This window comes from Delphinus delphis, chromosome 17, assembly GCF_949987515.2.
Source record: "Delphinus delphis chromosome 17, mDelDel1.2, whole genome shotgun sequence".
NCBI classification, from domain to species: Eukaryota; Metazoa; Chordata; class Mammalia; order Artiodactyla; family Delphinidae; genus Delphinus; species Delphinus delphis.
Genome location: NC_082699.1, coordinates 61,947,425 through 62,375,477, shown reverse-complemented (window position 1 = coordinate 62,375,477; position 428,053 = coordinate 61,947,425). Strand labels below are relative to the sequence as shown.

At 38.3% G+C, this 428,053-nt stretch overlaps 3 protein-coding genes, 2 non-coding genes and 1 pseudogene across 14 annotated transcripts; 2 read left to right on the top strand and 4 right to left on the bottom strand.

Moving 5' to 3' along the window:
• Positions 1 to 12,809: 12,809 nt before the first annotated feature.
• On the bottom strand, positions 12,810 to 85,285 carry MTBP (MDM2 binding protein). Of its 2 annotated transcripts, none has more exons than XM_059995128.1 (22): positions 85,141 to 85,285; positions 83,786 to 83,866; positions 80,810 to 80,883; positions 80,563 to 80,714; positions 78,863 to 78,921; positions 76,758 to 76,902; positions 75,617 to 75,734; positions 73,627 to 73,761; positions 71,489 to 71,583; positions 70,587 to 70,659; positions 66,149 to 66,266; positions 50,663 to 50,836; positions 49,360 to 49,467; positions 40,301 to 40,456; positions 35,461 to 35,599; positions 29,798 to 29,953; positions 26,945 to 27,040; positions 20,737 to 21,003; positions 18,915 to 19,164; positions 18,073 to 18,186; positions 14,984 to 15,049; positions 12,810 to 13,681 (listed from the first exon to the last, which is right to left on the bottom strand). In XM_059995128.1, exons 1-22 carry the CDS (start codon positions 85,256 to 85,258, stop codon positions 13,643 to 13,645), a joined length of 2,733 nt encoding a protein of 910 aa, XP_059851111.1. In that variant the 5' UTR covers positions 85,259 to 85,285; the 3' UTR covers positions 12,810 to 13,642. The 2 variants fall into 2 exon arrangements, with proteins under 2 accessions (XP_059851111.1, XP_059851112.1); XM_059995129.1 differs by having other exon boundaries at positions 35,461 to 35,578.
• Positions 85,286 to 85,573: 288 nt separating this feature from the next.
• On the top strand, positions 85,574 to 121,014 carry MRPL13 (mitochondrial ribosomal protein L13). The gene is made up of 7 exons (XM_060035298.1): positions 85,574 to 85,657; positions 88,897 to 89,020; positions 94,184 to 94,277; positions 96,959 to 97,019; positions 102,634 to 102,720; positions 109,185 to 109,306; positions 120,725 to 121,014. Exons 1-7 carry the CDS (start codon positions 85,574 to 85,576, stop codon positions 120,744 to 120,746), a joined length of 594 nt encoding a protein of 197 aa, XP_059891281.1. The 3' UTR covers positions 120,747 to 121,014.
• Positions 121,015 to 134,322: 13,308 nt separating this feature from the next.
• COL14A1 (collagen type XIV alpha 1 chain) lies at positions 134,323 to 401,797 on the bottom strand. Of its 9 annotated transcripts, XM_059995115.1 has the most exons (50): positions 400,842 to 401,797; positions 400,602 to 400,769; positions 382,945 to 383,055; positions 359,784 to 359,909; positions 349,890 to 350,006; positions 342,953 to 343,096; positions 338,580 to 338,669; positions 313,372 to 313,527; positions 312,331 to 312,450; positions 310,627 to 310,791; positions 307,810 to 307,971; positions 294,133 to 294,284; positions 292,484 to 292,613; positions 290,875 to 291,020; positions 288,088 to 288,217; positions 284,663 to 284,802; positions 277,095 to 277,221; positions 275,528 to 275,667; positions 274,908 to 275,040; positions 273,520 to 273,579; positions 271,763 to 271,914; positions 264,077 to 264,206; positions 258,363 to 258,485; positions 256,024 to 256,173; positions 252,798 to 252,914; positions 245,098 to 245,244; positions 240,986 to 241,042; positions 230,452 to 230,591; positions 227,445 to 227,568; positions 227,110 to 227,253; positions 225,767 to 225,931; positions 225,142 to 225,180; positions 224,821 to 224,959; positions 214,185 to 214,327; positions 209,846 to 209,955; positions 207,533 to 207,691; positions 200,603 to 200,680; positions 197,830 to 197,916; positions 191,901 to 191,954; positions 190,187 to 190,282; positions 188,974 to 189,027; positions 188,544 to 188,597; positions 176,549 to 176,602; positions 175,765 to 175,836; positions 163,767 to 163,802; positions 162,700 to 162,766; positions 159,647 to 159,835; positions 138,656 to 138,733; positions 136,813 to 136,968; positions 134,323 to 135,182 (listed from the first exon to the last, which is right to left on the bottom strand). In XM_059995115.1, the coding sequence occupies exons 4-50, from the start codon at positions 359,869 to 359,871 to the stop codon at positions 135,103 to 135,105; spliced, it is 5,394 nt and encodes a 1,797-aa protein (XP_059851098.1). In that variant the 5' UTR covers positions 359,872 to 359,909; positions 382,945 to 383,055; positions 400,602 to 400,769; positions 400,842 to 401,797; the 3' UTR covers positions 134,323 to 135,102. The 9 variants fall into 9 exon arrangements, with proteins under 9 accessions (XP_059851098.1, XP_059851103.1, XP_059851097.1 ...); XM_059995120.1 differs by having other exon boundaries at positions 134,323 to 136,005; positions 400,602 to 401,797; XM_059995114.1 differs by having other exon boundaries at positions 400,602 to 401,797.
• Positions 269,819 to 269,925, bottom strand: LOC132413413 (U6 spliceosomal RNA). Its single transcript, XR_009516712.1, has one exon. It is a non-coding gene; the product is annotated as a U6 spliceosomal RNA (small nuclear RNA).
• On the bottom strand, positions 363,050 to 376,364 carry LOC132440347 (protein limb expression 1 homolog pseudogene; annotated as a pseudogene).
• Positions 368,075 to 368,147, top strand: TRNAA-CGC (transfer RNA alanine (anticodon CGC)). Its single transcript has one exon. It is a non-coding gene; the product is annotated as a tRNA-Ala (tRNA).
• Positions 401,798 to 428,053: the final 26,256 nt, after the last annotated feature.

Here is a 428,053-nt window from a genome sequence, read left to right as displayed (position 1 = left end):
AAGAAAGGTTGTGTTTTTGTTTTGCTCAGGGCATTTTATAAAAACAAGTCACTGGTAGCGAGTGTGTTTGTGGTACTTGAGTCAAACACATGACGGCTATTATATGTGCCTCATTCATGCTGAATCCAACTAAAAGTCAAATATTCGACTACTTCATTTTGTCTTTCAGTGTAGTAGTACCCCAGCTTCTCCATATTGAAATGCATATTATATTATCATTAATCTTTTCCAAAACTTCTTTACAATTAGGGGATATCAATTAAAACAAATTTCTGAGTGCATGTAAGTTAGATTACTCTACTAGGCACATCCTGTGTATCTCCTCAGATTCCCTCAATGCGATTGCCTGGTCTCCCAGACTTTTCACCCGCTTATTCAACTTCAGGCATCACCACAGACAGCTCTGCTTGACCTAAGTGTTTCTGCCACTTAGAGCCAATCCATTGCTTGCCTGGAAACGCTGCTTCCCCTGACCTCTCCCCTGGGCTGCTGCCAGGCAGCCAGGCTAAGGAGAGACATACTTGCATTTCTGGGTTCTCTCATCAATGCCAGACTTGGATGAAAAGCCGCTCTGTAGGGCATAGGTGTCCTGAGCAGCTGCTAAAGGTGATGACCTGAGCAACCCTGATCTGTAGGCGATTTATTGAAACCTTTGTGGAGCCAAACGGGAGATGATCACAGGAAGGAGCTGGGCAGATAACCTCCCTCTGCCTCCTTCCTGTGGACCCGCCATGCACCGTACATCCTGAGAGGCATCCCATGTGACTGCACACCTGCTAGGTGACTGGCCGTGTCTCTCTGCGCTTCATGAAGCAGCAGCCGGTGTCATCATGCATCACCTGCCTTGCTTCCCTGCCCCTGCCCGCTTCTTGTCATCACTCTCAGTGAAGGCCTTGGAATTGGGCCTCCTAAATAAAGCATCAGCACCTAATCCTTGCCACATGTTTCATTTTCTAGGGAACTTGGCCTAAAACCAGTATTTATGAATTTCACCTGATGACAGCAAAGGGGCCATTAGAAGGGGTGTTGGGTCTGCTCGGTTGAGGAGAGATGGACGTGTGTATAATACGCTTGTACTTGTATAAAAATGTCCACAAGGATACATTGTTTTAAAAAGGCCTCTTACTATCAGTTACTGCTGAGAAATGGGGCCAGGGAACATATGACTATAATACCCACTATATTGCATGAACTTCTTAAATGTGCATTTAAAAATCCTCTTTTAAAAAAGGTTTTCTGGGGCTTCCGGGAAGATGGCGGAAGAGTAAGACGCAGAGATCACCTTCCTCCCGACAGATACACCAGAAATACATCTACACGTGGAACAACTCCTACAGAACACCTACTGAACGCTGGCAGAAGACCTCAGACGTCCCCAAAGGCAAGAAACCCCCCACGTACCTGGTGCGCGAGGAGAGGGGATTAAGAACGCTGCTTAAAGGAGCTCCAGAGACGGGCGGGAGACGCCAAGGCTGCTGCTGCCGCCACCAAGAAGCCTGTGTGCGAGCACAGGTCACTATCCACACCTCCCTTCCGGGGAGCCTGTGTAGCCCGCCACTGCCAGGGTCCTGGGATCCACGGGCAACTTCCCCGGGAGAACACACGGCGCGCCTCAGACTACTGCAACATCATGCCGGCGTCTGCCGGCGTCTGCCGGCGTCTGCCGGCGTCTGCCGGCGTCTGCCGGCGTCTGCCGGCGTCTGCCGGCGTCTGCCGCCGCAGGCCCGCCCCGCACTCCATGCCCCTCCCTCCCCCGGCCTGAGTGAGCCAGAGCCCCCGCATCAGCTGCTCCTTTAACCCCGCCCTGTCTGAGCAAAGAACAGACGCCCTCCGGCGACCTACACGCAGAGGCGGGGCCAAATCCAAAGCTGAGTCCCTGCGAGCTGTGAGAACAAAGAAGAGAAAGGGAAATCCCTCCCAGCAGCCTCAGGAGCAGCGGATTAAAGCTCCACAATCAACTTGATGTACCTGCAGCTGTGGAATACCTGAAGCGACAACGAATCATCCCGAATTAAGGAGGTGGACTATGAGAGCAAGATTTTGATTTTTTCCCTTTCCTCTTTTTGTGAGTGTGTATGTGTATGCTTCTGTGTGAGATTTTTGTCTGTATAGCTTTGCTTCCACCATTTGTCCTAAGGCTCTATCCGTCCGGTTTTTTTTGCTTTTGTTTTTATTTTCTCTTAATAATTACTTTTTTATTTTAATAACTTTTATATTTTATCTTACTTTATTTTATTTTACTTTATCTTTTTTTTTTTTTTTTTGCATTAGGCGGGCCTCTCACTGTTGTGGCCTCTCCCGTTGCGGAGCACAGGCTCCGGACGCGCAGGCTCAGCGGCCATGGCTCACGGGCCCAGCCGCTCCGCGGCATGTGGGATCTTCCCAGACCGGGGCACGAACCCATGTCCCCTGCATTGGCAGACGGACTCTCAACCACTGCGCCACCAGGAAAGCCCTACTTTATCTTCTTTTTTTCCTTCCTTCCCTCCTCCTTTCCTCCCTCCCTCCCTCCTTTCTTTCTTTCTTTCTTCTACTAATTCTTTCTTTCTACTTTTTCTCCCTTTTATTCTGAGCCGAGTGGATGAAAGGCTCTTGGTGCTGCAGCCACTGCTGTGCCTAAGAGGTGAGAGAGCCAACTTCAGGACACTGGTTCATAAGAGACCTCCCAGCTGCACATAATATCAAACGGCGAAAATCTCCCAGAGATCTCCATCTCAACACCAGCACCCAGCTTCACTCAACGACCAGCAAGCTACAGTGCTGAACATCCTATGCCAAACAACTAGCGAGACAGGAACACAACCCCACCCATTAGCAGAGAGGCTGCCTAAAATCATAATAAGTCCACAGACACCCCAAAACACACCACCAGACGTGGACCTGCCCACCAGAAAGACAAGATCCAGCCTCATCCACCAGAACACAGGCACTAGTCCCCTCCACCAGGAAGCCTACACAACCCACTGAACCAACCTTAGCCACTGGGGACAGACACCAAAAACAACAGGAACTACAAACCTGCAGCCTGCGAAAAGGAGACCCCAAACACAGTAAGATAAGCAAAATGAGAAGACAGAAAAACACACAGCAGATGAAGGAGCAAGATAAAAACCCACCAGACCTAACAAATGCAGAGGAAATAGGCAGTCTACCTGAAAAAGAATTCAGAATAATGATAGTAAAGATGATCCAAAATCTTGGAAATAGAATAGACAAAATGCAAGAAACATTTAACAAGGACCTAGAAGAACTAAAGATGAAACAAACAACAAGGAACAACACAATATATGAAATTAAAAATTATCTAGAAGGGATCAACAGCAGAATAACTGAGGCTGAAGAACGGATAAGTGACCTGGAAGATAAAATAGTGGAAATAACTACTGCAGAGCAGAATAAAGAAAAGAGAATGAAAAGAACTGGGGACAATCTCAGAGACCTCTGGGACAACATTAAATGCACCAACAGTCGAATTATAGGGGTTCCAGAAGAAGAGAAAATGAAAGGACCTGAGAAAATATTTGAAGAGATTATAGTTGAAAACTTCCCTAATATGGGAAAGTAAATAGTTATTCAAGTCCAGGAAGCAAAGACAGTCCCATACAGAATAAATCCAAGGAGAAATACGCCAAGACACATATTAATCAAACTGTAAAAAATTAAATACAAAGAAAACATATTAAAAGCAGCAAGGGAAAAACAACAAATGACACACAAGGGAATCCCCATAAGGTTAAAAGCTGATCTTTCAGCAGAAACTCTGCAAGCCAGAAGGGACTGGCAGGACATATTTAAAGTGATGAAGGAGAAAAACCTGCAACCAAGATTACTCTACCCAGCAAGGATCTCATTCAGATTTGATGGAGAAATTAAAACCTTTACAGACAAGCAAAAGCTGAGAGAGTTCAGCACCACCAAACCAGCTCTACAACAACTGCTAAAGGCAAGAAACACAAGAGAAGGAAAAGACCTACAATAACGAACCCAAAACAATTAAGAAAATGGGAATAGGAACATACATATCGATAATTACCTTAAATGTAAATGGACTAAATGCTCCCACCAAAAGACACAGATTGGCTGAATGGATACAAACACAAGACCCATATATTTGCTGTCTACAAGAGACCCACGTCAGACCTAGAGACACATACAGACTGAAAGTAAGCGGATGGAAAAAGATATTTCATGCAAACGGAAACCAAAAGAAAGCTGGAGTAGCAATTCTCATATCAGACAAAATAGACTTTAAAATAAAGACTATTAGAGGAGACAAAGAAGGACACTACATAATGATCAAGGGATCAATCCAAGAAGAAGATATAACAATTGTAAATATTTATGCACCCAATATAGGAGCACCTCAATACATAAGGCAAATGCTAACAGCCATAAAAGGGGAAATCGACAGTAACACAATAATAGTAGGGGACATTAACACCCCACTTTCACCAATGGACAGATCATCCAAAATGCAAATAAATAAGGAAACACAAGCTTTAAATGATACATTAAACAAGATGGACTTAATTGATATTTATAGGACATTCCATCCAAAAACAACAGAATACACATTTTTCTCTAGTGCTCATGGAACATTCTCCAGGATAGATATCTTGGGTCACAAATCAAGCCTTGGTAAATTTAAGAAAATTGAAATTGTATCAAGTATCTTTTCCGACCACAACTATGAGACTAGATATCAATTACAGGAAAAGATCTATAAAAAATACAAACACATGGAGGCTAAACAATACACTACTTAATAACGAATTGATCACTGAAGAAATCAAAGAGGAAATCAAAAAATACCTAGAAACAAATGACAATGGAGACATGACGACCCAAAATCTACGGGAGGCAGCAAAAGCAATTCTAAGAGGGAAGTTTATAGCAATACAATCCTACCTTAAGAAACAGGAAACATCTCGAATAAACAACCTAACCTTGCACCTAAAGCAATTAGTGAAAGAAGAAAAAAAAAAAAACCAAACATAGCAGACGGAAAGAAATCATAAAAATGAGATCAGAAATAAATGAAAAAGAAATGAAGGAAATGATAGCAAAGATCAGTAAAACTAAAAGCTGGTTCTTTGAGAAGATAAACAAAATTGATAAACCATTAGCCAGACTCATCAAGAAAAAAAGGGAGAAGACTCAAATCAATAGAATTAGAAATGAAAAAGGAGAAGTAACAACTGACACTGCAGAAATACAAAAGATCATGAGAGGTTACTACAAGCAACTCTATGCCAATAAAATGGAAAACCTGGAAGAAGTGGACAAATTCTTAGAAATGCACAGCCTTCTGAGACTGAACCAGGAAGAAATAGAAAATATGAACAGACCAATCACAAGCACTGAAATTGAAACTGTGATTAAAAATCTTCCAACAAACAAAAGCCCAGGACCAGATGGCTTCACAGGCGAATTCTATCAAACATTTAGAGAAGAGCTATCACCTATCCTTCTCAAACTCTTCCAAAATATAGCAGAGGGAGGAACACTCCCAAACTCATTCTACGAGGCCACCGTCACCCTGATACCAAAACCAGACAAGGATGTCACAAAAAAAGAAAACTAGAGGCCAATATCACTGATGAACATAGCTGCAAAAATCCTCAACAAAATACTAGCAAACAGAATCCAACAGCACATTAAACGGATCATACAGCATGATCAAGTGGGGTTTATTCCAGGAATGCAAGGATTCTTCAATATACGCAAATCAATCAACGTGATATACCATATTAACAAATTGAAGCAGAAAAACCATATGATCATCTCAATAGATTCAGACAAAGTGTTCGACAAAATTCAACACCCATTTATGATAAAAACCCTGTGAAAGTAGGCACAGAGGGAACTTTCCTCAACATAATAAAGGCCATATATTACAAACCCACAGCCAACATTGTCCTCAATGGTGAAAAACTGGAAGCATTTCCACTAAGATCAAGAATAAGACAAGGTTGCCCACTCTCACCACTCTTATTCAACATAGTTTTGGAAGTTTTAGCCACAGCAATCAGAGAAGAAAAGGAAATAAAAGGAATCCAAATTGGAAAAGAAAAAGTAAAGCTGTCACTGTTTGTAGATGACATGATACTATACATAGAGAATCCTAAAGATGCTACCAGAAAACTACTAGAGCTAATCAATGAATTTGGTAAAGTAGCAAGATACAAAATTAATGCACAGAAATCTCTGGCATTCCTATACACTAATGATGAAAAATCTGAGTTGAAATCAAGAAAACACTCCCATTTACCATTACAACAAAAAGAATAAAATATCTAGGAATAAACCTACCTAAGGAGACAAAAGACCTGTATGCAGAAAATTATAATACACTGATGAAAGAAATTAAAGATGATACAAATAGATGGAGAGATATACCATGTTCTTGGATTGGAAGAATCAACATTGTGAAAATGACTATACTACGCAAAGCAATCTACAGATTCAATGCAATCCCTATCAAACTACCACTGGCATTTTTCACAGAACTAGAACAAAAAAATTTCACAATTTGTATGGAAACACAAAAGACCCCGAATAGCAAAAGCAATCTTGAGAATGAAAAACAGAGCTGTAGGAATCAGGTTCCCTGACTTCAGACTATACTACAAAGTTACAGTAATCAAGACAGTATGGTACTGGCACAAAAACAGAAATATAGATCAATGGAAGAGGATAGAAAGCCCAGAGATAAACCCACGCAAATATGGTCACCTTATCTTTGATAAAGGAGGCAGGAATGTACAGTGGAGAAAGGACAGCCTCTTCAACAAGTGGTGCTGGGAAAACTGGACAGGTACATATAAAAGTACGAGATTAGATCATTCCCTAACACCATACACAAAAATAAGCTCAAAATGGACTAAAGACCTAAATGTAAGGCCAGAAACTATCAAACTCTTAGAGGAAAACATAGGCAGGACACTCTATGACATAAATCACAGCAAGATCCTTTTTGACCCACCTCCTAGATAAATGGAAATAAAAACAAAAATAAACAAATGGGACCTAATGAAACTTCAAAGCTTTTGCACAGCAAAGGAAACCATAAACAAGACCAAAAGACAACCCTCAGCATGGGAGAAAATATTTGCCAATGAAGCAACTGACAAAGGATGAATCTCCAAAATTTATAAGCAGCTCATGCAGCTTAATAACAAAAAAACAAACAACCCAATCCAAAAATGGGCAGAAGACCTAAATAGACATTTCTCCAAAGAAGATATACAGACTGCCAACAAACACATGAAAGAATGCTCAACATCACTAATCATTAGAGAAATGCAAATCAAAACTACAATGAGATATCATCTCACACCAGTCAGAATGGCCATCATCAAAAAATCTAGAAACAATAAATGCTGGAGAGGGTGGGGAGAAAAGGGAACCCTCTTGCACTGTTGGTGGGAATGTAAATAGATACAGCCACTATGGAGAACAGTATGGAGGTTCCTTAAAAAACTACAAATAGAACTATCATATGACCCAGCAATCCCACTACTGGGCACATACCCTGAGAAAACCATAATTCAAAAAGAGTCATGTACCACAATGTTCATTGCAGCTCTATCTACAATAGCCCGGAGCTGGAAACAACCTAAATGTCCATCGGATGAATGGATAAAGAAGATGTGGCACATATATACAATGGAATATTACTCAGCCATAAAAAGAAAGGAAATTGAGCTATTTGTAATGAGGTGGATAGACCTAGAGTCTGTCATACAGAGTGAAGTAAGTCAGAAAGAGAAAGACAAATACCGTATGCTAACACATATATATGGAATTTAAGAAAAAAAAATGTCATGAAGAACCTAGGGTAAGACGGGAATAAAGACACAGACCTACTAGAGAATGGAGTTGAGGATATCGGGAGGGGGAAGAGTAAGCTGGGAGAAAGTGAGAGAGTGGCATGGACATATATACACTACCAAACATAAAATAGATAGCTAGTGGGAAGCAGCCGCATAGCACAGGGAAATCAGCTCCGTGCTTTGTGATCGCCTGGAGGGATGGGACAGGGAGGGTGGGAGGGAGGGAGACGCAGGAGGGAAGCGATATGGGAACATATGTATATATATAACTGATTCATTTTGTTGTAAAGCAGAAACTAACACACCATTGTAAAGCAATTATACTCCAATAAAGATGTTTAAAATAAATAAATAAGGTTTTCTGTTTATGGGTTAAGTAATGTTCTGATAGTAGTGAATAATAGTTTTAACTTGTTTATAAAATCTTACATAACAGAACTATTTGAATATAGGACTTGAAATTGATTATCATGTCACCCAGTCCTCTAAATTACACTAAATTGGATTTCACTAGGGGAAGCAAGTCTAATACCTCATTAAAATAACTAAACCATGTCCAAGTAAGGGATGGAAACACATTTGTCTGATAACAGAAAAGCAGTAGGAACCTGTATTTTGGCCTTTTATCCTCCATTGTTTTTTTTCCTTCGACATAAAAAAAGCAGTTTATTGCAAGGGTATAAGACTCGACACTGAGAACATTGCTCAGACATTGTCAGAGCAAAGAGTAGGGCAGAGGCAGAGGACGGTGAAAACAAGGATGACCGGTGCGCACAAGAGAAGTGGGAGCTGATGCACACGCAGCCTATCCCCCAAGGCACAGGTAGCATGCGGGCAAGGCCTCTAACCCTGAATCTAGCGTCGGGCAGAGCCCATCCTGCTCTCACACTTGGCCTGATGGCTGTGATTCTGCCTTAGCTTGGAGCAGCGCCTGGGAATGTTGAAAAAAAAACTTTGTTCTTTTCAAGAAATAAAGCCAGTTATATTTTCAGCAACTTTCAACTGTAATTCTTTGGATGAATATAGTCTATTTCTCCCCAAGAACTCAAAGGAAAGTCCAGGAAAGACCTTCACAACCCCTCATTAATTGCAGTGTCCCTGCTTTGTAATTTTCACCTGCACAAGGGGTGAAGGAAATGCTCCCTCTGCAAGTTTTCTGGGTCTCACAAGAAAGGCAAACCCAGTCCAGAAAGAAGCGACTTCTTTCTTCTTCAAGTCAGGCCTTCGAACTAAGACCTTAATCAGTGAAGTTTTTGCAACTTTCCTTCTTGCACCTGGCCTCTCAATGAATTCTTCAACATGAACAGAACATAATGTTTACACAAAACAAACCACTTCACAACCTAGTGGCTTAGAACACAGTGCCATATTATCTCACTATTCTGTGGGTTGCCTGGGTTCACTCACAGAATATGGCTGTATGTAGCTGGAGCATTCTGTTGGACTGAGGTCCAAGATGCCTCACTCACTGTCTTGCAGCCGGTCTGGCTGTCTACTGGGTCACCTCAGTTCTCTTCTGTATGGCCTCTCAACATCTAGTAGGCTAGACCAGTTCCCTTATGTGCCTACCTTACATTCAGGCAAGGTTCTACAAGAGCAAACCGGAAGCTGCAAGATGGTCAAAGCCTAGGTTCTAGCTCACACCATGTCATTTGTACCATATTCTACCAGTCAAAGCAAGTCACACTGCCAGCCCAGATGCAAGGACGAGGGAGATAGACTCCATCTCTTGATGGGAGGAGCTCAAAGCTTTGTGGCCATGTTAAACCTACTGCATTCCACTCTCTGGCCACAATTATTTTCATTTCTCTTACATACAAAATATGCTCATTTCCTCCCAATATGGGATAAAGTCCAATATTTCATGATTTTCATCAGTCCAGATAGGGATGAGACTCAGGGTGTGGCTTTTAAAAATCCAGAATATTGTGACCTAAGAAACCTAAGTTAACTGCCATCTGTACGTCCAACATACAATGGTGAGACAGGGACAGGGTAACTGCAGCAGACACTTCCTTTGTTAAGGGACTAATCACTAGTTCATAGTAATTCTGAAATCCAGCTGGGCACATGTCACCATTTATCCCTTGCCGGGGCAGGGGATGTGACCCAGGGTTCATTTCTGCTACCTGGGAGTGGTACTCTAATCCATTACTATTGGCTCTGCCCTTTGGCCTCTTGGCTTTGACTTTCTGAAAAGTCTTTCTTTTCCATAAAAAAAATAGTCCATATTTGCAACTGAACACTTTTCTCACCCTGCTTCATGCCCACTGAAATTTGGTGGCTCAGAAGTCTCTTTTCATTTTGATACAAATTCCTTAAAATGTTATGGACTTTCTGTTGCTAAGAAAATTCAATGGAGAAAGAACTGTCTTTTCAACAGATTATGCTGGTAAAACTGGATACCCGTATGTCAAAGAATGATGGTGGATCCCTTCTTCACACCATACACAAAAATTAACTCAAAGTGGATCATAGACTTAAATGTAAGAGATAAAACCGTAAAGTGGAAGGACAGAATTGAAGAAAATATTTGTAAATCATAGATAAGGGACTAGAATCCAGAAAATATAAAGAATTCTTATAACTCAACAATAAAAAGAGAAATAATCCCACCTAAAAGTCCTTAAAAAAGGATTTGGTGGACATTTGCGGAAAGAAAATATGCAAATGGCCAATAAGCATGTGAAAAGATGCTCAACAACATTATTTATCAGAGAAATGCAAATCAAAACCACTATGAGATATTACCTCATATTTCCTATCATTTGTCAAAAGAAAAATAATAACAAGTATTAGCAAGGATGTGGAGAAATTGGAACTGCTGGTGGAAATGTCAAGTGGTGCAGCTGCTTTGGAAAACAGTCTGCCTTTTCTCAAAGAATTAAACAGTTACTGTTGAATATATAGTCCAACAATTCCACTCCTAGGCATATACCCAAGATAAATGGAAATATATGTCTATGCCAAAACTTGTATATAAACCTCCATGGGAGCATTATTCATGATAGCCAAAAAGTGGAATCAGCCCACATGTCCATCAGCTGATGAACGGATAAACAAAATGTGGCAGATTCATACAGTGAAATGCTGATACATGCTACAACATGGATGAACCGTGAAAACCTCATGCTAAGTAAAAGAAACCAGACACAAAAGACCATAAATCATATTAGTCCACGTACATCAAATGTCCAGAATAGGCAAATCCAGAGAACCGAAAGCAGATTAGTGGTTGCCAGTGGTGAACAGAAAATGACTGCTAGTAGATACGGAATTTCTACTGGGGTGAGGAAAATGTTATGCAATTAGACAGTGGTGATGATTACACAACTTTGTGGATATACTAAAACCTGTTAGATTATACACCCTAAAGGGTGAATTTCATAATATGTGAATTACATCTCCAATAAAAATAAAATGTGTGGGCTCTCTATGTATCAAGTTATAGTCTAGTCTATTAGATGAAAACCACACCCACAATTCTTTTCAGGACAGGTCCTCTTTACTTTGGGTGTCAGAGTGCCACGGGGCAACACCCTGAAGATTCTTAAAAGCCCTTTTGTCTTGCTACGAGAGTTTACTTTAAATATTTCTAAGGTCTTAATAAAGAATTATATCGCTAGACCTTTGGTTTGATCTTTTTCTTGAGGCTATTACTTACTTGGAGAATATTTTGCCATTAGAGATACTAGAAGCGGGAAAACATTTTATTTTCCAATCCAGAATGTTCTAAGCCCTCTGTATCTCCTCAAAGTGCTGCTAGAAAACTGAACAGTCCCTCCTCTTGTTCATCTATCTTGTCCTGCACCTTATTGTATTCAGCCAAATAAACAAACAAATGGCTCATTGACACTTCTAGCATTCTGTCTGGAAATAACCTTAACTAGATCCATGAGTTCATTTGGTACAAATTCTCTTTTCCAGGTTATGCAGGCAACAATTTTGCCAAATGTACCATCACTAGATAACGGAACTGAGCTAGTCCAGCCCTGTGGCTCCCTCTTTCTCCAAAAAAGAGTCCTTATAAAGAGCGGGAGCTTTAGGCATTATTCCCAGCACTGGAAAATAACTCCTCAGAACATCTGATATCTAAGCTCAGCCTATATTCTCCCTCCCACATGAGGTCCCGCTCATACTTATCGTATATATAGACAGAACAACTGGTCAGCAGGGTTCCTCTCCTGGAACACAGCCCAAAGTATGTACAGCTGAACCTCAGTTCAGCCTGCCTTTTCTTCCATGACTTTTAGTCTATTCCAAAAATTGACCTGAAGTCTTTGGGCCTTTTAGATCTCTCCTTTGTACCTGCTTTCAAATTTATCTGAAATATCTTGTCACTTTTTACTTTGAAATATTTTTTATGGGAAGTTCACAAAAGGTATGAAGTAGGAGCACTGCATGGAAGTTAAGTTAAAGTAGTATCCGAGTATGGAAAGCGTGCAGGTATAGGGAAGGCTTGTAACTCCCCTTCTCCAGAAGCCCAAATAAGGGAGGCTGCAGCCCAAACCTCTGACCCTGTGGGAGTCTAGGCCCTGACGTGGATAATGTGGAGATCAGCTTTGGAATTCCAGGAAGGCATCTAGAAATTTAGAAATTAATTTCTTTGACCAATTAAATTTACTGAAAAAGCGGCCAAAATATTTTTTAAAATGTTCACCCTCACTATTTTCAGCCATCAGAAAAGGAAACGGGGACTCTGCTGGTGGGTGTACACACTGATCTCTCAGAAAGGCAATTTGGAAAAATTTACCAAAAATCACAAATTCCACTCCGAAAAACTTATACTAAGGAATAATCAGTGATGTACCAGGAATATTCATTAAAGTTTTATTTTTAGTAAGGAAAAATTGAACTCATATGTCCAACAATGAGGGACTGATTTAACAAATTGTGGTTCATTTGTATCATGCAGTTATTAAAATGATGATATATGATATAAAAATCATTTTATATCATAGATCATTAAGTTATATCACATTGTTAAGTGAAAAGCAGGCTATAAATTAATATAATATACACACACATCACACATATAAACACACGTACACAAACATACACACACATATGACACCAATTCTGAAAATATTTTAAACATAATGTTTAAAAATATTAACAGTGGTTACCTATAGACAGAAACAATGTTAGAATTTTTTTCCACTCTTTTTTGCATTTTCCACATTTTCCAGATTTTCTGCCATGGGAAAAGGTATTTTTTTCCTGGGAGTCTGTACTTAGTCATTTTCACTGTGTCTTATTTTCATAAGTTTTGCTCTTTCTTCATTTTTGATCCCAAATAAAATGAATAGCTCAACAGTGGTGGCTCTAGGGCAGGGGTAAGGGAACATGGCTAACTGTGTGAATTTTCTTGCCAATATTTTCTAAATCAGGGGCCATCCAATAAATCATGCTATTGGAACACATGAGAAAAACCACTGGCAATGTCTTACTTAAGACTTATTAATTTAAATAGGCCTAACAACAAAGACATTTACCAAGAAGTAAAGAAATATCTTTTTCTATTTATTGGAATAATTAAATAACCAAGAGTAAAATTTGTAAACATATATAAAAATATTAAAAAATTAAAATATAGTAAAACTATAAAATAAGTATACAATTATAAATACATTAACTGAGCAACCTCAAAACTATATAAATATAGGATATTTATGAAATTCTTTAGAGATGTAACATCTATTCTTTGAATAAAGTTTGAAATTTGTTTGTAATTTTCAAACTATGGAAGGAAAAAGTAAATAATAGCTCTGTCCAATTTATAATTATCCAAAGAGAATGATTTTGTGCTATTTCTTGCTTGTCTTTTCTAATACCCATTCAATCACCTAGGGAGAGAAAAAAATATGATTATGGTACATTTCTATTGGAAACACAAGTGATAGAAAAAGATATTGTTAAAATTTCAAAAGAGTATGGTAGAAAATTTAAAGCAAAAAATAACCTGTCAAAATCTTAAAATATATATTATCTTGAAAATACATTTTACTAGCAGTTACCAGTGGGGACAGGGAAAGGGGAAGGGGCAATATAGGAGTATGAGATTAAGAAGTACAAACTATTATGTATAAAATAAGCTACAAGGGTATATTGTACAACACAGGGAATAGAGCCAAGATTTTATAGTAATTAAAAATGGAGTATAACCTTTAAAAATTGTGAATCACTATATTGTACACCTGTAACTTACATAATATTATACATCAACTATACTTCTATTAAAAAAAAAAACTAAGGAAATGATTATCACACACACACAAAAATCAGTAGAGCGGTTACCTCCAGAGGTGATGCAGTGGGATATGGTGGGGAAGGGATTCTTTGGGGGTTTCCAAGGTCCCCACAATATTTTATTTCCCAGGTTGCACAGTGAGTGATCCCAAGGATATTCTCTTTTAAAATTATGTTTTTAAATTGTATGTGTTAGGGAGGGTGGGAGGGAGGGAGACACAAGAGGGAAGAGATATGGGAGGGAACACATGTATATGTATAACTGATTCACTTTGTTATAAAGCAGAAACTAACACACCATTGTAAAGCAATTATACCCCAATAAAGATGTTAAAAAAATAAATAAAAATAAATTGTATGTGTTTCTTTGCATATGTGTATACATATTATATGTTAGATCATGAATTTTTAAATGGAAAAAAAACCCCACATTTTATTTTCTTGCTCAAGAACACTTTTTGCTGAACTTCCGCTGCGGAATACAGTAGTGTTCTCACTGGACAAGATGTTCTCACTGGACAAGCAGTTTTCTCACTGGACTCTATTTTCTCACCTTTATTTGAAAAATGTACTTTCAAAGCATCACTAAGAAGAAATTAACTAAACTGAAAATAGCTAATAGAAATGGATTAATTTTTCCAGCTCTTTGGATTTTTTTTTTCTGTTTCTTTCTTAACATCAGTTTAGAAGCTCCTTTGTTAACAGAGAAATCTCTTAAATACTACTAAAGATTCTGCTTGCATAAGTCTATTATTCACTATTTTAAAGAGTGGTCATAGGGACAAAGTTGAAAAGACCACTCACTAATTCTTACTGCATATATTACAGCATCATAGGTACTAACCTGCAATAAAATAGCAATTTAATTGAATGTCGTTTCTTGGGAATAATTTATTTACCTGTACAACATTGTTGCTTGCTGTTTTCTTCATTTCTTCAAATAGACCCCTTGAAGTTTTAAGATCCTAAACATAATAAAATACAGCAGCTTAAATCTGCACATTAAATTACAGAGAACAAGTCATTATTAAAAACTTGAGATGATCCTAATTCTGTAAGTATCAACATGAAGAGGGAGATACTACAAAAAAATCAAAGTAACAGATTATAATTTAGTTCCTGTCAAAGTACTCTAACCAAAATACATCCATATATACATAAATCCATGCCACTCTAATCTCAAATACTCAATGGCACTGACCAAACCTAAGCCCCATCCTCAACTATGAGTAGCCACATTAACTTCATTACTCAGGAAATGAACATACAGTTCATATTTATTTTTCAGATAAAATAACTTTTTTTCTCTCTCTTCTTTTTGGCTATTTCATTCCACCACAAAGAGGGAATGACATAGGAAATAAAACTGAAATCTCTGACTTGTAAAAAGGTAATGACTATATCAAATTATATTATAAAAATTTTAAAACCCAATTGTATTTAAAAAAAAAAGTAATCCTCCGCTGCACTTCCAAGCTATGTTCCATTGAAGTAGTCACTTTGAATTCTTTAAGCTCTTTCTCTTATTTATACCTTCATGTTACTAAATAATAAGCTTATACTTTATTTCGTGATTTAACAGTTCTAGACAGTGATTGCTGTTATCCCAGATTCAGGTCTCTGAATCCTCCCACCTCCCTTCTCTTCCTCTCAGTAACAGCTGCACCACAAATTTTTGATTAGTAAATAGTCAATGTTTGCATTTTATACCTAAGCAAATATAGTTCAATCCTGAGCTAAGTAATGTATAACGGTTATAATTTCTCTTTCATCTGTTTTGCTTATCCTGTAGTTGAACTACGTTTGCTTAGTTTTCCACGTGTATAATCCTACCCCCACCCCACAATGCTGTGAAAGACTGATTAAATGTACAGCAAAGTTCTTCAAACACTCAGGGATCCTGGATAATCTCTCACTTCAGCTTTTCGTTTTTGCTTTTGTTTTCTTAATTGTATTTTTTTAAACTGGAGATCCTCCTCCCATAGCCTGCTCCAATTTGGTCCAATTGCTCCCTCAGCCTGGTCCCATTGGGACTTATCTTCCCCAGTCTAGGTTAGTTTTTCTTTTATTTCTTGATTCAGTCCCTTGTTCTATTGAATTTCATCTTCTCACAGATTTGTCAAAAGGGTAAAAAAATGACAGAATTTTTCAGACCTTCCATGACTGAAAGTATCTGTACTGAATTTTCATACCTGACTGACTTCTAGACCAGGTATAAAATACTAGGTAAATCACTTTCCTTCAGAATTTGAAGATACTGTTCTACCTTCTTCTGGCACACAGAAAAATCCAATGCCACTCTTATTGATTCTTTGTATGTAAACTACTTTCTCTCCTGGGAAGCTTTTAGGAAATATTCTCTCTGTCCCAGGAGATGTGACATTCCACAGTGATGTGGCTTGTAGAACTGTCATCCACTAGGCTGGACAAGCTGTGTGCCCTTTCCAGCAGAAGGAGTGCGTCCTTCAGGTCTAGAAAACTTTCTGTTATATTTTTGAGTTTTCTCTCCTCTAGTCTCTATTTTTGAAACTCCTATTATTAGCATATTGGATCTTTTGGATTAATTCCCCCATTTTCTTATCCTGTGTTTAATGTTTTTATCCTTAATTTTGTCATTAATACTAATTTCTGGTAAATTTCTTAATCTCAACTGTTCAGCCTTTCTATTGTACTGATTTTATATTTCTAATTTTAAGGAGCTTTCATGTTCTATAGTTTTTGGAAACAGCATCCCATTCCGGTTTTGTGCACCCAATTATCTTCTCTCTGAGACAATATAGTTTTTTATGAAGTTTTCTTCAGCTTTCTGCTCCTTCATAGTTCCCTTTGTTCCTTCATGTTTTGGCATCTGCTGTATTAGAAGCTTTTCTAAAAAGTATGCTAACTCTTGGCTGTCCAGTCATATTTTAAAATGAGATAGTAAAAATCTTACTGGAAGCTCTGTCTGTACAGAGCTTGTTCATTGGTATCTTTACAAGGTAGGGGAATAAGGGGCCAGTTGGACTTTTTACCGTGGCCTCCAATTCTTTTTTCTCCAGAGACTATTTCCTGCATTGTCGCAGGGGTGGGGTGGGGGGTGGTGAGGATAAAACTATGTATAATATACTTATCTGTAGTTAACATTGCGGGGGAAAAGCGTGCAGAGCAAACTGAAGGCTCCCCAGTTCACTCTGTAGATCTCTATTTAACTCCTCTTTTTTTTCACCTGGCACCTTGCCCCTGCTTTCCATGATACTTGGTGTCTCCAAGACCTGAGCAGGTCACAGACCGTGTCTGTTGAACTGGCTTGCCTCTCACAGGTGTCCCCAGGCAGACATTTAGGCTGTCACTTCTTCTACTCTGTTATACCACGCTTCCATGTATTTTTTTTGGTTCAACAATGTATGAAAACATTTCTACATTTCTCCTTTCCTCTTTTCTTAGTTTTTGTACTTTCAATACTGTGTTTCTTGAGAGATATTAGAAGGGAAGGGAATCGAATGCATGCGGTCCATCTGCAGTTTTAATCAGGAACCCATATAAAATTGTGATTCAAGTCAGAAACTCTGAAAACTGGAACTAATCTAACACCATCTAAGTTTTACAAAATTGTCATCTGAATGGCCGATCTGTCCAATGTCTTACAACAAGCAGATAATGGATCCAAAATTAGAAGCTGGGTGCTTCGATACTCCCTCCAGTAGTTTCACTATATACTAAAATTACTTGAATAAGTTGAATAAAGTAAGTGGAAGCTTATTATCAACTTAAGTCAAAGGCTTGTTAGGGAAACACTGAGGATACCAGTTAAAGTGTAGTTTTCTACATCTGAGAACTAAAATCAAATAAATCAAATATAAACTTTTTGACTCCAATTTTTCTACCTCCATTAAAAAAAAATTGGCAATAAGCTATCAGTGTAAAAAATACTCAGTCAATATTATCTTGTGTCAAATAGGAACATTAGAACTTGACCTCGATTTTGCCATCAGTAGAGAAGACACTGTACCTTTAGATAGAACTTCGAGATCTCAAAGAGACGTTGGCTGCAAGCCGTGAAACATTCGTGAGCCTCAGTAATCCTGTGTTTCTTCAGGGTTTCAGTAACTACTTCTTTCAATATCTTGAACAGAACATAGTATACAACAAATATGTCTTGGAAAAGGTACAAACATATTATTTCAGCTTTAGAGTTAAGTTCTGTGAATCACAGAACCATGTAGCTATGCTAAAGATAGATAAGCTCATTAAGACAAAGCATCTAGAAGAAAGGAGATCTGAAACAGTGACACGATCACACGTGTCGCAGGCTATCTGTCAGGAAGAAAGGACCAGAGTATCTGAAGAGAGGAATTCATATCCTGAGTTCTGAATCAAAATCTGAGTGTAAAAGGTACACACAGCAGGGATATACAGGTGTGTACTTATTTTTTATTATGGAAAATGTCAAACACTGTAAAGAGAATATTTGTAACAAATCCTCATCTCGATGTATCTACTACCAGTTTCAAGAAGGATCAATTTGTGGCTCTTTCTGTTTCACTTATACGCCCCCACTCACTTTTCCATTATCCTTCTTGCACTGAATTTTTTTTTTCCTCCATTTTTTTGGCCATACCACACAGCTTGCAGGATCTCAGTTCCTGGACCAGGGATTGAATCCGGGCAAGGCAGTGAAAGCCCAGAATCCTAACCACTAGGCCACCAGGGAACTCCCCTGAATTATTTTAAAGTAAATTAAAGATACCATTTCATTTCATTCGTAAAATTTTTAGACAAACGTTTAAAACGAATCAAATGAAGAAATTTCTTCCCGTGCAGAACTAAGAGAGTCAGGAAGTAAATCTTTACCCGTGTGTGTTTCTGTGATCTGGATTCCTTACTGGGCCTCGATGTTTTTGATTCAGGCACACTTTTTTGACCTGAACTGGCATTTGTAGTGACTTTGGGAGTTTCACTGCTAAGAACTGGAAGAGATGGACAAGTCACAGGTAATGATCTCTCTGCCCGTGGCTTTCTGGATGTCACTGCATGATGATGATGATTAGTAATGCCACTTCTCTGAGAAAGAAGAGAATCTGAACTTTCAGATTTCACAAGTCTAATGGGGGGGAAAATATAATGCAGATGAAGTGAATCAACAATGAAGTCCATTTTCTGTCTTAAATGTTACAACCATAACCATTGACATATAAACCCAAGAAAAGCAAACACAATTTCTTGCTACTACTGCCTTAAATAAGCAGTCAACATCATATTATACAGTTGCTCCCTTAGTTCTTCAAATGAGTGACTAGAACACAGAAGGCAATGAATAACATTCTAGGATTTCAGCTAGTATTAAAAGCTAATAGGAAAAACTAGCAACATTACTGTCACCCTCCCCGTTAATTTACAATTTCTCACAGAAATCAGGGATGGCACTCCAGGCAATGCTATTTATAGATCCAGTACTCATCTGCCAAGTACTTATACTTTTCTATTAAGATAATTTTGATGAAGAAACCATAATAATCATGCTTGCTGTAGCTATGCAACTACCTGAGCAAAATAAATAACAGTGTTAAAACAAACAGAAATAAAACTATAAAAGTAGCTCTTGTTTCAATCTTTCTAGAATGTTTAAATTTCCTGTTACAAGATAGGGTCTCATATTTTTCAATTCTGTTAACCTAGAGGCCACAGTGTACTTTCTTGTCTGGAACACATATCTATCAGTCACAGTCAGAAATAAAAAATATTATTACAAAATACAGTATCCTAAATGTCAATGGATTTGCTTTTTAGCTTTATCGCATGTAAATATTACCATGAACTTGTAAAGTCCTCATGAAAATAATTTAGTTATTCCCCATCAGGGAAAAAGGATTCTAATAATTTTCACTGTTTAAAAGAAGATTTGAAAGTTTCACTTTAAGATATTTGACACTTTTTGAAAGATTTACATATAATAAGAATTTAAGGTTTGTTTTAGGTGCCAAAGACCTAAATTTGACAAAGGTTCTAAAGATATATAAATTCAATAGAAATTAGAGTGTTTATCTCATAAGCTTCTAATTTCTGTTCAGGTATTTGGATATTTTATTCAGCTAGCAAATAAATTAGCTAGAAAGATCTCATTTTTCATATATTATTATGTAGGCTTTAAAGCTATATTTTATATGAAACAAGTTGTTTTAAAACGGTACCTCATGGGAATTTCCTGGTGGTCCAGTGGTTAGGACTCCTCGCTTTCACTGCCATAGCCCAGGTTCAACCAAAAATGGTACCTCATGAAACCCCTTGTTTAAGGGGCCAGTGTAGGTAGGAAACAGTGAGAAGAGAGCTAACAGAAAAACTGCATCCCTAAACATCCCCTTCAACAGAGCAGCTCAGCTGCTTAATCTATTGGATAAGATCGCCAGTGTTCCATGGCTTAAAAGCTTTACAACCCATCGTGCTGATGGGCTGTATATTATAAAGCAAGAAACAATGTGTTTTTTCCAAGTCATTTCCTTGTATAACTTATAAGCATAATCATCAACTGCTCACAATACAAACACAGTTCCTGTATGAATGAATTACATTAAAATCTGCACAGAAAGCAGCTTAAAAATCTGAAAGATTAATTCAATTACCCTCGGCCTAAAATACTTTCTGTCAAGATACTATCTTTATGTACTTAATATACCACCTTTTGGGGGGATAAAGGCAGTTCAGATCTTTTGATCTCCTTTTTCCTCGGGAGACTTCAGTCCGGAGTTCACTTTGTAAAGCTTCTCCATCAGGGACACTTCCGGGCTCTGACAAAACTGCTGGAGACGGAAGAGGGCTCAGTACGGTAGGTACTGGAAAACTTTCTCTGGTGCATGTAGTTTGAGTTTCATAACGAATAAGACGAGACTGAAGTTCTGAAAATCCCCCATCTCTTTCTAATGCTTTTCGGTCATCCAAGCAATATCTAAACAAGAGAAAGATCTTTAAAATCAAAGACTCCAAGGCAGCCATGGGCTTTTCCCTGCCAATTAGGGAAAAGCAAAACATGTGCTTAAAAAGTTCTTACTAAACTTCCTAATAATTGTTGGAAGGTTGAGTGAACGGCCAACTTCCCTCACAAGTTCAGTTTTTTCCAGCCTGCTACACAACATGGCAAAAGATTAAAAAAATTTGAAGTACAATCTGATTCCTCTTTGACTGTTTCTGGGCAACAGATTAAGTTAATCCTCTGGCTTATTTTCAAAATAATACAGTTGCTGTTTTGATACTTTTTAAATCTCTACCAACCTCTGATACTTCAGCATGGCTGATATGTAATGACGTGAAATGCTAACTTCTGTTAGAAAGAACAAGTTTATTTTCAACACAAAGATTAACAGGGTATAAAGGCATTCTAAACTGGCTCACCAAACACAGCTCAGAACATTTTGAAATTTCCCTTTGAAACTCATTTCCACCTTACTGACTGATTGACAAATTTTCCTTCAAACACTTCAGCTGTGTGTGCATTTGGTTTCTAGCTAAATCTGATTTAACAACAATGAGATGTTTGCTCAGTGATTTAACATCAATGAGATGTTTGCTCAGTGAATGCTTCTGGACTTAAAGAAATCCCATCTTAGGGACTTCCCTGGTGGTCCAGTAGTAAAGAATCCGCCTTACAATGCAGGGGATGCAGGTTCTATCCCTGGTAAGGGAACTAAGATCCCACGTGCTGCAGGGCAACTAAGCCCGCGAGCCACAACTATTGAGCTCGCACCTCAACTAGAGAGCCCGCGTGTCGCAAACTACAGAGCCCACGCACCCTAGAGCCTGCACGCAGCAACCAGGGAGAAGGCCGTGCGCCGCAACAAAGAGCCTGCGCTGCAAGGGAAGATCCCGCGTGCCTCAATGGAGATCCCGCGTGCCACAACTAAGACCTAACGCAGCCAAAAAATAAATAAAAATAATAAATAAATAAATGCTTTGATAAGGCTTAAAAAAACAAAGAAATCCCATGTTGTTAAGTACAACAAATAAGCGTATCAAGAAAATCACCAATGAGATGTGTGACCTTGGAATACCCTTCACATTCTCCCCTTCTACATCAAGGAAACAGTTTCACATATACGATGACAGGACTTTAAACATTAAAACCTTTTTCTGTTATCTGTCCTCTTTACTTGTAAAATTCTAAGAAGTTTCCTTAGAGTCAGAACTTTGGGTCTATAAGCTTTTAGTTCAACACTCAAGGAGTATATCATTACCCCAACCTGATTGCCTGACGGAGGTTTTCTCTTTCTCTTGTGATACATATTTGATTTCTAAGAGTACAGACTAGAGAGCCAGACTCCCTGGATTTAAATCCAGCTCTACCACTGTGTGAACATGGCCAAACTACTTAATTTTATCTATGCTACTGCTGCCTCTTCTGCAAGATGAGATTCGTAGCAGTTATCTCAAAGAGCTATGGTGAGGATCATGAATGGGTACACGTACGCACTCAGAAACAGTGCCTGGAACATGCAAGCAAAGCTGTCAGTAAATGTATGCTGCTGCTCTTATCATCACCATCATCATCATCAGTGGTTTCATTTTCTACCACAGCAAATCTTATGCTATGCTGATGATATGTAGCTCAGCCAGGATTCAGACCCAGGTTGGTGACTTCAGAGTCTGACTTTAACCAATTTCGTATGCTATCTCTCACGTAAAGTGTAAGGGTCATCTTACTTAGGGGTCAACCCACGGCTGAACATTAGAATCATCTGAAGAGTTTTTATGAAATACTGATGCCCAGAGTTTCTGATTTAATTGGTCTGGGGTTGGAATCAGTCTTGGACATTTTTTTAGAAAGCTACCTAGGTGATTCTAAAGTGCAGCTAGGACTGAAAAATCTCTGATATAAACCAACAGTTTAATTTAACAGGTGGGAAAAATGAGCTCCTAAGTTATACTGTTAACTGGTGGCAGAAGAGTGACTAGAACCTAGGTCTCTCAATTCTCTAACATTCTTTCTCTAGTCTGTTGTTTAATAAAACACATTTCATTAAAAATCAGCCCCAACCCTAAGGATTACTGATGAGTCCTATTTCTATCCTGGGCGATTGACAGAATCTAGAAAACCACTAAGAACCATGAATGTTAAGGAAAAGTTCTAGGAGAGAGGAAATGTAATTCCTGATTGGCTTACAGGAAATTTTTCAGAGAAAAATAATGCATAGTTTGACTCCACATGCATACTTTTTTCTACTCTAAGATTTTGATTCTAAGATGCAGATTTTTTCCTTCCAGTTTTAACATCTCTTAATCACAGCTGTTCATAATGTCATGCCTCCAACTGAATTATGTGCACTGTGCATATTGACTTCAATTGTCATTTAAAATGTCTTCAAAGTGATTTTACTATGATTTGGCATCAAAACAAAAAGTGACTTTGTAAATAAGAAAGGAACAGAAACAGAGTAGCAGGGTGCGTATGTGATAATAGTGAAGAAAAATATTCACTGTTGGATGAATGAGTAAACTTCCACATTTTCTTGCAAAACAATAACCAAATGCTTTATGTGTCCAAAGAAAGAAAAATACCTATCAGAAGATGAAGCTATCATTGTCCTGTAACTACAAAATAGGCAAGATACTGCCTAGCACACACCAAGCAATGCCGATGAAAGCCGGAAAAACTGCCAAATCTCTTGGAATACATGAAAGAAAGTTCAGAGCAACAGGAGGCTGGTGTGGCCAACTGACTCTCAGTTTGACAGTGGAATTCAATTTGTTGTTAAAGAAAATGGTGCATCTTACAATCAATGGTATCTTACACTCCAGGATAGGAGAGAGAAGTGAAAAACAAGTCAACTGTGGATAGATTTCATTTTGGCTTAAGTAAACATTGATCTGTACTTGAGCAGTTTATATATTTCTTCCAAATATTTCTTATGTTTGAGTAGAGGAAAAGCTCAAGGATTCCAGAGGCTCACGGCAATGTAAGAAGAGAGAACTTTCTTTGCAGTGTCATATTTACTTTGAAATTTCACTTGAACTTTGCTTCGAGTAGAAATTTAATCTACATGTAATGTGAATAGGCCCTCACACTATAAACCCAAATCCTGAAAAAAAGCATGTTTCTGGACTCACTGTGCTCACCTCCTGCAACTTTCTTAGTTTGATCTCAATGGCCCCAGATTAAATTTACAGCAAGGAAAATGGAGTCACAAATTTGTTTATTTGCTTATAAGGGCAGGCAACTTTCACTTTTTAAAGTCCTTAAATTCTTATTTCAACTGTTTTTTTCATACTCAGACAGACAGAAGTTCAATGTTGTTGCATGTATACATACATTGTTCCTTGTTATTACTGAGTAGTGCTGCTTTAATACCAGTTAATTTATCTATTCTCCCATTGATGTACACCTAAGGCTATTTCCAGGTTGTGGGTATTATGAATAAAACTGCTCTGTGGGTTCTTTTACCAGTCTTTTTGTGGTGTTAGGTTTTCATTTCTCTTAGGAAAATGACTATTAGAAATGCTGAGCCAGGGAGTCTGAGTATGTTCAGTTTTATAAGAACCTGCCAGATCCTTTTCTGAAGTAGATAAATCACGTTATACTTCCACCAAAAATGTTCCAGGGTTCTGATTGTTCCATACGCTTGTCAACACTCATCGGTCTTTTATTTTAACCATTCTGGTGGCTGCACAGTATTTTATTTTATGGATGCACTATAATTTATTTAACCAACCTCCTACAGTTAGACATTATTTCCAATGTTTCTTATTTTAAATAACACTGTGAAAAATACCCTTGCCTAATAACTTTCCATGTAAACGCTAATTTTATCATTAAGTGAAGTTAATCTATCTGATATTATAAACAACTGCATGGCTTTTGGTAGATTACCAAGCAGCCCCCCAGACAGGTTGTAACAATTTATATTCCAAGCTGGCTTATTCATGTCCCTTTACCTCCACCATGATTTTATGGGTGAAAAGGATTCTCACTGTTGTTTCAATTTACATTCTTAATGTAAATTTAAAAAGCTGACTGGTGAAGAAAACAACTCTTCACGTGTATTGGCCATATTTATTTCCTGTTTCAAAAACAAATGGTTTAAGATGTTGCAAACTCTTCCATAGGGGCCTTTATCTCATTTTCTTATTGATTTGTAAGCATTACGAAGAAAATTTACCTTCTCATTTATGTCAAAAAATATTTTCCTCAGTTTAATCCACACTTTTAATCTTGTTTCTGTTGATAACTGACATTACTGTTTTAAAAATTAGGACAAATCTATCACTCTTTTTTGATTTCTTCCTCTGCTAGAACAGATTTTCCCCTACATTTTATGCTAGTTCTTTACTTTCACAGTTTTCCCACTTTTAATTCTTAATACATCTGCGATTTATTTTGATATTCGGCGTGAACAAAGAATCATTTCAAACAGATTTATTTTTATTTGAATACTTAATCAACATTCTCACTACTATCTACGGAACATTTTTCTTTTGCCCTCTGATTTGAAATTCTTTTTCTATCAGATCAAATTATCATGTATTCTTGCTTTTTCCTTGGAATTTCTACTTAGGTCCAGCCCCACACTGTAATTACAATAGCTTTATAATAAAATTTTCTAGTAATATGATACAATTTATCTCATTCTTTAAACGAGAGGAGACTTCTTACCAGATAAATTATAGAATTATTTCATCAAAAGGTTCAAAATCGACAAGAACTGTATTAAATGTTTGCATTGATGTCAGGAGAATTAACACCTTTATAACACAGGATCTTCCCATAGAGAAACAAGGCATGTTTCCCCTAAGTAATCAACATTGCTTTTATGTCCCCTAATACATATTATTTGTAAATTTTCCCATTCTACATTTCTTACAAGAATACTTCTGATATTTATGATTTTATCTATTTTGAATGGGATCATTTTCATCCTGTTAAAAACTGGACATGGCTAGTTTAAAGGAAAACTTGTGTCTTTTATATGTATTTTATAACTGGCTACCTTACCAAATTCTACTACTTGTAAGTCTTTCAGGTCTCTTCTCTGCAAAATAAAAAGCAAATACAAAAAAACCTTTTGGTATCCGTTTTACTACATGTAACTCTTTTAAACTCTTTAGTTTTCCTTATTTTAACTGATTGGCTAGAACATATAGAAAAATGATTAAAAAGAAAAAATTGGTCAGAGCAGGTATCTTTTTCTTGCCCCTGACTTTAACGGAGAGTTTAATTTTGATGCTCAAAAATAACCAAAAATTTTTGCTTCTAGTATCAAATTTGACATAACTTTACACATTCTTTAAATAAAATAAATCTTATTTAAGCATAACAAGAAACCTAACCATTCCTAGAATGACCTGTTGTCACTAAGGTCTTGAAAATTTAACCTAAAATACATTATCTCTATCATTCCATTTCTTGTCCTGGTGAAAATGGTAGATGTGCACATGACCTCCGGAACTCCTAATACCTCTAAGCAAAAGAATCCTTGGAAATTTCATTCATCTGGTCAATTAGAATTCCATAAAAATGTACACATAATTAACATGTTGCAAATGAGAATGCATTTTATCTAACAGTTTCTGAGCAATTACAATGACCAGGGAATATTAATGTGACCAGTAGTATAAATACACATTTACAATGTAGGGACTAAAATAATTTTGACTAAAATATCTAGTAACTAATAATAGGATGTTTAAATGTAAAACTGATTAATCATCAAATAACTTTTTTCCAACAGAAGACAAATTATTTGTGTATGTACTGCTTAGTTTTTTGAGGTTTTTTTGACATACTTTCTCTTTGCTTCTCTGTCCCAATTTATATCATTTTATTAGTCACTCTTCACACTCACCTAAGATAAGCTACATCAACAACACACAGAAGAGTAAAGTGAAAGTAAAAAACTCACTCAATTCCATGATAATGACATACTGAGGCTTTTTCAAAAGGTAAACCCTGAAGTTTCCGAGGACTGAGTTCTGGTGTCAGGACAAAAGTCTTTTCCCTGAAACAAAAAGTTTTTCATTTGTATTTAAAGTTTATTTAGTGATGAAGAGAAAGTTCAAGAAACTGTCTAAAGAAGGAAATCTGACTTCCTTCTCTATAACTGGATCTCATATGGGACAAAGAAGGAAATGAAGTGAGGTTAAGCCTATGGGTTTTGTCACTTACATTTTCTGTGTCCCAAGTTTCGGAAGTTACCATGCTACTTCACAAAACTATTCTGAGAAATGGTTAAATCAAGAATAGAAAATGGTTTCTAGTGGAAGTTCAAGAAACAGCATTATTCCTGAAGAATATTTTTTTCTTGGTTTAGGAAAATGTTTATGAATTTAGCTAAATTCTTTTTTCTAGGGGAATAAAGTCAAACTCCAATCTTTAGTGACAAAAGAAGTATTTACTTCCTCCTATAACCACATGAGGAATGCAGATTTTTCTTTGCCTGGGAATGAAGTCATTTTGACACCTACTTTAAGAATCAGTGACCTTTTAAATATCAGAGGATAAAAAGACTAACTGCTGATTTCAGTTCTTCTTCTGAAGTAAGTTTCCAATCAGCAGGTATGTTGGAACTAATCATGTGGTGAGCTTACATAAAATATTCATGTTCTACCCCTCCACACCTAGACCTGCAGGGGTACATCAAAATCTCAGGAAGAAGCCTGCTGCAATTAGGTTAAACTCTCCTAGTTGTTCTAATAAGTGCCCTCCTTCTCTTCCTGAGTTGGGAGGTACTGTTCTAATGAACTGAATCATGTTCCTAGAGCTCAGAACAGGTTAGATGGGAATGGGAGAATTATACAAGTGGTCTTTACACAGTTAAGAGGCAGAATGAAATACCAGGGGCTTGAATTCAGAAGACTTAGAAATGGTATACATAAAAACAAGTAGATAGTAGAGTACCATGAATAAATTGGCTATCACATTTTCCCCCCTTGGCTTTAGTAATGAAAACTGCCCATATGCCACCGAAAATTAAAAATTATCTCTGAGTACTAAGATAAGCGCTTGAAATTATTACATTAAAATGTAAGACATATGCAAGTTAATGAATCCCAAAAACCAGAATTTATATTCAATGCATCCATTTAAACAGTTCTGAATAAATAACATGAATAAATTGCAATGATCCCAGTATTCTGATGACTAATTATTAAAGTGAATAATTTTATAATATAGAACTATTTAGGTACCTAGCATTTCACTTCTTTCCTTTGCCATGTTGTCTTCCATTTCTTATTTTAATCTCTCTAAGCAGCTCTATCTATTTTTGTTTAATTTTACTCACACCTTGTTCTTTCTAAAGGTAACACTGTAATACATATGTATTTTGTCAATGTTTAATATTCCTCTGGTGTATATATAGGAGTCACTCCTGTACTTTGTTTAACTTAGTATTGCATTTCGGTGGTTCCTTGCATGGGTAGACATTTAATAAAAGTCTGCAGGTCCTTGATTCATTACCATGAAAGCTCATCCTTCAACTTTAATTTTAATAGAAGATATATTTGATAATGACACAGTTCTTTACTAACATCAAGGAATTATAGCAAACTTCCCTAAATAAATCACTGGTAAACTACAGAAAGAATTAATAGCATCTCCCCTAGACATTGCAGCTAGAAAGACATTCTGGTCAAAAAGAGTACAACCTACATAATCAGTTTTGGCAAACCCATCTGACTCTGCCAGTTCACGCTTAATGATTTGGAAGGACAGTAATCCAATAACTAAACAGATGAAAATGTGTACATAGTTCTTCCCTTTCTTGACTCCCACAAAAAAGACTATCAATCTCTCAAAGCTATGAGAAAAAGAAAATTACTCTAAAATCACACTATTTTTATGTCATTAAGATCATTAAGTCATTAAGACTCCAAATTATTAAGATCCTCATGTTTTCAAAGTTGCTCCCCATCTCTCTCTCTTTAGTGAACACACACATGAAGGCAATATGCTCTAACATTAGTTTTGAGAGCTAACTATTTTCAAATAAATCCTTTCCAAAATTAACCCTTAAATTCAATATTTGCCAAAACAAGCTTTGAAAAAGTAATCAAAATGTTCTATAATTCTTAAGGTCCTTTGGAAGGTTCTCAGAATAATGGAATAGAAAAAAGAAATTGGGGTAGTGAACAAATTATTCAAATCTCACAAGGGTATGATGCCATAATTTTATCTGTAATTAAGTAAACTTCAGTAATATCCAGAATTAATTAGTAACTTAGTGGAAGTTTTCTTGGAAGTCAAATTAGTTGTAAATTATTCATGTAGACACTGAGTTCTTCCTTGGTAATGGTATAGCTTTGAAAGCATTTTTATTACACTTCCCCAATCTCTTCAGTTGAAAGGCTGTCCTTTTTGCTATTAGACATAACTGACAGTGTCACGGTAAGTAGTGGCAAAATCAAAACTAGAGAGTGATACAGAAAAGAGAATTTTTAAAAATATCTGCAAGTCAAATTACAATTTTTTCTTAAAAAGTATTGCCATCTGTATACAAAGTAGAAGCTGATTTCTAAGAGAAATATGCTGAGGTTGCTTTTATTATTCCTGTTTCCCTTACAGTCAATACTACAAAACAGTAGGACATTTGGCTAAGGTAAAATGTGAGGATTAAGGCCAATTGATAAATGCTGGGCTCAAACTTGTAGAATTTGTCAAAGTGTCACAGAGCATTAATTAACTGGAGAAATGAGATGCCATGTGTTTTTTAAATGATTGCTTAAAAATTAGTTGAAATTGTAAGTTTGTAACTTACCCTTTCTGAATCTGTAAAGGTTGAAGATCTCCAATTGGTAATCCATCTGAGGTAAAGAATTTCAGCAATTCTTTAGCATCCAATAATGTGACTGAATCCCGTGGACCCTCTTTGTGGCCCAGTAACTGTTCAGATGAACGAGGTAATGAACCAGTTCTGAGAAAAAAATGTTATGTAGATTTATTAAAAGTGGATTAGGGCTTCCCTGGTGGCGCAGTGGTTGAGAGTCCGCCTGCCGATGCAGGGGACACGGGTTCGCGCCCCGGTCCGGGAAGATCCCACATGCCGCGGGGCGGCTGGGCCCGTGAGCCATGGCCGCTGAGCCTGCGCGTCCGGAGCCTGTGCTCCGCAACGGGAGAGGCCACAACAGTGAGAGGCCCGCGTACAATCAATCAATCAATCAATCAATCAATAGACAGAGTCAGAACTAGACTGATTCTGAATTAGATACTTGTTCTATTCTATAACTCTATGAACCCAAAAAGTTCCAGAAAGTTTTAAAAACAGTAAAGAGGAAAATAGTTTCAGAGAATGCTAAAGGTTTTATCAAGCACTGAGTCACAGATCATGACATTACTCTGTCACCAAAGCAAAAATAAAATCTTTCAATACCTACACGGAACATTAATTTCCTGACTTTATATTAATTCAACTATTTCCTGATTATTTAAGCACTCAAATCAAGCATTTTTACTGATAATTTTATGATTAAAATGTTGACATTATGGCTTTAGACATATTTCTAAACATGACAGTGCCTCTTTCCTCTTCCTATTCCCTTATTTATTTATTTATTTATTTATTATTCATTCTTGGCTGCACTGGGTCTTTGTTGCTGTGCGTGGGTTTTCTCCAGTTGCAGTGAGTGGGGGCTACTCTTCGTTGTAGTGCACGGGCTTCCCATTGCAGTGGCTTCTCTTGTTGTGGAGCACGGGCTCTAGGCGCATGGGCTTCAGTAGTTGTGGCACACGGGCTCAGTAGTTGTGGCCTGCAGGCTTTAGAGCACAGGCTCAGTAGTTGTAGCGCACAGGTTTAGCTGCTCCATGGCATGTGGGATCTTCCCAGACCAGGGCTGGAACCCGTGTCCCTTGCATTGGCAAGTGGACTCCCAACGACTGTGCAACCAGGGAAGCCCTCCCTTTATTTTTAAATTGAAAATATAAATCTAATAAAAATAGTCAAACAGAAAAACACTTAAATATTTTCTCTGAACTTTATACTCCAGGAGGGCAGGAACTACATTATGAGTTTAATTTAATTTCTGTGTGGCCATTCTTTAATAGTGACTCACAAAATCTTAATGAATATTACTCTCAATCATTTTATAAGCCAGTTGCAATGGGGAAATGTATACTTTGCATTTACATAGAACCCAGGACACAAGAATATCAGAGCAATTTAAAAGCCCAGTTTGTGATGAATTATACTATCAAGATATGTCTTAGGTTAAAAACAAAACAAAAAATACTGACAACACTTTGTTTATTGTTTTCAAGCTTACAAAGTATTTTTTCATACATTATCTCATTAAATTTTCACAGCTTTGGAGTAGAACTGGGATTGTTATCCCCATCTTAAAGATGAGGCAACAAAGTCACACAACAGGTGACTGAGTTTGTCTAAAACCAAATTCTTATGACTTTTAAATTTCACTATGTAATGGTCCTGTATTCCAGCTGAACCTGCTTTAACACAAAACAAATTATGAAAATATATAACATAACTTTTGTCCCCAGCCAAGAATTTGATGGTATTTTCCCATATTTTGAAGTGTCCACAAATATTGATTGAACATTTACTCTGCAATTATCATTGTAAGGTACTGAAAAAAGAGTTCACTGATGATAATTTACAGACTCATAATCACTGCTCTCAACTGTGTAGAGGTATGACTTGAAGTAGGAGAAAGAAGGTGAGGAGAGTGAAAAGAGATAAATACACCAATGTAGAATGAGGTAGAAAAGGTACAATAAAATAAGTTTCATGAAAGAAGTAATAACACAGTTTTTTAACTGCATCATTTATAAAAGTCTTAAGAGAAAGGTGCTATTTGAGCTAGACTTAAATGACAAGCAAGCTTCTTCTAGTTCAAGATGGTGGATTAAACATACACATTAACCTTTCCACTCAAACAAATAAAAATCGAAGTACTGGGCACTAAGTCTATAATAGGATTGAAAAAAGGAAGAAGGAAAAACAGTGGACCAAAGAGTTCAATGAATTTCAGGAATAAACTAGAACAAGAGCCTCAACAAGAATTAGAGAGAAACCTACAAAAAAGGTAGAACATGTCTTCTTTTTTCCATCCCACAAAGCCACAGAGGGAGTCTAAACTTGAGCTTGGAGTGGCAACGGGCAGAAATCAGGTGACATATTTTCAGAACTCTACTAGAACTCTTGTTCTAGTACGACCCTCCCACACCACATCTTATCCCCATGCTTTTACCTCCAAGTCAAAAACCGAAACTGTGAAATCCAGAACTATGTGCCTGTCCTACTGTTGGTGGTGGAGCCTCCAGAATAAAGCCCCATTATTTTAGTTATGGGTAAAGGACCAAGGCTACCTGCCTTTTGATACCCCCAGGGGCCCTATATCTCCCCTCCCCCAGCATTAATTCAGGTGTGAGCAGGTAGGGAACAGAACTACACATATATAGAGAAAATGTATGCAACTACCAGTATAACATAGCCTAGTACTAAATTCTTAGCTATGAAGAATCAAGGGCCACCAGACACTAAAGAACTACACCTAAGAGAAAAACACCAGAGGAGCAAATAAAACAGATCGAAAGGATCATTTAAGGAACAGATAAAACAAGTTAAAAGAAAACTCCAATTAATATTCTTATAGTATCTTCTCAATTCTCATTATTAAAAGAACAGGTAGCTATGAAAAAAATAGGGTAGATAACAAAAAAGAATTATTAGGAATTTTAAAAATGGCTGCCAAAAATTTAATAGAAACGATGGAAGTGAAGGTCAAGGAAATATCCTAGAATGTAGAGCAGAAAAGATGAAGAGATGGATTATTGAGAGAAGAATCAAATTTGAATGAAAAATCAATCCAGGACATCTAAAATTATTTAAAACAGATATTACAGAGAAGAGAGAAGAAAAAAGAAAACAGAAGGAAGACCACTATTAAAGAAATAATAGAAGAACATCTCCCGGAGCCGTAAGGCATTGGTGGTTCAATGGTAGAATTCTCGCTTCTCCCAGAGCTGAAAAAAAGACAAAAGGCTTGAGACCAGAATAGTTCACACCATGATGGCCTCATGTAATTTCAGAACATTATGGAAAATAGAAAATTCTAAAAGTCCCAGACAGGGTAAACTACCTATTAAGGAACAAAAATCCATGTTGCATCTGACTTCTCATTAAGATACGAGATCCAAGAAAATGCAGTTCTAATCTAGAAATGTATTCAAAAGAAATACCAGGATAACAGTTGTGCAGGTAGAAAGGGTCAGTCCAAATCAGAGTAGCAAGTCAGAGAGGTGCAAGAAAAATGACTTCAAGAAAAAAAAAATTGCCTATTGCAAATAACATAAGGTGCCAGAGAAAGAAGAAGGATAAATGGTGAAGAGAAGTAGAGATGTTAATTTCCTCCCCTTTCACAATGGGAAGTTAAAATATACAATCTAAAATTCACGGGTGGGCTTTCCTGGTGGTGCAGTGGTTAAGAATCTGCCTGCCAATGCAGGGGACACAGGTTCAAGCCCTGGTCCCGGAAGAGCCCACATGTCATGGAGCTACTAAGCCCATGCGCCACAACTACTGAGCCTGTGCTCTGGAGCCCACGAGCCACAACTACTGAACCCGTGCGCTACAACTACTGAGCTTGTGCCCTAGAACCCACATGCCGCGACTACTGAAGCCCCTGCGCCCAGAGCGTGTGCTCTGCATCAAGAGAAGCCACGACAATGAGAAGCCTGTGCACCACAGTGAAGAGTAGCCCCCGCTCACCACAACTAGAGAAAGCTTGCACACAGCAACAAAGACCCAATACAAACAAAAATAAAAACAAATAAATAGACATTTAGAAAAAAATAAATAATCACGGGCAAGAAATGCAAGTTCTTTTACGGGTAACCTGTCCTTTTCTCAACCTTCTTTCTAGATTGTCATTTCCCTCCTGACCTATAAACGTTAGAAACCTTCAAGGAATGGTCTTAAGCCCTCTTTCCTTTTTCTACATGGTCTCACCAAGTGATCTCATGCACTAGCATGTATTTAGAAAAACCCTTTTAATGACAGCTGCAAACTGACTTCCAGATTTCTCCTCTGATCCACCTAACATGTCCACTTGCATAAGCCATAGAGCAAACTTAGCATCCTTAAAGCAGAACTCTCGATTTTTCTCCCCAAATCTGTCCTTACTCCAACTTCTCTCCAATCTTCCCCAAACCATAAGTGAGAACACCACTCACATGCTGTTCAAGCCAGAAATCTAAACTGTCTTGGTTGCCTCTCTTTCCCTGTCCTCCACATCCAGTCCATCACAGGAAGGTTTTTTCCCCAGCTAATAAGCACCAAAATATATCCCAAACTTGTTCTCCACTACTACTCTAGTTAGAAATCAAAGTTATCTCTCAGCCTACAGAAAAAGCCACCCAACTGATCTGTCTGTTCCTAGTATCCTCCTCCTACAATCTATTCGCCACGAAAGAGTAAAAGTGATTTTGCAAAATCAGATCACGTCACTCTTTGGTATAAAATCCATCAAAAGTTTACCAATGCACTTACAATATAATCCAGGGTCTGTATGAAAACCTATAAGGTCCTGTGTGACTGAATGTGCTTCACCCATTTATCCATTAGGTCTCAGCTCCAATGTAACCTCCTCAGGGAGCCATCCCTGACCATCCACCTCATCTCTCCACGCCCACAGCAAGTAAAATCACTCTCCTTCAGTCCCTCTGTTTCAGTCATTACACATAGAGTAATTTATAAGTATTACATTTACTTGTCTGGTTACTCCTCTAAGAGGAGAGCCTGACACGTAGTTGGTACTCAATAAATCTGTTGACATCTATAAACAAAATGTTGTTATAGCAAGTCACAAATGTTATAGCAAGTCATAAATGTTATCAGCAGAGGATCTAAAGATAAAAATGTGATTTGGGGGAAGTGAGTTGGAGGAGGGCAATGCAAGAGAGCCAAATCCCTTCTCTTTATTCCATTATTCTACCACTCAACAATTATGTACTGAGTGCCGACTATGTATTGAACCAAAAACAAAACAAAAATAAACTCTGCCTCTTAGAGATAGTTAATAGATACTACACAAACATAAAAATGTAAAACAGGAAGAGTTTAAAATAGCTCAAAGAAGAAGAGTACTCTTTCTTCATTTTACATGTTCCTGTATTGTTTAAATTTTTCTTACATATTCATATACCTGTGTATATCTATAGAAGATGGTCTGGAAAGACATCCACTAAAATGTTAACTGTGATTATGTACACCTAGAAAGTACAAGTAGAAGGTAGTAGAAAAAGAGCATTTCGTGGACACACTACTCTGTAGTGCTCTATCTATCTATGGATTTATAGTAAGCATATATTTCTTTTATAATAAAACCATAAACTACTAATATCTCATAAATACAAGGATTAAGATTTAAAAAGTCATTAAAAAATACTGAGCTATTTAAATATTACCTCATTTTTTGTTTAGCTTTTTCAAAAGTTTCCAAGTTTTGAAGAACATGCCTTTCTGGCCACTCCAGAGGATTGGTTTCCACTAGACTTGAAGAAATACGTTCCACTGGATTAGAATCTGAAGAGAAATATGTAAGTACTGAAAGGTGTTAACATACTGAATTTTGCTATATAAAAATGTATGTAGATACATACATACATTGTGTGTGTGTGCACATGTGCATGTGTATAAAGGCAAATTCGATTAATTGTACAGTACTTACCTCGGGCATTTATTAAGGATATCTCTGATGGCCTGAACTGTGCAAAATACCATAGAAAAGTTTTTTGGAAATGAAAAAAAAAATCAGTATTAAGCTTTATTTTACTATCTCCTCATAATAAAAGTTATGAGCTAGAATTCAGAAGATAAATTAGCACTGTAAAAACTCATATGGAATGAAAGCATAACTTTGTTATTTTTGTGAAATTAGTTTTAAATGGAAAGGAGACAACTCTGTGGAGAATATACTGGATATATTATGTGATTTCCATACTACAAAGAGGAATTATCACCAGTATCCTGAGAAATTCATATCTTTAAAAGAGATTACCGGACTTCCCTTGTGGCGCAGTGGTTAAGAATACGCCTGCCAATGCAGGGAACACAGGTTCGAGCCCTGGTCCAGGAAGATCCCACATGCTGCAGAGCAACTAAGCCTGTGAGCCACAACTACTGAGCCTGCGCTCTAGAGCCCGTGCGCCACAACTACTGAGCCTGTGCTCTTGAGCCCGCGAGCCACAACTACTGAGCCCGCGTGCCACAACTACTGAAGCCCGTGTGCCTAGAGACTGTGCTCCGCAACAAGAGAAGCCACTGCAATGAGAAGCCCACGCACCGCAACGAAGAGTAGCCCCCGCTCGCTGCAACTAGAGAAAGCCTGCGCACAGCAACGAAAATCAAAAGCGCCCAAAAATAAATAAATAAATTTATATTAAAAAAAAGTGAGAATCATTAAAAAAAAAAGAGAGATTACCTCATTCTCAAAAGTACAGTAATACCATAAATAACTTACGATGTTTGCAGGTAAAGGTTACTTTAGAAATAATTCTCACTATGTATTAGTGTAAGATGCCTTAACACACATTTTCAAGTAAATCGCTAACGTTAAATATTATTCTACCACTAATAAAATATTATATGTAAGGGTGTGCTTATCTTTCCAGCCAGTATGCTTCAATGAACTAACACTGAGATTGTTGATAACACTGCAATTCTCATCAAAAACATACAGGGACACCTTCCATTCTCATTATAAATTATGAGTACATCCCAACTGTTTTAACACTGGCAAAATAACTAACTGTACTACATTTTGGATTCAAAAACTATCTGGTGTTTTAAATTGTTTGAACTATTACACACTAATAAACTGACTGAAAATTACTGGACATTAGCTATTTGACTAACCATCAACCCTGACAAAAATACCCATTTTATAGTTTGGGGTCTTACAAAGTGATAATGATTTGGTAAGAAATTTTTGAACAAAAAAGAAAAAAATTAATCATAAATGAAAACAGAAGCCAACTGCATAGTATTTTTCCTTTACTTATTAAACTATTTAGTCAAATAGCTTAAAATATTTTTACTGCCTATACTGGACTGCCCCAACCAAAGACCATCCAAATATAGCACTTCCCATTTTTTAATAAGGGTGGTGAAATACTATTTTATAGAATAATGAGCTTTATGATGAAATAATCTACTTTATAATGTTGGCATGGCTTTTCGAAAAAAGTATAAAGAAAAAAATCATTAGTAGTTCTGAACAGTTACAGGCTGTGTTCACAAAGAATACAAGCCATTTTAAATAAAAGTTAACATTAATTATTCCTAAATATTACAATATAATTAATTATTAACTTTGACTATACAATCTACATAAATATAAGTGACACAGGCTAAATATTAAGGAATGGATAGGCAAACATTCATATGTATCATGTCTTTTGGGGAATAACTTAATTCTTACAATAAAATGAAATACAATATTTTATTTATGTGGCAAGCAGGACACGGAGCCATGCTGACAATCAAAAAGGAGCCTCTGAGAAACCAAATACGCTGCTTCATTTTATTTATTTATTTTTAAAAAATATCTATTTATTTGGCTGTACTGGGTCTTAGTTGCAGCATGCGGGATCTTTATTTGCAGCATGCAAACTCTTAGTTGTTGCATGTGGGATCTAGTTCCCTGACCTGGAATCGAACCCAGGCCCCGTGCATTGGGAGCACAGAGTCTTAGCCACTGGACCACTGGGGAAGCCCTACCACTTCATTTTAAAACAGTGTTTTAGGGGCTTCCCTGGTGGCGCAGTGGTTGAGAACCTGCCTGCCAATGCAGGAGACGCGGGTTCGTGCCCGGGTCCGGGAGGATCCCACGTGCCGCGGAGCGGCTGGGCACGTGAGCCATGGCCGCTGGGCCTGCGCGTCCGGAGTCTGTGCTCCGCAACGGGAGAAGCCACAGCAGTGAGAGGCCCGCGTACCACAAAAAAAAAAGTGCTTTACTTTACAGGAGAAACAAAGAAATGGAAGTGATACAAAAGGTAAGTAAGGACTCAAAACTGCCCTACAGGGCTTCCCTGGTGGCGCAGTGGTTGAGAGTCTGCCTGCCGATGCAGGGGACACGGGTTCGTGCCCCGGTCCGGGAAGATCCCACATGCCGCGGAGCAGCTAGGCCCGTGAGCCATGGCCGCTGAGCCTGCGCGTCCGGAGCCTGTGCTCCGCAACGGGAGAGGCCACAACAGTGAGAGGCCCGCGTACCACAAAAAACAAACAAACAAACAAAAACTGCCCTACAAAATCATAAATCACAGCAAACAAAAAGGAAAGTAATATTTCAGATAACAATATGTGGCTAATGAATACAGGCCATGATAGCCTTACATTTCAAAATATGAATGAATCACCAAAAAAAGGTTATAATTGGTAGATTGTGTTTATTAATAGGGCAAGAATTATAAACATACACTAGAAGATTCTTATTAAAGTATTTGAAATCAGAAAATTGTGATCTTATAGCATTATCCAGAAAAGTCATTTATGCAGTGTTTATGTGCCCCAACAGTCCCAGGTAAAGGACACTGTTTTTTGAGTTCAGATATCACATTTGGCATTATGAAAGTCTTTAGCAAGTTATGGCAATGAGTAAATAAAATGGTATGTCTATACTCTCATTTGTTACACATGCTAGAGTTTTCACAAAAAAAAGAAAAAAAAACGGATCAATAACCCTAACAATTCCTAATAACTCCTAGTGTGCATGGTTGCAAATAATGGGTCAGAATATGAAATATAATTGACCTTGCTGCTTCTTTTGCTGTAATTTGCATGTAGGTGTACAGTTGACCCTCTGTATCCACGAGTTCCGCATCCACAGATTCAAGCAACCATAGATAAAAAATATTTGGGCGAAAAAAAATTCCAGAAAGTTCCAAAAAGCAAAACTTGAATTTGGTGTTTGCTGGCAACTATTTACATGGCATTGACATTGTATTTATAACTATTTACATTGTATTAGGTATTATAAGTAATCTAGAGATGATTTAAAAGACAGGAGTAAGGTACAGAGCTGGGATTCAGCCTTGTTAGTATTGCTCCAGAGCCCATGCTATAACCAAGAAGCCATGCTCTCTCACTTACTGAACATATCTTGCACTTACAAGTAACCTTATACTGTCTCCAACATCTTTCAGATTACTACGCACTATTTAACTTTGGTACTGATATTAACAATAGTGATAATGAAAATACAAACAACAGGTAACAATTTTTTGGCACTGATTGTGTTCTAAGTGTTTTACATGTATCAACTCAGTTAATCCTCATAATAACCCTAGTAACTGGGTAATATTATCATCCCCATTTGAAACATGAGGAAACAGAGATATGGAGAGATTAAATAACCTGCCCAAAGACATACGGCTAACAAGTGACAAAGCTGAGATTTAAACCCTGGCAGTCTATCTCCAGAAGCCTGGGCCCTTAAATGTGGCACTAGATGCTGTATTTATATTTTGTTTTCCAAACAGATCATAAGCCTGTAGAAAGCCAAGGACCCAAATTTTTACTTCTTTGTGTGCCTTCATGGCATCAAACAGAGAAAAGGCACTCAACAAACATTATTATTAACTTGATTCTTTGGTCATTTTCTTATTAATGTACGAATAAAAATGATTCTCACAGAATAAAAACAAAAAAATTATCCTGTACTTTTAAAATGCCAGGCAATCTTCAAATGCTTCTTTGTTAGATCTTGAAAAGCTTCACTCTATTCAAATTCATCACAAGAATGGAAACCAGGAAAACAGAAAGAAATGCAAGTTAATATAGAAATTATTTCCTGCTCCCTCAGTAGAAGCTTGGTACTGTTCCTGCTATAATAAATGGCAAATGTGGAGCATCTTATTATATGTACTTTTAACTATATTAAATTTACTGAGTAGGTTCTACTTTTTTTATCTTATGAAAACATAGCTTAATGGAAATCCATCCATTCTAGTAGCTTAGTAACAGTTTTAAGGGGAATCACCTTAAAGTGTTTCTCCCTCTGCTCAGAAACAATTATACTGGACATGCTTCAAGAAAGAAATTATCAGAGAATTTCTACTGTTTAAATGATGAAAAATACAGCTTATTATATATACATACATACTTGTATATACAAGTATATATCACTATTAAAATTTATGATAGATTTTTATTTGATTGATATATTTTATTAGTTTTAATAATAAATAACCATCATAAATGCCACACACAAAAAAGAACTAATGTTTAAAGTAACAGAAAACTTACCATTTAACCTATTGGAGGTGTTGTCTGTCTTTATTAGACTTGTTTTAGGGATAATAGCATCAAAATGATCGAAAAAGCATTCCCTTGTGAGTATTAATAGACTTTTGAGTTCATCCACAGAAAGTACTTCTGGCTGCTTTGCTAACTTTCTCCTTTCTGTAAGACAACAAATCAATATGATTAACAATATAACTGTCATTTTAAAGCCTTGCGAGCTCATCTACTAGTCTTTTATGGGAAATATTTTCAAAAATAAAACAAATGAATCTCTCCAGCAAATTAACGTTCCTGGGTAGGCCTGTTTTCAATTTAGTCCCATTTGAAGGTAACGGTAGAATTTCCAGTTTTGTGAGATAAACAGAAATACAGTGACTTGTTAACACTAAAAGGTGACCAACGGTAAAGGCAAGTTTACGGAACTTTTCAGGAATACACTGCAGAGCATGAAGAACAGCCTTATGTTGGTGTTTATGTGAAAATAAAACCTGTAAGACTTTCAGTTAAATGTGGTGGTTTGGCCATTTCCATCTATTTCTTCTCCCACCCAAAACTTAAAATCACAACAGAGGAATAAAAGAGGACAACAAAAGAAGACAATAAGTAGTGACAGTTTTCAACAAATTTTGGAAGATAAGATAATGCTGGAGTGGTAACTGAGAGTTTGCAGAGCAGAGGAAGTGTTAACTTGGGTGCCTGCAGAGGTATCAGGAAGGTCCTGAGCTAAAACAAGACTAGACACACATGGACGTTCTGTATCTAGCCTCCAGCCCTCAAGCCAGATGACTCTGCTCTCATCTTTTTGGGTAGAAACAGAAAAGGAGTCTCAGACTGCAGAATGTCAGGAACATTAAAAGGTGGTACTGATGCTGGAGTTACAACTAAGAGATTAAGTAAGAGTCTACATCCTGAAAGGTCAGACTCCAACCCTGGGGCCAGAAAGCTAGCAGCTACAAATGCCCCACTGAAAAGACTAAAGGATTCTCCTTTTCAAAAACTGAATGCCCCCATAGAAAAGAGCTTGATACTGACATTACAGTGGAATTAAGGATAGGAGCTCACAACCAAAATGTTAAGTAGCTACTCCACCACTCTTGAAGCTTCCCAGATATTACATTATAGTGAGACATAAAATTTCCCACTTAGGACAGACAGAAAAAAAATCACTAGACATCTAAAGAAAGGTACTGAGGGGAGAAGGGACTCTGCATTTCCATGGTCTTATGTTTAGACGTGTAAGGACTTTGATTCAGTAATGCTCCCAGCTCCCCTTTCCCTCCCATCACTCACTGAGCTAGTCTGGAGAAGAAACTAGGCACGTTCTGATTAAACCTTTCCTCTCCAACTTTCATCTGAGCTAGCAAGTTCTTAGGATACACACTCTCTGCAATGCAGTGAGGGCCCTGCCCGGTCAGGGTTGATCTGCAGGTGTCCCGCTCTGGCTGTCATTCAGGGGCTAAATTCAATTCTGGGTATATGTAGAAGAAAACCCACCATAGATCTAAAAAGTCATATCCTTCAACTCAGTAATTTATCTCCATCAGTGTGTTTCTTAAGTTTATTTCTCAATTGGTTCCAAATTTGGGAGAGAAAACAGGTATTATTTACTAGGCCCCTCCAAGCTAAAATAAAGTCCAGGATGAAAAGGAGAGGCTAAAGCAAGCAAAAAGAAAACAGGAGCCCAGCAGAAATAAAAACATTCCAGGGAACAAAAGAAAACTTGCCATAATTAATACTCTCGTCGAAATAAGAGAAGATACTATACTCATGAAACAAATACAGGATGCTCTGATAAAGGAAGTCAATGAACAAGAAAATATTTTTTAAAATTAATCACATGAGAGCTCAAATTTTTAAAAGCTGCAAGACATCTCCCAGAAACTAGAACGAAGAGATAATAATATGGAAACAGGAAGGAAAAGCAGGCATTCTGTCCAAAAAAAGCTGACATATAACTAATTAGAGTTCTAGAAAGAAAAAAAGAAAATGGGAGAAAAAATTATTACAGAGGTAAAAATTTTCAGACTTAAGAACGTGACTCTTCTGTTGATATGGCTCATCAAGTACACAGCTCAGGGCTTCCCTGGTGGCGCAGTGGTTGAGAGTCCACCTGCCGATGCAGGGGACACAGGTTCGTGCCCCGGTCTGGGAGGATCCCACATGCCGCGGAGTGGCTGGGCCCGTGAGCCATGGCCTCTGGGCCTGCGCATCCGGAGCCTGTGCTCCGCAATGGGAGAGGCCACAGCAGTGAGAGGCCCGCGTACCGCCAAAAAAAAAGAAAAAAAAAAATACACAGCTCAATACATTGGAGGGGGGGGATAGGGGAACACGCACATTATGATTCAGAGTAAAGCTTTCAGAGACAAAGCTTCTGGAGGTAAAAGTTCTAGAAGGGGTAAAAACAAACCAAAAATAGGCCACTTCAAAGGATAAGACTAGTATGAGATTTGTCAACAGGAACACAGCAACATAAAACACAATGGCATAGGGACTTCCCTGGTGGTCCAGTGGTTAAGACTCTGCTTTTCCACTGCAGGGGACACAGGTGTGATCCTTGGTCAGGGCTCCCGCATGCCGTGCCACGTGGCCAAAGAAAAAAAAAAAAAGACAATGGGACAATGTCTTCAAAATTCTAAGGGTAAACAATTTTTAACCTGGAAGTCTATATGGATTATCAATCTAGTGAAGATACTTTCAGACATGCAAGAGCTTGAAAAATGTATACCCCATGAATGAACTTTTACTCAGGAAGCTACTGCAAGATATGCTCCAACCAAACAAGAGGGGAATTCAAAGAAAAAGGGAGGACAAGGGGTCTAGAAAACAGGAGATTCCAAAAGAAGAGAAGAGGAAACAGGAGTCTCTTAAGATGTCAGTAGGTCTAAGGAAGCATTTTGTCTAAAATACAGTAAAATATGAAACACTCCAGAAAAAAAAAAACTATGAGACATAAAAAGGAACTACTGAGTTTGAACATGCAATAAATTTACTGATAGATGTGTGGCAGAAATGTTGGAGGCTCTGGGAAAACATAACAGTATTTTGCCTGTACAGAAGAATAGGCAAATTAAAAATAAGGTGATTATCAACCTTAAAAAAAAAAAAGATTATACAAGAAAGGAGAGTTGACCATCATCATATACTACATGACTCAGCAGTAAACTTATACATAGGTACATAGGTAGGTAGGTAGATGGATAGCTAGACAGGAAGAGACAAAGGAAGGGAGGGAGGGAGAGAGAGAGAGGGAAACAAAGAAAGAAAGAAAGAGAGGGAGAGAAGGAGGGAGGGAGGGAGGGAGGGAAGGAGGAAGGGAGGGAGGGAGGAAGGAGGGAAGGAAGGAAGAGGGAGGGACAGAGGGAGGAGGAAATGTTAAAACTAACCATTAGTTTAACCCCAATTCATGATTTCACTGTAAAGGATGGAAAGGGAAAGGGAAGTTGATGTGGGAAAGCTAAGTATTCAGTTCCATAGTTAGGCATTAAGATAATGTCTAAAACTGGTAAATCAAGAAATAACAGCATACATATGTTATTCATAAAGCTGGAGGAAAGGTCAAGGAAAACCAGCCGGAAGAGCTGAGGGCAGCTGCCTGTGGACAGAGACAGAAAGATGGGGAGAAGGCAGGGCACTGCTGTTTTCCATTTTAGGTTTTTCAATTGCATTTGAAATTTTTAACTATACCCATGTACTACTTTTATAAAAATATTTCATTTTTAAAACACTTCTGAACTAATAACATTTTCTTCTATAATAAAATAGTGAACTATAAATTCGTAGAGAATTCAATTCAACAAATATTTATTGAGTATGTACTGTCTGCAAAGCACTGTGCTGTGCCCTTAGATACAGAGGAGTAAAGCATATTCCATCACACTGTGTGAGGCTGGCACATAAATAATACAAGGGAATAGCTGGACGCCTCTGTAAAATCCCACCTCACCAACCTGGATGTTGCCAGGCTCAATCCAGTTCTGATCCAAAATAAGTAACACATGATTTCTGCAGTCCAGAACATTAGTAATGGCAAAGTAAGAGTTGTAATAAATGCTGCTTTTATTACATTTTCTTAGTGAAGATGAAGCTTCAGTTGAAGCTTTTTATTTTCTTACCATCTTCTGGGAGCCATCTAAAATGAAAAGTTGTCAAAGATTTGCTTTCATCTGAAAGATGCACAGTAAGTAATGTGCTACAGAAATTAGCCCCAAATTTTTATTAATGCTAAAAATATACTTAAATAATGAACCTGACCTATGCTTATTAAAACTGTCAATTATATTACAATAACGGGCAATCTGAAGAGCAGGATATGACTTCCTATTGACCTTGATGACTGGGCAATAGAGAGAGAAAACAGATAAGGTTTAATAGGGTTATGAGCAGGATAATTTACCTAGGTGAAAAATAATCTCTACACAAGTGAGTTTGCAACACAAGTGGCAGATAAAGATTTGGGAGAAAAATACTGGACTAAAGTCTAAAAACGAATTAGCAAAAGAATGCTTTTCCTAAGAAAGCTAGTAATAACTCAGGACTTAACTAAGAAAAATAGAGTGTAAAATATCTAAAAGTATCAGCAGATGGACCACCAATCAGGGCTGCACTGGGTTCTATAGATTTAAAAAAGATGTGGGAAACTCAGAGTAGTGCCACAATCCTGGAGCAAAATGTCAATACTGCTATTTTGGTATTTGTTTTGTATCACACTGAACAGTTTTTTATTTAAAAATTGTTCAGCATTCTTAAACCTTTTCTTTAAAAATCAGTGAAACAAGATACTTAATATTTCTAAATACAAAATTTATAAATTATAAAGATCAGGTAAAACATAAATTATAAAATTTATATATCATTCTAAATGTTTATATCTAAATATCTATACATCTATATCTAGATATAGTATGGAGGTTCCTTAGAAAACTAAAAATAGAGTTATCATATGATCTAGCAATCCCACTCCTCAGCATATATCCAGAGAAAAACAATTTGAAAAGACATATGGACCCCAATGTTCATTACAGCACTATTACAATAGCCAGGACATGAAAGCAACCTGAATATCCATCAACAGAGGAATGGATAAAGAAGATGTGGTACATATACAATGGAATATTACTCAGCCATAAAAAGGAACGAAATTGGGTTATCTGTAGAGACATGGATGGACCTAGAGACTGTCATACAGAGTGAAGTAAGTCAGAAAGAGAAAAAGAAATATCGTATATTAATGCACACATGTGGAATCTGAAAAAACTGGTATAGACGATCTTATTTACAAAGCAGAAACAGTGACACAGAAGAAGAGAACAAACGTATGGATACCAAGGGGGAAGTGTGGGGGGATGAATTGGGAGATTGGGATTGACATATATACACTACTGATACTATGTATAAAACAGGTAACTAATGAGAACCTACTGTACAGCACAGGGAACTCTACTCAGTGTTCTGTCATGACCTAAATGAGAAAGAAATCCAAAAAAGAGGGTATATATGTATACATATAGCTGATTCACTTTACTGTACAGTATAAATTAACACAACATTGTAAAGCAACTATACTACAATAAAAAATATAAACAAATAAATAAAAATTAGATATAAATTTTAAGAATAGAATTAATAAAAATAAATTATTCTAAAAAATTAAACCCTAACAGAAATTTTATTTGATTTTTGTGTTATTTTAAAAAACAGAGTACCTCATTAATGTGAGTAAATTTTCATGCAGATTTTTCCAGTTGCTTGTTCTGATGCAGTATACTCAGATAAACAGTGGGGGAGATAAGAATAAGTTTACTCCATGTCTTATTGATAATTTTCAAAAAAAATTTGAACAACTTTTTGTTTTCCAGCAAAGACTACAATCTGTATTGATACTGAAATGTTAATTTTTTTCCCAAAGAAAACTGTTCCTATTATATCAGTTTTCATCATGTATAAATTAACTGTATCGATTTAAATACTTTTATATTTATATTCACTTCTTTGAAAATCACTGAAATAGACACTAAGATAGTCTTACGTTGGAAACTTCATTTTGTTGTCATTCTCCTCTGTCTTTAGAGATATTTGAAATCTAAACAGATGCATCTTTGTCCCCAGATTTTCAATTCATTATTAACTCTCTGGGTAGAGGAGAGATTGGTTAAGCAAATAATTCCATCATAAATAGATTAACTGGATCATTAATCTTAATCAAGATTTAATGCTCTAGATTACAAACTGGCTAGTACATGGATACCCCCAGAGCTGATGTCTCCAGCAGCTACTAGCTCTGAGGCTTCCTTCAACTTCAGGCCCCCTACTTGCCCTTGCCCAGTGCTGTGGCATCCTTACAGATGCTGCCTGTTTTACAGCTCAGATGCTGGTAACTTCTACATTTTCAGCATTTATTTAGCACTTTCTTCCCCCTCCCCACCCCCAGCAGAGCTTCCAATCACAACTACTAGGCAACAACCTAATTATAATTATATTTCCCTTCCCAACCAAGCAGGAGGGATGGCCTTACTGGGCTTAACTCTTCTTACCCAAAGGAGAGATACACCAACTTCAGATAGCTGCCCATTCTTCCACTCTCACAGTTTTTCTGGTTGGAAGGGTAAGGAAGAGAGGTGAAGATGAAAGAGAGGGGAGATGTTGAAGGAACTCAGTTTAAAGAGCTGACAGAGGCTTATGGCAAAGAATCAAAGCCTAAAGGGGGTTTAGCAGGGCTAGAACAAAGTCAAGAAGTGAATAACACTAAGCTAGCAGATGTTAGAAATAAAGGAGTTTTATCCACAAAAATACTAGTATTTCAGCATTTTTTTCCTTTTTCTTTTTAATTGAAGTATAATTGATTTACACTGTTGTGTTAGTTTCAGGTGTACAGCAAAGTGATTCAGATATATACATATAAATATAAATATATATATTCTTTTTCAGATTCTTTTCCATTACAGGTTATTACAAGGTACTCAATATAGCTCCCTGTGCTCTACAGCAGGGCCTTGTTGCTTACCTGTTTTATGTAGCGTAGTCTATATTTGCTAACCCACACTCCTAACTTATCCACCCCCCACCGCCCCCACCTCCCACCCCACGGTCTTCTTTGGTAACCGTAAGTTTGTTTTCTATGTCAGTGAGTCTTTCTGTTTTGGAAATAAGTTCACTTGTATCATTCTTTTAGATTCCACATGTAAGTTATATCATATGGTATTTATGTTTCCCTGTCTGACTTACTTCATTTATTGTGGTAATCTCTAGGTCCATCCATGTTGCTGCAAATGGCGTTATTTAATTATTTTTTATTGTTGAGTAATATTCCACATCCTCTTTATCTATTCATCTGCTGATGGACATTTAGGTTGCTTCCATGTCTTAGCTATTGTAAATAGTGCTGCTATGAACGTTGGGGTACATGTATCTTTTTTTTTTTCTTATTCTAGTAAAATAGCTTTACAGTGTTGTGTTAGTTTCTGCTGTACAATGAAGTGAATCAGCTATATGTATACCTATATCCCCTCCCTCTTGGACCTCCCTCTCCCCCTTCAGTTTCCACCTTTTCCAGATACATGCTCAAGAGTCAGATTGCTGGATCATATGGTAACTTTATTTTTACTTTTTTTCCCTTCGGTTAATATGTAGTACCTTTTATTGAAACTAATTTGCCTTTCCTAATTATACTTTCCTTGAGCTAATATCATTTTCATAGTTAAAAAAAAGTGGTTCAAGGAGTTTAAGACTACACAATTACCTTTGTACAATTGAAAAAGTAGATAATTCTTATATGAATAATCAAGACCAAGTATTCTAAAATTATTTTCCATTGAATAAAACAAAATACTGAATCCAAGGTATTTTTTAAATGCTTTTAAAGAAAAGAGTGGGGCTTCCCTGGTGGCTCAATGGTTGAGAGTCCGCCTGCCGATGCAGGGGACGTGGGCTCGTGCCCTGGTACAGGAAGATCCCACATGCCGCGGAGCGGCTGGGCCCGTGAGCCATGGCCGCTGGGCCTGCACGTCCGGAGCCTGTGCTCCGCAACAGGAGAGGCCACAACAGCGAGAGGCCCGCGTACCGCCAAAAAAAAAAAAAAAGTGATATTTTTCATTTTATAATGTATCTACTTAATAATCATTTTTTCTATATGTAACTAATGAGGCCTCACAATTTGAATTAGTTTCTTAGAAATTCTATATCAATTAGCTTAAAATAAGTCCAGATTAGGTACTAATGAATGATTATTTATAAAAACAATGTTAAGACTGATAACCAAGTTAACATTTAGTAATAGAGGAAAAACCTTAAATAACGACCCTTAAAAAAGTGTCAATTTCTTGAATAAAGAAAAATCCATAGTGCCAACTTCACTCAGTATGTGAAATGTGCTTAGTTATGATTAAAGTCTAAGGATCAATGCTCACGTTAACATATTAATTTCTCTAGATTTGTATTTTCTTCTATTTGCAGTCTCTATCCTCCAGTATAGCCAAAAAGATATAAAGAGAAATTTTGCAAAAATTACTACATTAACCAGAATAATAAAACTTAGGTGTCTTTTCTAGCATACAGTTAAAAATAATGAGAAACAAAATTTTCCTGGACAAATATTATTATAAATGTTAAAAGCAATGTACAATAGCAATATACTGAATCTGGTGGGAAAAAAGTTACAGACCTTTTCTACCCTACCTCACCTCTATCAAGAACAGCTCTACAGGGACTTCCCTGGTGGTACAGTGGTTAAGACTCCACACTCCCAATGCAGGGGGCCCAGGTTCGATCCCTGGCCGGGCAACTAGATTCCCGCATGCATGCTGCAACTAGGAGTCCACATGCCACAACTAAGGAGCCTGCATGCTGCAACTAAGGAGCCTGTGTGCTGCAACTAAGGAACCCACGTGCCACAACTAAGGAGCCGGCAAGCCGCAACTAAGACTCAGTGTAACAAATAAATAGTTCTACAAATGAATATCATATCTAAAAGACAAAGTGTATAAGAAAAAGTGACAAAATAACAATGCCTTAGGTCTGAACAAGTCAATATTCCTACACCAGAATCAAATGCACCAATCATTACTTACTCAGACATTCTTTCAAAGCCAAAGCCTGAACATTAGCTAACTGTTTCTCTCTCTGTATAAGCTGCTCCCCAGAGAAATTTGGAAGTGACAAAAGGTCAAGAGGAAAGCCTGAAAAACAGAAAAAAGTCAGTATTTAAGACGATTTGTAACAAAAATCAATATTCAGTCCTCAAGAAATGTGTTATAACATAATTAAAAGTCAATTACTCATCTTTCTTGACCTTGCATATTTCAAAGTAAATAATAATAATTGAGCAGCAGAAAATAAGTGTACTAAATTATTTTGCATTTTAAACTTTGACCTCCTTCTTAAATTGAGAGAATTTAGGTAGCAGAATAGAATTCCTTCCACCACCTTTTCTTCTACCTGCTTGGCTCTTGAAACTCTTACACAAAACACAGACAGAGTATGGGAGCTGGTCTCCAAAGATGGCTTCCCAGTGAATCACACTTCCTGCCACTCATTCACCGTGCAGTCCTTCCACAGTGAATCTAGGTTGGCCTCATGTAACTAATAAGGTGTAGTAAAAGTGACAATGAATGGCTAGGTCACAGGAAGCCTTATAGCTTCTTAGAACAACTGCTCTAAGAGCAGTTAGCAACCATAGAAGGAATCAGACTCCCCAGAGACCATGATGTTGTGAGGAAGCCCAAGTTGGCCAGGAGGACAGGTCACGTGAAGAGGAAGTAGGCTCGCATCTGTTCCAGCCATCCTAACCCAGGCACCACGCGTGCGGGTTAAGAGCCATCTTACACACCAAGCCCTGTTAAGTCTTCAAAATGATTGAAGCCCCAGCTGTGTGTGACTGCAGTCATATGTGGATCTTCAAAACAGAAACATCCAGCTGAGCCCAGTCAACCTACAGGACTATGAGACATTATAGTAAATCGTCATTATTAAGCTGCATTTGGGGTAGTTCGTCATACAGTGATAGGTAACCAAAGCATGGAGCTTGGAGAGAAAAATAAAAAGATGGGCAATAAAATAGAACGAGACGCTTGAGAGAAAGTAAGTGAAAATAAGAAATAAATTCTAGAAAAATAATACTTGTTTAAAGTGGAAAACACTAAAAATTTTCCTATTTGGAATTGAAGGCTGGCCTACTAAATTTTACTAAGTATAAAGTATAAGGGATTAATTCTCTGCACTCTAAACTGTCCAAATATGTTATAAAATATTTAAAATAAAAGTAAATTTACTGAAAGTGAAATGGAGTTTGGAGACAATAAGTTCATTAAAAGTTAAGTATGTACACAAAGAAATGTAAAAATGTTTTGTTTTCCACCTAAAGTTAACACTTACTCAGTTTGGTCTCTTCTGTCTTTGCTTTCATCTTTCCATGAATTAAACTGAGTGCAAATGAGCCATTGATTTGGTTGGCTGAGTGAATCAATGTGGCTTTACACTTTCTGTTGCCATTACCTTGTAACAAGAGATAATAGCTAGAACTCTCTCCTTTCACTTCAACATCTGGAACTAAACAAAAACAATTATTTTGTTAAGTATGTGAAAATTCAGCAGACAACATAGCAGAATCATACATTTGATCCATAGGATATAATGACATGTCTATGTTATTTCAAAACAAGGTGTTACCCAATACATTGGGGGCAGTAGTTGTTCATTTAACTGAGGAAGCTGTTAAAGCAGAGAATCATAACAAAAATGATACTCACAAAGCATATACGTTTTACTTTACATTAATGTAAAGTAAAATTTACATATATATTTTACTTTAAATTAAAACTATGTGTACTCATTCATTAACTTTTGATGTGGCTCATTAGCATTCCATATGTCTTTCCTATATATCCACACCCGTAACGTATCAACTACTATTTCCAGCCTCTCCTTCTTTAAAGTGGAACAAACTGACGCCTGCAAGCACACACAGCTCAACTGTGGGAGCAGAAGTGTACAGATATACTTAAGGGTAGCTTTTTGGTCCCTGCAGTGTGCATCCATAATGTATTTTACAGGAGGATTGGAGAGCATTCATTAATCTGGCTTGCCAGAAACGTGAAGGTCAGTTAAGACAGTCCAGTGCATTTTAAAAACAAATCAAGTGAGGGTTACAGTGAAGGTTGAGGAAAAACTGTGAAGCCTTTGAGACTAAAAATAGAAGTAGAATCCCTTTTGTTGAAGATGGTGAATTGGACATAAGCATTTATTTTCATTATCTCCTGAAATTCCATGAAATGAGAATAAATTTAAAAATAGCATAAAACTACAAGAACCAATGTCTGAGAGAAGAGACAATAGCAACTAAACCTTGAAAGCAGGAAAGCAGATGAACAATTGGTAACAGACCTCAGACTTTCAATTGTTAAGGAAGCTGAGAAAAACAATAGGGAAAGCTTGGAAGCAGCAAAATTTATACTATAGCCCCTGACAAGAGACTCTGGGATGGCACTGCAAACAAAATGAAGGTGAAATAGGAAAGGAGGTTGAAAGTCTACCTGAGAAGCAGTTTGGCTCCTGACCTCTTCTTATTCTATTCAGGCAAAAGATTGTCCTCTCCCCAGCCCAGAAGACTAGTGGTTATTCTCTGGAGAAGGTAAAACAAAATGCCTCTGGCCTGGGAGATTCAAGACAGAGCTTAGGGTTGGAGTTGAATATCACTGCATTAAGTGAATGCTTGTATAGTGAATATTGAGGCCCTTTACCTTTCTTCACCTACAGAACTTCCACAGTTCTGGAAGCCAGATAGCAGAATTGAGCCTTCTTTTAGAAATACGGTCAGTACTAGGGGAAGGACCAAAGAATTCCAGCCTTGGGATTGCCTAATGTCTCAGTGAGATCATCCTAAAATGAAGATCAAAGCCAACAAGCTCCAAACATGCGCTCAGATTTTCCAACCAGCTTTCTCATACCCCCTCTTAAATATGACCAGGCAGCCAAACACTATGGGACGTCAGGGAAAGTCTCTAGTATGAAAACCATATGACAAAGCAAGCAAACAGAAACAAAGTGACTTGTAGGGAAGCAAAGAATATACAGTAAAAAGAAATCATAAAACAAAAGCAAACAACAGACAAATCAGGCACTAAAATCCTCAGAGAAGAGACTATATTGCATCCATTAAATAAGAACAGGAAATTGTAAGAAAAGAACACTAAATAAGAAAGAGCTCATGGAAATTAAGAAAGCAGAAATATATATTTCAACTAAAAGGTTAGCATATAAAGTTCAGTGAATCTATCAGAAAGTAGAGTAAAAAGTCAAAGAAATGGAAAATAGGAAGAGAGACACACACAAACCATAAGGAACAACATTCTACCAGGAATATTAGAAGAGAGAACATAAAAAAATGGAGGGAAGGAAATTATCAATAAAATAATGATAAGAACATTTTTCCTGGGAATACCCTGGCAGTCCAGTGGTTAGGACTCGGCACTTTCACTGCTGGGGGCCAGGATTCAATCCCTGGTCAGGGAACTAAGATTCTGCAAGCTGTGCAGCACAGCCAAAAAAAAATAATAATAATAATTTTTTTCCCAATAAAAAAAAAGCCTCCAGGCATGCTAGAATAAAATAGACACACCAAAAATAAAAACAGACCCACCAAGGGGCATCATCATGAAAATTCAGAAGACTAAGAAGAACAAGTATATTCTACAAAATACCAGAGAAAACTTAGATTTCTTATTTAAAAAATGAAAAATGAGAATGGCACAAGACTTCTAAGTAGCCTCACTAAAAGCTGGAAAACAATGGGACAACTGGGAACAATGGGAACAATGCCTTCAAAATTCCACTGGAAAAATATCCTCCAACCTAGAATGCTATATTCAAATGAGACGGTAGAATAAAAACTTTTCTAGGCATAGAGGGTCTCAAAAATTTCCCTCCTATGCACCTTCCCTCCTATGCACCTTTTCTCAGGATGATTTTAGAGAATGTGCTCCACCAAAATGGGAAAATGAAAAAAACAGGAAGATTAAAGGATCCCAGGAACCAACAAAGAAAGCATACAAAATTTCTATGATGAAGAGAGTCTTAGATCCAAAAGCTATGGAACAAATCTGGAAAGTAAAACCAACCAGTCTAGATTAGGCAGGTCATAAAGATCCAGAAGAGATTTCTTACATATACATGATTGATAGGATGGTTAATATGCTTTAATGTACTGAAAGGAGTTTCACAACTAGGGGAAGGCTTTGTGATTGAATTTTTTAAGAAAATCATTAACTCTAGGTAAAACAAACTATTGTACAGGAAAGAAAAATAAAATATAGTACATGGCTCAACTGTGAATAGTGATTAGATCATAATAATTAAAACAATGAACATTAATCTAAAATTACTATATGACCATTCTGGGAGGACTGAGAAGAAAATGTGAAATGAGGAAGAATGTAAAGGAAATGAGAAGAATGTCAGTGTGTAGTAAGGGCAAAGTGAAAAAGGATTCATACTTCTCAGTGTGGGAACTTACTATAAAGCTACAGTAATCAAGACAGGGAGGCACTGGTATAAGGACAGACATACAGATTAATAGAATAGAACTGAGAGTCCAGAAATATGCCCTCACATTTACAGTCAAATGGTTTTCAATAAAGGTGCCAAGACAATTTGATGGAGAAAGAACAGTCTTTTCAAAAATGGTCTTGGAATAACGGGACATCCATATGCAAAAGAATGAAGTTGGACCCTTACCCCCTACCTCCCAATATGTAAAAAAAAAATAATTCAAAATGGATCATAGATGTAAATATAAGAGGTAAAACTTTAAAATTCTTGGAAGAAAACAGACAAAGGCATAAGTCTTCATGACCCTAGATTAGGCAATCATCTATTAAATATGAGACCCGAAGTACAAGCAACAACAACAACAAAAAGAAATAGAAAATTGGATTTCATGAAAATTAAGCATCTTTGTGCTTCAAAGCACGTCATCAAGAGAATGAAAAGTCAATCCACTATGGAGTTTGGGTGATAAATGTGTCAATGTAGGCTCATCAATTGTAACAAATGTACCACTCTGATGTGTGATGTTGATAAGGGGGGAGGTTATACGTGTGTGGGGACATGGGCTAGATGGAAATTCTCTGTACTTTCCACTCAGTTTTGCTGTGCACCTAAAACTGCTCTAAAAAAATAAAGTTTGTTAATTTAAAAAAAAGTATCCATATGACAAGGCTGCTGTTAGGATTAAATGTGAGACGCTGCATGGAAAGTGCTTAGATCACTGCCTAAAGTATTCTAATTGCTCAATAGTACCAATTAAAAAAAAAGTCAACCCATGAAATAAGGGAAAATTTTTGTAAATCACGTATTTTATAAGGGATTTGTATCTAGAATATATAAATAACTCCTACAACTCATAACAAAGAGACAACTCAAAAAGTGGGTAAGGAGTCTGAATAGGCATTCCTCCATAGAATATACAAATGGCCAATAAGCATGTGGAAAGAGTGGAAAGATTCTTAACATCATTGGCCAATACAGTCACGTAAATCCAGACCACAAAGAGATACCACTTCACATCCCTTGGATGACTATAATCAAAAATACAGACAATAACAGGTGTTGATGAGGATGTACAGAAACTGGAACCCCCATAAATTGCTGCTGGGAATGTAAAATGCTACTGCCACTTTAGAAAACATTTAGGCAATTCTTCAAAAAGTTTAACATATAGTTAATATACAATCCAAAAATCCCATTCCTAGGTTTATATCTAAAATAATTTTAAGCATATGTTCACACAAAAATATATACACAAGTATTTATAGCAGCATTATTTATAATAGCCCCAAACTGTCAAACACTTCAACTGATGTGTGAATAAATAAAATGTGATATATCCAAATGACTGAAATATTATTCAGCAATAGAAAGACATGAAGTACTATACTACAACATGGATGAACCTTGAAAACATTATGCTATCCTTGAAAGAAGGCAGTCATGAAAGACGACATACCGTATGACTACGCTTAGATCAAGTGTCCAGGCAATCTACACAGACAGAAATAGATAGTGCTGCCTATGGGCTGGGAAGAGAAGCAGGCGATGGGAATCAGGAGTAACTGCTAATGGGCGTGGGGCTGCTTTCTGGGGAGAAGAAAATGTCCTCAAATTGATTGTGGTGATGGTTGCACACTCATAATCCATCCTGTAATAGACTAAAAACCATGCAATTGTATTTTAAATGGTTCAATTGTATGGTGTGTGAATTATAACTCAATAAAGCTGAGGTTTTTAAATTTATAATGATTTTAGGAATGTAAAGTCTGCTCACTAAAAAAGTTCTTAGCGTTTTGAGATATATGCATAATATATATGTGTGTATTTATATACAGTATATATATAGTATGTGTGTGTACATATATATATGCTAAGAAAAAATCTACTGTAACTTTATTACAACAGTTTATTTCACAGATATGAACACACTGTGGGTTAAAGACTATCCCCCCAAAAAACCATGAAGTACAAAAAAATTTTTTGCAATTAGCTAGCAATAGAAACAGTAATCCTGTTCTTAAACATCAGTCCTAGAAAAGGAATTTAAATAAAGGTTATCAGAAAGGAACAACACTGTTACCAGTTGTATTTGAAACTAAGATTTGCCAAGAGTTATAGTGACCTTAATTCATTTACCAATTTAGCACCTTGCCAATTCAAGTTATATGCCTCTTCAATCCATGATATTCTTTCCACATTTATTTTAAATCCTGTCACCCAATGAAGGTACTATAAAGCACTTTAATCACTGAAGCCTGTAGTTACAACAATCTTATTTTCCTCAAGAGAAAAATGTTTATTTTAAAGAACTCCCCTAACCATAATGACCATGTAGTCATTTAAAAAACTTTGCTCCAGATTTGGCAGATGTTAACTGAAGACTTATCAGATAACTTTTATGTAAATACCACAGAGACTAACTGATTTACAATTAGCATAGTTATTCAATTCCCATACCTCTTCCTAAAGAAATAAGGGAAAATGATTACAACAAAACATTTCTATTTTCATCTGTTATTTTTACACTATCAACTTATAAGAGATTGATTGGCTTGCATGCCCCCTCTCCCACTAAAAAAACATCCACTTTGGATCTACTATATAGGTAAAATGGGAGAAGCAGAAATTCCAAGTGTCCTTTAGTTGTATCAAATTTTACGAATAACATATGAACTATAATGAAGAGATGTACCACTATTAGTTTCATTAGCAAACAAAATTCTAGTATAATAAAAATCAAGTCATATTTTATATCAATAAGTTTCTCAGTGGTTCTTAAAAGCCAGTAACACCCTTTCTTTTCTTGCACTGTTAGTGGGAATGTAAATTAATACAGCCACTATGGAGAACAGTATGGAGGTTCCTTAAAAAACTACAAATAGAACTACCATACGACCCAGAAAATACCACTACTGGGCATATACCCTGAGAAAACCATAATTCAAAAAGAGTCATGTACCACAATGTTCATTGCAGCACTATTTACAATAGCCAGAACATGGAAGCAACCTAAGTGTCCACCAACAGATGAAGGGATAAAGAAGATGTGGCACATATATACAACGGAATATTACTCAGCCATAAAAAGGAACGAAATTGAGTTATTTGTAGTGAGGTGGATGGACATAGAGTCTGTCATACAGAGTGAAGTAAGTCAGAAAGAGAAAAACAAATACCGTATGCTAATGCAGATATATGGAATTAAAAAAAATGGTTCTGATGAACCTAGGGGCAGGACAGGAATAAAGACACAGATGCAGAGAATGGATGTGAGGAAATGGGGAGGGAGAGGGGTAAGCTGGGACAAAGTGAGAGAGTAGCATTGACATATATACACTACCAAATGTAAAATAGATAGCTAGTGGGAAGCAGCTGCATAGCACAGGGAGATCAGCTCGGTGCTTTGTGACCACCTAGAGGGGTGAGATAGGGAGGGTGGGAGGGAGGCGCAAGAGGGAGGGGATATGGGGATATATGTATATGTACAGCTGATTCACTTTGTTATACAGCAGAAACTAACACAACATTGTAAAGCAATTATACACCAATAAAGATGTTAAAAAAAAACAGTTCAACAATATAAAAACAAAATCATATTAATGTACAGAGGAAATAATATTCCATATTATAAAATGAAAAATATCCCAGGATGATTAGGGGAACAGGATATTCTGGTTAAGTGAATAGTCTAAATTATTGATGAGTATTATATATATTTCTTAAGAAGCGACTAAATAATATACCCAATTAGTTTGATAATTATGCCAAAAATTAAACAATAAAATAAAATCTAGCCTTCAATGTAGGCATTTTAGGAAGCTATACACTTTCCAACAGTTACATCACTGTAAATTCTAGACTCAACTTTTGAAATGGTCCTTAGGTCAGCTAGGGAATCACAAGAAAAAAATGTTAATTACTTTACATTGATAAAGCAATTACAAAAAATGTATTGCCTAGCTTGATCCCCCACCTTATTCATCAGACTAAGCTTTGAACAATTTATCGTAAATTTAAAAATAAATCGTAAACTGCCAGAGACTCTCCAAGAAAATGCCCTGGGGCTCAATTTTAGAAAGAATCTAACATGGTTTAAGAAATAATAGTATTGTGGAATAGGTGTTAGAAGCCTCCTACTGAGAAGATTCCAAAAATGTAGAAGAATTTATAGATTCCACTATGACTATTTCAACCAATTAAATAACATTAGGATCATAAACTGTATACATTTCCTCTTAGTTGAAACACAGTAAAATACACAATATGAAAGCTACAGTGAATAAAGAAGTTATTCAGAAGATATTTCAAGATCTTACTCACCATCATGAACAACAATGATCCTTTATTGTTTCACAGACATAGAAAGGATTTAAGATAGGACAGAATAACAAAAAGCTATTGCAGAGTTTACAAAGTGTTTACCTTCATTACCAATAGTGTCTAACAAGTTTGCAAGATATACTAAACAAGTATATTATCCTCATTTTCTAGACAAGGAATTAAAGGTCTAAAGTAGTTATCCTTAAACCTTTTTCTGCCTCAAAGCATCTGAAGGACTTTCAGAAACAGTGGCTCTCCAGCCTAGAGTTGAAGAGAGCATGCCTAGTGCAGAGGCTCTCAATACTGGATGCACATTTGAAACACTTGGGTGCTTTTACAAACTACTGATGCCCTGATCCTCCCCAGAGATTTGCATTTAATTGTTTTCAGGTAGGGCCCAGCTTGACTTTTTCTTTTTTGATAACTGCCAAGGTTATTCTAATGTGAGCTGGTATTAAGAATTACTGAACTAGGATAGAAACAAAACTCTGCATTTAGGTCTAAGAGCCTTCAGGTGATTTTTGCCAAAAAAAAAAAGTTTTAATGAGGTATAATTTACATACACATGTCAGAGTCTAAGTTTGACTAGTTTAAGGAAATTATACAATTGTTTATCCATGATTATAATTCAGTCTGGAAAGCTTCCATTATCTTTGTAGTCAATCTCCTTTCCTGCTCATGGCCTCAGGCATCTATTGATCTGCTTTCTGGTCCTTCTGCCTTTTTTAGAAATTTCATATAAGTAAAATCATGTACTAGTCTTCTAAGCCTGACTTTATAAACTTAGTAATATTTAGGTATACTCAAAACTTTTCATGTCTTTTTACTGCTGAGAAGGATTCCATTATATGGACGAAACAAACCATGTTCATCTGTTCACCAGTTGACGGATATCTGCATAGTTTCCAATTCTTAGTTATTATGAATATTGCTTTTATAAACAGCTGCTTGCAAGCATGTGTGAACATATGCTCTCATTTCTCCTGGATAAATACCTAGAAATGGAAGAACTGAGCTGCAGAGTTAAGTGTAAGTTTAATGGCCCAACTGTTTTCCATAGTAGCTGTACCGTTTTACATCCCCACCAACGTGTGAGACTTGCAGTTTCTCTGCATCCTCATCAAAATATGATAGTCACTGTTTTTAATAATATCCATTCTAGGGCTTCCCTGGTGGCACAGCGGTTGAGAGTCTGCCTGCCAATGCAGGGTTCATGCCCCGGTCCGGGAAGATCCCACATGCTGCGGAGCGGCTGGGCCCGTGAGCCATGGCCGCTGAGCCTGCGTGTCCGGAGCCTGTGCTCCGCAACGGGAGAGGCCACAACAGTGAGAGGCCCGTGTACAGCAAAAAATAGTAATAATAATACCCATTCTAGACACTTATTATAGAATCACATTGTGGTTTTCATTTTCATTTCCCAAAAGATTAATGATGTTGGGTATCTTTCATGTGTTTTTTTAGCTCTTCATGTATCTTTAGAGAAATGTGTATTCAAGTCTCTTACCCACTTATTAATTGCAATTTCTCCTTACTACTGAGTTGTAAGAATTTTTTTTTATATACCTGTCCATTGTAAGACATATGATTGAAACTATTTTCTCTTAGTAGCCTTTAAAAGTTTTTTCTTAATAGTTCTTCAAAAAGGAATTTTTTTTAACATCTTTATTGGAGTATAATTGCTTTACAATGGTGTGTTAGTTTCTGCTTTATAACAAAGTGACTCAGTTATACATATACATATGTTCCCATCTCTCTTCCCTCTTGCGTCTCCCTCCCTCCCACCCTCCCTATCCCACCCCTCTAGGTGGTCACAAAGCACCGAGCTGATCTCCCTGTGCTATGCAGCTGCTTCCCACTAGCTACCTATTTTACATTTGGTAGTGCATGTATGTCAATACAACTCTCTCACTTCATCCCATCTTACACTTCCCCCTCCCCATGTCCTCAAGTCCATTCTCTACGTCTGTGTCTTTATTCCTGTCCTGCCCCTAGGTTCATCAAAGCCATTTTTTTTCTTTAGATTTCAAAATGGAAGTATTTTTAAATTTTGGTGAATTTATACATTTTTTTTTTCTTTTTACAGATCATCCTTTTGGTATATATGTTTTTTAATAGAGGTTTTGTAGTTTTAGTGCTTACATTTGGGTATATGACTCATTCTGAGTTAATTTTTATGTAAGATAAAAGTCTAAAAATTACATATTTTATATACATATATATGTAATTTTTGAGTTTTTACATACGGACATCCAATTATTCCAGTACTGTGTTAAAAGGACTATCCTTTTCCCATTGGCATCTTTGTCTCTATTCTGTTCCACTGATGTGTGTGTATTCTCCAATACCACACTGTCTTAATTAGTATGGCTTCATAGCAAGTTGTGAATCAGGCAGTGTAAGTTCTCAAAAGTTGTTCTTCCTTTTCAAAATTGTTTTGGCCATTCTAGATCCTTTGCAATTTCATGTAAATCTAGTATCCGTTTGTCAATTTCTATGAAAAGTCCTCCTGAATTTTGTTAGAGATTAGATTGACTCTATAGGTCAGTTTGGAGAGAAGGACCATCTTAATAATACTGAGTTTTCTAATCTATGAACACAGTATGTTTCTCCATTTACTTATATCTTCTTCAACTACTCTCAGCAATGTTTTGTAGTTTTCAGTGTACAGGTTTTGCACTTCTTGTTAGATATAGTCCTCAGTATTTTATTCATTGGTGTCTGGTCTAATTTCCTTCCTTCTACTTCACTTGGATTTAGTCTTCTAGCTTCTTGAGGTTGATGTTTAAATTACTGATTTTAGATCTTTCTTCCATTCTAAGATAAGCATTTAGAATACTCTTAGTACTGTATTAGCTGCTTTCCATAAATTTGATATGTTTCTATTTTCATTCAGTTAAAACTATGTTTTTAATTTCACCTATGTGCTATTTAGAAGTGTGTTTAAAATTTAGTTTCCAAGTATTTAAAGGAGTTCTCAGATTTCTTTCTGTTGTTTATTTCTAACTTAATTCCACTGTAACTGGAGAACATACTGTGTATTGTATCTATTCTTTTAAATTTATTGAGCCTCATTTAATAGCCTGACAGATATATGGTCTATCTTGAAGAATGTTCTATATGTGCTTGAAGAGAACCAGTATGTTCTTGAGTGGTGTGTTTAATAAAAGTTAATACAGTAAAGTTGGCCGATTGTTCTCACTACTGAATTCCTAGCACCTAGAATAATGCCCTGAACACGACGGGCACACGATAAATATAAATATTTGCTGACTGAAAGAATACTTTGACTCTGCCACTGAAATCTCTTTCAAGATCTTTATCTAAGTCCTCTACCTTTTCTCAAGATCAAAATTATTTATAAATCAGTTACACTGAGTCATTTTAACCTTAGTTTCAGCTCACTATTTTGAAACACTTCGATCACACTGACTTGAGTATGAAGAAGGCACTTGCTTCCTCAATTCAAAATGCTTCATTAGTCCTTGCTAATAATTTTTTTTGCCGAGTACCTTTAAAATGTTTCCTTTCAAAAGAATTCCAATTTTTTAAAAAATGAGGCAACAATAGAACTCAGGATTATGAAATGATCATGGATGACCGGTAGGAAGACTTGAGTGGAAATTCTGATCTCACCCTGTGACCTTAGACAAATTTGTTGATTTCTCTGTACCTTAGCTTTTTCATTTGTTATATAAAATTAGGCAATGATCAACATCCAATTTTTTGACAATTTCATAAAACATCTCTGTGAACATATGGTGAGCCAGGCTCTTTTCATTATACAACTGGCTTTTCAATATAGTTTTAAATATAGAAGCCTTTCTTCAGAAATGTAATAAGGTTTAGTTAATTGCATTTGTTCATATAGTTCTTTTACGCTTTTCCCAGTACCATAATACTTTCTGGGTATTTCACTGCAAAACACTTTTAAAAATCATTCTTTAAAATTGGGCATTGTTCTTCTATTTTAAGTCAAACCATATGAATTGCTGATATTTTAACAATTTTTGATATACAAAGAGAGGTTCAAACTAATACATATGTCCTATGTATAATACATTGATACATCCCTTTATTTCATCAAGGGATGATACATTAAACTTAAGCAACTGATAAAAACTGGAGCACAAATTTTGGTTCACATTGCAGTCCATTCAGTCTTTCTTTACTTTTCCAGACAGCGGTTATTACTAAATAGAAATACACTACATATTTCACTTATTATTTTACAAATATTTTTGAGTACCTATTAAGTGTCAGGCACTGTTCCAGGCACTGAGAATAAAGCAATGAATAAAAGTAAAAAAACTTCACTTTGTCTCTTCTCACTTCTAGTGAGAGAAACGGACACACATTTAGTATATTAGATGGTAATCAGCACTAAGGAGAAAAATTAGAGCTGGGAAGATGGAGATGATGTCAGGAAAAGAGTCCATTTGCAATTTTAGATGGGATGGCAAAAATTAGGTCCTGAATGAGAAAATGACTTTGGAGTAAAGGTTTTCTGAAACTGAGAGACCCAGCCATATGCCTATCTGGGGCAAGAACTAAACCTGTTACCTCCACTAACATGTAAGCTCCCCAAGAGCAAGTTCTTTGTTCAATTTACTGCTGGTCCAGCATGTAAAACAGTGCCTAGTATACTGTAGGTGCTCAATAAAAATATCTGTTGAAAAACTGAGTATTTCATGCATATACAAACATATAAATGCTTACTTCACACATCTGAGCTGTTATCTGTACCACAAAAGGTAGCATAATAATGTTTGCACACCTTGTTTTATTTATGTAATATCTCTTAGGGATTGTTTCAGCCCCTCCTCAGTGCCTCTTTTCTATGTTACAGGATAAATTCTAGAAGAGGATGAGCCAAGTCTGTCTTGCTCACCAGCAACCCCCAGACTGCGGTACCATACCTGATTCATAGTATCTACAAAGCATGAATAGAAACGTGACCGATTGAATGCATGAATAACAACATGATAAAAGTGTAAAACCAGGGAATAGTTTTAGGAAACAGTACAAAGTTTAGTCTGGAGGATAGGGGACAAGGAAGGCAACAGCCAAGAACAGTTGGGCATGATTCAGCAGGTTATGGGGAAACAGAGTTTTGATTTAGGAGGCTGATAGTTAATACCTTATTTTGTAGTGAGAGAGGCCATTAGTAGTGGCACTATGAATGGGATAAGACGTTTTCCTATGTAAGAGGCATCAAAACTTACACTAGCTAAAACTTGACTACTCTTTACAAAAGAAGTTCTGTCAATGGGATAAATAATTTCCCCTACAGAAAGGGTTATGGGTAAAATAGAACTTAATAATCAACTGTTCAATTTGATTGTTTCTACTTCTGAGATTAAAAAAAAAGAAGATTGTAAAGTGTCAGCTTAATCAGCCCTTAATGATATGGCTTAATCAACAACTTGGCTTCGAAGATGGTCATGTGATATATGTCTAATTATTATTCAGAAGTTACTAATACTAATCCCCAAATTTTAAGAGGTGATAATTTAAAAAAATCAAATCAAGCCTCATGATAAGGTATTTTCTTAAAGTTGCAATGAAAGTCATGAAAAAAAAAAAAACTAAGAGTAAATTCTAAATCAGTAAATTATCTTAGAAAAAGTTACAAGAGGAAAAATAAATAAAGGGTTGTCCAGGATACACTCAAGTTTAGTTAAGAGATGTTACTATTCATGTTAATAAGTTGTAAACCTATGTAATATTGAGAAATGGATATTATCCTGTGATTTCACGTAGTACAGTGAAACTGACTCTACTGCCACCCAGTAAGTCTACTTCTGATTTTGTTTTAGCATCTGCCAAAATCACCAGGTATACACTTATTCCCTGTGAGCTGAGAAGGGTTAAAGCCACAGTTCTTCACGAATTAGTGCAGTGCAATAAACTACATTAACTATGTCTCTTCCTCCAGGAAGCCTTCCTGAATTCTTAAGGCTACGTTAGGTCATACACTCTGAAAGTATCCTCCACTTTACTTTCACCCTGATGGATAAAGAGATTTATAATGATTTTTCAAAGTGCCTTCTTCACTTGACTATAAACTTTACAAAGAAAAGGACCATGCCTCTAATTCCTCAAGTGTAAGAACCCAGTTTGACTTCCCTATATTTCCCACACTTTGCACAATACTCTATATTATGCAATAAATGGTATTTTGATATTGATGTTAATGATTATAACTCTTTAGGGTCTTCCAACTACCATTTACTAAACCATTTTCTAACTTTTCCTCCACTTTACCTTAAATTCAGGTATTTCTAAAGGTCCTATCCTTGGCTCTCTTCTTTAGCCATGTTGTCTATGTGTTTTTTCCCAACCACTCCTGTTTCCACTATCACCTTTATACACCCGCGGTGGACTTTTACACTGGGGGCTTCCCAGTATTCAGACCCTTGTATAGTCACCTCCCTCTTGAATCTGGCCCATTCTTGTGAGTAGCTTTAAATAAGAATACAGCAGAAGTGACACTTGGCCAGTTTTGGGAATAAGCCTTAAAAAGTCCTTGTCACCTCAATTTTTCTTCATTTTGGAATCTTGAGTAGCCATGTAAAAAATTCCAGCTAACCTGCTCCAGAGATTACAAGAAAAAAGCACGTGGCAAGGAAAAGGCGTTGAGACTACATGGAGAGAGAAAGACAGCTGTTCCTGCATCCCATCTGAGCCCATCCTCCAAACAATCCACAAGTTCACCGCAGCCACATATCAGTGACCACTGGTAAGACTGGCAGAAGAACTGCCCAGCTGAACCTAGCTCAAACACAGAAGTATGAGCAAATAAAGTGTTTGTTCTTTTAAGCCACTTAGTTTTAGGGTGATTTGCTGTAAAACAGATAAACAAAAGAGCTGGTAAACTAAAAATCTAAATCTCCTGCCCTGACCACCCTCTAGAGATACACATCTAAACTTCAAACACTAACTTTAAATTTCCACATAGATATTATCTACATTTCAGATTCAACACTTGCTAAAATGAATTTTAGTATCTCACCTATTTCCTATAAAGTACTGTGTAAACCGCTGATTTTAAAATTGTATTCCTCAGAATTCTAAGGTTCTAGAATACTTCTAGAGATTACAATCTGGGTAGATACATTTCAATTCCAGTTCTTAGTCCCATAATATCACAGGTCACAAAAACTAAGTATAAGCTCAGAATTAAACTAAACAAATCATCGTCCAATTAAAACAGAAAACACTGAAACAAAGTACGAAGGAACACACTTTAGCTATGTGACTTTGGACAAGTAGCTAACATTTTGACCTGCAATTACTTAATGAAGTATTAGAGATTGGATCTAAATAATCTGATTTTATAATAGAAATTAATGACATCTTGAATGTAATAGATTATTAGAGAGGCAACACAGTGCAGGGGTTAAGAGCAGAGTGCCTGGGTTCAAACCCTTGGAGATGTTAGAGCTATTAATTGGCAGAATCTTGGTTCACATCCTGTTTCTGCCAGTTAATAGCTCTGTAACTTCTCCAAGTCCCAATTTCCTCACCTGTTAAATGTTTATAAGGTTATTTTAGGTTTATAACGTTATTACAAAAATTAAATGAATCAAGATTTCTAAAGTACTTAGAATACTGCATAGCATATAAAAAGCTGTTAAATAAATTCTACAGAAAATTGTAATCACAAGTTTGTTTTTTTAATATAACCATATAATAAATTAATCTATTTCCATAAATTTTATTCCTGAAATGTCTCTAAGAAACCCATGTTTAATATAATTAACTATCTAATTAACCAAAATTTCTGCCTTTAGAACACTGATATTTTATGAATGAATAACGTTGTATATACTTTCTGTTGCAGTAGGTTGATAGGAAAAACATCTTAAAATGATACGGGTCCTCTTAATCAGTAGTAATAATATATTTTCTCATAAAGAAATGTTATCTCCATTTCAAAGTTGATAAATACATTATTTATGTGGCACCATTAAAACTTAAAAATTTACTACTTACCACTGATTGTCTTAGGCTTTCTAGCTATATATTCCTTCCATTTTCTTGAACTGAGCTGGCTGGGAGGAGGAGTAAGTATGCTACTAATGGTACATGGCAATACAAAAAGAGCACCAACCTGGATAAAACAGAACATATTTTTAGTGAATGCACAATGAAATCAACTCTAAAATAGCGTCATCTGACAATTTTCCACTCATATTCCACCTACATAACACGTATTTAGTCACATTCTTTCCCAAGAATTCCACTATAAAAACTAAAAAAAGAAAAAAACAAGAACACTGCCCTACCTCCACCAAAAAAAAAAAAAGCCAGAAAACAGAGAAAGGATTCAAAGTTACAGGTATCCGTTTTACTTCCACTGAGTCATGTATCTCTGAAAACCGTATTCACAATGTTTAAGTTTAGGTTGTGGGTATAATTTCTTCGTATATCTGCAAATCAATGAGAGGTCACGAATTCTAACCTCAAAAGATTTTGTCATACCGAGTTATACTTTTATAAACTTTTGACTGGATGGATTATTGGTCTGGCTTCAAAATTAGAATCTAAAGGCAATTTCAAAACTTTTGTTGCTAGATATCAGAGATTTAATGCTAGTAGGTATAAAATTTAGAGAAACCATGAATCATATGCCAGAAAACATACAGCAGCTTCTAACTGATTGATGAGCAAACTCAACTTATTCATCTTTGTATTCCCAGTGCTGGGCACACAGAGGTTTGTTAAATATTTGTCCCCCCAAACCCACCATAATATATTTAGGTAAATTCTCAGTTTGGTTAAGCACTGAATAAAACAAACTGCAACCTTGAAAGCTGTATTTTGCCTGTTATTTTAGAAATGTAAGCTACAAAATCAGCACATCCCAATAAATACATTTTTTGTTGTTTTTTTTTTTTACTTTTGGGGAAATTTAGGCAAGGCATTTGCTATCAATCTCAAATCTAATGCAAAATCACTTTTAACTGTCCTATGTAGATAGAAGGGTTACATGAGATATGTGACACAAAGTTAATTAATACTTTTAGTTGCTATTTATTATTTTTACTTACGTATTCTTAACTAACGAATATGAAAATAAGTCTATCGGGAGTAAAACAAGGAAGGTAAAATTAAATATGCTTATTTTTCTTGATTATTATAGCCATAACCTTTTTATTTTAAGTCAAATGTATTTTACATAGTCAAGCATTAGATATTAAAAATAAAAATATTTAGGAATGGAAAATAATCATTAACTATAAAAGATATATATTTAATTTCCTAAACACTAAGTCCTAGTTCTTCCTTCTTGCTTAAGTAAGACTTCTTAGACCAAAATGCATAACAAAACTGTCTGGCCCAAAGGGTGACAAAGCTGTAATGTGAGTATGCCAGATCAGGGCTCAATTATAGCTTAACTATTATAAAACTGTTACAATTATAGTTACAGCTTAACAATGTAAAGATACTAAATGCAGTTCATTGCATAATTTATAGCCTGACATAAATGTGTCCTGACCCATCAGCAAAGGAAGTGACCACATTTCTGAGACAGCCTATTTTTGATTAAACATTTGCTACAAATATGAAAATAAACTTTTCTAAATCCCATAAGCTATAATTCCCTACAAAATAAATTTATGTCAATAGTTTACACTACAGTCACAACAAACTTGGATTCTGATAACTTGTTCTCACTCATACACTAATCATTAGATATACTTTGAGAGACTTGAGGATAATCCTTTTATGTTAACATTCTATTCCAAAATTTAACAGCCAAATAACATTTCAAACCCAAGTTTCAAAACTTTGATTCAATCTTTTCAGCAGGCAAACCCCCAAACAAGCAGGCACTATGGCAATCATGTTTTTAGCCTTATAAATTCTCCTCTTTAATAAAAATATTCCCTGTCCATGTGATTAATAGACATCATGATTCCCTAACAACCCTATTTTGCCTTTTCTAATCTAATAAAATAAGTTTTCTTCTAAAAGGCTTTTATTTTTATTCTGAGGCTAATCAAACATCTTTTTTAAGCTCAAAAGTTGACTTAGGATCACATAAAGCACTAGAATTTAAGCACTTTGACAGCTTCCCAAGGAGGGAACTTGTCCACTTTATTCTCTCCAGTTGCAACAAGCAACTGGCAGGCAGTCCAAAAAACAAAAAGAAAAGTTGAATAAATAAATGAAAACCATGTTATAAAGCACTGGGATTATTTCAAGGAATGACGTGGAATTCAATTTTTTTTTCAAAAATGTAAAAGACTAACTATGACACAGTGTAAAAGGACAGTGAACTGCTTCACATTTAGAGATTTAGCCAAATTACATAATGTATGTTTCTAAAAGTTATCCCTTTGCTGAATTAAAGTAGGAACATATATTTAAAGTTCTATTTATTTGTCCCCGACTGATAAAGTGTAGTCCAATATTTCAGTCATTGTCCGAGAAGCAACAAATTTAAAATAAAACAATTGAAAATACTATATTAATAGATATCAATAGTTTAGCTTTCTTCTAGGATTAGAGTTGCCTATCTTCAATATCTAGATGGGTTAAGAATTATTTTATAACCGAGTTAAATTATAGGTATATGTCTGATTTTGACTTGAAACATTACCTATAAAACTAATTCCTAAAAATTTCATCATAACTTCAAAATATCTAGAGGATATCTAGTGCTTTATAAATTTCAGGAAAATGTTTCACTTAAGTGTGTCTATCATTTGGGCCACATAAACTTCAAAGACAAGAATTAGATAGCAACCATCATCTGTATCATACTGTACAGTTTATAAAATATATTCCAATTTGGCTTTCATTACAACTTTTTGAAATAGGCAAAACAGGAATTATTATTTCCAGTTCACAATTTAAAAAGCTATAAACCAGTGAGTGGCAGAGCTAGGACTTAAATCAAAGTTTTCTAAAGTACACGTTCTTTTACTTGAGACTTTCTACTATATCATATTCCCTCCCTCCCTTATTTGATAATATAGGTGAGATGATTAATGATAAATGACATTCTCATTTCCTGGATAGGGTTACATAGTGAACTATTTAGCTACTTGGGTTAAAATATGAACAGAGTTGTTTGTTTGTTTTTATTCTTAGTGCTTTTTCTTCTTCTGTTTTTTTTTTTTTTAACTATACCACTTCACAAGACTTCTGTGTGCAAATTTCTGTAGAGATGTACGATCTTATTAGCCTGTTTAAAGTACACCATCCACCCTACTACCCTATCTCAGCCTGCTTATTTTCTTCATAGCTCTTATTTTCTATTTTTCCTACCAAAATGTAAGTTCCATGAGGGCAGAGTCTTCATCTGTACAATCCATCATTGGAGCCCTAATATCTAATACAATGCATAAGGTAGAACTAATGTTGAATAAACAAAAAAAGAAATTTTAAATTTCAAAATGTAGCACATTGGGTACTTCAGAGGTGAAAAAACAGGCTAACATTATCTTCAGACTGTTCCTTTAAAGGCCATTTCATCAAATAAATACTCTGATACACTGCTGCAAGTCAAAATTTTGAGGCTGCAAGTCAAAATTTTAAGTTATTATATAGCCAAGCATCTTAAGGCCAAAATCATATTTTCTTTACTACATCAATTTTCTAAGGGAACTATAACCAAGATTTGATTAATAGTGCCATGGGGAAACCATAATTATAACAATCATTTTTCTCCCTGCAGGACTATTTGATAATTGAGTACTTGTTGTTAAAATAATAAGAAAATGTTATGCAAATATTGCCAATGAACATTTTGTGCATTAAAAATTGTTTTCATAGAAACAAGGTAGTTGAGCAAATAACCAGAAAGAAAATTTTAGTTTTTCCCATTGAAAACTGTACTTGACTTTATATGATTCCACTTAAAATTCTTTATGTTGTAGTTAAAAATTTTTTTAAATATACCAATTCTACCATATCATTATATATGTTTTATATATATATATATATATAAACTAGTCAAATAGCTGAAAATCTTCTAAACATCACCAAAATTAAAAAAGAAGAACTGAAAACTTACAAATGATAATTTAGTGAAGTTTGAGACATTTTTCTCACCTCCACCTACCCATCCTACCATGAGAAAGATAATGCAAGCATATACATATCTTGCCACGGAACTGAAATCAGATGTGAAAGGGGAAGGTTAACAATAATCTAATGTGTTCTAAAAGCAATTATCATCATGAAGCTTATTTTTGAAAATCTCTTCTAAAAAAAAAAAACATCACTGCATGTCTGCAGAAGACTTTGGGGTTATTATGAAAAGTCCAAAGTATCTTAACATGAATTAGGACCAAAACCTTATGTTAAGTTAAAGAAACCAAATCATCACACAGAAACAGATTTTAAAAAATACATTCCCTTTTCTCACACATCTGTAAATGTTAAAAACAAAACAAAAACAAAAAAACACCCTCTATACCTTGCCACACAGGGAAGAAACCTGCTCCAACAGCAGCTTGGAATTCTGTTTGGTATTGTTTTCTGTCAGTCCTCTGCACTAAGGAGTTAAAGAAATGATGAAATGGTAATTGTCAAATAATTCAACTCCCTAAAATAAGTTTGATTCTCCAATTCACAAGGTACTTAAATTCACTCATCAAAATTTTTAACTGTGGGAACTCACAATTACTCCTTTCCAAGAACAATTATTTTTCTGATTCTGAAAATACATCAAGAAATAGTGATACTATAAATAGCATTACTCTAAACTATTAGAACCAGAGATTTGTACAAACTGGAGCTTCTGAATAAAAATTCAAGAACACTGTACTAGGGTTTCATTTCTGGCCAACAACAAATTCTTTTTATATAAAATATTGTTCTTAGATCTGTTCCTAAAACTTCTTAGATATATTTTCTTAAAAAAGAGTCTAAAATATGTTGAATGTTTACAGACATATGTGATAGCATTCTTATTTACTTAAGTATTTAAAAAGATACAGTGGACTGGCACTTGTATCTATCCTGCCAATGGCAAGAGAAACATCTGAACATTCCAATAGTATATAAATTATTTTGTTTTTCTTCACAGATCCCTAACATTTCTCCCACTTACCTACCCCATAAGCAATGAGTAATAATTTCAGGAAGTCTTCTGCCTATTTTAGAGGCATAAATATCGTGCCTGAAGGAGTATTCTTTTTTTTGCAAGCTGTAGAATTTCTCTTAAAGCAATGGCAATGAAAAGTATACTGATATTATAAAAAAGAAAAACAACAACAAAAGTATGGGCAAATATTTAAATGTGGTGGTACCAGGAAACAGTCTTACTTGACACAGAAAAATTGTGATCTATAATGAACATGTAAATGAAAAGGATACAACTCAAATTCGATGTCTGACATATAGCAGGAAGGTAGGTCTGATAATTTTATCATCTGCACAAATTCTAAAGCGGGGCCATAATAATGAAAAACCTAAAAAAGAAATTAAAATTATGTAAGACTTTAAATACTATAAATAAAATGAAAGTGAACAAATTAGTGATCAGGGTTTAAATCTTTAAAATGGGTCTTAAAAAGCACGTATTTACATATTATGCAAGACAAACACTTAGTTCTCTATCAAAGATAAGAATTTCTTCCATATCAATTCTACCTTTCCGAGTAGAGAGATATGGAGATTTCTTACTAACTGGAAAGAGTTTTAACAGGAGGAAAATGAGTATAGAAAGAGGCAAGCAACAGAGGACAAGAGTTCTCAACTTTTCCTGTTTATCTCTAGGAATACAGACAGATAAGCCAGGAGGCTAGGATGTTGAAGAGGGTCTGCGAAACTGAGAAAGAGAAAGAAAAGACACTCCAGGATGAACTTTGGTATGCTGAGATTAAAAAAAAAAAACAAAAAACAAAACAAAGTCCTTGGAGGAAATACTAAAGTAATTAAAGAGAGAACTAGTAAAACAAGAATACTAATTAACAAAGAAAGCTCCACTCAGAGAAATGAAATTCAGTATTTCTTTGGATAGAGTCTAAAACTAAACTAAGAGTGAGCTAGTGAAGAAGGTAATTCAAGAGTTGGGGCTAGAGTGCTTCACAAGAAGGGCAAAGAAAAGCAAACACATCTTCAAACACACAAAGTTTTAAACTTGCAGAAAGCTGAGTAATTTCATCATATATGATTATGTGTATGTATGTGTATGTACACATAAATACACAACACACCTAGTGTGTATTTATATATATGTATGTATGCATGTATTTGTTTATGCATAGAGAGGCTTACATTTATTTAAGACGTTGAACCCTAAATTTCTCTCAATAGCAGCAAAAATCAGACACATTATTCATACTTGAATGGTGTACTACCAAAGAAGAAAAGTTGAGGTCATCAATCTTATGATTATAATCTTTAGAAAAGAATTTAATATTCCTGTGAAAGATGGTCATGGTAAGTTACTTAAAGTAAGTAATTCTGAACTATTAGGAAATGTGTCAACATCAGAAATATGTCTTTTGTACCACCCTTTGATCAGAAAATATTACCCATCAATTTGACATCCTTGCAACTTCATGACCACTATGTTTTGTGCATTCTTGAAATGCATCCTTCAAAGTGAATTTCTAAAGTGCTTCTATATAAATACTTCTTCTTATATTATTTGTCCAATGTGAAAAAAAAAGCGAACCAAACCCCTCTTAATTATTATACTTTATAATTACTTGCATTTTAAGAATAAATCTATGGAGACATGGGACAAGAATCAATACCTCTTAAACTGTAAATGAAGCTAATGTCAGGTACTATATCAGATGCTCATCTCTTACTCCATTTAACCCTCATAATTTTGTATGATAAGTGTTTATTACTATCTCCATTTCATAAATGAATTAATCAATCTACCCAAGGTGACAATACCTCATAGGTGACAAAGTCAGGTTTCAAACCGAGGTCTACCTAACATCAAAGCCTGTTCTCTTTCCACTGTATCATACGCCCTTCAAACTGAGTCTTAGAAAGGTCACATGGTAAAGTTCAAATCAAAAGTGGTTTCAGGGGCTTCCCTGGTGGTGCAGTGGTTGAGAGTCCGCCTGCCAATGCAGGGGACACGGGTTCGTGACCCGGTCTGGGAAGATCCCACATGCCGCGGAGCGGCTGGGCCCGTGAGCCATGGCCGCTGAGCCTGGGCGTCCGGACCCTGTGCTCCGCAATGAGAGAGGCCACAACAGTGAGAGGCCCACGTACCGCAAAAAAAAAAAAAAAAAAAAAAGTGTTTTCAGGCCTATACTGATCTAAAGTTAGGATCGTTCCATTTTGAAACAATTTAAAACAATGATAGTTTTGCCAACATTCAATACTGATAATACAGTATAATTTAAGCACTTAATTATAATTATAGTAAAAGTTATGCAAGTGAGCACACTTAAGCACATATATTAATAATGTTAATTAAAGATTCAAACATATCTTATGAAATATTCATGAATAGATGATGGCAAAAACAATTAAACATAGATTACCTTTGGCAAAATACTCTTATCCTTTGATGGTATTATCTTTTTGTCAAGAAAGCAAGTTTTTAAATTAGATGTACTAAAATTCTTAGGTGTGACTCCCTTTAAACAAAATTCAGGAAAACTAATTTCACATCCAAACTGAAAAGAAACGAAGAGAACACAGTTACAGGCATCATGAATTAAGTTACAAAGATTAATACATCTCATTGCAATGTAAAAGTTGAGAGGAAAACCATATGTAAATTTATTTTTGATCCGCAGTTCTTCCATTTATGTACATATCATTCGTATTTCAACTTTCACATGAATTTTTCATGAAAAGCTCTCCTTGGCCTTTCACTAGCCCACAAGAGGATACTAAGCCCATTCTCCGCAACCAGAGAACAAAGCAACCCCCTTTACATATAGTTGTTCAGTACCTGCTTCCTACTGTCTTAAGTTCTGCAAAAATAGAACTTGCTTGTCTCATTCACCACTAGATCCTTAGTGCCTCACACATAGTTTGCTTTCAATATAAGCTGTTGATAAAAAGATCAATTCCTGCACAAGTAGTAATAATAGGGGTACTAACAGTAATGATAATGACAATGATAGGTAACACTTACTGAATGGTTACTTTGTGCTTTAAATAATTTAAACCTCATAAAAATCTGAGTTAGGAACTACTATTATACCTGTCTTACAGATAAAGATAACTGTGGCACCAAGAGGCTAAATATTATCTAACATTTCACATAAAACTAGCAAGAAACAGAATTAGGATTTGAATGCAGGCAATCTTAACTCTAGAATCTATGTCCTTAATCACTATAATGCCCCTAAGCTAAAAGCTATTCTCCACCAAAAAAAGTGATTTCAAGTTTTAAATGCAGCCTGGGGAGATATGGACATTTAATTTCTTATCCATAAAAGAATAAAAGAATCACAGAACCCTGCCATTATCTGTCTGTATGTAGACATGCAATTTCAAAAAATGTATACAAAAGTAATTCTCCTAGCTAATTGTATCCTGCATTCTTCTTGTAGGCTATATGACTTGTTTACACTAAAATCACTTGCAAAGAAGATTTATCTGCAGATTTAACTTCCCCAAGATAAAGAAGAGCTGGCATGCAACTCAACAAGAAGGGCCCAGCCACGTTAATTCCTGTTGTCTTATTAGAAGTTTTATTAAACTATAATTAAGAGTGAATTGAAAAGGAAAAAAAAAGTCTAGTAATTAGTACAATAAATCTTTATAGGAACAGAACGATCTACTCGTGCTCCCATACTAAACAAACATTAAGAAACTTTCTTTTAGTTTTGCCTATAGACAGAAACACATAAAATACCAGGAACACTGATTTCAACATGGACACAGCTTATAAAAACCACCAAACATATTCATTCACGGTAAGGGATCGCAAAATAGAATTGGAGCCTCATAGAAATTTAACATTAGCGGGGTTTAATCTAATATTCTCATCTTATAGTTGAGAAATCTGGGGTCTAATAAGGTTAAAAAAAAAATTGTTCAAAATCAGCTGGTTAGCAGAAAGCACTGATCACTTAAGGTGGTATCATAGGTAAGAAAACATGTTCTAAGCAGTTTTCCAGGAGTTTACATATGCAATGAACTAAAGCAGCTTGGATAAACATGAACTCAACTAATGTTAAATTCTGCTTTAAAAGAATGTTACATTCTAGAACTGCAGTGCCCAAAACAATCACAGTCACTATTTAAATTTAAATTAATTAAAGTAAAATATAGTAAAAGATTCAGCTCTGTGTTTGAAGTAGTCAAGTATAAAGTGCTAGCAACATGAAGCCAGTGGACTATTGTATAAGGATAAATTCAGAACATTTCCATTAATGAAGAAAGTTCTATTTAGATAGTGCTTTTCTAGAACATCTTTATATGGTACCTTTTCATTAGGATTCATTTAAACTATCTGTGTTGTAAATAAGGTCGAAAGGCCTGCTTTGCAAACTGTGATAACAGAAATCCACTTACCTTCCTTTCCCATATCTGAATCTTTCCCCTCCATAACTCCTTTGAATCAATAGCATTTCTGAGATCTTGTAAAGGCACAATATTAGCAGAAAGGTATTCGGCAATTTTCTGACAACTTCTATAAATAAAAGTTTATGATAATTAAATACAGGGTTTTAAATTTGACTTAGATTTAATGGTTATAGTTAGCTACAAGCCAAACAGGCAAAAATGCAAAGTTTATATTGCTGCTTTTATCAACTAATACTATAGAACATTCATTAAGTCAGTCTCTGAAGAAGTTGCTATCGTGTGTTCATTTAATCTTAACATCCCCTTGAATTATGAGTAATTACCCTTAATACTACAGATGAACAGATTTTCCAATTATTATTTATTAATTTTAACGTCAGATATACACATATGTACACACATATACACAGATTGAATGAATTCTTATCTTCAAAAGGAGAACTGCTCTCCTCAATTGTTCCCACACAGTTCTGTATGGAATTTCATAATAGCACTTATCACAGACTATCATGACTATTTGCATTCCTGTTCCTCCCTGTATTTCAATGAAAAAGATCAAATCTCACTTTCTTATTATCAGTATATATTGCTGTGCTTGGCATAAAGATAGTGCTCAATAAACAACTGCTGAGTGAAGAAAATCATGAAGTTAACAAATCTAATACTCATTTAAGGATCAAAACTGTAATACACAGTTGATCCTTACTAAAATGTCATAAAACACAACAGTATATATTTATTTCTACATTGCACATAAAACAAAAAACAAATATGACATTATAAATCTGGTGTATCCATGTATCCATGGTATTTATCACAGTGTTCACTGGACAATACAAACCTGTTTAAAAACACATAATGTGTTTGGAGAATTAATGCTCAATAATAGTTGTAAGAAAGCATCAACAACAGTTACTAAAAACTTAAAACTTCTCAGAAATACAAAGTATGAAATAAGAAAAATGTAGGTTCTTCTCAACAGATAAATCTCTAATCACAGTATGACATAAAACTATCTTGTCACATTTTAAAAAATCTTCAAAGGCTGGGTCTATTAAAAACAGGGTAGCAAGTTAATTGTAAAAGCGGACAACACAGATAGTGGTCAAATATGAACAAAGAAGCTTACGTTTCACAATGATTTCCTGCTATGGTAATTTTTGCTGAATACCATTCCTTCAAATGTTTTAATGCTCCTACAGTAGGCAAACAGTCTCTCAATTTAGGTGGATCTTTGTCAGAAGGCAACAGTATTATATCTATCATTGCTCTACCTAGAAAGAGATAAAGGCATTTTTGTAATTTTTTAAAAACATTTTTATTTTATATTGGAGCATAGTTGATTAACTATAATTTTTTAAAGATGTTAGATCTGGGGGCTTCCCTGGTGGCGCAGTGGTTGGGAGTCCGCCTGACGATGCAGGGGACGCGGGTTCGAGCCCAGGTCTGGGAAGATCCCACATGCCATGGAGCAGCTAGGCCCGTATGCCACAACTACTGAGCCTGCATTCTAGAGCCCGTGAGCCACAACTACTGAAGCCCACATGCCTAGAGCCCGTGCTCCACAACAAGAGAGGCCACCGCAGTGAGAAGTCCGCACACGGCAACCAAGAGTAGCCCCCGCTAGCCGCAACTAGAGAAAGCCCATGCACAGCAATGAAGACCCAGTGCAGCCAAAAAAATACATACATAAAATAAATAAGTTCAAAAAATAAATAAATAAAAATAAATTTTTAAAAAAAAGATGTTAGATCTGAAATGTCTCAAAACAGTACCTTGAACAACTGAATTTTACGTTTATTTAGAAGATGAAGGATTTTAACTTTAATTGCTGAAATTATTCAAAAAAATATACATCTTCAGGAGTTCAAAATTTTTAAATGTTCACATTTGATTTAAAGCCATGTTACCTTGAAATAGCTAGCATATGCCAGAAAAACAATGAACTATATCATAATTACTTGCCAATTATGTGCCAGTGGTTAATTATACATTGCTCTTGAGATCATCAATGCTATTGTTGTACTGAACAGAGGGAAAAAAACCTGTGCAATTCATTATGTTCTTCTATACTTTATTTTGTTATATAAAAGGGAATGAATTAGTATAAAACTGTAATGTTCAAATAAATTATTTCTATTTTTAAAGAACAATAAAGCACTCAGAAAACTCAATTATACTGACAACATCATTGGTTCCTGAGAAAGAAGGTTAACTTCATGAAACTTTAAATTTTATAAAATGATAAATTTTACTGAAGGACCAGAAAAATCAAAATGAAACAGAAACCAAATAAAAGTTTGATAATGAAAGTATTCCAATTTGCCAAAATAGCAACTGTACATTCCATATTTTGAACTTCATATAAAAATCTGACACGTTTGTTTATCAATGTATTCAGTTATCTTCCATATAGGATCTTTTATACTAAAATATAACATTGAATATAAGGATTAGACTGTGAGCTATAAAGTCCTTTATGATAATCACATATGCTTTACTCATCATTGTATACTCAGCTCCTAGTACAACGCCTGACATATAACAGACACAATAACTATCTGCCTAATAAATGACCTCCAATAATAAAAATATTCAGAAAAGTATTCAAAAGTATTTGTGGATGCCAAAGCGTACCAAGGTTTAGATGAATCAGCTACTTGATTCACACAAAGGAAGATTAATTTAAGACAAAATACAGTTTTAAGAATAGTATGATGCAGTATTTCATAAAATATGCTTTCTATTATAGGAAAAAAATGGATTGTGTAAAAAAATGCTGAGTCAAGGGCTTCTTTTACTGCATGACTTTCTATTTGATAATATGTATAGTGACTTCACACCATAAAAGTATGTTATCCAAATGATCTAGGTTAAAGAACTTCTTTTTCCAGGATTTGCTCATGGGAGTAGAGTTCTATAGAACATTGTGGAAAACAATGGTATATACAGTGCAAAGCTGCTTCTTCAGTAATAACTGAAGAAGGAAACAGATGAGTAATTTCTTAAGTTCTAATTTTTGTCTAAGTAAATGAAAACAATTAAGAAAATTGTGATGTCTCAACAAGGTACTTTATTAAAGTAGTAGAGTATGTTTTTTAACAACTTCATATAGAAAATTATTTTTCATTTCAAAGTTAGAAGTGAGAACACGAGCATAAAGAATGAATTTATCACTCATTCACAGAAAGTAAGATAAGGTACAAATTATTGAAAGTAGTCATAAAATATTACCAGGAGCAGGAAGTTTGTCTGATAACTGATGCAAATTTTCTGCAGATTCTTCATATAGGCTAAAATAAAACAGTAGGTTAGGAAAAAATATATATACACACATTACATATAATCATAATAGGTAATATTAATTAAATGGATCTATGTGCCATACACTATTAAATACTTAGCATTCAGCATCATCTCATTTGATCCTCATGACAATCCCATGAGGCACTACTATAATACTATTTTTATCCTCACTTTAAATAATTCACCTAAAGTCCACATAAGCTGTAGCTGTGGAAGCTAGGATTACCCTGAGTCCAAGTTCTTAGCCACACCCCCAAAACAAACAAACAGCATTAACAAAAAAGGGGAAAAAAGTCCTCCCTAAATTATATCTAGTATATTAAATATAAATCATAACTAATAGACCATTTTTCTGAACCTTAAAAGTAAGGTATTACTAAGTATTTAATAAAGAAGGCTACTGCTTTTCTCTGAATGGCACATAACAGCCCTGACAGGAAAATATGATACTCTCCTCCAATTCTTTAAAATCTATTCATTTTACCCATATGATGAATTTTTTTTTCTCAAGATAGTTTATTATATAACATAAAGGTATTTAAATCCTTATTATAAACTCACCATTGTCTAAAAAACTTAAGGCGCCTTACGGTAAAGTATAGTTTTCAAGCTCCCTCTTGTGGAAATAATTATTAGGTCACTTACTAGAAATAATCACTTTTATACTTGCCATCTTCTAATAGTGGTGAGAAAACATATGGAATGGTAAGAGCCCTAAGGCTAGAAGGCATCTTAGAAATCATCTAAAAGGATCTCAACACTTTACAGATGAGAAAATAAAGCACCAGAGAAGTTAAGTGACTGGCCCAAGATTATATAATTAGAGACCACTTCTATTAGCCTCTGTTACAATGCCCTTTCTATGGTTCTACAATGTCTCCCTTCATTAATCAGTATAAACAAATATGATTTGAAAACAGGAAAACACAATTTGAAAATCTGCAGCAATTTATAGAAGTATAATATTTGAATATTAAAATAAACAAAGGAGTTTTTTGTAATGAAGTATTACAGAAGACTGAAATGACAAGAATGAATTATGGTTCAGAGATGGTATATTTCATGAAGAAAAAAAAATTATCAAAACTCACATCACCTGGATCATCTTATATACTGTACCACAATTCAAAAAACCTAAAAGTGAATTCAATCATCTACATACACCTCAGAAACTATGGATTTTAAAGGTGCCTGAAATGCTGAAGATACATATAAATTGAAGAAATCATATATTTCAGTCTCAAACAGCAAAATGAAAATGATACTGTGGTTTGAATGCCAGTTATTAACCTTAAATAAAGTTTCTATTCAAGCTCTTGAAATATAACATCAGGCAGAAGTTTGCTTCAAGAAAGTGACATATTAATAAAAATATCAATTTTTATGATTCCTGCAATTATGCAAGCTTAAGAAGCTAAACATTTTCAGATACCAGTTTGTACATTTTAAAGAATTTTATTCAAATAAAAGGCCCAAATTGCCTGTCTTCCAAAACAAAGAGTTGAAAATTTGAATTATGTAAAATTCCCTCACGATAGCTGCTAACGTATCAAATCTTCACTCTCACAGCTAAAATACTATCTAATGTCAAATATTTTAAAGACATGATAGAAAGTACATAAGCATACTCAGCCAAGGATAATGATTCCCTGCTATTACTATCTTCGTCCTCAAAACACTCAACAGCACTCAAACATTCTTCGATATTTCTTTGAAGAACATCTTCAATTTCATCTTTTTCCACACCAAAATGTATCTCTTCCCAGTCAGAACTACAAAACTAATATAGCAAAAGATTGCATTAAATAATGGGTTCATGGAATTATTTATATTAACAAAGACATTCACTAGTGACTATTTTCTTATTTATATTACCTGATAAAATCCACATATTGCCTGCACTGCAAAGAACCACTTCCTGGAACCTGGTATACCGCCTACCAAACAGCCTTGAAAACAAAATCATACTTATTAGAAGAAAGGCATACCACAAATAAGCAGATGTTATAGCATACATACTTAGAGAGTTATGTAATTTATATATATATATATATATATATATAAAATATGGATCTTTAAAAATCTCTGCTAAAAATTCAAACAGGAGAAGCTGCCTAAAGAGCAAAATTATTCACTCGCTATGAATACTCTGCTTTAGTTCATCACAATTCAAAATCTACATCATTATATTAATCATCATGTCAAACACTAAACTCTACTATAAAGATGTTGAAAAATACACCCACTCGATTACTCTTGAGTAATACAAAACCGTGCAAGTCATTTTAAGGAAAATGGTTCCCTCCTCAAACACCATGAAGGTTTGGTTCAGCCTTGCCAAAGAGAGAGGAGTTAAAGAGTAACTTCAGCCTAGAGATAAAGAAGATGCTCTTCTTGGAGGCTGGAATATTACATGAAGATACAAAATTAAGGGTCACCCCAGGGTGTGAATCAAAAGAGCAATGAAGAATTTAGAGCTACAGAATTTGTATTCAAAGGAGGGAGAAGGAGAAATGTGATAACTGAGCCGAACTCATGGAAGCTAAGAATGATGCTAAGTGCCTATTACCGGTTACTGCCAAAATCTCAGAAGACTTTACCTCCTACTTCCTTAAGAAAATAGAAGCCGGGCTTTCCTCCTGGTGCAGTGGTTAAGAATACGCCTGTCAATGCAGGGGACACAGGTTCGAGCCCTGGTCTGGGAAGTTCCCACATGCCGCAGAGCAACTAAGCCCATGCACCACAACTACTGAGCCCGCACTCTAGAGCCCACGAGCCACAGCTACTGAGCACACGTGCCATAACCACTGAAGCCCGCGAACTCTAGGGCCCCTGTGCTGCAACCACTGAGCCCATGTGCTGCAACTACTGAAGCCTACGGGCCTAGAGCCCGCGCTCTGCAACAAGAGAAGCCACTGCAATGAGAAGCCCGTGCACGACAACAAAGAGTAGCCCCTGCTCACCGCAACTAGAGAAAGCGCATGCATAGCAACGAAGACCCAACATAGCCAAAAATAAATAAATAAATTTATTTTAAAAATTAAAAATAAAAAAATAAAGAAAACAGAAGCCATTATAACTCCCATAACATCCTGTCAGCAAACATATTGCCCTTCCTGCATTCCCATTAGGTCTTTCCTCATTCTTCCTGGTTACATGTAAGAGGCACTACCCTTCTGATCAAGGTTATCCCTCAGACTTCTGCCAGGACCCCAGGCCACTGACTTTCCTGCATCTTCAATCTCTCCTTCTCTGTCATTTCCTTCCCATTAGCATTTAAATATGCACAAGTATTTTTCAAATTATTTTTTTAATCACTTTTAAATTCACCTACCTTTTCCAGTTACTACTATATCTCTTTCTTTACTCTTCAGGAAGATAAACTTTCTAAAAGCACTATCTGCACTTGACTGTCTCTATTTCCTGTTTACCTCTTCTATTCCCCTTCTAATCCAATTTAATCTGTTCTTCTGTCTCCAACATGCCACTGAAACTACACTTACCAAAGTCACCAATGACTAATGTGTTTCTAAATTTAACAGTTTTTAGTCCTGTTGGTACTTGACCTCTCAACGTAAGACTAAGAAAGGAATCGAAAATGACACATTTGACTACTTTCTCCCGAAAACACTTGCTTTCTGTGGAACCTATCTTTCCCACTGCTCCTTCTCATTCCTTTAAAAACTGGTGTTCAGCTCCTTTAAATACTGGGATTCATTTCAAGATTTTCTGCTATTCTCACTATCCAAAACAATCCCATCCTTTCTCATGGCTTGAACTGACATCTATATGTTGATGATTCTATAATCTGTTTCTCCAGCTTCACTCTCCTTTGGAGTTCCAGACACATGTATCCAACTTTTACAAAATATTTTCACTTTGCAATCTTACAGGCAACTAATCACATGTTCTTAATTGAACATGTCATAGTCCATCAAAATCTTTCTTGCAATACTAGTACTGGCTTAAATTATACCAACTTGAAAAATTAATGAGTATTACCAGCACTTGGCAAACTGGCTAAGGTAGCATACAGATATTAGAAATAATTTCCCAAAGGTGACAGTTGAAACCCAAGAGACAGGTTCTCTGATGAAAGAGAAAGGAACAGATTGTACAGTCACGAGAACTATAAAGGTATCAAAACAAGCACACTCTCCCTGACATCTCCAGAAACTTCCTTCAGCTTTTAGACCTGTTTTGATAACTCCTTTTTTCTGAGCCTCTGAAAGACACTCTCAGATAGAGGCCAAGAAAAGGAAGAAAAAAAGAGGATAACTAACAAAGATGTAAATACATGGATCTGTATAATGCCAATAGAAACCAAAGGAGAAAAGATTTTTACAAAGTAAAGAGTATTTTATTTTCAAAAAAGTCAAATACTTTGAAAAAGTTAAAGCAGATAAGAATGGAGAAAAGATGACTGAGTTTAACAATTATGAAGTGCTTTTAAAAGAATCAGTAAGAGGTAAGGATGGAAAAATAAAAGGTAAGGAAATGGGTATAAGATTAATGATGTATTTGTACTCATGACAAAATCACAAATCCTCCTTATAATGCCACATTACTCTATCTTATATGGAGCTGAAGATGGGCAAGAAAATCTCATAAAGGGAACAAAACTCAAACTGAGACCCTAAAATAATTTTCATAACAACTTTATGACATCCAAGCATCAGGAAGAGAGGGATAGCGTCTTTTCCATTTTGTATTTCTTTCATTGCTTCCCTATCCCAGTGACTTGTACACAGTCAACAAGTGTTTCTTGGACTCCCATGTGACGAGATTAATTAAATTTATTTCCAATGCAAATGCTGTGCCAGTGAAAAGAGGGGTTTATGTTTTACTTACCAGGGAAGGTACTATCTTCTGGATTAATTGAAGCATTAATGCTTCTTTTCAGGAGGTGATAAACATTTGCTGCTCTTAAGTCTGAAAAAGAAAAAAACAAACTAAGTCAACTGGGTTCAAGAGTTACACAATGTAGATCTATTCCAGTTTCATCATCAGAGATTCTCAAGTACACTATATTGTACATAAAAGAACTACACTCTGTTCAAGTTTTGATATAATAAATCTAAAGCAAGCAGAGAAAATAGGTAAAGCTCCCGGTTTGCACATGCCTGCCAGTTAACACAAATCCAAAATTCCCCCAAAAGAATAATTTTAAACGGAGAAGGAAAATCCTGTTACAATACTCTGTACACAACCCCATACACTTCCTCCTCAAAGCGCCGCTTTATCAAAACAAGCTAAATAAAATGCAATACAGGGCTTCCCTGGTGGCACAGTGTTTGAGAGTCTGCCTGCTGATGAAGGGGACGCGGGTTCGTGCCCCGGTCCGGGAAGATCCCACATGCCGCAGAGCGGCTGGGCCCGTGAGCCATGGCCGCTGAGCCTGTGCGTCCGGAGCCTGTGCTCCGCAATGGGAGAGGCCACAACAGTGAGAGGCCCGCATACCGCAAAAAAGAAAAAAAAACTTAAAAAAAAATGCAATACAGATTCTAGACAGGAGCACCAAAAAGCTGTGCATTCTCAAACGGTCGTAATTGTCTTAAATTTATGATTTGTTTTGTTTTTTTTGCGGTACGCGGGCCTCTCACCGCTGCGGCCCACTCCCGCCGCGGAGCACAGGCTCCGGACGCGCAGGCCCAGCGGCCATGGCCTACGGGCCCAGCCGCTCCGCGGCATGCGGGACTCTCCCGCACCGGGGCACGAACCCGCGTCCCCTGCATCGGCAGGCGGACCCCCAACCACTGCGCCACCAGGGAAGCCCTATAATTTGTTTTTTAACTTAGTTTACGTGTGGAACGTCTCCTCCCGTTAGGATGTAAACTCTAGGAGAGTAAGATCCTTTTCCATCTTGTTCCTTTCTGTATTACCTGCATTTGGAACACAGGAGGCAGAACTACCTATTGAATGCATATATGTCCAAAGAACAGAAATTCCATTTCCAAGGCGTAGGGAATTTATACAGTTAAATATTTACTGTGTCGGAAACTTATGAGCGCTGGAATCTTACATCCACAATTTTGTCCCTATTTTTTCTACGGAGAAAATATTTTTATCAGCCCTTACCAGGTCGATCCCAGATAGAATCACAGCTTCCTGGGACAACTCCATACAGGTCACTCCGGCAGAACTTGATCACAATTTTTTTCTCCTCCCTGCAAGCCGTTCCCGCTCTTTCTCAGCCCAGCGCTTACCTGGCTGTTTCTCGGTACCCTCAGAGGACGAAGCCCCTGGCCCATGCTCCGCCACCGCACTCGCCACCGACGGGACTTTTTCTTCCTCCCAGATCACTAGGAGTAGGTACCGATCCATCTCTCAGGGCTGAGGCCCCGTTTCAGGTCTCTGCTTCCACATCCAAACAGGCCCGCGCTACTGACGCACTTCCGGTTCCTTCTACTTAGGTCGGCTGGAAACTGTGTGCCCTCCATTGGTTTTCCGCAGCTTTTCCAGCAAGCGAGTTACTTTCGGGGGTTATTCTCTCAATAACTAGATCATTTCCTCCCTTCATGACGAAGCTGCTACGGTGGCAAGATTGGAGGAGATGCAGGAAAAGCAGAGAAGCAGACGAGTGCTGGCTTGTCCAGGATCCGACATGTTCGGCTGCATGCGTTTCCCGCCGGGCCCTTGATGCTGCGGGACAGGTCTTGGATCCTGGAAAAAGGACTGTCCTGCTACTGGGGAAACATGTCGAGTTTTTCTAGGGCGCCCCAGGTGAGATCGGACTCTTGTAGCTCGATGGCATTCATTACGCTGACAGAAGGAGGTCGGATTTAGTGAAGCTGAGTAGGATGGGAAGCCGGGTCCTTGGGCCAGGAGATGCTTCGGTGAAGCACAAAGGGTGGTGATTCTGACCACCACTTGCTGTCGTTTTCTTGGTACTCCTACCCTCCCCTTTTCAGCCAACCCCTCTCGTGTTTCTCCCCCCCCCCCCCCCCCCCCCCGCCTCGGGAAGAAGGAGGGAAGGTCAGAGAGGTAATAAGCTGGATCATATAGGGCATTGTAGACTATTGTAAGAGTTTGATTTACTGAGCAAAATAAGGGGAGTAACATGATCTCGCTTAAGTGTTAAAAGGAGCATTCCGACTGCTGAGTCGAGAGTAGACTGTACAGAGATGGGGATTGGTGGAGAAGAGAACCAAAGAATCTGTTTGGAGGCTATTGAAATAATCCCGGCTAGACATGATGGTGGCACAAACCAGACTTAGTAACTGTGTAGTATTGAAAAGTGGTCACGTTCCGTTTTAAGGTGGAGCCAACAGGATTTCCTGCAGGACTGTATGTGCGCCGACAGCAAAAGAAAAAACAAGGATTATTCCAGGGTTTTTTGTTTCAACAACCGGAAGAACGTTCCATCAACTGAGATAGGCAAGGCTGAGATTGAAGCAGATTTCAGGAGGAAGAGCAGGAGTTGGTCTAAGCCGCCTCTTAGTCTAGTCCTGCTCCAAGTGTGATTCCTTCCTTGGACTGTTTGTTACCTGTCCCTAATGAGGTAAATACAGGAAGTAAAATTAAACATTAAAAAACTGTAGCAGGGCTTCCCTGGTGGCGCAGTGGTTGAGAGTCCGCCTATCGATGCAGGGGACACGGGTTCGTGCCCCGGTCCGGGAAGATCCCACATGCCGCGGAGCGGCTGGGCCTGTGAGCCATGGCCGCTGAGCCTGCGCGTCTGGAGCCAGTGCTCCGCAACAAAACTGTAGCAATTTGACATTGTGGCAGTATTGTAATTGTTTTATCAAAAGTTTTGTTTTGTTTTTTCTATCAGGTATTGGTCTGCAGTGGATTGGGGAAAAACTAGTCTTCTGCTGCATATGGTTTAAGAAGCACTGTAGTGTATATGCCAGGTGGGCAATTGAATGCAAGTGTAGAGTTCAGGAAAGAGGTCCAGGCTGGAGATGTAAATTAGGGAATCATAAACATACAAATGGCATTTAAAGTTATGGGTCTGGATGAAGCCTGTGTGGAAATGTGTAAAGAGAAGAGAGGAGGACCAAGAACAGTTCTGGAACATTTCAACATTTCAGAGGCAAGAGAAAGAGAGAACTAGCATGATAGGAAAACAAAACAAAACAAAGCAATAGAGGATGGTGTCCTGGAAATCAAGTGAAGAAAGAATACCCGGGAGAGGGGAATGATCAACTGTGTCAAAGACTTAGAATTGACCAGTGGATTTAGTAATGTGAAGGTCATGGTAAACTTGGCAGGCAGTAGTGTGCTGGTGATGGTGTGGGAAGATAAAAGCCAGGGTGGAGTAGGTTGAAGAGAGAATGAGGAGAGACAAATTAAAGTAAAGACAACTCTTTGCAAGAGTTTGCTACAAAGAAGAGGAAAGAAATGAGGCAGTCGCTGGTAGGGAAGGGAGGTCAGGAGTTTGTTTTTTTTATGGATAATTTTAATCATACATAAAAGTAGATATCACCCAATTTCAAAATCTCACAGCCAATATCATTTAATCTGTACCCCCATTCATTTATTTCTCTTACTTATGAATTTGAGGTAAATCTCAGACTCATATTATTTCATCAGTAAATATTTCAATATGTTCTTTACAAGGTAAGGATTTTTTTAAAAATCCCATTACCATTTATCAAAGCTAAATGGAAATTTAACAGCAATTCCTTAGTATCATCAAATATCCAGTATGTGTTCAAGTTTCCAATTTTCTCACACATATCATGTATATTATATAAATATGTAATATTTTTATGGTTTCTTCCTTTGGATTAGGATCCAAAGTAGCAATAAGTTGCTATTTTTTTTTATGTCTCTCTTAATAATAGGTTCCTTTTCCTGTCTTTTTTTCTTACAGTTTATTGAAGAAACAAGATTGTCCTGTAGACAATTGAATTGAATTTTTTTTTTTTTTTAGTTCATAAGCTGAGAGAGGGAAAGTATGGGCTAGAAGCTTATTTGCAAAGGACATGATCATCTATGTAAAAACTGGAATTTACAAAAAGTTACTAGAACTGATAAATGAGTTTAGCAAGGTTGCAGGATACAAGACCAAAATACAAAAATGTAGTGCATTTCTATGTACTAGCAACAATCAGAAATTTAAATTAAAAATACAATACCATTTACAATGGCATCAAAATATATGAAATAAACTTGACAAAAGATATAAAAGGGGAATGGGGTAGAGACTAGAAGAATGAGAACAGGAAAACAGCAGATTGGTAAGCAGTTTTATAAGCTGATTTGAAATTTGTGATAATTAAATTTAAGATAAAACCAGAGAGCCTAGTTGTACTTTTTCCAGCACTGTTTGGCTGCTTGTGTATATCCATAGAGAAAGCATCTGATCAAGATCTTTCTGGCCTGTGCTTTTCTTAGAGTTTGAAGGCAGTGATGGACACAAAGACAGCGGTTTAGTCCTGAGCCAGCCTAAGATGTCTATCTAAGGCAGTGTTTTAAAATTTAAGTTTATTCAACGTCATCCATCTATGCTTTTCCAGCTACATTCTGCTATTTAACGCTCCCTTGGAATTAAACTCCTGAATAGTCTTCAGTTCATAATTGGCCACTCATCTTTCAATGTTAATGTACCTTCCAATCTCAAAATATTTTTGAAGACCTTCATAAACAACTTCTACTTTCATAAGAGCTTTTTGTGACCCCTCCAGATTCTATTCTATGCGGTACAAAAAATATAAGTCATAATGTAAAGGGAAATAATATCTTTGGAATGTTTTTAAAAAGAGCATAACCCATATTGCTAATAGAAAAGCAAGCAGGAAAGATCACTGTGTTAATCTTTGCAGAGTAATGAGAACAGATCCCCCTTTTCCAGAGATAGAAATGAGAACAAAACAAAAAAATTATTTAGTGATAGGATCTTTTTTCATAATAATTATTGATGTTAACTGTAGATTATGTGTGATGGTATATAATAGCAAACTCAGCTGTTTCCATTTAATTAGAATTTTCTTTGTTTCCTCTTCTGTCTTTTCAAGCAATGGGCCACTTTTGCTCGAGTTTGGTATCTCTTAGATGGGAAAATGCAGCCCCCTGGCAAACTTGCTGCCCTGGCATCAGTTAAACTTCAAGGATTGCATAAGCCTGTGTACCATCAACTGAGTGAGTATCATTTTAGACCTGTTGTTGGTAATCACAGTTTTCATGTCAGGATAGAATTTTGAAGATGTTTGACTGGGCTGTTTTTTTTATTTTTTTTTTATTTTTGGTTGTGTTGGGTCTTTGTTGCTGCGCGCAGGCTTTCTCTAGCTGTGGCGAATGGGGGCTACTCTTTCTTGCGGTGCGTGGGCTTCTCATTGCGGTGGCTTCTCTTGCTGTGGAGCACAGGCCCTAGGCACGTGGGCTTCAGTAGTTGTGGCATGTGGGCTCAGTAGTTGTGGCTCACGGGTTCTAGAGCACAGGCTCAATAGTTGTGGCGCACGGGCTTAGTTGCTCCACGGCATGTGGGATCTTCCGGGACCAGGGCTCGAACCTGTGTCCCGTGCATTGGCAGGCAGATTCTAAACCACTGCGCCACCAGGGAAGCCCTGGGCTGTTTTAAGGATCTCTTTTTTACTGAGGATCCCTTATTCCATTCTTGTTAAAAACCTGTTGGGGGCGGGACCTCCCTGTAAGATCCAAGTATCAGTTCTTACTCTTCATCTTGCCTGACCTGTCAACAGCATTTTTTGTAGTTGATCATAGTTTAAACTTTATTTTGAAACATGAAGTATACAAAGATATATTTAGATAGATAGAGATGTATTCCTCTACCTATATATGAATATAGATAATATTTTAAAGAAAATTAATAATAATGGTGGTGAAATGAATACCCATACACTCAGCATTTGGGTTGTTTTCCTCTTTTTTGCCGTTACAAACAACATTGCTATCAGTATTCTTGGACCTTTTTCCCAGGGCACATGTGGAAGAGTTTCTCTGAGGTCTGTCTGTAGGACAGGAATTACTGGGTTGAAAATGGGAACCTAGTTAGTCTTTATATGGAGGTGTTTTCATTATTCCTCATCTCAGTAACATTGATGTTGTCGTTCTTTTTAGTTCTGACTACTCTAGTAAATGGGAGATGCTCTTTCTTTGTGGTTTAAATTTGCATTTTCCTGATTGCACATGGAGCTGAGAATCTTTTCATTTGTTTATTGGCCTTTTGTCATTTCCCATTTTGTAAAAGGTCTATGCGTTTCTTTTTCCCATTTTTCCACTGAGTTGTTTGTCCTTTACTTCTTTCTTTTATTATAAAAATGTTCACATTTTCAGAAAAGTTCAAAGCGTAGTACAGTGAATTTCTCTATACCAGCCACCTAGATTACCCAATTATTAATATTTTATCATATTTTTTACTCAACGATTTGAAAATAAATTACAGATATCATTATACCTCCCCCTAAATATTTCAGCATATGTCGCCCAAGAACAAAGATATTCTCCTATGTAACCCAAACACCATTATCACACCTAAATATTAACTTTTATAGCCCTTCCTGTATATATGGCCATCGTTTGTCATATTGTTTTTCTGGGAAATTGTATTCCAGTTTTCAAATAAACATGTTTACAGTGATTATGAACACATGAAACATACCCAGTATATGTTAGTAAAAACTTAAAACAACATATTTGTAAATTGAAAATTGCGTGCAGTTTGTTTTGATTTTAGTGACATCTTATGGACATGAAAAGTCCAAAGTTTTGCTGATAAAAAACAAATATTAAATATAGTGAAACAAAAATGCAATTCATTCTTTAAGAAGTAAATTTCTAATTTCATAGAAAAGCTATTCTCCATTACCAGGGAAGGATGGCCGACAGGCAGCCCCAAAAGCTCCTCTGGTGTTCTAGCAGCACGCTTATTCATCAGTACTTAAGGAATACTTTTGCAGTAATGACGTGCTTGTAAGGAAGCAGAACTTTAATTCAGTGGACAGATAAGTGCTACACTTTAAGAAGAATTAGGTGGCTACTACTGATTCCACCTGCTCCCAAATTCTGTGAAAGGAGGGCATTCTTAACTAACTCCTAACTCCAGATCATCTTGATCTTGACCCAGACCACAGTTTCCATAAAAAAATAACCTTATAAGTGGAACGTTGGTTTGCCACAGCATCTCACAAAGTCCATGGACCTGTATGTATGTTCAGATACATAATGTATACAATATTTGAACTATTTTATAGGCACTCCCTTCTCCTTCTGATTAGAGCTGCCCTCCTGAATGGGAGACTTGGGAGCTCTTTGAACATGTTTGCTTTTCACTGATACAGGAAAAGGAAGGCCACTTGGTGATTTTTGGATTGTGCCTTATTCTTCTTGAGGATTCCATTCTTTTCACTGCCTACAAATTAATCAGTTAAGGAGAACCATATGAGCATTTAAAAGAAGCAAAGGGAAACCTTTCTTAAGCATTATCTAAAGTTATTAGATCATCTTAAAATACTTCTGGTGCACATGGAATGAAATCAAACGAAAGTTTCACACAGTTCTTAAAGGTTAATGTTATGAATGTTAGCACACCAAACAATTCTAACGATTCACTAGTCTAGTATTCACTAGTATTCTGCCTTGCATTATTTATTTAAATCTTTTAAGGATTTGTTAGAAAAAAAAAGTTTAGAATGCTCTTCTTAAAGTTACACAGCTAATGTATGTTTCTCTCTTACTATTCAGTTGCGTCAGTCTATTTCAAATGTTAACTCTGCGTCGTTTAAATTTTACAGTCTTAATCGCACATTTATTCTTCATCTCACTCCTAGAATATCATTGTACAAAGCACTGAAGCTTTTGCGCCATGTTATATGTAGAATGCATGCCTCTTTTAAAAGGAATATTTACATATTATCATAAATTTGAACAACACACCTTGTTCCTCTCACAACTTCTTTACACTCAGTAGATTTTGTGGTAACTTACATGATCCTCTGTCACATTAGCCCTTCAGAATTTCAGGGATGCTAGAAAAACGTTGAAGTAGGCATTTGGACATTTGTCCTTCAAGGCTGGAAACAAACATAAAGGCCAAAGCCAACCTTTGTTGCTTACTAAATTGGAACAGCTATTTTTCAAACGTTTCTCAAACCGAATCTTGTAAGGAGACCCAATATGTAAAAGCAGTGTTGCACTGGATGAAGGAGACCTTAGATTCCCTGACATAAACCTTTGAGTTTTCCCTTTGATTGAATTAGTTTGAATTTTATTTGGCCATTTAATTTAGCACCTAATATTATAAAAAGAAATCAAATAGGGTCAGAAATCTAAGTTGATAAATTTTTGTAAATAAACTCAATTCCTTTTTCTAAAAATTGCTTATTACTAAACTTTAACTTTTAAAAAAAGTTTTTAAGTTTGAAAGATATTAATTAACGTCTACCATCTCTTGATCAGGCAGTAGAGTTCCAATTTATATGTATTTGGTGCATATTGTAAAATGTAAAATGTTTCAATTAAAATTTTAAAATGACATATATCTATTTATTTGGATTAACAGAAATTTAGATAGAAATGATTGCACTGTATCCAGGATTTTAGGCTTTAATCATAATATTGGCTTTTGTTTTAATACCTAGTGCAGTTAAAAAAGATTTAATTGCTGGTTGGTTTTAATTAGAGACAGTGGAGAAGTGCTTCTAAGAATTATTAAATACAGTAGAGATTTGGCATAAGTTATTAAGGGAGAATAATTTTTCCCAGATTAGATGTTCATACCTTAGAGCTGAAAGAACACGATTGTCAACTGATTTGTGGTATTCTTTCTAATGTCCCTTGAGATCCTTTTTGAAGTAAAAATGTGTTTTGAATGGCGCAAAATGCTTTTTGCATATTTAAAGCTTAAACAACATTTAAAAAATAAATTCAGGTTTATTAGAAAGTTAAAGATTCCATTTTTCCTCCAAATAGGTGTCACAGAAAGAGCCTGAACAGGGAGTTAAATACCTTGTTGTGAGCTTTGACAAATCACTTAATCTTAACAAGCCTTAGCTTCTTCAACTCTAAGTGTCTGGTTGAAAGCTAGTGTAATTTCGGCATTATTTGGGACTGTGTAGGCATCTTCTCACCCTCTTCATTTGTTCTTCAGGTTCATTTGCCCAACTGCCTTAGTAATCCACCATGGGTCACTTTTGGGAACTTTAGTCACTTAATTTGCCAAATAGTCAAACTTTCCTTTTCAACCAGCTAACAGCAAGCTTCCCATTCCCAGATCTTTCCTTCCCACCCCTGGATTCCCTTACACGCTAATGAAGAAAACTCACCTGCTTTATCCTCTTTCCTTTACCCTTGCCTTATATAAACTATGAACTTCTCACTGAAAATTCTGTCACTCACATTCAAGCTCTGCGTAGACTCTTATAATGTAATCTTCAGTTTTGAGATACTGTACTTATTTATACTTATTTTTTCAGTGGTGATTTTTTTCAAATAGATAACCTTCAAGAATCTTTTGAAGTTTGTTTTTCTATTACTAGAATAGGCACTTAATAAATGTTTCTGACTACTTGATTTTGTCATGTACAGTGACTTGTGAAAACTTACACGTTGACTTCTCAGGTTTTTTTTTTTTTAGATGAACAGCCAGGCCTAGGGGTACTTTTCACTGGAAAATTAATCCAAAACATATATTTTGATTTTCAGATCATCTGTTGCATCAAGTATATGTGTACTCATAGTTGCTAGTCGCGGTTTAAATTTAACTAGTTAAATGTGTTTGGAAAAAAACCTTGGGTTAGTAGTTAAGCATAAGACCCTAGTATTCTTTTCTCTGAATTTGAAAAGAATAATCAATTATGATGTTTTACATTTGTTTCCAATTTACCTGTTGGTAAAACAAACCATTTTTCATCTATATGCATATGGTTTTCATTTTCTCTTTTATTTTTAAGGGAAAATTTGTATGAGATATTTAAAAGTGGTGAAGTGTAATTAATAGTACATTTTAATGAAGTGTAATTATTGATCGGCAGAGAAAATAGGAGTAACAGTAGTTTGCCTTTAAAAGATGTGTCATTGTTACTGGCATCTTTATTGAATTCTCTTTTACCTTCCAGTGTTGAGATTTTCCAACTGTCCAGCCAACTCTTTCGATGCTTAGATGTTATGTGAAAGAGAAACATAAATCTATTCAATGATTTTGATGTTGCACTGTGACTTGCTTTATATTTTTTGATGTGTTTTTTGGACTTTGATAAGCTTTATAAAAAACCAAGCTCACTTTTTCTTAAAGTCAAGAATTTTCATATAAAATCTTTTTTTTTTCTTTGTTCTTTTTAAATCTAGGTGACTGTGGAGATCATGTTGTCATAATGAACACAAGGCACATTGCATTTTCTGGAAACAAATGGGAACAAAAAGTATACTCCTCACATACTGGGTAAGATAATGCTTTTGTCAGGGAAGATAGGCAGTTGAATATATTACTTTAAGAATATTATTGGTCTTATTTAAAAGAAAAAAGGTTTTTTCGAAATTTAAGAAAATACCGATTTTGTTCATGCCACATGTATGATTTACTCAATCAAAAAAACTGCAATACTGTACCAAATACTCATGATTACCTGAGAATATTCGTTTTTCCTGGAAGCTTTTCATATAACCTCTCTGATCTAGATTCTTCCCATTTTTTAGTCAGTCTTCTCACTTCTTTCTTTCTGTTTCCTATAATTCATCTTACTGCTGTTTCCAGAACCATCTTGAACTTCTAAAAGCACATGAGATATTGAAAGAATGGTGAGTGAAATCCCAAGTTTGGAAGATACCTAAAATCTCCACAACATGCCTTTCAAGTTATAGGTCTGCCTATCTGAATAGTAGCTATCTCCTAGCTCATGAGGCAGCCCATTCATTCTGCCTTTGATGTGGTCTAAATTTTAGAAAGATCTCAGTGCTCTTGAGTCATCATCTGTTTTCCTCTAGCTTTCAGAATGGTCTTAGTCCTTTTTTGGACAGTGTAAAATTATATCTTCCACATGACATCCTTCAGATAGTTTTGAGACAATGATCAGCAAGTACCCACTGATCTGTCTTTTCTCTAGACTAAACACCTGTAGTTCCTTCAAAGTTCTTTTTATGGCTTCCATTCAGATGTCTTATCTCCATTATACCTTGGTCACTGTTCTCTGGGTGCAATCACTGCTTATCAGTATCTTTCTTAACTAAATACACTCACCTGGCTGTGTTTTAGTGGTTTTCTGGTATAATGTGACTCCACCATCTTTCAGTTATGCAATCTTCTATTGTAGTAGAACTTTTCTTCAAGGCCATATCACTATGTGCTACATTGAGTTCACCATCAGTTAAAACTTATAGGTCTTTTTCAAACATGCTGCTGTTCAACCATGTATCCTCCTTCCTGTGTATTTTAGTTGCATTCTAATCAACTGTAGTACCTTAAGTTTACTCCATGTAAATTGTATCTCTGGCCTTCTAGGATCTTTTGAGATGTTGATTATGTCATGTAATGTGTCAGTTAACCCCTCAGTTTCAGGTCATGTACAAATTTAGTTAAGCATACCTTCTTCAGTATCATGCAAGATATGATTAAAAATGTTGGCTTTTCATTCTTGATCAAAATTATTATTTTTTATTTCCAAGTGCACCTTCATCTTAGACAGGCAGACTTTGATATTCCCATCTGTTTCTTTTCCTCTCTTGCCCAAGTAGGTCTTAAATGCTTGGGATAACTTTTTTGCTTCCATTAGCCAGCCTTTGCCCATTCCTACACTTAAACACTTTCATGAACTCTTTATTTAATGTAACAAAAATGAATTCACATCCATCTTTAGTAATTTTTACTGTTGGTAAATCTCTATATACAAACCAAGTTTTATAAAATTTCCAGGTAATTGGGAAAGAAATATGAAAATACAAGATAACAATGTGATAAAACATAAAGTATTTTTTTCCTGGAGAGAAAGAATACAGGAATAGAAGTCTAGACAGGTATTTCTTTTTTTGAGGCTGAAATTCCATGAAGCAAGTGAAAGAGCATGAGTTTGAAAATTATCCATCTTTCTCAGCAAATTTCTAAATTTGCTTTCTTAAGTTTTATTCCTAAAACGTGTTTCTCTAAATCATCTTTAAAATGTTTTCAAGTCTTGTTGAAAGAAACTTATAAAAGGAATCATATTTAGGTAACCTTACATTTTTCTTGCAGTCTATTGCCTTTACATTTTATTTTTCCCTTCCTCAAAAATCATTACCATTCAGTGTAATAAAACCTTGCATCTGTATGTTGTTTTTGTTTTAAATTTCTTAAGCACTGTCACTTGACTCTGATAAAAATCTTGAGAGGTAGATGGGGCAGATATTATCATTTTCCTTATATGAGCAAACTCATATATAAAGAGATGAAATGAGTTGCCTAATATTATACTGGTAGCCACTGGCAAAACCTAGATTCCAGACCTGGATCTGGGGTATTCAAGTTACCAAGATGCCCTCAGTACTATCCCAAATATTTTTTTTAATCTACATTTTATATATAATTTTGATCTGAACACAATGAAATATTTTATTACTTAGAACCAACACATGACTTCCTGTTAATAGGAAACAGGAGCACGACTTGTTTAGAGTATTAACTTGCCTTCAGAACCAAGTAGTCTACCACTGTTTTCTCCAAACCTGACCCCTAGCTTATTCACTTTGTCTGATTTGTCAGGGAATGTGAAACATTCTGGCACTTTGCTTTTTTTTTTTTAATTCAAATAGTGATAAACTAAGCAGTGATAAAAATGTTTGACTGAATGAGTGAATGAATGAATGATGAATAGCTTTAACTTCCAGTAGAAATATAAATAGTTAGCCAAGAAATTTTCTAAGATGTGGAACTTTTTATGAAATAATGATTGCTAATTTGACCACTTAAGAGAATAGCATTTCAAATAGCATAGGTTACTGCTGAATTTTTAAGACATTGATGAACAGCATAGTTTCGAGAAACAAGTATAATTTCATAATAAAAATAGTTTTCATATTATAAAAGAATGTTCATTTCAAGAATACTGTACCATAGCCTACTCCCAATTTTAATGTCTTTGTTTCTTTTAATAGCTACCCAGGTGGATTTAGACAAGTAACAGCTGCTCAGCTTCACCAGAAGGATCCAGTGGCAGTAAGTTTATAGTATTTTTTATTATATCACACAAGTTTTGATAGGTATTATTTCGTTATCATTCAATTCTATATGTTTTTAATTAGTATGTTTTGCATTTAATCAAAGAATTTTGATGCTTTTCTTTTTAATTTCTTAACATCTGCATGATCACCTAGAATATGATATGATTGCTGAAAATGTTTGGGGGAGACAGATGTATGTTTGTATGTGTGTATATATGTTTATTTTCCATTATATCAAATATGCTAGGTATGTTGTTCCAATCTTAAATTCTCACTGACTTTTTCGTTGTTGTTGTTCACTTGATTTACTGATTACCTGAGTTATGTTAAAATCTCAGTTGTGGATTTATTAATTTTTCTTTGTAGTTCTGTCAGTTTTTTGTTTTTTTGTTCTGTATGTTTTGAAGATTTAGTGTTAGATGAATTAACTTAAGTTTGGGATTATAATCTTCTTAAGGAATTGATCAAGGTATATACTGACTCTCTTTATCTCCAATAATGCTTTTCAACTTGAGGTCTGTTCTTTTTATATATTAATATAGCTATATCAACCAATTTTTTAATTTTGTTTGCCTCATATTTCATTTTACAGTTTAATTTACTGAGCTAGATTTTATTTTCTTTTTTATCCCCTTCTTTCTTGCCTTCTTTTGGATTGAGTTTGCTTATTAGAAGTCTAGGATTAATCAATATCTTTACTTTCCTCAAAATCAAATCAAGGCCCCTAGAAGATTATTAATACCTATTCTCCCTTTCAACCTGTATGTTTTCTCTGTTCAAGATTTTTAAAAACTCTTAAAATTCAGCATTCTTGTTATTGTCTTATACTGTTACTGATTCTTTATGGTCTTCTTTGCTTACGATCGCTTCTTGTAACTGGGATCAATGTCCTTCTCTTCGAAGAACTTCTTGTTGACATTCCTATCATAACATTCTGAATAGTGAACTCTCCTTTTCTGTCTGAAGCTATATTTTTGCCTTCATTCTTGAAAGATAGTTTTGCTTTTATATGCAATTCTAGGATTACCGATTTTTTTCTCTCAGCTTTTTGAAACTATGATTCACATAGATTTTAGTGTCCGTTATTACTGTTGATATCAGATGTCACTTTAATTGTTTCTTTATGTGTATTCTGTCTTTTCTTTCTGAATACTTTTAAGATCTTTTCGTCGACTTTGGTTTTTATATGTTTCTTTTTGGGCTTTGTCATTGTTTTGCTTGCGGATTGGTGTCTTCCGAAAATTCGTCAGCTCTTCTATGTATCTTCTAATATCGGCTCCCTTTATTCTCTGTCCTTTCCCTTTGGAAATCAGATTATACATACATATACAAATAACTTCAATTATTGTATTTTTTTCCTTTTCTTGAAGCTTTTACTGTTTGTTTCTTTTTCAAATTTGCTGGTCGGTTTTGACAGTCTTCTGTTCCCTTTGTCATACTTTGGTTCCCTCTTATATTTCTTTAAAGATATTAAATGTAATTCTTAGCATTTATGTCTGATTCTGATATTTGTGGTCTTTGTGGGTTTGCAATTTATTGTTTCTGTTCAGGATACTTGGAAAGTATATGTACCTTGGAACTTCATCTCTGGGAATTTTTGAGACCTACGTTAAAAATGAATTTCTTCAAAAAAGATTTACTTAGCTTCTGGCAGGTACATGGGGCCATATATACGTATATACCTATATATATATGTATATATATGGCATCCTAAGACCTCTTTAAGCTATACTTTCGACCCCTGGATTTTGGTCCCCATAAAAAGGGTGAATTTGGGGCCTTGTAAGGTCAGGTTCATAGTTTAGCAGTTATCTGTCAGGAAAGACTTTTGTTTTTTCATTTCCTTACTCAGCACCCTGAGTATTGCCTTTCTGTTGAGAAGCTGGGTTTATGAGGTCATCTTGATCCTACCTCCTAACCCCAAAGTCATAGTCCTGTAAAACCCAAGCCCTGCACTAAACTGATGCCCTCAAGGCCAATGCCAGCCCTAGGACTCTTTTGTCCTTTCTTTTACTTTTGGCCTCTAGTCAGTCCCATGCTTTTAAAAAGATTTAAAAAGCAATACTGTTAACTTCACTAATGTTTATTATGTTATCATTAGAGTTATATACTGGGAGAAATTTCTAATCCAAATGCTTGTCCTCAGTATTGCTAAAAGCAGATCCTCCTTTTGCCATTTCACAGTTTTATTTTTTCTTCCTTAACTCTTGATAACCTAGTCTTTAAACTGTACTCCTAGATTTGGTAGCATTTTCCCCATTGGGACCTGTTTTAGCTTTTTACTTAAATGAGCAAAGTGTTAGACTGTGAAGACACTCCTTTTTACTTCCCTAAAATGGTGAATAAAAATAAATGTCTATTGTCAGGATGCAACCATTTGTTTGGTGTTGTACTGCCTATAATTTTCGTGGCTAAGGTGGTGGTGGGGAAGGGCATGTTTATTATTATAAGGTCTGACATGGCATTTAGACGTTACATGCTTTACTGTTTATTTTTACTTTTCATAATTATAAAAACATGCTCAGAAATTGCTTCTTAAGAAATATTTAATGTTCTGCTTTATAATTCATGCGTCTTTAGATTATCACGGGTCAAAATAAAATATCCTATTTTGACTATTAATATGGATTGCATATAATAGTAAAAAGTTGTTAGGGCTACTGGTAATATATACTACAACTTTTACAACAAATTATAGTTTTAATACTTATAAATATGTTTCAATGTTTTTAAAATTAGTTTCTAGTTTATTCAGGTATGCCAACTATACACTAGGAGGCAGTATAGTCCAACTTTTGATGTTAAGAATTTGGCTTTGGATAACATTTGTAGAAATTGTTTCAAATTATTTTTTATGAACAAAGATTGAAATGCATTGCAAAATGTTTGATGACGGCTTGGAAAATATTTAGAGTTAAATCCATTTGAATTTTTACCTCATTAAAAGATCTTAATTTTTTTTTTAAGTCTTAATTTTGATTGTGTTTCTAAAAAGACTGACATGTTAACGAAGAGGTCAGTTATTTTACTTCCAATTGAAACACTCAGTGTTTTTCTGGAACAGTAGGTCTTCTTCCAGCAGACATAATTTGCTTATCAGTACTTGGTATATGTGGCTTTTAGGAGAATTTGTTTCATGAAGCATCTTTCTGATTATTAGTACGATCTTGGAATATTACTTGTAAAGTACATTGATTAACATATTTAAATAGTAGGCTTTTAAATATTTCAATATATTTTTATAATTACATAGAAGATCACTAATTCTAAACTCAAATAAATATATTGATTCAGCCCTTTCCTTATATCCTTTCTCCCTCTGTCATACATTTTAGTTTCCTTAGGAGTCTCTGTGTTCTTGTATTTTTCTTCTAATATGGTTCCTTTCTTATGTTTATTCCCTCTCCTATAGTTTATAAAGATACTTTATGTGAAACAAATGTCACATGCCTGGGCTACACATTAGATGAGGAAAGTATTTAATACTTATTAACCTTACCTTGTTCTATCTTTCTCACTTTCTGAATTCCTTAGAGTTTATGCTTAAGTCTGTACAGCTAGAATTACTTCATTGCATATGCAAGTTGTGTCACATTTATTTTTTGGGGTATGTATATTTGTATGTCTGTCATCCCCTTTTTCGCTCACCTGGCAGCTTGTAACCCTTTCATACTTTCCAGCTTTCTCTAATTTGAGTGTTATGTTTGCATTTTTTAATAGGGCATATTTTAAAAATACCAACTTGTTAATTCAAGTAAATACAACTAAATGTTTTTAAGAACATGAAAACCAAATGCCAAGTAACCCTGCTAATGCAACAGAATTGCTGTTAGGATGATATAATGACAGAAGATACAATGACTTGCTTATCCAGACAAGATGCTGAGTAGTCTTAACATTGTCACTTTCTACTAAAGACTTTTAAAACATTAAAAATTTTAAAGACTAATATCAGTGCTGCCCAAGAGAAATTTCTGCTATGATGGAAATGTTCTTTGTCTGACCACTTGAAATGTGGCTTATGTGATTCAGGAACTGAATTTCTAATTGCTTTTAATTTTAACAATGTAAGTCTGTATTTAAATAGTCTCCAGAACATAAAGTCTCAACAGCACTAACACAGAAAATAGATGGAAAATATATATGGGATGCCATTAGCTTTAGTACATAGTGAGGTAGTCTGATGTGATGAGAAAATAAAAAGATCAGGAAATCCTCTTATAGTGCAATCCTATTCCAATGTGTATTGTTTTAATGGGTTTAGTTTCATACATGCCAAATGATATCCTTGAAATATGAGTACAGATGGAAAAAATCAGTTTGACTCTCCAAATGTCTCTTAGTTTTATGAAGCTTTTGCAGTATATTTGTATACACTGTATACCAGGAGGCCCCCAGGAAATTATGGAGCACAAGGTGACACTGCGTGCCTTTCTCTTGACAAAACATACATAAAATCACATTCAGGCCAACAGTGAGGATAACCTTAACAAGGGGAAAAGTAAATCATTAAAAGGTTAGTTTGCCGTCTTGGGAGTGGGTATGACAGGGAGAAGGGACTTTGTCTTCTTGAAAAGTTACAGAGAGAAACACATTATAGATGTGTTTGCAAGTCCTGTATGTCTGTTCTGGGAGTAAACCTACCTGGATTGAATCCAGCACCACCACTTAACAGATACATGAAATTACGGGGTGCGGTTCTGTAACCTCACTAAATTTGTTTCCTCATCTGTGAAGTTGGCCTTAGTATCGTAAACAAGATAACGAATGTAGTGCAGTGACCGCTGTACACACAGTAAGTTTTCAGTGAATGCTAGCCATTACCATTGTTACAGATTGGTGACTTACAGAGTCAGTCGCGTGACTATATGGTCAGGCACAGTTTATGAATTGGAAACCTCCTGATCTCCCACCTGGAGGAAACGAGATTAAGCCTCCCTAGGATCTGCTCTAATCTGTATGTAATAGGTTATTATTTTTTTAATAAATTTTTTAAATTATTTATTTTTGCTGCCTTGGGCCTTCGTTGCGGTGCGCGGACTGCTCACTGCGGTGGCTTCTCTTGTTGCGGAGCACGGGCTCTAGGCACGCAGGCTTCAGTAGTTGCAGCACGTGGGCTTCAATAGTTGTGGCTCGCAGGTTCTAGAGAGCAGGCTCGGTAGTTGTGGCACACGGGCTTAGTTGCTCCACAACATGTGGGACCTTCCTGGGCCACGGATGGAACCCGTGTCCCCTGCACTGGCAGGCGGATTCGTAACCACTGCGCCACCAGGGAAGCCCTGTAATAGATTATTTGAGCCACAGGTTCTTGTATAAGCTTAAAGAATTTTTTCTTATTCTGTCTAAAATTGACACACAAACAAGTTATCTGTTATCTCTTCCTTTTGTCCCTTTTCTAAATAAAAATAAACAGATTTGAAAGAAAATAGTAATGTACAAAACAATAAAAGTTACTTTTCTGTTACTGCCACATATATGCTTAGGTCTCAGTTTCATTTCTTTCGTATTCACATTGAATCTTAGCCCACTCGTTTTCATCACTATCTCTTATTGTGTTTATATCCCCAGCACATTTTTCTTATTGAGTCCCCCGTGTATCTGTTTTTCAGATTGTTAAACTAGCTATTTATGGCATGCTGCCAAAAAACCTTCACCGAAGAACTCTGATGCAGAGGTTGCATCTTTTCCCAGATGAAGTAAGTCACTGATGATACTTTCTTAAATTTTTTTTAACATCTTTATTGGCGTATAATTGCTTTACAATAGTGTGTTAGTTTCTGCTTTATAAAAAAGTGAATCTGTTATACATATACATATATACCATATCTCTTCCCTCTTGCATCTCCCTCCCTCCCACCCTCCCTGTCCCACCCCTCTAGGTGGTCAAAGCACCGAGCTGATCTCCCCGTGCTGTGCGGCTGCTTCCCACTAGCTGTTTTACATTTGGTAGTGTATATATGTCTATGCCACTCTCTCACTTCGTCCCAGCTTACCCTTCCCCCTCCCTGTGTCCTCAAGTCCATTCTCTAGTAGGTCTGCGTCTTTATTCCCGTCTTGCCCCTAGGTTCTTCATGACTTTTTTTTTTTTTAGATTCTGTATATATGTGTTAGCATATGGTATTTGTTTTTCTCTTTGACTTACTTCACTCTGTATGACAGACTCTAGTTCCATCCACCTCACTACAAATAACTCAATTTCGTTTCTTTTTATGGCTGAGTAATATTCCATTGTATATATGCACCACATCTTCTTTATCCATTCATCTGTTGATGGACAGTTAGGTTGCTGCCATGTCCTGGCTATTGTAAATAGAGCTGCAGTGAACATTGTGGTACATGACTCTTTTGTACCACATGAATTATGGTTTTCTCAGGGTATATTCCCAGTAGTGGGATTGCTGGGTTGTATGGTAGTTCTATTTTTAGTTTTTTAAGGAACCTGCATACTGTTCTCCACAGTGGCTGTATCAATTTACATTCCCACCAACAATGCAAGAGGGTTCCCTTTTCTCCACACCCTCTCCAGCATTTATTGTTTGTAGATTCTTTGATGATGGCCATTCTGACCGGTGTGAGATGATATCTCAGTGCAGTTTTGATTTGCATTTCTCTAATGATTAATGATGTTGAGCATTCTTTCATGTGTGTGTTGGCAGTCTGTATATCTTCTTTGGAGAAATGTCTTTTTTGGTTTTCTGCCCATTTTTGGATTGGGTTGTTTGTTTTTTTGATATTGAGCTGCTTTCTTAAATTTTTAATTAAATGTTTTCTCATTTTAAAAATTGTTGTATTTTCAGTAATTTTATGTCAACTTCTGAAATATTTTTTGCATTTTATAGTGAATGCACTATAATAACAATTGCTTCTATCTTAAATCATAAAGTGAGCCATCATTGGACTAAAAACCAAAAGTCTGTAAGTTCTATATTTTCATTTTAATAACTGCTTTCTTTGGAAGAAGGAACTATGGTCTACTTTGTTTGGAATAAGAAATTATAATTAGAGCCCCTGTTAAATTGAGGGTACTCATAGATAATTTCATGAACTACAAAAAAGTATGAATTTAGTTTACTTTTTTTGTGACCTGTAGCTTCTATGAATCATAGATTAATAGCTCGGCTTTGGTTGCTAATTATTTCCCATGATTTAACTTGAGAATACTTATTCCTACTCAGAATTTGTTCAGCTAAAAAGTACTTGAAAATAAAAATAGACATTTTTATCCATAACTGTTGTACTGGTGTAAGTACTTGGTTTTTCTCTCTGGTATAATATAATGAAACACTATAGAGGTTCTATAATAAAATAGTTGAGTCCAGGCCATGGAATCGGACTGCCTGAGTTTGAATACATGCCCCCACCGTCTACTGACTTCATGGCCATTATTATCTCTGTTTTCTTATCTGTGAAATGGGCATAATAATAGTACCTACTTCGTAAGATTGCTGTAAGGGTTAGATGAGATAACATTCGTAGAGTACTTAGACCAGGCCCTGGAACAGTAAGTTCTAGTTGCTATCAATATTATGGGTTATAATTGTTGTCCTTATAGTTCCTACTAGAGGAATAAGGTAGAATTCATTCCAGGCTATAAAGTTATTCAACTGTTCAAGACACTTGTATGTTCTGTTGTTAGTTTAAATAATGCATGAGTAAATTATTCAAGCTTTTATCAAAGTGGCTAATTTATTACCTTTACTTTGCATGAATGAGTAGAATAATTTCCCACTATTCACTTTACCTCTGAGGTAACAAGTATGGGAGCAGTATCATTATATAAGGATAAATGACTTTGGGCATGAAATCACAAGAATTTTAAAACTCCTGTTTCTGATTATACTTTCACATGCTTTTAGGAACCATAATTTCTACAAGGAACAAAAAAATAGTAATGTTATTTTTACCAGTTATAAGGTAGATACATTTCAGCATAAATTACTTAAATAATTTCAGGCTATAAAATAAATGAGCCCATTTCTCCAAAAATGGATTGCTAGATTTTTTATTGTCATGACCATGGGGAAACAGGCACTCAGACATTGCTGGTAGCAGTACAAAATGGTGCAACCCACAAGGAATCGGGGAATTAGGTAACATTTAACAAAAATACATACATAAGGAGATTCATGCTTGATCCGGCTATCTTATTTATAGCAATTTACCCTGAAGATACACATATACAAGATTATTGTTTCCACATTATCTACAATAGTAAAGTAATAGAAATAAATAAATGCTTATTCATAGGAAATTGGCTAAATTATGCTATATCTATTCAGTTGAGTACTATGCAATTATAAAAAAGGAATGACAGATATCATTGTAATGATAAGTAATGCTTTCCAGGATGTACTGCTAAGTTTAAAAAAGCAAAGTGGAAAAGAATATAGATAGCATACTACCTTTTATATGCATTTATACATATGTATGTTTACATACACACATATATATTTATCTCTCTTCTTTTTGCGTAAAGAAACACAGGAAGAATAAATGAGAAAATGAAGTTGGTTACTTACTAGATGACGGACACAAAAAGATGAAAGGAGTAGGGAAGAGAATGAGATTTTTGGAGAATACCTTTTAGATTTTTTTTTTTTACTTTAACTTTTTTATCATGTTGAGGTTTTATATGTTCAAAAAATAAAAGGACAATACCAATAGAAGTAAGCAGAAGTAGTGCACAGATTGTGTTTTCTAAGTGCTATTCCCTATTAAAGGAATGTGGTTCTTCTTAGAAATGTTGTTTCTAGGTCCGGAACAAAGAAGAAGGTTATTTTGGAGTGCACACATGCACAAGATTATTATTTCTGCATTGTTTATAATAGTAAAACAGTAAGTAACAGAAAGTAAGACAGTGTTCAAAACCCGATGGAGAAATATCAAGAGAACAGAGGAGGCAGCTTGAAGTGGTGCCCACTGACCAAATATGGACTGTGTGAGCCTTGAATGGTCATAATGGTGGATTACCTTGAATAGAAAACAAAAATCTATGAGCCCACAATGATAGTCCCAAAATTATTTTTAACTGATTATAATTTCCCTTCTTTCTGGAGAAGGAAAAGCTCTTCTTTAGAGAAGAATGTCATCTAAAAAATGTAGAAATAATACTGAATTAGAAAAGCCACCATTATCAGCATATTCTGTATCTATTGAGTAAAGCATTATAGAACAGGGTATTCACACAGTTTCAAAACATCATGTCACCAAGTACTTACTATTTAAAAAGAGAAAAGATACTTTTACGTTAAAGCCATCTGGTGAACCACCACTCATAACCAAGATATTAAATATATCATCAATATGGGACAAACTGACATCACGTGCCTCCTGCTATGAATGAAGCACTGAAGACCCAGCATAAACTATATAGTGTCCTGTCAGAAGTGTTTAACCTAAATCTAACGATGAGGAGAGAGTCCTACACATCCCAAAAAAGGACATTCTGCAACATAATTGGCCTGACCTCTTCAAAAATGTTAATTTCATAAAAGAGATAAAACAAGGAAACTCTTCAGATTAAAGGAAGCTAGACTAAATATATTATGTATGTTAACCAACATAATAACATAATAGCTGTAGCATGTGATCCTTGACCTTGGATTGGAAAAATTCAATTTGGGAAATTTGAATATACACTGTATATTAGAGTAAAAGGTGTTTCATCAATGTTAGTTTTCCTGAACATGAATTTGTAATGTGGTTACATCGGAGACAATTCTTATATTTAGGAAATATATATGCTGAAATATTTAGGGATGAAATATTTGCAGACCACTCTCAAATGGTGCAGTCAAAAAGAATGTTTTTGGTGTATGTGTTTATGAATAGATAAAAAGAGAAAGCAATCATGTCCAATTTGAACAGTCAGTGAATTTAGGTGAAGGTTAGATGAGTGTTCACTCATTTTGGCAACTTTTCGGTAGATTTGAAATTCCTTTAGAAATTGCAAAAAAGTGGGAGTTCCCTGGTGGTCCAGTGGTTAGGCCTCCACGTTTCCACTGCCTAGGGCCTGGGTTTGATCCCTGGTCAGGGAACTAAGATCCTTTAAGCTGCGTGGCACGGTCAAAAAAAAAAAAAAGTATAAAGAGGAAAAATTTCAAAAAAGTAAATGATCACCTCACCCCTGTGTTTCTTTTTTCTACTTTTATTCTTTTCCTTATTTCCCTCTTAGGTTCACCACCTGCTCTGTGCAGAGGACATAAACGCATAAAAAGAAAGTTTTTCTGGTTTCATGTGTAATGCCTAATCAGCATCTTTAATTCCTAACTTTGCATTGATTTTGTCCATTCTTTCAGTGGATTCCTTTAATAGTGGTGAAATTTGGTAAGCTCATTTCAGTCAAAAGTCTATTCAATTCAGCAAACATTTACCAGGAACCCACTATGTCCCAAACTCTCTATGCTGAGTGAGCAGTTGGCAACTTTTAAAATTGTCTTTGCAAATACAAGCTAAGGATTTTTTTTAATGGCTTCCCAAAGAAGTGTGAAATAGTCATAAATTTTCGTGAATACCAAACTGGCAGATAGACTTCTTTAGTAAGTAAAAAAATAAGGACCCCTTAACAGTATTTCATGTGTCCAGGCTTTCTCTGCTTGTTCTGATTCTGTGTGCTTACACTTGCATATTTGAATATGCTGGGGAAGGGAATTTAAATATTTTTCAAATACTTTTCAGTGAAGAAACACTTCTCAGTAGTATTTATTGTGTTTTGTATATGTTGATAGTGACCCAGCCTATCCAAACCATAATTTTAAAGTCATTTTAAATTTTAAAAAATATTTTTTAATTTTTGCCATATTAGGTTTTAGAATGAGTTTATAGTGCAGTAGAGCTCTGTGATTCTCTAAAATTATTTTTAAATTGTATTTGATTCTTGACATCTTGAATAACTTATTTGATGCCATGTCCTTGCCCAGATATTTGATTCCCAATTATACTGTTGCTCTCTGCAGACAACTGTAATTTACTGTATAATCATCCTTCTTTTCTGAAAATGTTTAGGAACACACTAAAATGAAAAGAGGGAATTCTGTCTACGATCCCTGGGGAAATGCCCATAGGACACTTCCATATTGATACCTTACTATTTTTTTGATAGACTCTCCAAAATTAACTGATCATTCAGATCCACAATATAATTCTCTTTCCCTTATTTTTGTTCCATGAGCACAGTATAAATGTTAATTCTTCTGGTTATTCATGCTCTTCATCTTATCATTCCCTTTATTTAGTCCACTTCCTGTTCTTTTAAGATACCTCTCAAATGTATGCTTTACTCTTCAGCTTGCTTTTCGTTACCCAAGTTCAGACTTTCTCATATTTTACCTTTCCTTTTATGTTTCTGAACATTTGGATATATTTCCAGGGGAAAGTAGTTCTGGGCAAGTGCCATTAATAAAGGCACCGGGATTTGAGTGTAGACCAACGCCTGAAAGGTGGGGAGGTTGTTTACTCAGAAGCCATGGGCATTTGCGGAGGGGTGAAGTCGGAGAGGTGCGCTTCCTGGTTTAGCTAAGGAGTTAGAACTTCATCCTGAGAGATTTTTAGCTAAGGGGTGACTTCTTTAAAACTGCAAGCCTTTAGAAGCCATGATCTTTTTATTTTCCTTTATATACTCAGCACCTAGCACAATTTCTAGTTCATAGAAGGAGTTCAGTAAATGCTTGTTGGCTAAATGACGCAAAGATCCAGCAGATGTTCATTTTCGAAAGTTTTTTTTGGCAACAACATGGAGCATTAATTGAAAAAGGTTGTGGCACTGGAAGCAACAGACCTTGTGCATACACTCATCAGATGAAACATTGTGAGAATGAGCCAAAGCAGTGCCTTTTTTGCAGTTGAAAGGAGGGGGGAAATGTAACAATATTCAGAAAAAGTAGAATTTATTGACCAGATACTTGTCAAAATTGAAGACATCTAATGTATCATTAGGAATAGGTTTGTCAAGATTAAAATATAGAATGTATTACTATAATGAGATTACTTATGTCACTGATTTAATGTATTTTTCAGGGATTTTTACAAAGTTTTAATTTGAAGATTGTGTTGTTCTCATTTTATAAACATTCTTTTATTATTTTTTAATACTAAGAATTACTAATTTATTACTAGGGAATATATTTTAAGAAAATTAAGCCTAAGTTTTTATTTACTCTAGGATATACCAGAAGATATTCTTAAGAATTTAGTGGAAGAGCTTCCTCAACCACGAAAAGTGCCCAGACGTCTAGATGAGTACACACAAGAAGAAATAGAGGCTTTCCCAAGAGTTTGGTCTCCGTAAGTCTTTCTTTTCCTTCCTATTTTTGTTTTTTAACCTGAGTTTAGTTTCTCCTGTTTTCATATCCAAATGATAAGATCCTTGAGGGTAGGAAGAATGAACTTCTTTTCACTCTCTCGGATACTCTTTGCAGCTTCTACCTACAAATAAGCTCTAGATGTAGATGGTAGAACCAAAAGTCTCGGAGTCTTAAGACCTTGCTAGGTAAGTGCAAAGATGTTCATATATGCCTATAAATTATCAGATATTTTGTTTGGGATGACACAACTTGGATCGATTGTAGTCTCTTGGGATAATAAATGAATTGTTCTTACCTAAAACAAAGTGATTCTCTGTTTTTTCAGATTGCTTCACTAAGCCAAGAATATGATCTAATGAAAGTCATTAGTTCTGGATACTTAGAGTCAATCCAAATAGAAAAACAAAATAAAAAAACACTTTTGCTCTCCTCTATTACAATTTCCTCTACCTATGAGCCAGAAAGCTGCTTAGCTTTGACATACTGTCCTATCTAATTGTTTCCAGGCTGTTTTGCCTGGCCTACCAGGCTCTTTGTAACCTCATCAGCTTCAATTCTTCTCACTCCACTGTGCTGGTCTAGCATAGCAGACTGTGTAAGCTTGGCACCCTTTTTATGCAATTTAACTTTTCCATGACTTTGTTCTGCTGTTACCTCTGCCTAAAACAACACGTCCCTCACCTCCTCCTCCTCCTCCTCTGGAATAACTCTTACTCATTCTTTAGGCCTTAGTTCAGATGTCAGTCTCCTTTAAGAAGCCTCACCTAAACATCAAGAGCAGACTAAGTGCTCAACCATCTTCTGCTGTAGCACCTGCCGTGTTGCTCTGTCATTACCACATTTACCTCCTCAAAAGCAAGGGCTGCATTTTGTTCATTGTTACATCCCCAGTGCATAGAACCGTACCTCACAGGATAGGGCCTCAGAAATGTTTACAGAATTTACACAGTAGGTTTAGAGAGAGCCACGCATCCTCGTTACTTGATCTACAAAAGACAGCTAATCTTCCCACAGGATACTTAACCATTGTACTCTGAAAATCCATATCTCTTGATGGGCTGTTTGGCCAGATAGGTTTGTGAAAACCTAAGTTTTCCCAGGATTACCAGTATGTCCAGGAATCTAATCCTTGACTTTCATTGTGTGTGTATATAACTTCACTCTTTGCACACAGAGGTCTTTAGGGTATTCTGTTTAAATCTTTTTGACTTTGCTGACTTGTATAAAGTTCACCTTTAACTAAATCTGCATATAATGAGCAAAATAATATTATTAGTGATCATTTACACCTTCCAGCTGGTCCGCACTGTGCTAGGTGGTTTGCATACATTGTACCTAATTCTCTTACCAATAAGATAAAATACATTATTCCTGTTTTTAAGACTAAGCCAAAGGTTGACTGGTTTGTAGTACAGCCTGAATTTGAAACTAATTGTAGCTGATTCCAAAACCTGTGTTCTTTCCACAAAAGTAAACTGCTGCATTAATTAATTTATTTATTCAACAAATATGTATTATGTGCAAGACACTCTTATGTGCAAGACACTATAATAAGCACTAGGACACACATTTGAAAAATTACCATTAAAGCAATTATTTAATTCCATTTTACAAACTTTTATTGAGTTTATACTACGTGCTATACCTTTTGACAAATGCCAAGGAAATGCAGATGATGAAGCATTTAAATGAAACTTCCTCCAAAAGTCCTTCCTATAATCCTTGAGCTGGGTTAGGCCCCCTTTATAGGGTCTCATTGTACATGTTCCTTTCCTTTTACTGTATTTATTCTAATGTAATTAAATATATGCATGATTACCTGTTTAACGTCATTCCCTTACGAGACTCCATGAGGGACGTGTATGTTGTCTTGCTTAGCACTGAGCACAGTGACTGGCTCATTAAGTGGGCACTCAGCAAATATTTACTGAATGAATAAATGAAGAAATAGAGTATCCTTTTATCAGCTTTTATAAATGAGGTTAGAAATAATTTTTAGAACGTATGAAGGTAGTAAAATGCTCCAATTTAATACTAATTCTTCATGTCAGAATCAGTGAAATTGACCAACTTATAAAACCCTTTGTTTTATTGTTTTTGTTCCTGGTCACTGTATCATCTGAATTATCCGGCTGCTTTTCAGTTGATATCAAACAAGTGATTAACAAACTCTATGTGAAAAATTGAAAAAATTGGCTTTATGATGTCTGTTATTTTTATCAGCTAGTTATTAGGATACATTCTCATGTTAAGTATTTCTCTCTAAAATAAGGAAGTACATTTTCTATTATTCCCTTATGTTCTGGTTTTGATTGCTTGACATTGACATACTTATGGACGAGAAACTATACATTATGTGACCTGATTTGATTCTAACAACTGAATTAAGTGTGGAGTGCTTTTCTCTTTTCCCTGGCTAATTTTTAGATACCTGTTTAATAGTTTGCCTTCTTGTCAAAACCTAAGATTCTGTTTTTAATTCTTTTTATTTAAATTCTTTTTTTTCCTCCAGATCATATAGTGGTTTATTTAGATAAATCAGTAAATAAAAGGTTTTAAAGTTTGTTCCACATGCTATGATAGTTACAATTATTCCCTCCTTTGGCATCTGAGAAATGAAGCTTCTGAACTACTTTGATGATGTTTAAACTTTAGGAAAAATCATTTTAGTTTAACTTGTTCTTAGAGATTTACATGGTCATTTAGTCAAGACATATCCAATGTACCTTTTCCTACTTAAACTACATAGAACTTACATTTATCCTTAAAACTCAGTCCATATAAACATAGCACATTTTTCTAGGAAGATGTTAACATTTTTACAAGTTCCTTAAAAGAGACGTGGAATTTGCCACAAATTGAAATTAATCCCTAACTTATAGAAATCATTTATTAGCTTAAATTTACCACCCTGGAACCTTTTCTTTACTAAAAATTCACAATAATATAGACTGCACATAAAATAGACAACATTTACTTGAAACATAATACTCTTTGGAAAGTAAACTCAGGCATTCAGTTGAAAAATATTTTAATTTGGGGTTTTTTAAAAACTACTAACTGTTTGGGCTTCCCTGGTGGCACAGTGGTTGAGAGTCGCCTGCCGATGCAGGGGACATGGGTTCGTGCCCCGGTCTGGGAAGATCCCACATGCCACGGAGCGGCTAGGCCCGTGAGCCATGGCCGCTGAGCCTGCTCATCCGGAGCCTGTGCTCCGCAACGGGAGAGGCCACAACAGTGAGAGGCCTGCGTACCGCAAAAAACAACAACAACAAAAAAACTACTAAATGTTCATTGTAGAAAATAAGAATAAGATATATACGTAAGTATATAATTTCACCATACTTAACATTTTGGTGTGCTAACTTCCTGCTTCTTTGTGTTAGTTTTTATGTTGTATGTACGTTTGTGTGTTTTACAAATTTGGGAAATTATGATTTTTCTCTAAATATGGTCTCACTGCACATTTTCCCAATTTACAAGATTTTTTTCCCCACAAGCATGATCTTCAATGGCTGCAGGATATGACATCAGTTTTATTCTGTAAATCTAAGTATGTCATATCTGATTTTCTTATAGAAACTCTGTCATAATTAAACTTATATTCCTAACCAAGATGGATGTGGTACTTTTTTTTTTTTAAACTGGAAATACCAAAGGTGCTATTTAGTTAGTTATGTGACCAAACACATATTATTCATATAGAATTATATATCATGAATATTCTAAAGTGTATTCTAAATCAGTTAATCCAGGCAGTATAATAATGAAATAACCATTCACAACAAATTATATTTAATGTTATTATAGTCAGAGAGTACTCATCAAACTGTTCATTTTACTAAGGGATTACTGGTTCATTTAAAACAAATCAGAAGGTGACTGAATGCCTTCATTATATTAATGGAATTAGAAAGGGTTTTTCTATAATTATTTTTAAGGAGACTTTTAGTGAAACTTAGAGCCACTTGATGCATTATTGAGTTACTGTTTTGAAATGGATTTTCCTGCCCCTTCTTTTCATTCCAAATTTCCCTCTGGCAGGAATATACATTAGACACAGGCTTTCCTTTATGCTTTATTAAAGTTGTGATCCTTCCTCACTAGTGGCCACACAATATCTGTTACCTTATGTTAACTTATATCTGTTAATATTATGTGTTAATAAAGTTCAACTGTCAAATAGTATATACATTAGAACTACAATTAAAATATTTGATACACCATGCAGTGCAATCCCTTGAAAGTGAGATTCCTCATTACTGATAGATTTGCTTTTATGAGAAAAAAATTTTTTTTCTCCTTTTGGAGAAGGAACCTACTTAAAATATACTTTTTGTTCCACTCAAAATAGCTAAGCCAAGAATAGAACCTTCCTTTGGAATGTAGTAATTGGAAATTATTCAAGATAGATCTGATGGTGAACCTGCAGAGACTTGACTGAAGCAGATGCACCTGGATTGCACCATAAATAAATAGAAACAAAAATAGCTTGCTTTGGTTTTTGTTTCCCTAGCAATAAAACCTAACATATGTTTATGTTATAAAAATGTACATTTTTTAGTTGCAACTGTTACTAGCTTTTGGTTCAATGTAAGTTCTTTACCATTTCTGTTAGAGACAAAAAGCTTCTGAGCAACAGTAACAATTGACAAACTAAGCTTTGAACCCGGTAGCTGATTAACAAAATTATTTTAATCTCAGTTAACAGCTACCATTGTTGGGATTTCATTTAAGTTATTTTCAATCACTTAAAAAGTTGTATTCCCTCAGGGCTAACTTCGGCATACTCTAGATTTTGTTAGGCTAGTTGTTTATTTATTTTTAAAACAATGGTAGACCAGAAGGAAAGAAACTAATATTTATGAGGAAACTATAAATATTGTTTTATAACTAAAAGCCACTTTCTCATATGAGAAGTATTGCCTATACACCTCACTTCTTAAACTAGTGTGTATACTTGGTGTATTAGTAGTTTTTACATCTCATGGATATGTAAATTGTGTCAGAATATGTTATAAGGTTTTATCTTGTGTTTCTTGATGGTACAGAGTAAATGTGCATTTGCCATGGGCAAGTGGTGATTGTAGGGTGCACACTTAGAATTTGTTTCTCAAAGATAAAACAGTAGCACTTATCTCTTTTCCACAGTTCAGTTGCCTGAGATTGTAGCTTTCAGATGGTCAACTTATTTTAATTCTGTCAATAATTATTTCCATGGTCATTGCAGTTTTGCCAACACATTACAAAACCACAATAATCATGGAAATTATAATGCTGTCACTGTAATGGAAATTTTTCATTATGTAGGGTAAAAATAAAACAGTTCATTTGAAACTTTTAATTTTCATTTCTACAAAACTCTGTAGGAGAGCTTTTCTTAGGAAAAACTAGGTATGTAGAAAATTCCAACTTAGAGTTGCTTCACATTATCCACAGATTGATGAAACAAAATCAAAAAAGAAATATGTTTTTTACTCCTCACTTGTTAAATCAGTAATGCTTTATTTTAAGCATAACCCTCACCTTTGTAGAGAAACTAAGTGTGGAAAGTTTCAGCATCAGTAAACGCTTGAAAACAGACGTTTATGATGAAAACCTATGTTCCTGGTCTAACTCTCTTTACAGAGTGTGCTGTTAGAAGTGTGCCTGCAAAAGAGAGAGAATATGAGGATGACAGTGAGAAGGCTTGAGGACAACCGTGATTGGCCTTGGAATTGTCTTTGCTGAAAGTAGGATTAGATTTAGGGAGTTTAATAGGTAATCCATGCAGCTCTGTAAAAGAAAACGGGTGCCAGGAACGATAGCACTGCAGGAGGGACTTGGTGAGCATCCTGTCCAGTCTATAGCTCTGGAAGTCAGCAAGGATTTCAGCTTTCGGCTTGCCCTTCGATAGAAAAGCTACTCGTCCCCAAAATGTACAGATTTTCGGTTTTAGTTAAATGAATGCCCAGAGAAAAATAATTTTACCTATGGCTTTATAAAATGTGCTTCAGATCAGAGACTTAGTTAAAGACGGTGGAGAAGGATTTTTACCTTTTCAAAACCCATAAAGATCTGGGACCTGGACATCTTCAAGATTTTCCATAATTGTGTGCTAGTCTAGTCATGTGGCATTTTCGTACAAGATTTAACTTAATTTGCTACTCTTCACAGTCAGAAGTTATTAGCTGGACCTGGGGAGAAAGCTTACGTTCCAGCTTTTCCATCATTTCAACCAGCACAGCGTTGGCTTAAACCGTAGACCTCAGTATTTCCAGTCCTGAATTTTGCTCATATTAAGCCTTCTAAACTATACTGTTCTTTTGGATATGAACACATTAGGACTGGTTGTTAAAATAAAAAGCAATCTTTATATAAACAACCAAAACCAAATCATTTACATCTGCTAGCCAATAGAGCTTATGACTTAAAAGTGGTAATTGAATGTAACAGTAATTCCTATTAATTTTAATTGGAAAAATTTTTTGATTTTTAAAAAATTTTAACAATCTTATGAGTTTATTTTTTCATTTTTATTTTATATTGGAGTATAGTTGATTTACAATGTTGTGTTAGTTTCAGGTGTACAGCAAAGTGATTCAGTTATACATGTATCTATTCTTTTTCAGGTTCTTTTCCCATATGGGTTATTACAGAGTACAAATAGAGTTCCCTATGCTATATACAGTAGGTCCTTGTTGACTGTCTATTTTATATATAGTAATGTGTATATGTTAATCCTGACCTCCTCATTTATCCCTCCCCCCCCCCGCCACCTTTACCCTTGGTAACCATTAGTTTGTTTTCTATGTCTGTGAGTCTATTTCTGTTTTGTAAGTAAGTTCATTTGTATCATTTTTTTAGATTCCACATATAAGTGATATCATATGATATTTGTCTTTCTCTGTCTGCTTTACTTCACTTAGTATGATAATCTCCAGATCCATCCATGTTGCTGCAAATGGCATTATTTCATTCTTTTTTATGGCTGAGTAATATTCCATTGTACCTAGAAGTGAGTTTAGTTTTTAAAAAATCACTGTTGAACTTTTTCTGATCAGGTTAGTGGTACAGTGTCTGGGGAAATGAGTGTAGCAGCACCATTGCTCTATTACCTGTACAGCTAACATCTTTAGTTCAAGGAGTATGTGATGTGACCAGATTTTCTGGAATGGTTTATTCTAAATAGTTCCATTCTTACAGTGGAAGTGACTTAAAACTCAATCAGACTGACCTTTTGTATTTCTTTCTTTTTTTTTTTGATATACAATATAGTGTTGTTAACTACAGTCGTCATGCTGTACATTACATCCCCAGGACTTTTTATTTCTATTTTTTAATTTTTAAAAATTTTTTGGCCACGCCACATGTGGGATCTTAGTTCCCCAACCAGGGACTGAACCCGTGCCCCCTGCCTTGGAAGCGCGGAGTCTTAACCACTGGACCGCCAGGGAAGTCCCTGAGAATTCAATTCTGATTAATGTAATGTTGCTGTACATAGACTAGCAACTTTTTAAGAACCTAAATACAATGACATTTGCTCAGTTACTAAAGATACAGTTAATCTTTTTTTTTTTTTTAATATTTATTTATTTATTTGGTTGCTCCGGGTCTTAGTTGCGGCAGGCGGGCTCCTTAGTTGTGGCATGCAAACTCTTAGTTGCGGTACGCATGTGGGATCTAGTTCTCTGACCAGGGATCGAAGCTGGGCCTCCTGCATTAGGAGCGCAGAGTCTTATCCACTGCACCACCAGGGAAGTCCAAGTTAATCTTTCTTTCATGATAGATGCTAAAGGAATTTTAGTACCCAGGCTCTGTTGATGTTATCATAATTTACAATTAGTTATTGTTGTATCAGAAAAGCATAAAACTGCCTGTTAATAAAGTCCTCTGGTGGGTAAAGAGCCAGAAGGATACTATATATCTATTAGAATCATGTTTAGCTAACGAGGAAGTGTGTTACCTTCTATTAGGCACAGCACAGCTTTAGAAACTTCCTACTGAAAGCGTTTCTTTTGCTTCTTCAGCGTCTTCAAATAGTCGCCCCCTCGTCTTATGAACAGCTCTGTCGGAGGTCTGAGGTGAACCCTTGCTTGTCAGTGTGCGGTCCACGGACCAGCATTGCATCACATGGGAGTTTGTTAGAAATGCAGAATCATGAGACCCTCTACAGACTAACTGAATCAAAATCTGCATTTTTACAAGAGCCCAAGCAATTTGTATGCCCACTGAAGTTTGAGACCCACTCAGCTAAATAGCCCTCCCCTCCCCTTTCTTATATTATCTTGGATTGCCTTCTTTTAGTGGGAGTAAGCAATACAGATGTGTTGTATGTGTACCTGCTTTCATTTGTGTAGGTGGAGAGAGAAACAGAACCATATTTAGTGTAAAAACCTCACTCTTCCCCACAGAGGTACCTCCTGTAGCCATGTAATGTTTGATTGTCTCGCACATGAGTTGATATTTCTAGCTCTGCGAACATCCAATGTACCTAGTCTCTTGGCTATGATACTGTTCCCCCTCCGCCCGTTAGAAGCAAATTAACCATCTGCAAAAGATTCCAAAAGCGGAAAGGATGAGTCTGCAAACAAAGTGGCATTTTCAAGGCGGTCACTATAATTACAAGTATCTTACAAGCCTCCACTACGTGCAAGATACTGTGCTAATTGCTGGTAGTATAAGATCAATTATATTGGGACTGTGCCTTCAAAGGATAGGAGTTGTGTAGAATAAAATGGTGTTTGCAAACACTGGAGTCAGAAGGTCTGCACTAGATCACTACCATCCACTTCCTAGCTGTGTATCCTTAGACAAGTTACTCAGCCCCTCTGAGCATCAGTTTTGTCAACTGTAAAATGGGGTTGATAACAGTGTCTTTCTCACTATATAGTTAGGAGGGTAAAATGAGATAGTGCATGTGAGGTAGTTAGTATATTTCATGGCATCCAATAAGCACACAGCACTGTTATTTACATACATAACAACACTTATTCACTTACTTAGGGCAAGTATGTAATTTGAGAAACACCGTAATAGAAGTATGCATGAAGTTCTCTGGCAATCTCGGGGAAAAGAGCCGTGCCTAAGTTAGGAAAGGAAGAGTTGTGTAGGGTTTCCCAGAACATGTGACTTGGGGGGTGGATTTTGAAGAATTAGTCAAGTCCACCAGGCAGAGAAGAGATAGGAGATACTCCAAGTGCAGAAAATATCAAGTACCCAAGTCCAGAGGTCTGAAAGTTTCTATCTGGGCAATAGCAAGTAGTATAATGGGACCAGAACGGACAGGGTGTGGAAAGAATGACTCAGAAAGGTTAACTGGGACCATGTCCTGGAGGGCTATGTGTTGAATTCTGTGTTTGAATTTGACAAAGCCGTGGAGAGCTAGTGAAAGTTCTTCCACTCTATGGAAGTGGGATAAGAAAGAATCTATGTTAGAGACTCTCAGATGTCTTTCCCTTTGCCCCATTTCTCCTAAACTCCAAATCCTACTTACTAGCTGCCTGCCATGGCCAGATTTCATCATATTCAAAACAAAATCCTTCCCTTCAGAATCTGTTCTCCTGCCTGTATACCCTCTCCTGAACAAATAGATAGCGTTGCCATTTCCTGAGTTCTTCAAGGTGAAAATTAACAGTCATCCTTGAATTGTCATTTTCCAGTAGCTCCTTCCTCTGTCATGCGCCTGGTCTCTTCCCTCTTCCCCTCCCTGCCCTGGACAAGTTAATTTTCTGCTTCTTGAATCCTGAACCCATCCTTTCTTCTTACTCATCACTGCCCCAGCCCTAACAGAGCCATCATCTTAACCCTCCTCACTTCCTCCAAAATGTCTTGAAACAAAATTGGGCTTCATTAGCCCCCGATTGCCTTCAGGTCACTGTCGACATTTTTTACGTGACAGATTACACCCTTCGTACATGTTTCCTATTTTACTTGTAAATTCCACTAAAGGGTACTTTCATCATCTCATTGTTAATAAATTAACTTTTGGTGTGGAAACAACCAGACTGTGACTAAGCACATTTAATTTCACTGAGTGGAATTGCAGAGACTTCTTGTTAGGGCTACTTGTTAGAAATCTTAGAAGATTTCCTTCCAGTGGCATCACCGCCACCCTTTTGTAATTATATGAACCAGCTGGACAAGAGAATAAATTGTTTCTTAAAATGCACTGGTGTCTCTTGACTAGGAGCTTTGATTGTATTGAGTCACATACCCAAGATTCAAAGGGTGCACTTTGGAGCCCCTTCCAGCTATTGTATCAAACTGTCATTTCCCAGACTTTGGATTCAGTTTTTACATTTGAAAAGAGATTTCAGAAACAGTGACAAAATGCTGCAGTTTCTCTTCTTGTTGTTACAGAATGACGATATGGTGAAGCATATTTGGTTAGTTTCCCAGATCAGTGCCTGTGTTCCTCATAGTTAAATAATAATTTTAAATTGTAATATAGTTCATTTACTTAGTTACCAGACTGTTGGTCTTCCTATCTGGGCTATCTGGTCTCTTTGTCTTCTTCTTCTTTTTTTTTTTTTTTTTTTTAAGAAAAACATGATTTAAATGTAGAAAGGGATGAGATAAGTTGTTTCAGGACAAACAGAGTTCACCTGTTTCCTTTTTTAAAGGGATTCAAACTGTTGAATATTTTTACAGCTGTTTCAAAAATATCTATTTAGTTTACTAATCACTAAATTCCTTCTGAAAATTCTGTAGGAGCTCAATACCTACAATTACACTACTCTGTAAAAGATAACAGGACACTAACAGTTTTCGCATTCCATAATTTCCTATTCCTCATTTTCTCCATTGTTAAAATTTAACATTTCTCTGAAAATGTTCTTTGTTTTAATTTACTACTGGAAGGAACTTTCAGGTGTGATTAATCCTATAAATATATAAACAAAGAAAAGACTATATATGTATATAGTAAAAGACCATATATGTATATAATAAATGTGTGTGTAATTAAAATATCAAAGGGCAGGTGTTTATACGTGTGTTTTGTATGCTCCTGTAATGAAAATTAAATTTAGCATATGATAAAATAATACAAATAGGGAAACTGCTCATTCAGAATTTGCCATTATTAGGCAAATCCATACCTTTATATATAATCCTTTCTATTAAAAGGGCTTTTGGGAAATTGAATTCAAGCTTTTAAGTCACTACATACATTCATGCATAGGCACAGGGGGGCCTATATTTATACTCTGCAAAGAACTTGAGAATTGTCCCTTAACTGTCTACTTTGCGATGATTTGGCCTTAATGTTTTTCACCAAAAATTTAGATATGATATTTGTGGATATTTCTTGATGAACAGTTACTTTCATTTTAAATTGGAAAATAATCTTCTTGCATCATGCGGGAGAAAATGAAACTGATTTGTGAAAAAATAAATGTTGATTTTTGTCTTTCAGACCTGAAGATTATCGGCTATAAGAGAAGGAAAATTTCAGAAAATAACAGTGCGGTGATTGAAACTTCTTCCTGATGAGTTTCTCCTTCCTACAGGGCAGGGTGAAACAATTGCTGCCTTTTGACAAGAAACCTGTTTTGGGCGCTGAATGTTTGTGAGGAAAGGTCAGGAAGGGATATTCCTTCAACAGGAAATTGCAATAAAATACATTATTTTATAGAATTGTTTTATTATGTAATCTGATTTGAATGTTATAATGATGATAAGAATAAAACTGCTTACTTGACTAACTATTCAGTTTCTCACTTAATGAAAAAAACCAAACCCTAGGTAGCACTGCAGTTAAAATTGCCAAGTGCCCATTCATGCAGATTTCCTCACGTTCCAGCTCCCTGTTTTTGACACCTGGGAAAACAAGGCCCACCTTCACTTTTCTTTTCAGTGACTATTTTATCTAACCTCGCATCATCTGAGTTCATCCCTCCAGCTCAGTAAGGTAAGGTTTGTCCTGAGGTATTTTCAAACTGCTTCACTTTTTTCTGTGTCCCATAGAGCCTCTTGGTTTCCATGACACCAAAATAACAAAGTAATGCCTATCTGCTCCCTAGAAATCTCACTGCCCCACCTGTGATGCTGTTTGCAGACCCCCGCACCGTGTGTCCATATCTCTTCTGTTGGCTCCTATTCACCTCTGTGCTGGGCACTGAGGTTGGACCGCCGGGATCAATGTGTCCAGCAAAATCTCCTCCCTGGGAATTAAAGTGCTGAGACACTGCATTTGGGCATTTTTACGGTAGTTTTCTTCTCTTGCCCTAGCCAATCAAGGAGTGTCTCTGACCCCTTCTCCCGTTCATGCAGCAAACATGTACTAAGTACCTGCTATATGCCAGGTGTTGGGGAAACAGAAATCACACATGTCTTCCCCCAACACCTCCATGCCCCACCAAAGAGCAGAGTATCTATTGCAGGGCGGAAAGGAGCTGTAGATAGATTTGTAAATAAGTGCACCTGGGTGTCAGACGTGCTGATAAAACTATGTATGAGCTGTGATATAAGTACATTAAATATAAAGTACTGATAGTAAGCACCTGATAATATGCCAAAAACAACTGCTTTATATACATTAAAATTCATTTAATCCCTATATCACCCTATAATGTACATAATGTTACCTCCCCATTTAAAACTGGGCACGCTGAGGCAGCAATAAGTAACTTGGCCAAGGTCACAGAACTGCTAAGTGGCAAAATCAGGTTTGGATCCAGGCAGTCTGCCTCAAAAGTCCATGGACTTAGTCGCCACTAGGCGAGAAAAAGTATTTATGTATCACAAATTCTGTAATAAAGCAAGCGTGACCCGGTACAGGTCAACAGCTACCATTCAAGGAAGTGGCAGTTACAGTTTAAACTACTGGACCAAAAAGAAGCCCCATCCCTTTTGATGTGGTGATCTTGGGTGTGAGCCCCCAGCTCCCAGTGCAGCAGCTTTAGTAGGGAGGAATTCTTGTCTGGTATATCCCAAGCACCTAGAACAATGCCTGGCACATATTTCTTGATTGAGAAGGGCTCACTGAAGGAAGCCCTTGTTTCTAACACAGCTGCAGGATTTGAAAAGGTGAGATCATAGCGACATGCTTTATAATAATATTGAGCCCAGTCATCATACCGTCAGCCCTCCACATCCACGGATGCAGAACCCACGGATTCAGGGGGCCTATTGTATCACGCCATTGTATGGATGGCACTTGAGATCCTTGGATTTTGGTATCTGCAGGGAGTCCTGGGAACCATTTCCCCGTACATACTGAGGGACGACTGTATTGAATATTCAGGAAGAATATTGAGACCGATCACCATAACCCTCATTCTCACTTGCTGTGCGAGAGTCCTTTTGTAGGGGGAGGGGTTGCCTGAACTACAGACCCAAGTAGACCTAAACGGGCTATATTGTTGGACTGAACTGCCCCTCCTGCTGTTGGGAGTTAGCTCCATTTTGCATTCGGAGAGAACCAGAGCAAAGAGGCTTTTGCACCAAGTGGCCTTGAGAAGCAGAAGCTATCAGACTTCCCAATCCTGCCCATTTGCCATTGCTTGAGAGTTTAACAGCCAGATCTGTGCGTTTCCTAGGAGAACACAAACACAGTAGCCAAATAAAAATCAAAACTCGCGGGCTTCCCTGGTGGCGCAGTGGTTGAGAGTCCGCCTGCCGATGCAGGGGACACGGGCTCGTGCCCCGGTCGGAGAAGATCCCGTGAGCCATGGCCGCTGAGCCTGCGCGTCCGGAGCCTGTGCTCCGCAACGGGAGGGGCCCCAACAGCGAGAGGCCCGCGTACCGCAAAAAACAAACAAACAAACAAACAACTCGCTGTATAGGACCCAGGAACTTGAGGCGGGGAAGACAAGCTGAACCGCTAGAATTGTAGCTCCAATTAAAGTAGAATGAACAGAAGAAACAGAAGGGAACTTTAAAAAATACGAACACTTACAGAAAAAGAAGGAAACCCTAGTTATTCCAACATCACATGGGAAGGAAAAGAAAGCTTATATATATATATATATACATATATATATATATATATATATTCTGCAGCGATGTGTGCCTGTAACGTGCAAATTAGCGCAGATAAGGAATGAAGTCACTAAAACCAAAGTTATATTTGTCCACATGCAGTTTTTCACCAGGTGCTATGTGTTATGCTATTAACACCAGGTAAATGAGAAAAACACCATCCAGTTGAGCATAATGACCTGTGAAAGAATAATACACAACATCTGTCTCTCCATTTTACCTACATGCATTGCCTGCTTTGTCTCCTCAGTAAAACATAAGTGTCCTGATTCTAATAGCAAAGGAAAAGCCTTAAATATTGCAGAGTTTTGAAACATAGAAAATGTGATTTTGCAGTAGCCGGCGGGGGGGGAATGAATACAGAAACAACACTAAAAAAAAAGACAAGAGCTTAATCTTAACCTCCCAATAATCACCTGCTTCCTGGGGCACTGAAAACTGAAAAGCACTCATTTGCAGTCGGTAAGGATAACTGCAAACCTCCTGCAGCAGGAGAGCACTTTGTGTCATCTGATCTCTTTTGGGTTCCCACAAATAGCTTCCTTTTGAGAGGGGTCAATTAACAAAACAATAAAAGAACTATTGTTTCTTTAAAACAGCAACCCAATATTTTCTCTCCTGAAGGAGAGATAAAAAACATAGTCAGGCCAATGAGGAATAGGAGGAACCAAACAGGCTCAGTTGGGGAGGGTCCACCTGGGGCTTCCTGGATCCAACTCACCATACAGAGTTTGGGGTAGAGGAGGGTGGGCCCTTCTATGACGCTTTAGTCCCCTCTCAAGTTTCTGAATTGCCACTTTCCAGGTCCCCTTTCTGTCTTAAGCCCATTCAGCGGAACGAAAAGCAACAATAAGCCACAGCCATCTACCTCTGATTTCCTGTTTCATTTAAAAAAATATAACCTTCCTCCCAGCTATTCTCCATGGTTCAAAAACCACAACTCTTCACCATCAACACCTCTACCGAGCAAACTTCATGTCTTGTCACAATAGCATACTATATTTAATATAATGTTTCCTTATTAGGAACTTGTGATATTTAAAACTGTGATAGTTTTCTTGTATCACTTGCAAGACGGTATAAGGTTTGAGCTTTTCTGCCTCAACTCCATTTTTCCCATAAAACCATAATCCATCACGCAGGAATTATTTTTTAGGAATGCATATGCCGCATTATAGGACAGACAGGTGTACTCACTGTAAATCCTGGTTTAGCTCATTCTTCCATCAGGCGGACTCTTCATCCAGGGTCCTACGAGGTCACACTGGCTCAACCCCAGCAGAAGTCACCACCTAGGATATACTGTACAAAAGTCTGCTGCCGTCCCTTTATCATGTCTGGGTTGGAGTAGGGCCCACCTACTAGTGACGTCATTGCCACAGCCTGCCCTCATCTCCAGGCCTGGGGTATCCCCAGGGTTCCATTAGGACCTAGCAGGTGGGCCAAGTTAGAGCTAACTTCTAAAGCAGGTCTTTAAAGCCATCCTTTACCCAGAATGCAATCCTTTCTTTTCTCATCCTACTTCTTACTCTAAATTTACAAAGCGAATACTAAGAACTATGGGCACTGAGATTGATAAATAATGTCTCTTTGTTTAGATAAACTGGGCCACAAGCTGGCCCAGAGGCTAGGGCCGTAGTGATGAAGTAATGCTGCCATCTTTAAAAGTGACTGAAGAGCAGAATTTTGTTTTACTTGTCAGGTGTAACCCAAACGAAGGAAGTTTTTTTAAAAAAATGCATGTAAATTGCAGTTATCAGATTCTTACTAGAGTCCCTTCCTCTCCTTTCTTGCTAATTCCCTCCTTGCTAGATCCAGGCACCGTCACTATGCCTGTGCTCCATCTTTTTTCTATGCTGCATGATTTGTTTTCCTACCTTCTCCTGGAAAAGGGGTTTAGTACCACAGTCGGCCAAGAACAACATTAAATGTCCAGGTGTCTCCTGGCTGAAAATTCTCCCATAGACCGGTAGCAAGTTCTGAGTCCGCAAAGCCTAAAAGCCCCAGGAGGGATTTTGCTGCCTATCTCTACAATGCTAAGTTTGAATTGGATAGAACCCTATTTAAGAAGGTATGATCTTTCCAAGACAGACATTAAGACTCCATATCAACTTAAATACAGGTTCTTGCAGAGAAATAGCCTCTCTCCCTCCCCCCCACCCCGTCTCTCCGCAAAAACTTAAAATAAGAGAGTTGAGTAGTTTTGCAGCATCACTACTGCTCAGGGCTTCACCTTAGATGAATGTTAACCTGAGATCAGCTACCAGTAAAACGGCCAGTCACTCCACCTGAGGCCAACTTTTATTAGGCTGTGGCTGCCAGGAAGGTTTAGGATACATTTTCCACATGAAGATGGCATAAACAGGACCACTGAAGGAGACACACACATTTTTGCCAGTGCCATTTGGTCTATGAGAAGCTCTTCGATTTTCAACAAAGTCTTTATTTCAAGTCTTGACTTTGCTTTCACTGCCTTCACTTTTCAATTCCAAAGTTAATACCTATTAAAGTCTTGCAAACAGTGGCTGTCAGAAGAGCATCTGTTGCTCGTGGCACACCTGTGCTTTATCTGTTGGGGTTATGGAGCTCCAACTCGTCAACCTGTATTAAACCATTGAGAATCAACACTTTAAAAGGATGATGCCATCTGGCATCTTCTTTACCAATCGTGAAACTAAAAAGGGTTTTTATTTTACTTTTTTGAATTTTATTTACTTTTTTTACAGCAGGTTCTTATTATCTATTTTATACATATTAGGGTTTTTAATATTTAGAGGAAATTCTGAGCATAAAGCCTATCCTTCTTTTACTTTTTGGCAAATTCACAAAGTCCAAATAAAATATTTTTATAAGTTGTTAGAAAAATATTATCAGTTACTTTATTATTATGCACTGTTACCGGCACAGTGGATATGCAGAGCCAATAAATCATGGAGAAATATGCGTATGTGTGTCCTTCAGAAAATCTAATCTGGAAGTCTAAACCATGGAAGCAGTGATTACTTAGCCAGCTCTCTAGTCTATATTAACAAGGAATCAGCTGCTCTGTTGCAGTCACTCAACCAATATTTATGCTCCAGAAACTGTTCTAGGTGTTTGAGATGCATACGTGAATAAAAGTTTCCTGCTATCATGGTGTCCCACTGTGATTTATAATAAAAAAATATATATGATATATATATACTCTCTATATATTTGATATATATACTTGATATATACATATATTTAATATATATACTTGATATGTATATATATTTGATATATATATTTATACTTGATGTATATATACATATACTTGATATATATACATATATTTGATATATATACTTGATATATATATACTTGATGTATATATATACTTGATGTGTGTGTATATATATATATATATATATATATATACCTGATATATATCTATATATAGATAGATACTTGGTCTTTGTCCCTCTTTCTGGCACAGAGCTCTTAAAATCCTCGGCATTTCCTAAGTGATGAGAGCCATAAAGTTGTCGTTTATTATGTTAATGAGGTGCTTTTGGACCACATCTAAGGATGACAGGGAGGGGAGAGGAGATGGAGTTTGAAATAATCAACGACAGCCAATGATTTACTCAGTCATGCCTATGTAATGAAGCCTCCATAAAAACCCAAAGGTCAGGTTTCTGAGAGCTTCCAGGCTGGGGAACCAAAACACATCCACATGTCAATGTGCTGAGCCCCAAACTCCATGGGGACAGAGGATCCTTTGCTCAGGCCTCGCCCTCTGTACCTCTTCACCTGGCTGTTGATTCGTATCCTTTCATATTCTTTGTAATAAACCAATAATCAAGTAAGTAAACTGAAGTTTACTGAGTTCTGTGAGCCGCTCTTGCAAAGTAATCGAACCCAAGGAGGGGATCATGAAAACCTCTGATTTATGGCAGTCAGTCAGAAGCACAGGTGATAACTTGGCCCTGTGACTGTCATCTGAAATGAGGGCCTTCTTGTGGGACTGAGCCCTTTACCTGTGGCATCTGACGCTAGTCCAATTCTGATGCTAGTGTCAGAATTGAGTTAAACCTGTGGGACACCTGGACAGCTTCCATGGAGAGGGAGTGATCCATGAGGTTATATCTGGAGGAAGAGCATTCCAGGCAGTGGGAATGGCAAGATGTGATAGGACATTACCTGGCATATTCCAGGAACAGCAAGGAGTTAGCATGGCCTCCCACCAAGTTAGTTCTGGAACCCAAACACCCTCCGTCTTATAACTCCAGCCTCCTAGAAGACCTTGGAGTCCCCTGCATTCAGGTGGTAAATGGGAAAGAAACAGGTAGACAACACACACATACTTCTTAACTCCCTTGACTCGGAAGCCACAAACATATTTCATAGGTTGAGAACATGTCACGTGGCCATACTGAGGGAGTCTGGAAATGAGAAAATAATTTGTGCTCAAGAAGAAGAGAATATAATTTTAGTTGAAGCTAGCCTGTCTCTAACACAGCAACCAATATGAATTATCTGGCATTGGTGTTGGGCTGCACCCTGCAGGCCTGCAAGGCCTCTACTCACCCAGCTTCAAGACAGAAGAGCCCAGAGTCAGCGACAGAGACATCAGTGGTTTAATGGATGGGGGAGCCTACCTCTCTGAAGCAAGGTCCTGGAGCAACACCCCACCACGTGCAGCAGACCACGGGCAGGACAGGGCGCAGTCTTCACTCCCAGGGGGAACGCGGAGATTGCCAGTTACAGGGGGAATTGACCTCAGGTTGGCTCACCGGTTACCGGGGAAATTTGCAGAGGGGCACGCCCCTACCACCCCTGGATAAGAACAATCACTAGCTGGGGTCTGGTGCAAGCATATAGGAAGGTCAGTCGTGTGAGTGGGGTGTGGGTGAAGCAGGCACCGGTCGATCAGGGGACGTACAGAGAGCAAGAGAACAGTCACCTTGAGTTGCCTGACCGTACAGAGTGTCTCTTTAGTGATACCAGATTTAGGGAGATGAGAAGGCCAGTCTTTAATCAGTTAAGGGAAGAATGTATGGTCAACAACTCCAAGCTAATATAGGTCCCTAATGAGTGACAAAGCAAGTGATTGATTCCAAACACACCTGATATTGCTGCAGTCAGTGCCTGCTTTGATAGGCACAAAAATTCAAAAAAAAACAAAAAAACAAGTAAATGTTAGGGTTCAGAAATGGTGTCCAAGCCATAATCTTTCTGGTGACCACAAATGTCATTGTTCAGCTGTCTAGAAATCTGACTGCAGAAACCATCAGGCCATTCGCACACTGCCAAGCTGCTGGGTAGATGCGTGACCGGGTTCGTAGTCTTTTTAATTACTCTCCATTCTTCAAAGCCGCCTTTAGCCATGCAGGTATAGACCCAGTTCCTTCAGAAAGCACTCCACATGTGGACTGTAGATATTTCAGGAGAAGAAAAGTAAACTTTCCCAATGCTCTAGACAGACTGTTATTGCTACCTGTACAATCAGCTTTTGAATTGTATCCATTTTTCTAGCTTTTCTGTGGCCTGTGGTCCTTCAAGTTGTGGCTCGCTCCCGATTTGATAAAACATGCTCACACTTGAGAGTGGAATCAGAGATAGAACTTGTTGGCAACACTCCAAGAACAAGAGCAGGTGGCCAGTGACAGTGGAGATTTAGTTAGCAAGGCTTCTACTTGTGGTGTCCAAATCTGATAACTGGAATGTTTGTAAAAAGAACTCTATTTGTGAAGTTTGATCCTTTCAGCCTGCAAACTTGTCAGCTCAGAAGCATAATATAACCATATACATGAGAAAGGACAGGTAAAGTGCAAGCACATGAATTTTCTAATAACCAAATCCTCTTCAATACATCTATTCAATAACTGAGCACATTCAAATAACAGTGATTTCTCAGAGGGAAAGCCCAGCTGGTTAACGATTTTGTGACATGAGTTTTAGGGCATAACAGGGATACGGTTTTATCAGGAGTCACTGAATGTGGGCCAGATGACAGGACAGGGAAAAATGGAGATGAAATGTCTCCGGTAATTATACATATCTTTTCTGTCTGACTCAGTTTTGTTTTGTTACCATACAAAATTCATTTTAGAGCTGAAGAAAAGATATTTTTACTTCTTTGGATTCCATTATAAAACTTCTTTTAAGTTAGGTTAGAAAAGTTGATTTTCACTATGTTGGTCATGGTAATGTTTTTAATCAATGAGATAAAATGCAATTAAACATTCTAGAAACAAACAATGAAATATGGTTATTTATGCCAGTGTATGTTTTTTATTACTTAGCAAGATACAGAGAAAAAAGTAAATCATTACTAACATTTGTGCATTTAGATATGCTACCAAAACAAGCAAATTATCCCAGCCCTCCTACTGCCTCTTTTATTCTGCTTTTAAAAGTAGCCCTGCCTCCACTTTCCTAAACATCAGTGACTCATATTTCTTCATTCATTCACATCATTCATTAGGATGAGACTATTAAAAAGGTAATAGATTATTTTTGTAAAGTAGAATTTTGCTCTGAAATCTCCTGTGATTTTCCTGTAAAATTTCTGAGAGCACACGCTTGTTGCAAAATATTTTTCAAACAATACAGAAATGTTAAACATGAACAGTTAAGTGAAATGAACACTTTGCATAATCCCATAACCAGGAAGTAAGCCTGGTTAAGTGTCTGGAGTTTATTCATCCCAATTTTTCAATATAGATGAACAGAATAATAGATAAATATTGTACATATTGTTCTGCAACTTGCTTTTTTCATTTATCAATTAGATTTAAGCATCTCGTGTCAGCCGAATTTCTAATCAAATTATTCAGTCTGATAAATAACGTAAAACTGTTGCAAGTATATTCGTGTAGTTAATTTTTGTTAAGGATAGAGTTATTCCAGAGAGTACAGAATAACCAGGACTTCGTGACAAAAGAATTCTCTGAACTCTGAGCTTGTCTAGCACAAATGGACCATTTACATCAGTGTTTCCAATGCCACAGCAAATCAGAACCAAAAGTTATGATTTTTTTAAACCAAATATTTTGGTTCATACCTTGGAAACTTCCATTCTGCATTTGAACAGCCCTTCTTTGGGGGGACAGGCCCAAAGGGATTAAGTTCTGGTGGTTGTCACAGACTAAATTAGTCATCCAAAATCATTCTTCACTGTCTCAACCTTCTTGAGTTTGTTATCTGCCGTTAATATCGTACTTACTCTGAAAAAAGCAGAAAAACCTCAAAACCAGCATGCCATTCTAAAATCATTCTCTCTTCCTCCTCAAGTTTCTAACTCAGTGAAATTCCCACTCACTCAACCTCCCAAACTTGCAATCTTGAAGTCATTCTTACCTTCTGCCTGTCATTTCCCAACCTTATCCCATCAGTCAAGTTCTGCCCATAGTACATACTTCTTCATCAGCTCTCAAATCTCTCTCCTCTTCTTATTCCTCACTGCACCACTGTGGTCCAGGCCCTCGTCATCTGAACTACTGCACCAGGCAGCGTGGTACATACAGGGAAGGGGTCATGAGCTACGAGAACAAACCAATTAGAGTTAGAATCCCTTCTTTTCCTCTTCTCTGGATGTGTGTCATGTTACTTACCTTACATGTTTGATCGTTTGTAAAAAGGGAATACTTACCTAACTTGTGGAAATCAACTTAATATAAGGAATCCGGAATAGAGGCTAATACGTGGGAGGTCTTCATTAAATGTCTTTTTCTTTTCTTGATCTTTCCCCACACCAGTCAATCTTAAATTTACACTATATAAAAATTGTGTCTGCAAATAATATGCCCAATCAGGTCACTTACCTACTTAAAGACCCCTACTGACTTCCTATTGCTTTCAGGCAGAAATCTGAACATTTTATCATGGGATAGATCTTCCACAACCTTGTCCAAATTACCTTACCTGCTTCAACTTAGAGCAAGAAGTTAGGAAGCTCCTACACCATCATATCCACCTTTTCTTTCCCTGCACCCTAATATGTGGCTGAACCCGTGGCAGATACTAATTAAAAGTTTGATAGATGGATGGATGCATTCACAAAGAGATGGATGAATACATGAACACATGAATGAATACATGTATAGGAAGACAAGATGTAAATACCTCTTCCTCACATTCTGAAATACTTAATAGATCTGAATTCGCAAGCTTCTAAGAAGCTGATCATTCATTCCTAGGCATAATTGCTGTCTCCCAAATGTTCTGGCTTATAGCTAGAGGAAACTCTTCCCACTGTAGACTGAGCATATGATTTGACTCAGACTATAAATCAAACTGTGCTAGGGTGAGATGATTCTACAAACATTTACTGAGCAGCTGTTAAGTGCTAAGCACACTGTGGACAGTCTGAGACCGCTTAAAGTATGCACACAAGTAAAATGGGAGCTCAGAGGTTAAAGAACTCACTAGAAAAGGGGACTATGGTGTCATGGTTATGGAGGTTGTCCAGGTGGTGATGGTGGGGTTCAGAGAAGGCTTCACACAGGAGGAGGAGCCTGGCTTAGTTTCAAATGGTGAATATGAATAAAAGTAGGTCCTTTACTTCTTTGGGACAACTGAGGGAAGTTGGAAATTAAATGTTATTATGGAATAACTGTTACTTTCATAAAGTGTGATAATGAAATTGTGGATTTGAGGAAAATAACCTAGATGCATGTTGAAGCGTTTAAGGGTGACGTGTCATGATGTCCATAACTTCTATCAAAATACTTTAAATTTATGAAACAAATATGCCCAAATGGTAAAACTTATTTTTTAAAGGAGATGGTATATATTTATTTGCTAGTCTCTCTACTTTTCAATATGTTTAACATGTTTCATAATAAAAGTGAAAACAAACAAACAAAAATAAATAGGTCCTTTAAACTGGGGTGGGACAAAGATGAAGGTTTCCCAAGTGGAAGAAAAAGCATGCCAAAGATAAATAAGAGAGAGCACACATCAAGGGTTTTTGCAACTAGTTCACTGTGGCTGTAGTCTGGAGAATATTTAGCTGAGAGATACATTTCAAAATAAAATAAGAAAAACCAGGTTGGAGAGCTTGTGGAAACAAAAATGAAAAAGGGATAGTAGAAGGTAGGGAAATGTTCCAGGTGATCTCATCCATTTGCATAGCCTTTAAATACTACCTACATGCACCTGACTCCTAAATTTATATCTCTAGCCCTGGTTACTCTCCCAAACTCCGACTTATGCTCAGTTTTCTCCTAAACTAAACTTTTCAACCACTCTGCCCCAAGTCTGTAATTCTAGGAATCAAGAGTTTCTAACCAAAGTGATGAAAATTCTGAGGAGTAATGTCCTTTTATGAAATTACACTTTATTACTTTCAGAAATGATATAAAGTATAAATTAAAATGTAAGTATATTCCTGCCAAAATAGGTAAGTCAATAAAAATGTACTTCAAAATAAGCTTTTATTACAAGGCAATGTACTGTAAACATAAAAATCTTGAATTTGAATTACACCTTTTATTATGAACGTTTCACTCAATAAAAATCTCATGAACTGGGTCCAAGTGATGACAAATTCCAAACTAATGAAGTGTTCCCACAGCTTAAAAAAACAAATTTAGATCACCAAGTAAAATCAAAGCCAAGTGTATTTGCACAACTCAAGAGTGATATGGGGACTTCACTCGTGTTGCAGTGGTTAAGAATCTGCCTGCCAATGCAGGGGACACGGGTTCCATCCCTGGTCCGGGAAGATCCCACATGCCACAGAGCAATTAAGCCCATGAGCCACAACTACTGAGCCTACACTCTAGAGCCCGTGAGCCACAACTACTGAGCCCGTGTGCCACAGCAACTGAATCCCATGCGCGTAGAGCCCGTGCTCCATAACAAGAGAAGCCACCACAATGAGAAGCCTGCGCACCGCAACAAAGATAGCCCCCCGCTCGCCGCAACTAAAGAAAGTCAGTGTGCAGCAATGAAGACCCAACGCAGCCAAAAATAAATAAATTTATTTTAAAAAAAGAATGATATGAATGGACTAGAACCTCTAGTGTTTATACTTCGCCATTTATATCAAACTTTGAAGGTCTTCTGAGTGACATAAGTAGTCTTTGCATTTCCAAGGGCCAAACACTAATGTATACAGAATATCCTCTCTACTCACTTGTTGAAGACCAAGAAATCTGAGATACAAGGGAATGCTATGACTAGTGACACACCCCATTCATTTAAAGAGTTCTCTCAGGTGATTCTGGGCCATTCAATCTTGTGCAAGCTTTCCTCCTCATTAGTCCTGCTTTCTACATGTGGAAGCATGCGCCATAACTACAAGGGAACCACTGTTGGTTATCTGCTCACTGTCTTCTTTCATTTCTTGCAAAGGCAGCAAAAAATATATTTATGTTTACCTGGATCCCCAAAGGCACACATAGACCCTTTTGTTTGAATACTTTGGATGGGAAGGTCTTAAACCAATCTGTGTGGTGAGGGGACCCAAAGAATCTCAAGAGACCTTCCTGATCCAGGAAGACTCCAGCTTCTGGTGATAAATCACCCCATCCTTACTTCTGACAATTACCTGTTTTTAGGGAGATGCTATAGAGGAAAAGGAATATACGTTCAGTTTATGGTTCTCTTTCATTTCTATTTTCAACAAACAATTAATAGAACCCAAATCTTTTTCAAACACCTAGTGTTTTCCTTTATGAGCAAAAGACAAATTATAGTTTAGAAATTAGAATCTATTAGATTCAACCTCATTTCTTCTTTGTCTTCTAGAGTTTTTCTTAAAACCGAAAGATAAGTTCTTTAGGCAAACATTTACTTAGCATCAGTCTTACATTTTCACAGTCAAGTCTGTCTGGTAGGTTATATAGGAATAATAGAATTCTGTCAGTCTGTTAGGCTCAAGTCAGCTGCCTTTTTCTGTTAAGTATCCTACCACACTCAGAATGAATGAATGAATGAATGAATGTTTGAATGAGTGTCTAAAGGTAGGCAGCTGTCATTTTTCTGGTTAAACCTAAGCCAACTACAAAAGTTTAAGGTGACATATAGAAATGGAATAAAATAAAAACAATCCACATACATTGTTTAAAATTTTTATTTGCTTAAAAAAAGAATGGAAATAGGTTTGCAAAAATATATCTGCATGTACAAAGTAATCCATGTGGTTAAGGAGCGCAAGCTCTGGAACATACTGCTGGATAAATTATTCATCAAAATTGGATCTTTTTCCATCAGAATCAGTGGGAAGTCATTATTTTACATGTCAAAAGCCACTGAAAAAACTAAATCTATTTTTACAATCACCAAATTCGGAAAGGTTATATTCTAACACATATTCTTGGATACCAGTGGAGCTAGTTACCAAGTGATCTCAGAGTTGGACAGATCAATTTAGCAAGAGGTAGTTTCTCCAATCATGTCCCTCCTTTCTTTTCAGCAAGGTCATTCCTAGAGGGGATAAGGATAAACAGCATAATCTTCGAGTCCCTTTGAATTCCTGTTCTGCTGGGACCCCATTTTCCTCAAAGACAGTCATATCTGTCTTGTTGCATTTTAGGACTTGAGATCATCTACCACAGAAAAGATTCCAGAGTTCAAACTTCTTGGCCAATTTTTCTTTGAGCATGCCATTAAAACAACAAAGAGAAATCAATCCTATGGTGTCATGGATTAGGGGAATTGTTTTAAACATACTTTTTGTTAATATAACAATATTATTAACAATATCCAAGGAGGAGATGTAGGCTGGTGAAATGAGTCCCCTCCCAAAGGCAGCATACAAACCACATAACGACATTCTTCTTGAATAAGTTGCCTTAGGAGCTTTTGCGGTTGGTCCTCCAAGTTCTCCTGAGACTATCAGATCCCAGAGCCCCACAGCTCCATGGCTTCCAGCTCATCTTGGACAGGGGTGAACTCTGGCTCATCAGGATGGGGAACTAGAGAGGAAGAGTGGGGGTGGGGACGTGATAGAACCCAGGAACCATAAATGGATATCCTCCCCTTATATGGGTCCATAGAGACATAGTCTCTAAAGTACAGAGATATCCTGCTCGGGTAGAAAGTAGTAGCTACCTTTATCCACCACAGTGCTTGCACCTTTGCCAGGAGGTTTCAGATGGTTAGCGAAAGAAGGAAGGTACAGATATACCGCAGAAATTGTTAGGAAACTAGAATCACAGCCAACTGCTTAAATATTACATGTTTTATTTACAAAAGAAACCCTGAAATCTCAGCAGAATGATGAAAGAAAAATAAATTTTAAAAACCCATCTCATGTTAGAAGTCCAACACCAGGGGGCAGTAGGGAGGGGAGGTGATCAGAGGAAGAATGGATAGTAGGGTGGTCAGGGAGAAAGGTGCCCAGCAATTTGTGTGGCTACAGGAAAGAGGAGAAGACACATTTAAGTAACTATTCCTGGGCCTTCACCTAGGGAAGCTTGGGATAATTCTTGGTAGACAATCTTATACCTACGCTCAGGCTGATATGCAGCAGTCAGTTTCTATAACAACTGACACATGTGATTTGGTTAAGTTCCAGTCTTATCATTGTATGTGCTTGGAGCAGGGAGGGCAAGAAATGTGACAGTGGGCAGGTAGGGAAGCAGGTGAGGCAGGGAAACAGAGTGCCCATTGTTAGGGGCAGGGGATGGGTGGTGGTGGTCAACAGGACAGTTCTGTATCTGCAGCCAATTGCCCAGGCCAACGTAATCAGTGGAGGAGTTCCACATCAGTGCTGGTAATCATTGTAAGGGATCAGATCTTAATAAGGGACAGGGATATTTGAGAGAACGGGGAGGGAAGAGATGAACAGAGAAAAACACATCAGCAAAACTTTGACCAGTTCCTCTGGCAAATAAGGTTAAATTTCTTCTAAAGCAGAAAATTTAAATTCATTGGCTAATAAGCTCATTGCCCCAAAGCAGTCTTTGAACCTCTCTCTTGATGCTTCCAAGTGTGACTATGTTAAAAAATGTCCCATTACACAACCCTCCAGCATGCAGACCACAGATGTTTTCAGGAAGCATAATCTTTTCAGAATCTCAGTCTAGTGGTTAGGAAGAGGCAAGGACAGCATGGCCACTTTTGTTTCTTAAAATAATCCTTGGTGACCTAAAATGCATGCGGTGGGCAGGATGTCACCCAACAGTATCTCCAGGGCCCTCCTAATTACAGGGAAAGTTCTAAGTTTGAGGTTTCCCCAAAACAAGAGTAAAACTTTAGAGGACTTCGTGGCCACACCACAGAAATAACACAGAATGAGAGGCCCCAAAGAATGTTCAAACATGTCCCTCAATGATCAGATATGAGGTCAGAGGCCAAATCTGTGTGGATCGCCATTTGGAAGCAAGGAAGACTTAGATGTGGTATTATTTTAAATTTCCTCTTCAGAGGTAACCTCTATATTAATTTGTACTTTACAGAAGATGCCTCTGGATAATTTAAAAGGTTGTGAGCAATTCAAGCTCTGCTTCCTGTGCATAATAGGTCTGCTTTTATAGCCCCCTCACCATTATGATACTAAGCATAGCAAGACATTGCTCAAAGCCCACAAGGGCTGACACTTACCTCCTACGCTGTAGGCAGAACATGAAGAGGGGTCGCAGTATCCAGGCTGGCCAGAAGGACCTTGTGGTCCAGGCACCCCCAAGTGACCTGGTGGACCCCTTGGTCCAGGAGAGCCAGGGGGTCCAGGGCTTCCTGGCCGACTTTCCCCGGAAGGTCCTACGAAGTACCCACCAATGAAAACAGTTGGTCTTTTATCATCACAGGGTGAGTTTTCAGACTACCAAGAAGTAAACTAACTCTTACAAGAAGCCATATTACACATCTTAACAACTGGGGTGATCTGCCTCTCTCTACTCATTGAGTTCTATTCCTGAACTGGATTTCCTGGAAGAGGATCATACTGCAATCACATGTTCTCCTGGAGGTCAATGCTTTCAATCAGCTCGGGAAACCAGAAAGCAAAATGTAGTCTTTTTTTTAATCACCTCCTGGATATGAAAGGGAAAGGAGCATACCACTGTCAACCTTGTTTTCTTTATGGAGTTTCTGTTTCCCAATGCAGGTTCCTTATGAATTCAATGTATGGCCATGCACACACACACACACACACACACACACACACACACGTACATATGCACACACACATGAACACACTTGATCTCAACCTTATAACTTATCCTGGTTTATGGCCCCAGATAATTGGAATAAATTAGTCTAAATTTGAAAGAAATTATACTGGAGGAGAAAAATGAGAATTCTGAAATTGGACCCAATATACGAATCCAAAATTTCTTTAGGCTAGCTTGAATCAATTGAGAACTTACACTGAGTGAAAGTGAGACGGGGACTAAAATTTCTGTGAATTTAAGAAGTATGTCAGTCTGGCATTTTTCTGGTTTATGCGTTTGCTTTGTTTTGCTTTAGGCCTGGATTCCAACAGTGCTTAGAAGGCCTTTTTCAACTAGAAATGAAACTCTTCAACTAGAACCACAATGAAAATTAGGAACACGTATCACCTTATATTTGAAAAGCGTTGTGACTCTCAGATGCATTCCGTTTCATTCAATTAACATTCACTAACCACTCATTCTGTGTAAGGCATGAGCTAGATCAGTTCCTCATACAATCTCTAATAACGGGAGTATTTATACTCAAAGTGAATCCATTGCATTAGGAATCTCTCCTACAAAAGGTATTTTCCAAAATCATCATTAGGTTGGAAAGAAAAATCGGTAAGTCATTTGATTCAATATGGCTAAGACGGGGATTGTAAATATACAGTTCGATTGTAACCTTATAACTTTAATAACAGAGTATGATCATCTGGAAGCCATTCTGAAAGCACATAGTAGAATACACAAAACTCATTCAGTAAGGTGACCATGGTGGCAGAAACTACGAGTGTTCATCCAATATCCATGCGTTCCCCTAGATTTTGAGACTCCCTTACAGGTCGGCTGGGGCCATATGGCTAGTTTCAGCCAGTGAAATATGACTGGAAATGACATCTTTCATCCTGCATTCAGGAAGCTGATGTGCCTCCTTTATCTTTCTCCCAAGGCCTTTTGTTCCAAAATGGGGGGAAAGTTACCGTACCCACATCAAACTTTGGGTAAGTATCAATCCACTAAGCACTGGGGATTGATTTGTTACTACAGCATAGCCTAGCCCAGCCTAACTCACGCAACCAATAAGATCCCAGAATATGCTGTATCTTTGGGGGTTTGTGTATTGGGAGGTTCGTTACTAACAAACTAGCCTTCCAATGAAAGGAACGAGAAATATAGCCATTCCAGTTGGACACAAGGATGTAATATGGCCATTTGCCTCACCTGCAATGTCAAGTGAATATAGAGATTTAGGATTTCCACCTTACAGTTTCCTGTTAGGTAGGAAGAGTTACCTGCTGGCCCAGGGGGGCCTCTTGGACCTTGAGTTCCAATGCCTGGATTTCCTTTATCTCCCTTCACACCAGTTAAACCTATTCAAAAAAAGAAGAAAAAAGAAAGAAAGAAAGAAAAGAAAGTTCTCCTTAAAATGACATCTGGGTGGTTCTGTTTTTCTGGGTTTCGAAAGGATATCGCTGATGAAGGCAATGATGAGGGTTGATTTAGGGTTACGGTTGTCATGGGACTTTTAAATTGAATCCTGACACTGGTGACTTCTGCACAACCACATACAGAAGGCTGGCTCTGTATCTGAGTTGTCTTCTGTATTTGTAATACTGCAAGTTTATCGTCCTCCCTCCCACTGAAGTGGCTCAGCCTGCAGGGATCTGGCCTGTGTCTTTGCACGCACCAGGCCATTGGACGCATGCAGTTGGCACCCCACGAGTAACACAATAGAAATCACAAGTGGACATATCTAACATTTTCCTTTTGGTCCACCCTGTAATGTATCTGCAAAAGGCATGAATTATAATTAGGCAGCAAAGTTCTAAAGAGCGTGAGTTTCCATTAAAAACTTGGAAGCTTCAGGACGGCCTGTGTTTGATTTGGCTGATTCAGCCCCATAAAAATCTAAACCTATTCATGTTTCTTTTCCACTGAACAAACTTCTTATTCCAAATAATTTACGCTGGTGTTAACAAACTATAGATTTTTACAGGCAGAAAAACAGAGAAATACAGGCTCTGACACCTCATCGTCCAAATGGGTCCTATCACAAGACTGCTGAACAGGTGACAGCATGCTATATTGAGGCCCGATTCGTCAGACAGAGAGAAGAATCAGACTGGGGTCTGGGTTACCCTGGCTCGCATCACAGAAAGTCTCTAGTATCTGTTTTTCATGTACAATAATACTTCGAAATAATAGAATGCAGAAATACATCTCTTCATAATTACAAAGAAATTATGTGTGAACTGGCAAAGCCTAGGAGGGAACATAAATAAAGGAAAATAATTTGATAGGCAGCAGGCATGCAAGTGATCTAAAGTGTTTATAGTTACAAATAGCTTTTTTTTCCCTTCTAAGTGCAAGGCATGTTCACTGTAGGCAAATTAGAAGATACAAAAAGCAAGGACTCCAGTCCTAGAAAAGAATCACTTTTAACATCTTGGTTTGTAACTTCCAGAAAGAAAGGTATTGATGTAGTATTTGCTCTGGGAATAGCAGTGTTTTTCTACACTGCACATATACTGATGGTCCTTTCGTTTGACGTTTTGATGTCTGCTGTGTTCCTTGTTGACCACCTCTTGGGGTCAAGGTGGTATACCTGTCACCTTTAAAAAAGCCCTTCTTCCTTGTTAGCGGTCCTCAGGGCTGCTCGATCCACCTCAATGCTTCCCTAACATCCATGCCTATTGCATGTGGCCTTGGTGGTGTTTTCTGAGCTCACGGAAGACCAGTACTGCAGGAAGAGGGCAGGGCACTGAGCACCAAGCCTCTGACCTCCTGTTCTGAGACTCACTCTTCTCCTAGGAACTGACAGGAAGAGAGTTATTTCTCAAAAGTAAAACTACAATCATATCTGAGTTTAAAAATCACATAGACAAGCCAACATCTAATGCTCAATTGCTAAATCAAGTTGTTCAGACAGAAAATCACCATGAGTACGTCTACTGGGAGTTACCCAAATAGCTACTGGTTTAGCTAACTGGGTAATAACTGGAGTGAGTACTTTTATTTTTTTGTTTTATTTTTGGCTGTGTTGGGTCTTCGTTGCTGCGTGCGGGCTTTCTCTAGTTGCGGCGAGCGGAGGCTACGCTTCGTTGGGGTGCGTGGGATTCTCATTGCAGTGGCTTCTCTTGTTGTGGAGCACAGGCTCTAGGCGTGCGGGCTTCAGTAGTTGTGGCACGTGGGCTCAGTAGTTGTGGTGCCGGGGCTTAGTTGCTCCGCAGCATGTGGGATCTTCCCGAACCAGGGCTCAAACCTGTGTCCCCTGCATTGGCAGGCAGATTCTTAACCACTGTGCCACCAGAGAAGTCCTGTGAGTACTATTTTTAATAGGAGGTAGATGCTCCCTCACTTGCGAACAATTGTGCCCTAAAGTGCATCTGGAAATTTAGCAGAAATAGCCTCTTCTTCTGTGAGAGTTGGAGTTGCTTTCCCCACAGGGAACCACTGATTTTTAAAGAATTAAAACACAAGAAAATACACCGATGACTAACAGCAGGCTGCATGATTAAATGCACAGTGATTCAGAGGCCTCCCGTGACCTTACAGTACCTAAGGATCAATGGTAAGGACATGGCTTCCCCACAAGTGGAAGACGTAGGCTGAAGACAACATCCAGGACAGTATCCTTGGGAATAAGCCCCTGATAAGAGTTTCCTGACCTATCCTTTGCTTATTCACAAAGAATGCAAAAGGTGGGGAAGACTGGGGAGTAGAACGTCTGGTTGCTTTAATTCTCTAATTATGTAGAGAAAAGCAAGTGGCATTTGTTATTATCTGCAATACAAGTCAAAGTAAGAGAGGAAGGTCCTCAAAAGAATAGTCCAGCCCCTCAAGATGCCTTAAAAGAAAAAAAGAAAAAAAAGAAAGCTTTTAAGGATGTAGTTATATATTAACAGAGAATTTTAGATTTCCTTATCCTTGAAGTTATGAAATGTTCCAACTACATGTAGGCTAATATATCAATATTTGTCTATGTCTTCACTTGTGTTTCTCAGACTGAAGGAATACTCAGGTCCATGACAACCGATAAATCTTTCTTTTGGAATGAAAAAAACATGTTAAAAAACACCATTTAAGGGACTTCCCTGGTGGCCCAGTGGTTGAGAATCCGCCTGCCAATGCAGGGGACACGGGTTCGAGCCCTGGTCTGGGAAGATCCCACATGCCACAGAGCAACTAAGCCCGTGCGCCACAACTACTGAGCCTGTGCTCCAGAGCCTGTGAGCCACAACTACTGAGCCCGTGTGCCACAACTACTGAAGCCCGCGAGCCTAGAGCCCGTGCTCTACAACAAGAGAAGCCACCACAATGAGAAGCCTGCGCACCGCAACAAAGAGTAGCCCCCGCTTGCCCCAACTAGAGAAAGCCTGCACAGCAACGAAGACCCAACGCAGCCAACAATACATATATACATACATACATACATAGAGTTAAAAAAAACCCAGACAACCACTATTTAAGTACCTAAGATGAGGACTGAAATTGAAAGCTAAGCTTAGAGGCCTCAGATCTCTAAGAACAGAACTGGATATACTTTTGATAAGCCTTGTAGGCTGTGAGTAAAAGAAAGGAAATCAAATGTTCTAAAATGTCAGCCTGTGACTGTCCATGAAATGACAATAAAGTCTGGGCATAGTCATTCTTTACAGACAAAATGCAGTCATCGCCCATAATAAGGGCTCCCTCATACATCTCTTTTGTGAGGGTCCAAAGTGGGGCCATTTGGTGCTGAGATGGGGTCACCAGAGCAAAGACATGGGAACTCCTGAGTTCACAGGATATTCCCTCCTGAAATACCCTTTCCACCTTGGGTGTCTCCATACATACTCCTCATTCTTAAAGACTCAACTCAAAGCTTCTTTACAACCACAACAGGCAGAAGCACAACAAATTCAAGGATTATCTATCTCAATCATGGCTATATCCCCTACATTTCCATGGTGCCTTCCACATAGTACCTAACCCACAAATATTTACTGAATGAACAAATGAATGAATGAATGAATAAATAATTTGCTTCCGTATTACCTGTGCCTCCTTTGGCACTTATCCCATTGCACTGCTTGTTCTCATGTTCACCTCGCCCGGCACCATGAGCCTGATGACTGCAGGGACCATGCCTGATTTATTGCTCTAGTGTCAGACCCAAGCACAATCTCGCACATAGTAGGTGTCCAGTAAATACAGGAAGGCTAACTGAATGACTGAATGTCTACACCAAAACGCAGCTGACTGTTAGAAAGCAAGCATGACCTTTGAAGGATCAAAAAAAAAATTCCTTAGGCTGGAACTCTGCTTTTACTTTCACATGTCTGGCTTTTGTGAAAACTGTTTTTTTCTGACAAGCTCCTTATGTGGCAATATTAACTACTAGCGTTATTTAGAGATGAGTATCATGGACTCCAATTAAATTTAAGTTTCTGTCATTTTTTAAAAAATGAGCATAGGGACTTCCCAGGCGGCACAGTGGCTGAGAGTACACCTGCCAATGCAGGGGACACAGGTTTGAGCCCTGGTCTGGGAAGATCCCACATGCTGCGGAGCAACTAAGCCCGTGCTCCACAACTACTGAGCCTGCGCTCTAGAGCCCGCGAGCCACAACTGCTGAGCCCATGCGCTACAACTACTGAAGCCCGTGTGCCCAGAACCCATGTTCACAACAAGAGAAGCCACTGCAACGAGAAGCCCACGCACCACAACGAAGAGTAGCCCCTGGTCGCTGCAACTAGAGAAAGCCCGCACGCAGCAACGAAGACCCAACGCAGCCAAAAATAAATAAATAAAATTTTTTAAAAAATTGAGCATAGATGACATAAATGAAGATCTAACTTACTAAAAATATGATTTAGCTAAGATTAAAATATCCTTAGTTTTCTGTGGAGTTACCAAAAATATTTAGAATAGAATAAAATCTTTTCTATTATTTATTCGTTCATTCTTTTTTTCTTTTTTTAATGAGAATTTTTATGATCTACTCTCTTAGATCTTACTCTCATTAGAATTTTAAGATCTTGCTCTCTTCTTTCTTTCTTTTTTGAAACTTTTAAAATAGACTTTACTTTTTGAGGTTCACAGCAATACTGAATAGAATGTAGAGAGTTCCCGAATATCCCCACCCCCTACACTTGCATGGCCTCCGCCATTACCAACATCCCTCAGTAGAGTGGTATATTTGTCATATTCTTTCTTTTTTAAAAGTCTCATGAGAAACCACATCAGGGCTACCTGATTCTCCCTTACTACTAATCTAACACTGACCCTCCACTATTTTCTCTTACAGATCTACTAAGGCAGAGACATGTTTGTTCTAGTTCATCGTTATATTCCTAGTACCAGGCACATATTAGTCACTCAAGAAATATGATGAATGAATGAAATACAAGGTCTGATTACAGATTTTGACAAACCAAGGATGTGAACAGTTGGTGTGTCAGCTATTCCTATAAATGGCCTCACCAGGTTTTGAATGCTAGATGCTTTACATGTACAAACTCACTTAGTCTTCACAAGAACCAAGATGGCAGGCACTACTGTTAACCCTAAAAGAGGCCTGTGATTCAGAGAGGTTAAGTCGTTTGTCCTTAGCTAGTAAGTAACAGAGCCAAGATTTCAACATGGGCAGGTTGAGTCTGAGGCCTATACACTTAACCACAACACTCCCGGCCTCTCCATCCCAAGCTGGACCTAGAGGCTGAGTTTGTCTTGTTTGCTGTAGTCATGGCTTCCTGAACTGCCTGTCCAATCAATCTGCACATTTCCTCTGGTCCCACACTCAGAAATCAGCCCTGTGGTTATCATATTTCTTCAGCTTACTTCCCTTGGTTCACACACTTGCCCTCTGCTCGGAGCAATACTTGGGGTTGACTTTAATAGGATTTATCCTGCTCACACGGATGACTTGCCCAGGATCTGGCTTTTGGTTATCAGTTTCCTATTTTCCTTGGCCTGCTGGCCTCTGAGTGGGAAGATTTTACCCATTCCTATGGTCCCATGACCACACCAAGCACTCAGGCTGGAGTCTCATGCTACTCCGAGGAGCAGAGACATTCCCTCTTTATTCCAGACATTCGGAGCAACTCTCAGAATTTATGCCCAGGCAGATATGCAAGGCCTGGGTAATGTTTTCATTGTAATTCTACCAAGAAGCCACAGAAAATGTGAGACAAGGCTTCAGCTATGTTATTATATTGTCTGTTGCCTGGGAAATGGCTGGTGATAAATTCCAAGTATAGTCTGTTTTTCATTCAATGTATGCTTGAATGCCTGCTAGGTACAAGGTACTGGATCAAGTACCTAGCTACAAGGTGGCAGATTAATTGGACTCAATCCAACAAGTATTTAATGTCCTTTTCCAGCCTCTGCTATTTTTACATGCTTGGCCCATAGGATTAGTACCAGCATGTGGAGCTCCACATTTTGTGCTATGGTGGCCAAGACTGGAAAATACATATTGGTTTGTTTTTTTTTTTTTGCGGTATACGGGCCTCTCACTGTTGTGGCCTCTTCCGTTGCGGGGCACAGGCTCCGGACGCGCAGGCTCAGCGGCCATGGCTCACGGGCCCAGCCGCTCCGCAGCATGTGGGATCTTCCCGGACCGGGGCACGAACCGGTGTCCCCTGCATCGGCAGGCGGACTCTCAACCACTGCGCCACCAGGGAAGCCCCTACATATTGGTTTTAAATGTAAAAGAATCTTTGCAAACCACTGCTATGGGTCCCTCTCCCTACTGCCTTTTTCATAAAACAACTAGTCATCTAGTATGCCTCTATAATTCAGGGCTCAGCCAGGGAATGGTAAACCACTCTAGATCTTTCAGGCAGAGGGCATTTAATACAGGGATTTGGTTACATGGGTGACAGAAGGACTGAGAAACCAAACAGAAATGATGAGGCAACCCATAACATTAGCAACAGCAGGAAGCAACTATCACCCCTAGGTGTGCAGGGACAAAGAGAGGAAATGGTGTGCCTGGAGCTTTCTGGTAGGATCTAGAATGAGAGTGAGAGATGCTCCAGTGGAAGCAGGAGCCACACAGGGGCTGTAGCCACAGCTGGAGTGGCAGAGGAGGCAGGGGTGGGGCTAAGAGGAGAAATAGTCTGACTTTTCTCCTCCTCTTACCCTCTAATCCTCCGCGGTGCCTCCCATTGGCTGAACCTGCTCAGGAGCAGAGGGCAAAGAAGCCTGGAAACACAGTGATGCACAGCTAAAGGAGGGAGAGGAGCAAACCGAAAGCAAACTCCCAGTCCAGTCCTAATATCAGGTACTGAGAATTCAGAGTCAAAAGCATCCTTCCTGCCTGTCACAGGTCACCATGCAGTAAAGAGACAAACGAGTAGCTATAATGCGGTATGAGAATTGCAACAACAAAATATGAGGGCATCAAACTGAGGCATCTGTGGGGGATCTCAGAACGCTTTCCAATAGAGCTGACCATCGGAGTTAAGTCTTGAACAGCAGGCATTAGGCAAGGAAAGAAGGGATGGATGGAAATGCACATGCAAAGGCTTGCTGATGAGAGAGAACAGGGAGCGCCTGGGGAGCTAGAAATGGTTTGGAAGAGCTTTGGTGGCTGCTGGCTGGGGAGTGGTCTAGGTCACGTCAGGACAAATTTTGTGTATCAGACTGAATTTGAATATGGGCCCTTACGTGCAGAGAACTCCTTCAATACTTTCTACCTACCCTTTCCCCCCCCCCTTTTTTTTTGTTTGTAGTAAGTCATACTATTTTTCTTAAAGAGGAACTCAAACTGTTTAAGCTTCGGGACCCACAAAACATGGGTCTGCCTCTGCTGGATGCTACAAAGCAAGACAACTAGCTGAGATGGACCAGAATCCCACAGAGCACAACCCCACCAACAAACACTGTGTGGGCTTCCCTGGTGGCGCAGTGGTTGAGAGTCCGCCTGCCGATGCAGGGGACACCGGTTCGTGCCCAGGTCCGGGAAGATCCCACATGCCACGGAGCGGCTGGGCCCGTGAGCCATGGCCGCTGAGCCTGCGCGTCCAGAGTCTGTGCTCCACAACGGGAGAGGCCACAACAGTGAGAGGCCCGCGTACTGCACACACACAAAAAACAAAACAAAACCAAAAAAAACCACTGTGGTAGTCCCACTGAAAAGCTGAGGAAAATGCACTGAATCATTAAGTAGTGCTACCCAGTAGCCAAAGGAACCCACTCACCAGATCAAGAGCAAGACAACAGGATAGTTTGCACTTCAATGTTTTCTATCGCTCAGAGACATGATAGTATAGGCAGGAGGTCCTCAGGTCTTTTGACCACAGACATCTAAATTAGACACACTTACATTTGGGCAGTGGAGGGCAGGGGGAAGCACAGAGGGAGGAGGCAGTGAAGGAGGGAGAAGGGAGGACAGAGGAGAGAAGATGATGAGGTACCCAGCTCATCATCACACACTAACCCTATCTCGTTGTTTGCAGGTTGACAGTTCACAGCTGCAGAGGTGGAGCAAAAGAGAACAGGGATTAAATAGGGCACCAGGAATCCTGGTGTTTTGTCCATCTAGTTTTGCCACTGATATTATGACCTCATAGGTACATAATAAGAAGGTCAGACCAAACGCCAATCTATCACTTTCAGCTCCAAAGTTCTGATTGCTCTTCCTCAAATGCATATCATTTCCAGCACTGACTGCTGGGAAAATTATAAATGATACAAAGTTAGCAGGAAAATGAGCCAATTGCTGTAGCTTAAAAAATGAGTATTGTAGGTTCAGCACGGATATTCAGCCATTTGATGGTATTTAAATAGATATTTAAATTAGAGCTTGGTCTGGTCTTTATTCTTTACAGAACTGAAAAGTGATGTGATGCTCTCCACTCTCGGAAAAGAAGGGAGTTTTGTCAGGGCACTGGGACAAGGCCAGGGTCTATGGAGTTTAAAACAAAATGTGTTATGGCCAACAGCCCTTCATAATAAGCATGAAGAATCACTATTAAGGTAAATACATCCTATATCTAGGATGCTCATCATGTTTTTCTGAGCTAGTAAAAAGTCCAGAAAAGTCAAATTACTTTGCTATATTCACATAATAATTTAATGTCTAAGTTAAATCTAGAACCAATGAAAATGGAAAGGGTTAATGAATGTATCTTCTCTATGTATGTTTTCACCCATGTACACAAATGCATTTGGTATACTTATTTATTATAATGTACTTATTGCTTTAAAAGCCATGTCAAAAAATTCACTGAAAATGGTTTATCATAGCTAATATAAACAGCTTTAGTTTTATCCTATAAACTAGTACATGGTATACTTCCATTTCACTTGTTTATGTTCAAGGCCAGAAATTTAGAAAATGACAAAACACATTTCTACATTTAAAAGATAGGGAGTGGGGAAAAGAGAATTGGATGAAGGACGTCAAAATGTACAAACTTCCACTTATAAGATAAATAAGTACTAGGGATGGAAAGTATGACATGATAAAAATAATTAATACTGCTGTGTCTATATATGTAAATTGTCAAGAGAGTAAATCCTAAGAGAAAAATATTTTCTCAAGAAAAAATCATTTTTTTCCAATTTCTTTAATTTTGTATATCTACCAGATAATGGATATTCACTAAACTTACTGTGGTAACCATTTCATGGCGTATGTAAGCCAAATCATTATGCTATATGCCTTAAGCTTATACAGTGTATGTTAATTATATCTCAATAAAACTGGAAGAAAACATGATAAAAAATAAAGTAAAGGGAGTCTCTCTCTTTCTCTATTTCCAGATTTGTGTGTGTACACGTGCACACACACACACACACACACACACACACACACAGAGGCAACATAGGCAGAAGATCCTTTGACCTTTTTACCACAGACATCTAAATTAGACACACTTAAATCTGGGCACTGAAAAATCCAATGCTTTTTCTATGTATTTAGGAAATGCATATAAAATATATCCAGTATAACCAAAACTTCTATTTAAAAATTTCACCCTGCTTTTCCAGCTAAAATTATATGATGATGATTTGAAGAAAATGCTGACGCTGTCAACTTGGCAGTCATTGGCTATTAACAGGATGTCTTTAGATTGATGAACTAAACCACATGGGCTTCTGCTTTTATCATGGCTCTAGGGCTGAATGAGAAATGGCAGCCAAAAAGCTAGCCAAGTGGTAGTTAACACCATAAATCACTTATGAGTCATGAAATAGCTATCAGATAACAGGTATTATGAGGAATAAAAGGAAAACAGACATTAAATTTGGTTTGTGGGGAGCATGTAGTCTCATTGGTGAAACAGGATTAACAGAGGTGAAACCAATAAAGGACAATTCAAGAAAGTATATTCTACCTTGGCGCTAAACAACATGTTTTACACGGTAATGAGGTAGGGATCGGCCATCCATTCATTTGTCAAATATGTGTTCAGCTCCTTTGTGGAGGATGCAGAGATGAAAGGCACAGTCCCATTCAAGGAACTCACAGTCCAGTGGGAAGACAGACAAGTACACCAACAATTACAATATAACGGGAAACTGCTATGATGGAGGCATGTGTTTGGGGACCAGGGAGTACAAACGAGAGAGATGTTACTCAGATCTTCCACCTGTTCATCCAGTTGGAATAATGTAGTGTAGCAACAACAAACACACTGGCCAAACAAATAAACCACAGTGAGGGATGAGTGGTCTGGCAGAGTTGACTCTTGAGATGAGTTTCAAAATTTGAGTCTGATTGAGCCAGAGGAGGAAAGAGAGCTCTGGGGAGTCAGAATAACATGTGAAAATCCATGAAAGGCTATAAGAACAGGGCACAACAGGAATCAGCCCTGAGTATGGAAAGGAAAAGGCATGTATGAAGATGTGGTAAACTGAAACAGTGGTCTGAATTCTTCACTATTCTGCAATAGAATTATGCATCTGTTCTCTTGCAACAGGCTCATGCATCTCCCTAGCCCTTGGATTTTGACTTGGCCGTGTGACTTGCTTCAACCAATGGGATATCAGTGGGCAATGATGCGAACAGAGGTTTGAAATATGACTGGTGGGTGGGTTGCCCTGTTTATTTCTGCCAATGCCATAAGGAGAACATAGTCTAGGGAGCTACTGCCCCCCCAGCCAGGGCCCCAGCAGAGCAGAGCTGCCCTTGCCTCCCACAGACATGTGGTGAGAAATAATATCTATTGCTGTATGTTACTGAGATTTTTGTGGTTTGTTACGCAGCAAAAGCTGACTCATACTGAGAGCCCTGAGTAGTTCAGTTTGGCTAGAGCAAAGGGTACAGACTTGAAGTGAAGCTGACTGGGAAACATAACCTGGGACTACACAAAGATATCTTCCTGAGATGGCATTAACATTGGGCAGTATTTCTAGCATATTACCCGTTACCTAAGACAAGGACTGAAATCCAATGCAAAGAATCTGCTACAACCTACTACACAGACATTCCAATTAAGGATTTCAAAAAAAATTTAAGCTACAGAAACAACTATATCAGTTTTCATGGCAAAAAGTAAACAAAACAACAGTTACAGTTTTTTGTTATTGTAATAGTCATATTACAGTAGTACGAAGAGTGGGGACACAATTTAATGATAATTTTAATTTGTCAATGCCTTTTTAAAATAATTCTTTGTGTTTGACTGGCAAATGATTTTACCCTGATTACAATGAATTCCAGAAATAGGGACACGAAAAGTGTTAGTCTACAAAAAGCCTTTTCCAATAGGTGCTACTCTTTCAAGGTGCTTAAATCTACATCTTATATTTCCCTCTAAAAAGCTGTATCTGGCATTTGAATACTTTAAAGGAGGAGGGGGAGAAAGACACCCATTTAAATGGCAAAAACAGGCAGACACAGCATGAGCCAACCCTCCACAAGTGCACTAGAAGTCAGACTGTGTGGAAATCATTCTTACAGATGAAAGCATCACCGTGGTTACATGGCAAGGGCAGAAAACCTTGGATGAATTTAGAACAATGTGATTAAATACATACTCACAAATTCTATGCTCCTCCCTTCAAAGGTACAGCTTAGCCCCCCTCTACTTGAGCATGGGCAGGGCTTAGTGACTCCCTCCTAATAAAGAGAATATGATGAAAGCAAAGCTGTGACTTCTAGGACTAGTTACAAAAGGTACTGTGGACTCATCCCTGCTCTCTTGCAGGGATTACTGGCTCTGAGGAAAGCAGCAGCCATGCTGTGAGAACATCCAAGCATCCCTATGGAGAGACTTGTCCTTCCCATGCAAATATAAGCAGAGTAGTCAGGGAGGGCCTGAGACCCTGCTAATCATTCCTGATAGTGAGTGAGCCAGCCATCCTGGAAGCAGCTCTGCCAGCCCCATTTGAGCCTCCAGCTAACTGTAGCCCTGACTGACATCTTAACTGCAACCTCATGAGAGACCCTGAGCCAGAAGCACCCAGCTAAACTATTCCTGAATCCCAGACCCATAAAATCCACGATTATATATGTTTTGTTGTTTTAAGCTTCTAAGTTTTAGAGTAATTTGTTCATAGTAATAGATCAATACATAGGGCTTCTTTCTGCAGCCATGGTAAATGCAAAGGGTCATTCTGTAACAGGAAAAAAACCCAACAATCTACAAAATAAAAGATGGTACAAAGAGATAAAGAGATAGAGCATTCATTGTCAATGCCTTAAGGTCACTATACATTAGGAAAACACAATCCATCAAACCTTCAGAGAAAGGTCTTATTCCAAAGGACATTCAAACTGGACTTTACCGGATAATTAATGGGTGTCAAAAGAGAAAACTATTTCCCTGGAATTCATCTCTCAGGATATGAGAGGGAGGGGATAGGAAAGCAAGAGAGGAAGAAGACAAACATGTATTTCAGCAGATTTTTATCAGCAATGAAAAGACGATGTCTCATGCAGCTGAGTATCAACCATAACACAACATCACAGGGAAGACTTGTAAATATTTAAGCATCAACCAGTAACTTATTATGAGAGCTCTACTGGCCCTCTATCTTTCATCACGTTGATCTGTCCCATAAAGAGAATTTTTCCAGGAATAAACCAGGATACAAGGGACATTAAGAAGTTTCACAGATGCTTACCATTGAGGCATTCCTGGCTCACAACTACTATGCTTCACTTCTGAATTTGTGACCCAAGTTTTCTGCCAAATGTATCGTCTATGCCAACAGCTCTTTTCAGCCACAGGAATTGAACATAAGAACCCTACTTCTCTCACCCAGCTTTGAATCCATTGGGGACCTAGCTTTTTCTCTAGACTTCTCAGCCCTGTGGATTCACAGTAAACTGTGGCACGAGCATAAGGGACTCAGTGTTAGCTTTAGTGTGTCATCTGCTGCCCTGACAGCCACTTCTCTGTCTCTGAAAGGTGGTGTCACTGACTTAACGGCAACCAGAAGATGGCCGATTCCTTTTCTATCTGTGTTTGCTTAGGGGAGTTCAGTTGTGTTTCATCTTATCCTTCTCCCATCCCCCTTTTCTCATTTTCTGAAACGAAGACAATCTTTTTCAAGCTAACCACAGAACCTGACTGATAAAAATTGATCTCTAAAGATTGTCTTTCTTTACATCCAGTCATTAGAAATTTGGTCTTCGGTGGCAGGGAAAGCTCAAGGAGAGACATTTTCCAACTTCAAGAGTCACTCAGGGATTTTATCCTCAAAGAACAATAACAAATTAATCCTGAGAGCCAACAGAGGTTAGAAACTGCCCTAGCGTCAAGCTTTTAGACAAACGTGATATTTTCTCTTGATTAAAATGACATTCCAGGGCTTCCCTGGTGGCGCAGTGGTTGAGAGTCCGCCTGCCAATGCAGGGGACACGGGTTTGTGGCCTGGTCCGGGAAGATCCCACATGCCGCGGAGCGGCTGGGCCCGTGAGCCATGGCCACTGAACCTGTGCGTCTGGAGCCTCTGCTCCGCAACGGGAGAGGCCACAAAAGTGAGAGGCCGGCGTACCGCAAAAAAAAAAAAAAAAAAAAAATGACATTCCAATATTAATATTTTTTAATCCTCAATAATAATATTGGAGTGACTAGAGCTCTTACATCCAAAAGATTTGATCCCACAGAGTAGACGTAAAGTGCTCATGAAATTTACAGAAACTAATGAAGTCCAGCAAAGGGAAAGTCTTTGCAATGATAACTTCCAGTCATTTCCAGTAAACTTTTTTTCAGGTGCTGGCATAGGGAAAGACATGACCCCGTCTAGTAGGAAAAAGGACATAATGAAAAATCAAGAGATGTGTTAACCAAAAAACATGTGCCTGAAAAAGTAGGAGAAGGTAATTTACATTTATTTGCATAATGCCAGTGATGTACTTGCTATCTTAATAGATCTTCACTGTGAACACAATAGAGACAAATGCAGAGACATAAGTAATTGATAAAGCTCAACTATATCACCTTGAATTTGGAACTGTTGCATTTTAATAATTCTTAAATACAAGTACATTTTGATTTATTCTTTATGTTTCCATTGTAGTTATGCTGGAAATCTGTATATTGGAATAAAGTATTTGACCATAAATTACTCTCCTTTTACTTCTTTATATTACATAGTACGACATTCTATTTTTTTAAAATTATGTGTGAAGGCAGGTAATATTTATTATCTATAAGTTTCAGTTTAGAACAGTAACAGAAATGTTGCAAATTATTTGTTATAAATAGGAGACAATATGTTTGCTAGGGCTGAGAATCATGGCTTTATAGGTTTCAAGTCCCTTCCCACCTCAGGACCTTTGCACATGCTATTGCTGTCTTTGCCTAGAATGCCCTCTTCTGACTTTCTTTCTTACTGATATGGCAAACTCCTAAACTTTCAGGTCTCGGTTAAAACAGCACTGACTCAACAGAGTAAGTCAGAGTCCCCTCTTCCATGTTCATAGAGCAACCTACATTTTTTCATAACACATAAAAACTGAAATTAAGCTATTCATGTATTTTTTTGTTTAATATCTGTCTCTATGCAAAGTACATAAAAGGCAAGAGCTGTATCCCCTGTTTACCACTGTGCTGTTAACACCCAACACCAGGCCTGACATGTAGTAGATGCTCAGTAAGTGCTGGTTAAATGAATGAATGAAGATTCAGAAAGATTAAGCAGCCAAGATTACATAGCTAGTATGTGGCAAAGTTAGGATCCTAACCCATATGTGATTGATGCCCCAAACTGCATTCTTTCCTTCCCATCATGCTGTTTCCAGCTAAAGCAGCATCACGCATAGTAAGGTGAAAACGGTTTCTCTTCTAAAATATCAGAAGTGAAACAAGATTAAATTACTTTGTTCCAGGTTTCTCCCTATTTGCCCCCAGGCTGAGACACTATAATAGAAGTATAACTTCTATGGCCAGATCCATGACCAATTTCCCTATAGGTTACTGCCCTACTGGGCCTATGCTAAAATCCAGAAGAACTGTCAAGTGCCAAAATATATAACCGTAAAAAATGCTTTTATCAGGGACTTCCCTCATGTCCCAGTGGTTAAGAATCCACCTGCCAATGCAGGGGACACAGGTTTGAGCTCTGGTCCGGGAAGATCCCACATGCCGTGGAGCAACTAAGCCCATGAGCCACAATGACTGAGCCCACGTGCCACAACTACTGAAGTCTGCGCGCCTAGAGCCCGTGCTCCGCAACAAGAGAAGCCACTGCAATGAGAAGCCCGCGCACCGCAACGAAGAGTAGCCCCTACTCGCTGCAACTAGAGAAAGCCCACGTGCAGCAACGAAGACCCAGCGCAGCCAAAAATAATAAATTTTTTAAAAAGTGTCTTTATCATGTTCATAGGTACCCAAAACAGGTCACCTGACTTCTCAAAGCTGGTCATCTGCCAGGTCACGGATGCCCCAAGGCTATCCAAACACAGCAGAACAGAATGCATTAAGAAGCTTGCAAATAGTACAACTATAACCCACTAAAACACTGGTTAGTGTAGCAGTTCACATGCTATTAACTGTGGATATTAGGAGCCATAATGAAACAGGGTTCACCAAACCCTGCACAGTGCTGGCCTCCTCTGTGAAACGCCTGCCAAGCAATGAATTTAAAGGTGACAACAGGGCAGAGGTGAGCAAGCACAGATATTCTGGAATCATACACATCTGGATTCAAATTCTGGTCTCCTGCTGTTCAGCTGTGTGGCCTTTGTGACAATTGACCATCTGGCTGAGCCTCAGTTTCCTCACCTAAAAATGGGGCTAATACGGATCTCATAAAAGTTTTATGAACATTAAAAATATACTAAGCAACTGCTGGCTTATTAAGTAATTGCTTAATAAATGATAGCACCGTTTCTTATCAAAGGCCACAGTGCTGTCTTCCTCTAACTTCTGACAGCATGTACTTTCCATATAACTTGCTTAGCAGTTGCCATCTCCCTACTTGTACATTCAGTTAATATATCATATTCTTTCCTTATCCAAACCGTGTCTTCTATTTTATCCAAATGAGGTTGTATATATGGGACCGAGCACAATATTGCCAGATGCATCTGGCGCCTAACATAACAAGCAAAAGCCATAAATCATAGTATTATCTCACACACTGCCCAGCCAAGAGCCTTACATAAACCTTGAATTTCATAAATATTTGTTGATTTATTATAGAAAATAAACCAGCTATGAATTCCAGCTGTTATGGATATACAATCTAAACATGAAAATCTTTAGTTGGGTGGTTCCTCTGATCCAGTATATTTTGGAGAATCATGGAAACTGAAGGAGTTGCATGAAGACTGAAATCAGGGAAATTTCCCAGTTCTTTTCAGATAAATAAGTAAACTGAATTTTGTGGAATCTAGACCAACTAAGCTACTGTTGTCTGGGTTCACAGATGGTTCAAGATATCAGTGTGGATAATGAACATGTAAATAAATGGAAAAAGGAAATCATCAGATTGGTCATCTGGGAATGACATGCAGAGATCACAATTAGAAATTGAGTTGTCAAGACGATCTCGTTAGAATCACACAAGGCTAACTGGAGAGTGAGTTTAAGTCAGAATAGATAGGACTCAATTGTCCCAGTTCAGGGAACAACAGAGGAACCTCAGAGCTGATCCCACCCATTTTTCTAAATTTTGGAAGCCAGGCTACAGAGCCATTTACCTGAAGATGGTGCAGTTTAATGGGGGAAGGCAGCGAAAATGTAGCCTAGTCCATGGAGGAATCGCTTTTCTCTGCCATAAGTTAACAGTGAGGAGAGAAAGCAGGCGCGTCACATTTTGCTTCTGTGATGCAAGTGGAACCCCTTCAATTCTGGGTGCCAATAATGAGCCAAGTCTCAGCTGGAGTTTAAGCTTTGGAGGAACAATGTGGGCTGCAGGATCTCTCTGAATCATTAAAGTCTGAGGATTCTCTTTCTACTACAACCTATGGGAGAAGACAGCTAAGAGACTGTTCCACACAATCTTATGAAAAATACTTTAAGTTAAAGGAGACAAAGGGTTAATGAGAGCGAGAAAGACAATCAGATGGAGTGAAAATACAGTCTTCTGTTAGGAAATAAGGCAAGTCGTGAATGGTCGTCTACTTCGCCGAGCTGATGTGGAAGGAATGTTTGCAATTTCTATTCTCTAAAAATGCATATTCTTTGGATATTTCAGTGATAAGAATGGCGTTAATCAGGGGCTTCCCTGGTGGCGCAGTGGTTGAGAGTCCGCCTTGCCGATGCAGGGGACACGGGTTCGTGCCCCGGTCGGGGAGGATCCCACATGCCGTGGAGCGGCTGGGCCCGTGAGCCATGGCCGCTGAGCCTGCGCGTCCGGAGCCTGTGCTCCGCAACGGGAGAGGCCACAACAGTGAGAGGCCCGCGGACCGCAAAAAAAAAAAAAAAAAAAAAAAAAAGAATGGCGTTAATCAAAGATCTTGAACTAGAACAGTGTATTTCAAACTGAGGTCATAAAACCCAAAGGTGCCCCTTAGCCATTTTTTTTTAATTTTTATATTGGAATATAGTTGATATACAATGTTGTATTAGTTTCAGGTGCAAAGCAAAGTGACTTAGTTATACATATACATATATCTCTTCTTTTTCAGATTCTTTTCCCGTATAGGTTATTACAGAGTATTGAACAGAATTCCCCATGCTGCCCCTCAGCCTTTTAACAAAAGAAAACAGGAAACAATAGTAAGGGAAAGTATTATTTCTATTTGCCTCAGTTATATAAGTTTGAATGCACACACATGCACATGCATACAGCATCATGATGTAAAGTGTATTTCTTCTTGTTCATTATGTTTAAGAAGTTTGAAAAACTTTTGAAAAATTAGAATAGAGAAATCAGATGGAGTACTTCTGGTGAAAAATTAGCCGTATCAATAGAGTCATGAATTTTTTTTTAATGAAGACTCAGCAGAAAGTGAGGTTCCCCTCAATGCTATGCCAGAATCTCAACACCCATATTTCTTACAGTCTTACTTTTGTAGCTTATTATTTGTCTAAGTACACCGCCTAGTAATAGCACTTATTTTTACTCATTATAATAAAGTGTCCTTTTAAAATTGTATTCTACACTATAGTGATAATCATATTTTATACAGAAGAAAAATCAAACTGATCTCTGGTTTTTATTTCCAGTCCTGACATTGGCTGACTTCTAGCCTCTTTGGGCCTTGATATCTTTATAAGTTTCTTTTTTATATAAAATGAGAGGGTCAGGAGAAAAGATGGCTGAAGTTTCTTCAGTTTTAAAATTCTATTGTTTTGATTTCGTGGAAAGGCAGACATTTTTCTGTATCAATCTTTTCTGGGTTTTTGGACCACAAGGCTAATATCAAAATATGAATCACTTTGCTGTATACGTGAAACTAACACAGCATGGTAAATCAACTATACTTCAATAAATACTTTTTAAAAAAAATTATTGTGCTCCTTGCAACCATGAATCCCAATTGCAACAGGATTGAAATACTCTGCTGGGAATGAAAAGTGCCCTGGGCGCTGGCCTATAAACCCCTACCTTAAACCCCAAAGCGCACCCTCCCAGTTGGTGATCAACCAAAATCACCTTCCCTCATGCTCAGAGGGCATTTCTCACTTTCTTTTACTGTCATCCTACCTGTGTTTGTGAAATACAGGATTTTGCTTATCTACTATACTCTTTCGGAATATATACATACATGTATGTCAGCAAATTATATCATGGAAATTCATATTTTGAGGGCTGTCTGGACCACTGTTTGAGGATCCTTGGCTGACTCTTCTCTGATCTAAGCATTCAAGTGTTCTTGCAGAGCAGGAAAGACTCAGTCTGGCAGGAACGAGGACAGGACTTCCAAAAAGAACAAAGACAACTTGTGACTTGCCGAGTGTGACTCAGGCGCTGGCTCTGTGCTCCCTGAGTCACAGCTGATCCATCACCAACCCCATTAGAGGGTGTCCTGTTGACAGAGGTGGCCACCTTCCTGGCTGCCAGATCGCTGGTACACTGCGAGGAAATTATGTCCTTCTCTACATCTGCTGATTTAGTGCCCTGGCACAGGAAAACCCTTTAGAAAGGAAAATCAGAACTGGGTTGCAATCAAAGCAACAATTATCTGATGAGGACCTATTATTGCACAGCAATTCAGACCTGAGCCCTGCTTTCTGCCATCATGCTGTTCATTAACATGTGATGACTGCTAAAATGGGTGGGAGAGATGGTCAGAGCATCAGGTATTCAGGGGGTGGAGACATCTGTTGGTCCAGAACAATCAACAAAAACTTCATGCATGAGACAAGGGTTAAGCTGAGCCTTGAACTAAGAGTGAGATTCACATAAGGCAGGGAAAGGAAAGGACATTTCCAAAGGGGGAAGAACAAAGTGTCCAAAAGTACAAAGGCAGAAATGCACATGGCCTGTTGGCATGGATCAAGAATAAACATGAGATATTATCTTGGTAATCTGCATTTTACATCTCAAGTTTGATCAAAGAAGTATATCCTACCCATCTCATTAAAGCAATATGACTCACAAGAGCAGATAGGTACTAGTTAGCTTTTCTCCCAATCTACATTCCATAAAATTGTGTCCTAGAAAATACTTTTATTGGTTATCTCTTTTCCTGTCACTTTCTTTGTGGCTGATACGTAACCCCTTTTCCCACTCCTCTTTGACCTGATCTGCTTCTGGAGTGGGAGATCTTGGCCAATTACAGGATAGGGTGAAATTCAATCGAAAGAATCCATTATTGTATTACACAACACTGCTAAGACCTGTAAAGGGTAGAAGAAAAGGCTAAGTAGGATCTCTATTTGAAAGAAACTTTAGTAGGAAAGATTAAACATTGGCCCATGGAACTGTTAAATAAAATACTGCCTCATGTTATAGGAAGATGAGCCACAAACAGTATTTAATTTGAAGTTTAGAACTGGCATGGTCTACATAAGCACATGTAAATCATATGTTGATATGACTCATGCCTTACCTCAAGGCTGACCGTTGCCTGGTATGGGCACTGCACAAAAAAATGTACCAGACCTAGGAAGTGAGTTCTCTACTTGCCATGACACATGTGGACAAAGAATGCTGCTTGCCATACGAGCAAACAAAAGATGTTGTGTCCATCAAGCCAGCAGCCACTACGGCTGCCCCCACCAGTGCACCCTGAGGAGATTCAGGATGGAAAGGAACAGAATACTGGCTCTAGGTAGTTAAGGTTCGTATCAAAGGAATGATTTCAATGAGCCCAGACTCTTGCATCTTCCCATTCATAGGAAAGTGCTAAACTCATTAATTTGAGATGCCTGTTTTTCCTTAATTAACAGTTCTCTTTTGATGTTCCCACTACCTGGTTTTTGTTGCAAAACTCCTACAAATCCAGGTCCTCCTTCATCTCTTCGGAGCAGCTCCTCAGACCCATCTGAGAGGCTGCATCCCAGGCTTAAGTCCTCAGTGAGTCCGCCAAATAAAACATAATTCTCAACTTTTAGGTTGTGTGTGTGTTTTTTTTTCAGTTGACACATATGTTTGATGCTACATCTGTCCAGAGTGGGGTATCATGTTGTAATTCTACCTGGATGGGCATATTTTTTTTAATTCATCCATCTAGTGGGGACCTCTTTCTCTCATGAGCTCAAAAGCCTTTTAGAGGTGAATTGGGGTTTCTGATCCTCCCTTTGCATACAAGCAGACGTGGCTCTTAATAAACATTCTGTGATTACTCAATTTTCTCAATATTGGGAATTAATAAACAAGAAGCTGAAGAATAGATGGAATAGAATTAATTTAGGTCCATTATTTGGAACTTTATCATTGCATAAGCACCACCGTTACAGTCTTGTTTCGGCGCACTCAGTGAGAGGAGTGGTCCAGCTTACCTCGTTCTCCTGGGGTCCCTGGCACACCCGCATTTCCTGGGAAGCCTGGGGCACCTGGGGGTCCTTGTTCACCAGGGGTTCCAGGTGAGCCTGGTCTCCCAGGCTCTCCAGGAGGCCCTTGGATGGTCCGAATTGATGTTGACTGGCTGGGAATCTGGTTGAGGATGGCTGTGTACCTGGCCATATGACCTGAGACACAAAGGACAAAGAAGCATTCGATGAACTGTCACACTTAGAAAGGGAGAACTGAAGGTATTATCTGTCAAGGTTCCAAACAATTCTGTTAGACACCCACCAATAGGAAGAAGCACATCCCTCTGAAATAAGTTGATTTCCAACTGAAAACTTTTTGCATTTTACTTCGGATGATATTAACAGCTGGACTGTATTCAAGTCGCATCTCATGTGTTTGGAATTCCACAGCTCACGTCAGCATCTCAGTAAACATCACTGACCAGAAATCATAAATTTTATCTTCACCCCCAACATTTATCTGACCCCTAAATCCTCACCCAGCTGCCCCTTTTCCCCAGCGATTTCCACCCAAGTAATATGTCTTTCTTCCAACCCACAAAGCCTGTCCCACCCTCTTGCTCAGTAATCCCCAGACAAGTGCTCTGTTTCAACTCATTTCTTCATTGCCAAGGCTTTTTGCAGAAACCTTTACTTGGGTCCCAGCTGCAGAAACTCTGAATAGCTTTATTTTTAAAAAAAATCTGGTGCTCTCTCCCAGAATCCCTTAACTCAGCTGTGCCTGGAAGAATGTATTTTAATAATTAGAAGTATAGATTGAGAAAGTATTTGATACCATAATGCCCCATTTTTCAGCATCATCAGGAGATAACATTTTCCCAAAGAAGTGAACTTTCCAGATGACTGTCATTTATTCCTTTGTAAACATTGAACCCTAAATAAAGAATAGTAACCATTTTTAGAGGGATGATTTCTAAGATATAGTCAATGCGTTCTTAAGCATAGGACCATGACTGTAAGTAGGATTGGCCTCCTGATGACCCAGGAGCCATTAGTAGGCATGTCCATGAATGTTTGGGTGGGATCAGACATTTCCACATCTGCTTTTTCAGCTTCCTCCTTTGATAAAAGGGCCATCCTTTATTATTGATACTTCTCTAGCTGTCATCACCTCAGCCTCACACAGCTTCTCACATAAACTTTCCTAGCATAATTCAGATCTGGACTAAAAACCAGGTAACTGAGCATGTGAGGAATTCTATGCTAAATGATAATCAAGTTCTGAGGTGAAGCCTAAGGAAGGAAATAAGAAGCCCAGAGAAACGTGAAGAGGTGTGTGGGCAGATGATTGAGGTACCAGAAATAAAGCTTCTGGGTGGGTTGGGTTTTGCTCATAGACTGGCATAAAATCTCTTCTATTTTTTTCCTCTGACAAGGACATTGACAGGCAGGGCCTCCCTATTTTACTGACATGTTTCAGCTCTTGTATAACCCCTGTTGGTTTCTATTTCCTAGAAGTTATTCACAAGAATCTGAGAATTGCTGATGGGAAAAACTGCATTTTGGACTCTCAATTTTTAGGGCATGTTTCAAATAATCACATATTTATATAAGACTTTTATTCTACAGTGGAATAAGATAGCAACTATTGTGAAATCTTCCTTATATTATAGTCAGTGAGTCATGTTAGGATTTAACCCTTAGGTTTCCTTAAAATCATTACCCACCCATTTACAGTGTATACTTGAAATGAGAAACTTACAAAATAATCCAAGGTACAGGTTAGCTTTGGACATATTCTACTTAATGTTGTTTCCCTTTTATAATTAATTGTATCTTCAGAGACCCTATTTTGGCATTAAACTTAAGTAGTTTCATTTAACTGATAAATTCTTTCACAACCACTAGTTTGGGCAATATAATACAAAATGAAATAAAGTTAAAATATAGGGAGCATTACTACTACATCTGAAGAGAGTAGCTTTGTATTCAGTTTGCCCTAAGATTTACGTCTTAATGAAAACTCTTCCAAGCCCCTGTAGACCTTCACTCCATGCTTTCTGCAGGATGAGATCTGGGTTTATCTACTGCAGATGGAATTTTGGACCCAGCCAATAGCACCTTCTTGGACACTTACAGGATTCCCAAACTTCCCAGGTTAAAAAAATATAACCTCAAAGCTGTTAAGGCAGCCGCTTAGGTAATGTTGGCCTTGGAGATGGTGGATGCTACAGAACCAGGGGGCTTGGCAGCAGAGCTAGGCCAGAGCTGTCTGGGTTTGAGAGGAATATTTCATCTCCTTGTGGCCTCAGATCTTTGTGGAACTAAACAAATGACTGGCAGAGAGAAGGGCCCACTCTAGTAACCCTCTGGTTAGATTACTGAGACAAGATATAAAGTCAGTGGGCAGGGGAGAAATGCACAGATGCGTGGGTATGGAAGTGAATGAGCATGAATCAGTAACTGAAATACTGGCCTGTGGGAAAGTTCAAGTTTAAAATGAAGAAATGGGACAGGTGTGATATAAAGTGTGTTCCAGTGTAATTTTTGGCACGGAGCCCAAGTATCATGTCAAATGTTCACATGAAGCCTGTCCCCATGTGTGCATGTATGTTTGTGTGTCCACATTTTTTCTGGTATAAATCTTAAAGAATAAAGGGAAGGGCCTTGGGCTAACCAAAAGCAATGGGTAAGAAAGAGATATGGATTTAAATCTAGGGGCTTGAAGGTAGCTTCTGATGCCTTAGTTTGGCAGCTTTCAAGTGCTGAGGACTTGAGAAAAAAATCTATCTATCTGGAGAGATGAAGAAGAAATAAAAGATTTGATATGGACAGTCAAGTTAAACCTATATGGGCAAACAGAGAGTTTTTGGACAAACAACAGAGAGGAATTTGGTCTCTGCACTATCGATGCAGAACTCTAGGGTAATATGTAATGATCACTTAGATGGGTTAGTGATGGCCATCTGTAAAGCTTATGTTTCTGCAACAAGACAAAGCTTAGTCTTTACGCTTGTGTGAAAGGCAAATTCCCATTTGGACGTGTAATAAAAAAACATCTGTAACTATAACGCACTTACTTTGGATGAGCTGTTCGCACACCTGATGTGCCACTGCTCTCACCATGGCTTGAGACTGTAGGTCACCCTGGATGAGAAAAAAGCAGACTGCTGACTCTCAGCCACAAACCCAGCCAATGGCAGGACTTCCAGGATGGAAATGGGACTTGACTCATTGTTGCCAACCTGGGCTCTTTGTCTCCTAGCAACAGGTAGGATTGACCACCATGGTGCACACGGAGAAGGTGTAAGCAATCTGGCACTCATGGTACAAGGTTCCTGAGAGCCTTTATGAAATTAAAAAGTTCAAGTGCTTCTGGCCCCAGATTCTAAAAAATTTACTAGTTTTGTAATAAACCCATACGTATTTAATGCCTTATTTATCGCTCTTTAGAGTTTGAAAATACAGCAATTTCTCAACCAGTGGCTTACTTAATACTAACAGCAACTCAGAGGAAAGATGTTAAATCCATCTTACAGATGAACAGAGTTAAACATACTGCCCAAGTGTTCACAGAGGTAACTGGATGAGCCCAAGGTCACTGCTGTTTCTACTAGAGCCGACAGCACAATTATATGAGCAGTGGCACAATTTCTCAAAGGATATAGAAGCCCCTGAAATAAACTGATCTAAGTTTCGCAGCCAGTTCTTTGATTCCACGCTGCCTTTGTCTTCCTTGGTTCCCATATTGGAAATACACAAGCCTCAATCTACCGCTTGGCATTTTGAATAGAGCTTTTACTTTTCTGAAGCCTTTTCACATCCATTATATTATGTCTTCATTAAATCCACTTTGTGAGTTAGATGAGTTTGATTCTCTCCATGTTAGCCTGAAAGAAGTGGCCTAAGGTCATCTAGCTGGATAGTAGCAGATCTGCAACTAGAAGTCAGCACTCCTGATTTCTAGCCCACAGGGTGGTTTTCCCTTGAAAATGTGCTCACAGCCAAGCGAGTTGAGGAGAGGGGGAAGAGGAGTGGTATTAGAGCAATGAGTAATCATGAGAGTAAATGGTTATCCTTTATCAGGCTTATGCAACAAAAGGTGTGCAGTCAGCTGCCACTGGTCAACACTCCAGAGGATACTTACTCTTTCTCCTCTTTCTCCCTTTGCTCCAGGGACACCCTGTAAAATTTTAAATTGTCAGGTTACTTGTGACACTGCACTCGGCCAAGCATGACAGTGTATCTTTTCTTATTGTATCAACATTTTTTATTAACTCTCATAATTCTACAGCAAAAATAGATACACAGCAACAGGGTTAAACAAACAGCAACCTGTAAACTCATCAAGCAGAGACAGCTGTTTTAAACATTTTACTCCTCCAGCCTTTGAATGCACAGACACAATAAGTTTGAATACAAAATTGGGATCATGCAGCAATACTGCTTTGCAACATAGTGTCACTGAATAAGTCATTCACATCGTTTCACACAAAACACCACCCTCTGAATTGTACTTTACTGATGCTGCATAATTGATTTCCCAAATCTCTGCTGAAAAGATAAACTTTTAATTTTTGAAAGAATATCTCTCACAGAAAGGAAAAGATCTTCCGACTTAAGAGTTCAAGTAAAAGATGAAATCTGTGAAATCCCACATCCTCACTCTGCTTTCCATCCAGAATAACAGCAAACAATTCTTTCTCCCTGAGTCTCCCTGATGATACGAGCTTGTATTAACACGAACTGTCAGCTGAATCATTATTTTGTTTTGTGGCTTAGCTACTCTTTGATCCATAGGAAACTTTACCATATCTGTAAAAACTTTTACTGATAAAACAATGGCGTTTTTAGTGTTTCTGCAATGAAGTTACATGTATAATGCAAAACATGTGTTTTCAGAATAATTTCATCTTTTTGTTTCAACTCCAAGGCAGCGTAATAGATTTACTGAACAACATTTTATCCTCTCTATCAAAAGGGTAGTGAGTGCCATTTAGAGATGGAATTTGTCACATTGTCAGACTGTTCCCAGTTGTTACTATAATCTCAACAGGTCCCAAATCAAACTCATATCATCTCCAAAATCTCTATTCAGTTAGTCATCCAAATTCAAAATTCTGGGTTCACCCCACGGTGTGCAGGTAAACTGGCTTTCTGGAAAAATGAAAAGCCCTCACTTGTACTGTTTGCTGTTTTCAGAGGTGTAAATGCTTGTACTATGGCTGATTTCAAGTGACAAATGTGCTGTCACTGAAGATGGAGTTTCAAAGGGAAGAGAAGCACAAAATCTACTCTCCCAAGCACGTACAAGCCAGTCCAAGCCCATCACTGGTTATATCTTTTACCCTTCCTTCCCTTGCCTCCTTTTTTTCTTTTTGAATTTTATTTTATTTAATTTTTTATGCAGCAGGTTCTTACTAGTTATCCATTTTATACATATTAGTGTATATACGTCAATCCCAGTCTCCCAATTCATTACACCACCACCGCCCCTGCCACTTTCGCCTCTTGGTGTCCATACGTTTGTTCTCTACATCTGTGTCTCAATTTCTGCCCTGCAAACTGGTTCATCTGTACCATTTTTCTAGGTTCCACATACATGCGTTAACATACGATATTTGTTTTTATCTTTCTGACTTACTTCACTCTGTATGACAGTCTCTAGATCCATCCACAACTCTACAAATGACCCAATTTCGTTCCTTTATATGGCTGAGTAATATTCCATTCTATATATGTACCACACCTTCTTTATCCATTCGTCTCTCGATGGGCATTTAGGTTGCTTCCATGACCTGGCTATTGTAAATAGTGCTGCAATGAACATTGGGGTGTGTGTGTCTTTTTGAATTATGGTTTTCTCTGGGTATATGTCCAGTAGTGGGATTCCTGGGTCATATGGTAGTTCTATTTTTAGTTTTTTAAGGAACCTCCATGCTCTTCTCCATAGTGGCTGTATCAATTTACATTCCCACCAAGAGTGCAAGAGGGTTCCCTTTTCTCCACACCCTCTCCAGCATTTGCTGTTTGTAGATGTTCTGATGATGCCCATTCTAACTGGTGTGAGGTGATACCTCATTGTAGTTTTGATTTGCATTTCTCTAATGATTAGTGATGTTGAGCAGCTTTTCATGTGCTTCTTGGCCATCTGTATGTCTTCTTTGGAGAAATGTCTGTTTAGGTCTTCTGCCCATTTTTGGATTGGTTTGTTTGTTTTTTTTAATATTGAGCTGCACGAGCTGTTTATACATTTTGGAGATTAATCCTTTGCCCATTGATTTGTTTGCAAGTATTTTCTCCCATTTTGAGGGTTGTCTTTTCGTCTTGTTTGTACTTTCCTTTGCTTTGCAAAAGCTTTTAAGTTTCCTTAGGCCCCATTTGTTTATTTTTGTTTTTACTTCCATTACTCTGGGAGGTGGATGAAAAAGATCTTCCTGTGATTTATGTCAAAGAGTGCTCTTCCTATGTTTTCCTCTAAGAGTTTTATAATGTCAGGTCTTACATTTAGGTCTCTAATTCATTTTGAGTTTATTTTTGTGTTAGGGAGTGTTCTAATTTCATTCTTTTCCATGTAGCTGTCCAGTTTTCCCAGCACCACTTATTGAAGAGATTGTCTTTTTCCCATTGTATATCCTTGCCTCCTTTGTCATAGATTAGTTGACCATAGGTGCATGGATTTATCTCTGGGCTTTCTATCCTGTGCCATTGATCTATGTTTCTGTTTCTGTGCCAGTACCATATTGTCTTGATTACTGTAGCTTTGTAGTATAGTCTGAAGTCAGGGAGTCTGATTCCTCCAGCTCCGTTTTTTTTCCCTCAAGACTGTTGTGGCTATTTGGGGTCTTTTGTGTCTCCACACAAATTTTAAGGTTTTTTTGTTCTAGTTCTATAAAAAAAATGCCATTGGTAATTTGATAGGGATTGCATTGAATCTATAGATTGTTTTGGGTAGTATAGTCATTTTCACAATATTGATTCTTCCAATCCAAGAACATGGTATATCTCTCCATCTGTTTGTGTCATCTTTGATTTCTTTCATCAGTGTCTTATAGTTTTCTGCATACAGGTCTTTTGTCTCACTAGTTAGGTTTATTCCTAAGTATTTTAATCTTTTTGTTGCAGTGGTAAATTGGAGTGTTTCCTTAATTTCTCATTCAGATTTTTCATCATTAGTGTATAGGAATGCAAGAGATTTCTGTGCATTCATTTTGTATCCTGCAACTTTACCAAATACATGGATTAGCTCTAGCAGTTTTCTGGTGGCATATTTAGGATTCTTTATGTATAGTATCATGTAATCTGCAAACAGTGACAGTTTTACTTCTTCTTTTCCAATTCGGATTTCTTCTATTTCTTTTTCTTCTCTAATTGCCATGGGTAAGACTTCCAAAAGTATGATGAATAATGGTGGTGATAGTGGACATCCTAGGCTTGTTCCTGATCTTAGAGGAAATGCTTTCAGTTTTTCACCATTGAGAATGATGTTTGCTGTGGGTTTGTCATATATGGCCTTTATTATGTTGAGGAATGTTCCCTCTATGCCTACTTTCTGGAGGGTTTTTATCATAAATGGGTGTTAAATTTTGTCGAAAGCTTTCTCTGCATCTACTGAGATGATCATATGGCTTTTCTCCTTCAATTTGTTAATATGGTGTATCATGTTGATTGATTTGCATATATTGATGAATCTTTGCATTCCTGGGATAAACCCCACTTGATCATAATGTATGATCCTTTTCATGTGCTGTTGGATTCTGTTTGCTAATATTTTGTTGAGAATTTTTGCAGCTATGTTCATCAGTGATATTGGCCTGTAGTTTTCTTTCTTTGTGACATCTTTGTCTGGTTTTGGTATCACAGTGATGGTGACCTCATAGAATGAGTTTGGGAGTGTTCCTCCCTCTGTCATATTTTGGAAGAGTTTGAGAAGGATAGGTGTTACCTCTTCTCTAAATGTTTGATAGATTTCATCTGTGAAGCCATCAGGTCCTGGGCTTTTGTTTGTTGGAAGACTTTTAATCACAGTTTCAATTTTGGTGCTTGTGATTGGTCTGTTCATATTTTCTATTTCTTCCTGGTTCAGTCTCAGAAGGTTGTGCTTTTCTAAGAATTTGTCCATTTCTTTCAGGTCGTTAATTTTATTGGCATATAGTTGCTTATAGTAATCTCTCATGATCCTTTGTATTTCTGCAGTGTCAGTTGTTACTTCTCCTTTTTCATTTCTAATTCTATTGATTTGAGTCTTCTCCCTTTTTTTCTTGATAAGTCTGGCTAATGGTTTATCAATTTTGTTTATCTTCTCAAAGAGCCAGCTTTTAGTTTTATTGATCTTTGCTATCATTTGCTTCATTTTTTAAATTTATTTCTGACATCTTTATGATTTCTTTCTGTCTCCTAACTTTGAGGTTTTTTTGTTCTTCTTTCTCTAATTGCTTTAGGTGTAAGGTTAGGTTATTTATTTGAGATGTTTCTTGTTTCTTAAGGTAGGCTTGTATAGCTATAAACTTCCCTCTTAGAACTGCTTTTGCTGCATCCCATAGGTTTTGGGTCGTTGTGTTTTCATTGTGATTTGTTTCTAGGTATTTTTTGATTTCCTCTTTGATTTCTTCAGTGATCTCTTGGTTATTAGGTAGTGTGTTGTTTAGCTTCCATGTGTTTGTATCTCTTACAGATACAAACACATTTTCCTGTAATTGATATCTAGTCTCATAGCGTTGTGGTTGGCAAAGATCCTTGATATGATTTCAATTTTCTTAAAATTACCAAGGCTTGATTTGTCACCCACGATATGATGTATCCTGGAGAATGTTCCATAAGCCCTTGAGAAAAAAGTACATTCTGCTGTTTTTGGCAGGAATGTCCTATAAATATCAGCTAAGTCCATCTTGTTTTATGTATCATTTAACACTTCTGTTTCCTTATTTATTTTCATTTTGGATGATCTGTCCATTGGTGAAAGTGAGGTGTTTAAGTCCCCTACTATTATTGCGTTACTGTCAATTTCCCTTTTTTATGGCTGTTAGCATTTGCCGTATGCATTGAGGGGTTCCTGGGTTGGGTGCATGAATATTTACAATTGTTATATCTTCTTCTTGGATTGATCTCTTGATCATTATGTAGTGTTCTTCTTTGTCTCTTGTAATAGTCTTTATTTTATAGTCTATTTTGTCTGATATAAGAATTGCTACTGCAGCTCTCTTTTGATTTCCGTTTGCATGGAATATCTTTTTCCCTCCTTTCACTTTCAGTCTGTATGTGTCCCTAGGTCGGAAGTGGGTCTCTCGTAGACAGCATATATATGGGTCTTGTTTTTGTATCCATTCAGTGAGTCTGTGTCTTTTGGTTGGAGCATTTAATCCATTCACATTTAAGGTAATTATTGATATGTATGTTCCTATTACCATTTTCTTAATTGTTTTGGGTTTGTCTTTGTAGGTCCTTTTCTTCTCTTGTGTTTCCCACTTAGAGAAGTTCCTTTAGCATTTGTTGTAGAGCTGGTTTGGTGGTGCTGAATTCCCTTAGCTTTCATTTGTCTGTAAAGCTTTTGATTTCTCCATCGAATCTGAATGAGATCCTTGCCGGGTACAGTAATCTTGGTTGCAGGTTCTTCCCTTTCATCACTTTAAATATGTCATGCCACTCCCTTCTGGCTTGTAGAGTTTCTGCTGAGAAATTAGCTGTTAACCTTATGGGAGTTCCCTTGTATGTTATTTGTCGTTTTCCCCTTTCTGCTTTCAATAATTTTTGTCTTTAATTTTTTTTCTTTGTCTTTAATTTTTGTGTATTTGCTTACTATGTGTCTTGGCATGTTTCTCCTTGGGTTTATCCTGCCTAGGACTCTCTGCGCTTCCTGGACTTGGGTGGCTATTTCCTTTCCCACGTTAGGGAAGTTTTCATCTATAATCTCTTCAAATATTTTCTTGGGTCCTTTCTCTCTCTCTCTTCTCCTTCTGGGACCCCTATAATACGAATGTTGGTGCATTTAATGTTGTCCCAGAGGTCTCTTAGGCTGTCTTCTTTTCTTTTCATTCTTTTTTCTTTATTCTGTTCTGCAGCAATGAATTCCACCATTCTGTCTTCCAGGTCACTTATCCGTTCTTCTGCCTCAGTTATTCTGGTATTGATTTCTTCTAGTGCATTTTTCATTTCAGTTATTGTATTGTTCATCTCTGTTTGTTCTTTAATTCTTCTAGGTGTTTGTTAAAAACTTCTTGCATCTTCTCTATCTTTGCTTCCATTCTTTTTCCAAAGTCCTGGATCATCTTCACTATCATTATTCTGAATTGTTTTTCTGGAAGGTTGCCTATCTCCACTTCATTTAGTTGTTTTTCTGGGGTTTTATCTTGTTCCTTCATCTGGTACATAGCCCTCTACCTTTTCATCTTGTCTATCTTTCTGTGAATGTCCATTCCATTGCCTCTTGCATGTCTATTACACACACATACACACACGTACATGCACACTTTTTGCATTGCAATTCCTCTTATATCTATCTCTTCCACTCCACCACCAAGGTGCTACCCTACCCATCTCACACCAGTGCATTTGCAACTTCCTTCTAGCTGGCTTCTCTAACTAAAAACCCTCCCTTCCAGTTCATCCTCTACAAAACCACTAGTCTCATCCTCCTCAGATACTACCAGCATACAACTTAGAAAGCTCAGTGACTGTTGATTGATGGCAGCTCTTTCTTCCTCTATTCAGAAATCATTCAGTGATTCTTAGACATCCATGTGACACAGTCAAAGTCCTCAAATTCAATGTCTCGTTATTTAGCCCCATCTTCCCCACCTCCTGCTCATCAAAATTACAACTTCTCATTCTCACAGACCTGGTCTAGTCAGTGTATAAAAACATTTGAAATGTGAGAAAGGTATTAAGCATATAACTTATAAATTAGGTATCAACAATAGGAATATTCTAATGCAATACTTAGTTCAAGTATCACCTATCTGACACTAAATTTTCATTGTAGTATAGCTACAAGTCATTGCATGGATTTCTCTTCTCTCTGTGCAGATGGTAAGACCTCTAATACTGGGGACCATAACTTATATTACTTTATGTTTCCAAAACCACCTAGCCCATTTTTTGCATAAAAGAGTCACTCGAACATTCAACTAAGTCCAATATTAAATTTAAATATTTATTATATATCTAGGACTGCTGCCTACTTCCTTTGCAAGTATTTGACACAAAGCAAAAACAAAAATCAGCAAACAAGAATAAGTAACTCTTTCACAGTTTTTGTGTGTGTGTGTGGTACGTGGGCCTCTCACTGCTGTGGCCTCTCTCGTCGCGGAGCACAGGCTCCAGACGTACAGGCCCATTGGCCATGGCTCATGGGCCCAGCCACTCCGCGGCACGTGGGATCCTCCTGGACTGGGGCACGAACCCGCATCCCCTGCATCAGCAGGCGGACTCCCAACCACTGTGCCACCAGGGAAGCCCCACATTTTTAATATATTAAGAAACTGTTTGTAAGTACTAGTAGTTTAATACTCAAGCTGATTTTACCATGTTCCAAGCACTGTCCTCGGTGTATTAACTCATTTAACTCTTATAACAGCCCTATAAAATGAACTCATTTAATCCTTGTAAGATTCCTATGAGATAAATATATTTATTCTTTATAAGAACCCTATGAGATATTACTTCCATTTTACATATAAGGGAAGTGATGTACTGAGAAGACAAATAACTTGCCCAAGGTCATACAATAAGAAAATGGAAAAGCTGGGACCTGAACCCAATCAGCTAAGCTCCAGAATCTGCACTCTCCCCAGAACACACTACTGCTGCCATGAAAGAGAACACTGCTCAACAAATCTGCTAGCCAGAATCATCTTTTTCAGTGAAGATAATATTTTGCCTAATTAAGTAATAATTTAAAAAGCAAATATATATCTCCCAAACCTCACAGCAGTCATTCAGAATTAGATTTTTGTTTTGTTTCATTTTGTTTGTTTTTTTCGAGTGACTTATCATTTTGTTTGAGTCGTTTCTTATAATCTATTTTATCTTGAATATTTTTGTTTCTGAACCAATGTGTTCTTTGATATTTCCACTGCTAGCTATCATTTATTAAGTTGTCTTGTCTGAAATGCTTGAAACTTAGAAAAAGAAACTACAGGGACTTCCCTGGCAGTCCAGTGGTTAAGACTCCAAGCTTCCACGGCAGGGGATGCAGTTTCGATCCCTGGTTGGGGAACTATGATCCTGCATGCCATGCTGCGCAGCCAAAAAAACAAAAGAAGAAGAAGTAAAAAGAAAAAAAACTACAGTGCAAACCTGAGTGATAAGGTAAATGGACAGCATCAGCTGTGGGCACCTTCTGGTATATAGAGATGGATGTATTTAACTGGGCCTGAAATTCCTCAAACTCAGCCTCACAACGCTTGTTACTAAGTAGCTGCATGACATAGCTAGGCAGTCTCCAAGAACGATCCATTTAGTGACTATATCTGAATGGCAAGAAATTATTTTTTATTCCAACTTCTCTGACATTTTTTCTTTGATTTTTGCAAAGTAAAACAAAAACAAACTAAAAATTCCTGAGTGAGTTAAGGTTCATAACGCCACCAAAGTATGCTTTGAGGGAAAACACACATTCCCTGTACATGTAGGTGAGAAAAAATGGCACATTTTCCTTTAATTTCAGGAACCTTGAAATGTAAAGAAAAGAAAATACAGTAGCTACATTCACAGATTCACAGAATTTTAGTCCTGAAGGCAAGAAGAATGATCTCATGGTCCAAGCTCCAAATATTAGATGTCTGCTAACCAAAATCAAAACATCCCTCATTCGGCTCTAAATGTCTCCCACATCTGACCCCAATCTGTAAGAATAACCTTCTCATACTCACCTGCACATCAGCCTAACTGGAAGGCAATCATACCTTCATTCTTTCTTTTAACAAACACTTATTAAGTACCCTCTATGATACTGAGCTGGGGTCTAGGAATCAGAACATGAGTATGATAAAATTTCTGCCCTCAAGGAACTCTCCTTTCGTGGAGAGATGGACATCAATAGTTGAAATGAAGTCTCTCAGCCTGAGGACATGAGGGTGGCCTCACACTGGAAGTGCACAGTTTAAGAGAGATAATAGCCAGAAGCTCACCAGGTAGAGAAAGGAGGAGAAAGCAACCCAGACAAATGGAAGAGCATCCCCAAAAGGCAAAAAAAAAAAAGTGTGAAACAGGATGGCATATATTGGGGGAGCTTTAAATAATTTGGGGTGACAACTCCAAGGGATGTTGTCATACCTCCAAGAGAAAGGACGATGCCAGATCAAGTTGGAGGGTAAAGTAAGGGCCCATCGTCAAGGGCTAGGTATACGTGGCTGAATATTTGGGCCCTATCCCCTGGTGACAGGGATCCACTGAGGAGATTCAAGCCAGGAAATGACACAACATTCCTCCTGCAGTTCTTCTGCGAGGGGAGATACCATATTTTAGCTTACGCTTAAGCCTCAGGTAGGAATTATGACCGCAACAGCATTAATGCCCATTCTGTCCTGGGAAGTCAGCAGCTAAAAGCAGGGTTCATGAAAGCAAACATTTTCCTGGCACCGACTATAGGAAACACACTGCTATTTTCAGTGGGGCGGTGTGTCTTTCTTGGTCTCTTTCCCTCCCGCCTTCCTAGACAGACATCCATGGGAAATCAATCAAGGCCTTTACACCGTGACACTGAGCCTACTTTACTAGACACGCCAGTCTGGCAGCCAGTAGGCATATGGCTCCTCCCAGCCCAAAACACAGGGAAAAGTCTGGGCTGGACGGTTCAGAGAACAATTGGCTTTTGAGAGAATACCCAGTGCTGTCTCTGATATAAATGCCACCATCATTGGACCTTTTCTGTTGATTTATAACAATAGAAGATAATATTATTAACGAGTGTTTTATTTCCAGGAAAAAATGTATTGCTATTTTTCTATGCCCCATATTTAAAGTCTATTCTAGAGCTACAAAAGGCCAGATGGATAAGCAGGGTGGGGTCCTACTTACCTAATGTATTTCATATCTCACTCTACTCCTCCCACACCCCACTGTTCTCTCCCAAGTACTCCTAGAGCCTGTTCTTTCCTATCGCATTCCATCCCTCTGCAGTTAGGGTCAACCTAGCTTGGGTTAAGGGAAACTGCACAAATACATTTGTTTATTGTCTAACCAAGTTAAACCAGTGTTTTGGTTGGTTGTTTCACCTTAAGGTGCCTCAAAGTCTTTGCTCTCCTAAGACTTGTCATGACTTTCTGAGAAACAGATTTAGTATACACTATCTCTGAGACTTCTTTCCCAGAACCCCTTGCTCTCTGAGCCCTGCTGACATATTCTGGAACTCTTGTTTCCTGGAGCACATTTTGGGAAGTGGACTGAAGCCTGGTAGCAGAGATAATAGAAAAAGATGTATGAGGATAAAGCAATCAAATTTTCTTCTGTGACCCATTAGCGATTTGATATGAAAAGAGGAGATCTAAAAGGTTTTGCACCATGATAATGTAGCTATCTTAAATAAGTATATGGCTTTGTAAAATGACAACTAAGGAGAGCTTTGAGTGTGCAAATTAGGATGTGTTTGCTAAAATCTGGAGGCATTTTTTATGTTCATGTCTTATGTGTGTTTGTGTACCTGCATATGTGTCATGTGAATCACAGCCTAGAATAGGACCCTGAGGGCAAAATCAGTTTATTGAAATGGGTTTCAAGAATAAAGAGCGACTATCTGAGTAGCTAGAGGGAGAGAGTTTCTTTCTGAATGAGAACCAATGTTTCTGTTATGCCTTCTTCAGTGTGGTAGGCAGAAAAAGGCCCCTGAAGTGTTCATGCCCTAATCCCCAGAACCTATGAATATATTACTTTATGTGGCAAAAGGACTTTGAAGTGTGATTTAGTTAGGATCTTGAAGTAATGTAGGGAGATGATCTAGGATTATCTGGGTGGCCCAAATGTAATCACATACATCACTCAAAGCAAAGAAACTTTCTGGGCTATGTTTGGGGGAGACATGATTATGGAAAAATGGTCAGAGAGATGTGACACTGCTGACTTCAAAGTGGGCCACAAACCAAGGACGGTGGGAAGTCTTTAGAAGCTAGAGAAGGCAAGGTAACAGATTCTCCCCTAGAACTTCCAGAAAGGAAAAGCTGACACCTTGATTTTAAAACCCAGGGAGACTATATCAGGCTTCTGACCTACAGAACTGTAAGATAATAAATTTTTGTTGTTTTAAGCCCCTGAGATTGTGGTCATTGTTATAGCAGGGAGTAGAAATCTACTTCATTAACTTCTCCTACCCTCACCCTTCAGATTTCACTGTTCCACGAATCCTTAGCACATCTGCAATGTATATACATTGACACTTCTCAATTGCTTTAGTTTATGGATACAGATTTGGTACCTCGCAGATAACATCAGAAGGCTGACTAATAATTACACCCAGAAGGAACAATTTGCAAGTCGCAGAAGATGCCAAGTGTGCCTCTGGAGGCTGTACTTCAACAACCTTATTTTACAGACGAGGAAACAGGCCCAGATAAGCTCATCTGTTTCTCCCCCATCCTACCCCTACCCCCTCCACTGATCACATTTAAGCACCAACCTAAGAGATTAGAAGCACAAAAATGGGAGGTAATTAGTTCCATTCACTGGGCCTTCATTTACACCACTATTCGCGAATGTGTGAGTGTGTGTTTTAATGGCAAAGTCTGTCTTTCTCACAGAGTTTAGAAAAGAAAAATCTCTTCTCATTTTCACTAATCCTGGACTTTCTCCAGCCTTGTATTTCTCACCCAGGAGACAGGCCTAATTAACAGATAGTATTGTACCCAGTCCCTGTAAAGATGGCATTGAGTTGACTTAGCCAAATACAGAATAACAAACAATGGAAATATATATAAGCAGAAGCTTAGCTGCAGATGATTCCCTATTGGGACCGTTTGTCTTTAGCCATGATATATGCACAGTCTGATCTTAATCTTTATCCTATAGGAGATTCTCTGTTTTCCTCATGGATTCCCACAGAATCCAGTCCTGAAAAAAACATTTTGACCAAAGAAGATGCTGTAAATTTAAACACATAAATAAACCAGAGGGATAACTGGGCAACCATCCTGACTGGCTTACAGCCACATACTCACAGGTGGTCCGAGGGCGCCTTGGGGTCCCATGCTTCCTGTGATTCCTGGGACTCCAGGGGCTCCGGGAATGCCCTAATAGACAGGAATACGGAGCAAAAGTGAGGACTCACTCATTCTCATCGAAAACAGCTAGCTCTCAAGAGAGAGCAGCAAACATGCACAGTTAACCTCACCTCCCCGCCCAACACCAAGTCTTCAGGATTCACTGCTCATTCCTGTTTCCAACTAACATACCACAAAAGTAAGGAAGACAGTTTTGGAAAAGTCTCCACTCTGTCGGTTAGATGTAGTTCTTTCAAATTCATATACACACTACTATATAGAAAATAGATAATCAACAAGGACCTACTGTAGAGCACAGGGAATGCTACTCAATACTCTGTAACGGCCTATATGGGAAAATAATCTAAAGAAGAGGGGATATATGTATACGTATAACTGATTCACTTTGCTGTACACCTGAAACTAACACAACATTGTAAATTAACTATACTCCAATAAAAATTTAAAAAGAAAAAATAATTCAAGTCTTAATCTGTGTCTAATAAAAGTAAATCAATGCAGGTGATCTTATGGCAAAGTGGCTCAGAGGTAGAATAATCAAGCCACATGGATACATTATTTTTTAAGGATGTCTTAGGAAGAGCTCTGTACCAAGGGATGAGTTGTTACACTATAGCAAAGATGGCCGCCAAGGTGAAAGGTTTGGCAGAAGAAAATCTCACAAAAGAGATGAACTGCTTTAAAGCAGTACTACATCCCAGTAGTTCCTGGAAATACTTACAATTGGCCCTGGTGGTCCCGGAGGGCCAGAGGATCCATCCTTTCCAGGAAAGCCCTGGGGGAAGAAAAACATGGTGTGTCAACTATGCAGTTGCTTTACATGGCTTTCAGAAAAGGTGCACTTAATCCCACTTAATATCTGGGGGCAAGTCCTGTCATTTACTCTGGACTTCCAAGGATTCACTGCTTTTATACCCTTCATGGGAATTGTTCTTGGCAAAGACTTTTGTGTCTGTTGGCTCTATGAAATTGTCCGATGTAAGAATTTTAGGTGTAAGAGATACCACTTACAAACAGAAACAGAAACTTGTTTCCAGAAAGTGTTTTTCATTAAACTAAGCATAACAAGTGAGAAGGGAGATCAAATCTGGTCATTAATGACCAGCCAAAAAGACGAATTAGTGTCTTTCTGGACCTAAGGGAGTTTGGGGCAGGGAATCCCTATCACAGGAATCTATATTACAAATTAGGAGTATTACAATATCTGCAACTCTACAGCTCTTCAGGAGCTGCCTGGGGGAAATCTGGGGGGATTTCCTGCTGTAATGATACAGTTTTGACTGCTGAGCAGGTTTACTGAATGTGTGTACATGTTTGCTTCCCATTCCATGATGGAAGAGTTTAAGGCAGAAAGGAAACGATGTTCTTTATAAAAGTATCTTCCTCAATGATTGAATGTGTGTATGTGCATGTTATTTTTATGTGAATGTTAAAAAAAAATAGAACAGCTGGGGTGACTTACTCTCAAAAGGTTGCAGTTCTTAATTGTGGGTGCTGGTCCTTCCAATGCAGTTAAAAACATGAGAGAGGATCTTCCATCTGAATTTTATAATAGTTTATAAAATTTTGTTCAAGACATTACATTCTACTATATGGAGAAATGGACTTTTCATCTTGGGATTTGTCCCCTACTAGTATAACCCATTCTCATCTCAAGTCAACTCAAACCAACATCTCCTGGCTTCCTTGCTGCCTCTCCCAATTCCCTTTCTGAAATGTGTGCCACTTTTCCAGTGAGCTGTCTTTTCCATTTATCTGGCTCATGAAAATCCTTCTCCTTAGGGGTGCCCATCCACATTCACATTATGTCTCCTTATGTCAAGGTATCAAATAAAAGAGAGTCAAGATGAGGCTGGATGAAAGGAAATGGTGTGAGTTGGGAGAAAAGGTACGAAATGAAAGTTGGCATGAAGAGGGGGTAGGATAGGAAAAGCAATGGTCAGCAAGGCCCTTTCATCATGCTCTCAAGCTCGAATACTAGCAAGTCTTTAAACCAGCTAAGGCAGAGGATTCTAGAACCCAGCAATCTTGATGGTTTTCCTTTTCTGCCTGGGCACATTATGAGGTAACATCTCCCAGCCTCCTGTTCCAGCAATTCTGTCAGAGCCATGGGGCTGAGTTCTGGCCTGTGGAAAGGGGCCAATTCCACTTCTGGTGGAATTTCCTATGGGTAATCCTCCACTTTCTTTTCCCCTTCTTTAACAACTTTAGGGCCCACATGTTGAAGATCAAAGTGTCCCAAGACGGAAAGACCTTGAGTCCCTAAGTGACTGTATGGATTATAGACTAGCTCCACCCCACAGCCCCACTCCTCTACCTATTCTGTCGACAGCACTGGCTGTGACCAAACAACAGACTTTTCATTTCATTTCATTTATTTTTTTTAATTGCTTGAAACCACTGAGATTTTAGGGTCTTTGTTATAACAGTTATCCTATACTAATATAAAGGCTAGTGGTTTTTTTCTCTACTACTCCTATTCATTCACTTTAGTTATTCATTCAAAAATATTATTAAGTCAGAAAGCTTCAGTGATAGGCCCTGATACAGATTAAATTACACACACACACACACACACACACACACACACACATATACATACATACATACACACACACACACACATACATCCTTCTTTGGATCTGCTAGCTAAACAACAAAAATTAATACTGACATAGGCTGAAAGAAATTATTTTACATGGAGTTTAAATATAGCATATCCAGGAAGAGGGTGTAAAAAAATCAGAATTTGTAAAAGAAAAACAGAACCTTAGAACTCCTCCAGCCCAACTCCCTCATCTGGTCAGTGAGAAAACTTAGGAGGCCTTACCATTAAAAAAAATTTTTTTTAATCTACTATTATTTTCTAGATGAAGTTCACATACGAAAAAAAGGGACTCTGAGCACACAGTCAATAATTTAAGAAGACATTTTTCAAAGGACATCATTTGCTTCCTGCCTTAAAACTCTTCCAGCACTGGAGGGGAAGCAAACACACACTCGCGTGTAAGGCCACATATGACACACATGGCCCAGCAGTCAAAAGTATAGCATTGCTGCAGGAAGCCCTCCCTGACTCTTTTCCAGGCTGTGTCCAGAGAGAAAAAAAATCTCAAAAACAAGCAAGGGCAATTTTATTCAGAGGGAGGCAAGCCATGTCATACTTTCTGAAAAGAAAACTGTATTATTCCAAGGAAGACCTGCAGGAAATAATACATTGACTCCCCTCTCCCAATCATGTTTACAAAGCAATGATCTGTCAGCGCTCTCCTTCATCGTGGCTCTGGAAGGATGCTCTAGAGAACAGTTTTGAATTCACTTGATTTACAGACACCATGCGTGTATCATCTGGAAGCGAAGAGGATGAAATGTCGTTCTTATATAGGCGCTAAATTGGGCCGAGAGGCTATTGCTTCTGTGCGATCAAATCAAAAGAAGAGACTACATGTTTGTTCACTCTGTGTTCTTCCACCGAAAGCACATCCTCAGAAGCTGAGATTTCTTTTCTTTTTTTTTTGAGGGCAGAAATCATGTCTTATTCACCGTTCCTTTCCTAATTCCTCCCTAGCACATGGTTGGCACAAAATAGGTACTAATAAAAAGTTAAATTTGAATAAAATTGAGGCACCTGGAAGAAGTGTTCTGGTTATCATGTATAAAATACATTTATCATTTCTAAAATAAATAAATATGATTTGCAGGTATAATTAGTCCGGAAAAGCATAGGGTGGGCTGAGGGGTGGGGGATGCCAATCTTATCCGTCTTTGCTCTTGAACCCTCCACAAGCCTGGAGGAAAGGGATCGGAAGCTGAAATTTCATTTCAGTGACTATCTGAGAGGTGGTTTCCTAGAAGCAGACTGGGTTGTTGTTCCTTTGATTTATAGCGGGAGTGTTCTTGGGAGAAAGCTTTTAGGTATGAAGGAGGCAGGAGAGTGCAGGCAGAGAGGTTAGGTTAGAATTGGATTTAGCTATGACTGGCTTCAGTCTGACCCCATGGGGAGCTCTGGAGTGTGAGTTACACCTCAGAGTTGACTTACCACAAGGTTTTATATACCCACATCAGTTAGTCATTGACTGGAGCCAAGGTGGCAGTTCCAAGGGTAGTTCTCTGTAGAAGAGGTAACTGAGTTGTTAGCAGTCAAACCCGCAGCAGCCGGGGGATGGAGTACACCTGCCAGGTAAAGGGGCTCTGACCGGGGCACCAGTAGCATCCATTCCAGTGCATTTTACTCTAGCTCTTTCGTTCATGGAATGTCATGAACGACTGCACATTTTTACATATAACAGTTCAAGAATAAAGGCGTTCTTAAGGGTACTGTGAGTTTCCTGTTTCTCTCATTCCAAATTAAAATTTACTTGCTATACCTGGTTATAATTAAAAGGATGTTAGGCTCAATATTATTTTAGAAACATTAGCAAAGCCCTTTTTCCCCCAAATCTCTTCCTAACCCTAAAAAAGTTCACAATTTCATCACATAGTTTTATTTTATTACTTTTGAATCATGCTTTAAATGTATCTTTGAAAGATGTGTTTTACTTGTAAGCCTCACATTTGTCACATTACTGAAACATATTTGCAGAACTACTATGTGCTGGGCATTTTGCTAGGTTTGGGGTAGACCATGATGAACAAGACAGTTTCTTTTCAAGGAGGTGATGGTTTTGAGAAAAGTCAACAATTGAAAGTAAATGACAATGAGCTATGATGATGCACTAGAAGATTCCATGGGAACATGCAGGAAGGGCACCTAATCCAGGTGTGGGGTTTCACAGGAGAGGTGGAATTTTAAGTCAAGGGATCCAGGATGGTTGGGACACTGCATCACTCTCCCTGCTCAGGTACCACTGCAGCACCCACATTACAGCCCAGCCTCACATGCCAGTCAGCTCTTTATATCAAAGCAATAAACTCGATGAAAAGAAAAACCACGTAAAATGTCTGCATTTTACATGGCAAAATCATCGGCAAATTCTAGCTTTCTGATTCAGCTTCACTTTAATCAAAGCCAGCTGAATGGTTTTCAGCCCTAAACAGCTAGAAATGGGTTTGCACTTCCCCAAACATTTCTAGATCTATAAATTATCCATTTCATATCAGGAAGCCAATCTCAGTACATGTGTGTTTGCGGATTAAGCACCCTCATAAAAAACAGAAAACTTTAATTAAGCAATGAAGAATGTATATTAGGGGATAGAAGATTAAACAATAAGCATAATGTGAGAATTCACTTAAACCGATACGTTTATTTTTTAAAGTGCAGAAAATCAGCCACTTACAAACGGGTGTTTTATAACATGAGTAGCTCCAATCATTTTTCCTTTTTGAGATTCCCACCTCAAAATATTAATACGCACGAACAGCCCACATTAAAAATAATTTTTGCTATAAAAACTTGAAAGGCTTTTTATAATTTTTTTGGAAAACACCTGGCTCTGAGCAACTTATTAAGTTATGGTGGGCTATGATTTGTCAGCAAAAGGAAATCTATCCAAAATGTGTCTTCAAAAATCACTGATGTTGGAATAAATACTAAATTTAACCATGGTTGAAGTTAGCAAAGTGTAATGTTTTACAGACATTTAACTAATTTATTAATTTTCATTTTTCTTTTCCATACACAAGAGCAAACACATATGCTTTTTTCAGGTGGCAAGCACTTTTCATAGGCTCTTAAAAAGTTTGTAGTTTCAAGGTACTGTCTATGGCATCTAAAGGATGAAACAGATGTGCCCACAAAGTGTGTTGTAACTAAAGTTAGAAGCTAGAATATTTATGTTTATGTAGATAACAGAAATAGCACTCAGAGCTAGTGACTCAGTTATGATATTCACCATCCATGCCTTCTTTGAAGCCTGCAAGGGTGGACCACGGACACGAACCGTAATTGGTAGTAACACAGCCAACCGTTAAGGTCCTTTGACGGACACCACACTCTCAGGTAGAGTGGGATCTGTAAGCAGCTGGCATCTGATGAGTTTGTTGAAGCGGAACAAACTCAAGCAATGAAGACTAAAGACACACTTGAAGAAACCCCATCTGCACAATTTCAACCCTGAGAGCAACGGCAAGAGACCAGCGTGGCAGTCAGCCATAGGAAATAAGGCTTTACTTGCAACTAAGGATTAAGACCAACCACCAGATGAAGAGGCCAAGGGGTAAAAAGCCACAGACTCTGTAAACACTGGCCCAGGTTAGAGATCCAAGATCAATCCTGAGTGTGATACTATGCTGAGTCACACTGGGGATTTTCAGTTTCTCACACACACACACACACACACACACAGCACGTATGTGTGTATATATATGTTTATATATACATATATTTTATATATGTACACAATACACTACTTTTTAATGTACAAATATATATATATTACATATATAAGTTAAATGTATATATAGAAATATAAACATGTGTATAGTTTTAGTAACCTGCAATGGTGACTTCAGTGAATTACAACCACAGCAATATTCTACCCAAGAAACTACTTTGACACACAAAGGGCTTAACATAATATACTATCCAGTGATTCTAAAACCTAGCTGATTATTAGAATCATTAAGCTTTTTTTTTTTTTTTTTGCGGTATGCTGGCCTTTCACTGCTGTGGCCTCTCCCGTTGCGGAGCACAGGCTCCGGACGCGCAGGCTCAGCGGCCATGGCTCACGGGCCCAGCCGCTCCACGGCATGTGGGACCTTTCTGGACCGGGGCATGAACCCATGTCCCCTGCATCGGCAGGCGGACTCTCAACCACTGCACCACCAGGGAAGCCCTCATTAAGCAGGGAAGCCCTCATTAAGCTTTTTTAAAACTATACGTGCCTAAGTCATACCCAAGACCTTTGTATCTGAATCTCTGAGGCAGAAGCTCAGGAATCTGCATATTTAAAAAAACAAAACAAAACACAAAACAACAATTTGGTCATTTAAGTTGTGGAACTGCTGGTTTACAAATATAAAAATGTCTCCCCTGACCCCAAGGGACAGCGTTAGAACCAGAGTGCAAGACAGATAGCATTTGTACCCTATGCCCCAATAGAAGCATCTTTAAAGCCAGTAATAACATGATACTAATTTCCTAAGTAACAGTTCTCTCCTCGGATGGGCCACTATCCAAGTAAAAGTGAAAAGTAATCACAGAAACATATTCTTATGCGTGAACAATCAATTTCTACTTCCTCAAGAAAGTCACCCAAACTGGGTTCCTTCTCCACAAAAAAATGCTGGGTGAGATATCTTCAGTGACGGAGTCCTTCTTATTCATATTTTTACTGGAAGAGTTGCCCATATTAACAAAATCCCACTTTACCCTTTAACATAACTTTGTGGAAGGAAAGAGTGCAGTGTTGGCGCCTGAGAGTGGATTCTAATCCTGGCTGCAATGCTGGCTTGCTGTGTGGCATTGTTTGAGTGACTTCAACTTTCTGAGCTTCAGATTCTTTGTCTATATAATGGGGTCACAGTGCCTAGCATTCATGATTATTCTGAGGATTGGAGAACATAACATTTGTAAAGCACTGCACTTAGTCAAGAATCAATGACAGTGGCCGCTGCCCTTTTTATTAAAATAATCTGCCAAATCCCAATTGCATATACTGTCATCACTGTGGTTGACTGGGAGAATGTTTTCCTGGGATTTTATAAAAACCCGTTTAGATCCATGAAAAGGAAAATCGTGTCGTTCTCTCCACTGGCTTTGTGATGAGTTTTACATTTCCTCTTCTGGAGGAAGGAAGATACTCAAGGGGATAATTATCATGAATCTTAGTATTTAATAAAACAGTCCTTAGATGAATCTCTCATTATAGCTTGACATTTATGATAGGAATTAAATCCAGATCGTTGACTCAAGTTCAATTTTTCAAGTGTATTTTAAGTCCAACTCGCTTTGATGAAGTAGGACATTCATCACAAGTATGGCCTTTGTTTACATCAAACCCACATAAAAAGGAAGCGTGTTCCAAACGTCCTTTCAATGTGGACTCCAAGAAAATTAAACGACAAGCCACTTGCTTTTTCTTTAGACTTTTTTCATAGTTCATTAAAATCTTCTAAGGTGCCTTAATAATGCTAAGGACAGGCATTATAAAATATTGCACTGTCCTGACTCATTAGGTCTACGCTGAAAATAGTGGATACTTGTATCAGCTAAAGTTGAAATTTTATATAGAAATTCTTTATATGAAATAATTCCCACAATAGCTCTATGGAGTCGAATATTATTTTTTCCACTTCACAGATGAGGAAAGTGAGGCTTGGGCTTTTTAAGTAACTGGTTCAGTGTCACATGGCTGGGGTTCAAACTGAGGTCTGGCTAACTGGCCAAGTCTCTGATATTTACCACTGGACCATCCTGCTTCTCGTAACCACACAAGTTCAGCAGAATTCATATGTAGAACTTTTTTAACAGTATTTCACCTTTTAGAGATGAAAAAGGAAGGCTGTGGTTATGGCATGAAGACAGGAGAGGCAGGGAGCAGTAACTTGGGGGGAAGGAAGCATTCCAATTTCAGTTTACTTGGAATTTTAAAACTAACACCCTTGGTACAAAGGAGGAATTGCTACCTTCCAGATGCCATACCATATATATCTCCTGGTCATTTTTATTTCTTGTCTCTCTGACTTTTTAGAAAACCATAGTAAGAATTGGAAAATAAAAATAATTTTAAAAGTTTCTATTTGGAATGCTTGACAGAAAGCTGGTGGTCTTGGATATGAGGGAGCCTCAGAACTAGAAAAGAGGTAGTCTTTCCTTTCCTTTTCAGTTCTTTCTTTCACTGCTTATACTTATCATCCATGTCTTGCCCGTTTTTCCTGGTTTCTCTAAGGACCACCTGGGTGTCTAGGGTGGGGGATGAGAGATCCACTACATCAGAGGAACCCAAAGATCACAGGGTGGACCCTGGGGTCAGAGACACCAAGAAAAGAAGAGGAAGGAGGCGAAAAGGGAGATGGCAAGATTGACAGTGGAAAAGAAAGATGAGACAAGGATGCTGTTGGCTGCAATGACTCAGAATGAAAACTGATGCCTGAATACATTTGGCTGTTAACTCTGCACTTGCGCTGTTGCTTTATATGGTGTGGTCCTGCATTGTGCTCTACTGGCTTCCCAGCAAGAGGCTGAGACTGGTTCAGTGACGAAGTCCAACTTTTGCTGGACTTGCTTATAGCCTGAGGCCCAGGATCGCCTCTACAAGTCAAAGATTCCCCTTGGGAAAAGCCAGAATAAGCTAGAAACATTAGAAAACATGTTTCCTGTTTAAAGAGGAGACGCTTAATCTTTTTTTTTAGTCTCTGCTAAACCCTCCTTCCTTGTAGACTAAATGAATAAGTGACATTGGCACTGGCTCTGGGTAAGGGATGCTAACCTTTCCCTAAGCTAATAGTCAAGGTGATGGCTCTAGCTTTGGGCTATGAATTCTTAACAGTCTATAAGAAAAGACAATGATTAACAAGGAAGAATGACCAGTAAGGAATAGCCCCTCACTCCTACAGCACACCTCACTCACCTACTCTCTGCAGCTCTCCAAGGAGCTAGAAGCACTGATTGGACATCACCACACATATTTACCCTAGCTTCCTCCTTCCTTGCCTTGAGTGGTCTTTACTCACTCAAGATCAGAGGAAATGAGGCACAGTAATGGGAAGTCATTTCAGGGCTTCGAGTAAAGAAAAGACAAAATAACCTTGTCTTCCTGATTCCCCAGACAGTTTTCTGGAATTAGTTTCTCAGGCATTTCAGCAGTAAGTTTCATCATCCAGTGTGTTTGCTCTCAGTCTGTTCTATGCCATGGTTGTTACTGTCATTATTATTACTTATAATTTATTATGATTATTACTACTACTATTATTATTGCCTTTCTGAATGCAACTTTGCCTTTTAGGATAGCCTAAGGCAGAGCAGGAATAATCTTAAGTGTCTGTCCTTAGCTCTCTTTCAGCAACACCCTCTCCCACAGCCCAACCAGAAAGAAGGAGCTCCATGTCTGAGATCTGTTCCTACCACTATGAAAGTTGGTCCTGGACCTCCAACTGTACAATCCTGCTAAATAACTATCTAATTGTTTTAGACCCTTTACTTTCATTAAGACCCCAGATACTTGACTAAACAGATCAGAGCCTCCTAAATAACTCTGTTTTCACCCATCTTTCCTCCCAGCTTGACTGTTTCCGATGAAGACCCATTGGTTTTCCTGGCCCCAGGGAAGAGTCATGGTCTTGATTCCACTTCCTCCTTCTATTTCTTCCTGGTAGATGATGTACAAATTGCCTCCTTTAGTTATTGAAAGTCTCTCCTGTTCTGGATATTTTCCTTCTGGAGGTAGTAATGAACAACTCTCTCTAGGCTGAGCATAGAACATGGCACATAGTATGTACTCAGTTAAGATATGTGCTCAACTAATATCTTATTAAATAAGATGTTACGATATTGAAAAAAATATTGGGTTGGCCAAAAAGTTCATTCCCGAACAAAATTTTGGCCAACCCAATATATAAGTGGTCCCTTCCTCAAGCAGGGCAGCCCCTCCTCATGCTACACAATTCTAGGCGGCACCACTATATTTTATTCTGTGTTTTCGGCACCCCCTCAAGTTGTACTCTGGAATAGTATTGCCCTCAATATCTTTTCTAAAGCAGTTGTCACAGGATTTGCACAATCTTTTTTTTAACATGGCCCTATAAAGAAAGAGTATCCTCTGGAAACCAGTTTTAAAAAGCAATTCCATTCCCATCCAAGAATTTTTCAAAATAGGAATTAGAGACACTTGAAAGTTTTACCTCCAGATTGAGCGAGAGAGGGAAATAAAATCTATGTACATATATATTAACGCTTTATTACATGCTAAGACTTTTTATCCTATAGAATAAAACATGTTTGGAAGAATGGCAAAATATTTATAAAAAGTCTGCATTGGTATATTGGTTTTAAAAAAAATTCCAAACCCAAACGATCTAGACACTAATCCAATATGTTTGATTTGGGAGTTCCTTGCCAAGACTAGCCTCTACGCATGGATAAATCAAGTAAATTCACTGAACCAAATCTTTAGAATTGCTGTTTTCAGAGCTTCAGAAATCATGAAGGAATCTAGGTGTGTAACCACACAGGATTTTAGCCTAAGCCCTTTGCCAAAACATACAAATACTTTTAGACACTCCTTCCACATGTACAAGAAACCTACATAAATCTAACTTTTAGAGAATGCCTCTTTTAGATACCTTCACCTGGACATGCTTTACAAACTAATTCCATTTGATAGATAGAGACTAAACTGAGATTTTAAGCAAATGAAAGCTGTATGTGAAACCAAAAAAAAAAAAAACAACCCAACATGGAAGGAATTTAAATTCACACACCTACACTCCTATAGAAAAAATGATTTCCTTATTCTTGAGCAGTATAGCTAAAGGCAGCCTTGTTTGAGTAGAGAAGTGTGTCTTCCAGCCAATCGTTTGCTAACCTAGTGGGTTAGTTGTCCCCAGAAATACCAGGGAATGTCACCAAATGTGTTGTCCTTTACTGGATTGGATCTAAGTGGTGGACACTATATATAATTCAGTCTTGAGAGAAACTGTGCAGCTGCCCACATGTCTACATCAGTGTCCTTTTAAGGAAGACCAGCCTCTCTCCCTTGCTGAACATGTAATGACTTCCTGTTGCCTTCCTGTTAAAGCTCAAAATCCTTGGTCTGAAAAAAGATAGCTGTTGTGAGTTTGTTTTTACCACTTCAGTTTCATCTCTTGACAATCTCTCCACACCTGTGTGCACATACGTGTACACTCGTGCACGTATACACACACACACACACACACACACACACACACACACACACACACACTGCAGTCTAATCTCCAGCCATACGGAACTAGGTTCAGAAATGGAAATGCCCCACCTTCTCTTCAACTCCACTCCTTTATATGCCATATAGGCTGTCCTCTCTACTTGCAATAGCTTTCCTTTCCTCATGTATCTGGCTAATTTCTATCTCTCAGTTGAAATCCAGTCTGTATGGTGCCCCCTCTGGGAAGCTTTCCCTCACCCTCCAAGTCTGGCTTAGTTATCTATTCTTTGCGCTCCTACAGGGCTCTGTCAATACTCCCATTATAGCATATGTTTCTTATTTGGTTCTATTTCCCCCCAAAAGCTATAAACTCTTTGAGGACAAGAACCTCAACCCTGGCTCAGTGAAGACATGTTGAGTAAACAAACTCTAGTTGTTAACTCGTCCCTCAACCATCCTTATACTTTCTTTTATTGCTGTCCACTTGAACAGGAATTGATAATTGATGCATATTAAATAAATGGAGAATATTACAGAGAGTCATAATTACTAAATTCCAATTCATATGATTCTTGATTTCCTTTAGGTTTGCTCCCTGAGAATTTGAAACAACTGGAAAATCTGTTAGACCAAAGCACACTATTCAGTGCAAACTATATTCAGGTTACGGGAACATTCAGAAAGAGGTGTGGTTAATTTGGGAAGGTTTGATGAAAGTTTCTAGATTTTGAGGAAAGTTATAGACATGGAAGAATACCAGTTAAGGGAAACAGATGCAGGATTGGTAGAATGCAGATAGATGGGAGGAAAAAATAAAGAAAAAAAAAAAAAAACACCTGGTTTGCCTTCCTTGCATAGAACTTGCCAACAGCAAGAGTGACTTGGTGAGAAATCTACTGTGCTAACGAGCAACCTTGGGCAAGTCCTTACCCTTTGGCCTGGTGAGCCATCACGTCCTGGTGAACCAACACCTCCTGGGATGCCCTAGATACAGCAAGGACAGGAAAATGGCAGAGTTATCAAGTTATCGAAACCAATTACCCTCTCACCCAGCTTCCCTGAAATAAATCAAGGCCTCCAAACAAACCTGATAGCATAAAGGTGAGGCCTTCCTGACTGAGCATTCAGAACCCAGAAGTTATTCACCAGAAGGAAAAGAAGTGTCCCCCACCAGGGCTCACCCAGGGGAGCATCAGTAGGACCTAGGAGGGGGCTGAAGTAAACGAATACACGCTAATGGTCCTCAGTGTAGAAACCACTCATTGCCAAGATCACAACTGACTTCAGAAGCTACAGTCTTCTTTCTTCTTGGCAAAGCTCTAGAGCTGAGAGCAACGGAATAAAAGAATAAAAGTAATACCTGTGGGCCAGGAAGTCCAGTCGCTCCTTTCTCTCCTTTTTCGCCTGGCATTCCCTGAACAACCAAAAGGACGTGGGGTTAAGTTCACATAGGTAAATAGGTAAATTCTCAGTCTTTTCTTTTTCTCCACTGACTCTTTTAACATTTCCAACATTAAATTGCTTTCACACTAACATCCAAATACAGCGTATTTCACTTTTCACATAAGCTACACCACCTAGGTAAGCATGCCTACAGACCAGAACGTTTATATAGCAGAATAGTTTAAACACAGTGTATACAGTCTGATATGGCTAAGCTCATACTGTAAATACGTGAGGGGAGTTGAATATTTCAGTATTATTTATAGTTTAGATTTTAAAGCTTATATCTCTCTATATTTTTGTTTTGTTTTGGCCAGAAATTTATAAGAATGGAAAAGCAAACACAGTACCTGACAAGTAGCAGGACCTCAACAAATAGTTAGTAGTAGTAATAGTGGTAGTAATTATACAAACTGGCATGTTAATGCTTGCTAAGATGTGAAAATAACTCTGGAAAAGACTTCTTAGCTAGGGAGACACAATCATATGCACAGAAAGATTGCTAAAAATGTGCTTAACAGCATCATGCTTCAAATACTAATGACAGAGATTGGCTTTTATTCCTTAAATCTAGATCCGTCTAGTAAGATCACTGAAAATCAGTGAGTGGGATTGAATTTGTTTTCATTGGTACAACTTATACAAAAAAAATGTGGCTGTAGAGAGTATACTGTCTATAATCTAAAACTCAGAGCACCACACTTTGAGGCCTGTTGAGATAAAGATCATAATTAAAAGGCTTTCATGAAGCTATTTCCACAATTACTACAAATGCAAAATGAATAACTTAAATTTGTATAACATTTGTCACTTTCTAGATTTTATCATACCCCCTAAGGACTTAGTCAAACAAGAAAAAGGGCCATACATGTCAAGCCCTGCTTTCTTTTCTATAGACAAATTACCTACTCCCTAGGCACATATCTGTTTGTAAAAGACCCCCTTCGTTGAACAAAAAATTGGCTAATGAATGAAGTCTCAATTATTACTTTCAGTTCTCAGTTCTTATTTTTAGGGGTTGGAAGAGGCTGAGGATCATTATCAAGGCACAGAAGACAAAAGTTCATTCTATATAACTCATGGAGAAGTAATAACAATAAAACCCATCTGAATGTTTACACACGACTCACAGGCATTCCTTGAATGGACAGACCACTTGGTCCTTGGGGTCCAGGAGGACCCTGAGGTCCCGGAGGGCCTGTTTCACCCCGAGGGCCATCTGGTCCCTGGAAGGCAAGAAGTCATCCCAAAGGTAAGTTAAACCCTCTGGTACCCAGAAATATCTGCTACCCAGATATTTCTACTTACGGCGTTTATAATTTATTTCATTAACTAATTTTTCCTATGACATAAAACACTCATAGGATAACAAGACACCAGGCCTCAGATGATCCACCTCCCAGGCAAAGTGTCATCAGTAAAGCAAAAGAGTAAACACACAGTAGTTGCTGCAACTTCATTTATTTATTTTTGCTTACATAAATAGGAACATTGTGCCAATTATGTGAGTAACTAGACGCCCACACTCCACAACAAACCCAAAAGATATAAATGATACAAGACTACCCTCTTAGTTTGTGAAGGTTCACACCATCCAGCCGAACTATAGTCTCTCCCCCTTCACTACTGTGAACTATCTATCTCTGGGGCACTCGTCTGCGTTTACTGAAGACATTGCCTCCCTTGTAGTGTATGAGATGGAGCCAAGACATCAAGTATCTGCCTGAGAAAATGTGTCACAATCTCAAAAAATAAAACAAAACAAAAAAAAGAAGATATCTTATGGTCTGAGTTTTGAGCTGCGTAGTACCTGATTAATTATCTTCAGCCTTCTTTCACTGACTTCTCCCCTGTAAGCCTGCCCCCACCCTCCACATTCGCTCTTACCTTGCTCTACTTGTTTCCAATTTTCTAGTAAAACAACATTGCAATGTTCTCTTCTCCATGAATAAATACTATGCAAATTTAATAAGTCACCATACTGAAGCAGTAAGTCAAGCAAGATGGTTAGAGTGATGATTCGGAGCAACATGGTGAAAATGAGATAGTAAATTATAAAGGGCCTTGAATGTCATGCTAAGGAGGGTGAATTGTGTTCTCAAAGCAATCACACATGACTGCAGGTTTTAAGAGTATGATGTGATCCAGTATAACTTTAAAGAAATGAATCTGGGGGCAGATGTGAAGAACCAATCAAAAAATCAAGCCACTGGAGCCAGAAGAACAATTAGAAGATTTGCCAAAAGCCAGGTACAGGATGATGGGGCCTGAACTCAATTAGTGGCTGGGCTTCTGCCAACCCTTAGGGCACCTTTGTGCAAAGTAGAAAAATGTGTACCTTGACATGGATTGGCACCAACTTGGTCCTCTTAGTTGGTGCCTTTGTACAGTGTACAACCTGAACCACCACATTTGATGGCCTTGGGCAGTGAGAATGGAAAATAGAGCTGTGTGTTTGATTATACAGTACCTGGTGGGAGGGGAGAAGGAGGAGGCTGAAACCTAAGAAATTACCTGGAGGACTGCTGCCTAGTTGTGATTCAGTGCTCCCTCGATACATCTTTTTGCAGATAGAGGAAAAGAAGACTATATATGAGCAAGAACTGCCTAAGCAACTAAACCACTTGGAACACTGACACTCTATTTCTTACCCAGAAACCTTTCTTTTCACTTAAGTTACTAAATTTTTTTTTGATGAAAAAACACAAGCTTTTAAGAATAAGGGGAAAGGCTTCAACACAACTTTCATAAAAACATAAGGAGCTTTAAACTGCGAAGGGTGAATATTACTTAACTCCAAAATTATATTATGGCTAGTGATGTGAGAGGGAGGAAGAATGTTACCTTTGGGCCCAGGTCACCTTGTTGGCCCTTTGGTCCTCGGAGTCCTGGACCACCCTGGCAAACAGATGTTAAGTATTAGCACAAAGACAAATCTGAAAGCAATATATTTCATTCATTTTACTTAATAATATGGATTATGTAATTCTCATTTTGTATAAAGGCCAACACATTGTGTAATGGTGTATGTGCATCATGATCCTGAACGGGAAATCTACCCCCCAGATTCACCTTTTCCTGCTGATGATTACACAATTGGAGCAAACGTTCTATGCAAAATCCCTTTAAATTAAAAAAAAAAAAGCTACAGGATCTTTTAATTGAGTGTGTAAGAGTACAGCTATTGATGACGCAAATAATAAAAATATACTGTTAATCTAAAATTATGCATGTCCTATACCAAGACTTTGAGATTAAATTATTTAATTAAATTGTAAAAAGCATATAAAACAGTAACAATTTAACTTTCTTTATTTATACCATAAAAAGCTAATGACATTAGTGTTTCTGAAACTTCAGGTATTTGCATTTTCCCCTCAAAATTTTTGTCATATTAATGCACTGCCTGTACTATTATTTAATAGCATTTTCTTTATATACATACATACATATGTACATACATAATAAATATGTATATATGTATATATGTGGATATGCATTCTTTGTAAACATATGCTTTGTATATGTGTACATACATATATGCAAATATACTCTGAATATTTTTTAATTGACTCATATTTCACTTAAATCTATTTTGAAAGCAAATATTATGTACTATAGTAGATGGAAAAACATATATATACTTAAGTATATAAGTATTATATAATATTTAGTAAGTATATAAGTATTCTTATATACTTACTAAGAATATAAGATAAACCTAAAAATATGCTATAAATAATGTTGGTAAATTTAGCTAGATTTTGTTCCTAGTGAAGTCTGTGAGCAATTGGTTTGCTCTTTGTTAAAAAGGGGCATGGGTAAGTATTAGAAGGGTCATATGGGCACCAGTCTGAGAATATTGCTTTCACTTGAGCAGAAGGATGAAAAGATCATTGAAAATGGAATAGCTTTCTCACTATGTGAGTCCAGTTGATTTCCTGCTATGTCTATGACTACTGAAAATCATTTTGTGTACCATCAGCAAAACACTTGCATCACTTGGGAAAAGACTGGATCAGGTGATAGCTAAGGCTTCTTCCAGTTTAGCAATTAAATTCACTCCCCCGCTCCCATCAATATTAGTTGGTTGCTTACCTTCCAGACTTTTAAAATACAATTAAAAAATTGTGTTTTATGTATGTGTATCTATAGAAAATATTACCTATTATTAGTGTTTTTGTGGCATTCTTTGATATATATAGATTGCATATGTGATATAACACTTTACATATATTTTTGAGTTAATATGTTTTTCCATAACATGACTAACTTATTCTAAATGAGTTGCATAGTTATCTGTACAATGGATAGTTTGTTTAACCATTCTTTCGTTATTGGAAATGGAGGAGTTTTGCCCACAATTTGTTGCTGTCTAAACGATACTACAATTAACATCCTCATACATGCCCTGAGTACAAACTTTAAGATTTAAGTACAAATGTTAATATTTAACATATCATCAAGTAGAATTTTCAATGAAATTTAATGGATAGGCAGATATATTGCTAAACTGTGCTCCAAAAAAACTGTGCCAATTTATTCATCTGTTAGGAGTTTGAGGGTCTCTGCTTCTCTAAACCTTATTAGCACTTGATATTGTTAAACTGCATTTTTATGAACCTGACTCGTAAAAACAATACCTTACTCCTATTTTAATTTTTATTTCCCTTAAAACTACTGTGATTGAGCATCTTTTCATAACATTTGTCCATTTACATTTTATTTCAATACAACTAACAATTTATATACTTCACCCAGTTTTCTATTGGGTTACAAGTCTTTTTCTCTGTAATGTACAGAATTCTTCATATGTTTGGATGCTACATCTTTAACTGTTATAGATGATGCAAATGTTTTTCCCAACTGTGGCAGACACTGTTGGTTGACTATCAAAGAGTCTTCTCTGACTCCTTTCATTTTTCCAGCTATAAAGACAGAGATTTGCTTGCTCAGCCTCCTTTGAAACCAGGAATGGTCATGTTAACTGGTTTGCGCCAATTTGATCAAGAAGCCGCAAGCCTAAGAAAAGCATATTTGGAAACTGGAACAAGCTTGGGTCTTGATAAAGTTGCTGAGCGCCATATTTGCTTGGGATCATCTACCTTTAGGTCTTTTGTTGAGCAAACAATAAATGTCCAAATGCCCCAATGATTTACACCACTGTGTTAGTCAAATTTTCTGTTTCTTGCAACAAGCCCAATGCATCCCAATTAACATACCCATTCTGGCACACCTCTTTAATTTTGTTTGCTCATCTTAAATGATTGTTTTTTTTGTTTTGTTGCGGTATGCGGGCCTCTCCCTGTTGTGCGGCCATGGCTCACGAGCCCAGCCGCTCCGCGCGCATGTGGGATCCTCCAGGACCGGGGCACGAACCCGCGTGCCCTGCATCGGCAGGCGGACTCTCAACCACTGCGTCACCAGGGAAGCCCCAAATGATTGGTTTTTAACTGAAGGTTTTGTCCAAATGTGGCAATTTGGCTCACAGATATCCACACACGATGTACCATGTCTATAAATCCAGGAACCTTTTTATACTTATTTTCCACCTTACCCCTAAACCTTATCATGGAGTAGATGACAAGAATCCAACAAATGTTTGTGGATATAAACTTCTATCCTTTTAATAAGAAAGGGTTAGTCTAGGCAAAAGAAATATGGTTCTTTCACCCATGGCTTCCTATGGCTTTTCTAGAGTTTTATTGGCACGTAATACCACTGTGTAAATTCTTGAGTGAGAAAATAATCACGACTATGTTAAATCATCAGACGGGGTTTATTGCATATTGTTTGGGATACTATTTCTTCAATGGTTTATTATACTTTAAATATTTGAAAATGTCAGTAGCTTTTCTGTTTTACCTCTCTTTCTCTCCAAGTCAGAACTCAACCCTTCTCTTTCACTTCTCTGCTGCTTTTTTTCTCATTATGAAGTTTGACTCTTAGGTCATATGTAAATATTTTGTAACTTGTTCCAGCAGCACTGCAGATGAAAAAACTTGATAACCCTCCAGCTAAAAAAGCTTATTAATGCTACTTAAAATAAAATAAACATTATTCTAATTAAGAGAACTGAAACCTTAAATACCAGGAATGAAGAAGAAACAAAACACCAGAGCAGCAGGCACGTACACTGAGGCTGCCTTGGGGGAGGAAGGGGAAGATGCTTGTGGGTTTGCTGGAAAATGTGTATTTTATAGCCCACACAAGGCAAGGAAATGTGAACTGGGACCTATGAGAAGTGGAGGAAGCATAGAATATGAAACATCCTTTAAAGCTGAGGAACTTGAAAGGCTGCCCTCTGAATGAGCTAGAACAACAACACGAAGTCTCAGTAGCAGGTGGAGGATCAAGATGTTTTTTCCACTTTAGCTATGGGAGGGGTAGTAAATGCCTCCACTAAGAAATATTACCCAGGGGCTTCCCTGGTGGCGCAGTGGTTGAGAGTCCACCTGCCGATGCAGAGGACGCGGGTTCGTGCCCTAGTCGGGGAAGATCCCACATGCCGCGGAGTGGCTGCGCCCGTGAGCCGTGGCCGCTGAGCCTGCGCGTCTGGAGCCTGTGCTCCGCAACGGGAGAGGCCACAACGGTGAGAGGCCCACGTACCAAGAAAAAAAAAAAAGAACACGGCCACAGTTTTACAGTCATCATAAGTGAAAGCTCTCACACCTGGCAACATCAGACAGTGCTGGTGAGAGGCAGGGCAACTAGACCTCTCATACAGAGTGTGTGGGAGAGGATATTGGCACCACCACCTTGAAGAGTAATTTGGGGTTTTTTCGTGAAGTTGAACATGCACCTTCTTTTTTCTCCAACAAATCTAATTCTAAGTGTTATTGCAAGAGCACTTACTCAAGCTTGCAAAGAGACATACAAAGGACATTCACTGTAATGATACTGTAGTAGGAAAATACTGCACAGTAATGGGTCAATAAACTCTTGTTTATATACTGGAATTCCTTACAGAAGGTACAACGGATAAACTAAACAATGTGATTAACCTTGATAAAGTTCAAAGACATACTTTGGGATGAAAAAAAGCAAGCCACACACAGTCGAAAATAAATCTTTGTTTTCAATTCCCAGATTAAACTAAAGACAACTCCTTACATCTGATCAATGGGTTATAATACACAAAATACGTTTATACATATTTTTCTGTGTATTCCTCACAATACCAGTTCAAGAGGTGGGTGTTGTTTATACATGAGGAAATGGAGGTTCACAGTGGCTCCATGTATTACCTAGTCTTATTTAAATTTAATGCTTTTACCATTAACTCCACATTTGCTTCTTTGGGATAAAGAGTCTTTTGTTAAAAAAAAAAAGTATCAATATTCGGGTCTACGGCCAGAGCTTGAAAGAGTGTTCTATGTGCCAAAGATAAAGGAGAGACTGATGGGATATATTCCAGATACATTCAGCAGGTTCTCTTCCTTTTTGTTCAGTTCGGTAAGTGCGCTACACAAATGAAGACAAACTATGTTGGTGGGGCCGACCTGGAGCAAATGTCCATGCTGCACGCCAGCTGTCAGCGAGGGGTATCTACGCATGCGTGCTGACCGCACCGGTTGCCAACAGCAAGTCACGTGTAAGCACAGGTCCGCCTCAGAACATTCCTCCTGCAAGGTCTGGATTTCATGTGCTCCTGCATCTTCTCCCTGTTTTCTTTGTCTTTCTGCCTTGATCTATTTGCCACTTCCTAACCAAAGACCAGCTATATCATACTTATCTTAAAGAAACGCTGATAACCCCAGGTTAGCAGGTTAGACATAAGTATTTAGACTTATTACAAAAGATCTATCACAGTCAATTCAAAGACCCAGAGAGTGTAATTATATATATTTTTTAGAAATATTTTCTTGCCTATTGGGTGTAAGATAGACTCAAGGATATATTGTACAACGCAGGGAATATAGCCAATATTTTATAATAACTGTAAATGGAAAGTAACCTTTAAAATAGTATAAAAAAATTTTTAAAGACCTATTTGTAGAGATATATAGACAGTTACCAACCTATGCTAAGAATTTTTAAATGTATTCTTTGAGTGAAATATGATATAAATTAGCATGATTTTGCAAATTAACATCAACACCAACAATAAAAACCCTTCCTTTTGTAGTATTTGACCAAATGAGAAAAGGTTATGTTTACTTTTTACATGTATGTTTACATGTATGAATCTATATATATATATATAATGTTTATAAGAAAAAAATGTTTTCTTTCTCTCTCTCTTTCCCTCTCTCTCTCCTTTCTTCTCTTCCTCTCCCCTTTCCTTCCTCTCCCCTTTCCCCGCCCCCTTCTTTCCTGTATGAAGTTCCAGTCAGTAATGGAGAACTTCATGCTCACATGGGATACTTTTCCCAGTGATTTTGAAAAACCTCCCTTCACTATCAATGTTGATATAGAATGGGCAGAGGGAATGTATCCAAATCTTACAGCAACAAGCAGGGGGCCAATGTTGGAAACATTCACACTGAAAATAAGCCACAGGACTTCAAAGGGAAGATTCTGAATAGATAGCACTGTGAGACACAGTGTGCTGCAGCAGTTAAGAGCATCATCTATAGGAGTCACGGAGACCTGGATTTGAAGAGCAGCTCCTCCAAGCTGTGTTCTCTAGGCAAGTTACTTGACCTCTCTGTGCTTCCTTGTAGGATTAAGTGAGTAAGTATTTAGCACAGTGATGGGCACAGACACGCAACAAGTGATAGTTATAAATATTATTGAAGAACAATTTAAGTTCAAACTAGGCAATACTTACCGGTGGGCCTGCTGGTCCCAGAGCCCCTTTATTGATTTCAGAACAGGAGCAGGAATGTGGAAGCTCTGGGCAGGTCTCTTCATCCCTCTGAGGAGAAAAAGAAATAGCATAACTATTAACAAGATGGTCTATACAAATGGCTTTATGGACTCAAAGAAAACACTTTAAGACACTTCAAAAAAATTAGTAAGTGAGCATTAGTCTAGAAAGGCAGAGAATATTCTCTTCTGACCACAAAATCTTTTCTTGAAAGAAACAATGAATGGCTCTCTAGATCATCATTATTATCAAAGGATGTTGATAAAACGAGCTTGGGAATCCAGGTGAAGAAAGAAAGGCAGAAGTGGGTGCGGAAAAAAAAAATTCTGGTTACTATTTAATTTAAGTACTCTATGGACTAAAGGTCCTGAACACTTCCTTTGTGTTACAACATTTTTTTCCATTTCAAAGGATAAAAGAAAACTTGTTGGAATGGTCCGTCAAAACAACTGCATCTACACTAAAACAAAGAAACAAAAGAAAACAAAAACAGTGCTTAAACACATCATCCCTGTAACAATTTTAACTACTGCTCACCTTCTGTGACTGAAAGTAAGAAAACATCACAGCATCAATCTAAAGCTTTGGGATAGGAGGTCATTTCCTCTTGGAGAATTTTGCTGCCAGGTAACACTACAAGATAGATGATGAATACCAGGCTGAATGTATCTGAATGAGTTACTGGAGCGTAAACCAAGACAGAGCACTTGCTAAGGGCTATTGAATGATTTGTGAATGTCACATTTGGAGTAGCAGCTAAAAAGAAGTCTTCCCTGGGATAAGAAACTACAGAACTTTGAAGGGTTCATCTGTCCCTTTGGATAGAGAGAAAGTGAGCTTCATTTTCTAAGACCTTGGGGAAATGTAACGTTAGAGCTGAATAGAGCACAGATGATAATTAAATTATCAAGATGAAAATGACCTCAGTCTCTGAAATATTCACAGCAGAAACCCAAAAATTTTGAGCAAAGAGCCTTTATATGCTTCTCGCTAAATATTGGACGATAGTTAAAAGTTTCAGCTCATTACAGGATAAAAACCCTGCTAACATATCTGGCCTGATATCTTGGGCAGCTTGAGTGAAATACAAACTTAAGTATCCTGAAAGATCCCCCCACATTAGGCTGACAGCAGACCTCCTATGACCACAGACTCGGGAATGGTTTCGCCATGGCTGTTGACTGTGTCTCCATCCATGTATTTCTACCACGGGATTTACACATCTTCAGTGATAGAAATGAAAAAGAAAGTTTTGAGAAGGGCTGGGTCCTTCCTAGGAGATGTGGTGATCACATTTTCCATAAGATTCTGAGTGTTTCCCTTTACAGTTTCCAATCCACCTGCCCGTAAGCATAACATCACAGTGTCTCTGATGTAATTCCTCACCACAGTTTAATGGAAACTTATTTTGATGAAAAAAAAAGTTATTTCCTTCTTAAACATAGTCACCATGAATTTACTGCCTGCAACAGATGATGTGATCTCGTGTAAGGTCTTAAAAAAAGCAAATCTTTTAGACTTGATAAAGTCTTCCCCATGCCCATTCTCCCAGTTGAATTCTTAAGATACGATGCCTGTCCAACCATAACAGGGTCAACATTTCAGCTCACTGGTCCTAAAGATCCTTAATTATGAACAATCTGTCTTTATATATACAGGTACCCCCTCCCTGTGAATTACACTTGGTATTAATAATGAGGAAAAGTTATTTTTCTAGCAGCCTTGCATAGGTTATATAGATCATGACCATGATTCCCAAACTGTGTGGAAAGATGGCCTGGGGCAGTACAGCAAACTCACAGGGGCACTCTGAGTGTTTAAAAGAATTAAGAGAAACAGCAATATTCGGCACCCATTGGACTTCGTATGAATAACTAGCTCAAGGGAGTTCACAGCTTCAACACTAGATTTTTGATGTCATATATTTGCAAATCTGGTTTTTCAGCAGTAGCTATGAAGGAAAGCAAGTACCATGGGGAAAATCAATGTGGAAAAAGAAGTGAGAATGGTGATGTCTGATCAGATTCCAAGACATGAGAAATAGTGCATTCTCCACAGGCACACACATCCCATTAGTAAGTAGTTGTGGTTATTTAAAACTAAGTTTGGGCTTCCCTGGTGGTGCAGTGGTTGAGAGTCCGCCTGCCGATGCAGGGGACACGGGTTTGTGCCCCGGTCCAGGAAGATCCCACATGCTGCGGAGCGGCTGGGCCCGTGAGCCATGGCCACTGAGCCTGCGCGTCTGGAGCCTGTGCTCCACAACGGGAGGGCCCGCATACCGCAAAAAAAAAAAAAAAAAAGTTCATCATTTAAAATTTTCGATTTATGTTTATCATTTTTTCATACAGCTACTGAGTTGTTAGGATGTAAAGACTTATGAAGATGTTTGGACCTAATGACCTTATGTATGGAATTGTTAGGTATTTCTTTGGGCTCAGGGGTGCCATGAAAAACATTATTGTGACACCAAAGGCTTCAGTGAACCTGAAATTTGGGAACATCCGGACTCTGTAGAAGGCACTCTGTGGAGCTGTGTCGCTCCCCACCGCGTGTGTCCTGCTGATTTCAGACACACCTCCTTCTTAATCTCTTTCTAATTTTCATCATCATCATCACAAAGAATTATCTGTGACATGAGTTTTGTGAAACAGCATTTCATTTTCAGGGAAAATTAAATATAACTTTAGAAAACTTCGGTAAAGAACAGACCAAATAACGAAAGAAGAATTCTTACCAGGCCAGGAAGTTCACAGCATTTGTCTTTACTGGCCCATGATGTGGAACAAATAATATCAAACATCTGTAACTGGAACTTCAATTTAAAAAGAAAATTGTCATTCAATAAAAGATATATAGATACATTGTGTTTATAATTGTAATGATTTCATAGTATGTATTACATAATAGAACACCAATACATTTATAACATAATATTACAGTGAATAAATTAAAGTCTAATAATATCAATCTTTGTTCCTCAAACATACAGTGATTTAAGATTTTTGTCAGTAGTTACTCCATCCATCTAAACCCCCTTATTTAGCACAATTCCTCCTTCCGTCTCTACCTAAAAAAGCTTAGTGCCTCTGTTGAAATCCTCCCTGTCCTGTCCATCACAGTTACTCCAAGTGCCTCTGTAATCCCACAATGCTCCATACATCTTTTATAGTATATGTCCCACCATACAGTACAATTATTTATATTTTCTTCTCCTCAGACTGGGAGGTCATCAAAGAACATAGAACCACTTATTCATCTTTGTGCCCCCTATCATAACATGTGGCATGTAGAGAATTCCCTGGTGGTCCAATGGTTAGGACTCCATGCTTCCACTGCAGGGGGCATGGGTTCTATCCCTGGTCGGGGAACTAAGATTCCACATGTCATGCCGTGTGGCCAAAAAAACAAAAACAAAAACTTGTGAAAACATGTGGCATGTAGTAGGTATTCATGATGAAGACTTGTTGAATTAATTCTGACTTTCATCATTCATGCATATATTTGGTATATATATATACCATATACCATGATATATATATATATATATATATCATATATATATACCATATAGTATTTGCATATACTTTTTTTTAGTGCATAATGCAAGACAGATACCATGTAGACCTCCTTTAGGATATGAAAATGAACAAAACCAGAGTTCTGCCCTCAACGAATTTATAGGGAGTAAGAGACAGACACATAAATACTGTTTACAATGCGGTGTCATGACAGGCTCTCATATGGTGTTGTGAGAATCTGTGCTAAGCGTATTTTTATTTAAGGCATCGATCACACCATAAATATTTAGACAGTCTTGTTCTACTCATTTATGTTGACAACAAGTTAATGTATATTTTGAAACATTTAGAAACATCATTATAATATCATTAAGGGCTCACACTAGCTTCATGATGTGACCATTTCTAATACTATATTTCTTCCTATATTATTTTCAAATATCGAATATCATCATGAGTTTGGTATTAATAGATACACACTACTATATATAAAATGAACAACAAGGATCTACTGTATAGCACAGGGAACTGTATTCAGTATCTTATAATAACCTATAATGGAAAAGAATCTGAAAAAGAATAAACATTCTCTATCTAGCTATCTAGCTATCTATAACTGAATCACTTTGCTGTATGCCTGAAACTAACACAACATTGTAAATCAACCATACTTCCATTTAAAAAAACAAAAAAGAAAAATGTATCATCAATTACAGAGCTAGGAGAAGGATGAAATTCTTTGCATTTTAAATCTGTAACTTTCCTTCAGCAAGTGGTGTTTTCAGCAAAAGCTGGAAACTCTTGGTGCCGTATTTTCTCTCATCCCTGTCAAGGGTCCCCTGGCTGAAGATGAGAATACTCAAGTAGTTGGTATGACCGAAATAGGTTACTAACAATGCTTCCAGCATCACAAAAGAGCCTGCCCTATCTCACAGTAAAGAAAATGAAGTCAGGCTTTCTCTTGTTATACCCAGGAAGAATTGTGCCTTGCTGCAAACATCCTTCCCTAAGTGAGTTTTGCAAGATTCATAAAATGACACAAATTTTGAAAGCAGATGCATAAATCAAGACATCCTGTTTTCTTTTTTCAATATAAAGCTATTGTGTTATTTGAAGAAATAGTGCATGATTCACTATTCTTTTTTTTTCTGTATTAAAAAAATTTTTTTTCCCAAAGGGCATGATATTTAAGTCTGCTCAGGGAAACCATACAACAAAATTATGACCATTAAAAAATTAGGTTTTTAAAATTAAAGCATTTTTAAAGAACACGGCTGCTGATTTTCATAAACAACAATAGCAACAAAGATATTTCAAGGAGCATAGAGATTAGGAGGCTATGGAGCTAGGCTGCCTGGGTATAATCCACTCACAAGCTAAGTCACTTGAAACAAATTAATGTGTTGGAGTCTCAATTTTCCTTACCTATAAAATTAGGATAATAATAGTAGCTATTCATTAGAGTAATAATAGTAGCCATAACAATAAAATGAACTCATAAAGGGAAATATTCAGAACAGTTCCCAGAATACAGTTATAAATAATAAATATTTTTTCTTTTTTAATTATTTTTTAATAAATATTATTTTAATGTAACATGCACAAAAGCCCTTTTATAATGATCTTTAAGCTGTAGCAGTTTATAATACAGAGGCCAAAATGGTAGAATGAAAATGAAAGTGATGCAGTATTGTGAGCAGAAATATAACAGTAGTTTGTGTCCCCAATAATCAACGTTTTGGTTGAGAAAAGTCTTAGCAAATAACAATAGCAGCAAACACTTGTTGAAAAACTTACTATGTGCCAGGCATTACCCTAAGGACTTTGCTTATATCATTTAATCTTTCAATCACCACTATGAGGTGTGATAATAGTAATGTCAACCCCATTCTGTAAACTAGGACTTGGGACGAAAAAGCCAAAGTAATTTAAGCACATGTTGAAAGCTGAATTCTGGCTGGGATTTGAACAGCACACCTCATTTTCTTGTGGTTTATTCTGCAGTAAACAGATCATTAGTCTAATGTTTAAAATGTAGATACCCCAGCCTAACTTGACAATGCCATTTGTCTGGGGACATTTATTAAATGGGTCCCATTATGACAGCATTAGATAGATTCAGTCAATTCTGTAAGTCATTCATCCATTAAGAAATTTTCCATTTCTGAATAGAGCCCTCAGTGTGAACACATTTTAGTGAATGGAAAGATTTATTTAAAGCAAAGTCTTTTTATTAGTCCCAGGATATACCAGGCTTTCTTGAAGTTTTTCGAATTCACTGCCCAATCACCTATAACAGTATAATGTCTCCATACAAACCTTTGGCTAAAATTCCCCTACCCTATTGAGTCACTGAGATTCTTATGAGTTCATTTTATTTATTCAAGAGGTCAAATATCTACTAAATGCTGAATGAGGCTGATACTATCATTTGAAGAATGCTTGTGGGCTGTCTTTTCTTTTTCAAGTTAGATGAAGTCAGCAGCCTTTTTTGTGTGAGTACAACAAATTTATTCATAATTGTTTTGCATTCGTAATAGTTTAGATTCCTCAGCCTTTATTTAGAGACTTCTTTTCCAAGGCACATTTCTGGGGATTGTTCTTTAAAAATCTGGCTTTTATTCCAGAAGCAATTACACACACATTGATACAAATCATGGAGGAAACATTACAGAGATGACATGTCCAAAGATCTTATATTTGAGTGCCTCAAAGTGCAAGACAATGTGGTTCAAAATAAATCATACTTCAAGTGACTAAGAGGCAGCCCCTTTTCACTTCTGCAACTTTTTCCCTTTGTAACTGACTGAACATTATGAAAAAAAATATCTGGCCAAATAAAAAACAAGTACCCTCCCACTTTCACTTTTTATAATCTCTTTCAAGGGAATACTTAGACAATTACAAACACTTTTTCATTCCTGGACATTTTTGTTTGGGTGTAGCACAAAAGGCAAGTCATTTGGGGTCAGATGTTAGCATGAAAATAAGATTAAAATATTTCTTGGCAGTTGAGTCATTGTGATCTGTGAATGGAAATTAAAATGTACCCCTGGCTCAACTTTCCACTCAGTACCAGTTTTCATCTGTTGATTTTTTTCCTAGTATAACATTTTTAAGCTTATAATTTGAAGTCAAGCTGTACCTGAACTTATACAAATATTTAGAGAGCTTTACATTGCCCGAGAACATAGAAGAAAGAGTCCTGAGGACCTAGGCCATGTCCTGCTTTTAAATTGGTGTGTAAATTTGATTGATTCCACCTCCAAACTAAGATTTATTAAGCCTTTATCACTTGTCACCTATTGAACAGGGTGTTTTTACTTGCTCGCCATCAGCTTGCTGAATTTAAGGGAAACCATGATGGTACTATTCAATTAGGAGATGAAAAGGAACAGCTGTTGTAGTTGTTGGTAGTAATGAGAATGTTTAGGTGTAGACATGCTTGGGGGGAACATTTTGATCACGTTTATTTCAAGGCTGTAATTCAAATAATGGTGAGTTTTTGAACCTGCCCGTGAATAGACAAGGCGTATGGTCACTGTTACAGACCAGATTCCCTCCTCTGCCTTAAGTTCTATCATAATCAGTCTGAACCAAGGGAAAAGAGCTCAGAATGGAAATTGGGTAACCACATGCAACTCAGATACAAGCTCATATCTCACTTTCCTCACTTTTGAAAGGGGATTCCTCCCTAACTTATTCAAGTCTCAGTTTCTGCATCTATAAAATGGGGATAACAATAAGTATCTCTTCCTAGGGTTATTGGAGGATTAAATGAGATAATATCAGAAATGTTCACACTGCCTAGTCCATAGCAGGCAATAAATGTTAGCCACTATTATCATTTTAAGGAGTAAAAGATACAATCCAGTGAAAACACAACCATGTCCTTGCAATTTAAAAACACTTGTTTCTAGAGGATCATTGACTAGTCTACTATTGATTCCTACATAAAAGTTTAACTCTAAATAAAATTACTAAAAACTCCATAACATAACTTGTATTTGTCTTTATTTACACATCAGAGGGCCAAATAAATATCAGTTGTATAATTATATAAGTGTTAGATTTGAAAAGGTGGAAAAAAGACACTAACAAACATAATCAATGCCAGAAGCTCAAATTTTTTCTTGAATTATCTCTGATTGGCAGCATGATAATTTCATTAGGTATCAGAAAAGGTAGAAGAAACTTCTCAGGAAAAAGAAGATTGGAAAGGAGAAGCACAGTTGTTAAGTTTCTTCCCATGTGTGTTTTGACGGCTAAATTAAACCTGCCTATTAGTTTAGTCCCACTAGGGACTTTTGCTGCATGTAAAATCTTGCATTGCTGAACGCAAGTTGTTTTCATTATGAATATGAGTAATTTCAATAAAGTAGTTACTATATCCCTAAATCCATTCATCTCTCCTCCACTCAACTTTGGTTTAAAAAATCTGTAGTCTTAAAGACTGATAAAGTGAGTTCTTCCATCACTTGACAGTTTTTGAATCATTGCTGAATTTGCCAGGGAATGCTTACCTATAAACTACTCATCCCTCTTAGATGATAATTACCCCTCCTGGAATGACCCAAAACGTGTACATTACACATTCCCTTTTGCATATGTATATCAAGATTATATTAGCAATGTATGATTTCTAAATTGAGAATTGAAGACTGAAGCTTCTCTCTTGCCTTGCCCTGAAACAGTTAAGTAATAAACCAAAAAAGCAAGTGAGTTTTCAATCACATTCTTGAGATCTACTCTAATATCATCCATTTCAACATAATCAAATTCCTCAATAAGTGGGTAGACTAAAAATCTATTTAGTAATCCTTTGTAGACTTCTAGATTCTAGCAAAAGCTACAACTTTTTTCCTACTAGGCTTACAAAGAACTCTTTAATGATTGACTTCTATAAATTCCCCTTTGTCTCCTACTGGGTAGAAGTTACCACAGAGGGTGCTCTGTTTAATTGATTTTCTGTCATGGTCAAAAGTAAAGATTTATCACCAGTAGACCTGACACCTACAGTCATTTTTGCTTTCAGAAATAAATTCTTTAATATTTAATTCATCACACAACTGGAGTAAAATTACTATGTAGAGTGTCATTTGAAATACAATTAATTTGTAACTGTGATTATAAAACTGTAGTTGTAAAGTATGAATTATAATTAGGAGATGGTATGATATATATTAGTGGACTGTTGTCAATACCACACATGGAATACTATACATGCAAAACATTTTAAGAAAAGACATGATACAATTCAAATAGATGACTTCCTATTTGCTGGCTAGTTCTACAGATCTCTGAAAGCATAAGACAATAAGAGTGAATAATAATTAACCTGATTATTCTGCTACACAGAAGAGAAGTGTAGATTTGAATATTTGGAATTGCTTACAAGAATAAAATTCCCTCCAGGCTAATTGGTTCTAATTATAGAATGACTCAAATTAGAGAAGTTGCTAATTAGCTGTGAATGTGTGGTGTGAAAACAAAAGCTTGTGTACACTGCTCTTTTTTGCGGGTAGTGACTGAAGGGAATGTGATTTCTTTGTCAATTCTAAGTCTCCTCGTCTAAAACTCCATGTTGTATGATGAAAAATATATCTTAGAATGATTTGTTATTTAAATAACTATTAACAATTAAAGGGTTAATTTTACATTAGCAATAGCAAGAATCTAGTTTTAAAATGCCCAAATCTAACTCAAATGAGAGACTTATGTCAATTTACTGTGTATAATAATAACATTTTATTCGGATTTGTATCTGCTTATATAAATGAGTTTCATTTACAGTTTTGATTCTCATTAACAAACCATTTATGCCACACTATTTTATTTGAATTTTAAAATATGAATATTTTACTATTTGAATTTTAAAATCCATTTAGAAAACAAACTAGTCTAATTCTCGGAGCATTCTCCTTATAATACAGCAGAAGCATATTGCCAGAGCTTTGAACGTTCATGTTTTAATTCATCTGAAGAGGCCATTATCTACTTGTTTATCCATTCATCAATCCATCATTCATCCAGCCCTCCCTCCATCCATCCCTTTACCAAATATTTCCCCTGGAAGATAGATAATTATATTTCAAGAGGATTTTTTTCTTTAACAATAACACAGATTCACTTATTTATCCACTTACTGGGGCAGAGTTTCCATTTGGTCCTCTTGATCTAACCATTCTCCCTAGGACTTCAACACCATCTAATGTGATATTAGACGATGCATTTACTGCCTTCTCACCCACTTGCTTGCAGTCAATAACCACTTTGGCCAAAGTCTTGCTGATAACAACATGCAGCTGATAAAAGTAAAGATGTTTTAGAAGGTAAGAAGCAGGAGAAAATATCAACCAAACTTACATAATTGCATGACCCCTCACCAAAAAGTATGGAAGAGAAAAGAAGGAATTCTGTCACTATGTGTTTTGCTTAAGGAAAAAGGTTCTACTTTTACCATTTCCATGCTTGTCCCACATTCAGGTACCATCTCTATGTTGTTGTGTTTTTTTAAACACTAAGGAAATCTCACAAGCTTTTCATTTCCCCTGTAATATTTCTTGGCTACTTTGTGACTGACTCTGCCTAACCAAGAAAAGAATCATGTCTAGAGGAAGTTGGTAAATAAATGACAATAATTCCAAAGAAATGCTAATGGGACTATTTTGAACCATGAAGTAATAAATCATCTGCATCTCACGTGTTTTTAAGATACCTGTACTTCTGGTTGCACAGTCCGATTAAACCAGAAAAAAAAAAAAACCATTTTTATGCAACTTTTCTTAGGCAAAAAAGAGTCAGACTTTTGTTATGCAATTGTTCTTATACAGTTATGGTATTCAAAACCCCAGAAAGTAGCAAAGTTGTGTAGATTAGATAGATCTGCCCACATTCTACATCAGGAGACAGAGGCAAGATGAAGACTGCTTTGCAACACCGCTTCCCTCCCTCTGACAGTGCAAGAAGGGCACGGTTAAGAGGCAAAGCTTTTTGCAGTACCACTTAGTAAACCCTCTGCTCTCCGGCACTCTTGGTGTTGCATTCCTTAACAGCCCAGAGATCAGCGGGCTTATTCACTAAACACAAAGGAAACGGTAAAGTTTGGAAGGAAGCATGTCTACTCCAGTGATCACCAAAACAAAGTGTTTCAGAGATGTGAAATGTGAATGAACAGAGTTCTGTCACAAGCGCCAGGTTAAAATAAGAACAACTGAAGTCAGGTTTTACCAGCTTCCTCCGGGTAACTTATATAATGGCAGTGATGGGTGGTCTGTATGTGTGTGTGTATATATATATATGTCTCAGTGCAACCTGTCTACATATTTCAACATGATTTGGCTGCTGGTATTTATCTATATTGGTGGCCAGGTAGACCAGCAATCCTTCCTACATCATACATAATGTAGTGAACTAACAACTCTCTGCTAAATAATACAGTATCTTCTACTACATGGTTCCTCAAAGTAAGAACCTGGACCACTTCTGTGGTAAGGCACCAAAATTCGCCATCTCAAAATGTCTCTTTGGTATGTGGATTGTCTCAAGCTGAAAACAATCAAGGCCCAAAAGACTCAGGAAGAAACTTTGACCTTCCTTCTAACTGCCTAAAAGGATTCAGACAGAAGTCCAGTTCCCAGAACAGACCTATCACCAGAGACATCTGCAAAGAATACAGGCTAGGTATGGTGGGGGAAAATCTGTGTCCCATTGTCTCTGCAGGCCCAGCAAATATTTATTTACCAAACATTTGCTTTTCCATCTCCATGTGAATTACCTTCCTTCCCTTTGAAGTCCCAAACTACCACCCCCAAAATCCTCTTTTGTCTTTAGCTGAAGAAGGTGAAGCTTTCGGCTATTTTGGTGAGATACTCAGTTTTTCCTGGGTCTCTCCCATGTATACATGTTATTAAACTTTTGTTTGAGTTTTTCCCGTTAATCCGTCTCATGTCAATTTAATTCTTAGGCCAGCTAGAGGAACCTAGAAGGATAGAGGAAAATATCTTCCTTCCGACACTATCAACATCCCCTGCGGTACTGGATAAAAATGTACATTTTAGGGCTTCCCTGGTGGCGCAGTGGTTGAGAGTCCGCCTGCCGATGCAGGGGACACGGGTTCATGCCCCAGTCCGGGAAGATCCCACATGCCGCGGAGCGGCTGGGCCCGTGAGCCATGGCCGCTGAGCCTGCGTGTCCGGAGCCTGTGCTCCGCAACGGGAGAGGGCACAACGGTGAGAGGCCCGCGTACAGCAAAAAAAAAAAAAAGAGTACATTTTAGAGACCCATCCCAGAACTGCCAAATCAGAAGGTCAGGGCATTGTTCACAAGCCCCACAGGTAATTCTTACTTCAGGTGAAGTATGAGATCGAAAGCTCTATGGATTTTTTGTTTTACTATCTTCTGTTTCTTTGCCCACAGCAAATAGAATAAAGAATATACGTATACAAGGCATTACTCACCTTGTGAAAGCTTCCATAGAAAATTTTCCTAATTTCAGGTCCTTCAAAAGTAACAGTTTGAAAATCCCCACTGTAGTCATGGTTGAAATATGTTAGGGTTTTCCCACCATCTAATCAAAGAAAGGAAAAGATAAACATTTGAGAAAGTATTAAAAGGAGTAATATTTTAAAAAGTCAACTCAAAATAATGTAACCTTTGTTTTCAGGCTGTGTTTAGGGCAAAGTGACGAGTAGGTAAGGAAATGACCTATAGTCCTTGGGTTGCCCCAGGCTTTCAACTGGCCAGATTAACTAACTTAACCATGTAGTGTGATGATGAGGCAAGGACCCTGACATATATTGTTCCTCTGTAGTTCCTTGCCTATACTCCCATTCCCACTACCCTTTTGGGAGATGGTTGTCTGACGTTGGAAGTAGAGGCAGACAAAAAGGAAAAATGAAGTTAGTCAAATTGTTGCCAGAGCTGCTCCAGATCTTTGTTCAAAACCCATCAACCGTCTAACCCGCACCTTTGGCAGGAATGCCTGTGCTCAAAAGCTGCCAACCCCCCATCTTTAGCAGGAGTGAACATAAATTTTTAAGTTAAAAGGTCCAGAGGTGGGCTTCCCTGGTGGCGCAGTGGTTGAGAGTCCGCCTGCCGATGCAGGGGACACGGGTTCGTGCCCCAGTCCGGGAAGATCCCACATGCTGCGGAGCGGCTGGGCCCGTGATCCATGGCCGCTGAGCCTGCGCATCCAGAGCCTGTGCTCCGCAACGGGAGAGGCCACGACAGTGAGAGGCCCGCGTACCACCAAAAAAAAAAAAAAAAAAAAGTCCAGAGGTAAGAAAGGAAGGTACAAAAAACACAAAAAAACAGATGGAACCAGCTGGGACCAAGATGATGATGAATCTGACCTCCAACAGACCTTGAGTCCCGTTATACGGTGATTTACTACTTCAGCATGTTACCTACACCTACTTACTGGCAGCCATTAAGGACTAAAAAAGGATAAAAAGGAGGTAGCACACAGCCTCTTGGAAAAAGCCCTGCCCCTTCCCTGATAGACTAATGCATATGCTTCCCCAGCATCAGCCTCACTCCTCCTCCTCTCTTTGTCTTTACTTTTTAAAATTGAATCACCTCACATCAATCAGAATGGCTATCATCAAAAAATCTACAAACAATAAATGCTGGAGAGGGTGTGGAGAAAAGGGAACCCTCTTGCACTGTTGGCAGGAATGTAAATTGATACAGCCACTATGGAGAACAGTATGGAGGTTCCTTAAAAAACTAAAAATAGAACTACCATATGACCCAGCAATCCCACTACTGGGCATATACCCTAAGAAAACCATAATTCAAAAAGAGCCGTGTACCACAATGTTCATTGCATCACTATTTACAATAGCCAGGACACGGAAGCAACCTAAGCGGCCATCGACAGACAAATGGATAACGAAGATGTGGCACATATATACAATGGAATATTACTCAGCCATAAAAAGAAACGAAATTGAGTTATTTGTAGTGAGGTGGATGGACCTAGAGTCTGTCATACAGAATGAAGTAAGTCAGAAAGAGAAAAACAAATACCGTATCCTAACACATATATATGGAATCTAAAAAAAAAAAAAAAAAAGTGGTTCTGAAGAACCTAAGGGCAGGACAGGAATAAAGACGCAGACGACGTAAAGAATGGACTTGAGGACACGGGGAGGGGGAAGGGTACGCTGAGATGAAGTGAGAGTGACATGAAAATATATACACTACCAAATGTAAAATAGATAGCTAGTGGGAAGCAGCCGCATAACACAGGGAGATCAGCTCAGTGCTTTGTGACCACCTGGAGGGGTGGGATAGGGTGGGAGGGAGGGAGACGCAAGAGGGAGGAGATATGGTGATATATGTATATGTATAACGGATTCACTTTGTTATAAAGCAAAAACTAACACACCATTGTAAAGCAATTATACTCCAATAAAGATGTTAAAAAAAAATTTAAATCTCTCTCTTCAGGTGGGTGAGAAGTTGATCTGTGAACTTAGTTTCCACTTTTCCTTTCTTTAGCCACTGAATAAAGCTTGTGCTGTGTCAATCTCGGCTTCGGTTTTGCTATTCACTTACTTAAAACGGAAAGGAAAAAGAACCCTCCCCCTCCAAGGCAGAGAGCATGGGCCAGGCTAGGCCCTGAGCAGGGTTCATACAACTTAATTCGGTAACAAAATCTTAAGAAATAAAAACCAGATTCTTTGCCTTATTTAACCACTGAAACAACCAGTTTTCCCAGGACATGTAACTTACACTGCCCCAAAATAGTGATATTTCAGCATGTCTTTTATTATGAACAAACAAGTTAAAAAAAAAAAAAACCTTCCTATTCTTGAGTACTTCATGTTACAAGGAATATTTTATTACAAAAAGAGAGGAACATTTTTCTCACTAATTCATTCCCCGGTTACAATTAAATTTTTCATTCTGCTTTCTATAGGAGCAAGTAGTATTAATCATTTCAAGAGACTTCTTTGTTTTCGAGTCCTGGTTGGATATAGAGTTAGCAATTTACACCTTTTTAATCTACAGCTTTCCCTTAGTTTCAAAATCAATACAAAATGCTTTCACAATGTTTAGTTGTTGATTTATTTCCATGTACTGAAATGTCCTTTAACAAATACTAGTTGGAAACAGCTTAAAATACTTTTCTTATCCAAATGTTCGAGTTAATACCTAACAATAACCACCAAATTTTCATTCCCAGATTGACTGGGATCCTAAACTAAAAATATATTTAGAAAACTCAGGGACATTAACCAAAAACTTGATAATTCTCTTAAGTGATAATCATTTGTGACATCCAAGAGTAAAGGTTAAGAACTTTCCTTTATTGTTTCCTCCTCAACTTTCCAATCTCCAAACAATGGAATTTCTCATTCACAACTATTCTCTTTTCTTTCTGGACTAACTCTCTAGATGATCTCACATATGCAACTTTCAATTTTATATCTCCGCCCCAGAATTCTTCCCAGAATATGCCGCTGCCAATCTGACATTCTTTTCTAGGATATGAAAGAGGCATTGCAACATTGTGACTTAAAAGAAATATATATTTGTTATTCAGATGACCAAAATATATTTCTCATATATACTTGGTCTTTGTCTAGGGTTCCTGCCTCACAGCCCCTAAAACCGTTGGAATTTCCTGTGGTCAGAACAAAAAAATGTGCCTTTTGTTATGTTAATACAGTGGCTTTTGGAAAGCCCTTAGGTAACCTAAGGATAAGGGCTGGTTGCCTGGAGAACCAGTCATGTGACGAGAGGGTTAGAACTTTCAGTCCCCCTACCCCCTCCAACTTCTATGGAGGGGAGAGGGGGTGGAGACTGAGTTCAATTGCCAATGGCCAGTGAGTTTATCAATCATTCCTATGTAATGAAGCATCCATGAAAACCCAAAAGGATGGAGTTCAGAGAATTTCCAGGTTGGTAAACATATGGAGGTGCCGGGACAGTGGTGCAGGTGGAGAGGGCATGGAAGCTCCCGCCCTCCTTCCCCATGCCTTTCTCCTAAGTTATATCCTTTCATGATAGACTGGTAATCTAGTATGCAAAATGCTTCTCTGAGTTCTGTGAGCCACTCTAGCAAATTAATTGAACCCGAGGAGGAAGTTGTGGGAACCTCTGATTTAGACTGTGGGTCAGAAGTACAGGTAAAACTCTGGACTTTCAGTTGACATCCTGAGCTGGAGCGGGTCATTGGAACCTCCAATGTGTAGCTGGTAGCAGCCTGAGCTTGCCACTGGTGGCTGAAATGGAGGGGGAGGAGGGCAGTCGTATAGGAACAAGCCCTCAACCTGTGGAATCTGATGCTACCTCTGGTACATAGTGTCAGACTGGAGTTGAATTCTCAGATACTCTGCTGGTGTCCAAGAATCGCTTGGTGTTGTGTGGGAGCCTCTCCTCCACCCGCCACGCCCAACACACATGTTGGAATTGGGCCCAGGAACCCAAGAGAGGCATCTTACACTTATCCTATCCATATAGGAAAAATGACTTCTGATTCCACCCCTCGCACTGATCCTCTTCTGCATCAAGTTGCATGCTCTTCCTGCAGTCGGCATGTCTCACCTTGCTCACTACTGAATCCCAGAGCCTGGTGTTGGCAAATGGTAGGAACTCGATGAATATTTGTTGAAAGAATGAGTAGATAAATGAATGAATCAACTATCACATAGTTCATCATTAGTATTTACAAATAGCTTAAAATAAGTGAGTTACTCTACAATACACACAAACCAGGCAACATGACAGGCCACATACGTTACTCATACATGTGTGTGCAAATGTTTTATAAATAAATATACTTACTATCTAAAATGACTCCAACCAATGGGTCAGAATTTTTATTTAAAATCTCCCAAAGAGCAAATGGCTCCTCTGGAGTATCAGGAAGAATCCGGAATAGAAAACTGATTGTATAGTCAGAGGGCAATCCTTCTGGATGTAAATATCTGAAAATAGAAAGAAAATAGTATATTTTATTGTATCCCTCTTTAAGAAGTTATCTATATGGTTATAAAAGCAAATACACTTTCATTATACAAGATGTGAAAAAACAGAAAAGAAGAAAATAACAGATCACCATTACCCCATTCAGAAGTGATCACTCTTTTGGTGCTGTGCATTTCCCTCCAGCCTTTAAAGAACGTCTGTAAGCATTTGTCCAATTTATATAATTTTGCCCCTTTCTTTTCTTAGCACCATTTACTACATATTTCACATTCCTTAAATATTTTTAAGGGCATGATATTTAATATCCGCACAACCTTCTCTTGTTTGGCTATTCCATAATTTATCTTATTAAACATTTAAGTAGTTTCAAGTTTTAGTATTATAAATAATGTTTATCTACAGCCCTTTTATAAAACTTAAGACATTGTCACTTTCTACCACATGTTGCAGTTAGTTGCATTCCTGTCTGTGCTATGTGCCCTGATGTACCATCTAAATCCACCTTTAAGAACTGAGAATCGACTAATCCTGCTTCTGGGAGTGACGTCTGCAGACAGCTCTCTGATACCAGTTCCCTCGGGAATGGCCTCAGCAGATGAGGGGTGCCTCTCCCAAGGTCATGCCAACTTTATTATGGTGCCTCTTTTTAATGACTAGTCTTTGAAGTAATATAAGGACCAGAGCCTCTCATTCCAAAGGAGATAACTCCATTCTAAGAACTGCTGTGTGGGGGTCAACTGAGGCTTCTACTGAAACTGCTTCATAGCTTGACTTCTCTCCTTTGCCCTCTACCCTGCTTCCCTCTGTTCCCTTCCAGAAGAGCACAGCCTCATCGACTCCCCACACACTGATCTCCACCTTCGGATCTGCTTCCTGGGGAACCCAACCTGCTACACCATCTTACCTCTCTAACAGTTAACTGGATCACTTACGTACTTTAAAATTTTTTCCTCAAACAACAGATACAGGCTTTTAGATATATAGGAGACCCATAATATTTATTAATCAAATTGACAGATTGGTGAACAGGTTGGAATTTAGCATAAATGTAAAAGTGAATGTTTGATTTGCATACACTAAATAGGTATGTATTCATTCATTCAATAGTTGTTGAGTGCCTATGATGTACCAGACATGGTAATACGCATTAAGATACATCGGTGAATCAAACTGGCAAGGAACCTTTGTATGAGCACTTGAATTTGAGCAGGGTGAATTATACAGTTTATCAGAAGGTAATAAGTGCTATCAAAAACAACAACAAAAAGCAGCATAATGGGGACTGGGAATGCTAGAATGCATTATTTTGCCATTTTAGTTAAAGTCATCAGCATTGGCTTCACTTAGAAGGTTCATTGAGAAGACTGCATTTGAGCAAAGGTTCACTGAGAAGGTCACACTTGAAGAAAAACTCATAGGAGATGAAGACATCCAGCCAGTGCAAGGATACTAAAGTGGGGTGTGCCTCGTATATTTTGAGAACGGACTAAAAGAAACAAGAGGTAAAGTCAAAGGGGTAATAGCTACCCAGATAATGTAGGGCTCTTTGGCCAATCAAGAGCTTTGACTTTTATGCCAAGGGGAATGAGGAATCACTGGCAGATTTTGGAGTGACATGATCTGATTTATACATAAAAAAAAAAAAAAAACATCTGACAGCTACTTGGAGAACAGACTCCAAGAAGGCAAGGGTAGCAGCAGGAAGACCAGTTAGGAGGCTGCTGTAATGATGTAGGGAATAGATGATGGTACCTCATATCAGGGTGATGACAATAGAGGCAGTGAGAAGGAAGAGACAATTAGGATTCCTTGGTGGATTGATGTGGGGCATAAGACAAACAGAGGAGTCCAGCTTCTTTGCCTAAGAAACTCGTTAAATGTAGTTAACATTAAGATGAAAAAGGTCATAGGGGAAGCTGGTTCTGGAGGTAAGATCAGGGATGTGGTATTGAACCTATAAAGTATGAGATGCCTATGAGACATCCAAGTAGAGATATCTAGTAAGCAATTAAATATGTAGGTCTAAATTTGGGGAAGTAGATCTGGACTGGAAGTATAAAATTTAGGAGTCCTTGGCATATAGATGGGGTTCAACACTACGATACTGAAAAGATCACTGGGAAGAAGGGACAGACAGAGAAAACAAGGAGGTTCTGAGCAAGTCCTGGTCCCTCCAACATGAAGAGGTGGAGGAGAAAAGAAGAGCCAGCACTGAAAAGGTACAGCCCCTAATGTAGACAGAAACTAGAAGCAGTGTGTATCCCAGAGGCCCAAGGAGGAGAGTAAATCCAGGAGGAAGATATAACCAACTGTATAAAATGCTGGTGACAGGTCGAGTGAGATAAAGGCTGGGAACAACAAATGAATGGATTTAGCAAGGTCGGGGGTGAGGGCATTGCTGGCCGGATGAACAATTTCAGTGGAGTGGTAGAAGATTTTCCTTCGGCAATTCTCATTTTTGTCTAGGCCTCCAGGAATGATTTTCAAATATCCATTTTAATAGTCATCACTAGACAGTGTAAAAAAACCTGTCGAAAGGTAACGTCAGATGTTGGATTTATCTAAAACTACAGATAGTACTGTAATTAGCTTGAATTCAATAAACAGTATTTTGGAAGAAGTTAGAAATGCAACTTGATTACAAATTGGACAGATTAATTTAATACTCGAAAATGATCTCCTCCACCTTTTCATGCATATGTGCACACTATATCAAAACATGGGCACAGAAAAAGTTTCACATTAAAATACTGAAGGCATTTTGAGACAAAAAAATGAATATTTGGAATGTAAAGTTGCAGGTGACATCTTGAGAGATAACCCCTTAAACCAGGAACTCCTAATTTGTAATTTCAAGTACCTCTGGAGATTTCAGAACTGTTGAAATAGCGCCAGGAATCCCTAGGTGCATCATAGACTGTAGAATAACTAGATAATTAATTTTTTAACACCTTAATGGGAATATAATTGCTTTACAATGTTGCATTAATTTCTGCTGTATAACAAAGCAAGTCAGCTATATGTATACATATATCACCATAGCCTCTCTCTCTTGAGTCTCCCTCCACCCTCCCTACCCCACCCCTCTAGGTGGTCACAGAGCACCGAGCTGATCCCCCTGTGCTATGGAGCTGCTTCCCACTAGCTGTCTATTTAACATTTGGTAGTGTATATATGTCCATGCCAATCTCTCACTTCATCCAAGCTTACCCTTCCCCCTCCCCGTGTCTACAAGCCCATTCTCTACATCTGCGTCTTTATTCCTGTCCTGTGTTAGGTTCATCAGAACTTCTTTTTTTTCCTTTAGATTCCATATATATGTGTTAGCATACGGTATTTGTTTTTCTCTTTCTAACTTCACTCTGTATGACAGACTCTAGGTCCATCCACCTCATTACAAATAACTCAATGTCGTTTCTTTTTATGGCTGAGTAATATTCCATTGTACATATGTGCCACATCTTCTTTATCCATTCATCTGTTGACAAACAAATTGGTTGCTTCCATGTCCTGGCTATTGTAAATAGTGCCGCAGTGAATATTGTGGTACATGACTCTTTTTGAATTATGGTTTCTCAGGATATATGCCCAGTAGTGGGATTGCTGGGTCATACAGTACTTCTATTTTTAGTTTTAAAGGAACCTCCATACTGTTCTCCATAGTGGCTGTATCAATTTACATTCCCACGAACAGTGCAGGAGGGTTCCCTCTTCTCCACACCCTCTCCAGCATTTATTGTTTGTAGAGTTTTTGATGATGGCCATTCTGACTGGTGTCAGGTGATACCGCATTGTAGTTTTGATGTGCATTTCTCTAATGATTATTGATGTTGAGGATCCTTTCATGTGTTTGTTGGCAATCTGTATATCTTCTTTGAGAAATGTCTATTTAGGTCTTCTGCCCATTTTTGGATTGGGTTGTTTGTTTTTTTGATATTGAGCTGCATGAGCTGCTTGTAAATTTTGGAGATTAATCCTTTGTCTGATGATTCATTTGCAAATATTTTCTCCCATTCTGAGGGTTGTCTTTTGGTCTTGTTTATGGTTTCCTTTGCTGTGCAAAAGCTTTTAAGTTTCATTAGGTCCCATTTGTTTATTTTTGTTTTTATTTCCATTTCTCTAGGAGGTGGGTCAAAAAGGATCTTGCTGTGATTTACATCATAGTGTTCTGCCTATGTTTTCCTCTAAGAGTTTTACAGTGTTCGGTCTTATATTTAGGTCTTTAATCCACTGTGAGTTTATTTTTGTGTATGGTGTTAGGGAGTCTTCTAACTTCATTGTTTTACATGTAGTTGTCCAGTTTTCTGAGTACCACTTACTGAAGAGGCTGTCTTTTCTCCATTGTATATTCTTGCCTCCTTTATCAAAGATAAGGTAACCATATGTGTGTGGGTTTATCTCTGGCCTTTCTATCCTGTTCCATTGATCTGTATTTCTGTTTTTACCCAGTACCATACTGTCTTGATTACTGTAGTTTTTTAGTATACTCTGAAGTCAGGTCACCTGATTCCTCCAGCTCTGTTTTTCTTCCTCAAGATTGCTTTGGCTATTCGGGGTCTTCTGTGTTTTCATACAAACTGTGAAATTTTTTGTTCTAGTTCTGTGGAAAATGCCATTGGTAGTTTGATAGGGATTGCATTGAATCTGTAGATAGCTGTGGGTAGTATAGTTATTTTCACAATGTTGATTCTTCCAATCCAAGAACATGGTATATCTCTCCATCTGTTTGTATCATCTTTAATTTCTTTAATCCCTGTCTTATAGTTTTCTGCATACAAGTTTTTGTCTCCTTAGGTAGGTTTACTCCTAAGTATTTTATTCTTTTTGTTGCAGTGGTAAATGGGAGTGTTTCCTTAATTTCTCTTTCAGATTTTTCATCATTACTGTATAGGAATGCAAGAGATTTCTGTGCATTAATTTTGTATTCTGCTACTCTACCAAATTCATTTATTAGCTCTAGTAGTTTTCTGGTGGCATCTTTAGGATACTCTGTAGTATCATGTCATCTGCGCACAGTGACACTTTTACTTCTTCTTTTCCGATGTGGATTCCTTTTATTTCTTTTTCTTCTCTGATTGCTTTGGTTAAAACTTCCAAAACTATGCTGAATAATAGCGGTGAGAGTGGGCAACCTTGTCTTGTTCCTAATCTTAGAGGAAATGGTTTCAGTTTTTCACCATTGAGAATGATGTTGGCTGTGGGTTTGTCATATATGGCCTTTATTATATTGAGGTAGGTTCTCTCTATGCCTACTTTCTGGAGAGTTTTTATCCTAAATGGGTGTTGAATTTGGTCAAAAGCTTTTTCTGCATCCATTGAGATTATCATATGGGTTTTATCCTTCAATTTGTTAATATGATGTATCACATTGATTGATTTGCATATACTGAAGAACCCTTGCATTCCTGGGATAAACCCCACATGATCATGGTGTATGATCCTTTTAATGTGCTGTTGGATTCTGTTTGCTAATATTTTGTTGAGGATTTTTGCATCTGTGTTCATCAGTGATATTGGCCTGTAGTTTTTTTTTATGAAATCTTTGTCTGGTTTTGGTACTAGGGTGATGGTGGCCTCGTAGAATGAGTTTGGGAGTGTTCCTCCCTCTGCTATATATTTGGAAGAATTTGAGAAGGATAAGTGTTAGGTCTTCTGTAAATGTTTGATAGAATTCGCCTGTGAAGCTATCTGGTCCTGGGCTTTTGTTTGTTGGAAGACTTTTAATCACAGTTTCAATTTCAGTGCTTGTGATTGGTCTGTTCATATTTACTATTTCTTCCTAGTTCAGTCTCGGAAGGTTGTGCTTTTCTGAGAATTTGTCCATTTTTTCCAGGTTGTCCAGTTTATTGGCATATAGTTGCTTGTAGTAATCTCTCATGCTCCTTTGTATTTCTGCAATGTCAGTTGTTTCTTCTCCTTTTCCTTTTCTAATTCCGTTGATTTGAGTTTTCTGCTTTTTTTTCTTGATGAGTCTGGCTAATGGTTATCAATTTTGTTTATCTTCTCAAAGAACCAGCTTTTAGTTTTATTGATCTTTGCTATCATTTCCTTCATTTATTTTTCATTTATTTCTAATCTGATCTTTATGATTTCTTTACTTCTGCTAACTTTAGGGTTTTTCTGTTCTCCTTTCTCTAATTGCTTTACATGTAAGGTTAGGTTGTTTATTTGAGATGTTTCATGTTTCTTGTTCCTTGAGGTAGGATTGTATTGCTATAAACTTCCCTCTTAGAACTGTTTTTGCTGCATCCCATAGGTTTTGGTTCATCGTGTTTTCACTGTCCTTTGTCTAGGTATTTTTTGATTTCCTCTTTGATTTCTTCATCAATCTCTTGGTTATTTAGTAGCCTATTGATTAGCCTCCATGTGTTTGTATTTTTTACAGTTTTTTTTCCTGTTATTGATATCTAGTCTTATAGCGTTGTTGTTGGAAAAGATACTTGATACTATTTCAATTTTCTTAAAGTTACCAAGGCTTGATTTGTGAGCCAAGATATGATGTATCATGGAGAATGTTCCATGGCACTTGAGAAGAAAGTGTATTCTTTCTTGTTGTTTTGGGATGGAATGTCCTATAAATAACAGTTAAGTCCATCTTGTTTTATGTATCATTTAATGCTTTTGTTTTCTTATTTATTTTCATTTTGGATGATCTGTCCATTGGTGAAAATGAGGTGTTTAAGTCCCCTACTATTATTGCATTACTGTCAATTTCCCCTTTTATGGCTGTTAGCCTTTGCCTTAGGTATTGAGGGGTTCCTAGGTCGGGTGCATAAATATTTACAATTGTTTTATCTTCGTCTTGGATTGATCCCTTGATTATTACGTATTGTCCTTCTTTGTCTCTTGTAATAGCCTTTATTTTAAAGTCTATTTTGTCTGATATAAGAATTGCTACTCCAGCTTTCTTTTGATCTATTTGCATGGAATATCTTTTTCTGTCCCTTCACTTTCAGTCTGTATGTGTCCCTAGGTCAGAAGTGGGTCTCTTGTAGGCAGCATATATATAGGTATAGTTTTTGTATCCATTCAGCCAGTCCATGTCCTTTGGTTGAGCATTTAATCCATTTACGTTTAGGGTAATTATCAATATGTACGTTCCTATTACCATTTTCTTAATTGTTTTGGATTTGTTATTGTAGGTCTTTTCCTTCTCTTGTGTTTCCCACTTAGAGAAGTTCCTTTAGCATTTGTTGTAAAGCTGTTTTGGTGGTGGTGAATTCTCTTAGCTTTTGCTTGTCTGTAAAGGTTTTAATTTCTCCGTCAAATCTGAATGAGATCCTTGCTCGGTAGAGTAATCTTGGTTGTAGGTTTTTCCCTTTCATCACTTTAAACATATCCTGCCACTCCCTTCTGGCTTGCAGACTTTCTGCCGAAAGGTCAGCTGTTAACCTTATGGGGATTCCCTTGTGTGTTACTTGATTTTCCCTTGCTGCTTTTAATATTTTTTCTTTGTATTTAATTTTTGATAGTTTGATTAATATGTGTCTTGGCATGTTTCTCCTTGGCTTTATCCTGTATGGGACTCTCTGTGCTTCCTGGACTTGATTGACTATTTCCTTTCCCATATTAGGGAAGTTTTCAACTGTAATCTCTTCAAATATATTCTCAACCCCTTTCTTTTTCTCTTCTTCTTCTGGGACTCATATAATTTGAATGTTGGTGCGTTTAATTTTGTCCCAGAGGTCTCAGAGACTGTCCTCAATTCTTTTCATTTTTTTTTCTTTATTCTGCTCTGCGGTAGTTATTTCCACTATTTTACCTTCCAGGTCACTTATCTGTTTTTTTGCCTCAGTTATTCTGCTATAGATTCCTTCTAGAGAATTTTTAATTTCATTTTTTGTATTGTTCATCACTGTTTTTCTCTTTTAGTTCTTCTAGGCCCTTGTTAAATGTTTCATCTATTTTCTCCCTTCTATTTCCAAGATTTTGGATCATCTTTACTATTATTATTCTGAATTCTTTTTCAGGTAGACTGTCTATTTCCTCTTCAGTTATTTCATCTGGTGGGTTTCTACTTTGCTTCTTCATCTGCTGAATATTTCTTTGTCTTCTCATTATGTTTAACTTACTGTGTTTGGGATCCTTTTCGCAGGCTGCAGGTTCATAGTTCCCATTTTTTTGATGTCTGCCCCAGTGGGTGAGGTTTGTTCAGTGGCTAGTGTAGGCTTCCTGATGGAGGGGACTGGTGCCTGTGTCCTGGTGGGTGGGGCTGGATCTTGTCTTTCTGGGAGGCAGGACCTCGTCTGGTGGTGTGTTTTGGGGTAAACAAAACTCACATAGTAAAACCTTACTATGATTTTAGGCAGCCTCTCTGCTAATGTGTGGGGTTGTGTTCCTGTCTTGCTTGTTGATTGGCATGGGGCATCCAGCACTGAAGCTTGCTGGTCGTTGAGTGGAGCTGGGTCTTAGCGTTAAGACAGAGATCTCTGGGAGAGCTCGCGCCGATTGATATTACATGGGGCCAGGGGCTCTCTGATGGTCTAATGTCCTGAACTCGGCTCTCCCACCTCATAGGCTCAGGCCTGACACCAGGCCAGAGCACCAAGACCCTGTCAGCCACAAAGCTCAGAAGAAAAGGGAGAAAAAGAGAAAGAAAAAATAATAATAAATCAAAAATAATAATAATAATTTAAAAAGAAGAGGGCAACCAAACCAATAAACAAATCCACCAATGATAACAAGCGCTAAAAACTATACTAAGATAAACCTAGAAATCAGAAACAAATCAGCCGCAGACAGCAAACCCCAAGTCTACAGTTGCTCCCAATGTCTACTGCCTCAATTTTGGGATGATTTGTTGTCTATTCAGGTGTTCCAGAGATGCAGGGTACATTAAGTTGACTGTGGGGATTTAATCCACTGCTCCTGAGGCTGCTGGGAGAGATTTCCCTTTCTCTTCTTTGTTTGCATAGCTCCTGGGGTTCAGCTTTGGATTTGGACCCACCTCTGCATGTAGGTCATCTGAGGGCATCTGTTCCCACACAGACAGGAGGGGGTAAAACAGCGGCTGATTAGGGGGCTCTGGCTCACTCAGGCCAGGGTTGGGAGGGGTACAGAATGTGGGGCAAGCCTGCGGTGGCACAGGCCAGTGTAACGTTGCAAAAGCCTGAGGCGGGCTGTGTGTTATCCCGGGGAAGTTGTCCCTGGATCACGGGACCGGCAGTGGCGGGCTGCACAGGCTCCCAGGAGGAGAGCTGTGGATAGTGACCTGTGCTCGCACACAGGATTCTTGGTGGTGGCAGCAGCAGCTTTAGCATTTCATGCCCAGCTCTGTTGTCCGCGCTGATAACCCCAGCTCGTGCCCATCTCTGGAGCTCGTTTAGGCAGTGCTCTGAAACCCCTCCCCTCGCACACCCTGAAACAATGGTCTCTTGCCTCTTTGGCAGGTCCAGACTTTTTCCCAGATGCCCTCCTGGCTAGCTGTGGCGCACTAGCCCCCTTCAAGCTGTGTTCACACAGCCAACCCCAGTCCTCTCCCTGCGCTCCGACTGAAGCCCAAGCCTCAGCTCCCAGCCCCGCCCACCCCGGCGGGTGAGCAGACAAGCTTCTCAGGCTGGTAAGTGATGGTCGGCACAGATCCTCTGTGCGGGAATCTCTCCGCTTTGCCCCTTGCACCCCTGTTGCCGTGCTCTCCTCCGTGGCTCCAAAGCTTCCCCGCCACCCACCTCCCGTCTCCACCAGTGAAGGGGCTTCCTAGTGTGTGGAAATTTTTCCTCCTTCACAGCTGCCTCCCAGAGGGGCAGGTCCCATCCCTACTCTTTTGTGTCTGTTTTTTCTTTTTTCTTTTGCACTTCCCAGGTACATGGGGATTTTCTTGCTTTTTGGGAAGTCTGAGGTCTTCTGCAGCATTCAGTAGGTGTCCTGCAGGAGTTGTTCCACAGGTAAATGTATTTCTGATGTATTTGTGGGGAGGAAGGTGATCTCCTTGTCTTACTCCTCCACTATCTTGAAGGTCCCCCCAATAATGTGATTTTTACATCAACTATATGGAGTTGCTGTTGTGACTTCTCCAGGATAAAAACCATCTGAATTCATGGCACTATCTTAAAATGGTTCAGGGTGTGGATTCTGGGATCTGCAGGTGCAAATCCCAGCATGGTCTTCAACAAAATATGTGATCTCACTCAAGTCATTTAGCTTCTTTATGCTTTAGTTTTGTTATTTATAAAACCAAGATAATAAATGACTCTACTTCATAGAGTTATTGGGAGGTTTGAGTGAGTTACTAGCATTTAGAACAATGCCTGGTCTGTGGTAGTGCTATGTAAGTACTAACTATCTTTATATTTTGCTGAGATGAACAAATATGAAAGTTCAAGCAGCATTATGTGTAGGTCTAACATTTTTAAAGAAATCTAAACATCATCTGCTCTATCCATCATGGAAAATCCTGCTGGGAATTATTACAGCATATTTCTAGTTGATATCATTTCCACAGTGCGATATAATAAACAATAATTGACTTTAGTATCTTGCAATGGAAACATACTTGGTTGGCTGGGAAACCAGGGCATCTTTATGAAGTTGATAACAAGGATACACATTGAAGGTACCAGGCTCCATAGAAACCCCTTCCACCGATGAAAATTCCTTTTCAACCAAACCAAACATTTCCATCATCTTAAATCCTTAAAAAAAAAAAAAAGAAAGAAAGAAAGAAAAAGAAAAAAAACAGGGATAGAGAAAAAGAATAAACAGGCACTTTAGGATTTTAAATTTCAAAATTAGTCTATTAAGGATGAAAAAATCTGGACCCAAAATGGGAGTTATTTAATATATTTGTATTTGGAAAATTTGCGAAACTGCATACCTGCAAGATCAATGTCATCCTTATGCACCAGTGGGCAGGCTGGAAGACAAAACAAACAAGATAAAACCCTAATTCAGATATTTTCCAAACATATTCTTTCCTTGTCCTGAGAACAGGAAGCTAACAATCTTGACGGAAGTCAGTTGTGGAGGGAATCCACACCACATGTGGCTACAGCTTTCTGTGGATTTGTAAAGACTGAAACACTCTCACTTTTTGTTTTAAAACCAAAGGGTCCCAACTTCCTTCTCCTCTCCTGGGTCCATTAAAATCGATGGTGGTCACTTGATAGCATGTCTTGGGAGAAGTCCCACTTCTAATGTGTTACCCTGATGAGCAGGCTTAACACATTTTTGAAAACTATCTGCTATAGCTGTTTAAGAGAGTTGCTTTTAAATACAGACCCTCGTCTTTTTAGGGAAAGTCTTTATCAACCTAAAACCCTGAACCAAGGAGAGGTAAGGTTTACTTCCCATATGCTTGAAACCACAAAACTTAATGTCTGCATAACAAATAGCTTCTCCAAGTCAATTTTCTCCCTTCGGATCAGGATGGTACTCATTATTTAACTGGTATAAATATCTCAGCATTTAAGCAATGTAAGTGCAAATTCCAAAGAACTAACTTGCTGACGCGGTTTCACAGACAAAAGTAATCAATTCATCTTCAATTTTCTTAAAGGCGTCAAAGTCATCCACAAAGAAGACATGCCGGGCGCTGGGCTTACTGCCAATGCTAACCAACTCTGAGTAATCTGCATCAGCCACGCCGACTGCAAAAATGCTGTAGCCTGTGGTAAAAGGGGAACAGATTTCTGATGACTTTAAATCGCAGCAAACACAAATAATGCAATATGAGACACGTCCAAATATTTAAAACATGTTTATTTAGGAGGGCCAGTGGGGGTGGATAATTCACTCTTTACAGTTCTTCAGAATTCTGCATGCACATAATTTACTCTATGATAATTAACCCATCATCCTCTAAAGAAAGTTTCCACTTTATTTATTTATTTTTTTTCACAGTACGCGGGCCTCTCACTGTTGTGGCCTCTCCCATTGCGGAGCACAGGCTCCGGATGCGCAGGCTCAGTGGCCACGGCTCACGGGCCCAGCCGCTCTGTGGCATGTGGGATCTTCCCCAACAGGGGCACGAACCTGTGTCCCCTGCATCGGCAGGCAGACTCTCAACCACTGCGCCACCAGGGAAGCCCCGAAAGTTTCCACTTTAAAGAAGCTTAAGAGAGTCAGTGTTTGAGACAAAATAGTTACCATTTGAGTAACATCTTTATTTTTGCATATTTTTAATAATGATTTTAGTATTTATGGGAAAAAGTGCAATTGAAACAAAAAAAGTTTTGGGTTTTTTTGGTTTTGTTTTGTTTCATTTTCAGAAGTAGAAACTGAGATATTACAGGCTTAGAAGCCTGAGGTGGGTCACAGTTCAATGCTTGGCAAATACATACTAAGCTAGTCTTTGCTCATACAGATCTTATAGAATGCAATCTTCACATTTTGTGTTCTCCATTTTACAAGTGAGGAGGCTGAGGCTGAGGAGTTTCTGTGATCAGTTTCCCTCCCCTGGTCCTTTTCATAGTATTGCACTTAATTTTCTTTCTTTTCCTTTTTTTTCTTTTTGACCACACAGCATGACAGGGATCAAACCTGTGCCCCCTGCAGTGGAAGCATGGAATCTTAAACAAATGGATCGCCAAGGAAGTCCTATAGTGCACTTAATTGATGGAGTTGCTTATATAGGGCATCCTGTATGTAACAAAAGTACTGGAGAAAATACAGCAAAATCATAGGTTTGTAACCTGGAAACTTTTAAAAATCACATTGTCCAGTTAATATTAAGAAAGATTTAGAAACACTTTAGTCATGCTGATGTAGCCTATAAATGTCTATACAGAAAACAAGGCTAACGGTATTATTGGTAGCCACTGTTGCTTATCTGTGTAAAACTTACCATCTGATTGCATCTCCCTGGAGATTTTGCTCACATCGTCTTGTGATCTTCCATCAGTTATAACCACGATGACCTTCGGGATGCCTCTTCTGGTTCCTGACTCTGCAGTAAACAAGCTATCTCGGACATGCTTAATTGCTTTTCCTGAAACAAAGGAAGGCAACAATTCAATTTCATTTCCTCCCTTGCTAGAGATGGAAGAGTGGGAATGAAGTTCTTAAGTCAATGAAAAACCTATTTTTAAAAAAATCTATATTACTATGCTTCAAAAAGAAGTCATTTCAGTAATTAGTAATAATTATTTCGGGTCTTACCTGGGCTTCTTGTGGTCTTACCTGTTTTTGTATTTCCTCCTTTGTACGAGATATGTTTAATTGCATCAAGAACAGTCTCTTTGGTTTTGTAAGAGTTAAGTTTAAATTCTGTCCTGGGGTCATCAGTGAACTGGACCATTGCAACCTAGAGAGAGAAGGTGTGTTCATTTTTATGTATATTGTAGACTTCCTCTCTGCCAGAGAGCACACACTATAGAATGATTACAACTACAGTTTTTTTTAAATTAATTAATTTATTTATATTTTTAATTTTTGGCTGTGTTGGGTCTTTGTTGCTGCATGCAGGCTTTCTCTAGTTGCGGTGAGTGGGGGCTTCTCTTTGTTATGGTGTGTGGGCTTCTCACTGCAGTGGCTTCTCTTATTGCGGAGCATGGGCTCTAGGCACGTGGGCTTCAGTTGTTGTGGCTTGAGGGCTCTAGAGCGCAGGCTCAGTAGTTGTGGCACACAGGCTTAGTTGCTCTGTGATATGTGGGATCTTCCCAGACCAGGGCTCAAACCCGTGTCCCCTGCATTGGCAGGTGGATTCTTAACCACTGCACCACCAGGAAGTCCTACAACTACAGTTTTAATTTCTTTTTTAACCCAGTCCACAATTTCCTTGGTTTAAACCATACAAGTTACATACCAAATCTGACGACGTCTTAACAAAGTACTTTTCAGGAAGTACTTTATTTTAAAAATCTCTCCCTAAAGCATGAAGACCTTTTGCCATCTCATTTGACAGATGGGAAAATGGCAGCCTAGATCTTCTAACTTGACAAAGTTCAGAGAAACAATTGAAGTTGGACTATTTCCAAGGATTTCTTTATGAAACAAACCTATGAAATAATTACTACTATTCTACCATTTTACAGATCAGGAAACTGAGGGATAGAAAGCCAAGTAATGTACCCAAGATTACCAGAGTAGCCACTGGCAGAACCAACAGCTGAAGCCAGGTAATTCTACTTTAAAATCTGTGTTCTGAATCACTGCAGTATAAACCATCCTGGCTTCATTTCCTACAATTTGCTTCTATTCCTGTGCAACTTTGGGGACATTTTAAATTTATTATATTTTTTGTTTGTTTTTCAGAATTATGAAAGGGCTTCTTTTTGGCTTTGTGAGCCTTCAATTTCTACCAGCCTATCAAGGTCTATTGCAAATGTCATCATCTTTAGGAAACCTCTATTCAAAACAAATTTCGCCCTCCCTGAAATGCCTGAGCATTTTATCTATTCTTCTCTTCTGGTTCCCCTTACATCCAAGTTTTCTCGGCCATTCTTCCAAGACATATTTTCAATCTGTTCACTTTAGTGCATCTCACTGCTACCACCCTAGCCCAGGCCTCCATCATCTCTGTGTTGGACCATGACACCAGCATCCCAGGTGGTCTCTCCACTTCCACTCTCACCTTTATTAGTACTCACACTCCACAAAGCAGTCAGAATGATCATTTTTAAAAAGCATATCAGGGGCTTCCCTGGTGGCGCAGTGGTTGAGAGTCTGCCTGCCGATGCAGGAGACACGGGTTCGTGCCCTGGTCTGGGAAGATCCCACATGCCGCGGAGCGGCTGGGCCCGTGAGCCATGGCCGCTGAGCCTGCGCGTCCGGAGCCTGTGCTCCGCAACGGGAGAGGCCACAACAGTGAGAGGCCCGCGTACCGCAAAAAAAAAAAAAAAAAAAAAAAAAAAAAGCATATCAGATCTTCTCTCCTTAAAACTTCCCAGTGGCTTCCCAGTGTATTTAGGATGATACCCAACTTCTTCAGTGGGTCATAAGACTCAAGGTGATCTAGCTCTGTCTACTTCTTCCACCTCTTCTTCTCCCCCCAGCCCCCCCACATGCTCCTCCATTATATTCCAGCCCCAAGTTTTAGCACCTGAAGCCTCAAAACTCATTCTTGACTTAGGCCCTCTGCACTTACTACTTTCCCTGTCTGGAAATTCTACTTTCAAATCTTCTCAGCATCATTCACATCTCAGTTCAGACGCCACCTCCTCAAAGAAGACTCTGTGGATCACTCAGCTTAAAACAAACTTTGGTAAATTTAAATCTCAGGTCGAAAGCTCGCATCCCTACCTTGTGAATTTATTTGTTTGCCAATTTGTATCTGTCTCTCATCCTCCTCCTCTCCCTACCTTTAAGAATATGAGCGGGCTTCCCTGGTGGTGCAGTGGTTAAGAATCCGCCTGCCAATGCAGGGGACACAGGTTCGAGCCCTGGTCCAGGAAGATCCCACATGACGCGGAGCCCGTGCGCCACAACTACTGAGCCTGTGCTCTAGAGCCTGTGAGCCACAACTACTGAGCCCCCGTGCCTCAACTACTGAAGCCCGCATGCCTAGAGCCGGTACTCCACAACAAGAGAAGCCACTGCAATGAGAAGCCCGCGCACCACAACAAAGAGTAGCCCCCGCTCGACGCAACTAGAGAAAGCCCGCGCACAGCAACAAAGACCCAACTCAGCCAAAAATAAATAAATAAATAAATAAACAAAATATACTATCGTCTTGAGATTTAAAAAAAAAAAAAGAATATGAGCAACATGAAATTAGGGACATGTCTGTCATACCCATTATGACAGTACTGTACCTAACCAAAATAAGTTCTCAATAAATATTTGGTGAATGAATAAATTAGTTTTCTATGTTCTACTTGTTCTGTAGTAATTTGTGATGATGACCTCTCTCTTTCAAGATTTTAACATCCTCGAGGGCAAAGAAAACATTGGATGTTCCTTTAGAGAGATACTCTATCCTAGTATATAGAAGACACATCTGCTGACATGGTCATTCTAACCTGTCTTAGTTTGCTGAACTCAAGCGCTTTTAAGGATTAGCCTCTTCTCAAGCTCTGTCACACACCAGTAAGCTGCTTCTAAACTCAGACTTGTCTATACTCTCATTTAGGGTTGGATCCAATCAGGATAGTTCTTTACCCATATTCCCTGACAAGTAGCCATAATAAGAGCTTGGAATAATTTTTTCATGCATAGAATGAATTAATGATTGATCTATCAGCCTTACTTGAGTTCCATCTGCACCTATCTTGTCCAGAGCTCCAACAGTGCTATACAGGAAGTTAATGATCTTATTGAAATTTTCATCACCAATACTCCAGGATCCATCCACCATAAACACCAGGTCGGCTTTGGCAGCTTTACATACTGGAGACCAAGAATTAATTTTGAATCAGGGAAAAGGGGAAAACACAGTAGTTATGACACCAACAAAGCAGATAATGGTTTCCCTCTGGTAGCTACAGCCCGAAGGAAAGATATACATCTTACTCCAACCTCTTGCTCATGACCATCATGGCTCTCCTACACCCAAGTTTCCTAGTCATGACAAAGAAGCTTCAATCAAATGTGTGGAATTAAAGAGAAAAAAATCTACCAATCTCAGCCCCAAAGAACAGAAATGGGAAGAATGAAAAGTGTAGAACTAAAGTGATTTAGAGACAGAAGCATCAGCAAACACTCTGGTGCCTACTGATTAGAAGGAAATCCAAGCTACCACTCTGTGCACCCTGCCCTCTGCTGATTGAATTAACAATGTGAGAGAGATTCAGCTTCCGGGAGGAAGGCATACCACACAATGGAAGCAGATTAATCTAAAACTTGATATGCATTTGGACGGAGGCCATAAGAAAACTTTAATTCCAGCCTTGCTCAGAAATCCTGTCTATGCCCTTCTGACACCCAGTGATGCATATCAAGAAATGCACATTATGCCAGCTCAGGGAAACTTTTATCAGCAGGTAATACTGATATCAATGTTGAAAAACAGGCAAAAATCACATTAACAAAAACCTATTCCACTGAAAGCATTTTTTAATAGTCTTGTATCACGTGCTGTTTCAGATTATCTATGTCTCTCTTCCCCTTCATTAGTGTAGACCACGGTGGTTAACTCTGTTTTATGATGAAACAAACAATTTAGTCTTTAATAATCTGAACCTTTTTATCTTAGGCCATTTGCACACAAATATTCTGTGAGCTAATGTACCTTTCACCTTTCTTTAGAAAAAAAAATTTACTTGACTTTTATTTTATTAAGTGGAACTTTATTCCCTTCAAGCTATTTACGATGTAAAATAAATCATCTCTGAGTTAGTACTCGAGGGACAATAAGGATTTGGTGAGGTTGTTCTCATGAGTTCCACGATGTATAACATTTTACATATTTATGGTTTGAATTTGAAGCTGAAGGGGACCACAAGATCTATAATTATAGCTTACAAAAGAAAACCGGGTGTTCTGTTTTCAAGGAAAGACAAAATCTAGATTAGGTTTTACCTTCGAAATGAGAGCAAAATCTATTTGGAAACATACTAAAATTGAACAACTTACTTAATACAACAAAGAAAAAAAAGAATATACATCAAAATACAGGAAGGAATTACGCCTGGAATATGAAATTGTGTTTTTAATTTTCTTCTGTGTACTCTTTTCTGTTTCTTTTTAAACATCTTTATTGGAGTATAATTGCTTTACAATGGTGTGTTAGTTTCTGCTTTATAACAAAGTGAATCAGCTATACATATGAATATATCCCCATATCTCCTCCCCCTGGCATCTGCCTCCCACCCTCCCTATCCCACCCCTCTAGGTGGTCACAAAGCACCGAGCTGATCTCCCTGTGCTACGCGGCTGCTTCCCACTAGCTATCTATTTTACATTTGGTAATATATATAAGTCCGTGCCACACTCTCACTTCATACCACCTTACCCTTCCCCCTCCCCATGTCCTCAAGGCCATTCTCTACGTCTGCGTCTTTATTCCTGTCTTGGGCCTAGGTTCTTCAGAACCAATTTTCTTTTTTTAGATTCCATATATATGGGTTAGCATACGATATTTATTCTTCTCTTTCTGACTTACTTAACTCTGTATGACAGACTCTAGGTCCATCCACCTCACTAAAAATAACTCAATTTCATTTCTTCTTAAGGCTGAGAAATATTCCATTGTATATATGTGCCACATCTTCTTTATACATTCATCTGCTGATGGACACTTAGGTTGCTTCCATGTCCTGGCTATTGTAAACAGAGCTGCAAAGAACATTGTGGTACATGAGGAAATTTTAATTATGGTTTTCTCAGGATATATGCCCAGTAGTGGGATTGCTGGGTCATATGGTAGTTCTACTTTTAGTTTTTTAAGGAATCTCCATACTGTTCTCCATAGTAGCTGCATCAATTTACATTCCCACCAACAGTGCAAGAGGGTTCCCTTTTCTCCACACCCTCTCCAGCATTTATTGTTTGTAGAGTTTTTGATGATGGCCATTCTGACTGGTGTCAGGTGATACCGCATTGTAGTTTTGATGTGCATTTCTCTAATGATTATTGATGTTGAGCATCCTTTCATGTGTTTGTTGGCAATCTGTATATCTTCTTTGAGAAATGTCTATTTAGGTCTTCTGCCCATTTTTGGATTGGGTTGTTTGTTTTTTTGATATTGAGCTGCATGAGCTGCTTGTAAATTTTGGAGATTAATCCTTTGTCTGATGATTCATTTGCAAATATTTTCTCCCATTCTGAGAGTTGTCTTTTCGTCTTGTTTATGGTTTCCTTTGCTGTGCAAAAGCTTTTAAGTTTCATTAGGTCCCATTTGTTTATTTTTGTTTTTATTTCCATTTCTCTAGGAGGTGGGTCAAAAAGAATCTTGCTGTGATTTACATCACAGTGTTCTGCCTTTGTTTTCTTCTAACAGTTTTATAGTGTTTGGCCTTATATTTAGGTCTTTAATCCACTGTGAGTTTATTTTTGTGTATGGTGTTAGGGAGTCTTCTAACTTCATTGTTTTACATGTAGGTGTCCAGTTTTCCGAGCACCACTTACTGAAGAGGCTGTCTTTTCTCCATTGTATATTCTTGCCTCCTTTATCAAAAATAATGTGACCATATGTGCACGGGTTTATCTCTGGCCTTTCTATCCTGTTCCATTGATCTATATTTCTGTTTTTGGCCAGTACCGTACTGTCTTGATTACTGTAGCTTTGTAGTAGAGTCTGAAGTCTGGGAGCCTGATTCCTCCAACTCTGTTTTTCTTTCTCAAGATTGCTTTGGCTATTCGGGGTCTTTTGTGTTTCCGTACAAATTGTGAAATTTTTTGTTCTAGTTCTGTGAAAAATGCCACTGGTAGTTTGATAGGTATTGCATGCAATCTGTAGATTGCTTTGGGTAGTAGAGGCATTTTTACAATGTTGATTCTTCCAGTCCAAGAACATGGTATATCTCTCTATCCGTTTGTACCATCTTTAATTTCTTTCACCAGTGTCTTATAGTTTTCTACATACAGGTTTTTGTCTCCTTGGGTAGGTTTATTCCTAGGTATTTTATTCTTTTTGTTGCAGTGGTAAATGGGAGTGTTTCCTTAATTTCTCTTTCAGATTTTTCATCATTAGTGTATAGGAATGAAAGAGATTTCTGTGCATTAATTTTGTATCCTGCTACTTTACCAAATTCATTGATTAGCTCTGGTAGTTTTCTGGTAGCAGCTTTAGGATTCTCTATGTATAGCATCATGTCATCTGCAAACAGTGGCAGCTTTACTTCTTCTTTTCTGATTTGGATTCCTTTTATTTCTTTTTCTTCTCTGATTGCTGTGACTCAAACTTCCAAAAATATGTTGAATAATAGTGGAGAGGGTGGACAACCTTGTCTTGTTCCTGATCTTAGAGGAAATGGTTTCAGTTTTTCACCACTGAGGACAATGTTGGCTGTGGGTTTGTCATATACGGCCTTTATTATGTTGAGGTAAGCTCCCGCTATGCCTACTTTCTGGAGGGTTTTTATCATAAATGGGAGTTGAATTTTGATGAAAGCTTTTTCTGCATCTACTGAGATGATCATATGGTTTCTCTCCTTTAATTTGTTAATATGGTTTATCACATTGATTGATTTCCTTATATTGAAGAGTTCCTGCATTCCTGGATTAAACCCCACTTGATCATGGTGTATGTGCTGTTGGATTCTGTTTGCTAGTATTTTGCTGAGGATTTTTGCAGCTATGTTCATCAGTGATATTGGCCTGTAGTTTTCTTTCTTTGTGACATCTTTGTCTGGTTTTGGCATCAGGGTGATGGTGCCCTTGTCGAATGAGTTTGGAAATGCTCTTCCCTCTGCTATATTTTGGAAGAGATTGGGAAGGATAGGTGATAGCTCTTCTCTAAATGTTTGATAGAATTCGCCTATGAAGCCATCTGGTCCTGGGCTTTTGTTTGTTGGAAGATTTTTAATCACAGTTTCAATTTCACTGCTTGTGATTGCTCTGTTTATATTTTCTATTTCTTCCTGGTTCAGTCTCAGAAGGTTGTGCTTTTCTGAGAATTTTCCATTTCTTCCAGGTTGTCCATTTTATTGGCATAGAGCTGTTTACAGTAATCTCTCATGATCCTTTGTACTTCTGCAGTGTCAGTTGTTACTTCTCCGTTTTCATTTGTAATTCTGTTGATTTGAGTCTTCTCCCTTTTTTTCTTGATGAGTCTGGCTAATGGTTGATCAATTTTGTTTATCTTCTCAAAAAAACAGCTTTTAGTTTTATTGATCTTTGCTATTGTTTCCTTCATTTCTTTTTCATTTATTTCTGATCTGATCTTTATGATTTCTCTCCTTCTGCTAACTTTGGGGGATTTTTGTTCTTCTTTCTCTAACTGCTTTACTTGTAAGGTTAGGTTGTTTATTTGAGATGTTTCTTGAGGTAGGATTTTATTGCTGTAAACTTACCTCAGAACTATTTTGCGGCATCCCATAGGTTTTGGGGTGTCGTGATTTCATTGTCCTTTGTTTCTAGGTGTTTTTTTTATTTCTTGTTTGATTTCTTCAGTGATCTCTTGCTTATTCAGTAGTGTATTGTTTAGCCTCCATGTGTTTGTATTTTTAACAGATTATTTTCCTGTAATTGATACCTAGCCTCACAGCATTGTGGTCAGAAAAGATACCTGATATGATTTCAAGTTTCTTAAATTTACCAAGGCTTGATTTGTGACCCAAGATATGATCTATCATGGAGAATGTTCCATGAGCACTTGAGAAGAAAGTGTATTCTGTTGTTTTGGGATGGAATGTGAAAATGGAATATCCTATAAATATCAGTTAAGTCCATCTTGTTTTATGTATCATTTAATGCTTCTGTTTCCTTATTTATTTTCATTTTGGATTATCTGTCCATTGGTGAAAGTGGGGTGTTTAAGTCCCCTACTATTATTGTGTTACTGTCAATTTCCCCTTTTACGGCGGTTAGCATTTGCCTTATGTATTGAGGTGATCCTGTGTTGGGTGCATAAATACTTACTATTGTTTTATTTTCGACTTGGATTGATCCCTTGATCATTATGTATTTTCCTTCCTTTTCTCTTGTAATAGTCTTTTTTTAAAAGTCTATTTTGTCTGATATGAGAATTGTCACTCCAGCTTTCTCTTGATTCCCATTTGCATGGAACATCTTTTTCCATCCCCTCACTTTCAGTCTGTATGTGTCCCTAGGTCTGAGGTGGCTCTCTTGTAGACAGATATACAGGTCTTGTTTGTGTTTCTATTCAGCCAGTCTATGTCTTGTGGTTGGAGCATTTAATCCATTTATGTTTAAGGTAATTATTGATATGTATATTCCTATTACCATTTTCTTAATTGTTTTGGGTTTGTTTTTGTAGGTCTTTTCCTTCTCTTGTGTTTCCTGCCTAGAGAAGTTCCTTTAGCATTTGTAGTAAAGCTGGTTTGGTGGTGCTGAATTATCTTAGCTTTTGCTTGTCTGTAAAGGTTTTAATTTCTCCGTTGAACCTGAATGAGATCCTTGCTGGGTAGAGTAATCTTGGCTGTAGGTTTTTCCCTTTCATCACTTTAAATATCTCCTGCCATTCCCTCTGGCTTGCAGAGTTTCTGCTGAAATATTAGCCGTTAACCTTATAGGGATTCCCTTGTATGTTACTTGTTGTTTTTCCCTTGCTGCTTTTAATATTTTTTCTTTGTGTTTAATATGTGTCTTGGCATGTTTCTTCTTGGATTTATCCTGTATGGGACTCTCTGTGCTTCCTGGACTTGATTAACTATTTCCTTTCCCATATTAGGGAAGTTTTGAACTATAGTCTCTTCAAATATTTTCTCAGTCCCTTTCTGTTCTCTTCTTCTTCTGGGACCCCTATAATTCGAATGTTGGTGTGTTTAATTTTGTCCCAGAGGTCTCTGAGATTGTCCTCAGTTCTTTTCATTCTTTTCTCTTTATTCTGCTCTGCAGTAGTTATTTCCACTATTTTATCTTTCAGGTCACTTATCCGTTCTTCTGCCTCAGTTATTCTGTTATTGATCCCTTCTAGAGAATTTTTAATTTCATTTATTGTGTTGTTCATCATTGTTTGTTTTCTCTTTAGTTCTTGTAGGTCCTTGTGAAATGTTTCTTGTATTTTCTCTATTCTATTTCCAAGATTTTGGATCATCTTTACTATCATTGTTCTGAATTCTTTTTCAGGTAGACTGTCTATTTTCTCTTCATTTATTAGGTCTGGTGGGTTTTTACCTGCTCCTTCATCTGCTGTTAGTTTTTCCATCTTCTCATTTTGCTTAACTTACTGTGTTTGGGGTCTCCTTTTCTCAGGCTGTAGGTTCGTAGTTCCCATTGTTTTTGCTGTCTGTCCCCAGTGGTTAAAGTTGGTTCAGTGGGTTCTGTAGGCTTCCTGGTGGAGGGGACTAGTGCCTGTGTTCTGGTGGATGAGGTTGGATCTTGTTTTTCTGTTGGGCAGGTCCACGTCTGGTGGTGTGTTTTGGCATGTCTGTGGCCTTATTATGATTTTAGGCAGCCTCTCTGCTAATGGGTGGGGTTGTGTTCCTGTTTTGCTAGTTGTTTGCATAGGGTGTCCAGAATTGTAGCTTGCTGTCCGTTGAAGGGAGCTGGGTCTTAGTGTTGAGATGGAGATCTCTGGGAGAGCTTTCTCCATTTGATATTATGTGGAGTTGGGAGGTCTCTGGTGGATCAATGTCCTCCACTCAGGTTTCCTACCTCAGAGGCACAGGCTTGACACCTGGCCAGAGCATCAAGATCCTGTCAGCCACACGGCTCAGAAGAAAAGGGAGAAAAAAACAATAAAATAAAATAAAATAAAGTTATTTAAATAAAAATCAAAAAGTATTAAACAAAAAAGAAAGAAGCGAGCAACCAAACCAAAAAACAAATCCACCAATGACAACAAGTGCTAAAAAGTATACTAAAAAACAAAACAAACAAAACAAAAAAACCAGACAAAACCCTAGGACAAATGGTATAAGCAATGCTATACAGACAAAATCACAGAAAGAAGTATACGTATACACACTCACAAAAAGGGAAAAAGAAAAAAATATATACGTATTGTTTTTAAAAACAAAGGAAGAGAGCTACCAAATCAATAAAAAAAAATCTACCAGAGATAATAAACTCTAAATACTAACCAAAGTTAAACAGAAAACTAGAAACAAATTAGATGCAGAAAGCAAACCCCAAGTCTACAGTTGCTCCCATAGTTCACCGCTTCAATTTTGGGATGACTCATTGACTATTCAGGTATTCCAGAGACGCAGAGTACATCAAGTTCATCGTGGAGATTTAATCTGCTGCTCCTGAGGCTGCTGGGAGAGATTTCCCTTTCTCTTCTTTGTTTGCACAGCTCCCAGTGTTCAGCTTTGGATTTGGCCCCACTTCTGTGTGTAGGTCTCCTGAGGGCGTCTGTTCCCTTTTGGGAAATCTGGGAACAGATTTCCCAGATTTCTGGGAATCTGGGAGGCCTTCTGCCAGCATTCAGTAGGTGTTCTGTAGGAGTTGTTCCACATGTAGATGTATTTCTGATGTATTTGTGGGGAGGAAGTTGATCTCCACATCTTATTCCTCTGCCATCTTGAAGGTCTGTCTTCATAAGTCCCACTCTGTAGGAGAGCACCACTTTTCTCCAATTCTATAAAATCTTCAACAGTGATGAAAATATAGTCCACTCCAGGAACCTCACCCTCCTTATGTGGCCCTGTGGTGCCTAGAGCTCTGTTCAAAGGAAGCAGAGAAGCCACACATCTTCTCCCACATTTCCATGGTCCTCATCAGTGTCTTCTCAAACCACCTGTACTGATCCAACCCATTCTCAGATCATAGAATTCTCTTGATAGAAGTAGTCCCCACTGAGCTTTGATTTTTTTCAGCCTGGATGTCCAGAATTTTTTTTCTTTAAGCCAGACACAGTAACACAAAACTGCCACTGAGGCTTTTTTTTTTCCCCTCCTCTCAAATATGAAGCCTGCAGCACTTCTCTCTCTCTCTCTCTCCCTCTCCCTCTCCCCTCTCTGGCTTACACTCTCTCCCTCGGTTTCTCTTTCCTCAATCCCCACCAGCAACCTCATTCTCTTTTCTGTTTCTTAATGTTTGTTTAATAAATACTCAATATCACTTGAATAATAAAAATTTACAAGCTTTTAAATTAAATACAGCCAGGACAAATAGAAACTAAGATGAATAATGCATTAAAGTTGCAGAAGCCCCACTCTCTAAAACCATCATGATGAAAACTACAGGAAAAATGTTCCTACATTGTCAATCCTCACCCTCATAGACCCTTCCAAATCACATGTCTCCCATGAGCATTCATGAATGTTGACTGCATGACACTCATGTTCTGCTATAAATAAAAATATTCTGACTTCAAAGAGTCCTGTAATATCTGTATCAGAAATGTCTGATAAATTCATCAATTAGGATTCTGTTTCCAGTTCCAATAGTGAAAGTCATCATAAATAGTTAGACTAGCAAAAGCTAGATATGAAGATGGAAGAAGAAAGAGTCTGGCATTCCAGGTAGAACCAACAGCATTAAAAGATGCAGGATAGCATAAGGCATGTATGCAGAACCCGGAGTTATACAATTGTGCTGTTAACTAATATAGTCTGGGACATGATACCACAACATAGGTTGATCATTGAAGACTTTGCCTGGTATGCTAGGAAGGATGTTGAGCTTTATTTTTGTACAGTTTCTCATTACCTCTTTGTTTCCTTGATCCTTACACTCTCCAGCATCAGACCCCTCTGACTATGCTCCTGTCCCTTGCAGGACATTTGGTCCTGTCCAAAACGTTGATAAGACATTTGGTCTACACCAACAGGTTCTTCAAATTTGATCCTATCCAAAATGTTACGAGCATATTTGGCCCATGCCAAATTGTTTTGGACAGGACCAAATATTAAGGAACTTTTGGCATGGACCATATGTCTGCTAACACTCTGAAAGGTGGGAACAACTTATTTTTCATTGTATCTCTGGTACGTAATAGGTACTTTAAAATGCATGGTAAATGGAAGAAGTCTTCCAAAACAACCTTCCAACTATGTGTTCTAGCTTTATCTTCTCCTGCCCTAATCCCTCCTCCCCATTTCACCAAGGTTATCTTTCTTAAACATAGATTTCTGCAGGTCACCCTCCCTTCATAAAACTCCTCATGGCATACCATGTCCTGTAGGATAAAGCACAGCCTCCTTATTCAGGCACACAAACCACTTCATAACTCTATCTTCACCTTTCTCTATGGGTCACACTAAAGTGCTTATGGTTCCCCAAACACATTACGTGCTTAGATCACTCCATGACTTCGAGTGCTTGTCTCTCCATTATTTACTTGTAAAACTCATTCTTCAAAATGTAAATCTAATTCCTCCTCCTCCTTTACAGGTAATTAACCTGCAGCAGCATTAACTCTTCTCATTTCTGGGCTACCATAGTATAATCTCCACTTTTTAACTCATTTCCTTGGCTGGTAATGACCTAGGCAAATACCTCTCTCTCTTGTAATACTGAAAATAAGCAGAGAGCAGTAATCATAGATTGTTATTGTATTCCAAGTACCTGGCATAAGAGCTTTGAGAATGAATAGTAGGGTTAATAAATGTTCATTAATGGAATAAAAAAATTAATGATCACTACTGTGTTTGAAAGGTTTTTAGAAAGTTACCTTAATGGCTCAAGTAAGAGGTGATGAGAAACTCTTGTGATGAAGATAGAAAGAAACAACTGGGAGAGACATTTGGAGGTAAGCTGGAACACTGCTACCCTTGTCTACAGAATTATAAACTACATTCTCACTCATAAATTATGTAACTACTCTTCCTTGGTAAACATGTACTACTCTATTTTTGATGAAATAAATATGAAGAAATTCTGTTAGAAAATTTATTCTGTGTACAGAGTCTATATTAGATGATTTTCTGTTGAATATATTTGACATATACACTGCATAAAGTTAAAGTGTACAACATATTAAGTTGATACATTTATATATTGTAATATTGTTGATATAGTGACATTTAGCATCTCTATCGCATCACATAATTATAGTAAAATATTGCTGCCTCTATTCGTTACACTGCATATTAGATCTCTGTGTCTTATTTACTACTCATTGCAAAGTTGTACCCCATAAGGGTTTGATAAGCATTTGTATTAAGGAGAAAATATCTTCCATTAATACCTTGGTTTTTAAATGAACAAGCAAACAATACCAACAGAAATCCAAAACCTAAAATCACATCATGATTGTATAATTCTTTTACCTTCTTTTGCTGGTGGAATAGTTGGAGGAAAAGTAGGTGGCCGAGTAGGAAGTGATTCTGTAAAGGAGAGGGAGAAACAACATCAATTAAGCATCTCATCTGTGGTGAAGAGAGGGAGGTCACGGAGTCATAATTCTTCAGGGGAGTCAGTGATTTTGACAACTGTCTTCTTTGAGAATTTAGTGAATTTAGTACCCACTACAAATCAGCCAAAGCCTGTGCAAACTGGTTCCAACCATCCCCTCAACATCAGACTGAAGGCTTGAAATGTCATTTTGCCACAATTCAGTTTACCCAGTGGGAGTCAATGCAATCAAACTGTCAACTACAAAGTGGTTTTAATGCTGATTTAAGGCTGAAACCCTGCCAACCTATTTCAGATTAGTCTCTGGTTGCTTTCACACATATAATAAACTTTATTTCCATTCTGCCTAAGGATTGACCATCAATCCATGTTCAATAGCACTTTCTCCCTTTTGACCCTGCATCCCCAGGATGTGGTCGCCAAGGGAGTCTGATTTACTCTCTACTACATTCAGACCGTGTCTGGGAAACTTTCAGTTTTGAGATCAAAATGGCAGGACCTTGGGAGGCTATGGTGTGTCCTGATCAGTTTAACCTGGATGATGAGGGATGAGAAATCTGTGTAATACGTGGAGGTGTGGTTTGGTTAAAGGTCACAGATATAGTCACATCAGAGCAGTGACTTTCTTACCAATTCACATGTTAAAGCACCAGGAAGCTATGGCGTCATTAGGTAAACATCCTAATATTATTTTTTTATATTATTTTTTTTATTCTTATTTGACGCTAAAGACTTAAGAAAAATTGAGAAAATTATTTTTATTATTCCAGTTTAATATGAGGGAAAACCCTCAACGAATCATAGTCATTCACACAGACGAATGTCTAGCCTCTGCAGACAGTAAGCGCCAACTAGCTGGAAGGATTTGAGCTCAAGCAGACTGTTTGCTGGGAACGTTGTAAAAGGAATTCCTTCACTGCCAGGAAGGTTGGAAGAGACAAATTTTAAGGTCTCTTCCAATTCTAGGAGCCAATAAAATAATATTATTTGAGTAAAGTGATTCAACATTTAAAGGAATGAGGTATATTACTGATATGGAAAAATGGAAAAGCGTTTGAGATTAATCTTTACGTGAAATGAAGCAGAAAACCATGGTATGATCCCATCTGTGAAAAAATCCTATTTAACTGATAAATATAATATTGATTTATCTATACACGTCTATATGGTTATACACACACACACACACACACACACACACACACACAGGTAACAGGTAGAATTTCTTGAAGGAGACCAAGCTGGTACAAATGGGTATTTCTGGGAAGAAAGAATGAGGAAAGAGGGAAGGTGACAACACAATATATACCTTCTGTTGCATTATTACAGATATAGAATATCACTTTTTTCTTTTAAAGGCAATTTTTTGGAAACTAAAAAGTTTCAAAAGTAAAAACATTTCAGACATCTTAATATTAAAACTAGGACTGCAAAACTTTTTTGAAAGCACCATAAAATCCTTCTAGAGTCAGATGTATTTATCTTAAAATTTGTGGAAGCATTGGGTCATCTTTACAATGGTGCATTTTCTTTAATGTGAAAAACTGAGACATATCCTAACTTTAGTCAATAAATCAAGAACAAAATCAGTGAGTGGTTTTGGAAGCCAGATCAATATGTTTGGTCAGAACATCTGGCCTAAGAGTCTCTTGGGTAAGAAGAACCACAGTGAACTGGGAACATGTGTTTATATTCTGTGTGGCACACAGATGGTCCCTGTGTTCAAGTCTGTGAGAAGCTGTCACACAGAAGAGGGAACAGTCTCAATCTGCATTTGCTTCAGAAGGTTGAACTACAGCCAGTGGGTAGAAGCTATAAGATGACACATGTCCCCAACAGAAGGAAAACATTTCCACCAAACACAGCTTTCCAAAATAACCCTGGACTGGTAGTTAACAGTTGTGAGGTTAAGGTTAGGGGAATTTGAAGGAGACCACAGTCCCCAAACTCAAACAGTTTTAGAGGTCAGGCAAGTAATGAGTGGGAGCAAAGAACACAGCCTAAACATTAAGGAATAACAAACTTAAGAGCACATAACGCTGTCTAAAAGAGACAGCAGTTACTGAGTTTCTGTAGATTTAGCAGCATGAGGATTTGTGTGCCCTGTCTCGTCAGATCTTTTGAATTTTCAAGAATACTTTAAAACTTAAAAAAAAAATAGCCCAGAGAAAAACATAGCTGACAGTGAGATCTAACCCCATGGCCATCAGTTTGTGACTTCCAGGAAGACAGCAACGGTGATAACAAAAGTACTTGTTCAATAAGATACAGGTTGAGAAGTTCCTCAGCAGGCTCTTTTCATTGGATCTTTACCACCACCAAAGGAGGTAAGAGAGTAGGTATTTAATTTTATTGGTAAGCAAAAAGCAGCTCAGAGATGTTAAACTGCCCAAGGCCACAATGCTAAAAAGGACCCCAACCAAGCCTATTGGACTCTAAATCTCATGCACTACCAGGCCTCTAATAATTTTAAATTATATAATCCTCTATCCATAAAACAAATTCTAATGAGCAATCAAAAGCAACAAACAACTGATATATTCTCCAGTGTGGATAAACCTCAAAAACATATGCTAAGTGAAAGACGTCAGATGCAAAAGACTACATATTACATATTTCCATTTATATGAAATGTCTAGAAATGTACAAGAAAACAAAGTAGACTGCCTGGGGCAGACAGTAGGAAAGAAGGCTCACTGGGGATGAGCTTGAAAGCTCTCTGGATTGATGGGAATGTCCTAACATTGGATTGTAGTGATGGCTGCACCACCTTTCACATGTACCAAAGATCATTGAATTGTATGCTTAAAATGGGTAAATTTTATGGAATGTAAATTATACCTCAAAAATACATGTGTCCTGTAAACTGTTGAATATTTCACTGTTATGAAATAAAGTCTCTGTGTTGGAAAGTAGACGATTCCATTAACTATACTTTCACCTTATCTGTTGGAAGATTATATATTGATGATGATTTCTTTCTGCATGTTCAGAGCAACTGAAAGGCCTATATACACGGGTAGTAGAACTTTCTAAACATCAAATGCATGATAGAGGGGCTACCAAGAAAGCCCATCGCCCACCACCTATTCCGATACCAATCTTTGGGGATTTCAAGTTTAAGTTCAAGATACTGAGTTGGGGACACACATATGTCCCCTGGAATTCACTACCATTCAAACCATTTTATTGTTTGTGGCCTCTAGGTCTGGAATCCTTGATTAAAAGGATACCAAGAAGTGGACATACCAAGAAGTTGATACCCTTCTTGCTGTTTAGAACATGTAAAAAGTGCCTTGTTTTCATTTTATAGTTTGCCTTTCCCTTCAGTGCATCAGATTTCCAGCCAGCTTGGAAAAAGAGCGAGAGCCTCTTAAGTAGGCAAGTCTAGGGTCAGCCAGTTGGAACGTCTTGGCTCCATTCCCACCCTCATGGCTGTAGTAATGTGCCATTGTTTTAATGTCGGGACCCAGTCCTTACACTTCATTTCACACTCCACATTCCACAGATGTTCCTAATGGAAATAGATCACAATACAGGTCATTGTTTCAAGCACTTTGCCATCCTATGGCCTTATAGTCCCTGTGACAACATATGGAGGATGGAAAAAAACCATACAGATGACATTAGTGGGCCACAAGCAGGGAATTCTGGGATTGAATAAGACACACAAAATTGTATTACAGATATTCCCACACAGCAATGGCTAATATTTTTCTAAATGGAATAAGATTTTTGAACCAAAACAGGACGCCTAAAATACCATTTGTTCATGAAGACAGGGATCAGGAGAGAACACACTTGACTTACGTGTTGTTTTTTTTTTTTTTCCCGGTACGCGGGCCACTGCTGTGGCCTCCCCTGTTGCGGAGCACAGGCTCCGGATGCGCAGGCTCAGCTGCCATGGCTCACGGTACCAGCTGCTCCGCGGCATGTGGGATCCTCCCGGACCAGGGCATGAACCCGTGTCCCCTGCATCGGCAGGTGGACTCTCAACCACTGCACCACCAGGGAAGCCCTGACTTACGTGTTTTTTCCGTTATGCTCACACTGGGTCCCTCAATCTCGTGGAGCTTTGTGTAAACACTGATTTTATATTCTGAATCTGGCTGAAGTCCATAGAAGCAATGTCTGTTTGTCCCTCCACCCAGAGTGGATTCTTGCTTTTGTGTATCTATAATAAAAACAAAACAAAACATACATGAACAAAACATACATACATGAACTTTTTTTAAAAACAGCCATCAGTAGATGATTTGCTTCTAAAATGCTTAATACGCATGGCCTATTCAGATAACTCCAGAATGAATTAAACCTGTTTGAGGGGGTGTATCTTTTTTTTAAAGAGTTAACATTTCCACTGTTTTTTTTACATAATTGAAACTCACATTTTATATGTTTAGAAATGAGACTGACTAGTAAAAGGCTGCTGAGGTCAATCCTTTAACAAATGGAGAACTGTTCATGTTTATAATTATATGTACACATCTTAATTGACCTTTTGAACAGGTGTCAAGGTGAGTATATTTATATATATATATTTATTTATATAATTCTAAAAATTAGAATTCCCTTTTATTCAATATGATTCTTCAGAACACAGTCGAACAATTAAAACTTGACATAAAAAGATACATCCTTTTGGCCCCATACAACTTATTACCATACAATAGGATGCCCTTCTTGCCAATGGCCTAAAGATATAAGTATGGAGTTAGAAATTGTCGGGTGTTAAGCAGGTCTCATGCCTGTGGGCTAAGAAGTGGGCTTCCAGGGTCTCAGAAGGTTCATCTATGGGTCCAGGCGGTTTGCATAGTTGCCACAAATGCAGGCGAGAGCTTGGAACAGCACTAGGACAGCCAGGGTGTCCCCGGACTGTCCAATTCATACCTCTCAGTCTTGATTTTTCACTGACACTCAGGATTTCTTTCGATAGCAAAGGAGACTGCTAGGAAGCTAGGAGGAGGCTCTCCAAATTCCTTGGATTCACTTTAAAGATCCTTTTTTATTCTTTTAAAATCATAATTGAGGAAATAGGACATGGCGCTTAAGTGGCTTACGACCATAAATCATCCCATACATCTTGGTCTCCCAACTCCTGGTTCCGATATTCTTTTTGTTCTACCAAGGAGACATGCCACACACAGCCATGTCCACTGCCACCTTCTCTGTCCTGGCTCTACCATGGCAGAGGCATGTCAAAGAATTTAGGAGGCCTGATTAACTGTTGGCTAATTTCTTCATTCCCATATCCACAGCAAAATTTCTTTGCCTTCTTAGAAGAATTAGTGCTTGCCCTCAGGTTTGGAGAGTGGGAGAAGTTGGATTAATTATATTAGTCACTTCCTGAGAGCTCACTATGGTACCTGGTTCAGTGCTTGGTATTTAATGATAAAAATAAGAGCAAAGGTAGTAATGGCCAACATTTAGTGAGTACGTACTATGTACCAGGCACTATTCTTAGGATTTTATGTGTATTAATTCATTGGATCCTTACAATATTTATAATTATCCCCAATTTAAAGACAAGAAACTGAAGGCTAGGAAAGTTAGTAGCTTACCCAAGTCCATACACTAAGTAGCAGAAGTGAAATGTAAATTCAGAACTTGAAGCCCAGTCTCAGAGGATGTTGCTTTAATTTCCATTAATATATCATAAAATAAGTTAAATATACAATTTTTTTCAAAATGAAAGAGTTGGAGAGCTGCTGAGTACATATGACATTAGTAAGCATGATAGTAGGGAGATCACATGAGTCCTCGTGGCTCAGGGCTTTATAGCTCCACTGGTCACAGCTGCCTACCTTGGTGGCTTCCATTACTGAAGAATTTAAAATTGGTATTTCTCGTAGGCCTAGAGTGTTTATTTATTTATTTTTTAACCATTATTTATTTTTTATAAATAAACCATGGATAACTGGTTAAGAAGAAGAATCCCTGCTACCATGAAAAAAACTACCATGCAAATTTCCCTCTAGATTGATTTTCATCTGATCCACAAATTGCATGCTAGTCAAAGCCTTATATAGTTTTATTTCTAGGAATTTAAAAACCAGTGTTTAAAAACTACATTGATTAAATATACATATTTCTGAGAACTCCTGCAAAATGTTATAGTTTATTAAATATGAAAATATAGAAAATATTAAAAAATACCAGTTGCAGGGAACTATATTCAATATTTTGTAATAACCTATAATGGGAAAAGAATCTGAAAAAGAACATACAAACGTGTGTATACATATGTATACACACATATATATAAATGAATCACTTTGCTGTACACCTGAAACAAGCACAACAGTGTAAATCAACTATACTTCAATAAAAAATAAATTTTAAAAAAGAGCAAAAAAAAATTGCTTTTTTAAGCATAAAACACGAAAATGCTGAAAAGTGATTTTGGTCTATTTTGAAAGTATAATACCTAGTAAATTTCAATCCATATCTTAAATACATATATGAACAAAAATATATTTATTATAACATACATGTCAGAACAAACATGATATATGTCATTTAAAATTTTGTCTATGGACAAATCCTGATTTTTTAAAATATAATGAAATTAAGGCCATTTGTTGAAAGCAATTTGAAATGTATTTTTATAATTGTGAATATTAAAGAGTTTCAAAAGTGAACATAATGTAATCTCTAGTAATATATTTATGTGGAATGACTTAAGGTCTACCTCAATATTTTATCATATATTATTCAAAATAATGAAATACAAAAATTGTTAAGGTGTTTGTGAGATTATGTACTGCTGTGAAAGGAGTTTAATAGTAAGAAAGTATTAGTAAAGCCTGCCCTCTGCTTTGCTGATGTCCAAGTTCAGTCTGTGGTTCCCAGGCTCAGAACCCCATAATAGCTGCTTCTTTCTGACCATTAACCACTCTTTGGAGCCTCCTGCAAGCTTCTGTGAGCCACCTGTAATACAAACATTTCCCAAATCCATGCATAGATCATCTTTCTCTATCTCCATAAAAGCTTCCAAGACTCTCCAGGAATCAATCCTAGAAATGCACTTTTCTGTCATTTCCTCTATTTCTCATGAATACCCACGTCACAGACCCTTGACAATAGAATACAAATGGGCTTCACTACTACTACAAAACCAAAAACAAAAAATCTACAAATCATTGGAAAACTGGAACAGATACAGGAAAATTAATGGGAAACAGTATCAGTTTGATCCCAGTGCTAATGAAGGGTTACATGAATGGGGATGTATCCATGTTGCTTTTGGCATGTGTGATTCAGGTCTAATGGCTTTGCCTTAAAGAAAAACATTTAACGCAATCAAATGATGATTAATTTCCTCAACACCTTGTGCCAAAAGCCAGGAATTAAATTTATTTTTTTGGAATGGGGGAAAAAATCTGTCATTGTGCATTCATTCTTATGAAGCAAGGCTAAATATATTCTCTGAGTTACTGTCATAGTGATCATCATGACACCAAATTGACTCCCCAAAATGTCCTATGAGTGGTTACTGAGATCCACAAGCAAGTAATATCCAGGATCCAGGATAGTCAGCTGGAATTTGATGATATATGCTTCCACTCTCCAGGTCTTTCAAATACCCTGACCCCCAAGCATAATATCACTGCTTCAAAAAAATTTTAATCTTGAGAATAGGTTTTTGTTTCATATGATCATTTTGGGGGGATCTGTTCCCTGATAAGGTAGGCTCTCCACTATGCTGCAATTCTCTATTCTTGTTAACGGATGACACAGCAGAATTGACATTTTGGTACCTAAAGATAGAAGACAAGTTGAGCATCCTTTGAAACTTAAAAAAATCAGGCTAAAAAGAAAGTCACCAAGTTAATGCGATTAGGGAGGGAATACAGTATCGTGGTCCATGTGGTGTATAAATACATGAACTTGAAGGGAAAAACTACATTCATCCTTGGGTGTCACTTCAACTCAGAAACAGCTGGACAGAGAGACAGAACTCTTGAGCATCTGCAGAACAAACGGAGGTTCTCATGGGGTCCTGAATTATTCAAAACCACCCCAAAGTCTCTGACTTTGGTCTGTCCTACGATTAACCAAAAGCCTACAATTTAATTTGGAAAGTGGATGACTGACTCAAAAGCAGATCTGAATTCAGTCTCTCTTGAGAGGACTTGATTCTTTTGGTAACCTTTCTTTTTCTCCTTATTGGCAATTAAAAAATGTCAAGGGCTTCCCTGGTGGCGCAGTGGTTGAGAGTCCGCCTGCCGACGCAGGGGACACGGGTTCGTGCACCGGTCCGGGAAAATCCCACATGCCGCGGAGCGGCTGGGCCCGTGAGCCATGGCCGCTGAGCCTGCGCGTCCGGAGCCTGTGCCCCACAACGGGAGAGGCCATAGCAGTGAGAAGCCCTTGTACCGCAAAAAAAAAAAAAAAAAAAAAGTCAAAATATTTACACGGGTAGAGGACAGCTGTTGTTTTTGCCTGTCTTGCATCTAAACTTTCTTTCTTTGACTCCATTCCTCCCCGCTCTGAGTCTTTTTGATTTGGAAAGGACTGAATAAGAACATCCACCTCCCCCTCCAGACACAGGGCTGGGAAGTAACCAGGTTTCACCCATAATTTTATTTCATGCCCTTGAACTGAATGACAGATTTAGGAGCATGTGACCCCAAACCAGGCCAATACAACTCAGTTCCTGGACTTTTGTAGGAATAATTGAGAAAGAGGAGTTCTCTTTTCAGTAAAACTATTAAGCTGGAAGCTAGGAGTATGTAATTTGGATTAGACTGGGGCCAACTCACAATCTGGCTGAGAACGAAGGCAGAGGAGAGCAGAGCAGAAGCATGGAGCAAGGCTTCATCTCGATGAAACTGTTTGAACACCTAGATTTAGACATGCCTAAAGCCAGATACTGTTGAACTTCTCAGTATGTTAGCCAAGAAATTGACCCTTTCGCTTAAGTCCCTTTTATTCGTGTTTCTACCATTCCCAAACAAAACAAGCAAACCTGAATGATATGGCCTTGCTGCTTTATTCACAAAACCTTGGAAATTTACAGGTATTACCTCAGGTGAAAGCCTCAAAAGAAGTCATTTAGGAGAAACTGAAGCCCAGAGAAGAAAGTTGACCAGCAGCTGTGGTCAGAGCAGACGCAAACCCACCGACTTCACCTCAGGATAAAAGTGCACTGATCAGACCATGGGAAATACACACACACACACACACACACACACACACACACACACACACACTGAGAAAACTACCTGTCAAACAGTAGGAGTTTAGCAGAGACATTCATAAACAAGCCAGCCTGGGATGAGGCTTTCCTCCATCACATGGAGGAATTGGGTCCCATTTCTCTCTAGTTTCTCCTCTGATTGAGGGGGAAGGGCTAAAATTTCTGCAGAGGTAGCATATGTAGCCAGTGGGAGATATTACAGAGTTAAAACAGCGGGAGCCCTGGGACTTATGAGCCCATGGACGAAGGGGCATCTGATCACAAGTCCTTCGAAGCAGTGATCAGGATAATGATCACATTTCTCTGTGAGATAAAGAAACTCAACCTAATTCTTCCCCACTCCAATGTGGAAAGACTATTCCCTGACCTAAATTGTGTAAGTTAAAATGTCTAAACATATTCCCTACTGCTCTCCCCACATTAACTCCCCACCCCAAACATCCATTAGAATCTGTTGCTGTCCAGTTGGTTAATAATATTCAGTTGGACACCTGAGTGAGTAAGATGTAGGCTAACTGGGCTTATAAATCTCTCAGCTATAAGTGCTGATGAAAAATAAATTGAGCAACACTTTTGTCCGTTCCTATTGAATTGAGACTGTTGAGGCTCAGTCAAAGAGGTTTTTGGCAGCCTGAAAACAATCCTGGGAGAGTACAAATTAACTGGAAGAAGGAAATAGGGACTTGCATTTTTTGCTAGTAAAAATCTTGGCATCAGAAAGAGCATACTGAGGTTTTAAACTACCAGATCAATGTTATCAGACCCGTCAATCACATCCTCTGATAAGAATCCCAGTGCCATTTTGCAAATATGCCAAAGTAAAATCATTAAAAAATAATAATAATAAACTGATGGATTTCACTAATCCGTGATAGACAGTTTTGATATCTTTATGTCAATCTATATAATTATAATTTTTAATGAAAGCCAGTGAATATCTACAGGAACCTATGTCTCAATGCCAACTTCTTAAACGATATAAAAGATAAAAATATTCTGGAGTAGTTTGGAAGTGTGATTTTTATAGCTACTATTTTGTTAAAGCTTAACAAATACCACCAAAATGTGATAAATGTCAACCGTTCTATATTAAAGTGCGACTTAGCTAGCCTTAAAAAGATAAATGAAACATAACTCCTCAAGATTTATAGTTGTTTCTCAAACACTTGCATATCTTTCATCTAATTCTGCTTAAGCATCCCATAAATCACATAAAACCACCATAAAACCCATATGGTTTGTCCTGACTTTCCCTTATTCAATGTTTATTCCAGATTAAAGCCACTCCCGTAAGCTTAGCCAGTCTGGCTAAAGAGACCCTTATGGGATCACATGCAGGGAATCAAGGAATTAATAGCTTAAGCACGCCTGCGGAGACAATGCCTTGGCTGGTGTTGGCAGGAATCTCTTCTCCTGTTCTCATCTCCTATTCTCGTATTTTCAGCATATTTCCAAACACTCTCAGCACTCTACTAAACTGTGCTTTCCACTTTCTGGATTGGATCAAAAGTGGGATTTCTGCATGTTGAATGTAGTTATAGCCAGGGATGTGGGCTACGAACTAAACTCAGTCCTATCCAGACCCGAAAAATTAGCTCTTTCTGCTTTTTCAAATGGGGAAACCATGATCATTTACCCAGAAAGAAAAAATATTTAACGATCTTATTAGCAAGTTTGAAAGGTTAAAAAAAATCATCTGGGATTCTCTAGTGTCTATGTCCTCCCCCAAAATAACAAGACGCATCTCTTCTACTGATAATACAAATCTGATTAAAGTAATTTTCATTATTGGATCTCATCTTCTGAATATTACTCATGCTGATAATGTGAAAAGAGGATTAATGGTCCCTATAAACTCATTTTTGGGGAGTCAGTCTTTTGTCATTCTTCTTGATACTTTTAGTGAAAATAAGCAGACATTTTTAGTGTTTCAACTTTGAAGCCAAGTCCCAAATTGTAGATGTACTTGAGAGCCGTGACGCTGAAGAACCCGTCCATGATAGCATAGATACCTCATATCATCTCCTGAATGAGGGTTTGCTGCTCATCAATTATCCGCAAAAGTAAAAAAAAAAAAAAAATCACTGAGAAAAACATTAGAGTCAAACCTAGATCCCCATGGAGTAAAGACCAACATAACAGCGCCATATAATTTTAACATATGTTACCAGTCCTGCCTATTCAGCTCCTATCACCAATAGCAGCTTACATTTCCTGGGTGCTTAATACGTGCAAAGCACTGTTGTAAATGTTTTACAGGGATTCTCTCAGCTTAATCCTAGCAGAATGCCACAAGATCAGCACTACGGTTCTACCCATTAACTACAGATGGGAAAATGGAGGTTTGGAGAGGTTAAAAAATTGGCTTAACCAGCCGTCCTGATTCCAAACCCCTGCACGATCCATAACATAATATTGCCTCCTCAAAAGAATGCTTTTGTCTAATGTTCCTTGTGTGTTGTCCACAGTGATTGGCACAGAGTACATGAGTATTGACAAAAACATATGTGATGGATTGCACTTACCCTGACGGGATTCGATAACTATCCTGTAGGCAGTGGCATGACGTTGCACCTGCCAGCGAGCACACACGCTGGTTGTTTGGATCTGGTCTGCCTGAAGATTGGTCACACCCAAAAACACTGTAGTGAAATAGAAACATAACTATGTCATATTGCAGACAATGCCACAAATGTCCCCAAGTCTGAATTAACATGGTAAAATTCGAATTCAAATTTCCGTAGCCAGTGGTGGGAAATTTGTAAAGTCACAATAAATTAGTGCACAAAAGATTAACTATTTTATAACTTAAAAAAGCAGTTGCGGGCTTCCCTGGTGGTGCGGTGGTTGAGAGTCCGCCTGCCGATGCAGGGGACGCGAGTTCATGCCCCGGTCCAGGAAGATCCCACATGCCGCGCAGCGGCTGGGCCCGTGAGCCATGGCCGCTGTGCCTGCGCGTCCGGAGCCTGTGCTCCGCAACGGGAGAGGCCACAACAGTGAGAGGCCCGCGTACCCCCCAAAAAAAAAAAAAAAAACCAGTTGCAAAACATGATGTATGATAGGGTCTGTCTGCTATTTGCAAACACAAAAGAAAATATATATTCTGGAAAAGACCAGAAGCAAGGGTAGTAAACTTATGGGTGATTTTAAATCTTTCCTCTTTATTTATGTTTGCTTTTCAAATATTCCACAATTAATATATAATACTTTTATAATAAAAACGTTTAATACGATATACACTCATCAACCACTGAAAGATAGTCATGGTTTAAATGAAAGGGAAGAGCAAAGCAGACAAAGGGGAAGTCTTATTCAGACAGAAGCAGTTCACACCGACTGGTCTTCAAAACATGATTGAATGACAATGGATACGTATTTGAAAATTTAAAAAGGAAAGATTTTACACAGATAAAAAATAATCAAAAGAAATACACAGATTCTTATACTCTTAGAGCAAACGCTGTGATATTCAAAAATGATTCACAGGGAGTTTATTTGGGGAAGCAGTAAAAATATTGTTTCTCCAATACAACAGAGGACTAAACATTCAGTGTTTATCACTTAGAGCCAAGCAGAAAGAGCAGAAAATTAAGAATGTTTACTTTCTCTAATGACCTCTGACTTCATCCACATCATTTCCTCATACTTCCCCTCTCTTTTAGCTACTTCATAAAGTTTAAAAATAGCTTATAATTACTTTTCAAGACAGTAGAGATAATCTAGACTAATCAGTTTGCATGTTGACATTATTCCTTTCTGTTAGGTCAGCAAGGGAAAACCTTCTTCCCTAAGGCCAATTAAACAACCCTCTCCCCCCAAGAAAAAAGGAAATCAATAACGATTTATATAACCACACTAAATTTTAAAAACACCTTGAATTAATTTATTTGCCATTGTATGGGGTTTTATCTTGCTTGGGAGAAAGAGAGAAAACAAATAATAAGCCAATCTAATTTTTACTTTAAGGGTAGACTATAAAACAGTTCAATACCCTCAGTCTTTTAAAATATATTTGGAATAATCACCACATTTAATAAAGGGGAGAAGAGGGATGAAACAGAAGAAAGAGGGGAGCAGAGAAAGGAGGATAAAAAGAGACAAGAAAGAGTAAGGAGAAGAAAGACCAATAGAAAATCATGGACATAAAACATGGCACAAACAGAAAGGGTAATCTGGAGAGGAAAATGAAGATAAACTAGAGGAGAGAGGTAAGAAAGGGTAGGGAAATGCACAGGGGACTCCAAGCTATTCCTAAGGAGGGACTGAGGGGTTGCTATAATGGCACAACACAGGGAAATTACTTGCAGTTTACAGTAGTACCTAAAACAGTATCATTTCAACAGCCAAGTACGAGATCAGAACCACAGGCCAAAGCCTTCCTAGGTCTGTTGAAGACAGAGACTATTTCTTCTGAGATTAAACTGATTCCATATCTAGCCTTTAAAATCTAAATATATTCCATAAAAGAGAATTCAGGAAGCTTTCTCTAATGAAAGGATAGGCCCTATATAAAACATAGTTGCCAGATATAGGTGGCTTGGGGTTTGGTCTAATATATGCCTCATCCTTACAAATTCCTTTTATCGGATTAATTTTTTGATTAGCAGTCAGAGTGAGATATGGCCCAAATGCATAAAGCACAATTATTACAATAATAATAGTGGCTATTCATTGAGTGCTTGCCATATGGTAGACACTTTTTATACATTATCTCTTTAATCCTGCCAAGCAGCCTGTAAACAGTTATGATTGTCTTCATCTCGGAGTTGAGAAAATTTAGGCTCAGAGAAGTTAAGTAATTTGCTCAAGGCCTTAGCTAATAAGTAGGAGATTTAAGGTTTATACTTCTGATTATACCATGATGATCATTCTCGAGTATGGGGCATGTACTGTTGATAGCACTCAGGATAATTTCAGTGATCACACAGCCAAACCCTTTTTATTTTGGTCATTTATGTATTAACCTTTAACGTGTATTGAAAATACTGGTTTTCTGTTTAGAGTAATTTGTGGGTTTTAAAAGCATTTAAGTAAAAAAAAAAAAACAGAAACTGTAAGTCCATTTAAAGAAATATATTAAACAGATGGTGTGGAAGCATAACAAACGTCAGGAATATGGAACATATGTGCTGGAGTTGGAAAACACTGTATTATGCCATGGGTGTCTGCAAGTGGTGCATGCCAAGGAGAAGTCCCAGATGGTGAGCAGACAGCATGTAAACCCTTCAAAGATAGAGAAGGAAGTCTTTTGAGTGGTGCAAGTATCTTTTACGGATGGGGTGTGTGTGTGTGCGTGTGTGTGTGTGTGTGTGCACGCGAGATAGAGAGAGAGAGAGAGAGAGAGAGAGAGAGAGAGAGAGAGAGAGAGAGAGGAGGGGCAAAGGCTTTGAGAAAAGGCAAATTTCCCCCGGCTCAACTTTGATAGGTTTTGGCCACATCAGGCTATACAGGTTGGTTGGAAAATTTCACCTAATTTGAAAAATACCAGCAAAGACTTCCCAGAAGGAAATCCCATCCACCACCATCAAATATATTGGAATGCCAGGTTCTGACATTCCGTCTGCCAACCAGGACTCTGAACTATAGCCCTGAGTAAGGAGCACACCTTTCTTTCCACGAAACACCATCCAGAAAGGGCAAGGCTGAGGAAAAGAAAAACCAACCGCCAAGTTGAAGCAGGGGTTGAGTTATAGGGAAAACAAAGCAGCAAAACCACATGCAGGGGCTGAAGTGACAGGACATCAGTCTTACGTGTTTTCACCACGCCTGTTAGAGCGTCGCTGAAACCTGAGGCCTGGGAAGCAAATATTTTCACGTTGTAGTCCATCCCACTGAGGAGGTTTGTAATAAGGATGGTGTTGATGTTAGCCCCTACGAATGTTTCCAGCGTTGGGCCAGCAACTAAGAAGAAAGAGTGTATTTCAGTTATAACAGAATGTGGAAAAATGGAAACACTCCTGAAGTAACAGTACTTATTCCACTGTGTTTCAGATTGTCCCAAAGGCAAACAGCAGAGCTGGGGTTTGAATCTAGCCCCATTTAGCTCCAAGACTTACATACCTGACTCCCAGCCTAAGGCTCTGTTTAGGCAACTAGTTCTTCCCCTGGTACTTGAAGAAGCTGGCCCACCCCGCAATCCACCACCCACCATAGTGCGAGGCCTTCACAGTGGAGCTCCTATCGTTGTCATAGGCTTTGGGGCATGTGCTAAACAGAAGTCATTTTCAGTTACCCCACCTCAGGTACCTAGCTTTGTCCCCGGACAGCATGCAAGTGGCCTTAGCAGCAAATTTTATCATGGACGCTATGCCATACCTTGCCACATGGGGGACCAGCATATATGTTACCATCATGGGCTTTATACACTCCTCTTATGCTTTTTAAGACCAGACAGATGACACTTGTACTCCAAGGCCCTTGACTATCTGGCTTCTTTGGGCTTCTACATTTTCATCTCTGTTTCAACCCAGCGGAATCTCTGATCATTAAAAACACTCCATGCTATGTCCTATACAAGTGTATTTACCTCCTGCCTCTTCCCCTATGTGCTCATTCTTTGAGCGCTTTGACTTAATAAGGTCCTAAAATACTTATCACTTTACTCCAGAACCCCCTCCTTCCAACAATATATTTATATTTTTCTGTATGTATGTGTTATCTCAGTAGAGATTTTCCCACACCCCCAACTCTCAATGCAAATGACATCATACAGTTCTTCCACTTGACCTAGAACCGGATTTTTCAACCTCAGCACTGTTGACATTTTGGGCTAGATAATTTTTTATTTTGGAGCTATGGGGGAGTAAGTTGCCTACACTGACTTGTAAGATGCTTAACCGTACCTGCTAGAGGCCAATAGCAACTCCCTACACCCCAAGTTGGGACAGAACGTAGACAACCAAAATATCTCTGTTGGGCAGCAAAACTGTACCAGTTAAGAACCACTGGCCTAAAACAAAGCTATTTTCCCTCAGAAAATCTGCTAAGTATTTATAGAATGGTCCAAAGAATAAATTCAGCAGGGCTGTTTTGCAAATGAACACGTGCCTCAGGCCTAAAGAAAAGAAACAAAAAAGTTGGTGTTGGATTCCCAAGGCATCAGTCTTGAGCAAGCTAGTGCATTCATGGTATATTCTTGCTCTTTCATTTTTATGGTTCATAGATATGTTTGTCTGGAGAAATTGGAGGTGGAGTATTTTAACTGTATGGACCTAGATAATGGGACACAATAGAAAAGTCTGGAAGGTGTTTCAGAGGCAAGAGCTACATCTCAGATGACAGATTGAGACTCACAGAGTTTTTGAGGGCAGAAAGAGCTTTTTAATGACCCAGAGGATGATTTTTAAATTTTCCTGCCAAATCAAGAGAAATAATAGGAGAACCCTTTCCTGCTGAACAATTGGAGTACTGAAGGCCCAGGTCCAAAAAACTGAGAAGACTCTTATAATATCTATTTTTAGCCTACTGTTTAAACTTCATGAAAATACTCAGTGTCAGGAGATGATACTGTAACAGGTGAAGTTGCACATGGTCCCCACGGGCAGATGGACCAAGGGTACAATCTCCCCCATCTGGGTCATTCTCCTGCCTTCAGGAAATAATGATGTGGGAAGTAAGGACAGAGGTGATCAAGGTGGCTGAGAGGTTTATGAGAAAGCCTTTTACTACCACAATCTTAGGGCTCTGATGAATTTTATACCTTAACGTAGTTTCCAAAATAAGGAGACTGAGAAGTTGGTAAATGGAGTTTTTCCAACTAATTCAAGAAGAGGTAGAAGAGGAATTAGAGATTACAGATTCCAAATACTCATCGAGCCCTAGAAGCTTCCTACTGCTATGGGGTCAAGGTCGGTTTAGGCAGCTCCTTGTCTGGGGTGTGTCTAGGTCAGGTGTAAACTAAGTATATATTCTGCTCGTTAGCGTCTATCAGTTATTTTTACGTAAGGTCATAAGTTCAAAGCCTTTTTTTTTTCCAAAATGGTAAGAGACTCTTCCCATTTCTTAAAGCCAAAGATGAAACCAAACATAGAAAGTAAAAACAAAAATAACCTATCTTGAAAGACAATAATTTTTTAAAAAGCGTGACTTACCACTGACAGGTTTGTAGACAATCCTATAGCCCTTTACAGGGGAAGATGGGGGATCCCATGTAATGCGCAATCTGTTATACCATTCTTCTGAAACCTGTAAGTTTTGGGGACCAGAAGGTGGCACTGGGCAGGAAGGAAAATGAAAAAAGGGGGTTTAGTGCGGTTTCCATCTTTACAACCTACCCTGTGGTTAACAAAATCTAAGATATCTTCCCACAATGTTAAAAATACTTACAAGGGAAATGTGCTAAAACACATGGTAAGAAGGCTTTGAGAATCCATGGTTGTGTTAAATATTAAATAATAGAAAATAATTGTTCTTGTGGTAAAACACTGTTTTCTGAAGATCAGCAGTTCATTCAGTGAAATTTGGGTTCCTTCTTCTTCAGTTACTTTTAAGTAAAACTGAATTGAGTAGTGTTTATTAAAAAATTTCTGTTGACACACCACTCTGTTTCACTGTCAAAGGATGTTTGTACAGCCATATCAAGGATGATTAGATAATAGTAATGATGGTAATTCTCAGACGTAAGATGCTGATGATTTTTTTTGCTTTCATCTTCACATTACCTATATTTTTTGAAACTTTGTATCATCATCCATCAATTTTTTTATCAAAACATTAAAGCCATTTATATGAAGGACCTTTGTAAAATACTGTGAATATTGATGGATATTATCATTATCACTTTGTTGTTGAGAATTTAGTTGTGTTGACCACTGCTTAAAAAATGTGGACCATCCAAACTTATTTCAAAGGACACAGTTTGAAATAATTTTACTGTAAAGATACTGTTAAATGTGATAGTATTTCCGTAATGAAGTTTAAGTCATATTTCTATAGTAATAGTCTTTAAATAGTTTTTATTTGTGTGAGTGTATCATGGAACTCTCTTACAAATTATGTTATTTTAAATTTTTTTAATTTTTATACAATTTTTAAAGGTTACTTTTCATTTACAGTTATTACAAAATAGTGGCTGTATTCCCCGTGTTCTACAAGACATCCTTAAGCCTATCTTACACCCAATAGTTTGTACCTCCCACCGCCTCACCCCTACATTTCCCCCCCTGCACCACTGGTAACCACTAGTTTGTTCTCTATACCCTTGAGACTGCTTCTTTTATGTTATACTCATTACTTCGTTGTATTTTTTAGAACCCACATATACAAATTATGCTAATTTTGAACATGTGAAAGTTAAAAGTGGTTCTTCGAGTCCAGGTCATCAGCCTTGATGGAGCCCCTTTGCCTTCCCACTGCCTTCCTCCCCTCCCCCCAGCAGTGGTGGATTTAAGGTAATTTTATGGAATTTTAGAGTGTTAAATAACAAAATCCAAAACCAACTCTGAAGAGCAGAATTTACTATGCTACTTTTAAACCACTCTTGCCTGCTTTTATTTTTTTTTTTAATTTATATTTAAAAGCACATGGTAGATTGCTTTGGGTAGTATAGCCATTTTCACAATGTTGATTCCTCCAATCCAAGAACATGGTGTATCTCTCCATCTGTTTGTATCACCTGTAATTCTTTCATCAGTGTCTTATACTTTTCTGTATACAGATATTTTGTCTCCTTGGGTAGGTTTACTCCTAGGTATTTTATTCTTTTTGTTGCAGTGGTAAATGGGAGTGCTTCCTTAATTTCTCTTTCAGATTTTTCATCATGAGTGTATAGGAAGGCAAGAGATTTCTGTGCATTAATTTTGTATCCTGCTACTTTACCAAATTCATTGATTAGCTCTAGTAGTTTTCTGGTAGCATTTGTACAGAAACACAAAAGACCCTGAATAGCCAAAGCAATCTTGAGAAAGACAAACGGAGTTGGAAGAATCAGGCTCCCGGACTTCAGACTATACTACAAAGCTACAGTAATCAAGACAATATGGTACTGGCACAAAACATAAATATAGATCAATGGAACAGGAGAGAAAGCCGAGAGATGAACCCACGCACATATGGTCACCTTATCTTTGATAAAGGAGGCAAGAATACACAATGGAGAAAAGACAGCCTCTTCAATAAGTGGTGCTGGGAAAACTGGACAGCTAAATTAATTTCTAAACAGTGAAATTAGAACACTGCCTAACACCATACACAAAAATAAACTCAAAATGGATTAAAGACCTAAATGTAAGGCCAGACACTATGAACCTCTTAGAGGAAAACATAGGCAGAACACTCTATGACATAAATCATAGCAATCCTTTTTGACCCACCTCCGAAAGTAATGGAAATAAAAACAAAAATAAAAAAATGGGACCTAATGAAACTTAAAAGCTTTTGCATAGCAAAGGAAAACATAAACAAGACAAAAAGACAACCTTCAAAATGGGAGAAATATTTGCAAATGAAGCAACTGACAAAGGATTAATCTCCAAAATTTACAAGCAGCTCATGTAGCTCAATATCAAAAAAAACAAACAACCCAATCCAAAAATGGGCTGAAGACCTAAATAGACATTTCTCAAAGAAGATATACAGATTGCCAACAAACACATGAAAGGATGCTCAACATCATTAATCATTAGAGAAATGCCAGTCAGAACTACAATGAGATATCACCTCACACCAGTCAGAATGGCCATCATCAAAAAATCTAGAAACAATAAATGTTGGAGAGGGTGTGGAGAAAAGGGAACCCTCTTGCACTGTTGGTGGGAATGTAAATTCATACAGCCACTATGGAGAACAGTATGGAGGTTCCTTAAAAAACTAAAAATAGAATTACCATATGACCCAGCAATCCCACTACTGGGCATATACCCTGAGAAAACCATAATTCAAAAAGAGTCATGTACCACAATGTTCACTGCAGCTCTATTTACAATAGCCAGGACATGGAAGCAACATAATGTCCATCAACAGATGAATGGATAAAGAAGATGTGTGACATATATACCGCGGAATATTTCTCAGCCATAAAAAGAAATGAAATTGAATTATTTGTAGTGAAGTGGATGGACCTAGAGTCTGTCATACAAAGTGAAGTAAGTCAGAAAGAGAAAAATAAATACCATATGCTAACCCATATATATGGAATCTAAAAAAAGAAAAATGGTTCTGAAGAACCTAGGTGCAAGACAGGAATAAAGGCACAGATGTAGAGAATGGACTTGAGGACATGGGGAGGGGGAAGGGGAAGCTGGGACGAAGTGAGAGAGTAGGAGGGGCATATATACACTACCAAATGTAAAAAAGATAGCTAGTGGGAAGCAACCACATAGCACAAGGAGATCAGCTAAGTGCTTTGTGACCACCTAGAGGGGTGGGATAGGGAGGGTGGGAGGGAGTTGCAAGAGGGAAGAGATATGGGGACATACGTATATGTAAAACTGATTCACTTTGTTATACAGCAGAAACTAACACACCATTGTAAAGCAATTATACTCCAATAAAGATGTTAAAAAAAAAAAAGCACATGGTAGATGCTTCATAAATGTTAGGTGAATAACTACTTCTTAAATTGCTGTTTAAGTCTGTGGTTCTCAACTGTTTATTTAGCAGCAAAATACCAAAAGATGCTGGAAATGCCAATATGCTGATCAAATCAATATGCCAACATATGGGAAAAGTGAAATGAAGAGCTCGGTGCTGTCCCACTGCTCTGCTCTTCCCTTTCCTTCTCTCCTTCTACATGACCCCTAAGGAAATAACCGTAGCAGCTCATGTGGCTGCTAATACTCTGATCTGGACGATATTTAGCAAACTGTGCAGGCTCGGTGTGAGCGTGGGTGGAGGCCGTCATAGCACGGGCCCGGGGAGGAGGGGGAGATGCCAACACTGTCGAAGGAGGAGCTAATAATACCCATTTGCTCAGCTGAGCAGAGTCAGGACTTTGGGTTTTGCAGCTACAGAATTTTAATAACTTTTATACTTAATTAAAAAATCCATACTTAGGGGCTTCCCTGGTGGCGCAGTGGTTGGGAGTCCGCCTGCCAATGCAGGGGACGCGGGTTCGTGCCCCGGTCCTGGAGGGTCCCGCATGCCGCGGAGCGGCTGGGCCCGTGGGTCATGGCCGCTGGGCCTGCGCGTCCGGGGCCTGTGCTCCGCGGCGGGAGAGGCCACAACGGTGAGAGGCCCGCGTACCACAAAAAAAAAAAATCCATAATTAGGTGCCCAGGTAGAGAATTCAGCCCTTGCTACCATTCTGCACCTAATCACGCATAATGGCTTAGTAACTGTGGTAGATTGAAGATCAGCCCAGGTTTTTTGTCCTTCCTCCCATTGAGAGGTGGAAGGTATGATGCTGTCTTTGAATTGGGTTCTATGACCACCTTGACCAACAGACGACAGCAGAAATGACATTGTACTAGTTCCAAGCGTAGCCCTTAACTGTCCTGACAGTTTCCACTTTCCACCTCTTGGAACTCTTGCTCTTATAGTCCTGAGTCATCATGTAAAAACCACGACTATCTTGCTGGAAAGACCACATGGAAACATGCTAAAATGACATGAAGGGGCCCAGCCTCTGGGCATCTCCACCAAGATGCCGGGCATGTGGGTAAAGTTGTTTTGGACCCTCCAGACCAACCCAGCCACCAGGTAACTGTGGTCAATACTACGTGAAACAGAAGGATTTTCCAGCAAGGCTTGCCTAATATCCTGACCCACAAAATCAAGCAATACAATAAAATGGTTGCTGTTTTAAGCCACCAGCTTCTGGGGTCATCTTCATGCAAGTAGCATCACAACAGTAATGAAGACAACTTAGACTCTGTGGTGCTTTGACCATGTGTTTTCATGCATGCTTCTCACTTGATCATCATGACCAAGACATCTACAACACACATGCTGTGCTGCCTTCTCTGTGCCACACAGCACTGTAGGAGCTTGGTATATGCAGAGATGACAGTACAGGTGAGGTCCTGGGCACTTATGATGCTGCTCTCCAGGGATGGGAGACAGACAGTGAACAAATACATGAGTAAGCAAGAAAGTATCAGATAGCAAATAGGGCCATGACATGACCAAAAACAAAACGATAACAAAAACAACCCAGGATGATATCAGAAAGAGTGGGAGCTGCTTTGCATGGGTGGTCAGAAAAGCCTGAGCAGGTGACATGGAGCTGAGACCAAAATGACAAGAAAAAGCCAGAAAGGCAAACATCTGGGAAAGGATATTTCCTATGGAAGGAATGGCTAGTGCATAGGTTCTAAGGCAGAAACAAGCTTAAAAAGTCCAGTGAAGAGCAGGAAAGGAGGTATGGCTGAGAGAACTGTCAGGAGAGGAGATCAAAGAGCAGGGTCCAGGTCACCTAGGGCTTTGGAGGGCCTGGGAAGGACATTAGATTTTAGCCCGAGTACAATGGGAGGCTGTTGGGTGGCTTGAAATGAAGGTGTGACATGAGATCATTCATGTTTTAAAAAGCTTCTCAGGCTGCTGTGAGGAGAATAAAGGATCCAAGAATGGAAGCAGGAAGACTCATTCGAGTGGGAGAATTAGACGCTGGAGGAGTAAGATGTAGTTGTATTTTAAGTCTTAGGTTTTAGAGACAAGAAAACGGAAGCCCAGATCAGTGAAACAACTTGCTCAAAGTCACGCAGCTTGAATGTGTGAAGACAGAATTCAAACGGATTTTCTCTCTCCAAATCATTTTTGCTCTTTTCACCCCGCTGCACTGAGGCTACCCGGGCGGGTTGCATTACACAGGACAAGCATTTTCACCTAATTAGTCAGCTAGTGACCACAGGGGGAAAGCTTCACTCACAGGTTTTTCCAGGGGCAGAGACACTGACCCCTTCTCCATCATCGTAAACGGGAGTCACTGTGACTTTGTATTCAGTATCGGAAAGCAGATTCTTCAGAAGGAGATTGTTCTGGCTTCCAGCCACCATAACCTGAAGAGAAAAGCAAAGGACCGTGGTCTTAGTTAAGACTTTCATTCCTGCTGCTCTACTAACGCGGTGGGACTGTAGGCACGCTGAAATAATTAGAAGCAAGGAGATGTGCTTGGGGGGTGATGATAAGAAAGAAGGGCATTCATGCAAAAGCATTTCTCTCTGAAATTCCCCTCAGAACACCCCTTAGTTTCTAATCACTAATACGGAAGCCTTAAATTTGAAGCTCTTAAGCCCTAAGGGGTGGTCTTCTCTCAACATCTTTTCAGTATTTGTAAAGCAGCCAGAAGAGAGAATAATCTTCCTTTTGGAAAGCAGGTGTTTATGGCTTAGGAGTGTTCATTCTATAATCTAGCCCGCATATCACATTGGATTCTACTTGAAATCCTCTTGAAAATTCAGCCTTCCATTCTTTCCCTTTCAGAGATCATCTAATCCCAGTATTTTAGAAAAGGGTGGATGCTAGCCAAGAACAACATTACCACACATTAAATCCAAGATTTCCGAGTTGAAAGATATTTACCAATGACACTAAACAATGTCGCAGCTTTTTTATTTCTGAAAGGAGATGTCTTCCTCAATCTGAAATCACCATGCCTCTGACTCTAAAGGCTGCATAAAATAAAATGCAGCGATGGGGTGGACACCGCTCGAGCATCAGTGCAATGTTCCATGTGGCTCAGCAGTGCGAATCCTGGCATCTCTAAAAGAATATGTGGACCAGAAAAGCCACATGTTCTCAATACTAAAACCACAGAACTTTCTGCCTAGGCTTCAGCAGTGCGATGCTGGCACATCTCTGGGCCATTTAAAAGACTTAATCATGGTTGGAAAAAATGCTAGGTTGTAAGAACTGACCCAAACGCATTTAAGGGAGTCACAAGACTGGGACAGCTGGAGATGCTTTTGGATTCAAGAGCTGGGTAAAATGCCAGCAGGCAAAGGGCATGCTGTCTACTTCTGGATGAGGGAAGGAACCTATAAATCATGGAAAAAGCCCTCGAAAGCCTCGAGGTGAACTCAGAAGCAGCTGTTGCTAAGATATTGCTAAGCTCTAAAAGCAGGATTTTTTTTTTTAATATGAAAAAGGAAGTCTGAATTAAGTGATTTATATTAGAGTAATATGATTTTCTCCTCATGTGAAATGACACTGAAATACACCGGATGGTACTGATGTAGTCCTGGGAGGGAGATTTTATAAAAGGAGCTCTGTTTTATTCTAAAATGAGTTAGATAACCCTGGCATTAAGAACTGGTAAAGAAAGAACTGTGGTTGCCCTGTCTTGTCTTAGCCTATCCATGCAGCTTCCTTTAGGGCATTTCTTTTCAATATAACCCTCTGGAGCCCAGAGCCTGGGCATTTGTTCTGAGCTGTCTGCCTAGCAAACCACCCATGATGATGTTCCTTATATAAGGTCATCTCTCAAACTGAGAAGCACACGGCCTTGGAACCAATCAAGTTTAGCCTGTAGGGTACTGAAAAGCAATGGGACCATTCCGGAGGGCTCATTTTTGCTTGCCAGGTAGTAGTTGCTGTGGTTTATAATAACAGCCCTCATTTAGCTAGCTGCTATTATCTGCCAAGTACTACTCTAAGTATTCTAATGTAGTAATTCAGTTACTCTTCACCACAACCTTTTGAGGTAAGAAGTATGATTACTCTCATTTTACAGATGGAGAAACTGAGACCCACATAGCTATTGGGTTAAAAAAAAAAAAGCCATATTGAAATCCTGAATATCTGGCCCGAGCCTTTTTTTTTTTTTTTTTGCAGTACGCGGGCCTCTTATTGTTCTGGCCACTCCCGTTGCGGAGCACAGGCTCCGGACGCGCAGGCTCAGCGGCCATGGCTCACGGGCCCAGCCACTCCGCGGCATGTGGGATCTTCCCGGACTGGGGCATGAACCCGTGTCCCCCTGCATCGGCAGGCAGACTCTCAACCACTGCGCCACCACGGAAGCCTTCCCGAGCCTTTTTTAAATCACTGCCCTCTACCCCACTTGACTGCTCTAGCAAACCTCTTTATCCTAATGATACTCATTCCCAAGAATAAAATGTAAACCTCTTGGGCATTCAAAGTTCCTTCTACTTGACCTCTGCTTGTTTGCACAAAGCAAGGTAAAGATAGGTGCCCACTTAGAAGATCTAAATATACACTTCTCCAAAAAAAGACATACAGATGGCTGAATAGAACATAAAAAGAGGCTCAACATCACTGATTATTAGAGAAATGCAAATCAAAACTACAATAAGGTATCACCTCACACCTGTCAGAATGGCCATCATCAAGAAGTCTACTAATAATAAGTGCTGGAGAGGGTGCGGAGAAAAGGGAACCCTCCCAAAGTGTTACTGGGAATGTAAATTGGTTCAACCACTATGCAGAACAGTATGGAGGTTTCTTCAAAAACTAAAAATAGAGCTACCATATGATCCAGCAATCCCACTCCTTGGCATATATCCAGATAAAACCATAATTCAAAAAGATACATGCACTCCAATGTTCATTGCAGCACTATTTACCATAGCAAGGACAAGGAAGCAACCTGAATGTCCATCGACAGAAGAATGGATAAAGAGGATGCGGTACATATATATGATGGAATATTACTCAGCCATAAAAAAGAAGGAAATAATGCCATTTGCAGCAACATAGATGGACCTAGAGATTATCATACTAAGTGAAGTCAGACAGAGAAAGACAAATATTATATGATATAACTCATATGTGGAATCTAGTTTTTTTAAATGATATAAATGAACCTATTTACAAAATAGAAAGACTCACAGATTGTGAAAACAAACTTATGGTTACCAAAGGGGAAACATGTAGGGGGCAAGGGATAAATTAGGAGCTTGAGATTAACATACACACACTACTATATACAAAATAGATAACCAACAAGGGCTTACTGTATAGCACAGGGAACTCTACTTAACATTCTGTAATAACCTATATGGGAAAAGAATCTAAAAAAGAATGAATATACGTATATGTATAATTGAATCACTTTGCTGTACACCTGAAACTAACACAATAGTGTAAATCAACTATACTCGAATAAAATTTAAAAAAAAAAAAAAGATAGGTGTCCATTAAAGACAGATGCTACAGGTCATAGCAGATGATGGTTTTGTTGAGAAAACAATTCTATAAAAGACGCTCATGGGTAAATGAGGTGCAAATCTAACCAGTGAACTTCATGTTTTTAATTTTTTCAGAAATGCAACTTCATGTCTGGCTCCATTATCGTCCAGAGCTCTTCAGAGCAGCCTGGATCCCATCCATCCAGCAAGCTGTTTCCACAGTAGAAGAGGATTCCCCACATCTCAGTTTGTTCCTATCTTAGAAAGTTCTGTTTCTAGACAGTGATTTTCATGCCTTCTATGGTGAAAGACTAGGTAGGGCTAGTGCCGTTATGTTTTAATCTCAGTCCCTGACGACCAATATTTTTATAAAATACAGTAAAACAAAATCGCCAGAAAATACGGTCATATTCTTGGACGTTCCAGCAATGTCAGATTGCTGTAAACGTTTCTAAGCTTAATCTTAATACCTGAACTTACCTTGTAAGAGACTGAGCCACATTCTGAGTTTCCCTACTCTAGAACATTTCTTGCAACTCAGAATTCAGGACATGGTTTTAGATTTTTACATGTAGGTTCTAGAAAAGCCTGGAATCCTGATTGGCCTTTCACAAATTAAGACATGTGAGACCTCCCTCCCCTGACAACAAAATCCAGGGCAATGTCATTGCTACGTCTCCATATTTCTGAGCAGAGTTGAAAGTCAATCCTTATGAAATATTTGACAGGGGGTTTTACTTTCTAAGAGTTCAAAAGCTTTTTATTGGGAATATTTGGTAGATTTGATTATACTTAGAAAATAAAGAAATACTTCACTTAACCTCAATTGGAAAAGTAAATTTAATTCCCCTTGCTTTATATATATTAAAGCCTGACTTTGGTTTACAATATACCTATACTATTCTCTAACTTCAATACTTTAGCTTATCATTTCCTCAGGTAAATTTAATCAGCTTTTATAGTTAAGGAAAATTTGGAAAGATGGTAAGAGGCATTTCTCTTATCCAGACATTTCTTTTCTCACTTTTGTAATATGGTTTAGCCATCTGTCCTTCCCTGCCTGCATCATTATTTTAAGATATTCATTTGGTTGAACCTGTCTACAAAACAGAAACAGAGTCGCCGACATTGAGAACAGACTGGTGGTTGCCAAGGGGAAGGGGTTGGGGGAGGGGTTGAGTGGGGGATTGGGGTTAGCAGGTGAAGCTATTATATACATAATGGATAAACAACAAGGTCCTACTGTATAGCACTGGGATGATAAACCATAATGGATAAGAATATTTAAAAAAAGAATGTATATATAATATATATATATGTATAACTGAATCACTTTGTTGTACAGCAGAAATTAACACATTGTAAATCAATTATACTTCAATAAAAAAACAAAAAAAAGAAAATATTTAAGATATGCATTTGCTGTGTGGGAGTGAATATAGATCTTCAAGTTCCTGACCTACGTTGGTTCTATAATCTAAATCTAGATGCATGCACTTTCTGTCTTCAGTAATAATAATACGTTACATTTACATAGTAGTAACATTTCATAAGACACTGAGATATAAATTCTCAATTACTCCTCAGGTGAGTCCTTGAAAATATGCCTGTAAATTAAGAGGGAACAAATCTAATTTCATTGGAATTCACTATAGGGGCTTGAGAGTTAAAGAATTCTAAAGTACTTTCTTCTGTGGAGCAAAAATATTTCTGCACAGTAAATAATCACCATCAAAGTTATCAATATTTTTCATTTTTATTAAGGGTTTGTTTAACTGGGGCACATGTGTGTTGAAGACTTTTGATCTTTTCTTCTTCATCTAGGTGTCCAAGTTTGTTTCAAAATAAACAGTGTGAAATGAAAGAAACTAGCAAAGGGAAAATTATCTAGAGATAATCCAAAGTAAATATTATTATTATTTTACCTTGCATAGCTTGTAAGTGCATGCACAAGATTAAACTGTAACTCATTCCAAATTAGCGGGAATAATTTAGCAAGAAGCTTAATGTGTTTCTTGGTAAGAGAAGAAACAAAAACCAAAACAAAACTCTCACTCTGGGAAGTTTTTATGGGTTTCATTTTAGGGACTAAGTTAAAATATGAGGGCAATAACAGGGAAAGTAAAACATCCAAATTAGGTCTTTAGTTACCACGGCTAAGCACAATTTTAATTTTTTTGAATTTTCCAATCATGGATTATTTGAAATCTATGATCCGAGTGAATTTATAATTCAACCTATTTTGTTCAAGTGTCCATTAATTTTCCAAAAGTACTCCCAGACCGATTTCATGGACCTTCTGCTTGTTCACAGTGGACGTGGTTACTGTCCATTGTGTTATCATTGTGTTCTACAACAATTCATCCAACAGCTTGAAATTAAGTACTTTCCTGAGAGACTCTTGAGCTCAAACCATGGTTTATGTATTGATATCATACAGATACAAATAATTTGCCACCAAAGGCTTTATAAGTAAGGAAAAGGAAGAAAGGATAATAATGCTATTCTTTTTTCTTTTTTCTTTTTTAAATATGGAACGCTTCACGAATTTGCGTGTCATCCTTGCGCAGGGGCCATGCTAATCTTCTCTGTATCGTTTCAACTTTAGTACATGTGCTGCCGAGGCGAGCACAATAATGCTATTCTTGAACAATAATGTATGTGGAGATTTCTTTCCTAGAGTGTCACAAATATAATGCAGCAGAGGGAAAGAAATGCAACTAATGAAGCTAAATAAAGCGTATTTCATAACTAAAAGGAAAAATTTCTCTTGGATACAAACCGGAGTTATCGGGCCTGATGGGAAGTGTGCCTAGGAAACAATTTTCAGGTTCTAGAGTAAAAGGAATGGTATGGTGTAAATAAAGAAAACATGGGAAGGCCACGATTAAGACTGTACCCAAGTTTTCCAAAAACACTAATTCAAAAAGATACAGGCACCACAACGTTGACAGCAGCACTACCTACAATTGCCAAGATATGGAAACAACCTAAGCGTCCATCAGCAAATGAAGGGATAAATAAAATGTGGTACATATACACAATGGAATAGTACTCAGCCATAAAAAAGAATGAAATCTTGCCATTTGTGACAGCTTGGATGGACTTGGAGGGCATTATGCTAAGTGAAATAAGTCAGGCAAAGAAAGACAAATACTGTATGATATCACTTATATGTGGAATCTAAAAAATACAACAAACTAGTGAATAAAACAAAAAAGAAGCAGACTCACAGATATAGAGAACAAACTGGTAGTTACCGGTGGGGAGAGGTGGGGAGGTGGGGAGTTAGAGGCACAAACTATTGGGTGTAAGATAGGCTCAAGGATATATTATACAAAGTGGGGAATATAGCCAATATTTTGTAATAGCTGTAAATGGAAACTAACCTTTAAAAACTGTATAAAATTTTTTTTAATTTTAAAAAATAAAAACACTTTATTTCTTAATAAAAAAGAGTCTACCCAGGTTTTCAATAGAGAAAAACAAATACAGATGAAACAACTTAAAGAAAACTCAACACATAAAAACCTAAATCCCACAGGGAGACACTCATGATTAAGAATACATTAGAAATGACTATAAATCTGCTCAAAGAGAGTCAATGTCAGTGAAAAATACAACTATTTGTTAATGGATGGCATTTCATTAGGAACACTTCAACTGCGTAAAGAAGACCTTTGAGTTATGCTTCATTTAAAAACTTTTAATCAGATTCCCAAGGGCAAAAAAGTTACATATGTGTATATATACATATAGAATTTTATATATTGGACTTCCCTGGTGCTGCAGTGGTTAAGAATCCGCCTGCCAATGCAGGGGAAACGGGTGCAATCCCTGGTCCGGGAAGACCCCACATGCCACGGAGCAACTAAGCCGCAGTGCCACAACTACTGAGCCTGCGCTCTAGAGCCCACACGCCACAACTACTGAGCCCGTATGCCTAGAGCCCGTGCTCCACAACAAGAGAAGCCACCGCAATGAGAAGCCCTGTGCACTGCAACAAAGAGTAGCCCCTGCTCACCGCAACTAGAGAAAGCCCGCGTGCAGCAGCGAAGATGCAACACAACCAAAATAAATAAATAAAAGAAGTTTATATATTAAAAATTTACATATCAAAAGTATACACACACTCACACACACACATATACCCACACACACAGACAAGTGTATAATGGACTATTTATGACCCAATTTTTGTGCTCTAACATGTTGTCAAGGCAACAGAAGCAAAGCGGTAAAGAAGGTTCAGATGCTTTATCAATTTAAAGCAGGTTGTATGCGGAGCACGTTTCGGAGACAGAAAGTCATCAGGAGACCAGTTGTTAAGTTTGGATCAAGCAAAAACATTAGTTTCCAGAGAAATGAAGAAACGGGAGTAAAGCTTGCGTTAATCTCAGGAAATAGTCTCGTTAGCCTGGTTAGTCAGGAAACTTGTGGAGTTGCTAGTCAGCTGTATTTATACAGACCGTTCCTACCACTTCTTCGGCAGGGTCCCCTTGAGCAGTCAGGTAGGTCACCCTGAACTGCTGCACACTGCTGTCTGAAATGTCCCATTTTACCCGCAGGCTAGAAGTGGTTTCATCATCTACAACCAGGTTTCTGACTCCCGTGCGGAAAACTGGAATAAACACAACCAAGTATTTAAGGAACTTTTCATCCATCATATTTCAAAATGAGCTACAGAGATGATTTGTGGACATGACAACAAGTATCATTTAATGTATCTCTACCATGTAGACCCAGGTGAAGCGAGAACAACTCAGCTTTAGTTAATAGAGAGCCATGATACCTACTGGTAGCAAACAAAAATGGGCTTAAGAGATCTCAAGCTGAGATCATGGATCCCTCAAACCACCAGCTCTGTATATACACTAAGAAGGGGAACTGGGGAGCAGCCCTTAGACTAGGAAACCAGAAGGGGAACCCAAAGAGGAGCACGACTGTGAGAACTTCACATTAGGGCTGAGCTGGAGAAGAGGGCGTGAGGGACCAAATGTGGTCAACCTCGGCGTGCAATCTAGCATCCAACACACATCCCATCACCTGCTCCCCCATTTCTGTTTTAACACTTGTCACTCAAAGCACAAATCTCCCACCAGGGCTGCCTCTATCCACTCAGGCCACATGGATTTCATCCTTTCTCTGAGATCTGTCCACACTCCTTCACTCGTTTTCTCTGACACGTTCCTTTTCATCTCCCAAAGTGACTGCTCTCTCATTTGTCCCATTGTTTCTTCTCCCTCTTGTGCCAACTTCCTTTCATTCTGTCCATCTCCATGGACTCTTTCTTCTCTTCATTCATTTATTCATTCATTCAGCAAACGTTCATTGAGCTTTTCCTGTATGTCAGACTGGTTAGGCCTTTAAGACATACAATGATCTACAGTCGACAAAAATAGTGAAAGTGTCACAGAGGAGACAGGAGAGTGACATTTATCAGGCAAAACTTTACCTACTAGGCTGTAGGTACAGAATGCAACATCTCACCTTCAGGGTTAGGAGTTCTAGATGGCAGGAGGATATGGGAAAAGCATGAAACATATGGTTGAGGCCAGGAAGGGAAGCAGAACCCAGTCAGGAAGCATCTTGTATGTTATGATTAAGAGATGTGGAGTCATAAAGAAGGGCTCAGTAAAGGTTAACTGAAGAATGAATGAATCAGTGAACGAATGAATAAATGAATGGTATTGGAGATTCACTGAAAGGTTTTAGGTCAAGAAATAAATATCAACAAACTTGCTTAATCTAGTTGACTGTGACAACTAGTTGGGAGGTATATTATAACGGAGGGGAGAGTTAAGCTGAGAGAGAAAATAGCTGATGTAGGAACACCAATACACCAGCCACGGCTCAGTTACCCACAGAAATGCATGGAAACAATGATATGAATAATTCTCAACAGAAAGCAATAGGAGAAGGTACTGAGACCAAGAGTAGGGCAGAGACTCCTGGGGCTGGATACTAACGTCCTCTAAAAGATTAGAATGGGAATTCAAAACAAAGATGGGAAAAATAGAGAGTACCACAGTGATACTGATTAGTAGACGAGAAGACCAATTAGCATTTAGGGATAAGAAGAGGTTGAGAGCTCTGAGGGGAGTGAAATTTGAACTGGTATGCCCTGTTCCTAATCAATCATATAAATCAAATAAAACTGGGATAATATAACTTCCGTTTAAATCAAATTTTTCTTATGGGTAAACAGGCTTCTATTTGTCCTTACCTGATGTCACAGGCCTGGTAGGTGCTTCGGTCGTAGGCGGTTCTGTCCAAACACTGTCAACTAAAAAAATATTCCTCACTTTAAAATTCTGTAATGATGACAACTCTATACATTTGTGTATATCACTTTATAGTTTTCAAAGAAAAGTTCACCTATATTATGTCACTTGTTTCTCACAACAACCTTGACCACGGTTGCAAGAGAGAAGTGAGTTGTAAGGTAGACATTGTATCTATTCCACAGATAAGGAAACAAACCCAAAGAAGTTAGTTTCTAATCACAGATACCAGCCTTCATATAACCACTTGAATTACATCTATAAAATTGTGAAACCTCCCAGTTACTTTGAAATGGGGCATAACCATGGTGAGGAAAGGAAATTAAACAGTGCTATAGATCAAGTTGTAAAGGGGCTGCCAAATAGGACCAGCAAGGAAGACAATAAGAAGTGCATCTGCTATTTCTTGTATCCACCCTGGACAACCAGTGGATGGAGCTGCTGTGTGGTGATCCGCCTAGATGCCCTCTTCATCAACATACTCATCCAGCAGCTTCTGGAGTACAGCTGCCAATGGCTCAGAGCTCTGGTAACTGCCTTGCCTGGGGTTGCAGACTCTGTCAGGAAATGGCCTGCCTCCAATCACTGGGGATGCTGGGATAGAAAGGCCCAGCCCCTTTGACTCAACTTGGGACCACTCAGAAGGGTCATACCAGGTCCAGAATTTCTAATAGAATTAGCTGAGGGCTCTGTTTTAGCTTCTCCCTAAGTCCTATTTCCTTACAGATATATCTCCCAACTAACACTCTTCAATAAACCTTCTGGATGCAATTTTCTACTTCAGAATCTGGCTCCAGGGAACCCAATCAAAGATAATTTAATATGTGGTTAATACCTCATACTTAAAAAATGAAGGGACAAATGAATCAGCAAGTGAATTTTGTGGATTCTTGGAACCAAGATCAACTTGGGAAATTCCAGAAACTCTTGGACATTTTTGCCCTATATTTATTTGTTTGCTCATTTATAACTTATTTCATCTATCCATCCATCCATCCATTTATCCACCCATCCATCCATCCAACCATTCCTCCATTCAACAAATATTCATTGCACAGTTAAAATATGCCAAGAACTGTGCTAAGTGTTGGGGACATAATGGTGAACAAGACAGATATGGTCCCTGCCTTTAGGTGATGATAGACTAGGAGTCTAATAAGATGCTCCACATATTGCTTTCATTAAAGGTAAAAATGTATGAAGAGTTCTAGGGACAAAGCCTCTGTAGCCAGGAATAAGGCTGATGTGCAGGGAACCTGGTGGCGTGAAGAGTGTGTCAGAATAAATGGTCGGAGCTTGTGAAGTCCATCTTGGCCTGACCAAGACTTACGTGTGGTCCCAACGGCAGTCACTACCTCAGTCTCACTTCCACCATCCAGTACAGCCAACAGGGAAACTTCATATTCAGTGCCAGGTTCCAGGCCTTCAATAACATATGAGTCTTGGTCTTCTTTTAGGACAACCTGAAAAGTATTTGGTGCTTAGTAACTGGGTTTACTTGAATAACATAGGAAAAAGTTAAGAAAAAAATAATAAAATGGAAAGATGTTATCCCGAGCATAAGCAATAAGTGACTAAGCATCAACAACTTCAGGGCCATTGAATTCAATTTTAAAGTCAAACCAGAGACTTTTTTCTTTTCAAATCTCTCAGCAACTAAACGATTAATATTGCAAAAGGGGCCTTTTTTGAAGTTTTTAAAAATTTCATTTATGACTATCAAAGAATCTGGAAATCCATAACATATATAACTAAAGCCCTAGCAAAAATGCATTTTAATTTTACAAAAGTCATATGATTTGACATTTGTAAAACTCCAGGTCATGGAAAATAGTAATTACTTTTGGGATTCTCAATGTGTCTTAAAACAAAGACCAACTCAAATGCAGCAGTGGGCATTCACTTCCAGATAAAACGCCCTGGATTAATTTTCAGCCTCAGACAACTCACTTCTTCAGTCTTCCCACCGTAGACTGGAATCCACATCAACTTGTGTTGCCCTTCATCAACTGAGAGGGGATGCCAGGTCACTCTAAAACTATCTGTTGTCACCTCATCAATTTCCAAGTATTGCTGGGCGGGAACTTCCTCTGTAAGCCAAGGAGGGAGATTTTGTTAGGGAACTGAGAAGGGAAGAAAACCATAACTCAAGCAGCTCCCCGGGGCCACAGGTAGAGAAGACCCTCTGGTGAATCTCTTGTGTTAGGAAAGCACATGGAAGCAGGGAAAGCAGCGCGAATTAGTCCAGTGTGGGCTTATGTTTCTGTTTCCAGCATTTACCCACAGAACGAGTTAGGAAGACCAGGGACACAGCAGATTTTTACAGTTTTCCTGGAATTTCCAGAACTCTTAGATTCTCTATTTGGCCCTTTTCATTAACTATAAAAAAAAAAATAAGACTGCCATATTCATTACTTTACAAAGATACTATTTTCCAAGTATTTTGAAGAAATTAACAAAATGATGCCCTAGAGGCCTGAGAAATGTCACTTTTAGCTTTATTCACGTTGGTGCCTAAATCACTCTCTAGTAATAAGTTAAATCCTAGAGAAGAACGTTCATCCTTTTAATCTTGTACATGTGGCTGCCATCAGGAGTGAAGTATAATTTATCAGACATCCATTATTTCACTGCTTAAACACTTCTGGGATGTACAACAGAGACCATAACATCTAATTACACCGAAAATGAATTGTCAGTCATTGATTTTTATTATATGAAATCAGAGATTTTAAAACTCTTTGACAGGATACCATGAGAATTCCAACTACAGTTAGCCCTTGCGAGATTTTGCAAAATTACTGAACTTTTTTCTGTGAAGATTATTTCTCAGTCCAGCTTATTTCTCATCTCTCTCCAAATTACCTTCTCATCTCAATACAGCACTAAATTTGTTTCCAAGTGCAATTCATGACAGGTCCAGAAAGCAAACAATAGAATTTTTCCACCAGGAGGCAAAAAGAAGTTATATTTATTGACTACAAGGTATATATAGAAAAGAAAAATAATGCATTCATGCTATATTTTTCATTTTAGTATTTAAAATATCCCATATTATTGTATTAACATTGCAAGCTTCATGAAAATAATTATTGGCTATAGATTGATGTATTAGGTTAAATGGTATGAAACCATCATTTTTTGTAGGTCAAAAACTGTTGGAGAGCTCTAATTTTGGAAGTTCAACTTAATATACACATATATCAATGGAAGAAATGTGAAAATTTTATGTCGATAGAACAAAAGAAACAGTGTGAGATCAGGAAGAAACAATGCACACTTTTATTTAACTGAGACCTTTGAACTTAGATGGTCCTGTCCCTCTTTCCCTTGCTTTGAAAGAACATGATTAGCCAGTAGGCATTCTACTCACCTAATTGTTCATTGGGTAATAATACTATAAAGTAAACAAATATTAAAATGCAATCTCTTCAAAATCACAATTGAAGAAGCTGCTCCAGCTTCTGGTTTCCATACAGTTACTCTTGGAAACTTTTCAAACCATAATAAGGCTTACCTGTGGTAAAAATTCCAGTCAGAGGCTCCGACTGTCCTTCATCATAGATGGAGAAAATGGCAACAGTATACTCGGTGAGGGGTGTCAAGCCCTTCAGAGGGAACGTAGTAACAGGATCAACTTCAACCTGCAAAAGAAAGAAGTCATAATAGCTATATCATAGGCAGAACATTCTATGACATAAATCACAGCAAGATCCTTTCTGACCCTCCTAGAGAAATGGAAATAAAAACAAAAATAAACAAATGGGACCTAATGAAACTTAAAAGCTTTTGCACAGCAAAGGAAACCATAAACAAGACCAAAAGACAACCCTCAGAATGGGAGAAAATATTTGCAGATGAAGCAACTGACAAAGGATTAATCTCCAAAATTTATAAGCAGCTCAATAACAAAAAAACAAACAACCCAATCCAAAAATGGGCAGAAGACCTAAATAGACATTTCTCCAAAGAAGATATACAGACTGCCAACAAACACATGAAAGAATGCTCAACATCATTAATCATTAGAGAAAGGCAAACCAAAACTACAATGAGATATCATCTCACACCAGTCAGAATGGCCATCATCAAAAAATCTAGAAACAATAAATGCTGGAGAGGGTGTGGAGAAAAGGGAACCCTCTTGCACTGTTGGTGGGAATGTAAATTGATACAGCCACTATGGAGAACAGTATGGAGGTTCCTCAAAAAACTACAAATAGAACTACCATATGACCCAGCAATCCCACTACTGGGCACATACCCTGAGAAAACCATAATTCAAAAAGAGTCATGTACCAAAATGTTCATTGCAGCTCTATTTACAATAGCCAGGACATGGAAACAACCTAAGTGTCCATCATCGGATGAATGGATAAAGAAGATGTGGCACATATAGACAATGGTATATTACTCAGCCATAAAAAGAAATGAAATTGAGCTATTTGTAATGAGGTGGATAGACCTAGAGTCTGTCATACAGAGTGAAGTCAGAAAGAGAAAGACAAATACCGTATGCTAACACAAACATATGGAATTTAAGAAAAAAAAAATATCATGAAGAACCTAGAGGTAAGACAGGAATAAAGACATAGACCTACTAGAGAATGGACTTGAGGATATGGGGAGCAGGAAGGGTAAGCTGTGACAAAGCGAGAGAGAGGCATGGACATATATACACTACCGAACGTAAGGTAGACAGCTAGTGGGAAGCAGCCCCATAGCACAGGGAGATCAGCTCGGTGCTTTGTAACCGCCTGGAGGGGTGGGATAGGGAGGGTGGGAGGGAGGGAGATGCAAGAGGGAAGATATATGGGAACATATGTATATATATAACTGATTCACTTTGTTATAAAGCAGAAACTAACACACCATTGTAAAGCAATTATACTCCAATAAAGATGTTTAAAAAATAAATAAATAAATAAATATAGGAAACAGAAGCCATTTTATTGTCTGCAGTTCACTTGGCTGGCAGCAGAGCTGCAAGTACTGCAAAAGAGATACTAAATTATAAAACCATTTAGATATTCACATTTCTAATCTTACCACCTTAAATAGAATACCTATCAGTTAATTCTCATGACATAGGTACAACCAATATTATTTCCATTCATTAAAGATATAGAAAGTGAAGTACACAAAATTTGCAACGCTAATACAAATAAGTGTAATGTTTATAGCCGGATTTGCTAGGAGTAGCCAGACATGCACTATAACTTCTGTAGGAGTTAAATAGATGAGCAACCATACAGGAGAAGGTGAGCACAGTTGCTGTTAGTTTGGTTCTTCAATGAGTCAACATTTTTTTTTTAACATCTTTATTGGAGTATAATTGCTTTACAATGGTGTGTTAGTTTCTGCTTTATAACAAAGTGAATCAGCTATACATATACATATATTCCCATATCTCCTCCCTCTTGCATCTCCCTCCCAGAGTCAACATTTTTTAATTGGTAAGTTTCACATAAAAAGAGAAATCCCTGGTCAGACACACCAACTTTCTTTCCATGTCTTTCCCACCTCAGGGAGTTGACACATGCAATTCATTCTGTCTGAGACCTTATTTCTTTGGCTCTTTTCAAAATTAGGGCTTCACCGTCTGTCAGGACTGTACTTATATTTCACCTCCTCATGGGGGTGTTCATTTTTCTACGTATCTCAGTAGGGTGATTCCCTAACATTGCCTTTGTTTGTTTTCTCCCTAGCACCCATCCCAGCCTGAAATCATTTTATTTCCTAGTAGAAGATGTTTATTATTTCCTGCATAGAGTGTAAGCCCCTTGAGGTCAGGACCTTGTTTAGCTTCTTTGCTACTGTATGTTGAATTACAGTGAATAGAATACATAAATGAAAACTGAGATGGAAGCACCAAAGATCCATTTTACAAGAGATTAAAAAAAAAGGGAGGGGGCTCATCTGAGCAAAAAGTTAATCCAGAAGCCATAGACATCTTGAAGGAATTGACCTCAAGTCAAAAAAAAGATTGCCAGCCCTGGGGGAAGGAGTTTCCCTTTTCACGTTTCTGGAATTCTGAGTCACTCTGCTAGAGAGCACCAGCCAACCCCAGCCTTTTCAGCCACCCCAGACATGGATTGAAGTCATCTTGGAAGTTCCAGCCCAGTCAAGTTCCCAGATGAATGTAAGAGTCACCTTAGCTGAAACCACATAGAGCAGAGACAAGCTGACCCTGCTGAGCCTGCCCAAGTTACATAATCATGGGTTGTTATCTTAAGGCAGGGTGTTGGTTACATAGCCAATAGTTAATTGAAAATATGTATTATCTTCTTCTGAATCTAGGCCTGATAATATTGTGGGTAATTCTTAGCATTTGATGTTTACTCTGGTCCTGGGTATTATCTCATGCTTTACATGCATTAGTTGTACTTACATCCTTACCACAACATTGTAAGGTAGCTCGTTATTACCCCTAAGTGGAAGATGGAAAAAATGAGACTCCGAAAAGTTAAGGAACTTGCCCAAGGGAAAGCCAGCTAGTTCCTAAAACTTAAACACAAGGGTTTCACGCTCTAAATTCTCTGTTTGTAAATACTATTTACAGTATGGCTCCATTATTTAAACTCACAGAGAAGACAAATACTTAAAATATGAGTTCAAGATGGTCTTCTAAACTATATTTCCTATTGCTTTCTGTTGTTTTGAATCGTAATGGCTAAGATTTACTGAGCACTTATAATGTGCCAAGGACCTTACATTCATTGTTTTATTTAGCCTCCTATCCCCCGTCAAACACTAGGTATTTATGACTGTTTTACAAATGAGGAACCTGAGGCACAAAGACCTTAACCAACTTTCCTGCAGACATAAAACTATTAACTGGAATGAATAGTTAGGCCTTGGTATACTTATATATAAGTGTATATTTATATAAATATACACACATATATATACACACATATAAATATGTAAAGGCATATGTATTTTGAACATTATATATTGAATATATATATTTTTTCAACATATATATATATCTGTTGAAAAGATCTAGTTTATTAAAAACATTTTATTTGATGCTGAACAGACCATATTTTATGCATTAATTATTGATCATTTTATTTCATCAAATGAAAACTTCTAGGTATCATTTATTTTTACTTGTTATGTTTTAGATTAAGTTCTGGAACTCATTTTATTGGTAGTACTTTTAAGATGTAAGAGAAGAATTTGGGAAAATGGTAACAAATGACTATGATTCATTGTTATGCAACGATTTTTGAGAAAAATTTTTCAGACTATCTAGCAAAAACTCCACTTCAGCCTATTCTAGGATGGATGAAGAGAATCCTTGATGAGGAATGAGGGACTTGGGCTCTGCTCTGGGCTCTGTTGTTGAGTCACTGCTGTAGGGGACTGGACTTGTCTCTCAGAGTCTAAAAACTATGGCCTTTCATTTCTAAAACTCAAATGGCAGCACTTTAGTTCTCCATCATGTTTGCACATTTCCCCAAATCTTTTCACAGTACATGTTATCTGAGATGACTTCTTTCTGCAGTTTGACAGGTCAGGCTTTGGCAACTTTTTTTTCTATAAAATTTGCACAAGGTGCTCTCTGTAAAAACCTCAGAGGCTGTCTCAGGATTAGCACTCAGTGTGTGTTAGCTGCCATCATCATCACCATCATCATCACCACCATCATCATCACCTCCATCATCATTATCACCACCATCATCATCACCATCATCACCATAATCATCACCATAATCATCACCATCATCATCATCATCACCATCATCCTCATCACCATCATCACCATAATCATCACCATAATCATCACCATCACCATCATCATCATCACCATCATCACCATCATCATTATCACCATCCTCATCACCATCACCACCATCCTCATCACCATCACCACCATCCTCATCACCATCACCATCACCACCATCCTCATCACCATCACCATCACCACCATCCTCATCACCATCACCATCATCACCATAATCATCACCATCATCACCACATCATCACCACCACCATCATCACCATAATCATCACTATCATCATTACCACCATCATCATCACCACCATCATCATCACCATCACCATCACCATCACCATCATCATCATAATCATCACCATCACCATCATCAGTAGCAGCAGCATTTGTTTAAGTGCTCTGTTTTATTTTTTTTTGGTCTCCAAAAGTTAGGGAGAGGGGTCATGCAGAAGACACAGAGGAGGAAGAGGAAGAGAAGGAGGGAAGATGGGAGGAAGTGAAGCAGAGAAATAGGAATTGAGTTGAAAACAAGCTTTTACAATCAATTACATGTTATGTAGTAAGTAGATTTTAGTTGGGATATTTTGAAATTCATTCCAGAATATTTTGGGAATTTCCTAAAAATCCAATTGTAGCATTATCTTTAAATAAAAGCTTAAATTAATAGAAGTAAAGCAAAATATCGTAGGAATATTCACCGTTAAAATCATATATTCCACAACTAGGTAAAGTAATATTTGATTTACATAAGACACTTATCCAGCAACCTTTAGTCTCAACTGCATGGTTAACAATTAAGAATTAAGAACACACATACCAGTCAAAATGGAAATGTTACAAAATCTACACATTGTTTATGCATTTTACTCAAACAAAATGTTCTCAGACTTTTATTCATGGTCTATTTACTCATATTTTAAATTCAGTTTTATCAAACATAGCTTTCTAATTTCCCAGCACAATACAAATTAGAAATAGCAAATGCCAAAGGCACTCCCAAGATTGAAAAACACTGCAAAAAAGCACATGTATTTCTTAACAAATATATTATTAGTCTGGAGTCATTATTTATAAAGGCAAATAACGTAAAATGCCATGAGAGGCCAGAACAGCTATAATTTTTTTTAACTGGATGTTAACTTGACCTATTATGAAATGTCACAATGAATACAAATATTAAATCATCATGCTGTATACCTGAAACTAATATAATGTTATATGTCAATTACACCTCAATAAAAAATATAAATATATTTATATAACTCATATTTACATATATATGATAAATTATTTTTATTTCAAGAAAAATTATCACCAAATAAGAATATTTTGCAGTGAAAAAATATGCTAGTGAATACGGTTGTTATGTTATTATTTATTTATTTTTTTTTGTGGTACGCAGGCCTCTCACTGTTGTGGTCTCTCCCGTTGCGGAGCACGGGCTCCAGACGCGCAGGCTCAGTGGCCATGGCTCATGGGCCCAGCCGCTCCGTGGCATGTGGGATCTTCCCGGACCGGGGCACGAACCCGTGTCCCCTGCATCGGCAGGTGGACTCTCAACCACTGCGCCACCAGGGAAGCCCTGATATTTTAATTGTTCAATGAGTCAACATTTTAAAATTGGCAAGTTTCACACAGAAATAAAAATCCTTGGTCACATAGTCAAGGGGAACAAGACCTGGCAGCCCCCGGCTAGATTTCTGTGCAGCAACCGTCTTCAGGAGCTGACACCGGCTGCTTCTTGGATGAACATGTACAAACTCCCCGGCAGGGTAGTCCCCACCACACCCAGCATCCGTGTCACTGTAACCCATTGTCCCTTGTCATTTACTGTTGTCTTTCAGTAGAGAATTTCTTCTACATGCATGTCCTCAAAATGGGAATATGAAATATAACCTAAGGTAGCTTCATATTTCAAGAAAAACAGGTGAGACTGTATTTCTTTGCAGGTGTGACAATTTCTGCACTCATTTACATTATCTGAATAACCTTCCTACACAGCTGAATTTGCAACCCTTGGGAAAGTAGTTTATTTCTTGGTGATAACAAAGAGACACCAATAGCTCGGTGCTTTAGACTTCCTTCTTTTTCTACTCCAGGATCTCATCTTCAAAAGCAAAGCAGCTAGTCTAAAGATTCCAGCTTTGTCAGAATTATTTGCCCTCAGGATTTTTGACGATTTAATGCAAGATGCTGAACAGTATTTCTGTGCTGTTAGCAAATGTGCAGTTATGGTCCATTCATTGCCTAGTGTCCCGTATGACGGCACATTCCGCAAAATATTGCTTGGATTTACTTGTAGGAAAAAGTTTGTCTCTGCATATGAAAATATGTGCTTTATTTGGTCAGAAAATAGAAATCATGTAATCCAACCTATTTCCCTTGTTGTCTTAGCTTCTTGGACCAAGATAAGGAAAAAAAATAAAAATAACTTTGCTATCTAGCCTGCTAAAATATATTTCCAAGGAGAGAATTTCTGAAGAGGATTCGTCACTGAGTGCAAAATACTGTACCTTCATGGGTTTCAATAAGTTCTATTATTTGAAAGTATCTTCCTACACAAAACCTGAATGGTTCAGTTTTCAATGTAAGCTCATTGAACTAGGGTCTTTCAGATGCCGGCTTACTAAAAAGCAGAGGGATAACCGGAAAAACACTGATATTTCTAGTTTACTACTTGTGTCAAGATACATACTTCCTTATCCCTATTTGCTGGGGCAGACTATATTTTCCAAAGATGGCTGTGTCAATACCTATCTCTCATCCCCCTTGCCTCCCACCATAGGTTGGCACTGTTCTCCTCCCCATCTTAAATCCATGCAGGGACTTGTGGCGTCTCCTACCTATGGAGTGTGGTGGAGGTGATATTTCTGTGACTTTTGATGCTAGGTAACAAAAGGTGACACAGCTTTCACCCAGCACTCTCTCTGTCTCTCTGGATACATGTCTGGGGACTCCTAAGCCAGCAGGTAAAAAGTCCAGCTCCCCGAAAGCTGTCATGCTGAAGGGATCACGTGAAGAATCTACTTAGAGATATAGGGCTTCCCTGGTAGCACCGCTCCAACGCCCAGCTGGTCTAGTCTTTCCAGACCAGGTACCAGACATGAACATGGAAGTTGCTGTGATGACATCAGCTCCAGCCACTACCTGGCTACAGTCTCAAGAGTGATCCCAAGCCAGAACTACACACCCAACTCCAATTCCTGACCCACAGAAACAGCAAGAGAAAATAAACAATTAGTACTGCTTTGAGCCACTGTGTTTTGGGATGATCGGTTACATAGCCATAAAAAACTAAGACCCAACCACCGGAAAAACGCACATCCTGTTCCACAGCTTACCTCGTTGATTTCAGTCCCATCGGCGTTGTTATATACAATCCGATAACCACTGATCTTTCTTGAAGTTGGGTCCCAGGCTAACCGAGCACTGTTAGAGCCAACACTGGAGATTCTCAGGTTTCTGGGTGGACTTAAGGGCACTTTGCAGTAAACGAGAAATAAAATTTTTCTGGAGTTCAGTGCAATAAAGGGCACTTTGCAGTAAACACAATTTTAAATAACATACATGTAAAAAAGACTCCCAAAACACAGCACCTCTGACTTCTGAACTACTTACATATGAAAAATTTCACCCAGGTAATAACTGATAACAAAGAACATTAACACATCAACAAAGAAAAGAAGTTTTCCTTGTAGAGAATGAATAGCAGCAAACAATTACACATTCTTAGAAATAAATGAGGTTTAGGTAAATCTTCTGTGCCTTTTTTTTCTAGTCAAAGCTATTATTATAGGCTGATACAAATAAAAAACCTAATGGATCAAAAACCAGGACACCTGAAGTTAGATCTTAGCTATTGCATTCAACTATCATCGGATCCTGGAAAAGTCACTCTACTCCTCCGATCCACAGTTTCCCATACGTGAAATGGTTTCCCATCTGCCATCTCCACATGAGTATCTATTAGGCATTTCCACCTTAACATGTCCAAACCCGAACCACTGACTCCTGACACCTCTCCCAGTCTTCTCTCTCAGTCTCTTTCTCTGAACAAATGAAAACTCCTTGCCTCCCATTGCTCAGGCCAAAAACCTTGGAGTCATCCAAGATTCAGGTTTCTGAACATGTGTCCCCTTCTCAGTGAAGCTTTCCATGATCACCTTATGTAAAATAATCCTTCCACCTCAATACTACCTAACTCCCTTCCCGGATTCTTTTTTTTTTTTTTATTGCACATTTATTGGTCTCTTGTCTTTCTCTTCGAATATACTATAATCTCAGGGGACTGCAGAATTTGGTTTAATTTTGTTCCCCTCTTTATCCCCAGTATCGCAAGTTCTCAATAAATATTTCTTGAATCAACGAGTAGGAGTCTTGCCCTGGATACATCCCGCTGGCTTTGGGAGACTAGATAAAAATAAACACTTTGCTGTGGCTTTAAAAGTATTTAAAGAGGTGTTAATATTTCTGCAGATTCCTGACTACCAGTTCCAAAGCTTTTTGCACTCCTTGAAGGACCCCTTTCTGAGTCAACAGATAAAATTTGTCAATAATCTTTGAGGGCTTCGTGAGCTTTTACAAGTTTACAGTAAAAAACAATTGTTAAGATTGACTGCAGGCTTTCTATGAGCCTGAGATGTAACACGTTATCTCATCAAATCCTTACTTTAGACAGCAAGGATAGAGTTACAATTAGCCCCATTATACAGATCATGAAACTGAGGTAACTTGGCCAAGGTCACAGTTAGTAGAAGCAGAAGAGCAGTTTGAATTTAACCCAGGCAATTGATCAATTGATTTGAGAGCCTGTGCCGATAGAACCAGCAGAATAACAACCTAGGAGATAAATCATGACAATTGTCAGCTGTAGCCATAAGCATGCTGTTTCCTCACCCCAAAAGCTAACCCTTTCATTAATTCAATATGTACCGATAATATGGTAATAAAGAACCTATAGGACTTGGTGACTCTCTACACTTAAAGGGCTAGAAAGTGTAGGAGAGAGAAAAGCAATGTAATTACTTTAAGTGCTGTGCACACTTAGCTCTAAATTGTTCTGGAGTTCAGTTACTCTTGGCAGTATAGTGGGACAATGTCTAGTTTCCTCCGTGCATAAAAGTGTCAGTCTCAGGAACAGGTAGCCAGGATATCATTTTTAGGACTTTTAAAAAAATCAACTACTAATGGGAAAGAGTCACGGACACTTTTTAAAACCACAAGTATCTGCTTTTTGAAAGTTCAATTTAGGCCACTTTGCTCTTGCAAAGGACCAACATTAGTACCTAACTCAAGGTTTCACTGACTGAAAGAAATCTAAAGAGGAATTTTGCTTTTATAAAAAAAGGCAAAAGCAAAAATAGCATTCAGGCTTTGCTTTGCAGCAAACCACTATGGAGACAGCGTGCACCCCAGGCAGCAAGAGCGGCCCCGCCTAGCTCCTTCCCCTGGAAACTACACTCAGCGTCTCAGCATCAAGCCACCACAGCTTTGAACTCTGTCTGTGAGCATCTGTGCTTTATCTTGATTTATTTTGTGCATCCATTAGCAAGATGTGTCCTAAAATTAATTGCCTCTTTGCTTTATGTCATTTGGCTTGCGAAAGGTTTCATGGGAACACTACTTTTAAAGGGTGGGGGAAACCTGAATAAATAAATGAGTATTCTGAGTGAAACAGAGAGATGGGTGGTTGGGAAAAGTTTTCCCTCCGAATCTACAGAGTCCCAAAATTGACTTAAGTGATATATTAGATGCTTCCTGACTTATTTCTTTTCTCCTTCTTTCTTGGGCTCTCCCAGTTTTGTGGTTTGTTGTTTTAATTACACCGGTCTTCCTCTGAAGAGCAAGACAACATAGCCTCGACTAACAGAGAATGGATGTGGGAGAAAATTTCCTTATCATTAAATTTCTTTGTATGTTTCTCAAGTAGAATCTTCAAGACAAAAGCACAGTAGAAATTGTGTTATTCACCTCCTTCCAGGCTCAGAGTGATGTGAGAGACCCCATCTCCTTGCCCTTTCTTATTCAAAACACAATGAATAGACCCCTATTCTTAATCGTAGGTGACAAAACATTGTTAGTTTGGCAGGGTAGCATTTTCTCTATATCACATTTTCAAATAGATAACTACAACTCTTAAAAATATTATGAACTCCCTACATTTACCCAAATTAGACTTGCCAATACAATTTTTACTCAATTTTTAAAAACTAATTATAATAATAATAGTCTGAGGTCAGGAGGACATCAAAGATTTTCAGAAAAAGTGTGAATTTTGGTATGAGTGGGAGTAAAAAAAATATTGAGTAACTGTGTGTTAATAACTTTCATTTGTATTACTGTATTTAATCTTCTATCAACCACATGCTATAAGGTTATTGTTCCTCCTTTCACAGGCTCAATAATGCTTCATCACTTGCCCATTTTCACCCACCCAAAATATGACTTTAGCTGGGATTCACATCTTGGCTGCTCTGATTCCAAAGCCCATATTTTCCCCCCATATTCTGCTCTAGCATTTGGATTTAGACAAGGACACTGGTGGCATCATCTAGAAGATGCCACAGTTCAGTTCTAGAATCCATGTGACTCAATAACAACAAGACGAGAAGAAATACACTTCCTTCCCCTAAATAAATTAGACATTTTCTTACGTTACAATTAGCTCTTACGAGGTTTCAACCTAAACCAGTATTTCTAATTCAGAATCCCCATATTTGTTTGGGCTTTTATTACAGCATTTCATCTGAGTGACTGAACCACTCACATGTTGTTTCTTGTCCTGTAACAGGGTCGCTGGCCTCTTCTCCAAACATAGCATAAACTGTGACTGTGTATTCCGTATTGGGCAACAACGCACTCAGCTCAATATCCGTGTGGGTCTCTCCAATTTTCATCTGAAAAGAACACACGTTATCAGATCGTTTGCCAATGTGTATTATTCATGCTGATCAGAGCGCAGGTGAATACAGGTGAGACTTTATGTAATAAGACTCTGCCTCCTCACAAACCCTTCATCAAACAGGTTTCAAGCCATAATTTTTTTCATTGTCTCATGTTATTTTATATTAGAACCAGGAGCTATGAAACCATATAAAACTGAATGTACCATGAGTGCTCTTTTAGGATAACTCTTTACATCTGGACGAGTGGCAGCTGCAGCCAGAGTAACAGTGTCAAATATTTGGTCCCCAGAAGAGCATGGGTGGAGATGAATCAGAAATGTTCTCCACAAAGAGAGTAAGCTCCAGGCGGCATGCTGAGAGTGGGATGCCAAGTGGGCATCTTTCACCCCTTGCCTAATTCTCACCAGTCCTCTGACTGGATGCCCAGTTTTTGCTGCAAAGCCTATGGAGCCAGACCAGTGTGGCCCCATTCAACAGAGGGGCTTGTCCACTTGGATTGCAAGTCCCTTCCAGGAGTCCAAAGAGATCAACCCACCTTGATGCCCAAATCGGCAATTTGCTTCTTGATTTGGGGATGATTTTTCTGACCCTGGGGGTCAGTCAAACTAGACAACATTATCAGTGTGTGGCAACTGTGTGACACCTGTGTGACAGGAATGGTTTTATTTTTGTTTTGGAAAGAGGAAAAATACCTTCATAGACTGTCCCCTGTCATACAACCGTCAGTGGTATGGTCAAATTCAAATATTTAATTTTGAAATATCTCAGTGTATATAATATAAAGGTAGAGAAAACAACATAATATTCCCTGATGCACCCACCGCCCAAATTTAATAAATATCAACATTTTGTTATATGCCCATCAGATCTGATTTTAAAAAGCACTATACAGTCAAATAAAACAAACTCTTTCTCACCACCTCTACCCTAATGTTGAAGTGTGTCTCATTGATCCATTTTTTTTACTTCTGCATACATACAAATACATCTATAAGCAATATATGGTTCAGTATGTTTAATAATGTGCATAAATGGACCATTCAGTGTAACATTTTTACAGTTTTTTCCCTGGCAATATTAGGTTTCAAGATTTAGCCATGTTGGAACACAGGGACAGAGCTCATATTATTTAATTCCCTTATGAGATTCTCTTGTATAAATACGCCATTATTTTCCATTCTCTTGATGAACGTGGCAGTTGTCTGCAATATTTAGTTCTGACCAAGTGCCTGCATTGAAAAGTCCTTGAAGGATGTTTCTCAACGATATATACCTAAAGATTTGTATATATCTTTAACTTGATGAAATATTTCCAATTATTCTCCAAGGTACCTGTACCAATTGACACACCAGTTTACACGAATGTTTCTGTCTCCCCACATGCTCACTAATATGTAGTATTATCAGACTTTAAAAACTTTGCTATTCTATTGGGTGTGAACTGGTATTCCTGTCTTTTTTATTTTTCTCTTTCCTGGTGAAGCTTAGTGTCTTTTTAGCATCATTTTAAAGTTTCCCTTCCACCAAAATAATTCAGATCGACATTAAATCCAAGTGGGCAAAAACTGTCTAGGCCTTGGTAATAAAAGAACACATGTCACCAATATTCTGTTCTTGACACTGGAATCACCATATTATTGGCCCTAAAGATTCTCGTCAAAAGAGGCAGGTTTTAGATAATGTTAAAGGGTCGAGTGCTATACTCCCTCTCATAACCCCTCCACCTGCCTGGTCAACACTCCCAACGGTCATAGACATCTCTGCTTTATTCCTTGAATGTCCATATTGTAATAATTGTTAACTATAAATTAAAAAGGACTAAAATAAATGATTCGAAAGTCAAAGATTCGTCATTTAAAATGGAAAAAAATGCAAAAATATCCACATCCATGAGATACATTTATCTACCTCTCAACTTAGTAAAACAAATTTTTCAAAGTCAGTGTACATAGGGTCATCACAGTCATTTGTGATCTGCATAGAGCAATATAAATTATATAAAATTTCTCTAGAGTAAGGTGGTAATACCTAGTATAAGCCTTAATAATTTGCATAGTCTTTGAAAAAGAAACTTCACTTCTAGGAATTTATCCTAAGGAAATAATCAGATAACCATGCAAAGTTCTATGTTAAGAATGGTCCCAAAAGTATATTTATATAGCAAATTATCTCTTTTCTTTGGCCGAGCCCCTGTGCGGATTGCAGGATCTTAGTTCCCCGACCGGGCCCTGGCAGTGAAAGTGTGAGTCCTAACCACTGGACTGCCAGGGAATTCCCCTATATAGCAAATTATCCAAATGTCCAATAGCATGAGATTAATTAAACATGACCTGGTACAAACCAACAATGGAATACTATAAAGTTGTTTAAATGACTATATAAAATATTATTTAATGGTATGGAAAGATATTCACAGTAAGCAAAAGGAAAATTAAAAAACCATTCCCATTGGTTGTGTTTAAAATGCACTGGAAAAGACTCTTAACTAAATGATAACAATGGCTACCTCTAGGTGGTGGAATTACAAGTGATTTTTTTCTTTTGCTAATGTGACTTTTATAAATTTTATACATTTTTGTAGTAAAAACAAACCAAACTATGTTAAGGAAGTCAAAAATCCTAGGACTTTGGTAGGCAGCATGCATTACCTCTTTTTCATCCCCAGCCAGGCCTTCCGTGAGAGGAGCGTAAAGGATCAGGTACCCTGACGCTCCAGCCACTGGGTTCCATCTCGCCCTCAGACTGTTCTCAGTCACATCGTACAGTTCAAGGTCAGAAACTATAGGTAAAGAAACTGCAAGAGGAGTTTTTTTTTTTAATGGTCAACCATTTATCAGTGTGCTTGCTTATTTCAAGGTATCTATCTATATGTTAGGGTCTAAAACTAAACATACTTTTCAGGTAATTTTTGTCCTTGAATCTGTTCACATGGCCATATAAGCCCCTTTGGGGAAGGTAAACATAATGAATGTTTAAGAGCAGGAATGACACCTTTTAGCTTCTTATATCTCATTACAGTGATGGGCACAGCTGTCTGGGAGCCAGTCAAGAGTAGGAGACTCTTCTGACCACTGTTTTATACCCATTACCAAGCATAGTGTCTGACCTGCAGCAGCCATTAAAAATAGTTGTTGGGTCACTTAATAGATGACAGAATGGGGGGCTGGATGAACAAATACATGAATAACTAGATACTCATCAACACATTCAATCAGAGACAGTGAGGAGACATGACTGTCGGTAACAATAGGGTTTGAGAACAATAAAATAATCAAGAAATAGGATTTGCCATATTGGAGAGGTAGGGAAAAAGGGATTAAGAGTAAATTGCAAGTTCCTGGCTTAAACAATGTCAATAAAAACTATGAAATGTTGTTTTCAAATATAATTCCAGGTCCTGCTTGCACTCCCAACCACAATGCCAAGTTCAGGACTTTGCTTACAGGTGCAATTCCCTATCATACTTCTATTGGTGTGCCCGTAGTACTTCACTGCACTAATTTGTTTGTATATCCTTGGGTTGCATTTTCTCCTTTGCTAGTCTAAAACTTCCTTAAGGGCAGGGACTGTTGCTAAAAATATTTCTGCAAAGCAGGAGTATTAACAGCTGCCTTACAAATTGCTTTCAGGGATAAATCCAATAACGTGTTGGACGGGGAGTGTAATTATAAAGCCTGGCACCTTGTTATTGGTCTATCAGAGGCAGAGTTTTTAGATCAACTTTATATACTATCTGGCATGTAATAGGAACTCAATTAATGTTTGAAATAACTAAATGAGGGGGTGATCAAGTTTCTTAAGATTATCTCTTCCCAGGATTCTCTGAACATGTGTGCATGTATATATGTGTGTGATCATGATCTTGCTGAGTTAAGGAATGACTGACTAGTATTCATAAGTTTTAATTACAGTGATACTCATAAAGAAAACAGATGTAATGCACTTTCCCTAATATTCTACTAGGCAGGACAGCTACAGAGCTCCTTCTCTACTTCTAATGACAAATTCAAGCCCACTGCTTAGTTTATAATAAGAATTCACTAAATATTTGTTTATTAAATGAATAACTGTATTTTGCACCCTTCATTGCTTAGAGAGATTTCTCTCTCCTAAACATACCAGAGTTTTATAATATCCCTCCCAATATATGGCACCTGCAAACTGCAAATATAGCATGGACCAGTACTACGTACAGCACAACTAAGACATCTGAGCAATGTCATACAGAATCAGAAGTGGGTACAATTCAATACACACGCGTGGTTTCAGTTCCCCGAAGGCCTTCACTAGCAGTGTGAGCGTATATTGCAAAGACTGCTATCTGATATTCAGTTAAAGACATCAAGTTTTTCAGTACTGTGGAAGATATGCTTCCATCCACCACCACCTGTTGAAAGAACAGTTTGAGGAATGAGAAAATGGAATATCTCACATGCAGACTGGAAATCCAAAAGGAAAAATATCTCTAGCAAGAACCTTTCATTAAATATTTTCTTATTTGCACCACATCCTCTTTCCCACTGTGGCAGTCAATTCCCCTTGAATTCTCACATGAAGTGACCCACCTTTTAGGAGTATGTCCAAAAGTCCCTTACTAATTCACATCTAATGGAAACTGTGTCATTCCCAAGCTAATGGTTATCCTAATCACATCCACTTAGTAACAGTTGACATGTGATATTTTTCCATGGAGCCTTAGGAAGCATTTAAAAGGTTTATTAGTAACGAAAAAGATAGAGCAATTGGAAGCACTCTGATTTTTTTTTTTAAGTCCAGATGACTTAAACCTCTAGAATCTACTCAAACACTGAAAAAAAACCAAAAACCAAAAAACATAAATCCTGCCATAATGCAGAAGAAAACTGTGAAACATGCTGAGGTCAGTCAGAGGTTAGAACAACATAAGGTGTTAGCACTTCAAAAGAAGAGAGGGAGGGACTTCCCTGGTGGCGCGGTGGTTAAGAATCCACCTGCCAATGCAGGGGTCACAGGTTTTATCCCTGGTCCAGGAAGATCCCACATGCCGCGGAGCGACTAAGCCTGTGTGCCACAACTACTGAGCCTACGCTCTAGAGCCCGCAAGCCACAGCTACCAAGCCCACGCACCACAACTACTGAAGCCCGCGCACCTAGAGCCCGTGCTCCGCAACAAGAGAAGCCACCGCAATGAGAAGCCCGTGCACCGCAACGAAGAGTAGCCCCAACTCAATGCAGCTAGAGAAAGCCCGTGCGCAGCAACGAAGACCCAGCGCAGCCTTAATTAATTAATAATTAAAAACAAAAAAAGGGAGATTTCATCACATTTTAACATAGTCCCTGTATCAGACATGAAATGGGAACCATCCAATCATCTGGCAATAGATGTTCTCTCCTGTGACGGCCAACCCATGAGAAAGGCCAGCCACAGGTGCTTTATTATGGCTTCTCTTTTGCACGAATCTCCGCAAACATCCAGGAAATCCCAAACCCTGGAGGACTATATGCCCACGTTATTTGGAACACACAGACTTCCTTAAGGCAGAAAGTTCAGACCACTCGCAAAGTAGAAAGAAAATATCGGTAGCAAAAGGGGATTCTGGCCAGATAATTAACGACTGATTCCTTTTGCCTTAGAACTCATTAATTTTTAAAATCACAAAAAAGTAAAGTCAAAATAAGTTGTGTTAGAAATGGACACATGACCAGTTCTGAAGGTTCCTTGATGGAGGTAAGAGGAGAGGATGTAAATACCATAACCTAGAGAGAGAGAAGAACAACATAGACACATGGAAACGTATTTCAGTCAAATAATTTTAAATGCTTGTGACAGATAATCTCCTTATATACACATTTCTGTCTTGTCTTCACTACCGTACAAGAATTGAGAGAATGAAAATAATGGTTAGAAAATACTGTCTCCTTATTACCTCTTCTGGTTTTCCACCCCTGGCAGGATAATACACGACTCTGTATTTTTCCACTTTTCCTGGGGCATGAGTCCAGTTTACCATAAAGCTCCTGGCAGTGACTTCAGAAGTAATCAGTTCTGTAGGTGGCCCAGTGGTGGCAAGGGCTGAGGCTAAATTTTAAAGAAACACATCAAATGAGCCTCTTTCCCATAGTTATTTCCTATGAACCTAGGAAACTCCACTAGTCAGAAATGATTGTTGATTTTATGCTGCCTCTAAGATTTTCATCTCTAGATAAATTAATTCAGTAATTCATTACAGGCATACCTCAGAGATATTGTGGGTTCAGTTCCAGATCTCTGCAATAAAGCAAGTCACACAATTTTTTTGGTTTCCCAATACATATAAAAGTTATGTTTACCTTATATTGTAGTCTATTAAGTGTGCAATTGCATTACGTCTAAAAAAACCCAATATACATACCTTAATTTAAAAATAATGCTTTTGAAAAAAATGGCACCAATAGACTTGCTCGACACAGGGTTGTCACAAACGTTCAGGCTGTAAAAAACACAATATCTGCAAAGCGCAATAAAGCGAAGCACAACAAAACAAGGTATGCCTGGACAACATTTGTTTATTGAAACATTTGTCTATGAGGTACCAATCACTATGCTACGTTCTGAGGATACAACCTTAAATAAGACACAGCCCTTGACTCTAAGGAACTTTCTTGCTGTAGAATAGTAAAAAAACAAAACCACAACATTGAGTTTGTATCTAAAGGTACTCTTCTGAGCTCTTTAGAAGTATTACCTCATTTAATTCTCAATAGTTGCTATTATTGTTCCCATGTTGTAGGTGAGAAAACCAAGTCAGAATGATGTGAAATAACTTGCCCAAGTCACACTATTAGTGAGTATCAGAGATGAGATTGATTCCCAAGCTTCTTGACACAAGAGCCTGTGTTTTTATGCAACAGAGGGTACCGCCTCTATACTGAAGACTTCAACAAATGGCCAGTATTTAAAAGTAAAAAGAGAAGAAAAAGCAACTAATATATACTGAATGTCCACTATAAGCTAAACATCATGTTAGCACTTTGTGTGTGTTATATACATGTTAAAACAATGAGTCTGTAAAAGATTTGGGACATGTAAAGTTTAAAGTCCCTGAACTTTAGGATTTATTATCTGCCAGGGGCATTTACTTAAAGGGACTTTAGTAGCCATAACAATCGGGAAAAAAACATAGTTATGGAACGATAACTATGACCAGGTACTTTATTACATGTTTTATCAGCAACCACATGTAGAATTTTTTGTGGGTAAAAATGGGCTCTAAAGTCATCTCATCAAGCACCTCAGAGAAATTTATTCAGGAAGCTACTACTTGGCTGCCCAACCTAGTCCCAAGAGTTCTAGTCCAGGGAAAGAGGAATGATGGAAGAGAGAGGGACAAGTAGCCGAATAGAATCACTCCACACCCTGGGTACAGTAAAGGCAGCAAATAAAACCAAACTCTTAAAGCAAGATCTGGATATTACCTTCTTCTCGATCACATCCCTATTAACCAGGTGTAACCTGTAGACCAATGATATCATGAGGAACAAGGGTTAAAAATTCCATGATGGCTGAGCATCCAGGAAGACAGAGCAGATGTGCTTTTCCCTGCTCTTCCCCTCAAGTACAACCAAAATTTCTGGAAATTATGTATAAGACAAGCGTAAGACCCTGAAAAGTAAAGGGAAGAAGGTAGATGGGCAAGGGACTGTTGGACCCAGGGAACGGTACAGTGGTGAGTTCCCTGAGTTTCCTTTTGCCTCATGTATCCTAGACATAGAGCTAAAGAATCCAGCCACCTAGAAACACAAACAAATACAGACAAAAATAATCCACTGAAGCCTGCTCTCTCTAGCCAAAGGGCCAGGAAAGGAGCAGCCTACCAAGACACAAAACCTTTAGGCAATAACTGCTCTAGTCTAAACAAAAGCCACAGGAAAAAAAACCCCAACTGTGGCCCCATCCCCACTCATACCAGCAAAGGTCAAGTGGGGAGTCAAGACGTCTACCTTTCCTGATTGTAACAGAGTGCCCCAACATTTACCCTCATCCTATCTGCAACCAGGGTGGTAGGAGAAAATGCCAAATAGGGAAAAGAGACAATCATCCCTGACAAGCAGTAACAAATCCTTCCACCTCACTTCCATCTGTGATATATGGGGAAACCACATGAAGAGCTGGGACTTCCATCCCCACCTGGTAGTACTGAGGCACCACTCCCCTTTCCCTCTGGGATGGTATCACAGTAGATCTGGTGGTAAGTCAGTACTTGAAGAAATAAGGCCTGAAAAATTCTCAAATTTGACAAAAGGTGCAAACTATAGATTCAAGAAAATGAGTGTACCCCAAATAGATAGGCCAACAGAAACTCATCCCAAAATATACTGTAGTCAGACTTCCTAAAACTAAACTCAAAGAAAAAAACGTAAAAGGAATGGAAAAGAAATGACACCCACCTTATTTTTAGGGGGACCTTTTTTAATGACAGCAGATTTCTCATCAGAAACCATGGAGCCCAGAAGAAAGTGGCATAACATTTTCCAAATATTCAAAGAAAAAAGCTGTCAAGGAAAACTCTATCTAACAAAAAATATCTTTTAGGAATGAAGGGAAAATCAAATCAGTCTCAGATAAAGTAAAATTAAATAAGAATTTTTCACCAATGGATCTATCCCAAAAGAAGGACTAAAGGAGGTTCTTTAAACAGAATAACAAAAAGAAGGACTTCTGGGACTGCAGAAAGGAAGAAAGAATGAGAGAAAGCATAAAAGTATGGGTAAATATAATACAGTTTACTTCTCCTCTCAAGTTTCCTAAATTATGTTTTGTGGTTGAAGAATTATAACAGTTTCTGATGTGGTTCAACATTTTTGGAGAGGAAATATTTAAGACAATTGTATTACACACAGATATGGTAAAGGGACTTGAGGGAGGTAAGGTTTCACCATTTCACTCAACCTGGTATAATATCAACATCAGCAGACTGGGATAAGTCATGTTTATATAATATAATAACTAGAGCAACCACTAAAAGAGATAAACAAAGAGATTCCATCAAAAACATCATAAATGAATCAAAATGTAGTTCTAAAAATGTTTAAGTAACCCACGGGAAAAAAAGATAAAGAAAACAGAGATGTGAAAACCAGAGAGAACAAACTGAAAAAATAAATAAATAAAAATTAAAAAGTAGGTTTAACCTCAAACATATCAATAATTACATTAAATAAAAATGGCCTAAGCATACCAATTAAAAGGAAGAAATTATCAGAGTGGATTTAAAAATGTGATCAACTATATGCTATCTACATGAAATCCACTTCAAATATGATATAGGAAGGTTGAAAGTAAATAGATTTTAAAAATTATATTATGTAAACATTAATCAAAAGGGAGTAGAAATGACTGTATTAATATAAGATAAAGTAGACTTCAGAACAAAGAAAATTACCTGAGACAGAGAAAGACATTACATAATGATAAATCGTTAATCAACCCAGAAATCCTAGCATTCTAAATGTATATGCAGCAAAAAAAGAGTTGCAAAACATATAAAGTAAAAACTGATAGAACTGAAAGAAAAAACAGACAAATCCACAATTTTAGATGGATATTTAACATCTCTCTCTCTCAACTACTGATAAGACAACAAAACAAAACAATCAGCAAGGATATAAAACTCAACAAGACCATCAACCAACAGGATCTAGTCAAAACTTATAGAACATTGCATGTGACAACAGCAGAATACACATCCATTCCAAGCACCTACAGAGCATATACCAAGATAAACCATATCCTGGGCCAAAAAACAAACCTCAGAAAATTTAAAACAATGGAAATCATACAGAGTGTGTTCTCTGATGACAATGAAATAAAATTAGAAACCAATAACAGAAAGATAACATAAAAAAGCCCAAGCACTTGGAAACTATGAATAACACACTTCTAAATAATCAATGGGTCAGAGAGGACATGTCAAGACTAAAAAATATTTTAAATTGAATTAAATGAAAATACAACATATCAAAATTTAGGGACATTGCTAAAGCAGTGCTGAGAAGGAAATTTAAAGCATTTAAGTAATTACATTATAAAAGAGAAAGCATCTCAAATCAATAATCTAAGAGTCCATCTAAAGAATCTAGAAAAGTGAAAGCAAAATAAACCCAAAACAAGCAAAGTGAGGAAAATGAAAGAGCAGAAATCAATGAAATAAAAAAAAGAAGAAAAATAAAGAAGTTCTATGAAACCAAGAACCAGTTCTTTGAAAAAAATGCAAACATCTAGCAAGCCTGAAAGAAAAATTTAAAAAGAGAAGACAAAAATTACCAATATCTTGGAGGAAACAGGAGCTATCACTATGGACCCTGCAGACATCAAAAGAATAAGGGAATACTATAAACCACTCTACACACATGAATTCTACAAGTTCTAGGAAATGGACCAATCACTTGAAAAGCAGACGCTTTCCCTCTAAGATGGAGAATAAGGCAACAATACTCATTCTCATCACATTTAACACAATATTAGAAGTTTTAGCCAGTGAAATAAGGCAACAAAAGGAAATAAAAACCACAGAAATCAAAAGGAAAGAAATAAAACTATCACTATTTGCAAATAATATGACTTTCTACATAGAAAATCTCAAAAAATCTAGAGAAAAACTCCTATAAATAATTAATTATTTCAAATAATAGGGTCAGCAGGTACAAGGTAAATATACAAAAATATAATTATATCTGTATATACTAGCAATGAAAATGTGAACACCAAAATTAAAAACACAACTAAAATTTCTCAAAATAAAATTAAATACTAAATGTAGGTAGAACAAAATCTGTATAGAACTTGCATCCTAAAAATTACAAAATGCTGATGGAGAACTCAAAGAATATCTAAACAAATGGAGGGATTTGCTATGTTCATGGATTAGAAGAATCAACAGATTAAAGATGTCAATTATTCCTAAGTTGATATTTGATAATTGAAAATTGATTTAATGCAATTCCTATCAAAATTCCAATAAGCCTTTTTGTAGAATAAAAATTATTCTAATATTTATATTAGATTATTATATAAATTAAATATAAAATATAAGTATTATATAAATATTATTCTAACACTTACGTGGATGATAAGGAAGTATAATAGCAAAAACAATTTTGAAAAAGAATAATCAAACAGGAGAACTCAGTCTATCCAATCTTAAGACTTACTATATAGCTACAGTAAATCAAGACTGTATGACATTGGAAGGCGGTTAGACACATAGACCAAATGGAAAAGAAAAGAGAACCAAGATATAAACCCACACAAATGTCTCCAACTGATACTCAACAAAGTTGCAAGGTAATTTCAATGGCAGAAATACAGCCTTTTAAGCAAGTAGTGCTGGAATCTTAAACTAAACTTCAAACAAAAAATTAACTCACATCATAGATTTAAATGTAAAATATAAAACTTTTGGGAAAAAAATAAAAAGGAAAATCTTTGGGAATCTAACACCAGGTAAAGAGTTCTTAGACTTGACATGAAAAGCACTAATCATAAAATGGAAAACAGATAAACTGGACTTCATCAAAATTTAAAACTTTTGTTCTGCAAAAGACCTTGTTAAACAGATAAAAAGATAAGCAATAGATTGAGAGAAAATATTTACAAACCACATATCCAACAAAGGATTATTACCTAAAATATAAAGAATTCTCAAAGCTCAACAGTTAAAAACTAACACAAAAAACAACCCCCAAAAAAGTCGAGTTAGAAAATGGGCAAGGCGGGGGGCGGCTTCAAGATGGTGGAGGAGTAAGATGTGGAGATCATCTTCCTCCCCACAAATACATCAAAACTACATCTACACATGGAACAACTCCTACAGAACACCTACTGAATGCTAGCAGAATACCTCAGATTTCCAAAAAGGTATAAGACGCTCTCAGGCGACCTACACACAGAGGCGGGGCAAATCCAAAGCTCAACCCCAGGAGCTGCGCGAACAAAGAAGAGAAAGGGAAATTTCCCCCAGCAGCCTCAGAAGCAGTGGATAAAATCTCCACAATCAACTTGATGTACCATGTATCTGTGGAATACCTGAATAGACAATGATTCATCCGAAAATTGAGGTGGTGGACTTTGGGAGCAACTGTAGACTTGGGGTTTGCTCTCTGCATCTAATTTGTTTCTGGTTTTATGTTTATCTTAGTTTAGTATTTACAGCTTATTATCAATGGTAGATTTGTTTAATGATTTAGTTGCTCTCTTCCTTTTTAATTTTGTTATATATATATATATATTTCATTTTCCTTTTTCTCCTTTTGTGAGTGTGTATGTGTATGCTTCTTTCTGTGATTTTCTCTGTATAGCTTTGCTTTTGCCATTTGTCCCAGGGTTCTGACTGTCCTTTTTTCTTTTTTTTCAGTATACTCTTTAGCACTTTTTATCATTGGTGGATTTGTTTTTTGGTTTGGTTGCTCTCTTCATTCTTTCTCTCTTTTTTAAAATTATTTTTTATTTTTTTATTTTTAATAAAGTTTTTCTATTTTAATAACTTTATTTTATATTTTTCTTTTTTTCTATCTTTCTTTTTCTCCCTTTTCCTCTAAGCTGTGTGGCTGACAGGGTCTTGGTGCTTTGGCCAGGTGTCAGACAGGAGCCTCTGAGGTGGGAGGGCTGAGTTCAGGACATTGGTCCAGCAGAGACCTCCCGGCCCCTCATAATATTAAATGGTGTAAGCTCTCCCAGAGATCTCCATATCAACGCTAACACCTAGCTCCATTCAATGACCGGCAAGCAACAGTTCTGGACACCCTATACCAAACAACTAGCAATACAGGAACACAACACAACCCATTAGCAGAGAGGCTGCTTAAAATAATAATAAATTCACAGACACCCTAAAACACACAACCGGAAGAGGTCCTGCCCATCAGAAAGACAAGATCCAGCCTCATCCACCAGAACACAAGAACCAGTCCCCTCCACCAGGAAGTCTACACAACCCACTGAAACAACCTTACCACTGGGAGCAGACACCAAAAACAACAGGAAATACGAACCTGACACTTGCAAAACAGAGACCCCAAAAATGGTAAGTTAAGCAAAATGAGAAGACAGACAAATACACAGCAGATGAAGGAGCAAGGTAAAAAACCCACCAGATCAAACAAATGAAAAGGTAATAGGCAGTCTACCTGAAAAAGAATTCTGAGTAATGATAGTAAAGATGATCCAAAATCTTGAAAATAGAATGGAGAAAATACAAGAAACGTATAACAAGGACTAGAAGAACTAAAGAGCAAACAGAGAGTGATGAACAACACAATAAATGAACCTAAAAACTTTCTAGAAGGAACCAATAGCAGAATAGCTGAGGCAGAAGAAGGGATAAGTGATCTGGAAGACAAAAGAGTAGAAATACCTAAAGCAGAGAAGAATAAAGAAAAAAGAATGAAAAGAATTGAGAACAATCTCAGAGACCTCTGGGAAAATATTAAATGTACCAACATTTGAAATATAGGGATCCCAGCAGAAGAAGAGAAAAAAAAAGGGACTGAGAAAATATTTGAAGCGATTATAGTTGAAAACTTCCCAACATGGGAAACAGTCAATAAATCCAAGGAGAAACACGACAAGACACATATTAATCAAACTATCAAAATTTAAATACAAAGAATAAATCTTAAAAGCAGCAAGGGAAAAGCAGCAATTAACATACAAGGGAATCCCCATAAGGTTAACAGCTGATCGTTCATCAGAAACTCTGCAAGCCAGAAGGGAGTGGCAGGAAATATTTAAAATGATGAAAGGGAAATGCTACAACCAAGATTACACTACACAGCAAGAATTTCTTTCAGATTAGACGGAGAAATTAAAACCTTTACAAAGAAGCAAAAGCTAAGATAATTCAGAACACAAAACCAGCTTTAAAACAAATGCTAAAGAAACTTCTCTAGGCAGGAATCAAAAGAAAGGGAAAAGACCTACAATAACAAACCCAAAACAATTAAGAAAATGTTATTAGGGACATACATATCGATAACTACCTTAAATGTAATTGGATTAAATGCTCCAACCAAAAGACATAGACTGGCTGAATGGATACAAAAACAAGACCTATATATATGCTGTCTACAAGAGAGCCACTTCAGACCTAGGGACAATACAGACTGAAAGTGAGGGGATGGAAAAAGATATTCCATGCAAATAGATCAAAAGAAAGCTGGAGTAGCAATTCTCATATCAGACAAAATAGACTTTAAAATAAAAACTATTACAAGAGACAAAGGAGGACACTAAATAATGATCAAGGGGTCAATCGAGGAAGAAGATAAAACAATTGTAAATATATATGCACCCAACATAGGAGCACCTCAATACACAAGGCAAATGTTAACAGCCATAAAAGGGGAGACTAACAGAACACAATCATAGTAGGGGACATTAACACCCCACTTTCACCAATGGACAGCTCACCCAAAATGAAAATAAATAAGGAAACTCAAGCTTTAAATGATACATTAAACAAGATGAACTTAATTGATATTTATAGGTTATTCCACTCAAAAGCAACAGAATACAATTTCTTCTCAAGTGCTCATGGAACATTCTCCAGGATAGATCATACCTTGGGCCACAAATCAAGCCTTGGTAAATTTAAGAAAATTGAAATCATATCAAGTATCTTTTCTGACCACACCGCTATGAGATTAGATATCAATTACAGGGAAAAAATCTGTAAAAAATACAAACACATGCAAGCTAAACAATATACTACTGAATAACCAAGAGACCACTGAACAAATCAAAGAATAAATCAAAAAATACCTAGAGACAAATGATAATGAAAACATGACTACCCAAAACCTAAGGCATGCAGCAAAAGCGGTTCTAAAAGGGAAGTTTATAGCAACACAATCCTACCTCAAGAAACAAGAAACATCTCAAATAAACAACCTAACCTTATACCTAAAGCAATTATAGAAAGAAGAACAAAACCCCTCAAAGTTAGAAGGAAAGAAATCATAAAGATCAGATCAGAAATAAAGGAAAAACAAATGAAGGAAATGATAGCAAAGATCAATAAAACTAAAAGCTGGTTCTTTGAGAAGATAAACAAAATTGATAAACCATAGCTAGATTCATCAAGAAAAAAGGGAGGGCTTCCCTGGTGGCGCAGTGGTGGAGAGTCCGCCTGCTGGTGCAGGAGACACGGGTTCGTGCCCCGGTCCGGGAAGATCCCACATGCCGCGGAGCGGCTGGGCCAGTGAGCCATGGCCGCTGTGCCTGCGCGTCCGGAGCCTGTGCTCCGCAACGGGAGAGGCCACAACAGTGAGAGGCCCGCATACCGCAAAAAAAAAAAAAAAAAAAAAAAAAGAAAGAAAAAAGGGAGAAGACTCAAATCAATAGAATTACAAATGAAAAAGGAGAAGTAACAACTGACACTGCAGAAATACAAAGGACCATGAGAGATTACTACAAACAACTATATGCCAATAATATGGACAACCTGGGAGAAATGGGCAAATTCTTAGGAAAGCACAACCTGACGAGACTGAAAAAGGAAGAAATAGCAAATATAAACAGACCAATCACAAGCACTGCAATTGAGACTGTGGTTAAAATTCTTCCAACAAACAAAAGCCCAGGACCAGATGGCTTCACAGGCGAATTCTATAAAACATTTAGAGAAGAGCTAACACCTATCCTACTCAAACTCTTCCAAAATATAGCAGAGGGAGGAACACTCCCAAACTCATTCTACAAGGCCACCATCACCCTGATACCGAAAGCAGACAAAGATGCGACAAAAAAAAGGAAAACTACAGGCCAATATCACTGATGAACATGGATGCAAAAATCCTCAACAAAATACTAGGAAACAGAACCCAACAGCACATTAAAAGGATCACACCATGATTAAGTGGGGTGTACCCCAGGAATGCAAGGATTCTTCAATATACGCAAATCAATCAATGTGATACACCATATTAACAAACTGAAGGATAAAAACCATATGATAATCTCAATAGATGCAGAAAAAGCTTTAGACAAAATTCAACACCCATTTATGATAAAAACCCTCCAGAAAGTAGGCAGAGAGGGAACTTACCTCAACATAATAAAGGCCATATATGACAAGCCTACAGCCAACATCGTTCTCAATGGTGAAAAACTGAAACCATTTACACTAAGATCAGGAGCAAGAAAAGGTTGCCCACTCTCACCACTATTATTCAACATAGTTTTGGAAGTTTTAACCAAAGCAATCAGAGAAGAAAAAGAAATAAAAGGAATACAAATTGAAAATGAAGAAGTAAAACTCACTGTTTGCAGATGACGTGATACTATACATAGAGAATCCTAAAGATGCACCAGAAAACTACTAGAGCTAATCAATGAATTTGGTAAAGTAGCAGGATACAAAAGTAATGCACAGAAATCTCTTGCATTCCTATACACTAATAATGAAAAATCTGAAAGAGAAATTAAGGAAACACTCCCATTTACCACTGCAACACAAAGAATAGAATACAGAGGAATAAACCTACCTAAGGAGACAAAAGACCTGTATGCGTAAACTATAAGACACTGATGAAAGAAATTAAAGACAATACAAACACATGGAGAGATATATCATGTTCTTGGATTGGAAGGATCAACATTGTGAAAATGACTATACTACCCAAAGCAATCTACAGATTCCATGCAATCCCTACCAAACCACCAATGGCATTTTTCACAGTACTAGAACAATAAATTTCACAATTTGTACGGAAACACAAAAGACCCCGAATATCCAAAACAATCTTGAGAAAGAAAAACAGAGCTGAAGGAATCAGGCTCCCTGACTTCAGACTATACTACAAAGCTACAGTAATCAATGACAAAGCTACAGTAATCAAGACAGTATGGTACTAGGTACAAACAGAAATATAGATTTATGGAACAGGATAGAAAGCCCAGAGATAAACCGATGTGCATGTGGTCACCTTATCTTTGATAAAGGAGGCAAGAATATACAATGGAGAAAAGACAGCCTCTTCAATAAGTGGTGCTGGGAAAACTGGACAGCTAAATTAATTTCTAAACAGTGAAATTAGAACACTCCCTAACACCATACACAGAAATAAACTCAAAATGGATTAAAGACCTAAATGTAAGGCCAGACACTATAAACCTCTTAGAGGAAAACATAGGCAGAACACTCTATGACATAAATCACAGCAAGATCCTTTTTGACCCACCTCCTAGAGTAATGGAAATAAAAACAAAAATATACAAATGGGACCTGATGAAACTTGAAAGCTTTTGCATAGCAAAGGAAACCATAAACAGGATGAAAAGACAACCTTCAGAATGGGAGAAAATATTTGCAAACGAAGCAAGTGACAAAAGGATTAATCTCCAAGATATACAAGCAGCTCATGCAGCTCAATATCAAAAAAACAAACAACCCAATCCAAAAATGGGCTGAAGACCTAAATAGACATTTCCCCAAAGAAGATATACAGACTGCCAAGAAACACATTAAAGGATGCTCAACATCACTAATCATTAGAGAAATGCAAATCAAAACCACAAGTGGTATCACCTCACACCGGTCAGAATGGCCATCTTCAAAAAATCTACCAACAAAAATGCAGAAGATGGTGTGGAGAAAAGGGAAACCTCTTGCACTGTTGGTGGGAATGTGAATTGATACAGCCACTATGGAGAACAGTATGGAGGGTCCTCAAAAAAGTAAAAATAGAACTACCATATGACCCAGTAATCCTAGTACTGGGCATATACCCTGAGAAAACCATAATTCAAAAAGAGTCACGTACCACCTTGTTCATTGAAGCACTATTTACAATAGCCAGGACATGGAAGCAATGTAAGTGTCCATTGACAGATGAATGGGTAAAGAAGATGTGGCACATATATACAATGGAGTATTACTCAGTGTTAAAAAGAAGTGAAATTGAGTTATTTGTAGTGAGGTGGTTGGAACTAGAGTCTGTCATACAGAGTGAAGTAAGTCAGAAAGAGAAAAACAAATACTGTATGCTAACACATATATATGGAATCTAATAAAAAGCCAAAAAGGTTCTGAAGAACCTAGGAGTAGGACAGGAATAAAGATGCTGACGTAGAGAATGGACTTGAGGACATGGGGAGGTGGAGAGGTAAGCTGGGACGAAGTGAGAGAGTGACATGGACATATATACACTACCAAATGTAAAATAGATAGCTAGTGGGAAGCAACTGCATAGCACAGGGAGATCAGCTCGGTGCTTTGTGACCACCTAGAGGGGTGGGATAGGGTGGGAGGGAGGGAGACGCAAGAGGGAAGAGATATGGGGATATATGTATATGTATAGCTGATTCACTTTGTTATAAAGCATAAACTAACACACCATGGTAAAGCAATTATACTCCAATAAAGATGTTAAAATAAATAAATAAATAAAATAAAAATAAATAAAAAAAGAAAACAGGCAAAAGATATGAATAGATGTTTCATCAAAGAGGATATACAAATACAAATAAGCATGTGAAAAGGTGTTCAACTTCATTAGCTATCAGGAAAATGAAAATTAATACCACAATGAGATAGCACTCCACACCTATCAGAATGACCAAAATAAAATACAGTAACAACAAATGTTGTTACATAGAAACTGGTTCACTTATATATTGCTGGTGGGAATGTAGAATGCGACAGCCACCCTGGAAAATTGTTTGGCAGCCTCTTAATTAAAACTAAGCCACACATGCAATTACAATATGATGAAGCAGTTGCACTCCTGGGCATTATCCCAGAGAAATGAAAACTTATGTTCACAGAAGAACCTATACATGAACGTTCATAGCAGCCTTTTTGGTAACAGCCAAAAAGTGGAAAGAACGCAGATGTTTATCAATGTGTGAATTGTTAAACAAAGTGTGGTACATCCATACCATGGAATACAGCGCAGCAATAAAAAGGAAAGAGCTACTGATACATGCAACTACTTTGATGAATCTCCAGGGAAGAACCCTGAGTGAAAAAAGCCAGTCCTCATATACATACTTTATAATTCCATTTATATAACATTTCCAAAATTAAAAGTATTTTGAGATGGAGAATAGATTAGTGGTTGCCAGGGGTTAGGAAGATGTTGGAGGCGGGAAGGAATGTGGCTATAGAAGGATAACAGAAATGGTCCTCATGGTGACGTGAATGTTCTGTATCTTGTCTGTATGAACGTCACTTTCCTGACTGTGATATCGTACTGTAGTTTTGTAATATGTTACCATTGAGGGAAACAGGTAAAATATACATGATCTCTTTCTACATTATTTCTTACAAATTCATGTGAATGCTCAATGATCTCAAAATCCAACATTTAATTAAAAAACAAACATGATGGTCTAAATGCAACACCATGGAGATATTATCTAGTAATTTAAAGTATCCCTCTCACAAGCCCATGGAACCTACCAATATACTCCCTTTTCTACTCTGATGATCCCTGTCTTGAGAGCACAAAGGACTGTTTAGTAAGTCGATGTGAAAAATCATAAGAATTTTCATAATCCATGATAGATTTTTGCACAGAGTAATACCCATATGAGCAGAGTAACTCTGCTCTGTCATTCATTGTACCTTTGATCTCCCTGTCCTGTTCTTCCACCCTGGAGCAGACAGTCCTCGTCAGACTCTCCACAACTGTGTGCATCAGGTCAAATTCGGCGACGTTGTACACATGAGTGTTGTCTGGTTCAGAGGCGATCTCCTGCAATTCATTCTCATCCGCGTTTTTCACCCCTGGCATCGAGGACAACAGGGAGGGTCATGACGGTCATGCCCCATTTGAAAAAGCAACTGCAGTGACCCCGACCTGCACCCATCAGTCTCCACCGCAACCAAAGCACCTGGACTTTAAAGAGGCACATCTCATGTCAGATTGTTTTTTAAATTCACTTTCAAAGTCATTTTTATTTTAGTTTTGAATTTTTATGATTTTTTGGCCTCACCGCTCGGCATGCGGGATCTTAGTTCCCCAACCAAGGATTGAACCTGTACTCCCTGCAGTGGAAGGGCTTGTCCTAACCACTGGACCACCGGGGAATTCCCTCAAAATCATTTTTAAATGATTAAGTCTTAATTTTGTTCAGTACATCTTAAAGGAAGATGTATTGATGAAACTAACTTCTGTCTTTCATAAATATTGCAGAAGCATAGTAATTAAACCAGTACTCAACACTATCCGCACTTCAGGTTTAAATTTTTATAAAATTAGTTTACTTAAATTGAGACAGAAAATCCTTGGCCCACTTGGAATTTTCTAGTCTATCTTAGCCATGGATACTAACAGTTAGAGTGTGCTTTACTATGCCCCAAGCACTTCAATGTTTTCTATATATTAACACATTTAATCTTCACAACCAATCCTATGAGTTTGGCGTTACTGTTTCTCCCATTCTACAGATGACTAAGCTGATGCACAGAGAGGGTGATTCACTTGCTCAAGGAAGCACAACCAGTAAGTATACAGCTGGGGTTTCACCCAGGCAGTCTAGATCCAAAGTCATATGCTCTTAACTACTATCTCAAGCTGCCTCTCAGAAGATTACACATTAAAATGAGTCAATATTTACCAGTGAAATTAGAAACAGAAAAAGGGAGGCACAGGATTCGGTTTCATGGGTGTAAAGGTAGATTTCTCTTCCCCAGGCTTCAGTAAACAAGGAGCATTTCTTTAAAAATCCCAGTCATTGCAATTATCTAAGGATGTTAAAAAGGGGTACTACGGAAGCAAGGAAGAGAGATTACCTGGGGCAACATTAATTACTTCTTAGGTGCCCAGCTGTGCCATTTAATTTATCTGCCAACCTCAACAGATTGAGTAACAAAGCATCAGTTGTTTCTGAACTATTTGCTTTAGGGGGTTATAAAATAATAAATACTACTGATTTTCAGGTAATTCCCAGAGAAAAAGTCCAAATCACATCTGAATGAGTTCACTTAAACTCATCCATTCATCATTAACGAGACCACAGAATGGAGAGTAAACACATAAATTAATCCCTTAATAGCATAAGTCTTCTGCAGGGATTTTCTTTGTTGAACAAAAGGATAGAAAAATAAAAATTAAAAATTAAATCAATCTCTCTAATGTTCCTTGTCTGACGGACCTCTACAATAACTTTTAAAATGCATAGCTGGATCTGTGTCCACAATAGCAAAATAACAGTGCATGCTGAAGCAATGAGCTTAATGTCAATAATACTTTTCATGGCATTTAGTTAAAACCAACAAGTTTGGATCATTTAAGAATATTCTAGAGAAGATAAACCCCAAATCTCTCTTTCTCTCTCACCTTTCCAAACAAAACAGTCTGTTGTAAAGAGCACGGAAAAGTGAGGAAATGGTAATCATGACTTGGATGGAATTTGTTTTGTAAGGATTTTGCCTTGTTCATATTTATGCTCCAGCACCCACCAAAATGCCTGCCACCCAGCAAAGAAGCAAATACTTCTCGAATGAAACATTCTATAAACCACATTTTGAGTAACAAATCTAGCAATGAGTCAGAAGAATTGTCTCTATTTTTTTTTTTTTTGGTCAGTCTCTACTAAATAGAAGGACTTCCTATCGCCAAAGAAAATGTAAATAATTTAATCAAGAGCAAAATTGCATCAACTAAATATTTTGCAGTTATTCTGAGTGTGTGTCATACATATTCTTCCCACAAACCGATACCTTATAAAGGGTTATTTTCAAATAAATAATACTGCATATCTATAATTCTTTGCTTTCTTAACTACAAGACCTTAATTCCTTGAAAATGATAAATTGGTTTCTCTCTACACTATCAGAGAAGAGATAGCTATAAAGTGATACTAAAGAGAAAAGTCTTGACTAATTAAATGGTAACAAATATGTACCCAACCGTTGCACTTTAAGCTTTTCACAACATTTTGTGTGTGGTATCTCACCTAGAGATCCTCACACCGTAAGATCCACCAGTTCCATCACTTCCATTTTTAATGTAAGGAAGTTGGGCTCAGATCAAATGACTGGCTATGACTAGAGCTAAGGGGGAAAAAGGCCGGGGAGAGGCGGAGGGATAAATTGGGAGATTGGGATTGACATATACACACTACTATCTATAATATAGGTAATTAATAAGGACCTACTGTGTAGCACAGGGAACTCTACTCAATACTCTGTAATGACCTATATGGGAAAGAATCTAAAAAAGAGTGGATATATGTACATGTATAACTGATTCACTTTGCTGTACAGCAGAAACTAACACAACATTGTAAATCAACTGTACTCCAATAAAAAAAAAGAAGACTTGAAAGTGTTCAGGTCTCCTGGCTTTCAGTGGAGCGTACTTTGCATCATATATAGTTTTAAGTGGCCGTGTGTGTGTGTGTCCATTGTTGAAACAGGACCATAATTAACAAATACCTATGGCAAACAGTTCTACACCAGATTCACGAAGGTTTCTGGATGGTGGAATGATATCATCTTGGGATTTTCCATCTGTGATTAAAATGCCAATTTTGGACACTCCAGTCCTCGCTCCCGCTTCTGGTTTAAAGCTGTTTTCAAAGATGTAGTTCAAAGCAAGACCTAGGAGAAAACAAAAAAAAATAAACACAAACCAACCATCTCTAATAAAAAGCCTTCCAATTCTGCAAATGTAACCACAAGATGAGTAACTTAGAACGTTAAAAGAGTTTTTCTTAGATGTGCACTTTCATCTTCATTTTTACAATAAACTATTCTTTGACAGATCCGATGAAAAACTAAAATCCACCAAAACAGAGGTAATAAAAAATAGCTGAATAGTGCATCATTTCTGAAACTAACATTCATAAAGAACACTGAATTCATATCAAATGTATATTGACAGACCTGTGTACCAGAAAATCTAAACCTTTATAATTAAGGATGAAGCAAGAATACCCACACAGAAGCAAATGTCCCAAATATCATCACTACATTTTCAATTTTGTTCATGATGATCTAAAAAACCCCACAAATTCTCTTTCTCTGTTTTATAGCGGTAGAAGGGGCAGATCTAAAACGATAGTTGAACTCCTGCCTTTTGAGTGTGACACTTTTCACCCAGAAAAAATAAATACCAAATATTGTTATAGGATTTGTGTTTAATAAAGTTTTGTTGTATTAACAAAAAACTTGTTAGATTAAACCTCCAATTGGCAAAGCAATTATCAGGATTTCAGTGGTTTACTTAAAATTCAATGACAGCATCTCTATTATTTAAACCGAGCATCCACATTGTGGTCCCACAGAGGGAAATAGCATGTATTAGGGTTAAAACCTGTGATAACTCTTTGTGGTTGGGTCATGGATAATTGTAATCTAAATATTCTTACATTACAGTTGTTCCTTGGTATACACAGGGCGATTGGTTCTAGGACCCCCTGTGACACCCAAATCCATGGATACTCATGTCCCCCATATAAAATTGAGTAGTATTTGCATACAACAAACGTGCATCCTCCCGGATACTTTAAGTCATCCCTAGATTACTTATAATACCTAATACAATGTAAATTGCCTGTAAATAGTTACCAGCATGCGACAAATTTAAGTTTTGCTTTTGGGAAATTTCTGGAATTTTTTTCCAAATATTTCTGATCCCTGGTTGGTCGAATCTGCAGATGCTAAGGGCCGATTGTACTAATTTATCAAAAATATCGGTGAGCCAAAGCTCCATAAATATTTCCATGATAACTACCGATTGCAGAATAAGGGTAAAGAAAATATCTTCCTTGAAAATTGGTAGAAATTTTTTTTTTATTTAATTGACAGCATGACTGGAGGAAAAACAGGTGAAGAGGAAGAAAAATGAACTGACAAAGGTGAAGACAGCTACCAAAGCCTGTCAGTGTCAGGGACTGCTCGGTTCTCTTCTGGTTCAACCAAGCCCTTCCTGGGACATTATATTCATATAGCAAAAGGGATGAGATGTCTAGGTTTTAACTCTTAATGCTAGGTTTGAGAAAAGAGCCATCTAAGAACTTTATATGCTAGTTTGGTTTAAAAATACTATGCTAAGACATGCAAAGTGGCAAAACGAAGTAATCAAACTATTCTTCAGCAAGATATGTTGCTCAAAATGTGGACTAGACAAAAACATACCTGTTAGTGTATTTCCTCCCTTGTATGGTAGATTTCGGACAGCTTCGATCACCTCATCTTTTGTGTTGAAAGCATTCAAGTGCCATTCTATTCTGGGGTCGCCGCTATACTGTGCAAGACCTGGAAAAGGAAGATGAGAAAGCCCACCCAGAAATGAAGGGTTACTCAAAGATCTAGTGGACCATTCAAGAAACTAGAATGACGAAGGGCCTAATCTTTGCAACATTTTTTTCTCTGCCTCACTATGTACTTTCAAAATGAGTTGTTGACATCAATTTAAGGAATTTTCAACATAGCTGGGAGCTGAAGGAATGTATATATTTTCTAGCCATCTAGAAGTGAGCACCCAGTCAGGTACTTAGCTTTTTTTTTTAAAGTCTGATCATGTTTGTAGATAAAAGGTCTAGATTTATTTAATTTTTTTTATTGAGGTAACATTGGTATATAACATTATACCAGCTTCATGTGGACAACATTATATTTTGACTTCTGTACACATTATAGTGTTTCTTTTTGGTTTTTTCCCCAAAGGAATGAGTTTTCTTTATGGCTATTTAAAAGGGAAACTAGGAGACTTTATATAATAAAATGGATATGTTGCTCAATGATTTACACCTTTTATTTTGCTTTTTATCTCAGCTAGAATTAATTTGGCAAATATTATCTTGTACTATAAAACATTTCCCAATTGTTAAACCTTTCACTGGATTCAGCTGTATTTTGTTTAAATAAAAAGAAAACTTTTACCTGATAAATTCTTAAACAAATGACAACTTTAAAATTATTATTACTATTAGGCAGAGAAGATTTTGGCTTTCCAGAAAATTGAAATGTCTTCAATAATTAATTGAGTGACACTGTCATTAGCAAAAATTAGTAGAAATAAATATTTATTGATGCAAACTTGCCCTTTTGGGAATATCACTATTGTTAAACCTGTAATTCTGAAAACCATTTGGTAAAGAATCTTTGAAATTTCTTAAGAAGCTTCCTGGTGGTTTTACACTGGCAGCAGACTGCTGTTAACGGTAGAAGATGTACCAATTCGTGTCTTCTCGGAGCCCACGTCGAATGCTGTAACCAGGTTTTCCAAAAAAGACCGAACCAGTCTGAAGTTGAATCTTCCAATACTCCATGAGCCATCAACCAGAATTATAATATCAGCAACAGCTGGAGTTTGACAGAAAAATTTCACTTCTGCAAAGTACAGACCCAAAAAGTATCTGTGTTACTGTTGGAACTTTTAAAAGAGTGAGTTTATTTTAAGTCTTTCAGATAATTTGGTGCTAAGAATACAATAAAGTTTCCATTAAAGCAACCATATTTTTATAACCATTCTTTTAAATGCATTTTTACCAGGAAAAAAAGTGTGGTAACGGCTGGCAGCAGAGTCAATGTTCTGGAAATAGCAAAACACTGGCAGGTTCACACCATCTTGGCAACTCAAGGCTTCTGCATTGTTTAAAAAGTAGTGTCTGTGCAAAAGCATCCAGTTTTGGGTTTTAGTCTGTAGCTTCTTTCCAGGAAAGGTCTTAGCAACACCCATGTAGGAGAGTCAACAGGGATGGGAAGATAGGAAGCAGAGAGGCGGCTCTCCCATTCTGATAAGTCTATGCTAGAGGAAGTCAGTCACAAGAGAAGAAAACATGGGCTTCCTGAATTCAGGGAAAAGGCAGGGCCATGCGTTTAATCTAAGAAAGGTACACAGACCTTTGCTAAAATAGGAAGGGTTTGTGGAAGAAGAAAATTGGAAAAGAGCCCAAGAATTTCCCCCAATTCAAATCTTTTTACAATTGGGTCTATGTGACAGTAAGATTTTATCCCTAAAAGTCATTTAAGTAATTGATATTTTAAATTAAGTTTCAGAATAAGCATCTAGAAAAGGATGCCTGGTGGCTGGAGCGGCACTACCTTAAGCTTTGCCCTCAGGGAAAGTCCTAGCCCACAGTGATTGTGGGCAAGATGTGAAGGGCAAACAGCTGTCTTTGCAATAAAGGGGGTAGGTCTGTGCTGGATGAGGTGAAAACCACCACTTACATTCACACAGAGCCAGAATACTAGAATGTTCTTAATGGGTTTAAGAATCCTTAAAAATGTCACAGTATTGTCAGCATCTTTACCAGCAGTGCTTTTTACTGCAGTTTGTGCTTCCCAAAGGATGGCTTAACTTTGCTGAATTTTCATATTAGGACTGGAGATCAGGAATATTGTGTGTGTATATGTGTCCATGTCAACTTCTTGAAATGCCCAGCAAATCCTTACTTTGCTTTCTAACATTAAAATGACAATAAAACAGAATTTAAAATATAATTTATGTAGTGAAAAGCAAAATAAAGAAGTGTTCATAAATAAATTGAATATATATTTTCCTGTGGGGGAAATAGTTGAACTACTATGTTTAATATATATCTCAGTTTAATATATATCTCTGTACCTGCTGGCCACATTTAGTTAAAACGATCTTGGATCTTGGTTTTTTTCACATTCATGGAATACCTAGATCCTTTTACCAGATGGGGAAAAAGTGTATTTGCCAAGGAAATACTCAGATACTCATTATGTAAGCTAAACAATACAGCTCAATCCAAAGTTTATATATTACATTTTTGGGCACCAAATCTCCCTTCTTTAATGACCAAATACAAAGCCACCACTAACTTAGGAGTCAGCCCTCTGTACCACACTAAAAAGTTCTAAAACAGAACAATGCAAGAAGTCATGGGGTAGAAATTAGTTTGTGCTTTGGAAATAATCAGGGAAAATTAAAGTCTTAAGAAGCTTTAAGAATCTATTTCTCTCAATTTTTATGGGGAAATTTACCTGAAATGAAAAGTAGTTTTCTTTTTCTTCCAAAACTACTGGGGATATTATTTCACTTTTTAATTTAAATTTTTTTAATTGTTTGGATACACTGCAGACAGGGTCTTAGAAAGGGAGCAGTTTCTCTTTGCTTACTTAGAAGAGGGCTATGAAAACTGGTATTTTCCGTTTTAAAATTGTTTCCAATAAAAATAGTCTGTTAACTTAGCTCATTCAAGTCATTTTGACTTGGAGATAAAAATTCTAGATATCTCCAAAGTAAGATAGAAAATTAATTGAATAGAAATTAGAATACTGATAAATTTAGTGATATTAATTTTTTTAAAGTTGTTCATCAAAAGACACCTTAAATAAAATAAAAAGATAAGTTATGATTGGAAGAAGACATGTACAATATAAAAAACTGAAAAAGGATCAGCATCAAGAATATATAAATACATAAAAAACCATGAATAGATACTTCAGAGAATAGGAAATAAATAATATGGTTAATAAATGAATGAAGAGAATGTTTAACTACATTGGTGATCACAATAATAAAAAAATCAAGACCATAATGAGGTACAATTGTACTCATTCAACTGGAAAAAAATAAATTTAATAGCATTTATGATTACTCTAAAGATAATGAAATATTTAGGTATATACTTAAAACATGTGCAAGATCTGTGTGCTGCAAATTACATTACTGATAGAAGTCAAAGAAGACATAAATCAGTGGAGAAGGCTACCATATTCATGGACAGGAATACTAAACATAGTAGAAATGTCAATTATCCCCAAATTGATCTATAGGTTTAATGCAATTCCTATCAAAATCCCAGAAAGGTTTTCCTAAGACATAGACAAGCTTATTCTAAAATTTATATGGGAAGGCATAGACCCCATAATAGTTTTTTAAAAAGTCATGACAAAGAAAAACAACATGGAAGGAATCATTTTACTGGGTATTCACGCTACTTACTGTACATAAGTAATGGGTATTTCAGAGGGTTAGATACACCCATCAATGAAAAAGGATAGAAAAGCCAAAATAGACCCATACAAATATACTCAACTATATGATTTTATATCTAAATATGATTTTAGACAAATGTTCAAAAATACTTCAACAGATGGTGTGAGAGCAACTGGATATCCATGAAAGAAAGAAAGAAAGAAAGAAAGGAAGGGAGGGAGGGAGGGAGGGAAGGAGGGAAGGGAGGGAGGGGAGGGAGGGAAGGGAAGGAGGGGAGGGAGGGAGGGAGGGAGGGAGGGAAGGGAGGAAGGGAAGGGAGGGAGGGAGGGAGGGGGAGGGAGGAAGGAAGGAAGGAAGGAAGGAAGAAAGAAAGAAAGAAAGAAAGAAAGAAAGAAAGAAAGAAAGAAAGAAAGAAAGAAAGGAGGAAAGAAACTTTACCTAAACCCTATATTTTATACCAAAATTAATTCAAAGTGGATCATCAACTTAAGTGTAAAAAGTAAAATTATAAAGCTTTTAGGAAAAAAGTAGAAGAAAATCTTTGGAGTGTAGGTCTAGAAGAAGAGTTCTTGGAGTCGACACCAAAAGTACAAACACATAAAAAGAAAGTTTGATAAACTGTATTTCATCAAAATAAAATACTTTTGCTATGTGAAAGCTCATATGAAGAAGATGAAAAGACAAGCTATAGACTGGGAGAAAGTATTTGCAAACCACACACTCAGCAAAGGATTAGTATCTAGGTTACATAAAGAACTCTCAAAACTCACAAGTAAATAAAACCAAACAATCCAATTAGAAAATGGGTAAAACCTGAACAAATATTTCACCATAGAAGGTATACAGATGGCAAATAAGCACATGAAAAGATATTCAACATCATTAACCCTCAGGAAAATGCAAATTAAAAGCATAATGAGATTTCACTGTACACACCTATCAAAATGGCTAAAATAGAACACAGTGATAACAAATGCTGGTATGTATGTATAGAAACGGTATCACTCACACTTTGCTCATGGGAATATAAAATGGTACAACCACTCTGAAAACAGTCTGGCAGTTTCCTTAAAAAGTATACAAAAAATTACCATACAATCCAGCTATTACACTCTTGGACACTTATTCCAGAGAAGTGAAAACTTACATTCAGACAAAAAACTGTACACAAATGTTCATAACAATTTGATTCATAGTAGCCAAAAACTGAAATTAGTCCAATTAATTATTTTAAATGAAATAAATTCTTTTTGCCGTCAATATCGTATTTAAAGTTAAACCAAAAGAGCAGAGGAAATGAATTCCTGAACTGTATTTTAATTCAGCTCTTGGCTTAACGTGAACTTTATGTAAAATGCAATTCTGAAAATACAGGTAGTACTAAAAAAAAGGAAAAAAAACAAGCTAGGCAGCTGACCACAATTGAAGGAAAGCACCCAATACATGGGCTACATCACAAATGAAAACAACACTCTGAATGTCACAGATTGAATCAGAAGGAACAATTCCCATTATGTAGTACACCAACTGTAGGTAAAAGATAAGGATATCTGAAAGTTATGTACATCGTTAGATTAAACATTGTGCCCTCTACACTTATCTACTGACTTAGTCCTCATAACAGCTCTATAAGACAGGTATCATTATCAGTCCCATTTGCAGCCAAAAAAAATGATACACATGGGCTGTGTGATTTGCCCAGAGTGCCACCCAGTGAAGAGGCAAAGCTTTGATCTGAACACAGGTAATACATCTCCAAAATCTATGCTCTTAACCACAGGATATACTGACTTCAATCAGGTCCCTACATTACATCAATTTAGAAAGCAGGGGGAAAAGTCTCTAATATGAGGCAGTGTCCCCCCAGCACTTGCCCCTGCTGTGTCCACAGGTAGTATGTGCCATTTGCAAGCATCACTGTCTAGATAAGTTTTTTCCCTCCCAAATGTATGCACTTAGCACTTAAGTAGCCCACATGACAAGTGTCCCTTTTACTATAGTTTTACACCAATTTTACTGTGTTACTGACATCATGAGGAAATTTTATGTTGAAAATACAAGTTAATTCAAGGAATCTGAATCAGGATAAATCAGTCTACACTAAACCTATGTATATTAATTTCATATTAACTAATTTCCTGTATGAAATTTACTTATTAAAAATGTGTTTATTTAATATTTACTATATCCCAAGCACTCTTCTGGGCAACCAAGAATACAATTAAGTTCCTACCTTCCAGAAGCTTAAATTCTTAGTGAGAGGAAACAGACTAACAAAACATAATTTCAGACTTTTAAAAGAGCTTTATAGAAATAAACACAGTAATATAAAGAGTAGTGGTGTGGGGGGCCTTTGGAGGTGCTACTTTAGTTTGAATTGTATGAAATTACCATTTAAAGTCTTCTTTTTATATCATAGTATTCCTTTTGTTCTAATGGCATTCAAATTAAAGATGTAATTATAGTTAATATAGAAATATTTACAATGTATTTATGGAGAAGGGTATTCACCAACTTAGTTAATTAAAATAGAAAAGGGAAAATTGACAGAAGCAGCCTTTTTCTGCCAGGTAAACTCCTATTCATCCTTCAAAGCCCAGGTTACACTCCACCAACTCCAAGAAGCTCTTCCAACAGTCCTCAGATGGGACTCATTACCTGTTCCTCTTTACTGTCTCTGCATTTGTACATGGTTTATTGTACTCAGAACACTGGGCTATTATAATTTGTTTCCATTTCTATCTCCCTGACTAGACAGAACTCTTTGAGAAGTGAGGGATTTGTGTCTTATGTTTTTATTCCCTTTGGCTGAGATCTCGGCACATAGTACATCAATAAATATAAAGTACATTGACTTGTTAAAAAAGAATTCCTCTTTTCACATAATTCATACCTACAGCAGGGCACTAGAAAAATGAACCATGCTGGCTCAATTAAATGTGGTCTCTCCTCTTGCCCTGCCACCCTACCACACTGGAAAAGTGGATTACGGTTATTTAGGGATCAGGGAGATTGTATCAGGTTTGCCTGTCTTCCTTGATATTTTCCCAATGCCAGAGGCAAAGCTAAATGCAAGGGGAGCACATAATATTTTTACTCACATTATCTCAATACGCACTCAGAAAATCTCGTGATCATTTTCACCACAACTGGTCTGATACATTTAGTGGTTCTGAATTATTTTTCTCAGTGCCACTAGCAAAACATCCAGCTAGGCCACTCATTAACCACGACATCTGAAGGAAAACTGTGGTCACAGAACAATTTCTCACTTAAGTCTCTGGTAAGGTTGAGTTCAAGTTTCCAAACTAAGAGCTTGCTTCCAAGATTGGCTTCAGCCACATCCCAGGAGAGTTTTCGTTTTTTAAGAGTTAACATCATTTTACATTTGCAAAGAGCTCAGTGGTTCTAAAAGGATTTTTCAATACATTGGCATATTCTGATTCTTACAACATTCTTGTGGGGAGCCACGATTGTCCTCAATTTTCAGAAAATGAAATTGAGGTTCACAGAGACAAGTGAACAGTTCAGGCAGAGCCAGGACTGGGCACCAGGTCTTGTAAAGGTTTGGTTGCCTCTTCCATCATACCATGCTACTAGCACCATAGAAGGCATCCTCACCCATAATGCAACATGGGTGGCCACTAGATATCTGTCATATTAATGTTACAAGCTGTCCATCTATCAGAAGGGGAGGGCGTCCCTGGTGGCACAGTGGTTAAGAATCCGCCTGCCAATGCAGGGGACACGGGTTTGAGCCCCAGTCTGGGAAGATCCCACATGCTGTGGAGCAACTAAGCCCGTGAGCCACAACTACTGAGCCTGAACTCTAGAGCCCGCGAGCCACAACTACTGAGCCTGTGTGCCACAACTACTGAAGCCCGCACGCCTAGGGCCCGTGCTCCACAACATGGAGCCACCACACCTCAAACGAAGAGTAGCCCCCACTCTTTGAAACTAGAGAAAGCCCGCGCGCAGCAACAAAGACCCAACTCAGCCAAAAATAAATCAATTATTTATTTATTTTTTAAAAAGGAAGGGGAGCAGGGGGTTCATTTCAGTCGTGTTCAGAGTCGACATTAATCAGAGGGCGCTTAGTGTCCGTTTAAGTCTTGCTGGAGACGTACATTTTAAAGCATCCCTGACAGACGACTATCCTACCCGGCACTCCCCATCACCCTCTTCCCTTATTCTGTTTTATTTTTCTTTGTAGAGCTTCTTACTTCCTAGAAATATACTATATAGTGTGATGCTTAATTTTATATGTCAACTTGATTGGTCCATGGGGTTCGTGGACATTTGATCAAATATTATTCTTTGTTTGGGAGGGTGTTTCTGGATGAGATGAACATATGAATCCACAGACTGAGGAAAGCAGATTGCCTTCTCTAATGTAGTTAGTCCTCATTCAATTGATTGAAGACCCGAATAGAACAAAAAGGGAACTGCTCCTGCCTGACTGCCTTGATTGGAACATCGGACTCAAAACTGACACACTGGCTCTTCTTGTGTCTCGAGCCGGCCAGTTCTCAGATGGGAACTTACCCCATCGGCCCTCCTGGGTCTCCAGCTTGCTGACTGCAGGTCTTGGGACTTCTTAGCCCCCATAATCATGTGAGCCAATTCCTTATAATAAATCTTTTTCTATATTTATATATATCCTATTGGTTCTGCTTCTCTGGAGAACCCTAACACATATAGTTATTTATTTATTGACTGCAGCAGATACTTTTCATTGCTTCCTTTTTTTTAATAATAAAAAGATCTCCCATTTAGTGACTGCTTTCATCAGATGCTTTGCATATGTCTTTTCCATTTAAGCCTGATATTAATCCTATAAGACAGGTGTCCTTTTCACTCCATTGAAAAAGAAAGGTTAAGTAACTAGAACCTTTCTTTTTCAATGGAGTGAAAAAGACACCTACCTTATAGGATTAATAACTTGCCCATCATGACACAGTAAGCAGGTAGAAAAGCTGGAATTCAAATCCAGGACTGACTCCAAAGCCTGAACCATTTAGCTATTGTGCTATTCAACTCCTATGACAGAAGAGAAGAAAAGTATTTGAAAGGAAGGAAGCGAGAAAGGAAGGGAAGAAAGGATGGGGAAAGAAGAAGAGGGAGGAAGGGAGAGAAAGAAAGAAGGGAAGGAAGGAAGAAGGAGGGAGGGAATGAAGAAAGGAAGGAAGGAAGGGAGGGAGGGAGGAAGAAAGGAAAGATTGCTAAGCCTTGTCATTAAAGAAAGCATGAAATCAAAGACATACTTGTCTTATATCTTGGGGTGAATAACACCATGACAACTTGGAGGCACATGAAGCCCAATCCCTGAACCATAGTCAAAGAGCTCTGCATCTTAAAAGTAACTGACAATCCTGTAAACATGACATTCATTACATTTCTCCTCTGCTCATAAACTGTAAGAGACTGGGAGAAGACATGACAGCTGTCTTCAAATATTTAAAGGGCTGCCATACAGAAGGGAGATTAGGAGTGCTCTGTATGCCCACAAGGAGACAGATTTCAACTCAACCCAAGAAAGAACTTTCAAACAGTCAAGATTTCCAGAGACCGCTGCCTTGAGAAATAGTGAGAGCTCTGTCGATGAAAGCAGATGCTCGTCAACATTTGAGGATGTGGCTGAAGAGCCTCAACCTCTCAACTGGTTGAACTACATGGATCTCAAAGTTACCTTCCGACTCCAAATGTTAAGATTATTTCTTCCCTCCCCCACCTACCAAATTGAGCCTGAACTATTCACTGGGTTCTTCAAAGCTCTCCATAATTCAACTCCACTTCACCTGTCCATATTGATTTCTCACTTCATTCCAGTACAATTACTTTTCTTTCCCCCAACAACATTCTCAACTCTGAGACCTTTGACTCAATTTTTATCCTCTCTGCCCCCCACCATTTCTTCCTATCTAGCCTCTCCATACTCTACCTACCACAACGCCAGATGCCGAAAACAGGTTTTATTTCCTTTGAAAATATACAGTCCTTTTAAAATACTTGTAGAGAAAGTGTGTCCTAAAATTTTATTTGTACAATGACCTGGTTATTATTTCCTAACTTTCATAAGTTCATGCTGACCCAAGAGAGGCTATTTTGCCTGACCACCTCTATTTAGACACAAAGCTTATTCTGGAGCTGGTATATTACATTCACATGTATTCTCAGCTCTGTATATAATATTATGTGATTTGGCTTTATGTTTACTTTAGTTGTTCATGGTGAGTTTCTGAAAACATGCAATAACTCAATCATCCCTGTTACTCCAATTCATCAATAACAAACAGAACCTGACATTTTGAAGTTTCTCAGGCTGAAACACCTGCTTTATTTGATACCGTCAGCCCTGCAGGTATAGAAACAAGATGTTTAATAAAAAATTCTCAGACAAGAAGGAAGGTATCAATCAGATGAGCCCAAGCATTGCTACTGGAAACAGCCTCTGCCAACATCTATAAACAGTGCTCATAGCTGTAAAATATCTGACTTAACAGAAAGATATATTACAAGCTCTTTTCAAAATGAGAACATGTGCTACAGCCTGAGGGAGCCAGAGCACCCTAATCAGCTGCTCCTTTAACCCCGTCCTGTCTGAGCGGGGAACAGATGCTCTCAGGCAACCTACACACAGAGGCGGGGCAAAATCCAAAGCTGAACCCCAGCAGCTGTGCGAACAAAGAAGAGAAAGAGAAACTTCTCCCAGCAGCCTCAGGAATCTCCACAATCAACTTGATGTCCCCTGCATCTGTGGAATACCTGAATAGACAACGAATCATCCCAAAATTGAGGAGGTGGACTTTGGGAGCAACTGTAGACTTGGAGTTTGATGTCTGCATCTAATTTGCTCCTGGTTTTATGTTGGTCTTAGTTTAGTATTTAGAGTTCACTATCATTGGTAGATTTGTTTATTGATTTGGTGGCTCTCTTGCTATTTTTTTACATATATATACATATATTTTCCTTTTTCACTTTTGTGAGTGTGTATGTGTATGTTTCTTTGTGTGATTTTGTCTGTACACCTTTGCTTTTACCATGTGACCTAGGATTCTGTCTGTCCATTTGTTATTTTTCTTTCTGTTGTTTTTTGTAGTACAGTTTTTAGCATTTAGCATTGGTGGATTTGTTTATTGCTTTGGTTGCTCTCTTCTTTCTTTCTTTCTTTTATTTAAATTAATTTTTAGTTATTTTATTTTTAATAACATATTTTATTTTAATAACTTTATTTTATTTTAATAACTTTAGCTATTTTTTTTTCCTCCTGTTTATTCTGAGCCGTGTGGATGACAGGGTCTTGATGCTCTGCCAGGGGTCAGGCCTGAGGCTCGAAGGTGGGAGAGCTGAGTTCAGGACATTGGACCACCAGAGACTTCCCGGCCCGTTGTAATATCAAATGGTGAAAACTCTTCCACAGATCTCAACCTCAATGCTAAGACCCAGCTCCACTCAATGACCAGCAAGCTACAGTGCTGGACAACCCACGCCAAACAGCTAACAAGACAGGAATACAACAACACTCACTGGCAGAGAGGTTGCCTAAAATCTTAATAAGTTCACAGACACCCCAAAACACACCACTGAACACAGTCCTGCCCACCAGAAACACAAGATCCAGCCTCACCCACCAGAACACAGGCACCAGTCCCCTCCACCAGGAAGCCTACACAACCCACTGAACCAACCTTAGCCACTGGGGGCAGACACCAAAAACAACGAGAACTATGAACTTGCAGTCTGTGAAAAGGAGACCCCAAACACAGAACGTTAAGCAAAATGAGAACACAGAGAAAAACAAAGCAGATTAAGCAGCAAGATGAAAACCCACCAGACCAAACAAATGAAGAGGAAATAGGGAGTCTACCTGAAAAAGAATTCTGAGTAATGAGAGTAAAGATGAGCCAAAATCTTGGAAATAGAATGGAGAACATACAAGAAACACTTAACAAGGTCCTAGAAGAAGCAAAGAGCAAATAAATAATGATGAATGACATAATAAATGAAATTAAAAATTCTCTAGAAGGAATCAACAGCACAATAATTGAAGCAGAAGAATGGATAAGTGACCTTGAAGATAAAATAGTGGAAATAGCTAACACAGAGCAGAGTAAAGAAAAATGAATGAAAACCTCTGGGACAACATTAAATGCACCAACATTCGAATTATAGGGGACACAGAAGAAGAAGAGAAAAAAAAAGGGACTGAGAAAATAACTATTTGAAGACTTCCCTAATATGAGTAAGGAAAGAGTCAGTCAAGTTCAGGAAGCTCAGAGATTCCCATACAGGATAAATCCAAGGAGAAACACACCAAGACACATATTAACCAAACTATGAAAACTTAAATACAAAGAAAGAATATTAAAAGCAGCAAGGGAAAAGCAACAAATAACATGAAAGGGAATCCCCATAAGGTTAACAGCTAATTTCTCAGCAGAAACTCAGCAAGCCAGAAGGGAGTGGCAGGAGATATTTAAAGTGATGAAAGGGAAAAACCTACAACTACTATGACTCTACCCAGCAAGGATCTCATTCAGATTCAACAGAGAAATTAAAACCTCTACAGACAAGGAAAAGCTAAGAGAATTCAGCACCACCAAACCAGCTATACAACAAATGCTAAAGGAACTCCTATAGGCAGGAAACACAAGAGAAGGAAAAAACCTATAATAGCAAACCCAAAACAATTAAGAAAATGGTAATAGGAACATACATATCAATAACTACCTTAAATGTAAATGGATTAAATGTTCCAAACAAAAGACACAGACTGGCTGAATGGTTACAAAAACAAGACATATATGTATGCTGTCTACAAGAGACCCACTTCTGACCTAGGGACACATACAGACTGAAAGTGAGGGGATGGAAAAAGATATTCCATGCAAATGGCAATCAAAAGAATGCTGGAGTAGCAATTCTCATATCAGACAAAATAGAGTTTAAAATAAGACTATTACAAGAGACAAAGAAGGACACTACATAATGATCAAGGGATCAATCAAAGAAGATATAACAATTGTAAATATTTATGCACCCAACATAGGAGTACCTCAATACATAAGGCAAATGCTAACAGCCATAAAAAGGGAAATTGACAGCAACACAATACTAGGGGACTTTAACACCCCACTTTCACCAATGGACCGATCATCCAAAATGAATATAAATAAGGAAACATAAGCTTTAAATGACATATTAAACAAGATGGACTTAACTGATATTTATAGGACATTCCATCCAAAAACAACAGAATACACTTTCTTCTCAAGTGCTCATGGAACATTCTCCAGGATAGATCATATCTTGAGTTGCAAATCAAGCCGTGGTAAATTTAAGAAAATTGAAATCATATCAAGTATCTTTTCCAAGCACAATGCTATGAGACTAGATATTAATTACAGGAAAAAATCTGTACAAAATACAAACACATGGAGGCTAAACAATACACTATTAAATAACCAAGAGATCACTGAAGAAATCAAAGAAGAAATCAAAAAATACCTAGAAACAAAATGACAATAAAAACACGACGACCCAAAACCTATGGGATGCAGCAAAAGCAGTTCTAAGAGGGAAGTTTATAGCAATACAATCCTACCTCAAGTAACAAGAAACATCTCAAATAAACAACCTAACCGTACACCTAAAGCAATTAGAGAAAGAAGAACAAAAAACCCCCGAAGTTAGCAGAAGGAAAGAAAACATAAATATCAGATCAGAAATAAAGGAAAAAGAAATGAAGGAAATGATAGCAAAGATCAATAAAACTAAAATCAGGTTCTTTGAGAATATAAACAAAATTGATAAACCATTAGCCAGATTCATCAAGAAAAAAAAGGAAAAGACTCAAATCAACAGAATTACAAATGAAAAAGGAGAAGTAACAACTGACATAGAAATACAAAGGATCATGAGAGATTTCTACAAGCAAATCTATGCCAATAAAATGGACAACCTGGAAGAAATGGACAAATTCTTACAAAAGCACAACCTTTCAAGACTGAACCAGGAAGAAACAGCAAATATAAACAGACCAATCACAAGCACTGAAATTGAAACTGTGATTAAAAATCTTCCAACAAACAAAAGCCCAGGACCAGATGGCTTCACAGGCGAATTCTATCAAACATTTAGAGAAGACCTAAAACCTATCCTTCCCAATCTCTTCCAAAATATAGCAGAGGGAGGAACACTCCCTAACTCATTCTATGAGGCCACCATCACCTTGATACCAAAACCAGACAAAGTTGTCACAAAAAAAGAAAACTACAGGCCAATATCACTGATGACATAGCTGCAAAAATCCTCAACAAAATACTTGCAAACAGAATCCAACAGCACATTAAAAGGACCATACACCATGATCAAGTGGGGTTTACCCCAGGAATGAAAGGTTTCTTCAATATACACAAATCAATCAATGTGATAAACTATATTAACAAATTGAAGGAGAAAAACAATATGATCATCTCAATAGACGCAGTAAAAGCTTTCAACAAAATTCAACACCCATTTATGATAAAAACCCTCCAGAAAGTGGGCATAGAGGGAAGTTACAACAACATAATACAGGCCATATATGACAAACAACATTGTTCTCAATGGTGAAAAACTGAAACCATTTCCACTAAGATCAGGAACAAGACAAGGTTGCCCACTCTCACCACTATTATTCAACATAGTCTTGGAAGTTTTAGCCTCAGCAATCAGAGAAGAAAAAGAAATAAAAGGAATCCAAATTGGAAAAGAAGAAGTAAAGCTGTCACTGTTTGCAGATGACATGATACTCTACATAAAGTATCCTAATAATGCTACCAGAAAACTACTAGAGCTAATCAATGAATTTGGTAGAGTAGCAGGATACAAAAGTAATGCACAGAAATCTCTTGCATTCCTATACACTAATAATGAAAAATCTGAAAGAGAAATTAAGGAAACATTCCCATTTACCACTGCAACACAAAGAATGAAATATCTAGGAATAAACCTACCTAAGGAGACAAAAGACCTGTATGTAGAAAACTATAAGACACTGATGAAAGAAATTAAAGACAATACAAACACATTGAGAGATATACCATGTTCTTGGATTGGAAGAATCAATATTGTGAAAATGAGTATACTACCCAAAGCAACCTACAGATTCCATGCAATCCCTACCAAATCACCAATGGCATTTTTCACAGAACTAGAAAAAAAATTTCACAATTTGTATGGAAACACAAAAGACCCCAAATATTCAAAGCAATCTTGAGGAAGAAAAACAGAGCTGGAGGAATCAGGCTCCCTGACTTCAGACTATACTACAAAGCTACAGTAATCAAGACTGTATGGTACTGCCACAAAACCAGAAATATAGATCAGTGGAACAGGATAGAAAGCCCAGAGATAAACCCAGGTGCATATGGTCACCTTATCTTTTATAAAGGAGGCAAGAATATACAATGGAGAAAAGACAGCCTCTTCAATAAGTGGTACTGGGACAACTGGACAGCTACATGTAAAAGAATGAAATTAGAACACTCCCTAACATCACACACAAAAATAAACTCAAAATGGATTAAAGGCCTAAATATAAGGCCAGAAACTATAAAACTCTTAGAGGAAAACATAGGCAGGACACTCTATGACATAAATCACAGCAATATCCTTTTTGACCCACCTCCTACAGAAATGGAAGTAAGAATAAAAATAAACAAATGGGACCTAATGAAACTTAAAAGCTTTTGCACAGCAAAGGAAACCATAAACAAGCTGAAAAGACAACGCTCAGAAAGGGAGAAAATTTTTGCAAATGAAGCAAGCGACAAAGGATTAATCTCCAAAATATACAAGCAGCTCATGCAGCTCAATATCAAAAAAACAAACAACCCAATCCAAAAATGGTCAGAAGACCTAAATAGACATTTCTCCAAAGAAGACATACAGATGGCCAACAAACACATGAAAAGCTGCTCAACATCACTAATCATTAGAGAAATCCAAATCAAAACTACAATGAGGTATCACCTCACACCAGTCAGAATGGCCATCATCAAAAAATCTACAAACAATAAATGCTGGAGAGGGTAGTGGAGAAAAGGGAACCCTCTTGCACTGTTGATGGGAATGTAAATTGATACAGCTACTATGGAGAACAGTATGGAGGTTCCTCAAAAAACTAAAAATAGAACTACCATACGACCCAGCAATCCCACTACTGGGCATATACCCTGAGAAAGCCATAATTCAAAAAGAGTCATGTACCACCTTGTTCACTGAAGCACTATTTACAATAGCCAGGACATGGAAGCAACCTAAGTGTCCATCCAGAGATGAATGGATAAAGAAGATGTGGCACATATACACAATGGAATATTACTCAGCCATAAAAAGAAATGAAATTGAGTTATTTGTAGTGAGGTGGACGGTGTAGAGCCTGTCATACAGAGTGGAGTAAGTCAGAAAGAGAAAAACAAATACCGTACGCTTAAACATATATATGGAATCAAAAAATAAATGTTTCTGAAGAACCTAGGGGCAGGACAGGAATGAAGACACAGACGTAGAGAATGGACTGGGGACATGTGAGGACACGGGGAGGGGGAAGGGTAAGCTGGGACGAAGTGAGAGAGTGGCATGGACATAGATACACTATCAAATGTAAAATAGATAGCTAGTGGGAAGCAGCTGCATAGCACAGGGAGATCAGCTCGGTGCTTTGTGTGAACTAGAGGGGTGGGATAGGGAGCGTGGGAGGGAGACGCAAGAGGGAGGAAATATGGGGATATGTGTATACGTATAGCTGATTCACTTTGTTATACAGCAGAAACTAACACACCATTGTAAAGCAATTATACTCCAATAAAGATGTTAAAAAAACCATATAGGCTTATAAAACTTAAAATATATGTAAATAAAATTAATAAAATGATAACTTCAGATATCTCTGAAAAAAATAAAAAAACTAAAAAGAGGACATTTGAAAACTTACTTAAGGCAGAGCTATCTTTTTTTATAGCACTGGAAAATTCATGGGTTAAGAATGATAAAATTTGTTGGAGGCCAACAGAAGAGGTGTCAAAAATCCTTTAAAAATGTCTTATCAAGAGTGGTCAGGGGTAGTGGAAAGTCAGAGTAAACAGGCGGTCTCCTGCTAGGAGAATCTCAGCCCCTTGCCCTCAGGGAAACCTTATAATTTTATGCACAGGTATCATGTACTTTGCAGGTGTTCAATGATTATTTTCTGAATGACTGATTCTGTTTCATGTTTTTTTGAGTTCCTGAAAACATGAATTTTAATGCTTTACATCACAGCAAAAACTGAAATCTGCTTTCTTATAATAAAAATATTCTTTTCATGAAAACAGTCTTTCTTAATCTTCTCTAAGGGAATGTGAACCTCTCTCCTTGAGTCTAAAACAAGCCAAATCCAAATATTCAACAAATAGTTATTGACAATGTAAGACACTCTGCTGCATTCGGTAGGCTAATATTTTCTCTTTGAAAAGAAGACACTAGAAAAAAGGAAATAGAAAAAGGGATGCAAACTGACATTCATTCCATACCTGTTATGTTCCAGGTATGTCACAAACCTGATAGCATTTAATCTTCCCAAACCTGCATACTCGTTATGGCTATTATGCTCATTTTGCCAATGAAGAAACTGGAGCTTAGAGAGGTTTCTACGCCTTAGGTTGCCGAGGTAGGTAGGAAGCAAGGGAAGATTTCATTCCAAGGGATGTATGACCACAAAACCTGTGTGCTATATACTGAGCCACACTGACCTCAAGAAGTAACAAGGAAATTAAGGGAGAAAAAGGAAAGTTCAATAGGGGAAGAAAAAAGAATATTCTAACAAAAATGTTACTGTTTATCCTCTTGAACCTTGGACTGAAAAGCCACTCATATGATCTGATTTCTCCTCTGAGCATGGCTACTCAGACTCAGACCTACCATATGGCTAATGCCATGGGCTTGACAGACCACCTGTGCAGTTGCTCTATGCTTCTAAGAAATGTTATGGAATGATTGGAGAGCAGAAGTGAAGAGAAACAGGGCCAAAATTACATCACCACTTCTGTTGGATCAGGGTTTCTCAACCTTTTTTAATAAATTAATAACTTGAATTAACATTACTTATTTAAAACAGTGGTTTCACTTAATATGCCAAAGAATTGAAGAACAGACAACTACCCATAGCTAGATCTCCATCACTTAGAAATGGCTTCTACAAGTCTTTTTATTCCCCCTTCATCCTGTTTTGTCTGTTAAATCTTATCTTTTACTTTGGTGTTTTACAGTTTCACCAACACGATTCTGGGTGTGGCTAATTTTTCATTTGCACTCTTCAGAACACTTTATGTTCTATTCAGTCCCTTTTTAAATCTTACCTACTCTTGTTTTCATGGTCTCTCATCCTTCTCTTGTTTTGACTATTTCTATGACTTCAATAATATTGTTGTTTATTTTATAGTATTTATGTAATCATTTCATAATTGGAAATCATGGGATTCTGAGACCACCATATTTGTGTCTCATGACTTATACTCATGGTTTTACTTTTGTGTTTCAAAATTTTGGATTATTAACTCTTTCTGGCATTGCTTTATCTGTGGTTAATCTTTAGAATTAGGGCTGAGCATGTGTGCCTCAAAGGTGATTTTGTGTTTTCTTCTGCCAGGGACCCTACTTATACCAGCTTTGAGCAAGTTTAAAATTAATTTCTTGAATATTAGGACCCCAGAACATGTAAAGAGTATAAATGTGAATGCCTAATCTGTATGTGGTACAGGCCCATGGTTATAAATTCTCAAGGAGACATTTTTCCACTCAAGACACAGGCACAGACAGAGGGGCTTCCAAAAATTCTCCTTATGCTTATGAGCAGAGATTTTCTAGTTCACCCTAGTGTTGCTGGTACACTATGTCAAATGTCTAGGTAATGATAATAATTATTATTATGAGAATAATGAGGAAGAGAAGAGGAGAATGAAATAGACAGAGAAGATGATGAAGAAAAAAAAAGAGGAGGGAGAGGACCACTTAACGGAGCATACTCCATGGGCCAGGCATCCTTCTAGATCCTTTAATGCATGAATTCCACCCACAATCTAACCCCAAAGTCCAGTTTATGACCAGACTCAGTCCCTTCCCCCTTGTGTCCAAAAGTCAAGATCTAGCCAGAATTAACCTACAAAACCCACCCACTCACCTGTGCTTTAGCCAATATTCTGACTGCTGCATCACCAGAATTAAAATTTTCTCCAGTCCCACCCTGGTCAAACTAAGCTCACAGTGTTGGGTTCAGCAAATTTAAGGTCCAGAATAACTAGTGGAAAAAGCAGTAAACTTTCAAATTGATCTCTTAACTGCAAGCCAAGAACTATAAAAGTATTATAGGAAGTAAGCAATCCCAGTAAGTGAAAGTACACCTGGAGAATAATCATGTGCCCTGGCTATGCTCAACCATAACTCCGTATAATTCAAACCTGACTCTTCCTCAAGAGAAGGCAGTGGGTAAACACGTTGAGTCCCTGCTAGACTATGTAAGTTTCATGAGGGTAGATAGAATCCTGCCTACCATGATCACCAATTAATTCTCAGTGCCTAACTCAGTGTTCAGCACTGGAGGGTAATCACCAAATCTCTTCTATGCATTTATTGTTAAATCACTAACACAAAAGTTTGGTCTTTGATGATAGTAATTCATGCAAACTATACATTCTAATATTAATAGAAAATAACTATGTAGCACTGACTATGTTCTAGACACTATATGTATTAACTCATTTAATGTTAATTGGGAGAATTCGTGTTTCAAGTAGGGAAAAAAAAACAAATGTGAGAGTATGAGAAGTAGGATCCTTTGAAGGCATATATATGAGAGTAAATCCTATTGGAAATACCAAAATGGACAGCTGGCCTTAGAAAAGCAGTGAACTACTCAGTTCAGTGAGTAATTCTGTTCCAACATATTCAAAAGTTTTAAACATTCTAAAGCAAGGATTGGCAAACTTCTTCTGAAAAGGGCAAAACAGAAAATATTTCAGTCTTTGTAGGCCATCTGATCTCTGTTGTATCTGCTCAACTCTGATATTGTGGGAAAGCAGCTATAAATGGTATATAAAGGAATAAGCATAGCTGTGTTCCAATAAAACCCATTTACCCACTTAAGAAAACAGAGGACTGGATTGGCCCATGGGCCATAGTTTGCCAACCCTTGGAAAGAGTAACTTAAGCTCATCTTATTTTTCCCTCCTAAAAATCAGAGCATTGGGACCCTCCCCTTACCTTCTCCCTGCAGAGAAAAATAATTCATTTAAAAAAACGCAAAGAGGGTCAGAGATCTTAATTTAAAAATCATTAAGAGGAAAAAACAAGGAAACCCTATGCTACTTTTTCTTTCTATCTCATTATCTTTTTCAATCAAGTCCTGTATTCTTGTGCAAAACACCAAAAATAACTGGAGAAAGCTGTTTGGACAACACAGAAGAAATAGCATTTGCTGCAGATGTGCCAGTATTATGCTCCAAGGCCAATACCACTTTTGTCTGGGAGTTGGATTTGGATTATTGAAGAAATACGTACAGTAGATGGCAAACCAGGAACCAACTGCACAGCAACTTCTGTTAACGATCTTAGCTCTTTACATCTAAACTAAAATTCTAAAATATGTGAACTATGTCCAACTGTATCTGAGCCACTATCAATGTAGACTCTTATACCAGAAGACTGTAGATTGCAGGGAAAACAAAGATCAGGGTTCAGTGTGAATCATGGAAGTATCACATCTTGAAAGAAGGGCTATGGAAAGAAGTACATCAAGTGAATCGGTTTGCAGGGCAGAAATAGAGACACAGATGTAGAGAACAAACGTATGGACACCAAGGGGGGAAAGTAGTGGGGTGGTGGTGGTGGTGGTGGTGGGATGAACTGGGAGATTGGGATTGACATATATACACCAATATGTATAAAATGGATAACTAATAAGAACCTGCAGTATAAAAAATAAATAAAATAAAATTTAAAAATTCAAAAAAAAAAAGGAGTACATCAAGGCTTGGGTGGGGAAGACCTTTTTAAAATCTCCAGTGGGCCCCATTAACCCTCCCCTTCACTCTCCTGGAGCCCTAATTCTGGCCTGAATTCTCACCATTGTTTATAACTTACTTCTTAAGACTATTCGCTCATATCACCAGTGCCCTCAGAATCCTCTGACCCTTCATATACCTCATGGGAACCCTCACCTAAAAGAGAAAGCCATCTTTTATCTACAAAATTCCTGAAGGTTTTTGCCCTAACCCAGGTCTTCATCACTGCAATAAATATGTTGAAACAGCCCCTAGTGAAAGTGGCTCAGGAAAGGCCTCTCCAGAAACATGTGTTCAGTGCGTAAAGCAAATGAACTGCTGAATGAAAGGTCCTTCTGCAGATGTCTGTGAGGATTTATCAGAACACATATTAATGTTACTCTCACTTTTCACTGTTCATTTCCCTGTGTTCAATTCACTTCACTCAAACCTATGTTTCAGAAGAGCAAGAGGAAGGTGCATCAGGGAAAAGGAGAACTGAGGACATTTTAGGAATATCTAGTTATAGCTAAATTCTGGCATCAAACTCTAATCCGCGGATGGAAGATAGGTTTCACCTTGAGCGCCATTCTTCAAGCACTGCCTGGAAGAACACTAAGACAAAACTCAGCCGAGAACTCGCACGTAAAATCCTCCAAAAATATTTAGAAATTAAAAAAAAAAGCACACAGGGAAAGTAAATCAGAAATTAATGAGTTTGGTTATTTAAAGGTGGTGAGGAAAGCTGGGTGGAAGAAATAGGAGAAGTCATACTTCTTTTGAGTATTACCCTTTTGTATACTTTTTTACTTTTGGAACCACATTCATGTTTTCTGTACTCACAAATTAACCTGACTGTATTAAAAATGACTAACAAAACCACAGGGAAGAGGGAAGAAAAGAACTAACCCAAGATCCTTTTGAACACAGATATTTTAATATATACCCCACACTAAAGGCAAATATCGAATTCTAATCAACAGACTTTTTGCTAAGTGTTTAATTAGCAAGTTTGAAACTATTTCTATGATTGAGCATATAAGTAGGTGCATTTAAGATATCGGGAGCCATGTTACCCAACTCTTTTGAAGAGAGAGTTGTAAATATGGAAAATGAAATGCTAGAATAAACCCTGTGGTATGGATAGATGATAGATACAAGGCACAATAAGATAGAGGATAGAAAGACAGATAAATAGATAATAGACTCTGTGTGTGTGTGTGTGTGTGTGTGTGTGTGTGTGTGTGTGTGTGTGTGTGTATTCTCAGATAAATGGGCCTAGAAACAATGACAACCCAGAAGCATAAACACATCTAGTAACCACATTTTGGTATCTAAATACCATTCTCCATGAAAAAAACCCAACTCCTTGAAGAAGTGGTTGATTTCAGGACAGGGCACAAAAACTACAAGAGGAGCCTGGAATGCAAGGTTTGTGCCAGAAAGTAAGGAAGAGCTTCAAGAATGATGGGGATATATTAAAAGGGCATAGGAGACACCTTGAAATAGCTCCCACTGAGCAGTTCTGGAAGAATTTGAGCATCAAAATACATGATAGTAATGGATTATAATCCATCACATGAAATAAAAATTCATAATAAATAAATAAATAAATATGGGAGAAGGGAAAGATCTCCCTTACAGTAGAATGCCACCTAATAAATGTAGAATGAACAATGAAGTTAGGAAAATTATCATTTCAGAAACATTATAGTAGTAGCTGACTCAGGCAAGAATCATCAATGGATGTTAAAATAAGTGGGTAAAATGAAACAATATTTACATAGTGTCATATGAATTTGTAACATTGACAAGCTTGAGCATCCCCAAACAAGAAATTAACATAAAATGGTTCCAATTTGGTAGCAACCAAGGGGCACCTCTCTGGAAGTGCTCACTCCTAAACTATGCTGTGAAGAATTCCCACAAAAGAGCTCACAAATCAAAGTGACATGTCAAACAAGAAAACAAGCACCATGAATGAAAACCAGTAAAGAAAAGAAAAGAAAAATTTACCCCTAAAATACTTTAGATAATATAATTATTGGGTTCAGGATATAAAATAAACATGATTAAGACAGCAGAATAATTTTTTAAAAAACACTAAAATGGAACAATGTACCAGATAAATTTCTAGCAAAATTTTCAAAAAATCAAATATAATTTCTAGAAATGAAAGATTTACTCATTAAAAAGGACAGGCTAAAAAGCAGATTAGAAAGAGATAAAAAGGTAATTAGTATACTAATAGAAAAATAAAGGAAATTACCCAAAATGTCATTGATAATATCAAAGAGGTAGAAAATGCTAAAGTTAAGAGACATAGATCATCAAAAAAGACTATCTATGATAAATATAATTTGAATACAGAGAGAGAAAGAGGGAAGAGAGAAAGAAATAGGTAACTGAGAAAAGGAATATTTGAAGAACTAAAGGTTGAGAATCAGTGAAAGTTATAAATCCTGATTCTAGGAGCACAAAGAGATCTATAACAAGACTTATTGTAGTGGAACAACAGAACACCAAAGAAAAAGAACAGAAAACCTGAAAAACATCTGGAGAGAAAAGAGAGACTGCCTGAAAAGGAGTAACATTTAGACTGTCAACAGACTTGTCCTAAACAAGAGCCAAAAGAGAGTGAAATATCTTCTAAATGATTAGAGACAACAACTGTCAATCTGGTACCCAGCTAGTCCTTCAAAACTGAGGGTGGGCTGCAGATATTTTTGTGTGAATAAAGTTAAGTTTACCACCACAGATTTTCTCTAAAGGAAACTGAACACATGCAGAAAATCTGAGATGCAAGATGGAATAATGAGCAAAGAAATTTATAAACATGGGAAGTTCTGGACAAACAATGACTGTTAAAATTATAATTATTATAAATATTACACCTTCATGAGGCAAAAACGTTAAAATTAATGTATTTGTTATGAATTAAGTAAAATATAGAGGGTAGATAATTGAAGTTAAAGTACTATAAAATTTTGTATTGGTTGGGAAATGGTAAATATACTGATTAGTTTTAGAGTTTGGTTTTGTAAGCACACTAAAAATTTAATTATAATCATACAAAAAACACAAAAGAATTAAATACCTGCTAGTTCAGTAGAGGGGAAAATGTATTTAAAAAAAAGAAAAGTGATCAATTTTAAGTAAATAAGGCATACAAGGGGAAAATGTAGCATAATAGGAAGCATAAAATTAATGGCAAATCCAAAATGTAAGTGGACTACAGACACCAATTAAAATACAGAGATTGTAAGAGATGCTTTTTTAAAATCCAACTAAATGCTCTTTAAAGATTTACTCACCTTGAACCTGAGAACACAAATAGGGTGAAACTTAAAGGGCAGAGAATCAATATGCTATGTGACTATTAAACAAAATAGTGTCTAAGTCAAATATTGAATTACTAAGAATAAGGAAAATTTTTACAAAATAAAAAGAATTATTCACTAGGACAATACAACAACTCTTAGTTTACATGAACTTAGCCTCTAATTAAAGCAAAACTACCAGAGTTACAAAGAGAAATGGACAAATCTCCCAGACACAGAGATTAAAATTTTTCTCAAGAACACATGCGATGGTTAAAAAAAAATTGACCACATTTAAACAATAAGTCTGAACAAATTTTTTAAAAAATTGGTACCACAATGCAATTGTTAGACACCAACAACAAATACATATCTTTTAAAAAATCTCTGTATGTTTAGAAATTAAATAATATATTTCTAAATAACTTGTGGATCAAAATAGAAAGCCTAGTAGAAATTAGAAATTATATAGCATGAACTACATAAAAATAAAACTACATATCAAAATCTATGTGATACAGCTAAGCCAATACTTGGATATTTGTAGCCTTAAAAAATGCATATAATAGAAAAGGAGAAATACTGAAAATTAATGAGATAAGCATTCAATTCAGGAAGTTAGAAAAAGAAATCATAATAAGGAAAGAATATTATATATAAAAACATATAAAATAATAAGATACCATAGACAAGATGAACAAGGTTGAAGATATGCACACATTATAATTGAATAATTCAATATCTAGGTGTATATGCTAGAGAAATTCTATCACATGTACAGAAGGCAACATAAATAAGAATAGTTAGAGCAATTTTTTTTATAGCAATTTTATAATAGCAAAATACTGGGAACATCAGAGTAGAAGAGTTAAATATATTGGGTTATATTTATCCAGTGGAATTCTACACAACAAAGATGAATAAATTGCCTCACATAAGTCAACATGGATAATTCAAAAAATCTAATATTTTGTGAAAAAAAGCAAGTTGCAAAGTATACATAGATTTTGATTAAATGTATACAAAATTTAAGATATGAATTCATAATTAAAATATGGTTTCAGGATTCATATATTTATGTAGTTAAATGATAAAGACACATATTGGAATGATAAACACTGAATTCAAATACTGGCAGCCTCTTAGAAGGGGAGGAAAAGGAATATTCGGGGATATATAGGGAGTTCCTACTGTGCTGTTTATATTTATCTTCTTAACTGGATAAAGTTGCTTATTACTTATTTTTATACTTTTTATATACCTGATATATTTAACAATAAATCATAATAATATAGTTAATATAAATATAAAATTATAAATTATTAGAAGAAATAGGAAAACTTTGAAACTGAGAATTTCAAATATTGGAAAGGGTGTACGTTTTAAGAATAAATTATTGAAAAAATTGTGTCAGTTTGGTAGACTATCAAAATTGTAAAATTTGCATATCCTTTAACCCTGCAATTTCATTTTTAGAAGTATGTAGTTTTTGCAATGTGTTCGTAAAGTTTTAAAATTAAACAGCGAGATGAAGAAGGAAGGAGATGAAGAAGGAAGAAAGGTTGGTAGGTCACAAGACTATGGGGGGCCTTGAAAGTCTTGATAAGGATCTGGCCTCCATCCTAAGAGCAGTGGAAAGCCATTGAAGGAAGGGGTTTTAAGATGTGCGGGGGTCGGAGGGGTGGTACATGGAGCGTAGAGTCAGATTTGTTTTGCAAAGATCACTCTAACTTCTGGGCAGAGAACAAATTGAGATCTTGCTAAATAATAATGCACACCAGGAAAGAAACGGGAGCTTAGCGGAGTACTGGCAATAGACATGGAAAGAAATGAACAGATTCTGTCAGTATTTCAATAGAAAATAAACTCACTAGAACTTAGTGACGTAATAAATATGGAAAAGTAAGGGAGAGGAAGTGTTGACAGTTACTGTGTGTGAGGATGGAAGGAGGGAATGAGGTGGGCTGAGGGAGATTTTCGTATTAGATCTGTACTCCTCTGATGGGACCAAAGGCCAAGGATGTATGTATTGCCTGTGTTCTTAAGACAACTCAATCCCCCAAATAAGCAAATAGTAAAAAAAAAAAATCTGACCTTCTTCTGGTACAGATGGTTTATTCTCATTTCCTTTGTCCAAAACCTTGACTCTGGGTTTTGGTTCCTTTCTTTTTTCTAAATCTTTAACTGGAAAAAAAGTAAAAATACAGCAACATGTTAGGTTAAAGTCTAAAAGAAAATATTCAATGAATTTTTACTAAAACCCTTGCAAGTATTGAAAGTTTTAAGTAGAAATTAGCTCCATGGTAGAATCTCATTTCAGAAGATTGGAGCTGCTATTTTTTTCAATGTTGTCATGGGAATGTGTGGAAATCACAGAATTACGTTGGTAGAGTATTCACTATGGGCAGATGTATCAAATAAATTTAACCCTTCATAATTGTTATAAAATCAAAAGATTAGCCCCATTTCAGACATGAGGGAATGAAGGACCAACAGGCTAAGGAGCTAAGACTTATCTCATAAAACCAGAAAGTGTTGGCACAGGATTCAAGCCACGTCTTCAGATTTCTGGAAGGCCTGTGAGCTGGCCCCTGTTCTAGAAATATCTTAGCCATGAATATACTCATTTGGAGTTGGTCTATCTGCAATAGAAGATAGGGAACTCCATAATAATTTCCTTTCAAACTTAAAAAATATGTTTCCCTACTAATAAATAGTAGTATTTCTTCGTTACTTTCCTTATGAAATATTCATGGACCCAGAATGACCCTCGGTCCTTTAATACATTCATTCCTATGTACTCCAATAGCTTTACTTTTCACTCCACAGCAGCTTCCCTGCTATTGCTTGGCACCTGAAGTTGTCCTGAGTCATCGCTAAATGGCAGTGGTATCTGCACAAATAAAATACCCTGTGGAAAGGAGGAAGTGATCTCATGGCAAAATATTTCATTTAATTATTGCATTCACTTCATGGAAATCTGCAAACTTATTGGAGGGTTGGCTCTGTAGGGTAAGCAATGATTTCCTTTGAACCATCCTTCTTGCCTTCTTAGGGTATTATTCCATGAATCCTGTCTTTATCATCTCCTCCTCCTCTTCCTCTTCTTTTTACTGGCTTCCACCCCTTTGCTAAAAGGGTTTCAGACTTGCCATCTGCCAAGGCCGGGTTGCTCTAGTTCTATGATTCCTTTATAGAAACCTTCCTTGGCTTTCTGGTACTTAGAGATTAAATTCCATGATTAAAAATAATAATAAATACAAGATGCCTTAATCCTGCTATTTCCACTGATCTTCTCATTTTCTAAATCCATTTTTAGACGACTTCTTCTGATTTCTTTATAAGGCGTGGACACTTTGGAACACCTCTTCCTTTAAATTCTTTTCTTTCTCAGTTTTTAAAAATGCATTATCCTGGGTGTTCTCATATTCCTCTGACCCCTCCTTTACATTCTCATTCTTTGGATCATTTTTCTGCTTCCATTCCTGAAACACAGTCATAAACTACATTTCCCTTGCATCCCTGTACACCCCGCGTACAATTTTATCATCCCACAGTTTTAATTCTCACCCTTCCGTGGATAATTTCCAAATCTATATGTTCAACCCCACCCACACATAGACCACGGCCTCAAATTGCTTTCATTCTGTGAAAGAAAATAAGTCTGCAACTTTAGTGTGAGGAAAGTTGTACTAAAAGTAGAAATAGATCTGGGAAAGAATAATTGCAGAGGTGGAGACTCTGAGAAACTTCACCAGGAAGGTGCCATTTGGGCCAAACTTTAAAAAATGAGCAAGATTTTGCAGGCAGAGATTAGCAAAATATATTTCCAAAGGGAAAAATAGTGGCCAAAAGTAAAGTTTGCCAAAATACGGCCAAAATCCATTCTACAGATGAACAAGAAAAAAAAAAAACAGTCACTTTGAATTGGGCCACTAGGTCACATACAAGATGTAACACGTGTCACGCCAAGCTTCTGTCCTCCTCACGCAGGAGGCAAAATCAATTAGAAAACAGACTGTCAAGAGTAAAGTGGTATTAATGGTATTAATGGTATTATGGTATTAATCATAACAACAAAAGCAACCATGCCCCTACTGTGTGCTGACGTGAGTTAATCCACACAATAATAGGCACAAACCATCACCCCATTTGCCCATGAGGAAACTGAGGCTAGAAGTTAAGTTGCTTGGACAAATACACACACCAGATTTGGAATCATAACAGTTCAGACATGCCTTTCTGTCTTCAAAATCCAAAGATTGCTCCTTATGTTTCCCTATGTAGAAGACGGACTTATGAAAAATTCAAATCCCTACACTAACTGCAAACCTATATCCACAGGATTTGTCTAGATCATTATTTTCCTGGATCCAAGAATGAAAGGTTTCCAGGGAGGGGAGAACAGGCTTTAGTTCCATCTCACAGGGAGCAAAAACAGAACTGAAATGCAAAATGGAAAAGGAAACCATCCAAACAAAGTTATTTTAATTTCATTCTTATAAATTGTTATTTGGGAAGAACTAAGACCTCTAACCTGCCAATAAAAATAACATAGCTAAAAAATATATATGCGTCCATATAATTTATCTAACAAGTTGGACTGTTTCACTAAGATTATGTCAGCAGAGCTAAGCAAACTGAAAACAAATGCATTTCCTTTTAAATGTTTTGAGTAAATAGCTGTTGGCAAAGTTTTAAGGCTACCTGTGATTCTTATGCTGCTAGTCAGTGGAATATTTGCAATAATCAATCGCACAAAAGCTTAAGACTAAAGTGAAATGAATTGTTTCTCCTTGTCCTTTTTACTGCTTCTCACAAACTTTAAGGAAAGTTATTTCCCTTACTCATGTAGGAATGTCAGAGGCCAGAAACTGAAGCACAGTGCCAATAAAATGAGACAGAAGGCTGATTTATATTGAAAATAACATAAAACCCTTTCCCAGAGCTTCCAGACACTGTGAATCTCAAAAGAATGTAACATTTAAAACATCTGTATGTCCTGCTGACAGGTGGATTCACCAAATGTTTTTTTTTTGAGAAGTTTCAAGAGGTAGCGGGTTAACAAAGTTTTTCTTTTTAATTTAAGAAAAATCACAAAATGTGTCTCGTAAAACATAACCTAGAAGAGAAAGATAAAAAGGAAGGGAGGGGACACGGGTTCGTGCCCTGGTCTGGGAAGATCCCACATGCCGCGGAGCGGCTGGGCCCGTGAGCCATGGCCCCTGAGCCTGCGCGTCCGGAGCCTGTGCTCGGCAACGGGAGAGGCCACAACAGTGAGAGGCCCGCGTACCGCAAAAAAAAAAAAAAAAAAAAGGAAGGGAGGGACAGAAAAATCCAGATAGAACATTGCTGTATATAGAGTTCTAGAACCCACAGCCTCCCCGATTTGTGGATTAACCCTTTAAAAAGCTATTGTTATTTGAAATGATGTGTAGGATTCACTTCAAAATAATATGAGAGAGGGGAGTATGGGGGTATAAATGAAACAAGAGTGACCAAGAATGGTTAATTGTTGAAGCAACTGATGAATATTTAGGGGTTTATTTTATGAATCTGCTGATTTTTTAAGTTATGTTTAAAATTGTCCTTAATAATGAGTTGGGTTTTTTAAAGAGTCTACCTTAACAATGAAGTAACACAGAAAGTTAACCAGGACAGACCTCTTCTGTTTGTATTCCTGATACACAAAACTCTGCCCTCCAATTAGATAAGTCATCTCCAGGAAGAGAGAGTTGCTGTAGTCTCTGGTCACTAGAATATAAGGTCCATGGGGGCAGGGATTTGTCATGTTCCCAGGGCTTAGAACAGGGCCTCACACTTCGTAGCCATGCAATATACACTTGTTAAGTGGAAAAAAAAAAAAAGAATGAGTAAATGAATGAATATTTCCTGAAAGCCAAAAGAATCAGGGTCTTTGTGGACAACTTTTAAATTCAACATAAGGAAAAGCTTTCTAATGGAACAGCACAGACATGGATAGGGCTGCCTCAGAGCTTTCTCTCCTGCTTAGAATGACTCTGTATGTCAAGTATTTTCCCAACTTACTATTTGAGAACTGGCTCAAATATGAAGACACTCCCATCCATTCTCTTGCTAGACCATTATGGGGGCAGAGAGAGTACCTCCCTTCACAGAATCCTGAAAGTATTTATTGAGCAGCTATTATGTGCTGGGTAGATGAGATGTCTGCATAAGGCTCAGTGGACAGTGTCAGGGAGAGCATTTAAGAACTAAAACCTTTTTAAAGGATAAGTAGGAGCACCATGAAATGGGTAAAGGAAGGGACAGAGAATATTAGAGATAAAAGGAACTCACAGAAGATTATACTAAATGTCTTTGAAGATCTTTTCAAATCTAAACAATCTAGGATTTTAACCTGTTATCGATACAATATTTACCACAGACTCAAACTCAGAGCTGAGATAGAGTCCCAGGGCAGCCCTTGATGGTCTGTAAATACATACTTCTGAATTGGCCTTGGGCTGGCTTGCTTTCTCTGTCTTTATTGTATGCAATAATTTGCACTGTGTAATTCTGGTCTGGCATCAGACCTTGAATAATCGCTTTAGTTGCAGTGTTCTGGAGATTCAATTGATTGGTTTTTCCACCTATAATAAAACAGAAAGATAAATCAGTTCTAAGAAGTGGGTTAACTGTGTACATTAAGAAATTTTATTAACCAGAAATCAAGATTTTAAAGGTGAAGACATTCAAAAATATGTATAATGCTATTACATAATACTAATTTTAGTACACTTTTCATTCTCACTTTCAGTTATAGTCTTTGCATTAGACAAACAGTTGTCTAAACTAGATAAAAACACATTTGCAAATATCTTTCATCATAAAACTGTTGCTTTTTTTTTTTAACATCTTTATTGGAGTATAATTGCTTTACAATGGTGTGTCAGTTTCTGCTTTATAATGAAGGGAAACAGCTATACATATACACATATCCCCATATCTCTTCCCTCTTGGGTCTCCCTCCCTTCCACCACCCCATCCCACCCCTCTAGGTGGTCACAAAGCACCAAGTTGATCTCCCTGTGCTATGCGACTGCTTCCCACTAGCTATAGGTTTTACATTTGGCAGTGTATATATGTCCATGCCACTCTCTAACTTCGTCCCAGCTTAACGTTCCCCCTCCCTGTGTCCTCAAGTCCATTCTCTAGTAGGTCTGCGTCTTTATTCCCATCCTGCCCCTAGGTTCTTCATGGCCATTTTTTTTTCTTTTTAGATTCCATATATACGTGTTAACATATGGTATTTGTTTTTCTCTTTCTGACGTACTTCACTGTGTATGACAGACTCTAGGTCCATCCACCTCACTAAAAATAACTCAATTTCGTTTCTTTTTATGGCTGAGCAATATTCCATTGTATATATGTGCCACATCTTCTTTATCCATTCATCTGTGGATGGACACGTAGGCTGCTTCCATGACCTGGTTATTGTAAACAGAGCTGCAAAGAACATTGGGGTACATGACTCATTTTGAATTATGGTTTTCTCCAGGTATATGCCCAGTAGTGGGGTTGCTGGGTCATATGGTAGTTCTATTTTTAGTTTTTTAAGGAACCTCCATACTGTTCTCCATAATGGCTGTATCAATTTACTTTCCCACCAACAGTGCAAGAGGGTTCCCTTTTCTCCACACCCTCTCCAGCATTTATTGTTTGTAGATTTTTTTGATGATGGCCATTCTGACTGGTGTGAGGGCTTCCCTGGTGGCGCAGTGGTTGAGAGTCCGCCTGCTGATGCAGGGGACACGGGTTCATGCCTTGGTCCGGGAAGATCCCACATGCCATGGAGCGGCTGGGCCCGTAAGCCATGGCCGCTGAGTGGAGCCTGTGCTCCGCAACGGGAGAGGCCACAACAGTGAGAGGCCCGTGTACCGCAAAAAAAAAAAAAAAAAAAAGAAAGAAAGAAATATTTAAAGTGATGAAGGAGAAAATCCTACACCCAAGATTACTCTACCCAGCAAGGATCTCATTCAGATTCGATGGAGAAATTAAAACCTTTATACACAAGCAAAAGCTAAGAGAATTCAACACCACCAAACCAGCTTTACAACAAATACTAAAGAAACTTCTCTAGGCAGGAAACACAAGAGAAGAAAAAGACTTACAATAAAAAACCCAAAACAATTAAGAAAATGGGAATAGGAACATGCATATCGATAATTACCTTAAATGTAAATGGATTAAATGTTCCAACCAAAAGACATAGACTGGCTGAATGGATACAAAAACAAGACCCATATATATATGGGTCTACAAGAGACCCACTTCAGACCTGGGGCCACATACAGACTGAAAGTGAGGGGATGGAAAAAGATATTCCATGCAAATGGAAATCAAAAGAAACCTGGAGTAGCAATTCTCATATCAGACAAAATAGAGTTTAAAATAAGACTATTACAAGAGACAAAGAAGGACACTACATAGTGATCAAGGGATCGATCCAAGAAGATATAACAATTATAAATATTTACACACCCAACATAGGAGCACCTCAATACATAAGGCAAATACTAACATCCATAAAAGGGGAAATCAACAGTAACACAATCATAGTAGGGGACTTTAACACCCCACTTTCACCAATGGACAGTTCACCCAAAATGAAAATAAATAAGGAAACACAAGCTTTAAATGATACATTAAATAAGATGGACTTAATTGATATTTATAGGACATTCCATCCAAAAACAACATAATACACATTCTTCTCAAGTGCTCATGGATCATTCTCCAGGATAGATCATATCTTGGGTCATAAATCAAGCCTTGGTATATTTAAGAAAATTGAAATCGTATCAAGTATCTTTTCTGGCCACACTGCTATGAGACTAGATATCAGTTACAGGAAAAAATCAGTAAAAAATTAAAAGCACATGGAGGCTAAACAATACACTACTTAATAACCAAGAGATCACTGAAGTAATCAAAGAGGAAATAAAAAAAAAAGTACCCAGAAACAAATGACAATGAAAACACGATGACCCAAAACCTATGGGATGAGGCAAAAGCAGTTCTAAGAGGGAAGTTTGCAGCAACACAATCCTACCTCAAGAAACAAGAAACATCTCAAATAAACAACATAACCTTACACCTAAAGCAATCGGAGAAAGAAGAACAAAAAAAACCCCAAAGTTAGCCAAAGCAAAGAACTCATAAAGATCAGATAAGAAATAAATGAAAAAGAAATGAAGGAAATGATAGTAAAGATCAATAAAACTAAAAGCCGGTTCTTTGAGAAGATAAACAAAACTGATAAACTATTAGCCAGAATCATCAAGAAAAAAAGGGAGAAGACTCAAATCAATAGAATTAGAAATGAAAAAGGAGAAGTAACAACTGACACTGCAGAAATACAAAGGATCATGAGAGATTACTACAAGCAACTATATGCCAATAATATGGACAACCTGGAAGAAATGGACAAATTCTTAGAAATGCACAACCTTCTAAGACTGAACCAGGAAGAAAGAGAAAATATGAACAGACCAATCACAAGCACTGTAATTGAAACTGTGATTAAAAATAGCACAGGGAGATCAGCTCAGGGCTTTGTGACCACCTAGAGGGGTGGGATAGGGAGGGTGCGACGGAGACGCAAAAAGGAGGGGATATGGGGATACATATATACATATAGCTGATGCACTGTTATACAGCAGAAACTAACACAACACTGTAAAGCAATTATACTCCAATAAAGATGTTAACAATAACAAAAAAATCATCCAACAAACGAAAGCCCAGGACCAGATGACTTCACAGGAGAATTCTATCAAATATTTAGAGAAGAGCTAACATGCTTACTTCTCAAACTCTTCCAAAATATAGCAGAGGGAGGAACACTGTCAAAGTCATTCTACGAGGCCACCCACCATCACCCTGATAACAAAACCAGACAAAGATATCACAAAGAAAGAAAACTACAGGCCAATATCACTGATGAACATAGATGCAAAAATCCTCAACAAAATACTAGCAAACAGAATCCAACAGCACATACACCATGATCAAGTGGGGTTTATCCCAGGAATGCAGGAATTCTTCAATATAAGGAAAGCAATCAATGTGATAAACCATATTAACAAATTGAAGGAGAGAAACCATATGATCATCTCAGCAGATGCAGAAAAAGCTTTCGATAAAATTCAACACCCATTTATGATAAAAACCCTGCAGAAAGTAGGCATAGAGGGAACTTTCCTTCACATAATAAAGGCCATATATGACAAACCCACAGCAAACATCATTCTCAACGGTGAAAACCTGAAACCATTTCCACTAAGATCAGGAATAAGACAAGGTTGCCCATTCTCACCACTATTATTCAACATAGTTTTGGAAGTTTTAGCCACAGCAATCAAAGAAGAAAAAGAAATAAAAGGAATCCAAATCGGAAAAGAAGAAATAAAGCTGTCACTGTTTGCAGATGACATGATACTATACATAGAGAATCCTAAAGAAGCTACCAGAAAACCACTAGAGCTAATCAATGAATATGGTAAAGTAGCAAGATACAAAATTAATGCATGGAAATTTCTAGCATACCTATACACTAATGGTGAAAAATCTGAAAGTGAAATTTAGAAAACATTCCCATTTACCACTGCAACACAAAGAATGAAATATCTGGGAATAAACCTACCTAGGAGACAGAAGACGTGTATGCAGAAAATTATAATACACTGATGAAAGAAATTAAAGATTATACAAATAGATGGAGAGATATACCATGTTCTTGGATTGAAAGAATCAACATTGTAAAAATGACTCTACTACCCAAAGCAATCTACACATTCAATGCAATCCCTATCAAACTACCACTGGCATTTTTCACAGAACTAGAACAAAAAGTTTCACAATTTGTATGGAAATGCAAAAGACCCCAAACAGCCAAAGCAATCTTGAGGAAGAAAAACGGAGCTGGAGGAATCAGGCTCCCTGACTTCAGACTCTGCTACAAAGCTACAGTAATCAAGACAGTATGGTACTGGCACAAAAACAGAAACATAGATCAATGGAACCGGATAGAAAACACAGAGATAAACCCATGCACATATGATCACCTTATCTTTGATAAGGGAGGCAAGAATGTACAGTGGAGAAAAGACAGCCTCTTCAATAAGTGGTGCTGGGAAAACTGGACAGGTTCATGTAAAACTATGAAATTAGAACACTCCCTGACACCATACACAAAAAATAAACTTAAAATGGATTAAAGACCTAAATGTAAGGCCAGACACTATCAAACTCTTAGAGGAAAACATAGGCAGAACACTCTATGACATAAATCATAGCAAGATCCTTTTTGACCCACCTCCTACAGAAATGGAAATACAAACAAAAATAAACAAATGGGACCTAATGAAACTTAAAAGCTTTTGCACAGCAAAGGAAACCATAAACAAGACCAAAAGACAACCCTCAGAATGGGAGAAAATATTTGCAAATGAAGCAACTGACAAAGGATTAATCTCCAATATTTACAAGCAGCTCAATATCAAAACAACAAACAATCCAATCCAAAAATGGGCAGAAGACCTACATAGACATTTCTCCAAAGAAGATATACAGATTGCCAACAAACACATGAAAGGATGCCCAACATCATTAATCATTAGAGAAATGCAAGTCAAAACTACAATGAGATATCATCTCACACCGGTCAGAATGGCCATTATCAAAAAATCTAGAAACAATAAATGCTGGAGAGGGTGTGGAGAAAAGGGAACACTCTTGCACTTTTGGTGGGAATGTAAATTGATACAGCCACTATGGAGAACAGTATGGAGGTTCCTTGAAAAACTAAAAATAGAACTACCATACGACCCAGCAATCCCACTACTGGGCATATACCCTGAGAAAACCATAGTTCAAAAAGAGTCATGTACCACAGTGTTCACTGCAGCTCTACTTACAATAGCCAGGATACGGAAGCAACCTAAGAGTCCATCAACAGATGAATGGATAAAGAAGATGTGGCACATATATACAATGAAATATTACTCGGCCATAAAAAGAAACGAAATTGAGTTATTTGTAGTGAGGTGGATGGACCTAGAGTCTGTCATACACAGTGAAGTACGTCAGAAAGAGAAAAACAAATACCGTATGCTAAAACATATATATGGAATCTAAGAAAAAATAAAGGTCATGAAGAACCTAGGGGCAAGACGGGAATAAAGCACAAACCTACTGGAGAAGGGACTGGAGTATATAGGGAGGGTGAAGGGTAAGATGTGACAAAGTGAGAGTGCCATGGACATATATACACTACCAAATATAAAATAGATAGCTTGTGGGAAGCAGCCGCATAGCACAGGGAGATCAGCTCGGTGCTTTGTGACCACCTAGAGGGGTGGGACAGGGAGGGTGGCAGGGAGGCAGACACAAGAGGGAAGAGATATGGGAACATATGTATATGTATAACTGATTCACTTTGTTATAAAGCAGAAACTAACACACCATTGTAAAGCAATGATATTCCAATAAAGATGTTAAAAAAAAAAAAGACTGCTTTGGCTATTCAGGGTCTTTTGTATCTCCATACAAACTTTAAGATTTTTTGTTCTAGTTCTGTAAAACATGCCATTGGTAATTTGACAGCGATTGAATTGAATCTGTAGATTGCTTTGGGTAGTATAGTCATTTTCACAATGTTGATTCTTCCAATCCAGAAACATGGTATATCTGTCCATCTGTTTGTATCACATTTAGTTTCTTTCATCAGTGTCTTATAATTTTTGCATACAGGTCTTTTGTCTCCTTAGGTAGGTTTATTCCTAGGTATTTTATTCTTTTTGTTGCAGTGGTAAATGGGAGTGTTTCCTTAATTTCTCTTTCAGATATTTCATCATTAGTGAGTGTATAGGAATGCAAGAGGTTTCTGTGCATTACTTTTGTATGCTGCTACTTCACCAAATTCATTGATTAGCTATAGTAGTTTTCTGGTAGCATCTTTACGATTCTCTATGTATAGTACCATGTCATCTGCAAACAGTGACAGCTTTACTTCTTGTTTCCCAATTTGGATTACTTTTATTTCTTTTTCTTCTCTGATTGCTGTGGCTAGGCTAAAACTTTGGAGGTAATTTTTAATTGTCAATAGACCAAAAGAACTGATACATGTTGAAACAGAGGTAGTGAGGATTCTTGATAGTCTGAAAATTTTGCCTGAGGAAAATTATGGGGAGTCCAATAGTTATTCTTTAAATTTGGGGAACATTATTTTCTTGAGTAGAGGGTAAGATTTCAAGCTCCAAAGCTTAAATAAAACCAAAATCCTTCAAATGAGCTTAAAGCAGCACTTAGCACAATACATTTTTAGGTCCCTGTGTGCAAAAAATTTCTAATACTCTAAAAAATACAGTTGAGTGTTTTTACCTGAAGCTGGAGTCACAAGAAGTTTGTATCCACCAAATTTCCCTCTCGGAGCCTTCCATGAAATCTGGATACTATCATGAGATAATACATTATATCTTAACCTTGTGGGTGGAGCCACTGAAAAGGAAAAACAAAAATTTTTTAAATTTTTAAACTTTTAAACTTCCACTGTTAAGTTGAAAAGCCAAAGTAATGTAATCAGAATATGCAAGACTTCATGTTCTTTCTACAACTGCATTAGTGAGTTGATCAGTTTGCAAAATAACACAAACTCAAAAGCATTTGTTTCTTACTCAGGAGATAAGCATTTGCCAAGTAGTACTGATTTTGTGACAAACAACTATGACTTAGGGTTAGAATTTAATACCTTAGTCCAGCTTAATAATTGAAGCCAACCTTGTAAAATGTTTTTATTATGTTATAAGGATGAATTTTTGTACTTGGAATACAAAAGCTTTTGTAATCTACTCTAGTGGGATCTGTTTTATGCCTTTAGGTTTTTCACTTTATTAATTGAGTACTTTTTATGATATGATAATTTAAGGTCATTACAGACATATTATAGTAATAAGATCTTCATTTAAAAACATTTTGAGAAAGAGAGTGTAAAGGACCAAAATAAAAAATAATAATAATAATAAAAGATAATTGCTTTATAAACTTGAATTCATTCTTCACGTGTAGCTGATTTATACCTTTCAGAAAGACACACAGCACATGATCATGAATCATCCCAGCATATTTAATCTTTCCCGATAGTTCACAAAATAGGTCGGTCTATATTACTTTTTGTGTAAGTCATTCAAACTTCAAAACATATCTTTGGAACTCTACAGCAGTGCTCCAGAATTTCTAAAGAAATATTTTCATAAGAAGATTTTTACTATATAATATATAAATTAGTTTGTCACAAAAGAAAATTTAATGCTTAACAGAAAAGTTAGCACTTATTACCCACTTTTATGCCTGGCCTTTCCCACTTTAGGACACAGAGTCTGGGGAAGGAAACAAACATTCTTTTTAATAGGTATATAGCATAATACGGGGTTTGGACATTAGTTTGATTCCCAGTTCTGTCACTTATTAGATGAATAAGCTTGAGCGAGAGATTGTTTCTTCCAACGCCTTATCTTTACAAAAGGTGACAGCAATACTTTCTGCACAGGATAAGTGAAAATGTTAAAGAAGATAACGGATATAACGCATTATGATAGGTGGCCAATAAATGTTTGTTCCCCTCCTCTTTTACTTCATCTAATGGATGATCTCAAAAGCTTATTTAATATTCACAAAAATACATTGCTATCCCAATTTTATATATAAGGGATACAAGGAGAAGCTAAGAGATTCATCCAAGTTCACATACTGGTGCATGACACTCTCTGACCTCAAACAAAATGCTCTGTTTCTTCGGGAGAAGATTTATATTAAGAAGTCACCCTTCACTTAGCTAGAAGAATGAGTAATTTAACACTACAAACTCTCCACTCATCTGAAATCAGCGAGAACTGAAGGACACAATCTTAAGAGTAGTATTCTCTCTCTACTTGCCATTTACTACCTCTTAGCAGAGGATGCTAGTCACACAAAACAAAAACACAAGCTTCCCATTCTCAATATGACTTGAATGAAAAAGTCTACATTTCTCTGGCTTATGGGAAAATATGGATTTATCATAAGAACTGTTATGTTGAACTAGAAAAGGAAGTTGGCTAAACCTAACATTTGGATGAACAGAGAAACTATTACTGTTTGGCTTCGACTGGAACTTGGGGAGAAAAATGTATTTATAGATAGGTTCTTATTACTTGTGGAAGAAAATTAAAAATAAAAGTTTTTAAATGTTAAACAACACATCCAGTTTCTGAGCCAAATCTTGCCAGTGGGCTGGTAGACATCCTTGGCCAAGCTTATCGCAAAGTCCTCATTTTTGCTCGTTTTTTTAAAAACTGAGTACACAGTATAAAGGTTACTAAAGGCCTGACAGAGGCTTCTGGTGTGTGTGGTTTTTTGTTTTTTGTTTTTTGTTTTTTCGGTACGCGGGCCTCTCACTGTTGTGGCCTCTCCCGTTGCCGAGCACAGGCTCCGGACACGCAGGCTCAGCAGCCATGGCTCACGAACCCAGCCGCTCCACGGCATGTGGGATCTTCCTGGACCGGGACACGAACCCGTGTCCCCTGCATCGGTAGGCGTACTCTCAACCACTGCGCCACCAGGGAAGCCCCTCTGGTGTGTATTTTTAAGCATTTCGAATGATTTCTAGCTTTGTTTTAATTGAACTTAGTTTTTGAAATCTACTATTTGTATTACTGGGATCTGCATTTTTTTTTTTCTTTTTTTTGGCCACACTTCACAGCTTGTGGGATCTTCCCAGGCCAGGGATTGAACCCAGGCCACTGCAGTGAAAGCCCAGAATCCTAACCAGTAGGTCACCAGGGAAGTCTGGGATCTGCACTTTTATTTTTGATTTCTGCTAATTCTTATGAAGTATGTCAGGGGTTGGCAAACTACCACTCATGGGCCAAATCTGGCCCATTGCCTGCTTTTATAAATAAAGTTTTATTGGAACACAGCCATGCTGATTTGTTTACATATTGTCTGTGGCTTATTTCACACTGCAATGGCAAAGTTGAGTAGTTGTGATAGATACCGTATAGCCCACAATGCCTGGAATATTTATTATCTGGCCTTTTGCAGAAACAGTATGCTAACCTCTGAAATAAGTGCACAATATATATGAAGTGTGCAAAGTGACATTACTAGATAAACATGGTAATCCTGAAAACATGGCAGTGTTGGTGCTGAAAGAGTCATTCATCAGTAGAGCAAGGAAGTCTAAATGTGATAAAGTGTTTAAGGAGTGCTAATGTCTAATGTTTGGAATTTAAGGCTGTAGAAAAGTCAGATGCAAGAAACAGCACGCCCTAAGTGAGGCTCACTTGTTTGGAAAGGAATGGAACTTGACTCTTTGCATGGTCAAATAGTTTTAAAACACTTGGAGTTAATGACCATACTTCCAACTACTTCCTGCAACACACAGGGATCAGTTGGGAAGAAAAATTCTCTCTTGTTTTAAGCACTGGCTTTGTTATAATTTGTTACAGCAGCAATAGAGAACTAATACAGTCAGTATTAAAAGGTATACAGGAAACTAACTCTCTCCTCCTAATCAACCTAATGCACTTTACCTCTTAGTCTCTCCATGTAATTCTTAACTTTCCCTCTACAGAGAATGTGAACCTCCATTGACCCAAATAACTGTTTATATCTGGATTATTCCAGTATTTTCTTTTCAAGACAAGTTATTAAATGAATTGGAACACAGAGAATATAATGGTGTGTTGGTTGTAGGGAAAAAATATGTATAGCATGACAGAATGGTGGCACCAATACTGTCTCAGAACTTCACAGTAAATCTATACTTGGTTCTAGCAGTGTTTGTTTTGGATGGTTACAAAAAGGAAACACTAAAGATAAAGTAGCTGTCACTTAAAAACTTCAAAGCATATACATTTGAGACTTTGCATAGGGGCTAGATTTCACTTTATAGAGACCTCTGTGTTAACACATTTACCCATACTTTTTGCTGTTATTAGTAGTCAAATATATTTGGAAGTTTGAGAATATTTTCTTTACTACTGTTTTCACCATCTTTGTAATAGATCATGAGATTATAACATTTTAGATTCTAAGCAAGATAAAGAGAACTCTCTAGCATATCCCAGAGTAAATTTCCCTCAAATTTTAATTTCTCCTATTTCTAAAACAATACTTTTAATACATTTACCAATACATTTAATTAAAAAATGACTGAGATAAAAAGTTAAGGTCTTCTGTTATTTGTGGTTTTTAAGACCACTTGGAAATATAATACAAATACTTCTCTGCTGTTTAAAGGTTTTTTGCTTAATAAATATAATAGTTTATTCCACCAGTACAGCACCCTAAACTATGTTTTGAAGGGGAAAACACTCTCAGTGCCCATACTGCTCCATTTCTATCAGTCAGAGATTTTTAGTTGCAAATAAAAGAAACTTTCTCTGGTCAATTTAAGCAAAAAATGTATTTACTGGTAGATAAGGAAGTAGGTCATATAATTATAGTAAAAGTTAAATAGGCTTTGAAAGTATAGGAATCTGGGAACACTCTGGATACAGTTTCTAGGAACTAGTGACCATTTTTTCTTAGGGCATGTCTTTGGAATGAAATGACTGGAGCTATTTTCCATCCTTCCATCACTGGACACAAGTTTCAGATTCTTGGGAGAGGTGGCCTGACTGGTTTCAGTCATTTTCTCACCCCTTAGCCCAGAGAGGAAGCCTGGTGGATACAGCAGCCAAGGCTCTGTGTGGTGGTGGAGGGAGTGTTGTTCCTTGGACGAAAACCAAGAGATTGTTAGAGAAGCAAGAGGGAGACTTCCCTGGTGGTGCAGTGGTTAAGAATCTGCCTGCCAATGCAGGGGACAGGGGTTCGAGCTCTGGGTCCAGGAGATCCCACATGCCACAGAGCAACTAAGACCATGCGCCACAACTACGGAGCTGGCACTCTAGAGCCCATGAGCCACAACTACTGAAGCCCGCGTGCCTAGAGCCCGTGCTCTGCAACAAGAGAAGCCACCACAATGAGAAGCCCACGCACTGCAACGAAGGGTAGTCCCTGCTCGCCGCAATTACAGAAAGCCCGTGCGCAGCAACAAAGACACAACTCAGCCAATAAATAAATAAATTTATATAAAAAAAAGAAAAGTGAGAAGGGAGGTGATCATGAGTAGGGAAGAACAGAAGATCTTCATTTCAGTGTTCCTTTGTAAAAAGTAGTGTTTCAAAAATTAACGAGAGTATTCCATTAGAAAGATTTCAGATGAGGTGAGTTGAACTGAAGTGAAAGAAAGGAAGGAAGGAAGGGAGGGCAGAAAATTAGTCCTTTAATACATATTCGTATTAATAAAATTTCCTAAGTACCTGATAACAATGAGTCTTTGACAGAAGACATAAACATTCCTTTTCTGCCTACAAGATTTGATTTCTATGAGAATGATTGCAGTGAAACTCTCTGAGTTTTTTAAATTTTATTTTATTTTTTAACATCTTTATTGGAGTATAATTGCTTTACAATGGTGTGTTAGTTTCTGCTTTATAACAAAGTGAATCAGCTATACCTATACATACATCCCCATATCTCTTCCCTCTTGCGTCTCTCTCCCACCCTGCCTAGACCACCCCTCTAAGTGGACACAACGCACCAAGCTGATCTCCCTGTGCTATGCGGCTGCTTCCCACTAGTGATCTATTTTACATTTGGTAGTGTATATATGTCCATGCCACTCTCTCACTTCATCCCAGCTTACCCTTCCCCTTCCCTGTGTCCTCAAGTCCATACTCTATGTCTGCATCTTTATTCCTGTCCTGCCCCTAGGTTCCTCAGAACTTTTTTTTTTTTTAGATTCCGTATATATGTGTTAGCACATGGTATTTGTTTTTCTCTTTCTGACTTACTTCACTCTGTATGACAGACTCTAGGTCCATCCACCTCACTACAAATAACTCAATTTTGTTTCTTTTTATGGCTGAGTAATATTCCATTGTATATATGTGCCACATCTTCCTTATCCATTCATCTGTCAATAGACACTTAGATTGCTTCCATGTCCTGGCTACTGTAAATAGAGCTGCAGTGAACATTGTGGTATGTGACTCTTTTTGAATTATGGTCTTCTCAAGATATATGTCCACTAGTGGGATGGCTGGGTAGTATAGTAGTTCTATTTTTAGTTTTTTGAGGAGCCTCCATACTGTTCTCCATAGTGGCTGTATCAATTTACATTCCCCCCCAACAGGGCAAGAGGGTTCCCCTTTCTCCACACCCTCTCCAGCATTTATAGTTTGTAGATTTTTTGATGATGGCCATTCTGACTAGTGTGAGGTGATACCTCATTGTAGTTTTGATTTGCATTTCTCTAATGATTAATGATGTTGAGCATCCTTTCATGTGTTTGTTGGCAATCTGTATATCTTCTTTGGAGAAATGTCTATTTAGGTCTTCTGCCCATTTTTAGATTGGGTTGTTTGTTTTTCTGATACTGAGCTGCTTGTAAATTTTGGAGATTAATCCTTTGCCAGTTCCTTCATTTGCAAATATTTTCTCCCATTCTGAGGGTTGTCTATTTGTCTTGTTTATAGTTTCCTTTGTTGTGCAAAAGCGTTTAAGTTTCATTAGGTCCCATTTGTTTGTTTTTATTTCCATTTCTCTAAGAGGTGGGTTAAAAAGGATCTTGCTGTGATTTACGTCATAGAGTGTTCTGCCTGTTTTCTTCTAACAGCTTTATAGCATCTGGCCTTACATTTAGGTCTTTAATCCATTTTAAGTTTATTTTTGTGTATGGTTTTAGTGAGTGTTCTAATTTCATTCTTTTACATGTAGCTGTCCAGTTTTCCCAGTACCACTTATTGAAGAGGCTGTCTTTTCTCCATTGTATATTCTTGCCTCCTTTATCAAAGATAAGGTGACCATATGCACGTGGGTTTATCTCTATGCTTTCTCTCCTGTTCCACTGATCTATATTTCTGTTTTTGTGCCAGTACCATACTGTCTTGATTAATGTAGCTTTGTAGTATAGTCTGAAGTTAGGGAACCTGATTCCTACAGCTCCGTTTCGCTTTCTCAAGATTGCTTTGGCTATTTGGGGTCTTTTGTGCTTCCATAGAAATTGTGAAATTTTTTGCTCTAGTTCTGTGAAAAATGCCATTGGTAGTTTGATAGGGATTGCATGGAATCTGTAGATTGCTTTGGGTGGTATAGTCATTTTCACAATGTTGATTCTTCCAATCCAAGAACATGGTATATCTGTCCATCTGTTTGTATCATCTTTAATTTCTTTAATCAGTGTCTTATAGTTTTCTGAATACAAGTCTTTGTCTCCTTAGGTTGGTTTATTCCTAGGTACTTTATTCTTTTTGTTGCAATGGTAATGGGAGTGTTTCCTTAATTTCTCTTTCAGATTTTTCATCATTAGTGTACAGGAATGCAAGAGATTTCTGTGCATTACTTTTGTATCCTGCTACTTTACCAAATTCATTGATTAGCTCTAGTAGTTTTCTGATGCATCTTTAGGATTCTCTATATATAGTATCATGTCATCTGCAAACAGTGACAGTTTTACTTCTTCTTTTCCAATTTGGATTCCTTTTATTTCTTTTTCTTCTCTGATTGCTGTGGCTAAAACTTCCAAAACTATGTTGAAGAATAGTGGTGAGAGTGGGCAACCTTGTCTTTTTCCTGATCTTAGTGGAAATGGTTTCAGTTTTTCACCACTGAGAACGATGTTGGCTGTGGGTTTGTCATATATGGCCTTTATTATGTTGAGGTAAGTTCCCTCTATGTCCACTTTCTAGAGGGTTTTTATCATAAATGGGTGTTGAATTTTGTCGAAAACTTTTTCTGCATCTATTGAGATGATCTTATGGTTTTTATCCTTCAGTTTGTTAGTATGGTGTATCACATTGATTGATTTGCGTATATTGAAGAATCCTTGCATTCCTGGGATAGACCCCACTTGATCATGGTGTATGATCCTTTTCATGTGCTGTTGGATTCTGTTTGCTAGTATTTTGTTGAGGATTTTTGCATCTATGTTCATCAGTGATATTGGCCTGTAGTTTTCTTTTTTTGTGGCATCTTTGTCTGGTTTTGGTATCAGCGCAATGATGGCCTCATAGAATGAGTTTGGGAGTGAGAGAAGGAGAGAAGGATAGGTGTTTGAGAAGGATAGGTGTTAGCTCTTCTCTAAAAGTTTGATAGAATTCGCCTGTGAAGCCATCTGGTCCTGGGATTTTGTTTGTTGGAGATTTTTAATCACAGTCTCAATTTCAGTGCTTGTGATTGGTCTGTTTATATTTTCTATTTCTTCCTGGTTCAGTCTCGGAAGGTTGTGCTTTTTAAGAATTTGTCCATTTCTTCCAGGTTGTCCATTTTATTAGCATATAGTTGCTTGTAGTAATCTCTCATGATCCTTTAAATTCTTTGAGTTTAAAGAGAATCTTCCCTCTCAAAAAATACAGCACAACAAAATAAAAATACCCCTGTACTTTCAGTAACAAGGCTAACCCTGCAGTCGAAGAAGGTAACAACTGGACCCTCCTTGGTCTTCTTGCGAAATCCCCATTTGGGATGTTTATATATTCACAAATGTTGTAATCGGCCGTAACCCACATAGGAAGCCTGACTTCACTACACAAAAGATGAGTTCGTTGGCTCGCTCTGGGTTCTTGATGTGTGCCAGAAATCAAGCTTTACACTTAATTTTTGTCTTTAAAGATTTTAACTGACACAATTAACTTTTGAGTCAAGTTCATGCAAGCATTTATATTTATTACAGAGTTAAGTATATGTATTGAAGCACCTCCTTTGTGCTTGCAAAAAGAAAAATCATGGTTCTGGTATTAAATATACAGACACTTTTGTTCCATGAGATAAGAACAATTATTTCTCCACTGCACTTACAGTGTTTCTGTCAATCTTGCTGCCTTTGCTTTGGCACAAGTCCCAGTGCCTTCCATACAGGGAAAAAGGAGCTAACTTTGAAGTTCAAATCTGTGACCTCAGGCCTGTTTCTTTCTTAAGTAACATATCTTCTTTTCAGTGTTTTTCCCCTAAGGGCAAAAACCTAAAGGAAATATAAACTTTGTGTCTAACCAAGATTTTCTTTTAATGATTATAGAATATTTATGCATATCTTGGCAACAGATGGGGTCCACTGATAAAAGAAAATGGTGGCATTGTTTTTTGCTAGTGGTTGTAATGGGACTGTAGTCATATAAACCATTTGTAAATTGTTTTTAAAAAAAAGTTGAATATTGATGGATTTCGTTGTTGCCTTTGCTACACACTTTATTTCCTCGAGTAGTTCAGTTGAAGCCAATGCCACTGTGGGTTCTAAAGCACCGTCCGTGTTGTCTGGGCATGATCTGTGGTATCTGGGCATGGTCATTACTTCTCCTGGAGGTTCAGAAGGTTGGCCTATTCACTGAAAAGATGTTGTGGGCTACAAACTCAGACCACATTTAAAGAAAAGAGCCTGGGTAGAAGATGCTACAAAGATTTCTAATCTTTAACCTAGGAATCCTGAACGTTGTTAACTTCTTTGCCCTCCTTGCGATGTCAAGACACCTGGGGTGCAGACAGAATCAGTTGGCCCTGAGAACTGACCAGACTGAAGCCTCCATTCTGCTTCTTATACTTTTCCACTCGATGCTTCCCAGGATGCCCACTTCCTGTCACCCAGGTATGAAGTGGCAGAAATATTTTGTTGACAGTCTTTTAAAGAGACAAGGCATGATCGAGATACATATATACACACCTTATAGCCCCTTATTAACAGAATTGATTTTGCAAATTTGACTTTGCTGATTAAATTTGTATGACATATTCAGAAGCACATTAAAAATGAGCTGTTTGGGCTTCCCTGGTGGCGCAGTGGTTGAGAGTCCGCCTGCCGATGCAGGGGACACGGGTTCGTGCCCCGGTCTGGGAAGATCCCACATGCCGCGGAGTGGCTGGGCCCGTGAGCCATGGTCCGGAACCTGTGCTCCGCCGCGGGAGAGGCCACAACAGTGAGAGGCCCGCGTACCGCAAAAAAAAAAAAATTAGCTGTTTAACCAGCTGCCACAAAATTAATATGCTCAGTCACTGGTGAGGTCGTAACCTTCATCAAAGTTGTGGCACATTTCTACAATGTAAACAGTTAGTGAAACTGAGTAAAAGCCAACATATGACCCTGCCTAAAATCACAGCTGAACCAGTGAAGCACTCTTAAGGTAAATAAAATAAAAAATGATAATCAGAACCAAAATGGCCAGACTCCCAGACCCTAATGATTATATTCAACTTTTCCATTACCTTGACCCTGGACATTGGTGCAAAAATAAGTAATTGCCAAAAAAGCTGGAAACAGCCAATGCTGCATCTTGCACTGAAAAATCTTCATTTTATTTCCTGCTTTTCACATGGGATGTAACGGCAGTCCTAGAAACAGAGAACACAGAGGTATTTTGAGAAGACTTAAATTATATGCAGTCGTCTAAGACAAACAAGCCAACATGTATTAGTATTGTCAGGAAGTAACTCATTCCTTAGGGCATTGTATATTTCACTCTAAAACGTACACTGATAAAAGAAAGATTTTTGAGAAGATGCTGTAAATGAAGAGAATTATTAAAAATATTTGGGCGAGAAGTTCAGAAGGTACTCTGTGACTCTTTTGTAAGGCAAAAATAGCACAATGAATTTCCCAGATGGATAAATTCCAAAAGTTGGCCTGAAATGAGCATTATAATCAGACAGTTACAACTCCCTTGCCAGTCATAAGTATAGATATACAGGACGATTCTTCTAGTGATCAAGGAGCATTTGAAAAACCACTTTGTGCGATTATTAAATCATCACTGAGCTTTCACTTCATTGGGCTGAATAACCCTTAATCTTTTCATCTTTGCTTATAATTTTTTTCTCCATATGTGTGAATCTAAAACTCTTCTAAGATCATCGTTTTCATTAGAATATCAATAAAAGAAAAGCTCCAAGAAAAGGTGAAAGAAATGAAAAAGGGGGAAATTAAGGAAGGAAAAGAAGGAAGGAGGGAGGGTAGGAAGGAGGGAGGGAAAGAAGGAGGGGGGGAAAAGTGTGAATGTTTGGGGTTAATTTAAAAGGCCAGTCTACAAGTGCTGACTACAATTCTATTGCAAGCCATTACAGAGGAGAAATTCTGAGTCCTTACCTCAGAAATTAAGACATCTCAAAAGTTTTCTTCTATCCAGTGCATTTTTTGAAGTAGGTATGATTGTAATATTGATTTACAGATAAGGAAAATAAAGGCAGAGAGAGTTTTCCCAAGTCACATAGATAGTGAGTTCAGGATCCAGGATTTCAGCCCACACAGACAATCAAACATGGTAGAAGCATCTTAGGAAAATGCTTCTAAAGTATCACATTTCATATCACTTTCTTTTCACTTTAAAATATCTTTTCTCATTCTGATTACAAAAATAATGAGTTTAATCATAGAAAATTAGAAAATACAAGAAAGCACAGCAAAGAGTATGTGCAAATATTTGCTGATGACATAAATGTCCTGTTACAATATGCATGACAATATCACAACTTATTTATTATCTAGCTTTATTTGTAAATGTAGATTGTTTCTAAATTTCCGTAATACATGTAACACTGGAATGACTATCCTTATTCACACCTCTTTGAATACATGACTATTGATTTCTTTGGCTAAACTCCCAATTGTAGAACTGTTGGGTAAAACAAGATGTGTTTTTTAAAGGTTTTTAAAACATAGGTACATAATGCCTTATACTGATTTCCACTTCTATCAGCATCTTATATGAGTACCAAATCACATCACTTCCATCATCACAGGGGTTCATTGCTTTCAACATATCCTGATTTGATAGGTAAAATGTGATTATCACAATATCATCTTAATTTTTTTTTATAATCAGTAAAACGTAACATTTTGTGTTTGTTAGCTACTTATACTTTTTATAAAATACCTGTTCATATATTTCACCCATTTTCTCATTGATTTGTAAGAACTCTTTATATATTAATTTTAACATATATACTGCAGTATTTTTCAAGTTTGTTTTTGACCTTTCAATTTTGTTTTATTGGGTCAAGATTTTTTTTTTAATCAAGGCATCTGATTTGATCTTTTTCTTTATGGTTTCTGATTCAATGTCATGGGTAAAATCACTTTTTCCATCTCAAGGTATATTTCTAGTTATCTTAATTTTTTAATTCCAGTTGTGAATGGAAACCTGGATTATTTTTTAATATAGAAAAGATAGTGACTTTTATCTATTTATTTTATAGTAGACCACCATTTTGAACTCTTACTCTATATTTTTTCAATTTAATCTCTTGCATTTTCCAGGTTGACAATTGCAACCACCGTGTGTGTGTGTGTGTGTGTGTGTGTGTGTGTGTGTGTGTGTTTAATTATATAGGCCAGAAGTTTTAAAACCATTATTTTACAAGGAATGCCTCAAATATTTCATCACTAAGTATATTGCTAGTAGTTAGATTGAGATATATTGTCTCTTTCTGTTAAAAAATAAATTCTTGACTTTTTACTGGGTATTTTTTTTCAACCAGGAATGAATGCTGAATCTTGCCTTTTTGCTGTTTCATCTATGGAGATGTTCACGTTTTTCATCTATACCTCTTAGTGTAATTCATTACTTTGGTAGTGTCTAGTATTAATGTATCCTTGAAACACAGAAATAAATCCTGCCTGTTCATGAAAATTACTGTGGGTTTTTTTTTAACTTTAATGTAATTATAATGGTTTTAGTTTTCAGCCAAGCCATTTTCAAATAGATGACAGAGTCATATTATTTCTTTCAAGAAGATTCTGTAACATTTGAGCTATTGGTTGCTTATGGTCTAATTAAACTCTTCAAACTGAACGGATGGAAGCAGAATTGTTTGAAATAACAAAGACAGTAATAGAGCAAAAGAGTCCTTCTCTCTAACTCCTAAGGGACTAACCAAACGCAAGCACTCTTTGTTAAATGCTAATGATTTTTCAAATGTTTTAAACTTTAAAATACCTATGATTTTCTCTGTTATAGATATATGTCTGTGGTGGCAGAAAATAAAAGTAAATGAATTCAAGTTACCTATTTGCAAATTAAAAATGAATATAATTGATTGCAGGACTCAAAAATTGGATATTAATTCTTCTCGAGAAACAAGAGTGAGTACTATTCTAGGTGACATTTATCCCCAAATGGAAGAGTATGGTAAAAAATTATTATTACAGTGCTATTGTATGCCACATTAAGTTTATCTAGTATTTTCATACTATTACCTCTTCAAGAACTTTGATAGACCCAGATAAAACCCCTTCTGTAGCTTTGGATTATATCTAGTGGAGCTATCTTTTAGTTTCCAAAGCTTGGGAGGAGACTCTGACCCTTGCATGTTTTTTAAAGCAATCAATATTTCTTATTTAATCCAAGTATTTTTAAAATTGCTATCATGTTACTTCTTCCCAATCCTGGCTGCTGTTCTTTGAGAGATGCTACACTGGCACATTCTTTGAAACAACATATGTAATCTAGTGAAGCACATGTCAGCCAGACTTAAGGCTGGAGCCAGTCTTGGGAAATATTTTTCAAACAATCCTGCTTCCATCCTTATAGTTTGAAGAGTTTAATTAGAAAACTGAACTGAGTGAGTACTGGGTCCTATAAGAGTGAGTCCTACTATTCTCAGATTCTGTGAATAAAACAGGAGGATTTTAGTAGCAGTAGGAGGATTCGTGCAGCCTTCAGGTAGCAGCTATAGATGCTAAAACATCTGATGACCTACTTCAGTGAGCTTCCACATGTTAGGATCTGGTCTCTGCCATCCTTGGGGGCACCTGGGGCCCGGCCTTGCTAGCAATACCACACGGGGCTCTGAGGCTCAGCCTGAACATCTCTGGGTGAGGAAATGTGAAGCCTACTGTAGATCTCAGTCAAGGCTAAGATAGTGATTTCTTTCTTTTCTATGTAAAATCATAGTTATCCTGCTTTCCTGGCTTCTTATAACTCCCCCAAGGCCATTCATTGCTCTTGAGAGAGGATTCCTTTTTCAAGGACCCTTGCTCCTTCATGATCCAGTCCAGACCATATGGCTGTTCATCTTTCATCCAGGGAATACTGGAAATAGAAGATGACTTCCTGTCAGGAATGCTTTGTTTCACAAAGGGCTTTTCGGCTTCCCTTCCAGTGCAATAGTTGGAAAATGGTCATCAGCTCTTGAAATAAACATGGTCGTCCCAGTGTTTAACTAACATGGAGTCACAGGCTTTGATGCAGATGCTGGAGTCATCGGCGCATCTGGTGTGCCTCTGATGCCGCAACTGTTTCCTGAATGCTTTCCATAAAGAATTCTTTGGTGTGATCCTTCTGAAGGGCAGCTCACTGAAGAAGGAGTTGACTGGGACAACTTCAGAGGCATCCCATCAGGCCTCAGCTCTACCTAAGCAGCACTGAAAATTGCCAAAACAGTGTCCCCCTGGGAGGGTCACATTACTCACAAAGGAAGGTCTAAGGGATGACATGGACCTGTAGACCACTGCAGCTTCACTTGGGAGTGCAACCCTTTGCTGCTGCTTGCTTTTCCAAAGTTCCTGTAACACTGAGACAATATTGAAGTCTTCAGAGATGAGAGCCAGATCTCTCTGAGGCAAGAGCTGAGCAATGTAATGTCTGAGGGATTCCAAGGTTATGCCCACCTTCAGTCTGCAACGTAAGCCTTCTGCAGAGTGCTCCCAGGCTTGAATTCTTGCAGTCCTGGACTGAGGCTGTGCAGCTCATGGACGCATTGGATTACCAAAGAATCCCTTTAACATCTGCCAATCAGACATCTTCCAGAGTCTAAAGACTCCTCAGGGCACCCTCCTCCCGGGCTAACTGATCTTTGTTGTTTCTGCATATTATTGTTTTTATATCATGTCGACTTTGTATAGCTGCTTTTTTGGATCTATGTTAATAACCAAAATTGACTAAGAGTTTTCTTTTCTTAAAAGGTTTGGTGTCAAGATTATTCTAGCTTCATAAAAAAAAGTTAGAAAGGTTTCCATTTTTTCATTGTGCCGTAATAGTTTTGTTTTGTTTTGTTTTGGGTTTTTTTGTTTTTTTTGTGGTACGCGGGCCTCTCACTGCTGTGGCCTCTCCCGTTGCGGAGCACAGGCTCCGGATGCGAAGGCTCAGCGGCCATGGCTCACGGGCCCAGCCGCTCCACAGCATGTGGGATCTTCCCGGACCGGGGCACGAACCCGTGTCCCCTACATCGGCAGGCGGACTCTCAACCACTGCGCCACCAGGGAAGCCCCGTAATAGTTTAAGTAGCATGAGAAAGATCTACTCTATGAAAGCCTATGAATAATTTGAGTGAGAAAATCATATGGGCCTATTCCCTTTCTGAAGCTAATTCCTACACAGCTTTAAAAATATATTTTGTCTTATTCATAAACCTATTTAGCTTTTTTACTTCTTGGTTCTAGTTTGGATATTTTCCCTTAAAGTTATTCTTTTAATTTTGATTTTCAGATTGAATAGCACAGAGTTGTGTGATCTCTCAAATTACAACCTATCTTTTCTTGTTATAGCTCCATTATCAGTATTAAAGTGATGTGTTTCTGACTTTCTCTTTTCTCTCCAAAATAGATAAGCTATATATATATTTGTCCAGATTGTAATTTTTTGAGAATAGGTTTTTTTTATTTGCCAATATTATTTTTTGATTTCTAATTTATTTAGTTCTGTATTTATCTTTGCTTTTCTGCTTTTATAATATTTATTTTATTTATTTATTTATTTTGGCTGCGCCGGGTCTTTGTTGTGGCACGCGGGATCCTTTAGTTGTGACACGCAGGCTCACAGCTGCAGCATGTGGACTCTCAGTTGCGTCATGCATGTGGGATCTAGTTCCCTAACAAGGGATGGAACTCGGGCCCCCTGTATTGGGAGTGTAGTCTTACCCACTGGACTACCAGGGAAGTCCTGCTCTTATGTTTTTAATTTTTGTTGTTCTTTTTGTTTATTTAATCCTTAATTAATGTAATAGTCTTTATTTGAGGCCATAATTTTTCTCTGAATATGCTTCGGCAGCAACATACAAACTTTAACTTCCTTTTTAACCCAAGAGTTATTTCAGTGAATGTAGCAAAGCAGAATTCTATGAATCTTCAAAACCATATGATTCAATATGATTCACGCACTTAAACTTATTCTGGTTTTATTCCAGAGTGATACAGTATATCCAGAGGAATAAATTAATTATATTCCTTCAAGCAATCATTCATAAAAAAATTTTTTTGGCAACCACTTTTTATAATATCCAGTGACAGTCTAGCGTGCAATTCTTTTGTATTGCCAATTAAAGGAAGAGCCACATGCTTTGATAATCATAGAAATAATCAAGTTAAGATCCTATAAAAAAAATTAAAGAATGTATTCATTTGTATTTAGGGATCCAAAAAGCATCTCCCCCAACTAGCCTACTATACTTCCAAAATGCTAATTACTAAAGAATATTTTCTTAAATTAAGACTTTCACATACTAGAAGCCCCTTAAAATTCAATGGAATAGGTAACACATTGAGTGACTATTTTATATGTAATATATATGGCATTTTAGTCTGGATGAATTTATTATTAATTTATTACAGATTAATAAACCAACTATGTGTCAGAGCACAGAAGAAATGGGACAAATGGAGAGTGAATTTAGATAAAATACAGGGGGAAAGGCCCTGAGGCATCTAGAGAACCCTAACCCCACCCAGCCAAGTAGAACAAGATCAGGTGGGTTATCCAAAGGACTGTGAAATCACTCTTTTGCTCTTTTGTGTACAGAGGCTTGAATACAGGGGATTTGCAAAGAGAGGGGAGTAGGCGTCAGCCCTATCATGATCAAGACCGTGATACCCAAAGAAAACCACAGAAGTAGAATCACTCTCTCAACTCAAACGAAATATTCTTTCTAAGATTTTGTTCCCCAAACATAACCACAGGTTTCATCCAGAACAGGGCAAAGGGAGGGAGAGGTAAGGAAACAATTTGTCTTTTTGGCATGCCCTTTAAGATCAGAGACTTTTATCAGATATCACACGATACTATGTTAACATAGTAGAGCAAGTCCTTTTACAAGCCACAGTCCAATAGTCTTTCTCTTTCTCATCAAAACACTGCAGTTCCTGTGTCCAGGTGTTTTGAAGCAATACTTAACACACCACATTAGAAGTTAATCTGCATTTCACACAATTTAAATAAGTAAATACACCGATGAATTAGTGCTACCCTAATCTTGGCAACTTTTTTTGAAAACTGTGTATTATTTATATGGACAAAAAACTGTAGCCCTAGATTATCTTTAAATTCTTCCTTTTTTTGTGTGTTTATTTTAAATTAGGATGAGTAATACCATATTGGGAGAACTGGAATTTTCATTTTCCCAAGGTTTTCTGCCAAGTCTCTTTTTTGGACAGTAAAATAGAGGCAAGAAAAAATCCCAATTCCTATTAAAGTGCCATGAGATACTTTAACACTTACCAAAATATCAAAGCCTAATTTGTTGAAACTTTGCCTAAAACCTTGCACAAAACAAATAACTCTGCCTTAATTTTTTTTTTTTTTTTTTGGTTTAAAAACATCATGTTAGAAGTGGCTATCTAGCTCTAAGTTCAGAAGGTATAAACCCAATTTGAGGAAAGTTGATAATCTTTAGTACAAGTTTTCTCAGAACACTGTCACGAGATTATGTAATCAGTAACTTAAAACTATCCCCATTAGGACTAATTGACCCTTCCTCTACTTCATATGTTTGTCTTATTTAATTGCATTTATACAATTAAATTTAACAAGGAGCAAAGCCCCTTGTGCAAGCCAGTTTTATCAAAATCCCTTAAAATATTTATCCTAAAGTTTTTGTAAACTACTCATATAAACACACACACATACACACACAGACTTACACACATATATACCCAAACCCTGGATAATGTTCTACTCAGTCAGTGCTGACATACAAAAAACCATAAACTTAAACAAAATTGTTGCCAGCCAACTGGCACACCAGGCCCTGAGAGAGACTGTGATTTGTAATATCAGAATCTTCATTCCAACAATCACTAATGAGAGCCCTACTATGTAACCAAAGCTCTCTACTCTAAGGGAGATACAAAATTTCATACCATATGATCCCTGCCTTCAGTCAACTCACTTATAGTTGACTGCAAGCAAATATATTGCCAAGCTAAATGCAATAAGTATGAAATAGAACAAAGAGTTAACACGAACTGGAGATATGAATAGAAAACTGGGAGCTAGGAAGACAGATCTGCCAATAATTTGCTAGGGGTCCTTGACTAACTAGTTTAACCACTCCATGACTTGATTTCTTTATCAGCAAAATGTGCCAGTGAACATCTGCCTTATAGGATGATTGTGATAATGTAAATAATGTACTTAGAAACTCAGGAAGCTCTCAAAAAGTTCTAACTGGTAACATGTTAGGAACAGGTTGAAAGGACACAAAGGAAAAGGGAATGATAATCATCAATGAATTTACTACTTGGGTAGATACTAAAGGAGGAAAAGACTCAAGAAGTCTTTATCAGGACTTCTCTGGTGGTCCAGTGGGTAAGATTCCGCACTCGCAATGCAGGGGGCCCAGGTTCGATCCCTGGTCGGGGAACTAGATCCCACATGCATGCTGCAACTAAGAAGTCCACATGCCACAGCTAAGAAGTCCGCATGCCACAACTAAAAGTCCACATGCTGCAACTAAGTCCACATGCCACAATTGAGTCCGCATGCTACAACTAAGAGTCCGCATGCCACAACTAAGAGTCCGCAGGCCACAAGAGTCCGCATGCTACAACTAAAAGATCCTGCATGCCGCAACTAAACATGCCGCGACAAAGATCCCACGCGCCATAACTAAGACCCAGTGCAACCAAAATAAATATTAAAAAAAAAAAAAGAACTCTTTATCTCCTCCATCTAATGAAGGTTGTGGGACTAACTTGGCATAAAGGTTTAGGCAAAAACAGAAGATCCAAATAATGACAGAGGCACAATTATTGGCACGGGTGAACTACTTTAAACTTTTCTAATTACGTTCCTATCCATTTTTTATCATTTTTCCAGATGGCAGCTCTATACAGGTTCAAAATAATCAACCATCTGAAGATCTGGAAGATTTGACTTAAGAGCAATTCATTGACTAAAAAGAAGACTTAGCAGTTTTAGTTGACAAGCCCATGTAAAGAAGATTTGAAAGAAATGGGAATGATTAAGCATGATTTAAGCCTAGGAAAAATAAGAATCGGAGGCACATAATGGATGTCTTCAAATATCTGAAGGGCTTTAACACAGAAGATAAAACAAGATTATTCTGTGCAGTTTCTGCAAATAGTACTAGAATCAATGGACCGAGCCACAGAGATGCGGATTTGGATATAAAAATTCTCTAACAACTAGAATGCCTTCTTCACTTTTATTAGAAGTTCTGAGGCAGAAGCTGGCTAAGTTTTACCCATGAGAGGGGTTATAGAAGAGATTCCTGGATTTGTGGGCAGGGGAACTGGACAAAATGACCTTTAAGTCTGAACTCTTTCTGGACTCTACATTATTAATTTTTTTTTTCTTTTTTTTCTTTTTTTTTTTTGGTGGTACGTGGGCCTCTCACTGCCATGGCCTCTCCCGTTGTGGAGCACAGGCTCCGGATGCGCAGGCTCAGCGGCCATGGCTCACGGGCCCCGCCGCTCTGCGGCGTGTGGGATCTTCCCGGACCGGGGCACGAACCCGTGTCCCCTGCATCGGCAGGCGGACTCTCAAACACTGCGCCACCAGGGAAGCCCAACATTATTAATATTTTGATATCACTTTTAGAGGAGAATTTTACAGTGAATTGATGATCTAGGTCATACGTATTTACAGATAAGAATGGAGAGACTAAAAACAGGGCTAACATCTTTGCCCAGTGTGTTGACATGTTTAGTATTCCTTATTTCATCTCTGTAGTGAAAATACCACCCTCCTTACACCCAGAATAACCAAAAGGGTTTTCATGATTAGTTAATGAGGTCTACTTAAAAACAAGCCCTAGAGGAAGTCAGTGGTTATCACTCTTCTCTGTTAGCATCAGGACACAGGAGAAAACAACTCTAATTTAGAAATAAAGACCTAGTTGTGTTACTATTAGCTTGGTGACTAGCCTTTTATTTCCCCCTGCGCGAACTCCCCACTGTGCATGGCATTGTGATTATAAATCAAGTGGAAAGCCACAATTTTATTAGCATAAAGTATCAAAGGGTAGAAGAGTTCAGGAATGCCAGAGACTGGAAATTGAGAAGAGGTGCGTAAGAAAAGAGTGAGCCACAAGTAGGGGGAATCAACTCTGCATAAAAACGCCCCTCGGGACTTCCCTGGTGGTCCAGTGCCTAAGACTCCATGCTCCCAATGCAGGGAGCCCGGGGTTCAATCCCTGGTTGGGAAACTAGATCCCACATGCATACCGCAACTAAGAGACCACATGCTGCAACTAAGAAGCCTGCAAAGAAGCCCACATGCCGCAACTAGGAAGCCTGCAGGCCACAACTAAAAGATCCCGCATGCCGCAACTAAAAGATCCCACACCTGGCAATGAAAATCCCATGTGCTGCAACTAAGACCTGGCGCAGCCTAAATAAATAAGTAAATAAATAAATATTTTAAAAAAGAAAAAAAATATCCCTCAAGTCCTGGACAATTCAGAATAAAGGGTCAATTAATCAAGAAAAGTTAACAATCATAAATGAGTACGTGCTTAATAACAGAGTTTCAAAATACACAAAGCAAAAACTGATAGAACCAAAGAAAGAAATAATAAGCAAAGTTAGAGATGTTAACAATCCCCTCAGGAACTGACTGAACAACTAGACAAAATAACAGTAAGGATATAGAAGATGTGAACCACTCTATCAACTAGTAATTGATATTTATTGAACACCACATCCAAAAACTGCAGAATATTCTTTTTTTAAAAAATTTCTTATAAAATCGGCCATATTCTGCATCCTAAAATGAGACAATAAATTCCAAAAGACTCAAAGTTTGCAGAGTATGTTTTCTGACAACAACAGAATTAAATTAGATATCAATCATAATAAAATATCTTTACAAATTCAAAATATAAAAAGATAACACATGAAAATTTGTGGGATGCAGCTAAAGGATTAGAGAGAAATATTTACATAAAAAAAGAAGGAATTTAAAAATCAATGATCTAATTTTCCACTTAAAGAAGCCAAAAAAAGAAGAGCAAATTAAAATCCTAATTAAGTTGGAAAAGGGATTAATAAAGATAAGCATAGAACCCAAAAATACATAAAATAAATATTAGTAGAAATTAACAAGGCCAAAATTTGCTTCTTTAAAATATTAATAAAATTGAAAAATCTTTAGAAAGAGTGATCAACCTCCAACAGACTGCACTGGCCTCTTATCCCATTGTAACTCTCCAGCTAGCTTCATGGCCCCCGTAACTTTACCGTCTGAGTCTTGGGTAACATAATACATCTAGATGGGCAGTTTAACCCATAATCAAAAAAGTTCAAAGTGCATGATAGTCAATCAATAAATACTGATTGATTTAATGATCAATGATTGAATGACCAGGGCTGATGTGTACAGTTCACAGTTGACGCACTGTACAATTTGCAGTTGGCCTAGGGCAAGTAATGCTTGAAACTAGCAGACACTCTCTCCAACTTGTATGCAAAACTGTTTTCCAGAGGAAAGGATACTGTCTTCTTCTCCCAATAGCACGGGTCTGCCCAGAGGTACCTTTTTCTAGTTCACAGAAAGACCCCATGTAGGATCATAGCAGCCCAGTGAATGGCTCAAATGCAAGGGATATGTCTGCAGATCACCCTCAGAAATATAGCTGTTTAGTCTTAAACTAGGTTGCTGTAAGTCCTACATGACAGAAGGCAGAGCCACTCCAAAAGTATGGCAAACTGGAGACTCTCTTTGACTCAGGAATGTTCCATTACCCGGCATTTTTTTTTTAAGGACTGACATAGCTTCTTGGTCAAAGAAATGAGAGTTGCTTTTAACTAAACTCTATCTACAAGCAGCATAAAGGGCAGCTGCACATCTCAGCATAGACATCTCATCCTTTGGGAAGGCTTCCCTGATCTTCCAAGTATGGGCCAGATGCTCCTTCTGTGTTTCCAACAGTAGTAATCTTTATGTTCCATTCTAAACCTACAGTAGAACATCATTTTTTGATATCGATTCAGTGTGCTCCCCTTTGCAAAAGCAGACAGAAAGCCATGGAGGAGGAAATCTTTATCCAGTAAAAGATCCCCTGAGTACCTCTAGTTAGAGACACCACCTATGAAACTCAGAAGAACTCAGCCAAGCCTGGCCTCCCGCTGGATCAATTTTCATAAACAACCCAGGTTATCTCTGGTAGGAAAAAGACTAAACACTGTTCCCTACAATTAAAAGTTAGGGACCCTTGCCGGTGAGCTCCAACAAAGGCCCACTGGCAGAAAAGTTCTTCGAGAGCATTGATTTTAAAAAATTACCCTGAAGTATAAATTAAAAATTAAATTAAATTAAAAAAAAATTACCTTGAAGAAATGTGGAGTCTAGACTGTAAGCCCCAACTTAAACAGACACTCAGTTCTCAGAGTTTCCTGAGAATTTCCTGTGCCTTTCTAGTCACAATCCCCTCAAAAAGTGGAGCCAGAGAAAGAGAGAAGAGGAAACGTGGGAAGAAGAAAAAAAAAAAAAGGTAGAAAGAAGGAAAAAGCAGCAGGAGACAAGAGAAACCAGTTTTGTCTTCCCGACTCTGTACTAAATCAATTTAGGCCTTAAAACATAGGGTGGCTATGTTATCCCTGTTTTCTAGAAGAGAAAACTGAAGCCCAGAGAGGTTAAGGAGCTTGGGCAGGGGCACAGAACAAGCAAGTGTACATTTCACCCACACCTCTCTGCCTTCCAGCCTGTTTCAGCTCCCAGACTTGTATGGCCTCAGTTGATGTCATCCATTTACAGTCACACACCCTTGAAGGGAAGGGTCACTTCACCCTTCCCCACCAAAGAAGCTGATGGAGCAATGGGGTCTGGGTTCAAATCTCATACAGACTTTTCTTAATCATGTATCTGGTACTTGCTGGCTTTGCAACTCCAGGCGAGGTAGTTTATATCCCCGAAGCTCAGTGATCTTACATCTAAAAGAAGGAGAATATTTACTTCCACAAGTAACTGGGGGGCTTAAACGTGTTTCTGAAAAAGAAAAGGGCAGGTACCCAACAGGGGCTCGAAACACACGCCAGCACTTCCTCGACTACACACACCCATCTCCCAACTAGAACAGGATAAGGCTTGGTCTTCACAAGGCTTGTTCTATATAGAAGAGTAACTGGGGCCCTGCCACTTTTTAGTTAGTTAGTTACCAAAGAGGAGGAGAAACAAGAGGAGACTGTTTTCTTGCCATCCAGCACTATCAGGGGGCAAATCTGTCAAAGAGGAAGTTTGTTTTTCTCCCTTTCCCTTAAACTTTCCTCTTCTCCTCTCCCCCACCCTACCCATCCCGCTGTTCCCCTAGGTCATTTATCATCTGTTCTCTACAAATTGTCATAATCCCAGGTAATCTGTTAGCTCAGTGGTGCTCAAACACCACCACCTCAGCCTGCAGCAATTCAGGAAGGTCCTGGTCCTTTAAAGGAACCTTGGGTTACACTCGACTGGCCTGGAAAACAGCAGTCGTTTGGCTGAGTTTGGATTAAAATGACAGCAAATGTGGCTCTAGAGTCACATAATTGCAAAGACTCTCAGCTTAAGACAGGCAAAAGATCTTTGTGTTTTACTAGCTGACACCAGGAAGTATTTAAGGGTCAAAAGGAGTGTACCCCAATGAGCCCTTTTTTGCTGGGCTGGGGCTTGTTCCAGTGCCCCTCAAATCATACGAATTTGCTCAGCCCTTTCTTTAAGGCCAGCCCTGGCTGATTCCAAAAGCCAAGACTTTCACGGACGGCCCAGCGTTCTCTGAAATCCACAGCTGGACCATTAGCAGCAGGAAAAATGCCAAAGGACTCCTCCCATCAATCCCAAAGCCTGGGACCTGCCCAAAACTGCTCCAGGAATCCTGATGGGTTCCAAGGAATCCTTCCCAGGGAATTACTGAGAGCCCTCACCAGTGTGGTTCTTGTCCTTTCAAAGGGACCCCCAGGAGGTCAGGGATGTAGTGGAGGTTCAGGTCTGTCCTGGCTCAGGGCTCCCCAGGCAGAAGGAGGCGATGCCCAATGCTTAGTGAGAGTATACTGTACATAATGGATAAACCTTGAAAACATTTTGCTAGGTGAAAGAAACCAGTCACAAAGGACCACACATATATTGTATGCTTCCATTTACATGAAATGTCAGCAGAAAGTAGATGAGTGGTTGCCAAGGGTGTTGGGGGGGCGAGGTTGGGAAGAAATGGGGAGTTTCCGCTAATAGGTACAGAATATTTTTTTTTTGGAGTGATAAAAATCTTCTAAAATTGATTGTGGTGATGATTGCACAACTCCGTGAATATACTAAAAAACCACCGAATTGCACACGTGTGCAATTGTATCTCAATAAAGCTGTTTCTTCAAAAAAAATCCTATCCTGAAGTCTATCTTACAGTAACCACATCCTTGGGACCAGGTTCAAAGGAAATCCATCCAAGTTGCTCTTTTGAAACAACTCAAAATCCAAATGCTATCCATGCGTTACTTCATCCACTCATTTTACATTTACCAGTGAGTTCTCTGTGGGCAGAACTGGACCACCTTGTCAGAAACACACCACCAGCTCCCCCCACTGCATCCAGCTTAAGCCGGTTTGCTGGATGCGAGCAGGGCCTCTTTATCACATGCTGCAACCAGGAAGGGCCCCCCCTTGACTCTCTGTAGCTGAGGAGCCCCAGAGCCTTTAAGAGGGGAGTTTCAGGAAAACTCTTTCTCATTTCTGCTCCCCATAGAGCCACCAATGTCTTATCCGCATGTTTCTGCCCCCCTTCCACCCCCTTCTACTGCTGCAAGCAGCTGACTCTCCAAAATTTCCAGGAGGGAAATGAGGCTCTCAGCTTTAGCTCCAGAAGTTGTTTTCGGGGGGGAGGGGCAGATATAGGCCGCTTTGAGAGCTGCACGCAAGCTCCATTTGCACAGTTGCCCTAAGGGCATGCCGAAAGCCTAAGCACAATGCGCGACCCCGGGTCAATCCAGAGCTTCGACCCCGGGTCAATCCAGAGCTTCGCGTGCCACAGGGCGGAGCCTCCCACAGAGGACCCAAGAACCCAGCTCCTGAATCAGAGTGCCCGTGTCCTGGACTTGCAGGCAGCGTTCAGACCCTTGCTTAGGACTAAGGCCACTCCAGTGGCACAACGCCGGCTCCTCTTGGCCGGGCCCTAACCCTGTCTTGACTGTGCGCTGTGCACGCTAAAGCCAAGCTCGGCCAGATGCACCTCCGCCTAGGCGCTGCGTACTAGAGCGCTTGAAGCCGCCAGCAGTTCAGAGGGATAAAAGGGGCGGGTGGGGGAAAGGGGGTGGGAAAAGCCAGGGCAGAGAAGACCCTCCAGCACCACAGCGTGGTGGTGCGTCTGAAAGCTGCAACTTCCTGGGTCCAGACACCAAAGTAAAACGCGCGAAGCATCCGGGTTTCCTGGCGTGGACGAGCTATCACTACGTGGAAGAGCTATCACTACTGCCAACATCCTGCATCGAGGCACTCCGTTTGCTTGCTCCTCTTTTCGCGAGCACCTGGTCCCCAGCGCGGGTCACCCACGGGGATCTAGGTGAGTTGCGTACCCCATGATCTCCATCGACTGTTTTCCCAAGCGACCCTTAATACAATCTAAATAAAAACAGCGTGCTTTCTGTTCATATACAGCTCTCCAAAACAATCCCTAAGCCCCTTTCTCAACGGAATGGTCGCCTTTACGAAGCCCCCTCTACTTGGAAATTCTGGAGTCTCCACTGTCTCGAAGTGGAGACACCCGCTCTTTCCCGCCGAGCACTCACAGCGCCCAAGTACAAGGGGGAAAGCTCCTGAGAGCAACCCAGGGCATCTTCACTGTCTGCATTTGCATCACGCAGTGCCACCAATCTCCCTGCCCAGTGACCCCCTGCGAAGAGGCACCCGGTGCACCTTCCCATCGCACCTCAAACGTCCCCGGGCCATCCGAGGCGCGCGTGAAGAGAAGGTCCATGGAATTGCACGGCGTCTGCAGGTGGCTAGTCCTTCCCACTTTCCCTTCCTCAAGAATAGACTTTGCAAAGCCGACCCTAAAGAAGAGCAGAGAAAGACTGGAACTAACCTGTTCAGGAGAAGATTCCAGCCCAGGTAGGGGGCCTCTCCGTGCCTAGGGAAGATCCAAGTTCCGCCGCGAATTGGTTCTTGGCGGCGCACGGGTCTCGCGCGCTTCCCGCCGCGTGCCCCTTTCAATTAGCCTCTCTCCCTCTCCTCAACCCGCTTCTGCCCCCACTCCCGGCCGCTCAGAGCTGCCTCCTCCTCTCCAGGGCTTCCCTCCTGCTAGGCGCCCGGGATCAGATAAGAGGAAAGGAAGGCCCGCTGGCAGCCAATTATAGAGCGGAAGGTGGCTGCGGGGGGAGGTGGGAGGCAGGCCTAAGCCCCTAACGCACCCCCGCTTCCCTCCTCCTCTTCTCCTCCAGCCCGGCCCCACAAGAGATGCTCTGAGGAGCCCGCCCAGCGCCGCAGGCGCGCCAGCCCAGACCTGGCGGCCGCCCCAGGTGCGGGCCGCAGCCGGCTGAACGGTGCCGGGAAAGAGCGGCTTTTGCCCCTCCACTCGCACCGAGGCTAGCGTGCGGCTGGCTTTTTTGCGAGGTCTGGAGCTCTCGAGGACGCAGGTGCTGTGTGCCCGCTTCCCCATTCCCAAAGGCCAGCCTCGTCAGGGACCCCGCGCTCGGGCGGCCAGTACCCGCTATAAAGGGGTAGCCTGTCTTGGGACTTCCCTGGCGGTCCAGTGGTTAAGACTCCGCGCTTCCACTTCAGGGGGCGCGGGTTCGAGCCCTGGTCGGGGAACTAAGATACCACCAAAAAAAGACAAAAAAACAAGGGGTACCCTTTCTTCCTTCCTTCTTCTGAACGAGGGCTATAAAATGCCAAAGCAGATGTGCTCAAACTTTAATGTGCAGGAGAATCACCTGCGAATGTTGAAATAGACATTTTTGGTGTTTAAAAGGACGAATGTCGGCTGTGTACGGTGGTAGGACTTCTTAAACTGCATATGCTCTCTCGTAGAGATCCTGTTTCAACAGGTCTGGGCTGAGGCCAGGGACTCTGCATTTATCAAACACCCTGGTGGTTCTGATACATGCAGGTCACCCTCCGAGAGGCTCTGCTTGAGCTGTGAAGCCCACGAGGCGCGCCAGAGCCCCGCGCCAGGTCTCCAGGGACTCGGCCCTGCGCGGTCATCCCCTGGGCCCCCTTGGAAAGTCATCATCGTTACTCATTTTTTAACCTCACGAACAGCCTCCCACCCGCTCCCGCGGCGTCTTTACAATCCAGCTTGTTGTGTGCGCACAAATGTTGGGAGCTGGGAGGTATAAAAACTAAGTGTTTATCAAGAAGCCACTTTCGGGCTTCCCTGGTGGCGCAGTGGTTGAGAGTCCGCCTGCCGATGCAGGGGACACGGGTTCGTGCCCCAGTCCGGGAAGATCCCACATGCCGCGGAGTGGCTGGGTCCGTGAGCCATGGCCGCTGGGCCTGCGCGTCCGGAGCCTGTGCTCCGCAACGGGAGAGGCCACAACAGTGAGAGGCCCGCGTACCGCAAAAAAAAAAAAAAAAAAAAAAAAAAAAAAAAAGGAGCCACTTTTGTGAGAAAATACCCTCTCGCCTTGGAAAACTGCAGAGGGTATTTCACCACCGTTAAAGGCTGGTGATGGCGAAGAGAGAAAGGGCAGGCGGTGCTCTTAAAAGGTCCCCGAACCTGCTACCACCCTGCTCAGCCCAGAATACAGAAAGAGGGGCTGTGACCCATCCACCCCCTTTCAAGGGGGTCCTTCGGATATTCTAACCTTCCCAAGCCACGTCCTCTGCTTTCCCCGAATTTGCTGGTATTCGCATCCCCTTGTCCACGCTCTGAACTTCCCCGCTTGTCCTGCGATTGGAGTGCAAAAGGCCCTCTGCAGCTCCCACCGCCGCCCTGCGTCTGTCGGTCGCTTTCCGAACGCGCCTCAGGTCTGCCACGGGACAGGGCCCGAGCTAGGCGCCGTTTTGCTTCTGCGCTTCACTGAACGTGATTCTCCCGGGTCAGGCAGCCAGCGCGACTTTTTAGCAGACAGGGTCTAAATCCGAGGGTTCCATTCGCTGAGCTGCGAGCATGCGAGCGCCACCTGGTGTCTGCGACTGGGAGTTCGAGATAGGGCGGGAACTGGAAAACTATCCATCCATCCTAGATTAATACGGAAGGACCAGAATTCCTGAAATTCAGTACTTATAGCTGGAGAAAACTACACTTTAGTTAGATCTCCTTTCCTCTGCCCACCCCCAAACGAGTGCCTACTACCTTCATACTCTGTCCCCCCTTTTTCACTAATAAAATCTACTCTTGTGTTCTTCATTTTTAACAAGATATAGATGGCTAGTGTAAGCTTAGCTTTACGTGTAATTCCCTTGGGAGAGGTAGTGGCGTGTTAGCATAAAGTTTGAGGCAAAGGCTGAGAAAAAGTGCTTGTGATGGAATTATAGATAATTGGAAATGAGGAATTCCCTGATGATTTTAAATACGTGCAAAAATCCATACACAGCAAATAGCAGAATATTTATTCCATAGAAATCTTATACGATAATGTATATTGATTTTGTTATGATATAAAATGTTATTTTAAAAAGTTCTAAGTCATCCTTCTTTCATCTTTTAAACTTTTGACTTCTTGCATTTATTTCACTTTCAACATAGGTAGATAATTTTCAGTTAATGTTGAATCAGAATGGCTGGTTTTAATTAGTTTTTCACTTAGTTGCAGTTGTGTGTGAATTTCCAGGCCTTTCAAGGGAGTGTTTATTCAACATTTATCTTAAGGTCAGCCCTCGGAGTTTAGAAGAATACTGAGAACTGAAACAAGCCCAGAAGACCCCTCTAATGGTCTCCTCTCTCAATCAAAAAAATAAAAAAAACCAAAAAACCTCCGAAAGGATTTTTAAATAGAGGGGGTCTTTTCAAAGATATCCAAAAATTCCAGCTTCCCACAGTAATTTATTCCAGGACTCAACAACTCCTCCTAGGATTTCATCCTGAGTTTGTGTCATGAATGTGATTTTCTTTCTCTCGAAGGACTCCATACACACCCTGTTGCCACTCTCCTCCTTGTCCCCTAAAACCCTGCAGGAAGATTTTGAACTCAAACTTGAATTGAAGGGACTCTGCCCCTTGCTTGTCTCACTCTGGTGAAGTTATTTTGCCTCTCCGAGCCTAACTCCTTGTGTATAAGAAGGGAGTAATTAATTATATCTCAGGGGATAGTCATGCAGATTAAATGACAGATGTGTTTATGGACCTAATCCATACTAAATAATAAATAGCAACTATATCACCCAAATTAGGACTTTATCTCCCTTCTGCCCAAGGCATACGGCTCTCCTCTCTTCAGTAGCCCCTTACGGATAACTCTTGCAATCTGTCTCAACAGAGGTGCTTTGACATTTTGGATAGGTCGGCATAACTGTCCCAGACATTGTAGAACATTTATTATTCCTGATTCCATCACCAAATTCCAGTAGCACCCTCCCCATCTCCTAGCCATTGTGAAAACCAAAAATACCACCACACATTTCCTTATACTCTCAGCAGCAAACCATTAACTCTCTGCAGTTCTACTCCAAACCCTCTGTAATGGCCAGCTATGATTTTTCCTCAGCCTATCCATTCCCCCTTCTTTTGGTTACAGAAGGTTCATACTGATAATATGAGCAATAACCTATAAGCAATAACCACGGCCCAGGCTCCTGGCTCCACGTGCCCACCCCCTCTTCCATGCTGACCCCCGGGACTCCTAGTATTGGCCCTCATCTTGCAACAGCACAGCTGGTAATGAAAGGCTAACTCCCAACAAATCAGAGAAACTTCAGGATCCTGCCCCCTAGTCAAGGGCTGATGTACCTTCTCACTGATTGATGTCCCTGCCGTACTAGCTGTCAAATACTTTATTCTCAAACAGGTTATTCTCGCCTTAGAGTAACAAAGACCTGACTTATGTTAGGAAAGTGCCTCCATTCCATTGATGCAGCTGTGGCTGGGCTGTCAGCTCCGAGTGCTCTGTTCTCCTCTAGCCGAGTGTGGGCAGGAGCTCGCAACTAGGCCAACCACACACTCTCTCCCTCAAATGTGACTGTAACGCAGTGGGACACAAGAGGAGGAACAAAGTGCTAAATTTTTATCTCGATTCATCCTAGCAGTGAGGCCTGCAGTAACAATAAATAGCTCCTTAAATCTAGACATCCTGCAGAAACACACCAATACAGCTGTACCGGCTGTTAAAATATTGAAATACCTCCCTGCCAGTTGGTAAACAGCTGCCTCTCCACCACCCTGGATGTCCTCCCCAGCATCCCCTTCCTGGGATCACTACGCCTGCTTTCCCTCTGATACAGCAGCTCAAGAGGTAACCCCTGTGCTGTGGTCTAAATGTTTGTGTCTCCCTAAAAGTCACATGTTGAAATCCTGACTCTCAAAGGTGATAGTTTTAGGAGGCGGGGCCTTGGGAGTTGATTGCAACTCTTGAGGGTGGAACGCTTATCATGAATGGGATTAGCATTCTTGCCTAGAAAGATGCCTAGCCCTTTCTCACTACAATGGCAAGTCCGGGACCTGGAAGGGAGCCTGCCCTCCGCCATGCTGGCAACCTGAGCTTCGACTTGCAGCCTCCAGAACTGTGAGAAATATATTTCTGTCCTTTATAAGCTACCCAGACTGTGGAATTTTGTCACAGCATGGATTGAGACACCGTGTATGAGCTGAGTGCCGCTAGGTCTCTGTGTGGCTACTGGTATCCGTTCCGATTTGCCTGCGCCATCTTGTTGTTTTATCGTTTGAATATCAGCCCTGCCCAGAGCTCCACGGTATCTGGCTCCTGGCCTTCCTGAAGCTTTTGTCTCAGCTCTGTGAGCTACCCTATTTTTGCCAAATCTGATTTCTTTTTCTGCTAACTGAAGAACTCCAAGTCCATCTTCATTTTACCAAACCTGAAGCTGCGATAAAAGACATGAGAGAGTTTGTCAAACTTACCTGGGGGATTAATGGCAAAGTCAACACTAGAATTCAAATGTTTTAACTCCCAGGCCAGAGCTTTCCCCACTAGAGTGCACTGACCCCTTTCCAAACAATACTAGAGATACAGCTTATGCTTGTATAGGATTTTCACTTTACAAAGAGCATTCAAGTACATCATCCCATTTTAAATATATCAGCTCTGCAAGGTAAGACTCATTCCAGAGGTTGAAATCATATTGTCTTAAAATGTCCTTCCTGGTGCTGGAATCCCCTCTTTGTCTCACAATCACCTTTCATGTTCTTGAACCAGTGATTAAGACATTCCTCATCTTCTCGGCTCCACAGCGTAGATCAAAGTCAGGACTTTAAAAGCAGCCAAGGGCTTCCCTAGTGGCGCAGTGGTTGAGAGTCCGCCTGCCGATGCAGGAGACACGGGTTCCTGCCCCGGTTCGGGAAGATCCCACATGCTGCGGAGCGGCTAGGCCCGTGAGCCATGGCCGCTGAGCCTGCGCGTCCAGAGCCTGTGCTCCGCAACGGGAGAGGCCACAACAGTGAGAGGCCCGCGTACCAAAAAAAAAAACAAAAACAAAACAAAAAAAACAGCCAAGTTTCGCATGTGTGACTGCAACCTGTCAGTGTATGCATGTTGCATAACAGGTCCTGTTCATAACATAATAGGGCTGGAGCAGGCTTAAGAGATTTTATACATATATACATATATGGTAACCCCTTCACTTTACAAATGAAGAAACTGAGATCCCATGCATTAAATCCCCAGAAAGCATCAGTGGCAGATATTATGAGATTCAACAGCATCTGACAATAAGTCCAGACTCTTTCCAATAATAATAATACCACAGAAGAAGAAGAATCTTTACTGAGAGTCGTTTGGATACCAAACTTCTGTGAAAGCCCACATGGACACTTAATTTTTTTATACCATTTTACTAAAATAATTTATATATGTAATTTTAAAATTTAAATAATACTAAAAACTTGTTAAAAAAATATTACTTCTGCTCACCAGAAGTAATCACCTTTGACTCTTTTAGCAGTTTTTCTTTGACATTTTCAAATCTCCATATTTCTCGATATAATGTATGTACTGCTATGTGTTTAATAATCAATTTTAAACATCATTTCTATATTTCCTGTTACGGTAGAAGAGGGTGTAGCTCTTTCAGGCTGCCATCCGTTTTCTCCTCTTTTATCTTCCCCATATGATGTTTACCTCCATATTCAGTGTTTCCATTCCTATGCTTTGCAAATATTCACATAAAAGCATCATAATGTATTATGATCATTTTTCCTTCTACTTTTAGGTTTTCTCTAAAGTTAATAATTGTCTTGCTTTTTCCTTTGCTTTATTTGATTTTTGCTTATTGCTAATCTTTCCAACTACTTCCAATAACGTCTCCGTGCAATGTCCCAAAGTCACTGATATCAGGTAAAAATATTTTTAAACATCCCTCTTCTCCAGGCAGGTTTTCCTTTAGACCTGCTGCTCAGTTGTCATCCTGGCCTTTGTTTTCTACCAAACTTGGAATTCCTTCTGTCTTTCTCCAAGATTGGCTTCCCTATTTCCTGGATATCATAGCTTCCTCTTTCTCAGTATATTCCCTTGTTTGGGTTGATACTTTCTCCAGGAGTTTTCTCTGGTTAAAAGATGGTTCCACAGCAGCAGGCACGGTGCTGACAGCTCCAAACAGCTTGTCTCCTGAGTCTTGCCGCTTCCATCTGGGTGGCTGCCCTTTACAGCTGAATTATGAATTATCTACACCACAGTCATTATTCTGGGGGTTCTCTCCTCTACTGGATACCGTGTTCTCAATTTTGCACATCTTCCTAGATTGAATTATACTCCCTCTTTTTTGTTGTTTTAATTTTTTCTTTCAGTTTTACTGAGATATAATTGACATACAGCACTGTATAAGTTTAAGGCATACAGCATAATGATTTGACTTACATATGTCATGAAGTGATTACCACAATAAGTTTAGTGAACATCCATCATCTCATATAGATAATGAGATGATGATAAATATTCCCTCATTCTGAGGAAGGACATCCTCTAGTGGTATCCTAAGACAAGGGCATGGGGGGTGGGAAATCGATACATTTTTGAGACCTTGTATGTCTTTATGCTCAAATTTCATTACTAGTTTGGCTGTGCATAGAATTCTAGCTTAGAAATTATTTTCCTTCAAAAATTTAAAGGTATTGCTCCCTAATTTCTTACCTCTAGTATTGTTTTTGTGATGAAGAAGCCATTCTTGATTTTTGGTGAAGTCCATCGCAGGCGGAATTGCCTTTCCCTCCTTTGAGCTCTTACAGTAATTACTGTCTACTTCTGCAAAAAAAAAAAAAAAAAAGCACAGGTTACTTTGAGAAGGCTCTTTTATTGCTCTCAACTCTGGTTAATATTTTTTATTTTTCTTTAATTTTTTTTGCGGTACGCGGGCCTCTCACTGTTGTGGCCTCTCCCATTGCGGAGCACAGGCTCCGGATGCGCAGGCTCAGCGGCCATGGCTCACGGGCCCAGCCGCTCCGCGGCATGTGGGATCTTCCCGGACCGGGGCACGAACCCGTGTCCCCTGCATCGGCAGGCGGACTCTCAACCACTGCGCCACCAGGGAAGCCCCTGGTTAATATTTGATACATTTCTTTCCTACCTGCCCAGGGTAGAATGCAAGCTTCCTGGGAGGCAATATAATAGTGGTTAAGAGCATGGATTCTGACACAGAGTTCTGGCACGATTACTAACCTTGGACAAGTTAATGAACCTCTTTTTTCCTGTTTCCTAATTTGTAAAATGGGAATGGTAAGGGTACCTACCTCATGGGCATGTTGTGACTATTAAATGAATTAATTCATCTAATCTAATTAGCCCATTAAGCCCTTAGAAGAGTATCAGGCACCCAGTAGGTTCTCACCATTAGCTGATGTTAACTGTGCCAGATACTACTTTGTACCCTCCACTCTTTCTATTCCATCCTTTGTATAACAAAGTCCTAATATATATGTGTGCATTTAAAATTTACTCATATAAAATGATATAGATAAAATATACCAGAAATTAACTATATAAGTATTTAAACAAAAGTGAGTCCTAAATGTTCAGAAAATAATGAGGAAAAGATATGATTTTTTGGCTAATTTGTAATATATTTATTTTTTTCTTGTCTCAATCAAAAGTGCACATCAATGAGCAGTGTTGGTGCACGATTCTGGTAGAACTTTAATAGCTTTAACATTTGCACGTCTAGAAGTACTCGGGTTAACACAGCTCTCCAAAGTCTATAATCTTATGCTGTATTGCTCTTCTGAATTATTTTTTCTGAGTATCAGATTTGCCATTATTTGAAGGTGAAGGATCAACACCCTTACGAAGCCCATCAATGGGATTAATCAGCAGCCTAGAGCCTTGATTGTAGTAGGGATGTGACAAAGGCTTGTCAATTTAAATTTATTTCAACAAGAATCGGAAGGGGGTGGGACTTCCCTGGTGGCACAGTGGTTAAGACTCCATGCTCCCAAGGCAGGGGGTCTGAGTTCGATCCCTGGTCAGGGAACTAGATCCCACATGCATGCCGCAACTAAGGAGTCTACCTGCCGCAACTTAGACCCCAGGCAACCAAATTAAAAAAAAAAAAGGATCAGAAGTAGGGGGGGTCCCAACTGTCTGAGGAAGCCTTTCTGCTTTGGCTCTTCTTTGTAAAAATCGATTATAAGGCTTCTTCAGAGAAGCAGATGTGCCAATACCAACCCCCCGCATATGGCCTTGCTCATAATAGGGGCTGGATAAATGTTTGCTACATTGAATTGAATACAATTCATCCGTTATGCCTCCTCAATTCTTCCCATGTGGCTATCATCAGTTTTAAGTCATCCACCTAAATCCATATGTGTAGCACATGCTGGCTGTGTGATTAAGGTGACAGAATCCCCGGAGCCATCCGTTTAGTCAGCAGCCCATATTCATTCAGTCAGCAAATACTTATTCAAGCAGGAACTACTTGGAACTTACTCATGGAGAGAGACAGACAGAAAACATCATTGGCAAGTGATAGAAAGAAGAATAAGACGAGGAGGTGGAAGAGGACGAACTGCTGTTTTAGGTGGGGAGGTCAGGGATGAGTCCCCAGAGACGACATTGGAGCAGAGACTGAATGAGGGCAGAGAGCCAGTGGTGGAATTCACTGGAAGAAGGGCAGGGAGAACCACAAATGCAAAGTCTCTGAGGACGGAGGAACCGCAAGGAGGCCTGTGAGGCATAAGAGAAATGAGCAAGACAGGCACAGTGAGGGATGAGATCAGAGAGGTCTCTGGGTCCAGATATGGTGAAGCCTTCAGGCAAAGACTTTGGATTTTACTCTGCTTGAGAAGGGGAGCTCAAAACACAAGAGGGATCTAGTCAGATTTCACTTCCAGAAGAATCATTCAGACATCCAGTTCTGTCTTTCTCATTTGCTTCCCTCATCCGAAAATCTTGTTGTTGTTGTTGTTTTAATAGATCTTTACTGGAGTATAATTGCTTCACAATACTGTGTGAAAATCTTGTTTTTGAGGGGGAGAAGAAGAATGTTTATGGGATAGCCACTTTGCTCTCAAAGCTTCCTAAAATAAACTATCATGCATGATCTTCACCACACAACTCTGGTTATAGAAAGAACGCACAGTATCACCCATTTAGAGAAACAAATGGAAGCATGAAGAAATCAAATAAGAAAAAGGTTTCTTGTAGTTCATGGCAGATTCCCAGGAAGCATCACCTCTTCAGGATGGGGTTTGACTTGCTGCATAGTTAATTCGCTTGATCTCCTCAAACACCATGAAACACTTCCATTTAGAAACCCAGAGGAGGGTCCAGGAACATAAAGGTTAGATATATTCCTTGCTTCGAGGAGGTATCTGCACAGGGACCCTGTCTTAAACTGGGGAGACATCCTGACAAACGTTCAGCTTATTCCAAACCTCCTGTGCAGTGAACTTACCAAGTCTGAACTATCAGCACTTGTGATAATGAAGTAATTTATGACAACCTGTGATGATAGACTTGAACACGATTTCAAAACCTTTTCTTACAACACAGGACAAAAATGCATTTTCATCGAAGAGATTTCAAATCAATGATCAAAATAAACTATCCATCTGATCTTTGAAAGAAGTAGATTTACTCCTGGTATACAATGTATATTCATTTGTAACATGGTAAGAGCTTTCAGTAATTTTATTTAGTACTTAAACTCAACCACATAGAGAGGAAGTAAAAATTCTGTTGGTGAGGCTCTGAAATTCTGTTAACTCGAAATATTTTTCAGAAAGGAGTTCCCTTAAAAAAATTTTTTAATATAAATTTATTTATTTATTTTTGGCTGCGTTAGGTCTTTGTGGCTGGGCACGCGGGCTTTCTCTAGTTGCGCTGAGCGGGGGCTACTCTTTGTTGCTGTGTGTGGGCTTCTCATTGCGTTGGCTTCTCTTGTTGCGGAGCATGGGCTCTAGGCGCACGGGCTTCAGTAGTTGTAGCATGCAGGCTCAGTACTTGTGGCTCGTGGGCTCTAGAGCGCAGGCTCAGTACTTGTGGCGCACGGGCTTAGTTGCTCCACGGCATGTGGGATCTTCCCGGACCAGGGCTTGAACCCGCGTCCCCTGCACTGGCAGGTGGATTTTTAACCACTGCGCCACCAGGGAAGCCCCCCTTTAAATTTTATGAATATATTTTATACATTTGAACTTCACAATTAAAATGACTGTTGGTCATCCCCAGGTCTGCGGGGCTATCTGAAAGAAAACAGTTGACTTGGCTGACCTTCCACAGTTTCCCCTTTTTTCCTAATTTTATGATGCATGTAAGTGGACTTTTCCTGGAGTTTCAAGTGTATTCTTTTTGTTTTCCCAAACTTTGTCATGTATGACAGCCGCTGCTTTTATGTACAGTTGGTCTTGTTGGAATGGCACTTTCTTGCACGCTTGCCCAGAAAAGGGTCTGTTACAGTGTCCCTGGAGCTCATGGTCTACTGATTTCCATACTAAATTTCTCTCTATACACTTTTCTAGTCAATTCTAGAAAGACCCATTAACAAGACAGATTCTAAAAGAGTTGAAAGCTGTAAGATTCTTCATCTGGAGTTAGTTAAATGAGGTAGTAGGGGAAAAAAATGGTAAATCGTTCCAGCCAGGAAACATTCATACAAAATGATAGACTCATCCGCTGGAAAGCGTTTGGGGAATTAGCTCCTCTATTTTATGCTTCCAGGGAAGGCATTATCTAAGTCACTTCACCTCCTCAAACTCCACCAAACTTTTGGAAGATTCCACTGAAGGAGAACTACCCTTGTCAGCTCCCTTTCTACCAACAGCCTCATTTGGGGGAAAGTCTTTCATTCCTAGAGACCAAATAGCTCTACAGAAGATAGAAGCCTATACCCTAGTGATTTTGCCCATAGGACAAAAAGTGTGTGTGTGTGTGTGTGTGTGTGTGTGTGTGTGTGTGTGTGTAGAGAAAGAGAGAGGGAGAGAGAAAGAGAGAGGCTTTAAATCAAAGCTGATAAATTATTAAAGATATTCAAAGGGCTTTGAAAAACTTAACACCATTCCTACTTAGTTTTGAAATATTTCCATTCAGATTTATATAATTTTAAAAATAGTTTTAAAAAATACTTTTATCTAAATAATTCATGTTCATTATGAAAAATTACAAAAGGAAAAATAAAAGAAAAAAGAATCACCCAATATTCAACCTCCTAGAAACAGCCACTGTTAATAGCCACTAGGTTTAAAACTATTTCCTCTGTATATAGGGATCTCTGTGAATATTTTATGACGAGCTCATACCTTTTACAATTTGTAACTTTTTCTTCTTACTGACCATCACATCATCATCTTTCCATGTGTATAAATAGTTATCTATATCATAATTTTAGTTAATTTTAAATGTATTGAGTGTTTTAAAAATCACCTTAAACCTCCAAGGCCGGTAGAGGTGAGACAGCCTACATATTCTTAACAAATTTCCATTAAAAAACACCACAAAACTATACAACATATTTATATAAAAGCTCTTAAAATACATTGTTAAACCAGTAAGAAATTTTTTTTTAATCCTTAGAAAGCAAAAATTAATAAAAGGCAGGAACCCAGAGGTAAGTAAGCACACAAGCATGCTTTGTCCTCGAGCATCTGCCAACCCCTGGAGTCTGGTCTATTTTGGCAGCCTTTCAAGCTCAAGGGTAGAGCCCTCAAAGAGAGAACTCCTCTAGGAGACCCTCCCATAAAGCTGGGAACCTACATGTCTATATCATCAATGAAAAGGAGAACCAGAAATAAACCCACTCTCAGAAGCAGACAGTAAAGAGTTGCTTGGCTTTTTTTTTTTTTTTTTTAATCTTGGAACTGGGTGAATGAGTGGGGAGAGATATTGCCTGAGAAATTGTAGCTCTAAGACAGCCCTCATCCAGGTTTATGGCCTGAATTCACACTATCCGTGTGAATTACAAAGCCCCAAGGTTAACTGTGGAAAACAGTATGGAAGTTCCTCAGAAAACTAAAAACAGAATTACCATATGACCCAGCAATCCCACTCCTGGGCATATATCCAGACAAAACTATAATTCAAAAAGATACATGCACCCCTATGTTCATAGCAGCACTATTCACAATAGCCAAGACATGGAAACAACCTAAAGGTCCATCAACAGATGAATGGATAAAGAAGATGTGGTACATATATACAATGGAATACTACTCAGCCATAAAATAGAATGAAATAATGCCATTTGCAGCAACATGGATGCAACTAGAGATTATCATACTAAGTGAAGTAAATCAGAAAGACAAACGCCATATGATATCACTTATATGTGGAATCTAAAATATGACACAAATGAACCTGTCTGTGAAACAGAAACAGAATCATGAACATAGAGAACAGACTGGTAGTTGCCAAGGGGAAGGAGGGTGGGGGAGGGATGGAGTGGGAGGTTGGGATTAGCAGATGTAAGCTTTTAGATATAGAATGGATAAACAACAAGATCCTACTGTATAGCACAGAACTATATCCAATATCCTATGATAAAACATAATGGAAAAGAATATTAAAAAATGTATATATTCAGTCATATATATTGTTACATATAACTGAATCACTTTGCTGTACAGCAGAGATTAACACAACATTGTAAATCAGCTACACTTCAATAAAAAAATATTAAAACTGAAAAAAAAGCCTCAAGGCTAAGAATTGTTTGAATTTGTCACATGTTGATATTGTCCTTAAACATCTAGCAGAAGCAAATGGGGTCCTTTCTGGAGGAACTCACTCTAAATGGAGGCCTCAAATAATTTCACAGATAGATTTCCAAGGAGTATGAATACATGGTCGAAAAAAATCACAAAACACATAGGGAATAATAGACCATGAGCAACAGCCAGCAGAAATAAAACAAAGATGATAGAACTAGATCTGCAAAGACTTGAGGTAGTGAAACTAATAAGCTAAGTTATTTTTAAATGCTTAAAAAGCAAAAGATGTAATTAAGAATAAGTACTAAAGCACATACAATTTTAAAGATAGCAAGGTATAAAATTAACATACAAAATTAATATCCTTCATATACACAAAGTAATGGGAGAGTGAATCCCATTTACAATAGCAAAAAAAACAAGATAAAATACTTAGAAATAAACTTAACATGAAATTTGGAAAATCTACATGAGGAAATGCTAAAACACTCCTGGAAGATGTATGAGCTTAAATGGACAGGCATCCCTTGTTCTTGAATAAAATGACTCAACATCATAAAGCTGTCAGTTTTTCATAAGTTAATTTAATAAATGTTTCATAAAGCCTCTGTAAAAATACCAAAAAGCTTTTATCTTAAAATGAGATAAGTTAATATTAAAAATCACATGAAAAATACACATGCAAGAATACCCAGGGAAACACCAAAAAAGAAGCACCATTGAGGGACAGGGAGAGGCAGAAATCTCTATCAGACCATCAAATATATCAGAAAGCCATTTTAAGTGCAAGGATGTGGGAATAATTCATGAATAGACACATGAATCAGAGAAATAGACTAGAAAGTACAAATATATATGGAAATGCAATGAGTGATAAAGTTGACATCTCCGATCACTGGACCAAAATTGGACCAAAATAACTGGAAAACCATTTAGAAAGAGATCAAATTGTATCCCCAACTCACACTGTACAAAAGGAAAAAACAACAATAACAACAACAAATAGATAAGAACTCTAAATATAAAAATGAAGCCATGAAACTACTAGAAGAAAACAGGTGGGTTCCTTTGAAACCTGTAAAGAAAGACTTTCTAAATACATCTAAAAATTTACAACAAAAGAAAAGATTCATGAATTCAACTAGATAAAAATAAAAATATTTTTAAAGAAGCTTTGCATGGCACAAAACTCTATAAGCAAAGTCAAAAGGCAAATTACAAAGTGGAAGAAAATACTTAACGGCATATATTGCCGATAAGAACTGATATCACTAACGTGTAAAGCACTCTTAACACCAAGGTGAAATTGATCAAACCCCATTAGCTAAATGGGCAAAAAACATGAAGCAGAAAGTAGCCCCCTAAAAAGATATAAATGTTCCTTATACTTATGAAAAGCTCTTCAGCATCACTCATAATTAAATTCAAATTAAAAGGAGAAATACCATTTCTTATCTAAGCGGCAAAAATTAATAATTATGATATATTCTGTTGGCAAAGCTATAGGGTAACTAGTATTCTTATACATTGCTGACCAATGTATAAGAATACTAGTGTGTGCAAAATGGTACACTCTATCCAGACATCGTGTCACAAAGACTGTTTCATTCTTACAACTATGTTTATCTCCTAATGGTTCTGCTTCTCTGCACCCTAATACAGAAGGCTCCACTAAGGAAGTAACATTTGAACTAAACCTTAGAGTCTAATGAGTTGGATTTCTCATGTGAAATTTGATAAGTTTGAAAATGTAAACCAATTGCCTCTCCTATCTTGTAACTTTTTTTTTCCTGCAATGTTGCCTTACAGAGATACCTCTAAGAAGATAAGCTCCCCTGTAACCCTACTGCCATTGGTCACGTTTTATCCATAAAAAAGCTAACTGCCCTGTGCTTTCTGGTTATACTTGTACGTCTCAACAGTTGTACCAATTAATGTCAGTTCACAATATTTATATCTAAGATGTATCACAGTTGTTTCTTGAGCTCATTTTAATTGTATAACATACAGATTAAAAATTTTGCATTTTGGGGGACGAGAGGAGGACTCTAGACCAGCTATCTATCTTAGGTTCTCCAGTTGGGGCTCTAACAAAAACCAGATTAACGAGACAAAAACAAACAGAAGTTTACTAACATGTGCATTGTGCATACACATGGGAATACCCAGTGATGAGTAACTCAAAGGGATGGTTAGAACTTGGTCTTATAGAGCATCTTACCAAAAGAACAATACATTTTTAGAGAGGTGATAAAACAAAGAAAAAAAGACTTTGAGCTTCTAGGGGTGGCAAACTGTGGGAAGAGAAATATATGAGGCCACTAACTTACGGTAGGTAAATGGTAAGTTTAGCAAGGCTTGTTAGGCAGATTCCTATGGTGCCACCTCGTAAGCTCACAAGGGACTAGAGTTGTCTCTGGTGATTAACTTCTGCCCTTTATGGAAAAGAGGAGCAGGGAGGGACACCTTTATAAATTTATATTGTGCTCTTAAGCAAATAAGGGAAAGGCAGAGAGTTTTTCTTGTACCTGCTTCTTCTCATTTGCCTTCAGTTCAAAAGAATCTTTTATACTAAAGTGGCATATTTGGGAAGGCATATTCTGCTACCCTTCGGGGAAATGACCAGACATTGTCTTTCACCAAATAATTCCTCAGCAAAAGGGGATATTATAGACTACAACAGAACAACAACAGCAGTGCTGTGAATCTCAACAGGTTGCATATAAAAGTTAGAGGGGAGAGGACGGCTAGGAACGTATATGAAAACTAGTTCTGAGACAGAGGACCTTCAAAATGTGTGTACTCTTTGACTCAGGAAATACAGTAATTACACTTGTAGAAATTATCCTAAGGAATTATCATGGCTGTATGTGATGTTTAAATGACAATCATAACAGCAAAACAAACGACTTGTATTTTATATGCATGAAAAAAAAGTCTGGAAGAATATATACCAAGGTGTAAACCACAGCTTTCCATGAGTGGTGAGATAATGTAAATTTTCTTCTTTTGCTTCTCTCTGTTGTTAATGTTCTCTATAATTATTATGCCTTTCTTTTATAATTTTTACAGAGGTTATTTTTTTTTTAATTTGTGGGTGGGTCTTTTCTAGTGTGAAAGCATTTAAAAATGTTCTCTGCTCCAAGAGTAGAAGTTAAAATTCCAGGGAAGAGGAATCTAGTTGTAAACACAAGGGTTGTGGAAACACTAAGAAGTTGAGTCTCCTTCCCATCCTCAGACTATCTGGTTTGATATTAAGCTAGGTCTTTTCCAGCCCCCACTTCTGTCATGAAATGATTCCTACTGTGTCATGTAGATGGCTGTTAAAGGCCGAGTGAATCTATGCTTGGGCAGCGAGCCTGGAAAAATAGAGGGTACTGCCAAAAGGGAGTTCAGATTCCTCCCCAGTTTAATTGTTTTCCATTTCACCATGACTAGATGACCTCCTGGTCTTCTCCTGCCCAAGAATGTCCCTAAAAACTTGGATGCTTTGCTTGGTCTCAGGAATGAATCATCTGGGAAGAAATGATTCTGAGAATAAACATTTTCTGTACCAAAGATATGTCAGAATCTGAGTCAAGTACTAGCCCAAGTCCCTCAACAACCTTAAGATTCTCCCAGGTGTGGAGAGAGTGAGAAAGATGCCATGATGGATGATATGTAAGAACCAGGTGCAAAGGTCTGTGGGGTCCAGCCCATCATGGGTAGAAGTAAGTTTGGAACACAGCCTCTTAGAAGTGCATTTCAGTGATGTTTTGTGAGCATTAAGAGACATGGTCTTACTCATGAAAAGAAAATTCAGGAGACTCTAAATGTTTTCTACAATACTCTCCATTGAAGAGCAGCAGGAAAGCAAGCAGATTGGACTTAAATTCTTACTAAAATTATAGTTGGGTAAATAATTTGAACCTACATGTCTTTGACTCCAGAAACATTTTGTTCTGTTTTTTAAACTATGTGATACTGTCACCAAATATATCAGTGTTTTAAAAACCTTTTTCACCGCAATGGAAAAAAATTACATCACACACACATACACTCTAACACACATTTACAAAGAAAAGCTTCACAAAACAATACACACTTTTACTATGTGTAAATAGATCATTTCTATTCTATCCTATTCTTTTTTATAAGATTTTTCTTTTCTTTTCTTTTCTTTTCTTTTGGCACTGGTTTCAACCCACTCAATATATTTCACAACCCAATGATGGATCAAAACCTACCTACATCACTTACACAAGCTGCTTCAAGCAATTTTTTTCCCAAAATTAGCTCTTAAATTTTCATGGGTTTATTTTCTACACCATTACCACAAAAAGAGAGTTTGTTTTATGTTTAAACACATTTTTAATAAGCTCCTCATTCAGACAAAACCTTCTCAACCTTTTCAATTAAGTATTCTGTGTTTAATTGCTTGGGTAGAATCCTTTTTGCACGAATAATACAGGCATTGCATTTCCAAGTCATTAATATTGTGGTGCTATGGGAAGCAAGTTCTCCTGGTAATTCTATATAAAGTTGGTTAGAATAACAGCATGCTCCTAAAACAAAGCATCCTACTTACTGTGTGATCTTTAAAGAAGTTACCTAACTTCTCTGCGTGATGGTTACCTCATCTGCAAGATAATGCCATTTTATTGGACTATTGGGAAGTTTGTATTCAATAATCCAGTGAAAGGGCTTGACTCAGGGCCAGACACAACATAGGTTCATTTTGAGACATGAGCTAGTATTATTTTAAATAAATCCCTTGTGTTAGACAAGGTTCTCTAGGAAAGAGAGCCTGAAGCAAGCATTAAGATCCTAATACTGTTTTGGAGTGAAAACCCTCCTTCCTGCTCTACATTTGCCATTCTCTCTCACACACACCTGTATGTTCTTCCCACTATCCTATTTAACCTGGCCATACACAACTGGACAATTTCTGGCTACAATAATGACGTCTAAGCCATCCCAAGCTCATCACATCCTGGCACACATCAAAGAAATTGATAAAGGTAAGTGGTGGTGTAGCTAGCTGCACACCATCAGTGCCACCATTAATCCAGCCTTGAAGTGACAGTAAAGATGTCTCTTGAATTTCTAAGCTCATGAGAGAGACAAGTTTTACAAAAATTCCAGGAGGTGAGTGGAGTCAGCCTGACCTGACACAGCTACTCCTTGAGAGAAGCAATTAGACCTGGGGACAAGGCCACATGTCCTTGGTGACAGTGCATTACTATATTGGAACAAAGTAGGTCTTGAAGAGAAGACCTAGTGAAATGGTGGAAATCTAGGGTCCAATCTATAAGAAGCTGTTAAACATCATGAAACTTCAGGTGTTATTGTATTTGTGTGTCTGAAAGAGAAGCTTCCAGTCAGAACTGTCACAGATTGGAGTGGATGAAGGAGAAATAACTGCTAAATATAATTCGGGATCCTGGATAGGATCCTGGAACACAAAAAGGACAACAGTTGAAAAACTGATGATATTGGAATGAGGTCTACATTTTAGTTAATAGCATAGTAATGATTTTAATTTCCTGGTTTTGATAATCATACTACAGTTAGGTAAGGTGTTAACATAAAAATAAGGTTATTTTGAGTCAGCTCTACCATTGAGAACCAACTAGAAAAGCTGGAATTAATTACTGAGGTGTAATTTGTATGCAGCAAAATGCACAAACTTAAGTATAGAGCTCAATGTATTTTTTTCTTTGATTTTAAAAAAATAAAAGTATAGTTGATTTACAATGTGGTGTTAGTTTCAGGTATACAGCAAAATGATTCAGTCATATATATTCTTTTTCAGATTCTTTTCCATTATAGGTTATTATAAGATACTGAATATAGTTCCCTGTGGTATATAGTAGGTCCTTGTTGTTTATCTTTTTATATATAGTAGTGTATATTTGTTAATCCCAAACTCCTAATTTATCCCTCCCCTCTCCTTTCCCCTTTGGTAACCATAGATTTGTTTTCTATGTTTGTGAGTCTTTTTCTGTTTTGTAAATACATTCATTTTTATCATTTTTTTTTAGATTCCACATATAAGTTGTATCATATGGTATTTGTCTTTCTCTGACTTACTTCACTTAGCATGAAAATCTCTAGGTCCATCCATGTTGCTGCAAATGGCAATATTTCATTCTTTTTTACGGCCGAGTAATATTCCTTCGTGTGTGTGTGTGTGTGTGTGTGTGTGTGTGTGTGTGTGTGTGTGTGTATCTCACATCTTCTTTATCCATTCATCTGTTGATGGACATTTAGGTTGCTTCCAAGTCTTGGCAATTGTAAATAATGCTGCTATGTACATTGGTGTACATGTATCTTTTTGAATTAGAGTTTTCATTTTTTCTGGCTATATGCCCAAGAGTGGGATTGCTGGATCATATGGTAACTCTATTTTTAGTTTTTTAAGGAACCTCCATACTATTCTCCATAGTGGCTGCACCAATTTATATTCCCACCAACAGTGTAGAAGTTTTTCCTTTTCACCACAACCTCTCCAGGATTTGTTATTTGTAGACTTTTTGATGTTGGCCATTCTGACTGATGTGAGATGATACCTCATTGTAGTTTTGATTTCCATTTCTCTAATAATTAGCAATGCTGAGCATTTTTTCACATGCCTGTTGGCTACATGTATGCCTTCTTTGGAGAAATGTCTATTTAGGTCTTCTGCCCATTTTTTGATTAGGTTGCTTTTTTTTTTTTGGTATTGAGCTGCATGAGCTGTTTGGATATTTTGGAAATTAAGCCCTTGTTTGTCACATCATTTGCAAATATTTTCTCCTAGTCCATAGGTTGTCTTTTCATTTTGTTTATGGTTTCCTTTGCTGTGCAAAAACTTCTAAGTTTGATTAGGTCCCATTTGTTTATTTTTGCTTTTATTTCTTTTGCCTTGGGAGACTGATCTAAGAAAGAATTACTTCGATTTATGTCAGCAAATGTTTTGCCTATGTTCTCTTCTAGGAGTTTTATGGTGTCATGTCTTATACTTAAGTCTTTAAGCCGTTTTGAGTTTATTTTTGTGTATGATGTCTCAATGTATTCTTACATATGTAATATATAAAATGTGACATCACCCTACACATCTAACCCAGATCAAGATATAGACTGCTTCCCTCACCCTTACCTCATGAACCTATGGTATTAGAAGTCAAGACAGTGGTTACCTTTGGAAAGAAAGGACAGAGTAGTGATTAGGAGGGGCACCTAGGGAGGCTTCTGGGGCTCTGGTAATGTTCCATTTCCTGACTCCGATTTTGGTTATAGGTGTTGGGTTCATTTTTTGATAATTTACTGAGCTGTACACTTATGGTTTGTGCACTTTGTGTATGTATATTCTAATTCTATTAGAACATTTATTTTAAAAATATAATTTGTACTGAATCTGACTGAGGGAACTGCACAGTGGAAGTCATTTTAAAGTCCTTAAGTGATCCTAGGCACTGGAATTTGTTTGGACAATGTTTTCCACAATTTCCCAAAAACAAATTTTCCACAATTTCCCAAGTGACAGATGAGTTACAACACAATTCTTCATCTGAGTATCTTCAGCATTCCAAATAAGAAAGGATGACCGATTTAATGGAATGGGATTGGCATTTATAAGGGAACTTCTTTTTTTTTTTAAACTTTAGAATTTTTAAATTTATTTTTATTCATTTATCTTTGGCTACGTCGGGTCCTCGCGGCTGCCTGCGGGCTTTCTCTAGTTGGGGCGAGCGGGCTCTACTCTTCATTGCGGTGCGCGGGCTTCTCATTGCGGTGGCTTCTCTTTTTGCAGAGCACGGGCTGTAAGTGCACTGGCTTCAGTAGTTGTGGCACACAGGCTCAGTAGTCGTGGCTGACGGTCTCTAGAGTACAGGCTCAGTAGTTGTGGTGCACAGGCTTAGTTGCTCCACAGCATGTGGGATCTTCCCGGACCAGGGCTCGAACCCGTGTTCCCTGCATTGGCAGGCAGATTCTTAATCACTGAGCCACCAGAGAAGTCCCAAGGGAACTTCTTTTAATTTATTTTTTAAACCAAGTATCAGGAATATTTGATTCAGTGGGAGTTGAGCATAACAGATCAATTTTTAAATGAAGAATTTTAATCAATTTAAAATGAAGAATGTATTTAAATTTTGTAAAACTAGATGAACCCCGAGAAAACACAAGGGGGCAGCATTCCATAACATTATAAATGAAGAATGCTGAAGGTTTTTTGTTTTGTTTTGTTTTTTAGTAACAATATAAATATTGAGAATGGTCCTTAAAGAGAACGTCTTATCAAAGGAAGAAACGAAAGGTCAAAGAGATTATTACGGGAGTCGCTTTAAGTTCCCTTATATCACAGAGGTCAAGAGTGGCAAAACAAGGACCACGGCTTATGTTTCCCAACTGCAGATTGAGTGGTTTTTCCACTCTGTATGGTCTCAAATGGTCTCCTGGATGAAAGAGCACTTGCTGTGTGCTGGAAATGGTTAACTTCTCACCAAAAGACCCTCGGATAAGATCTCCATTTACTGTGGACACGGATTAGGGTGTAGGTGCCTGACACCTGTTACTGAAGATGAGTAGTTTAATCTGAGTGAAACATGAATCAATTTGCAGAGCAGAAATATGCTTCCAATTTAATATGTGCTGATCTTCAATATAAAGGAGGCCTTGAGGGAATGGTTAGATGGTGATAGTTTTAAAAATGTGGTTTGGAAATGTTAGCGCTGTGCATTGTAATTTCGCCCTTGAATTATGTTTTATTGCACTCTCTCACCTCTGAGAAGGAGCCATTATTAAGCCTCAGGGTGATAGAGTGTATTTGCCCTCTTTAGAAAGACAATAAAATCAGGCTTTATGGGGAGAGATAATGAGGGTTTGCAGTAGCTTTTAGCTGTGGAGTCTTTTTACTACATCAAGGTTAAGCCTAGTGGACTAATTCAAAGGGTTCTTCCTAGTATAGAAAAGCCACCCTTTCTGCCCATGACAGCTGGGACACAAGACTTCCTGCTCCTTGGGAATTCCCTGGTTGTCCTGTGGTTAGGACTCTGCGCTTTCACTGCCAATGGCCCCGGGCTCTCGGGAAACTAAGATCCCAAAAGCCACATGGGTGTGGGAGGGCCAAAAAAAAAAAAAAAAAAAAGACTTCTTGCTCCATGTTTCAAGGTGGCTGCAATGTCAGGGAAATAAGAAAAGCTCACCTCTTCTAACTGATGGGATTATGGGAAGAAGAAAGTGAGAATGGACCAAATGAGGAAACTAAAGTCCAAAGAGGTTATTCAGTGAGTCACTTTAAGTTCCCTTAAATCACAGAGGTCAGAGAAGAAGGATGGAGAATGCAGTGCTCAGAGTGTGTCCTGACTTCCCCTCTCCAGGAGAAAGCCTAAAACCTGGAGAAGAAAGCCAACAGGAAGAGAGATTTCTACCTTCCTTCTCAGTTAAGACTCTGAAAAGTGACAGCCACTTCTGGCAACCTGGTGGTCGGTGCAGTTAGTAGAGGGAGGCCTTGACTTTGAGGTTCTCCAGGCAGCTCTCAGTCCCAGGGCCCAGGAGTCCCTGAAGCTCCAAGAGACCTTGGAAGGCAGCAGAACCTGCAAACCTACCCAACGCCCTGTGGCAGAGGATGAGGCTGCCACGGGGCAGAGCCTGACAGTGGATGGGCAATGGATAGGCAGGCCCAGAGGGCTTAGGTGGGAGATGTGGCAGAAACTCAGGTGATCTGTTGGGCCAGACAGAGCCAAAGTGAGACTAAGACAGCCAAGGAGGAACCCAGACCCTATCCAGGCCGAGAGAAAGCAGTTTACAAACTGCAACAGCTACAGCCTGTTAACGGCTGAAGATATTGAAATGTTATCCCACCTGGGTCAAACTCTTTTATTCCATCACAAGCAAGACAGCTTCACTCCCTCCGTTCCCTAAGGCTGCGTATCGGCCTAGCTCTTCTTTGCTATGATTCATTAACAATCCCTTTATGTCCTTATTTCTCTAGGGACCTGATACCAAGTCCCCGTGGTACTGAAGCAGAAAACATCTTGACCGGCGTTGAACTAAAAAAAAAATCTTTCTTTGTTAATTCCCAGCAGGTGCACCCCGAACATTTTCCCAAGCATTCCCAAGCTTCTGCACCCCAGAACATTTTCACTCCTCAAGGGGCCATGCCTTCTGTATCTGGCGTGCTACCTGGGAAGTCAAAAGGAAGCCAAGGGGTCTCCCCAGTTTTGGAAGTCTTAGCCCTGGGGAACAGCCATCCAGTCCTAGCTCACTCACCTGGGATGCATCAGGCTTTCACGCTAATAGGATTTTCATCTACCTGTCCACGCACAACCCGGACATTCTCTCACACGCTCCAATTGGCAGTAAGTATGCAGTTAGGCCCTTACTCCAAGACCCTCGCCATTGCTCTGAGGAACATCAACAGAGATAACGATGCTCCAGGAAGAAATAGGGGTCAAGGGGTTGCAAGGAACACGCCTCATGAAACTCTCTTTCTGCCAGGCAGTGGGAGTAAAGATGGCTGCAGGTCTAAGGCTCTGCAGTATCTCCCTCCACTGGCCTACGAAAGAATTCAAGAGAATTCATGGAGTCCATGGAAGGACAAGAGGTTTACTGTTAGTTAATTAGTCAGAATTATGGATGGTAACTTGGCCACACCCCCAGGTTCAAATTCCATCTCTGCCACTTACTGTGTGACTTTGGAAAAGTCGCATAACCTCTCTGTCCTCGGCGGCATTCTTATTTGTAAAATGAAATTAATAACAATACCTACGTTGGAGGGTTGTTGCAAGCATTAAATGAGACAATGAGGTATTCCATGCAAAGTATATAGCGTGTGACTCACAGAAGGATAAATGTTACTTATTATTATTGGCTTAATGGCTTTCGTTTGCTTAAAGAGATAAAGTTTAAATAACTCTGGAAATCAACACATTTCCATAACCAGATAGTACTGATGGATGCAAAATCATCTTTATGTTTACTGGTATAGATTCTAAACTCTAACACAGTAAATAACCACACCTGGATGTAATTAATACGATCCATTCTACCCTTGTCTCCAGAAAGAATTATCACCATGTTCTTGGGTAAATCATCTGAGTAAGGCTCTCCTTATGAGCAAGGCTGAAGTGGCAAAGTGAAAAGAACACTGAATGGCAAATTTGCAACCTTTAGAATAGGCAGAGGCACCGCTCCACCAGCTTCTGACCCTTTCAATCAGGATTTATTAACGTGTGGGTCGAGGGGAGCATGGGGCCTGCAGAGGTGTTTTGTTGGGGCAGTGATTTTGTTCTATGTTGTTTTAAAACAACTAAAGATGTGAGCTGAATGCTTTAGGAGGAGCATGCCTTCTACACTAGTGGTAGCCTCACCGTTCACTCTTGTCTTAGGCTGTGCCTCTCCACACGTGTCCATCAACCACCTGTCAGTCGGGCATTTGAGATATCTCTTGAATAAAAAAAAAAAGGTCTATGGGCTTCCCTGGTGGCGCAGTGGTTGAGAGTCCGCCTACCGATGCAGGGGACACGGGTTCGTGCCCCGGTCCGGGAAGATCCCACATGCCGCGGAGCGGCTGGGCCCGTGCGCCATGGCCGCTGAGCCCGCGCGTCCGGAGCCTGTGCTCCGCAACGGGAGAGGCCACAGCGGTGAGAGGCCCGCGTACAGCAAAAAAAAAGTCTATGGACCAGGACCTACCTTAATTTCTGTTATGGGGCTTCTCATTGCAGAAAGACCCTGCGGCATCTTCTCTTGCAAACACAGAATCCACACCCAACCGAAATCCGCCAAGTCCGAGACCCGCCCTTCCCTCTCGCTCTCTTCACAGTTCACGTCCAACTCTCCACCCAGTTTGTGGGCTGGATTCTGCAGAAGGGAGGGGCCTCTGTTAATCTTGTCAATGCGTCTCACCTTTTTAATAGGAGACAAATTACTTACCTCTTTTCACGTGTTTTAAATGATGTGACTCTTGGCTTGGTCTTGTCCTAAATAAACAGCAAAACGTCAGGCAGATCCAAGCATTCAGATATCTTCTGACTCACTGGGAAGCTGTGAGCACAAAGACAACCCCAGGCTATAGGCTGGGTGGGAGAAGCTTCCAGATTTGAGGACTCCTTTTCTTTTTTTTTTTTTTTTGTGTTACGTGGGCTTCTCACTGTTGTGAGAGCCATATATGGAGTTTGAGCCATATAATTATAGAATGTTAATTGTAGACTGTAAATAATTCTCATTCTAGGGTGTGGGTTCAGTCTGTTTCCTACAAACTCAGTTGTTGTTTCATAATGTCCGAGGTACTGGGGGTTTCCTAACCATAACATCCATGATCCAAGGGGTGGCTTTTCTTTGTTTGCTAAATACTGCAGCACTCTGGATACCTGCTCAGTTCAGTCACTGCGGGTCTGCCCCTCTTCAGCCAGATCAATAATCTGCTCCTGCTGTATCAGTGGATGTGATGAGAGTGATTAGAGTTTGCTTCCTGTGATGAGAGCCTGACTAATTGTGTTAAAATAAAGCAACGTTCTGACTGGTTTTGTTTTCTCTTTAAGCAGAAACATGGACACTATGACATTTCCTGTGTAAAACCAGTAAAATAACCTCTGATTGGCTAAAACTAGGATTTACTCTTAACTGTTTCACTTCCAACTGTATATAAGCCAGTCCTTTTTTTTTTTTTCCTTCTATTTTTCTTTTTTTTAGCTGCATCAGGTCTTAGTTGCAGCACATGGGTTCTTCTTTGAGGCATGTGGGATCTTTCGTTGCAGCACGGGCTCTTCGTTGTGGTGCGCAGGCTTCTCTCTAGTTGTGGCGCGCGGGCTCCAGGGCGTGTGGGCTCTGCAGTTTGTGGCATGCAGGCTCTCAAGGACCTACTGTATAGCACAGGGAACTCTGCTCAATATTCTGTAATAACCTAAATGGGAAAAGAATTTGAAAAAGAATAGAAAAATGAAAAAGGAAAAGAATAGATATATGTGTATGTATAACTGAATCACTTTGCTGTACACCTGAAACTAATACAAAATTGTTAATCAACTATAGTCCAATATAAAATAAAAATTAAAAAATAAAATAAAAGGAAAAAAATAAAAAACTGGTGACCTTTGAGATGGAGGCTGCTCCATCAGCCTGAGTCCTGGAAGGACAAGGTGGAGCTGTGTCCCCAACCACCTTGTGAGCCAGACAAAACGCTGGCTGCTTTGAGATTTGGAGATTGTGTATTACGGCAGCAAAACCCGGTGGGTCTGGCAGCTTCCGTATGCTCTGTAAAACGTATGTTTCAATTGTGTGTGTGTGTGTGTGTGTGTGTGTGTGTGTGTGTGTGTGTGTATGCTGAGTCATGATGCAAAATGAATCTCTTACTGTACATTATAATCAAGAAGTTTGCTAGCTAATGATACCGATTGCAGTTTTACCTTATATCATCTCTCGGTAAAAAGATTAGCACTGGGGCTTCCCTGGTGGCGCAGTGGTTGAGAGTCCGCCTGCCAATGTGGGGAACACGGGTTCGTGCCCCAGTCCGGGAAGATCCCACATGCCGCGGAGCGGCTGGGCCTGTGAGCCATGGCCGCTAAGCCTGCGCATCCAGAGCCTGCGCTCCACAAAAAAAAAAAAAAAAAAGAGTAGCAGTGGAAGGACCCTGAAAAATCATCTAGTTCCATGCTCTCATTTTAGAGATGAGAATTCAGAGGCCGAAAGAAGTCAAGTCATTTCTCCGAGGTCACAAGGTGAGCAAAGGACTAGGACTCAAACACATGTTAGACTTCAAGCTGGTGCTTTACCACGAAACCCTGCTTTGGGGCTGATCTTGTGAAAGTGCTTTAAAACTACAAAACCTCATAAAAATGTCAAGTAATGAAATTATTACAATAACTAGTCAAGTAAGTTGGTAAAAGGCCTAGGCTTTGTCAAACCTGGTTTCAAATGCCGGCTCTGCCACTTATGAGCTATATAACCTTGGGGACATTATTTAATCTCTCTGAACCTCTGTTTCCTTATGTGTAAAATGACAATAATATTATGTATGTCCTATTTTCCTGATGAGTAAATGAGATAATAAATGCAAAAGTCCTAGCACAAGGCACATCTCATAGTAAGTGCTAATAAGTTATTGATATTTGTAGTAAATATAATGCCAAAGAATTTGGTTTGGAATAACCACAACACAAAAAGCAATGCCTGGCCTTGGAAAGAGCCAGGGTTTAGTGCAGAACAAGGTTTCTCAACTGTAGCACTATTAAAATTTGGAGTCAGATGATTCTTTGTTGTGAGGGCTGTCCTGTGCACTGTAGGATGTCTAGCAGCACCCAGGGATGCTACCCACTAGATGCTCCGAGTATGTTTCCAGACATTGATGAATGTCCCCTGGGGGCAAAATCAATCCCAGTTGAGAACCCCTGTTGTAGAAACTGTGCTTAGAGTTTTGCAACGAATTCTTCCTATTAAACAACAAAAACATAAAAGAAGGTTAAACACTGAGAGAAAGGAGTCTGAGCTTCCCTATTCTTCAGATGCACAAAAAAGGATATATGTATAGTTGATTCACTTTGCTATAAAGCAGAAACTAACACACCATTGTAAAGCAATTATACTCCAATAGAGATGTTAAGAAAAAAAAAGGATCACTGAATCAATGAATGAAAGTAATTTTTTTCTGCAGTCCTTATCTAGTAACTAACAGGCACAAGGTTCCTGCAGGATCAATAGGGTGGACTAGGTTTGTGGAAAGTATCCATTTTCTTCACCCCAACTCTAAAATAAAAAGGTTCCTGAGGAGAACCTATTCTTAACAAAACAGTTAAGGTCTGCACCAGAGCACAGGTCCTCAGATAGCGGTATGAAAAGGGCAAAACAGGGTCCCAGTTTTTAGGGTGAGCCACCGGGACCCAAGAATCAGCATGAGAAACCCCTTCAGGTCAAACTGATAGAAAAACAAGGTCCAGAGTAGCTTCAAAAGTCCCCGGGGCAGGTAAGGACTGGTCTGACGCCAGAGCTGGGGTGTGGAGAGGGCTGATTTAGACAGGTAGAAAGAGGAGGCAAAGTCACAGTAGATCTGACTCTGGCCCCCTCCTACTGTTTGACGTTGTGGACTGCGCCCCAGGAACACAGCTGCCTAGAAAATGATGTTTTTGTTTTTGTGTTCTCGGTCACTCTGCCCTTGTTATTTCTCACATGTGGTGGTTGAGTGAACCTGAAACAGCGTGCACCCACTCTTCTGCTCTAAAACCGTGCTACCCACTTAATGATCTTGTGACTCTGCCTGGATATACAAGTCTAACAATAACCATTCTGTTTCGTTCTAACCTCTGTTTGGATGCCCCCCGGGAACCACAGCCTTTTCTAACTATTCTGGCAATCGTGAATAAAGTTTCTTATGTATTGAGAGTCTTAGCCGTTGAGCGGACTCCTGTGATTCTTGCTGGTACCCACCCAAAGCCACTTCTTTGGCTTCCCTGCATCCCACAGCTGGACCCCATCTGTGTCCATGGCTTCCTGGACGCCATCTCAATTTACGTTTCTCCACATGAGTCTATGGCTTTGCTGCTGTGGATGAATCTCATTTCTACTTCCCTTTTCCAGCAACTTTGAAGCCCATGTTTATCATCTCCTGCATATTTTCCTGCATGCTTTGTCCTTGGACAAAATACCATTCCTCTTTCCCTCTATACCAAAGATGATCTCTGTAGGGTTTCCCAACAGCCAACAATAAAGAAAGAATTGTCTGGATAACCCAACAGAAAATGGGCAAACACTTGAACGTTCTCAAAGGAGAATATCCAAATCGCCAAAAACATATGAAAACGTGCTCAGCTTCATTGGCCTCCAGAGAAATGCAAATTAAAACCACAATATACTCACCACCCCAATGGCTCAGGATGGAAAACACCAAGTATTGGTTTTAATGTTCATGGTCTGCAAGTGGCAGTATAACTTGGTACAGCCACTTTGGAAAGTGGTAATGTGTTTGGTAATATCTACTAAAACTAAGTATTTTAAATTCCCTACAGCAATCAGCATTCATGCCCTGCCAAAGACCTATTCTAGAATGTTCTTCGCAGTGCTGTTCATAACTGCCTCAAACTGGCACTACCCAAATGCCCATCAACCACAGAGTAGATAAATCAATGGCATTATCTTGTCACAGTGGGAGACTATATAGCAACAGGAATGAATTATGCACAACCTCATGCAACACCATGAGTGAATCTCCCAAAATGTTGAGCAATAGAAACTTGACACAAAAAGAGTATACACTATATGACACCGTTTCAATAGAGCCCTAAAAGAGACAAATCTATGCTATTGGAAGTGATAATAATGGTGACCCTTAGTAATGGGAAGAGAGCATGTGGGATGTCTCTCTTTCTTTTTTTTTTTACTTTTTTTAATTGAAGTATAGTTGATTTACAATGTTGTGTTAATTTCTGCTGTACAGCAAAGAGACTCAGTTATACATATATACATTCTTTTTAAAATACTTTTCCATTATGGTTTATCCCAGGACATTGAATATAGTTCCCTGTGCTGTATAGTAGGACCTGTTTGTCCACCCTGGATGTTTCTCGATTTGGGTGCCGGTTACACAGGTGTGCTCATTTTGTAAAAATTCGTCAAGTTGTACAGTTATGGTCAACGCACTTGTCTGTATCTGTGTTTTACGTTATCAGGGGTCAGGTTATCTGGAAACAAACTCCAAGATGGAGATTTATGTGCAAAAAGTTTATTGGGTGGGAGCTCTCAGGAACAATACCTGTGAGAGTCAAGACTTCACTGAACAGGGAGAGCAGGTGACTGGGAAAGCCGTCCTTGGCCAGTCCCACAGGGAGTTCTGGAATTAGGGTCGTCCTTCAGAGACATCAAATTGGGAGTGCGAGAGTCAGGCCTTTATACACTCAAACTAACCACATATTGTCTTTTGAGCAGTGTCCCTTCAAGTCTTTGTGAATTTTCTGTTCAGTACGTCAGTCCTTTCTTTTTTTGTTTTTCTTTTGCCGCACCCTGTGGCATGTGGGATCTTAGTTCCCCAACCAAGGATCGAACCCGTGGCCCCTGCAGTGGAAGCACAGAGTCTTAATCACTGGACCGCCAGGGAAGTCCCATCAGTCCTTTCTTTAAAGATATGGACTGTCTCCAAGGAAAGGGCCATGACCTTGGATGAGGCAGCTCTCTCTCTCTTTTTTTTTTTTGCCCTTTAAAATTTTTGTCTTTGGTGAGAACATTTAAGTTCTGCTCTCTTAGCAAATTTCAATTATACAATACAGTGTTATCAACTTTAGTCACCATGTTATACATTAGATCCTCAGACCTTATTTTTTATTTGTTTTGGCCTCGCCTCGGCATGTGGGATCTCAGTTCCCTAACCAGGGATCGAATCCCCACCCACTGCAGTGGAAGCACAGAGTCTTAACCACTGGACCGCCAGGGTAGTCCCAGACCTTATTCATCTTATAACTGAAAGCTTGTACTATTGTACCAACCTCTTAATATTTCCCCATCCGCAACGCCTGGTAACCACTTTTCTACTCATACTCTCTAGCTGGACCAGAAAGGGGCTCAGCTGAGGGTTACTGGCCACCTGCACTCCCAGCAGATGGGCGATTGAGTGCCTCAGTCTGGAAGGGGTTGCAAGCTGTGCAACCACTCCATATTTGAATTAAACATTGAAAAAGAAATAGTCTGTCTTGAACAGTGAATAAAGAGAGACGAAACATTTGAAAAAAACAAATGAACAAAATGGGACCACCAATAGGTACACTGACCATAGACCAGCACTGAAATGATGATATCAACTATCAATTTGTTTCATTACCCTGAACTCTAGAACAAGCTGAGCTATGACATATTTCATTAGCTACTTCTCCTGAACCAGATGTCCATGCTTGTTTGTTTATTCACATACTGTTTAGTTCCAAGAATTTCCTGTGACTGACCCAGATACTTTAAGCTCAGCAGGAGAGAATTCACCTATTAATAGCCCACGTGGAATCTCCCATTTAGAATGTGGAGTCCCAACAAGTGTGTCCAGCTTCCAGCGTTTTCAGCCTTACTGACTGGTTCCAAAGGGCAGGGCTTACTGGCAACATTCCTGTTGTTCAGCACTGTGGCAAGGGTAGCCCCATCCGCTCCAAGGGCTTTGGCTGAGCCCTGGGTTATTTATTAGAGTTCAGGCTGCAGTTTTCTGGAAGGCACAGAGGGACCTTGGGGTGAAGCGCTCTCTCCAGCAAACACTGTGTTCCTCACTGTGGTGAGGGATCCATTGCGAAATAGTATTCCATTGGGCCTCGCTCTCCACCCAGCCGCTGTGCCGAGTGGCTTCTTTGGGTGGGAGCCCACAGTCACCCAGGCAGCCTTTCACACACTTATCCACTCCTTTTTTTTCCCAGGGAAGGGCTGGGCAGGGAGAAAGCAGACTGCTGCTGAGTTTTAGCCACCATGCGATCCTCTGCAAAGTGGAGAGGACCATCCCAGGGTGGCAGAAGGTAGCGTCTCTGTTCCAAGTTTTATCATAAACGGTGGTGCTTTCCAACAACAAGCTGAAACAGGAGCCAGTGGCGGTAGATTTGGGAGCTTAGCCAAGCTGTGATGGAAGGGAAGTCTGCCTCTAGCGCCCTCTTTCTGAACCCTTTTCTAGGGAGTCCTCACTTGTCTTTCTGTTCCCAACTCCCCCTCTAAACTCATGGTGCCCACTGCCCTTATGGTTCTGCCAATGCCTTTTTGGGGTAAGTTCACTTCATTTGAGAGGTTCTAGAGGCTCATAGGAACACCAAGCCCTGGGGCCTTCCATCTCTCTAATGGACTGTTATATACTAGACTCCAAAGGGATAGAGCAATCCACTTTGTGAAAGTGGATTGTAAAGAGTTTCCTGGATAAATGGGTTAATGGTAGCTCCAGCATTCGGACAGCTGTATTTCATATAATGTGTATTTTATCCAATAGCTGTGTTTTAGGTTCCCATACTGCCAGTGGATTTGACAGCAGGCACTCTGTAAGAGGCTGTCATAGTGGATATATATGGTTTTGTCTCTCAGAATAACTCTTCTCTTTGGGGAAATGCTTCTTTAAACTACTGGGTCTATTGATTAATGGTACTCCTATGTCATCGACACAAGAAGGGCGTATGACCCAAGGTGAACCAATGGTAGGAATGTATCCTTTTGTTCACAAAGATTGGTCCAGGGGTTATCAGGTGACACAGGGCAGGCTGCTTGAAATTCTGGGGCAGGTTATTTTATACTGAAGCAGATGGAAAAGCATCTTTTCTTCTCTGACTGGTAATCTGTAAGGGTTTGAGCCTGGACCTTCTGGCGGTGTGCCCCCTGCTACAAACGCTTATGCAAATAGAGCCCACACAAGAGAAGTAGAAAGTAGAGAAAAGTAACTGTTACACAAAGAGAGAGATGCCTGGCAGCCTTTTAGGTTTCTTTCATTCTGATTTCCTTACATGAAGATCCATTCCAGTTTGCCCAAGGCAGGCCCAGTTTACATCTGTTATCCCAGCTTAATCATTAACATCTCCCTCTTTCGTTCTCAGAAGTGTTCCAGGTGGGTGATAAATTATATAATCACTGCTCCTATCACAATGGGGTTAATAAAACCATAAAGTCCTTTTTCCCCTTAAGCTAGCTCAAGCTGGTTTTCTGTCATTTGCAAACAAAAAAATCCTAACTGACCTACCATTCATTTCTAAATTAATCAGGAAATCTGATTTCCTAAACTCCTAAACTTGACTGTTTCTACTTGCTTGAACTCTTTGGCAGATACCTGATTCTGTATCTGGTTCTTGGTCTCCACCTGTTCTGTGGAATTGACACCCTGCGCTCTTCCAGGCTTACCCAACCACCTTGTCCTGATTCTGAGTGCCTTTACTCCACACGTCACCAGAGGTCAGCATAGCCCACAGATTTCATCCGAAGGCTCTGGGACCAGGCTTAGAGAAGAAAAGAACCAGGGTAGGTTTGAGGGACCACCTGGGTTCATGAAATTCAACTGTGTTTCCCATTCATGTGTTATTCTGCTCGAAGTTCAAAGTCCTGGAAGAGAGTGTTGATTTAATTTGGGTTTGGGGCCCATTCTTTCACTAGGAGAAACTAGGGCACCATGACAGACATCTTATCCTAACTATACAAAATGAGGGAGAGGCAATTCACCTCCAGGATATAGGTGTTGTTAGCAAAAAAAAAAAAAAAAAAAGGGAATGAGTGCCAGGAGACCAAAAGCATATTCAACAATGTGTATTTAATAATGCTATTCGGTAGTTTTGCCAGCTATTAATATGTCTATACCAATGAGAGCTAAGTGAGCTCTTAAGATACAGATGCCTGGTGCTCAGAAAAATTGGAGATGAGGTGGTTAATCTTTCTGGAAAAACCATGAACCCCAAATCTGACTACCCTAAGTGATAATGGAGCTAGTCTTCATAACCTGTGCATTTCTGTAATCCATGATCAGGACACAGAAATGCTAGCTGGCATTTGTAGGGATTTTTGGAGGGTTCCTGCTGTTGTCATTCACTTGCCTCAAATCCTGTCCATCAGGGCTGTCCCCTTGGCCAGCATTACATGAAATTCAGTCTCCAGGTTGAGCCCCTCTTCCTGATTCTGTCCCTCTACACTCAGTCCTGTTACCCTCTTCTGTCTTCTGGCCTTGTAGTACATTTCCCTTCTTACGGCACATCTCACCATTCTGAACTTTCAGCACTGCCTCTTTAGCTTTGCGTTTTGGTTCTCTCTTTCCCCACTGTTCTTGACCTATTAAAGCCCTGGGCTAACACATCATTTGATCTAGTTTGGCCTCTGAGACCTTGTACTTTATCACTGACGCTTGCAGGAGGCACCTTGACTGGTTCATCCCAAACTGATGTAGGATGGAGTCAGGAAAAATACTGGTCCTAGAGTCAGACACACCCGATTCAAGTCTCAGTTCTGCCATTATTGTCATTATGCAAACCTGGAATCTAACCTCCCAGCAGAATGATGCTCTATAGCTTTCCTAAAACTCCACACACAATTTTGCAGATTTGTTTCATGTGTGAATATTTACTTCTCCCTTACTTGCTAATGAACTGTTTTCAAATAACTAATTTGGAGAAAATTTGTTTCCCTTCTCTTCAACATCGTTGTTATTAGTCAGAGTTAGATGATCTATGCTACAATAATGAATAAGCCCTCGAATCTCAGCGGCTTAAACAAAGTTTGTTTTCTCTCACATCGTAGCCTGATGTGAATCAGGATGCTGTTCTCCGTAGATGACTCAGGGATCCAGGCTCTTTCCATCACGTGGCTCCTGTATTGCAGAATCCTTCTCTTCTAGCTCCATATAAGGAGCAGAGAAGACACATAAGATTTCACAGGATATTCTATAGCCAGCCTTGGAAGTGGCATCCATAACTTCTACCCACATACCATAGGCCAGAACTGAGTTACACTGTCCCTCCCAGATGCAAGGCAGGCTGGATAATATAGACTTTCTATGTGCCCAGGAAGAGGAAGCAGTGTTGGTGTCAAGCATCTAGTTAATCTACCACAATCACATTTCCCAGCTGGTATGTGTTGAAAATAAAACCACATGATGTTATCATATAATTATTATAGTAAGTATAATGATATTAAGCCAAGCATATAACATATGCCAAGCATATAATAAGCTCTTTATATGAATTTTTTAAATTAATTAATATATATATTATTTTTGGCTGCATTGGGTCTTCATTGCTGTGTGCAGGCTTTCTCTTGTGGCGAGCGGGGGCTACTCTTCGTTGCAGTGTGCGGGCTTCTCATTGCGGTGGCTTCTCTTGTTGCAGAGCACAGGCTCTAGGCACATGGGCTTCATTAGTTGTGGCACGCAGGCCCAGTAGTTGTGGCTCACGGGCTCTAGAGTGCAGGCTCAGTAGTTGTGGTGCATGGGCTTAGTTGCTCCACGGCATGTGGGATCTTCCCGGACCAGGGCTGGAACCCTTGTCCCCTGCATGGGCAGGCGGATTCTTAACCACTGCACCACCAGGGAAGTCCCTACATGAATTATTTAATTCTCACAACAACCTCATGAGTGTTACAAGGATTAAACAAGATAAATGTTGTGGAAATGCCTGGTGCCAGTAATTATTCATCTCATTTGTTGGTGCATTTCACATTCCACAGGGCAACTGCCCAAGTTAGGATATTAAAATAGACCCTAGTACTGTCTTTAATGTCTATGTTTGGAAATGAATCATTTTGTTACGGAGTTATATGAGAGGGATGTGAGGTATACCAAAAGGAGTCTGCTCAGGTCTTTAGTGATAAGACGTAACAACCATATAAATAGAGTTAATATGAAGCAGACAGTTACAGGGCATAAGGATGAGTCTGCTGGAATTCTGATTTAATTTAACTGGGGTTGATTTGCAAAGACATGACCTTGGTTCTATTTCTTGTTTGTCATCCAGCATGGACCCACCAATAGATATAGCCTCTCCACATAGATTCTCCAGGGCTCTACTATTATGTAGTTTTGCACCCACACTCATGTTTATGCTTGCCCCATCCCAGCCACCCTCCCAGAGATAGACTTCAGCATTCAGTAACTGCTGAAAGAGGCTGCCAGAGGCTGATAAGGAGAAATAACAGATTTTATGTCAAAATGGGGAAGGAAAGAGTAAGAGAGAGAGAAAATCAGTTGGTGGTCAAGGAAACAAAAGGCAAGGAGGATCAAAAGGAAATAGCCTTGCACTCCAACTCAGGGTCCGCATAAATTTTTTAAAAAGAAAGCTTTCCTTTAAATTAATCTAGAGTCTGGACACTAACCGTAAAGAAACTTTTCACCAAGAAAGACGAGTACTGAATGAGAAGCTGTGCACGCACTATTTTTTTTTTTTTTTTTTTGCGGTACGCGGGCCTCTCACTGTTGCGGCCTCTCCCGTTGCGGAGCACAGGCTCCGGACGCGCAGGCTCAGAGGCCATGGCTCACGGGCCCAGCCACTCCGCGGCATGTGGGATCTTCCCGGACCAGGGCACGAACCTGTGTCCCCTGCATCGGCAGGCGGACTCTCAACCACTGCGCCACCAGGGAAGCCCGCACGCACTATTTTTATTTTTTGCAGTAGGATTCCCTTTGGGGTGGCAGGGGTTAGACTCCAGCAGGCAAATGAGAGGCAGTCTCTCTTCCTACAAGGGGAGGTCTCGGCCCTTACAGAACCCTACGAATGTCTGGCCCCGCCAGACTCGCCTGACACAGCAATGCATGCTGGACTTGCTCTTTCTCATATGAAGAGGTTGACATCATCCAAAGGCATCTGCCATATAGTTGATGCAAACAGAAGCCATTTCCAAGGAGTGAGAAGCGGGTACTTCAGCCCTCGGCTGGGCGGGTGGGTGTGCATTCTGCTCTTGCTTCACAGGGCTGCGAGCTGAATTCAGGAAGCCCCCTAACAATTACGTGCGTTTTGTTAAAAAAACATAAATACACATCACCATTGAGTTTTTCTCATTCTAGGCACTAATGATCTTGGATTATGAACAGTCCCTTTCTCTCCTGAGAAAATGTCATAGTCAGTAACTTAGCTAGGCTGTTGAGGCAGTCTTCCAGAATCAGATGACGTGTTCCTATTTCTAAGTGAAAACTTCAACACACTCTTCCTGACTTCTAATTCATGTAAGAAAAGCACAACAGATCCAAGCATGAAGAATTTGTCAGAAATGAAAAGACAGCACAACTCTCACAACCTGAATTAAGAGGAAAGTTTCATTTCCTTCACATCTGTGTGTGTGTGTGTACGCACATTCGTGCGTGAGTGATAAGTCCAGCTATATCACAAAGCCCTGGCCTTATAACCTAGTTGTTCTCATGATGGAGGTTGTAGGGGAGGGAGAAGATCAAAAGCAAAGGTGGAGTTGATAAAACATCGTGACATGCATTAGAAAATGGCTACTCGGGACAATGTGCAGAAAGTAAATAAAACACTTAGTAATGCACATAAAATACTTAACATGGGCATGGCACAGAATGGACATTCAATAACTATCACTATTATCATTTTTTAATTAATTAATTTATTTTTGGTTGAGTTGGGTCTTCGTTGCTGTGCGCGGGCTTTCTCTAGTTGTGGCAAGAGGGGGCTACTCTTCGTTGCAGTGCGCAGGCTTCTCATTGCAGCGGCTTCTCTTGTTGCAGAGCACAGGCTGTAGGTGCGTGGGCTTCAGCAGTTGTGGCACACGGGCTCAGTAGTTGTATCACTACTACCGTTGAGAAACTCTTTCTAGAAGCCTGGAGTCCTGGGGATTTGCCTTCATTCCTTTTAAGGTGGGTCTGTGACCTAAACGTCTGTCCTTGTAAAGAAGTAATTCTGGAGATACACAGACACAGACACAGACACAGACACACACACACACACACACACACACATACAGGAATCCTACTCAGCCATAAAAAGAATAAAATTTTGGGCTTCCCTGCTGGCGCAGTGGTTGAGAGTCCGCCTGCCAATGCAGGGGACACAGGTTCGTGCCCCGGTCTGGGAGGATCCCACATGTCGTGGAGTGGCTGGACCTGTGAGCCATGGCCGCTGAGCCTGCACGTCCGGAGCCTGTGCTCCGCAACGGGAGAGGCCACAACAGTGAGAGGCCCGCGTACCGCAAAAACAAAAAACAAACAAATAAAAAGAATGAAATTTTGCCATTTGCAACAACATGGATGGACTCAGAGGGCATTATGCTAAGTGAAATAAGTCAGAAAAAGACAAATACTATATAACATCACTTACATGTGGAATCTAAAAAATACAGCAAACCAGTAAATATAACAAAACAAAAGCAGACTCATAGAGAACAAACTAGTGGTTACCAGTGGGGAGAGGGAAGCAGGGGGGGACAAGATAGGGGTAGGGGATTACAAAAAAAAAGAAGTTCCCTTTGTCTGTCCTCTGTCCTTGCTGTAAGTTCACTTTCTTTTCTCTAAGCTTCAAGAAAGATGCCAGACTGAAGGTCTCCTGTGCTCCAGTAGATGTCAGTCTGGCCTTATGGGAGGACCTAGGGAAAACTAAGATACACACAAGGCTGCTTCCAGGAATGAATGAAAAGGGGGGTGGAGTGCCTCTCACAGGCCCTCTAAGAAATAAGGCAGGAAAGAGGAGGCAGCAAGGCTTCGCAGCCACTTCCATCTCAGGAAAGTATATTGTAAATTTGAGATTTTTACAAACACAAACTTTTATTTAACAAACATTAATTGAGAGGTTACTGTGTGCTGGGGACCTTCTTAGGTCCTGGAGATATAGGATTTGTTGATGTAGTTCCTATCCTCTAGGGCTCCCAAGTTACTTTTTAAAAAAAAATTATTATTATTATTATTATTATTATGTGTTGAATGAATGAAATGAAATGCATGCATGAGAACAAAAGTGTCTGAGTGTTTGCTTGCAGAAGAGCATCTTGGAAAAATAGCCACACACACACACCCCAGTTTTGTAACAAAGGAAACCCTAAGGATGAACCAAATGATACGTAGTGACGTTGAGAAGAAAGAGGAAAACAGGCGTAACCCCTGATGTCTGCAGGAGGAAAGTCAGCGTGAAACAGCAGCCACCAGGGAAGGGGAATGAGCCCTGGATCATCACAGCTGAGGAGTGCAATGATGCATGTGGACCCCACAGCAACATCAAGGAAGTGGAGTCCTTGCAAGGAGCTAGTTCTGGCTCTCAGTGGTTCTCTGCTACTACGAGCATGTGTGATCTTGGATCCCTGGGCCACCCGGGCGGCCACAGGAGCCAGATACCATCAGTAGTCAGTGACTGGTTCCAATTCTGACCCACCACTTGGCTGGTGTGTGGCCTCGTGCCACCAACTCCACCTCCCTAGAGAGCTCCTTGCCTATAAAATGAGGATTTTTACTAGAACCTACCTTATGGAGTTGTGTTAGATCATCCCTAGAAAACAACAGACTAGCTGGTATATATTGAGAGTGCAATAAACATTAGCTATTATTGTTTATTGTTATTCTTATTAATTTTTCTAGGACTGTTTCTCCATTCATAGAATGACAGAATAAACCAGCAAATTTACAAAGTCTCTTACCAATGTAAAAAGAGATGATTGTGATTTCATACTTTTGTTTCCATTTATACACTCATGTGGAAGTGTGGAGTATGGGACAAGCTAATTCTCGTCAGCAAGAAGGAAAACAAAGACCATGGACTGGTAAGGAGAGAAGGAAGTGAGTGGATTACCAGCTGGTGATAATAAACAAAAAGATGGTACAGGACCTCCTCCTCGTTTCCCTTCTTCTTTTTTTCCTTTCTTTGGCTGCACCACGTGGCTTGTGGGGTCAACCATGGATCAAACCCGTGTCCCTGGAAATGCGGAGTCCTAACCACTGGGCCACCAGGGAACTCCCCTCATTCTGTTTCAAGCAAGGAAAGCACTAGAAACAGTTTTTCATACCCAATGTAGCTCAGATTGGCTGAAAGAAAATCTGAAAAAAACAGGGGTTCTTTGTCTCACACAGACCGGCTGGTCTGACATGTGCAGACTCGTCTTCCTTAGAGCTCACAGCATTTGTTTCCTTCCCTTTCCTGCTATGAAACACCAGACCTGGGAGCCTCTCTGCTTAATCATGAATGCACCTTCATGTTCCCGAGTCACATGGTCCATGGGTTTCCCAGGCTCAAGAATAAGGGCAAGTATTCTACTTCTTCACATTTCACGGTGGCAGAAACATCCAGAATTTGTAAAATCTGGGCTCCTCTCAGAGTTTTGGCTACATACACATTTTCAAAGTTAGGGTAACAGAACCAATGCCCTTCTTCTCTCTTCCTTTCTCCTCCTCACTGGCCTATCCACCCAAGACCCATCCACTCAGGTTGGATCTCAAGACGTGTCACTAGCCACCTTCATAAAGTTTATATTATGAACTGGCCTCTGTGGACCCAGACATTTCAGACTTCAGGAAGAAATGAGTTTAATGTTTAACCCCAAGGGAACAAAGGGAATTTAGAAGATGCTATGGGGTCCCAGGAGGCAAAGAAAGAAAGTCAGAATGACAGGCAAAGGAAAAGAGTTGTCAAATCCCAGATGTAAGGACAGGAGACACTTCGCCAAGTTCCTCACAGAGCACTCCATTATTTTGCTCACTACCTTCGTCAGATGTACAAGGCAAGCAGCAACCTGTGTCTCCACTCCCTGCCTGCAGAAAGCTTGTGCCAACAGAAGCACAAGGTGGTGATCTTTGCTTACATAATTCCGGCATGAATCCTAAATCTCTAGACTTGGGAAGCTGCCCGCTAAAGACAGATGGACAAATGGAATGACGTCTCAATTAAGGTGTGCTCAGGAAGAGAACTTCCTTTAGAATCAAAACTAAGTCTCCAGTATACCCTGAGAGATAGGGTTTGCCAAGGAAGGTGGGGCACAACAATTGATGACTATTGCTTTCTTCATAGGATCTTAAAGTGCCAGAAGGGAATTCTCTGGCAGACCAGTGGTTAGGACTCCAGTGCTTTCACTGCCAGGCCCAGGCTTAATCCCTAGTCAGGGAACTAAGATCCCCGCAAGCCACCAATATACAAACAAACAAACAAACAAAAAACAAAACCAGGAAGGGAGCAAATGCAGAAACAAGGGAGGAGCAGTCAAGCAACAACAGTGCAGCCTTGAGGCAGGGTCCTGGTTCTTCCTCAAGGAATATATCATTGAGTTCTCATGAGTTCTTCTCATGAGAAGAACACACAATATCATTGAGTTCTTCTGCAGGAACTAAGGCCCCCACCCAGGTGGTAACTTCAGGCTGAGCCTAAGATTCCTGGAGTACCACCCAGTTATCTCACCACCAACCAACCTGAAGAAAGCCACACACCCTGCAGACCTCACCCAACTTATGCCTATAAAAACTTTTAGCTGAAAACCAGTGGGGAGTTCAGGGTTTTAGAGCAGGAGCCACCCATCCTCCTTGTATTGGCGCTGTTAAAATAAATGCTGCCCTTTCCTTCACCATAACCTGGTGTCAGTAGATTGGCTTTACTGTGCGCAGGAAAGCAAACCTGAGTTTGGTTCAGTAACATATTGTCGGTGATGAAAACATGTATGTACAGACGATATATAAAGGCGATCTGATGGATTCGTGTGGGTCTTTCAAGGTATCAGATAATCAGCATGGTATAGTACTAAAAATGATAAAAATAGCTATCGTTGGTTGTTTTTGGAGTACTTAACTACTTGCCAGGCACTATACCAAGACCTTTAAATGTATTAACTCATTAATCTCCATAAGAGCCTTATGAGATTGTTATTTCTCAAAAATGAGAAACCCAAGGCACAGAGAGATGTACTGAAAAGAGCACTGACCGAGCATTTTGGGGGCCTGAAGTCCAGTCCCAGGTACAAGTAAGTTGACATGAGTTTAGGGAAAACTCTAGCTTCTCCAGAGAGCATTTTCTTTTTTTTTATTTTTTTTATTTTGCGGTACGCGGGCCTCTCACTGCTGTGGCCTCTCCCGCTGTGGAGCACAGGCTCCGGACGCGCAGGCTCAGCGGCCACAGCTCACGGGCCCAGCCGCTCCGCGGCACGTGGGATCTTCCCGGACCAGAGCACAAACCCGTGTCCCCTGCATCGGCAGGCAGACTCGCAACCACCGCGCCACCAGGGAAGCCCAGAGAGCATTTTCTTTTCCATTTAGTACACAAACAAAACAAGAGAAACATCCAATTACTGGTTATTTAGTATGGATCAGGCACAAGAGTGAGCATTTTACACGCACTATCTCATTTAATTTTCATAGTCAAATGGGGTGGGTACTGGTATCCTCATTTTACAGACAAGGAAATTGATGCCTCAGAGGTGAGTAACTGGATGTGCTCCTAAGTGCTACAGCTGGAATCTGAATCCAGGCCTGTATGTATCCAGAGCCCTTAACCCTCACAACCTTTCTAGCTTCAGTACCTTTAGACTTGCTTCCTTTACCTGCAGTCCTTCTTTAAGGCTGGTTCAATCCCATCCTTTAGTCATTAACTCAAAACATCAAGTTTGTAGAAGCTTTTCCTCAAGGCTGTTGCACTGCATAACTCCAGGGGGCGCTGTCCACATGGACCATCACGTGAGAGGTGCCCCACTGGAAATGAGTAATGTGGCAGCTGTTTTCACTAACCACCGCATGAAATCCTGGTCATTCTCTATCACCCCATCTGGTTTCATTTACCTCTTATGACTTACCCCCATCTAAAATGAATTATTTTATTTATATAATTATCTTCTATGTCTCTGTGATGTTGTGATTCATAGTAACACACATTTGGTCTTTGTCACATTTCTGGCACAGAACTCCTAAAACCTTTGGAATTTCCTAAGTGATGAGAGCAATAAAGGTGTCTTGTGTTATGTTAATGAGGTGACTTTCCACACACCCCTAAAGGTGGTTGCCAGAAGAACCAACCATGTGATTACAGGGTTGGAACTTTGAATCCCACCTCCCTGACTTCTGGGGAGGGGAAAGGGACTGGAGGTTGAATTGACTGCCAACGGCCAAAGGTTTAATTAATCATGCCAGTGTAACGAAACCTCCATTTAAAAAATCAAAAGGTTGGCTCTTGAAGATGGCGGACTAGAAGGACATGCACTCACTCCCTCTGTCGAGAGGACCAGAATCACAACTAACTGCTGAACAATCATCAACAGGAAGACACTGGAACTCACCAGAAAAGATACCCCACATCCAAAGACAAAGGAGAAGCCACAATGAGATGGTAGGAGGATCGCAATCACAGTAAAATCAAATCCCATGACTGCAGGGTGGGTGACTCACAAACTGGAGAACACGTATACCACAGAAGTCCATCTACTGGATTGAAGGTTCTGAGCCCCACGTCAGGCTTCCCAACTGGGGGTCCGGCAATGGGAGGAGGAATTCTCAGAGAATCAGACTTTGAAGGCTAGCGGGATTTGATTGTAGGACTTTGACAGGACTGGGGGAAACAGAGACTCCACTCCTGGAGGGCACACACAAAGTAGTGTGTGCATCGGGACCCAGGGGAATGCGCAGTGACCCCATAGGAGACTGAACCAGACCTACCTGCTAGTGTTGGAGGGTCTCCTGCAGAGGTGGGGGGGGTGGCTGTGGCTCACTGTGTGGACAAGGACATTGGCAGTAGATGTTCTGGGAAGTACTCCTTGGCATGAGCCCTCCCAGAGTCCGCCATTAGTCCCACCAAAGAGCCAGGTAGGCTCCAGTGCTGGGTTGCCTCAAGCCAAACAACCACCAGGGAGGGAACCCAACCCCACCCATCAGCAGACAAGTGGATAAAAGTTTTACTGAGCTCTGCCCACCAGAGCAACACTGAGCTCTACCCACCACCAGTCCCTCTCATCAGAAAGCTTGAACATGCCACTTAGATAGCCTCATCCACCAGAGGGCAGACAGCAGAAGTAAGAACTACAACTCTGGAACACGTGGAAGGAAAACCACATTCAAAGAAAGATAGACAAAATGAAAAGGCAGAGGACTTTGTACCAGATGAAGGAACAAGATAAAACCCCAGAAAAACAACTAAATGAAGTGGAGACAGGCAACCTTCCAGAAAAAGAATTCAGAATAATGATAGTGAAGATGATCCAGGACTTCGGAAAAAGAATGGAAGCAAAGATCAAGAAGGTGCAAGAAATGTTTAACAAAGATCTAGAAGAATTAAAGAACAAACAGAGATGAACAATACAATAACTGAAATGAAAAATACACTAGAAGGAATCAATAGCAGAGTAACTGAGGCAGAAGAACGGATAAGTGACCTGGGAGACAGAATGGTGGAATTTACTGCTGTCGAACAGAATAAAGAAAAAAGAATGAAAAGAAATGAAGACAGCCCAAGAGACCTCTAGGACAACATTAAAGGCACCAACATTCACATTATAGGGGTCCCAGAAGGAGAAGAGAGAGAGAAAAGACCCAAGAAAATATCTGAAGAGATTAGAGTTGAAAACTTCCCTAACATGGGAAAGGAAATAGCCACTCAAGTCCAGGAAGTGCAGAGAGTCCCAGGCAGGATAAACCCAAGGAAAAACATTGTGAGACACATAGTAATCAAATTGACAAAAATTAAAGAAAAAGAAAATTTATTGAAAGCAACAAGGAAAAAACGACAAATAACATACAAGGGAACTCCCAGAAAGTTAACAGCTGATTTCTCAGCAGAAACTCTACAAGCCAGAAGGGAGTGGCACGATATATTTAAAGTGATGAAAGGGAAAAACATACAGCCAAGATTACTCTACCCGGCAAGGATCTCATCCAGATTCGACAGAAAAATCAAAAGCTTTACAGACAAGCAAAAGCTAAGAGAATTCAGCACCACAAAACCAGCTCTACAACAAACACTAAAGGAACTTCTCTAAGTGGGAAACACAAGAGAAGAAAAGGACCTACAAAAACAAACCCATAATAATTAAGAAAATGGTAATAGGAACATACATATTGATAATTACCTTAAACGTGAATAGATTAAATGCTCCAACCAAAATACATAGGCTTGCTGAATGGATACAAAAAGAAGACCCATATATATGCTGTCTACAAGAGACCCACTTCAGACCTAGGGACACATACAGACTGAAAGTGAGGGGATGGAAAAAGATACTCCATGCAAATGGAAATCAAAAGAAAGCTGGAGTAGCTATACTCATATCAGACAAAATAGACTTTAAAATAAAGAATGTTGCAAGAGACAAGCAAGGACACTACATAATGATCAAGGGATCAATCCAAGAAAAAGATATAACAATTTTAAATATATATGCACCCAACATAGGAGCACCTCAATACATAAGGCAACTGCGAACAGCTATAAAAGAGGAAATCGACAGTAACACAGTAATAGTGGGGGACTTTAACACCTCACTAACACCAATGGACAGATCATCTAGACAGAAAATCAATAAGGAAACACAAGCTTTAAATGACAAAATAGACCAGATAGATTTAATTGATATTTATAGGACATTCCATCTAAAAACAGCAGATTACATACACTTCTTCTCAAGTGCACACGGAACATTCTCCAGGATAGATCACATCTTGGGTCACAAATCACTCCTTGGTAAATTTAAGAAAGTTGAAATCATATCAAGCATCTTTTCTGACCACAATGCTATGAGATTAGAAATCAATTACAGGTTTTATAGCAATACAAGCCTACCTTAAGAAACAAGAGAAATCTCAAATAAACACTCTAACCTTACACCTAAAAGAATTAGAGAAAGAAGAACAAACAAAACTCAAAGTTAGTAGAAGGAAAGAAATCATAAAGATCAGAGCAGAAATAAATGAGATAGAAACAAAGAAAACAATAACAAACATTAATAAAACTAAAAGCTGGTTCTTTGAGAAGATAAACAAAATTGATAAACCTTTAGCCAGACTCATCAAAAAAAAGAGGGGGAGGACTCAAATCAATAAAATTAGAAATGAAAAAGGAGAAGTTACAACGGACCACAGAAATACAAAGCATCCTAAGAGACTACTACAAGCAACTCTATGCCAATAAAATGGACAACCTGGAAGAAATGGACAAATTCTTAGAAAGGTATAAACTTCCAAGACTGAAACAGGAAGAAATAGAAAATGTGAACAGATAAATCACAAGTAATGAAACTGAAACTGTGATTAAAAATGTTCTACAAACAAAAGTCCAGGACCAGATGGCTTCATAGGTGAATTCTATCAAACATTTAGAGAAGAGCTAACACCCGTCCTTCTCAAACTCTTCCAAAAAACGGCAGAGGAATGAACACTCCCAAACTCATTCTATGAGGCCACCATCAGGCTGATACCAAAACTAGACAAAGATACTACAAAAAAAGAAAATTACAGACCAATATCACTGATGAATACAGATGCAAAAAATCTTCCACAAAATACTAGCAAAGAGAATCCAACAGCACATTAAAAGGATCACACACCATGATCAAGTGGGATTCATCCCAGGGATGCAAGGATTCTTCAATGTATGCAAATCAATCAATGTGATAAACCATATTAACAAGTTGAAGGAGAAAAACCACATGATCATCTCAATAGATGCAGAAAAAGCTTTTGACAAAATTCAACACTGATTTATGATAAAAAACTCTTCAGAAAGTGGGCATAGAGGGAACCTACCTCAACATAATAAAGTCCATATACAACAAACGCACAGCAAACGTCATTCTCAATGGTGAAAAACTGAAAGTATTTCCTCTGAGATCAGGAACAAGACAAGGATGTCCACTCACACCACTATTATTCAACATAGTTTTACAAGTCCTAGCCATGGCAATCAGAGAAGAAAAAGAAATAAAAGGAATCCAAATTGGAAAAGAAGAAGTAAAACTGTCACTTTGCAGATGACATTATACTATACATAGAGAATGCTAAAGATGCACCAGAAAACTACTAGAGCTAATCAATGAATTTGGTAAAGTGGCAGGATACAAAATTAATGCACAGAAATCTTTTGCATTCCTATACACTAATGATGAAAAATCTGAAAGAGAAATTAAGGAAACACTCCCACATACCATTGCAACAAAAAGAATAAAATACCTCGGAATAAGCCTACCTAAGGAGACAAAAGACCTGTATGCAGAAAACTATAAGACAGTGATGAAATAAATTAAAGATGATACAAACAGAGGGAGAGATATACCATGCTCTTGGATTGGAAGAATCAACATTGTAAAAATGACTATACTACCCAAAGCAATCTACAGATTCAGTGCAATCGCTATCAAACTACCAATGGCATATTTCACAGAACTAGAACAAAAAATTTCACAATTTGTATGGAAACACAAAAGACCCCGAATAGCCAAAGCAATCTTGAGAAAGAAATGGAGCTGGAGGAATCGGGCTCCCTGACTTCAGACTATACTACAAAGCTACAGTAATCAAGACAATATGGTACTGCCACAGAAAACAGATCATAGATCAATGGAACAGGATAAAAAGCCCAGAGATAAACCCACGCACCTACAGTCAACTAATCTATGACAAAGGAGGCAAGGATACACAATGAAGAAAAGATAGTCTCTTCAATAAGTGGTGCTGGGAAAACTGGACAGCTACATGTAAAAGAATGAAATTAGAACACTCCCTAACACCATACACAAAAATAAACTCAAAATGGATTAGATACCTAAATGTAAGACCGGACACTATAAAACTCTTAGAGGAAAACATAGGCAGAACACTCTATGACATAAATCACAGCAAGATCCTTTTTGACCCACCTCCTAGAGAAATGAAAGAAAAACAAAAATAAACAAATGGGACCTAATGAAACTTAAAGGCTTTTGCACAGCAAAGCAAACTACAAACAAGACGAAAAGACAACCCTCAGAATGGGAGAAAATATTTGCCAATGAATCTACCGACAAAGGATTAATCTCCAAAATATATAGAGCTCATGCCACTCAATATTAAAGAAACAAACAACCCTATCCAAAAATGGGCAGAAGACCTAAATAGACATTTCTCCAAAGAAGATATACAGATGGCCAAGAAGCACATGAACAGCTGCTCAACATCACTAATTATTAGAGAATGGCAAATCAAAACTACAATGAGGTATCACCTCACACCAGTTAGAATGGGCATCATCAGAAAATGTACAAACAACAAATGTTGGAGAGGGTGTGGAGAAAAAGGAACCCTCTTGCACTGTTGGTGGGAATGTAAATTGATACAGCCACTATGGAGAACAGTATGGAGGTTCCTTAAAAAACTAAAAATAGAATTACCATACAACCCAGCAATCCCACTACTGGGCATATACCCAGAGAAAACCATAATTCAAAAAGACACATGCACCCCAGTGTTTATTGCAGCAGTATTTACAATAGCTAGAACATGGAAGCAACCTAAGTGTCCATCGACAGATGAATGGATAAAGAAGTTGTGGTACACACATACAATGGAATATTACTCAGTCATAAAAAGGAATGAAATTGGGTCATTTGTAGAGACGTGGATGGATCTAGAGACTGTCATACAGAGTGAAGTAAGTCAGAAAGAGAAAAACAAATATCATATATTAACACATATATGTGGAACCTAGAAAAATGGTACAGATGAACCTGTTTGCAGGGCAGAAATAGAGACACAGATGTAGAGAACAAATGTATGGACACCAAGGTGGGAAAGCGGCGGGTTTGGTGGTCGTGGTGGGATGAATTGGAAGATTGGGATTGACATATATATACTAATATGTATAAAATAGATAACTAATAAGAACCTGTTGTGTTTAAAAAATAAATAAAATTCAAAAATTAAAATAATAAATGAAATAAAATAAATAAAAAGATTGGGGTTGGGAAAGCTTTGGGGTTGTTGAACACATGGAGATTTAGGGAGAGTGGTATGTTCTGAGAGGACATGGAAGCTTCATGCCCTTTCCCCTTACCATTCCCTCTGCATCTCTTCCATCTGTCCATTCCTGAGTTATATCCTTTTACAATAAAGCAGTAATCTAATAAGTAAAACATTTCTCTGCTTTCTGTGTGCCGCTCTAGCAAATTAGTCAAACACAAGGAAAGGGTCATGAGAACCTCTGATCCATTCAATCAGAAGCACAGGTGATAACCTGGGCTTGCAATTGGCAGCTGAAGTGAAGGGGAGGGGCAGTCTTGTAGGTCTGAACCCTTAAACTGTTGAATCTAATGCTGTATCCGGGTAGATAGTGTCAGAATTAGGTTGAATTATAGGACACCTTGTTGGTGTTGGAGCATCGCTTGATGGTGCTGGAGGAACCCCCCACAATGGAACTGGGTGCAGAACTTCTTTTAGTCCCCCAAGAATATATAAACTTCATAAGGACTGGGACCTTTCTTATTTACTGCTGTTTGGGAAAGATTTAGTTACAGGCCCATAGTAGGTGCTTAATAAATTCTTTGTTGGGTGTTTTTGAAGATGTTACATGGCTTCCAGTAATCCTTGTCTCATCAAAATCATAGAGCTGTTGTAGGGTAAAAGGTTTCAAAGACATCCTGTGCGTAAAGAAGACATTGATATACTAAGTTAGGATCACAAACGACTTCTTACATTTTTTGTGCTTTTAACTTTATGAACTTTGCAGCAAATGAGAATTCTCAATATCATTGACCTAATAAACATTTGACAAAAATTAAGACGTTTCAGAATATAGGTGTTGGATAAGATACTGATCAACATATATCACTTTTATATTTCAGATGGGCAACTACATTGGTTCAACCACTTTGCAAACACTTTGTAGAGTCAGTATTCACATTTCCTATGACTCAGAAATTCTTGTGGATACCGAAGAGAAACTCCTACACTTGTACCCAGGAGATGATATCAGAATGTTCATAGTAATCCTACTTATGACAACAACAATGGAAACAACCCAAATGCCCATTGTCAAGAAAACAGACAAAATTTGTGCTCTGGAAATTTATGAAGCTGTAAAAAATGAATTAATTATAACTACATATAAAAATCTAGAAGAATCTTAGTAATATAATCTTGAATGAAAACAAGCAAGTCCCAGAAGTTTATATAAAACTTGATGTTCTTTTAATAAAGTTCGTTTTTTAAAAAACCTAAACAATGATTAAGAACAAAAAGAACAGTGGGGAACTCCCTGGCAGTCCAGTGGTTAAGACTCAGCGCTTTCACTGCTGCACAGCCAAAAAAAAAAAAAAAAAAAAAAAGAACAAGAGAATGAATGGTAAACTCAACATTTGCCATTGTGCTTTCCTTGGGTAAGGGAAAGTGGGGGACAGGATTGGGAAGGAGACAACAGTTTAAATATAAGTTGTTGTCAGTGTTCTGGTCCTGGGGTTGGATGGTGGTTTGTGGTATTAAAACACCCGTATCAACCCAGGATTTCATGTTCCCACCTCTCCATGGAGAGAAGTCTTCTAGGAGACAGGCCTAGAGGTGACTCTTGAAGGATGAGCTGAATCCAGGGTCCAGTCTACTCAGTTTTATACTTCCAGGGCCTACATATACTGTCCAGCAAAACACAGGTCCTCAGTGAGGTTTCTTGAATGAATGAAAGAGCAAGTGAATAAATGAGAGAAAAATGTAAAGTCCTTTTGGTTAATATTGTGCATAGTCTGAATAACCACTCATCTCCATACTTCTACCCTACACATACTGAATTGTGTAACTGATTTCCTAATTAGCTGAAAAAAAAACAAAAAGCAAAAAAATAGCATTCTCTCAAAATAGTAAACAACGACATAGCATATTTCCATATAGACTATGCCATAACACACATCAGTAACTGTGTAGTGAGGAAATGATTCCAAATCAAATACACTACAGAAAAAGCTTTTTAATGCACTTTCTTTTTTCCAGGCAAAAGAGCTTCAGAAAACATCCATCATTAAGTAGTTTTACAAATGGCACTTTTGGCTACATTAGAGAATTAGATATGAGTCCCATGTGTTTTCTCTGATGGGTTAGTAGTAGATCAGCTTTACAATGCAACCCTTTCTTAGGATAAAAAAAATGGCTAATTTGTTCTAAAAGACAGAAAAAGCTGGAACCCTAAAGTCATTGTTTTAAAAATTTAACATTTATTTCATGCTATAGTGTCTATTTTCATATTATAATTTTAAGTATTTTGCTATAATTTTTAAGAAATGGAGAAAATAAATTTCAACCTAATTTAAAAATAAACATATATATTAAGTACATATATTAATGCATTTGACAATACCATATGCTAACTTTGATGATGAACTTCCTTTTGGTACACTGCAGATTTGTCCTTTTGGTATTGAACTGAGGACAAACATATTACACCTGAAATTCTGCCTTAAATGAGTAAAACCATGGTCAATGACACCAATAGACTCCAACCAATTTGCAAAACTGAAATGTTCTAGAGTTATTCTGATCATGTATAACCAAAATGAAACAGGATTAATATTCAATGGGAGAGAATAGTCAACATCATTCAAGTAGATCTTAAAAGCAGATTATTTTCACAACATATTTGAAAGTAATGAGTATTTGGAAACGTGAGACTCAATTCTGGCCCGAAAGCAATGATTTTTAAATTATTAATTGCTACCACTCCAATGCATTCACCTTTTATAAGGTAGTGTGAAGCTGACAGTATCTAATCTACTCAAACATGGGTATCTTCTTCATGTTACCCACCATTTCTCAACTAGAAATGTATCAATTTATACAATTATTTATCAGATATTAATAAGAACACATCAGATAACAGAACCAACCCAAAAGGCAGCTGCATTTTTCTCTCTACAGCAGAATTAACCAACATGGCTTTCAAATCCTATGCTAAAGAATTAACGAAAAATGATTTCTGTCTCTATCACAAAAACACAGACACATGACACAAACACCTGAAAACCCAAAAGTGTTTTCTCTAGGAACAAAGTAAGCCATTTCAGGGATTCTCCATGAGTGAACTCTCATGGAGTACACCAATACACACAGACACACACATACATAGGAAATAAAAGCTCTTAGAAATACTGCTTACTGTTAATTTAGAATCATTCTTGGTGTTACATTTAGGAATGGAGTTTCTAAATTTTAAAGCCATTCAACTGTCAAAATATCACATAAAATATTTATTTTTTAATGATAGGATTTAACAACTCAAGGCCTGAGTTAATTAAAGTATGTATCCTTCACCTGCACAGGTACATGGCACAGCTGCATTTTATGAATAACCCAAAGCCAAAGGCCTGTCTTCACGGCATCACCCTCCCCTGCAGGAGGCTATATAAGGACATAGGATTGGAGGGCGGGAGGCTGGTGTTTGGCCCAGGCTCTGGCCCCAACAAGCCTCATGAGTATGGGCACGCCACCTGACCACTCCACACCTCAGCAAAATGCAAAGAATAGAAACCATGCTCTCTGTGGCTCCATGCAGCACTATTATTTCAGGATTTTTCTGACTCTAGTTTTCATTAGGTGTGGGGCTTTACTCACAACTGTTGTACTTCTACGCAGTGGTTGGTCAGTAATTTACATCTGGATAGCTGAAGCCTTTCAGTAACTAGGTAAGTTTTTGGTCCTTTATTCAAAAAAATAGTGAGTACCTAGTCTTAGTGGGTTTAAAAATGGCCAGATTCTTTGCAGCTCCTCCCATCAAAAGGAAGTCTGTTTCCCAGCCTCTTGATTCTGGGCTAGCTTTGTGACTTGCTTTGGCCAACAAAATGCT

Bases quoted from the DNA above. Each gene is read 5' to 3' on its own strand.
- COL14A1 (XM_059995114.1), bottom strand. From the start codon at position 359,871: ATGAAGATTTTTCAGTGCAAGATGCAGCATTGGCTGTTTCCAGCTTTT. The intron at 310,792-312,330 runs GTATGTTTTTGT...GTTTTCTCCTAG, and splicing joins GGGAGGAAATACACTAACAG to GTCTTGCTTTGAACTACATC. The intron at 189,028-190,186 runs GTGAGTCGTGTG...TTGGTTGTTCAG, and splicing joins TGTCCATTCAAGGAATGCCT to GGAATGCCAGGCGAAAAAGG.
- MRPL13 (XM_060035298.1), top strand. From the start codon at position 85,574: ATGCTGCGGGACAGGTCTTGGATCCTGGAAAAAGGACTGTCCTGCTAC. The intron at 85,658-88,896 runs GTGAGATCGGAC...TGTCTTTTCAAG, and splicing joins GTTTTTCTAGGGCGCCCCAG to CAATGGGCCACTTTTGCTCG. The intron at 89,021-94,183 runs GTGAGTATCATT...TTTTAAATCTAG, and splicing joins GCCTGTGTACCATCAACTGA to GTGACTGTGGAGATCATGTT.
- MTBP (XM_059995128.1), bottom strand. From the start codon at position 85,258: ATGGATCGGTACCTACTCCTAGTGATCTGGGAGGAAGAAAAAGTCCCG. The intron at 78,922-80,562 runs GTATGCTTATGT...GTTTTATTTTAG, and splicing joins GAATCATTATCCTTGGCTGA to CCTATATGAAGAATCTGCAG. The intron at 35,600-40,300 runs GTAAGTTTTCTG...AACACCTTTCAG, and splicing joins CACCTCCAATAGGTTAAATG to TACTTACATATTTCTCTTCA.